This window comes from Homo sapiens, chromosome 1 (genome assembly GCF_000001405.40).
Source record: "Homo sapiens chromosome 1, GRCh38.p14 Primary Assembly".
Classification (NCBI taxonomy): domain Eukaryota; kingdom Metazoa; phylum Chordata; class Mammalia; order Primates; family Hominidae; genus Homo; species Homo sapiens.
Window position 1 is genome coordinate 107,004,058 of NC_000001.11, and position 522,134 is coordinate 107,526,191.

A 522,134-nucleotide genomic window follows, 5' to 3' on the forward strand; every position below is an offset into this window, starting at 1 on the left:
TTAAAGAGGCTGGCAGAGTCAGTTCCACACACCAAGGAATGACTCAGAATAATGCCACTAAATGAACTCAACAGGAGAATTCCACCTTTGCCACAAGCAGGAAGGTAAGAAGTCAGGAGGCCAATACTGTAGCTATTTAAGTTAAAGAATAAACTACTGTCACTGTGATCCCAGGATCAGGAAATCACAGCCTCTGAACTATGACTACCTCTCAACTCTGATGAGTGACTTTACAGTCACTGCTGCTAGGACAAAAACAAAAACAATGTCTTTTGCCATAACTTTGCCTGCCAGCCATAACAAAGGTATAGGAATCGCCCCAAATCACTTCTGCCTTCAAAATATTGCCAAAATGCTTCTAACTAACAGAACATCATTTGCTTCCAGAGATCTAACTTCATAAAAGTTAGAGAAATGTTTATTTTTGGCCTTCAGTCTTTCACAAGACAGAATGGCATAGTTTCCACAGATATGGAAATAGATGCTGAGGCTCCTTTTTTGTATCCACTACATAGCATCCATGCATCTTAAACTTGACCACACATTGTGAAATAGATCTGCTATCTGGTTTCACCAGTATACTCTCACCACCATGTAAGAGAATTCCCATTACTCAACATTCTTGCCAATGCTTGGTATTCTTTCTCTCTCTCTCTCTCTCTCTTTTTTTTTTTTTTTTTTTTTTGCACTCTTCCCAATCTGATAGGTGCAAAATTATCTTATTCTGGTTTCAACATATATTTTTGATTACCATTTAGTATGAACATATTTTTAATTGTTTCTTGGCAATGTAAACTTTCTCTTACGTTTAAATGTATTGTCCATTGTTTCCTATTGGGCTTTTAATTTGTTCTATATTAGTTATAGGAACTGTTTATAAATTCCACATTCTAATCATCTCCTGCTTTTATGCATTGAAATTATCTTCTAGTCTATGACTTATATTTCATTTAACTTTTCTGTTGTTGTTTATAGCATCTCTTTTTCCTACACTTTTTTACATTTTAATTTTTTGTATAATCAAAATTAAATTTTTCTTTATATGCTCTCTGGATCCTATTAGTCATATTCCCCCTCTAGATGTATTAAAAGATATTTTCTAACAGAAATTCTTTACAACTTCTAAAAGATCTAAAGACTTAATTTGCACGGTAGGTTTTATTAATATGTCTAATAGTAACTTTTGGATACGGCAAGAGGTAGGAGTCAAGTATATATTTTATTCAAGAGTTGTCTGAGCAACAGTTTTTATAACCAGATCCACCTTTCTCTCCTAATAGGTAATGTAACCCTCTGTGATACATAAAATTTCTGAATATGATTCTGAAGTCCCTATTATAGCTTTTCTACCTATACACAAAAATGCCTTAATTACTTTATAATTTTTTTGTCTCAAAGTCTGTTTTATCAGATTTTAACATACTAGCTTCATTTTTTTTTTAAAATTATCTGTTCCACATTTAATTATTTTACTTCCAATTTTTCTATTTCTGTTTAAACATGTGAGGTTTTTCCTTCAAATAACAGTAACGAGATTTTTTTTAATTCAAGTCTGATAATTTCTCTTTCAACTAACATAATAATCCATTCACATTTATTGTGATTGTAGATATCTTTAGATATGTGCCTTATTTTGTTCTTTCTATTTGCCCTGATTTTTCTGTACTTTGGTATTTTGTTATTTCTTGCCTTCTTTTGGATTCATCAGCTTTAAATTTTATTATACCTGTTATTATTCCATTCCCCCTACCCTATTTCTTTGGGAGTTATTTCCTCCATTTTATTATTTTAGCATTCATAATCCCCTTTTAATTATTTGATGTGTGTAATAGATTGTTAAAATGGGACGCTTTCTATTCTGGAGTTTCAGCTAAAACCCCAAGACCACAACAAATAGATAAAAGTACCTTCCATATTCAAAAATAAGTGTGTTAGATCATTTAAGAACAGTCAGAAAAGTTAGAGACCCAAACTAGTTCTGCTACAGCACAGGCCACCACCAGGCCATATAAGAAAAGGCTAAGGATTCATCAGAGGTAGGTTAGAAACTTCACTGGAAGGTATTGTCTCAGCAGTGCACTTTCTCTTTGTCTGTCTCCACCAAGCAAGTGAGGTGGGACTGGGGGATTCCGAGAAACGTTTGGAAACTGACTTGTACTACCTGGAGTTTGGAGATCACAAAGTAACTGGAACCTGACTCTCTCCTGGAGCAGTCTAGAAAGATGGGTGCTACGTGGGTCCACCCTGACAACAGGGCAAGTAGAGAGGGCTGCAGTGCAGCAAGTTGACACTGGGTCTCAGAATACATGTAAAGACAGACATATTGTTTCTAAACAAACCCGTCTCACCTAAGAAACCCAGAAGGAGCAAAGTAACCTAATAGAGAAAATTCTGTGTAGGATGAACTGTCAGAAATCAGGGCTTGAGACAGAGACATGATGCCTCAAGAGAGCATTTCCCATGTTAAAGCCTGAAGAGAAGGAGGTGGCCATGAAGAAAAGTCCCTGAGAAACTAACAAAATTGCCACTTTAGAGAAAGTGCCAACATTTATGTGTCTGCAACACGGAAGGCCCAACATTTAATTAAAGAGTGGAACCTAAAAAACGCTGGAACTAAAACCTAAAATGTGATGACAAATGTTTTAATACACTGAAGAACAGCAACTTACTCTAGCCAACATGAAAAATGTGGCATAGTTCATCAGAATCTAATATTCTTACTATTTCTTCTTTCTGTTTGTCCTAGTTAGCTGCTGAAGGGTGTACCTCATAAGCTCTAAATATCAAATACTATACAGACAATAAGGAGAAAGTTGTTTTTTTGCCAGTGTATTTTTCAAGGTTCTGCCAAGACACAGGAGATGAGCCTGAAAGCACTCCCTATCTCTTACCAGAGTGGGTCCCTCTCTCAGCTGATGATCTGCTTGCCACCCTGCAATTGGACTTTTCCCTGCCCTCCTCTAATCTTTGACTCCCCAGCTCCTGGATCTCCCACTGCAGCACATGACCCAGAAACAAGTCCTTAATTGGTTAATTTACCTATTATAAGAAGGCTGTTGTCAGGGAAGACATTATACCCAATAACCAAGAGCTGACTTTATCTTTTTTTTACTTTTTTTGACGGAGTCTGACTCTGTCGCCCAGGCTGGGGTGCAGTGGTGTGATCTCAGCTCACTGCAACCTCTGCCTCCAGAGTTCAAGTGATTCTCCTGCCTCAGCCTCCTGAGTAGCTGGGACTACAGACATGTGCCACCACATCCGGCTAATTTTTGTATTTTTTAGTATAGACGTGGTTTCACTTTGCTGGCCAGGCTGGTCTCGAACTCCTGAACTTAGGTGAACCTCCTGCCTCAGCCTCCCAGAGTGCTAGGATTACAGGCGTGAGCCACCACGCACAGCCTTGATTTTATCTTTATGTTAATTACTCATATGATTTCAGACTGCAAGATATTGAACAAAATAAATGGGCAACTAAATAGGTGGTTGTATTACAGTATTCCCCCCTGTTATTCAATCCTTGATTTTGCTTTCTCCCAGTTTCAGTTACTTATGGTCAACTGTGGTCAAAAAATATAAAATGGAAAATTCCAGAAATAAACAATTTATACGTTTTAAATGACATGCCATTCTGAGTAGTGTGATGAAATCTCATTCCATCCCACTCCATCTTGCTGGGGACTTGAATCATCCCTTTGTCCAATGTATCCATGTGTGCTACCCAGCACTAGTCACTTAGTGGCTGGCTCAGTTATCAGATCAACCATCATGGTATCACAGTGACCATGTTCAAGTGATCCTTATTTTATTTAATCATGGCCCCAAAGTCATTATACCAAAGTAGTGATGTTGACATATCGTTATAATTGCTCTATTTTATTATTAATTATTGCCATTAATCTCTTACTGTGCCTAATGTATAAATTAAACTCTATCATAAGTATGTATGTATAAGAAAACTCTATCATAGGTGTGTATCTATTGGAAAAAACAGTACGGTGCTCCTTGACATATGATGAGGTTTTGTCCCTATAAGTCCACCACTACTTGAAAATGTTATAAATCGAAATCCATTTAGTATAACTAATCTACCAAACACTATAGCTTAGCCTAGCCTAATTTAAATGTGCTCAGAACACGTCCATTTGCCTACAATTGGGCAGAACATCTATCACAAACCCTATTTTATAATGTTGTTGAATATATCATGTAATTTTTAAAATATTGCACTGGAAATGAAAAACAGAACAGTTGTACGGCTACTCAAAGTACAGTTTCTATTGAATGTGTATCATCGATAGATGATTTTTTTTTACTTTTTGACTCTCATCACCAGAAAGTCAAAAAAAAAGGTAAGTTGAATTATCATTATATATACTTATGGAATATGTACATGTACATATATATGGTACATGTGCATGTTGATATACCATATGTATATATAAAGTTTGTTTCTATTCATGGTTTCAGGTATCCCCTGGGGATGGTGGAATGAATTCCCCATGGATTAGGGAAGCCTACTGTACTTAGGGTTCTCCAGAGAAACAGAACCTATAGGATATCTATAGATACATGAGAAGGAGATTTACTATAAGAATTGGCTTATCATATAATTATGGAGGCTGAGAAGTCTGCAAGCTGGAGAGCCAGGAAAGCCAGTGATGTAATTCAATCCAAGTTCAAAGGCCTAAGAACCAGGGATCTGCTGTCGGAAGTTCTGAAGCCCAAATGTCTGAGAATCAAGAGTTTCAACGTCCAGGGACAAGAGAAGAAGGATATCCCAACTTGAGAAGAGAGAGAGAGAGAAGTCACCATTTCTCTCCCTTTTTGTCCTATTTGAGTCCTCAATGAATTGGATGATGCCCACCCACACTGATGGGAGCTGATCTTTACACAATCTGATTCAGATATTAACCTCTTCTGGAAACACCCTCACAGTCACCCAGAAACAAAGTTTTACCAGTTATCTGGGCATCCCCTATCCCAGTCAAGTTGACACATAAAATTACCCATTATGATATTTTTTAAAATGTATTTTCCTCTATATTCTTCAAGTTACTGATATATTATTTGCTATTTTCAACATGAGCAATATCCAACTAGCTAAGAACTCATGATTCTCTCTACTACTACAAACTTTCACAAATTAAAAATGTACCCCCACATTGTTGGACTGAGTCAGTGAGAGGGGTAGGATCGTGCAATTTGTGTAGCCAACACTACCAGCAGCAATTGCCAGTCATCTACCATCACTGCCAAAGCTCTGTTTCTTCTTCTTTTAGGCTCTTTTTTGAAATCAGAAACTCAATTGACATTTGCTAGAGTGTAAAGCTTCCACTAAGCCTTGGCTCAATTTTGGTGTGAAATCAAGCTTTCCAAATCATGTGTGGAACTAGGCTGAATTCCAGGTTCTGATACTCCCTATCCCTTTCCATCCCTCAAGAGTCCGCCTCACTACCACTGTCTCCTTACGGGGAAAACCCTTCGGCTTGACATTCCTTCTTGTCTGATGTGTAAAAGCCAGGTGGCCTTCTTCCCAGACTTAATTTATTTGCCAATTCTCTCTGTCATTTTTTGAAGAGGACAAAATAGGGGAATCCTATCTTCTTGTAACTTTAGAAATGTTGTAAGATACTGGGCTTTGTTTTCTGATTTTTAGGAGGTGTTTTTTAGGATTGAAATGAAGATTTGAGATCTCTAAATTTCTGCCAATCTTCTGACTGTTTCTGCAATTATTTGGGATCCAAGTGTTACAATAACAGTGAATTTTCTGCTAATACACTGTAAAAAAAGAAAAACCTATCAATTTAGCTGATTGTTTGGGTCTCACATTTAGAATATAACCACAAAGTTTAAAAAGAGTCGCCACAACTGGGTCTTTCTAAATTTTTTTTTAAACTTTAAATGGCAGAGTAGAAAATCAGTGCAATGAGATTTTCCTCCAAAAATATTTGCTGACATATTTAATCACCATAGACAAACCAATGGTTCAGATAAAATTTCTCTTTCTGCTTCCAAAGAAAATAATTATTAAAACGTATCAGCAGTTCTCAAATTGAGCTAATTGCATCTCTGCTCCACTTCATTTGCTTGTCTGTGTCTGATTCACACTCCTTTTCATTTCCCAGCCATTTAAGGCTGGCTGATTTCTTAGGTAAGGCAAAGCCACACTGCAGTAACAAATAATTTATTTTTTGGTTCACAGGTCAGGACTTTCACAATTATCCTCTATGTGGAAACTTAGAGATCTAGGCTTCTTCCATTGTGTATCCATGTCAGTGGGAACATGTAGGTGCTAAAGTCAAAATACCAGGAAAAGGTGTGAGTGACGTAGCTTACTGGCTCTTCTTCCCTGCAATGGGTACACTTACATTGTACTGTCTGGAGCCATCATATATAAGGGAGGCTAGGAAATGTAGAAGAACACATAGGTAGTTGGTGAGCACTAATCACTTCTGCCTCAAGAGTGAACTTTTAAAACCAGGCTCATGCTTTCTCTTTTTCCCTGAGTTTCTAATGTTACAATTTTGCTCATCATGAAAGAACGTTTTGTGGTTTTATTCCAAGCTTAGCAACTCTTTTTTTGGGAGTACATTAAATTTCCAGCAACTTGGTAACACAGTTTTTCGTAAACATTTATTTACTCTGTCAGGGTCTTTGAGTTAGGCTGGAGGCAGGAGGTGAAGAGCTTGTCAATAGAAGCCTAGCTGCCTCTTTTGGTCATAGAAAAGGGAAATGAAATGTGGGACTCAGTCAGGTATGGAGGGGCTCTTTTAATTTATCTAAAGAATTTGTCATGTGAATCTAGTTCCATGTGTGCAGGAAAGTTAAAAAGAGAAAGCTCTGATGAATCCATTGGAAAGTACCGGTGTAAATCTACTACATGTTATTACTTGCCAACATATATTTTTCATGTTTTAATAAATCACAAAACAGTATTCACAATCTCACTCACTAGGAAAAAGTAGAAAATAGTTATCCTGTTCTTTCAGGAAATGAATTCTCATCAGCTAGCCTAGTGACCAGTTTAAGCAGAAATGATTTCAAATTTGCCTATACAGTACAGGAGAAAATGCATGTGGCTATATTAAAAATGTCTTCACACCATGCAAACACTACACAGAACCACCAATAAATAATATCTAGCCTGAAATGCAAATAAATGCCAGCTCAGAATTAAGGGAATACAGAGAGAGAAAAAGAAAAACTGTGGTAACGAATGACTAAAATATGGGGCTAGGACATTCTCCAAGCAGGTTAGGCCAGGTGATTTACCTATGCAGATCATTATCCTTGGAGGTTTTGGTCCACATCTAAAAGATGAGTAAATTGATAAAGAATAAATCAGACTAAGTCCCTCCTGCTACTTATGTAGAAGAACCCATGTAATTCACTGGGCCTCAAGACTCCCATTGTCACAACTATAAAAAATGTTTCAAAATACATTATGGCATGTAGCTAGTTTAGGTAAGCACTGGAATTTTTGATGCCATCCAAGATGATAACCTGATTGAACACACACACTTACACACATATACATCAAAACCAGTAGCTCTCAACCAGGGGTGATTTCGCCCCTCATGGAATATTTGGCAATCTCTAGAGAAATTTTTCATTGTCAAAACTGTATGGATGGTACTGGCATCTAGTGAGTAGTGGCCAGAAATGCTGATAAGCATCCTGTAAGGGCAGAGCAGGGGGACTCCCCACCAAAGGATTATCCTATCTAAAGCTTCAATAATACTACTGTTTAGAAACTCTGTCCTGAACATTAATAATGCTTTTTCAGGATAATGAAACTGAGAGTGATTGTTGTTCCTTCTTTGTTCTTTCCTATATTCTGGATTATTTACAAAAGGTAGGTATTTTTGCTTTTTTTTTTTTTTAATCAAGAGAGAAGGAAATTTCATTTGGGAAAAAAAATATTATATTAACATATTTGAATAAATTTACATTTAGACCTAGACAAGTGTGGTTCAGATCACGCTGGAAACTTTCATTGTCAAGTAGAAAGATGGCAGATTCTATTCTGTGACCTTCCAATTCCAACGAATTTGTGCTGTTTTTCACTGTTACAACTGCTGCTCAACTTCGCAGAATTGCATTGTTGTAATCCTAAAAGTGAATTTGCTACTCATCATTCTTACAATAAAACCACAATGTCTAAAGGATTCATGAATCAGATGCTGACTGAACTGATCAGGAGTTGGGAAAGACGATTCCTGATTATCTCAAACCATCCTAAACATTGTAGGCTATTTATCATCCCTGCCCCCCCTACTAAATACCAGTAAGACCCCTCCCATTCAGTCATATAATAATGAAAATTCCCAAATACATTTCCAAACACTCCTTTTTAGGGGCTATAAACAGTCCTGGCTGAGAACCATTCAAGAAGATGATTTCCAAAAGTTTTTTCCAATCTTAGGATCCTTTGATTTCCCATATACCAAACAGGCCCCCATTCTTTCATTCAGGAAAACATTTTTTTCTCAAATAGAAACATCAATATTCTCAGACTTCTCATATTGAAGAAATGTCATTTTATAGGTAACTTGGGTTTTGATCAGTTAAATCAAAATGAATTCAAGAGACAAAACAATAGATGGTAATATAAAGGTCTGAGTGCAGCCAGTGGGAACTGAATGTTTATTAAGAACTGTTGGCAGGTCGCAGTGGCTCAAGCCTGTAATCCCAGCGCTTTGGGAGGCCAAGGCGGTGGATGACCTGATGTTGGGAGTTGGAAACCAGACTGACCAACATGGAGAAACCCCGTCTCTACTAAAAATACAAAATTAGCCTGGTGTGGTGGCGCCTGCCTGTAATCCCAGCTACTCGGGAGGCTGAGGCAGGAGAATTGCTTGAACCCCGGAGGCAGAGGTTGCAGTGAGCCAAAATCCTACCCTTGCCCTCCAGCCTGGGCAACAAGATCTACACTCCGTCTCAAAAATAAATAAATAAATAGGCCAGGCGCAGTGGCTCACGCCTGTAATCCCAGCACTTTGGGAGGCCGAGGCAGACGGATCACGAGGTCAGGAGATCGAGACCATCCTGGCTAACATGGTGAAACCCCGTCTCTACTAAAAATACAAAAAAATTAGCCAGGCGTGGTGGCGGGCGCCTGTAGTCCCAGCTACTCCAGAGGCTGAGGCAGGAGAATGGTGTGAGCTTGCAGTGAGCCAAGATTGCGCCACTGCACTCCAGCCTGGGCAACGGAGCGAGACTCTGTCTCAAAAAAAAAAAAAAAAGGAAAGATAAAAAAGAAATGTTGACTTCATGTGATTAGTAAGAGCATTTTCAAAGATTTGACATTTCTCTTAAAATTACTGATTGCTTCTAATATGAGTTCTTAAGTAAATGCTATAAATAACCAAAATTTCCTCATCTCCATGACTTAATTTTATACATTTGGTCAGGTGCATTATTGTCTAAAGAGTTGTCTTTGGAAGTATTGTTACAGAATATTTTAACTAAATTTTTGCACTACTCTAAGGCACTACTGCATTTAAAAACACATTTCAGCCGGGCTAGGTGGCTTATGCCTGTAATCCCAGCACTTTGGGAGGCCGAAGCGGGCAGATCACTTGAGGTCGGGAGTTCGAGACCACCCTGACAAACATGGGGAAACCCTGTCTCTAATAAAAATACAAAATTAGCCGGGTGTGGTGGCACATGCCTGTAATCCCAGCTACTCAGGAGGCTGAGGCAGGAGAATCGCTTGAACCCGGGAGGCGGAGGTTGCAGTGAGCCGAGATTGCGCCATTGCACTCCAGCCTAGGCAGCAAGAGCAAGATTCTGTCTCAAAAAAAAAAAAAACCACGCACATGCATATTTCATATTTCAAAAATTCATATTTTACATAAGATTAAATAATTTTTATTTCTTGTGGAGATATACTTTTCTTAGACAAATTGTCATGGACAAACATATTTAGTGACTTTGAATTTATTTTATTAAGGTACAATAAAATCCTTTTCATTTGTCAGCTGACATACAGGGAAAGGTACACTGGGCTATGATTAGAAGACCACCTTAAGGTAGAGTTACAAGCAGAAGAGGAAGAAAAGAATTTTAAAAGTGGACTGGTGATCAATTTAGTGGCTAAGTAAGCCAATAATAGCAGGACTCTAGATTATTAGGAAGTTAATTTGTTTCTTGATGTAAAATACTTGCAGTGTTTTGACAGAAGTCCGTAACTTTTCTAGAGACATATAATTAAAATTATTTTGAATATGCAACATATGTGACAGAATGCTATGTAAGTTTTTAAGTAAAAACAACTTGAGTCTTGGATTTAAAAAAAACACCTTTATGAGGACTATAGAATAGCTCTTTTAGAAAAATTTGTGTTATGGGAAATTTCAAATACATACAGTGATAGAGGGTATGTATGATGAACTCACAAGTGGACATTATCCAATTTCAACCATTACCATCACAAGGCTACTTTTGCTGTTTGAATATGTTTCAATATATTTTAATTTTGACAAATACCTCTCTGACTGGATGAATTTAGGAGAATCTTTCCCAGGAAGCGTGGACATAGCCTGCATATGGGATATCACAGGATTTCCCCTTTCAGTCTCCAAATAACTACTAATATTTCAGAAAGATTAAGATCCAGGATGAAAACATCAAATCGCATACACCCATTTACTTTTTCTCCCTCCAGAAGTCCCACCAAAACTATCGTAAGTATACTTTTGAGGGTCATTATCTCACAGTAATGAGGAGTACAGTAGAAAAGATGGGAGCAATAAGGTCTGGAAGTTGGAAAGCAGGTGGAAGAACGATATATAACTGAACTCTAAATGGGAACCAGGCAAAGCTAAAAACCAGTCCCATTTACATCTCAGAATCTCTGAAGAATTTAAGAATGGAAAACTAATCCCAGAATGATAGCAGCCATCCTTCAACTCCACACAGGTGACTAGAGGATCATTCTCTGCAGAATCTAACTGACGTAAGGTAAAGCCCAAAGATAGAGATATCAGAGTCTTTCCAATCAACCAGCCCTGCCAGATTACCCTACAGCAAAGCTCACAGATAATAATTCCCTTCCAGGTCTCACAGCTTCCAGTAAGTTTTATTTCCCCACTTTGAATATGAGACAACTGAGTGGTACCAGACATCTGAGGAAATTATCTAACATAATAAATTGAGATCACAATAATCAAATAGAAAAAGAAATGTGGAGGAAAAGTGGACTATAGATCAGCGTGAACTCAAAAACAAAACAAAACAAAAAACTATCATCAATATCCTCAGAGAGACAAAAGAATGTACTACAGCCATGAAACAAAAATAGGGTATTATTTATAAAGCATTTTTAGAGAAACAGGAGAGCTCTTGGAAATGGAAAAATACCATAACAGATATGCAAAACTTAATAGCTAACACTGAGTACATCTGCCAGAAATGGAAGGAAAAGAAATAAATGGGAAATAGAAGAAAAAGATTAGAAAATAAAAGGATCAATCCAGATGATCCAATCTCCAAATAACTGAAGGAAAAGAACAGAGAACACAGAGAAAAATTTCCCAGGAAGAAAAAAACGAAAAATTTCCCCACCGAGTGCCAGCAAAAATTATAAAATATAGTCATATCACAGAACTTCATCAGAAAATGTCTAAACACCAACGGCAAAAGCTTCTAGAGTTTTTTGTTTGTTTGTTTGTTTGTTTAAAAAAAAAGAGTTCATATACAAAGAAACAAGGATCAGAGTAGCGTTGGAATTCTTGACTCTGGAAAAAATCCCCCAGTCTTAATAAGGTAAATGCTGAAAACTATTCCAGCCAAAATTATAATATTGAGTTGAATAAGAAAGGAAAGTGAATAAGAAAGTGGGAAAGGAGGAGAGTGTGAGTGTTGACAAAGTGAGACCTTCCTGATAGCTCAACAATTTTACATCAGAAGAAGATCCTACAGAACACTGACTGAGAGGGCTAAATTGTTGAATTGCTTACAATCAGACTCTAATACTGAGTGTGTGGGAGAGGGGGTGGTGGGGAACTAGAGAAGACAGAGCTAAAACCTTGCTCTCCATAGCAGGGAGTCAGTAGATAATGCTTAAAATTAAAAAAATCAAAAGGCAACAATATGTTATTTAGAAACATAAGATAAATACCATGCACACACATTCAGAGAGAGAGAGAGATTTAAAAGGAGCAAAAACGGTTTCTCTGGGGAAGGCAAAGGTGACAAAAGAAGGGAGAGAAAGATTATTATTTGCTCATACCAAATCGTATTTGTTTGATTATTAAAATTAATAATTTGAGTTCTAAAATTTGTATAATTTTGGTAAAAATTCTAAAACTGCAACATTGACTTAAAAAAGAAAACTGTGTTCAATGTTTTTGTATTACTTGTAAATTGATAGTTGTGTTAATTTCATTTGGATAGACTCCTCATATAATCCGAACACCCCATTTTCTAACACTTCTGAATAGCCTGCAGTCCTCTGTGTATGTTAGAAAACTGCTGCAAGGCAGATTTGAGAATGAGCTTTGACAAAAGTTATGAAAGTAAAACAGAAAACAACTGACCCACACAGTGTTTAATATGTCTGCTGGGCACACAAACATTTAATTAGCTGAAATGTGTTGACAAAGTAAGACCTTTCTGATGGCTCAACAATTTTACATCAGAAGAAGATCCTACAAAACTGACTGAGATAGTTAAATTGTTGAATTGCTTACAATCAGGTTCTAATATCTACACATACTTTGTCTCGAGACAGGCTTAAAGAGCAATATGGAGCTTTAAAAACCACTAGTAGGTATTCATCAGATGATAATTTTCAGCCACTAGAGACTTAAAGTGAAAGTATAGTACTGATGCGGCCACAGCCCTACTTCCTAGTTATTTGCTGATGAGAAGCAGAAATCTAAACTCTTCATAACTTAAATTATTGATTTACTCTACTTATTTTTTAAAATTAGAGCAGCTTACTAATAGACCTAACCATTTCCATGTGCACCAGGACCAGTGTTCTTCTACACACCACCACCACCATCAAATATAAAAAATGCTGGCATTTAGAGATGAGTAAACTGTGATTTAATTCATAGGAAAAACAGAATGTATCTATGAGAATCATTGATGTTTTCAACCATCAGATCAGCTATTTCAGAATATATCTGAGGAGATGTGAGAACAGTGTGTTGTTTTTTAAATAGATTAATGTTTTAATATTTATAGAGGGCTCATACTAATCATCAATATGCAAAAGGAAACTTCCACACAGTTCAAAGAAAATGCAAAGATGTCTAAATTAAATGAGTTAAAAACCAGGACACGAAAGTAACAATAGAATTGAATACTTTTATTTATGATTTCTGCTACCAGACATTCCAAACATTAATGTCATACTGAAAAATATTGATCATCATTCCACAATTACAAGACCGAAAAGTCTCATACTTGTGTCTTTATGTTAATAATTTAATACAATTAAAATAATTTCGATTTATTTATTTTATAATTGGCATAGCTCTCTTATTGTTAATTTCCTTTGGTTTTTTAGACTATAGCAAGCTCTGAGCAATCAATGGGGAAAATAATGATATGACATGAAATATAATAAAGTTATTTCAAAATGCATGCACCATTTTAAATTTGCATGAAGCCTTTTTTTTTTTTTTCATGCGGAGTCTCTGTCGTCCAGGCTGAAGTGCAGTGGCGCTGTCTCGGCTCACTGCAAGCTCCGCCCCCTGGGTTCACGCCATTCTTCTGCCTCAGCCTCTGGAGTAGCTGGGACTACAGGCGCCCGCCACCACGCCCAGCTCATTTTCTGCATTTTTCGTAGAGACTGGGTTTCATCGTGTTAGCCAGGATGGTCTCAATCTCCTGACCTCGTGATCCGCCCGCCTTGGCCTCCCAACGTGCTGGGATTACAGGTGTGAGCCACTGCGCCCGGCCAGCTTTTCTTAAAGGTAGTTAGCCATGTCCATATAGTTAAGAGTTGTGCTGTAATTCTGCTGTGAGATTAAAAATCAGGTATATGATTTAAAATATATAATATTCTCACTATTTAGTAACTAGAAAAGTCAGGGTCATAATTGGTGTGACCAAATTTTCTGACACTAGATTGGGAGAGTTCTGAGACTTTTTACTGCTTACACGTCTAGGTCCACCAGGAATAGTCCAAGAACACATACCGGCTCCAAATGATTGCAACTTTATTTCACAAATGCTCACAAACTATTATTTCATAATTGATTTTAGAATCCTGCCTAGATCTATTGAGGGAACTACAGTTTATAAATAAAATATCTTGATACTTACTGAAAATGTAGATCTTATCTATCCTTACAAATCTTTCATGATTCTTTCAACATTTCCTACATAAGTTCAGTAATATTATCTTCAAGTTTCCTGCAATTTGTCTGAATTCAGATATGTAAATAGTTTAGATTGCCAAAGATCTCAGAGCCTGCATAGAATATATACTTCAGACGGACAGGGAAGCCGGTTGTGCACAAACTCTTGTCCATCATTAGTCGAAGATTTCTTTCAAAAAAAAAATAATTCTCAAACTTGGGTTTGAAAATTAAGAAATTTGGGTTTCAGTTCCTCTTCATTAACATTTGTTCTACCCTTTTCATTGAAGGTACGGATAATTGTTCTTGACAGAGGAGGAAGAAGCAACATTGGTTCTGTTTTTGACATTGGTTAATGCACATTCCTCATATCTTTATTATTCATACTTTACTTTCTAAGATAGCCATTTGCGTTGTCTCCAGAAATTTTCAGGGGCATTGGTTTATTCCAGGTTTACAGTTTTTTGGTTTATCCATATTCATCTTTAAGCTTTCCCTAATTTATTTTGCCATCTACTTTCAAAATCTGACCCAATCTGAGACCACCCGTCTTAGATTAGTTTCCACTAGAAAATCTTGAATGCAAGTTTATAAATGGTAGGTTATCCTAGGCAGCGCCCACAGTAAAGTGAGTGAGACAAGGAAAGAAGGAAGCCAATGCAAGGCATGTTACAAATTAGGATGCCACTGTGGCCAACAGGGGCTCAGATCTGCTGAGGAGCTTACGGAGACTGCAGAGAGCCCATCTCAGAGGGGCAAGGAAGCTGGCTTTTCATGCAAAAACTCTTGTCAACCATTAGAGTCTTCCTCAGAAATATTAACATCTTTGGCTCCCCCTTGCAGGCTGAGAACTCTCCACCTTCCCAAGAAACATCTCAAGCGAAGAGTTGTAGGTGTTTACTGTAGGAAGTTCTTCGGTGAGGTATGCAAGTTCAGGAACCATATGTGTCCAATGGATATAAACAGGATACTGAGTTCATCAGCTCCAGCACACTAAGGTGACTAATATATCCCTTTGGAAAACATTCATTCTTTACCGTGATGAGATCATTTCTTATATCATTATTAGAGTATGTTTTCAGAAATTCCAAATCCTACTAACCCATCCTCTCCATTACAGCCTCAAATCACATAGGCCTACTATGTTTCCTTTAATTTTTGAAACTCATTTCCCTGATGTATATGGTAAATACTGGAGTGAAACTGTAGTGTGACAGGTCCCCCAACAGGTTACTTAAGGTTGTATGTCTGCTGCTTGAACCCTGAAGGCCGAGGAGTGAGCCACAGCCACAGTGCCCAGCTGAGAACCCAAACATCCTAGAGAGGATCTGAGAACATACCAAAAAAAATAGTCCCATTGTGTACACACAGCAGACAAAGAGCCAGAAACTTAAAAGCGGCTCAGAGATGGGAGGTGGCACGGATCCCTTAAAGCTGTCTCGCTGCCATCCAGGAGTGTCTCATAATCAATTCCTAATAAACTCACCTACTCACCAAGCTAGACTTGTCTGATTCATTCTTTGGTCTCTCAGTTTCCTCTCAGTTTAGGGGAAGGTGTATATATATATATATATATATATATATATATATATATATATATATATATATACACACACAATTCTGTTTTTTTCTCAGTATGGAGCCAATTGTTCCTCTTGCCCATTATTCTAACATGATAACTCCACTGTTTCATAGCTTCAGCTAATAGAAAGGATCTCAATGTTCTCATGCATAAAGTGAAGATAACAGCATATCTGTTTCATAGGTTGCAAAGATAAAGTAGATTAAGGTGTGTAAAATGTTTATCATAGTTAATAAAAAATTGTAAGCACACCAGTGTCAGCTGTTATATTATTGTCATTGTGATTTTTAATTACTCCTTTCTCTAAAGATTTTTCTTAACCTCCATTTTTCCTTCTTAATCAAAATTATGCCTAGAAGAGTAGCTCCCTTCATCTCTACATTTTAGAACAGGGTTTCTGCAGCACTATTAACATTTAGGGTTAGATAAACAGTTATGGTGGGAAACAGGTCTATATATTGCAGGATGTTTAGCAATATCCCTGGCCTCTACTGACCCTGTTCCAGTAATACCCTCACCCTGGGTTGTGACAACTAAAAATGTCTCCAAATACTTATTGTCAAATGTCCCCTGCAGGTGGAGGGCAAAATTATTAGGAGAAAAGTAATACATGACAAATAAACAAGAACTCAATAAATATTTCTTGAAAGAAAGACAAATGGGGAAAAAAGGAATTAAGGAGGGAGAGAGAGAAGGGAGGGGAGAAGGAAAGGGGGATTAAAGAAGGAAGGAAAGAAGGTATTTCCCACAATAAATGGCAGAGTGTATCCTATGTACCACCTTGAGTTGAATGGAAATACCAGCAGATGAACTGACAGCTAATGTTCCCCAAGGCTGCTGCCATATAGTGTTTCTGTATCCATTTTATGATCAGATTCATGGACATACATTCCCTGTGTTTAACCTGGACATGCAGTCCTCTGTTAAATTCTTTTGTCCTATTACTCGGTACCCAAATGTTCTTCAATCTGCCTCAACCTTCCGGTTCATGAGTTTTTACGATAGGTGAATATTGTCTTGACGAATGCCATTACTTGATTTCTTCTGCTTAGAGCTCTAAGCAGAAATATATATCTGTTCTGCTCTGTCCAACATAGTAGCCACTAGTCAGCAGATTTAGTATGAAAAAAAATGAATGTAAAATAGCTAACTAATAGTTTTTATTGGATTACTTGTTGAAGTGATAATATTTTGGATATATTTGTTAAAGAAAATATATTAGTAATACTAACTCACCTGTTTATTTTTACTTTATTAATATGTAGTTTAAGTGATCTGAACTGCAAAGGTGACAGCACAATCCTCCAGATTAAGTGCACCCAAGACTCTGACACCAACTGCCTGGAGTTAGTGTCCAACTACAAGGTTAGAAGGAAAAGCACTCTCTCTTCGGGTAACAACTGCAAGTTTGTGGGGTTTCCAAAACCACCCTTAGTTTTGATAATTTGCTAGGACTCCAGGACTTATTGAAAGCTATTCTACTCTTGGTTATGCTTTATCATAGACGAAGGTTACAAACTGTAATCAGCCAAGGGAACAGACTCATAGGGCAGAGTCTAGGAGAGTTCCAAACATGAAGCATCCATTGTTCTCAGGACATATCACCATCCTGGCATCAATGTGTGTCACAACAAACACAGCGTATTGCCAATCGAGGCAGCTCACCTGAGTTTCAATGTCCAGAGTTTTTATTGAGGCTTTATTACATAGGTGTGATTGATTGATTTCCCACAAGATTGTACTCAACCTCTAGGATGACCGATAGATACCATACAACCCAAACCCCCTACTCTAAATCACATGGTTGCTATTTATGCTATTTATGGCATGAACAGCGCCATTCTAAGGCTATTGGGTATGGATGGCATCGCTAATAAGATCTAGTTTAACTGGCACCAGTCAATGTATGTCATACCTGAGAGGAGTGTCTTTGTTTACAGGGTCTAAGCTAAACCTCTTTTCAGACAAGGTCAAATTCTTTACTACACAAAGTGGCTTCTAGAAAATGTTAAATGTTAAATTACATAAGTGGCTCACATTATGGTTCTATTAGACAGCACTTATGGATACCTTTCCGTAGACAAATTTCTTACAGTGAATCCCATCATACTGAATCTTAGTCATATATTTAAATTCATACAACCAAGTTGTGCCATCTTCTGCCATTTTAAGTTGTTTCTCTTTTTTTCATTTCCAGTATGACCTATTGGGAACTTTCTCCATTATTATTCCTATTTCCAGATCAGATCAGGGTAGGTAAATGTATTTACGTTTTTTAGAATCCATGATCTATTTTCAGATGATCAATCTGGCAGATTTCTTAGCAAGTGAATTTTCTCAATCCTTAAAGCTCCATCATGAGCTCAACATTTTGGCAATCTTAAGTCATTGTCTAGGAAACACTGACATCATTTAGCAACCAAGTTCTTAATTGAACATATTATCTTTTCTCTTTCATAGTGTATACCTTATATGGACAAAGAGGAACTCAAGGCTACATACGACCTAGATATGCTCTCTAGATCATTTACAGAAGTTTCATTCATCCTTTAAAAATAGTAAAGTCTGAGGCTGGGCACAGCGGCTCACGCCTGTAATCCCAGCAGTTTGGGAGGCTGAGGTAGGTGGATCACCTGAGGTCAGGAGTTTGAGACCCATTACTGGGTATATACCCAAAGGACTACAAATCATTCTACTATAAAGACACATGCACACTTGTGTTTACTGCAGCACCGTTCACAATAGCAAAGACTTGGAACAAACCCTAATGCCTTTCAGTGATAGACTGGGTAAAGAGATGTGGCACATATACACCATGGAATACTATGCAGCCATAAAAAATGATAAGTTCATGTCCTTTGCAGGGACATGGATGAAGCTGGAAACCATCATTCTCAGCAAACTAACACAGGAACAGAAAACCAAACACCGCATGTTCTCACTCATAAGTGGGAGTTGAACAATGAGAACACATGGACACAGCAAGGGGAATATCACACACCAGGGCCTGTCACGGGGTGGGGGACTAGGGGATGGATATCATTAGGAGAAATACCTAATGTAGATGATGGGTTGATGGGTGCAGCAAACCACCATGGCATGTGTATACATATGTAACAAACCTGCACGTTCTGCACATGTATCCCAGAACTTAAAATATAATTTAAAAAAAATAAAAATAGTAAAGTCTGAATCATGTTCAATAACTTTCACCAGTTACCTTGTCTAATTGCTTTGAAGAGAGTCCTCTTTCCAGTTAGCCATTTCAGGACTTTACATAGCTCTCTCTCAGTCAATATTTTGACTGAGATATTTTGATCAGACATAAAATTATTGGTTCATGCACTATTTGTCGAATGCCTGTGTAATATTAAGCAAGCATGATAAAAAATGATGTGTTCATGTCCTTTGTAGGGACATGGATGAAGCTGGAAACCATCATTCTCAGCAAACTATCACAAAGACAAAAAACCAAACACCACATGTTCTCACTCATAGGTGAGAATTGAACAATGAGAACACATGGACACAGGAAGGGGAACATCACACACCAGGACCTGTTGTGGGGTGGGGGGAGGGGGGAGGGATAGCATTAGGAGATATACCTAATGTAAATGACGAGTTAATAGGTGCAGCACACCAACATGGCACATGTATACATATGTAACAAACCTGCAGGTTGTGCACATGTGCCCTAAAACTTAAAGTATAATAATAATAATAATAAAAAGATGGAAGAGAAAGTTTCTGCCCTCACTGAGTTCTTAGCCTAAAATGGAACTCAACAAAAGGCCTTGCATAATCAGTGTGGGTTAAGATGATGAACTCTGTGGGACAGGCCATCTGACGAAAGTCCAAGAACTGAACTTCTCAGTCCACAGATTATGAGATCCCTGAGGAACTTATTCCACATTACTATTAATCTATACCTTGTCAAAACAAAAAGAAAGTTGTTCATTTTAATAAGACCTCGATTAAGAAATACCCACTTTTAAGGAATGTGTCTTATAACAATTGGGTAAAAGCAATTTGTATTAGTCCATTTTCATACTGCCTTAAAGACGTACCCGAGACTGGGTAAATTTATAAAGAAAAGAGGTTTAATTGACTCACAGTTCTCACAGCAGGCAAGAGACAGAAGTGCATAAAACAGGAAGAGCCCCCACACTTATCAAACAACCAGATATTGTGAGAATTCGCTCACTATCACAAGGACGGCATCAAGGAAACCACCCCCATGATCCAATCACCTCCCACCAGGTTTCGCCCTCAACAAGTAGGGGATTACAATTCAAAATGAGATTTGGGTGGGGACAGAGCCAAATCATATCACAATTCAATTAGCTATGCCTTTGTAACTGAGATTCCTAAATTCTGAATCTCGTGAACTTAAAATAAGACATTAATTATGTTCAGTTTTCATTCATCTTCTTACTCACTCCATTCTGTCATGGGGTAAATGCCATTTAAAACATATACACATTGTTTTTAATGGACACATTAAATAGGGGTGACAATCACTAACACCACCAAAACAACTAAACTGTTCTGTTGTGATTAGCTCTGGAGGACAGCATTGTATGAAATTCTGCAGCCTCAAGCAGTTCTGTTGATGGCTTCCATTCCTGGCAAAACCACTGAGGATGACTCTCTAATAGATGTTATATCTGCACATATGCTGTTCATTGCCCTTCCTTCACGCTTATTCTGCCCTGGCTGACTTTGCACATCTGTTGTAATTTGAAGAATAATAATAAATACACTTTTGCAATGTGTGAAACACAAACAACTGAAAATTCATCAGGCAGCTAAGATTGGAAAATAATCACATGGTATCATGAGCCACCTCCTTGTGGCCCTTGTTTGCCAAACTAGAATTTAGGAAAGCTGAATTCTGATCCCAAACTTCTATTCCTCCTTTGATGAGAGGTATTGGGAAAAATTTCTTAATTTTTCTTCTTCAATTATTCATCTGAAGAGCAGGGCTAGTTTTACCTGTGGCTGTTGCAGCACAGAGTGATTATAAATATTAGTTGAGGGTTTTCTTAAGTACTTAAAAAAAGAGGCTTAGGCTGGGCGCAGTAGCTCATGCCTGTAATCCCAGCACTTTGGGGAGCTGAGGCAGGATCACTTGAGGTCAGGAGTTCAAGACCAGCCTGGACAACATGGTGAAACCCTGTTTCTACTAAAAACACAAAAGTTAGCCAGTTGTGGTGTCACACACCTGTAATTCCGGCTACATGGGAGGCTGAGGAAGGAGAATCACTTGAACTCGGGAGGCGGAGGTTGCAGTGAGCCGAGATAGCGCCACTGTACTCCAGCACTCCAGCCTGGGTGACAGAGCAAAACTCCATCTCAGAAAAAAACAAACAAACAAACAAACAAACAACAGTCTCACGAGTCTGTACATAAATCTTTTAAGATTTCATTCAACTTAGCTTGATTTTCATATTCCTTAAATGAGATGGGTTTCAATGCCACTACATAATAATCAGCACCTTTCAGGTGACAGGTTTGAAATTTCTATTACTAGCTCATAAGCCTGACATTGTCTTCTGAAACAGAAGTCATAATGTTTTGATCATCCATTAAAAGATATGAAGGCAGCAGTTAAGAATCTTCTCAAACATGCATGCTAGTGAGAGAAACCTCAGAGATTTGGCCACAATTGAAGACTACAGACTGTTTCAGGAAACTTTTTATGTTTCTTCTTTCTTGTCAACAGGTGGTGGTAGTTTTTCCTTGATTACTAAAGCATTCCCTGACAAAAAGCCATATTACCACTGAGTGGTAAAACAACTCTCTTCTACCATTATTCTATGCCCATGGAAATGTTTTCTGCTGTTGACTCATTGCAAATTAACTCAATGGCACTGAAATTAATCACCCATACTCTTTATCTCTATTTAGAAAAATAGATACTCCTTTGCTTTTTGTCATTGGTACCATGAGGAGCCCAACAGAACTTTGCATCATTTATAGTCTTCTGTAACTGCCTTAATAGGTTTAATTAGTATACTGGATTTTGTTTTCCAAGAGCTTGCATATTTTTAATGGGTTTGCTCTCTTGTTAAATACTCTAAATGACTTTCCATGAAGACCAAATTTCAATAGGGGTAGAATGGATATCAGTAAAAAATACTACTAATCTTAGATTGTTTTTTCCCATGATTTTCAGTTCAAATATTTAGTGGTGAGTATTTACCAATTACAAGCACATAAAATACATTAATAGTAAAATTTCAAATGTCTTATGAAAACATTTTTCCGTGATTATAAGTTTAAATATTTAGCAGTGAGTTTTCAACAGTTTAAATATATGTGCCTTTTTTAAAATAAAAATAAAATGTCTAATGCTGGTTCAAGAAATATCTTCCATATCACTGTAGTCAAAATGTTAAAAAATAACAATATCTTATACCTGAAAAGCACTTCAAAGTGTCTTCATAAGCATTATTTATAGTAATGCATCCTAAGTGTTTCAATAAATGATGGAATACAGATGCTCTAAAGATTCTTACTTGGAGATAAGTATTCTCTTCCTGTTTCTTTTGATAAACATTTTTACATTCTTTACAAATTAGGTAGAGCATTAAAATTGGTGGAAATTCTGACAATTTATTTAAAGGGGAATTATTTTATTCCATATGTTGCTACAGAAGAATTACAATCAAAAAAATCATGAAAGACATTTATTGGTATAATACCATCTAAAGAAGATAAAATATATGATAATTTTGTTTAAAGAGAGAAAAAATAAATAAAAAGCTGATCTTTATAGATCAGACATTTTGAGAAATGTGAAAATAAAAGAAGACAACCTAAGAGTGTTTATATGTTAAAAACTCAATACACTAACAAATGTTTTTGGAGTGTTCATTAGATCCCAGGCACTCTTCTAGGTCCTGGAGACACATTAGTGAACAAAAAATAATCTTTGATGGAATGTAATTTATATTCTCTTGGAAGAGACAGCAAAAAATGAATAAATAAATGTAAATTAAAATGTGCAGCAGAAAAGCAGGATCCAGGGCTGCAGAGTGAAAGAGGCACTCTTTCAGAGAGGACCGTTAGGAAGGACCCAAGAAACTAAGTTGAAAGAAGACCGGATTGAAGTAAAGCAGAGAGACTTGTGAATATCTGGTGTAAATGCATTCTGACAAGAAAACTCATGCAAAGGCCCTGAGGCATCATGGTGCTCAGCACATTTAAAAAACAGAATTGAGGTGTGTGTAGCTGGAACACAATAGGAAATCCATCTTTTATTAGACTTCTTGTGACAGTGACTGTTAGATTTCCACATAATGGTTTAAAATGTCTATTACCCAACACAATGCAAAACAATAACAACCTTTGAATAAAATCCACAGACATACTAGTAAAAAGAAATGATGTGATCAGTATGTGGACCACACTTGTGTTAAAGGAAAAAAAACTACTACTGAGATTATAAATCTATCTCACTACTGATAGATTATAAATCTATACTACAAATTATAAATCTACACTACAGATAGATTATAAATCTATCTCAGTAGTGTGGTTTTTTTTCCATAATCCTGGATTTTATGAGATTAACACAAGTCACTATGTTTTTTTGTTTTTTTAATTGTTTTAATTTATATAAGTGTTTCTATCTTTATAATTATTCATACAAATTTATTCTGCAACATTAAACAGATGATAGACTGATAAACTATGTATGCATTGATTTTATGTGCACATTAAATGGGAATGATAATTATGTAAAATAACATAATTAAGGTGTTCTTATGTTATTTGCTCTGGAAGTTATCTTTTATGAGATTTTCTTTGTCATATAACTAATCTAAACAATATTTAGCAGTAAAGTAAGAAGAAAGCAAAAAAGAAATCTACTACTTCAAGTAGAACACAGACCAAGACATTGTGTTAAATCCCGGTTCTGCCACTTACTCACTGTGTGACAGCAAGTTTCTCATTTTTCCTAAGCCTTAGCATACTGTTCTGTAAAACCAAGATAATTTATTATTGTTTTCAAACATGCACTATCAAAATTATAGGCACAGTATCAAACAACTAGTAAGGTGCTCAAAAATTGGCACTTATTTAATTATGTGGGATATAATGGCTTTTTAAAAAAATAATTTGATCAATCTTTTATTCTTTAATTTATAGTACCCCCTCCTTTCTTTTTCTTTTTCTCCTTTTTCTTTTTTGCCTTTGTTAGATGCCTAGGCACGCCTCAGTACCAAGCATTATTAGTACCAGCTCACATTCCTTTCCTTATTTAAAAAGGGGACTAACTTTCTAGCTCATTATAAACACCCCCTTCCCCTTTCTCTCCACTTTCTTTTACGTACCCACCCTACCTAAAAAAACTAAACGTTTAGCCAACCGGGATTAGTTGAAATTATACAACCCGAGCCAATGGGGAAAGGGTACAGGGGCAGGACTTGCGTCAGAAATAAAGGCTCTTGTGCCCTTTATTCAGGTGTACTCTTATGGCAACTGGCCAAGGAGGCACCCCTTTGTGCAGAAGTAAAACTGTTTTGCTAAGAATCTTTTGTTCAAGTGTTTAATTTCCTTAGGATTTTAAGCGTTATTCCTAACAATTCATATTAGTAGTTTGTTTTAATCCTCATCATCACTATTACTAACCAATTGTAAATCTCAATTGTCGACAGCAGTACAACAACATATTCCCCAGATGAAATTATAATACCTGACCCTGCCAGGATGTACTGGCAACTTAGAGGACTTGCTCAACCTTGCATTATTAACTTACCTTATGGCAGATGGCAATTTGTGATAATGTTACTCCTGGGAGTTACGTTGTGTTGCTATGTCATTGTTTGATGGTGAAGGCCAGGTTAGCAGAGAAGAAAACAGTGACCAACATCTGCAGAATTACAATCCCAGTGAAGAATAATAATGAAGAAGGTTGTTCTCACAACATTTTCGTGCAAGAATTATTCTATAACATAAGTACACCTTAATAACTTATACCCTCTTCTTCAGTAAATGACAGTTCCATACTTCTATGACTTACCTTTTGAGAAAATCACATTAACAAAATGCTTCTATAAATGATGTAACACTTCTTAAAGAATATTTATTTTTATTAACCACAACAGTTTTAAAAACAATACACATAGGCACTAAATACAGGATACATAGTGAAATTTAGCATTTATAAAGGTGGCATCTCAAATCCAAGCGGAAGAGAAGGACTATCCAAAACAAGGATTTGAGCCAACTGGATAACTGTACAGAACAAAATGAATTTGGTTCAATACTTCATACAGTAAAACAAGATAAATTTCTGAATATTAAAGAGTGAAGCAGTCAACACATTTAGTGTAACACTCTGCTTCCCCAAAAGTCCCCAAGGCCATCAACATGGAGTCAAGATAGCATATTCTAAGATTACCACCACTCCACTCAAGGCTGAGAACCTAAAACCATACCTGCTAGGACTTCTGTCCTCTTAATCAGAAACACAGCTCCCCCATCCCCGAAACACGCACACCCTCCAATTAATACACTAAGGCCTGAAGAGGTTCTCTGCCTTGAATACTCCCAGATTTACTTCATTATACCTTTACCTCTATTTATGGCCATGATCACACTCTTGGAAAATCTACCCTTTAATCATAGTAAGAATACCTACATCCTCATTCTGTCATCTTTTCCCAAGTCATCCAATTGCTGAAACTCTTCCACTGTACTCCCTGAAATTTGTGGGTCCATTAGTAGCAAAATTCTATCCCCTTCATCTCCTTTCCTAACTGAAACCTGGCTCTCCCTATGGGCTCTCCTTTCCCTACAGTGGCTGTTTTTTGATCCATAGTCCTAGTGTCACTGGGCCTGTGACTTAGATGTCATCTTGCTCCTCATTGCTGCTTTCAGAGCATCCCCCCTCCCTAAAAACCCAGCTTTGATATACTGTCATCAGATAATATCACCAAATACTCTACCTTTGCTGACATATTATATGCTCTGAATCCTTTCTCCTAATTTCTCAACAATTTTAGCCCCTGATTCTTCACTATCACTCTCTTCAATACAACTTCTTCCTTCTTCCATGGTGATTTAATAGGCATGCCATATTAGTTCACTTGGGCTGCCATAACAAAACCAAAAACGGAGTGGTTTAAATAACAGAAATTTCTTTTCTCACAGTGCTGAAGGCTCAAAGTCCAAGATTAAGATGCCTTCAGGGTTGGTTTCCTCTGAGGCTTCTCTCATTGACTTGCAGATGGCCACCCTCTTGCTGCCGCTTTCACACGGTCTTTTCTCTGCATGCATGCATCTCTGGTGTTTCTCTTTCTATGTCCTAATATCCTCTTTTTACAAGGAAACCAGTCCATGTTGTTTTAGGGCTCACTATAATGTCCTCATTTTAGCTTAATTATCGCTTTAAATTCCCTGCATCTAAATACAGTCACATGCTAAGGTATTGGAAATTAGGGCTTCAACATATGAATTTGGGGGAGACACAATTCAGTCCATAATATATGCAGATGATCCATCTTATAATCTGTCTTCTCTTTTTTTTAACTTCATCCCTTTTAATGATCCATCATTAAAGCTATGCCCTTTAAAATATATGTCATATGATGTTTTTTACCCTATCTCAGCTACTCATTCTCAATATCACATCATAGCTTTTGTCAGAACTGCAACCTCTCCATAACCTCACTTTACTTCCCATTCTGTCTCCCCCATTTCTCCTCACAATTTACTCCTACTAATATCTCGGTCTCCATAATTCCTCAACCCCATTAACATGAATCCTACCATCTTTTCCCTGCCTTGGTGTCCTCATTCCCCTCCTTACACAGCATAAATTATTGGTCTCTGTACCCCTTCTCTCACATCATTGAACTGATTTAGAAATGCTCCAAAACTGGTCAAACTAACTCTCACCATTCTGTACCTTCAGTGTCTCTGCTGAACATAGCTGAAGGAATACATGCTATCTAGTGTCACTCTAAATCCACAGTCATGAACATCAAGAGGGCCCTTAATGCTACCAGCATACTTTATGCCTCTAGTACATTCAGTCTCCCACACTCCAAGGTGACCATAACTCCTTAGTCTCTCTCCTCACCCCAACACCTCCTCCCTCATCCTCATTCTTAAAGGCCTTGCCACTTATCTTCTATAAACTGAATGTTTGTGCCACCCACGCTCCAATACCAATTCATATGTGAAAACCTAATCCCCAGTGTGATGGTATTAAGAAGTAGGGTCTTTGTAGGTGATTAGGATATGCAGGTGGAGTCCTTGTGAATGAGACTAATGCCCTTATAAAAGAGATCCAAGAGAGCTCCCTTGCCCCTTCTGCCATGCGAGGACACAAGAAGTTGGCTATCCATAAACCAGGAAGCAGATCCTCACCAGACACCAGATCTGCTAGCATTTTGATCTTGGACTTCCCAGTCTTCAGAACTGTGAGAGGTTAGTATTTATCACTTATAAGCCACCATGTCTATGGTAATCTGTTATAACTTCTCAAAATGAGTAAGAAATTACCTCACTGAAATATTGAAACATTCCATAGATCCTGGCACATAATACATATGCATCTACACCCATCTCCACACACAGGGTCTACTTTTCTTCCCACTGGCATAGATTAACTATCCATCTTCATAATCTAAATCTAGTCCCTCCATTTGTGCACCAGATCACATCCTTCCTGCCTAATCAAGACCATAATTTAGCACTTTTCACCATGCTTTCCATCGTCAAATCCTTAATCTCTTCTGTATCATTTCTATCAGTATACACACATGCTATTATTTCTCCCAACTTAAAACAATAATAATTACAAGAAAAAAGTCATTCTCTTAGCCTCACTTTTACTATCAGCTACAACAAACATTTTCCTGCACAATAAAATTACCTGAAAGAGTTGACTAAACTGATTGTCATCCATTTCTCTTTTATCATGTCTTTTAAACCCTACTTAAATCAGGGTTTCATCTCCACCACTTAATCAAAAGTACTTAACAAGGTCACTCAGTAATTCCACATTGTAAATCCTATCATCAATTCTCAGTCCTCATTATCCTCAATGCTTACTGCTATCAGCAACATGTGACACACTGTCTTTATTGTTAGCTTCTTTTGCTAATCCCTTCTCTTGTCCTCAGAGTCTTAATGACATGCCCCAGATTATGCTGTTTGGTCCTTCTTCTCTCTATACTCATTCACTTGGCAACTGCATCCAGTCAGGTGCCCACTCAACATCACTACTCAGAAACCTCCTAAAACTCTATGATAAAACAAGCTCATATGAAACTTCTGATTTCCCCCCAAATCCTTCCACTGATAGCATTTGCATTTTGATTGCTGGTAACTCCAATTTTCTAGTTTCTCAGGAAAGCCTTCCAATCATTTTGGCATCCTCTTGCATTCTTTTTCCCATATCCAATCCATTAGGAAATTCTTTTGGTAAGCCCTATAGAGTATATTAATGTGAGCACATCTGACCATCTCTACTGCTTCCACTCTGTTCTGTCTTCATCTCCTCTTGTCTAGAATTTTGCAATATAATTTTAACTGATCTTTTCATTTCTACTCTTGCTCTTCTATATTCTCAACACAGCAGCCAATATGATCCATTTAAGACATGTCATATTTGTTATTCCTCTCCTCAAAAGTCAATAATGATCCCTCATTTCACTCAAAGTAAAAGCTAAAGTCTTGACAGGGGTCTAGGAAGCTTTACATGATCGGATCTCTATTGCCTCTTTGGATTCCTCTGCAACTACTCTCCTCCTCATTCATTACCTTCCATCCCAATGGCTTCTTGCTTCTTCTCAGGCATGCTCTTGACTTAGGGTCTCTGCCTAGAATTTTCTTCTCCCAGATATTTGCATGAAAGTCATTTACTTTCTTCCTGGCTTTGCTCAGCTATTACCTTCTCCATGAGGCCTACACTGATTATCTTATTTAAAATTGCAACTTATATACTCCGCTTGATACTCCAGTCCCCTTAACCTGCTTTTTCTCTTAATTTTAAGAGCACCCATCACTCTCTAACATTCTATATAGTTTACTTATTTCATTTACTTTTAATCTATTCCCCTTCACAGGAATATATGTCTGTTTCCCTCCACCAGAATGTAAGCTCCACAAAGGCAAGGATATTTTCCTGTCTTGATCACCGAAATATTCCAAGTATTTAAAGCAGTTTAGACTACAAATCCTGTTGACTTATGATGGGATTATATTTCATTAAACTCATAGTAAATTAAAAATATCATAGGTTAAAAATGCTTCTAATATACCTAACCTACTGAACATCGTAGCTTAGCCTAGCATAACTTAAATGTGCTTAGAACACTTACATTAACTACAGTTGGGGAAAATTATCTGACAACACAGTATACTGCAGGGTGTTGGTTGTTTGCCCTCGTGATCACATGGCTGACTAGAAGCTGCAGCTCTTTGCCCTGCCAGCATTGTGAGAGAGTATTGTACTCCATATTGCTAGCTCAAGGAAAGATGAAAATTCAAAGTATGGTTTCTACTGGATGTGCCTCACTTTCACAACACTGTGAAGTCAGAAACCCAAAGTCAAAGCATCTTCAGTCAGGACCATTTATATGTGACAGACACTCAACAAACATTTATTCAATGAATGAATCAATCAAACAGAAATTCAAATGTTAAAAAAATGAAATTATAAACTGCTGGAATAAACTTTTGTGTGTTGGAGAGGCAACTATAAAAAAAGGCCTTTTATTGTACCTCGAAATTCTAAATCCGAAAAAAAAACTGAATTAAAATAATTTTGAAAGAAAAACGCAATAAGCCAAGACAAATCTCAAATCACACAAAAAAAAGGCTCACATATCAAATATGAAGACCAATCTTTGTAATATATAAAGACCTTTTAGAAACTGATAATAAAATCTAACAGTCCAATAGGAAAATAGGCAAAGGCTATGAGCATAAAATTCATATAGAAAGAATAATGATGGTTTTAACCATATAACGAGATGCCCAATTGTTTTCATAATAAGAGAAATACAAATTAAAACTGCCCTGAGATTTTATATTTACCCATCAGAAAGACAAAATCCAGAGGCTTGATAAAGCTCTCTACAGGTAAGCTTGATAATATCACTCTCACACATTGAGAACATAAACTGGTGCAGCTCCTGTGGAAAGCAATTTATCAATATCTGACAAAATTACAAATGCGTACATCTTTTGACCTAGTAATACTGCTTCTGGGAATGTATCCTACACAAACCTATTTGGCACATGTGACATGAGGTCTGTAAGAAGTTATGTGTCACAACATTGCAAGTTGTAGTAAAATAATAGGAACAAAACAAATGTATATCAGCAAAGCATTGGTTAAATAAATCATAGGACAGTACCTCCATCAAATGAAATACTATTCAACTGTATAAAAGAATGCAGCTCTCTGTATTTTGGTATGGCATGAACTCCAAGAAATAGTGTTAACTAAAAACTTCAAAGTGAAGAACAATGGTGTCTTGTATTTAAAAGGCAGGTCAAAAAAAGTCATATAATTTGCACTACCTTACAGGTTGCCTTAGTCCATTTGGGCTGCTATGAAAAAAATCACAAACTGAGTTGCTTATTAATAACATAAATTTATTTCTCCCAATTCTGGAGGCTTGGAAGTCCATGATCAAGGCACTGGTATATTCAGTGTCTGGTGAAAGCCTGCTTCCTGCCTCATAGATGGCACCTTCTCAATGTGTTCTTACATAGTGGAAGGAACTAAGAGTCTCTCTCAGGTCTCTTGCATAAGGGCACTAATCCCATGTATGAGTGTTCCATCCTTATACCTAATCACTACCCCAAAGGACTCACTTCCTAATACCATCGCCTTCGGGGTTAGGATTTCTATATATAAATTTGGGGAGAAAGCAAACATTCAGCCCATGGCACCTGTATATAAGCAAACACTGGAAAGATATAGAAAACATTAATTAAAGTAGTTACATGTGGAGTCAGACAATAGGACTGGGCAAAAGAGAGAAAAAGGTGGGAGCAAGACTTTCATTGTACTATTTTGCATTTTTAATATTATTTTTGAATGACAAAAAGATATTATCTATCCTAAAAATTGAATGATAAAAACTGTTGCAGAAAAATAACTCATAAAATTACCTCAGTACTACATTATTGAAACACAAGTAACTTCATTTGATCAGTACCTTGATTGAACAGTTTACATACACTAAATATGGAGCCAGAGAAATAGAAGTTTCCTCCGTTTTGGCTCCAGGAAGATTGTAGTGAGGGAGGAACTGGAACTGGGAAAGAATTTGTCACTGTTATTTATTAGAACCTGCAGGCCAGCAAGCATGTCAGGGATCTGAATAAAACAAAGCAAAAAGCATTATTAGCATCAAAAAACAACCACTGGCAGTGAGCAACGCCACTTGCAGAATGAATAAACAGGTGTATAGCCACTTAAAGCATAATTTCCACATAATAGAAGCAAATAGGTACATAAAAGAGAAGCCACCCCACTGAGACTGAGAAAAATTGGACCACAGAGCAGTAAAATGGCACTGTTGTTGAAATAACAATCAAGTTAGTAGGTGATGAAAACAGAAAGAAAACAGTGAGGAAACCCTCCATACATTTAGCATCAGTCAATCCCTTTCTAGGTACAGCTCAAGGCCAACAGTTGAAAAGAAGCCTGCACCCTAATGCTCCCATCTCTTAGTCTCAAAGTATAGTATTAAAAAGTGATATGTAGGGACAAGTAGGTTTCTCCCACCATGATTCCTAACAAGACTCTTCACCAAAATCTGAACGATCAAAGGAGTGTAGCCACATTAATTAAAAACATAATTGAAGAATATAACAATGAATATAATTGGGAGTATTTTACCTATAGAAGAGAGGGGTAATATTACTAAAACACCATGGGTTCAGTCTAGGCCTCGCCTCTTACCATGAGCAGAAAGCCAATGACTGAGACAAGAAGTATTGCTAAGGAAGAAGGTTTTAATTGGGTGCAGCAGCCAAGGAGATGGGAGATCAGTCTCAAATCCATCTCCCTGACTGACTAAAACTAGGGATTTAGATGGCAGTGAAGAAATGTAACTATGTGTGAGAAAACAGGAACTCAGGAGGGGTAAGGAAGCAATCATAAGGAATGAGGGGCCTGGAGTCTCATTGTCTGAATGCGATCATCTGGTGAGTTGTAGTTCTTTGATACTTTTCAAGAGGCATGAGAGTCCTTTTCTGAGAAAGAAACTCAGGTAAAATAAATTAAGTGTTCAAGCTTTAAGACCAGAAGTGTCAATTTCTATGTTTATTCCCCTACCCCCACAAAAAAATCTATGGGACTATTGGGTCAGTTTCAGTAAGAAAAAGACCAACTATGATCAGCATCAACCAGAACAAATATTATTTGATTACCAACCAGTTTAGGTCTTGGGAATTAGAGAATAAAAGAATAAACCTTGCCTCAAGGAGCTTAGGAGATAGGGCATATACACTCAAAAAAAAAAAAAGTTGTAAACTGTTTCCTTTTGGGTCAATCCAGCACAGAAATATGTTATATTATAGAATGATACATTAATATTTAAAATATTAGGTAATTTCATATAAAACTTTGGATCTCAGCTTTGCTTCAAAACCAGGACACAGAGCATTATTGAGTGTTGAGAGGAGGAAGTGTTTCAGGGACCATGGGATATATTTTGCACTGAAGACAAAAGAAGCACCATGTATGAACTGATGGGGACTGTGGCCTATAAAGCGCAGAGCAAGATGAAGTACAAAGTTGAGAGGTATATTAGTCAGCTTGGGCTGCCACAACAAAATATCATAGACTGAATGGCTTAAACAAGATAAATTTGTTTTCTCCCACTTCTGGAGACTGGAAACCCAAGATCAGAGTGCCACCATGGTCAGATCCTGTTGAGGGCTCTCTTTCTGGCTTGCAACCAGCTGCCTTCTCACTGTGTCTTCAAATAATGCAGAGAGAAGCCCCCAATCCCATCATGAAGGCTCTACCCTCTTATAAGGCCCCCAATCCCATCATGTATGCTACCCTCTTGACCTAATCTAACTATAATTACCTCTGAGAATACCCATCTCCAAATACTATCACACTGGGGGTCCGGACTTCAACAGATGAATTTGTGGAGGACACACTCATTCAGTCCATAACAAGGAGCTAAGGTAAACCACTTGCTAGATAATAGATTTGCATGTAATAAAAGCCTTGTTGGAAAAGACATGACTTTTCAATAATCTCATATCATCACTCTTTTATATTTTAAATTCAGTATACTTAATAATCTTTCTTTACTCCAAACTTCACCCTTTATTTTACAATACAAATATTATTCCCCAAAATGTTATCTTGTACCCCTTCCTACTCCTATTTATCATTTCTAGCCAAGGTAATGTACAATCCATTTCATACCAGTTATATACATAAAGCCATGAGCTCAATTTCACAAACCACATGAGAAAATTTGCCTTGTTAATTTATATTTGCTTTTCATACAAAATAATATTTTTAATTAGTAGAGATTTAGAATCTTGTCAATAATAAAATTAGTTAATTCAGTGATGCTAAAGAGAGTCAAATAAGGTAATGTTTTACTTTAAAATTAATTACCTGTGCACATTCTTTAATAATAAAGAAGCATTTCACTTATTTTGTAAAACTGCCGTTAAATATTTAATATTTTAAAACATCCTGTTAAGATTTGCTTTTGTCCATAATAATCACCATATTTACAACATTATTCTCCATTGCAGCTCTTTTCTTTGAAAGCGGGTGGCTTGAATTTCATAATTAGTAAAATAGAGCATCAAAATGCAACTTTTGTCAAGATCCTAAAAGAATAAACTTACATCAGAATAAGGTCCAAATTATACTGGTGTTAGAGCCAATGAAATCAGCAAAACAGGGGCTCCCTCTTAGTGCTCCATGTACAACTTTCCCTTTAGAGGTCTTCACCTCACCATCAGAGTCCCTGAAGCTGGGTTTGGAATCAGCATTTGCTCTGAGAAATGCAGGAAAAGAATGAGCTTATCTTTGACAAGAATGTTAATGCAAAAGAGACCTCAAAACCTGTATAACCAATTTACAGATTTGAACCACTATCACAGCTCTACCACTTACTAGCTCTTTGGCCATTTAAGCTGTCTGAAATGCAGTGTCCTCATCTGCAAAAGTGGTATGATAATAATGCCTATTACCTAGAATTATCATGAATTAAGTTCTTAGCACAGTGTCCTACTAAAAGAAAGCAATTCAATACAGACAAAAGAGCCAAATGAATACACGAATTTATTTTCCCTCCTTCCTGAAACCATATGATATTAGTTGCGTTGTTTTGTTCTGTTGTTTTGTTTTGCATTACTTTGATTTTTTCAATATGCAAAGCCGAGAAGAGAAAAGAAGAGGAGGGAAGAGGAGGGGAGGGGAGGGGAGGGGAGGGGAGGGAAGGGAAGAAGAGCGGCAAAAGTTTCAAAGCCAGAAAGTAAATAATTGACTAATGGTAACTGACAGCAAACCCAAGAAAGCAAAATACAAAGCTGGTACTGGGAGAAGTGAGAAGCAACCCTATCTATTTACAGCAGGTAACTGCCCTCCTCTGGAGGTGTAGGTGAAACTAAATCCAGAAGACGAAAATTGGTCAAAAGTGTTTTTAAGAACCACTTATCTCACCACGATATTGTCAGATGAGCTCTGATATGGTTTGGTTCTTTGTTCCCACCCAAATCTCATCTTGGATTGTATGCCCATAATTCCCATGTGTTGTGGGAGGGACCAGTGGGAGATAATTGAATCATGGGGGCCATTTCCCCTATACTGTTCTCATCATAATGAATAAGTCTCACAAGATCTGATGGTTTTACCAGGGGGATCTGCTTTTGTGTCTTCTCTCATTCTCTCTTTGCTTGCTGCCATCCATGTAAGACGGGACTTCCTCCTCCTTGTCTTCCACCATGATTGTGAGGCTTCCCCAGCCACATGGAACTGCAAGTCCAATTAAACCTCTTTCTTTTGTAAATTGCCCAGTCTCTGGTATGTCTTTATCAGCAGCATGGAAATGACTAATAGAGTAAATTGGTACCAGTAGAGTGGGGGCGTTGCTGAAAAGATACCCAAAAATGCGGAAGCAACTTTGGAACTGGGTAACAGGCAAATGTTGCATAAGTTTGGAGGGCTCAGAAGAAGATAGGAAAATGTGGGAAAGTTTTGAACTTCCTAGAGACTTGTTGAATGGCTTCACCCAAAATGCTGATAGTGATATGGACAATAAGGTCCAGGCTGAGGTGGTCTCAAATGGAGATGAGGAACTTGTTGAGAATTGGAGCAAAGATGACTCTTGTTATGTTTTAGCAAAGAGACTGGTGGCATTTTGCCCATGCCCTAGAGATTTGTGGAACTTTGAACTTGAGCGAGATGATTTAGGGTATCTAGCTGAAGAAATTTCTAAGCAGAAAACATCCAAGAGGTGACTTGGGTACTGTTAAAAGCATTCAGTTTTAAAAGGGAAACAGAGCATAAAAGTTTGAAAAACTTGCAGTTCGACAATGTGATAGGAAAGAAAATCCCATTTTCTGAGGAGAAATTCAAGCCACCTGCAGAAATCTGCATAAGTAACAAGGAGCCAAATGTTAATCCCCAAGACAATGGGGAAAATGTCTCCAGGGCATATCAGAGATCTTCACAGCAGCCCCTTCCATCACAAGCCCAGAGCTCTAGGAGGAAAAAGTGGTTCCATGGGCTGGGCCCAGGGGCCCCGAGCTGTGTACAGCCTAGGGACTTGGTGCCCTGCATCCCACCTGCTCCAACCATGGCTAAAAGGGGCCAATGTAGAGCTTGGGCCATGGCTTCTGATGATGCATGCCCCAAGCCTGGGCAGCTTCCATGTGGTGTTGAGCCTGCAGGTGCACAGAAGTCAAGAATTGATGTTTGGGAACCTTCACCTAGATTTCAGAAGATGTATGGAAACTCCTGGATGACCAGGCAGAAGTTTGCCACAGGGATGGGGCCCTCATGGAGAACCTCTGCTAGAGCAGTGAAGAAGGGAAATGTGCGATAGGAGCCCCCACAGAGAGTCCCTACTGGGGCACCACCTAGTGGAGCTGTGAGAAGAGGGCACCGTCCTCCAGACCCCAGAATGGTAGATCCACCTACAGCTTGCACCGTACACCTGAAAAGCCACAGACATTCAACACCAGCCCATGAAAGCAGGTGGGAGGGAAGCTGTATGCTACAAAGCCACAAGGGCTGAGCTGCCCAAGAGCATGGGAACTCACCTCTTGCATCGGTGTGACCTGGATGTGAGACATGGAGTTAAAGGAGATCATTTTGTAGTTTTAAGATTGGACTGCCCGGCTGGATTTCAGAATTGCATGGGCCCTGTAGCACCTTTGTTTTGGCCAATTTCTCCCATTTGGAATCATTGTATTTACCCAGTGTCTGTACCCCCATTGTATCTAGGAAATAACTAGCTTGCTTTTGATTTTACAGGCTCATGGGCAGAAGGAACTCACCTTGTCTCAGATGAGACTTTGAACTGTGGACTTTTAAGTTAATGCTGAAATGAGTTAAGACTTTGGGGGACTGTTGGGAAGGCAGGATTGGTTTTGAAATGTGAGGACATGAGATTTGGCAGGGGCCAGGGATGAATGATATGGCTTGCCTCTATGTCACCACCCAAATCTCATCTTGGATTCTACTCCCATAATTCCCATGTGTTGTGGGAGGGACCCGGTGGAAGATAATTGAATCATGGGGGTCATTTCCCCCATACTGTTCTCATGGTAGTGAGTAAGTCTCATAAGATCTGATGGTTTTATCAGGATTTCTGCTTTTGAATCTTCTATCATTCTCTCTGCCTGCTGCCATCCATGTAAGATGGAACTTGCTCCTCCTTGCCTTCTCCATGATTGTGAGGCTTCCCCAGTCAAGTGGAACTGTAATTCCAATTAAACCTATTTCTTTTGTAAATTACCCAGTTGGATGGCTGTTTCACCCCATTGAACATTTACATCCTGAATGCCAAGATCTTTGCCTTCTTACCCCATGCACATCACAGAGGTTGAAAGCCAGGCCTATAACCTTTCCAGCAAGAGATTGGAAGCAATTACTCAAAAAATCTGACCTGTACACTGAAAAATAGGATCAAAACAAAATGAAAAGGCTTCCCAGAGAAACATAAACTATCCAGAGAGAAGAGATTTTCAAAATATTATTATTAAGATACTCGGAAACCTAATACAAGATAATTCATCTATGAAAAAGAGAGCAGAATACTATTTTTAAAGAGAAACATTAGAAAACAAAGAAGGGCTTCCTGATTTCCACTCTAGGCAGTGATACAGTAAGTGGAGTTAATATGCCCCCGTATGATTTCCAAAATCACACAAAGGCCACATGTGAATATCATTCAGCTCTGACATCCTGCTTTAACATCCTTTATTCATATTCATCTTCCCTGATTCCCTATTTTGGTTTGAATGTCCCTTATGTGACTGTACAACATATCCTGTGCATATATCTTTCATAGCCATATACAATATACCATAAATTTTTATGTTTAGTTGTCCATCTCCCACACAGAGTGTGAAGATCCTCCAGGGAAAGACCGGGTATCACCAACACATGGCATGATGTCTGACATATTAGTATGTGCTTAATAAACGTCTGTTGAATGAATAAATTGAATGGATGAGTGAAATGCTGTCACACTAGTTTGGTATGTCACCAGGACTGATAATCCCAAAAGTCCATTATCAGCTTTGCTGAACTCCCATGCTGAAATCAGCTATGCCACTTTCCAGAGGAAAAACAAAAAACAGAAAAATGCTTAGGTAGAGAAAGAAAAGAAGGATAGGATCCTTTCTTCAGTAAAGAATGCCCATTTGAACAAATAATATCTAATTATATACAAGAAAAATAACTCTATGAATCACCTATGGATTTCTCCTTCCAATTGCAAAGGCAAATGCTCTGTTACTATCTCCAAATTCCCACTCACATACTTTCAAACATTAACAGTAGTCAGATCTGAAGATTCTTTTTGGTTCTATATTTTCTGATGTTTCTATAGTAGACAGGTATTACTTGGATAATAAAAATTAATTATATATATATAATAATATAAATTCAAATCAATACTGAAATATACTTTAAGAAAATCCCCACCTCTTTCTGAATCAACAATGGCATAGGGATCTTAACCTTGTTCCTACATCATAGTCAACAGTGAAGCTTGTTAAAAGATACTATTGTCCTGGCTCCTCTCAGATATGCAGAACAAATATCTATGAGAGAGACATCTAGGTATGCATATTTCTAACTTGCTACACAGGTGAATCTGATGTCCAAGCAAAGCTCGTAGTCACCACTTATAGAACATATAAAGGCTCCTTACAGATCTATGATCTTAATTAAATAATCAGGACTCCACCCATTCATTGACTTCATTCACAACTGACAGGTAAGAAAGTACTCATTAACTGGGTAAGAAGAGGGAAAAAGAATACATAAAGAATAGGATTTCTCAGGGTAATGACTGAACACAGTTTAATCCAAATCCAGAGTATCTATTAAGTGAAGACAATGAATAAAACAGGACTTACCAGGATTACTTCAAGTTTATCTTGCTTTTCTATATTTCTAACTGCTAAGGCATAATTTATTAGAGGATTACCTCCGTTAAAACCCACCCTCTTAGCCTTTTTGCCAGCAATTCTTTCCAAAGCATATAAAAGCTTATTTCAGTTCTTAAGAAGCTAGTTAATCAAATGGATATTCAAGTTCACTTGCCTGGTGTCCTTTGCAAAGAGTTGACACTGAAATAAGGGCTTATAGCACATTCATTTGAGCTATTAACCATGCCTTCTAACTATTTATCTTCCTTCCCAGACTCAAAAGCTAAAATTTTGTTAGCCTGTCACTTTATTTTTATTCAACATATTGCATTTGGATAGCATCACTATTATATTAATGTAATGGATCATTTCTGTAATTGAGTGTGAATACTATCACTTTTCACCCTTCTAGAGTTATTAATTTCAGTTTATTCATTGAATTTTTGAATGTAGCTGCACAGTAAATAATGCAACACAAAGAGGCGTTAACCTATTCACGAAGCCTACGACAAGGATATAAAGCCAGTGGTGTATTAACTTTAAAAATAGATTAATCTTATCTTGTAAAAAGAAGATAAAAGATAGTTCTGTCAGTAAGAACAACGATGCTTGAGGCTGTAAACCATACTTGAAAATATAAAGAGAAGCCTGGAAGCATATGTTAAATTTTTCTTTCTGTCCTTGGAGAAAGCCTTCAACTCAGTGGAAATTAAACACACCACACACACACACACACAGACACACATACACACACGCACACACAAACACATACACCTTCAGTCATTCAGGTATTTCTTCATATTGGCTATGTTGATAAAGCATAAACCCAACAATAACAACAATAATTATAATGTCATCTCACAGCACTTTACAGAAGCCTTTATATACATGAAACTGAAAATTGATTGAATTCTTAAGTGTGACCATTACACTGTCCAATAATATCCTAAGGCATATAGATTAGAAAACGAAGTAGAGAACGTAACAGTATTAATCACACTAACACAGTAGTTCAAACTAGCAACAAAATTCAGTGCAAATTACATATCTGCAGAGTCATGTAGGAAAGATATTTGAATAGCTTAAGAATTATCCTCAAGTTTTTGAGAAAAGCACTCAACATCATTTGTAAAACACAGACAAACCTGGATTAAAGGACTGCCAAATGGATTACGAGCTCTTTGTATTGTGAGCTCCTTAGGGTGGACTGAGACTGCTTCATCCTCTCTTTCCTAAAGCCTAGCACAGTGCTAGCTATATACAAGGAGCTTAACAATTTTAAGGGAATAAACCAGCTAAGATTCTTAAATACAGCCTATTACAGAATAACTAGTGATACCCATACTACAACTCTGTTGAGTCAAACACATGTAGGATTAGATACAAGCACAATGTCTAAAGTGTTTTTTTTTTCCTTTTGTGTATAGAAATAGAGTAGCTACAGGACAGAGATGGAAGAAACGAGAAGCTCACTTACCTTGTCTATTCAAAGTCATTTATATGTAAAGCATAGTGTATAACATAGTGGCTTTACAGGAAGCTGAGAACTGAATATGATACAGCAATGAAAATGAAGGAACTACTGTTATATGCAACCACATGGATGAATTTCAACACACAGAGAACCTAGACCAAAGGCAAGTCACTTTGCATTTTTTTTGGTTTGTGTTGTGGTCTGAAAAATGAGGCTGATAATACCAACCACATAAGTTTTCTGAAGATTGAGTTGTCTCTTGTGTATAAAAATCATAAAATAAATGTTAATCATCATCAAATTTATTAATGTTATGATTATATGTGTGGTGCTCCCCTAGCACTGTGGAGAGATTGTATCCTGTCAGAAAGTAGTTTACAATCTGGTAGAAAAGATAAATAAGAGATGGATGTAGCTACTGTGTGCCTTTGTTTTTCCATTTGTGAAAATAGATAATAACACCCACCTAATCAGTTCACTGCACTCCAGCTTGGGTGACAGAGCAAGACCCTGTTGAGAGGTGACAGCATGCTGGCAGTCCTCACAGCCTTCGCACGCTCTCGGCGCCTCCTCTGCCTGGGCTCCCACTTTGGCGGCACTTGAGGAGCCCCTTCAGCCCACCGCTGCACTGTGGGAGCCCCTTTCTGGGCTGGCCAAGGCCGGAGCCGGCTCCCTCACCTTGCAGGGAGGTGTGGAGGGAGAGGCGCGAGCGGGAACTGGGGCTGCGCGCGGCGCTTGCGGGCCAGCTGGAGTTCCGGGTGGGCGTGGGCTTGGCGGGCCCCGCACTCCGAGCAGCCGGCCCGCCCTGCCGGCCCCGCCCTGCCGGCCCCGGCACTGAGAGGCTTAGCACCCGGGCCAGCGGCTGCAGAGGGTGTACTAGGTCCCCCAGCAGTGCCAGCCCACCAGCGCTGCGCTCGATTTCTCACCGGTCCTTAGCTGCCTTCCCGCAGGTCAGGGCTCGGGACCTGCAGCCCTCCATGCCTGAGCCTCCCACCCCCTCCATGGGCTCCTGTTCAGCCCGAGCCTCCCCGATGAGCGCCGCCCCCTGCTTCAGGGCCCCAGTCCCATCGACCACCCAAGGGCTGAGGAGTGCGGGCGCACTGCGCGGGACTGGCAGGCAGCTCCACCTGCAGCCCAGGTGTGGGATCCACTGGGTGAAGCCAGCTGGGCTCCTGAGTCTGGTGGGGACGTGGAGAATCTTTATGTCTAGCCCAGGGCTTGTAAATACACCAATGGGCACTCTGTATCTAGCTCAAGGTTTGTAAACACACCAATCAGCACCCCGTGTCTAGCTCAGGGTTTGTGAATGCACCAATCCACACTCTGTATCTAGCTACTCTGGTGGGGCCTTGGAGAACCTTTATGTCTAGCTCAAGGTTTGTAAATACACCAATCGGCACTCTAGCTAGCTCAAGGTTTGTAAATACACCAATTAGCACCCTGTGTCTAGCTCAGGGTTTGTGAATGCACCAATCGACACTCTGTATCTGGGTACTCTGGTGGGGCCTTGGAGAACTTTGTGTGGACACTCTGTATCTAGCTATTCTGGTGGGGATGTGGAGAACCTTTGTGGGTAGCTCAGGGATTGTAAACGCACCAATCAGCACCCTGTCAAAACAGACCACTCGGCTCTACCAATCAGCAGGATGTGGGTGGGGCCAGATGAGAGAATAAAAGCAGGCTGCCTGGGCCAGCAGTGGCAACCCGCTGGGGTCCCCTTCCACACTGTGGAAGCTTTGATCTTTCGCTCTTTGCAATAAATCTTGCTACTGCTCACTCTTTGGGTCCACACTGCTTTTGTGAGCTGTAACACTCACGGCGAAGGTCTGTAGCTTCACTCTTGAAGCCAGCGAGACCACGAGCCCACCAGGAGGAAGGAACAACTCCAGACGCGCCGCCTTAAGAGCTGTAACACTCACCGTGAAGGTCTGCAGCTTCACTCCTGAGCCAGCGAGACCACAAACCCACCAGAAGGAAGAAACTCCGAACACATCCGAACATCAGAAGGAACAGACTCCAGACGCACCACCTTAAGAGCTGTAACACTCACCGCGAGGGTCCGCGGTTTCATTCTTGAAGTCAATGAGACCAAGAACCCACCAATTCCGGACACACTGTCTCTAATAAAGATAATAATAATCATACTTATATAATGGATTTTGGTAATTGGAAATTATTTCCTAAAATATAAATGTTATAAAAACAAGGATTTGTCTGTTTTGTTTACCCTTATACTTTTGGAGCCTACATGGTATTAGGTGGTTAGTAAATATTTGTTGAATAAATGTATGCATGAATGAATGAAGCATATAAAACACTTAAGAAATGCCTAGCACATGAAAAACATACAGTAAGTTCTAGCTATCATTAATAACTTAATATATAATATGGTAAGAAAAACTAACATTTATTTACATAAAGTAGAAAATTTGAAGAGTTAAAAGACTTGTGCAAAAAAAAAACCCAAAACACTATGAAATTCCTGACAGGAATGATAATTTTTATTTAAGAGGAACTGTGCAACAACAGAAACACAGTTAAATAAACTATGGTATATTCATAATTTAAAATAAACCACAGAAAGTGAAAAAAAAAGCCATACATAGTCACATAGATGACTCTCAGGAGCATATACTCTATTATTCCAGTTATATGAAGTTCAAACCAGGTCACCAAATATTTTGTAGTATTTAGAATACTTACTTTTGGGAAAGATGGAAAGTATAGGATTGGAAGGACATAGGGAGGACTCTAGTGTTAGTAATGTTTTATGTAGTGACTTGGGTAATAATTCCACAATAACGATGTTACTGAAATACCCAGGGTTCAGTCTAGGTCCAGTGTAGGTCCTGCTGCACAGAAAGCCAATCACTGAGAGGATTATTGCCAAGGAAGAAGGCTTTAATTTGGTGCTGCAGCCGAGATCAGTCTTAAATCCATCTCCCTGACCCACTAAAATTAGGGGTTTAGATAGCAGGGAAGAAATGTAATAATGTGTAAGAAAACAAGTAGGAGGAGGGGTAAGGAAGCAATCACGGTGAATGAGGGGTCTGGCATCTCATTGCCTGGACTGGTGATCTGGTGAGTTTCAGTTCTTTGATACTTTCTTTTTTTAGAAGCCTGAAGGTCATTTCCTGAGGAAGGAACTCAGATAAATTAAATATAAGTTTCAAGCCTTAAGACCAGATGGGTCAATTTCTATGTTTATCAAAAACAAAAAAGCAAACAAAACCTATCTATTGATGAGACTATTGGGTCAGTTTCAATAATTCATTCTGTATGTTTATTATTTCTCAGATTTGTTTTTGCTATCGTAACAACCCCAATATCTCGGTGTTCACAACAAAATGTATTTTGTTCCTTGCTTCCATTACATGAGAACCGTGGCCTGCTATGTTCTCCTGGGTTCACTTAGGCTCAGCTCAGTTTCACTTCATTCCAGGAATCTCCTTTCTGTGACCCAGGCTAGAAAAGTAGCTACTATTTGTGGCATGCTTTTCATATGGCAGAGTTTAGAAACTCAAGGGTGACAGAGGCAAACTATGCAGCTGTATTAAAATTTTCTGCTCAGATGTAGAGTACATACAGCTTGTTCAAAACTTTGTTTTTTGTCTATTTGACCCAGTCATTTCTGTTACCAGTAGAGGGTGTCAAAGTTCTCAGCATCTTGAACAAAGAATGGGACAAAATGCACAAATAAAGCAAGGAAAGAAAAGCACAGATTTATTGAAACGAGTACACTCCACAGAGTGGGAGCAGGCTCCAGTAAGCAGCTCAAGAGTGCTGGTTACAGAATTTTCAGGGATTTAAATACCCTCTAGAGGTATTCCATTGGTTACTTGGTGTACACCCCATGTAAATGAAGAGGCTGAAGTGAAGTTACAAAGTTATTTACTTGGTGTACACCCTTTGCAAATGAAGAGGCTGAAGTGAAGTTACAATGTCATTTACTTGGGCTTAGAAAGTTGGGGTTTTTCAGTTTGATTTAGTTCTAGGAAGTCCTTAGGTTCCCTGCCTCCAGACCATATTGTCCTGCCTCCATCTCTACATGCCATGAGCCAGACACATATTCTTCTGAGACATAGATTTCTTGGCAGATATTTTAAGTTTATCAAGCTTTGGTGGGAATATACCATTAGTCTCTATCCTCAGTCATTTCTCCAGCTGAAAATATTATTTTATGGATATAAATGAGGTCCCATATTAGTGGAATTTGAGTTAATCAAAATTATCTTGTAGGAGGGAGTGTGGACTTGGACCAGGAACCTTCCTGAAATAGGAAAGCTTCTCCTCTTGGCCTTGAAGAAGTAAGCTGCTATGTTGTGAAAGAGTCTGGGAGAGGACCACATAGCAAGGAACTGCCAGCAGCTTCAAGGAACTGCAAGTAGCCCCCATCTGACAATCAGGAAGAAAAGGGGAACCTCAGTCCTACAAATGCAAGGAACTGAGCTCTGCCAACAACAATCACATGAGCTTGGAAGATAATTTGAGCTCCAGAAAGGAAGGCTGCCAGGTCAACAACTTGATTGCAGCTTTGAGAGGACACACCTAAGCTGTGCCTGAACTTCTGACCCATTGCCTCTGTGAGATCAAAAAAATAAATAAATAAAAATAAAAATAAAAATCATATTGTTTTAAGATGCTAACTGAATTTGTAGTAATTTGTTATACAGCAGTAGAAAAAAATAATAGATGCTCCATTCCATAAACTCTACATGGCCTCACATTGGTTCTTGTACTCTTCAAACTATCTAGGTAGGTAGTGGTTCTCAAATTTCAGTGTGCATCAGAATCACCTGAAAGCCTATTAAGAAGGAAGACTGCAGATTCTCTTCCCCAAAGATTCCAATTCATTAGATCTAGGATGGGGTCCAAAATTTTGTAATTCTAACAATTTCTCAGGTGATGCTGCTGCTATTGGTCTAGAGACCACACTTTGAGAACCACCAGACTACCGTGAGTATAATGTGAGTATAATTATTTCCATGCACTTCAAATGCCATCAGTAGCAAACTACTATGAGAACATAAGAATCTGATAAAGACCAATAGTTGTCCAGTCTATCATTAATGGGCATTTGAGTTGATTCCATGTCTTTGTTATTGTGAATAGTGCTGCAGTGAACATACATGTGCATGTATCTTTAAAACTGAATGATTTCTACTCCTTTGAGTATATACTCAGTAATGGGATTGCTGGATCAAATGGCATTTCTGGTTCTAGGTCTTTGAGGAATCGCCACTGTCTTCCACAATGGTTGAACTAATTTACATTCCCATAAACAGTGGAAAAGCATTACTATTTTTCTGCAGCCTCGCCAGCATCTGTTGTTTCTTGACTTTAATAATAGGATTCTGACTGGCGTACGATGGTATCTCATTGTGGTTTCAATTTCCATGTCTGTAATGATCACAATGTAATGTAACTACATTGAGCTTTTTTTCACGTGTCCATTGGCTGCATAAATGTCTGGTTTTTTTTTTTTTTTTTTTTTTTTTTTGAGGCAGAGTCTCGCTCTGTCGCCCAGGCTGGAGTGCAATGGCACTATCTCTGCTCACTGCAAGCTCCGCCTCCTGAGATCATGCCATTCTCCTGCCTCAGCCTCCTGAGTTGCTGGGACTACAGGTGCCCACCACCACACCTGGCTAATTTTTTGTATTTTTAGTAGAGATGGGGTTTCACCATGTTAGCTAGGATGGTCTCGATCTCCTGACCTGGTGTTCCCCCCTCCTCGGCCTCCCAAAGTGCTGGGATTACAGGCGTGAGCCACCACGCCCAGCCAAATGTCTTCTTTTGAGAAGTGTGTGTTCATGTCCTTTGCCCACTTTTTAATGGGGTTGTTTATTTATTCTTGTAAATTTGTTTAAGTTCTTGGTAGAAGCCAAATATTAGACCTTTGTCAGATGGATAGATTGCAAAATTTTTCTCCTATTCTGTAGGGTGCCTGTTCACTCTGATGATAGTTTCTTTTGCTTTGCAGAAGCTCTTTAGTTTAATTAGATCTCATTTGTCAATTTTTGCTTTTGTTGCAATTGCTTTTGATGTTTTTGTCATGAAGTCTTTGCCTGTGCCTATGTCCTGAATGGTATTGCCTACATTTTCTTCTAGGGTTTTTATAGTTTTGGGTTTGACATTTAAGTCTTTAATCCATCTTGAGTTAATATTTGTAGAAGGTATAAGTAAGGGATCCAGTTTCAATTTTCACTTTTTCAATATGACTAGTCAATTTTGCCAGCACAATTCATTAAATAGGGAATCCTTTTCCCATTGCTTCTTTTCATCAGGTTTGTTGAATGTCAGATGGTTGCAGATGTGTGGCCTTATTTGTAAGATCTCTATTCTGTTCTATTGGTCTATGTGTCTGTTTTTATACCAGTACCATGCTTTTTTTGTTTACTGTAGCCTTGTAGTAAGTATAGTTTGAAGTTGAGTAGCATGATGCCTCCAGCTTTGTTTTTTGCTTAGGATTGTCTTGGCTATATGGGCTCTTTTTTGGTTCTGTATGATTTTTAAAGTAGTTTTTTCTAATTCTGTGAAGAATGTCAATGGTAGTTTAATGGGAATAGCATTGAATCTCAAATTACTTTGGCGCAGTATGGTCATTTTCACAATAGTGATTCTTCCTATCCATGAAAATGGAATGTTTTTCCATTTGTTTGTGTCCTCTCCTATTTCCTTGGGCAGTGGTTTGTAGTTCTCCTTGAAGAGGTCCTTCGCTTCCCTTCTTAGCTATATTCCTAGGTATTTTATTCTCTTTGTAGCAGATGTGAATGGGAGTTCATTTATGATTTGACTCTGCTTGTCTATTGTTGGTGTATAGGAATGCCTGTGCTTTTTGCACATTGATTTTGTATCCTGAGACTTTGCTGAAGTTGCTTATCTTAAGGAGGTTTTGGGCAGAGACTATGGGGTTTTCTAGATATAGGTTCATGTCGTCTGTGGTACATATACACCATGGAATACTATGCAGCCATAAAAAGGAAAGAGATCATGTCCTTTGCAGGGAAATGGATGGAGATAGAAGCCATTATCCTCAACAAACTAATACAGGAACAGAAAACCAAACGTCACATGTTCTCACTTATAATTGGAAGTTAACAATGAGAACACAGGGACACAGGGAGGGGAACAACACACACTGGGGCCTTTCAGAGGAACAGGGGGAGGGAGAGCATCAGGATAAATAGCTAATGCTTGTGGGCCTTAATACCTAGGTGATGGGTTGATAGGTGCAGCAAACCACCACAACACATGTTTACCTATGTAACAAACCTGCACATCCTGCACATGTATCCTGGAACTTAATATAAAATTAAATTAAATTTAAAAGAAATCATATGTACTTCATAATTATATACACCTAATATGTACCCATAAAAGTTAGAAAATAAAAAAGCATGACACAGCAAAAAAAAGCCAATAGCTGGCTTTCTTTCATGTTAAAGGTTTGCACAAAAGAATAAAAAAGAGACAGAAGTTCTATTAAATGATATTCATTAGGCTTAATATCTGAATTTCATTAAGCTACCCGATTCTCATTATGCCTTAGGTAGGTAAGCAGGTGTACATTTCCATGGATGCACTGAGACATAACTTTTCCCCACATTATAATTTACATTCACATTTTTCTTTACTATTTTTATTATGGTTGGCCTGATTTATAGTAGAAATTGTTAAAATGTCATAATCAATATTTATACCTGAAGTTGTTACAGTTCAATATTCTGTATTTTAAGAGGGCTCAATAAATAGAAACTGAATTGATAATTATTAATTAAGTGTATAATATCCTTGTTTATACTACCTAAACAATTCAATACAAACTTTTCTTAAAGAATTACACCCACTCATAATAATATCATCAAGAAGCTGTGAATTTGCTATTCATCTGTTTCAGTATGGGGTTTAATAGCTGGGCCAATACACCACGGATCTAAAAGACACTATACATATCAAGATAATAACATATACCTAGGCTTTCTATGTTTGATGTTCCAATTTGTTTAGACATAAAAGTCACCACTTGTGTCTTTATTTTATATAAATTTTTTTTAACAGTAGTACTTCTTTCTATGCTGGCAGCTTCCAAGTAACTGCAGAATGGCAAGAACTACATCATTTAACGAATATTCATATCAAAGAGACAGTTATAACATTTTTCATGCCATTGCTCCTTTACCCTTCCTCAACACACTTTGAGAATTACAGTGAATTTTTGAAATCCTGAAAGAACTATCTTCAATCCTTACACTAGGCTTTAAAAAATATTTTTAAATAATATACCTTTGAATTAAAAAGGGAAAGAAATTTAGAAATAAATATTTGTGGGAGAATATCACATCAGCACATCCAAGATAAAATAATACATGAGAGTTGAGACTTAAAAGTGGTATAATAAATTGCTAGTAAAAAAGCATAATAATAATAGATAACATAACATTAACACAAAAATATAAGTTCCTCAGAGATAAGAATGTTTGCTTTTTGTTTACTTTATTCCTTATTTCTAGAATGATAAAAGTCCAGAATGCCTGTTGAATAAATGAATGGTTGAACAAATAAATGAGTGTGTTTGATACAGAAAAGAGATCATGATTCTCCCAGTCATCCAAAGCACATCTGTGAACCTCAGTATACTTGGGAGCAACAATCTGGAATATGGAAAGGTCCAGATTCCAGCACAATGCACTAGGTTCTCAGCATAAAAATGAAAAATACAAAATCTTGGTGTTCAAATGTCCACAGTCCAAAGCCAGATATATAAATAGTTCTGATACAATGATACAAGTGCAAAAAGAGTTATATGTATTAAAGGGCCATAGACTGGCTGAAAAAACATCATTTGAGCATTAGCTAAAAAGATGAGTGAGAGGAGGGAAGAGTAGAGGCACGCAAAGCAAAAGTACAGAAGTCCCAAAATTCATAGTGTTTTTGGAGAACAGTAAGCTGTATATTTCAAACTTTTAACCATAACCTGAAGCAAGAAATATACATACAGTACTTTTTTTAGACGGAGTCTCGCTCTTTCACCAGGCTGGAGTGCAGTGGCACAATCTCTGCTCACTGCAACGTCTGCCTTCCGGGTTCAAGCGATTCTCCTGCCTCAGCTTCCTGAGTAGCTGGGACTACAGGCGCGTGCCACCATGCCCAGCTAATTTTTGTATTTTTAGTAGAGACAGGGTTTCACCATGTTGGCCAGGATGGTCTCGAACTTCTGACCTCGTGATCTGCCTGCCTCGGCCTCCCAAAGTGCCAGGATTACAGGTGTGAGCCACGAAACAAGTTTTATGAAATAATACCCACCTTTACTCATTTGACACATTTAGTATTTTCTGATCTATTATTTCTTCTTAATGGTGGTCAAGTTGCACTAAATTAAAATTTCAAGATCATTTGTTTGAAAAACTGGGTTTGAGCATTGAATAGACGTGGCAAGCAGATCGCTGAAATGAAAATACTAAGAATGCTCTGCCAGCAGAACTCCAACTCTTCTCCCATGCAGGTGGTTTGCTGCTGAGCCGCACGGCTTAGGGAAGGGCTATGATCTAGGTCCCTTTCCTACTTAAAACATCTCACTGTGGTACAAAAGATCAGTAAAGAACTCCTTCTCTATATCAAATAAAAGGGCAGGAAAGGAAAGTGCCACAGACCTTTTTTAATCTGCTCTAGGGATAATGTTTGGTGCTTACCACTATTCTATCTAGAAGCATTAACAGTATTTAAAATTTATACTATTCTCATTTCTGGGAGCATTCCACATTCTATCTATATCTGGATCTATCTCAGAGTTTACCAAGTCACATTGTCACATTGAACTAATGAAGCAAAACTCTCTACATCCACAATAGACTTTGTTCAAGACTATTTATTGAGCACTTTCTATGTGCCAGCTTCTGTTGTAGTGCTAAGGACTGCAATAGTGGGAATACAAAAGTCCAAGTCTCCTGGAGTTGATATTGTATAGAAAACAAATAAATTAATTAAATACATACAGATAATAATGAATGCTGGGAGGGAACAAAATAGTGTCTTGGGTTTGAAAATATTATTTAAGGAAGCCAGGAAAGGCCTTTTTCATGAGGTAACATTTAAGTTGAGACATGAAGGATGAGAAGCCACTAAAGTGAAGTGCTAAGGAGAAAAACAATTTTCTCAGCACCAGAAGAGTATGCATGACGACCTGACACAGGAAAGAAATGTGTTATTAGAAACCAGTATATCTTGAGCCCAATGAAGAGTTGGGAAAAATGGTATGAGATGAGATGGGAAGTTACCTGAAGTTACTGAATTGTTCCATTAACTAACACGGGAAGTTACTGAAGAATGACATGGCCCAATGGGTTTTATAAAAGCTTATTCTTTCAGCTATGTAGAGAAGGGATTAGATAGGGTTGAGATTAGAAGCTGAGCGATCCCTTAGGAGACTAATTTTCAGGCAAGTCAATATGGAAGATTAGACTAGGGTGTTGACAATAGAAATGGAGAAAAGCAGATGGATTCAAGATATATTTTGGAGGTAGAACCAGTGAAACTTATATTCAGAATTTTCTTAAAAGAGACCATAAGGAAGTGAATTGAAAATTGGGTGAAGGAATGAATGTATTTAAAAGGAAAAGGTGACATTTTGAGGAAAGAAAGAATGGCAAAAGTATACACTAAGTAACAACCTATTAATAAAAGTAACATATTAAAGTGGTCACATTTACAACTCTAATCTGATGTCCTACACTGGGCCTCAATTATCTTAAAATAAGATATTAAACCAAGGCAGAAAAAGAGAAGAAATACTTCAAGGTTTTTAGCCTTAAATGGTTGAGCCCAGGCCACTGAAAAAAATACAATTTACCCAATTAAAATAACGAAGCAAGATTTAACTAAGATCATTTTAGTGAGAAACAGTTGTTCTCACCCTGGCTGCCCATTAGAATTCCCTGGGGAGCTTTTAAAAACTAGAAGCCCAGGTTCCACTGGAGTGATTCCGATTTAATTGGTCTGAGGTAGACCCAGGCATCGGTATTTTTTAAAAAGCTCCTTAGAGAATTCTAATAAGCAGCCAGGATGGAGAGTCTTGAGTTAGAAGTAGAGTACAGCTAAGGATGCCATATCAATAAACCTATTCTGCTAATGAAAGATTAATAGAGAAAATAGGATGAAAGAACTTTGATCCCAGACAAGGAATACAGGCCTATTGGTTACAAGGACATAATTCAAGACCACAAGAAAATAAAAATCCATTTTACTCTGAGTGACTTTTTTTTCAAGCTGGCAGAAAATGGCATTATGCCCACCTTGTTAATAACACGGACACCCATACAGATGCCACACATATTTAAAAACATATTTTATTTCCATTATGGACAACAAAAAGAGAGTAACAGCTGATGGTTGACTACAAGAAAAATATAAGAGAAAGAGGAGAGTGTCAATATTGCCCGGACAAGAAAACACAGGAAAAAATGAATTGCATTGAGAAAGTGATTAAAAGAAATTGATTCCGTTATTTCTGAGAGAAAAAAACGCATATATATATAGAATACACCTAGCAACGAGTTTGCTTGTATCACATGGCTCTTGAGTCTGCACTTTTCAGGATTTAACTCTTAAGAGAGCCACAGAATTATCAGAGCAGAGCCGAAAGCCAAGTAACTATTCTTCTAAGTAGAACCAGAAACCTAGTTCTTCCCCAACTGCAATGAAGATTCGCTGGTGGGTGAATGGGCAACTAAAGGCCAGAGAAGTTCTATTATTTGCCCTAAATCACTCAACTAATTAGTGGTCATACTGGAATCAGAACCAAGATTTTGCATTGTTAGGTTTTAATTTTGTTACATTTGCACTCTAACTGCACTGAAAACAGAAAAAAGAAATGCGTAGTGCAGTTTCTAAATTGCCACAGCTGGAGCACTTTAAGAGCTACAATTGTCCAGTTAAGGCGGTAGTGGGTGGATGGTGCTGCCATGTTAATTCGGTGGAATAAAACCAGAGGTGAGTTAGGCCGGGCGCGGTGGCTCACGCTTGTAATCCCAGCACTTTGGGAGGCCGAGGTGGGCGGATCACCTGAGGTCGCGAGTTTGAGACCAGCCTGACCAACAGGGAGAAACCCCGTCTACCAAAAATACAAAATTAGCCGGCCCTGGTGGCATGCGCCCGTAATCCCAGCAACTCGGGAGGCTGAGGCAGGAGAATCGCTTGAACCCAGGAGGCGGAGGTTGCGGTGAGCGGAGATCGCGCCATTGCACTCCAGCCTGGGAAACAAGAGCGAAACTCCCTCTCAAAAAAAACAAAAAACAGAAAAACAAACAAAAAAAACAGAGGTGAGTTCAGCAGAAGAAACAAAGGTGGATTATTAGTCTTAAGTGTGCGTGCCTACTTCAGGAAGGGAGTGAAAGCAAAAAACTGAGGAGCTAAGGGTGGGAGGGGGAATGAAAGGATCTCAGAATGTGGGCGTCGTGGGTGGGAAAAGGGATGCCAGGACACCAGAAGAGCAATACAAAACAGCTCCCGTGAGCAGGCACAGGAGACCTTCCGCGCCGCCGGCCGGGCGACCCCGCAGGAAGTAGGAAGGACGAGCGCGCACTACAAGTCCCAGAAGCCCCCGTTTCCTGGAGCCCGCGCCGTGCCGCGCTACGCCCGCCGGGAGCCGGGCAGAGCGGCCAAGATGTCGCAGCCCAAGAAAAGAAAGCTTGAGTCGGGGGGCGGCGGCGAAGGAGGGGAGGGAACTGAAGAGGAAGATGGCGCGGAGCGGGAGGCGGCCCTGGAGCGACCCCGGAGGACTAAGCGGGAACGGGACCAGCTGTACTACGAGTGCTACTCGGACGTTTCGGTCCACGAGGAGATGATCGCGGACCGCGTCCGCACCGATGCCTACCGCCTGGGTATCCTTCGGAACTGGGCAGCACTGCGAGGCAAGACGGTACTGGACGTGGGCGCGGGCACCGGCATTCTGAGCATCTTCTGTGCCCAGGCCGGGGCCCGGCGCGTGTACGCGGTAGAGGCCAGCGCCATCTGGCAACAGGCCCGGGAGGTGGTGCGGTTCAACGGGCTGGAGGACCGGGTGCACGTCCTGCCGGGACCAGTGGAGACTGTAGAGTTGCCGGAACAGGTGGATGCCATCGTGAGCGAGTGGATGGGCTACGGACTCCTGCACGAGTCCATGCTGAGCTCCGTCCTCCACGCGCGAACCAAGTGGCTGAAGGAGGGCGGTCTTCTCCTGCCGGCCTCCGCCGAGCTCTTCATAGCCCCCATCAGCGACCAGATGCTGGAATGGCGCCTGGGCTTCTGGAGCCAGGTGAAGCAGCACTATGGTGTGGACATGAGCTGCCTGGAGGGCTTCGCCACGCGCTGTCTCATGGGCCACTCGGAGATCGTTGTGCAGGGATTGTCCGGCGAGGACGTGCTGGCCCGGCCGCAGCGCTTTGCTCAGCTAGAGCTCTCCCGCGCCGGCTTGGAGCAGGAGCTGGAGGCCGGAGTGGGCGGGCGCTTCCGCTGCAGCTGCTATGGCTCGGCGCCCATGCATGGCTTTGCCATCTGGTTCCAGGTGACCTTCCCTGGAGGGGAGTCGGAGAAACCCCTGGTGCTGTCCACCTCGCCTTTTCACCCGGCCACTCACTGGAAACAGGCGCTCCTCTACCTGAACGAGCCGGTGCAAGTGGAGCAAGACACGGACGTTTCAGGAGAGATCACGCTGCTGCCCTCCCGGGACAACCCCCGTCGCCTGCGCGTGCTGCTGCGCTACAAAGTGGGAGACCAGGAGGAGAAGACCAAAGACTTTGCCATGGAGGACTGAGCGTTGCCTTTTCTCCCAGCTACCTCCCAAAGCAGCCTGACCTGCGTGGGAGAGGCGTAGCGAGGTCGGAGGGGAAAGGGAGATCCCACGTGCAAGTAGGGGGAATATCTCCCCCTTTTCCCTCATAGCCTCTAGGGAGGGAGAGTGACTTCATTCTCCATTTGAAGAGATTCTTCTGGTGATGTTTACTTAAAAAGTGATCCCCCTCAACAACGGATACAGCGTGCTTATTATTGGGCATTTAGCCTCAAAAGCATGTAGTACCAAGCACTTGTATTTCCGTATATTTTGTTTCGCGGGGGAGTGAGGGGGAAGAACACGGATGAAAATGTCAGTTTTTGAAGGGTCCATGCACATCCCTGACACCTCACACCTTATCTAAGTCTGAAGCTGGGGAGAAAGGGGTTCATTTAGACTTCATACATTTCCAGTACGACTTTAGTATCTCTCCAGAGCCATATTTTCTCAGTCCGAATTAATTCCCCCTCCCTAGGTGCCTGTAGGCTATGGTACTTCTTCCTCATTGTTTTCTAGGTAAACTTCACTACTGGTAATTAAGGGGAAGGATATGAGGAAGCAGTTTAAATAGCCCTGTTCTCATTACTCTGACCACATACATCATAGGGTGCTAAAGTTGATGAACACATTAATCCGTTAAGTAAAATGGACTTTGTAATTGTACAGCATACCTAAGAAACTCAGAAGGTGCATTTAAGAGAGAGACCTGAAAGAAATAGTATGGATTTTTAAAAATTCTTGTCTCTACTATTATAACCAAAAAATATTTCTTGTATGTCCCATAAAAATATTTGTGTAATTCTTATGAAACAGGCTGGTAGAGGAGGTTTCTGAGCCTAGCCCAAGGGCTTATTCATCACCATGGGTAAATTATTTAAACTCACTTAATTAAGGAAAATATTTTCCCAGCTAGAAAAGTATACTCATTCTCATTTAAACTCTCTCATTTGGAGGGATCATGTGAGTTGGCCTACTTACAAGTAGTGAAAGTTCCCTTTTCAGTTTTGTTTTGTTTTGTTTTGTTTTTCTCTTTCACTCAGCCAAATGTGAAAGTTGTGAATTTAGGAAAATCACTTGTAATGAAGTGTGAATCTTGTTATCAAATTTATTTCTCTGATGTTTCCTTCCTTATCCTTGTAGCCAATAAAACATTGACATTCTCACGTTTTATAGATGAGGTAAAAAGTCTTGTGTGCTGTGAGTTATAATGCTTTTGCCTTTTTAATATTATTAGTTCTTAAGTGTTACAGCCCCTTCAGAATATAACTTCAGGACAATTCAAACTATGCTTAATGTATGATTTTCGAGCTTCTGTATGCTAAGAAAATAGGTGTGAAAAACTGGTGTTCTGAAATAGCCTAACATTTATTGTAATTCTGAATTTTCTGCCCTTTTATTCATTGCATATTAAAGTATTAGAGTATAAAAACTAATTTGCTAAACTTTGGTTGTATATAACACAGATCTTCCATCATGGAGAGATATACATGTACAAAATTATCAATTTACAAGATAATTGAGTAGCAAGCAGTACAGTTGTAACCGTCACCATTTTGATGCTAAGATAGTGATCATCTCATGTAAATGCTACAGTCACAGCAAGCTAGACTTAAGCTAGAGGGAAAATAGAGCTCCTTATAAGGTGTTCTATGTTTTAAATCAAATATTTATTTAGAGTTTGAGTGTGTGATTTTGAGTAGGTTTCTGGTGGTTTGGTTTGTTTTTTAAAAAAAACTTGATTTAACAATTCCTTTACTAAGTGATAAATGAGAATATTCTTCCAAATTCTATTTTTTATATATTTGATAAATACTATAGAGTTATCATTATCAGTATAAGCACATAAAGGGAACCTCAGTTAAAACTTGGAGGAACTATAGAAGTAAAGGGTATGTATTCCATAGTTAAAGTAAGCTTCAGGATTTTTATTACTCCTTCCCAGAAGAAAAATGAATTATAAAAATACAGCGACTGAAGCAATTAGTCAAGAGTTAGCATAACATAATGGCTACAAAATTGGACTCTGGAGCCAGACAGCCCATAGTAGAACCTAGGCTCCACCACTCTTTGTGACCTTGGGCAAAATATTAAACACCTTTTTTTCCTTCAAAATGGAGGAAATTCCTCTCGTATGCAAAATGGAGATAACAATAGTACCTATGTCATAGATGTGAGAATAGAATGAGTTAATACATGTGACTACATAATGTCTGGTATGTAATAAGATCTCAATAAAGCCTCAGTGTGGTAGTTAGGGAAAAGTCAAACCTGGAGCACTTGGATGCATGCAAAATGTGTGACAGAATAAATATTCAACATTTTGATTTTTTTTACAGGTATTCAACAGTATGTGGTTGTACGTGAGGAGCAATGTATGACACTGTACACCAAATGATCCAAAGGGAATTCAAGACCTCTGGAGTGAGGACACCTCCAGAAGGATGAAGGTGTAAGATGTATCAACATCCAGGCACTGTCCAATCTGTCTGTATGGACTGGTACTGACTGCTTGGTGCCATTGGACCACAGGCAGGAACTACCAGGCCCAAAGGAGAGGAAAACATGGTAAAGTTCAACCTGCTTCCCTCAAACAACTTACATTTATTTTGCGCTGTGAAAGTTTACAAATATTTTCATTAATTCATTGGACCAATGGACATTTTATTGAGTATACAATGCAACAGTCATTGTGATAAGCATTTAGGATACAAACCAACAAAACACAGTTTCTTCCTTCAAATGATATGTTCATAAGATAAAATGGTAAGTACAATAAATGATAATGGGCTAAAGACTGGGATGGTCTTGGTGTTAGAAAGGGCAAGTAATTAACTCAATTTACATACCAGGAACAAGAGTTATACAGATATTGAAGGACTTGGCCTAAGTTTACATAGCTAATTCTTGGCTTTTAATTCCTAACTCCAAACAAAAATTCACATGTTTATTATATTAATCTTGCCTGCTTCAATTAAAAACAGAAGTGGGCACGGTGGCTCACGCCTGTAATCCCAGCACTTTGGGAGGCCGAGGCGGGCGGATCACCAGGTCAGGAGATCAAGACCATCCTGGCTAACACGGTGAAACCCCGTCTCTACTAAAAATACAAAAAATTAGCCGGGCATGGTGGCGGGTGCCTGTAGTCCCAGCAACTCGGGAGGCTGAGGCAGGAGAATGGCGTGAACCTGGGAGGCCGAGCTTGCAGTGAGCCAAGATAGTGCCATTGCACTCTAGCCTGGGTGACAGAGCAAGACTCTGTCTCAAAAAAATAAAAAAAAATAAAACACAGAAGTACGTACCTCCTGAATGAGTGACAACAGTTTTTATTGTTTGATGAATGAAGGAATGGGAAACATCCTTAGCTTAAGGAAGTCTCTATTAAAGATGTATCTCATAGGCCTCAAAGAACCACTTTCAGTGTATAGGATCTCACACTTGACAACTACTAGGCACTCATTGACATAAATACCCCCATACCAATTTTCCCAACAGTTAGTCAATTGCGGCACTCTCTGAGGCCCCCAGAAAACTGACTCCTCAAAATAGTAGCAAAGGTAGATGAACTCACAGGTGCTTGGTGCTGAGGAGCAGAGGCATCTGATGAGGCTAAAAGTGGGCAGGAGTGAAAAAAAGGTGAGTATGAAAGACACCTCCAGCAAACAAAACTGGCTAACGTTTTGCTTATAGCCATCCTTGTTAGCATCTTCACACTTTATACCACCCAATGCTGAGGAGAGATGAATCAGTCAAGGAGGCCCCCCTCCTCCCATATGTACATGTTTTTACCCATTCATTTCATGATTTAGTAAACACCAACTATAAAACATTCAAGTTCTATCATAAGCAAATCCTACCCTCTAAAAACTAGTATACAGTATGGGAAATAAAATTACCTATATCAGTTCAGTAATTTGCATCCTTAGCCTGGAAAGACTGTCAGGGCCAAGGGAAAAGTTCTCTGTGGCCCTCCGAAGTTTCTCTGAGAAGTCAACTCACAAATGCAAATTAATTGGAGAAAAGGCATACAAATTTATATAATCTGTACACACGGGAGCCCTCAGAATGAAGACCCAAAGATACAGGAGAAAGTGTCCATTTTTATGCTGAGGTTCAATAAAATACGGATAACTATTTAGAAATATGATTGCACAAAAAGAGTATGATCTCATGCTAACAGACTGAGCAGGGGATCCCAGCAGGGCCTGTCTGTCTAGATTCTTGGCCTCTCTGAGCATGCATTCCCTCCTTCTTGGTGTGAGGCAACACCATCTCTGGAATGAGGGTCTTATAACCCATAGTCAAAGAAGGTAGGTCACATAATTTCTTTATGAGTAGTTTTTATATAGAAAGGCAGAGGGAATGTGAGTAATGATTTTAGGTCTTATGACTGGCTTTGGGGAAAGGGGGTTCTGGTGTCTACGACCTGCCTTGGGGAAAAGCGATTCTAGTTTCTATGGCTAGCCTAAGGGGAGAATTGGACTGAGAAACAGGAGGGCAAGAGAAGATCAGAGAAACACTTTTGCTTCCAAGGTCTTCATTTTGGGGTATTTGCTGAGTCCCAACATCATTCCGACTAAATCTGTTGAAGCAAGGTTGAGAAGAGCCAGCCCACTTATCCTTAGTGCAAAAAACTCCCAAGTGCAAAAATATTACTTATCACATAGATCACGAAATCCTCAGAGAAAAAGTCTTCTCTGTTATTAGTTCCAAAAGTAAGTCTATGTCCTCTAAATAACTGGTTTGTTTCAGCTAATGAACACAGTATATTGCATAGACGACCCTTCTCACATAGGCTACTAGAGAGCTGAGCCAAATTTATGCTTTGCTGTGCTTTTTTTTACTTTACATCTGGCTCCACTTCTATACTCCAATTTTTTTTCTTGATTTATCTTCTGTCATTTATAATAAATATTACGTGTTTTGTTGGAACGTGTGTAACCTTATTCTCTTCTAAATTTTTTGGCATGAAAATATCTTCCTACCTTTTGGAATACCCGCAGAAGCTCTGAGGATAAGGAGGCCAGAAGACTCTGAGATATGTCCCCATTATTTCCTACAAAAGGTGGTGTCTCATCACATTGTTCATATCGATGGGTAACTGATGTGATCTCATCCTTTTAGCCAAATGTATAGCATTTTACATTTTATAGAATCAAGAGACTATGTGAAAAATCTGAGACATGAAGACAATTTGTGGAAACTAAATGTTCTGCAGGACTTTCTAAGCCTAGAACAGGCCCTGATTAAAATCTTAAACACAACAGTAAGGAGAGTTACAGACTTCCAAACCTCTTCCATAATGTGTCAAAACAATTTAAGTGATAGGGAAGAAGATGATACAAGGAGACTATTTCTCAAAATATTATACATGCTCATAGAAAAAGACATTTGAAACAAAGAATCTTGGACCTGATTAAAATTAAGAGAATTTTAGTAAAATTTAAGACATGACCAGTGACATCGGAATTGTACTCATTTGGAACCTTTGGTAATTAAGTTTATCATTATTGATAATAACTGTAGGGGAAGGCACATGATTTTAGTTGACTGAGTAAACCCTTATAACAGACACTTAAAATGCAGGGAGCTGAGAGAAAGAAAAAAAGTTCCTTTGTCTCTCTCTCTAGGCTGCCTCCTGCAAGAAAGGAAGGACAAAAAGAAGAGGTAGGATGGAAGGATATTTTCCCCACACTTTTTGAAATACTTTACAAACACTCCTATAATCATGTGATATATGTTCCTGAAAAACCCCCAAAATTCTGCAAAATTATTCAATAAAAATAACAAGCTTAAGGGAAAAATGGGTTTGGTGAACCATCAAAACATATGTAACTTTGTAACCAAGAGTCTAACAAGTGGGCGGTGTGGATCAGGCCTGAAATCTCAGCACTTTGGGAGGTCGAGACTGGAGGATTGCTTGAGCCCAGGATTGCAAGACCAGCCTGGGCAACACAGAGACACCCCATTTCTACAAAAAATAAAATATAAAATTAGCTAGACATGGTGGTGCATGCCTGTGGTCCCAGCTACTTGGGAGGCTGAGATGGAAGGATAGCTTGGGACCAGGAGGTTGAGGTTGCTGCGACCCTTGATCGGGCCAATGTATTCCAGTCTGGGCGACAGAGCAAGACCCTGTCTCAAAAAAGTACTAACAAAATAATAGCAATTTTAATAAAACTTGTTAAGAAATATAAATTTTTAATAAAGAAACACTGCAGTAAATATAAATAAAAATAGCCTGATGGAAGGAAATAAGGAAGACTTATACAAAGTAAAATTCACAAAGACAGAGAGAAGGCTTAATAAACATCTCTAAGACAGAATGAGCCAATAGGAAGAAGTAGGGTGCTGCATTCAATTGCATCAATATATTTTGTGTTCAGCGACTGTTACCTGGTGGTGCTAACACTACATTCTATAGTGATGTCATTCCACTTGCCAATTGACTTCATTATTTTTACGGAAACACGCATTGTAACGAAACATTCTGTTCTTTGTGAAATTTCTAGAAACTAAATAATTCAGAATTCCATTTGGGTTTAAAAATCTTTTTTAAAATTTTCTGGAAGGGAAGGGAAGGTTATAACCACACTTTAGTATGCATTAATTTTGTTATTTTAGTCAACAGGAAAGTTAATAGGAAGGGAGAATACAAATTCTGACCTGTGTAGAGTGAAAGGAAAATAGTTAAGTACAGTTACCTGCATTCAAAAGGTAGTTTGATAGAGGGCATTGGGGACAATAGCTGTTTTTCCACAGTCGCAGGGTGACATAAAAACATCTTGGGGCCAAAAAAAAGCCTAAAGTGAGTGAGAGAAGCATATAAATGATGAGTAGGATCCCTATGCATACTTTCTGCCTACGTCACAATTTCCTCAGGTAATTTTCTTCTTCCTTAAATCATGGGCTTATAACAGTATTTTGATTGACATAACTGTTGCGTATTTTGATATTTGACATTGTCCTTAACCTCACTTTTCAGCTTAATTTCTAAATCTATACAAGGACTTTACTATGTAAGAACTACTTAATCCTCTCAAATTTGTGAAGAAAACTTTCCACTCCCCATTATTGCAAGCTGTGTGCAGTTTAGTATGTGGTGTGGAGTGGTGTGACTATTAGGCTTTCTTTTTAACACTTGCAACTTTGCTTTTGGTAAAATTATTATGTTATATATTATATATTAATTACATATATTAATATATTAAAGGTAATATGTTTATTATAAAATTTTTCTAAGAGCAAACTATAGAGTTTTGACTTTAAGTTTTATAGGATGGTGAAAGGATTCCAGTCCACAAATGGTTAAAACATTTATTTTATGCACTCATTGGCATCAAACTTTTTACCAGAAATCTTTATTAAAAGGGCAAACTGCTTATTTTAATATGAACTTCTCACTCTACCATCATTTATCATCTGGTGAAATTATAAAAATAAAAAACATTTAAATGCTTTAGAATGAACAGTAAAAGAATTAAAAAGAGAGTATTTGGAAAATCTGCAGATTAAATATCCAGTCACTGAATAATTAAGAATTTACTCTAGGCAAAATAATTAGAGGAAAGCAAGGAGAGAATGACAACAATTACAAGAGGATTTTAATATAAAATGAAAATATAAATCACTGGGAAATGTGTTTTTTGTAAAAATAAAATTAAATATTAGTTAGCTTTGCTTTAAACCCCAACCAAAGATACTTCATAGAGCCCAGGCATTATTATAAGATAGGTTTACATATAAATTAATACCTTGGCACTGGGTCAAAGAAAAATATTATAGTAAAGTTTCAGAATGGTAAATCCATATACAGATAGGAGATAAAATGATTGAGTTACTATAAACAAAGTTCTAAAAATTAAAACCAGACATAGAGGATGTGGTCATTGCACTATCCCCATAAACAGTAATGTTATTTAAAACATTAAAATGATATATTATTCAGTGATAACATATGTGATATGTCTGTTAATGGATTATAATTTTTCATTTTTTTATTCACTATATCTGATTTATTTTATACCAAATAATAGTGCATTCGCTGGGATAGGTTGTGAAAAAAGAATATGGTGAAACTTTATACCAAACAATATTCTAATGCAGCCACTACTACTCAGCATGTAGAATATTTTTATGCAATAATGGTATATTAATCAAGCCATGCAAAGTTCCATTAAAATCAATAGTATATTAACTTTATTTACTTCACATGAGTTATACATAATAAAATAATGTTCTATAAAGAGTGATTTTCATTCTAAAGAAGACTCCAAATCTATTATAAATTTCCATTTAAAGGAAATGCCTCCTTTTGTCAGACAGGCCTCAACCTACCTAGAGAGAAGCAGTCATGATACTTGTATAAAGCATCTTTGTTAATTTTTTAAATCATTATTGAGTGCCTAATGTGTTAGATAAATTTTAAGCACATTATCTTATTTACTCTTCGAAATAGCTCCATGAAGTAGTTCTATTATCAATCCTATCTTACAGATGAGAAAACAAAGGATGAAGGAATTTGGTGACTTGTCCAAGGCCGTGGTGTAAGTAAATGACCTAACCATGATACCTGGGCTCTCAAGAGTTAAAGTGACATCTGTAGGCATTTAAAGCCGACTGATCATTGTCTTAGGTCAGAATCTCCAGGAGCCAACCTTGAGATAAGGATACATGTAAAAGTGTTATCAAAAAGTGTTCCAAAAAAATGGCAGAAGGGTAGTTGGCAAATGAGACTAGGAATGGTAAGCCAGGCTAGAGTGTGATATCGAGCAAATTCCCAAGAAATGTTCAGTCTCACAGAGATACTCTGGCTACAGGATGGATCACGCCTCAGAATGTATCAGTGAAGAAGCAAAAAATCTGGAACATTCCTACCTTCTCACCTGCCAGTCATTCGTTAATGACTGCCCCAGGGGAGACATAAGTTTCCTGGCTCTCTACATGAATGTGCATCGCAGCTTCCACAGGCTAAGGACAGTCACCCAACAAAGGGTTGCCAGTGCAGTGCTGAGGGTTGAGGTGAAAGCACTGGGGGAGCAGATATGGGAAAAAGAAGAAAGAAAAAAGCAAAGGATATAAAGCAATGTAATTGGAACACTGATAGGATATGGCTATAGTGGTAAATGTCCTTTTTAAGATTCCTTTACATTCTAAAATAGTTGCAGACACATTTGTTTTATGTCCCTCTTTCATTAGGTTTTTGAAGCTGCATTAATAAAGTGCGAATGAAACAAATTGTTTGGAAGTAAAAAGTTAATAATTCCCTATTTCCACAGTCCAGTATATCTTTCCACTACATAAACTTACATACAAATATTTATATAATTTTTTACAAATATGGAAACGTATAATTCATGTTACTCTGGAAGTTGTTTTTTTTTCAGTTTAACTCTGCACATACTAAGTATCCCAAGAACTCAATACATGTACAAATAACTTGTTATTGATAATAGCAATATGAAAGTTTATGGTATGAAAATTTATTGTTTTGTGTACTGATATTTCTGTATCTTTAGGCTAGACTCCCTTAAGTATTTGCTTATTTTTAATTTTAGTAAATCCTGGCAGATTGTTTTCCGAAAGGGTCATATAATTCACATTCCTAACAAGGATATAAGAGAAAGCCTGTTTTGTGATACACCCACTCACCTGGATTTTATTAATCTTATTTATGTTAATCTTATGGGCAAAAAAATACTAGCTTCTTGTTTTAGTTTTTATTACCCTAACTCCTGGTGGGTTGAGCATCTTTCTTTATATTCATTATCCATTTATATTTCCTTTTCTGTGAATATATTACTTGCTTTACCCATTTTTCTATTGGATTTTATGGCTATTGGGGGCTCTTTGTTTATTAGGCATAGTCTATCACGTGCTATCGTGCTTTCATTTGATTTTTTTTTACTTCATTAATATTTGGTCATTCAGAACTTTTTTATTTTTATTACTCTAATCTATTAATCTTGTTTGTTATTGCTTATCAGTTTCTTTTCTAATTAAAAAGCCTTCTCCTAATCCAAAGGTGAGGGACATATTCCCAAATTGTCATCCATTTTCATTATTTAATTTTAATTCAGATACTTAATCCCTATGAAATTTATGAGTTTTTTTAAACAACTTGAGGTAAAGATTCTTTTCAATGCAAGACCATAAAATCCATGTATTAAATACTACTAGATTTCACTTTTAGCATAAGTTGAATCAATGATTTTCACACATACCTCAGCATTTCAGAAATATAAGAAAGTATAATTTTAATAATAGGTAAGATGGGAGAAAGAGAGAAAGCTACATATAAGAAAATATATGGAAAACAGCAATAGGTAGATTTTCATGGTAAAAGAAAGAGAAATAAAAAAGGCCTAAGTTAGAAAAGAAAATGCAAGAGGAGTAGAGAATGTTGGAGAGGATCGAAACAACAGTGGCAGACTACAGCATAAGTAATGTTCTCACTAAATTTTAGGAGTTTGGAAACTCAACAGATGTTCAGAAGATAGATACAGGAGATGAGATAAAATGTCTGAGCTAAAGCAGAACAAACAAAATTTATCATTAATGCTTGCAATTCAAAAAACATATTTATTTTAAAATTATTTTTAAATTATTTTGGAAAGGTGGTCTACTACATTGCCCAGGCTGGTCTCAAATTCTTGGGCTCAAGCAATCCTCCTGCCTCAGTGTCCCAAAGTGTTTGGCACCCAACCAGAAAAAGCATTGTTTCAAACTGTTTTCTGCCCAAGCCAACTTTGATGCAATCTTTGTAATGATGAATAAATATTATTTCTAACATAGTCTGACATTTTCTCTTCTCTTAAAGGATTGATTTTTTCTTAATAAATATTTTTTTATTCTTTATTATTAATATTAATAAATATTTATTTTAAAGCTTACAGCCTGGGCACAGTGGCTCACACCTGTAATCCCAGCACAGTGGGAGGCCAAGGTGGGCGCATCATTTGATGCCAGGAGTTCGAACCAGCCTGGCCATCATGGTGAAACCCTGTCTCTATTAAAAATACAAAAATTGGCCGGGTGCGATGGCTCACGTTTGTAATCCCAGCACTTTGGGAGGCCAAGGCGGGCCGATCACAAGGGCAAGAGATCGAGACCATCCTGGCCAACATGGTGAAAACCTGTCTCTACCAAAAATACAAAAATTAGCTGGGCCTGATGGCGCTCACCTGTAGTCCCAGCTACTTGGTAAGCCGAGGCAGGAGAATCACTTGAACCCAGGAGGCGGAGGTTGCAGTGAGCCGAGATCGCGCCACTGCACTCCAGCCTGGCGACAGAGCGAGACTCTGTCTCGAAAAGTAAGTAAGTAAGTAAATAAATAAATAAATAAATAAATAAATAAATAAATAAATAAAACAGTTGTGTATGGTGGTATGCGCCTGTAATCCCAGCTACTCAGGAGGATGAAGTATGAGAATTGCTTGAACCCGGAAGGCAGATGTTGTAGTGAGACGGGATTGCGCCACTCCAGCCTGGGCGACAGAGCGAGATTCTTCTCAAAATAATAATAATAAAATAATAATAATAATAATAATAAAGAAGGAGGAGGGCAGGAGGAGGGAAAGAGGAGTGGGAGGATGAGGAGGGGGGAGGAGGGGGAGGAAAGGAGAAAGGAGGAAGGAGGAAGGAAGAAACCTACCCAATAGAGTTCGTTTCACATTCAACTAATGTACCCTGTTAGTCAAATATACACATAAGGCCGGGTGCAGTGGCTCATGCCTGTAATCCCAGTACTTTGGGAGCCCGAGGCAGGCGGATCACGAGGTCATGAGATCGAGACCATCCTGGCTAACACAGTGAAACTCCGTCTCTACTAAAACTACAAAAAAATTAGCTGGGCGTGGTGGCGGGCGCCTGTAGTCCCAACTACTCGGGAGGGTGAGGCAGGAGAATGGCGTGAACCCAGGAGGGGAAGCTTGCAGTGAGCTGAGATTGCGCCACTGCACTCCAGCCTGGGCAACAGAGCGAGACTCCGTCTCAAAAAAAAAAAAAAAATATATATATATATATATATATACACACACACACACACACACAAACACACACACACACTTTGTAGAAATTCTGGAAACGAACCCATAAAGCAACATCTATTGGGCAAATGTGGCTCAATTCCTGAAAAAATATAGTGCTATCATCTCAAAAATTGTCATGCAATTCCCTGGCTCCTTTCCTTTGCTCATGCTGCCATGCCTATCTAGAGCGCTCATCTGCTCCCTTTCTCTTTCCATATTCGACCTTCAAGATCCTGCTTAAATGCCACCTCCCATACTTAGTATTTCCTCATCTCTCCATCGAAAGCAATCTGCTCTACTCTTTTGGGTCTTGCCTGTGTCTGCTGTGGTTTTGTTTTATTGTCCTTTAAGGGCAGGGCACATTTCTTATTCATCTTTGCATCCCCCATTTTGCCTAGGATTTAGTACTTAATTGTTTCCATTATATAACATTTTCTTGGTTTCTTCAGGTTCCTCATGAGGGAAAGTGTTTTTATACTTTAAGGCCGATTTCCTGGCCTAACCAATTTTACAAAAGGTCTTAGGTGAACTTAAATTAGGTGAAAATCCATTTAATAAATTCCATTACTAACAGGAAATCAGAATATTGTATCCCAAGCTGAAGATGGCTTATTTTTAATTGAATACTAACTTTGACAGCCTGGGCAACAAAGCACGACCCCACCTCTACAAAGATTTTTTCTTTTAATTAGCCGGGTGTGGTGGTATGCACCTGTGGTCACAGCTGCTTAGGAGACTGAGATGGGAGGATTGCTTAAGCCCAGGAGGTCAAGGCTGCAGTGAGCTGTGATTTTGCCACTGAATTCCGGCCTGGGCGACAGACGAAGACCCTGTCTCAAACAAAATAAAATAAAATAACTTTGAGACTAAGTTCTGCTTGGCACAATAATAAAAATATCTATTTATAAAACAAAATTGAACAAGTTATTGTTCCTCAGAAGAACCTTAACCAATTTACAGCAAGTTTTATCAGGAAGAAATTCATCCCAAACTGCAATACATATGCCAACTTCTGGCATAATGTGTTAGAATTGCTTCAATGTAATGTTTGTGTTCCACCATATCTAATCTATACATATGAAATATAGCAGTATTATAGAGTGTATTTTTTCCAAAAGCTTTAAAGTAAAAAGTGCTTTTAATTAAACATTTATCTTAATATATTACCAAAAGTCACTTTATTTCAGAACAATTCGGCAATATTTTAAGTAGATCTTGACAAAAATGCACTAAATCTATTTTTTAAAATGTTTTATTACTTGCAAGTTTCAGCCTGATGTGATTTTAAAATAGCCAAGTTATAAGTCCCTGAAAATTGGAGTTTATAATGGAAATACTGACAGACCCTTAACTTTTAGGAGAGCGAGTGTGCTGTCATAATAACATTTGCTGTTGCTGCCTCAGTCAGTGTAGAAATATGACTAGGGTGCTAGATATGGTATTTCAAATATGAAGCTGGTTGAAAACTTGCTGAAATACTTTTCTATGTTTCTGAATTTTTAGAAAACTTGAATCTTGTTTTGGAAACTCCTTTTCTCTCCAGTTATTGCAATGAACAAGTATGAAGCCCTTTTCTTCTTTCTACAATATCTCAGTTGTCTCCTCTCAGTTGTCTCTTCCTCCTCCATGGCTGGTTTTCCCACAAAGCTTTTTTATCTCAATATACAGCACCCTGACACCTACCTCTTTGTTCAAGCCAGAAAACTAGATGTCAGTCTTAATTCCTAACATTACTTCTTCCCCCACATCTAATCTGTTGTAAACACTGAGGGGTTTACTGCCAAAATATATTTTGAAACCAGTTAATCTTCTTTGTCATCACTACCATCACCTTCGTCTGTGTCACCATATCCTCTGATCAAGCCAATCACAATAGCTTCCTAGACTCCTTACTATCTTCCCAATGGACCTAAAATAAAATCCAGACTTCATATCATGAATCTACAAGATCTTACCCTCTCGGGCCTCATCTGCATTTCACCTCCCCCAAAATCTCATCCACTTCTCTGCCCTGCATAGGGCACTGAAGTCACACTGGCTTTCTGGTAGTGCCCAGAATATGCCAAGCTCTCTGGGCTCTGTATGTTCTTCATTTAGAACACTTTTACCATATTAATCTTCGTCATTCTTTATGCCTAAGTTTAAATGTCATTTCCACAGAGATATAGCCCTAATCACTCAAGTGTACATGCCCCCTCCATGATTATGTTTTATCAAAATAGCCTCTTTAATTCATGTCATTTTACATAATGTGTAATTATTTCATTTGTTTTTTTCTTTCCTTCAAAAATTTAAGCTTCATAAGACAGAAGCCATATTTTCTTTTTTTCTTTGCCATGTATTTCTTTTGTTTAGCAAAGTATTAAAAATATTGGCTGATTATAAGGATAATTGGATGAAACAATGAATAATAGCTAATATTTATTGAGCATTTTCTATGTGCCAAAAACCATCGTATGTGCTTTAGAGTGCACATATAGTGCATATTTAATCTTTGTAATAATCTAGAGATAGATAGTATGTAAAAATAATAGACTCCCCTCTTTAGCCCTAGGTAAGCATTTTCCCCTAAGAACTGACATCACTTAACACCCTAGGGTCCCCAAAAGTAGCTGCTTTGCTCCAGCCAGAACAATTTTTATTTTCATTTTTCCCATCCTATCCCAAACCATAAGCAGATGATATCCCAATATCTGAAAGCTCAGAACTGCCTAGCCTCAAATTCATCTCTGCCAGAACAAACAAGACAAACAATATCTGGTCCTGGGCTGAGATTCTCCACCACCATCTTGAGGGTTTAGGACTTGGGGTTGTGTGCCAGTAATGAAGAGTTCATGTGCTTTAATTCTGTTTTGCGCATTGTAAACCTGTAGGAGTATCTTTCAATTCTGGTGCCCAAAGAAGAGAACCATAGTATTATCATGAAAAGGACATATGTCTCAATCTATTCCTTTTGGATGGAGTGAGAAGCATGAAATAGTTAACTTAGGAAAAAAATAATTTTACTGGGAAAGCATAATATGATTGTTAACATACAATCAATTAGGTTGCAGTTTTTCAGAAAACATTTTGATTATTTCGATTAGATTCACAGAAGTAAACTGTGGCTTGATTTAATCGAGGATATAACTTGATCCATGATTATTAGTAAAGTATCCCCTAAAGAATAGGAAGAATAATTTCTAGAAGTGGCTAATATCAACTACAGGTTGATTTTCTACTAATTTTGTTTTAATAGCCTAACATCTGATTGCATCTCTAAATTCTCAATTTTCTCTACTATGATTGCCTGTGCCCCATTAATAACAACATTAATATTTTGCTTCTGAATAATGCAAAGCTCTTTCACAGATTAAAAAAAATTATTCTTACAACTTTTCCTTTAGAGGAGACAAAGTTTACTAGTATTCCTGTTTTCCTGAAAAAGGGATTAAAACACAGACATTAAAAACACTGTCCCTAAATCTATCAGATTTATTTGACTTACAGTTTAATTCTTATACTATAAAATTTGTATGTGTAAACATGAATATGTAAACTAAATGGGACACTTAGGAGAGTATTAATAGGAGGTTCCAATTCCTGCTTTGTCTCCTGAACTTACTTCCTGTAAGACTCATTTCAAGTTAATCATCATGAATTAAAGATCTGTTATGTTTAAGGCATCTAGAATTTTGCACAAAGGCAAAAATATCAATTCATAATCATTTGAAATGAGACTTAACCCCAAAGTGTATTACGTTCATTCAGCAGGTCACCGTTTTTTACAATTAAAAATGACAGGTTGATGTCATTTTTAATGACATCATTTTTACAATTAAAAATGACATGTTGATGCCATTAGACTTAGCTTTTGCTGCTTTTGCTGTTGTTGCGGTTTTGCTAGTAATAACTGAACTTCTAATTCACTGATTTCAGGGCAACAAATGGAATTGTTCAAATTTTTTGTTCAATTCAAGCAAAACAAACAATTCAACTACGTGTTTCATATTTGACCCTAAACTGGGTAATCAGCAATCTTTACCATCCCAGTTGGGGACCCCCTTCTATACCACTTGATATTACTAGTTATATTTGGGTAGTTCAACTACATGGCAGTTAATTCAAGATTGATGTTTACTATTATTTGGGTATGTTTCTACTTACTTAACACATTTATTAGATGTACTAGGTACTCAATAAATATTGATTAATCTTATATTATTTAATTCTGACACTTTTCAATCACATCAGAATTGTTTGAAGGAAGAGTTTGGGTGTTCAAGCAGGCAATTAAGCTATTTAAGAATCTAACAAAGGTTGGAAGAGACGTTTCTGAACTAGAGAATTGAAAGAAAAAAAGAAAGAAACTTGTAAGAATGGCCATAACATAAAAATAAAAAATTAATAGATGTTGGCATGGATGCAGTGAAAAGGGAACACTTTTCCACTGTTGGTGGAAATGTAAACTAGTACAACCACTATGGAAAACAGTGCGGAGATTCCTTAAAGACCTAAAAGTAGATATGCAGTTCGATCCAGCAATCCCATTACTAAGTATCTACCCAGAGGAAAAGAAGTCATTATACAAAAAAGATACTTGCACATGCATATTTATGGCAGCACAATTTGCAATTGCAAAAATGTGGAACCAGCCCAAATGTCCATCAATCAACAAGTGGATAAAAAAAATGTGATACACACGCACACCATGGAATACTACTCAGCCATTAAAAGGAATGAAATAATGGCATTCACAGCAACCTGGATGGAATTGGAGAGCATTATTCTAAGTGAAGTAACTCAGGAATGGAAAATGAAACATCATATGTTCTCACTCACATGTGGAAACTAACCTATGAGGACACAAAGGCATAAGAATGATACATTGGACTTTGGGGGCTCAGGAAAGGGTGGGAGCTGGCGAGGGATAACAGACTACACATTGGGTACAGTGTACACTGCTCGGGTGATGGGTGCACCAAAATCCCAGAAATCACCACTAAAGAATTTATTTATGTAACCAAATACCACCTGTTACCCCAAAACCTATTGAAATAAAAAAAAATTTAAAAAGAAAGAAAGAAACTCGTGGCTTTGAGAGAAAGTAGTTGAATTATAACACTTCTTGCAGTATCAGACAGGGTTGTGTATTTGGTGAAAAATAGGCCTACAAGGCAACCTCTGCTGCCAAAAGTGGTGCTTCCAGAAGTCTAAAGTGTCAAGATTATTGGTTTAGTAACCAGGACAATGAAGCTAGTAACATTGGAGAGGAAAGATGACAATCCAAAGGGGACAGACCAGACAGCCACTCTCTTGGTCACACCAGTGATTCAGTGCATTCAGTAGATTCCCAGGAAAGATCTGAGACTCAGCCAAGGCACAAATACAGCCCAAGGAGAAAATAATATAGTATCAAAGTATAGGTTTTGCATGCCAAGGTTGTCCAGGTATTCTGAATCTACATAATAATGAATGAATAATTTTTAATGGAAATATCTTGATTATTTTTAGTTATTTATGTACCAAGCATAAAGCTGCATGCTTAGGGATAAAAATAAAACTGAATAAAACAGTCTCTGCCTTGCTGGACAACAAGTACTTCTTTGAAAAGGGATCTGTGGGAGCACATCTCTGGGTCTTCCACAAATCCTGTGTCTTGATGTCACTTCATTAGAAAGATCTTCCCAGACTACTTTATTAAAATAACTCCTTACCCTTTCACCTGATAGCATATTGTGTATAATAGGTGCCACAATAGAACATGAGCACCATGACACCAAGGACTTTGGTTTACCAAAAATGCCTATATATAAAAATAAATATTTGTTGAATGAATGCATGAAAGAATAAAGAATTAATCTTGTTATTGTTTTTGAGCTATTGCAATCAACTTTGGAAGGAAGATTCTTATATTTATTTTTGTCTATTTGCCTAATTTTCTTAAGACAAATTCTTAGAAATTGAATTGTTAGGTATGTATATTTTTAAGGAATTTTGATAGACTGCCCAGTTATTATTCTGAAAGGAAATTCAAATTCACATTCTTCTACTGTGGGAGAGCACTTTTTTTCTGTAATTTTCCAAAAAAGGACATTATCATCAATTTTTAAATTTGTACTATTAAATAGTTTTATGGGTGGTACAAAATATTGCAGTGGTGTTTTATTTTGAGTTTGTTTGATTACTAAATGGATTATAGTTAGGTTATTTTCATACTAATTATTGATAGTTCTTTTGTGAATTGTTACTACAGTTGACTTATCTTATTCTAATTAGTTTTTACTTTCTTTCATTGACTTCTAAAAGCTATTTGTATATTAGAAATATTAATCCTTAGCAAAGTCATGGAATATTCGAACGTAAGTGTCCATCAGTGGATGATTGGATAAAAACAATATGGTACGTGTATACCATCGAATACTACTTAGCCATAAAAACAAATGAAATCATGTATTTTGCAGCAACCTGGAAGGAATTGGAGACCATTATTCTGAGTGAAATGACTCGAAAACAGAAGGTCAAAACCCATATGTTCTCATTTGTAAGTGGGAGCTAAACAATGAGTACACTTGAACATACAAAGTAGAATAATAGACATTGGAGACTACAAAAGGTGGAAGGGTGAGGCGGGGGTGAGGGTCGAAAAATTACCTATTGGGTACAATGTTCACTATTTGGTTTGATGGGTACACCAAAAGCCCAGACTTCACCACTACATGATGTTTCCATGTAAAGAAACTGCACTTGTACCCTTAAATCTATAAAAACAAAACATAAATAAAATTTAGAAATAGAAATATCAGTCCTTAGTCACATATGTTGAGAAATATTTTTAACCACTTTTGTTATTTGTTGTTCAGCCTTTTTCATTATGGGAGTTTGGCAGTAAAACTTCAAACTTTTGTGTCATCAAAACAACAAAATTGTCCTTGGAGGTTTGTTCCTGTGGTGGATTAAAAATTGCCAAGAATCCTTTGCAGCTTATTTCATGGAGAGACAGAGTTTACTTTCCCACTTACTGTAACTGGCAAACACGGTGACTGGCTATGAATGAGGCAGAAGTGACTTTGCGTAACTTTTGAGCTAGGCCTCAAATTCCTTGCAGTTTCTGCTTTTGCCTCTTTGAAACTCTGGGGTGACTAGCCTCTGAGGAAGCCCAGGTTAACCTCGTTAAAGATGAAAAACCAGGCATTCCATTTGCCCTAGCTGAGCCCAGCCACCTTCTGACCTGATTGCAGCCACATGAGTCAACCCAGTCAAAAGAACCAAAAAGTAATTAGAAAAAATGAATCATTGTTTAATCCACTAAGAATGGTTTGTCGTGCAGCAATAGATATTTAATACGATGACTTTGGTTTACACTCAGATACTTCTTTCTCAACTTATCATTATAGAAATGTATACCTAAATTTTATTTTGGTATATGTATATTTTTAAAAATTTATATCTTAAGTGGTCATTATTTTTGTTGTGATATGTGAGGTAGGATTTCAACATAATTTTATTTTCCAAATGGCCATACAATGTCCCCAAATCATACTGAAAAACGTATATTTATTTTACTCACTGTAATTCTATCTCTATCACACCAAGATTCCCATAATTGGGACTTTTTTTTTTGGTAACACTTAAAACTTTCCCATTCTTTTATTTATTCCTGATCAAGCATCACACTTTTAATAAATGCAGCTTTGTAATATGTTTTAACAAATTAGATAGTTGTTAGAGTTCGTTGAGACTAATTGTAAGGCCTTTGTTTCCTTTTTATTCTACTACAGAGTTTTCAGATTAATGCTCCCTATACTTTATTTGGCTCAACCATGGCAGTTCTTAAATACTTTCTATTAAAATTCAAATAGTTTTAAATTCAAAATTTAAGAATCAGAAGATTTTATTTAAAAATAGAGAATATTTACTTCTCTTAAAAGTTTGGATGATCTGGCAATACTGCCCTAGAATTCCTCATGACGGCAATTGGGTACAACTGACTAGCAGGCATTTCTATCTCCAGAACAAATGTCTTTTATAAACCATAGACCATATTTCCAACTGTTTACTGACATTTCCTTGTCCATAGAAATAACTTTTCTGGTTTTTGCTGTTGCTAAGGAAAAGTCTGAGAACAATCTATTTTTTCACTCTTCTTCAAGTAACCTGCTTCATTTCCTTGAATTTTTGGAGGAATTTTTCTTTATAGCACATACACATTGAACATTAAATTCCATGACAGTCAACTCTTTATGAAAAGATTTCTTCAACATTCTCTAATTCAGTCTCTACCTCCGTATCTGTTTCCAAAATGGGAAATGTTACTGGAGACTTTCCAGACTTACACCACTTGTTCCCTAAATCACTGAATCACTGCTTTTAGAAAGATTATTTAATGTCAAATTATAGTGTTGACTTTCAATTTTTTTTTCAGTTTATACTGTTCCTAAAAGATACTCCATAAAGTTTGTGGTATAAGTTTGAAAGTACTTTCTAGTTTCAATTTTCTTGCCTATTTTGTTTATTTTGGTACATTTTTAGTGAGGGCTAGGTTATAAGTCTTCTCTTATTCCTACATCTTTCCTGGAAATGGCCTCAATGTTTGATGTGCATGTTAGATAATATGTGTGGTTCATTAAGCTTCTTAATATAACTTCATTATAAAAGAGCTTGCTTTTCTTCTTTCAGATATTTTCTTTTCAAAGATAGGATATACACTAGCTGTCAGCATTCAATAAATCTAATTACATAGGGAAATTTATGAACAGTTTATTGATGGAGTTGCTACGTGAATACTTGGCTGGTGTTCATGGTTATTAGGCTTAGATATGTTGTCACTTTCCTTCTCGCTTAACCTACAGGTCAGGAAATAAGGTACTTTTAATCTTGTATTTACTCTGAACATTCTAAGAACTCTCACTTAAAAGAATGTTTTAGACTGAGCATAATGGCTCACACCTGTAATCCCAGCAATTTGGGAGACCAAGGAGGGAGGATTGCTTGAGGCCAGGAGTTCGAGAACAGCTGGGGCAACATAGCAAGATCCTGTCTCTACAAAAAAATTTAAAAATAGCCTGGCATGATGGCACATGTAGTCCCAGATACTCAGAAGGCTGAGGCAGGAGGACCGCTTGAGTCCAGGAAGTTGAGGCTGCAGTGAGGTGTGATCACACCACAGCACTCCAGCCTGGGTGTCAGAGTGAGAACTTGTCTCTAAAAAAAAAAAAATTTATTTTTTATATAGGTCGAATGGCTTTTCTAAGGTAATTGTAAGGTAATTTTTCAAAGTAATCATATTTATAAACGTATGTTTTTGGCATATTTATGTTATTAGAAAAGAAGATCCATCCTCTGGTGAGCCGTCTGTTTGTTTACCCTTAATGTGAACTGACTGGAACCATAGCTATTTTAAACCAGCATTATCATAACACATTACAGGAACTGCATATGCTGAAAAAAAAACTGGCCAGTAAGACATATTGATGAATAGTTATTGACAGCTTTTCTTCAGGCATGCATTTGCAGAAACATTGAGTTCATATTTTTGCAACAAGCATCTTATCACAAGTCTGCATAGATCAGAATATGCATATAGTCTAAGCTCAGAAACAGACATGAACTGAATATTCAAGTGTTGCTCTAGTGTTCACAGATGCATCTGAAAAGTTAGATCCGTTTTTTTTCTTTTCTTTTTTTTTTTTTTTTTGAGACAGGGCCCCACTCTGTCAGACAGGATAAAGTACAGTGGGGCACCATCACAGCTCACAGCAGCCTCAATATCCTAGGCTTGAATGATCTTCCCACCTCAGCAGCTGGGACTACAGGGGCATGTCACCATGCCCAGGTAATTTTTTTTATTTTTTGTAGAGATACGATTTTACCATGTTGCCCAGGCTGCTTTCAAACTCCTGGGCTCAAGTGATCCTCCTGCCTCAGCCTCCCGAAGTGCTGGGATTACAAGCATGAGCTACCACTCCCAGCTAGATCCAGCTAGATCCATACTTTGATACAAATACATAGAAAGAGGGGAATGCATAATTGTGTGGAAAGCCTTTGCTTGGTGTACTGTAATATTATTCATTGAAATGCATATTTTACATAACAGTTTTTTAATTGAGAAATTAACAATTCTTTTCTCTTGGAAATATTTAGTACATATTCCCTTTTTTTAGGTCTTTATTTTTTTTCAGTCTGGGGAGTGAATAATTTTACAGATATAGAATGTTTGCTAACCACATAACACTTTGCACTTAACAGAAATGCCGTGAAATGTCCTGAATTTATTTCATCGTTCTGCACTCAGGGTTACCCCATGCCAAAACTTGGCACTGCAGGATTTTAATCGTTAACTTGTCCTTTACATAATATAACTATCCCCTAGTTGACTAAAATAATCTTCTAGTTGCTACCAATAAAATCACTACTGGTTCAGGTTTACTCGCCATTTTTTTTCCAAAATAACCACCATTTAAAAGAAATTCCTGTTTGTGCTTATGCCACTCTTTATTCTGGAAAAGTGTTCATTCCTCTTTCAAGCTTTACTTTAAAATATTCCTCTTTCCAAAAAAAAATCCTGAAATGATTCTGTGTAAAATGGTTCCAACTGAGGACCTCTTTCTCTGGGCTGCAGGTGTTCTGTGGCATTGTGTATGTGTGTAATGGTGTGCACAGAGGGTAGCAGGACAAAACAGAGATTTGTATCATGAATGACCATTACTCTTGCTGGGCATTCAGAGTGAAAGTAGATGTGGATATGTCATAAAAGAAATATTTTCTTTAGGACTTCAGGAGATTCAACAAAAACAGTTCTTGAGTCTTAGCCATGATGATCTTGCTTGATTGAAAGCAACACCCAGCCCCTGGGAGGTACTTCTGTGTCTTATCTATTGGTTTTTCATTGTGTCCACTCATTAAGTTATTCCTTCTCTTCTCACTTGAAAATTTTACTGGAATCAGTTAATAAACATTAGGAACCTCATTGGCTGACTACTCCATCTCCAAAAACACAAATTTTTTGTCATCTCCAAAGTTCTTCCTACAATTTGTGCCCCACGTATACTGCACCCATCACCAGAGTCACTACTCAAAAAATGTAATCTCTTCTCTTTAATAAGATACATTAATGGGCCACTAAAACAAGACCTTAAATAATCAGAAATAGAAATACAGGCTTATCTGAAATAGTCCCAGGATAGCAAAGAAAAGGAGGAAAAAAAAAAGTGTTAACTTTCCAAGCTAAAAGTTTGAATGTTTATACTCTGCTACAATGTCTGTGTGGGGAAATCAAGAGATTTAATAAATGACATTTTCTCTGGAAGGCTCACAAACAAACCTTTCTTCTCAAATGGTTTCACAGGATGCTCCCTGCATTACTTTGCTTTTATCTGCTTTCTCTGTGTCCTCTCTAGTAGAAGCAGCTTATCTTCCCATCTCCATCTATGATGTGGCCAGAATGTGAGATTCTGACAGGGCTGCCTGTTGTAAGCTTTGCATGAGACAGTTTCTTTGAGTTTGGGACGGAGGAAAAGGATAGCATCTCTGTGTACAGTGATGAAGGAGAGAGGTGCAGTTTGTTTGCAATGCCTCCTGGGCTTATCTGGCATTACAAAAGAAAGAGAGATAGACGGAGAGAAAAAAGGAATGAAGAAGAATGGAAAGGAAGGAAGGAAAGAAGGAAGGAAGGAAGGAAAGAAGGGAGGAAGGGAGGGAACAAAAGAAAGAAAAAAATGCTATGTATTTCAGGTCGAAGCATTCCATTCCTTTTATAATATAGCGGGAGATCTTTATGCAATCCTACAACTTCAACCACCGCCACTACTTTGATCCTTCCCAAATCTCCATTTCCAGCCTTTCGATAACTGTATGAGATATTACCATGCTTGCAGTCTAACAGGTTAGATTGCCACATGTTCATGGATGCTGGCAGAAGACTCAAGGCACTTGGGTCAGAGACAAAGACCTTTCTTACTCATAGCACAGCAAACTGAGTAAGCCTCACATTCACGCCAGTTATCTTTTTCCATACAGGCCCATGAGGGTACTGTAGATGTAGAGAGGCCAGTTTGATGCAGTGGGTTTGCACCGAAACTGAGAAAATCTGAGCTTAGGATACCCCCAAATTTTAAAATGGACTGCAAGAAAACCTGTCCAACCTGTGCTCCAGAGGAAGACATTATCTCCTAGCCCCAAATTTAGTGGCAAAATGCCTGTAATGAAAATGTATAATCTCAACCATTTTTAAGTGCACAGTTCTGTAGAATTCAATACATTCATAAAGTTGTTTAATTAACACCAGTATCCATCTCCATAACTCTTTCATCTTGCAAAAATGGAAACTCAATGCTCATCAAGCAATAATTTCTCATTCTCCTGTACTCCCAGCCCCTGGCAACCACCATTCTATTTTCAGTCTTTATGATTTTGAGGTACTCTTAATATCTCCTATAAGTGGGACTCTACAGTATTTATCGTTTTTTACTGGATTATTTCACTTAGCATAATGTCCTCAAAGTTCATCCATATTGTAGCATACATCAGAATTTCCTTCCTTTTTAAGGAGAATAATATTACATTTTACGTATATATCACATTTTGCTTATCCATTCATTCATTAATGGGCACTCATTTTGCTTCCATGTTTTAGGTATTGTGAATAGTGCTGCTACCAATGTGGGTGTACAAATATGGCTTTAAGCTCCTGCTTTCAACTCTTTTGGGTCTATATCTAGAATTGGAATTACTTGATCATATGGTGTCTGTTTTTATTTTTTTTTAGAAGCCTCCATACGGTTTTCCACAAGGGCTGTTTCATTGTATATTTCCATTAACAGGGTGCAAGGGTTCCAATCTCTCCATGTCCTCATCAACACTTGCTATTTTCTGTATTTGTTGTTTGTTTATTGTGTTTATTTTTTTAGTAAGTGCTGTCCTAATGGGTATGAGATGCTATCACATTATAGTTTTGATTTGTGTTTCTCTAATGATTTGCAATGTGGAGCATCTTTTCATGTGTTTATTGGTAAATTGTACATCTTCTTTGGAGAAATGTCTACTCCAGTCTTTTGTGCATGTGAATCAGGTTATTTGGTTTTTAGTTGTTGAGTATTAGGAGTTCTCTATGATCTGGATACTAGTCCCTTATCAGGTATATACTTTGCAAATATTTTTTCCCATTCTGTGGGTGGCCTTTTACTTTGTTGGATATTATCATTTGATGCACAAAATGTTTTAATTTCTATGAAGTCCAATTTGCCTATGTTTTCTTTTGTTGTCTGTGCCTTTGGTGCAATATCTAAGAAATTATTGTCAAATCTAATATGTGGAGCTTTTGGTAAGTTTTCTCCTAAGATTTTAAGTTTGAGTTCTTACATGTAAATATCTTATATATTTTGAGCTAATTTTTTATATCATTTTAGGTAAGTGTCTGATATCATTCTTTTGTAAGAGTTGTCCAGTTTTCCCAGCACCATTTGTTGAAAAGACTGTTCTTTCCCCCATTGAATGTTCTCGGCACCCTTGCCAGAAATTATGTGACTATATAGGCAATGGTATATTTCTGGGCTCTCTGTTCTTTTAGATTGGTCTATATGTTACTGGGTTGTTGTTTTTTTATGCCACTATCACATTGTTTTGATTACTGTGGCTTTGTGGTAAGTTTTGACATCAGGAAATATTAGTACTCCAGTCTTGTTCTTCTCTTTCAAAATTATTTTAGTTAATCAGGGTCCCATAACACTCCACATAAATTTTAGGGTGGGTTTTCTAGTTCTACAAAAAAGTGTCCTTGAGGTTTTGATGGAAATTGCATTTGTAATTCTCTTTTGGTAGTACTGACATCTTAAAAATATTAAGTTTTTCAATCTATAAACATGGGATATCCTTCCATTTATGTCTTCTTTATTTCAGCAATGCTAGCTTTCATTGTACACATCTTTTACATCTTTGGTTAAATTAATTCCTAGGTATTTTATTCATTTTGCCTCTATTGTAAATGGAATTGTTTTAATAATTCCCTTTTCAGATTACTTATGTTAGTATATTTAAATGCAATTAACTTTTGTGGGTTGACGTTCTATCCTGCTACTTTGCTGAATTCATTTATTAATCCTAGCAGTATTTTGTGGGTGTATGTATGGAATCTTTAGGGTTTTCCACATATAATATCATATCACTGTAAGAACAGAGAAAATTTTACTTTTTTCTTTCCAATTTGAATGCCTTTTATTTCTTTTTCTTGCCTACTTGCTCTGGCTAGTACTCTATTTAATAGAAAGGACAAAAGTGGGCATCTTTGATCCTGAACTTAGAGGAAATGCATTCAGCCTTTCACCATTGAGTTTATAATGTCCACCGTGAGTTTTTCATATATGGCTTTTATTATGTTAAGGTAGTTTCCTTCTAGTCCTTATCTGTTGAGTGTGTTCACTGAGAGTGTTGAATTTTTTCAAATGCTTTTTTCTGTATCAATTGAGGTGATTATGTGTTGTTTTTTCTTCAATATGTTAACGTGGTGTAATACATTGACTTTTGCATGTGGAACCATCCTTGCATTGTAGGAATAAACCCCACTTTGTTGTGATGTACTATCATTTTAATATGCTGTTGAATTAAGTTTGCTAATATTTCATTGAGTGTTTTTGCATCAGTGCTCATAAGGAATATTGGTCTATAGTTTTATTTTTTTGTAGTGTCTTTGGTGTTGGAATCAAGATAATGCTGGCATCATAGAATGAGTTAGGAAGTATTCCTCTTCAACTTGTTTGAAAAGTTTGGGAATAATCGGTATTAGTTATTCTCTAAATGTTTGGCAGAATTCACCAGTGAAGCCATCAGGTCCAGGGATTTTCTTGTTGGGGAAATTTTTGATGACTAATTCAATATCCTTACTATTTATAGGTCTATTCAGATACTCTGTTTCTTTGTGATTTCATCTTTGTAGGTTTTCCATTTCTAAGTATCTGTCCATTTCATCTAGCTTATCTTATTTGTTGGTGTATAATTGTTCTTAGTAATCTATTATAATTCCTTTTTTATAGAATTGATAGTAATGTATCTGCTTTCATTACTGATTTTAATAATTTGAGTCTTCTCTCTTTCTTTCTTAGTCCATTTAGCTAGAGGCTGCTCAATTTTGTTGATTTTTTCCAGAGAACAACCTTTTGGTTTTATTGACTTTCTATATTGTTTTTCTATTATCTATTTCATTTCTCTCTGCTCTGTTCTTTATTATTTTCTTCTTTCTACTAGCTTTGGGTTTCATTTGTTCTTATTTTTCTAGTTTCTTAGGTTGTAAAGTGAGATTGCTAACTTGAGATCTTTCTTATTTTTTAATGTAAGCACTATACATATAAATTTCTCTCTTTACACTACTTTCTTTGTGTCCTATAAGTTTTGATGTGCTGTGTTTTCATTTTTATTCATCTCTAAGTATTTTCTGTTCCTTAGAATTTCTTCTATGTTCCATTGGCTGTTTAAGAGTGTGTTGCTTAATTTCTACAAATTTGTGAGTTTTCCAGCTTTACTTATTTTATTGGTTTCTAACTTCATTCCATTGTAGTTAAAAAAAATTTGCTTGATATCTATCATTCATTTTTTAAATATTTTGTGACTTAATATATAGTCTACGCTAGAAAATGTCCTATGTGCACTGGAGAAGAATGTATATGCTATTGTTGTAGGGTAGAGTGTTCCATATATATCTGTTAGATCCAATTGGTTTATTGCTGATTCTTTCTTCCAAATCAAATCTGCCTTTGAATCTCTCTGGAGAGTTTTCACTTCAATTATTGTATTTTTCAGCTCCAGAATTTCTTTTTGGTTTCTTTTTATATTTTATAAATATTTTATTAATATTTTGTTCATAAATCATTTTCCTGACTTTCTTCACACCTTTCTTTAGTTCTTTGAGCATCTTTAAGATAGTTGTTTTAAGGTCTTTGTCTAGCAGATGTGCCATTAGTTATTTTTCAGAGACAGTTTCTGTTGGTTTTTTTCCCCCTTTGAATTGACCATACTTTCCTATTTCTTTGCACACCTTGTGATTTCTTTGTTGTGGAAACCTGGGCATTTGAATCTAATAATATGGTAACTCTGGATATCAGATTCTCCCCTTCCACAGGCTTTGCTGTTTTCTGCTACCTTGCTTGTTTTGTGATTGTTGCAGGCTGTCTCTGTGCCAAATATCAGACTGAAGTGTAAATTTAAGGGCTTATCAGGCCTTTTTTGAGTTTCAGCTTTCCCTGCGCTTGTACAGTCACTTTCTATTTTTCCCCACATATGTAGTTGCTTTTGAATTTCCTAGTCCTTAATGTGTGGCTCCATAAAAGGAAAAAAAGAAAAAAATGAGGGTGGGGAAAAGAATTAGTGCTGGTAGCCCTTTAATTTCTTTGGAAAGAAAGCTCAAAGAGGAAGAGTTTACACCAATAGAGAAAGGTGCAACAACAATGTTTACTCAACTTTTTCCCTGCACCTCTGTGATCAGAAGGAGAAATAAGCAATTACAGCATAGATTCCTGATATTTGGATGACAGGGTCCTTTTTGCCCACCCCGGCCCCCACAATCTGTGTGCAAGCTGCTCCAGGAACATGTGCACAGCTGACTGCCAAAAGGCTGAGGGTAGGAGATAGGTAGCTGCTCTGTGTTGAAGCTGAAATTGACCATAATTAACTGAAAGTATTCTCCAAACTTTTCCCTGGAAGTTTCAAGCCTTCAATAGGCTCCAGAGTCCCAAAATACTTACATCAGACAGATTCTTCCAGTCCAATTGTTATCTAGATGGGGAGACAAAGTCCTGGTGATTCCTACTTCATCATATTCCCACAATCCTCCTCTGACATACTATCTGTATTATACTTTAAAGCAAACAAACCTGCTCTGTCTTTCAGAGTGAGCCACTATCACTATCTTCAAGCCTTGAACATCCCTATATAACCATCCTTGAAAAGATGGTACAGAACCAAAATCTGTCAACATTTCTGCCTGAAAGACATACCAAGATGTTACAGATCCCTGCAGAATTGTCTCTTATCATAGTCCAACTCTCTTCTATTAATTCCAGACCCACATATACAGTTTTCTACTTGATACACCACCAGGATATCATAAAGGCATTTCAAACTTAGATTGCCACAGTGAACTCAGAAGATTATTTCATAATTCACTTTTCCTTTGATTTTCTATCTTGGTAAATAACTACTTATCTAACCCACTGTCTTAGTCTGTTTTGCACTGCCACAACAAAATATCTGAGACGGGGTAGTTTATACGCAATAGAAATTTATTTCTTGAAGTTCTTGAGTCTAGGAAGATCTAGAGCAGTGCACTAGCAGGTTAAGTTGTCTGGTAAGGGCTGTTCTGTGCTTCCAAGACAGTGCCTTGTTAATGCACCCTACATATGGCAGGGATGCTGTGTCTCACATGAAAAAAATGCAACAGGGCAAGAGAGCCAAATGCTTCATGAAGCCTCCTTTATAAAGGCCTTAATCCCATTCACAAGAGGAGGATCCCTTGTGACCTAATCACCTTTTAAAGTCTGTACCTCTTAATACCATCACGTTGGCCATTAAGTTTCAAAAACTGAATTTTGGAGGGGATATATTCAAATCATAGCAATCATCTTGATACGTGGGGGTCATCTACATGTCTGTTCTCTCTCATGCCATCTCCCAGTCCCACTCCTAGCTAATCAGTCACCAAACTCACTCAATTTAATCTCATTTGTAGCTTTTATACCTGCCTACTCTTCTCCATAATTATGCTGCTCTCTTAATTAAGGTCCTTAACACCTCTTTCCTGGATTTTAAAATCCTATTGGTAGGTATCACTCCAGGCCATTCTTCCCACTTCTACCAGATAGTTCTTAATGCTGTTGTCTATAAAATAAAATTCAAACCTCTGTGTCACATAATGCTATTTGCCTTCTGGCCCTACCTTCCTTTCTCAGCCTTTTCTCTCCTCTAATTGTATACATTTGTTTAGCTGTCAGCCTCCTCGTGGTAGAATATGAATTCCTCAATCTCAGGGACCTATTTATTTGACTTTGATTCTGCTAAGAACACAGTGGACGTTGAATACATTTGTACTAGATAAATGTTTATTGAGAACCTATTGTGTACAAAGTTGTTTATACTTTGCTTTGTATTTCTTGGATTTGTGTTTTGCTTACATTTATAGGCTAAATTTTAGAAATAATAAGAAAACCAAATTTTAGACCAGCTGTCTTATTGAAACTTTAATATTTTCATTTTTGTCATATTTATAGACTTTAATTTTTTATTATACTTTAAGTTCTGGGATACATGTACAGAACATGCAGGTTTGTTAGAGAGGTATACATGTGCCATGCTGGTTTGCTGCACCCATCAACCTGTCATCTGCATTAGGTATTTCTCCTAATGCTATCCCTCCCCTAGCCCCCCACCCCCAACAAGCCCCGGTGTGTGATGTTCCCCTCCCTGTGTCCATGTGTTCTCATTGTCCACCTCCCACTTATGAGTGAGAACATGTGGTGTTTGGTTTTCTGTTCCTGTGTTAGTTTGCTAAGAATGATGGTTTCCAGCTTCATTCATGTCCCTGCAAAGGACGTGAACTCATCCTTTTTAATGGCTGCACAGTATTCCATGGTACATATGTGCCACATTTTCAAAGAAAGAAGCTACTTATTTTTCAATGTTTCCATTTGCCAAAGGGGACATCCTGTAAATAAGAGTTACTAGCCAACCAGCTATTTTTACCCAAAAACTAACTATATATATATATAACTGACTATATATATATAAAACTATATATATATAACTAACTATAATATGTATATATAACTATATATAACTAACTATAGTTATATAGTTATAACTAACTATATAACTAGTTATAAAAAAATAACTATATATTTATAGTTATATAACTATAGTTTTATATACATATAGTTAGTTATATATACATAGTTATATATATAGTTATATATATAGTCAGTTATATATATAGTTAGTTATATATATATATGGTTAGTTATATATAGTTATTTTTACCCAAAACTCACTAAATACATATATATTTAGTTAGTTTTTATACTATAGTTATATATATTTTGTACTATAGTTATATATAGTTATATATAGTTGGTTATATATAGTTTCTTAACCCAAAAACTAACTCTCTCTCTCTATATATAACTATATATGCATATATTATACATAGAGAGAGTTAGTTTTTGGGTAAAAATAGCTAACTAACTATATATGTATAACTATATATATAGTTATATATATATTTAGTTAGTTTTTGGGTAAAAATAAATATATGTAACTAACTATATATAACTATAGTATATATATATATAGTTATATATATTAGTTATAGCAAAACATATATATATATATGTTTTGCTATTGTTGTTTAATTTATAACAAGATTTCTCAATCTTGGCACTATCCACATGTCCTTGGCAGATAATTCTTTTCTGTGAGGGCGTCTTGTGCATTGTAAGATGCTAGCAGCATTGCTCCTTTCTATCCATTCAACCCCAGTGGCACCCCCAATCTAGTTTTGACAACCAAAATTATCTCTGGGCATTGCCAAATATCCCAGGAGGATTGCAAGAGTGGGATAAATTGCACGCTGTTTGAGAATCAGTGATTTAGAGCCACTCTCTGGCACTTTCTAGCTCTCTACAGAGTATTCAAACAGAGTAAAGATTCTGTACAAGTTTCTGTAACTGATATTTATGAATTAGTAGAAATATACATCCCAGCCAGAAGATAGTGCACTATAGTACCAATGTTTTAAGCTGTTTCACAGAATATACATACATATTAATGAATGGGATATTTACTGTGTAGAACAAAAGCAGTGAAGGATATGATGCTCCAAAAGCTGCGGTGGTAAACCACATGGACCATATTAACCATATGACGGTCTTTCTCGAATCATAAAAGAGATTTATACTTTCTCTGCTTTTATAGAATCATCTAGCTGTATACAGAGGGTTATTTTAAATTGTTTAGAAGATTTTCCTGGCTATTACAATTCTTATGGCACTTTTATTGCCACAGTCAACATTAATTTATGGTAATACTAATAAATGTTTGTAAGTGTGGTTGATATTTTCCAGGAGGATATTTTCAGAATGATTTTTAACAGCTGAAGTTTGCAAAGGGATTGCCATCATATTGTCCAATTCTTCTTGGTATTTTGAATAGAAGTGTTAAAAACTGCTGAGATATTATGCCCTAGAAAATGGACTTGAGTGTTGTACAATAACAGCTTTTCATTTGGGTTATGAGTCTTAACATTCACTTAGAGCATCAACTCCAGTAGTTTCAAATATGCTTATGAGCCATTTGGAATTTTAAAAGCATTCATAAATGAATGCAAACCAGAACAGTTCCAACTGGTTGGATAAATAATGTACATTTTTAAAATTAAAGTAAAATAATATCAAAATGCATACAGACATTGGTTAAATAGAATAAGTGTCTTTTGAGCCATTCAAATAGATTCTTTATCACATTGAGTGGGCCTTTCAGAAATGTTGTTTTTACATTTTATAACAAGTAGCAAAGAGTACACTAGAACTAGCAAATGTCAGGAAGAGTAGTCAAGATTTCAAATAAGAAGAGGATATTACTATATGATTTTTATGAAGAGTGAAAATCAGAAATCTGTTGCCATTTCATTTTTAAGAAACCTTATTTATTAAGAACATTAAAGCAAAGATACACAAATGAATGAGAAGCCTTATATTACTTGTGTTCATCAGGCATAGTATTTGGAAAGAATCAAATTATATCACACAGACTGAAAGTTAATTAATAGCTGCTTTTTAAACTTTCTTATATTTCAGACTTTATAACTAAAAATATCAAATACTCTTATTTTTCAAAATCAAAATTGTCCTATTCACCTCCCGTCCTGCCACAATTCAAGAATCCTAAGGTCTGTGAGAACCACTCTGCCACTTCTCACCAAGGTCTTCATGGTCCTTTCAGCACATTTGTGTGCTTTACTTCTATGCCAGGTATGAATGAACACGGGAATCTTTTTTTTTTTTTTTTTTGAGATGGAGTCATGCCCTGTTGCCCAAGCTGGAGCGCAGTGACATGATCTCGGCTCACTGCAACCTCCACCTCCCAGGTTCAAGCAATTCTCTGCCTCAGCCTCCTGAGTAGCTGGAATTACAGGTGGCCGCCACCATGCCCGGCTAATTTTTTGTATTTTTTTTAGTAGAGACGGGGTTTCACCATCTTGGCCAGTCTGGTCTTGAACTCCTGATCTCATGATCCAGCCACCTCGGCCTCCCAAAGTTCTGGGATTACAGGCCTGAGCCACCGCTCCCAGCCAGAATCTTTATCAAGAATCCTGACCTCCCTGGGCACATGAGCAGCCTTCACTCTTTGAAGTCATACCTGGCCCTAGCATGATGGTATAAATAGGAAACACAGCCCCTTTACTGATCCCATAATACCTGTGTCCTTCGAGGCTCAGGGTCTGGCCACCTTCATCATCTTCTCAGATGCCTATTCCCATTTTCTCCTCTTCCTTAGCAGTCCTATGTGATTCTCTAACATGTTAGATAGAAATTTAAAGTTGTTCTTAATTACTACTGGAGCAAGAGAAGCAAGAACCAGGTTGTTTAGTTGTTCTTCCATTCTTTCTATTTTCCCAAAATGGTGAGAATAAATTGATAATTTTAGTAGGCTTATAAATTGTCTATTGCCTCTCCACATATTTCTCTACTCCTCACAAAACTTGTGCAACACATGTTACCATTTTGCAGCCCCGGAATGACACTGGGATCAATCATCTAGCTCTTTGCCCAAGGTTATAAAAGTAGAGGAGGCAGATCTGGGACTGCAACCCAACTCCATGTGAATCAAGCCCCTCAAACTTTGTAAATGTTTCAAATGAGATTAATGAGTCAATGATGACAATGTCCTATTATTAAATTTAACCTTAGATAACTATACAATAGTAATTTCAATCCCAGTTTTTGGTGTCTATGATAGGAAAAGTAATGGTCCCACAGGACGACCACACCTTAATGCCCTGGACCTGTGAATATGTCAGGTTACAGGGCCAATGGGAATTTAGGTGGCAGATAGAATTAGGGTTTTTCATCGGCTGACCTTGAGAGGCCTAGTTTGTCCTGGATTATTTGGGCAGTCCCAGTTTAATCACAAGAGTCCTTAAATGTAGAAGACGGCGGCAGAAGAGTATTAGAGTGGTGTGAGAGGGACTCAACTGACCATTGCTGGTTGTAAAGACGGAAAAGGGACCACAAACCAAGGAACACAAGCAGCCTCTGGAATCTGGGAAAGGCAAGAAAACAGAAGTTCCCCCTAGATATCTAGAAAGAGTGCAGCCCTGATAACACCTTTATTTTGGCCCAGTGAGTCCCATTCTGCACTTCAGAACTAGAGAACTGTAAGATTATAGTTTTAACCACTTCATCTGTGGTAACTTGTTACAGAAGCTATGCAAAATTGATACAGTGTCTATATCAATTTTATGTTTTCAAAACATTCTAAACACAATTAACATTTGCTAATAAACCAGAACAAAACCAAAGAAGTTAATATTCCATTATCTTTAAGAAATTTTTTTGTCCAAGGCTGTCCTAAAACCACAAATCCAAAGTTTCCAGTTTTGGTGTTTTTTTTTTTTTTTGAGACAGAGTGTCGCTCTTTCACCCAGGCTGGAGTGCAGTGGCGGGATCTCGGCTCACTGCAAGCTCTGCCTCCCGGGTTCACGCCATTCTCCTGCCTCAGCCTCCGAGTAGCTGGGACTACAGGCGCCCGCCACCGCGCCTGGCTAATTTTTTGTATTTTTGGTAGAGACAGGGTTTCACCGTGTTAGCCAGGATGGTCTCGATCTCCTGACCTCGTGATCCGCCCGCCTCGGCCTCCCAAAGTGCTGGGATTACAGGAGTGAGCCACCGCGCCCGGCCCAAAGTTTCCAGTTTTTCTTTCTTTCTATTTATTCAAGTATATAGTTATTCAATCAACAATTATTTATTAAGCACCTATTATTAACTTGGTGTTGAGGAGATGGTGGGAAGCAGACAAAGTTTCTGGCCGTCATACATTCAAAAGTCAATTCATTCAGTGCTCTCTGAGCACTCACCTCATATCCTATTGGTGGCTTGAAATCAGCCATTACAGAAGCATATACACCAGAGAAAACAGTAAGTGACCCCCAGGCACTGTCAAACATTTCCCAGTACACCCATGCCTGTATACCAAGTACTTGGGGTAAGATGGTGCCTGATCCATAGTTAGCACATAATAAATAATTGTCAAATGAATAACTGAAAAAGTGAATATAAAATATTTCATAACAACTAATATCACAGGAATAATATCTTAATAGAAAATGCTTTGGGGACTGTTTTGTTGAAGGAAGAGCCACCTAAGGAAATGCCTTTAAGGAAGTTTTGCCAATAAAATAAATTTCATTGAATGACCTCATTTCCTGTTCTGTCACTGTAGAACCAATGAGTTGAATGGTGATTTTTAAAAAGTCTTCCCCCTTTATTTTCACCTTTGTCTCAACTGCAAGTAATTAATTTCTAAAATATCAAGAAACCAAATTATGCTGTCTAATAGACCAACCCAGTGATATAGTTTGGCTGTGTGCCCACCCACATCTCATCTTGAATTGTAACTCCCACAATTCCCACATGTTGTGGGAGGGACCCAGTAGGAGGTCATTGAATCATGGGGGCGGGTCTTTCCTGTGCCATTCTCATGATAGTGAATAAGTCTTATGAGATGTGATGGTTTTATAAAGGGGAGTTTCCCTGCACAAGCTGTCTTCTCTTGACTGCCACCACACCATGTGAGATGTGCCTTTCATCTTCCACCATGATTGTGAGGCCTCTCCAGTCACATGGAATTGTGAGTCCATTAAACCTCTTTCTTTTGTAAATTGCCCAGTCTGTCTTTATGAGCAGCATGAAAACGGACTAATACACCCAGTATGTAATACCTAGTATTTCAGTTGTTTACACTTATCTCCCAATGGTGGTGTTAAAGAGGTTGAGAATGTGTATTCTAATGTTAAGTCTTTAAGTGAGAATGATGGAGAAATAGACTCTATTTTGTCTCTATTAAAAATAGTCTCTATTTAGAATAGTCTCTATTATTTAGTCAGCCAGTAATGTATATTGGTTGACTAAAAGTAAAATCAAACATAATACTGTTGCCCCTTGAATAACATGGCTTTGAACTGTTTTGGTCCACTTACATGCAGATTTTCTTCCACCTCTGCTACCACTGAGACCACAAGACTAATGTCTCCTCTCCTCCCTTCCCCTCAGCCTACTCAACGTGAAGACCATGAGGAAGAAGACCTTCATGATGATCCACTTCCATAGTAAATATATTCTTTCTTCCTTATGATTTTCTTAATAATATTTTCTTTTCTCTAGTTTACTACTTTTCTCTAGTTTATCATAAGAATACAGTATATAATACATATAACATACAAAATATGTGTTAGTTCACGACTTAGGTTACAGGTAAGGCTTCTGGTCAACAGTAGGCAATTAGTAGGTAGTTAAGTTTTGGGGAAGTCAAAAGTTATACACAGATTTTTTTTACTGCTTGGGGGTCGGCACCCCAACTTCTCACATTGTTCAAGGGTTAACTACAAGAGTAAAATAAATCCTTATTCTTCCTGTATATCTTAAGACTTCTTTCCCTTAAATTATTACCTTCTCCAAGAAGATTTCTATAACCCTCTAGGAGAAAAAAATGGGTGTTCCTCTCCCCCAGGCTTCTATGGCATAATGTATATGCTCCTATGTGCATGATGTGTATTTATCATATACAGAACAATATAATTGCATGTAAGTATCTGTCTCCTCAATGTGAGTAAATAAAATGTAATGACTTTCTTTGTTTTTATTAATAATTATACACTCAGAGTATAAGGAGTTCAGTAATGTTTGAATTTGTGGTCAAACTAGTACATTAATGGATTAATTAATAGTCCTTTATGTCTTAAAGGTAAACCCAAGACTTTTATAGAAGTAAACAACTAAGAAAAAAAAATAGAAGAACACAGATTTTTTTGAGGCCAAACCAATGCCAATTGTTCTTCAGATTTAATGAAGAGTTGTCCAATGAACACAGGGTGTTTGGTATTTGTTCCAAGGCATGAGGGAGAACAGGGATACTATGTTAACTCTTGTTGAAAGTTCAATGACAAATGAGTAGAAACAGGATTTCTCCAACATGTATTGAATAGCCAACACTTCTAGTAAACAAGCATCTGGTTGAGATGTTTTAGAATCTCTATGGAAAGGTTATGTCCACTTAAATTCCAGGACTCAGTAATGTTTCAGCACATTTTACTTAGGAACTACTTATACCCATGTTTATTGTTTGAATATATGTCATTCAGGAATTGTTTGACTCATTTATATTTAAGCACAATTAGATACAATCAGTAGAAAGATCAAACGTACATTTTCACCAATATTTAGTGTAAATAACAAATGCGGTACGGGCGTGGTGGCTCACGCCTGTAATCCCAGCACTTTGGGAGGCCAAGGTGGGCGGATTACCTGAGGTCAGGAGTTCGAGACCAGCCTGGCCCGTCTCTACTAAAAATACAAAACCATTAGCCAGACGTGGTGGTGGGCACCTGTAATCCTAGCTACTCGGGAGGTTGAGGCAGGGGAATTGTTTCAACCCAGGAGGTGGAGGATGCAGTGAGCTGAGATCGCGCCATTGCACTCCAGCCTGGGCAACAACAGTGAAACTCCGTCAAAAAAAAAAAAGACCCCACAAAATGCAGAGAATAAACAGCTGAACTGGTTTACTGCCCTCTGCATTTTCTTGAGTAGATGTTACAGATGCATCATTTGCTGTGTCCTTTGGTTTCTTCCAAATCACAGCAGCCAATCAATGCATATTCCTCCTCTCAGTCCCTTTGGTGCTATTGAACAGAAATAAGTGCAACTCTCCACTTCAGTGAGCTGGGCTGGGGTCCAGGAGAAAGGAAAATCTTGAATTTAGAATTTTGGCTTATCCACTGCTCAGCAAGACATTCCAAAATTTAAAGAAGATGTAACTAACCAACATATGTGAATAATATAACTGGGGCCTGTTTTCACTGGTCATGAGACACCATACTCAATTGGGGAAATAATCATTTCTGTCTTGTTAGATTTCAGACTGTTTTGCCATTACTTGGACATATCTTTTTATTATGTACTATGTATCTTTAAATAAGTATTCCCCATTTTGGTAGTTGTTATTTTAAAACATTTAAATACTAGATTCAATAATATTTTGTATAATAACTATGAATTTGGAAAATATGATATTCTATTTGGTAGGGTAATTATTAGTTTTATGCCCATCAGGAAGTAAAGGCTAAATCTCACCTGGGCACATGGGCAGGGGAATTCCATGACTGGACACAAGACTTCCTGTTCTAAAGATTCTTTTTAACATCAGCAATTTAACATCAACAATTTGATTAGAGACTTTTATATCAATTGATTTTTTTGTTTTCATTCATTTAAAAAAATAATTTTGGACTTGTGAAACATTTTGTGATACCATTTTAACTGACTATTATCTTAAAAATTATAGTTTGTATTTATAAAGACATAATTAAATAGTAAATGCTTTTTCATAAAACTTTCTATAATTTTCTGTATAAAAGAAAACTATATCTTTTTGTGTTAAAATAGTAAGATAACTGATACAAAACTTAATTAAATTTTAAAACATGGAGGGTGTGTTTGTCTGTGTGTGTGTGGTGAACACTGGGTGTAAGTTTTCAGGGGCAAACTCCGTTTCATTTCCAATTTCAAGATTTATTTTAGAGGAGAAAAAAAATAAGGAAAAGTAGAGCCTGTTTCTTTAGTTTCACACAGACCCAAACTGTGATTGCCTTTGATTCTCAGCAGCTATCAAGGGCATGGTTAAAATATCCTAAAAAACAAGGATTGTGATCTACTTTCATTTTCTTCCCCCACAATCTCTCATTCACCCATTCTCCAAATAGTGATTGATTGCCTGACACTCTGCTAAACACTGATAACACTGTAGTGGAGACTGTGTGTTCCGAAAATGACAAGAGTATTGTCTATTCTACATGCTCTTTTATGATATGACCAGGCCAGGGCTTCCTCGAGAATTCCCTTCCTTCCTGTTCATTGGTCTAGCCTTAGAATTTGCTTCTAACAAATTGAATGTAGCAGAAATGAAAATGCAAGTTTTTTTTTAATTTCACTTTTATTTTAGATATAGGTACATGTGCAGGTTGTGTTATGAGCATAGTACCGAATAGGTAGTTTTTAAATCCACACCCTGCTCCCTCCCCCAACCCTCTAGTGGTCCACAGTGCCTATTGTTCCCATGTTTATGTTCATGTGTGCTCAGTGATTATCTCCCACTTATAAATGAGAACATGTAGTATTTGGTTTTTTGTTCCTGTGTTAATTTGCTTAGGATGCTGGCCTCCAGATCTACCCATGTTGCTTCAAAGGACTTGATTTTATTATTTTTTATGGCTGTGTAGTATTCAATGGTGTATATATACCACATTTTCTTTATCCAATCCACCATTGATGAGTGCCTAGGTCAATTCCATGTCTTTGCTATTGTGGATAGTGTGGTGATGAACACATGAGTCTGTGTGTCTTTCTGGTATAATATTTACCTTTGGGTATATACCCAGTTATGGATTGCTGGGTCAAATGGTAGCTTTGTTATAAGTTCTTTGAGAACTTTCCAACCTGCTTTCCAGAGTGGCTGAACAAATTTACATTCCCACCAACAGTATATAAGTGTTCCCTTTTCTCTTCAGCCTCACCAGCATCATTAAAGATTTTAATATAAGACCTCAAACTATAAAAATCTTAGAAGAAAACCTAGGAAATACCTCTCTTGATATTGGCCTCAGCAAATAGTTTTTGACTAGTTCCCCAAAAGCAGTTGCAACAAAAACAAAAATTGACAAATGAGATCTAACTAAACTAAAGAGCTTCTATATAGCAAAAGGAACTATCAGTAGAGTAAACAGACAGCCTACAGGATGGGAGAAAATATTTGCAAGCTATGCATCTGACAAAGGTCTAATATCCGCAATCTATAAGGAACTTACATCAACAAACAGAAAATATTTAACCCCACTAAAAATGGACAAAGGACATGAACAGACACTTTTCAAAAGAAAACATGTAAGAAACCAACAAACATAAAGAAATGCTCATCACCATCATCCCATCATCACTATTCAGAGAAATGCAGATCAAAACCACAGTGAGATACCATTTCATACTGGTCAGAATGGCTATCATTAAGAAGCCAAAAATCCAGGTTTTTTGAGGCCCGGTCAGAAAATATCCTTGCTATGGTTTGAATGTTCCCTCCAAAATTCATTGAAATTAAATCTCCAATGCAGCAGTAATGAAAGGTAAGACCTTTAAGAGGTTATTGGGTCATGAGAGTCTTGAATCCATTCATGAATTAATGGATAAATGTGTTAATGGATTGATGATTATTACGGGAGTGGGACTGGCAGCTTTAAAAGAAAAGCAAGAGGCCAGGTGTGGTGGCTCATGCCTGTAATCCCAGCACTTTGGGAAGCCATAGTGGGTGGATCACCCGAGGGGTCAGGAGTTCCAGACCAGCCTGGCCAACATGGTGAAACCTCATCTCTACTAAAAATACAAAAATTAGCTGGGTGTGGTGGCGGGTGCCTGTAATCCCAACTACTTGGGAGGCTGAGGCAGGAGAATGGCTCCAACTCGGGAGGCAGAGGTTGCAGTGAGCTGAGATTGGGCCCACTGCACTCCAGCCTGGGCGACAGAGCAAGACTTCATCCCAAAAAAAAAAAAAAAAAAAGAAAGCAAGAGTGACCTGAGCAGGTTAGCATGCTCAGACCCCATGCCATGTGATACCCTGCACTGCCTGGTGACCCTGCACAGAGACTTCACCAGCAACAAGACTCTTACCAGATGCAGCCTGGGCCTTGGACTTCTCAGACTCCATAACTATAAGAAATACATTTATTTTCTTCATAAATTATGCAATTTCAGGAACTGTTATAAACAACAGAAAGTAAACAAATACAGTTATGCGTCTTCTGCCTGGTTTTCTTGAAAGTCTTGCCCTAGGGGAAGTGAGCCACCATGTAAGAAGTTTGACTTATCTGAAACTATCTGATGAAGAGACCATGTGTAGGCACTTTGATCAGCCATTTAGCTGAGATCAGGCTTTGCAGAATGATCACATATCAGATGTGAATGACTCTGTCTTGAATCTTCCAGCTGCTCCCAGTCAGCGGTACAAGGAATAGGAAATTGTCCAGAAAAACTCAGCTTGGATTTCTGACCTACAAAATTGTGAAACATAGTAAAATGGTTGTTCGTGTAAGCCACAAGATTTTAGGATAATTTATTGTACGACCATAGATACCCATAACAATTACTATTAATAAAAGCTAGCATCCACTGAGCTCTTTTTTATCTCTTAGGCACTTATTTAATCGTTAGGTAAATACTAACATTATCTCCATTTTCTAGTGGGGAGCAAAAAAAACTGACGCAAGAACACACAGTTTGGAAGAGATGAAGTCAGGATTTAAATGCAAGACCTGCATTTTAACTGCTATGGTCTACAAAGTCCCTGCCCTCAAGGAGCTCACAACCAGTAGAGAAATAAGCTCGTAAGTGATTATAATAAAATGTGACAAGATGCTATGGGCTTATGCAAGATGCCATGAGAATTTAAAAGAGAGGTAATATAATTTTTTTGGAGTGAGTAGAGAATAGGAAAAAAGTAAAACAAAAATTGAAAACATAGTGTGATTATGTGAAGATCAGGTGCTTCAGAGAAGAATACTGGCCATCATTTTCTTTTTCTTTCTTTTTTTTTTCTTTTTTAGTCGGAGACAAATATAGCTGAAGCAAAAGAAAGTGACAAGATGGAACAAAAAATTTGAGGTGGTAATATAGGAAAGGTTAGCATGGACCATCTCATTCCATGCTGAAGCTTTTGTAATTTTTTATATAAGTGATAAGAAATCATTGAAAAAAATTGATTAGAGAAGCAGCAAAAGAGAGCTTGCAGTTTTACAGTATAATTCTGGTTGAAGTGTGGAAGACGAACTGAATTGAATTTAGAAATAGGTACTCAAATACATATTTTATATAAAAAAAGATGGATTAATTTAAGCTGTAATTTCATTTCTCTTTGTCCTTCTCTACTGCCTTAGGCAATTTGTCTTATCATTTACAGAAAAACAATATAGAATATACAAAACAGTACATACACACAGCGATAATAAGAAACAACATTTATTGAACACTTACTATGTGTGCTGTCCTTTAATCCTAACAATAAATCACATTGTAAAACTTAATATCTTTTTTATAGGGGGGGAACTGAGGTATAGTTTATTAAAGATTAGTTATTTGGTCGCAGAGCTGGAATTTCAGCCAAATTTCAGTTCCAAGTTCTGAGACAGAGTTCAGTAGTGGCAAACCCTGAAGCAGATATTTTTAATTTAACTTAGTAAAATTTATCATAGAAACATGGATACAGTGCTAGGAATATAAAGGAAAGGGGCCCTTAGCCAAAGTGAAAAGTTTGGGAAAGCCTTTCTCAAGTGCATGAGGGAATCCCAAAGGATGAATTTCTTCCTTCAAGTATTCATTCTTTCATTCATAAAATATTTTAGAGTGCCTATGATCCCAGGCACCATGCCAAGGGAATAAGAGAGTTGTGGGTTTTGCATACTTGAAGGATAGTTTGTAGAATGTAGCATTAATAAAAAAAATTACAAGATTAAATAACATTATGAAAAGAAAAGTACATGGTTCTATGTAAGCTCCTCAAAAAGGAATCCTCATCTAACCTGGGGAGGTAAGGTTTAAGCCAAGTGTTAAAGGGTGAGTAAGAGTTATTCTGGTGAGGCGGGGGAATGTGATGTAGGAAGAGCATTTCAGGCACAGGGAAAATCATAATGCAGGCAGACAGATGGATGAGCACATGAACGGAAAGATATTAAACGTGATGACAACAGAGAGTAAAAAGCAGAATTATTAGTGTAATAGGCAGGCCTAATCCATGAGGAGTTTAATGGCATCCTATGGACTATGAGTACCATTTGAAGGCATTTAAAAATTTGATTTAGGGTTTATTAAGTTCACTCTGGCTGCTGTGTGCAGAATGAGTTGACAAAGCACCAGGATGGGAGTGTGGGTACATGGATAAATTGTAAACATATTTTTGAAATATAACTGATAAGATTTGGTGATTGATTATATATCAGGATTGAAAAAGGAAAGAGCAATGTAAAGGATACTTTGTCCATTTATAGATTGCATGACTGCATAGATGGTTGTACATGGAGAACTGCAGGAACAGGAAGAGGACTAATGGGGTAGGGGAGGGGAAGAGAAAATGGGGATGGGAAGGAGCTAGTCCAAGCTTAGTATGAGCTCTGAGCTACTCAAGGTAAGAGCTAATTAATAGTTGGATATTTGGAGTTAGGAATGATATCTGTAGTGAAGATATAGATTTTTAAATCCCTGCAAATAGATATATGGTACATGAAGTCATGTAATTACTTAGGAGGGGAAAATAGAGTGACAAGATAAGGCTGCCATGGGCAGAGGGATGAAGAACATTTCAGGGTTGGATGTGTTAGGAGACAAAGGAGACAGTAGAATATCTTAGAGAGTTAGGAGTTAAACCTGAGCAAGACCATGTAATAGAGAGTTTCAAGGTGGAGGAAGTAGTTTACGTGTCATTTGCTGCCAATAGAAAATGTGGAGCTGAAAATGAAAGTGTTTAATTGTGCCCTTTAGGATAACATTTGTTTCAGTGGGGTGTTAAGGGCAGGTTGCAGTGTGAAGGGGGGAAGTCTCTTGAAAGAAATTTGACTGTGAAGGATATAAAACAGCACCTGGGTGAGATTCAGGATCAAGGAAGGCATTTTATTGTTTATTGGAGGTTTCTTTTTCTGTTTTTATTTATTTATTTATTTATTTATTTATTTATTTATTCTTAGTTTTAGAGTGGAAGATTCTAGGTAGTATTTGAATGTTCTTGTCAGAGTTCACCAGGCAGAGAAAGGTAAGTATTTGTATGTCAAGTCTTGCTCATCCCACCAAGGGAACGGAGTTATTTCAAAGAATGAGATCAAAGAGAAAAAAGAGATCACAAAGATCAAAATTTGCTTGGAAGGTGAGAACATGACCAGAAAATATATTACTACAATAATTTTAAGAAATCTTTTCCAGAGTCTTTTTTTTCTTATCACTTCAAATAAATCTGTGGTCATTTGTATAGCCATTAATTCTGCCTTGTGAGATTTGTGGTTCTTTCAATGCAGTTAATAACCCTGATGTTTATTTAGAGTAGATATCATTTCAACATTCTGCATGTCAGATGTGCCCAATGAAAGCATATTTTCATGTCTGTATTTCTCAAATACCTAAGCTCATCTTCATATTATAAACAAGAATTTGTTTTCTAAAAGTAATTCTAGATTCTCGGTTCCTGAAAACACAAAGACTTAACACAGGTTGCTAGCCACCTTTATTGAAATCCAACACCTGATGTGACATAGAAGTGAGATAAAATTTCTCACTCTGAAAAATTAATGATGACAACAGCAACAGCAAAAAAAGAATCCCTGAGGAGAACATTGTTGGCCCCTTCCTCACTGTAAAATACAAAAAAGCAGCTCTAGTCAGCACCATGGATGGTATAAGCAAAACAGAGAGGCATTCAAACCCATATTGCTATGAAGGACATGAAAACAGGCGCTGGCTGATCATGTAGCTCCTGGGTACTTCTACTCACAGTTCTCGCCTACCCTGACTCCAACATTGGAGCCTCAGTCATAGCATGGTTAATGTAGACATGAAGCAAACTGGCTGTCCATTACTGGGAGAACAGAAAATTAAATATGGTGGACACATACTATGAAATACTATGCAACAGTTGGAAGCAATGAATTAGGTATGCATTCAAAATCATGGATAAATGTTAATATATTTTGGGGGTTTAAAAAAGTGTAAGAAATAGAAAGATAACTATAATTTATACTATAATACCATTTACTTAATTTTTTAAAGATTCAAAACAATACTTAACAAGGATAGAACATACAAATGGACATATCTTAAACAAAATAGTGTGAGTCCCTGCTGAGAGAGGGGGTCGGAAAAGAATGGAACTAGTGACCATTGATGAAAAGGATAATTAGTAGAAATAAAATGAAATGAGAACTAATAATGATGATGTGCCATGAACCTAGACTTATGATTAAAACATGTCTCTGTATCACCATCCAAAAAAGATAAAAGAAATTATAACAAAACCAGCTGTAAAAAATTGCACAATGAAATATGCAAATAGGTTTATAGTTAATGTAATTTTCAGATTGCAAACTGCCCAAATGTAAATTTAGAAGGGGATAAGCTTTCTGCTACTGAGCCATTTCAGATGAACAAACAATTCAGCAGCCATTCCTACAGGCTATTATTGATTCATCAAACTCTCCCTAGTAGTTTCAAAAGGCACATAGTGAAAAGGGTCATAGAGGGTACAAAATAAGATTTTCAATGAAGTGACCCTTTGATGAAAGAACAGGAAATTTGGAGAAGGGTTAAATAATCTCAGTAGGCTAGTAAAAACCTCAAAAGATTGATCAATTTTGTCAAGCTCATTTTGAAACTGCTTTCATATATCATAAAATATTTTTGAGAGACAAAGATATAAGGCATTACCAATTAATAAATAACAGAAAATCTATATACTGGACAATTTTATTAAATTAATATTTTATACTTGTGTTGAATGTCAGTCTTGACCTAAACAATGCCATGACTTTGAGTAGAACAAAAGAAGGTTGAAAACGTCCTTCACATGAAAGTTTTATATTCTGACAGTACAAAGGAATGAAATACTTTCTCATCTGAAATAGCAGTTGTCTGGGAGGTTCTTTTATTCTTTCATTGGCACATAGTAAATTGAGTCTTTTCAACAGTAATGCAATTGGGAACTTTAAAGATAATTAAGAAACATAAAATATGTCAGTCTCCTCAAACATAGTTGGAATATGAGTTTTAATCTCTCTCCTTGAAGAACAGTGGTATAAGTTTAGGTCTCATCATTTTTAAAATAATATTATTTAAATACATACCAAGAAAAATGTCTAATAACTGTGTACAGAAAAATAAAATTTCTGTGTTCTATAAATATTTAAGAGCTGTACTTGAAATATATTGCTAATATGAGCAAAAATATTTTAATATTTTGATACAATGTAGCAACAAATATTAAAAAAGAGAAAGGAAATCCTGTAATAAAAATTAGGTTTGATGACTTGCTCTGGTATAAATGTCGGGAATCAGTTCTCTCCTGACTATCTTGGAGGTCACAGACAACACAGAGGGACAAGCAAATATCTATCTGTCCCAACCTCTGCAGCTAAATTGATTGCAGCACAGCTTCACTGGTTGCAGAACCAACACCAACTCCCTATAGTATCTGTAGTCTCCATGAGGTTTCTAACCATCCCATCTAGTTTATAGAATTTAAGATGGAACCTTGTGATTCACACCAGCAACATTAGCATAGGTGATTTGTGCCTCAACTCCCATTCAAAAGAGTAAATTTTCATGAAATTTCATATAGGTGAAACCCTTCCAAACATTGTCATCTTATTCATAATCCACTCTCAAATTACTCTTTTCCCATTTCCTCTGTGATCTGCCTCCACATTCTACAATAACTCAGTCTATGATCAAGAGAGATATTACTCCCAATTCAGAGTTGCTCCTGAGAAGCACATTTTAGTTCCCCCTTAAAGGCTCTCGATACATTGAGTACATAAATCTCTGAGCAATTAACATTGACAGTCCCCACCTGGTCCAAGATATGACTGACCTCTTGTTATCAGCGCTCCTACTCAGTTCCAGTGGTGTTTTCCTCAGGATCCATCATCATTACAAAAGTTGAACACCAACATTGCATAGGTCCTATATAGCACATGTGGAAATAAAACAGAATCCTAGCTATAGTTCTGCCTAATTAAAAAGAAAATTTTGCTGTGCTCTAAAATAAAATACAGAGTCTCACCAAGAAGTCTCCTCAAAGAGACGTAAGACTGCCATTAAAGTATCTAACTTTTAAACATCTCAGACCCAGGGAAGTTTTCTGTATGCTAATTTAAATATTTCTAACATAAAATAGAGAGCTTGTCATTAGATGACACATGCACAGAATAACATTCAACCTTCAGAGTTACAAGGCCAAAGCAGTTCTCATTAAACAAGACATCGACAAAAAGAATGGTTCTCCGTTCTGTACATCTTTATGGAGAATGAAGGAGGCCACCTTTCTTGGGCTCATGAATTCTCTTTTCTCCTCTCAGAGCAGGAATTCATCACACAAGGTTTAATTTGAGAAAACATCTCCTTGGAGTTACAACTTAGCATAGCCGAATGCAGATCTACGTTTTAATTCCAATTTTGCTACTAATAAGTTATGTGAGTTTGGGGGAGAAAGCAAACACTTCAACTCTATAGGCCTCAGTATACAAATGTATGCACTAAGAAGTTTATATTAGATGATTTCAAAGGTTCTTTTTACCTCTCATTTTTATGTTTCTTTATTCTAAACTGAATTTCATGGTTGTTTAATTTGTTTGATAATTGCATCATATATATCTAGGGAATGCTAGGTGTGTGCTAAATATTGAAATACAAAGCCAAAAAGCCACAGCATACATTTTATGTATCTATAAAAACATCAATATTACATAATATATATTATACGAACATTATACGAAAGATATTCTCAAGATGAGAAAAAGAAGTGATGAATTCTTTCTGGGATATAGAAACAGTTATCTCAATGGAAGCGTTATTTGATTCAGACCTTGAAGGATGACTTATTTCCTGCAGAGTGGGGTGGACAGAGATGCCATTTCCAAGTCCCTTCAAATTCTGTGATTCCAAAAAATAATTTACTGATATTTTGACCAAGTATTATACAAATAAATATCACCATTACTAGAAATAATAAATATTTGAATGTGTACCTCAATGTTAAAAGTTATAAAATTGAAACTAAAGCCACTGGATCACCTCACAGTCACTACTGTATCAAAGACTAGACTATTAACATTTAACTTCCTTTTTCCATTTGTATTCTTTCAGGGCTTTTGGTGGCAAATGACAAAACCCAACTTGAACTACATAATGGAAAAGCAGAAATGCTGCTAGACCTCAGGGACAGTGGAAATTCAGAACAACGGAAACTGCCTACACTCGAAATTGCCAACTTGACTTCATTCTCTTAGTTTAGCTTCTTCTATTTGATGAAAAACACAGCTGCTAGCAGCATCTGAAACTCTAAACTTACAACTTCTGCTCTTCCCGCTCCACCTCCTGCTTCTACTGGTTCTTCTTCCTCAACTCCAATTTGGAAAAGAAAATTACTAGTTTGGGTCTTGTGCTCCCCATCAGATGAGTCAATTGAGGTTTTCGCGACAAGTAATATCATCGGACCCATTTGATTCTGGTAACCAGCATAGAATCAGCACTGTCACTAGGAAGCGAAGGTAATATAAGTACATGTTCAGGCCCCACCATTTACTGGCTGTGTGATATTGGAAAAGCTACTTGATTTTTCTAGGTCTCCTTTTCCTCATCTGTAACATGGAAGAAATACTAATTCCCAACTTAGAGCAATATTGTGAATATTAAATGAATTAATGTACATGAAGTGATTAGCATAAGATCAGGTACATATGAAATGCACAATTAAATAGTGAATAGTATTTTTAAATTATTATGTTCATCATCATCATGGAAGCTCTCGTTAGAATCACATTTTTGGAAGAGGGATAGGTGAGTTCCCCAGAAAAATAGTGGAAAGTATTGGACAAGTAAAATAGATGTTTTATTTACACCGCTGCTAGAACAACTTATTTTGAAAATTATTTTTGAGCAAGAATATAAAAAACGGTTAAATAAAAAAATGAAAAGATGAATCATTCATCTAATGGAGAAGAAAAACAAGGATAATTAGAATAAATTTACAGATAACTAAAAAGAAAGCAAAAGTCTTTTTTATGGTGTAGCAGCTAATATATCCTATTTTTCCTTTGATCATATAAATGCATTAGAGTCACAAATTTTACTCACAGTGCGATTCAGATGTCTTCCTCTGGGGCCACACCCACTGGTAAAGAGGAGGGGAGACATGAAAGAAAATAAATGAAATATTAATTATAGACTTTATACATAATTTATATATTATAAATTATATGATTTAGTATAATACAACTTTCAGGTAGGGTCCAGCTTTCCTTGGCAAAAATATTCAGTGGTTTATTTAGATTCCTTTCCTTGCTTCTTTCTCTGAAATGTTGTCTGGATAAGTGATTGTAGTTGGAGGAAGGAGAGGAGTTTTGCAGCTTTTATGTCCTTGAGGATTGCCAGGGGTGATAAGGCTTACTAGCTGCATGCAGGTCCCAAGTGGGACACACTGGACTTAGGGATACTGGCCCTGCTGACATCTTGTGAATCAAGTTTCTGATTGCACTGTTTATGATTTGGTCTCTCTTGCTTGGTCAGGGCCTGGTAGTTCTCCTTGACTATCTCCATCTCAGTGTGGCTACCGCTGACTGGAGATACTTTGGTGAACACCAGCCTTTTCATCCAGCCTAGACTGGTTCTTCTGCAGCCTCTGCCTCTGCTGGAGGTGTATCTGCCCCTGACATGGTGAGTCTCATGACAAGCCTGCTGGCACTCAAGGCAGCATTAGCATCACCCGGGAATGCCACTCTTTCAGATATCCACTTGGTGTACTGCCTCATCTCCTTCAGGATTTTACTCAAGGATCACTTTTCAGTGAGGCCTAAATAAAAGTGTATCTCCCACAGCACTTCCTATTCCCCTTCTTGCTTAGCTGGTAATGCCATCTAACTTTTAACATATTTTATTTATTTATTTTTTAATGTGTGTCTTTCTTTCACTAGAATGTAAGCTCCATGAGGGTAGAGACTTTCATCTCTGTTTAATACAGCATATCCCATGTTTAGAACATAGCCTGGAACAAAGCAAGCAGTGAATACGTATTTGTTGAATACATGAATAAACAAATAGAAACCAGGAAATGCTGCAGAGTCCAAATACATTCTCTCTCTCTGTGTGAATATACGGTTTAATTCTCCTAACTAGTGTGGCTCCTGGCACACCGTAGGTGAATGAATAAAAGGGTCTACCTTCAATTTGTCCCTTACTCCTTGGTATGGCTCAGCCAATGTGGTCCTTGAGCTAGCCATCTGGCCCCTTTCCAGTGTTTGCTTTCATTCCTCAACTGTTACTTGATGACTCTCCTTCCAGGGTTTTCAATTCTGATTTAATTATATGTAAACCACTGTAGCATCCCTCCTTGTGATATGCCCTTGAAGATTCTGTATCTGTCTTTTACCCGTGCTTTATTCTAGCCCCTGTAACTCCTGGCCTGCTAAAAAGAGGAATTCCTGTGTAGACAGATCTCCACTATCCTTACTCGGTTTCAGGCTGTTAGATTGACTACTCATTATCTCTCTCTTTTTTTTTTTTTTTTTTTTTGAGATGGAGTCTGGCTCCGTCGCCCAGGCTGGAGTGCAGTGGCTCAATCTCAACTCACTGTAACCTCCACCTCCCTGGTTCAAGCAATTCCCCTGCCTCAGCCTCCTGAGTAGCTGGACTTATAGGTGCACACCACCATGCCTGGCTAATTTTTTTGTATTTTTAGTAGAGACAGGGTTTCACCATGTTGGCCAGACTGGTCGCAAACTCCTGACCTCAGGCAATCCGCCCGCCTTGGCCTCCCAAAGTGTTGGCATTACAGGCGTGAGCCACCATGCCCGGCCTGCTTATTATCTTTATGGTTACTTCCGGAATGCCTTGTTCATCTCATTTGGACCTCATTGAACAACACACTCAAGTTACCCTGTGTGAAGTTTCTTTATATAGTCGTACTGCACCTTGCTCCATTTAAAGACCAATGTATTAAGGATCTAAATTCTATAAGCATACTATGAATATTGCAAGTTTATGTACAAGCTTGCAGCTTTAAAAATAGCAAACATTTATTGAGCTTTTATTATGTGCCAGACACTATGCTGTGCATTTTTTATGTATTGCCTTATTTAATTTGCATGTAACTTTATGAATAGAGGTTGTGGTTTTAGCCCATTTGCTAGATAAATAAACTAAGATTTAGAGAAACTAAGAAATGTGCCCCAAATCACTCAGTAAGCAGCAGAATTGAGGTTCATGGTTAGTTGTGTCTGTCATCAAGGCTTATGTTCTGAAGGACCACACTCAACAGCTTCTATTATTTACGGCCACAAAAGAGGAATTTTACCTTTCCACAATTCATTTATTAAATAAGTGAACTGTGTCAATTCAGAGCCAAGAATTCTTTTAATTTATAATAGAGCAAAAAAGAACATTTTTGTCCATCAGAAATATCTTATGATTTGGTAAATTCCCAGAAGAACACTGAGATCACAAATAAACAAATGGATTTCAATAAGACAGAAATATCTTTTTTCTTTTACACCAATATCATCTTTTCTTTACTCATTTGTCATGCTATATTGCATTCATATTCCATTGTTTAGAAAAGACAACACAAAACTATTTCTCTAATACCCCCTCTTATCTCTTTTTACATGTTGATTTTGTCTATTAAGCCACCAAAGTATATACATTTTATTTGGCAATAGTTGCAATTCCAATTAATAGCTTAAATAAATGCAGCAGCAGCTGGCTGATCAATAATGTGCTAGACCACATTAGAGCATGCAACTCACTCTCAAGGTATTTACTGGTCCTCATGATATTTTAATTACCAATACAGTCAGGGACAAAGCACATTTTGTTGTATTTTCTCTCTCTTTTTACATGACTCAGCATGGATAAGCTGTGAAATGTATTAGAAAACAATGTTTCTAATGATTTTATTTTAAAATATGTTACAGATTCTTCATGCTGAGAAAGTTACCCTCTGAATCCTTAAACTGCCAGGATGAACCAAATGCTTAGAATTCTCCTATAATCATTTCTGAAATCTCTAAAACGAGGGAAATCTTCAGAACAGGAATCACTTTATGAACCATGACCGTCTCCCACTTTGTGTTCACATGGGGCTGAATTTCTGTGGCCTCATAAGTGAATGTTTAAATCCTAAAATAGAAATAGGGATAGAAGATGGTCCACAGAAGATAAAAATTAGATCAATAGATTATAACTGCCCCGGGGACCACAGCCATAGCAATTTAGAGCTAAATTTCCTCCATATCAAATCACTCAAGCATCATTGCTAAGTCTATACACACACTTGCTTTCTCTTTCAGCAAATAGGGTCTTTCATGCCTCTTTCAGAGCAGCAACTACTTTTGTCAACAACAAAAGCAGCACACTGCTGTGAAAATAACTTGGAGTAAAAACCAACCAACCAAATAAAAAATATATTTGTTCCTCAAAATCGAAGTGGAAAGGAAAATACCTGGGGATATTATATTCAAAGAAATATGGTAAGGAAGTTTGCAAAATAATGCTGTAAGCCTTGTGGGATACACAGCTCTAGAGTTTGAAATTCCTCCAGGAAAGAGGCCATTCTGGCATCCTTTAACAATGAATACTTGTTAAATGAATCTTTCACATGCTGTTGTGCATTGACAATTTGGTTGAATCAAGAAGCGAGTGAGGAAAACGGGGTTAAATGTATTTATTTTATTTTGTGATTCTAAGGTTCAATGTTACTGAATCTACACGTTTCCTGGAGCTCTGACACATAACTGGAGATTCATTAAGTGATTTTAATCATACTTAGACTGTGATTGAGTGAAATGATTAAAAGAGCCTACTATTGAAAAGAGATGCAGAACTTAGCTCATGGAACTCAGCTCCTGGCTTGAGAACAGAAATGCCCTAGAAACCCATAATATGAGATATCTGAAATTTGAACATTAATACGTTAAATAACAAAAATAAGTTGTTTTCATGAATTCTGGGATAAAATCAGGGCATTTGTGAAGTGACAGTGAAGCTGAGATAAAGTTAGGTGTCCTCATTTATTCACCGTGATCAGATACAGTCCTGAAACAGGGACCATAAGGCATGTTAAACATCCACTATACAAGGTACAGTCACATGACCTTTGCTAGGATAACTCATTATTTACTGACACTGAAAAATCTGGGTAAGTACTCGTTACATTAGAAAGATTTTGAGAAGTACCATATACCTTATCCCAGTAATTACATGATATCACAAAATAGGTCACACCCTTATTGTTGTTTACAATTCCAAAAATTTGGTCTACTGCCTCTTAAACAACTTTTCCTAGTCCAAGGTACAGTACAAAACGTATTCACAGAGAGAAACATTCCCAAGAAAATTTCATTTAGATTTCAACCCTTCTGTTGGATGGTCACCTTTTCTGGTTATTTTGATAAATTACTTCACATGGGCAATCCTCAGTATAAAATACTCTCCTAGAGATCCTATTGCAGCCATTTGTTTGAGACACAGGAAATATTTTCCTAAGACTTGATGCTATTAGGCTAATTAGAGTCACCCAAGCTACACTGCCTATTTAACAAATAAAATCGCAGGTCTGTTTAGGTTAATGTACATTGTGTCATCGGAAAACATATGCTAGAATCCTCGTGGGAAACATCTTTTCTGATCCTAGCGGTAATGTGACCTTAGTTGTAGTTTGTCCAAAAGCCTTCTTCCAAAATCACTTCTCACCTTGTCCAGTGGCTTAAGGATTTGATCTTCATTAGAAAGTACAACTTTAATTTCTTTGTAGTCATTTACATTTACACTCTTTTATTTATTTTATTTATTTATTTATTTATTTTTTGAGACAGAATCTCGCTCTGTCACCCAGGCTGGAGTACAATGGCACCATCTTGGCTCACTGCAACCTCCATCTGCTGGGTTCAAGTGATCAAGCAATTCTTCTGTCTCAGCCTCCTAAGTAGCTGAGATTAAAAGTGCCCATCACCACACCTGGCTAATTTTTGTATTTTTGGTAGAGACAGGGTTCCACCATGTTAGCCAGGCTGGTCTCAAGCTCCTGACCTCAAGTGATGCTCCCACCTTGGCCTCCCAAAGTGCTGGGATTACAGGCATGAGCCACCAGGCTTGGCCTACATTTATACTCTCTATCAGTTAGCATCCAATCAGAGAAGCATGACCATGATGTGATGATAGATGATAGATGATAGATAGATAGATAGATAGATAGATAGATAGATAGATAGATAGATAGATGATAGGTAGATAGATAGAGAGTTTTGTTACAGGGATTTGACCTTGCAAGATTTGGAAGCTCGAGTTGCTTACACAGTCTCACTAAGGCTGTTTTCTTTGCATCTCACTCTAGACTATTGTGTAGTAGCAATCTATTTCCCCTTCATAGTCAGGATCAAACACATCAGCCAATAGAATAATACTTTGCATTGTCTGTTGATTCAGTGGCATAAGGAAACCAAAGTATCCAGGCAGCAGTTTTAACTACCAGTTGATTGGAATAATTGTTGTGTCCCCAGCAGAGTGTAATGTCATGGAAATGAGAAACAGAAATGTTGCTAGTAGATCACTTAAGGTATTAGTAAAATGAGTCACTCTCCTTTCTATCCACGAATCCTGGCTATAGGAGGCCAGCAGCATTGGATGCTGATTTCAGGTATATACCACATCTGAGAGGATACTACACTACTTCTTTACGTGTTGCCAGTGGCCTAGCACCAGTCTTTACTTAAACCAGCTGCTCCAAGATGATGAGGACATGTTAAGACCAGTGAATTTCATGACCATGGGCCCAATGTCACACTTGATTCACTGTGAAATGAATTCCTTGGTCAGAAGTGATGCTGTATGAAATACCATTAGGATAGATAAGGCACTTTGAAGTCCATGGTTGATAGTTTTGGCAGTAGCATTAGGGGAGGCAAATTCATCTCTAGAGTAAGTGTTTATTTTGTGAGAAATAAGTGTTGCCTCTTTCACGATGGAAGTTGCCTACCGTAAATAACTCAACATGAAGTAGCTGGTTGGTCTCCCATGAGAATAGTGCCATATCAGGAGCTCCACTAGCTCCATGTTGTTCTCTGCAGCTGTTGTCTGCTATAATTGAGTACTCAACAGTGAGTATAGTCAGATAAGCCTGGTGAGAGGAAGTTCATAATGCTGGGTCTACATATAACCTCTATCTCTGTTATCATAGTCATTAGTTCATGAGCCCACCAAGCAATGACAGCAGTGACTGAAAAAGGAGGCTAACTTTGTCCACAGAATGGGTTCTACTATCCATCTGGTTATAAAGATCCTTCTCTGCTGAGGTCATCCTTTGATGCACACTCACAGGGAACATAAATCTTCAACCTCTCTGCCTGTTTGGAAAGGTCTCCTAACAAGCAATTTTCCAATGGTGTTCCTTTGAAGTCCCTGACAAACCAGTCAAACCATTAGCCACAGCTTATAAATTAGTATAGACTTGGCTGAGCACAGTGGCTCACACCTGTAGTCCCGACACTTTTGGAAGCCCAGGCAGGTGGATTGCATGAGCCGAGGAGTTTGAGACCAGCCTGAGCAATATGGTGAAACCCCATGTCTACAAAAAATACAAAAATTAGCCAGATGTGGTGTCATGCATGTGTAGTCCCAGTTACTTGGGAGGCTAAGGTGGGAGGATTGCTTGAGCACAGCAAGTCAGAGCTGCAATGAGCCATGACCATGCCACTGCACTCCAGCCTGGGCAACAAGGTGAGACCATTCTCAAAAAAAAAAAAAAAATGGTATATACTCATGTATCATGCCAATCCTTCATTGAGGCAGAATGAAAACCAGAGGCACTGCTTGAAGTTTTACCCACTGGGAGGATTCCTTCCACTCCAGTTCTTCAGCATTATCCCAGAGTGGAACTGCGGTGCTATAACCGTCCTCTTTTGGTTAGTGCCGACACATCATGCAGAATCATCTGTAAAACAAGCACAAGACTTTTCTTCCTAAGTCAACTAGTCATGCACAACTCCCTATGAGTCCATAGTTATATGTTGAGAAACAGAAGGTAATGCAACAGAAATCGTAACAGTGAACATCTGGGCCACTTTCTCATGCAACTTACTTTAGCATTGTGGACTTGTTTAAACACTACACTGTATATACTATTTCCATTTGATGATGCAGTGTAGTTGTGCACATCCAGTTTTATGGTTTGGTAGGTCAGGTATCACATGCAGCCCATGATGGGCAGTTCAGACCACTTGGTAACTTGATGGTCCATAGTCAAGTGGTCAGTGTCAGTCCCCGCTGCAGATCAAAAGCTGTTACTTACTTCTTTCTCTCCCTCTCTTCTTTCTTTCTTTCTCTCCCTCTCTTCTTTCTTTCTTTTTCTTTCTTTCTTTCTTTCTTTCTTTCTTTCTTTCTTTCTTTCTTTCTTTCTTTCTCTCTTTTCCCTTAGATCAGTGAAATATGTGAACTACAGAATAGCTATCATTTCACTTTTGTCCTTCAAATGTCACAGAAAAAATCTCTCTGGGGCCCACTGTTACCAGAAACATATAGGGAAAAGGGATTCTGGGAAATGTAGTTCCCCCTAACAAATTTGACACACTACAAAGTCTCCATACACCTGAGGGGAAAACGCTGTATCAGAAATTTTCTCATAAGATTTTTGACAGTTGATAGGAAGCAAAAGAGTCGAAATGTTCCGAGTGAGTGATTAAGTGGAGAGATAGTACACAGCAACTATGTTTAATGGATAAACAGTAAAGGGGCTCCTGTGTACCAAAATAGAAACTTATCTACTCTATAATGTTATGCTATATTAGCTTCTAATTTCCCTTATTGATATCTTCACTCACAATAATCCTGTTTGCTTATTTCTCACAGATTCTGGTAAAGATTTCTTTTTCTCATGGAAAGTAGATGGAGGTGGGGTATGTGATTCCTGTGCTTAAAAATCTGGACCTTGGTTTCTGTCTCCTTAATTCTTTTGAGATATTCCTATATAACTATTTCTATTTCTTCAGTTGCAAAAAACATTAGGTTTATTTCTCTATCACAGAATTGCTGAGTTTATTAAACATGTAAGTAGTTGCAAAGTGTTATATCAATACTGAGAAGTTGAATCAATCACAAAGTATAACTAACTACAATTGAAAAGTAAATTAACCATAGTTATAGTCAGATTACTACGTTCCTTCAGTATTATTTATGGCTTTCATTTCCATGGTAGATTATAAAATTTTAATGTTATTAATATCTTTATTAATGAAATTAGGATACAAAAAGATTTGTTTAAAAAGATTAAAGTTTTCAAATCATTTGAATTTTTGGCAGGGAAAATAACTATGATGGATACTGTCTCAATTATGAACTTCCCACTTAGAAATAACCAGTTGCATGTTCCATTTCAAACCTTCTCCTAACTCACCTGAACTTTTTAAAATTTTCAGCTCCAACAGAAATAATAACTGTTATTTATTGAATACTTTTCATGTGTCAAGCATGCAGTTTACTGATTCAGCCTTCCAAAATTTGAAATGGGAACCTCTACTATGTACCTAGTGCTTTACCTGGCACTGGTGTTATGATAGTGTTTTCAAAGCCATCTCCACCTTGTGGAAGGTGGAGATTAAGGAACAAAAAAACAAAGAGGTAGTTAACTGCAGCAAAATTAAGAAAAACATAAGAAGTCAAGGCGGCACATAATAGGGACATTTAACAAGCCTTGATGAGTCAAGAAATGTTTACAGAAGTGAGACCTGAAGGATATTTTGAAGTCCGGAAAAGGTGTCATAGAAAATAAGGGAAGAGCATTCCATAAAGAGTGCATACAATATGCAAAGTCTGAAGGTAAGAAAGAAAAAGAAAAGAACTTTGAAAGAAGTACAAATAGCTAAATAGGATTACAGAGTAAATTATGCAGGCATGAGTGGTGATATGTGAGGATGGAAATGTAGCAGAGGTCTTCTAAAGGGTAGAACCAAGTTGGAATGATGACATTCTATCCTAAGGACAGTAGGGAGCCATTAAAGACTGATGAGCATGTGAATACATGATCAAGTTAATATTTTAGGAAAATCTGATGCTTTTACGGAATAAAATGGAAGAAAAGAATGGTGGCAAATAAGCCAGTTCATAGGTGAAGAATGACTGGGACCATTGTCAATGGCCTTAAAAGGAAATGGATCAAGAGATATTTAAATGATAGAGCTGTCAAGCTTTACTGCACTGATTAGATGACAGGAAGAGGTAAGACCAAGATGATTCCCAACATTCTAACTTGGGCAACTGGTTGGATAGTGGTGCCAACCACTGGGTAAAGGAACAAATAAATAGTAGCAAATTTTTCTCACAATATTCCTTACATTAGGTGTTATTATAGACACTTTAGAAATGAAGCTCAGAGAAGTTGGATAATATCCTAAGGTCAAAGATCTAGTAAGTGGTGGAATCTACAGGATTATGCCTCTTACAGACTCTAGAGTCCATGCTAGCAGTAGATGTTGTGGTCTGCTTCCCAGATCTCCTCTCAGGATTTATCACCTTGTTCTCCCCAGCTGTTGGGAGTGCTGCCAGCTGACAGGCCCCCTTCCAGGAAATGGACTATACCAGTGATTCCCCAAATACAATCCCTGGACCAGAAGTAGCAGCATCACTTGGGAACTTGTTAGAAATGCAAGTTCTCTGGCCTCCTTCCAGACCTCATTAGAAACTCTGGCAGTAGGACCCAACAATCTGTTTTATTAAGCCCTCCTGGGTTCTGATTCTGATATATGCTAAAGTTTGAGAGTCACTCACCTAGACTGATGAGAACTACCTTGGCAAAAGTCCCTGACAAAAGTCTTTCCTGACATTTTTTGTTTCAACTTAGAAAAATCCTGTGGCAAAAGGAAAAGCAAACATTATCAGGCAGAGGGAGAAATTGGTCTGCAATGCAGTCTTAAGGGAGGCCTCAAAGGATCCACTGGAAGTATGGAAACTGAGATAGCCACAGGTATTTCTCCTGCATGCTAATCTCCGCCTCAGATTTTGCCTCCTCAGTAATCCAACCAGCAATTGTTGATACCAGGAGTGGCCAGGGAATACAAACACTAAAACGGAGCTTGAACACCTGCCATTATCCTGGCAATGAGGACCCTATCGCTGGAGGTAGATGGAGCTCCTGGCAAAGGTAGCAGTGACATTGTTAAAATGCTTACTGGTGGCGAGTGGGGTTGGTATAATAATGGAAGGAAATGCACTAGTGGTTGCAATGTATCAGTTGTTTGAGAAACACAAGGTCATTGTAAGGATAGTGAAATTATCTGGTTATTGATGGGAACAACTGATGCTTTAGAAAAAGTAATAGAAGACTGAGAATAGAAAATCAACAATTAAGGGGTTGGCATGAAAGACTGAAATCTTAGCAGCATATGAAGAGACTTTGATCTCTTGGAGCTGGATGGCAAAAAAAATGCTGAGAACCAGGCCCCAAATTAATTTTTTATGAAAAGTATCAGAACTCCAAAAATGGTTGAATTATCAACTTAAGCAAATCTGCTGTCAAGACCAGGACCTTAATTGGGAAAGAATGGGATCCTCTGATAAAAGATGCTCTTGAACATCTTAAATCACCAGTTTTAAGTAGACCTACTTAAAACTGCAGATGCAGACACTGTCCAGTCCTTCAGAGCAATAATTAGGGTTAAAATCACAACATAACCTGGCTGGAGAAGTGTTAGACCTGACAAGGGGGATAAAGGACACCAAAGGAGGTGTAGGATCTAGTCAACATGGACCAGAAAAAACTAGGAGTCGTAGTAGATTCTAGGGGTGCTGGATCAAAAGGGACAGAACATAAAGTTGAATGAGGAAAAATATGTTGATGTGGGATCATTGTCCTGGAATACAGAATGTAATATCCTGTCAAGGACCCTTGGGAAAAGTGTTAGTGTGCTTGGAGGAAGCAACAGCCTACCATAAATGAAGTAGAAACGTCAAAATTGCTATGGTAGCAGAAGGAAACAAGGGCTCGGAGAAGCAGCATGCAGGAGTGGGTATATTTTGTAAAGCCTAACAACTCACCTAATGCCAATGTTCTGAGATATTCCATTTACCAAAGCAGTAAAGAATACATGAGTGACAAAAGACCATTCATATCATGAAGAGTGCATTGGGGGCTCTCCCTTACAAACTATGGCTAGAGATGTCACAGAACTAGGCTCTCAAATGGCAATGCAAAGATAGGATCATAAAATGATAAATGCAAAGTGGTGTGTTTCTTTGGCTGCCTATTACCAACTGATCTCACACTGAGATCAGGACTTCCATAAGCCAGTATGTACCTGTAAGGACATTCAGTGAGTTACAATGTTTAAATATTTCTGCACTAGTCAGTAAATAGCCATTGTCGTAAGCACTGTGCACCTCCCAACTTCTAGTGTCCCATCTCCCCATAACCAAAGGTTTAATTCCTGGCACAGCATTAAACAGGCTCCTATGGTAGCTCTGTCTGGTAGGGCCCTGTGCCATACAAATTGTTTACCACTGCAATATTTTGAAGTCTTATTTATTAAGTACATTATGGAGATTTGAAGAAAACATTAACTATTACTTGTTGTAACATATATAATGCATATTTATACAGTAGTCCTCCTTATCCACTGTTTCACTTTCTGCAGCTTCAGTTACCCACAGTCAACCGTGATCTAAAAATATTAAATGGAAAATTCCAGAAAAAAAAACACAATTCGTAAGTTGTAAATTGTACACCATGCTGAGTGAGATGCTGATGCATGATGTTGGACATCATCTCTTTGTCCAGCATGTCCACACTGTCTATACAACCCACCCATTAGTCACTTAGTAGCCTGCATAGTTGCAGGATCGACCATCCTGGTATTTCAGTGCTTGTGTTCAAGTAACCCTTATTTTACTTAATAATGGCCCCAAAGCACAAAAATAGTGATGCTGTCATATTTTTATAGTTGTTTCATTTTATTATTAGTTGTTGTTATTAATCTCTTACTCTGTCTAATTTATAAATTAAACTTTATGATAGGTATGTAGGTATAGGAAAAAAACGTAGTGTATATGGGGGTTTGGTACTATCCTCAGTTTCAGGTATCCACTAGGGTGCTTGCAATGTATCTCCCATGGATAAGGGGCAGGGGGCTACTCTATGTATTAACTATATATTAAAAACCATATAACATCTTCTTTTGTATTATATTAACAACACTTATTTAAATGGAAGTACATCAGGATAGTATGGAGGCCATGGTATTGGGGAAAAAGTAGCATAGAGGATGGAATGAAAAAATAGATAACATGTTTTCTGGTTACAATCTACAATAAGAATATCAAATATATAAGCAAGATTTAATTATCCTCCACCTTGCTTAAATTTTCACAACTAAGAAATTACTACTTTTGCAAAACCTTACAGTTTTATATTACAGCATCCCTTTGAATCTAAAATATTTTTAAGCTTTCAATAAAACATGTATTTAAATCCCTTCGTTTGCTGACCTATTATTGAAAATTGTTATAGGCAATAAAAACACTTTTAAATAATTCTCCCAAATTAAACATATTCTAGCCAAATATTCCCCAATGTGTGAAACAACAAAGGCAATAGATGAAAATGAATGAGTGATGCTGTCTGGAATTTTAGTTTAATTTTTTTGCAATTGCTCAAATATTAATAACCTGAGATCTGATCTTTTTATACATGCAGAATCTGCTTAAGCCTTTAAAAAATAAAAAAGCTAAACAGAGATGTAACACCACACTGTAGGGAGCAATCCCAATCTGGTGGAAGAAAAAATTAGGCAATTCAAGATGGTTTAGGGTTGTTATTTCTATGCATTCCTACAGACTGTGTCTTAAATGGGGTTACCATGAGGAAATTGACTCTGCATTCCATAAGTACTAGACTACACCTGTGCTGTTTTGTCACCTATTCAGACATTAACAGAAATTTTTGAATGAGTGGATCAAGATGGTGGGTTTTGAACTGCAGGTCTGAACAGACAGAAACAACGTGCAAATCACTAAAAGCAGGAACTGTTTTGTTGTCATAGTTATGGGAAATTTTTCAAAGGCTGAGAAATAAGTATTGAATCCTTAATTAGAAAAATTTTATATTTTATAGATTTTACTTTTAAAAGTATGAAATAAAGAGCAAAAATATCTTGATTGCTGAACTATCATGGGTTCCTGAAATTTAAGCTGCTATTCTATTAATGTTAGAATTAAGAATAGGAGGCATATGAACATGAATTTTCTCCTAAAAGCTATGATTGTAGTTTACTTCCACTTGATTTTTTTTTTCTTTGTTGGGATCCGTATGCCTCATTTTCTTTATCTGTACAATAGGGATTATGATAGTAATTACTTCATAAAGTTTGGGGTAGCTAATATACATCAAATGCTGAAAATATCACCTGGTATTTAGTAAGTGCTAAATAAATATTAGCTATTGTTATTTTGTCAAATATTGGTATTTTGTCAAATGGGAAGCCACAGCATTTTCAGTAGAGAGTTTTGCTACCTTGTAGGCAAAATGGGCTTTTATGGCCTTGAAACTTAACTGGTTTTAATAACACAGGATCTATAGGAAAACGCATTCTCTAGTCTAAGCTACCAATTTACATTTCTATAAAACGTGCATGTATGGTCCCTAAGGAATCATTTGTCTAATGTTTTCTTAGGTCTTAGGTCACTCTTATAACAGGATAGTTTTAAAGTCCAGTCTTCAACTATTTGACCATGGTTTTAAAGAGGAAGGGCAATGAGGCATCAATTTATGTGGTAGGAATTTTCCTCTAAGGTCCCTAAGGTCCCTAAGGAATCATTTGTCTAATGTTTTCTATACTAGGCTTATCTTTGGAAAGTGGTTCAGGTGACAAGATGCCCACATTTCTTACCTTTCTTAACTTATTAAGGAGAGCAAGGGGCAAAGTCTTGTGAGATCAGCCTGACTAGGTAGGCAGGTGCTAGAGCACATCTTTCCTTACAGGCCTTGCTAATGATTTTGTTTTCATCCTCAGAACAATGGAGAGACACCAAATGTGTTAAGCAGAATGTGATACAAGCTTAGATATGTTTATAAGAAGATCACTGGCTGCCATGTAGAGAATGGATTGGTGGGAGGTTAGTTGTTTGAGAACATGTTAATGTAACAGAGAACAGTCTATGACTAATGCAGTGGGCTGATGAAAAACAATATTTTGGACTGACTGTGGTTGTAGCGGAAATGAAGAGCAGGAGAAAGTACATGAGAATTTCTTTGAGAAAGTTGAATTTAAAGCCAGGCAATTTTCCAACATCTCTGACTGTTTCCACATTTGTAAGGTGGAGACATTGTAGTTGCTATACACGGTAGCCGTAAAGATTAAAGGGAATGTAGGCACAGGGATCAGCAAGGCCATATAGCTAGAAAGTGATGATGCCAAGATTTAAACCCAAGATGTCTCACCCTTAAAGCTTCTCTTTGTGTGGGCTGCCATGAGAATTAAACGAGGTGTTACCAATTGTTGTGGCTGTTAAATTTTTTTTAATTGCATATTTTAAAGTACCATGATAGCCAAGTTATAATGCTATCCATTTAACAGAGACTGGGTGTCAGTCACTCTTATAACAGGATAGTTTTAAAGTCCAGGCTTCTACTATTTGACCATGGTTTTAAAGAGGAAGGGCAATGAGGCATCAGTTTATGTGGTAGGAATTTTCCTCTGCAGATGATTGTTATGTGTTCCTCCTTGCTGGTTGCTGTGGTGGTTTTGAGAGGGGATGCCAAGAAGAATGAAGCTGGGTCTCAATGCCCTTATCTGAACAAACAAGATGTGGTCTGCAGCAGCCCCACCCCACCCCAATTGGGATTTATCCTTGTAGTGAAGTCCTCCATACTTGCCTCACTGGCATATACTTGTTCATCCAATGAGAAGGAAAATGGATCCCAAAAATGTTAGCTTACTACTTGGCAATATTCTTATCAAGGGGTTAGCCTAAATGTCAACAGAACTCATGCAGCTCAGAAGAGAGATCTAGTCAGGTTTAGGGCTGCTGAGGAGCACACTTAACTGGCTCAGACCATACTTTGAGACTCAGCTGAACCTTATTTGACTTTACCTTAAAAACAATAAGCAAAGCAAATGAATTTGATAGCCCAGCACCACTGTCAGATCTGAAAGAGATTATTGACATCACATGCCTTTCTCTTTGTATCCATCTGAACATGTCTGAATGCCTGGGCCCAAAGAACCTTCCATGCTAGAAGCAGGAATGACAGATTAGGGAGAGAAGGCAGCAGTGCCTTTTCTATCCTTTCCTTTTTGTTTCCACACTGTTTAAATGAACTTTCTCCTTTTCTAAGCACCAAGTATTAATAAGTGCTTAATTAGGTCAAAGCTTGGGTGTAAGCTAGGGAGAACTGAAGTAGGCTGCCAATGAATCAAGTTAGCCCAGAAGTCATGCTGTAGTATTTGTGCCCTTGCGCAAAGTACACACCCAAAACATATGTGTGGGGCTGATTAATTGCAAAATTTGGAAGAGATGTAAGGGGCCCTGCAATTCCAGCTCCATGGGAGAGTTGAGTCATTTGTCCTTGCCAGAAGTTCACAATGTGCACGACACCGGTGGAAGCCTCATGTGCATAAAAATCATGCATTGTGCCATGGAGGTTCAGGTGGTAATAAAACCTGGAATCAAAATGGTGAATTTTACATTTGCAAAATGTGGTCCATAAAGTGAGTCAACTAGAGTACATCATAAATAGTACTGTTAAAGAAAGGGCAGTGAAATGGACCAGGTTACATTTTCACAGAACATCTGCCTCAGACGCTGTAACCTCTGCACCTCTGTCACTTTACTTAAATGTCCATTCCATCATGAATCTGCATCTACGGCTTATTGAGTAGTTGAAAATATGTTCTCTGCATCTCTTTTAAATACCTTTAATTTTCAGTAGCTTCCAATAGCACTATATTATAAACTAAAGGAAAATACAAATTCTAATGTGTTTCACAAAAGCACAAACTTACTGACAATAAAAAGAAAAAAGTAGCCTCTTCCTTTTCTTCAAATAGATATACAAAGAGCAATGAATAGAGATAATAAACCCCAACCAAATGCAACATTTCTTGGTGACCGAGATGGAGACTTACCGATTATAACTAAGGCAGATGTATCCATAAATATAAAATTGAATTTGCAACTTGAAAGGTATTACAGTTGAGCTTCTGCACAGACCTGCCAAGTCTCTCCAGAACTGGCCTTGCTATTCAAGAGAGAAAAAAATGAAAGCATTATAGTACCAAAAAAGGCAAATAATAATTATTTATGTTTTTCAAATCAGTATGAGACTCACATCTTTGAACTTAAAATGTGTGTGACAAATGAAGGAAGCTAGGTGTTAGATATTGCTGTGTTGACTGTTTAGCTAACTCAGGAATACTAAAATGGAATTAAGTTGATGATCTTTTGTACTCCTGGCTCCTTCAGCTGTAACATGTCTATAACTGTGCCTCCTGTTGGGCTCAATTATACTTGTTGAATCCCTTTCTTCTTTCAACACAGCATGGATTGTGAATTGTTTCATTTGTGTTCTGTTGTGTAATCAGAAGTTTAACAAATAAAGAAATAAAAGAATTTAGATTTTAAACAGGATCTTTCTGAAAAAATGATGCCTACAGAAAACAGGTACCTAATCCCTTGCTCCCAGTGGCCAATTATACATATTCACTCGTTTTATATCTTTTACATATAAAAGTATCTACTATACTGAGCCAAACATAGTGTGAACATTTATTGGAGTAAGACTTATTAAGTCTTTAAAAAGCTTAGTAAGTTTTACAATCCTGCATTTAGAATAAAGAGGATGGAATTACAGGATGTGAGAGTATAAAGGACCTTACAGAACATCCATCCCATAGCATTTTGCAGGGGAAACATAGGTCCAATTAGGTCAAAGAGGCAGCATTCTATTATACACGGCAAAAGGGACAGGGCTTTGAAATCAGTCAGTGCTGGGTTCAATTTATGATGCAATAATTTCAGAGCAGGTTACTTAGTGCAAGGAAACCTTGGTTTCTTCACCTGAAAAGGGTGTAAGAATGCTTATATCACAGGCCTTTGGGGAAGATTAAATTAAATAAAGATACCAACTGTCTAACACATGACAAGGTACATAGTAAGCATTCAAAACATATTCTTTGCCAATCTTTCCTTACCCAGGTTTCCACCCCCATTCAGTGGCAGGATGGAAATGGGTACTATAGGTCTCCTGAAGCCCACTTATATAACATCAAAGTGGGCTGAGTTGTGGTTGATCTTCTCAAAGACAGCCTTGTCACAGAAGCCCAAGCAGCCAGGGAAATTTGTTCCAAACTCTTCAAAAGATAACAAGGTGAGGTGGAGAAGATGGGGAGGAGCTAAGACGTTAACTGCTTAAGATATAGCACATCTGAGAGTGTCCAGTTGCTCCTTTTCGATTCCTCATGGATTTCATTATAATTAAAAAGGTGGTGGGTGCTCCAACTTCTGTGAGCAAGGCTAGTAATATCCTTCAATATAGACCATAAGTAAATACACTGACTAAGTCCCCAGAAACAGGGGTCAAATTTTTCATGCTCACCTGTGGACATTATGTCAGAAACACTCTTGTAGGGGCCAAGAGGTTAACATTTATTGAGCAACTACAAGGAATGAAGCACTCTTTTCAACTACGCTGTGAATTATGAATAGATGTTATTACCTTCATTTACAGACATAGGCTAAGAGGAGTCAAGGATATAACCCAAGGGAAATAGGGCAGTTAAGTGTCAATGCCAGGATTTAAATCCAGACACATCTGAATTCAAAGCCCACACTAGTTTCACTGCACTCCCGGCCTCCTGGAATTGTTCACTTTAATACACACTGGCTAAGGCTGTTCAGATGAAGCTGTATGAGTAGCTGAGACAGTAATAATCTGATTATAAATCATTGACAGGGGCCACTGTGGTTAAAGACATGCTGTGCAAACTGTATTTTACGACCCATCACATGGGTACAGTACTACCCAGAAGACTACTTTAACTAGGGAAGGACAGAATAGCAAGTCAAAGAGCAAGACTATATAGTAGGAAGTATTTCATTATTATCTTTCATAGGAAAATATGTTTTCTAATCAATTTTCACTGGTCAGAGAGTCTAGAATATATTCACTATGAAAAGATATAATGTTAGTTTTCCTTTATGTCTTTATCATATGAGGCTAAAAAGTAACTTTTTTAAAAGTGAGGAACTCAGTATAGAAAAGTTTTTTTTTTTTTTAATTTTAAAAGACTTGGAAGGAAAAAAGAGCAAATTAAGTTACCATGCATGTTAGAAGGTCCAAATGATAGAATTATTATTTTAAAATAATTTCACTATAATACTTAAGAAGTGATTTGTTATAGTTCTGGTAAGTAGTGATTGTTCTGCTTGGCTGTGATGTATCTGGATTCTGTGCTTAAGTCGTAGAAACTGTACTCACTAAGGTGCAGTTTGGCCACTTCAACAAGACCCAAAAAATCTCACATAACCATCCAAGCAGAATAGTCCAGGGCTAATATGGTGGTCTGTTACATCATGAAGACAGGATTCTTTCTCATTTGTTCTGCAGCCCTCAAAGTATGGTTTCCATGTCATGGTTCAAGACAGTTGTTCTAGCTCCCACTTTCCCATCAACATTTCAAAAGGAAGGAGAAAAAAGGAAGGTAGGACTCCTATCCTTTAAAGAGATTTCCTGGAAGTTTTACATACTATTTAAGCAAGGCTGGGAAATGTCCTCAGCTAAAATTCTATTACTAGGACAGAAAGAAAGACCAGGTAATGGGATAACTACTACAGAGCTGCAACCTACTATCCACGATGTGGATCTTAATGGGGCAGTTTGAAAATTACTCTGTCAGAAGCTATTTCACATTGAAAAAATTTCACAAATTTTATAAGACATACTAATTTGCTACTGAGCAGGACATAGTCCAGAAGTGCATACTGAAAGAGGAATGTGATAAGGCAAGGCAGGGCTAGAGAAGGTAGATGACCCTGTTGGGTCCTTGCAAAAGAGCTGTGGCACTAACCCCTTCCTTTGTTTCTCTGGAAGCAGTACAACCAATAAAGTGCAAAGATCAGCAAAGATTTCCCAGTAAATGAAATTGTCACTTTTTTTTAAAAAATTATTATATAAGCTTGATAAAAAAAGAAAATGATTATGCATCACAATTTTTATTTTGATATGATAATTTATAAGTAAATGCAATAATTATGTTCATATTACTAAATAAGGTTTGTATAGTATCTTATTTGCTCCATATTTTGTTACACAATCCAAAAATGACAAAAGTTATAGAATGATTCTCTAATTGATTTGCCTGGCATATTTATGTTAAATAACATTCTTATGGGCACAGGCCATTTAACTTAACCTTCTAGTAATTGTAAGAGTCATATAGTATCCCCATTCTACACGTCAAAAACAGGTTCAGAGGGAATGAAGTCACTTGTCGAGATCACATCGATCTTAAGTAGATGAGTTGGAGATCACATCAGGGCAGTCAGTCACCAAAGGCATATGTCTGCTATAAGAAAGCCCAAAATCTACACATATTTCCTAATGGCTATTCTAGAATATTTTAAGGCCATTAAAAGTCCTTACATCAGCTGGGTGCCATGGCTAACACCTGTAATCCCAGTACTGTGGGAAGCTGAGGTAGGAGAATCACTTGAGGCAGGAGTTTAAGGCCAGCCTGGACAACATAGACAGACACCCCACCTTCCTCCACCCATATCTACAAAACAATTTTAAGAAGTGAAAAAAAGGGTGGGGGGACAAACAAAAAGTTCTTGCGTCATACTTATAACCCAGCAGTGAAAGATAATTAAAGTGAGGTGTGGCTCCAAGCCCGGGGCTGTCACCTCCTTCCTCCCTCTGACTTATTTTAATCACTTAGGATAAACATCTTCCCTACCCCAATTTTTAGCATACTGTAGTAAGAAATTAATTTAATCAGAAAGCTCTGGCAAAGTGTAAAATATGTTACAAGGAGTTTTCCCCTTTTCTTGTATACATTATTAGTCTATGGCAAAAGAATTTGAGTTCAAGTCATGAACTGAAATGATATCTGAAAAAGAATTTATTTGGTTTACAATTGTATCAGTTGAAGTTCCAATGAATGTAATTAGTCTTTTATTTTTAATTTCAGATTAATAAAGCCTTAGGATGCTTATGCATTCAATGCTATATTTTGGATGGCAAAATTTAGATGGTCTGAAAATATTTAATTTGTTATGTTTTCCCAAAATAGCCACGGAAAAATCTTTAGTTTCTTCTTGTCTCTCTATAAGTTCTGTAAGGACCAACTGATTCTGAGAGGACAAATGGTCAAGTTAATCGTGAATTTTTGTGCATGTTAGGTGATATTAAAGTTAGCCTATCACGTGCTGCAGCAGAATCGCTTGAACCCGGGAAGCGGAGGTTGCAGTGAGCCAAGATTGCACCACTGCACTCCAGCCTAGGTGACAGAGGGAGACTCTGCCTCAAATAAATAAATAAATAAATAAATAAATAAATAAATAAATAAAAGTTAGCCTGTCAACACTGTTGATAATTTGCAGCAAATACCTTTATGTTGAACAAAGTCAAACATTTTTCTTTACAACTTGAAATAACAATTAGGCTTTATTTGTTCAGTGTTAGAAAACTGCTGGCTGGTGCTGCCCTTTACTGGTTTGCAGTGGTACCACAAATCACTGCTCATGGTTAGCTGTCAAAGGTGTGAAGATCTCTACTTGCTATGCATCATTCCAAGTAATGGGTATTTGTGAAGATCAGCCAGGCAGCCAACTGAAATCACTCTTCTTCACCCACAGGCTCACAGAGGCTGTGTGCTATTTATTATGTGTCACTGTTTCCCCACTGGAAATCAGGTTCATCAGAATTTCCTATTTATTTTTTCACTATTATCTTATCCACCTAATTGGTCATCTGTGTCCTTATGACAAACAAAACTCATATGGTCAGTGAGTAGACATTTTCACTGATTTTCATGTAAATCTAACACATGAAATGTAATTAAGAGATGAGCATGAGATAAATATTACACATAATGATAAATATATAATGGGTACCAAACCAAATGCATACCATAAATCCACTGAAAAAATTTCTTTACTCTCAAAACAACTTTTAAGAGTATCATCAGTAAGTGGAGATTCTTAAATTGTGATTTTTTAATCATAATGCTGCCTTGCAGCAGCTCTACAGCTACTGATTTTATGTTCTGATTATTCTAAATTAGATTATGTTCTAATTATATGTGATTATTATATATATTCTAAAATATTAATGTGCTGTTTCTCCTGGCCACATACACAATGGGCATTAAGTGTTTCCCATGACAGTAAATTTAACAAGTTTGGTAAAAACTGGAGTAGAAGAAAAGCCTTTCAATTTAACCTTGGTCATGATGCTATGGCTCCTGTGCTCTTTTTTTTTTTTTGAGATGGAGTCTAACTCTATCGCCCAGGCTGCAGTGCAGTGGCATGATCTTGGCTCCCTGAAACCCCCACCTCCTGGGTTTAAGCGATTCTTCTGCCTCTGCCTCCCAAGTAGCTGGGACTACAGGTGCATGCCACAATGCCCAGCTAATTTTCATATTTTTAGTAGAGACGGGATTTCACCATATTGGCCAGGATGGTCTTGAACTCCTGACCTCGCTATCTGCCCACCTCCCAAAGTGCTGAGATTACAGGCGTGAGCCAACGCGCCCGGTCCCAGTCTCCCATTCTTAAGCATTCTTATCAAGATATGTAACAAAACTGGCAATTCCATCCAAATTTCCCTGGTTTGAATTCAGGATCTTAATATGGAACAAGGGACAGACATGTAATTTGCAGAGTTTGTAAACATGTGGTTATGTGACATCCTAAGTGAGAAAATGAGATTCTTTTCTGCTACAAGTATAATTTCACGTGTATTCCATGCTTTTCCCAGAGGTGCTTGAGATAATCAAATGAGGTCTTGAATTAAACTGCCTCTCCCATGAAACATTTTTCTCTATATTCATATCTATGACAAAGTTGTTTAAAATATTATTTCATCACATCATATTCTTTTTTTTGAGAATCTTCAGGAAAAATGTATGTATGGTCTTATTACAAAAAATATAGAAAATACTTTTTCTATATACATAGGTTTTTTAAAATATCATATATGTTATCAATTGAGTTATAAGATTTTTCCTTTTGATTATCCACTAGCAAGCTTAGGGGAAAGTTAGTGGTATGTGGATATTATGAAGTGCCTTTTAAGCCTTTTTCTCACTTCACTTTGTTTTTGCTCTTTTTTGGGGGGATATCACCTAGCTATGCTTGTAAGTGGCCTAAAATCCTTTCTAGACTAATTAGTAATCCTTTCTGCATGAAGCACAAAATTGAAAAGGAATGAATAAAAAAAAACCCTAAAACAGAAAACTATGGAAATAAAATATTCATATAAAATCAATAATATTAATTAAAATAATAATAATGCTAGCTGACATCAAATGTGTAAAGCACACTTTTCTCCGTGCTGTTCTTCACTGTACATATTTATATACATACATATGTATATTAGAAAGGCTCACAATTGCCTCATAGAGGCCTGTGTGACACATAAAAATAGTACAAATATGGTTAAACCTCAAAGAGTTGTGTAAGCACAAATTTGAAAAGTGATTTGCTGTAAGTTTTTGTCAGACTGTAAAAATAAATTCCTGGCCAGGCTTGGTGGCTCACACCTGTAATTGCAGCACTTTGGGAGGCCAATGAGGGTGGATCACTTGAGGTCAAAAGTTCTAGACCAGCCTGGTCAACATAGTGAAATCCCATCTCTGCTAAAAATACAAAAATAAGCCAGGCATGGTGGTGGGTGCCTGTAATCCCAGCTACTTGGGAGGGTGAGGCAGGAGAATCGCTCGAATCTGGGAGGCGAAGGTTGTAGTGAACCGAAATCATGTCCACTGCACTCCAACCTGAGCAACAGAGCAAGACTCCGTCTCAAAAATAAATAAATAAATAAATAAATAATAAATTAAAAAATTAAAAATAAAACAAATTCTTAAATCTCTAGCCACACTGGGCTCTTCCAACATGCTAGGGAGTCTCAACTCTTGAGCTATTTGTTTCCTCTGCCTGTAACATTCTTCCCCCAAATGTCTGTGAGACTAGCTTGCTTTCCTCCTTAAGACTTTGCTGAATATCACCTTCTCTGCAAGGGCTCCACTGACCACTCTATTTACACTGGAATCTTCCTCAATGTATCACTCCAAATCCCTCATATCCTGTTCTACTTTTTCTTATTTACATATATTTTTCTCTTTCAATAATAATAATTACTTATTATGTTTAACATTTCTATCCTTTGTCCCCCAAGTAGAACATGAGGTTCATGAGTTCAATCTTTGTTTAGTTCATCATTGAATCGCAAACTCCTACAACAATGCATATGATGCCTTCAATAAATATTTGGTTGAATAAAGGAAAGATATGTGCAGTTTGAACATTTGAATGAAAATGAAAATGTAAGCGCTTTAGAGGACTGTTTTTATTCTCATATAATTTAAAAGAATTGTTTAGCTGAAATTATTTTTGTAAATAAATTCTATCAGAAATCTCACTGTTGCCTCACATATTCATATATTCTTTTTTTCTATTTTAACAACTACTATTTTGGCATAAATCATCATCTCTCTGGCTTCATATAGTAGACTCCTGATTGCTCTCCCTGATTCTAATACTATCTCCCTAGTCCAATTCATTATGAACAATATTTCCAGGTAAATTTGTTTAAAAACACCACATTATTCATGAGTCTTTCCTGCTCAGAACTTTAATTGCTCCGTGTTATCTCCTGCATAAATTTCAGACTCTTCACTGGGGAATTCAAGAAGCAATGAACTCTGGGCTTGTTGAATTTTCTAAAAGTATGTCCACCATTCTCTAACATGGTACCTTAATTCCAACGATGCTGCTGCTCCCCGATCTCTTGAAAATGGCTTGACCTTTCTGCCTTTCCTGAGTTTGCCCTTGTGCAGTCTCCTTCTTGCTGAGTTTCCTTCCATTATTTGCCTATCAAACCCTAAAAGGTCTAGCTCAGTACCTCACCTGCTTCAATGAAATACTCCTTGATCTTAGAAGGTCAATTGCTAGCCAGCTTAAAACATTTGTATTTCAGAGTTTTTAACCTTACACTTTGTGATACTGTTATAAAACCTCAAGTAAAATTTAAGTTTCTTAAATGTAGAAATTACAGCTTATATTTTTTCTGGATTTATTTTCCAGAGCACTTGGTACAGTGTTGTTAGCATAATAGATTGTCAAAAATGATTGTTTACTAAATAAGTAAGTAATTAAATAAATAAATGTGAGAACTTATGCTATTTATAATGGAAGCTTCAATACTATAATATAGAAAGTAAATAATATCTAATATTTGCAAACATTTTTTGTTATATCAAAGAGCACATTTATTCTTCATAGCAATCCTATGAGATACTCAGCAATAGTCCTATTATTCCCATTTTGTAGCTAAGGAAATACAGGCTCAGAAAGATTAAGCCAGTTATCTAAGGCCATGCAACTGTTTAGCAATATATCAAGGACTTTACCTTTGGTCTTTAAAGACTTGCCAATACATTAGAATACATTTCACAATAATTAAATACGCAGAAAATGCAGGCAAATATACAATACATATATACATATATATTGTTTAATTGAGAAGTTTTTACTCTGAAATGTTTTGAAAGTTCTAACCTTCGTGGAAATCTGATTGTAATAATTTACAAGGACATTTTATAAAGATATATAAGCTAGTGCTGGTAAAGAAAGTCCAATAATCCCTGACTAATTTTAAAGAAACTCAACTGGAAAAAAAAGTTCAAAAGCTTTTAAAACCTCATGACTGCATCTCATGGTAGTTTTCAGAGAACTAGTTTTTACAAGTTGAGTAATAGACTTCTAGGAGAGATTATGGCAGCTTATAGCTAATACATGTGTTCCAGAAATTGGACATCAGTGAGCATGGTTTTGATTTTTTGTGTGTGTGTTAAAAATATTATTTCAAAGTCCTTGGCCTTTATTCTACCTAATCTTTCAGGGAATCAAACATATATCCCACTTAATTCCAATATATAGAAAGTTATATACAACTTTTAGAAATCATAGCTCCTATTCTATCATCCAGAAACATGAAGGGTAGATTTATTTTTGTCTTAGCTTTCATTTAAATTAATTCCAACCTAAAAGCAAGACTCAAAATGCAAAATCTGGAGCAAACCTTAGGCTAGTGATGTTCAAACTCTAATGTGCTTAAATAAGAACCACCTGGGGAGTTGCTAATTCAGGCAATGTGGGAGAGGATGGACTCTTCTACCTGCTTTTTAGCAAGCCTCTAACATTATTCTGAGGTAGGAGGTTTATGAAACCTATTTTAAGAATAACCGCCTTAGAATCATCAGATTCAACTTCCTCATTTTACAGATGAGGTAGTTAAGGCCCAGAGAAGTAAAATGATGTAGGAAAATTCACACAGCAGAAAAGTGTTTTAACAAGGGCTTAGTTTCTTGGTTCCTAGTTTAGTGATTATTTACACTATATCTCACTGGATTTTCTGAAAATTCATTTGCAGTATCTCAACATATGAATTTTAAGCTAATCTTGCATTTAGATCAGTCTCAATTTTCTACTACTGAAGTCCTAGGTTATACTTGTGAAGGCTTTAGTGTGCTGTGAGCATCTGGCTCTCCTTGCCTATCAGTCAATTCTTAATATAAGAATAATTGGGCCAGGTTCACACCTGTCACCCCAGGACTTTGGGAGGTGAAGGCAGGAAGATTTCTTGAGTCCAGGTGTTCAAGTCTGCAGTGAACTATGTTTGTGCCACTGCACTCCAGCCTGGGCAACAGAGCAAGACCCTGTCCCTTAAAAAAATGATTACAACATCTATACAGTGATATATATACCATGATATACGGTAACTGACAGTCTACCTCTCTTTCATTATTGTGAACTCAGCTCTCAGGCTAGTGGGGGCAGATAGAGTTTCAGGGCAGTGGCTGAGGTGATTTCCAGCATCTCATTTTACATAGATATCTGAAAAACAGGTTTAAAAATGCAGAAGGCAGTGGGAGTATGTGGGGAAAGCAGGTAAAAAATAAGAAAGATGATTCATTTTTTTCTTCATCACCAATGTATCTCCTGACCTTTTGGTCATAAACCACTTAAGAACTTGATTAACCAAATTCACCAAAAAAGGTAAAGAGAAAACCTGAATTTCACTTTGCCTTAGAGAAGTACTTGGTTACTGTAATCATCGATTTGTTGCTGTTTCCTTGTATCATGTATAACGATTTCTAAATTTCTTGATTTTTAGCATTATTTCCTATATTATATTATTTTCTTCTTTATTATTGACAAATAATAAAGAAGTTTTTCTCCAACTGGAGTTGGAATGAAACAGTGATTTAGGAAGGCAAAAATGCAAACCATGGTAGAATGATTGAGGACTGGTTCTTTATGTCTAAGGCTTAATTGGTATCTATAATTACTAATTACTAAACTTTTCATTATTCATGTGTGGCGTATGCCTGGTTAAATGCTTGAACCTTGGGTTTCTCGGTCACCCACAGTCTGCTCTGCAGGCACGTTCTCATGCTCAATGCCTACTCAGGGAAATCCAGCTAATTTTAATACCAATCTAAGCACAAAATCTCATTAGGAAGGTATATCTCCTGCCAAAAGAAGGAATATAAGGTATTCCAAAAGCAAATATAGAAGTTTAAAAATTATTTGCTGTTTTATTCTCTTCTCTTAAAACAGGTTACTAAGAACTAAATTGGAAGTACTGGATGCTAATAGGTTGAGACATATGAAATTGCCATTTTTGTAGGTCAATAATGATAAATTATTGACATGTTAATATATCTCAACCTAAATAATATAAAATACTTTCTTATTCTTGATTTTTCTCCGAATGCCCTCAATTTTTGTTATTTTTGGTATCAAAATGCTTGTAAATGTGCACTACAAAGGCCATCCATATAGTGCTGTGAGCTGTGCAGTTGTATCAGATGACTTGGAAGTGTCAAAATATGCTCTACTGTCTTCTACTTCCTGACTTTGTACCACCTGCTTTCTGGTCACAATGTCTTTTGTGTCTTTGTCTGCTGGATGAACGGCTACTCATATTTTGAGGTGTTGCTCACATATCATCTCATCTATCTAGCTTTTCTCAGAATCCCAAAGGAGAATTATACATCTTTTCCTTTGGGGCTAACCTGCTCCCTGTGGGTGTCTATCTCAGTTCCTACGGTAGTATTACATTGTTTGTTTACAAGTTTATCTTCTCCAACAGACAGTAAGTTATAGAAGGGACTGTGTTATTTATCTTGTTATTTCTAATTCAGTCCCTAGCACATAGGAGCTAAATTCATGTCTGAGGCAGAGGAAATAGAAAGGCAGCAAGGAAAAAGAATTTCTATAAGATCATAGAAATCTATTGTAATATCTTACTATTGTGTCATTTTCTATGGGACTTCAAAGTTTGGAGAACTGACAATCAAGTTTCTTCCTGACTTACTGAAGTAAGAAGAGAATTCATAATACTTCTGACTTTATTCCTCTCCCTTACAAATCGAGGCAGGATTTAAGAGAATTAGTCATTTTCTGTATGAGAGGGAGAATTCTTGGCAGCCCACTGGGAAGTAAAGGCCACTTGGCATGACTCCAGTTTACTTACTAGAAGCCAATATCCAGCTTATATCCATTGCTTCCATTCAACATGGAAGCTAAAGGATGGCAGCCATAGAGCTGCTAAAAACAGTAGTAAAAATAATAATTTTAGAACAGTAAACCTCAAACTAAACCCGGGACCAAGAAGTCAAGAAAAGCAGAAAGATACATCTGGACAGAGTACACCCCAAACCAAATAGCACCCTGTGACCTATGTTTCTCTTCTGTGCCTGTTTTTCTCTCTCTCTTTCTTTCTCTCTTCTTTCTTTCTCTTTCTTTTTTTCTTTCTTTCCTCCTCTCCTCTCCTCTCTTTTCTTTTTCTTTTCTTTTCTTTTTTCTTTTTTTCTTTTCTTTTGAGACAGGGTCTCAGTCTGTTGTCCAGGCTGGAATGCAGTAGCGTGATCTCGGCTCACTGCAACCTCCGCCTCCTGGGTTCAAGTGATTCTCCTGCCTCAGCCTCCAGAGTAGCTGGGACTACAGGTGTGCACCACCACCCTTGGCTAATTTTTGTATTTTCAGTAGAGATGGAGTTTCACCATATTGGCCAGGCTGGTCTTGAATTCCTGGCTTCAAGTGATTCCCTGACCTTGGCCTCTCAAAGTGCTGAGATTACGGGCATAAGCCACTGCACCTGGCCTGTGTCTGCTATTTTTCTATCCTTGAACCATTTTTGCCCCATATTTATATGACAGTACAAGGATTGCCCACAGAGGCTACTAAACCAGAGAGGTTGCACTCTATTTTCCTTTGGGTCAATGGCATGATACAGATCTTTGTGGACATTTAAGAGTGCACAAAAGGAGTCCCTAGACTTGACCTTTACAGCTGCCTTTCCCTTAAGCTATCTCTAATATAATACTAAAGATGCACATTACAGTTAGTTATTCAGTTCTCTCTAACATGATTGTTACCACCTACCTAGACTCGAGAGCTTTGCATTTCCTCCAGCACCAAGGACAGTTCCCAGCAGGCCACAGGCGTTCCACCAATGTTCACTAATTTGAGGAGAACTATTGGTATGCAATTGATGGAAAGTTCTCTAAATGAGGCAAAGGGCATTACTCAATCTTCTCCACGTATTTTCCTTCTCATTTTGAAAAGGCTGCTAATTTTGTTGTTGTAGAGAAATTGAAATTATGAAAATTACATTTGAGGAAATCCACACAGCTGTTGATTTTTGGGGCTGAACTTTTTCAGCCAACACACTAGATTAATTGTGGAATCTCCTGTTTTCAAAAAATAAGTTGAGGATCTTGGGCTGACAAATGAAGCTCAATAAAACATAAGCACATGGGAGCTTATTGAGTTTGTTCAGACCATAGAATTATCCAAACCTGCTGGTGGGATGCCTTTATTTTAAATAGACTTAGAAGAAAGATAAACTGTTAAACAAATATTGACTACGTGTTCTGTCTGATTCTCAAAGAAAATGGGTAATAGAAGCTCAGGGTGTCATGATTTTAAGAGATTCACCAGTTGGATAAAAACATCTAGTATCACATACTCAGAGCATAAAAATTAAAAAGTGATTTCTCTTGATTATTTTATGGATAAGAAGGGGTAAACAAAAAAAAGAAAACTTTATTTTCCATTAAACATTTCTAGGGCCCTAGGATTGGAATAGAAAGGAGACATAAAATATTTGACTAAAGTTAGTCATCTTTTAAGTTAGCATGCTTTCTCTTCAAAAATCCATATTTTGCTCATTTAAAAAATATATTATTTAACCAAGCAGCTAATTTTATTATTTCCAAACTACTTTACACGGTGCCATATACTAGAAAGTACATGGGTGCTAGAAAACATGTTCCCTGCATTGGTCACTAACTGGCAATATCTTATACCATTTGCTAATTTTTGTGCTCCAGTATCATTAACTCAGTAAATATGTATATTTTATTACATTAAACAATACGTCCTTTGGTCTGCTGTTAGCCTTGAGAGGAACTAAATGAGACTGTTGGTATACATATGTTGAGCATGATCAGTTACTTGAATTGTTTGGGCTTGCGAATTTAAAGCTTTAAGAGAAGTACCTTGGTATTCTTACAACAGAAGGAACTGACAGTATAGTCTAGTTTATAGAGCCCAGACCAATGCTTAGGGCTTGCTGGAGGTTTAAATGTCAAAATATTTGAGCATTAAAAAAGCCTGTCAGGTAAGAAACTTCAAAACTTGTCAAAACTATACAGCTAATGGCTTTGTAGTAAAACATGTCCCTGAGCACAAAGTGAAGGCAAGAAAGAGCTGAAGGATGTTTCTATTAGGACACAAGCAGCAGTTATAAACAGCATCTACCACATAGTATACAATTGGTCAAATAGAACTTGGTCCTTGTTATGAAATAAATGTTTTTTTCCATACCCACTAAATTCATAAGTTGAAATCCTAATCCCTGATGTGATGGTATTAGGAGGTAGGGCCTTTGGGAGATAACTAAGTTAAGAAGAAGATGGAGCCCTCATGAGTAGGATTACTGCCCTTATAAAAGGGACCCTAGAGAGCTCCTTAGCTCTCCTTCCACCATGTGAGAATACAAGGAGTCAGTCTATTGCCTGCAACCCAGTAGGGGGTTCTCACCAGAACCTGACCATGTTGGCCCTCTGATCTCAGATTTCCAGTCTCTAGAGCTGTGAGAAATAAATTTCTATTGTTTTAAAGCCACTCAATCTATGGTCTTTGTTACAGCACCCCAGAATGTCTAATGCACCCATGATTTGGATATTTTAGACATCTACATATTAATTTAATATGGTGAGAGTTAGCTCCTGTTACCAAAGAGGCCATGAATCTTGAGAATAAGCTAAAGCTATTCACACCTGCACTGAACATTTATCTTACACCTACTTTATGTCAAGTATTTTACAGTATTTATAAAAAAGACACATTTCTTTTTGGACCAGATATATTGCAAATATGCCATCACTACCACTTCGGCATATTGAAGTTACAAATATTGAAACAACCCTGCCAAATCTCTAAAGAGAAGATTTTTAGGCAGCTAAGAACCTAGAAAAATGAACAACAGTTAGAGACCTAACAAGATTACAAATAAATGGATATCTAAGTTGAAGAAGAATGAGGAATGTGTAGAAACCAGCCAAAGATCTAAAGCCAGAGAACTGAAAGATCAAACCATTCTTCTCCAAAAGGAAAAAGAAAAAAAAAAAAAGTAGAGTTGAAAGGTTAAATAAAAACGGAAAAATAGTTTTTTCCAAAGAAAGTTAAATATATATATGGCTAGAAAAAGCAAAGAATGATAAGAAAAGGTAGGTATCCCCTAAATGATTTATCTTGGAGGCAATGAAAACTCTAAAGTCAATTTCTGATCAGTGTATATCATATAAACAAATATGCAAAGGTATATTGAGGAAAGCTGGTTTAATATATGCACGTTAGTTTGGGGAAGTATATCAAATCCACTTAAACTGCTTTTTTGGAGAAAAAGTCCTTACCACCTGATTGCTGCTGGAGGAGAGAACAAGATCTGGAAGGGAAGGGGTTTTAATGTTGAAAAGTCTCTGATGATTCTGATTTACTTCCTTGAGTTTAGATCCACATGTTTAGTTGGTGATTCACTGAGCTTCTGCAAAGGTCAGAGCACATGTTCCACAGAAAAACTCACCTCTGAAAGACTCTCCCACTCCTGTAGTGGGAGGTGTTACCTAACTGGAGAGGTTCCCATTTACATATCACACTTACTTGGGATTGCCTCATAGTCAAAGGAATCCTGGGAATGAGGGATGATACAGGAAGAGAGGAAGGGAGGTCAGTTCCAAGATTTTGACAGATGAAAACAAGTATTTTTCCAGGTTGGGAGCCAAAATCACAAAGATCTTGGTATATTCCAGAAGAGAGTTCTCTAATCTCTGCATAGATTTATTTTATTTTTACTACAGAAGGGCCTTAAATGACCAGATAAAGCAGAGGATGAGAGTTCAGAAAGGCTTTCTTGGCTTGAGAGAGAAGGGCAAGAGAGAGGAAAGGCTGAGAACTGTCTGTATTTCAGGATCTAGGCCAAGGGGCCAACGAGAAATAAGAAGGCCACTCTTGGTATTGTTTATTATATCCTATTGCAAAGGGCTCCCATAGAAAGAACTGGGATCTAAGGGCCTGTGAAGGAGGATTAGGTGGTGAGTAACATCTCCATATAGTCAGTATGTTTTAAACCTGGAGGAGCATGGCTAGAGACAGGGGGAAGAGCCAGACTTGGCCACTGTCTAAGAACCCTTGGTAGGAGTTTCAGCCCTGCAGGTAACTCTTTTTTGCAATGTCAGCACTACAGGACAAAGGTGGGAAAGAGGAAAGCACATGAATCCCAGATTCCTGCACTCAGAGATTCCGAAGGCGACTTATTGTGGCCTCTTAGGTGTTAGAGGGAAGGCTGGGGGTGCCTGAAATCCCTGCCCACTTCCTGGCTGCCCAGGGCCAAGGAGGGCCTGGTTATAGGCCCAACTCAACAAACTTCTCCCCCATCCATCCTTTTACCACACCACCCCCAGTCATCACAGAAAAATGACCCAATTACTCAGCCTCCTGCCTTAATTGTGGGACACATAGTGACTAAGTGTTCACAATTGCCCATTTCTTCCACCCCCCCCCCACCCGCCACTTTGCCTTGACCAAACATGAGTCAGGCTTCTCTCCAGCAGGTCCCTGGAATTTAGCTTGCCCCCCAAATCTGAGCAAGAACTAAAATGTGAAACATTCACCATTGTTAGCTTATCTTCCAAATTCTTGGACCACAGAGACACATTTCTTGTTCAACCAAGAGGGTCTTGAAGTGAGTTGTTTCCCCCATCCACTTGGCTTTGCCTATTGCTTGCTCCCCCTTATATATATAGAAAAAAAAGGCCGATTTCTGTTTGGTTTTGAGAGGTTTGCAGATTTCTGAGATCAGAGCGTTTTCCCTGTTGCAATAGTCTTTCTTTCTAATGGAAGTCTCCCTATCTTATCTAAATTCGGATTTGTTTCTGTTTGACGTTAATGTGTAGCTAAGAGTGATCCCAGGTGAGTCTGAGCCCGCCTTGGTGGGGAATGAAGCCTGGAGCATCGGAGCATTTGTCTTTCTCTTAGAAAAGGCAAGGAAGCCTGAAATGCGCAGCTCTCCCTTGAACTTCAACTTTTTAAAGGGGAATGAATTTCTAAAGGAGGAGTTTCCAGTCTAGGGCTGTAGGGGCCTCCGGGCAAAGGAAGTGCTTGTTGAAAAACAACATTGTGATCACTTCCAGCGGCGAAGGGTGTGCTTGGGAACGGTTTGGGGAGGGGACAGAAGAGAGAGGGGTGGGATGGACGGCGGCAGAAGTGGGAGGTACACGAGGAGTTACTGGAAACGGCGCTTCTGTGGAGGAGCCGGGGGGGATGGGGAGTAGAGGGAGGGGGCCCTGTTGCCTCAGCGCCCCGAGGTCGTGGAGCGGCAGCAGCTGCAGCCGGAGCAGCACCAGCAACAGCAACAGCGAGCGGGACGGAGTTAGGACCGCTCGGAGCGCACAGGTCTCGAGGTAGTATAAGGTTTGCTATCCTTCCACTTGCTGGCAGTTGCAGAAGAAGATCTGCTTTTTAAGTGAAACGTACATGCCACCCCTCCGAGGGCTGCGGCTTCCCCGGGCTTGCTTCTTTGCCGCTCCTCTTTCCGGCTCTCGCGCTCACTCTTTAATTGGCACTGGCCCCTAAGTTTGCCAGGAGCTCGCTGCCCGCTCGGAGCAGGGTCCCGGCCGGGAGCCGCTGGTGGGGGCGGGGAGTCCGGGAGCCGCAATCCAGAAGCGTCGTGGGCCATGTATATTTCATCAAACGGACTTTGGGTGCGTCGCGTCTCACTGCCATCAGTGCTATGTGCAGTGACATTTCTGACTTGAGTGGAGGAATGCGCGAAGGAAACCCGGGCGAAATTGGTATTAGAGGATCTTCTTGGCGCCAATGCTAATTGTCCTGATTTATGCCCCTTCTGACTAAGCTCAACGTCTTCATCTGAAATAAAATGAAAGCGGTGCCAAGCGGCATAGAACCGCCTGGCCGCTGGTTCTGATCCCCGGGAACCAGAAAATCGTCCTGCGGCTTGAAAAAAAAAAAAAGAGGAAAAAAAAAAGAAATAGAAATAGAAAAAAGAAAAAATATCCCTCAGTAAAAGTTTAAGGCGAGAAGTGTCAGAGGCAGCGGAGCGAGGAGGCGCGGAGGAGAGCCGGCGAGCAGGGGACTGGGCTGGCACGACCTCCGAAGGCTGAGATCTCATTATTAATATCACTATATTTTTGGAGGGAGAGGCACCTTTCTCATCCTCTCTTCCTCTCCGCCCACCCTTACTCCCTCCCCCTCATCTACCTGTCAAAGTCACTGATCTTTTGCATTTCGGAAGAGGACGTCAACGGGAAGGAATTCCCCCTCTGGGTGCGGGCTCCGAGAGGGGGCGACTTGCAGGAGGCTCCCCCCGGGGGCGGAGGCGAAGGTAATTAAGCGGCGGGGAGTGGCGGGCCGGCGCTGGGTTCTCGGTCCTCGGGGTCCTCTCCCGCCGGCGGCCGGGCGCGATCGGAATCCCCGGGCTGCGGCGGTGGCGGCGGCTCGGGTCCTCACGCCCACCCCTCCCGCTCCGCCCGCTCCCGCCTGGGGAGGAGGCTCCGCGGGAGCTGCCGCCCTCCGCCCGTACGCCGCCCGCGGGCTCCGCTGCTGCGGCCGCCGCCCGAGGCGGACCAGGCTGGCTGCGCAGGGCCGCCGCCCCGCGCCGTCGGCTCGGCTCCCGCCCGGCGCAAGGGCAAACGAGCCACACGGTAAGTGCCTGCGGCTCGCCTCTCCTACTGCGACCCGAGCCTCTCGCCCGTGCCCCTCTCCCCCGGGTTTCCCCACCCCCCGCCGCCCCCCGCCCCACCCGCTGCGATGCACAGGCGGGAGGGAAGGCTCCGGGTGGGCGAGGAACTTTGTAAAGCGCCCCGAGGAGGCAGCGCGCGGAGCCCTACGCGCACACACAGCGGCACACGCTCACACCCACACACAAGTCTTCCCGGGGGTGCGCCCCGGGCCGGTGATGCGTCCTCTTGTTGTGTCCGGAGCCCAGGCGTGGGGTCTGAGCCTCCATCCGCCGACTGACAGGGGCCCCGCGCTCTCCCTCTCTCACGCACACCTGGCCACACACATCGCTCAGGCGGCTTGTCGTTATTTTTTCTTTCTTTCGCCAATTATATTTGTTTGGGGAAAAGCAAACAAAAAAAACAAAAAAACACTTGCCCTATTGCCGGCCTTGGGGATCTGGTGGCCACATCGAGAGCTTTTGAAGTCCCTTCTTTTAATCGCCTTTATTGGTGCTAGATTAAAACATTACTATCCCATGTTGTGCAGCTGGGGAGAAAGGGAAATTGAAAGAGGAAGACTTGGTGTAGGGATGCTGTTTGGAATATTCTCTCATATTCTTTACTGGCATCATATTAATCGGTTGATGGATTCGGCTAGGGACACTGAATTGCACTCCTGTATGGATCTGTGGATATCTATATATAATACAAATAATACTGAATATTATTGGGCCTAAAATAACCAATTAAGTGATTCATACAAGGAAAAACTTAGATATAAAAAGAAACTGCGCCCTCTGCTGTTAATTTTAGTACCCTCACCCGGGGACTTTTTTTTTTTTTCCTTCAGAAATCCACTTAAGAGTAGGCTGTCATCTTACAGGGCAAGGGAAGAAAATTCCTAGCGGGGATTTTAAAGCAACTTTACTTGGAAAAGTCGCAGGTTGAGCTCCTATAGTTGCATCAGGTACAGATTTCCAGTGAGTAGACGGTCCTCCTCTCTCACCCATTCTTCTCTTTATACAGGGAATAATGGAGCCACTCCTCATAACAAATTGTCAATCTTTGGAATGGAAAATTCTGAGTAAGATTCAGAACTCCACTAAACATATGGTGAATCTGGCAGTAGAATTGCTCTAGAAATAAGGCCCTGTTTTATGACTGAAAATACTAAAAGTTGTTTTATCTTACAGAAATGAAAAAAAAAAAAACCCAGGAAGATCTTCCATTAAAATCACTTATTCAGATATGCTTAGTAGTTAAGCTTGTTGGAAAGTTTTCCAAAAAATAATTTTTTTTTTTTTCAGGGGAGGCTTTTCTGTTTTGTTTGTCCCTTGAGGAGGATCTCTAGTGAGGGAATTAGCAATTCCACATTTCATTAAGTATTTTGAACTGTGTCACTTTGAATGCCTTACCCGCCTCCCTTTCTCTTTGGCAAAGGAAAAGCAGCTCAGTAACTGTCCAAGATTCTTTTTGAAGATAAGCAACTTTCGATTTTTCATTAAGATAAAATTTGGATCTCTGCATGTGGATCAACATGCAAGGAAAAATGTGCATCAAGTATTTCACATGTAATGTTGTTCCAGGGATATATTTTCTTTTCTGGATGCCGTGAAATGAGATATATTTCACCCACTGAAGACCACCATGAAGGCATTCAGGATTCTATATACTGCACTACTAATTTGGTGGTATTTCCTTACTGTGGAATTTAAGACGGATAATCTTAAAACTTTTGCATGGAAACAGTTTATTTGAACATAAAGCTGGTTTCCTGTTAATATTTTTGTTTTGTCAGTTTTCAATGGGTATATGTGTTAAAATGATTCAGGTTAGCCTTTTTAGGAGGAGGCAAATGTATTTTGCAGTTTCCTTTTGTATATTTGCAAGTGGTGCAAATACCTATTTTTGCTTCCATTATTATTCTGAAAAATATTCAGGTAATTTGTTTAAAAAGTTAAACCATTACACATTTATTTGATAGGATTTCTAAGTGTCATAAAAATTTGGAGAGTTTTAGTTACAAAGGCATCAAGTCACTTGGAAAAAAGAAAATTGGATTCAACTTTGAAAACCAATTATATGTTAACATTGAAATATATGTGTGTGAATTATATTGTATAGGAGATTATATTAGTAAAGTCTTAGGTTAGTATGAGATTTAGCATACTTTAAAAAATAATTTTATTTGCAGAATCCAAAGTTCTGTTTCAAAACTTCAGGTAGGTGTAGATTTTCTCATATATGCGTTTGAGACCTTAGATCTCTGAACTTCCCTGCATGAGAATTAAATATTTGTTTTTCATGTGGTAATTAAATTCCAGATTTCTTCTAGGCTTAACTGATTCTGAAATAGTTTTGGGTATTATCCCATCCTCAATCATCCTGCAAAACATGTGCTATCTAATTTCTTGAATCAGTCTTCTCTCAATGAAAATAGAGATCTTTCAATTACCACGGTGTGTTATTTGGGTTTATTAAGAATCTCATGATAGACAGTTGCTCATAATACCCAATCAAGTGTGAGTAAGCTATGCCAATGATGTTGCAGTACATATTAAATTCCTTATATTTTGAGAGACAGTTAACAAAAGGATAGAAGCATATGTTTTCCATTAAGTTGACTAGAAAATGCTTTCTTCAGAACAAATAGCTGCAAAGAGCATTGAATACATGTTAAAATATCTTATGTAATAAATTTCATTATGACTGTTGGAAGCTGCTAATTTTGATAGGTTATAATTTTGTATATCTTTATCTTTTTATATTTTCACTCAATGATCTATATAGTCAATTTTCCTTTTGTTCCTTCCCATTCAGAAACATGCATATTTATAAAATTCTTAATGTGAATGAGGAATGAGTCAATAGTTGTGTATTTCAGGTACCCCTGAAAAGCTGAATATTTATGAAAAAAATAGCTTACTACCACCATTCCCACCTGCTAGTGAGATTATATAATAAAATGAATGCTGAAAACCAGCTAGATTAGGAGATTTACTGATAATGTCTTCCTCTCAGTTGATGAAACTGGCAATTGCTTTTGGAATATAATTGCCTGTAATATTAACCATTATTACTTCCATGTAATATTTTGGGAGGCTTTTTTTTTCTGGTGAAAGAAAGGGCCTGTGAAAATGGCTTCTGCAAAATTAATCCAAGGTGGAAGGGAATTAGCTGCAGAATCCTGGACAAATACATGTTTTGTGTGTGCAAAGGCATTTTATAGCCCATTTTAGTCCTGATCAATAATCTCTATCAACTTGAGGGCCATGACTTAATTTTACCTTTTATTATTGGTTCTGCAAATTTATACACCGGAGGTCTATGGGGTACTCACAACCTATTAATGGGTATTTTTATCAAAGGAGACTTCTCAGTACTTTAGTTCCCAAGTAGAGGTGGTAGCATTTTTGATTACAGTGAGTTCCCAAGGTCTGCAAAGTGAAGAGGTAGAACTGGAGCTGCCCAGAGCTCTTATGAATCTGTTCTTATTTAGGTGATACGGACACCTGAGACAAATTTAAAGGCCACGTCACTTCACAATTAGTTCAGTTATGGGCCAGAAGGGATAGGTTTAGTATATTAAGTCCCCAAATATGTTATTCACTGTCCTTCTCATAATTGGTTTCCCTAGCTATTTGCTGTGATGACCTAGCTTTTAAGAAGCTATTGATAATTTTAACCTGTTTGAAAGCACAGCAGATAGACACAGTGCCATTAAATAGTGGAGGTTAAGTTGTAAATAATATTCTATTTTTACATCATTGTATTTTCTTTGAAAACTCTGTAATTATACTTTAATAACAAATTCCTGATTTTCAGAGGCTGCTTTTCCATTGTGTGTCATGGAAGTTCATAGATTTAATTTCTTACTAATTTGAAGTTAAGAGGATTTCCTTTGAAGTATATGTGACACTGAAAAGTAAGAAGACCCTGAAATGCAGGATACATAACAATAGTACAAATATAAAAATTAGAATGAAATCAAATAATTATGTTAAATAACAGCTTAGTGTCCCTCTGCTCCTGATCTGTAATACGCCGTGGTCAATATCTTTTTCTGTGTCAATGGGAGCTCATTAAATGTAAACTCTGCAGACTAACTGAGCCATGCCATATTAGTGCTTGCCAAAGCTTGACATTTTTAATACATTAATAATATGTCTGTAATGTAATGGAAAACTATTAATCACAACTGGTTATGTGCCAGAAATTTAAGCTATAATTGGCTGCCTCTTGTCAAGAATGTCTGTTGCACAGTCCTGCAACTGCCTAATATTCAAATATCTTGCACTCTTCTGCATTTTTCCTTGTCAGTTCTCTAAATTCGATCAATGGTGTAGTCCATAATTCTGTGTAATGACCATCATTATAATCCTGGTATACTTTAATGAGAATTCGTTATATTGGGATTGCTGTTGTGTCAGGAGATAGCAAAGGGTTCACATATATTTCCTTAGTGTTCAAATTTTTCCTGTACAAATGTATGGTCACCCTTTATTTTGTGGTTGCAGTAATGCAAAATGTGGTTGAGGACAGAGTAACCGAGAATAAATGGATGAGGAGAATATCATTTGTTGGTTAAAAAAGAAAGTGAAGACTAATCTCAGGAAGCACTCAAATATATTTAAAGTGGTATTTTCAAACTAATATTAAAAATAAACACACAATGCTCACTCCATTCAAACTCAAAACAGTCAATTCCGGGTCTTCAAGATTATATCATTCTTGATAAATAAATTACTGTGTATTTGAAACTAAGAATTAAAGTTAATAATTTCTGACCTAATAGATTTTACACTGCTTCAGTTATAATGCCTCCATCCCCCGGCCCTTTGGAAAGTATTTGTTTCCTCTTATAAAAACTAGTAAACACAGTTGAAAAATTCATCTCAAAAATGTAAATTTGTATCATTTTAACACCTCAGATTATTAATTGTCAAATTGTTGGATGTGTCTGAAAATATCAACTTAAAATTACTAATGAATCTGAAAAAAAGCAGAAGGCTATAGTAGCCACAACACATGCTTCTCTGATTTTTTTCTTTTTAGCTTAAGATTTCAAAATGGGCTTTACCCAGTATAGTTTTTAGGTTACAAGGAAGAGGCTGATTCAAATCTGTAGTTTATACATATTTAGACAAACTACTAATTATTGCTTCATAGGAACTCAAATATTCAACACTTTTTCTATTAGAAAATATCACAAATTGCAGCTGTATGATAACATTTTATGAATTGAATATAATGAAAATTGCACTTGCATCCATAAAGCAATTATTATAAATTACTTTGCTATGGAAACACAATTCAACCATCTGTTGGCATTTCATAGTCTCTGTGGCTTAGTTCATTTTAAGATGGTACATTATTTAAATATAATGAATTCCCTTTATAAGATTGTTTGAAGATAGTGAACTTCCATATTTCAACTGTTTAATGTGAATTGAAGGGTCTATAATAGAATTTTCTAAAATTGTAGGCTTTTTTGTCCTTTTTGCATTGCTTAAAAATCAGTTAACTTTTAGACTATAAATATAAGCAATCTAATTAAGAAATTATACTTTTTAATACCTGGTTTCCAAATGTTAGCATTTGTTCAGATTTGGATAGTGATCTCTAAACAGAAAAGTGGCCAGTTAAACTCACCAATGACTTGTAGCCATAGTTATGTAGGATGCATTATCAGTTAATCAAAAGTACTTTTACACAGTAATTTTTATTTTCTCTTAGAATTAGTGCCATATTATTCTGCTTCATGGCCTGTTAACTCACCCTCGGCTATTTTTATGTGTGCATTTTAAATTGTGCGTTTTACTACAGAGCTTTTAGTTTTAAAGCAGCTTATAATATTCGCCTTTGGGACAAATTCTCTTCTGTTACAAAAAGTAACGGCAAATGCAGATGTAATGGCTATAAAAAGATGTAAAAATATAGAAAATTCTTATGAAAGGAAATTTTGCTCCTTTGGTTTTATTTTTGATTTTTTTTTTTCAGAGAGCCAACTTATCTTTATTACTAAATGCAACTAAACAAAAGATGCTAAATTCTTCCAATGTAATGAGCAAATCCACAGGGACAGGCTTATGCCAACAATGCGGATTTTCACTCCAGCAAAGAAAAGCTAAGAAAAGTACAAGGAATTTGGAGATTTTTAGGGTCTCTTTGCCAAGAGACAAAAGGGATATAAGTAGTTGTCATTTCTTTGTCATCATTATAAAAGTGCTCATTTACCCCATTGTTCTCTTGGAAGATTTTCTAGCACTGCAATGTATGAGAAATGTTCAAATCTAGCTGCTTGCTCTCAGTTTTGTCAAGATGGAAATATAATTTTTGAAGTGAAAACCTGTAACTCACGCACACGTGTCTGTCTTTGTTATGGAAGAGTTAAATCCTTCATATTAAAATTCTCCCCAATGTGAATGATTTCCATGGTTTGCTCATTCTAGCAAAGCAGCTGAGTAAAGGTTATCTGTATTACACCAATTTGCTTTATATTGCATCAGACCTCCAAAATGTCAACATATTGTACATTTCGTAATATATTGATTCTGGGACAATAACACTTACTCTTATTGTTTCTAAAAGGGTGTTGGTGCCAGAAGAAAAGAATGATTGATGGGAAACAGACACCGGGCTATAGACACTCATCCTTTTGCTTCAGATACTGATATCTCAGCCTGCTTGAGCATCCCTTGTGAGCTGTGAACATTGAGGATCACTCAGGGTTATCGGATGTACAACGGGAGAGCCATCGCTTTGCTAAATTATTATCTGCAATTGGACATCTTTTACAAAAACCAAACTAGACCTGAGTCTAATAGATATGTTCTAAGACAAAGAAAAAGCTGCAAGTTGTTAACGCCTAACACACAAGTATGTTAGGCTTCCACCAAAGTCCTCAATATACCTGAATACGCACAATATCTTAACTCTTCATATTTGGTTTTGGGATCTGCTTTGAGGTCCCATCTTCATTTAAAAAAAAATACAGAGACCTACCTACCCGTACGCATACATACATATGTGTATATATATGTAAACTAGACAAAGATCGCAGATCATAAAGCAAGCTCTGCTTTAGTTTCCAAGAAGATTACAAAGAATTTAGAGATGTATTTGTCAAGATTCCTGTCGATTCATGCCCTTTGGGTTACGGTGTCCTCAGTGATGCAGCCCTACCCTTTGGTTTGGGGACATTATGATTTGTGTAAGACTCAGATTTACACGGAAGAAGGGAAAGTTTGGGATTACATGGCCTGCCAGCCGGAATCCACGGACATGACAAAATATCTGAAAGTGAAACTCGATCCTCCGGATATTACCTGTGGAGACCCTCCTGAGACGTTCTGTGCAATGGTGAGGTAACCCTTTTGCATAAAATATTTCATATAAATAGGGTCTAATCGCATATGCATACAGATGTGGTGAGTGTGAAGACAATTCATGCAATAAGTTGAATCTGCAGGTGGCAGATTTGTGTTAACAGGCTAGTTTCTTTCTCAGTGGAGGCTTACACTGCCTGGAGTTACAATTTGTGCAGGGTGATTGATGCCCTGGAAGGAACTTACTTTCCGCTTCCCTGAAAACCTATAGTTTCACTGAGGCAGGTACACTATAGCATATATTATAAAAGAAAAAGTTCGATTGAAAGTTAAATTTTAGATTGGAGGTTGGAAATATGATTAGGTCATATCTGTCATGTTAAGGATAAAATGCATTGGCAAACCAACTTTAAAAACACAAATGTTTCTTCACATATGTGTATAAAGCCAGTCCTAAATTCTGTAGTTCAAGGAGAGACTAGATCTCATAATTATGTTCATCAGGAAGCTGCTATGATTTGGGAGTCCTTGGTTAGGAGATCAGCAAGAAAAAAAGTAGAGGAGAGAGGAACTAAAGCCTTGTGAGAAGTTTTTCCAGAAAAATCTTATTTGCCAACTCCCCTTATTGTCAAGGTCATAGTTTTCTATGTATATTTTAAAGATGACTTTTGGAATATAGAAAACTTATTTGCTGAAAAGCAAGGACTCAGCATATACAAATTCAGATACTTTTTTTTGATGAGCAAAGTTACAGAATTCATTGTTCTGAAGGCTTATATAAGTCCTTTTTTTTCTGCATAGAAAGTTAAATACCATGTGAAAAGGTAATATTGGAGTAACACATTGAATTTTTAAGAAAGACATGGCTGACAATATTTCTATAAGTATTAGTAAAGAGGCTGGTGATTAAAATAGTATACATTAATGTGCTAAAGAGTTCAGATGGTGAGTTCATTTGGTTTTTTTTTTAATTATAGGTGGTTTTTATTTGATAGAAGAACTGCGATCCTGTTTTTCTCCACATAACAGATATAATTGTATGGCAGATTTTAATAATAATCTTACCTGACTATATTATCTTGAACCTGGCCTGGCATTTTCAGGATAGTGAAACTATTAATCAAAGTAGCATCTGTTCACAGTCCCCAGTGAGTTAAATTAGCATAAGATCATCTTAGACCTAGCACCATAAAAAAGGTTTTGTAACAGGAAACAATTTTGAGCAATAAAGAGTGTTTTCACCTTAAAGCTAAGGGCTTGCCATTTTTCAGAAGTGCCTTTGGGGACTGGTTTGAATTATAGTCTAAACCTGATTTTGTGGAGAGTGAGAAAAAGCACTTGGCTATTAGGTGTCACTGTTACTAAAGTGCCCTGAAAGACTAAATATTTCAAAGAGAGGACCCGTCTCTATGGGAACAGGTATGTGCTTTGCAAAGAAGTTGCATTTTGGAAAGCAGAGAGTTCCAGAGAAGGAGTTTATTCAAACACATTAGCAAAATCATAATAAATCAGTACAGGAGCAGAGACATTTGTGGTGGCTTTATGTGAGGTCTTTAATAATTTCTCATGAAAGGTCAACTATAAGAGCTCATTACAAATCTGGGTTGAAATTGCTGTTTGGGTGATAGGTTGTATAGTCTTCTACGCCTTATAGCAGAGGATGAGTTCCAGGCCAAGTCTGCATATTGTTAAGAACTCTCTAGCTCTGTATATTGGTTTACATGACACTTGTAACAACATGTCCCTTCTGGAATTGTTTAATAATTTACAGATCTAAGTAAAATAGCAAATTTCCTTTCTCAGGGTGCTGTTTTCCCTCTCATAAGCCCTGTGTGATGTTTTCAAGGTGTGATTTGTGGGTGCAGCTTCCCTGATCTCAGTCTCTGGCCAGAGAATGCTTGCTTAGCACTGCTCCTGTCTGTCATGTTGAAGGGTTTACTTGGTGTCTTCAGCATGCCTCTTCCTCCCATCATGAGTGCAAAGGGCATGTTACGGATCTTCCCATGCCTGCCTTTCAAAGGGACATGGTCTAAGGTATTTAAACAAGTCCATTCCTCTCAGTCCATTGGCTAAGTGATGTTAGAGACCAAATGGGAAAAAAGAATTAAAATGATATCCCTCAGCTTTCTCAAGTGCAGTAATGTGTATACTATGTATGTTCACATGAAACTCCGTAGGACAGTCTTTAAAAGGCTGCATCTTAGTGTGATGCGGATATTTGGAAGCCCTGGTGGATGTAAACTTGTCATTGGACAGAATGGTTTTCCAAGGGAGAATGTAAGATTTGTGAAATATTACCTATCAATGCTTAATTTGTATTCCTTAATATGCATATGATAGGCATAACAAATTTAATAATCTATCCTTTAAATATATACCTTGTGACTATTTGTATGCATATTATATACCACGTCAATGGTAATGGCCTAATACAGCAACACATTCACTCTGCAGTTTTGGATGTTCCATAAAACTCTTTAGCATAAGGATTCCTGACAGAAGGTTGGGAAACTGTCTCAGGATGCTGTCATATCAAACCTGTTTAGGTACTCCTTAGCCCAGGGTGTAATGGGGATTCATAAAGTCATTTGTGTTATGACTTATGCGTTCTCCCCTCCTTGACGCTTGCATCCATACCTGCTCCCTCAGAGTCATTATGGCCTATTACATCAGGGGAGCTGCCACATGAGTACAGCCACTGCTTAGCCCCTATATGTAAATGTTTGCTGCAAAATTGTTTCAGTAATCACTTGTTCAGCTAGTGACACTCCTATTAGCTGTGGCTATAGCTGTTCTGAGCATCGAGGGAACATGTGCTGAGAGAAATACCTATAATTCCCAGGGCCAATTTCTTTAATATAAAGTTGAAGTTCATTGGCATTGCATTAAGAGTCCGTGTTGCTGCTTTTTTCATTGACTTCATCATTATAGGCCAGTGACTATCCATGAATGTTGCATTTATTTTAATATAGAGTAAAATTTCAGGAAAAGAAGGAGCATATGGATTCCATTTAACAATAGATCTCTGCTTATTAACCTGGATGGCATACTTAATAAATCTTCAATGTGAAGTACTTTAAAATTGTTCTATATTAATTGTACCAGTATTTATAAACATTAGTTTTTCAGGAGCACACTGCCATTTCTATTAATCATAGTGGATAAGGAAGAGGAATATATATATATGCACACACATATATATATACACACACATACATATATATATACATACATATATACATACATATATACACATATATACATACATATATACATGTATATACACATACATATATATAAATTGCATATATTGAAAACCATATATTTTCTTTTTAATTTGATATATTCCTTTTGAGTTGATGATGGCTAAAGAAAATCTCTGTTTTTGTCAATGGGGAAGAATCTGAAGGGAAGGTGGGGGTTAACCCTTTTTTTAGGCTGGGAAAACACATTTGAATAGATCCTATCTTTTCAGCCACATTGAAAGCTTCAGGTGGCAGAGCTTTGTCAGGAAACACAGATCATCTAGTGACTACAATTTGTTTCAATTTGCATAAAGAGCAGAGAGGATGATCTGAACCTGTGTGTAAAGCTGAAGTGACAACACAAAGCTATGACTTTTTCTTTGTGTTTAGACAAACTTAGCTGTCATATCTTCCCGCACACCCCAGTGGCTTAAAAATGGCAAAATTATCTGCAGTTATCTCTAGCCTGCAGCTAATTTTCTGGATAAGTTAAACAGACGCTTTGAAAAGGAGCCTACAGACGGAAGAACTCATGTGTGTTTATACAATTTATGGCTCAGAAGTGCTGATCACTGTAGAAATGGAAGCCCTTGAGTGCTGCTATGGATTTCAGAGCCAATCAAAACTAAATTAGGAAACAAAGATTATTAAAAAGTCTTCTGTGCATGTAATTTTGGCATAATATTATGAGGTGGACATTAAATGTTTCCCTTGGAGACGTTCAGCATCATTAATGCAGCATGCCTTTAATTACAAGTAGACTCATATTACTAAAAAATTGGAGAAAATAAAGTACTCTGAGGTACAGTTAGCAATAACCTCATTATGTTTACTGAAATAATTAAAAGAAAAGGTATAATTTTTCTAAATAAAATGTCAGAATGTGAAATGAAAATGGATTTTACTTAGGAAATTTACTAATGTGTGCCTGTGCTCTCGATAGGCATTTATTCAAGTACCTTAACAGATCTATTAATGATCACTCCATATTGTGCTATTTCTAGATAGACTTCTATTATGAAAGAAACTTTAATTATTGTAAGCATTGTGGATAGAGCATATTTCATTATGTTCAAATGGAATTTACGGAAGTGGTACAAAGCCTTTGTGTTTTGTGGTTTCAAAGGAACGCTGAGAGATGAGTGACTGGTAACTCATAATCTCAGGGCTATCTATAATTTCAAGTTCTGATTTACCTTTGGCTCAGGTTGCCATCTGGTGGCTGTCAGGTGACCCTTGAGAAAAGAACTTGATAAATTCAGTTACATTTTCCATGACATGGAATTACTATCAATTTTCCAAAAACTGGAAATGACATTGATTTATATAATAATCAAATAATCTTAAAAATACACTCTGTTCACATGAAACATAATTCAGTAAATGAATGAAGTTTTAGTAACAGTGACACCTTTCATTTGAACTGATTTATCCCTTAATTATGCCAAAATGGAATTTTTAAAAACCTTCAGTTCTTTCATTATTAACACTTCATTGTTATTAGTTCATTATTTAGACTTATTTCTTAGAAAAGTTTAACTCATGTTTGGAATGAATTAAGTTCCAAGGAAGTCTTTCTCATATACCACTATATCAAGTATTTCCTTTTTGAGGAGCCTACAATAGCTCCTTACTATCTATTGCATCATGTCTAAATTACTCTACCTGTTTTTTGAATTTGGGTGCATACAGCCTATCGTCCACTACTTCTCATCAGGACTCTATAGCATCTCCAGGGGACTATGGCTGGCAATCTGATTGGAAGGGGACAACTGGATTTGAGTTGAAACTGCCTTGGCATAGCATGCATGGCTTGTTGGAGAGGTCTTAGGAAGGAGCTGATGAAGATTATGGCAAATGTAACAAAACCTAAAACCACCTCATGTCATTTATTGTCCCAGATAGTGTGCGTAAGTGCTCTTTGTTGAGCTAATGCCTCACAAACATTACTGCAAACCATTGTTTGCAGAGTGAAGTGAACAGAGCATTCAGCACATGCAAAACCTAGTGGTGGTGGAGATAACTAATGTCGAATAATATATGGTCATTGCGGCCAACAGAAGTAGAGTCCTGAGCAAACTTAATACAAAGTAGTGTGTATACAGAGGGTAGAAGAATAGAGAAATAAGACCAGCACTCAGAATTTAAAGGTGAAATATTATTTTGCAACATGTCAAAGGCCACTTGGAAAATACTATCTGGTAGCCAAATGCCAGAAAAGGAGAGAAAATATTAAACAGTGCCAGAAAGGGAGAGAAAATAAGGCTGGGTTGGCCAAGTACAGTGGCTGATACCTGTAATCCCAGCACTTTGAGAGGCTGAAATGGGTGGATCTCTTGAGCCTAGGAGTTCAAGACCAGCCTGGGCAACAGAAAGAAACCCCATCTCTATAAAAATTAGCCAGACAAGGTGACATGCGCCTGTAGTCCCAGCTACTTGGGAGGCTGAGGTGGGAGGATCTGTTGAGCCCAGGAGGTCAAGGCTGCAGTGAGCCAAGATCATGCCACTGCACAACAGCCTAGGCAACAAAGCAAGACCCTGTCTCAAAAAAAAAAAAAAAAAAAAAAAAAAAAACTGGGTGGAGCAGATGGTGGCACAGTGTTTTAATGACTGCCTGGTGTCCTGGTTAATGGTAGACTTCTTCTTCTATCTGGCAGATATAGCCAGGATGGAAGAGGAACAAAATAATAAAGAACCTGATATATATATATATATCAGGTTGGAATATATATATGTATATATATTTCAAATATGCATATATAGTTATTAATTTAAGAGATACCAGACTATGTTGAGTAAAACAAATGTGGCTTATCTACCTGGAACTCCAATTTCACGTTAAGATTAGGGGAAAGATTTAACCGAATGCAGAGATGCAACATTTTTAAAGGTGAAACATGAGACCTCAAAATAATGAATGCTTTGCAGTGGAATACTGAAGTTACCTCCTTCAGTCCCCCTGGAGATAACCTTGTCTGCTTTTAATCTAGAGGATCATCACTTGCAAAGTGTGAGAAGCATTGCCCTAAAGCATCAGTCTCTCTGGACTGTTTTGAACTATAATGAGCATATTCTCCAGAATTTTGGAAGGCTTGCTCTGCTTTTCTTTGATTTTTGTTTTGTTTTGTTTTGTGTTTAACATGGGCTTTAGGATGGTCTCTTGATCCTCTGATTTTGAGGACTAGTGTTATCACCATGAAGCCCTCGTGTCATCTCTTGTCTCTAGGAGGACAAGCAGAAGACATTTCTTCTGTTTGGCATAGTCCGTGCTCTTCTCCACTTACTCTGATGCCACCTATCTTTCAATGTCTAGCTCAAGTTAATTTCAGGTCATATCATTCTCTTGACTTTTTAACTCATGTTAAATCTCTCTCTCTCTCTATCTCTATCTCTCTATCTAATATGTATAGATCTCTATATCTAGATAGACATATATAGTAGCCAGCACTGCCTGTGTACTCAACTGTACTCCACCATTTAGCACCTCATTAGATCTTATTGATTTATATACCCACATACACATTCGCTTCATGTTTACTGTATTCTGACTCTTTAAGTGGGTCACTACTCTTTAAGTGGGATGATATGTGAGAGAGCCACCACACTTGCTAATGTATAGTAGGAATTCACTAAAGACTATATATTATATTGTTTTTTATTCCTTGAACATACTCCAAGGCAGCAAATAAATGATAACATGGTTCTAGCTAATTAATTGATTTGAATATTTTAAAGTCATGCACTACATAATGATGTTTTGGTAAATGAGGGACTATTTATACTACAGAGGTCTCATGAGATTAAAATGCTGTATTTTTACGTACTTTTTCTATGTTTAGATAGATTTAGGTTCACAAATACTTAACATCATGTTATAGTTTCCTATAGTATTCAGTATAGTGACATGCTATACAGGCTTGTAGCCTAGGAGCAATAGACTATACCATACAGCCTAGGTATGTGTAGCAGGGTATACCATCTAGATGTGTGTAAGTACACTCTATGATGTTCACATAACAACAAGATCACCTAATGACACATTTCTCAAAATGTATCCCTGTCGTAAAGTGACACGTGACTGTATTTGATTACCGTAATGTTTTCTATTTCTTGAGCACATTTATCATAAATCTAATGTTTTCCTCTGTAAATTAAGAGACAACTAGCAAAATTTAGCTACTGTACTTGGGCAGCTTATGCTGCTCTCAGAAAAGAAATTGTAGAGGCAAAATCTACTCTGAACTCAGATACTGAAATCTCTCTCTTTTTCTGTAGACTATATATGAGAATTTTTTTCTATTTCTAATTAAATATAGGAGGTTTGGTATGTGAGGAAATAAGAATCTGTTTAGATAAAAAAGGCTATCCTGATATATGTTCAACACAGCATTATAACCAACGGAAAAAAGAATGAAAATATCATCAAGATATCCAAGTGGAAGGCAATTAAATAAAATATTGTATAGCCACATAATAGAATATGTATAGCTATTAAAGTAATATTTCTGAAGAATATATAATGAGAAAAATAAACATGGAAAACATAGTAGTAAATTTGTTTAAAGAATGATATGGCAAAATGATTTCAATGTTGTGTATGTTTTTAGGATGTTGAGCTCATTGTATTGTATTTAATTGAGGCTAAAAATTTAGGGCTGCATTCCTGTGTGGTCCAGGGACAGAACTGCCATTGAATGTATACTCCGTGTCAGTCATGGGGAAAGAGGTGTCAGGGAACTTAGGCAGGTCCCACTCTCTGGTCATTGCTCTCTTTTGTCTGTGCTTCTGGAGGAAGAAGGAAGGTAGCCTTGACCACATGGTATTAAGCGAAGTCAGGCCATCTCTTTGGAAGCAATAAGCTGAAGATGAGTAAATTACACCTTGTAAACTATACCTGTGGCTTTAAAATTTGCTTTAAATCGATCCACAGTGAGAAATAGATTTTATGTTGGAACACAGTAAACACACACTTATCCCCACACACGGCCAAAACAAAAGCTTCACAAAACAGAGCTTACACTTTCTATGTGTTATGGCCTCTGATATTTTTTCTTCCATTATATTCTTTTCTCTTATTTAACAACTAATTGGAAAGTATATACTGATTATGATCCACAAATTATATGTAGCATTGTTTTTGAAACTCGAATAAGTGGAAAAATACTGTACCAAACATTGCATAATGTCCTTTTTTAAATTGAACATGAAGTTTTTGAGATAAACTGTTGTATAGTATTCTAGCATATGAATATCTCTTCAGCCAGCCTTCTATTCCTAGGCATTTCAGTTTTTTGGATTTTACACTCTAAGGTTCTTGATTGGTGTTGTCAAATTGTCCACCAGAAAGATAGAGAAAGATAGTTAACAATTTGTACTTCTACCAGCATGTTATGCAAATATGCTAGTCATTATCCTCATCAATACTGCACATTATATTCTCACATTTTCTTACACTAAAAGGCCTTAGCAAATAAATGAGGATATGGAGTTTAACCAAAAGAATAATGACAAAATTATCTTATTCCCACCATCTGTTTTCCTAAGGTTATAATGTTTTAAATTTGAGATTGATATAGGGACATATTTGAAGGTAAAAATGGCATTTCATTTTTTTTAAAGATGCATTTATTGAGAGGGTTGATTTTTAATATGTTTCTTGGCTATTTAAATTTCTTTATTTCTAACTGTAAGAGTTTTAACTCCTTTGTACTTTTTGCCTCTTGGATTCTAACTTTTTACTAAAGCCAAAAATTAATACTTATTTATATATATGTAATATTTGGACCTTTTACAAAAACTCCATTTTCTGTCAGCATAATCCATTCAAAATATGAATATCTTTTTGCCATAGAACAGATATCATTTCAGAGACTTTTCCACACTCCTCATTTTGTGGAAATGTTATGGATTTCTGCACTGGATTTTGGTGGTAGAGACATAATCTTAGGGCTGGGAAAGATTCATCTGAGTGCCTGCTTCTGTCTTTTGTTCCTATTATAAGAACTTGGCTAAGTTGTCATTTACTCTCAGGCAAAGCATCCTTTCCCCTTAGAATCAGTCCCTTTGAAAAAAGTTGAATCCTAAAACATAATTCCTTGTATAAAACTGCTGGTATGAAATCTGCTCTGGTTTTAATTCACCAGTCTAATTGGCAGGCTGGTTTTTTGTGTGCCATTTAAAAATTTCAGAGTTTCTTTTCTTACAAAAGGGGAAAATGATGAAATTTGTTTCATAAGCATAAGATTGGAAAAAACTTACTGAGATCGGCAGGTTGTAAATTTCTTTTCACCTTGCTAGGAATAGATAGATTCATATAGTATCTATTCCATGAAAATTAAAGATGTGAGCTGAGGAAAAAACAGAATTGGTTTCTCTTTGACCTGCTTTGAAGCTGACTTCTAAAATATTAAATGAAGAATTGAACTAAGTGTTGCTCCAGTACAAAGAAATAGCCCTTTTGTTTCAGAGAGTTGATGTCCATTGAGAAGTCCAGCTGCCGACATTATCATGAGGCCATATCTGCACAGTGATTTTTCACCGTCATATGTGGCATTTTGTTGCTTTCCTGTTGCTCCCTTTCCTTCTTGGAAATTGTAAAATGAAGAAATCAAGTACACTTCCAGACAATTTCTAAGCGTGGTCTGGAAACTTGTCTTGTGTTTCAGCAATGTTGTCATGGTTCCTCTATAGTGATTCGTATGAAGGAAAAAATTATAAACTGGTAGAAAAGATTAGACAAGTGTAAGGAATATGAAGCCTGCCGAGAAGTTAAAAGACTGTTCTAGAAAAAGAATTCTATATTTCAAAGAAAGATATTTTAGTGTGTGCATAGGTGCCAGAAGACATGAATGTGGGATGTGTAAAACTATAAATTGTCTGCCAGATATGGAGAGCTGAGATTTGTAGGTCATATGAAGGTTATACTAAAGGGCCTCAATCTTTTTGAAAATGACATTCAAAATTTTTGGATTCCTTTGTGGGTCAGAGTAGACTGAGGTCATTCATATTGTGGACCGTCTGCATGCTCTCTCAAGAGAGAACAGAATCCAATGTGTGTGGTCTGCATAACTTACAGAAGAAGATGTGTGCATGACATAGAGAAAATGAGTTGGTGGCCAATATGCTAATCTGAGGTTGGTTGTTGATGCCTGGGCCACTCCATATGGGTTTTTATTTCAAAGTTTAGAAAGACTAATCTTATATGAGGTGTTAGGGAGCATACTCATCAATGTGGCTACTATCTGGCTCAGAATCATGTTCTATTTAGCCATCACGGGAGACAGTGCTTTTATAGTGCCGAGCATGGTGTGATGCATATAGGAGTAGTTACATGCTTGTTGAATTGAACTTTGTGCTATATTTTTACAGATAATACTTGTAGCTGATATTTATGAAGAACTTACATGGTGTCATGCACTGTACTGAAAGCTTGGACTGTGTTGGTTCTTATAATCCTCAGTCCTATCTTATCCTTACTCACCAGAGTAATTGGAGCCTGAGGTTAAATAATTATTCTAAGTAAGTAGTGCAAACAGGATATAAACCCACTCTGACATCTACGTTCCACTCTTAAACTATTCTATTCCTCCCCTAATTTTATTTGCAGCATATGGAATAAGACCATAGTGAAAACCTTTTTTAAAAAATCAAATTTTTGATTTGGGCTGTGAGCTACAATACTATCATTTTGTTATTTAAAAAGCCTTTCATCTGAAATAACCTCAGAAAATTGGATTGTGTAAACAGAGTGTATGGAAGGTTGAAAATACATATTACGTGATGAGTGTCTTCATTCAGGGATAAGAGAACTGATCAACAGTGTTTGTTTCCATTCTTGCTTTCTTTTCCATTAACGTGTTCATATAAATGGAAATAAGCTGTTAGAAATCATAGAGAGCGGAGTACATATTGTATTCATCATGTAAAAAACAGAATAATAAGTCAGCAACTGTTGGCTAGTTAACAAAATCATATTCTTGTGGGTGAGGTGTTGAGAAAAGTAGTTAGTGTGATGCTTTTGTTTTGTTTTTGGTTTTTTACAGTATCAATAACAACTGTTATCATATAGCCAACTGCCTACATGCTGTCTCTACTTGGATGTCTAGTAGGCAGTTTAAACTTAATGTGTTTATTATAGAACTCTTGATTTCTTCTTCCTAAATCTATTCTGCCTCTAGTATTTCCCATATCTGTAAATGGCAACTTATATTCATCTAGCTGCTGAAGATGAAAAATCTAAGAATCCTCCTTAACTCCTTTATATCCCTCACAACATATATTAGCAAGTGCTGTTAGCAAAATCGTCAAGATATATTGCAAATCCAACCACTTTTTACCTTCTCCACTGCCAACAGCCAGGTCTCAACCAGCTGTGTCTCTAGGCTAGACTCCCGCAGTATCTCCTAATTGGTCTCCCTGCTTCCTACTTTTGTCCTACTATCAACATCATTTATATACTATATAATATAAGCTATTATAAAATAGAGACGTACGTAACATAATAATGTATGTGTGTGTATAATTTAAAAAAATCTCAGCCAGTCTGACCCTTTCCTTGTTCATTTTTTCTCGTAACTTTGTGTCCATTCAACATCATATGCTAACCCTTACTACTGCCTGGAACTTCCTATCTAATCTGGCTCCTGCATGCCTCTCTAACCTCCACTGTCATTGCTCCCACCTTGCTCAGTCCTCTCTAGCTGCACCCTTTTGCTGTTCCTTGTAACACTGTTTATTCCTGCTTCTTTGCTTGGATCTGCATTCTCAATATCTTCCTATAGTTTTTTCCTAACTTTTATTCAGGTCTCCACTTAAAAAACCTCAAAGGGGCCTACCTGACCACCCTATTGAAATGCATCCTCTGAATTTTTTATGGGGATTATAGTAAAAATATTTACAAACCGGGACAGCACAAATACTGACCAATCAGAAGAGATGACAATGGTTTTACTCCTTACAGGCCACTTTCTGACTATCAGACTATAACTGATATCTCATAGGTTATATATTTGCTCATTTATTTATATCTCTTTTCCCCTCCAGAATACAAGCTCCAAAGGGTAGGAACTGTGTTTCGTAGTGCCCATAGTAGAGCCCCATAAACATTTGTTAAATGAATGAATGAACCGTTAAACAGAGATATATTTGTTTGACCATAACCTTCATATCAAAGATTATTGCTCTGATATACACAAGGTCTTTGGGGTATTGGCTGTGCTGGAGGCCCTTAATCTCTTAAAGGTCCTTAACCTTTAGCTTTATTTTTCAATTAAAAATATTTTAAGGTACATAAGCAGTATAATAAATACACGTGCAACCACAACTTATAGGCCGGGTGTGGTGGCTCATGCCTGTAATCCCAGCACTTTGGGAGGCTGAGGCAGGAGGATTACTTGAGGTCAGGAGTTTGAGACCAACCTGGCCAACATGGCAAAACCCCATCTCTACTAAAAATACAAAAATTGGCCAGGTGTAATGGTGTGCACCTGTAATTCCAGCCACTTGGGAGGCTGAGGTACGAGAATCACTTGAACCCAAGGGGCAGTGGTTGCAGTGAGTTGAGATCGTGCCACTGCACGCCAGCCTGGGTGACAGAGTGAAACTGTGTCTCAAAAAAAAAAAAAGAAAAAAAGAAAAAACACCAAAAAAACCTCCACGACTTATGATTAACAGTGGTAATGTTATATTGTTTTTGTTAGAATTAAAAAAAAAAAGATATCACTGACAGAGTTGAAATAATCTTTGTCCCTATTTCCCTAAGAAGAAATCAGTATCTTGCATTGCTGTATTTCCTTCTAGTCCATGCTTTTATGCTTTTATACATGGATTATGTGTTCAAAAATAACACATACTTTTGATTTTGGATTTTTTTAATGTTACCATCCTGGAGAAAAAAAAAACTATTCTGTAACTTGCTTTGTCATTCAATGTTATATTTGTAAATTATCCATTTGATCTATATGATCATGTTAATACTATATATATGTACATATGTATGCATATGTATATATTTTATTGTATAAATACATAACTCATTAATGGAAATTTAGGAAGTTTCTTTTTTTATTTTTAGTTTTTGCAATTACAAGCCACTCTACAAGAAATATCCTTGCACCAAACTCTTGGTGTGTATGAGCAAGTTTTATTTTGTTTTTCCCAAGGAATGCACCCCAAAGACAATCTGTTGGACTGTAGAGTATGAACATTTTCGTCAAATGGGGATGCACTACTTTGAACTCCTATCGACAGATTTTAAGTATTCTCCTTAATAAGTTTTGTCGTGTTTATTGATATGCTTCCTCTTATTATGTAATTACTATATTAAGAAATCATGTTTCTCTTATTTTCTTAGCTGTCAGGAATAGATTTTATGATGTATCATGGTAACCACAATTAACTTAGAATTTTTGGTAAAACTCTATGTACTATGCCTCTTAATGTCTCATTTTTGTTTTAATTATTTAATAATAAATCACTTGGAAGTTGCATAAGCATCACCAATAAATATTTAGAATGGCAAAATAACAGAAAGAAGCATGAAATTTGGATAAATAAACATTGAGCTAAATTATGAGCAAATTTCTTTGACTAGAACTTTACACAGGGGGCAACAAATTTTAAGAGTGGCACCTTACATCTGGCCACCCGAATTAAAAGATATACTCTGACCTATACAATTTGTATAAAAGTCCTTCTTTTAAAATTTTTAATACTTAACCATATGTAATTTTTTTCCCAAATTTACCGTCTTCATTACTAGACTATAACAATAGCCTTATAGTGCTTTAAAACTGGAAGTCTTTTTGCTTACTTTGCAAGATGATATATAAATATTGCATCATCCATCACTGGAATAACTTGTCTCCTAGATTAAAACCTGAGGGTGATGTGTAACTGTAATAAATTTGGACAGCAAGGAAGGGTTCTATTTCCAATTAAAACCACAGCCAGGAAGTTTACATTTAGACTGACAAGGGAGGTAGATCAGTACACATTTTGTACATCTTCTTGTTTGTTCAGGGGGAATTGGAGGATCTTTTAAAAGTAGCAATGATAAGTCTTTACATTTCTTTATGACCTCATAAAAAAGAGTCAATTGTCCCTTCTTGAAAGGAAGTTTCTGGGATCAGAAGCTTTTTGGGTTTTTAGACATTTAGAGCCAAGTGTTCTGAAGTGCCATGTCTAACATGGGGAAGTGCATACCTTTATGGATATTTTATTTGGATTTAAACAGGTCTGAAGGTTCAAGATGTACCTCAGTCAAGTTATTTTACTTCTTTGTTTTGAAAAATAATAAGATGATGTACTTAGCACAGGGCCTGGCATATAGTAAATACTCAATAAATATTAATTATCTTTATCATTGTGATTATCATTTCTCTTGCTAAAATGTACAAGTCCTTCTGATGCTTATTTTCTGCTTTGAATGAATCTTCTGAAGGTTTTCCTATTAGTTTCCCTTTCTGAAATGTGTCTGGCTTTCCTGGATGTTACTAATGGCAGCTAGTAGCTAACTGCTTGTGAGGTTCAGGCTCCAAGTAAGGTATTTAAAATCAAAATAATTTCACAACTGTGATTTTAAATTAAACGAAGTGTATTCTAAATAACACAGAATTAAAATAATCACTCATGGATACAATGACATTTGCACTGAGATTATATTGGCTCGGTGTTTTAACAACTGCTTTAGAAATGTCTACGAACGATGTAATAACTATTTCTGAAAACAAAGAAAGCTAACAACATAAACAATTGTGCAAATAAATTAAAGCTCTTTTTATTAATGACATATTGGAATAGGCTCAATATGTTGGCTCTCATAAAGGCATAGCAAGTGAGAGGAATTCCTGCTGCATGGGAAATGGAAATGCTAGGTTCTAAATCAATTATTTTGGCTGCCATATTATCCATATTATCCCCTTCCTCAAAAGCATCCAATGGATTTCCGTCACACTGCTACTCAACAAAACAAAACATTATTAGATGGAAACTTAGCTCCATAATTTCTACTTACTCCAGTTGCATTTTTTACTTCACAGTGTGTTCAATTAGAGACAGCAACAAGTTGCATTATCAAGGTGACTGTGAATTAAAAAGAGGTGCTATTTCCTTCCAATACATGTAGCTTTGTACTGTGGCTTGAGGAGGGGAGAGCAGGCTGGATCTCAGCCTCCACCTCTAGCTTGGTTGGACTTCCTTGTGCTGGTCACAGCCTGGCCAACAGTGCCTGCTGGTCCCAAGCACCATGCAGGCCTCACAATTATAACTTGATTTTGTGCAGGACTCATACTACATTCTGGAAAGAGAACCATGAAGGGTGAAAAAGCTGTTGTAATCCATACAGAAACTTTATTGATGTGACCATTGGGTGATAAAAGTAACAAGTGTTAGTAATTTAACTTACTGAGTACCTGTTATGTGCAAGGTACTGAGCTAGAGGTACAAAAATGTGCAAAACAGACTTATTTCCTAACCTCTTGGAGCTCATAGCGAAAGCAGAGAGAAATACTTAAATAAGTACACCAGTAACTACTACTGTGATAAACACTTCAAAGAAGAAATTTAAGCTCCTATGAGAGTATGTAATCTTAATGCTGGTGATGTCAGGAAAGTAAAGACCATTGTTCTTGAGGAAAATATGAACGTTGTCAAATGCTAGATTTGTGCAGTAATGGTTTTGGTTTTGCATCTACATTTTTACAGCTGTTAGAAACAAAACGCTTGTTCCTCAGTGCCACAAAGAAATAGCACTCAAACATAAATTTAATTTTCTCAGCAAGGCAATTTTTACTTCTATAGAAGGGTGCAACTTGCGACTGAATAATGGCGAGAGCATACCTAGACAAGGGAGGGGAAGGGGTTCTTATTCCTGACGCTGTGTGGTTCCCCTGTTGGCTAGGGTTGGACCGCACAGTCTAAGCTAATTCCGATTGGCTATTTTAAAGAGAGCAGGGATACGAGCCAGAGTGGGGTGAGTAGTTTGGCGGGAAGGGCGGTTACAGAACAGGTGACTCAGGATGATTCAGGTCAGAGAAGGTGACCAGGAGTGACTCAGGATGGAGCAAGTGACCAGGGGTGACTCAGGTCAAAGCAGGTGACCAAGGGAACAGATGTGAACTACTGATTAGAACTAGCGGGAAAGCTGTTTACTGAAACTAGAGGCAAGGGGCGAAGAGAACCAGGAAGTTAAACTTTAAAATGGAGAATCAAAGAATAAGAGAGCTGAACATACTGACATACGGATTCTTTGAAGAGAAACTTGGAATTCACTATATCTAACAGCGTTTAAGACATGCAACTTTATTATTAAAATTCCTACATTAAAATAGCTTTGCTGTTATAAGACGAAAAATCCCTAACTCCTTTTTGTCACTGAAACTATGTTTTTAAGTTAATTAAAGAGCAAGTTTTCTTAGCAATGCAACTGCCCTCTTGTAGTAGGTAATTCTCCTTAACAATGCACTCACCATTTCATTTTGTAATTATTAGTTACTAGTCTGCCCCCCACATCAGATTGTAAGCTCCTTGCAGACAGAAATGAACCTGTGTTCTCTATTGTATCCCTGGCAATTAAGTATAGTGCCTGATACATAGTGAGCCCTTAATATCTAAGCATGGAATGAAGAATCCTTCTACCCTGTCTGCTTTCCTAAATTTCTGCTCTCCACTTTCACTCTTTCATTTTAATTATTGTCCGTCAATAATCTTTTCTGCCACATTTTTCTTATTTCCAGTGACTTTGCCATTATTTATTATGTCAAAGTAACCTCATGAAGAATCTGGCAGAAGGTGATACTTGGGGCTGTTTTGTGGGAGTATTTAGTGGTTTCTCTCCACTGTGAAGTCCCTACGTTGTGTTCCCTAAGTGTTCTCTAAACAGTTAGTTTAGTGCTGCATGTATTTATGAAATTCCTTGCTCTGTAGAGCCCTGGGCTGGGCATAATGGGAGATAACAATGACAGACTGGCCTCTGCCTTCAAGAAGCTTTATAAAGTCAATAATTATTTACAAAGAAGAAACAAATATTATGCCAGCACTACATGTAAATAGCAATGGGAACACAGAAAGAAGCAGTTCATTGCAAACTCAGAGGGATCAATGATAGCTTCATAAAACCAGAAGGCCTTTGAGCTAAGCTTTGAGAAAAAAGTAGACTACTCTAAGCTGGAAGAAGAAATAGAAGGACATTCTAGCTTAAGGAAACTGCAAAGTCTTGTATTTCGCTTTCCTTTTAAAATAAGTTTCTTTTGTAGATTTATCTCAACAGTAACAAATGTTACCATTGTGCTGTCTGTGAATTAATGTAAATCCTGCTCAGCTCTCCTTGTGTTTCCCAATACATAATATACTACCATCGTTTCTTATACTTCGCTTCATCTCTCTATAAGCAATCTTTAAATGCAATAATGTAGGTGAAGGTACTTTATAAAATGCACAGTACTAGATAAAATAGGAGGAAAGTGGTATACAAAAGTAAGTTGCCATAATTCTTATTTTGTATTTATTTGCAAGCTCAGTGATCACAAATCATAAGTACTTAACAGATAATATAAAGATCCAATTCAAAATATATTTACAAAAGCCTGATCAAGTAATTTTGGACAAGTCACTTATTCAAACTTTCTGGGTTTCAGGGAGTTTTTAATTTTTTTTTTATGAAGATTATCTGAAACAATTGACTGTGAAACCAAAAGTACAAGAAAAAGTCACTCTTAATAACATACCAGACCCTTGGATTGACCCTGGCCTTTGCCTATCAAAAACGTTCTAGAGATATGAGACTTACATAATGGAGATATACAATATCTACATAACAGTAGATGGGGAAATATCAAAGTCACTGGTGCTGTCATTAAGTACCATGGGTTTAAGTGCTTTTATTTAGAGATGGGTACAGTCAGAAGGATCACAATGACACAGAGTTCAGATACAAGCAACTTAACCTGCTCTAGGTCGTAATCTCTGACATTCAGAGGACATTCTGTAATCCCAGCCCAAACCTCAGTTTTCCCTCCAATTCTCAAATACTGATTCATGACTATATGACAGTTTCAGTGGTATATTGGACTGTTGGTTTTACCACTGTTTTCCAGTAAGAAAGATTTATAAAATTGCCTAAGTTCTATTTTATTTGATTTGCCCCTCAGTGTTACAGAACAGATCTTCATAACTTCATGAGACTGTCTACAGTTATCCTTAGAGTGGCACGAATTTATGCATGTTCACCGAGAAGAACTTTATTTTAGAAGAATCTATCTGTAATGACAGAACATCGGCATTACCTTTTCCACAGTTTATTAGTAGTGGGGATAATATATATTCTATATGATTTATTATTATCAGTGTTAAAATTTCGAAAGTGCCTAAAGTTCAAGACCCATATTTATTATACTAATAACTTGTATAATTATTAGTACAAATATAAAAATAATATGTATTTTTATATTTGTATAAAAACTTAAATATGGTTTTATGTATCTTTAGTCATGTTAATTCTAATATGTAGGTAAAAGCCTCATTTAAAAAATGAGGAAACTGAGGTGAAGAGGTTAAATGACTTGCCATAAGTCACAGTAACTAATAAAAAATAGTTGTGAGATTGCTGGATATCATTAAGGTGATAATAATTAATTTTTATTGAGTATATTTCATCAGGCACTGTCTTAAATGCCTAACATGTATTAATATAATATTTGAATGAAAGCGTGAGTAGATTTTAGAAAGATGTAAGTATATTGCCCTTAAGTTTTCCAGTTTTTGTAAAGCCATTCTTTTTTTTTCATGTGTATATTGTTTGTTAGTTAAGTAAGCATTTGGAAAACAAAACAAAACTTTACAGTCATAATTGATGCTTCTTACCTTGGGTTGTCATAAGGCTTATGAAAGGCTCTGCAGAAATAATGCTAGAACAGACTCCTCTGGGCACTACAGGATGGAAGGCATTGGGCTATTGACAAATTGATACCAGAAGAGAACTTTGAGGTCTCTGAAGGAAAAACACCCTGTAATTTCACAGTATAACTAAAGGGAGCTTTACTTTGAAACAAGATTATTCATGAAGTCTAGCCTGAAATGAACAAGACAATAAGTGTTGCTCTACTGCCCTCCCTCCCCGCATCCCCCTTATTTCCTTCCTTCCTTCTTTCTCTTTTTCTTTTTTAAGGAAGTACATCATCAGCACAGGAAATCACTGGTAAAGTCCTCATTTTCACTTTAGAATCCTGTCAAAAAATGACCTTAGCAACTAGATTGTAATAAAAATAATTTCAGGAAGCTGTAAAATTATGTCTACAATTAGTTATTAATCGATGAAGTAAGACACTACATCTAGAAGAGTATTTTTCTGATATATAAATCTTATTTGTTTTTAATATTCTGGACAGTTTAAAATATTTCTCTCTCTCAGTAGAAACTTTTCCATATCTGCTTTAACTTGACACTATGCCCCTGTCTACAACTGTTCATGAGCATCTCTGCTCCCTTGAGGAAAATAGAAGTGGAACTACTTTGTGGTGACATTTACCAAGGACAACAAAATAAACCCAATAGTAAATCTAGCTTAAAATAATCATATTTTAAATTGCATCCTGGATAAACATAGGAATAAGCACATTGTATTATATCTATAGCAATATCTGTGATTTCACTCCTATTTGGCTCAATCCTCCAAACTCAGGACAGGCCCATTAGTCTCTTAACCATAAAGGGCTGATTCATAGAACCAACATAGCAAAACAAAATCTGCAGAAACATCTCAAAATAATTGGATATATTTGTTGAGCTGATGACATTTTGAAAAATTGATCAAATTGGTCACCAATTTCAAATATACATCATGTTTTTGACAGACTGAAATTTGCTGAAGCCATTACTAAGGCTTCCATATGTAGGCTAGCCTTCTTTTTCTATTCAATCTGTACCCATATTTAATGTATAGTTAAAATAAAACTAACCATTGCAAACAGTTTAATCTGTAAATGCATTATTTGACTCCATAGTCTTTGAATCAAATTCTTTTTTCTTGAATTTATAGATTTTACAAAGAATGGCAAGAGTATTAATATTTTAGAGCATCTTGGTAGGTTCCATTCTGATAATGAAATCCTTTGGGTATACATTCCTATAATTTACAGTCTTGGCCACCTGGGAGAAGTCAAACTTGTAATTCATTAGAAATTCAAGGAAATTTGGAGAATTACTAGTTCTGAGAGGACTGGCCCTTGGCCAAGCTACACAGTAGCAATGCTTCCATTTGATGCTTACTCTTCTGCTGGTCTTTCATTATTATTAAAGATTTAGGGTATACAAGTGCAGTTTTGTTACACAGATTTTCTGCATAGTGGTGAAGTCTAGACTTGTAATGTAGCCATCGCCTAAATAGTGTACATTAGATCCACTTAGTAATTTCTCATTTGCTGGTCCTTAGAGCTCTCCTTCATATGTTCATATGAAGTGCCAAGAAGCACCTCAAGCAGGAGTAGGGAACCTCTAATGGTGAAGGCCTTCATAGGAATAGTTTATGCTGTTACCCCTTCTGGAAATCCTGAATTTTTATAAAATCTTACAAATAAGTGAGTGGCTATCCAATAATGAAATTTAAAATGGTAAGGTGTATATTTAAAGCAAGTAGTTTTTACTCTGTCTATTCTCTGACACAACCCCCAGGACGCCTTGCACTAGCCTACTATATCAGTCAGGGTTAGTCATTCATTAAGACATCGAATCTTCACTGTAACCAGAGAAGCAGAGCTAGTAGGAGATGTACATTAAGAGATGCCTCGCAAAGAATTGGTTTATGCTATTGTGGAGGCTGCCTAGGCAACTGAAAAATCTTTATGGCAGGCTGTAAGAAAGGGGAGTCTGGAACTCTTGTGCACAGACTAAAGCTGCTGTCCACAGCTGGAATTTTCTCTTCTTTAGGGAAGACTCAACTCTGCTTCTAAAACATTTCAATTGATTGAATCAGGCCCACTCAGATTATCTAGGATAATCTCCCTTACTGAAAATCAACTGATTATGGACTTAAATCACATCTATAAAATATCTTCACGGAGACACCTGGATTAATGTTTGGCAGAGTAACTGGTGACTGTAGCCTAGACGAGTTGATGCATCAAAAAGACCATCACCTCTACTTTTTAGGAATACTAAGAAAATTATTTTTAAAGTGGATTATTGATTAAGGCTTCTTACGTAAAAATAACTTAGACCTAAAGGAAGTAAAAATGAAAGGGAGTTTGAGCCTAAGGAAGATAAATAAGTTATTTCTTTTTTTCTTGGGCCACATCAATGTCATGTATGAAAATTCAAATGAGTAGCAAATTTTAGTACCCATCTATTATTTTATTTATCTTTATGATCATCCTGTGGATGATATACTAGGTTAAGGGAAGTCTGTTCAAAATTGATTAGCAGTCTTAAAAAAATGACAAATGTATTAATTACAAGCAAAAAATTTTTGTCACTGATGATACTGGTAAAAGAAAATAATTATTTAAATGGCAGATTTAGCATCATTAGTATTAATAACCAGATATAAATGGAACATAATTATTGCTGCTGATAATCTAAACCCATTGGAAGTGGATTAATTGGATAGATTATTTGGTATTTATATGTTTTGTTTTAATAGTAGCTATTGTATTGAATGTGATTTTTCTTGAGGGGGAAAAAAAAGAATAAAAAATGGAATAAAAGTAGCTATTATAAGCTAAGTTCCAAAAACACATTATAATTTATTAAGTTACCATTGCTGACTCCATAATCAAATATAGGCAGTCATTAAAGAATATATTCAAGCTTGCAATTCCCTTTTCTTTCTTTGGAACTCTTTAATCAGAATAGTAGATTCTAGTAAAGAATGCATTCTTCATATCTTAATAATGGGACCATCAATACTTATAGCATCGTACAAATATTTAGTGTCCCAATCCACATTTTAATAAGACAAAATTTTATTGTGCTGAAATCTAGCCTTTAGTATGTGGTAAAATCAGATTGACTCATCTTATTTTGTCAGGTCAAAACCAGATACAGTTTTTAGCATGACATTTTCTATATTTCAAATCAATACCATACTCTGTGCCCTTTTTAATATTTAAAAATATTAATGGCTAAGTTATTGATGTATAAAAATGCTCAGTAAATATTTTTCCTTTTCCACCTTATATTTTTTGAGTTGAGTTTCAACACATCACAATTTTTCACCCCCAAAAAAGTTTTCATTTTTTCTCATTGTATGTGTGTGTGTATATATATATTTATAATGATAACCCTTGCTCATTTTCCATGTCCATTCTATACTAGCTCTGAGTTTTGCACTTAGATTCCTTCCGTCCTTCAGCAAACAGCTTTTTCTCTTCCTCCTGGCCTTTCACTGTCTCCTCACAGCCATTGGCAGACAGCACTGGAAGGACTTTTATGACTTGAGATTCAAGTTTTTCTCTCTCAAGGAGTCTGGATGACTCAAAGACACTGGGTTCTTTTTCGGTCTCCTCAGCAGCCAGTGGTCTGCCATTGTGTGTGCCAGCAGGAGACTTAGAAGCTTCCAGACTGCCCTGTGTGTGGAACCTCCATGGGGCTCTGTACTGCAGTCGTCCTCAGTATTAGTCACTGCACACCGGCTGCATTTATCGCTCTAAAATCCATTTCTCTGCCCCTCACAGACATAACTGCCATCCACCCTCTGAAAACCTGCAGTATTTCTGGAGATTCTGCAGTGACAACTGTTCACTTTATCTAAGTCAATATGTTTGCTGAAAGCTGACCAGAGTTACCAGCGATTTCCTAGTCTCACATTCACATTGAAACATAGGATACTTTTACCAACAGCCTGGATTTTTTCCCCTTTTTTTTTGTTTTCCTTGGTTTTTTATTTTTTATTTTTATTTTTTATTTTTTTTGAGATGGCAAGTGAGAAATCTAGGAGTTTTTAGAATGAAATGTTAACTTACTTTTAGTCTGTTTTTTATTCTTTTGCCAGTTTGACAATCTAGCATATATGCTATTTATTCACTTCAGTTGCTACATGCTATTCAGATAACCACCTGACTACGTATGCCAAGCATTTTGCCCCTTGCTTATTTAATCCTCAAACAGTTGTATGACATAGGTATTATTATCCTCGAAACACTTGAGAACACTGAGACTCAGAGAGCTCAAAGGGTGTTGTCTATCACGACAAAGCTAATGAAGGACTGAGCTGAGATTCATCCCAGTTTCAAAACCTATACTCTGCCAAGGGAATTCTTGGGGACCTTAGCATAAATTATTAACAGCTAACCTCTGTCAAACATCAACTGCATATCAGGCACTATTGTAAGACTTTTATATGTGTTCATTCATAACCATCTCAATGATTAGGTACTATAATTGACCCCACTTTTCAAATGCGGAAGGTAGGACACAGAAAAATTACAAAATCCGTCCAAAGTCCCACAATTAGCAAAAATCTTGGCAGTCTGGTTTCTGACTCCTTATGTTTACCCTGCATCCCATAATGTGTGAAGTTAAGTTGCAGAGTCCAAGACTTAAAATTGTCTTTATACTGTCACTATAAAAGAAAAGAGGCCAGTGGTTTGGTTAAGACATTCTTGGGCTGTGGCGAATACTGACTATGCTTTTAAAAGTTGTCTTAAAAGGAAATGGAATTTTTATGGAATCAACCTGATTAAGAGTTTGCCTTACATTATAGACTCCTTGTCCCACGAGTCACTAGGGACTCTCATAAATAGAAATTTGCTATGTTATACCAGAAGAAAGATTTAAAAACTGGCATTTTTCGAGCAATAGGTACTTGGTAGAATCTTGTGATAGAAGAAAGTAATTTTTCTTGGCAGACTCTAAAGTAGATAATTTGGCAATGTCCTTCTGCAGTCTATGTGCTGTGAACTTGACTCTTGAGAACAGCTGCCTTTCTAGAGAAATCACCTCATTCAGAAGAGATGACTTTTCTGTTTCCAGATTAGTATGAGATTGGTTCAGGAGAGCTCAGTAATGAATTAACTGGTCCACGAGAACATCATAATGGCTCTGTAGTAGGAACTGAAATTATACTTCACTTCCAGGCCATTATATGATATTTGTCAAAGAATCATGTAGTAGTGTTTCAAGGATTTATTGAGATATATACCCAGCCAGGATTTTGTTGTGTTGCTGTTTAACGCATCTTAAAACCTCACAATTCACTATTCTAGCAGTTTTTCATTTTATGTTTTGTTCCTTTTTTCCTTTATGCTTTTTTAAAATTTCTAAACCTTAGTCTAGGATACAGAAAGACTGGTGATTCTTTAGAAATAACCATTTCAAAGCCCTGGTGGAAGAGAATTGGTGTTTCTCTCCTTCAGTAATAGACAAATTGAATAACCTGGCTTATTGTTTGCTTGAGGCAGGGAAGAAGTAAAGGATTGGGCCTAAATTTCTTTGACAACAAAGTATGATCCACAACACTTCGCTTTGCCTGAAAAACTATATGCCAAACCCGGAATCCTTCAATAATGCTCAGCACACTCAATGCCTTAGAAGTGAAGGTTTTACAGCTCTCTGGTTCTTAAGGAAGATGATACCAATCTGGTGAAAGGAGTGTGAGGTGTTTAATAAGTTCTTATTTAGAACAATGAAATACAGTGAGAAAAATTGTAGCTCTTTTTTTTTTCTTTTTTCTTTTCTTTCTTTCTTTCTTTTTTTTTTTTTGCCTGCTATTTTAAGGTAGATAAGCAATTCTAAAGAATGAAATGATTTCATGAAGAAAATACTTCAGAGTCACACTGAGAGTTTGTTTTGTCCTGGAAGGTAGATTTGATTTTTAGCATTTCCTTTTCCATATGGAATCCGAATTCCATCAGAATTTTCTGGTCTTGATTAATGAAAGTGTTACACTAGTCAACACTACCTTTGAGAGAGGAAAGTTGAGTCCTGTTTAGGATTAATGTGGCATAAAAAGTAATGTGTACTAGATCACATATTCCACAACAGAAAGATAAAACAGGATTGTTCTTATTTAATCTTGAGGTTTCAGTCTTCTAAACAAATGGAAATTATCACCTTAATCGAATCACTAAATTATTGTTTAATTTAAATAGTATCTGGGTTAGAATCCTCTAGATTTACTTAATGATGAGTGTTCATGGAATGTTTGCTTTATGCCATATTTTATTTCTGTTCTTTATAACAATCCTATAAGGTATCTATTGCCCCCAATTTAAAAATGAAGACAAAAATAAAAAGCACAGTTACTTGCTCAGGAGCATATTGTTGATGTTTGAGCTGAATCCCTTACTCCTTCCACTGTGGAATGCAGCACTTTGGCTGAATGTTTGCCCTTTAGTTTATTGTGCTAAAATGTGTGTGTGTTTTTGCCTACTTAATTCTTTATTTTCTTGTCTCCCTCCTTCTGCCCTGATCCTTTTTGAAAGTTCTTTTGTTCTTCTGTAGAAGCCATTAGGTTACTTTTATTGGTAAAACTCTCCCTGTTCATTCCTCTACCTGCTGCCCACCAAGACTTCCAAAGTGCTCCCATAACATGGGGTCTATGCCTATGACAGCAATTAACACAGTGCATAATGATTTCCCATTTGTTGTGTAGTTCACCTCTTAGAGCAAGGATCTCATTCCCAGCTCCACATTAGAACCTCCTAGGGTGTTTTTAAGAAATGCCAATATTTGAGAACTACTTTTGGAGATGAAATTTAGAGATTTTTTTTTTTTTAGTTGTCTACCTAATTTTAGTGCAAGCTGAGAGTTGAAAATTTATCTTATAAATTCAAGGGCAAGGATAATTCAGCCATATTCCCAGAACTTAGTACCATCCCTGATATATAACAGATACTTCACTAATAATGACTGGTTGAATGAATGAATGGATGAATGAATGAATGAATGAATTTTTAAATGCTGACTTACCATGGTTTTCGTAATGTAAGTATTTTATTTATTGATTTGATCATTGTATGATTCTTGAATGCCTTAATGGTGAAATATTATCAAGCATTAAGCAGCAATTATAATATCTTCAAATTCGGTTAGTGCTTTACGATTTTCACAACCAAATTGTATTTGCCTTTTGAAACCTAGCACAGTGGCTCTTCTATGATGCTTCTTAAGAATTCCAAACTCAAGAAAAATCAGCTTATTGAGATGACTGAAGTTTAACAATAGTGCAATCAGAATGTGAGGGTTCTCTGCAATTTGATTTGGGACTTGAAGGATCTTTATCTACTGGTATGTTATATCCTGATCAAACTTTGCATCAGAAAGCAAGAGGCATTTTAGAATTCAACAGCCTGCAAAAGGATCCTGGCACCAGCACACAGCAGGTAGTAACCTGCCTAGGGCAACTTCATAGGATAAATTGTTTGTTTCCCTAGGTAGCCATCAGGATATTACTAGATTTCTTAGAGCCATGAGAACATTAAGTGGGGTTTTCAGGACTATAATATATCCTTCAGCTCTCATTTCAACGGCAATCAATGTTCATAGCCCTCCTTTCAAAGCACTGGCAAACATTCTGGTATAATTAATGTCACTGAGGTATTGTTTTTCCCATTGCTTTCTGTGTGTTTTGTTTTTTTTTTTCTAAGAAAGGCAAGTTACAAGACAGATGTCTTATATGAAAAGCTATTATGCTATTATGTAATTTGAAACAAAAGGCCAGTCTCTAATAATAGTGTGGGTGTTAGAGGGCACAGAGTGAATTTTCTTGAATGAGATAATTTATGGAAATTCTCTAGGACACCATATTTCAACTTGGCATAAAAATTCCAGATTCATTTAACATATGCATGGTGAGAACAACTAAGTTTTAAGGCCAGTTTGGTAAAGATTCATAACTTTGTCAGTTGATTATGTCTCTGCATAGGATCATAAGTAGTTTTAGTGTTGACAAGTACAGATTCTTGCTGGGGGTTGTGTGAAGTTTAATTCAGCAATTCAGTACAAATCAATAGCTACTTATTGAGGGCCCACTGTTTTCACCTGGGTATTTTGAGGAGAAGGCAATTGGGTAAGACAAGGTTCCTACCTTCAGGGAACATATGGGTAGTTGAGTAAAATTTCTACTATTGGGTAGAAAAACTGCAGCTTTTGATTATAAAATAAAGTTTTGTTGCCAGTAAATTAGGTCTATAGAATAACACCATGGTAGGAGAGATTGATTTAGGGAGAGTTAAATGTTTTCCCATTTCCTATGAGTATCTTTCTTTTCTTTCAACTGCAATCAGCAACTTATTTGATAAGGGAGGTTTGGAAAATTATGTACATTGTTTATTTCTGAAATTAAAATAAAAATATGCATTTTCATAGACATGAAGAGCATACCTTTACTCTTAAGTATCTGAACACAAGATGCTTTGGAGGAATAAGTTCGCTGAATTAATCTTTATAAATAACTCAGTTGCATTCATCCTCAAGTAAGGAATTCAAGGGTTGCCTTTGCCCATCTGTTTGACAAAGTATGAATCTTAACATCACGGTTAAGTGAATTATCTGACAGGATGAACTGCATATACACTTACAGTGAGGCTTAAGGGTGCTGTGATACTTACATGAATTGGAGTATTTTGAAAATGTTCAGGTTGACTGCAATGCTATATTATGTTAGGAATTGACTAACATGGATAAACGGAATGTGATTTTTTACAATCTGTATTTTCAAAGGTTTTTGATTTTCATTTACCCATCCAGGTTGCCCCCAATACTACCAGTTTCTCCTCATCTTTCATTATTTCACTCATTCCTTTATGTTATTTGCTTAGTTTGGTGTCTTTTTATCTCTCATATAAACAAATATACGTAGTCTAAAGCAAGGTTTCTCACACTTGGCATAATTGACATTTGAGACTGGATAATTTCCTGTTATAGGTGGCTATCCTGTATAGCAGCTTACTGGCACTAGATGCCAGTAGCACACACATCCAGTTGTGGCAAACCATCATATCTTCAGATATTGCCAAATATCCTCTGAGGAGCAAAATTGCCCCAGTTGAGAACCACTGGTCCAAGTCAACTTCCTAAATCTTCTTCTTCAGTCTCAACTTCCTTCATGATAGCTGCTATTCTAATGATTCTAATGCATTATTTTACTGAGAATCACATGTCTCTCTTGTGCCACTGAACCTCCAATGACTCTTACCATAATATTCGAGGCCCTAACTGCCCTTACCCTGTTTTATTTAAGTTTCATTTGTAGCAAAATACTACATGCTCATGTTAACAAATGAGAGAGTACAGAAGAGCTATGAAAAGCAAGTCACCTGGTCTCCTTCTCCCCACTCTCATGTCTAAGAAGCAACTTTTTTTTTTTTTCCTGAGACAGAGTCTTGCTCTGTCACCCAGGCTAGAGTGCAGTGGCACGATCTCAGCTCACTGCAACCTCCGCCTCCTGGGTTCAAGCAATTCTCTTGCCTCAGCCTCTTGAGTAGCTGGAATTGCAGGCACTCACCACCATGCCCGGCTAATTTTTGTAGTTTTAGTATAGATGGGGTTTCAGCATGTTGGCCAGCCTGGTCTCAAACTCCTGACCTGGTGATCCGCCTGCCTCAGCCTCCCAAAGTGCTGGGATTACAGGCGTGAACCACCGCTCCCGGCCTTAAGAAGCAACTTTTAAAGAACTGTTGCTGATTTGCTTCTTGCATTTTTCTCCATAACTCTAGATATGTCTATACTTTTGTTTGATTTATCAACTTTAGGCAACATTGTCTCTCTGTTTTCAAGATGAAGTTTTAGATCAGTTATATAAATTGCCTTTTTTCTTCCCTTTTTTCCATTTTATGATATTTAGGTGATTGTATTCATGTATGTTGATCTTGTAAACATAATCTATTATTGGTCAATCAACTTTCAGGACCACATTGTTGTACTTTCTGGAGCTAGGAGGGACTAGAGACCCAATTGATTGTATCTCTCAACCCTCCCATTATAGTAAGTTGAGAACTTGACTGCTTTTACCTTTTCTTCACCTCTTCCATATCCTACCTGCTGTCAGCCGTATTTTTATTTACACTACTATTCACAGTGTTAAGATTTTTATTCTGCCTTGCAAATGCAACTAAGTCTTATGTCCTTTATTCTTAGGTTAACTCTTTAAGTTGAAAGTCATTAAACCAAATTTACATTATCATGACTCTGCAGACATTTTTCAATATTACATCAAGTTTAGATCTATAATTTTATTTTATTTTGCATAGGTCCAAAGTCATGATCCTTGCATCACATGGAGTATAATGATTAGTATCAGTGTCAGATAAATTCTTTTTTTCTTCAATTCTTATCAGCTGTGAAAAATCATGCCATCTTTTACAAGTAACTCCTATCTTTCTTGTGAGTTTTCATTTGCCCCGTTTCTTGCACTATTTGCCTATTTTCCTTCATTATAGCCACATGTTTATGAGGTCAGTCTTTTCTGGATCCCAACCCACCACCTGGGTTTTTTTTTTCATTGTTGTCCTAGGTAGGACCCATAGTTTCCCGTGTCTTTCTAGTTTTTGTTTTATCTTCATTTTGTTAGGACATAGGTTCAATTAACTTATAAAGAAAAAGTGTATGGGCAGTCAACTTTGCATGGGTACTTGCTTGATGAAAAATTTTTCTATTTTACTCTCACCTTAATTGATAGGTTGGCACAGAATTCTAAGTTAAAAATATTTTTGTCCACAATTCAGAAGGCACAGTTAGACCCAATGCTGCTGAAAAGACATACTGTTTTTCTTTTCTAGGTGACATATTGTTCTCTTGCATTAAGTTTCACTAAGTTAAGCCATGGCGACACACAACATAAAAATCTTAGTGGCTTGCAACATGTTAGCTTCAGATTAACTTTAGCTTGGTCCCACATGATCTAGACTGAAGAATTAGCCCCATCTGGGAATGCTCACCTCTTGGCTAGAGAAAGGAGCTGTGGTAGATCAATGTCGCTGCTTGGACATAGCATATGTTATTTCCACTCATATTTCAATATGTCCAAGCTTGACATTAATGTAATAGGAAACATTCTCTCCAAGCCTCCTCCTTTTTTAGCCCTGCCCTCCCCACAAAGAGAAGACCCAGGGAGGGGCCCTGAAAGATGGGCTCTTTAGAGGGGGACAGTGAATAACTAGGAACAATAAGACAATGTACCACACTCTTGAAAGAGTTGAGGACTTTCTTTTTATCCTGAAAATTAATAATGAGTGTCCAGCTGGTTCTTTTATTCATTTATTATTATGCTGGAACTTGGTGGATCTACCCAATCCAAAAGACTTAAACCTTTCTTGTGGGAAATATTTTATTATCTTTTAAATAACTCTTCTTCCTGTTCTTCATTTCATTCATCCTAGAAACTGAAGCATCTCAGTTGTTTTTATCTGTATCTTTTATGTTTTTATTTTTTAAAACACCTGTGTCATTGTTTTGTCTTTTTGCTCTATGACATTTTTCCAGGCATTTATTTCAATGTATTTTTTTTAAAATTGACAATACAAATTATTTTTACTGTTTTCTCTCAAAATATTTCATTTTTGTTATATGAATATAAAACATTCTTGAACTTCTCCGAGTAGATTTGTTTTTGTTTTTAACCTTTATTTGAAGTTCAAGGGTACAAGTGCAGGTTTGTTACACAGGTAAACTTGTGTCATAGGGGTTTGTTGTCTAGATTATTTCATCACCCAAGTATTAAAACTAGCACTATTAGTTATTTTTCCTGATCCTCTCCCTCCTCCTCACCCTCCACCCTCCGAAATATTAATGGAATTACTTTAATATTCTTTTCTGCTTCCTGAGTTATCTCCATTTCCCTTAGGGTGAGCTTTTCTGCTTATTTCTTTTGGCTTCCTTTTCAAGAGTTTCTGACTAGAAGCATTGTGAGGGAGTAAGTCCAGTTTTACATTAGTAAGTTGCATGTCAGGAAATGGTTGTCCAATATGCAAGATTGCAAAAGCTCCACTTTAAAACTCCGGTGTACACACAGGAGCCTTAAATTTGCCCAATTAACTCAAGGCCCTATTGAAACCCTTGCTTCCTACATACCAGAGAGTGTCTTAGATTTTTCTGTCTGAAGATAGGAACCTGGATTGATTTCCACCCCTGGCAACAATATAGGAATTGTAATAAAATCTGTGCTTCTTTTTGCAAAGCCCATTAGGAAATAAAAATGTATTCGTGTTCCTATAAAATTTTGAATTTCTCAGAGCTTATATTTTAGATACGTATGGAGGTCTTAGTCAATCCTTTTACTTAGTAAGCATAATAATCAAGTTTGTCTGGCTTATTTGTGCTCCTTCTCAGTGTCAATATGAACCTTGGATGATTTGATGAAGGGCCCTAAAGTAAAGTCTTTCAAACTTTTTAAATCTAAAATTAATGGTAATGCATTTTACATCAAGACTCAGTAAGCACATATAAACATAAATATGCATTTAAGTGAAATAAAAGTTTCACAAAAGTGCCTTACTGTGTACAAAGCAATTTTATGTTTTCTATTTCAGATTTTAAAACTGTGATCAAGATTTGCTAAACTGGTTTATGACATACTGATAATTTTATAGTGTAAAAAATAGTGCTATAGAACATGGTCCTGAGAACTAAATAAAAATGTTCTCTAGGTTTTTAAATAAATGTCACAAAATCTCTATTCTGAATATATTGCCTTTATTTTGTAACATTGCTCCTTAACTCAGAGGCTTATAATTTTTGGCAGGCTTTGTTATCCAAAATTTTCTCCAAAATTAAAGCTTAGGAGGAAACCACAAAACTAAAACATAATAATTGCCTAGATTAATAATGGATATATGTGTCCATTGTCCTAATTAGGATAATGTGTGGTTAGTATCGCCTAGATAATAGTATCTTCTGTATCTCCTAGATAATATTTCTTATAGCAGGGAATTTACAACATATTTCTCTTCATCAAAAAGATTTAACCTTTGTTGCTTGATTTTGGTCCACCTCTGTATTTAGAGATCCCCTAAGGAAAGCCAGAAACCAATGGCCAAGGACTGTGCTGCAGATTCCCCTCCTGCAAGTGGCCACTTATGCCGAACTCTTTTCTAAATATTTTGGTGAAAAATAGAGTCAATCACACTTGCACAAGATTAGCTGAGCACTCCAAGATTGATTTAAATCTGGGACTAGCAGAAAAAGGGATTCAACAACAAAAATAAGACGTGATATTTTGTTATGCAAGGAAAAGAATTTTGTATTCAGAGCTGCTTTCTTAGAAAACTAGAGACAATGACAGTGAGTTCTAAATAAAAAATACATTTCAGTGAAATAACCCATGACTGAAAAGTAACTATGAGCACACCCTTGGTTCACATCTATCAGTTATGTATTGCATAAAAGAGGGTTTGTTTTCAATTGTTATTAGAGGAATTGAGTACCTTTTAAGTGGCTAGAAAGTTGTGTAAAGTGCAATTTTAAGTGGCTTTTGTTATGCTACTGAAAAGTCTTAAGTGTTGGTTAACTTATATGAAAGAGAGTGTGAAACAATCCTTGATAACATTTTTTTCTTTCAGTAGGGTTTGTGAGGAAAAAACTGTGGCTGAGGATTCTTTTAAGTAATAGCCACACAAATAATCGCAGATTACAGTGTCATACAACTCCATTAACTCGGTGAAGGAAAATAACAACATTTTCATTTTAATGAGATGTCAGCTCCCTCCCTTGCTGTACTGCGCTTCTTAATGTCCTTGCTGTCTGCACTGACTTGGGGCTCCAAGGCTCTCTCATTACTTGGCAATTCCTTTCTCTAATTTCTTGTGACACACGGTGCTTAAATCCACAAGAAATGTGAGGTAAGGCTGAGAGAATTCCTGCAGACTGATTTACTATATGCAGAACGCTCATTTGCATTATTCATTAGATAAGAGCACTGATTTGCATCTCATTCTGGTTGCCTCCTTTAGGTGAAAAAAAATGCCAGAGTACTCTCAATATTCCCCTGTTTTTTTTATATTAATAATAATTATTAGGGGAATTAGGGTTGATTCCTCTCCTGTACCATTTGCAATTTCTCTTTAAAAGAAAACCCAGAAAACTCTAAACACTTCTAAACCCCCAAACCAATGTGCATTTTCCCTTTTGTCTTTAAAGTATTTGAAGCTTTAACATTTGATAAAAGATTTGAATGCATAAATGTATTTTATTGAAATGCAAGAGAAGACATTTATGATCCATATCTAACATTAGGAATGGGAAGGAGGAGGAAGCAGTTAAAAAAAGTATAGGCACAAGTACAGCATTTGAGTCTCCCCAAATCTCATTTTAGAGAGATTTCCTAGCAACAGAAACATGCCACATGTTTAATGATACTGCCAGTAATAAATTCTTCCCCCCTTGATGGTCAAAGCCAAGTGAAGAAATTTTGCTTTGCATTTTGTTTTATTAATTGCTTTGTCAATTAAGATTATACTTTATTGTAAACATCAGCTCATCATTATTAAAAAGTCATTGATGTCTGACTATGTGTTGAGCTCTGTGCTGGCACCTAGAGTTCCTGTGTTAGATAGATACAAGAAAAAAAATGATAAAATATCCTTCATTCCTTGCCTATACTCAATTCCCCATGGTCCTAGTAAACTTCCAATCACTCACCATTTCCTTGGCACAGACTCTGTAGGCTTTATTAAATGTCATCTAGTGATTCTCTGGGATTTTGAGATTTGAGCTGCACAGGAGACCCGATCTACAATCACACATTCAATTGGGACCACTGATGCATTCACAAAGGGAAAGCAGGGCATAGCATGGATGGCAACCTTCTTTATCCTTCATGAGAGACAAGGACAGAGGAGTCAGAGACCATTCCTCTGTCCGCTGATTCGCTGTGATTCAGTTGCCCCTTGAATAAATGATAGCATTCTGTTGAAGGTTGCAACAAACCTAGTGTCATGGATCAATCACAACATCCAAAAATGAAGGAGAATTCCAGTGATATTAAGGTCACATTGTAACCAGAAACATGGGATCTAGCAGGCTGGGATGATTTGTTTTGAGTAGAGGTTTTGTACAAATTGCACATTGTTTCATCAACACAGGTAACAGAAGACTGAACCGATTCTTTTGCTCTACTTCTTCATGTCTCCCAGAGCATTTAATTCCGTGCTGGAAGAGGTCATCACAAACATTCATTATCCTTGTTCATGGGGCACCCCCTACCTTAACTGCTGTTTATTCTTGTCTGGTTCCTGTGATTAATGCTGGAATGCAAAACAGCTACTTCTCTTCTTTATGGCTGTATCTGGCACACTGATCTGTTTAAGGTCTTTGGCATCCCCATAAGGAACACCAGTTTTGAAATAGCCCTCATTTGCATTTAGACTAAAACTAGAATCCAGTCCAGGATTTGATTTTCGGGAAGCGATCAGTTAGATAAACCTCAAATTGTGTTTTTGTTGCAAGGGTGATTATTTAAATATATTTTTTCTACTTGAAGCATTCAAATATTATCAAGTAATAAAGTTGTATTTCTCTTATTTAATGAGGGCCAAATGGTCCCCTTTCAAAGTAACAAGCACTAGTATTAAAAATGAGGGGCAGCTTATATTTGGTTGTATTAGTTTTGGATGATTATGCCACTTGGAGGACATCGAGCTTTTGTTTTTGTTAATGTCACAATGGGCTTATAGTGCCATGCTTCATAGAAATGTCACTGCTAAGCTAATTCTACTATGGAAGTCATACTGAGGTTTCAGAATCCCGAATGAGCTAAGGAGATTGCATTTGAATGTCTCATACACATTTCAAAAATAACCTGGACAAAAGACAACTGTGATTTCCTCTCCTGCACTCCTTAGCCCCCTTCCCCCAAAACTGATTATCTTAGCAAATGGGATCACCTTTCAACCAGTTGCCTAAGCCAAAAACTAGTAGTCCTATGTGATCCCCCTCCCTTTTCCTGCCACAATCTGATTACTATTGCTGTGTGACAAACTATCCCAAAACTTAGTGGCATAAAGCAGAGAAGAGCATGTGAGATAAAAGATGCTGTAGTAGCCATCTTCAGTCAGTACAATCGATCTATCTACTGCCCACAACTGTTCACAACCTTTCTACATGTAAAATACACCCAGTCCTTCCCCCAACATTCCCAAAATCTCACCTCATGACTTTGAAGTCTAGGATGTTGTCATCCAAGTCATGCCTGGTACTGATGAGGCTCTTTGGATGCAGTTCTCCTAGCATGGCTCCTCTTAATTTCTGAAGAGCTGTCAACAAAAGATTCCAATTGTCTTCTTCCCACATACCACCATGCACTGGGGGTCAGGCAAGCATTCCTGTTCAAAAAAGGGAGACATGGGAGACACACAGCAGTCACTGTCCAACAGCAGTTCAAAAGTCAATTGTTGCCAGATCCACCTTCCCAGCATCTGACACAACTTTCTGAGTTATTCTTCCTTTTCCATAGTAAATGGCCGGTTGTTGCCACTGAGTAGTTTTCTCACCCTGCTTCCTGCCGAAAGTAGTTCATGGGCCCAGAGACCTCACCCCCTTCATTTTATGGTGTATCTCTCATTTTAGTTCAAGCTGATGGAGTTCCTTTAAAAAAACTTCATGGCTTCCTGTATCAATTTATATATCCACTACATTCGACAAAAGACACACCCACAGATCTCTTTAGTGTAAGCCTTTTTCTACCATGGGCTTCCAGTGAAGCTGCCATGGACCATCACCCTTAAGATTCATGAGTGCCTGTTGTTTTAAAAAGGCAGGTTCTTAAATCCTGAAGGCTTTGTGTATGTGTGAAAAGTTTATAAGGAACCATCTTAAATCTTTCCAAAACCACTCCAAAATTTAGTGGCAGAAAATATTCATTTATTATACTTAAAGATTTCTGTAGATCAGGTATTCAGACAGGGTAAAATAAGGATGGCTTGTCTCTGCTCCACAATTTCTAGAGTTTCCACTGGGAGAACTCAACAGCTGGGGACAAGTTGACATCTGGGATTGGGATCATCTTGAGTTGAGGTGTCTCCTCACGTGTCTGGCAGTTGATGCTGGCTGTCAGTTGGAACCTCACTGAGGCTACTCACTGGAGCACCTTCATGTGGCTTCTCACATGGCCTGGGCTTCCTCACTGTGTGGTGAACTCAGAGTAGTCAATTTGTTACATAGCAGCTTTGAGCTTCAAGGTGAGTCATAGCAGACAAGGTGTATTTTAATTTCCTGGGACTGCTGTGACAAAATGCCACAAATTGGATGGCTTAAAAGCATGCATATATCTTCTCACAGTTTCAGAGGCCAGACGTCTGAAATCAAAGTGTTGGCAGGACTGCACTCCCTGTGAAGGCTCTGGGGAAGAATCCTTTGTTACAGATTCCTATAGCTTGTGGTGGTTGCTGGCGACCCCTGGCCTTCCTTGGCTTGCAGCTGCATCAGTCCAATCTCTGCCTTCCTTATCTTTACACGGCCTTCTTCACTCTGTGTGTGTCTGTGTCTGTGTGCCCTTTCTTCTTCTTAGAAGGACACAAACCATATTGGAATTAGGGTCCATCCTAATCCAATATGTCCTCATCTTACCTAATTGCATTTGCAAAAACCGTATTTCTAAAGAAGGTCACTTTCTGAGGTTTGAGTGGCTATGAATTTTTGTGGGACACTATTGAAGTCAGAACAAGGTGGAAATCACATTGTCTCTTTAGCCTTGAAAGTTACGTAGCATCGTTTGTGCTGTGCTTCAATTGGTTAAAACAGCCACAATCATACTGAGGTTTAAAGGGAGGAGACTTCCAGATGGGGGACAGCTAGGATCACATTGTGGAGCAATATGCGGCCTGTGAAGTGGCATTGTGTTCATTTTTTAAAAATGCAGTCTACCACATCCTTATCCAGTCTGCGACCAACTTCTATTTTTTTTTAAAACTTGTATACGTTTAAAGGGTAAAAGTGCAGTTTTGTTACATAATTATATTCCATAGTGGTGAAGCTTGGGCTTTTAGTGCAACCAGCACCCAAATATTGTACATTGTACCCACTAGGTAATTTTGCATCCCTCGCCCTCACGCCCACCCTCCCACTCTTCAGAGTCTCCAATATCTATTATTCCACTATGCATGTGCATTATTTAGCTTCCACTTATAAGTGAGAACATGTGGTGTTTGACCTTCTGTTTTTTAGTTATTTCACTTAGGATAATGGCCTCCAGTTCCATCTGTGTTGCTCCACAAGACATGATTTCATATGGACTTTACCTTCAAAATATATCCCAAATCTGTTCACTTGCCTCCTTTGCCACCCAGTCATGCAAAACACCGTTATCTCTCATCTGAATTATGGTATTAGACTCTTATTTGATCTTTCTGTGTCTACTCTTGCCTCTTCTAAACCACTCAGCACCAAGTGGCAATAAAAGAGATACTAAAACTATGAATGGACTTATGTCACTTCTCTGTTTAACTCCTTTAGAGACTTCTGATTACACTTAGCGTAAAATCCAGATGTGTCTCAGAGGCCTAACTGGCTCTGCATGATCCCTCCGAGCCTGTCTCTTCAACTCTATTCTATGTCAGCTTCTTCTTCCCTATGTACTATTAGGTTGGTGCAAAAGTAACTGCAGTTTTGTCATTAAAAGTAAGGCATTAAAGTAAAGTACTAACTCTCCGGCCACCCAAGCCTTCAAATTGTTCCTGGACCAAGAACTGTTTGTACCTTAAAGACTTTGCGCTTGTGTTTTCTTCTGCCTGGAAATCTCTTTATTCAGGTCTTTATGAAGCTCACATTTTGCACACTCTAAGTTTCATCTTAAATGTTATCTCTTTAGACAATAATGATAATAATAATTAAGTTAACATATTTTTGAGTTAGCTCAAAATATAGGCCATGCCCCAGAACTAGACATTCTACCTGGATTATCTCTTGCGATCCTTGTAACATCTTATGAAAGAGGTTTTATTATTATCCTTATTTTACAGATAAGGAAACTGAGGTTTAGGGATGTAAAATAATGTTCCCAAATCATACTGTTGCACACTTATGCAGTATACTGTGTATGATGAAGCACAGAGTTTAGAATTACACACTGGGCTTTCTGGCTCCAAAGGCTGCCCTCTAAACTACCAGTCTCTGTTGCCTCTAGAGAGAGGCTTGCCCCTCATTTTATTCTCAGTTATAGCATCTGTTTCTTTTCTTCGTTTTGCCTATTACTCTCTGTATTTTTTTAAAAGAGTGTATTTATTTGTTTATTGCCTATCTTTACCACTAGTATTGAAAATTTTTATTGTTATTTTTCATTGTTATACCCTAGCACCCAATGCAGTACTTGGCACATAGTAGGTACTCAATAAGTAATTGATGAATAAATTTAGTAATGTGTTGATCTAACAGCTAGCTTTGGGTATAAGGTCAGGGATGATTTATAGCTTTTTAAAATTTCCATACTCTTACCACCAACCAATTTCAAGTTGCAAACAGTTTAACAATTGGCTTACAAGATCTCTGAAAGTTAAGCTCTAGCATATCACTGAATTAATGAATAAATGAATGAATGTTGCAAAGAGCAGAGTAGCTCACCCACAGTAATTGGTTTCCTAGCAGGATAGGGGGTTGCCCTTTCTGCATAAACCCTTGTGGTTTCAGCTCCAAACAGATCACATACATTGGTGTGAGGGTTCAGAGCACAGCTGTTATCAGAGCTGCAAAAGGACAACGAAGAGTTAACTCTGTATCTGAGATACTAAATATCGCTACAACAATGTGGTGAGAAACACTGAGACCAGATACTGTCATTTCTTCATCTTTTTTCACTGCCTCAGGTGTCGGCAAGGACACATATGATGCAGAAGCAAGGGCAGAATGACTTTGTTTTACCCTTTAAAGGGAGAGGATGGCAGAGATTGGAGCAGGAAGGAGTGAAAAGAGGAAAGGGGAAAAAGCCATTAATATTTTACATTAGGCTTAAAAATTCTCAGTTACAGCTTTGGCTAGGAGGAAACATTTCCTTGAGAATGTTTGTTAGATGTTTTATGCTGCATGATCATACAAAGGACTGATTTATAATTAGTCCAGTTACTTACCTCTGTGTGTAATCGGGAATGGCATAGGCATTTTTTTTTGACAACTATGTGCCACTCAGCGTTGCTGATTACATCTTATTTGACAGTTTTTAATTACAAAAGTATCAATTGATTTTTTTTTTAAATCAACAGTTCCGTAGTCCTGATTGATGTGAAGCGACAATAGATCTGAATGAATTTGTAGAACTTGGTGGGACTGTATTTATCACATTGGGTATGAGATTCCTGACATATGTTGCCTGGCTGCAGCACCAAGGCAGTAAGACAAGGGGTGATGCTTGGATGTCTTGTCTCAGTCATGGCCAGGGTGTAATGTGTCTGTCATTTAACTGACAGGTCTATACCTTGGCCCCAGATGCTACAGCTCTTCACACTCTGCATAAGTAATATACCCCCTATTATGCACATTCGCTCTGGGATTTTGAATGAATAAATTCTGAAATGCTCTCACTGAAAGCTCCAGAATCCAGATTTTTTAAAGTGCACATGTAATTAATTTTGCTTTAGAATTTTGAATTAATGCCAAGAGAAATGCCTTGCTCTATCTCTTTATTAATTTCCAGGTATGAGCCTGAAGAAAACAGCCAGCACTTTGCTTGAAATCATATGAATAATATTAGAGTAAGAATGTCTCTGTTGGAGACAAAAACATTATATTTGGGTCTCTTGGTAATCTATCCATTGGTTAATGGACCCAGAACCCTCTAGACAGTTCACAAATCCACATAACAGGGCAGAATTTTGCATTAGGTTTCCTGACTTAGCTGAAAACTGTGACAAATCAGATGCAGCCAAAGAGTTCCCTATTGATTACAAATGTAGGGATCAAGAGTAAGTTATTCCATCTAAGGCAGCATTTATTTAAATTTAAAATGGTCCTTCCTGGTAATCTCAAATTGGATAATGGCATACAAATCAATGGAATTTTTCAGAGTATTAATTCCATCTCATTTGAGGGGCTTCCTATTCAATATTTGAAAGAATAGGTGTTGGTGTACAGTCAAATTTTGGGGGACTGTAAGAGTTTGGGTGAATATAGGCCTAGCACCGTGGCTCTCACCTGTAATCCCAGCACTTTGGGAGACCGAGGTGGGTGTATCCCTTGAGGCCAGGAGTTCAAGACTAGCCTGGCCACGTGGCGAAACTCCTTCTCTACCAAAAATACAAAAATTAGCTGGGAGTGGTAGTTCACGCCTGTAGTTCCACCTACTCCAAAGGCTGAGGCACAAGAATCTCTTGAACCCAGGAGGCAGAGGTTGCAGTGAACCGAGATCAGGCCACTGCACTAAAACCTGGGTGACAGAGACAGACCTTGTCTCAAAAAAAAAAAAAAAAGTTTGGGTGAATTTAGAAAAGAAAATGAAGTTTTGGGACAAAATGTAAGTAACTCTTAGTTTTTTTTAAAGGAAAATAAACAACCAGTGGTCTTGAAAAAAAAAAGGCGGGGGAGGGGTGTCAAAATTGCAAGCCCTGTCAAAGTACTGTTTGCTACACAAGTATCTTTCATAGTTTGCCAATATCATTGACTCAATTTCTTTCTCTAGAATTTGAGCATAGCACTAGGTTCATATAGGTAGGTTATAAAATGTTTTAATATTCTCTACCTTTAAAAAATATCCTAGCTGAATGTATAAACCATCAGTTGCCCATCATCCTATCTGGTGTATAAATTCCCTATATATCACCCTGGACGACAAATAGTTCTAGCTAAACACATCTAAAAACAGAAAGGCCTCAATGTCCTAAGACAACTGAAGCAAACAGCTATGGCCTACCAAGTCAAAAGTTAAAAAAAAAAAAAGGGGGGGGCCTTACTGGATCAGGTATTTGTGTACTAGTATTCACAGCAGCATTATTTGTAACAGCCAAAAGGTGGGAATAGCCCAAATATCCATTGACAGATGAATGGATAGACAAAATGTAGTATATACATACAATAGAATATTAGCCTTAAAAAAGAATGAAATTTTGATACATGCTACAATATGGATGAATCTTGAAGATATTTTAAGTAAAATAAGCCTATCACAAAATGGCAAATATTGTACAATTCCACTTATGTGAGCTCTCCAGAGTAGTAAAATCCTAGAGACAGAAAGTAGAATGGTGGTTTCCAGGGACTGAGAGGAGGGAGGAATGAAGAGTTATTGTTTAATGGGCACAGAGTTTCAGTTTGGGAAAATAACGTTTCGGAGAAGGATTGTGGTAATGGTTGCAAAGCAATGTTAACTCACTTAATTCCACTGAATTGCACACTTGAAAGTGGTTAAGATGGTAAGTTTTATGTTGTGTTTATTTTACCACAATTAAAAACAAAACAACAACAACAAAGAGCAAGATGTCTTAGAAGAAGCCAAGAGTTCTTGAGCATCTTTTTGTACCATCATTTTTTTAAAAATTTTATTATTATTATACTTTAAGTTTTAGGGTACATGTGCACAACGTGCAGGTTTGTTACATATGTATACATGTGCCATGTTGGTGTGCTGCACCCATTAACTCGTCATTTACATTAGGTATATCTCCTAATGCTATCCCTCTCCACTCCCCCCACCCCATAACAGGCCCCGGTGTGTGATGTTCCCCTTCCTGTGTCCAAGTGTTCTCATTGTTCAGTTCCCACCTATGAGTGAGAACATGCGGTGTTTGGCTTTTTGTCCTTGTGATAGTTTGCTGAGAATGATGGTTTCCACCTTCATCCATGTCCCTACAAGGGACATGAACTCATCCCTTTTTATGGCTGCATAGTATTCCATGGTGTATATGTGCCACATTTTCTTAATCCAGTCTATCGTTGTTGGACATTGAGGTTGGTTCCAAGTCTTTGCTATTGTGAATAGTGCCGCTATAAACATACATGTGCATGTGTCTTTATAGCAGCATGATTTATAATCCTTTGGGTATATACCCAGTAATGGGATGGCTGGGTCAAATGGTATTTCTAGTTCTAGATCCCTGAGGAGTCACCACACTGACTTCCACAATGGTTGAACTAGTTTACAGTCCCACCAACAGTGTAAAAGTGTTCCTATTTCTCCGCATCCTCTCCAGCACCTGTTGTTTCCTGACTTTTTAATGATCGCCATTCTAACCGGTGTGAGATGATATCTCATTGTGGTTTTGATTTGCATTTCTCTGATGGCCAGTGATGATGAGCATTTTTTCATGTGTCTGTTGGCTGCATAAATGTCTTCTTTTGAGAAGTGTCTGTTCATATCCTTTGCCCACTTTTTGATGGGGTTGTTTGTTTTTTTCTTGTAAATTTGTTTGAGTTCATTGTAGATTCTGGATATTAGCCCTTGGTCAGATGAGTAGGTTGCAAAAATTTTCTCCCATTCTGTAGGTTGCCTGTTCACTCTGATGGTAGTTTCTTTTGCTGTGCAGAAGCTCTTTAGTTTAATTAGATCCCATTTGTCAATTGTGGCTTTTGTTGCCATTGCTTTTGGTGTTTTAGACATGAAGTCCTTGCCCATGCCTATGTCCTCAATGGTATTGCCTAGGTTTTCTTCTAGGGTTTTTATGGTTTTAGGTCTAACATTTAAGTCTTTAATCCAGCTTGAATTAATTTTTGTATAAGGTGTAAGGAAGGGATCCAGTTTCAGCTTTCTACATATGGCTAGCCAGTTTTCCCAGCACCATTTATTAAATAGGGAATCCTTTCCCCATTGCTTGTTTTTCTCAGGTTTGTCAAAGATCAGATAGTTGTAGATATGTGGCGTTATTTCTGAGGGCTCTGTTCTGTTCCATTGGTCTATATCTCTGTTTTGGTACCAGTACCATGCTGTTTTGGTTACTGTAGCCTTGTAGTATAGTTTGAAGTCAGGTAGCATGATGCCTCCAGCTTTGTTCTTTTGGCTTAGGATTGACTTGGCGATGCGGGCTCTATTTTGGTTCCATATGAACTTTAAAGTAGTTTTCTCCAATTCTGTGAAGACAGTCATTGGTAGCTTGATGGGGATGGCATTGAATCAATAAATTACCTTGGGCAGTATGGCCATTTTCACAATATTGATTCTTCCAACCCATGAGCATGGAATGTTCTTCCATTTGTTTGTATCCTCTTTTATTTCATTGATCAGTGGTTTGTAGTTCTCCTTGAAGAGGTCCTTGACATCCCTTGTAAGTTGGATTCCTAGGTATTTTAATTCTCTTTGAAGCAATTGTGAATGGGATTTCACTCATGATTTGGCTCTCTGTTTGTCTGTTATTGGTGTATTTTTTGTACCATCTTACACTCTACTTGCTCTGTGCCCCTGTGTGTCTGACTTCTCCTTCGTGCTTTCGACCTTCTTTTTACACAACCATCCTGGATGGATAAGCCTGCCCAGCGTGTTTCCTAAGACATAAGTAGATGGATTTTGTTCAAAAGCCTTATCCCAAGGGTTGACATCAGTTCTAATGTGTCTCACTATGGTTTCTCCCAGGAGTCTTCTCAAAACCTCTTGGCCCCACAATCTCAACTGTTAGCCCCAAATGCCAGTATCTGGAGATTCTTTGCCAGGTTAACCCCTACTTTCCCCTTTCAACTCACAGGGGCCCTAGGGACACATGTATTTGCCTGAAATCTCTCTCTTTTCTTGTGTTTGCTAATTTTCTGGCATATCTTTTGCCTATCTTGATTTTTTGTATTTCCAAAATGTGTACATAGTTTAAAATTTTAGGATACAAATGCCATTCCTGGGTAACTAAAATGGTCTTTGCTACAATTATTATTCCATGTGTGAGTACCTTGTGCATGCTTGGACATTATCAGCAAAGCCATGGGATTTGATTCTAATGTTTATTTTAATTCAGCTGGTTCACATTATATAATAAAATCTGACTAATTCTGAATAATGGAAGTTAAGACTACTGTGATTTCCTGAAAAATGAGAATCATTGACTAATTTTCAACATAATTAAATTGTTTTCCTTTCAAATTCCATGTGTATCATAAACAAAGTAAATAGAAACTAATAGGTAAAATGAGATCAGTTACAGAATGATTATGAATCAAAATATAATGGCCTAATGAAATAAATGCCCTTGAACATATACTAATTGTTCAATGGTTAGACTCAGAAATTAAAAGTACCTTGATAGGTGCTCTCATTGTCTTCTCTCCTGGACAGTTGGATGATTTTCTCCCCAGGTATTCTTCTTACCTCTTTGAGAACCCCTTCCACAACTTCTTCACTCTTGTCACTTCTCAATACTCTCATATTTTTTGCTCACTGGTCTTCTTACTTCTCATAGTCTTCCGGATATAATTTCAAGTTCTGCCTACTTGCTGCTGTTTCTCCAACTTCGGTCATTTTGTGTTCTCCAAGCCTGGATTCTCATCTGCCAACTGAACACTTCCACATCTCAGAATAAATTGAAACTCTAGATACTTTGAACTGAATTCATGCTCTTTGTCCTCATAACTCATTATTCTGGTATTCTCTGTACTTCTCTGGCCAGAAACCCCCTTTCTTAATCTTTTAGTAATAGCCAGAGTAGTGTCTAATATTGTGGAACTCTTGCTATGTATTGGCCACTTTCATACGCAGCAGCCCTTGCAAGTGTACTTAATTATGTCCTCAGTTTATGGGTGAGCAGATGTAGATTGAGTGAAGTTAGGTGACTTGCCTAAGAGGTCCAAGTGAAGGTTCAGGCATTAAGACTACAAGGTTTATATTTTTAATGCCACCGTCTTAGTTCAAACCCTCATAATTTCACCTGGAATATCTATTAATTTGCCTTAAATTTCACCTTACTCAGGTCCATTCTCTTTACTGCCACCAGACCTTCCTTTCTCCTTCCTTCCCTCAATTCCTTCCTTCTTTTTTTCTTCCTTCCTTCTTCCTTTTGAGTGAGTAAAAAAGAAAAGACCTATAGTGTCTCTCTCCTCCTTAAATGTTTCAAAGTCTCCATCTTGCCATCCTAATCAAATCCAGACTCCTTAACCCTTTATGATCAGGTCCCTGAATTCTTGCCCAGGATTTTATCTCACCATTTATCTAATGATTTCCTTCTCATCACTTCCAACTCTACCAAACTGCTTGAAATCATCAACAGACCATGCATTCTGGTCTTTGTACCTTTGCATGCACTTCCACCTTTGCCTAGAACTCTCCTTGTACTGGCCAACTCTTAGCATTCTTCAGAACTCAGCCTGTCCTCCCTCTACCTCCACCATGTTCCTATATTGCTCTGGGCTCTGGGCTTTCCAAAGCTGTTTGGAACAATAACCAAATGTTTTTGGATGGTTATATCAGATGGGTACCAGTGCAGGGAAGTCTCTGGTTTTAAATCACTTCCCTATGGCATTCACAGCATTCTTCTGCCTTTTTTCCTATTATTCCTTAGTTAATTACATCTTAAATCAATACGTCCTTACAGAAACAGAAATTCACATCAGTCTCCTCTTTTCTCCTAAAATTTTTTCCAGTTATTTCAGCCACAGAGGTGAATACTTTGATTTATTCTTCTTTCTTTCTCCCTTTCTCTCATATATTTTTATCTGAGAGGAAAGAGACAGCCCCAGTTACTGGTCACATATGCAAACTGACATCTGTATCCAAGAAAAGAAAATGCAAAATGTTTAAAAGTGAGATCAGCATAGTAAACCAATAGCATCCATCTGTAATGTGTTTAGAAATTTTTAGTAGACACTGTTAAGTCTTCACAATGTTTCCATTAACTTCTGATTTATCACAATGCAATTTGCTTTACATCCTACAGCTCCATTAAAAAGCAAATAAGAATATACTTCCTATTAGTTTTGTCTTGGTTAATTATAGATATGGCAACATGCTTAGCTCCTACTATATTTTTAATTAAAAGTATCTATGGCGATCAACTAGAATATGGATTACACAGATTTTATCGTTTGACCTGGAAACTAATAACCATTTGTAAGAGTATTTCTATAGGGAAAAAAAAGGCCTTCCAAGTTTTTAATAGCTGCCTTACAGACTTTGAGGCATAACCCTTCTAGAAGCTGTGGTCTTCTTACATTTAAATTTGTTAAAGTTTCACTGCTTATTTAAAGAAAATTTAAATTGTTTTCCCTGCATGCTTAGGGAACAATGAAAATGTAATGAAAAATGCATGCATTTTCAAGTGAGGCAGATTGGTGTTTAAATTCCACTGCGACCATTTGTGTTTTCTATGTTAAGCTTCACTTAAGCTTTCTGAACCTCAGTTTCTTGATCTGTAAAATGAAGATTAAATCCACGTACATTCTGCATCTGCCCCATTAATAAATCATGTCCACTTTATTCTCAAAAGGTATTCAGAATCGTACAATTTTTTTCACCTGCATGCTGCCATCCTGCTCCTAGTCATCATCACCATTATCTGGATTGCTGCAATGGATTTCTGTTTGGTTGCCTTACTCCTGCCTTTGCCTCCCCTTCAGTCTATTTGCAACTTTGGCAGCCAGAGTATAAATATTAAAAAGTGAGTCAGTTACACCATTCCTTTGCTCAAAAGTCTGTAAGAGGTTCTCATTTCACATGGGTAAAAGCCAAAGTCCTCACTATGTCCCACAAGGCCCTACATAATTTGATTCCTATCCTTCACTATTTCTGACTTCCTAAACACACACACAGGCAGACACACACACACACACATACACACACACCTGTGCCTTAGCAGTCTCCCTTGCCCACCTTTTTCCAGCCACATTGTCCTCCTTGTTCTTAAATATTCCAAATATTTCAGGTATGTTCAGGCCCTTGCACTTGCTGATTCCTTTGCCTAGAATGCATTCTGGATATCCATATGACTTGCTCCCTTGTTTATATCAGTTCTGACTCAAATATTTTCTTCTTGGTAAATCCTTTCCTAGACACGCTTTCTAAAATGGCCAGTGACCCTCTTTCTCACCCTGTGCCCACACCTCATGTGCTCCTTTGCTTTATTTTCTCCTTAGCATTTACCAGTCTCTAAACACTGTATCTTTTATTTACCCTCATTGATCTCCCCTCCTAGAATGTAAGCCTCATGGAGGATGGGAATTTTTGTACTATTTGCTTTTGTTGTACTCCCAGCACTTAGAACCCAGGGCCTGGCACATAGTAGTAGGCACTTGATAACTTTGGTTTAATGACTTCCTACCTCTCCAATTGTTTCAAAGATTAAGTAAAATAATCCATATAAAGGATCTCCTACGTAGCAGTCACTGACTCTTAAGAAATTTGGCTTTGGTGGGAGTGGGGGCAGATGGACTTATGTTTAAACATACCTCTTTTGACTACCAGCTCTTGATCTGTGGGCAATTTACCTAGGCTCTCTGAGCCTCAGCTCCCTCCCCACAAAACCCCTTCCATGTATGAAATGGGTTATAATTAACATCTCACCTTACTATATGGAATAAATAATATAATGTATATAAACTACTTGGCACAGTGCCTGGCATATAATTAACACTCAGTAAGTCGTAACTGTTAATATGCTGATTTTTAAACATCTTATCCCATGGAAGTTGAGGAAAGTAGATCGTGGGAAGTAGTGGGATGGACTCGGAGTCCTTGGGTCCTGTCTTCTGTTTAATTCTGCTCTTTGATAGATGTGTGCCTTTGAAAAAATAACACAACCTTTCTCTGCTTCAACTTCCTGTGAGGAGTACAGTAAATGATGACAACATAACACCCAGGCAAGAACTGTTTGTCAAAGGGAAACTAGTTTCTCTATGGAAAAACTGTTATGAGTTTTATTAATAAACTAAGTATGTTGGGTAGAAAAGAAGAGTTCTACCTGCCAATATCAATATGCATTTTAAATTTTAGATAAAATAAAGATAAAAATATTTTATTCTAATTATGGATGATCTGTGTCTTTCAGGACTGTATGTGCATTCTCCCAAATATCAGCTCTAATGTCATATTTTTCTATAATAGTGTCAGACTAAGAGCCTATGAAAACCTTGTCATTCTCGGGCGGGTGTGTGTGTGTGCGCACGTGCATGCATGTTGGGGTTAGGGTTACCAAATAAAATACAGGACAACCAGTTAAGTTTGAATTCATTGTAAACAATGAATATGGTTGTTATACAAGTTTTAGCGTATAAAAGTTTAGTGTAAAACTATTTATTGTTTATGTGAAACATTTTAACTGAGCATGCAGTACTTTTAGTTGCTTAATCTGACCAACCTACAGGGGGCGCTGTATATGTCTGTATGATACCCTTAGGCTTGTGACACAGGAAATGCGGTCTGATTAGTTCTGCAGCCTTAGTTACAAGGGTCAGCTGTGCTGAAACTAGGTAGGTCTCTGCTGGCTTACTGCCACTCCCAAATGCTGCCCTCTACAACAGCCAATTACAGTGTCACCGAGCCTTCTCATTAGACACAATCTAATGAGAAATGGCAAACGTCAATACTTTGGAATTTTGTTCTTTAGAAACTGTGTGGCAGATGAAGCAATTTTTCAACATTTAGTTTCATAATGAAATGATATCTTTGAAGTTCTGCATATTATATAAGAATGGGTTGACAATATTTAGACCCATTGAGTGTTAGATATGGAAGGGTCTTCAGATGCCACCTTGGCTACTCTTTTTATGCTGATAAGGCGACACTCAGAGAGTTCAACAGATTTGTGCAGGACTACATTCTGGCTTGGATGAGATTTTGGCCCTCTGTCTTCAGGCTCCACTGGTTTTCCCTACAGTGTTTCCCCTATGGTGCTCCCTATCTAATCCCTGCCATGACATTAGAATACACATTCACGTAGTGACAGAGTAGGATCCATTTTTCTTTCTCTGTGTGGCACCTTGCCCAGGATCATTTGGATGTATGGATATAATTGATAATCTGGTGCACCATGGTGTGTAAACATTGCCATCCACCTGGCCACTGTTATTTTAAATCATAAGCTCATCTCTATTCACATAATTTTCTATGCATTAAATTGGGTCACTTAATGTGATTATACAAAAATAATGATCCTATTCCCAGGCCCTTATGATAATGCACATTTTTTTCCTATTCTTTGAGGTGCAATGTCAAAGGTAGATTCTAGTGTAACTTTCATCACTACAGCTTATTTAGATATTCTGCATTTTCAATATTTCAGTAAAATTTAAAATGTTCTTGCTTCAGAACAAATTCTAAATAATGTGACACCAACGGGACAATTGGAAATTTAAACAGTGACTTTAACGGTGTTGGAAAAGAATGATGTTTCATTCTTTAGGTGTGATAATGGTGTTGTAGTTACATTTAGAGACACATACTGATATACTTATGGATGTGCTCTTGGCTTGACTTCAAAATTATATTGTGGAAGGAGACAGGATTAAGTAGGGAATGGATCAAACAAGATTACTATTGAGATAATTACTGAAGGTGGATAGTGAGTACATGACAGTTTCATTATACTATGCTGTCTACTTTTGTATATGCTTGAAATTTTCCAGAACAGTAAAAACTGTATCCTTATCTCCAAACTCTAGTCTGCTTATACAAAGACAAAATAAAATTACATCACAGGAAATCAAAGATTTTAATGCCCATCTTTAGTGGGGAGAAATAATATTTGTCCAAAAGTTCAGTACTTGTGTGTCTGCTTCTTTTGTTCCCCTTCGTATTTTTGTGTTTTGGGGAGAGTAAACATGTAAGAGAAAGAACTTAGAACTGGGGACTCAGGGAGTCTAGATTCTAGCAAGTTTCTGCCTTTTGTTAGTTGTGTGACCTCAGGCAAGATACTTAATCTCTTTGGGTCTCAGTTTTCTCATTATGTAAAATGAGAACATTGCACTGTGTGGTTTCATAGGGCGTTTGGCTCTAAAATTGTTTGACTTGATATCACACGCAGGCTTTCCAAATCCCCTGCAAACTTGGCTCATGGAGTGTTTAGTCCTGTATTCTGTCTCTATTAATGGAGCAACGGGCTATATTCTGGGGACAACTGATTTTGACTTAAAGATATTAGGAATGAGACACCGAAATATTTTATGCTTCCCATGAATCTCCTGTGCAGCAATTTATTATTTAGTTTCTTCTGAAATTGCTATTTTTTTTTTGAAATTTTCTAGTCAACAATGAGTTACAGAAATTATTTCTCACTTTGAAAAGTTGAAATTTCTTGATATAGTGCTAAAATAAACTCAAGATTTTAAAAGTGCACCCTTCTTTTAGTAGGCCAAGGTCTTCTTAATAATACCATATATTCTATATATCATTTTATGATTTTATTACCTTCAGTTATCTCCCCAGTTTTCTTAATTCTTTTATGTATTCTCATGTAGCCAGATCTCTTCACCAATTTTATTACTTCTTTTTTTTTTCTATTCCTAATTCTGGAATTTGGCACACATTACATATGTTGTATTTAGGCCATAAAAAAAATGCTATAGTGAGACTTCTGAATATGTGAAGCACAACCTTAGCTCACTGTAGATCTATATCTTTGTAACTTCTACACGAGTATTAAATTGTATTGCAGTCCTATAATCATTGCAAAACATTTGCTTATTAAAAATATGTACTGGATACTACTTTATAGTAATACTAAGTATTATCTCAATGTCACATCAAAATTCATCCATTCAACAAATGTTTAATGAATGTCTTCTAGATGTGTTAATTCTGAAAAGCGATTTCACAGGAAAGAAGGCTTAGAAGAAATTACCAGAGGACACAGATTTCCAATTTTAAACTGATTTATTCATCAGAAAATGTTACTAAGTGACACTTACTTATTCATACACACAGTCCTCCTCTCGCGTAGATACTTCAAAATTACCATAATTAATTCAGAGACCCAACTCTGGTCCTCTTAAAGTAAAGTGACTATTTCAGTGGAAGCTATAATGGAATATCCCTAAGAAATCCATTGTCATCCTTAAAAAATACAAATCCTCTTGGCTTACTCAATGTCTTTGTGATAATCCTTTTTATCAATCAGTAACCTTCTGGACCAGGATTTGTTTGTTTAGTTTCTATGAAGCAGTGATGCTTTTATCTAGAATCTTTCAGCACCAGTTTTTGATCTTCATGGAATCATGGGGTTTTCTCTCAATTTGTTAGAAGTACTAGACATGACAAGTACTATGATTTGTTCCTTCTTTAGCCAGATATGTACTCTAGTGACAATGCCAGATTCTTGGATACTGCTTTTGTAACCATTCCTTTCTTTCACCATAATCTCTGACTGATACATTAGGGTGGGCTCTGTGGTTAGCTACTAATATTAACATTCATTCATTTAGTCATTCATAAACATTCTTTTGGTCATTCACTCTTTGTTAGGTAAGTACAAGAGTGGCAAAGATAATCCTGGCACCCTCCATTTCAAAATAACATGTTTCTTGTTATATAACATTTCTTGTTAATAACAAAATAACATATTAGTGATACTTGGTAGCATATCAACTAATCATATGGTCTGTGGTTGAACTTAAACAGTCTGTGTTCTCTTGATCACAGTGTCTTGAGTTTCTTTTTGAGTCTTTCATAATGTTTTCATGAAGATTCCCATCAGGCTGCAGGGGAACATTAGGGAACATGTGTCCAGGGGAAAGGATTAACCAAATCATTCTCCCTTCTTGGCCAACCCTTTGGAGATTTTCATTGTTGTTGTTTCACCGTCCTTTTAATACTCTTTCATGAGGAATACTTCAAAGCCTTTTTAAAATGAAAAAAATTAGGGTCACTGGTTGCCCTTTGATCATATAGTTCTCTCATTTTCACATAACTGCTTTATGTAAAAGAGGGCTTGATTTTCTATTTGAAAAATCAATTTCCTCCCTGAGCCCCTCCTATTACTCTCCATAGTGACTTTTTATTCATTCATTCAACAAATATTTACCAAATGCTTATTGTGTGTTAGCACTGCATAGATAAAAAACTCAGTAAGTATATTTTTCTTAGGAAAGCTATGACTCAGTTCTTTTCTCTGACCAGCATTATTTTTGTTATTGATATCCCTCCCTTGAATTGTGTTTGCTTCTTATACTGAACATTTACTGTGTTTGTTTCTGTTTGCCCTAGCATTCTAAGCAACACAACGCAATTTTGGGTACTGTAAATTTTTTCAATTTTTTTAAAAATTAAAACTGAAGGAAATAATTCAAATATTCTTCAAGCCATATCTATATTATCCTCAAAAACTTGTACCTTTATTTTTTTAACATTATCCTCTGAATGTATAGTATTAAACTATTCCCTAATTCTCACAGATAATGATGGAGTAAACTTTACTTCTTGGGCAACTATCACTTTTAGGCATGGAGACCAGGGAACTTTGCCTTCCTTTTGTGTATTTGTTCCCAGAATCATCTTCCTAAAGTCCCTGAATTTGTCTCCTGACCACATTTTAAATTGTCCTCAATCTTCCAATCTGAATCTCGCCCTACTCTCGTGCCAACTTGTTAAATAGCCCTTCAGTTCTCACTTGTAATCCTCATATAATTTTCCCTCATTGTGTTACAAGGATTTCTTCTTCATTTCCCTTTTGTCTTATGAATTCCTGTGTTTGGGGAGTGGGTGGTCACTTCTGTGACAAAGGAGAGAAAAGATTGCCAAAGATGTTATCTCTTGTGCCTTTTTTATTTCCTTTGCTCCACACTCTCCATTCTGTATTCTTGATCACATATTGTAGATGATTAGGTTGGGAGGAGAAAGAAAATCAGGTGCATATTTCACATGTCAATTTGCCTAGAACGTATCAAACCTCTTAACTGGTCTTCCAGGCTGTAATTTCTACCCTAGGCAGGCAATTCAGCAGACAGATAACATGTAACCTGTTAAAATGCAATTGTAGTTATTCACACACAGATATTTCTTCAGGCACATTAAATAATGCCTGTTCCCATTTCCTTAACATTCCCTTTATTTACAACTATCCTGATATTCAGTTCATTCTTTAAGGAAGAACTCAAATGCTACTTACTCCATGAAATGATCCTTCACATTTGTAAGAGAATTAATTCCTCTCTCCTCTGTTCTATAGTTTTACTGGATTATTCTGTTATAATTATATAATGTTCCTCTTTATCCCTAATAGTTCTTTTGGCTTTAAATTTTATTTTGTCTTATATTAATATTGCTATAGCTTTATTTTTTGTTTTATATTTTCTTTAGTATTTTACTAGAAGAGTTTTTAAAAAACCTTTTTATTGTTTTGCCTTTTCATGTAATTTTGCTTTAGACATGTCTCATAACTGGACTTCAAAAAAAATCCAATCTGATAGAATTTAATCCATTTATATTTATTGTTATTCTTGGCTGACTTGTACTTTTTCCTATTTTCAAATCTCAGTTTCAACCTTTACTAACTTTGTGATTTGGACTATTTGTTTAACTTATATATATCTTACTTTTGTCATCTGGAAAATGTTGGTTATAATAGTATCTACCTAATTGTAAAGAATCAGTCAGTTAATGTACGTAAAATACTTTAAATGGTGCATAGCATTTAGCTATGTGATAGCACTGTGTAATAGCACAGTGAATGCTATTACTACCACCACTGCCAGTACTACTACTACTATTTTACCTTGTTTTCTAAGACCTTATTTATTTTATTTCTTTGTTTGCTTTTTATAATTTCCTGACTCACTGTAGAAAAACTTTTCTACTCTTTTTTCCCTTTCTACTGGATTGAAACTATAAATTTTAGTCCACTGTTTTATTGGTTACAATTATTTTTGTTTATTTTTAAATTTACTTACAGTAGCATTCATCCATTTGGTGTACAATTCTATGAGTTGCAATGCATGCACAGATTCTTGTAACTATCACCACAATCAGAATTCTAAACAATTCCAAATGCACTATTTTCTCCTGCTGACCTCCGTAGTCAGACCTCCTACTACCCCTAAAATCTGGCAATCACTGATCTGTTTTCTGTCTCAAAAGTTTTCCCTTTTTCATCTAAATGTAATAATAGAGTATGTAATATTTTGAGATTGTGTTCTTTTACCTAGAAAAATGTCTTTGAGATGAATCTATATGGAGATCTATTACATTTTAATGATAAAAATTTTTACCAAAATTTAAAATTATTTAATATATCCACACTTTTTAAATGAAAAGATCTTAGCTATATGTACACACACTGACCCTCCATTCTTCTGTTTTTCTTCTTATTGTTGTCTAGAATTTTAATTCTACTTTTAAAAACATAATGTTTCTTTGTTTTTCAGGTAATTGAATGTAGCAAGAATGTTCTTTAATTCTTTCAGTCACTCATTTTTTTTTCATCTTTTGACCCCTTTGTATTTACTATTTTTCTTACTGATGCACATTCCTTAATAGTTTTTTCATCAAGGGTCTGTGAGTAGTAATTTCTCTTACTCTTTGTCTGAAAATGTCTTTTTTTTTGCTGTTTCTTCAGTGTCAAATGATAGTATACCTTGAGATAGAATTCCAGATTGACAGTTTTCTTTCCATTTTCAGAAGATATTTTCTATTGTTTCCTAGTCATATTGCTACTAATGAAAATTTATTGCCAATTTTGTCAATTTTATTTTTTGTAGATAAGCAGTTATTCTTTCTGGGAAGTTTATATATATGAATATATAGTTATATGTATAGTTATTCTTATAGAGTTATTCATATATATAGTTACTGTGTGTGTGTGTGTGTATATATATACACATATATATAGCTATTCTTCATTCAGTTTCACTAAATTCTACTGAAGTATTGTTTTATGTTTGGTTTTTCAACTTGACCTTTGTTTTATACTTTTAATCTAAGAATATCTATTTTTATTCAGACTTGGAATTTTTTATCTATTCCCTTTACTCTATACTTTGAATTTTTTTAAGTATACTTGAGAGTCTTAACTGGCATTTTATGTCTCTTAATTGCTTTTTTATGTATTTTAAAATATCTTTATCTTTTTGCATTGCATTTTAGGTGAATTTATCAATACTACATTTCAGTTCACTAATTCTTATCATTGACTCTTACTAGTTTAAAGTTTATTCCACTAACTTTATTTTAAAAAATTAAACCTTTATTTGTAATATTCAAGATTTCTAATCTACTTACTCTTCTTAGCTATTTGTATTTCATAGTATATGGTTCTATTTTTTTTCCATATTATTGCTTCTCTGTATCTTTTTGAAAATCCTTAAGGTTTTTATACTGAAGTTGTTACCAAGATGTTTCTGTTTTGTTTTGTTTTGTTTTTCCCCCTCTGGAATACATTTATTTCCCACTTGTTGATTTCTTTGATTACAACTTTTAGCATTAAATTTTCTTTACTGTTTTGGAGTTTTGGTTTGATATAGCAGATTAGTTGATGCTATTTCCGTTGAGTCACGACTGTGAATCCCTGTCTCTTCTTTAATTTGATGGAATTTCTAACTATTTTTTAACAACAGACAATGGTGGAACTGACACTGCATCAGTTTCTGGATACTTCTTATCTCTTGTATCAGTCACTTTAGAGCCTTAAACTGAGACTTGAGAAGTTTCACTACCATGTGAATGACCACATGGAAAGACCCTGAGACTTCACAGAGAGGGAGTGGGGCCTAGCTGATCCCAACCTTCCAGCCATCTCTGCCAGGGAACCAGGCATGTGAGCGAATCTGTCTCTGACCCTTCATATCACCCCAGCCACCATCTGAATACAATCAAGGATAATAATTGATACCAGGTGAAGCAGAAGAATCACTCAGCTGAAACCTGTTGAAATTCCTGATCCACAAAATTATAAGATAGAATGAAATGGTAATTGTTTTAAGCCATTAAAGTTTTAGGGTGTTTTGTTACTTAGCAACAGACAACAGAAATGGGGTTTTATCTTGAATCTGACTGTTTCCCTGCCTCCTACCCGCACCCCTGCAATCTCTGTACATACCCTTCTTGACTACTGGTTTTGGGATGCTTCACTAAATTTCCCCATTCCTCAGTCCAGAACTAAGGCTTAGAGCTCCTATTGAGAGCAGGTGATACGGGAGTTACTGCAGATTGGAGTCACTGAGCTAAAAGCATCTTGGTCCAGTTCCTCACTTACATGAAGCACCTCCACTATCATCCCTTCCCTCTGCCAGAGCCTCAGGAAATCTTTAGAGTGAGAACCTGGAAGTAAAGCACATGAAAATGTGGAGCTCCACTAGGACTTTGACCCCAGAAGTGTCTCACTCTCATTTAATTCACACTCAACCTCCAAAAATTCACACTCAACCTCCAAATTCAAGCTACTTCGAAGTTTCAACCTCCAAAAATTCAATAATCCATTTTAAATGTTTCTATGAGTCTATGGCTTCAGAGTTTATAGCTTCAGAGACTTCTGCTCCAGGTATGTAGATCTAGGCTGTGTCTCTTGGATATGCCTGTCTCCCCAAATTTCAGGGTGATGGTTTGCTATACAGCCTCAGTTCTCTGATGGGTCCAAGAAAAGTCAGTGATTTTCAACTTATCCAGCGTTTCCTTGTAAGGATGACAGTGATGACTTCCAAGTACCTTGCCTGTCCGAGCTCAAGCCAGAAATTAGTTATGGCTTTTTTATTTTAAATTTTCATAATTTTTATAAGTATATATTATTGTTAAAAGTTTGGACCAGGATGCAGAACCTCCAAGTGTGAAATCACAATTCCGCCTCTACCACAAATCCTGAATATTTTCTTTACAATTCTTTTTCAGTGTATAAAGCAGACTTTTTTTTTAAAAAAAACTATATAATCCGTCTAACATACACGCAGAAATGTGCCCCATCCTAAGTATACAGAACAATGAATTTTCACAAACTGAAAGTCACCAGTACAACTGGCACCCAGGTAAAGAATCAGAACATTACCACACTCCCAGGAACACCTCTCATGCCCTCTTCAACTGCCCTTTCAACTTTACTAATTGCCCCCACTCCCAAAAGACAACTACTATTTTGACTTCTTATAGCATATGCTAGTTTGGCTTGTTTTTGAACTTATACGTGGAATTGTACAGTATGTGCTCTTTCGTATCTGACTTGTTGGGTTTAATGTTAGGTTTTAAAATTAATCTGCATTATTGTATATAGTTCATTCTCATTGCTCACTGTGACAATTTATCTGTCCATTCTAAAGTGTATGAAGATTTTCATAGTTTCCAGGGCTGCTGAAACTTTCTAGTACATATTTTTGATGAATATATATGTGTGTTTCTATTAGGTGTATACCTTGGAGAAGTCTAATTGCTGGGTCATAATGTATGCATACTTTCAGCTTTCGTGGACACTGAAAAAAAAGTAATTTTCTGCATGGCTGTCCCTGTCCTCCTTCACTCCCTCATTTCCCTATCCCATCAACACTACCCAGAATGTATGAAATTTCTAGCTGCCCCATATCCTCATGAACATTTGATATTTTGCGTCTTTTTCTCTTTTGCTGTTTCTAAAGTGTATAGTGGTGTTTCACTGTGGTTTTAATTTTATTTTCCCTATGGGTAATAATGTTGAGCATCTTTTTACGTTTACTGGCCCTTTGAGCATGCCATCCATTATGATGGACTTTTAGTCAAGTCTATCTTTCTAGCTAGACTGGGAGGTCTTTCTAGGCAGGGTTCTTATCATTACCTTTGCATCTCTCAAAATCTGCCATGATGTTCTTCTCATGTGCCTTTCACCCAGTGTTACGGAGATGTCTGCTTAACTGAATGAACATATAAAACATATAGGGTCCACTTTTATATCCCAAGCTGCACTTAGGAGCCACCACAAGGATTATTCCTGAAAAATCAAATATGTAAGTTTTAGATTTTACAAATTTAAAAGATCTTAAGTAAATATTTATTCAGTGCCTAGTATATATTGGGTTTTGTGTGAAGCTGTGTTGGTGGAGGGCTTATGAGTGAATCAGAGACAATTCTTTTACTCATGGAGCATTTAGACCATGGGCCGGCCTAGATTAAGTGCTGGTTTTGAACGAGCCCGCCTTTAATATAAGACCTCGATGTATATTCCGCCATCTCGCTGGTGCAGTTGGATGGGAAGAAGCTGATGTATAGTACTTTAAGTATATGAACATGGAAGCTACTTTGAAATTTCATCTTGTGAGATTTCTGCCTAGTAATTTTCTAAAAGGAAAAAAAATTAAGATTTTTCACTGATACTTTTTTCAAAAGTGGTGTGAAGTGTGTTTCGGAGATGAAAACATCCAATTACTTGGTTCCTAATTTCTCAGCTATCCTAGACAGTCTCAAGTGTCACTGTGGGTTTTGTTAAAGAAATTCTCTTCCCAGTCTGACACAGCTTTGTTATCCTCTATAATAGCAGAGCTGTGACCTCCACCCTGAGGAAACACTCTTCCTGGCACTAACTATGACACCTAGAGATTTCATTTTGCCTCAAACACTTTCCTATTTTCCTCCCATAACTGTGAAAAACTCCTCTGTGGAATCAGGTACTTTATGCAGTAGGTACACACACTGAAAAAATGACTTTCAGACTGTGGACAGCCACCTCCCAAAGGAAAAATACTGTAGCTGTGAAGGTGATGGCACAAAGCCAGTTTCTCCATGGTGCTTAGTGAGAGATCCCATTGTGTACTTATTTGCTTTTTTAAAGGTATCTTCATTCTGCTTTTCTCTTCTAATCAACTTCTGCTACAGAAAGTAAAGAGAAAAATGAACCCTTCCATGGAGAAACTACATTATGTTTAGTACCTAAGGTATAAAGGGTGGCTGTTGTTTTCTTGTTTTCATCATATTCAAAATGATTCAAAACTTTTCACCTATTGAAGATGAGGTGACATATGTATCTCAACAGTTATGATGATTCACGTGCCCATTTCTTCACTCTGTGCTCTGTGAAGTGATAAGAGATACTTTCGTAGCTCATGTTTCATGGAACTTGTGCCTGTAAACTATTTTAGGATTTCTGGCCTAATGCACTTTCCCTCAATGATAGTTAAAATTCCGTGGGAAGGTTTCCACATGCCATGGACTTAAACATGTCCTAGCAGCCACAGCATGGCAGCTGAACTTTCTTCTCCTTCCACCCTGTCTCTGGTTCCAGTGACTCGCTACCAGGGACTCGTACTCACAGAAGAATGTTTTCTACAGGGAACCATTGTCCCTGTCCCCCTCCTCTTCATCATGATCGTGGAAACAGAGCTGATGCTGAAGTGCTCAAGGCGTCGAAGGCATGTGTGTTCCCTTGAGACACCAGCACATTAAGTTCATATCTGATTCATGCAGAAATGGAGGGAGGGTGGGCATGGTGGCTCATGCCTGTAATCCCAGCACTTTGAGAGGCCAAGACGGGCTGATCACCAGAGGCTGGGAGTTTGAGACCAGCCTGACCAACATGGAGAAACCCCCGTCTCTACTAAAAATACAAAATTAGCTGGGTGTGGTGGCGCAGGCCTGTAATCCCAGCTACTCAGGAGGCTGAGGCAGGAGAATCACTTGAACCTGGAAGGCGGAGGTTGCAGTGAGCCATGATCACACCACTGCACTCCAGCCTGGGCAACAAGAGCCAAACATCATCTCAAAAAAAAAAAAAAGAAAGAAAGAAAGAAAGAAAAGAAATGGAGGGAATACTTCTTTGCTTGCTTCTCTGTTAATCTTTTTCTTTATCAAATATGTCCCCAAGCAACACACCTACGCCCCATGTCTCACTGAGTTTCTAATGAAGGAACTCTTTCGTTTTCCATCTGTTGTCCCTGTCCCCAGAGGCCTGGCAGGGAGAAATATGCAAGTGACCAGCACCACACTGCACTTAGAATCATCTCCCACTTCCAGTGACCAAGGCATTGTCCTTGGGTTAGGCATGTATCCCCTACTCTCCCTTCCCTTAGCTGGAGTCCCTCCCAGAGGGTGCCTCAGTTTCTCAGGAGAGTGGTCTTTTGTGGGGGCTTACCTTCCAGTTCAGCTGACTGAAATGTCTACCTTCAACCACGCTCACAGCTTCCATATGCCTTTTTTCTGGGACTTCACCACCACTACTGCCCTCAAAGCCCTGACCACATGCCACAGTATTTATTTGTGAGATTACTTGTCTCGTTGGTAAATACAGCTAGTTAGAAAACATCCTTAGTTATCCATTATCCAAACAAATACAGCTCAAGTTTTGTATTTTGTGTTCATGAGCTTCTTTATGTGGTTTCTGAGATTCCAGATTCCTTTGATACTTTTTCAAACCTTCTGCTTGCCTTTTTTTTCTGAGCTGCATTTTCTATTTCCTTACCTCGTTTAACTGCAAATACCCCATAGCATTTGAGTCCTTGCTTTTCTACTCTGTCCTGACCTCATCTGAAACCTCCTTACCTATTGCTTTGATTACCACAATGTGGTAATTACACTATGTGGATCTCTTTTGATCAGTCACAGATTTGACTTTTTTTGGTCTATTCAAGTAATGTTTTTCCAGACACCACTATGTGCCAAGAGCTGTAGTCATGATGAAGATGCCTCAAAATATACTCTTAAGGAAGGCAGAAAAGGAAACAGATGATGAGATAGTGGCGACTTAAGACAGTCGTATGAAAAAGGGGTGAAAGGAGCACCTATGGGAGATGACAGCCTTAACAGGTAAGGTAAGAGAAGTCTTCTTGCATTGGCTACTGCTTATCCTTGGCTCAGCTCTCAGTTATTCATCACCTTCTCTCAGTAATCAGTCCCTGACATGTGACCTTGATTGAGACAATAATTGCGCCTCATCCTCCCTCCCACATTAATAGGTCCAGGGATAGACATATGACCTTAGTTGGGCCAATTGAAGGTATTCCCCTAGAATTTTCCTAAGAATTCTCTATCCTCTTTCATATAGTGGCAGTTGCCTGCAACTGTGTTTGCAAAAAGCCTGTTTGTACAAGGAAGAAGTTAAGTTATTATATTGTGGGAGTAGGGAAGGGAGGCAGGATCCACAAAGAGACCTGGCAACAGGTGTCCCTAGATCAGGCCATGCCTGAAGTCAGGTCCATCACCGTTCTTTCTGTCAATACAGACTTCTTTTTTTTTTTTTTTTCTGTTTAAGTTGCTCCAGGTTTTGTTTAAATTGGATGGTTCAGGATTTCGGTTCAGGATTGCAACTAAAAGAGATGCAATTTAAATGTTCTCTAAAGGAGGTGATGCCAGAGTTGAGTGCTGAAGAAGGAGAGGAGCATCACAGAAAGGGGATGCACTTTGAGCAAAGGCTGCAATGAGATGGAAACGTGAACAGTGAGGACATTAACGGAGGGGGAGAGGACACTGCTCAAGGATATTGGAGAATCATTTCCACTGGAGACCAAGCAGAGGAGTTTGGGGTTTTACCCTGAACACAATAATAAAATAATGAATTTTAGGAAGATAGCTTTGGTACCCCAAACTTTTTTACTCAAGTTCATTTGGAGAATGACTTGGAATGGAACAAAAACAAAGCAAGGAGAAAATTTAAACAACTCCTCTGTTACTCCAGTCAACAATGATAAAGACTTGAATTAAGGCAGTGGTCCGGAGAACAGAGTAAAATGGTGGCTTTAAAGGAGAATAAAGAGATGAAACTGCCAGGGCAGACCTTGGGCCACTCGAGGATGAAGGAGCCGTTCCACTGAGATGGGGGACATCAGAGGCAGAGAAGGTCTGGAGGGAAGTTGAGGCATTTGCCCATTGTGCCTGGCAGCTCAGGCTATCCTCAAGCTATCCAAGTCACCGCCAGATGAATTTTAATAAAATACTCTTTTCAATGTATTTCTTCATCTGTGAAAAGATTGTTGAGGGAGGATAAGTTTAGATTAGTTGATCTTTAAGATTACTTCAGGTGATTAAAAAAATTGATTATGTGTCACTGCCAAGGAATCTACACAAAGATTCAAATTCTAATCTCTCACCCTAGATTCTAAACCTTCCATTTTCATTTGGCCTCCCTGTGCCTCTTTAATCTTATTTACAGATGCTTTCCATGCCACACTCTCTTCTCTAGACAGAGCAGTTCCTTCCATGTTCCTGCAGATGCCGAGTTTATAAGACGCTCCTGTACAGAATCCTGTTTTCCATTTCTTTCTTAGCAATTGTCTTAGCTTGGCTAGTTCTCCATTCTATTGAGATGCCTTCCTTCTCCATACTCTGCTCTGTCCTGGGGCCCTTATATGTCGTCTCTGAACGTGCACTGTACTCAACTCCTATGTAATACAATCAGTCATACATATTCTCTGTAATTTAGAACTCTAATTATTTCATATGTGTTGGTTTGCTTTCTAAACCTAGTGCTTCTTAAGGGTCTTTGGTGTCTGGAACAGTGTTGGGTGAATTGTAGAAGCATCATATAAGTCAGTTATACATGTTCTTCACGTCTCCTGGAATCTTTCTCCACCTCTACTTTTTCACAAAATTCCATTCATACATCCTATAAGATGCAGTTCAAAGTTTGTCTCATCTGTGAAGCTAAGCCCCAGACTGAAATGAATTATTTACTCTTATCTTCATACATATGTAATATATAATATATATTTGAATATTTGTGCATATTTCAGTCATAATATTTTTCAAATAATATAGAGCAGCATTTCCAATAATACCTATAAGAGGCAGATTTATTTTAATATCCCTAAGCCACCACACCTAGTACAATGATTACTTGACCCTTTGAAATATTTTTGCAGGGAAGAGGATTTCATATTTGTATCCATGAAGTCCCATTAGCACATTGCAGCATGAGGACAAGGTTGAGCTCATCCAGGGAATAAGCCCATCAGCTGACAGAAAGCAGGTGATGAGATCTCTCACCAGATTAAAAAGGGAAGGGCAGCAACTCATTAGGAAACACAGAGATGTCTGCTTAATTACTTGAAAAATGTCTGAGCCAGTACATTTTATGACACCTGGAGGGTATAAACATGCCCATAAATTTAATTAATTTTCTTTGTTCTTTCATTGCACCTGTATGGCATAAAGGAAAGGAAGTCTAATGAAAGTACAATCAAGCACTTCTGCCAGACTTCCACAGTTCATTTGGGCAATATTCAGAAAATGAAATACTGAATTTCTTATCAGTTTATGGGGAGAAATGTATTTGGAAAAATGCAGCCCAGCGGTGAAGTTATTCACATGTCAAACTCTGATCAATGGCTTCTTCAGCTTTATTTCCAAAAAGAGCTTAAATCTCTTTATAGATGTATTAAAACATTTAATACTCATAAATCTCTAAGGAGAAAATCAGAACTAGATATTTTTTTCTTGGGGGAAAGCATTATATGAGAACTAGAAGGTGTAGGGGAGTTGGTCAGAACTATAGAGCAAGTAGCCCCATTTGCTCTCTGTTGTAGTAGCATCGCCCACACTTTTGTTAAAAATCTTTAAATCTATGATATTGCTATTTTTATCAAATGAAAATGTAATAGTAATGAGTATGCTTGAATATCCATTGCAATATTACATCATTTAATGAGTGCTCACTCTTTGCCAGAGACTGTACCAGTACTTTACATATCTGATCTTGAATCCTCATAACAGCACTGCAGATAGTAATAACCCATTTGAAATGACTCCCGGAAAGATTACAGGTCTTATCCAAGGCAACATAGCTAGTAAGTTTTGAAAGTAGGACTCAAATCCAGGTCCTTTTGGCTCCAAAATCTGTGCCCATTTAATTTTGTTATATGAACAGTAATGTCAAGCCATTTTTCTCCTTGTTAATTCAGTGTCACTGAACATATGAAAAGTTTATAGACACTTCTTGTTTTCTTAAAATAATTTTGACATCATTGAGCTTTGAGTAGTGAATTATTCATTGGAGCTTCTGGACATAGCCCGAACAATCTGCCCTCCCAAGAACTTACTGAAGAAAACTTCAACTGTGTATGACTTCAATCCAAAATATACTTGTCTGCCTCCAGTTTTTCCTATAGATACCAGGAAGGGGTGTCTTACTCAGTGTAGGAGAAAGGGAAGGAAACTATCGCGTATTGAGCTCCAACTTTGTGCTCAGTATATATCCAGCCTTTTGCATGTATTAACTCACTTGATATGAGTTATGTGGGGAGAAAGGTGACCATTCAGAAGCCTGTTACCAAGTAATTCTCACTGGGAACATCCCAGGGCAATGCTGCCAATTCCCTTGGCATTCTACTTTTAGAAGAGTGGTGGTGAATGCTAAGATTTATAGTCGAACATATCCTGAGGTGATTTGAAAACTGCTACTAGATAAAAGTGAAATGAAATATTTTCATTTTAGCTGTTAAATTTCTCATTTTGTCATGAAATACCATAGTTAATGCTGTTTTCAGTTGTAATCTCTTGTAAACTCATTGACTGTTAATGTTTAGTGGGCCCATAAACTAATTTGAATTGATCTGATTTTGCACAATCAAGCCCGTTACACTTGTTTCAATTTTTTGCATCACAGCTTTAACATCTGGAAGCTATGAAAAGCACAACAGCCTGTCTAAAGAGACTGTCACAAGAAATCGTGTTAAAGGACATATTATTAAGACCTGGCTAACCATTGGCACTAACGCTCCTGCCACGCTCTCTCCGCTTCTGTATCCAGCATTACAGATGGGAGTAGACAAGAGGGGTGGAGCATGCGTGGAAGGCTGCTCCGCAAGCCTTAGTTGGGAAATGCATTTCCCAAAACAGATTATTTTCTAGGTACCTACTAAGCTCCCCAACCCATTCCCCCTCCCATTGCCCTCTCTGATTGGTTTATCCCAAGCAGTGATTAGTTCCTCAGTGATACTTTGGACTTAATCAGGGCTAGCTGACATATTCCTGGGGCAGAGTCAGAAATACTTTTGTATTCAAGATTCTGAACCATTATGTGTGTATCAGTATGGCTATATGTCTTTGTTCTTTCCTAATCATTATTCTTTGAAGAAGCTAATAAACAAATAAATCTGCCTTTGAAAGTGCAACATGTTAAAAAGAGTCCGCCTGTGATTATTTTCCAGACGTAGCAAGGGAGAATTAAGGCACCAAATTCATTCACATTTTTGCATGCATTCTTAACCTTGATTTAGATTAATATATATTTGTGCCTTTTGCCGTTATATTTTATTGCTTTTTGCATTTTTATTGGTTTGTAGGTTTTAAAATATATTTTGGATACAATCCTTCATCAGACATATGTATGAAAATATCTTCTCCTAATTTTTAGTTTTTCTTTTCACTCTCCCATTGATAGTTTTAATAAATATAAGTTCTTAATTTTAATGAAGTAAAATTTATCAATCTTTTATGATCGTTGCTTTTTAAATTTTTAATGTATTTATTTTTTATTTCAAGATTTTTGGTAAACAGGTGATGTTTGGTTACATGAATAAGTTCTTTAGTGGTGATTTGTGAGATTTGGTGCACCCATCATCTGAGCAGTGAACCTGTACCCAATGTGTAATCTTTTATCCCTCACCCCTTCCCATACTTTCCCCCGAGTCCCCAAAGTCCATTGTATCATTCTTATACCTTTGTGTCCTCATAGCTTAGCTCTCACTTACGATTGAGAAGATACGATGTTTGATTTTCCATTCCTGAGTTGCTTCACTTAGAATAATGGTCTCCAATTCCATCCAGGTTGCTGCAAATGTTATTGTTTCATTCCTTTTTATGGCTGAGTAGTATTCCATGGTATGTATATAAGCCACATTTTCTTTATCCACTCATTGATTGATGGGCATTTGGGCTGGTTGCATATTTTTGCAGATGCAAATTATGCCGCTATAAATATGCACGTGCAAGTATCTTTTTCATGTAATGACTTCTTTTCCTCTGGGTGGATACCCAGGATATCTACCTTGATCCATTTGCTGGATGAAATGGTAGATCTGTTTTTAGTTCTTTAAGGAATCTTCACACTGTTTGTCATAGTGGTTGTACTAGTTTACATTCCCACCAGCAGCGTAAAAGTGTTTCCTTTTCACCACATCCATGCCATCATTTTTTTTTTTTCAATTTTCTGATTATGGCCATTCTTGCAGGAGTGAGGTGGTATCACATTGTGGTTTGATTTACATTTCTCTCATCATTAGTGATGTTGAGCATTGTTTCATATTTTTTTTGGCCATTTGTATATATTTTTTTGATAATTGTCTATTTTGTCCTTAGCCCACTTTTTGATGGGATTGTTTGTTTTTTCTTGATTTTTTGTTTGAGTTCCTTGTAGATTCTGGATATTAGTCCTTTGTCTGATGTATAAATTGTGAAGATTTTCTCCCACTCTGTGGGTTGTCTGTTTACTCTGATGATTATTTATTTTGCTGTGCAGAAGCTTTTTAGTTTAACTAATTATCATCTATATATCTTTATTTTGGTGCATTAGCTTTTAGATTCTTGGTCATGAAGTCATTGCCTGAGCCAATGTCGAGAAGTGTTTTTCCAAAGTTATCTTCTAGAATTTGTATGGTTTCAGGTCTTAGATTTATTTAAGTATTTGATCCATCTTGAGTTGATTTTTATATAAGGTGAGAGATGAGGATCCAGTTTCATTTTTCTACATGTGGCTTGCCAATTATCCCAGCACCTTTTGTTGAATAGGGTGTCCTTCCCCCACTTTGTTTTTGTTTGTCTTGTCAAAGATCAGTTGACTGTAAGTGTTTGTCTTTATTTTTGGGTTCTCTATTCTGTTACATTGGTCTATGTGCCTGTTTTTATACCAGTACCATGCTGTTTTGATGACTATGGCCTTATAGCATAGTTTGAAGTCAGGTAATGTAATGCCTCCAGATTTGTTTTTTTTGCTTAGTCTCGCTTTGGCCATGCAGGCTTTTGTTGTTGTTGTTGTTCCATATGAATTTTGAGATTTGTTTTCTAGTTCTGTGAAGAATGATGGTGATATTTTGATGAGAATTGCAAGGAATTTTAGGATTGCTTTTGGCAGTGTGGTCATTTTCACAATATTGATTGTACCCATCGATAAGCATGGAATATGTTTCTATTTGCTTGTGTCATCTATGATTTCTTTCAGCAGGGTTTTGTAGGTTTTTTTTTTGTAGAGGTCTTTTTACCTCCTTGGTTAAGTATATTCCTAATAATTTAATTTTATTGTCTTGCAGCTATTGTAAAAGGGATTGAGTTCTTGATTTGATTCTCAGCTTGGTTGCTGTTGGTGTATAGCACGGCTACTGATTTGTGTACGTTAAATATTTATACTAAGACTTTGCTGAATTCATTTCCCAGTTCTGGAAGCCTTTTGGATGAGTCTTTGGGGTTTTCAAGGTATACAATCATGTCATCAGCAAACAGAGACAGTTTGACTTCCTCTTTACCCATTTGGATGCCCCTTATTTCTTTCTCTTGTCCAGTTGCTCTGGCTAGGACTTCCAGTACTATGTTGAATAGAAGTGGTGAAAGTGGGCATCCTTGTCTTATTCCAGTTCTCAGGGGGGATGTTTTCAACTTTTCCCCATTCAAGATACTGTTGGCTATAGGTTTGTCATAGATGGCTTTTATTACCTTAAGGTATGTCCCTTGTATGCCAGTTTTGCTAAGGGTTTTAATCATAAGTGGATGCTGGATTTTGTCAAATGCTTTTTCTGAGTCTATTGAGATGATCATGTGATTTTTGTTTTTAATTCTGTTTATCTGATATACCACATTTATTGACCTGCAGATGTTAAACCATCCTTGCATCTCTGGAATGAGACCCACTTGATCATGATGGATTATCTTTTCAATATGCTTTTGGATTTGGTTAGCTAGTATTTTGTTAAGGATTTTTACATTTAGGTTCACCAGGGATATTGGTCTGTGGTTTTCTTATTTGGTTATGTCATTTCCTCGTTTTGGTATTTGGGTGATACTGACTTCATAGAATGATTTAAGGAGGATTCCCTCTTTTTTTTTTTTTTGGGAGTCTTCCTCTGTCGCCCAGCTGGAATGTAGTGGCATGATCTCGGCTCACTGCAACCTCTACCTCCTGGGTTCAAGCAGTTCTCCTGCCTCAGCCTCCCAAGTAGCTGGGACTACAGGCATGTACCACCACGACCAGCTTAATTTTTGTATTTTTAGTAGAGATGGGGTTTCACCATGTTGGCCAGGATGGTCTTGATCTCTTGACCTCATGATCCACCCTCCTCGGCAACCCAAAGTGCTGGGATTACAGGCGTGAGCCACCACACCCAGCAGATTCCCTCTTTCTCTATCTTTTGGAATAGTGCCAATAGGATTGGTACCAGTTTTTCTTTGAAAGTCCAATAGAATTCAGCAGTAAATCTGTCTGGTCCCAGACTTTTTTTGTTGGTAACTTTTTAATTACTATTTTAATCTGCTGCTTGTTATTGGTCTGTCCAGAGTTTCTATTTCTTCCTGGTTTAATCTAGGAGGGTTGTGTATTTCCAGGAATTTATCCATCTCCTCTAGGTTTTCTAGTTTATGCATGTAACTGTGTTCACAGTAGCCTTGAATGACCTTCTGTATTTCTGTGGTATTGGTTGTAATATCTTCCATTTCACTTCTAATTGAGCTTATTTGAATCTTCTCTCTTCTTTTCTTGGTTAATCTCGCTAATGGTCTATTAATTTTATTTATCTTTTCAAAGAACCAGCTTTTTGTTTCATTCATCTTTTGGATTTTTTGTTTGTTTATTTGTTTCAATTTCATTTAGTTCTGCTCTGTTCTTGGTATTTATTTTCTTTTGCTGGGTTTCGGTTTGGTTTGTTCCTGTTTCTCCAGCTCCTTGAGGTGGGACCTTAGATTGTTTATTTGTGCTCTTTCAGCTTTTTGATGTAGGCATTTAATGCTATGAACTTTCCTCTTAGCACTGACCTTGCTATATCCCAGAGGTTTTGATAGGTTATATCACTACTACTCATTTCAAAGAATCTTTTAGTTTCTATCTTGATTCCATTGTTGACCTAACAATCATTCAGGAGCGGGTTATTTAATTTCCATTTATTTCATGGTTTTGAGGGTTCCTTTGGAGTTGATTTCCAATTTTATTCCACTGTGGTCTGAGAGAGTACTTGCTATAATTTCAATTTTCTAAAACTTGTTGAGATTTGTTTTGTGGCCTATCATTTGGTCTATCTTGGACAATGTTCCATGGCTGATAAATGGAATGTATATTCTCCAGTTGTTGGGCAGAATGTTTTGTAAATATCTGTTAAGCCCATTTGTTCTAGGGTATAGTTTAATTCAATTGTTTTGTTGTTGACTTTCTGACTTGACCTGTCTAGTGCTGTCAGTGGAGCACTGAAGTCCCACACTATTATTGTGTTGCTGTCTGTCTCAGCAACACAATAATAGGTCTTGTAGTAATTGTTTTATAAATTCGGGATCCCCACTGTTAGGTGCATATTTATTTAGGACTGTGATATTTTCCTGTTGGACTAGTTCTTTTATCATTATGTAATGTTCCTGTTTGTCTTTTTTAACTACTGTTGCTTTAAAATTTGTTTTGTTTGATATAAGAATAGCTACTCCTGGTGGATTTTGGTGTCCATTTGCATGGAATATCTTTTTCCATTCTTTTACCTTAAATTTACATGAGTCTTTATGTGTCAGGTGAGTCTCTTGAAGACAGCAGATACTTGTTTGGTGAGTTCTTATCATTCTGCCATTCTGTATCTTTTAAATGGAGCATTTAGGCCATTTACATTCAACGTTAGTGTTGAGATGTGAGGTACTATTCTATTCATCATGCTATTTGTTGCCTGAAAACCTTGGTTTATTTTTCATTGCATAGTTGTTTTATAGGTCCTGTGATATTTATGCTTTAAGGAGATTCTATTTTGGTGTATTTCACACATTCATTTCAAGATTTAGAGCTCCTTTTAGAAGTTCTCATGGTGCTGGCTTGGTAGTGGCAAATTCTCTCAGCATTTGTTTGTCTGTAAAAGACTATCTTTCCTTCATTTATGAGGCTTAGTTTTGCTGAATACAAAATTCTTGGCTGATAGTTGTTTTGTTTAAGGAGGCTGAATATAGGACCCCAGTCCCTTCTAGCTTGTAGGGTTTCTGCTGAGAAATCTGCTGTTAATCAGATTCTTTCCTTTGTTGTGACTTTAGATAACCTGATGACTATGTGCCTAGGTGATGATCTTTTTGCAATGAATTTCCCAGGTGTTCTTTGAGCTTCTTGTACTTGGATGTCTGGGTCTCTAGGAAGGCCAGAGAAATTTTCCTCGATTATAGCTCCAAATATGTTTTTGGAAAAACTCTGACTTTTAGACTTATCTTCTTCCTCAGGAACACCAATTATTCCTAGGCTTGGTCATTTGACATAATCCCAAACTTCTTGGAGTTTTTGTTCATTGTTTTTAAATTTTTTTTTTTTGTCTTTAATAGATCAGGTTAATTGAAAAGCCTTGTCTTTGAGCTCTGAAGTTTCTTCCTCTACTTGTTCAATTCTATTGCTGAGACTTTTCAGGGCATTTTGCAATTCTCTAAGCATGTCCTTTATTTCCAGAAGTTGTGATTGTTTTATATTTATCCTCTCTATCTCACTGGAGATGTTTCTATTAGTATCCTGTACTATGTTTTTGATTTCTTTGAGTTGGACTTCATCCTTCTCTGGTGCCTCTTCAATTGGCTTAATAGTCAACATTCTGAATTCTTTTTCTGGCAATTCAGAGATTTCGTCGTGATTTGGATCCATTACTGGTAAACTAGTGTGATCTTTTGTGGGTGTTAAAGAATCTTGTTTTGTCATGTTACTGGAATTGTTTTTGGTCCTTCTCACTTGGGTAGATGTCAAAGGGAAGATATAGGACTTAAGGGCTGCTGTTGAGATTCTTCTGTCTCATGGGATGCTCTGTTAATGTGGTGCTCTCCCCTTTCCCCTAGGGATGGGGCTTCCTGAGAGCTGAACTAACTGTAGTGATTTAGCCACCCAGTGGAGCTACCCAGCTCTGGGCTGGTACCAGGGAATATCTGCAAAGGTCCTGTGATGTGATCTATCTTCAGGTCTCTCAGCCATGGATACCAGCACCTACTTGGTGGAGGTAGCAGGGGAGTGAAGTGGACTCTGTGAGGGTCCTTGGTAGCATTTTTGTTAAGTGCACTGGTTTTGTGTTGGTTAGCCTCCAACCAGGAGGTGGCACTTTTAAGAGCACATTAGTTGCAGTAGTATAGGGAGGATCAGGCAGTGGGTGGGGCCATAGAGCTCCCAAGAGGCTATGTCCTTTGTCTTTGGCTACCAGGGTGAGTAGAGACAGACCATCAGGTGTTAGGCATATCTGATTTCTGACTCTCCATGGACAAGGCTTGCTGCCCAAGGAGTGTGGTTTCCAGGCCAATGGAGTTATGTTCCCAGGGGGATTATGGATGCCTCTACTGTGTCACACAGGTTGCCAGGGAAGAGGAGGAAGGCCAGCAGCCACAGGCCTCACCCAGATCCCATGCAGCCCTCCTCACCCTCCGCCAACAGCACTGAGTTTATTTCCAGGCAGCTGGTGGTCAGAGCTGAGAATTTGCCCCAGGCACAGTTCCTTGGCTCTCCCATGGAGCCTGCAGTGGCAATCCACCACCTTCAAAGGGTCTGTGGATTCTCTCAGCTTTCCTGGTATGTTCTTGTGGTAGTTCTTGGAGCACAAGTTCATGATGTGGGTTTCCACATGCTTCTCTGTCTGTTCAAGTGGGAGCTGCAAGTTAGTCTTGCCTTCTATCCACCATTTTCCTACCTCTTTCACCATTTTAAATATATCCTCTACATACAGTATCAGCTTTTGCACATATGCATGGCATAGAGGTTAAGAGAATGATCTCTGAAGTCTGACTACCTGCCAGATCCTAACTCCACTACTTAGTAGTTGTGTGAATGGGGCAAAGTTTTTAACCTCTGTCAGCCTCAGTTTCCTTATTTGTCAGGACTGTGTCTCATAGGATTGTTGTGAACATTAACTGATTTAAAGGAATTAGAACAGTGTTTGACATAAGATAAATGCCTAATGGATCTTTATCATTAAGACTCTATGCATTTCCTAGTTATTTTAATAACAGTCTTATTCACAATCAGGCACTATACCCTTCCTGTGGAAAAGGGAAAAATACAGAAAATGAGTAAAAATGACATGTATTTCCCTTATCCCACCACTAAGAGGCAATTTATGTTACCATTTTGATGTGTTTCATTCCAATCATTTTTTTTTTACTTAATTAAACTTTTCCACTTATTATCAATGGATATTATTATCAATGTAACCTTGAGCAAATCATTTACCTCCTCTAAGCCTGGCAAACTTTGTATGTAAAATAAAGGTAATTTAGTACCTACATTATAGGGCTATTGTGTGGATTAATTGAGTTATACCATGTAAATTACTTAGCTGGGTACTTGGCCTATTTTTAGGTTAAACAACATGAAATTGCCAATATTCACCTTTTTTTTTTACTATGAAAAAGGCAATTTCATACAGTCCATCCTAATGAGAATATCTCAATATACTTATTAGCTTTTTTGATAAGGCTTTGCAGGGTGTGATGGTACACAGCAAATTGCCCTTGGGCTTCAGCCCACAAGGAGACCACACTCCTACAGGCAAGGAAACATTTGTTTAAAAAGAAACAAGCAAACACCTGCAAGGCAAAGCTGATCATGGCCTAACAAAGACAGGTTAAGTGTTGGAAGATTCCAAGCAAGGTAGACTACCTCCATCTGCAAGGATTCAGGGTGGCTCTATGATAAAGTTGACATCTGAGCCTGACTCAGAGCCTGAAGTCAAACTTTCCTGACATTTCCTACCAAAATGTCAGGAAAGGCTTTCTAGGTAGAGGGAACATTCAAAGCAAAGAAAGAGCAGTAGGAATGTACAGTGTATAATTTCTTTGGTTAGAACATAGGGTACATGAGAGCTGGAGGTGGAAGGCAAAGCCTGTGTATTTTAACACTCAGCACAGTACTTGGGCCGTGGCTGGCACCTGGTATGTGCTTGAACCAGTGCATACTAAGGGATGTGAGCTCTGTTCAGTAAAAAAGAGAGTGGGACATTTTTGACCAAAGGAGTACAATTGTCAGTGCCATCCTTTGGAAAGTTGAGTTGGGGAATATATGTATCCTTGAAAACTTGAAGTGAAGCTCCTAGAGGCAGAGACACTTCTGTTTGTCCAGGGTCCTGCTAAGCTATCCAGCCTCATTTCCAACCTTTCCTTCCCTCCTTTTCCCCTACCTCCATCACAACTAATGTCTAACTCTGCTTAATTTATTTTAGTTCCTTCAACTTGCTGATCAAACCCTCTTGTGTCTCAAACCTTCATACGTGTTGTTGTGTCTGCTTTGAATCTCCTTCTCTTCACCACTTGGCCAACTCCTGCTCATCTTCCATCTCGGTGGATACATCATTTCTTGTAGAAGGCTTTCTCTGACTCACTCTAGCCGGCAAATCTGGATAGCTTCTCTTCTGGGGACTCCCATAGCACCCTGTACTTCCCACATGTTATCTGTCTCTCTGTACTTGCCGCCTAACTACTGCAGACTGAAAGTTCTAAAAGGGTGAAGACTATATAACCTATTGGCTAAAAGTGGGGATTGAGAGATATGTATAAACCTAGTTCTATATCCCGATTCTGCAATTCAGTACTAGAATGACTTTGGATGAGTTACTTGATGTAGCTAACATTCATGTCTTATCTGTACAATGGAAATAATAACAGAGACTAACTTTAGGGTTGGTGTGAGGAATGAAATGTGGTAGCATAGGCAAAGTTTAGCAGAGTGCCTGTAATATAATTAAGACATCATAAGTACTTATTAAAATTTTGCTGCTAGTAGTCACAATTGGACCCCTTGGAGTGCTCCACAGCAGCACACTACTGGGAGCATACTAGGTGTGCCAAATATTGTTGGATGATTGAAACAATGCCCGTGGAAATGATGAAGATGTAGATGTGAAAAATGTTTTAGAGGTAAGAGCCAATAGAACTTAGCAGTTTACCTAATTATAGGAGGAGACAAGGTAGTGGGCAGTCTTTAACTCAGGCCTGAGCCTAGAGAAAGGGAAGACCAGTGCTGCTTTTTTTTTTTTTTTTTTTTTTGGAGCAGAAGTGGTGGGTGAGACAACATCATCAATTCAGAACTCATTTAGGGAGCATACTGAGTTATATGTTTAGTAGCAAGCTCAACCAACATTTGGTCCTGGAGCTGGGGAAAGAAATTATAGATGGGAGAAAGGCATGAATTTCATTTTAAGAAGGGGGACTTTTTTGAGCCAATGCTTCTCTAACTTTAGTGTGCTTTGGAATAACCTGAGGAGGGTTTTAAGGGGCATGCTTCTGGGTTTTATCTCTATAGATTCTGATCAATAAGGTAGGTCTGTGGTGGAATATGCATTTTGACAAATAGCTTAGATGATTTCACTGTGACTTTGAACAAACTATTTATTATGAGTTTCAGTTTCTACCCTTATTAAATGAGAATGGTATCTACCTTTTGTAGGGTGAAAAGGAGGCGAGAACACGCAGGGGTGTGTGTGTGTCTGTGTGTGCGCATGTGTGTGAAGGTTATATAAGGAAAGGAAGTAAAGAGTTTCTGGAAGAAAACATGGTATCCCATGTGGTATGACAAGTCAGTAAAGGAAGGAGCGAGTGAGAAATGAAAGAAGGTTAGTGAGTTTGACATGCAGAAGCCACAGATGAGAAAATTGTGTTCTTGGACAGAATACTAGGGCAGGAAGAGGTTAGGAAGAGGGCAATGGGTGTTCCTTACTAATAGAATATTTAATGACACAGAAAAACATTAATGACATGTTTTTAAGTAAAATATAGTATAAATCAGAATGACACTATGTTTTGTTATAGCTAAGTAGTTATATTATGGGCAGTTTTTATTTTCTCCTTTTCATCAATGGTATTTATTAATTTTTCTACAGTTAAAGTATTGGTTTCATAACAAAAAATAAACAGTCTTGAATTTTCTGAGTGGAGCTGAAAGAAAAAAGGTATCTCTAGGGATTACAGGACGGAGAGAAAGGCCTTTTCTTTTAAGGTCAGAAAACATTTTTGCTTGCTCTTTAGAGAAGGTAGAGGTGTTGTCAGGTGAGGATGAAATCCTGGAAGAACCAATCTGGAATTGTGTCAGATTGAAGGGTTATCCTTAGAATGGAGAAGGGAGACATTTTATGAAGAATTTCAGAGACAACTGATGAAAATATTAATGACAATACAAGAGCTAAAAGTACTGTCCTTTACATGGGAATTTTCAAAATGCTAGTTCAATTGTTTTAAGATATTTTAATTAGAGCACGAAGTCACAGATTTGATCCCCTAATGGACCAGTTAACTTCTTCTCATTCCTAAAGGCTAAATAACTTAAGCTAACATCAGACACCTGTTTTGTAGAAAGATGTCAAGGGTCACCAAAACAAAAACACCATGCAAGAGAGGATGAATGGATCATTGCCAATTTATTGGTATCATGCAAGGAAAAGCACATATGTATTCATTACTAAGGTGCTCCAGTATGACTTAGAACCTAACCTTACCTGAAGATCTGATTGAGGATGTAAAACCCTAAATCAAAGCTCACGTTGTAAAGTTTTCTTTCCTTGAAATGAACTGCCCGAAAATGTTTGCCCATAGAGATCTAAGAAACACATTTTCAGGAAAATTGGTGCTTATCTGGACACTCGAGGGCATTGGTCACTGATTTCTAAGGCTGATGATTTATGATATCGTCTTTCATGTAATGAGTTTCAGTTTTCCTGGATATTCAGACTGTTTCACCCTCTCTAAACCTTCCCCACTCAGGGAACTCATCAAGAGGATCATGGATCACAGTCATCTGAGAAGAAGCTATTTGAGTAGCTTCTTTTGTGGTCAGACATTTGTTGGTCCCTAGAGCGTTTACTAAATGGGACTCGATTCCATTTACCTGCCTGGAATGCTGCAGTTTTAAGTACTCCCTACTGGATTCCTGTCTGTAATGTCTTCTGAAATGTTGCCTGGTAGTATAACAGAAGCTGCAGGGTTGCAGTGCATTCATTTAATTATGCAGGAATAATGAGAAATTAAATAGCATTCTGATTCACAACTGAGGCTGAATCTGTAGCTGTTAGAAATATGGATATTGGTGTCAGACAGAATCTGGTCTGAGACCCCCCTCTGCAAATCATTAGCTCTAAATCTCTAAGGCTCAGTTTCTCAACTGTTGTATAAAAGTCACTTCCTTTATAAGGTTATAGTGAGTAGTGAATAAGATAATGCATGTTTATTAATTGTATAGTACCTAGCATATGTTAATAGTAAATGCTTACTAAATATTAGTGGTTACTACTTCTCCTGTTACTGTTACTTGTCCATATACCCAGAGAGTATCTCCAGAAACATAAAACAAGTGTGTTCCAAGGAAAGATATTAATTTGCCACATAGCCAGAACATAAGATTTATATAGGAATGAAATTAGAAGAATTAGCAATTTTCCTTTCACAGTTAAGGACTTTGGATAAGAACATGATTTTGGATAGGTGCTCTCTGGGGGCAGTTTTGGGATTAGCAGACATCAAAATCCAAGACATTATATCCATCTCCTAGGTCAAGGCAGTTGAGAAGCACCTGTTGATGGGACAAAGGAAAATAAAGTGTGAATTCAAAAAAAAAAATCTTGCTTATCTTCAATGCTAGATTTTGTGTGAAAATATGTAAATAGGTCTGTGCAAGTTTTGTGTATAGTTCAGACAACATGGATTGGGGGTTCAGACATTGCTTTGGATTTAGACAGATCTGTGTTTGAGTGCCTGATGAATCACTTTACTATCTGTGAGCTCCTGAGCAAGATACATAACCTCTATAAACCATATCCTCCTCCCTCTGTGGAAACTAATATAGATGCTGAACACCTGTTAGCAGAGAGCATGGCATGAGATAAATAATCAGTACATGTTAGTTATATTTTTCTATGTGCGAATGTGGCGTCAATATGTATTCAGGCAGACAACAACATTTTATCCCTAGGAAGTTCTCATGTGTGTCCAGATAAAATCAAGAATTTGTTTTTCAAGCCTGTTACTGTATTGATATAGAAATGAATAACCCAGAGATTCTTTTTTCATAGAACCCTTTCCGGGCAATTAACATATGAATTGCTCAGATAGCCACTGGGGACAATCACACAGCCTAAGGAAGTACAGGGGGAAGGGCTATGGAGGCACAGGTTCTATGTGCCCAGTACTGTTCCAAGCACCTGCCAAGTAATCTCTTTTGCAAACCTCACATTAATGCTATGAGATAGGCAAATCTCATCTGTATTTATAGACAAATAAAATAAGACTCAAAAAGATTAAGTATCTTGCCCAAAGTTATATAGCTTGTGAGAGAAGGCAGGACTTAAACCCTGGCCTGTTGTCTTTAAAGGCACTTTTAAGCTAGTGTCAATTGTGTAGCAAAAACAAATGTAATATTGTTATGACTATATTGTGGAACAACAACAGAACCCCCATGATGTCCCGGTGTACTCTTGTGAGTCTTAGTTTGACTGAATTGATCCCAGATGTTAAACGCTAAATGCAATGCACTATTTTAGGTTTTTTTCTTCCTCCCTGCTATTCAGATGCAACCATTAACACAGTCAGGAAGTAAAATGTTACATCTGAGATAAATGCCATGTTCATGTTCCTTTTTTCCCTCTCTCATTGTGTAAGATAAGAATTTTGTTATTATGCGACAATAGTTTTATTAGGAATAAAACACATGTAGGTTCATATGCCTCCAGGGCAATCGCATGCAGACAAGGAGCTCAGCACCCAGCAGGCATGCATATGGGAGTTTCTTACCCAACTATGTTTCTACTAACCTTACTTTCCTTAGCACCTACAGTGGTTTCCCCAGGCCACATCAGCCCAGGGGTGAAATTCAGTGGTGGAATACCATTAACAAACAATATCTCTTTGACTGTCTATACTTTCATTATTGTGTGACCCCATCCCTACAGAAGGATTCCCTCAGTTATTACACAGAGAGTTGCTCATGTACAGAGTCTCACCAGATACCAAAGACTATCAGCTGGTTTCTTCCTCGCATGTTCTGACTTCCTGAAATGATGGTGCTGTGCAGGCTTGTGTGAAGTAACTGGCTCAGTCTCCAAAATATGCTGTTTTGGGGCCTCCAAAACAGCATTTGGAATCTTAAGGATACTGCTTGGTGCAGCAACTGAGCAGCACCAAGGGCTTGCTGTGTTCTCTGGAATTCCTGAATCCACATCTACTTCTGTATGCTTCAGTAATGGGCGAATACCCAGCTCTCCCATTTGAGTGCTTTACTCTATAAACCATAGTGGATCGGAGTAGGGGTGGAGAATCATACTCCCTCCTCCTGGGGTCTGAGTTTCAGCTCTTCTGTCTGGTGGCAGTGTGACTATGGGCAATTATTTAATCTCTGTTTGCCTACGTTTCCTCATCTGTAAAGTGGGGTTAACAATAAGAGTACTTACCTCACAGGGTTGTACCTAGTCCAGAGTGAGGGCTCAGCAAATGTTGGCCACTGTTAATATTGTATGAGTCCTCAAATCTAACTGGCTCTGGCACCCAGGATACAGTGCAGAGATTTTTATCTTTTCCTCTTTCACTTTATACTTGCAGCTCCTCTCCCTAGGACTCAACCTTGAGCTGGAGGATGCTGTGAGTAGTAAGCACTTGGGTTTATTCAGGAATGCCCTGCTTTCCAACTCTGTGGCACTAACCTTCATTACATTTGTGTGCCTTTATTATTCCTTCCTTAGGTTTGACTAGCTGGCTCCTCGGTTGGTCCCTTGAGCAAATCAATTCTGTTGGTACTAGGTTCGCAGGCATCCAAATGGGCTAAGATATGTCTGATGTTTGAATCCTAGCTGAATTTCCTTTTGGCTCAAGCTGGAAACAAGGATTCATATTCTCAATCTGTCTCTCTCGCTCTCTCTCTCTCTCTCTCTCTCACACACACACATACACACACACACACACAGATAGACAGACACATGGAGTTATATTTTTTCAGCCCTGAAACCTTCCATTACCATTTGGTTATATACTTGACTTCTTAGATATACTTGAATTCTTGTTAAATCTCATTCAAAGATACTTTTTCACTGAAATTTCAACAGAACGTCATTGTGAAATGATGTTTTATATGAAACCTCCCAAGTAATCTTTCAGTGATACTAATTAGTTCTTCAGTTACCTGAAACCAGAATTAAAGAATTGTTCACTAATGAAAACATTCACTTTAGCAGTTTGTTCAAGAATACCTATTTGTATGACTTCTAGATAATAAATTATCTATTCTTCTTTTGTTCTTATTCAAGTACTATGTAAGTATCAGGTAATCCACATCTGCTATTCTTGCATCAACTTTAAAACATTTAATTCTTTTTTCCTCGTTGAGATTTGAATCACAAGGATTCTTTTCTAAAGGCAAAGTTGAAACAATGCTTCCAAGACAAAAATAGCATTATCCCTTATGCCAGTAATATTTGAACTTAGGTATTCATCTACTCTCACTTTCCTGCTCTTTCTTAGTATTAATACACTATTCAGTGTTTGCTTGTTACATGCCAGGACATTTTACATCCATGAGGTCAGACTCAACTGTTATTTTGTGAACTATGAAGTGTATATATATAATAGTTTTTCATTCAACACATCAGCAAAGATTCCAATTTAGGTTTTAGTAAACTACTTGCATGTTTACAGAAAAGTCAAATGCTCACTCCTGTTAAAGTATGGCAATCATTTCCATGTTAAAGTTTATTCCAGAGTCTTGAAGTCAGCACATTTCCAAGTAGCTGAAAAACAACTGCAATAATAATAATAATTAATATTGACTGTATGACTACTACATGCCACCCTATGGGTGAGATAGTTTACAATAACTTTACAATAAATTCATTGTGCAGGTCCTGTTATTATTCCAGTTGTATAAATAAGGAAAATGAGGTTCAGGGAAGTTGAATATGCCACTGATATGGATTCAGATTCATACAATAATAGTGTTTCCTAATTCTGATGAGGCTGTAAGAAAGACCTGAGTCACCAAAACCATCCCCACCAGCCAATGGGGAGTCTCAGCTGGCATAACATATGAACCAGGTAAGTGAACATAAATGGCAAGACAAGCCATGTGCTGTGGTCAGCCTTCCAGGGCTGGCAGCATTGCTCCCCGCAGTGCATTTCTATTGAACTAATCATGGTTAATGTCATCAGAATAACTTCTCAGTGAAGCAAGAATCTCCTCACCAGCAGGAAACTGATAAAGATGGCTTGAGGATGCATGAAACATAGCCTTGGACTGGCTTCATGCTAGATGCCTTTCAAAGATGTGTAGCTGCATGCGTAACCTAGCAAGTTGCTAGACTGATTGGAACTGCTCATATTGAGCAAAGGGCTGGCTGCAAGTCTAGGAAAGTGGAAATGTCATAAATGAAGAAGGGCTCTTCGGATGGCAGCCCCACTTAATAACTGATTGCAGGGCAATCAATCTTTGCTCAATATGTACATGTCCCTCAGTTGATCCAGCATTGGCCTTCTCAGCCTCATCTGTATACACTTGATGTCATTTTCTCATCAAGTATGCCGTCTCTAAAAATAAAAGACAGCAAGCATTACTAAAGCTGGAATGATTGCTTCTAGGCCTTTTGGCTAAGATCAAGTGCAAAAGCTGGAATGAGAATATTCCTTTGCTGCCCTCTCAGGCTCTTAATCCTGTCTTTCCAGAGCAGCTTATTTATACTACAGAATTTGTGATGTGTTTAATATATTTCAAAGTTTTTTCATTTGTTTTTAAATGAGAATTTATGGAAAGGGTTCTGCTCTGAAAAGAGAAGCAATTGGAAAAATGCTTAGAGATGGAGGTACCAGTGTGTTGGGCTGCTCTGTGGGGAGTTGGGAAGCTGATTCCTGTAATATCTTATCTTCCCTTCTCTCACTTCTAAAGATTGCTATGCCATGACAGTTTGCAAAAACTTTTGGGCACTTTTTTTTTTATTTAAAAATATTATTTTTAGCGTCTCAAGTGATTCCTTCACTTAAGTCATAGTGCTTAGTATTTCTGCATTTACTGTGAATTCTGTTGGAAATAGCGATGATCCTCTGAGAGACAGCTGGAAGAAAATGCAGTGGTTCCTCTCTTGGAGGAAGGAAATGTATTTCCTGAGCAGAGTTGCTCTGCTTTGTAATCTCATGGGAATATGCTAATGACCCTGAAAACTGAATTTATTTTTTTAGAAACACTGTTCTGTGGTTTCTGGGATTTTGGCTTATTTGTAAAGATGGCAAAGACTGGTTCTAGAATTCTTCACTGAGGCAAAATATGGAAGATAAATTGAGGAAACTAAGTATTAAATATATAAATGATAATATTGGGACCTACTCAAAAATGTGTAGTTTCTTATAATTTGCTGGATTATTGTGGCTGTTTGTTACACTAGTTTTATAATCACTTATAATAATTATGAAAGCTAAAGAAATAGTGATATCACAAGAAATTTTTACTTCTGGACATCCCTCGGTGTAAGAGTGATGTAAGGTCCCCACCTGTATGCGGGTGGGGGAAAAGACAGCCCTTATGCCCTTTCCTGCAGGTTCCAGTCAGTCCATTGATGGGCAGTCTGTATCAGACAGATCTCTAGAAAGTCTGCAGTTTCTGCAGGATTTGTTCCAGATAAGAACAGATAAGAAGATAAGAGAGCTCTATGGGAATAAAGAGGCTAAGAGTGGGTACAGTGCAGCTGGAAGCTGGACCCAAAGAAGCATTTTTAGGACTCTGGAAAGACTGAGTCAATAGAATAGGATTTGAATACTGTTTCTTTACATAGCAGCCAAACAAATTATCTAAACCTTGTTTTCTTCACCTTGTTTTCCTTTTGATTCTTGACCTTAGGTATGGTTTTCTATATTTAAGATGGGAATATTAATAACAAAATTTACCTTGTGATTTTCAAACATGCATTATTTAGGAATGTGCTTTTTAAGCTATAACAGAAAAACAAGTTATTCTTAGGTCTGCCAAAACTTTGAACACATATTTAATGCTGAGAGCCTAGAAATGTAGAGTAGTTGACATTTGACCCACTAGTTGGCCTTGGTAGATAATACAGCAATAAGATGCAGTACTAACGAATTTCAAAGATGAGTGAATTTTTTTCTTTGTACCACGTGAAGTACTTCCTAGAATGAGTAGCTTCTAATGTGTTATCCATATATTGAATTACAATGAATAAAGGAAGTATTGTGATAGAATGGGAGAGAGCTTGGACTTTGGAATTAGGTAAAGATGGGTTTGGAGCCAGTTTCTGATAATAACCAAATGTATGATGAAGTACTTGACTGAGAGTCTCTGTTTCCTTGCCTGTAGAACAAACATAAATATCCCTGCCTTGCAGATTTTACGCAGAGATGATTCATGTAAACTACCTGTACAATAAAAGATCAATACAATGCCATGATGGCCATGATGATCATCATAAAAATCAATTCTAATTAATAAGCTCAATTGCTGGCATAAACAAGCAGAGGTGCCCACCACTGCACCCACTCAGTACTGGATCGCTTCTCAGTACTGGATGTAGCCTCTGCACTGTCTTGAGTTACAGAGGACAAGTGAGCAGGCTGTGGAGCTAAGTAGCCTGACTTCAACTCCTGAATGCCATTTACTGCGGTAAATGGTGGTTAATTCAGATAAGAGATTTATGCTAAATACAATTCCATGTGTCTTCTCAACAGATTGTATACTTTTTCTAGGACTATTTGTGGTATTTTGGGGCTAATTCATCTCAGATGGCTAGTCATTTGCTCCTTATGATATGAGTAGGTTAGATTATCATACATTGCCAAATTAATTACAATTCTGAGAACTTCACCACTTGTTAAATTACATTGCCTCTCACAGAAGGGAAGATAACCAAACAGATGAACTCCTGGATGATAACCATCAAGTTCAGGCCAGTGAGGTGTGCAGATTGAAGGAGGGCCAGTTCCCAGTATCTGTAAGCTGGTCCTCGGTGGCCTCTGTCTACTTTAGCATCTTGGATACTGCCAGGCCATGGAAGGAAGGCAAATTGTTGCCAACGAGAATGAAATGAAATTAACATATGGCTACAATAGAAGAAATAGATTTAGTCCATGGATTGACCCCTCCATTTAGAAAGTCTCAAGTGAAATCAGTCTGGAAACTTACCAGGCTTTTTCCATATATCTGTGAGTATTTTATACTTTGGATGGTCTTCCTATACACAGAAAGAATAATGAAGGCCTCTTGATTCAGAAACTCTGAATAGCAGCTTGGTACTATGTGGATATTTAACAGATCAAATTCTAAGGTTAGCCTCATTTGGTCCTTATTGTCTTAAGTCAAGGTGAATAGAATGAAGGGACACAATGTGTAACCTTCTTTATTTTCTACTTACTAAAACATTTCAAGATCAGATCCTTTCTACTATAATAGTATCTTTTCAAATGAAGGCAAGTACAGATCCAGAATAATAACATGTAAAGGACACTTAATGCACAGTGGAGTTTTTATAGGTGAAATATTCCAACAAAGTATTGGTTATACCCCACCGCTAAAGAAACCACAAAATGACTGCTTAAACCAATTCTTCTCTATATACCTTTCCCTTCTTCCATGGAAACCAGAAACTCTGGGTCTTGTGCCTTCCATGGTTTCTCCCTTTTAACAAATATGCCTTGTGTTCTTTCACTTACTAATTGGTGTCACCATGTGCTTATATTGCTAACAATTTAAATAGAGCAGTTCCTTTGAAAATATAATCTCCTTTTAAATGCATCATCATTTTGAAGTGGTCTCATAAATTTTGTTGCTGGTTTGGGACCTTAAACGGTATATTTATTTATATTAAAGTCTGCCTGCTGTTCGTCTTGAGATATTATATTTGTATAGTTAAGAGAAGTGATGAGCCAAATTTAATTTTCTTTCTACTCTGGAATGCCTTGCATCTTGTAATCACCATTGATTGCCTACTTACTAGTCAGAATCAATAAAAGGAATAGAGGTAAAATTGTCCAATCTCATGTTTTGTAATATAATAGTCTAGTCAAAATGGAGGGTACTAATAGCATTCAGCTGCATAGACATTATCTGATAATGATAGTGTGTATAGCTCAGACTACAGAGAAACAAATTAAAGCTGGAAGCTCAAATATTGGACTTTATTTTATTTAGGATAAGGTTTATGCACAAATCTCATCAGAATATGCTTTTTCCATTTTATGGATAATAATGTAATTTTTATTAGCTTTTTATCATTTTAATTGCATTTCCTTTCAGAGACCACTAACATGTTCTACTTTTGTTTCAAGGTTGTCTCTAATATGACTGATACATTTGCCTAAAGTCCATCAATATGAGATTATGGAAACATTAAACCATATAGACCTGTCTGAGAATAACAGCTTTCAATTTCAGGTCTATATAAATAAGCAAAATCTTGGAGATAGAAGATAAGAAATACTACTAAGCAGTCAGAGACTTGGTCTGCTATTTTTAAGCATTCACATTTCTCTACTTATTGTGCTTTGTAGATTTCAGAAAATACTTTTATTGAGCTTAAATATTTCTAACAGGATTGTTGTTTATATGAAGTCTCTTGAACTCTAGCATTCCACTGGGAGTAGACTTTAGATCACTCAATGATATTCAAACTTTTAGGTCTTTCAGTAAACAACCTTGATTTTAAAAAGAAATGCAATGTGTACAATTTCAAAGCCCATCCTTAAATGAGCTTTACTGAGGAAATCAATCTTAGCAATTGATAAATTACGTCTTTTATTGGAAGAGAAATTGTGCTCATGGCATTTTGGAAAACATTCAGCATGGTGGTCAAGTTCTTTTAGTGAGTTCCCCGCCGATCATGGTCTTTCACTGTTCCCCACATCTAGAAGCCAGAACCCTTCCCCAGATAGCTTTCAAATACAATGATTAGAGAGTGTACATGGAATAGAAATCTTACTTGTAGATTTTGATTAGGGATTAATTACTTAATTTTCTGTTGCCTGTTCAGGATGGTTAATGACCATATGGCTTTGACATTTTTTTGCTCCTTTTTATATTAAGTTTTTCTTACTGGAAACCATGTAATTAGAACCACCTTTCCTATCTCATGTTCCTGTCTTCATTGGCATCTACTCTAAAGCCATACAGGATTTTTGTTTCAGAATAAGAGTTGCATTAGATCGAGGGGCGGATAATTAGCTGAACTAATTTTGCCTGTATTGTTCTGTCACTTTATACCCCGGAGCCCTGGAGATAGGCTTTTTAGTTATCGATTTTTACCTTTATATGGGATAAAATTTTGTAATAGAGAGGGAATAACTTATACATCTAATAGCATAATGACGTAATGGGCTAGGGCTGTTAAGAGAGGGGGATTTGAGATGGAGTCTCACTCTGTTGCCCAGGCTGCAGAGCAGTGGCATGATCTTGGCTCACTGCAACGTCTGTCTCCTGGGTTCAAGCGATTTTCCTGCCTCAGTCTCCCGAGTAGCTGGGATTACAGATACCTGACACCAGGCCCGGCTAATTTTTATATTTTTAGTAGACATGTGTTTCCCCCATATTGGCCAAGCTGGTCTTTAACTCCTGACCTCAAGTAATCTGCCCACCTCAGCCTCCCAAAGTGCTGGGATTACAGGCATGAGCCACCAAACCCAGCCCCTTTTCAGTTTTTTTTTCGGAAATGTATGTTCAGTGATAGTCATTTTTCATGCTTATTGAGTGCTTACTCTGTGGCAAGCACTGTTCTAAATACTACATATGTTTCCTCTTTTGATCCACGCAGCCATTTCATGAGGTAGCTATTATTCCCCTCTATTGTATGGATAAGAAAACTGTTGCACAGAGAGGGTAAGTAACATGCCTAAGATGATACAGCCAAAAAATTACAGAAGCAATATTTGAATTTCTCTTCTTCCCACTCTTAACAACATATTCTAATCACATATAAGCCCAAAGTCAACTGGTCCCCATGGAGAAAGCATTGATAGTCGGGAATCTTTTATTAGATAAAAGCCAGTGATTAAAATGAAGTGTGGGGATGTGCTGCTATTGAACCCACAGCTTCTAAATTTATCAACACTGGAACTGCTCATGCAGTATCAAGCCTCATGCATGGAACAAGGGGACAGGATACAGAAAGATGGGGCAAGACCTCCAGCAGAGTATCATGCATAAGCACAAATGAAAATGGCCCTTGGGAAATAATAGAAGCTAACTTTTATTGGGTGCTTTCCATGTGCTAGACCCAATGTAATGCAATGTCTTATTTAATACAGGCTTCCTATAATTATTCCAACTTTATCAGTGCAGCAATTGGGGTTTTAAAAGGTTAGGTAATTTTCCCAGGGTTACATAGCTGATAAATGACAATAGGGGAGCTCAACTCCCTTTGTCTGATTTCAAAGGGCATGCTCTAGGACTTGAGATTTCAGTTCTGACACGGAAAGAGCTTAGAAGCCATCACTATTGTTTTAAAACCAAGAAAAACATGGACATTGAAAGTCAGTGACTTCCATGGACCCACTGGACTTTTTGGATCCATCAGAAACGTGGTTACTGGGCAAATCAACATCGCAAATTCCGGAGAGACAGGCACATTAAAAGAGAAATGACCTACATCTTCATACCTAGCAACCAAGCCGCTGGAGCCACATACTGGTAGGAACATGTCAATGATGATTTTGATGAATTGCTAAACACTGAGTATAGACTGTTATGGATGTGAAAAATGCCAGGGAACCTCAGCCTCTGGTCCCCACACTTTCATGGGCTTTACCTTCAGGAGCTCCATCAAGTTCTCATGGTGAAGCTTCCATCATTGCTGTGGTTGGAAGGAATTATTGCAGTATATACCCAGAGCCTTCTCCATAACAAAGGCTTTAACTCCACAGTAATAGACTTTATCCTCAGTTAAGGAAAGTATACTCCTTCCACTTTTGATCCCTTTAGCCTGCCAATCTCATCTAATAGAGAAAGAAATAGGACATAGGGGTCAGATCTTCAAGGAAATATATTGGGAATGCTGCAGCCAGGGAAGGATATTGGGAGATGGTGGGAGGGAGATTAGCTATGCCCCTGGAGTAACTTTGGGAAGACTACATCCCACTGTCCAGGGCTCACTAAGATACTGAAATTTAATCAGAAGATTATAGAATGCTCCCCTCTCTCACACTCTGCCCCCACACCAACAGAGTCCCAGTGTAATAACAGTGGATTACAGCTGAAAAAGCTGTAAGACACAGAATCTCAAAGTCAAGAAGGAATACAACATCAAGGATGCCTACATGCATTTTACACATGTGTGCACACACACACAGACACACAACAAATCTAGTCATATCATGTTCAATCTGCAGAAAATAAAAAACAGAGAAAATCTTGAAATTAGCCTGAGGAAGGAAAACACCTTACTTTTAGAGGAACAAGTGAAATAATTACAGTGGACTTCTGGTCAGAAATTATTCAAGCAGGAAGAGCAGGGAGTGAAATACTTAAAGTGTTGAATGCAAAGAATGCCAACATAGAATTCTACATCCATCAAAGTTATCCTTCAAAAGTGAAGATTTAAGTTTTTCAGGCAGAAGGAAGAGGTTATAAGTCAGAAAACAGGCAGGCAGACAGACCTAAGGCATATGTGTTATTAAAGGTATGGGCAGAGAGTCAGAAGATAGGAGCACTGAAGGAAGACAGAGGCAAAGTGAAGTATACAGATGATGATCCAGATAGCCAGGGTTTGAGGAGCTCAGAGTGTGGTCAGAATAGAAAAGATTGCTTAAAGCCCCTGCATGCCATCTAGGCTGAAAAATGGTTTATAATGTCATATGATTTGGCTATGTCCCCACCCAGATCTCATCTTCAATTCCCATGTGTTGTGGGAAGGACTCAGTGGGAGGTAATTGACTCATGTGGGCAGGTCTTTCCTGCACTCTTCTCATGATAGTGAATGAGTCTCATGAGATCTGATGGTTTTAAAAATGGGAGTTTCCCTGCCCAATATTTTTTTTTGCCTGCTGCCATCCCCGTAAGATGTGACTTGCTCCTCCTTGCCTTCTGCCGTAATTGTGAGGCCTCCCCAGCCATGTGAAACTGTGAGTCCAATTAAACCTCTTTCTTTTGTAAATTGCCCAGTCTCAGGTATGTCTTTATCAGCAATGTGAAAATGGACTAATACAGTAAATTGGTACCAGAAGTGGGGTGTTGCTGAAAAGATACCCCAAATTGTGGAAGCAACTTTGGAACTAGGTAACAGGCAGAGATTGGAACAGTTTGGAGGGCTCAGAAGAAGACAGGAAAATGTGGGAAGCTTGGAACTTCCTAGAGACCTGTTGAATGTCTTTGACCAAAATGCTGATAGCGATATGGACAATAAGGTCCCAGCAGAGGTGGTCTTAGATGGAGATGAGGAACTTGTTGGGAACTGGAGCAAAGGTGACTCTTGTTATGTTTTAGCAAAGAGACTGGTGGCATTTTGCCCCTGCCCTAGAGATTTGTGGAATTTTGAACTTGAGAGTGATGATTTAGGGTATATAGTGGAAGAAATTTCTAAGCAGCAAAGCATTCAAGAGATGACCTGGGTGTTGTTAAAGGCATTCGTTTTTATAAAGAAAGCAGAGCATAAAAGTTTGGAAAATATGCAGCCTGACAATGCAATAGAAAAGAAAATCTCATTTTCTGAGAAGAAATCCAAGCCAGCTGCAGAAATTCACATAAGTAATGAGGATCCAAATGTTAATCCCCAAGACAATGAAGAAAATGTCTCCAGGGCACATCAGAGGTCTTCATGGCAGTCCTTCCCATCACAGGTCTGAAGGCCTGGGAGAAAAAAAGTGGTTTTGTGGGCTGGGCCCAGGGTCCCTGTGCTATGTGCAGCCTAGGGACTTGGTGCCCTGTGTTCCAGCTACCCCAGCTGTGGCTGAAAGGGGCCACTGTAGAGCTCAAGCAGACCATGGCTTGAGAGGGTTCAAACCCCAAGTCTTGGCAGCTTCCAAGTGGTGTTGAGCCTGCAAATGCACAGAAGTCAAGAATTGAGGTTTGGAAATCTCTGCCTAGATTTCAGAAGATGTATGGAAACACCTGAATGCCCAGCCAAAAGTTTGCTGCAGGGATGGGACCCTCATGGAGAACCTCTGCTAGGTCAGTGTGGAAGGGAAATATGGGTTCGGATCCCCCACAGAGAGTGCCTACTGGGGCACCACCTAGTGGAGCTGTGAGAAGAGGGCCACCGTCCTCCAGATCCCAGAATGGTAGACCCACTGACAGCTTGCACCGTGAGTGTGGAAAAGCTGCAGACGCTCAACACCAGCCCTTGAAAGCAGCCAGGAGGGATACTATACCCTGCAAAGCCACAGGAGTGGAGCTGCCCAAGACCATGGGAACCCACCTCTTTCATCATCGTGACCTGGATATGAGACATGAATCAAAGGAGAGCATTTTGGGGCTTTAAGATTTGACTGCCCCACTGGATTTCAGACTTGCATGGGGTCTATAGCCCCTTTGTTTTGGCCAATTTCCCCTATGTGGAATGGCTGTGTTTATCCAATGCTTATTACCCCCATTGTATCTAGGAAGTAACTAACTTGCTTTTGATTTTACAGACTCATACTTGCCTTGTCTTGGATGAGACTTTGGACTGTGGACTTTTGAGTTAATGCTGAAATGAGTTAAGACTTTTGGGGACTGTTGGGAAGGCATGATTGGTTTTGAAATGTGAGGACATAAGAATTGGGAGGAGCCAGGGGTAGAATGATATGGTTTGGCTGTGTCCCCACCCAAATCTCATTTTGATTTCCCACATGTTGTGGGAGAGACACAGTGGGAGGTAAATGAATCATTGGGGCAAGTCTCTCCTGCGCTGTATCTGTGAGCGTGAATGAGTCTCATGAAATCTGATGGCTTTAAAAATGAGAGTTTTCCTGTACAAGCTTTTTTTGCCTGCTGCCATCCACGTAAGATGTGACTTGCTCCTACTTGCCTTTCACCCTGACTGTGAGGTCTCCCCAGCCATGTGGAACTGTGAGTCCAATTAAACACTTTTTTTTTTTTGTAAATTGCCCACTCTCGGGTATGTCTTTATCAGCAGCATGAAAATGGACTAATACATAATGCTTTCCATATTCCTGGCATTGTCTTGTATTAAGGTAAAAAAAAAAATGAATACGATGTGGCCCATACACCTAGGAAGCTATGCTCCAGAAAGAGGCGAAGACAAACTGTTATCACCCAGTTCATTGATTTGTTCAACACAGGATTTTTTGAGTGCTGACTTTATACCAAACAAGGTAGTAACTGCCAAAATGAAGAAGTCTAGAAAGTGCTATGAAATCACAAGTCGGGGAGCAAATATAATGCCTAGGATTGTGAAGGAAAAGTATACATGGATAACAGGAGAGTTAGGCCTAGAAGGAGTAGAAAGTAACAGATAAGAAGCTGAGCAAGCAACATAGGCTGCCAGAATGTAAACAATTTGAATGGCAGACATGGAGCACTAGAAATATCTGATTTAGAAAATTTAATGAATATTTTATACTTTGTCTCAAATCAGTCTTCATGGATTATATAGCAAGACCCAGATCAAAGACAAACAGTAGATTGGAATGGAAATGAATGGGTGGGACAGGTTTGACATCTCATTTTGAGTTTAAATATCAGATCTGAAGTACTCCACATTGTTCTACCATTTTTTGGAATTAACACCTGAGATTAAGCCTACTGGACATTCTTTATCCAAGCAAGAGTAAGAAGGCTGTTTTCTGGAGGATTGCTGTCTCTTGGCCAGAGATTAAATCCTATCATTCTGAAAACCACAGCAATGATAGATAAATAATTCGACCAAAATCCAAACATTGAGAGCTCACAATTTGTTATTAAGTCTATCAGACCCCTGACTGGTATAGGCCACTGGAGCCATGATGTTTAGTTATACTAAAGAGAGAACAAGAAGCCATCACTGACTTCTGGTCAGGTTGGCTTAGAGTTGGGGTGTGGGGCAGAATAGATTAGGACAATAGCTTGGGACAGGTGGTTAAATAAAAAAAAAATGTCCTTGATAGTGGAGGTGGATCTCAATATGAAATGAATCATGAAATAAATTGAAGATAATACTAGGATCTCTATAACTGTTCTGTTCAACAACAAGGTCACTAGCCATTTAAATATAAATTTGAGGTAATTAAAATTACATAAACACACAGATCATCAGTTACACTAGTCACACTTCAAGGGTTCAGTAATCACATATACCTGTTGGCTACCATGTTGGACATCACAGACATAGAACATTTCTATCAATGCAGAAGGTTCCATTACACAGTAATGTTTTGATGTATGTGAGGTATGATGATACAATAGAGAAATGCAATTAATGTCTTTCAGAAACAACTACAAAATTGCTTTTTTTTAAAAAAATGTTTATATTTTGGAAGTGAATATAGTAAAGGTCTTGCAGCATAATGCCGTACTTTGCCAACAAACAGTTTTAGGGATGTTTATCCCTTTTGAGTGGAATATCCTTATTTTTTTTTTTTTTTTTTTACACATTACGATATTTAGTTTTAGTGAAGTCAGGTCACTTCACACTAGCAGTAAATGGTGACGGTCAGTAGTTGAAGTCACGCTGCTTAACTCCAAAGCCAGTGTACCTGACCTTTGCACTCCAGAAGAGCCCAGAAGCCACCTTTGGGACTGAGGGGCCACCTGTGGTGTAGTAGAGGGCAGACATCTCTGCCTGTTTATGCCAGAACTGAACTTAGTAGTGAAGGTGTCCATTCTGCTTGTGCAGTGCCCTGCTGCAGCAGTCATTTGATGTTGTAATATCAGTTTTGCCAAAAAATGTGCACATTCCTCTGCAAATCCTTCTTGTTCTCTGAAAAGCATTGCATGTATTAAGTGCTCTTCATTAATACCTGGCTATCTGTTGGGTGTTCATGAGTCCAGTTTGATTTTCATTGTTCAGTTAGTGAAAAAAGGTGAACAAACTATATGCAATATGAACACACTAGGTTTTTCTGTAGTGAAGATTGATGTAAATTTAACCAATTAAAATATTTTAACAAATAATTTTGCTGCCATATGCTGGAAAAATTGCTGAATTTCTCAGTTAATCAGAAATTATGTGAATTTCCTTCATTTAACCTAGGCTCTGTACTCTTAGTTTCTTAGTTTCTTTTTTTGGGAGATGACAGATCTAAAACGAATTTCTTTAAAATCACTTCGGATTTTTTTTTGAAGTACTAATTACATGATTCCCTTACTTTTTGGAAGTAACTATTGAGATTTCTTCATTTAAAAATATTTTTAATAGTAATAAAGCAGATCCTTACTAAATATTTTGGGACTGAGGAATTTCAGATAAAATGCAGTTTTCAGGCTGTGACATGGACCTTCTACTCTTTTGGAAAGCTTTGGATCATTTGTGATTGACAGTTCAAAAATACAGTGATATGTTTTGTCTAGCCCATGTCATGCTGGAGAATACTAAATCAATAGTAATGTTATCAAAACCAGAAATCAAATGCAAAATAGTTCCCTTAGTTTCCTGCATAATGACATTTGCTCTTTTGATAAATTACTAATGGGTTCTTGGACAGGAGACCTCCTGGAACAGCCAAGCCTGGGTATAAATGGAAAGGAGGAAGCGGTAATATTTACTATACAGAAAAAAATTGCCTTCAGTTAATGTTCTGTATAATGTCCAAATATAACTGAATTCCGCATTGTGATAGGATATTAGTAAAGAGGCCAAGAACAAGCTAACCATAAACCACAGTGTTTTAACCCTACTAAAAGTAGTTTAGAGCGTCCTGCACTAAATCATGCATCCTACAACCAGAACAACTCAAACAGGACAAAGCATCAGTGACCAAAGCAACAGAATGCCAATAGTTGTGCCACAGTTCTACCTGAAATACCCTGTTCCCTCAAGAAAATGCAGTCATTGGCACAAGGGCATCACTACTATACCATGTTTTAAAAAATTTGATTGCTTAATTCAATTTGGGGGATAACTTGATGCCAGGAACATATTTTAGGGCAAAAAAAGTCGGGAGGGAGTCATATAATTGTCTTTAAAATCTTGAACCATCAGTTTTACTTTAACTTCTCGAGAAAAAAAATCTTGAACTGACTTAAAAGAGTTGTGACCTCCTGCATCACCGTGCTCACAGACGTTTTAGTTAAAGTTTTGATTATGAAATGTATCATACATATATTAGAGTATGTTTGATCTTTAGGCCGGGCATGGTGGCTCATACCTGTAATCCCAGCACTTTGGAAGGCCAAGTCAGGCAGATCGCTCAATGAGCCCAGGAGTTCGACACCACCTGGACGTCATAGCAAAACCCTGTCTTTACAAAAATACAAGCATTATCTGAGCGTGGTGTTGCGTGCCTGTAGTCCCAGCTACTTGGAGGAGGGGGGGTGAGGGGATGGGGTCAGAGGAGTGGTTGGGGAGGCTTGAGGTGAGAGAATCCTTTGAGCCCAGGAGGCAAAGTTTGCCGTGAGGCAAGATTACACTACTACACTCCAGCTTGGGTGACAGAGTGAAAAAAAAGAATATGTTTGATCTCGCTCTCTCTCTCTTTATCTCTCTCTCTCACTCTCTCTTTCTATATATGCATATATTACCTAAAAATTTTTATGAAGTATATCCAAACACCGTCTAACTCAAAGGCTTTAGGAATCTGTGGTAAGAGAAAGTCTTCCAACCACATAGTTGTATTAAATAGTATAACAATTGCAGATTAGCCTCTGAGCTTTACTGAACACCAGATAATACCATGTAAGATGTGTTAGGTAAAACAGCAAACCAGTCTGTTTCCTACACTTGTGGTCTACAAAATGAACATACCTAAAGCTTTGGATTCACTGTCATCCTAACCTTGTGCTGTACTTATAAGGTAGTTGCTGTATTTTTATATAGAAAATGAATAGGAAGACTTGCTTTGCTGCAGTAAACAAAAGATCTCTTCCCTCTCTCCACTCGACCACCTCCTCTCCCTAATGTTGTGGCTGGAGCTCACTGAGCTGCCGAAGTGGGAACATTTGTGCTTTGAAATACCTTTGTTTTGTTGGATTTATAATTTAAAGGGGAAAAATTTTTATACTGAAGAGTTGAATGCAACCAGAGAACAAAATAATAAAAAGCCTTATTTGAGAAGAAATAATTCTTTGGAGTAAGAGGTTAGCACATGTCAATATGTCATATACAGGGAAAGTGAGCTTTTGATTACTTAGAGGTAAGGTTGCCAGAGGGTTTTTGATTTAAATTTCTAAGGCTTGATCAGAGCATCAAGGGGTTTGTTGAAAATCCTCGTAACTTGTGAACTTGACTTTTATTCCTTTGAAAAATTATACAAAATATTTTTTGCCCACATTTATATTCCATGTGGCATGTTTCTCCTTGTAGCTTTGCAGCTATTCCTGTGCAGGCTTTATACTTGTTATAACATCAGTGGTTGAATTGAATTTGAACATTGCTAGAAAAAAAGCAGAAAGTTTTGAAAGAGGAAAAGTGACCCAAAAGTTGGCTCTAAAAATGTTTCAAGCTTGCAGAATTCCAAGGAATAACCTAAATGAACACGAATAGGGACTATTTAAATAAGTCATGGCACAACCTTAAAATGGAATCCTATTTGCCGGCTTAAAAGATCAGATCCAAGCTATATTGAATGAAAAAGAAAAGTCCCACCACTGTTAAATGCCTTGGTTTGTTCATTCAATATTTTGATGTACCTACACATAGAATATATTTCAATGACAGAATTGTATAAGTTGGTTGTGCTGGGGTTTTTTTTGTTTTTGTGTTTCGTTTTTTGAGATGGGCTTTCACTGTATTGCCCTGGCTAGAGCGCACCAGCTGTTCACAGGCACGGTCGTAGTGTGCACTGCAGCCTTGAAGCTGTCCTGCCTCAGCCTTCCAGTAGCTGGGACTACAGGTGTGTGCCACCACAGCTGGCTTCTTATGCTGCTCTAGAGAGAGGGAAAGGAGCTATGTCTCAACAGACTGAGAGTTTTCGTTTTTTTTTTCAATATATGACTCTGCACTCGAATCATTTTAATGTAAGGATAGATATACCGATAGAAGAAAACTATTCAGTTCCTTATGCCCTCACTCTTTAAATATATTATTTTTCAAATTTTGTTAAAACTAGGCATTTTGTCCAGTGAAGTAAAGTGGCTACAGAAAATGTTAGGAGATTTTGTTTTATTTTGACATGAAAAATGAAATTACAAACAAACTTGGAGGCAAATTAACCACTTAGCAATAGAGCATCTTTCAATCCATGGCAATAATTGCTGGAAGCTAAAAACATGCTAGTATAATAAATACATTTGAAAAATACACCTATCATTGCCGCTAATGTGTAGGTTACTAACTTTATATATAATGTTGCCTGTTGTTTAGTTTTATATATTTGCTTTATATACATAGAAACCAATAAACAAGAGTATGAGTGTTACCTACATTTGCTTATCCTGTGGAGACAAAGTACTAATAAAATAGATACAACTTAAAAGTTTGAATGATTTATTTTTCTCTTATGCTGCCTGTAACTTCTAAAACTCATGATTCTGAAAAAGTAAAAAGTGTTGACAATTTTGTTTCCCCTCCAAATCCCCATCATTTTAACTTGTTCTGAAATGTGCCACGTGAGGTATCCTGTATTATGTGCCCGCATCTGCTGCTCCATACAAACCGATGCTGCTGTCTTAGAAATAATAGGCCCCCTTTTATTCCCTAATAGACACTGCCATTATGTGAGATCATGTTCAAGCTTTAAATTTTTCCACTCTGTATTTCTGTTTTCAGTTTATCTTATGGAATAAATGGTCCATTATTTCAGTAATTTTGTATATTGTTATATTTTTGAGTTTCCTTTCTCTGTGTCTCCCTCTTCCTTCCTCCTTCTCCTGCCAGCTCAAGGTGTTCTCTCCCTTCTTCTCTGTCTGTCTGTCTGTCTGCCAATCTAGCTCTCTCTCTTACACATGCCTTACACAGATCTTCTGAATGAGGTGAAGAGTGTGGCGCGAACAGCAGGACCTTGACTGTGGCACGGTCTGGACTGTGCATCTTGCACTGGAGAATTTAGCTGTCACTTTGGAGCCTGATAGAACTAGTGTGCAATTCACATGCCCCAAGTCCTGAAAGGGAAACTGCATCTGGTGTCAGCGCAGTTCACTGATAAGATTTTATCTTTTCTCCTGCTGATACTGATAGAGCCATAGCCAGGTGAGCAGTAAATAAAGAAGATTTATTGTGGGCTGGATTTGTTAGCTAACAGAACTTTCTCGGAACTGTATCAAAAAAAGACCCATAAGTGTTCATCTTTCACATCTATAGAGCTCAATAATGAATGATGTGGTGGGGGAGGGACAGCGGCAGGAATTTATCCAGGCAAATTCCTTTTAAACAATAAACACTTCATACACTATCAGGCTAATCTGAATAGATGACTAAAAATCCAGTGGTTGATAAATTATCAGCATGGCACCTGCATCTTATGCTTGAAAAACCTTGAGCAAACCCAGGGCTATACTTGTGGATTAATTGAGCATGCATAATTTACCACTGCAGTTTACGTAAGTGTAAGTATTTTTCTCATTCTGGTAAATAGGCATTTCCAGCTTCAGGAGAAAAATCAGAATGTTGCTGTACAAAGAAATGAGCCATCAGCCTATTTGGCTATTATAAGAAAAAAGAATCTCTGCTCTTGCCACCACTGCTTAGTTTTTAAATTGAAATGATTTTTCAAGTTTAATTTGCTTTTCTCCATTTATGTATATTTCTTTTTATTCATATTTATTGTCTTGCTTTTACTATTGTTTGTAATCAATACTGTTTTCTTAGTCTAATTTGATGCTACTTATTTGAATGATTTACAGAACGTTAATCTAGGAAAATACTTTCATTGCAGTTGTTTTATGTAGCCAAGGGTGAAAAGCAAATGCGTAGGGATTAAGAGTCACAGAAACACATCAAGGTTTGAATGGCTTGCTGCGTATTATCACCCATGCGCTTTTTAATTAGGTGTTAATACTAAGTCACTATTTTCTCATCTATTAAATGGAAGTAATACCTATCCCAAAAATTGTTCTATTACATGTTATAATGAATAAACAGCCTCATTTAAAGCCAGAAACATACTAGGTGGTCAATAAATGATATGTATCCTTGTAATTCTCTTATTAAAACAAAATTTATTTCATATATATCAGCTGTAAATTTTACATCCCTAGATTAGTAGTTTAAAAACATTTGTTGCTATAGGAGATTTTATTTAATTATTATTTTTGTTTTGTTTTGTTTTGGAGACAGAGTCTTGCTCTGTTGCCCAGGCTGGAGTACAGTGGTGTGATCTCCGCTCACTGCAAGCTCCGCCTCCTGGGTTCATGCCATTCTCCTGCCTCAGCCTCCTGAGTAGCTGGGACTACAGGCACCTGCCACCACGCCTGGCTAATTATTTTTGTATTTTTAATAGAGACGGGGTTTCACCGTGTTAGCCAGAATAGTCTCGATCTCCTGACCTTATGATGTGCCCACCTCGGCCTCCAAAAGTGCTGGGATTACAGGCTTGAGTTTATTTAATTATTAGTAGTAGGCTATACAATATAAAGTCAATATGAGAGTTTTATTCTCCTTGTTTAAGCAAAAAAAAAAAAAAAATGTCCTTGTGGGAAAGGAAAGCTTAAATGCAACTGTTTTTAAATGATACTATTATAAATATATTAATCCCTGTTTTACAATGGGGAAATACCTTTAAACCTCAATTGATGTAGTAGTCATAATCGTGAGTGGCTGGGTTTCCATTTGATTTTTCTCATCTACTCCTATTTCCTGTAATATAATATATACATTATAATTTTAAAAATGTGTTTTACCTATGCTTAATTTTTTATTGCGGTAGCTACTAATGCTGAAATCTTAAATTTTGCAATCTCAGAGCCCCTGTATAGTAAGTTATAAAAAATGTAAATATAATAGGAAAACTGACTACTTAAAGGAGCTTTTCAGTGAATCACACATAAAATCCAAGATCCTGTTTATAACAGAGGTTAAATTTATTTATATAGTAAATCTAATTTTTCATGATATACAACACCCATATGTAAATTGTAATAGCCATCGTACGCTTCCTTTCTTGGTGAGAACTACAGCTATCAGCCAGGCATCGGGTTATTCCTATAAAGACATGTCACATTATCTGCCACTTCTCTGTGGCTTTATTGATGTGGCTGTCACCCTAGAAACCCAGCGGATTCGGAGATGAGGCTGTCTTCCTACTTGATTTTTCACTAAAGTACATTTGAGGAGACCACTGTGAGGCTCTGGTGGAAGAAGCCGAAAGGGTAATTCTCCATAAGAATAGTTGTAACCTTCTGAGACTTTGTGTCTGCACTCATGCAATTGGTCATTTCCTGAATACTAAGTGGGACTTGTCGCACCATTAATCATGCCACAACAGCACCCTCAATCTTGCTTAGAAATAATCATTACTTAATTAGCTGGTCTTTTCTTTGTGTTTCTATCTCTTTCAGTCGTAAGTTTAAAATGAGGCTACAGAGTGATGAAAAGGAGAGAAACAAGCTAAGAAGATCATGTAATGGCTAGCACAGAGCTTGGAGTTAGATAGGCCAAGTTTCTCTACTACTGATGAGCTGTATCATGCAAAGTCATACAAGTTACTTAAAATACTTAAGACTCTGATTCTTCTTCTGTAAAGTGAGTATAATAACGTCTTTCAGTGTGTGTTAGTGAATTCTTGACAGACCTATGCTCGAAAACATGGACCTTCTCTTCAATTTTTGCCTTAATACTGTGAGTTTGGGTCCCAATCTTAGAACTTGACCTTTTCCCTCCCCTCCAGATAACATGATCAGCTTTTCTTTGTCGGGTTCCTGAATGTCAAACTTGTAATGCCAACCATTTGCCACATAAAGGAGAAGATCTCATTTACTCCTAACAAATGAGTTATCTTATAAAAAACAAAAACAAAAAACCAATATCAATGTCAAGTGAAGCAAATCTCAGCTGTGGGCTCCATCAGCTATCCAGACCTTGAGAAGCTTTGTGGTTCTCTGCTCAGTTAATATGTGTCTGACACCCACCTTTTCAAGTGAAGCCAGTGCAGTGAAGTCAGTCTGGTGCTGCACAGATGAGGTGAAAAGTGGATGGAGAGGCTCAGACTCACCAACTACAGTTGTTCCTTCATTTAGATAGTTGTAGAGTTCCCATAGAACTAGGAGTGGTCATTCAAAATGATCCCTTGCCACGGTAGTAGACTTTTTTCTTTTTTTCTTTTATTTTTTAGCAATCCTACTGCCAACATGCCATTCTATTTAAATGGAAAATGCCACTGTGTATACTATTATTGTAATAAGGTACCTTGTCTCCAAGTCAGAAGTTAAGAAAGAGAAATGAAAGTTTTCAGGCCTCTTGGCAGCTGGGGCTCAGTCCTGTGACCTTGCCTTTGTTAACCAGATCATTCTGTTTGGGGTCTTGACTCCTGAATGAGAATGGTGAGGATTCATTCATGATCACTTCGATGATGGCAGTGGCAGCATCATGTCACAATGCTATTGGGTTCACCTATGTAATACGATGTCTTCTCCAATTTCTAGAGGGAGTAGCAGGTGGTGAAGCCAGTTTTTGGTTTAGGAAAGTCTGGGATTTGTAGCTGCCTTTACAAATTTGGTGCTCAACAGACATGAGAGGTAACAAGGAGTTAATCTTACTAAGGAACTAAGATTACCTAGCGTACTTTCACTACCCACTTGTCCTCAGGTCTTCTGTGATTTAAGACAAGCATTTTTCATTGCTTTTGGCCACCAAGTAGAGTTCACTGAATCTATAATGACGATCACAATATAAGCGATTTTATTAACCTGTCGGTTACTATACAACTTTCTTATTCTGGTCACATCCCAAATCCAGGAGGGTGGTGAAAATGCAAGACTGTTCTTTATTCCCAAAGTACTGAATTTCACATCATTCTTTCATGAATGGGCACAGGTATACTTGTATGTATATCTGGCTTATAAATCCTTAAGAATGTTGGTGGTTTACTTCATCAGAGGTTTATTATTATTGATTGAAATGTAAAAGTTAGGCCGGGGGTGGTGGCTCATGCCTATAATCCCAGAACTTTTGGAGGCCAAGACAGGCGGATCATCTGAGGTCAGGAGTTCAAGACCAGCCCAGCCAACATGGTGAAACTCTGTCTCTACTAAAAGTACAAAAAAAAAAAAAAAATTAGCTGGGCATGGTGCAGGCGCCTGTAATCTCAGCTTCTTGGGAGGCTGAGGCAGGAGAATCACTTGAACCCGGGAGGTGGGGGTTGCAGTAAGCCGAGATCACACCACTGCACTCTAACCTGGGTGACAAGAGTGAGACTCTATCTCAATAATAATAATAATAATAATAATTTAAAAGTTAGTTTGGGTAAGGCCGGGCACGGTGGCTCACACCTGTAATCCCAGCACTTTGGGAGGCTCAGATGGGCGGATCACCTGAGGTCATGAGTTCGAGACCAGCCTCAACATGGAGAAACCCCATCTCTACTAAAAATGCAAAATTAGCTGGGCGTAGTGGCGCATGCCTGTAATCCCAGCTACTCTGGAGGCTGAGGCAGGAGAATTGCTTGAACCTGGGGTGCGGAGGTTGCTGTGAGCCGAGATGGCGCCATTGCACTCCAGCCTGGGCAACAAGAGTGAAACTCCGTCTCAAAAAAAAAAAAAAAAAAAGTTAGTTTGGGTAACTATATGTGTATTTGGACATTATGTCTAAGACACTATTATTTGCATTGTTTCCTAGAAGTTCCCCAAATGTGTTATTGTGATGAGACTACCCTAAAAATGGGTTCTGTGTTCATATGAGTTTTCAGAGAACTACATAAAATCTCTTTCTCTTAATAATCCACACTGTATATTAGCATGTTAAGGACTTCACAATTCCTGAGAAAATGAGCTTACTTCACATCGTTTGACTCAGAGTTTTACAAATTTGCATGACTACAAAGACCCTTCCTGTAAAATAAAAACTATGGGACTAACACTTTATGAGATATATTTTGGGAAATGTTACCATAATATGCATTTTTCTATTGTATTTTTCTGCATCACATGTTTTCACCAACAGATGCACTGGGCTTACATGGGAGAAGAGCAGGTACTAACAGAGATATTCATTTGTAAGTCAATTCATTCCAGTGGTCCTTCCCCATGGTGACAGTCTCCCATGCAGTGTAGGGGCAGGGAGAAGTGCTTTTCTTGTTATATAAAAGGATCAGAAACTTATTTATTTACCTACATTTACCTACAGTCTTTGATGAAGCCTTCCTTGGCACAAATTTATACCTTTAGACATAGGTCCAGATTGTTACTGTCTTCATAGATTTAATTCACTGATTATTTTAACCAAAGAGGTCTCCAAAGTGATAAGATAATGAGATGGCTTCACAAAGAATGTAGAAAACTGAAACCTCTTCTGGTAAAAATACAAAGAACTGTATGAAAATGATACACACCAAATTCAGGATGGTGGTTACTGCTGCCAGGATGTGGGAGGTGGTCAGGAAGTGATACACAAAGGAAGGCATGGCAGGTGTGCTCCTGGGAAACACTATGAAACCCTGAGGGTTGAGCCCAGGGCAGCCTTCAGGAATGCTCTCAAGAAAGACAGCTGTGAAAACATGTGGTGTTTGGTTTTCTGTTCCTGTGTTAGTGTGCTGACCATGGCACATGTATACCTATGTAACAAACCTGCACGTTCTGCACATGTATCCCAGAACTGAAAGTATAATAATTAAAAAATAAAAAAAATAAAAAAAATAAAAGAAAGACAACTGTGAAAGAAAAAGGGAAGAAGAGAGAGGGAGAAGCTGAGCTGTAATACCTTTGCAAAACTGCCTTCAACCTAACTCTCGGTCCTTCAGAGATGTGTCCAGAATCCAGGCAAGAGGGTCGGCCCTGCGTCAACCAGTCATTGGAAGTGAGCTGCTCCTGGAGAGGAAGAGAGATAGGGTGACCTTGGTCAAGGCAGCTTCAGCTGAAAGCAGCCAACCCGCCAGGCAACTGGTGGAGTGGGTGTCTTGGTTCTGAAGTGGGAATCTGGTAGCATCACTCTATGCCCTTCAGAGGATTTACCACCACTGGCAAATTTGTATTTGTTTAAATACAACATCTATATTTTATTAATAAAATTTATTTTCATGCATGGTTATTCTTACCTTATTCTTTATATCTTGTTATTGTCTTCAATCATGCAAAATAAATTTTAAGAACAAAATGTTGAAAGAATACATTTATCATGAAGAAATTTCATGCAGTAATGCTTCAAATCATTCCAAATCACTGGGAAAAGAATACGTTCTGCATGACTGACTCTTCTAGTTGAAAGATTTACCTAAATGCCAAAACTTTTAAACACTATTTTTAAAGGAAATCTTACTAAAATCTTGCTCATATATCCATATCTTAATGAAAAGGCTGAAATGTGCATAATAGAATCTTTCCTTGATGAGTAAATGTTTTTATTAGTTTGGGTCCTCAAATATACTTTGTAGAAACTCGTCTTATCTCCCCCTCACATACAATTAATCTTTGTTTCTCTACTTGTATTCCAGCCAAACCATTCCCCTTTTTGGCTTTTAAACTTTTTTTTAAATTGGAATCACCATTCTCAAATTCCCTTAGGTTTGTAATCCAGAATCAGCTTTACCTCTCAGCCACTCCTTCACTTTTGCATCTAGTTAACAAATTGGTCAACAAATCCCACAAGTTCTGCATCTTCACTACTTCTAGCATCTGCTCTCTCTTTCTATTCCCTGGCCATAAAACCTCTAACTGGACTAGTACATTGGCATCTAAATTAATGTCTCCAGTTGAAACTATCAGACCAGTCTCCTACAACTCAACTCTGATCATGTCACTTCACTACTTAGAATTCTCAGTGGCCAGAAGCTAGACAGTAAGGGCCCTTCCTGTCCACTGTTGTCTTACTTTGTCTCACTGTTGTCTTACTGTTGCCACTGACCTCTCCAGTTTCTCCTCCCACTATTTGTCCCTAAGCACATTAGTTTCATCCATAAGTGCATAGTTTATGCTTTTTCAGTCTTTGCTGTTCCTATAATCTGTGGGCTCCTAAAGGCAGAGGAAAGCCTACATACCAAAATACTGAGAACGGAAGGGTATTTAGTTTAAGAGAGTAGGCTCTGGAACCAGCCTCCATGGTTTACTTCTATCCACTTACTAATTGTATGACTTTGAGTATGTTACTCAATTTCTTTCTGCCTAAGTTCCTCATTTGTAAAATGAGGACAGTAGCATCTGCATCAGACGTTGTGAACTAAATGGTTCATAGATGGAATTGCTTAGAAGACTGCCTGGCTTATAATAAGCATTCTATACATTTTGTCTATTATTATTGCTTTTGTTCAGGCCAAATTAAAGTCTTCACTGGCACCTACTTTTATATAGGATCTTTTACTGTAGCCCCATGATGCATTGTCCTTTTAAAGCCATTTGCTGATTTGCTACTTGCTAATTGTATGTCTGGTCCCAGATTTTTTAATTTGGTGATTCCTTCCTTTCCTAATTCAGGAAATGTATTTTATCGAAAGTCACGGAAACCAGTGCATGCAAGCTTAATGTTTACTGAATGGCTCCAACAGGTAATCATGCCAATATCTAAGAACAGGAAATTGCAGACAGCTAGGCCACATGGGATTAGGCTGAAACTTCTGTCTGTTCTAGGCCATTTCACACTGTTTTAGTCTGCTTCTGGGTTCTTTCCCTAGTTCTCTTAGCAGACTGACTTTCTCTGCTCAGTTTTGCTGTTTCCCCCTATTCTTCTTGCACATGAGTGGATTGAGTTTGCTAAGACACTGATTACTGCTTGGATATCACTTGGCTTTGCATCTGGGCTCCCTACAACTAACAAACACAGTCTTTTGGTATCTGAATTCCAAATTCTTAGGAAGTAGTATTTTACTGGCTCAGGTGGAATATGGTTTGGTTCCCTAGATTAAGTGCCCCCTTCTATTTCAGTTGCTGTAGTCAAAGCTATAGCTTTATCTGATTCAAAGATAATAACTTAGAATATCCCTCCTATAGCGGCAGTGGGTGGGGAATATTACCATTACCAAAGATGGGCATAGGCACAGTGCAGATGCCACAAAATAGGCATGGATCCTGTCACCGTCTTTACTGGAGTAAGATATATCTTAGTGTATTCTTGCAGAATGCCTGCTTTCTTTACTCTCTTTTGCCACTCCAGAAGCACTAAAGAATACCAGGGAAAACCTATTGGTACCAAGTATTTTGAAATCCACTCTTAATTTCATGGATGTTTTCCAGAACAGACCTACAAGTCTTAAGGTGGTTTCACTCAGCTTTCATGGGTTAAAACAGTCTTGAGAAAGCTCCTGGTACTCAGTAGAGTCTGACTTAAATTGAGGCTTAATGCCACTGTACATTACATTCCTGAGCCACATGTTTGTTATAAATGCAGTCTGGTGACTTTTTACTCTTGAGGGCAGCCACACTCCAATAAAGGTTTGGTCTTCATGACATAAGGTGAAGTTCAATGATAAGAGTTAGCTGATAACATTTGAAATTATTGAATTTGGAATCCAAGTAAAGAAACAGCTAATAAGGAATATATCTTTATCCTTTTATTCTAAATTCTCAGAATTAGCTTCCATGTCACCCATTTTCCCCAGAAAATCAGCCAACTCTTGTAACCAATTTGTGTGTCACAGGTGTTAGAGAAGGGTACTCTTTTGGCTCTATTTCTCATTTCATTTCATTTTCATTTGTTGGGGCATGTATAATTAAGTTTACCTGCTCTTCCCCAGAAGGCAATTATTGGTTTAGATTGCCTTATAATTGTCTCAGGTCTTTAATGGCTTCGCTGATATTTAGCAGTGTTGCTCCTGTTTCCTCTTTTATTTTAAACCATTTGTCCTTTTTGTTTTACCCTGACATTGATCTGTGTTGTTCCTCTCTGCAAACAAAAGAACCAACATCCCACATTGCATAAACATTTGTGTCACACTTTCCTCTCGAAATTAGTATTCTTTTAAACTGGTTAACACATTTGTACTGTCTCTGACACCTTTAACTATGACAACTATGAAACAAAATAGTGAACAGTGAACAAACACATCACTGAAAACCGATTAGATTAATTACTATTCGGGACAGTGCTTAGATTAATTATTTTGTTTGTGTAGTATGTTCGTTAAGTGGTTGCCTGATTGCTGCTTAGAAGATTGATTGCTTCTTACATTTACCTTGTGGATTCTGTGGGGAAAATATCTTTTAGGATTCATCACTTCTCAAAGCCCAGGGGGCTTTGTTGACATGAGAATGCTCCAGTAAAGCTGTAAAATGGAGAACCAACTGAGGAAAATGTGTTCTTTAAATAAACACCTACAGTGGTGGCTAGAGTAGCCATCAGATCTGTTTAACATCAGGAGAAACAACTGATGATAAAATTGAGTTAATACGAACTATACAATCTGAAAACCCAGCACACCAGCTGGATTGTAAAATTGAGGTGAATAAGCACTTACCAAGATTTTCTCTGTATCCAGTAAGCTAAAATAACAAAGTCTTGGTGACTTTATGCTCATTTTACCTCTTGACTGTCATGTACCTCACTTCCCAGTAGCAGCCGCATGAGGACTGCTGCTGCTACTGCTGTTTGAGTCTGCCCTGGCAATGGGGCTCAAGAGCTCCCCGGGCTCCTTCTGAAGAATCCACACCACTGCCCTTTGAGGCGCTTGCCTCGCTGTAGGAAACTTCATGGGGTTATGTGATGCATAAGAGCATGCATTATCTACTGTGTTCAAGGGGTGACTGCCTGCACTAGGAAAGGATTTATGATAATAGGATTTTGTGCAATGGGGAATCGTAACAAATTTAAATAGAAGAGTACTTTTGAAAGAAAAAAAATGAGTTGAGGATTAAAAATAGAACAGACTTTTGTTTAGTGAAAGACTGAGCTAATCTCTCCATTTGGGGACACAAAAATACATTGCTTGCCCATGATTGTGTATTATACCTATCTGTGACTTTGAATGCTTATGGCGGTATTAGACACACAGCTTTAGTATTCAAAGAGGCTTCATACATCCCTGCCAAAAATACTGTACCTTTGTCCAGAAGAGAAAGACTAAAGAATCTTTCTATGCTTCTAGTCTTTTGACCTTAATATTTGCATCTATTAATTATATTCATAAACAACTACAACACAATTACACAAAATACTTAGATGTAGGGCACTGAAAATACCTAGGACTTTTAATACTATAGATTAAAACTAAGGAAGCATTATAACTAATATGCATCCCAGCAAATGAGAAGGAAATAACCAAAATAGTAAAATAATTAAAATAAAAGTTGCCTCATGTTTTAATCAGTCTTCCCTCTGTAGCTTGAGATTTCAGAAGGTAAGCTATTTACAAACATAAAATGTTTTTAGCATTTAAAATCATTTTGAACTTAAGATTATTAAACATCGTAACCATCATGTCATTATGGCAAAGATAGTTTTCCTCCATAAAGACACAGTCATTGCCCAAAGGAGAAGCAGCCAAGAGCATAGGTATTAGGACAGTGATAAATGAGAGGATGAGAGATGGAGTGGTTGTTTGTGATTTGGTTGGCTTTCTACAATGGTGCAAAGACTGAAATAAAAGGAAATGCATTAGCCCAGATGAAAATATATTTAAGGCCTTTTTGATTAAGTTCTTCTTTTCCTGTGTGACTTGAAAGCTGAAACTCGATGAGAATTAATTTTTTAAACATCTTTCTTTCTCATTAACTGCCCTTTTGTCTCTTTGAAGATACCTGTCTATGTTCCAGTCGAATACGAAATTCTAGTAATTCAAGTTTTTCAACTTACCACCCACATTCCTGGATTCTGACAGACAGTGGGGCTGAGACTATTGTGGGGATAAAGTTGCCTATATAACAAGTTTTCTCTGGTTTGAAAACTTAAGTTCAGCACATTTAGAAATAGCCTGGAATCTTGAAAAATGAGCCCTGTTTTTCATAGCATCCCTGATACCTTCCTTTCTTAGCCTATTCACACATAATTGTATCTTTTACAACTAAAACCTATTCTATTAAAATGAATTGCTTATAGTTATTATTATACTTAAAACATAACTGTTTTGAGAAAGTTGAAAATATGTGTTTGGAACCTCACTGGGCTGTTCATAAGCTATTGTCTTAATTGTAAAAGCAACAAATTCAGTGCATCTGTAAGAATGTGATTTTAAGTTAATGAAACTAGTTTTCATGTGTTGTTTATTAAAGTTATTACATTATGGTCACATCTCAAACATTCTCTGTAATTATTTGATGGCTAAATGTGGCTGTCCTTTTAAGAGGAAAATGACATTATTGATCCATTGTTACTCCCCACCCACAATTTACTTTAATTGTCTTTTCCTCTTATGGGCCATGAGCTTCCCACTGGCCTCTCAATTTCCTCATGTAACCAAAGATATCTCTCAGAAGCTGGTAACCAGGGTGGTGAGTACTTGGTGTTTTCTGGAGCTATGAACTGCTAACTGGACTCATTCATTCAGTCAGTCCATCAATGAGTAAATGTATTTATGCACTATTGAACACTTACACAGATTCTACACCACATAATTTTATTTTCTGTATGAATAGATGGCATAACTCCTGTTTTCAGAGAGCTCAAAATTTTGTGAGAGGACCTGCAAAGGAGCAAGCAATTAACATAAAGAGTATTCGAAGTTAGCGTAACAGAGCCCAGAGAGGTAACAGAAGGTGTCCCAAGGGAAGACAGAATAAGAGCTCTCAGAAAGGAAGAGCTAAGGGGAGGATGTTCAGGCAGATAATGCCGCATTTGCAGGCAGTTGCAGAGAGAACCTTGCTCCAGTAGTTCCATGAGCCTGGACGGGAGGAGAGGAGAGAGCGGGAGAGGAAGACAGGGCAAGGAAGCCGTTGGGGAAGGCTTTGGAAGCCATTCATTTGGCATTTACCCTGCAGAAACTAGAGAGCAAATGAAGGATTTAATCAAGAGAATGACTTCTGTCCAATTAGTATCAAATTCTAACTGAATTAATCAGCCATACTTTATGCCCTTCCTATACCTGTCAAAATGTCCAAATTGTTATTTTTTTTTATTGTCCAAACTGAGTTGGCTTCCATTTCTGACAGATTTGACTTTGAAATGTTTTTGCTTATCTGACAATATGGAGATTTTTCTTTCTGGTCTGAATCTCTGACTGCTATTTTCCTTCCTCAACTACCTGCTGGAAATCTTTTATCATGCTAAATTAGAAAGGTAAATATGCTCCAAAAAATAATGGTAAACAATATTAAAAAAGAGATTATGTGCTATTTATATGATATTAACTACCTGCCTTTATCGTCATTTGGACTGAATGAACCAGTTTAGAAACCAGTTTAAATCATAATTCATAACATTCAAAATAGAAAAAAATCTTAGGAGGTCCTCGTGGAAACATCACTGAAATATATTTTTGTTAAAAGTATCCCAAGACTGTAGAACAGCTAGATCTAGAGAAATATTTGAGAAAAGTAGGCCTTTTGATATGTGTCCTTCCAAATATTTATTTTGTATTTTAAGTATAGACTGGAAAATAAAAAGAATGCCTTTCATCTCTTTAATATTTTGCCTCAACTTCGCAGTCAGCTCTTTGGAACTAGAGGATTTACTTCTTTTTTCTTTAAGATAATGAAAAGACCAAAACCTATCAATATGGTCATTTTGTATATCTTAATGAATAAACTGAAATGCTACACAGCGGCTCCAGTCACCTGATTTGGAATTGATTGTGAATATATCCAAAAATACGCAGCCAATTTGATCCCTGCATGTAGATGGGGGTCTATGGATGGGCACTGTGTGGGGGGATTAGAACCCTCTTTGCATGGACTCCAGCTGAGAGAACCCTTCCACATGTTAGCCAGAGACCCAGAGTAGGGGTAAGCAAATGTCCTGCAGAGGCATGGCAGAGAGCAAAATCACAGATGCAGCTTGCTAGAATTTCCCACAATCAAAATATCTTATTCTTCCAATGACCTCAGCAATGAAAAAGTATCCTACATTTCCACATTAATAATCCAGTTTTCCTTTTCATGTTTCTCCTTTGTTTCAGGAGCCTCAGGCCTAGGGTAACCCAGAAAGCCTTCTTTCCTCCAAGGTTATTTTATTATTTAGGACATCATCGGTGATAATAGGAGCTCCTTTCCCATTTTAAAATTTTGGACATGTAGGATTAAAACATTATATGAAAGACACTCTAGGGTTAATCACTAAACCTACAAATGGCATTGGCAGTCTTGCCCTGTGTAGATAGGATCATCTATGTTTGGGTTTATGGGATGAATATCATTAAACTGAATGCTCTTACTCGGATTATTTTTTTTTATTTAATGTTTTGCCCAAGGAAAGTCTTATTAAGTGTTGTAATGGCTCTAAGAGTTGTTGGTTTTTTTTTTTCATTTTATTAGTGGTTGAGGAAAAAAAAAAACCCATGATATTAGTAAAACTAATTGTTACTACATTAAAATAATGCAGGTTTATCTCTGAATTAAAGCGTGTTACTTTATCTACTCAGACAAGTGACCCCAAAAAACCCACCTCTATAATAGACTCCTTAAATTGCATTTTATTAAAAAAAATAAAAGAAGTTGGAGTATAAACTTAGATCCTTTTTAGTGGCATGCATAAGCATAGTTTATAATAACAGCAAACACTCATGGCAATTTGAACATGCCAGCATTCTTCCATGTATTAATTTCCTCACAAGATACCTGTTTTAAGGTGGCTTCTATTATATCCTGATTTTCCAAATGAGAAAACTGAGGCATGGGAATTAAATAACTCACTTGAGTTCATAAACAAGGAAGTGGCAGAGCAGGATTTGAACTCAGGGTCCATCTCCACAGGGTACAATTGGCCACTTCACTGAATGCCTTTGACAAGGGAGAGAGTTCAGATTCCACGCAGTCAGCCCACTTTGGCAGGCGCAATCTTGAGGAACAGACTTTGGTCTGACAGTGTAGCCATCTTCATACAAAGAGAATAAAGTCTTTTTGTTGTTGTTGCTGTTGTTGTTATTATTTGTTTTAATCCTTGGAGAAAGGAAAAAAAAGTAAGATTAGAGAGAATGCATGTGTTACCTGAAAAATCCAAAGGGAAAATGGAAAATAAAGTAAGGCAATAATTTAAAGGAGTCCTAAAAATTAATCAGCTCTCTAATGGGGATGACCAAAATTTGATTGATAATAGAGGCAGGAAAGTAAATTATTAGAAAATGCTGGCTTAAGAAATACACTGTAAAAATGGTTGGGTTTAAAAATCATAAAACCATTATGATTGTAAGTACTTTATTATTCCAATTTTCTTTTCTATTTTTGTGCTATGTTTTTTTCCAGTATATTTTTATTCAATCAAAGCTCCAAAGCAGTTTGTAATGTAAAACTTCAAACTGTTTCCATCTGCATTACTGGCTCTTTCACACTAAAGTGCCCACTAGATCAAGGTAGCAAGTGTGTTCATTGGAAAAAGCTCGGTGCTATAAATAACAGGAATAAATTGACAAGGTTTCCTGAAAGGATCACCAGTGTTAGGAAGCATGTGTAAGGCATGAAATGTAACACAGCTTAAATTTACTAGCCCATATAATCATCAAAATTAGACTTAGGAAATATCTTTAAAATCATTTAGTTTAACTCTGAACTTATTATTTTGGATAATTTTCATTGATATAAATCCAGAACCTATTAGAACTCATTTTTTAGGTTGTTTCCCTCAAGCTCTTCTCTTTAATTTTCCTTCCTAAAATATTATTCTGCTGGGAATGAATAATTTACATTTGCTACTTCTGTTTTACCCTCATTATATGTTCCTCCCCCGCAAGATAAAATCTCCATCTTACTATTTGCTTTGTTCAAATACCAGTCAACTATTTCTCTCTAGTATGTGAGATGTGTGTGACGCAGATGACATATATCTTTCGCAGACTGATTTCTTTTGATTAGGTCTCTACTTTTCTTCTTTAAATAATTATTAAAAATCTTTATAGTTTTCTGTATATCTTGGGTCATAAATAGATTTCAGCATTCTGTTATTTTAATTATAATCCTACTGATTCAGAGTCCAGAATAAGTCAGAAACTTGCTAAAAATACTGAGCTAGGTGAGAGGGACACCATAGAGCCGAGATAGTAAAAATGGTTCATTCTCTTCATTTGAATGCAAATTATAGGTTATCTAAAATATGACTCTGGAATGCACAAGAAGACACACACTGAAAATTAAAATTTTGGCCATGTCTCTTCATGATAGTAAACAGTGATTGAAAAGTGAAAATACTCATTTGATCCTCTCACGATACTAGTGTTCTGTGATAACATCATATAAAGATGAATGAGCTTTTTGATCATCCAGCTTTCCAGATATCCTACTTGAACTGACCTTGAGAAGAGTGATTTTTGCCAATACAAACTCTAAAGAGGCTTTGGCGAATGGAGAAAAGATGATCCTCTTCTCGCTGGCTACTTTCTGGGGCTGCTTTGGGACTTCTTTTCACACTCACCACAGAAACAAAATGTAGGGACAATGGGATCCCCATTTCACTCTGATGTTCTACAGCAGGCAGAGGGTCTACCCTGCCACCAACAATAGCTGTAGTCATCACAACAGCCTTCATAGAATGATATTCAGTTGTAGCATCAGCAATAAGACAAAAGAAAGTCCTGGAGTCACGTGCCCGTAGAAGCACCTGTCTCTGGCTTTTGGTCAGGGTCTTCCACAGCAGTCACTACCATCATTACAAACCATGTGTTTCAAGAACACATTACTTTTGAGAATGCCAGGGCTGAGTTACTCCTGTTTGACATTCTCCCATCTAGCTTCTCTAGGCTCCAGAATAAGAGCATCCCCACCATTATTACCAAATAATACTATTGTCAAGATGATGATGTTTAGAGATCCCAAGAAATCAGTCAGGTGAGTACTCCCCTTCTACACCACACACGTACCGCTCTGGTTTCTTCTGTTGGCATTTTCTGCTGCTTCTGTTGCCTGACAAACCTGATAAATGAAAGCCACTGATTCAAAGCCAATATTTTACACAGAGAAAGGAGATTCCAGCTGGGACTACTCACCAAGGTTAGTTCATAGGCAAGAGAAAAAAGCAAGGAAAAGGATCTAGAGATCTTGGTGAACTAAAGCTGCAGCCCAGGTAAGTACATCTGAAGAGTTGTACAGTTATGATGGATCAGAGCCCAGAGAAGTAGGAGTGCTGTTGATATTACTCGTTCTTTAATTCATTCATTTTTAAAAATTATTTGTTCTTTAATTCATTGATCCAGCAAATGTTTACCAGGTCCTGGGTCCTGTGCCAGGTACTATACTAAGTACTGGAGATATGAAAATGAACAAGGTAGACATAATCCCTGCCTTCATGTAATGGATAGTCTAGTAGGGAATAAAGATGTTACACAAACATAAAAATGATTATTTAGTCACAACTATGATAAATGCTTTGTAAGCATCTAAGATTTTCTTAAAATACCAGACAACTTCCAGTAGCCAATTTGATAACAATAAGGGAATTTGTTAACATCAGGTGGAAAATGCTGGCAGTTAAAACTTTTTGTCTGCATGTTTCACAGGATTTAAAAAAAAAAAGCTCTTCAGAAGATTTTAAACATTATAATTAATATTTTACTTTCAAGCCTGTTGTTGATTTTAGAAGATAAATTTGCTATTTAAAAAGATAACTAGGGCCAGGAGCGGTGGCTCACGCCTGTAATCCCAGCACTTTGGGAGGCCGAGGCGGGCAGATCACGAGGCCAGGAGATCGAGACCATCCTGGCTAACACAGTGAAACCCCGTCTCTACTAAAAATACAAAAAATTAGCCGGGCGTGGTGGCGGGTGCCTGTAGTCCCAGCTACTCGGGAGGCTGAGGCGGGAGAATGGCGTGAACCCGGGAGGCGGAGCTTGCAGTGAGCTGAGATCGCACCACTGCACTCCAGCCTGGGCGACAGAGTGAGACTCCGTCTCAAAAAACAAAACAAAACAAAAAAAACGATAACAACTATATTATAAGACATCATTTGTGAATTCCACATTCTCATATGTAAGGTAAACACAAAGTTTGTATGAGGTTCTCTGTCCGGGCAATGTTAACTATTGAAAAATTACATTCTAGGAGTTTACTCTGATTGAGGAAAATAAGATACACCTTAAAATAACCACAAAACAAGAATATGAGCTAAGGCCCTTGGCAGTTAATGTACCTAAGTGCTGTTTACATATTTTGAAGCTAAACGTTACAAAGACTTTTTCTGATTTATATATTTACATTAAAAGTCTTTTACATTAAAAGTCTTATAAAGGTATTTTTCAAAGCCGTTACACATGTAGTAACACAATTAGTAAATCACATGAAATCTGAATGACTTTAGAAAGACAGGGACACATGAGTGGAGACTGGGAGGACGACTAGGTTCACTACTTAGGGAGGCCAGAATGGAGTCTTTTGTGGGTAATGAGGGCAGTTCAGGGAGAAGAGGGCAGTAGAAAAGGTATTTTGTCACAAAAGATTAAAATGTGTCAGGGAGACAAGCATAGAGATTTATTTTATTGTTATAAAACAGAATATAAAAGTAGGTTGGGGTCTAACTATTGTGGACTTCGAGTGATCAACGAAGGAGTTTATATTTTTTCTGATATTTTATGCCATTGAAGGTTTTAGGGCAAGGGATTGCCATGATCAAAGTAGAAGAATCAGTCTGGCTGCAGCCCACATAATCATGGTGACATAATAAATTGTAATGACTCAAAGCAGTAGCTGGAAATTGAGAAAGAAATACATGAATTAGAAGGTGTTGAAAATCGCTTATGTTGACTTGAGACAATGGTATTCATCTTTTCTGTGAGTGTATTTGTCTTCTGTTTAGAAAAAGACAAAGCAAATGAAAAACAATCTCTTCATTCACCTCCAGAAAGGGGTTGGGAAAGACAAATAAAGGGTTATTCATAATCTGTTGGTTACCCTCTGTTGGTAGTGGACAGAGATGAAACACTTTTTCGCTGGTGCACAACTTTATTCTTAGCCGTGAACATCTGTAATTAGATGAACCACCATAGTGATGACTGAATTGAGAAATCAGCCCATTAGAGGATCTGGTGGTAAAGGAATGGAAATCATTATCTAGCACAAATAATGCAAAGTTGGTCACTTACTCATGTGTGAGTTACTGTGCAAACAATTCTGATAAAAGAGGGGGGAATGCTATGGAATCAATATTGTCTTTATTGTGAAGAGGAATGAGAATGAACAAAACCCTGAAGCTTTGAAATGTGGTAAATCTCAATACATTTACTCTGAGAATGTGACTGCATCCCCACAGTTCTTCAGAGAAAGGATGTGTGGGTGTGAGAGTGAGTGGGTGTGTGGGAAAAGCTAATAACAGTTCTAGGTTAGCTTGCTTCCTTCCTTCCTTCCTTCCTTCCTTCCTTCCTTCCTTCCTTCCTTCCTTCTTTCCTTCCTTCCTTTTTTTCTTTTTTTTTCCTTTACAAAGCCTTTACAATAGCAGTTTTACACCTTTGAGGCCTTTGCTAATTTTTGAGACATTTTATACTCTTTCTATTTAGGCATTAATCAGGAAATTGGTCTTTTCAAAGTGTGAATCATGAATAGTGAATATGAAACATTTTAAGAATGTAGTAGGAAAGATATTAGCACTTTGGGGAGGTTGCTTAGTGGAGTGAGGGAGCTAATGAATACTCTGAGTTATCTAGCTCTTTTCATCTATGCTAATTAGCCTTAACAAGGCAAGTTAAAATAATTTCTTTCCTAGGCTTGTACAGTGTAACTTCCCACTTAGCATTTCTTGTCTCCTTACAAGCCTTATAACCTGAGGCAATCCCAGATATTCCCTTTGGGAAAGAAGTATTTGAGAGTTATGCTCACGGCACTTGCCTTTATTAATTTTATGAAAAAAATCCATTTTAACATTCATTTTCATATTTGAGTACCCAAGAATTTGAGGTTTGTATGTAACCATTGTTGGGATTTTGTTAAAAGAAATGTTATAGTACAATCCATCATGACCCAAACACATCTTGATGAAATGTTCTGAAGTTTCCTATCTTTAAAAAAAATGTATTATGCTATTTCTCTTATGGTTCTTATCATAGTTTGTTGAAACATTCCAAGGAATTATAGTTCTAAGCTACCTTGTATTTGACAGATGTCAGTAGATGACAGGAGATTAATCTATAGTCCTCTCTCTCTCTTGTTATTTGATTAAACAGATCCATGCCACCATCTTTCCTTCTTGCCTGTAGAATACACACACACACGCCCACAAACACACACACGCCCTTCTATTTTTCAGAATTCTTAGCCACACCCCCTCCCCTCACCACCACCGTTTTTCCACCCTGGTGCACATTTTTGTAGCCATTGCTCTTTAAGGTGACAGTGAGAGAGACTTCTTATCGATCATCTGACCTCCCACACAATTTGTTGGAGGTTGACACACTCCCTGCCATTTTTGCTTTGTGGAGGCTGAAAGGCCCATTCATTACAGGGATGGCTTTATTAAAGAAGCAACCCCCAAATTCAAGTGGATTAAGCCATCTGGCTACAGAGTGAAATCCTTCACAATCTTATGACAATCTATGTCCCCCATCCTTCCCTATGAAGTTAAAAGACTATATATAGATTTTCCTTTCATTTTTTATAAATGCTCCTTGGATTTTTCTATCATACTGCCCTCTATTCTCTGAGGATAATTCTTAGCCATAGCTCCTTGTGCTTATTTCTTTATAAATTGGCAGTTTTTAAAATGAAAATCATTTTGCATCTATTTAGATGATCTCAACATTTTCTCTGTTTACATTAGTTTAGGGCACCTTTGAGTCATTTCCTTTTCATTTCTTTTCCATTTAGCCTGGATGTTTGGCCCCATCTGTGGTTAGTGAGAACTGAGGCAGAAGCTGAGTCCACCCTTCAGTCACTCTGTACAGCTGTCCTTGGAAATTCCAGCCTTGAGGAAACATACATTCACACATAGCTTGTTTCCCCCGAAATAAAGGTTTTGATCAAATATGCAGGAAGGATGTTTTCTGTGACTTGGGTACAGTGGGAAGTTTTGCATATTGGCCTCTCTCACCTGCTGTTGAGCACCTTGGCTGTGTCTTTGTTCACCTCCCCCCGTCAGTGTTTTGCACAGCAGACACTAACAAGTATTTATTGAATGAATGAATGTGCAGATGAATGAAAGTAGCATGAAGGACTAATGCTGGTGTGGTGATTGTGTCTTGTTTTCTCATTGTTCCAATATTCTATCTCAGTTTCCTCTCTCAGGAGAATGCCTCTTTGAAGTCCCTGAAGAATTACAGAATAGTAGATGCTGATAAAAATTTATACCAAATCAGTAGGAGGATAAGGAAAGGAATGTAGAAGTATCTACAACTATACTTTGGTAAACTGTTACAAATTCACCCCTCCAGGCTCTATAAATTACTTTGCCAGAAAAAAAAAAAGGATTTTCTTTCATGACAATTCAAATACAGCACTTCTCCTTCCCTGATTTTAAGAGTTTGACAATGAATTAAAATGAGAGTCTGGAGGTAAGAGAACTTGCTGAAAGGGAGTCAACTAATAGTCAACTAACTATGATTAACAGAATATAAGCACTGAAAATTCTCCATTGTGAGTTAAGATTTGCAGGCCTGCAAGCCTAGTGACATAAATGTCATATGCAGATTCTAAAAAGCAATGAGTTCTATCTGTTAGGTGATTTAATTATGTTGACCCTTAGTTATTTTGAAATCACTTGTTTACAACTGGCTCTAAATCAGCTTTCTGTTAAATTTTCAGTATAAGAAATTGAAATTATAAGAATTATGGGTTTATACATGTAAGTTGTTTTAACATATTCAGTCATGTTCCTCTTTGGTGAGAAGTAGAAGAAATTATTTGTTTAAGAAATATATAGGAAAATAAAGCAGAGCTATGAATGCATAGCAAAGATGGGAGTACTCTCTCTGGTGGTCTGGTTGGCCTCCTACCAGGAGGTGAGTCTCTTTAATTCAATATCCAGTAATAATCAATGTATTTGAAAAGCACATCTGTACATAATGGACAAATTGAAAATGCTTCCATCTTCCTGCTCCTTGTCTCAGAAAAAAAGTCATCTTTTCAATCTTTGTGCTTTCTTTGCATTTTTTGGGCACAATTCTAATTGCACGCTAGTCACATTTTGGAGTCATTTTTAATTGCTTATCTTCTTCTTTTTCCTGGAATGTGAAATCCTATGTCTCATTCATCTGTTTTCTCCTATCAATGTCTAATATGTGGTAATATGAAATTGGGACCACTAAGAAGTATCACTTGAATAGTGAATATGGGAGGGGAAATGCTTATATGAGGAAAATGTGCTGGACACCCGTATTAGTCCATTCTTGCAGGGCTATAAAGAAATACCTGAAACTGGGTAATTTATAAAGAAAATAGATTTAATTGGCTCATGGTTCTGCGGGCTGTACAGGAAGCAAGGCTGGGGAGGCCTAAGGAAACTTTTAACCATGGCAGAAAGTGATTCAGGCATGTCTTACATGGATGAGGCAGGAGGAAGACAGTGAAGGGGAAGGTGCTACATTCTGTTTAGCAACCAGATGTCATGAGAAGTCACCATCATGAAAGCAGCAAGGGGGAAATAGGTCCCCATGATCTAACTACCTCTCACCTCCTCTAACATTGGGGATTACAATTTGACATGAGATTTGGGTAGGGACACAAATCCAAACCTTAGCAACATTGTTTTTTTTTTTTTTTAAGTTTAGACCTGGTGTTACAACTACATAACCTGGATCAAGTCATTTAACTCTCTAAGGTGAGAGTTTCCTATTCATAGGAAGAGGAGAATAGCCACCAAGAAGAAGCAAAAGAAAGATTATGTGTGGACTGCTTTCAGACCTGTAAAGAGCTGTTCAGTTTATGTTATTATGTTAGCATTTCAGCCAGTGGGAGTGCTCTTTGGGTCTCTCTCCACTCCCTGAACATGTTCAGTGAAAACTATTGGTTTATCTAAAGTTTTAAGCTGTGGGTCTCATGTACAGATTTCTTTCACTTCATGTCAACATTGATTTCCTTCCCTCATAAATTCAAAGCACTAAAGGGTCAGAGTTAAAGGTGTATGATTGCATCTTGGAAACTACAGTCTCACTATAGTCACAACACATTGTACTACAATGTACAAAAAATGTCAAGAATATAATTCAGAAACTGTTCCTCAGCTACTTTAATTCTTCAGTTGTGCATTGGGAGACGTGTTAAAATGTCCATACTGAGCCTTCACCTTTGTCATTTGTAAAAAGGGATGGCAAGACCCACCTATATGGTTGTTATACAGATAAATGAGATAATACATCTTAAACACCTTGTACAATGCCTGGTCATCATAAGACTTGTAATGAATAGTAGCAATGTTGACCATTATTCAAGGAAGAGAGAGTTTAGTATGGACTGGAAGAATACTGGGGAGCTAATGTGTGTGTTAGATTTGAGTGCAGGAGATGAATTTGCATAGAGGTAAATCATGAAGAAAGGCTCTGAGGTGACTGAGCTAATGCAAGAATCAATATCAACCCAGTTGTTCAAACTGAAACCTGGGTATCAACTGTAGCTTGTCCCGTACCCTCATGCTCATTCCTAAAATATTCAATTCACTACCAACGTCTATCAATTCTAACTTCTTTCAGATCTACCTAATCCTCTCAAATTCCACTGCACTTTTCCATTCCCAGTACCTCTCTCCAGCCAGGATCCCTCCCACTACTGTCAGTCCCCAGGGTGTCCACCATACTCTTGCCCTCAGGTCTTTGAACGTGCTGCTTTCTTAACATAGAGCAATTAGCCCCTGGCTGCCTTTCCTTCCCCAGTTGAGCACACAGCAAGCACACATACATTAACTCCTAGACTCCTTTCCTCCAGTAGGTCTTTATCATAACATTGCATTTCCTGTTTATTTCTCTCTGTCCTTCACTAGAATGAAAAAACAAAAAGCACTCTGCTAACCATCAAATAAGAGCCCACTTTCCACAAATTCTCAGCACACACCAGACAGTCTTCTTGCATTCAAACTCTGCCCTTCTTTCCCATACTGTGGATAAATTGTCCCCATTCCAAGACCAACCTTCCTTCACATACTCAATCCCATCTCTCTTACCAAAGTGAGGACATTACTGCAGATATTCTTCTCCTTTTCTCCTACATTATCATTTCTCTTTTATAACATCATTTCTGCAGATATGTAAAAATACATCCCATCTTCAAAAAGAAAAACAAAAATCTGACTGTACTTCATATCCCCTTCTAGACATTGCCACATTTCTCTACTTCTGTTTACAACAAAACTCCTGGAAAGATTTGTCTATACTGGCTTTCTCTACTTCTTTTACTTCCATTCCTTTCCTAACCACTCTAAACATGCTTGGGTCCCCACCACTGTAACAAATATAATTTGTGTCCAATAACCAGTGATCTCTGTATCACCGGTTCCAAGGGTGAGATCTCAGACTTCACCTTTCTGGATTGATTGACACATTGGACTCAGTTGGTTACTCCTCACTTCTTGAAACTGTCTTCACTGGGCTTTTTGGACTCCTGATCTTGGCTGTCTCTCATCATATTTTTTTTTTTTTTTGGCTTTTCTTTACTGGTTTCCCCTTATCCCCCAACCTCTTAAGGTACACTGTGTTTCCTCTTCTCTATCTGTACTTTCTAACAAACCAGTCTCATGGCTTTAAGTGTGAACTATATGTTGATAAGCCCCAGATAACTTAATCTCAGACCTCACTACTGAACTCCAGAGTTACTACCTATTTCACATCACCAAGTTCCTATTGAGCATTTCATGGTGAACTTATCTAAGATGAAATGTCCAATTCCCACCTCCTTCCCAAAACCATTCTAGACAACTCCAGTTCAATGCAACTCCATTCTGCCAATTGCTTAGGCCTAAAATCTTGTAGTTGTCTATCAGTAGTCTTCATCACATGAAAAACCTTGGCTTCTTTTCTTTATCACATCCAATTTATCAACAGATATATCTAGGAGCCAACCCTCCAAGCCATTGTCATCTCCCATGTGGATAACTGACGTAATCTATCTGGTCTGTTTCCACCCTTACTCCCTGTAATCTTTTATCAAGATGGCATTCAGTACAAATTTTTTTTAATGTAAGGCATGCCATGTCACTCCTCTGTTAAAACACTTTCCAGTGACTCAATATCTCTAGTAAATAAAAGTCAATCTATTTTTAGTGACCCAGCTACCTCCCTGACTTCATGTCCTACGAATCTCCTCCTTGTTAGTTTACAAATCCTGTAGGACTCTCTTTTGGCTTCTACTACATCTTCAAGGATGCCTTCACTGAAGGGCCTTTGCACTTGCTATTCTCTCTGGCTGGAATTTTCTTACTTCCCAAATCTACATGACTCACTCCCATTCTCTCATTTTCCTCAATTCTCTGCTCATTTGGCACCTTTTCAGTGAAATCTTACTTTATCACCTAATTAAAATAGTATCCTCATTTCTACCCTTGGCATTTCCAGTTATTTACCCTGCTTTATTGTTTTTCCCCGTAACAGTTACTGCTTTCCGATATACAATGTTAGTTTGTTTGTTTGTTGGCTATTATTATCCACATGAAGGCAGCTTTGTGATAACAGGGATTCTATAGGTTCCCCCTTCCCATCATTTGTCTTTATCCCCAATACCTAGAATAACATCTGATACATGGAATGTGCTTAAGAAAACATTTGTTAATTGAATAAATGAATGAATGTTCCTCTTAATTGATTATGGGAGACTAGGATATCAGTCATTTCTTCTAGCTCTGCAGCTAAATATACTAGTGTAGAGTAAGATTCTTATGGTTGTAAACTTGGCATGTTACATTTTATATCTTTAGACTACTTAGCAGATTCCATGGTTGAGTTACTTTTAGAGATTTTCTTTCTTTTCACGTTCAGACTTCTGCCTTTAAATATCATAAACTTAAATGAACACATAGACATCAGCAGCTTTAAACAGTTCTGTACGGATGCCCTCACAATAGTGGTCTAAGCAATTGTTTTGCTTTTAGCATAGCTGGCTCAGTAATTTCTATTTATGTTCCAAATGCCATTGAAAAGCCACTGAATATTACTCAAAGTATGCCAATATGAAAAATATCATCAACTGCCATTTTATTTCAAGCTGGGCTTCTGCACAGCAAACTGTTCCAAAGTTGGTGAAAACCAAAAATCCAAGTCACCTTAAACAGAAAGACAGATGTAAAACAGTGAGTAACTTTTTAAAACAGAAAACAAACTTAATGTGCTGTATATTCTTTTATTATTTTCTTAGCATTTTTTTGACCTGTTATTTGTATTGAGTTTTTTCTGTTATAGTGAAAACTGTTTTATTATTTCCACAGATAGTTTAGTAAGATATGAAAATCTCATTGTAGACTGCCATGGTTGGCTTATTTCTTCACTTATTCTCATGATGTCAAAGTTCAGGCTTTGGAATCAGGCTTGTTCATTTGGAATCTAAGCTCTTTGAATTTTCATCTCAGTAACATCAGACAAATTGCTCAACATCTCTAAGACACAGTTTTCTCATGTTTGAAATGGGAATAATAAGGTTGTCATGATGATAGAAATAAACAATTCCTATATAACACTCAATACATATTTACCAGTATTTCTGATGTTATTAATGGGTTCTCTTATGCTGTAGGAAGAGCTGTTTACCAGTAGTTCATAATTTGGAGCTGGATATATTATCTCCAAGATATAAACTTTTTGTTCACTTTCTAAACAAAACCCATTAATCTGAATATATGGATTCCCGCCCCCGCCCCCGCCCCCGCCCCCCCACCCCCAACCCGCCAAAGTGCAGTGCTTGCTCCTTTCTCTGAGTCATGGTCTGACATATTTCTTTGAACTTAAAAATTAAGTTTTTCATTTATATTACATTTGCTGGAAAGTTTGTTTTGTTTGCATAATATAATATTTATTTTAAGAGAAGACACTTATATTGTGAAAGCACTCTCTCCAGAACAATACACAACATATAGGATGATTCTGATGATAAAGGAATTAGACTACACATCAAGTAAGTTCATTTAAAATAATGAAGAAATTATAAGCAACAGAAAGTGTTCTACATATTCAACCAAAAGGATTTAAAAAGCAGATTGCTTACCACAAAAAGTAGAAAACAATAGACACAAATCTAAAATTAAGATAATTTAAATAGTTACAATAACTTTGTCTATAAAGATACAGATTGTAATTTTGTACTCCAGGTAGCATAAATCAATCCAAACTATATTTTAATTGATATTGTAAGAATTTTTTTTTATTATTATACTCTAAGTTTTAGGGTACATGTGCACAATGTGCAGGTTAGTTACATACGTATACATGTGCCATGCTGCTGTGCTGCACCCATTAACTCGTCATTTAGGATATTGTAAGAATTATAATCACACAAACCAGTTAGAAATCAAGTCTAACCTAAGCAAATTTAACCTCTTCAGGCCTTTATTACTATTGTTTGTAACCTCCATGTTTTCCTTTACCATTTTCTTCCATATTCAGCTTATAAATAATTAATTCCCTATACTCAGAAGTTGTATTTAAAACAAAACAACAAAAACACATTAATAACTAGCAGACATCAAAGATTTTAATAACCCAGACCAGCGAAGAATAAGAATCCAAAATAGCTTCGTTACAATAACAAACTGATATATTCTATTGTAACCTTTAGTTTGCTGTAGATGGATACTTCATTAAAAATAGATATTAGAGGTAAAGTTATGTATACAACACAGAGAAATGTAGTTGACTTTTCCAAATCTGGTAAAATGGATGTTTCCCCATCTTTAGGTGAAAAAAAAATTCTACTAATCAGAGACAAGAATATAAGATATAGAGCTTTGCAGAATAACACTCCAATCATGTTTGCTTCATGAATATATATTAGTGACTTCAAAATCTAGGGCATACACTGTCTTTTAAATGCATTTTAAAAAATGACATTAATGAAAAGAAGGAATTATGGGGAGGTAAGACCTTGTTCTGTCAAGTTTAGTACCTGTTCTAAAAACAATGATTCAGAGTTTTAAGCTAAAACTGTCTCTTCTAGTTAAAATACCCTTCTGACCAAATAGTGATGCAGAAAACTTTTAAAAGTCAAATGGAAATCAGCTTGGTAAAACATTCTTGGTGTTCTTAAGTGACTCTCCAACAAATATTTATCGAGCACCTCGTTGTGTCAATACCATGCTTTTGCAAATGGCTCAGTTAGTTATCATCAATAATAGTATTGTCTAGATTTTGAATAATAATAATATTACTAATAATACTACTAATAATATTCTTAAAGGGTCTAAAAGAACTTTCCTCAGTCTCTTTCTCGAATAATGTTTTTTCCATGTGGCAAAATGTTTCCTTCCCTGAGCTTTTTTTCGGGAACACAGATAATCATCATTGTTCCTTCCTTGAGTTTATAAACTAATGATTCTCTCCATTTGCTCCACCACTATTTAGCTCTCTGCTGGGCTAATCTAAGCATCAGAATCCTTGGTGGTTAATAAATGAGCATCTTAGAAAGAATTCCACTGGGAACATGGTATTCAAATCAGCCCTCCAGGGCATTTTGTTGCAGTGAATTCCCACAGGTACGTGGCGCAAGATGGGAACTTCTCTTGGGAAGGTTATTTATGTGCTCAGCCTGTCTATACAGAATTCAGGTATAGAATACCTGAAAACACTCAGAAGCAGCCGTCAACCCCCAGAAGGAACCATTTCCCCATGTATACAGTTGAGCAAGTGAAAGCCATTCTGTATGTAAGAAAAGTTGTCAAGGGGCAATATTGAGGTTTAATAGTGCTCTCTAAGTCACTTGAAAACCAAATCTTAAAAATGATGTAATGTATACATTTGGCCTTCATTAGTGTTGTATTAAGCAGGTAGGCATTATCTTGGTCTAACCATTAAGTACAAATGCTTAAGCAGCTTAAAGCCCTGAAGTCGGAAGCACTTAGAAGCTCTGGTAAAATTGTCCATAATACAAACTAATCTAAAGCATCATAAATACTTAAAGATTGCTTAGCATATCTTTACTGTCATTGTTTTGCAAGCAGCTTACTTTCTCTAGGATAATAAAGATGCAAAGATCAATAATATACTATTTCTTAGTAAAGGAATCAAATGCATATCTATTTTTTCCTCTCTATGAAGGCTGTCGATTTTTTCTTCTTGTTTTTGAACAGTATCAGGCCTTGCTAGATGGCATGAATTACTCAGAAGCTTACAGACATCAAGGTAGGGGGGTCCTGAAAGGTGTGGCAGGGGTCGCTGAGCAGTGAGAATAGCCGGGAAGTGAGTGCTGAGTGATGCAGTGGAGAATGTATAGAACTGGAAGGGAGAGCCTGGAATCAGACGTTAGGTTGTTTGAATCCTGATAGAAGAATGTATTGGCTTGTGAATTAAGGCAAATTATTATAAACTACTGAAGTTATTTAAATCTCCCCTCTGAGAATTCTTAAGGGAATAGCATGAGATAGGCCTTTGAAAGTGCAAAATGTAAAGCAACATAGTTATTGTTGTTGTCGTTGTTATTTGTAGGGAAGGGGTTAGTTTGGTTTGGTTTTTTAAATAGAAGGAACAGGGATCTGAAACAGCAGCCATGCTTGCTGTCTTTCCCAGCTTCTTTTCCAGTCTGCCACAGAATGCCTCATGCGGTGACTTATACCTAGTAGGTGCTGTCTGAATATTTAAGGAATGAATGAAGCTTTTTTCTCACAGTTCTGAACTTTGCAATGTGAATTATGTACTTCCTTATAATGATGTTATTTTTATATACGTCATCTCACCTGTTAATTCATGGGCCTCTTGTCGAGTACATATCAGTCACAGTCATGTACCCATAGTACCCCAGTTGGTGATCCCTGAATATGCATTAAATGAACTAAATGCATGAGATATAAACCCATCAAGCTTAATAGTTTCACTTTCACTTTTTAATTACTTTTTCTTTCTGACAATATCTTCTTCTCTTCTGAATTACTGAAGTGATTTATCATGATTATCCAGTAACTTGACTAATTTGAGAATTAAAGCAAAGTTCTGTGTCTTTGGAACTTACCATTTACTAACATCAAACATGTAGTAGCTCTTACCATGTGCCAGTCACCCTATTAAGGAGTATATTTGCCACTGAGTTTGTATAATAACCCATTAAAGTGGGTATTATTATTATTCACTATTTCCAAATGAAGGAATTGGGAATTAGGGAGTAACTTTCACAAGTCCCCAAGGGGGTAGCACTGGGATTCTAACCCAGGTAGGCTGTTTCCAGGGCCCATTCTGGGAAAAAAAGTAACATGATGACAAGGTATTATGTGCTAAGTGTTCATGGAGAATTTTTAAAGTGCCATCAGATTTCAGGGAAATGAAATCGCTAGGAATTTGCTATTTGAAAAGATTTGGTGGAGTCAGTAGAACTTGAGTTTGAACTGCCTAAGAGCAGTAATAACAACTGGAAACACTTGTATTGTACTTGACATGTGCTAAGGACCTTTGGTTAATAATTAGGTCATTTATGCCTCACTACAATCCTATGAATTAGGTACTATTATCATCCCTTCCTTTTACCAATGACCAAACTGAAACACAAGCCTTAAATAACTTGCTCCAAGTCACCCAGCCAGTATAAGGGATTTGGGGAACAGCAGAGAGAGAACAGGTTGTCCAGATGAAGAGAATGTGTAACCATGTAGGCTTTGGAGAGACTCGAACATATTCTGCTACCTGTGGATTTTCTCTGGGCAATGAGCAGGAAAGCACTGGAGACAAGTTAGCTCCCACTACAGACAGATTGTAGAGGGTTTTAGATGTGTTGGCTGAAGAATTTATATTTGATTCTATGCGGGCATTGGAATACTGTTAAAATTATTTATCAGCATTTATTGTTTAGCTTTAGATTATCTATAATGGTTGCAGCACTGTGTCAGCTTAGACACTTTTGTCTGGGAAGCCTCCTGACCACCCTTTCACCACTTTCTCCAATTCTGGAATAGATGCTTTTCTGTGTTCCCTGAGGACCCAGAAATCTTTGTTCTTGTAGCTCTTACCATATCTTTGTGCTTCCCTTTTGCATTAGTCAGGCTTCTCCAGGGAAACAGAACTAACAGGGCATGTGTACGTGTGTGTATAATATAACATAAAGAGATTAATTGGCCGGGCATGGTGGCTCACACCAGTAATCCCAGCACTTTGGGAGGCTAAGGCAGGTGGATCACCTGAGGTCAGGAGTTCAACACCAGCCTGGCCAATATGGTGAAACCCTGTCTCTACTAAAAATACAAAAATTAGCCAGGCGTGGTGGCAGATGCCTATAACCTCAGCTACTCGGGAGGCTGAGGCAGGAGAATGGCGTGAATCCGGGAGGTGGAGGTTGTAGTGAGCCAAGATCGCACCACTGCACTCCAGCCTAGGTGACAGCGAGACTCCGTCTCAAAAAAAATAAATAAATAAAAATAAATAAATAAATATAGAGATTTATTATGAGGAATTGGCTCATACAATTACAGAGGCTGACAAGTCCCAAGATCTGCAGTTGGCAAGCTGTAGACCCAGGAGAGGCAATGTGTAGCTCCAGTCTGAGTCCAAAGAGCTGAGAACCAGGAGAGCTGATGGTGTAGTTCCAGTCCAAAGACCAGCAGGCTCAAGATCCAAGAAACAATGATGTTTCAATTAGAGTCCAAAGGCAGGGAAAAAAACCCATGTCCCAGCTTAAAGGCAGCCAGACAGGATGAGTTCTTTACTCAAGGAAGGGTCAGCCTTTATGTTCTATTCACTAACTGGATGGAGCCCACCCACATTAGGGAGAGAAATCTGCTTTACTCAGTTTACCAATTCAAATGGTAATCTTACAAAAATACCCTCACAGACACACTCAGATTAATGTTTGAGCAAATGTCTCTGCACTCTGCATCCCATTCAAGGTGACATATAAAATTAACCATCACACCTTCATCATTCCACCCAAAACCAATGGGCTCTAGTAAAAGAGAAGAAGGGCTTCTCTCTTATTTTCCTGAGAATGCCACAACACTTAGTACAGAGCTGGAATGCAGAAGGTGCTAAACTTAAATGTGTTAGCCTCCTGAATATGTTCTGGACAAAATATGCTATAAATCAATTTTATCTAGTTTTGTTTTATTCTTTGATATCTTGAGTATATATATTTGATGCTTCCTATGTACATCACAGGTAGGGATCAGACCTTTTTGCCTTACAGCTTCTGTTCTGAATCTGATTCCTTACTAAGGAGACTCTATTAAATACTTGTTGATTACAGTCTTTTTTGTGTGAGGAGGAAAATAGTACATGCAGACATTTATTTACTAGACTTCAGTATTAGCAGTCAATCATTATCTCTTCATAGCAACATTGTCTCACTTTTCAGGTCTACCATGCTCCCAAAAGTCACTGTCAGCTCTGACCATACCTGCTGTTCACCACTGCTCACATATCCCACATACTTGCCTCCCCTCCTGCCTTTGCTTATGCCATACCTTCTGATTGGAAGCTTTTCTTCCTGCATTCTTAACATGGAGAATGCCTACTCGAATTTCAAGGCTCACATCACTGAATCTTCACCTTCAGCCTTTCTCATGTGGAAGAATCCATTGTGTCTTCAAGCAAGTTCCCATAACACTGGGTATCTACTTCTGCTAGAGTTTATTCAAGGAGTATTGCCTTCCTTGCCAGTCAGTGAAATTATAGGGGTCAAAGACGAGGTCATATTCAATCTCTGTATCTTAAGCACCTAGTACTCTACCTGACACACAGTAAGTCGTCACTAATTGTTCGATGAATAAACTAATGTGTACAATAAGATTATTAACAATGATATTCATGCCTAGTATTCCCTGGCCTCCTTCCAGGCCATTTAAATTTTCTTCTTTTTTTTTTTTGTCTTATTGAAGAGATGGGATAAACAGTCATTCTTAAAATTTTATCTTTGATGGTGAATAGAGGTCCTCCAAGAAACAGCTACTGTAACAGGATTAGATATGAAAGAGATTTATTGGGGAGAACTGCTGTGAGGAAAAAAGAAGAGGAAGCTGGGGGAGGCTGGGAAATTTGTCAGATCACCATGCAGGTTTAATCCTTGTGAAGGAGAGAGGGAAGGAATGAAGGTTAGATATGAAAAAGTGTTACACTGTGGTGCAGTTTTAAGAATGTTTCAAACAGCCAATCGGGAATCTTCCAAAGATCGCCCACCAGAGGGAGCTTTGTATCTCTCAGGAAGTGGCTGCGTTAATATCCTTGCTGAACTCAGTTGTTCGCTGGGAGCAACCCTTAGCAGTATGGACTTCCTAGTCAAACTCAGAGATGGATTTCAGAGCCCAGAAGCCAGGGCCCTTGGTCAGTTACAATCCTTGCAGTTAGATTTCAGAGCCCACATTTTCATGGTGACCACAGTGGCTTGAAACCCTTGAGGCAGTAGGGAATGTCCTTTATTCCCTCTACAGTCTTGCATCTAAACATATTTTAAATACAAAAAGCTCTCTTTAAATAATGAAACTATAGAAAGTGCATGGAAACCTTAAAACCATTTGAAATTATTTAGAATCCTAGGTAAGCTTCAATTGTTAGCTAATTCTGACATGATAGAGAAAAATAAAATACTTAAGTGAACAAAATTAAAACACTACAGGAAACTGTGGGCACAAATATGTTTCAAAGAAAAATCAAAGGTATCTTTTTGGCTTGGAAGTTTCTAATGAGTAGATGTTCTACTAAGGTCATAGTTTTTTGGATCTTACAGTTTAAATTCGAATGGCTTCCTCAGAAGAATCACATTTGACAAATTGTTGATGCTGCATATCTTGTGAGAAAGAACATGTAAGTCTGTTGTATAGAATAGAGCATATCTAATTTATAGGAGTTTTAAATGACAAGCCTTTTCTAAATTCCAAAAGGCTTTAAAAATTTGCATTCCTATAAATAAACCAGTCTTTCTTAGAAGCAACCTTAACTCTAATAAATAAATAAAACCCAATCGTTATTTCATATAACATTTTTCATGCCAGAAAGAAATGATTCAAGATAATATATGGCATAACTTATAGAAGGCAGTGCTATTAAAAACACGTGATTGGTTTCCCTGCTCAATCCCACTCTAGTTCCCAGCCCCTGCATTTGTCCATGAGCTCACTACTTCTCTCTGGATATTTTCTCATGGGCTTCATCTTGTTGAAAAAGGCCTTTGCATTTCCTCCCCACCCATAGTAATCCATTACTTCCTTGAAGATACCTTGAATTGGGAAGGACTACTCTTTTCCAAGAAGTATTTCCTAAAGAACTATTCTCTCAATTATCTCTTAGAGACTACAAAAGTAATATGAAGTATTGTCATTAAGTATTTGCATTCCTTTAGCACCTATATAAGTATACTCTACACTCTACTAGGTACTCTCTTACATGTTGTCTTTTCCTTAAGATCTTGTCTCACGTATTAAATAGAAAAGACTTCAGGGAAATAGATGATTCTTTTATTCCTTTAGTATTCATAAGCATGTAGTAGATCCAAAACAGAGGCTTTTATTTTGTGTTTATTACTTTTTAAAAATCAGACTAAGTGCTTATGATAAGAAAACCCAGGAATTGAAGGTCTTTTATTCATTGAATTTCACTGCCTAGAGGCAGTCTCTTTTAGGCTTTTCTGTTTTTGTTCTTATGGTGAATTTATCTCCATAACCTCTCTTTCAATGAGGAAGTTTTAGACAATATGTACTGATTCCCCACTATGAAATATGAGGATCTAATAATGGGTGCAGCATTATTTTCACCAGTTTATCTCCTTTTTTCATTGTTTGATGATTGTTGTATTAATTTGTCTTCTGTTGATTATTTTCGTAACTTAAAAAAAAGATTTTCTTGATGTCTTGTTCCATCAACATCAGTGAGCACTTAAATTCTCAACATGAGAATTTTAATGACCCTAAACTTTCTTCTACTTTCCCTTCTCCCATTCCACTGATCATCTCAGTTATTCTTATTTTTATGTTGTTAGGATTCTTAATAGTTACATTTTGTGCTATAACCATAACCAGGGTTTCATGTTTGATCCATAGGTTGATTCTAAAAGTTAAAATTCAAGTAGACTGGGGTTACTATGACTACATTGATGTTGGTCATGGATGAAATGAGTAATAGGATTACATTTCCTTCTCTATAGAACTATGGTCTTGACCCTTCAGTCACTCAGAGAGTATTTCCAGCACCAAAATTAAGTAGATTATTTAAAATGACCTCAAATTGCTTAAAATAATGTCACATTATTTTTTGGCTCATATCTACCTCATATTAATCTCTATACTTTTTTGTACAGTTTTTTCTTTTCCTCCTTGTTTTGTTATTGACAATGGAATGTATGTTTATCATAGTCTAAAGTTCTTCATCTTCTCAATTACAAAATTGGTTGTATATTGTCACCATTTTTCCTGTTTTCTTCCCTCTTGAATTCATGTTGGAGCAAAATTATTTAACAACTAGCGTGACATCATCACTGACCAATCAAGGCAGAAGTCATTTTTAAACAGCCAACTGGGCATTCCTGTGTGTACACACTAACAGCTCTGCCTAAGCCAGCAGCACAGATGCCACACTAGGTTTCTACCTTTCTGTTCCTGTAGAATGGCCTAATTATTTCTTGACTCTCCTTACTTCTGTTTTCTCCTTCATCTTTCTAGAATACATCTTTAGCTTCCTCCAAAGAAAAATGTGGAAAATTAACTTTAAAAGAGTGAAAAGTCTTTTACCTTCATTCTGCATTGATGACTTGGCTTGGAATATAATTCTGGGTAGAAAACAGTATTTCCTTGGCATTTTTAAAGCATTACTCCATTGGCTTTTATTTTTCATTTTTAATATTTTTAAAGGTGGGGTCTCTCTCTGTTGCCCAGGCTCGAGTGCAGGGGTGTGAACATAACACATTGCAGCCTCAAACTCTTAGCCTCAAGCAGTCCTCCCACCATGGGTTGCAGTCCTACCTGTAGCTGGGACTAGAGGTGCACACCACCATGTTTGGCTTTCAATGGCTTTTGGCCTCCAGTGTTGCTGATGGAAAAGTCTGATGACTTCTGAATTCCTGTTCCTTTGTTGGTGTGTGTGTGTGTGTGTGTGTGTGTGTGTGTGTTTTACTCTAAACCTTCTTGGATCATTTTTTTGGATTTAACTTTTTAATTTATATCTCCTAAAGATGTATGATGTGTTTCGGTGCTAACCTTTTTTTTTTTTTTTTCCCTCACTGTTTTGGTTATTCTATAGGGCCTCTCAATCTGAAGGTTAATTTACTTCTTTAGCTGTGGAAATTTTTCTTTTTTATTTCTGACAATCGCTTATTCTGTGTGTTCTCTGCTCTCTTCTTTGCAACTCTACTAGATGTTCTTTGGATGTCATGGGTTGAATCTCTGTATTATTAACCTCTTCTCTCATAAGTGTGTATGTGTGTTTGCATGTCTATCTTTCTTTGAGTTTCTCCTGTATTATTAATTAATTATAATTTTAATACCATTCTCTGTTTCCAGAATTATTTCTGTTTCCTTCAAGATCAGTTTTCTTTTTGTTTGTCTTGACTTTTCTGAGGCATGCTGTAACTCTTCCTCCAATATCTCATGATTTTTGGTTATCCATTCTTATATAAGAGTCAAGGTTTGGGAAGTTGGCATGGCTTTTTTTTTTTTTTTGGCCACTATATAAACACATCATCCTATAACTCTCCTTTTTGAATGAGAAGCCTAATTCAGAGCTCGTTACTGGGCAGGTATTCCCACCTGGCAGGGAAACCTGCCAAAGATCAAACTGCAGGCTGCAAGCCTCAGGACCACAAATGCCAAAATAAGGAGGTGCCAACACTCATAACAGAAACTTAGGTCATCCCTAGACAGTTTATTTAATTTATTTCACAAACAGTCCTCTGACTTATTTTATTTTATTTTATTTTATTTTATTTTATTTTATTTTATTTTATTTATTTTGGCTGAGAATGAAGGCCAGACTGCCAATCACTTCGAGTAATGGAAATGGAAGGGCAATTGTTCCATATAATATGTTCTCTTTCTCTTCCTGTTTTAAGCCCCACATCTCACCCTTACTCTCATGTAACCCTCCAGCCAAGAGCCTGCAGCCTTTCAGGTTTCTAACCTTCTTACCTTCTCAACAGTCCTCTTATAGCACATTCTGGTGACTGCATTTCTGTTGACCTATCAACATTTCCATTTGTTTTCTCCCATAAATGTGTTGAAATCTTATATCTTTGTTGTTATATGTCTATTCCTCTTTGTACTTCCACACAATTATGTACATATAAAACACTGTTACTTCAGAGCCCCCAGTAGAGTGAGGACATGAATGACCAGCCTCAGTCTGCTATCTTCACCCACAAGTCCCTTAACTGCTCTTGGAATTTATATTTAGCAGGGATTTTTTTTTCAGAAAAATAATATGATTAGTCTTCTTCTAAAAAAAAAGAAAAATGAATTTGTTTGATTTTGTTTATATTTTGCAAAACTTGATGGTTATGTTCAAGAGTTTTCAAGATAATTGAGGATTTTGAATCAGTTCACAAATGTGTTAAGAGTTGTCGAATTTTCATGTTGTTGGCACAGAACTGTGAGGAAATGAACCAATCCTAAATTAAATGTCTACTTTGCCCTGCATTTTCCTCAATTAGATATTAGGCTTAACTTGTGTACTTGGTTAAATGGTTATATATACATATATATGTGTATGTGTGTGTATATACCCATAAATATATATATACACACACACACACAAATTTTATTTAAAATATGGTCTATGGGCTACTGCATATCAATATTTGCTAACTGTCCATGACAATATAAACTTTTACCAGAATGTAAATCAACTAAGTTACTAAGCATACTTTGCAGTTAACATTTTTTCCCAGCAAGACATTCCCAATGAAAGAAGGAGTATAATGACTCACATTTTGTCAAAAAAAGATACTGATCCAATCACAGACAGGTAACAGTTTTCAGATCAGCACTAGTCCTCAGTTCACATCTTGAGAACACTTGCAGACATCAGTTAGAACAGTGCCTGGCAGAGAAGGCATTGAATAAAGTGCTAGTTGAGTCTGACACGTGGACTTTTTGGAATAAGTTTGAGAACTATTATGATCATTTACAGATACGATGCTTAATTGTGTATCTCTTTCTTAAAACAATAGGGGAAGTTTCAATCATTTCTCACAGTGGAAGTTTTGTTTTCTTTCAGTTTGACAAAATCCCATAAACCACTTTGGTTTGTTTAATAGAAAGCAATCATTTAAGTTGCCAATGAGATAATATCCAAAACTGTTTCAGACCTCTACTTGTTGCCAACCCTTTCCTGTCTGTTCTTTCTCCCTACGAACCTTCATCCTGAGACTTCATGCTAGCTGATTCTAATTAACACCCTGGGATCTGCAAATCTTTATGTGTAAATTGCTAGTGAGGTGGGTAGTGAATTTACTATATCAATATTTGTCTGCTATCATGAGGCCCTCCAGAATTTAAAAATGATCTCTCCATCTCTACCTGCTGATGAAAGGTAAGACATTTCTGTAACACTACTGAGAAGGTACTACCTCCTGAATATTCACTATTGCATAATCAGGCAATGGTCAGTCCCCTTCTGTTGGCCCTCAAAATTCCTTGATTCTCTTCCCAAACACTTTTACCTGAAGAGAAGGCCTGCCCACATTATAGCTCACTGTCTGATGCTAATCCACCCTTGGTTCTAGTTAGCTTCAGATCCCAACGATTATATTATAGCACTGTCCTTCAGTCTCATTCAGACCAAATTCCTGGAATGGCCTAGTTTCTAAATGGTGCTTGTCTTAGACTGTTCAGGCTGCTATAACAAAATACCCTCAGGTAGGTAGCTTATAAACAACAGAAACTTACTTCTTACAGCTGGGGAGGCTGGCAAGTCCAAGATAAAGGTGCTGACAGATTCAGTGTTTGGTGAGGGCCCACATTCTGGTTCATAGATGATACCTTCTTACTGTCCTCACTTGACAGAGGGGGTGAGGAAGCTCTCTGACATCTGTTTTATAAGGGTATCAATGCCATTCATGATGGCTCCACCCTCATGATCTGATCACCTCTCAAAGGCCCCACTTCCTAATATCATCATTTTGGTGGTTAGGTTTCAACATATAAACTTTGCAGGGACACAAACTTTCAGACCCTAGCAAGGCTCTTACCATTTTTGCCTTTTACTCTGAGAGTAGCACCCAGTCTTTCCCAGAGATAACCTTCCCTCTGATTTCTACCACTCAGTTGATGCAACATTTAAGAGGCTATGTACTAAATTCCAACTTGATTAGAATCTCTAACCTTTTTCAGCCATGAGTGCTCTGTCTCCTTTTGAGACCTACCAGCTCTTCTTTCCTAGGATGCCATGTTGGTGGAGGGCATCACTTGGGGCAACTCCTAACAGAGCCAGCTCCAGTCCTGCTAAATTTCAACTTGCAAGCTCCACCCTGTCCAATCCTCAGATAAAGAGCACCAAACCCACATGGGTTATGTTAGTGCAAATAACCTTGTTAGTTTGTCACTTTATTCATTTTCAATTTTCCAAGTACATATAGAAACATTATTCTTTTGTATTTAATGATTACCTTGTAATGAGCAAGTCAGATTAATTGCTGTATTGCCATTTCAAATATGTTAGCCGTATTAGGCCTAGACCATTTCAATAGATCTGACCCAGAGACTTGGTATTTTTTATCTTTTCAATCCAATTTACACACTGTTGCCATGTTAGCTTCTTCAGTTTGCCACATGAATCCTCATACTTGTGCTGAAGAACCTATGGTGGATCCCTATGGCATAACAGATGGAGTTCAAGAACTGCTGCCTGATCATTAAGCCACATCATCAACTCAGCCATTGACTCCTATACCCTAAGCTGTCTTTCAGTTATTCATTTGCATGCCCTTAATTGTTGCCTCTAATTTTGGCATATTGCTATATCTTTCTTTTGCTTTCTACTGATTCAGTTTTTATGCATCTTCTACAGCTCAGTTCAAATGCTGTCTCTTCAGAATAATCTTACTTGATAATCTCAGGCAAATGTTATCTTCCCTTCTTTGGAGCATTCATTTTATTTTCTGTCATTTCTACTCATTTGTTAGTATACTTATCTCCTTTTTTGAGTATTAGCTCCTTGAGGGTAGGTGTTACCCCTTTATGCATCAGTGTACCATCATAGTGGCTAACACGATCTCTTTCATGTGGATAATACTCAATACCTAGTCACTGAATAAATTATTGATTGTTACAGAAGAGCAAATAAAGTAACTATTATAGTGGCCACTCAATCAAGGTGATTTGTGAGAATTTAAGGAGAACCAACATCAGGAGAATTTGGGCCACTCTTGATGAAGAAAACCTAATTGTGATGATACTTGAATATCCCCACTCTCAAGAAAATAATTTACCTAAAAGTATTGATTGGTTTACAGATACCTGCAGAAACCTTTGTTGTATATATGCAATAATGGTATTTGGACTAAAGAGGTAAGAAATGATGTTTTATTTGTAAATCTTCAGCAAGTCTATACTTAAGAAAATTGGCCTAATAATTGATTCACTTCATGGAAAATTAAATAGCCATTAAAAATTATACTTCACAGGTTGCAGTAACATGGAAAATGTTTACATAATGCCAAGCAAAAAAGTAGAACAAAAATTATATATATACTATAATCTGACTGTGTTTTTTAAAAAATATGCATAAGAAAAGATTGAGGGAAAGAAAGAATCACCTCCAAAATGTTAACAGGTAAGTGTGCTGGCATAACTATGGGTGCTTTTTTCTCCATTACAGTATTTTGCATATTCCAAGTTTACTTTAGTGAGTTTAGTAGACTGATATTAAAAAGTGAAGAATTACAAAGGGAAGGAAAATGCCTAACAGAATTAACGCTAACTTATTGGTAGCTGTTGATAGATTGATTAGTCCACTGACTTAGAATGATACACAGGGAGGAGTACAGGATTCTAAATTTTATTTAGATTAGTCATGGATACATCTCAGTGAATAATTTGTATCTCACTGATTGTCAATCACATGTATAAAAATATTTTTGACCTATATTAAGTTTTGTGGGACATTTGAGAATTACTAATTTTTCCCCAAAATTGGGTTATTCTACTTGATGCTGTAGGAAAATATGGATTAAACTCAGATACAACTTTGCACAACTATCCAGAATAACACGAAGTAGAGTGGATAAGTAATGTCACTCCTTTCTAGAGAATTATGCTCTATAATTTGAGAATACAAGAAAGCCTAACTTCAACCCATGCTAAGGAGGTGCATTTACTCTGTTGTGTCTAGCTTTTAAATTTGCTTTCACAGATGTTGGATTACATGGTTACTGATGATGAATCATAGGAAAAATGAACAGCTAAACAGCCTAATGTACCTTTTTATAAAAGTGAAAGGAAATTAGGTTCCACTTCTGATTGTCATTTTTATTTACATTAACTTTTTCCCTTTCAAAGGCTTGTATTCACACAAGGATTATTGAGAGCTAAGATGTGCATGAAAGAATGATCAAATACAACAGAAGTGAGTGCTGAATTTTATGGTAAGAATAAGGCAGCTTTTTAATATATGAAAATAGTGTTTCTGCATACAATCAGCAATTTTATTTGTGGTGCTTGACATTCAGTGTTAATCCACCAACTCTAAAGCTTATTAAAAATGGCAGGAGACACATTGGCAGCATAAAGCAGATCAGAAATTGTCGAAAACAATGAGAGGTTTATGATCAACCATAAAATTGCACTTATTTTAGAAATCTGACTTTTGCATGGAATCCACAGGTGTAGAATCAATAGCCCACAAATAATGCAGACAATCCCAGCAGTACATTTCAAAGATCTCAAGTTGCAGGAGGGGGAAAAGAGCCTTCATTTGTTGTTTTTCCCTTTGTTCTCTTTTTATCTTGATGTGTGACACTCGCTCCTCACCGCTATCTCTTGGAATTAGCAATAGAATTAACAATAAAAAAATAAATGTCAGTCTTTCTTTCTAAAAGAAGGAAACACATCAAAGAGACTATGAAGAGGCTGTAGGAGATCTGCAGTCGCTTTGTCATTTCTGAAGATGTTTGCTACAAATTCCCTTAAGCAGATGTAAAGGCTATGGGAGCTATTTCTATTGTAACTTCTATATCAAATTCATCTAGGAGCCACTCCTAAACTCTAATTCCGTAATTATCCAGGTGCCATGGGAAAATGAAAACTACTCAATGGTGTAGAAGTGGCTGAAGGTATGGGAGGATCATCTAATTCAGCGTGGCATTTTTGGTCTGCTACTTGCTAAATGAGTAAGATCTGAGGCCCTCTTTCATATTTCTCAGTAACAACTCTATGCTTTGTAGCATGTCTGACAGACAAGTCATTTCACTCCTGCCACCAATGATGAGCTATCCTAGTGATGCCTAAACCTTCTGCTGAAGAAATAGGAACCATGCAAGGAAAAATTAGTAAACTGAAGCTGACAGGATCTTGTAGAGAGTACCCATTAATGAACGCCGTGGAGGATTGCATGCTTACCATTCATTTTCTTTCTGCAATTTATATCCGATTTTCTACAGATTATGCAGAGGCATTATATGAATATTTGTTATAGCTACACATTTAGAGAAGCAAATAGAATTATTTAATAAATGGGTGAAAGTGAGAAAAGAGAAATAATTCAGTTCTCTTTTGCAATTCACAAAGTCACTTCCTTAGGGTGTATACTCCAACAAAGTTAAGTGCCTTTTATGCTATTTGTCTGCTGGTAGTAAGTTTATTTACATAAAAGGGCTTACAAATAAATATTAATTCCTGGTTGTTGGTGTGATTTATTACAATGTCCATAATTTCCTTTATTCCAGTTCTAAAGATTTTGCCAAGAAAAGTATAAATCTCATCATCCAAATTTCAAAAGAATTAATATATTTTTAGGCCAACAAAGATTTAGCATATTCAAATAATAACACTAAGCACTGTATCCTTCACACATCTGTACAGGGTGTTTATAGATTTATAAAAACTTTGTAAATCATGTGCAAAATTGTATAGCCATTTACAGCTGCATTTGGTTTTCTGAGGCATTTTGAAGGCTCATTTTTCTTTCATATGTAGTATACCTATTGATATAAAGGAATAATAGATGTATTTATTTATAAGAAGAAGAATAGGGTGTTCTAGCTGTGGAGGCTACAGACCAAAAAATTGTGCATAGTGTATATATGGCTTTACATAAAGCATTATAATAAATTAGTTACTGTATTTTAAAATATTTCCTCCCTCTCAACCAATAAAAAAAAAGGCGATGATAAAACAGTATTTAAATAATTGGCATAAAGTGTAACCAGTTCATCACTACTTTGTTGATTAGGTGTAACACAGAATACCGGTTACATGGCCCTTGGTTAACTACTACATATTTTTTGGAGCGTTAGCCTTCAAAGACTTTCCACTGCTTGGCATGCATGCCGGAAATGTAGTCAAACTCATTTAAAGCATAGTGCAGTGGCATGTGCCTGTAGTCCCGACTACTCAGGAGACTGAGGCGGAAGGATTTCTCGAGCCCAGGAGTTTGAGGCCAGCCTGGGCAATGTAGTGAGACCTTGGTCTCTATAAAACAAACAAAACTCTTAAATTTAGAGGGTTGATGGTAGGGGAAAAGGTTGAAGATGGACATTTGCAATACATTTTGAAGACTTTGAATGTGAAGATAGGGAGTTTGACTTTTATTCTCTAGGTGGGAAAGTAATGGTTAGGAGCAGAGATTTACAGTTCACTAAACACTTTATTTGAATTCCAACTTTGCCATTAGTTGAGCTCTATGACCTGTGGCACTCTCAGTTGTAAAATGGGTACAATACTCCTTTTTTAGATTAGGATGAGGACAAGGAGGGTATATAATATAAGGTAATATAAGATAAAGATTGCATACTGTCTGGCACTTATGAAAGCTTAACAAATGACAGCTATCACTATTGGAACCACCTGGGAGAATTTTGAGCATGCAAATACATAATCGCACCTATCATTTAGGAAGATTACTCTGACCACAGCATGAAGGACAGAGTGAGTGAAGCCTAAAGGAAGAAAGAATAGAATTATAAAGATCATTACAATTATCCAAGCAAATATTATTTAAAAGCCTGAAGTAGGGTACAGAAGGATAAATAAATGGCATCATAAAAGAATAGCATCAACAGGGTGGGATAACTGATATGCACATGAGGTAAAAGCAAGAGAAAAAATGATTTCAAAAATGTGAACATAAGGGTCTAGGAGGATGTTAACTCAAACTTGGAAACACAGTGAAATGATAAAATAGGGTTTGGAGTTTCCATGGGACATTCAGACTGGGATGTCTGGCTGGACCACTGAAAATGAGGACCTGAAGTATAATGAAAAGTCTGGCTTTGGAGCCTGTATGTTTGAGAGGCATTTGCATTGAAGTACAAACGGAAGCCAAGAAATATATAACATGAATATTGTGAAATAGTAAGGGGAAAGAGAAAAGGTCTAAAATCGCACCACTGAGAAATTGCAACATTTATGATGGAGCAGGAAGATAATCAAATAGAGGTGTTCTAAGAGTTGTTGAAAACATTTCAAGATAGCAAGAGAAAAGGGAGTAAGGAAAGGTGGTATAGTATGAAGCCAAATAATTTGCAATTAAATCATCTATATCCTTAGAAACTTCAGTTTTTATTGCAAAGGATTGACAAATGAGTGGGGGTTAAGAGGAAACAAGTATAAAATACTGCTCTGAGAAATTTGGTAGTTAATGGAAGTCAAGAAATGTTTATATTTTGAGAAGGTTTAATTTATGTATTTTGTTCAAAGGTTACATATTCAATCTCATTGGATGAAAGTTGAAGTCTTTTCAGAATCAAGGTTCAATGATTGTCTTTGTTTCCCTTCTTTCTAGTTTCTCAGTTTCATAGATAAAGGTCAAGATAAGTTTTTTATACACACAAAGTATACACACAAGAAACCTCGCCTTAATAAAGTATGACTTTCTCTAGTCAGTTGTCTCTTCCATTGACCTCATGATTATTTCAGAATCTACATATTCCTCCTAACTCCTCCTCCAGCTTCTCTTTATTCTTGTCAGTCTACTTCAGTGAGAAACACAGACCATCAGAAGTGCTGATTCTTTCAACTTTCCACCATCAAATCTAAAATTCATACGTGCTCTGAATATCCTGGTTTTTACTTCTCTCTTTTTACAACGGTCTGGGCTGATCCACTCACCTGCTATGCTGGATTTCTCTCCTCTGTCTTCATCGGGAACCTTGTGCTATTAGTTATTACCTCATCCCCATGTATATGCAGCTTCAATTTGATGTCTTCCTGTCAGTCATCAAACAAGCTCAAATCTCAACCAAATATTTATAAAGTCCTCACTTTACTACCTCTCTCCAGCTTCTTTTATAAAGAAATTGATGTTAATTTCAAAGCTTCATAAAGCTTGGCCAATCTTTAACAGACAGATACTTGCCTTGCCTCCTAGCTTTGCAAGTTTCTCTGCTTGGAATGTCATTCCCACCTCTCAACTGCCCTCCCCACCCCAGGGTTTTCTATACTTATGTTGTCATTCTCAACTTAAATATCACTTCATTATAACAGTCTTTCTTCAACCCTAGCCCAGGCACTTTTCCTTATTCTAGTCCTTCTAGTCACCTCTTGTCTTTCTTTCCTAAGAGACTGTAAATTCCACAAAGAAGAGATAACGTGTCTTGTTCATTCTTATGTGGTGTATACTGCATACAGCCTGGCATAGAGTAAGCCCTCATTAAATTTTTGTTGAGTGTTCCCTGCAGTTTCTCATTAATACATTCCCTAGCACATTTATTATAATGTAATTTACCTAAAGAATTGATTTACATTCAGTTGATTTTTATATTAATTGATTTTTATACATTGAATTTTGCAGTAAACCAAGGAATATTTTCATATGAAATCATATTTTCCCACTAAGAACAATTATATTTTCAAATATGTTTCCACTGAAAGAGTATTGACCTCAACATATGAAAAAACCATCCTTGACATTTCTGTATTTATTTCAACAAGTATTATTTCTCTGCCATATGTATTTAATTTTTCAGTTTGTGCATTTAGTTCTCCTGTACCACGAATAACTTAGTCAACCAGACACATAATGCATACATATTATGTGTCCTGTTGAATATTATGTGTCTGGTTGACTAAGCTATTTGTGTTATAGGAGATACCTATACCACTTAAGGGTATACATACTGAAATATCAAATAGAATTATCTCACAATTCATTGAGTGTTTTAACTTACTCATGGCTTGAGAGCCTCAATGACCCTGCCTTCAAGCCAAGTTTATTTTAGCAGAGCAGTACATGTAGAAGAGTGAAACGAAGTACTAGAAAAAAAGAGTATGGAGATAGAAAGGTTCCTGAAGTGACAGCTGAAAGACGTGGACCCTGACCCAAACACAGTCACTGATTAGCTGTGTGACCTTGAATAAGCCATTTTTTTTTAAATCTGCTTCATTTGCAAAATTAGTGTAAATAATTTATACCTAATTTTTAAGAGGATAAACTTGCCTTAAAAGTGTATTATATTTGTTAAGCATTGTGAGGGGTACTGGAATTCAGGCACAATCCTTATACACAAATATGTTAACTTCTTCATATGGACACAAACCAGGAAGGTCTAAAATTGAATGAAAATATGCTGTTGTATTTGAGGTGATTAAGTAGCTAATGAACAGAAGAGACCATCCGTGCTATAACATATAAAGCAAGTAAGATTTCTTGTTAAATGGTAGGACCTCTTTCCTGTTAATACAATAATAATAAGATTGAGGGAAAACAGCATATAATTACATGCTTGCATGTAAAACCCACTCATGTATATATATTGAATAAAAAAAGGAAAGACCAGATGGGTTACTCAATGAATTAGATTGTTTAAATATTGGTTACACATGTGGAGATATTTTAAAGTGCATATATATATATTATATATATATATATATATATACACACACACATACATACACACGCATATATATGCATAGATAAATATAGTTGACTCTTGAACAACACACATTTAAACTGTGTGGGTCTACTTATACACAGATTTTTTTCTACCTCTGCCACCTCTGAGACAGCAAGACCAACCCATCCTTTGCCTCCCCCTCCTCAGCCTACTCAGTGTGAAGACGACAAGGATGAAGACCTTTATGATGATCCATGTCTGCTTAATGAATAGTAAATATGTGTTCTCTTCTTTATGATTTTCTTAACATTTTCTTTTCTCTGGCTTACTTTATTGTAAGAATATAGTATATAATACATATAACATAGAAAATATGTGTAACCAATTCTTTATTTTATCAGTAAGTCTTTTGGTCAACAATAGGCTATTACTAGTTTAGTTTTGGGGAAGTCAAAAGTTAGGTGTGAGGTTCTGACTGTGCCAGGGGCTAGCACCCCTAACCCATGTGTCGTTCAAGGATCAACTGTACATGTACATATGTATATGTAAATATATGCCTAGACAAATATGTATGTGTGTACGTGTGTGTGTTTTTCATAAATGTATAAGGTTAGCATTTCACATAAAAGGAAAAATAAATAATTCAAAAAATATTGCTGATTTATCAACTGCTTGAAATATAGTAGAAATGTAGAAATTTTATATTATACCCTACCTCAAAATATGTTTCAAATGAATAAAAGATTAAATGATGCATTATATAAACTTAAAAGAAAATACAAGTGAATAGTTATATTTAGTTGGATGTGAATACATTTTCTAAATTCTATCTAAAACCAAAGCTAGGATCCAGAAAGGAAAACAGTTTTTAGACATGACCTTATTAAAATTTAAACTCTGTTACATCAAAAACATTCATAAGAAATATTCAAATGACAAACTAGAGACATTTTGCAATGTATATGACAGAGTTAATAATCTTAATAAAAGAACTCTTTCAAATTAACAATTATTAAGACAGAGACTTGTAACCAGAAGATTTTTTTTTTTAAGTAAAGGCAAAGGGCTTAAATAAGAAATTTACAAAGAGAAGCGAGGAAGGCAATGGGTTGATAAACATAAAAAAACTGTTCCACTACATTAGTTCTTAAAATGCAGATAAAAACAAGATGCTTCCTGTTGATAAGGGTGTGAAGAAATGGTCACTCACATTCCCTGCTAGTGGGAATATAAGTGTGACCTTTCTAGCAGACAGTTTAGAAATACCAGTGTTGCCAGTGGCAAATCTGTGTGGGTCTGCGGCAACCTCAATTCTCGCGTCCTCAGATGAAAATTCGACTGAGGGGCATAAGGCAGGCAGAAGGAGTGATGGAGGCAAGTTTTAGATCAGGAGTGAACATTTATTAAAAAGCTTTAGAGCAGGAAATGTTACAGTAGGTAGCTCGTCAGACATGAGCACAACAGGAGAGGGTTTCCCCCGCCCTATCCCACACACCAGCAGTGTCAGGCGATCCTCACGTGATGGTCAGGCAGTTGTTAAGCGGTCTCTCTGAAATAATAATTGGTCACTGCCAGCACCAGGAAAAGGCAGTCTCCCCCAAAATAGAAGCATCTGAAGCTGGTGATCAACACTTTCCCAATAAGATCTCGGGAGATGGGCAGATGGGCTCACACATGCTCACTAAGAGGCAAAATGGCGGAGTTTAAATGGTATATGACCTCCTAGGGTCATTAAGTTGGTAAGGGAAGAATGCCTCTGTAAACACACTGCACATGCTCACCTCTCAAGTGCTAGCAGGCCACTGTGCATACGGACAGCCCACCCCAGGGAAGAATCAAGGGAAATGGGATGCAAGACCCTGCAAGTATGCCTACATATAGAACCCCAAGTCAAAAGGTCAAACTGTGCACTTGTCTTTCAAGTTACCCCCGTGGCCTACTTCCAAGTGTAATTTCCTTCCTTTTGTTCGTGCTCTAAAACTTTTTAATAAACTTCCACTCCTGCTCTAAAACTTGCCTTCATCTCTCCTTCCGCCTTATGCCCTTCAGATGAATTCTTTCTTCTAAGGAAGCAAGAATTGAGGTTGCTGCAAACTCATACAGATTCACTGCTGATAACACTATAAGTATTAACAGCTTTTAAAATGTGTGTACCCATTGATCCAACAATTTTATCTTTAGGAATTTAAGAAATGATCAAAAATGTAACCAAAAATAAGTGTACAAATATGATCACTTAGGGGTTATTTACAATAAGGAAAAATGAGAAATGGCTACCTAAGCATTTTGGCCAAGGTAGATTTAAAAAGTATGAAGAAATTTTTATAATCTTTTGTTAAAAGCAACTCTGTAGCATTCATCAAGAATGATATTTCTTAAATATTTATACCCTTTGACATATTGATTCATATTCTAGGAATTTTTCCTAAGGAAGCAATTGGAAAAACAGATAAGCTAAATTCATGAAGGCACCCATTGCAACATTATAGCAGTCTATCATCCATTGGATTATGAGCATTGGGTAAACCAATAATACAGCCTTAAAATTGGAAAGTATGTGCCTATTAAAAATGTTGTTTATACAATGTTCCCAATGTCTTGGAAATTTACATATGTGGAACATTAGAGTAAGAAAAGAGACTGTTCCTGGGTCCAAACCAGCACTCTGTCACCATCTATTCTGCCTTCTCTAAGCTCTAATTTCTTAATATATAAAGTGGGGGTATAATTGTTCAATGCTTATAGGGATTTTGTGATGTTGTAAGGATTAAATGAGATAATGAACATAAAGTACTTACCAGAGGCACAGAGCACTCAATAAAAATTAACTATTTTTTAATGACCATATAAGAGTCTATAAAAGGATGGCTATAACTGAATATAGAGTGAAATAATTTACTGCAGCATTAAAAGTGGTTATCTTGGAATGGTGCACTTATAAGTGATTTTTTTTCTTGTGTATATTTTCCAGATTTCTTTACTTTCATGATTTTTTAAGTATATTGGTTTTGTTTTTTATTTTGTTTCCAAGTGGAAGATAGATAAAGGATTCTGAAAAGAAAGAGTAAATCAGACAGGCAGCAGCAGTAGCCAGGAGCTGGACAACCAGGGCAGAGCCTCTGTCAGCCAGCACCATCTGCCACATAGCAAGTAGGCAGCATCCTGGACGAGGAGGTGTCTCCTAGTTGGCAGAGCAGTGGTTCTTCAGTCGTGGTGTGTATCCAACCAACAATGGAGCCTGAGAACAACAGGGATGCCAGGGGCCCAAGTCCAGAGCTTTTAATTTGATAAGACTGAGGTGAGATATAAGTGCTTGAATTTTTAATAAAGACTCCACCTGTGATTCTAACTCATACCAAAATTTGAGAATCCCTAGGCTACAGCATGGTATGAATAAGGCCAAAGTTCCATGTTGCACCCCCGAGGGAGTCCCATAGTTAGCCGCTTTGTGTGCCTGCAGGCTGCATGCCTGTTCATTGCCATATGTCTAACCAAGCCTGGGCCAGTTCAGAGCATGAATAGAAAGGAGCAAATTACCTCCTTCCTTTTTTCCTTTCCACTTCCCTGCCCCTCCACTACTAAACCTATAATCCGAAACATATATCCTGTTATTAGTGAATCGGTAATAGCACCTTCACTAGACAGTAAGGGGGTATATTTTTAAAAGAAATAGACCTAGACAGCTAAATATGGTAGTTGATGAAGATCAGACAAATCAGGCAATCTAAAAAAGTGGTCAATTTGGTGAGATTCATGTTTAAGAGGGCAGAGTAGCTTTGCTTTACAGAGATTAGTGAGAGTTTGTAGTTCTTTAGTGTTCATCTGGAATCCCCTAGCATTTTCCTCATACTTTTGCTGCTATCATCTATCTGCCATCTTGTGACATTACATTAAAATATAATGAGTTCTAGGCCTGAGTTCATCTGAAGTTCAGGGTGTTGCAACATATAAAATGAGCTGACGCCATGGGAGTCAGAAGTGTTTTCATCCAATACAATATCAACCTAAATGCACTCAGTAAGTGAAATCTGCAACACTCAGACATCTGATTTTTACTTGCCCTTTTGCAAATTCCATTTATGTTTGCTTTTGAAAATAACTTTCAATTAAAATCATCCCATGGATTTTACACTGTGTTCAGTTTCTGATATCAGAAGGTGGTTGTGTAATTACATTAGGGTTGGTTGGGATGTGCAGAAGAATCACTTGTGCTCTTGCCTTTTTAAAGTGGAGCCCAGTGGAGCAAATTATATCACTTGAATATTCCTGTAGGTCTCACCCAACTTTGCTTCTTTTCTTGTGGTTCCCTTTAGATGTGATTGTTTTAAGCGTCATTACCTATACCTTTTTGCTCATTCATTGTGGATATATCCATTTTCACTTTGCTTCATATTAACAAATCCTCTTGCTTCTATGGTGGATTAAATAAGCCAGCTTCTTTCAAGGGTTGGAAACATCAAATAACCTTGCTGTTTGTCACTAGTTTCCCTGTGCCATAATGAAGCTGCATTTCATGGCTTATGCAATTGACACCCAAAGAGAACAATGGGTTTGTAGTGTAAGCATGAAGAAAACAGTTCCTAATATCTGCTGGACTTAGGTCCGGTCCCCTCTTCTTTGAATTCGAGTTATGGCAACCTGTTTTTTCATTTTTAAAATGAAGATGATAGTATGAATTTTGCAGGATTATTTATACATTAATAACAATGTACATAGAGAACCAGGGATATAGTAGGCATTTAATAAATTGTAGCTATTGTTATGAATGCATAGAAAGTATATATATATATACACATACATATATATAAATTATGCAAAGCAGAAAAAACTAGCTAAAGTAAATGATGACAGAATCAAGAATCAAAACTGTGTTTCAAGTAGTATTACACTTAACAAAAGCAGGCTGCTAACTGCCTAATTCAGTGGGTATTTTAATATCTTTGTGCACTATAATTTACTGCCATATTTGTCCCTGTTGACCACTTTCAGTCTCTTGTAACTTCATATGCCCTTGACCCATTCTTTCCTTATTTTCTTCTAACCTCTTTGGCTCATCCGTCTTTGTCTCTTTTAAATAAGTGGTTTCTGCCTCAGTTGATCCTCTTAATGATGGTATTACTCAGGTTTCATCCTCAACCTTCTGATCTTTCCATTTCATGTAGCCTTTCACGGATTTGACTAATGATTCACTGGTAAACATCAGACTCACATTTACTGACTGTTACCTATCAATCCTGCACCAATATTCCAAAAGGGAACTTACTGAATTTTCATATGCCTTCAATTAATTCTCCACCTGGATGAATGATATCAGTATTTACACAGATACACAAACCAGAAATCTAGACTTTTCAGTGGAAGGAATCATAGGTCAACATCTTACTCAGGACCTAGAGGACAAGTTTTAAGAATAGCTGCTTCAACATATGGAACATAACAACCAAGTACAATGTATGCACATTGCATGAAACCTGATTCGACAATCTAACTGGAAAAAGACAGTTTTTAATCACTAAGAGAAATTTAAATAGGATTATGCATTGTGGAATATTGGGGATTATTTTTGATTTTAATTAGATGTGATAATATCATTCCAGTTATATATACATATAATATAAATATATACTACACATAATTATAAATATATGAAATCGATGTTATTTATATGAATATATATTATTTCTATGAATATATGAAATATATATTATTTACATTTATATATAACATATATTTATACATTATATATACTAATATACTATTACATATTAATATAATTCCAGTTATATATAATATTCCAATTATATATGTATCATTCCAGTTATATATGTTATGTAATATAAAATATATATTAGACATCTATTATATATACATATAACTAAAAGATAATAACTAAGGATGATTATAAAAAGATAATCAGAGTACTTACCCTACAGGTTCCTTTTAAGACTTTACATGTCTTACTTATTTCAGTTTATTTCAGTACTTACACTGTGTTCAGTTTTTGTTATCAGAAGGTGATTGTGTAATTACATTAGGGTTGGTTGGGATGCTCAGAAGAATCATTTTGCTGTTGCCTTTTTAAAGTGGAGCCCAGTGGAGCAAGTACTATCTGGTAAGTACTCTGGTTATCTTTACAGATGAGGACACACACACACACACACACACACACACAAACACACACATATATATATATAACATCATATATATATATAACATCATATATATAACATCATATAACATCATATATATATAACATCATATATATATACCATCATATATATATATATATATATATATATATATGCGCACACACACACACACACAGCAGTTAAGGATGCATGTTGTAAATTGAAGATTGAAGAACCTGATGTATTCTAGCAACAAATAAATTGAAAAGATAAAGAAAAAACAGAGGCAGTGGTGATAGAAGACACAAAATGAGCAAAATAGTGGTAACTGTGAAAGTTGGGTCATAGGTGCATAGTAATTCACTATATGATTCTACTTTTAGGTATGTTTGAAAATTTTCTATTAGACATCTAACAAATGATATTTATGGGCACCCCACTCCAGTATCAAGATCACCAGGAGTGGATCCCTGGAATCTGCATTCTTAAACAGTTCCCCAGGTGATTCTTATGTGCTCTATGATTTAAGAACCACTGTTGAGATTTAAGATGTCAGGATCATTTCTGTAATAAATTTGTCTCTCCCCAAACAACAATTGCTGCTGTTGGAGATGTCCAAGAAAAATCTTAACTTCAGGGATGAAAATATCAACACATCAATCTCAAAGATGAAAAACACTAGCAGGAATTCTGCCACACAGCAGAGCCCAGTTACATTGTGGGGACATAAATCTGATCTATTTCATGAAATAGAAGTCACGTTTTTAGAAATTACCTACTTTTTATTCCTAATGCAATAAAAGATGACATTGTCTCTATTGAGCAAAAGCAGACCTGGATAAGAAGAGCATGCTACATAATGAAAATGACAATAACTGAAATAAAAGTCTCATTTGAAAGTAGTAAAAAGCAGACCTGACATTGCAGATAATCAAATCAGCCATACCCAGAATACTGAGAAAATGAAATCATGGATTTTAAAAATGACTCAAAATATAATTGGCATAGAACTCAGTCATGAAGATAAAACCTATAGACTCAACAAATGGATCAAAATTAATCATTAAAGTTATAACAAAATGTATTTCTGAATTCTGGGGATAAAAAGACCCCAAAATATTTGAGTTTATTATATCTCAAGTAATGCTAGTAGTCAGGGTAATGACACCAACTGTATCTTGTTATAATTTTTAAATTATTGGAGATAGTGATGATGAATTCCATGTCTCAGAGCAGGAAAGTCACTTTACTTCGACAGGAGTAAAAGTTACCTTTTTTCGAAGTTCTCATCTGCACTATCATAGACCTTAAGACAACGAAGCAACTCTAGTATTTCTGGGGTGAGGACAAGGAAATACTGAGTTGTTATTCATATAAAAAGAAATCATATGATAGGTAACATAGCAGAGAATATGCCATCCAAGAAGCTGTTTTGCCAAAGTTATTCACACATACAGTTAAAGTCACTGAAGGAGAAATCAAGAAAAGGGTCTTACATCTTTTGACTCTTATTTTATGATAATATTCTATTGCATCAATCCTAAATTTAACTTTTCCTCCCGCTTATTTTGTCATCACTGAAGTCAGGATGCAATCAATAGTGTCCTACAGTTGAACTTTGACAGGTGGCAGTTGTGACATAGTTGTCATTGCCTGCACATGCACACATCTGGCTGCAGCTCCTGTTGATGTGACTGAACAAGGGCAACCCCTTGATGCCTCAAATGAACCATTTCAGCATGATTGGAGAAAGGAATATGAATTGTGATTCTTGCCTGAAAACCTTCTACTGGCATCCTCTAGGAAGATCAAGAAAATATAAGCACCAAACTTACAAAATGGTGTTAGCAGCTTGGGAGAAAAACCCTGCAGATGGTAAAAAGCACTTTGTGAAGAATGTTGCTTTGGACTATGGGTACATATGGGTAGTGTTGCCTTGGGTTATGGGTACATTATGCTATTCTCTCTGTTATTCTTGGAAAGTTTTTGAAATTAAAAGTCTTTTTAAAAATCAGAAGAAGAAGAAAGCAGGGAGAAAGCAAAAGGAGATAATGCATTCCTAATGCTCCTGATTGTCCAGATGATATTGAATAGAAAAGCACTGAGATGGACATGTGGACAACTCAAAGTTGCAAAGAGATACAGCAAAGTCAGTCTAACCAACTAAATATATATGTTTCTTTTAATATATGAACAAGAGTGGTGTCTGATGCAAATCTGTACTTAGGTCATGTACTTAGGTCTGTACTTAAAAATCAAGTATAAAATAAAAATTGTAATAACAAAGCATTATGTCATAGTTTAATTTGAAGCGTTTTTTTTCTTCCTTCGTAGCACATACAGTGGTACTTCTCAAAATCAATGGTGTAGTGGATTTTATGAACTATAGAAATAACTATTATTTTTTAGGCACTTGCTATCTGGTCACAGTTTTAAGGACTTTACGTATCTTATTTATTTCTTAAATGGACCCTGTAGGGTAAGTACTCTGACTATCTTTACAGATGAGGAGATTGAAACACGAGAAGCTTAAGTAATGTGTCCAGTATCTCACAGCTAGTAAGCAGCAGAGCCAACATTCAAATCCAGACAGTCTGACACCAGTGTCCAAGCCTGTCACTACTATATCAGTGCCTCAGAATGACTCTAGACTGGGGGCATCATTGTGATCGCTTTATGAATGTACAGATAAGCAACTAAGGCCAGGAGAAGTTAAGCAGCCTGACAAGAAGTGTGCGGTATAGTGGATAGACTGTAATCTAATCTTGTTCTATGTATACACACATACACACACACACACAGACACACACACTTCCCATTATTGCCACCATTGGAAGCAAAATTGAAGAAAACAGATACAGTACATTTTAAAAGAGAGATTGTTGGCTGTTGGTTTATGTTATTTAATCATAACAACAGTGCTTCATGGCCGTTGCCATTTTCCTTTGTGTAACAGCTGTAGAAATGAATTCTATAGAGCACAAGAAACTTGTGGCCATTTCCAGAACTCTTCTATAGCAAAACAAGAATGCGGACCGAGGCATATTTGCCCCTAAAGCCCCATCATCTTTGATTTTTCAAAAATAATTAAACGCACGTACTGACGCTGAAAGGAAGAGTGTTGCTAAGCAGAGGTTGCACACTGGCAGCTTGCAGTTTGAATTTTGCCTATAGATGTGGTTGGCTCGTCACATGCCACGTTTTCTTTAAAAATCATGTTAATTTTTAAATACTGAGAGGTCACCTAAAATCTGGATTTTTGCAGCTTCTCTTGAAAAATGAGAGAATTTGGCAATATTACATCTGAATCCCTGCATGACAGTAACAGCTGGAGCTGAGTAGCCATTGCTTCCCTAATCTAGTTCCCCAGTTCACCTCTGCGCCAACACTCAATTATTCTTTTACACAGGTTGACTCTGCCTGCCTGGCTTTTAGTTGGTGACCTCACATCTAAATGGCTATTATAATTAAGACAGCTATTTACTTCAAAACAATACGCTTTGACAGTTGCAAGCAAGTATAAAAATTTGTAAGTTAGAAGGAGCAGTGAGATCTGTTTTGTGATATCCAGAATTATATGTGGTAGTCCTTTCACAGAGAATTCAGTTCAAGCAAGTGATTCATCTCTTCTTTTTTAAAGTTGATTGTAGTATTTATGTCTCCAGAATTTTAAAAAATTTACATTTTACTTTCACATTTTAAGATCCTGAATACAGAGTTAATGTTAACATTTTAAGACTTAGTAACTAATTACAATTGGATACTTAAATGTTAATAATATTCACGAGAATCCAGATTATATGTTTAAAATGTATGTCAGCAAACTTATTTCGAGAGAATTTTAAGGGCTGTGGAGAAAAGAGATTTATAAATTCAAATAATTGCAGTGTCTGAATAGATTCTTTCCTTTTTTCTTTTTTTCTACCTAAAAGCTTATGACTTTTTGACATCAGTACTTTATTTTACTTAAAAAATTCTATATCTGACCCTAAGTAGTTATCAATATTAGAAAAAAAAGTAATGCTGATTTCTATACAAAAGACTTATCTATGAACAAATGATTAGTATATTGCTTTAAAAAATTTAATAACAATAACAATCCTATGTAATGTTTAGATTTATTTTGATTATTAATTTGAAGGGGCATACATTTACATTATCTTTAAAAGACTTCATATGCTATTGTTCAAGTTGATACTGGTACTTACCACTAACAGTTCACAGTGGCTAAGAGTGGTACTATAGGAGGCTAAAATTATTCCTGGACAAACACAGAAAGAAACACAAACAGAGGAGGAATGTGGAACAGCCTCCAAGATAGACTAAAGTTACACTGTGATAGGGAATATCCACCTAAAACATGATCTCCTCCTCCTCCTGGCTGACTTCAAACCCATCTAATGTGTACTTCATCAGTAGAATGTAGGGAACATGCACCCTCAATATGTTTACATTTATTTATATAAAAATTCAATAAATTTTCCACTGCAGTAATGTATGTCATACATTATAAAGCATATCCTAATAAGAAATTTTAAAGGATGAGATAACAAAAGTAGAAATAGATGTTCCAGTTTTTTCCTCAACTCCCATAATGGACTACTTTGTTCCTTCTTCTTCATTGTGATCATCCCAGTTCTTTTCCAAATTCTATTCTACGCAACACAAGTTCAACGTCATTTTAATAAGAATTCCATGAGAAAGAGTTTCATTTTCAAGTAAGTTTGGGAAATATTAGGTTAAAATTAGATAGGTTTTCTTGTTGTGTGACTTCTCATCTTTAATACAGAATCCTGTTGTGAATCTTTATGAGGGAGAGCGTCTATATGGCTAATACTCCTCCAAGATCTCTGGGAAATCCTGCTGTGTTCAAGTTTTCTGAAAATCATCTTTGCTTGCTGTTTGCCAGCTCTTTCCATAGGGTCTCCACTTAATCCCAGGAAGATCCTGGTAAACATTTCCAACCTCTTTATATTACAAACCTTTCATCTCACTAAACTTTCCCTTATTTCCTAGGACCAACGTCCACCCCTTTGTACTCAGAACCTAAGATCTTTTTGGATAAGCCCTACTCAGGTCTTAGCTTTTGCCCTTCTCTTGTCCATGTACGTGGAGTACCATGGCCTTTCACAAAACTTGCTAGCATAGCTTCACTACAGTTTCTAGGATGAATCCTGGCTTTGGGTCAAAGAGAATTAAGATAGGTCTGCCCCATAATTTGGGACTCATCACAAATTCACTCTTCCTGCTTGATCTTGATCATGTACAGGAACACTTATTCTGATAACCTTCTAGTTCATAGGACCCAGTCCCCACTTTGTTCTCCATTGATAACCAGGTTACCGCTCACCTGCTTGGCACCTGTCCATTTCAAGAAAAATATTATTATTATTATAAATACTATCATTGTTTTAGACAAAAGCAAAACTTGGGCCTGTTTTACAATTCAATAAAATCAAACATTTGTGTTTGATTTGAGGGTCAAAGATGTACATTTTTTTTCAGCTTTAGTATTTTTTTAAAGTATTGCTCAGTAGTGAGTCTTAATATATGTCAGAATAGTACAGTTGAAAAATAATATTGACCCACTTTAGTATTATGAATGTGAATCCTCATAATTATCTTCTTTTGTTTTTGTTTTCTACCTTTTTTATGACATCAACATACCAGAATGAACAGAGGCAGTCTTTCTTGGAGAAATATTTCTTTTTAGAGGCAAGACCACAGATGACTTACAGACATATCCCTTACTTTTCTAAGCTAGCTTGGTATTTTGTTTTGTTTTATATTTCTTTTGCTACAATAGTAAAATATGGTTTGGCCATCAGATGCTAATAAATTATGGCACTTAAAATGTGGCAACATTTGTTTTAAAGCTTAGGCTATTCGCCACTCAATACGTAGTGTAAATATTTCCCCCTACCTTCCTACCCTGTAGGTTCATGAGCCATCAAATACTGTAGTAAAACAATACTGATCCTGCAGCAAGATATAAAAGAAGGCTAGCAATAAGGACAATGTGATTTTATACTTTAATATCTAAGATTAGATCCTAAGTCCAATATAAAATAATCTCATATTTAAAATTCAATATCTTCTGACTTCCCAGTTCTGAAATCACTTGAGTAGACCAGTGCAATGCATTCAGGACAAGCAGGTTTTTTGCTGATATGGTCCTGAACTAATACTGAGGAAAATTTGAAATTGCCTAAAATCAATCCTTATATTGGTCTCTGTTAGTGAGAGTTAACCACAGCAGATTAATGAGATTAGAAAGTGAGGAATAAAAGAGACATTTATCCAATAATCTTAGCCATAGAGCATACTGACTACTAACTAAAAAGATTTATCCGACAAGTAAGAGTTTTTTTTTAATAGGAATCTATCCTGTGTTTCAAAAATTACAATGCAGATGCTAACACCTTAGTTCTACACTTAGCCCTTGTTTCATGAATAGATTTATCTTTTCCTTTTTCACTACATTTCTTTGCACTCTGTCATCAAACATTGATAAGTCTTAAAAGTACATTACTAGATTCTCTTCTCCACTTAAACTACTATCCCATTTTCCCTGCCTTCATTTTAACACTTCTCTAATGAGTGTTTCTTTTTTTGTTTGTCCTGTGTTTGTTTTGAGATGGAGTCTTGCTCTGTCGCCAAGGTGTAATGCAGTGGAACGATCTCGGCTCACTGCAACCTCCGCCTCCCAGGTTCAAGTGATTCCCCTGCCTCAGTCTCCGGAGTAGCTGGGACTACAGGCGCACGCCACCACACCTGGCTAATTTTTTGTATGATAGTACAAACGGGGTTTCACCATGTTGGTCAGGATGGTCTTGATCTCCTGACCTCATAATCCGCCCGCCTTGGCCTCCAGAAGTGCTGGGATTACAGGCGTGAGCCACCGCGCCCGCCTCTAATGAGTGTTTTGAACCCCTGCCTCTTTTCAGAAAAAAAAAAAAATAGTAATTGCAGAATTCTCTAGTAAAATGACTTCTGCCTCAACAGCCTATTACAACAAGTATTTCCAAGGTCACTGACAACCACTTTCAAGACAAATCAAAAGATTTTTCTTACTCCTTATCTTCTTTAGAGTATCTGGCACTATTGATCACATACTTTTTTTTTTTCTTTTTCTTTCTGGCATTTTAAAATAATTTTTTTCTTTATTCTCTAGGATATGAATTGCCTTTTCATTTTTTGGAGGTCAGATTAAATTTTTATTTCTCTTCTAGTACACACATTCAACTATCTAGAGTGGCCCAAATTATATATAGTAACTCAAATTTGAGTTGTAAGCTGCCAATAAAATCAGTTGTAACTGAATTTGGTGTTTTCACATTTATGGCCAAATACATGAATTCTTCCTTTCTATAGAAGAGCTCATCAACCTCCTACATGGTAGATTCAGGAGAGGCACTTCCAGAAAAAGTAACTCCATTTTCTACCCCTTCTAAATTCTATAAAAAACATATTACTACTGGGATTGAGAAATCTCCAATTATTTTTCTGGACACACATAAATGATCCTTGTTGCAGTTTGATTCTTGGACATCCAGTTGATATTAATTTTCATGTAATTTATGACGAATTGTTTTGTCCTAGGGCTAATCTCTCTCTGTCCTTCCCAACCATGAAAAACACAAGGCTCAGAATGTTCTTTTTTTTTTTTTTAAATTATACTTTAAGTTCTGGGATACATACATGTGCAGAACATGCAGATTTGTTACATAGGTATACACATGCCATGGTCGTTTGCTGCACTCATCAACTCATCATCTACATTAGGTATTTCTTCTAATGCTATCCCTCCCCTAGCCCTGCCACCCCCTGACAGGCCCTGGTGTATGATATTCCCCTCCCTGTGTCCATGTGTTCTCATTGTTCAGCTCCCACTTATGAGTGAGAACATGTGGTGTTTGCTTTTCTGTTCCTGTGTTAGTTTGCTGAGAATGATGGTTTCCAGCTTTATCCATGTCCCTGCAAAAGACATGAATTTATCTTTTTTTATGGCTGCATAGTATTCCATGGTGTGTATGTGCCATATTTTCTTTATCCAGTCTATCATTGATGGGCATTTGGGTTGGTTCCACATCTGTGCTATTGTGAACAGTGCTGCAATAAACATCCATGTGCATGTGTCTTTATAGTAGAATGATTTATAATCCTTTGGGTATATACCCAGTAATGGGATGGCTGGGTCAAATGGTATTTCTGGTTCTAGGTCCTTGAGGAATCGCCACACTGTCTTCCACAATGGTTGAACTAATTTACACTCCCACCAACAGTGTAATAGCCTTCCTATTTCTCCACATCCTCTCCAGCATCTGTTGTTTCCTGACTTCTTAATGATTGCCATTCTAACTGGCCTGAGATGTTATCTAATTGGGGTTTTCATTTGCATTTCTCTAATGACCAGTGATGATTAGCTTTTTTTTCATATGTTTGTTGGCCGCATAAATGTCTTCTTTTGAGAAGTGTCTGTTTATATACTTCACCCACTTTTTGATGGGGTTATTTTTTTTTCTTGTAAATTTGTTTAAGTTCTTTGTAAATTCTAGATATTAGCTCTTTAATAGATGGATAGATAGATAGCAAATATTTTCTCCCATTCTGTAGGTTGCCTGTTCACTCTGATGATAGTTTCTTTTGCTGTGCAGAAGCTCTTTAGTTTAATTAGATCCCATTTGTCTATTTTGGCTTTTGTTGCCATTGCTTTTGGTGTTTAGGTCATGAAGTCTTTGCCCATGCCTATATCCAGAACTTTTTATTGTTCTGTTTTTCATCTTAGGCTTTGTTTTCATCAGCTGATTATTTTTCATGCCTCCTGTACCTATGTTGTTATTTAATATTTTATTAATTAATTTACTTAACTATTTATTTTGTGAGCAAGCTTATCCCCTTTCCTGGACTACTGCTGGAAACAAACATTCAAGCACTCATTGGTGCTAAAGGCAAAGGCCTCTTCAGTCTAGGCTGTGAGAAGTAGAAAGCACCACTATGATATTTCATTTGCCTAATTATTGTTTCTTTAATCACATCAGATTGATTACTTAAACTACTACTATCCTATAGAAATATAATGTGTCTATATAAGTAATTTTAAATTTAACAAAGGTAAAATGAAACAGGTAAAATAATTTTAATATGTTTTATTTAACCTAATATATTTAAAATATTATCATTTCAATATGCATCAGTATAAAGTTACTAGCGAGGTATTCTTACATTGTTTTCTTTTTGTACTAAGTCTTCAAAATCCAATGTGTAATTTATACTTACATCACATCTCATTTGGACTAGCTACATTTCAAGTGTTCAGTACCTTCATGTGGCTCATGGCTCCCATATGGGACAACACAGGGCTGAACTGTTAACATGACAAAAGAGTGGAAGTGGAGGCCAGGCGTGGCAGCTCATGCCTGTAATCCCAGCACTTTGGGAGGCCAAGGCAGGCAGATCACCTGAGGTCAGGAGTTCAAAACTAGCCTGGCCAAGATGGTGAAACCCTGCCTCTACTAAAAATAGAAAAATTAGCTGGGCATGGTGGCACGTGCCTGTAATCCCAGCTACTCAGGAGGCTGAGGCCGGAGAATCGCTTGAACCTGGGAGGTGGAGGTTGCAGTGAGCCGAGATCACGCCCTTGCGCTCCAGCCTGGGAGACAGAACAAGACTCCATCGCAAAAAAAAAAAAAAGTGAAAGTGTAAATGGAAAAAAATAAATCTATATTGCCAATTATATTTCAATTTCTATAAGTGACTTGGTTGTTTTCTAATGAATTAGCTACTTTAATCTATCTGGGAGTGAGACATAGTCTTCATTGTATACCTGGCCAACAGGGGCTCCGAAAGGTAGATCATTTCTCAAACTTGATTCAGCTCATAAAGTCAAAAGTGTGGATTCAGTCTTGTGTTTGGTCTTTTCTCACCTGAATTTTAATTACTCTGAATTCTGTGTTAGCTGGCAAGGCTGGGAGAATTGTGTTCTTTCTAATTTGTCCGTAGCTGCTACAACAGGTTTGATACTAAGAGATAGGTATGATAGTACAATCAGAGCCATTTGGGGGATGTTTTTATTTTGTCCACAAGAATAACTTGGGACCTTTTACAGTTACACCATAAATAGTAAAATTGCATTTTGCATTTAGATCTGTAAGAGAATGGCTTATTCTGTGTATTCTATGAAGAGATTAATTTTCATGCCTCCATTTTATTAACTGAGTGCTGACCTATTAGGTGACACACTGGACCCTACAAAGGAGGCTTTTATAAGATGGCAAGCTGGGAAGATCATACATAAGAATAGCAATGATAGTGATGATGATGATGATGCTAGTAATTTCTGACTTGTATTGAGACCTTACTATGTTCTAGGCACCATGTCAAGCTCTTTTTAAATATTAGTTCATTTAGTCCTCACAAAAACACTATGAAATGTGTAAAATTATTATTCATCTTGCATAGATGAGAAACTGAGACACAAAGAATTCACAGAGGGCTGGGATGCCAACTCTGAGAAAAGACAGTTTTGTGATCTTATTCATTATAGGAAAGACATATTTCCCAATAGAAAAATTATTTGTTCCAGTTGTCCAGACTTGAAAATGATGACTCCATCTTTGTCCAGTGCTAATGCTCCCATTCATCACTAGTTTCCATCTAACAAGGCTTATTTTTAACTTATTTCTAACTTCCTCCTATTTTTACTGGTTTCTCTCTGTCTTCTAACACTTAGCCCTGTTCTCACTTCTACGTAAGCTGTTTTCCACTTGGCATTTGTCCTTGGCCTTCTAATCTCTAGTAACTACGTTGGGGAGGGTAACATACATTGTTCCTTCCTTGGGTTGAAATTCCCAGCTTTAGCCTCTTGTCAAAAATATTGTTGGGCCCACTTAGGTCCTTCAGAATATTCACAGCTCATGTCTTTGCCCACTTTTAATAGTGTTTTTTTTTTTCTTGTAAATTCATCTAAGTTCCTTATAGATGCTGTATTAACCTTTGTCAGATGCATAGTTTGCAAATATTCTCTCCCATTCTGTATCAACTCTACTGATAGCTTCTTTGCTGTGCAGAAGCTCTTAAGTTTAATTAGATCCTGTTTGTCAATTTTTGCTTTTGTCGAGATTGTTTTTGGCATATTCATCATGAAATCTTTGCCTGTTCCTATGTCCAGAATGTTATTGCCTAGGTTGCTTCCAGGGTTTTTATAGTTTTGGGTTTTACATTTAAGTCTTTAATCCATCTTGAGTTGATTTTTGTGTATGGTGTAAGGAAGGGGTCCAGTTTCAATCTTCTGCATATGGCTAGCCAGTTATGCCAGCACAGTTTATTCAATAGGGAGTCCTTTCCCCATTGCTTGTTTTTGTCAGCTGTGGCAAAGATCAGATGGTTGTAGGTGTGTGGCCTTATTTCTGGGCTCTCTATTCTGTTCCATTGGTCTCTGTGTCTTTTTCTGCACCAGTGCCATACTGTTTTGGTTACTGTAGCCCTGTAGTATAGTGTGAAGTCAAGTAGTGTGATGCCTCCAGATTCGTTATTTTTGCTTAGGTTTGCTTTGGCTATTTAGGCTGTTCTTTTGGTTCCAAATGAATTTTAGAATGTTTTTTCTAATTCTGTGAAATAATGTCACTGGTAGTTTGATAGAAATAGCACTGCATCTGTAAATAGTCTTGGGCAATATGGCCATTTTAATAATATTGAATCTTCCTATTCATAAGTATGAATGTTTTTCCACTTCTTTGATCAATTTGTAATTCTCATTGTTGAGATCCTTCACCTCTCTGGTTAGCTGTATTTCTAGGCATTTTATTCTTTTCTTTTTGTGGAAATTGTGCATGGGATTGCGTACCTGATTGGGCTCTTTGCTTGACTGTTGTTGGCTTATCACCATCATTTTCACCGTCTTCCAGACATTACACGTTGATGTATTATTGGTTCTTTCTTTTCCTTTGTTCTCTACTTCCAGTCAAACTCTTGCTGAATCTTCCATCATCTTGCTCTTCATCAGTCCCTTGTTCTCACAACTAGATAATTAAAGCTAAATTCCTAACGGGCTTTCCTACCTCCAATCTATCCTCCTTTCATTTTATACTGCACTGCATTTATCCACTATTTCTTAGGATGTCTCAGCCTGTGTCTTAGGCTTCAGTGGAAATAGAGTCACCAACTCTAGGCCAGTTCTGGACCCTTTCTGGCTCACAATAGGGTCTCTTGATTTATAAACTCATGTTTGAGAATTAGGCAATATCTCTGTAAATAAAGAGAGAAGTCAAAGATAATGCTTCATCTTTGCTAGATATTCCAAAAGTGACTCATGCAGCAGATACAGCATTTAATTAGAAGACATACAATTGATTCTTTAATTTTTGAGCAGTTTCATATTTTGTTAAACAGAAGAATTAATTATAAAATAGTTTGTTTTACATTCACTTGTTTGCTCATCTTTTATTGACTATCTACTCTCTGCCAGGAATTTTGAAGGATACAAAAATGAATAAGATGTGTCCAGGATTCTTTGTATGCCCACTACTGGCATTCTTACCAAATCTTGCTTTTGATTCTGCTTCATCGCTTGTTTGAGATGACTTCCAACATTGGACTCAACTTGAACTTTTTGTTTTCTCTAGAAAGGATTCTGGAAAACTAATGAAGAAGGTTAACCAAGTATGAGACATCTGCTATAAAAACCATTAATGGCTTTCAGCTCTCCAATTAATCAAACCCAACATTTCTACCCAGCTTTTAATGCTCTCTAAAATCAACTTCTTGTTTTATATTTAAACCTATCTCCTACTACCTCACAGCCTTACTCCTGGCCTCCCAAATATTAGGTTTGTTTTACATCCTTACAGACAAACTCCCACCATTTCTTTTAACTAGGTTCCATGACATTTTGGACCTTAGTTTATTCATAGGTAAACCTAGGATAATACCCGACTCCTAGGGAACCATGAAAATTAAATGAAATGACAAATAGAAAGCCCCTTTTAAAATTCCTAACCATAAGGGTGTTGAATGGTCATTGATTCCTTCTCCATTTCAAAAAAGAGAATGTGGTTCACTTATGCAAATATGACACATTTTTCAAAACCAAGACTCTGCCTCCTCAACATTTTTCATAATGACTTTCTGACTTTCATCTCTCTAACAATAGATTTTTGCACATGTTGTCTTCACATTAGAATATTACTAACTGCTATTTTATTTCCATTTATCAAAGTAGCCCTCTATAATACATTTTCTTAGTTTCAAAATGATACAGCTTTCTCAATCTTGTCTTGCTAGTATATTGTAGCTAATAGGGAAGAATCAGCCTTATTTTGAACTAACCTACAACATCTAACATAGTGCTTGGCACATGACAGATGCTGAATATATTATATAATTTAATTTACTTTGGTTCATGATGGTGGATCTGATAGATCAACAGCTATTCCAGTCTTACAGATAAGTGAAGATCATATTTATTGTGGGTAACACACCAAGAGATTTATGTGTCTGCTGATCTGAATAAAATATACTTGTATTTTAATGAAACATTGGCATGTTATATATCAGGTATGAACTTGGACAAGCACAATTTTGAAAATTGGATTTAGAGAATATATATCTCAAGATTGCAAATGCTGAAAATAGAAAATCTTGGGGGGGAAAGAACAATGAAATTAATTGAAAAGAGGGAATAAGAAGATAGAGTTGTTTTAGTTCAGTGGGCCCTGAAATACACTACCCATGTCCCAAACAGTGACAAGACCAGGTTTAATGAACTTGTTGCCTCTTCAGTTCTGAGGGCCTTCTTTAAAAAAAAAATAAATCCAAGACTAGCAATACAAACCTACATAAAAGGCCTGAGAAGCAGCTTGTGTAATGGAGTGTCTCTGAGGGGTAAGTTTCATTAGCTTATAATGAATCAACCTCGGAACTCAGGTAGAATTATCAGAATCTCTGTAATTAGCCACTGAAGCTGTGGCAAATAAACAAAGAGCATATCCCTCTTCTCCAGCACAATAAAGTTTTGTTCCTTGTTCTACACCTATTTCTACCTTATATCTGACAATTTTTTCAAGACTTTTCCCGACTGAGACACCTCCATGCATGACCATTGTAAATTTACAACCGTGCCATTCAGTGCTTTTTCCATCAGTTTGTATTCAGCTCTCCATAATTGCTCAAGAACAAATACATTCTTCATGTTCAGCTCCTCCTGAGAACGCAGAAGGATGCTGTGGATTGGATAAATAAGGCAAGATAGGATTAGGGAAAGAGATGGTCAGCTCTGAAGCCACTAGGAGAAATACTTCTTTGACTGATGGAGAAAAATGAAGAAAAAATGAACAGCAAGAAAGAACTGGGACATAATTGCAGCTCATGCCATTTGTCTTTGTCCTCTAACCTCACCTGAAACCCCAGTAACTATATCAATCACACAAATAGGCACTCTGTACTTGGAGTTGGACTTTTTTTTTCTACATTGCTTATTACATTATACAAATTCCATATACAACTCATTGAAATGGTTAGTTCTTTAAGCTTGATTATGTCAATTCCCAGTGACCAACCTATGAGCAAATCCATTCCATCTTATCCCACACTTCCAAACCTACCTAATTTATCCTATCTTCTTCCTGGCTTTTTGTCTTTTCTGCTTTTCTTACTTTTCTTGAATCATTAAAAATGTTTGCACACTTGTTATGTGTCAGTTCTTCATCTCAAAGAATTATAGTAGGAGAGATACAAAAAAAATCACAATTTTATATGATGAATTGCATGATGGTGCATATATACACACTCATAGGCTGATATGACCGACTTATGAGGTGTGAACACCACAAGTGAGTGAAAAACTAAAACGTATGTTCAGAGACTTGCAGAGGCTATTCTTGAAGAATCTTACATGCTATGCTAAAGAATTTGAATGGTACGCTCGAAGGGTAGTGAGAAATCCATTCAATAGCTTTAAAAGGGAACATGATACAGTCAGATTTCGGTTGTAGAAAGATCACTTTAGCAGCTATGCAGAAAATAGGTTATAAGATGGCAATACTATATGGCGGGAGATAATTTTGAGCCTATTAATGATAATTCAGAAGAAATATATTTTTAAAAAATTAACGAAGGCAATGGCAATATGAATGAAGCTGCGGTGAAAAATTTCATCTGTAGACTTCTTTGATAAACAGATTGATGAAGAATAAGGAATATAAGATGACTCCAACCTTTCCTATTTAGGAAATGGAAGAATTTGGTATTACTCTCTGAGTCAAGAAGCACAGGTGGGGGAGTAGGTTTAATGCTAACTACTAATTATTGAGCACTGACTACACCCAAGGAGATGCTAAGCACTTAACGTGCATTATATAATTGTATCTCAAATTAGCATCATTAATTATATTGAATTTCAAGAAGTCAAGGCTCACAATGTGAAGAAGGTTGTCAAAAATTACACTGTAGCTAAGTGGTAGAGCTGGAATTCAAACTTAGGAAGATCTGACCCAGAGCCATGCCTCTTAACAAACACTATACCAGTGCGAATTGAAGTGTGGGCCAGAGGCTACTTGCATGCAGATGATCTAAGGTACTTTCTAAATACAGGTTCCTGGGTCCAACAGGAACCAGTTTATTCAAACAGAATTCCTGGTGGGTGGGGACTGGACTTACCAGGCATTTTTTATGCACCTTAATCTTTACATACCACTGCAATGCATAGTAATATACTACTGCTTGGTAGAAAGATGATAACAAATTCACTTTTTTATATGAAAATCTTTAGCATTTTTTCCAAATCTCACATTTATAGAAAAGATGCATACAATAGAAATACCTTTTTTTTTCCTGAGCCATTTGACTGTAAGTTGTCAACCTGATGCTCATAGCCTGCTAATACTTTAATACCTCCTACAAATAAAGGCATTCTCCTACATAGTTACAATTTGACAGTCAAAGTCAGGAAATTAATATGGATCCTTTAGTAGCATATAATCTTCAGACTCCTGACCAGTGTCACCAGTTGTCCCAGTAATATATTTTGTAGCAAAATGATCTACTTTGGGGGGCATTAGTTGTCAGATCCCTTTAGTCTCCATCAGTCTGAAATTGTTTCTCAAAATTTTTATGATATGGTTAGATACTACAGGGCAGTTATTTTATAGAATACCCCTCAATTGAGATTTGTCTGGTATTTCCTCATGATTAGATTCTGATTATGCATCTTTGGCAGGAATATTTCCAAGTGATACCTGCCTCGTTTGGACCCACCCAATAGCTTTAGGAGTGAATTATTCAGGAAGGAAGAGGGAGGGAAAGAGGAAAAGTTAACTTTTCAGTATGTTGAGTTTGAAATTCTTGTGGAGCAGTTAGATGATGTCTAATAAGTACTTGAATAGATGGATCTGAGGTTCACCTGAGAAATCATATCTGAAGACAGAATTTTAGAGTCATCGAAGTGTAAGTGATAGTTGAAGCTGTAAATGGGAATTAACTCAATAAAGGACTTTATGTAGAGCTAGGAGGGAAGAGGCCAAAGGGTGAGAAGACCACGGGTGCACATTGATTTTAAGAATCTAAAATAAGAAGGAAAACAGGCAAAACAAAGTGAGGAGGAGTAGATGATGGAGAGGTTAAAAAAAATAGTGAAACAGGATTAGGAAAACTAATGGAGATGAAGGTTGCAGTCCTAAATTAATCCCTCCTGTTGATGTTTTCTTCAAACTGTCCTTGCATTTACTCTTCTTTACTGCAACTGGACTTTCACTGATAATGTGGATTCTTTTATAATTCTTTTAAGTGGAATCTGCTCCTCTCATGTTATTAAATTCACTATTCCAAAAAAAATTGATATACCATTTGTTTATCTTTTATCTCTGCAAGCCCTTTGTTTCCCCACAGTAGACATGATATTCTTTCTTATCATAAATAAGTGATCTACTGAAAAGTTTATTTTCTCCCAAACCCAAATTTTAAAAAATTATTCTTTAGTAAAGTCGACGTTTTTCCTTATTTTAACCCCTCAGGTGACCTCGAATCCTCCCATTCAAATCTGCTCTTTAAAAAATGAAGGCCAGGTGTGGTGGCTCATGCCTGTAATCCCAGCACTTTGGGAGGCCGAGGCAGGCTGGTCATGAGTTCAGGAGATCGAGACCATCCTGGCCAACATAGTGAAACCCCGTCTCTACTAAAAATAGATTAGCTGGGTGTGGTGGCACATGCCTGTATTCCCAGCTACTCGGGAGGCTGAGGCAGGCGAATCGCTTGAACCCGGGAGGCAGAGGTTGCAGTGAGCCAAGATCGCACCACTGCACTCCAGCCTGGGCAAAGAGGGAGAATCCGTCTCAATAAATAAATAAATAAATAAATAAATAAATAAATAAATAAATAAATAAAAATGAGATACACACCTAGTTAACAGCTGGTTTGTCAGGTATTGGTGAATAACATCCTTGGGCCTAGTAAATGAGTGAGTATTGCCTACATATATGAGTTAACATAGGACACTGTCCTAGGTTTTTGCCCTTTTATCCCTACACTTTCTCCCCCATTATTCTTATCTATTCTCACTTTTAAATACCTCTGTAAGCTAATGTCTCATAAATATATGATCTGCAGCCTGGCCTCTCCGCTGAGGTCTAAACGCACATTTACTTGAAGATCTCAATGTATAGAAAGGTGGTATAACATAGTGGTTGAGAACATTGACTGTTAACTCATTGACTGGACTCGTGTCCTGACTTTTGAGACTTACTAGCTCAAATTTATTAAATTTAGCAAGTAATAACTTAGCAAGTTACTTAAATGATTTGTACTTCGATTGCGTTATCTGTAAACAAAGTGAATAACAATATCTCCCTCACGGTGTTGTTATGAAGAAATGAGCAAAACATTTAGAAGAGTGTTGAACACATCCTAAGCATCACATATGCTTACTTCTATTATGTCTCATAAGAATATCAAATTTAACATTTCCAGTCTTGAACTCTTGCTCGCTCCACAACTCCAAACCTGGCCTTCCAACTCAGTAAAAAGTACCACCAAACACCTACTTGGTCACTCCAGAAGCCTGCTTTTTATCACTTCTTGTTCTTCATCTTTACCTCATATCTAGACCTGTCATAAATATTAAGGAGGTATATAAAGCTCCATTGATTGTTCTTTAAAATATACCTTCCATCCATCCTCTTCTGTCCATTTCCACTCCTCGCACCCCGTATCAAGCCACCAACATGCCTCATTCAGTGACTCTAGTAAACCTCCTACGGGTTGCTCTGCTTCTGCTGCCTACCCCCTTAGGATCCACTATCCACACAGAAGGCAAAAAGAACATTGAAAATGTAAATCAAATTGTGGCAGGCCTCCCCTTACAACACATCAGTTCTTCCATCTCACATACTCTATTTCCTTCAGGCTCATGCATGATCTCCTCTGTGACTTCTTCCCCAGCCTCATCCCCTTCACTTCCCTCTAGCTCATTACATTCCAGGAACAATCACTTTGTATCAGTTCCGTGAAACCCCAAGTTCTACCTCAACTTAGGGCCTGGCATTTGTTACTCCCTTTGCCAAGAATGATCTCCCTCCCAGCCTTGAGTCCCAAGGTGTAGTCTTTCTTACTTTCTGGGTCTCAACTTATTTTTCCTTCATAGAACTCTGTGATTTCCTTTTGCAGTTTATATGTAATTATATAATTGTTTACTTTTGTAGGGGCTGCCTTTCCAACTAACCTGTAAATGAACTTAGTCTATATAGGGACTCAGCTGTTTAATTTACCACACTATACCCAGTATACAGCACAGTGTCTGTCATATCCAATAACTATTTATTGAATGAATGAATCAGTGAGTAAGTAAATAAAAGATAGGAATATAGATAAAGTACTCTTTCAGGTTCTGGAGAGCTTTCTTGGAAGCTGGAGATCAACAAAAGTTCACTTCTTTTTTCAGGAAAGCCATGAAAATTAAGATGTCATTAATAAAGAGGTGTTTCCCTAACGCCTAAGTTGTGAGTGCTTGCTTTAAAAATACCAGTTCCTGTGCCTGTACTCAGAACCAAAAATTTAGAATTTCTGAAGCTGGAGCCTAGGAAGTAACATTGCCCTTATGCCCTAGGTGATTCCAATGCACACCAGATGCTGTTATCATGAGAATAAAATATATTTCTAAACAAAGCAATCGGTGTTCCAGGTGCTATCTTCTACCTAGAAGTGCTGAATATGGAGACACCACCCAGATGGCCATAGGGTGGAGTGAAGCAAATATTTTCCACTAGGAATTTTATGTCAGGATGGTGAAACTCACAATTCTGAGACTTAAAATGACTAGTTTTTCTTCAGCCACCCTGTGTTGGTTTGGATGAAGTAGAAAATTCAAGATGGTGGTGGGATACAGTAAATTATTCCCAAGCCTCCTAGACTTCTCTTTCCTTCTTCATACTCTCCTTTGGTGGGTTTGAGCACATACCTCCAAATCTGCCCCATGCATGAAATGTCTTTGTGGCTTTGTTTCCCTACAAATGCTTGCAAATTGTTTTTGCATTTTACCCCATAAAATATCTGTTTTTTATATAAAATTACATTGAATTATGTACCAAGAGATGAAACTGATGCTCCAGGAAATGGCATTGTGTTGTTGATGACTCAGTTTACCCTCAAGGACACCTAATCCTCTCTTTAGGCGCATGAGCAACCCATTTGAGAAACAGGTGATTGTTGCCTGTATATATCTTATCTCCACACTAAACTGCAAATACCTTCTTGTATTATGTTATGTTCTTCACAATGTTTTCAACACAGTAGATATCCAATAAATAGCTAACGAATTTGGAACACAAGAGTTTGAAAGAAATAAGGAATCTGAGAAAGCAGGATAGACCTGCAAGAAGCCAGATGCTATTGGAAGTGCCACCGTAGGAAGGTCCTGCCTGCCTCTCAAGATCAAGCGATCACTTCAGCAGAGAATGCTTTTGGTCTTAACATAGTCTCTCCAAACTCATGGCCTTCAGTAAATGGACTTCAAAGAGGTCTTGGACTTGCATACTCATGCGGAGAAGAAAAAAACTTTTCGAACATCAAATTAGAGCTTTCAGGATCAAAATGCTCAAACTATCTCTCATGATACCTGATGGAATCAGGACTCAGAACATTCCCACCTCCATGATATTTTAACTCCCCTTGTTTTTCTCAAGTTGCATTAACTTAAATGCTAACAGCCTACTTTAGCTTTTTTGTAATTAACGTTTTTAAAATCTGTGCTCTGATCTAATTCAAGACCATCTATAAGGTGAAATACTCTATGAAACCCTTATTAGTGATTTTTTAAAGAAAATATTTTTTAAAAAGCAACCTCCCTACCACTTACAATAATGTTACCTCAGTACACAGCTTTTCTGCAGACATTCATATTCAACCCCACTTGATTCTGTTAGTATTTATTTCTTGTCCAGTACATGCAAAGTAATAATTGACATTGCTATATAGGAATCTGTTTTTGTGGCTTATGGCTTGGGAATTTATTTGGCTCCTTCTTAAAAACTTGGTCTTCTTGACCCCTCAGCCTTCACCAGTTTGAAAATTCCAACCATAATCCTCTGTGGGGATTTACACAGGTGTCTATTATTGCCCATAATCTGTGATAGGGCTTCCAGTATCCTTGTTGCAGAAAGGTTAAGCCCTCCCGTCTTTATTCCTGAGTAAAAAAGTCCACAGGGTTTTAGTATTGTCAGGGAGCAGATTGAAACAAGCTGCAACTTCAATCAGGCCCTAAGCTGGTGTCTATGCCAGCGGGGAATCTCTGTGATGAACAAAGGATTCCATTAGAAAACGGAGCAGTTAGTTTTTAACTCCAGAGTTATACAAAAACAAAACTCTTTATCCTCTACTATTCTTAGGGTGGCCATATTTTCCAAACCAAAATTTGAGACTCATGTTCTGACAGATGCATAGGTGCTTTTGTCACAACAGTTTCAGACTATCTAATGTTGGGACAGTCCCATAGTATTTAGGATGTAGTAGTCCCACTTTATCCACAGTTTTAATTCCCATAATTTCAGTTATCCCACAGTCTGAAAATATTTAATGGAAAATTCCAGAGATAAAATAATTCACAAGTTTTAAATTGTGTGCCTCTATAAGTAGTTTGATAAAATCTCACACCACTTAGACCTGTCCCGCCTGGGACATGACCCATCTTTTTGTCCAGAAGCTCCACACTCTGGATGTTACCCACCCACTAGTCAGTAGCCATCTCGGTTATCAGGTCCATTGTCATAGTATCACACTGCTTGTATTCAAAGAACCCTTATTTTATTGAATAATGGCCCTAAAGCACAGAGGTAGTGTTGCTGGCAATTTGGATATGCCAAAGAGAAGCTGTAAAGTGTTTCCTTTGAAAAGGAAAAAGTTCTCAACAAGGAAAGAAAAAAAATCATATTGAGGTTGCTAACAGCTATGGTAAGAACAAATCTATCTGTGAAATTGCAAAAAAAAAAAAGACAAAGAAATTTGTGCCGGTTTTGCTGTCACACCTCAAACTGCAAAAGTTATGGCCACAGTGTGTGATAAGTGCTTAGTTAAGAGGGAAGAGGCATTACATTTGTGAGTGGAAAACATGAACAGAAACGTTTCGACTGACAGCGATCAGATTTCATACTATCCTCACTTTCATGCATCCAATGGGGGGTCTTGGAACATTTCCCCAGAGAATAAAGGGGGACTGCTCTGTACTGTTGCTGTATGCATACCACATGTTGGTACCCAGCATACCAGTTAACAAGGAAGCTTACAAAATGAGATTGCACTACATGGCCATTAGTAGAGATCACTGCCCTTTTTGTCCTGAGGGCCAGTGGGCAACTGGAAACATATGGCCTTGTGGACCTTCCTGTCTGAAGATATACAGTTTGTCTCTAGAATTGTGGTCATCAGGGCTTGTTAGTATGTTTGTGGTGCTGATCTTTATCTTTCAGTCTTCTGAATCTGAAAGACATGTCCACTATCTTAGATTGTTCTTACCTCTGGTACTGACTTGTCTCTGCCTCTCCCCAATGCCAGTAACTAAGCTATAAGACCTGAAGGGGGCACCTCAGCGTGACCTGTGAACATCAGCTCCCAGACTCAGAATAGTCTAAGTGTCTTCAGAAAAGTCACAAAGAAGGGGCCTTCCCATGCTATAGCCAAGCAAGAATTTGGGAGCAGAAGGACTTGAGGCAAGGAGGAGTGGCCGGGAAGTGGCAAAAAGGAACTGGGATGGGGAGTCCCTCCACCAAAAATTATACCTCTGATATAAAGGAGTCAGTCACTAGCCTCCCAGAAGCTTTCTAGACGATGCCCCAAACTTGCAGTTAAAGCATGGTTCTCATGGTTTCAATCTCTGAGAAACGAATAGTAGGCTCTGCAACCAATTTCTACACCCTTTAAAGGCCTTGCGTTGGAAACACCCTAATGGTATCTATCTCAGTCACAGCAGGAACAGGTTGGGAGTGCCATTCCAGAATGCTGCTTCTTGCCTTTGTGTCTTTTTTGACTGTCACCAATAAAACAAGCAAGGATAAGCCAGATGCAAATGGGTGCAGGACATCTCTGTGTCATTCTTTTTTCATGATTCGTTTAAGTGTTAACCCAAACGCGTCTCACATTCACTTGTGTACATGTCTGCTTGGCATGTAGCTTACAGTTCAGTGGCAAATCTCGCGTAAGAATTCTCTTCATTTTCAACTGTTGTTTCCAATAGTTTGCCCATAGGTAAAGCTTGGAAAGGCAAAGTCAAAATGATAGCAACCGGAAGTGTTACATTAATATCGCTTACCTGAGGTTTATATATATATATATATATAAAACTCTGAAGGGCTTAGCAGATCTTAGGTGAAAGGATGTTCTTTTCAAAGTGTCACTTTGCCAGAAGAAAGGAAGAAAGACACCTTCCATCAATAGAAACAGTAAAAGCATGCCTCAAATTGTATTTATCTCTCTAAATTCTGAAAGCGTATTAAGGAAGAATAGCAATATTCCACTTTGGCTACAAATTGCTAATTAATAACTACAATTCTCCCAGAGGTAAAATATTAACATTTTAAAAATGAAATTAAACATCACAATCTTCTTCTAATTGTTACAAAAATATTTAGCAGCAATAGCTGTTTAATTATTTAGGCATTTGTTAGTGGTGTAAATATTATCAGCACAGTCATAAATATTTTCTGCTTTGTCCACAATCAGCTAAGGATATGTTGCTTGTGGGACTTAAATTAAGATCTATTTAAGGCTGCCTGCTGGCCACAAAATAATTACTTACACTTCCTGATGCCTGAATCTGTTAGATATAGCAGCAAGAAGTGTACTTTGTTTTTGTAAGTCAGAAAAAGTTGCATTTTCTTATATAAATTTCATTGTTGATGTTATTAAAGAGGATTAGGGTGGGGTTGAAGTAGCTGAAAATTTAATTAATCTAATCCCTTTAACAGGAATTATTTTCATATTGATAATTCTCTGTAATAACAGTATTACAGATCACGCCCTGTGAAATATTTACACTAAATATTGTAGCCTGTAATCTCTCCTCCAGCTTTTTCTTTGGGGAAGGATAAGATTTACGGCTTCTTCACCTTTCATCTTTTTTTTTTTTTTTTCCTTTCTCTCACCTGAAGTGCAGGGGACCAAAATGAAATCTTTTTTTTTTCCTGCTTCCTCTTTTAATTTTCTGTCAATGTCATCATATCTCAGTAAGTTATGTTAATAGCCATCAAATCACTAATCTCCTAAAAGAGCACGAGTGTTATGAAATAAGGAGAACAATTGATTTTTTCCCCTCTTTGGTATCTACAGTCATTTGGTGTAGATTCTCATTTGAAATGATTTGTTTACCCATTGATTTCAATAAATTGTTATGCTGCTGAAAATATCACTAAGAGTAGAGTCAAATGAAGGACGAAACTGTCATTCTGATCAACTTCCTCTGATCATCTCCGGTGTAAATTGGGAATTGTTCTCAATCAGCTCAAATGTCATGTTATCAGGGAGACCTTCTCTGACTTCCCAAAATAAAATTACAATCACCATTGCTTCCTTTAATTGGCTTTATTTTCTCCATACAAGTTGTCATCGTGTAACATTATAACACATTATGCTTGTTTGTTTAGTGCCTGTCCCCCAACTAGGATGGAAGTGCCACAGGAAGCAAGGACTTGGATTTGTTTATTGCTGTATCTTGAGAGCCAAGCTGAGTGCCTTAAATATGGCAATCAATAACACATTGTTGCATGTATGAATCTTTACTCTCATTTTTTTAGGTGCCTGAAGCACCAGATCTGTGCCAAGCAATGAAGAACTTGATACAAATGTAGACATTTGCCCTGAGCTGGCTGATCCACTCAGCCTCAATGGAAGGGTGCCCACTGAGAACAGACCTGGTGCTTTCTGTAGCTATGCCTTCATTAAAGAACTAAAACTGGGTTGTATAGTGCTGTTTGGCCTCCTCATGTTTACAATATCCAGTGATACAAAGCAGAGAATCTTTAAGGATGCCCTCCAGGATACGACTTCTGTAGAATATGAACAGGAGTTACTAAACTAGAAAGAGACTCCGTGGTCACATAAACCTATGTAACTAGGTATTATGTGAAGCTAAACAAGGTTCTTAATTTCAAGGTATATCAGATTATGATAACATTCATTAGGACTCTCCAAGACAAGAAGATTAGGCTGTGTTTCCTGAACTTATTTGGTCTTAGACATTTCCTCTCTACCAGCCAATCCTGTTTCTACAACAGGGCTACAACAGAGGGAACTCCAGTGACTTGGGAATTCAGCAAGCCAGGGAAGGGGTAAGAGGCACCAGTCTCATCACTGCCTCTTACTGACTTTATTATGTGACCTTGGACAAATTACTTAACACCTCTGTGCCTCAATTTCCTCTTCTGTAAGGTAGGGATGAAAAGGATTACCCAGGAAAATGTACGTAGTGTCCAGCACGCAAGTGCTAACTAAATGGTGGTTATTGCCAAGACTTTATATTAAGTATAGGCATGAGAGCCTTTTACATAGATTTCTTCAACCATATTTTTTAAAATAGGTTTGTTAGTATTGACCAATTTCCAGAAGCAGCCTAATGTGTCATCTCATGTGGCCCCAGTGCCCTATCCCTATCTGAGAAGCTCTGCACACCTGTGCTGAAGGCAAACAAATGTTATCTTTCAACACAACTTACTACAAACATCTGATAACTCACTTTGGTGGATCCCACAGCGCCTTTCCCCTTGTTTCCATACCCCTGACCTCAGATGAAGACACTTTTTTCAGGAGGAAGATGGCAGCATCCAAGTTAATGATAGTGCAGATGGCTACATGCTGACAGATTTTGAAGTGACCATATTTTTTCAGTAAATTTCAAATGAAGGTGTGATTTGTGTAAATCTGACCTCTTCCTGTAAAATGTGCATTTACATATATTTAGAATTTATAAATCCTGACAGATTCCACAATATTTATAGCCCTCCATAAAAAGCCTTTGCCAGTCTGTAGAGCTTTGCATTTGGCTCTCTGGCATGCTTAAGAGAATTTAAATAATAATAAATTTGGTGATTTATTCCACCTGGAACAGAAACTTATTTCCCCCCTCCCCTGGCTCATTTTGAAGGGGATACTATAAATAGTGCCACAGACGCTGGGATCAGGACTAGGGAATTGAAATTTGAGAGAGAAGTACAGAAACATTTTCATTATCACTGATTCCTTGAGTGTATTTTTAAAACAGTTCTGTTCCTCAAATAATGTACCTTCTCTTCTTTCTCCTGCCCTATCACAATTATACTTGAATCTCCAAAACCTGTTGCCAACTTTAGGATTCGGTTACATTAATGGGAAAGAGAGAGTGAGAGTATTAGCTGACTAGGTAGGAGAAAGTTGCCTCTAGGGAGACCAAAGCAATTCTCCCATGTTCATCTTATATTTCATAGGAGTCAGCTAGTAACTGAGTGTCAGTGTCTAAAGTGTAAATTCATTATCTGAGACCTCGCTCCTGTATCCTACAGGTATGATGAAAAGCTCACAGTATATGGAAAAAAAAAAAAAGGAAAGAAAGAAAGAAACCTAATTGTAATTACAAAAGGAAGCCCAAGGACAATGTCCGAGGATCAATTCTTTTCACCCAGCCATGCTCATAATAACTGAGTACAGAATAAGAAACACCTGAATAGTCAAGTCCTAATGATACTACTTGTTTTCTTAAAAACAAAATCAACAAAAATCTGGTAACTTGTCATTTGCCATGGAATCTACTGATGAAAGCTGAGAGTAGCCATTTAGTGTAGCATAAGCAGTGTTGTAACTTGTAATATAACTAGGAGATTTATTTCTAGCTTCTTGTTTGAATGTCTGTAAAGGAAGTAGCATTTGTTAAAGGTAGAATAATAATAACTAACATCCATGAAGAACTGCCTGTGGGCAGGCACAGAGTAACAAACACATCAAGTGGCTGTGGTTTGATGTGCAACAGCCTCCTAACTGAGTAGTACGTTTTCTTGTCCTGATAACTTGGAGCACACTCCCAGCCCCAAGACTTTCCTGAACAATCCTTTTATCTCTACCTAATAGGCTGGCAGGTATTTGGACCAAGCCCCAGAGCCTTTAGGGTACCACATTTTAATAATTGGTGGTGAACAAAGTAAACGTTGTAAAACCAGACATTATGAAGCAAGGACCCAGTTAAGTATGACGGATTTCAGGGAAAGCCAAAAAAAAAGGCTGAATGTTGTATGGGGGTATTGTCTCCCCTACAGAACACAGGTATCTATGGTTCATGGCTCATTCTAAAGCTTTGCTTGAAAAATGACTTTTTAAAGAAGTGTACTCTTAAAGAATGTCCTTCAGGCAGGGAGGAATTTCCCTTGCTTTTCTATAGCATCTTTGTAAGAGGAAGCGGAGGTATTGAGCTGTTAGACAGTTGCTCGGTGCCTTCGTGCTTCTGTGACCACATTATGGGTCTAACACATATGGGATAAATAAACTGTTTTCATTTCTTAAAGCACATGGAAGGAAACAAGACAAGAAAATTACCATATTGCTTTTTTTTTTTAAAAGCTATTAAAGAGGAGAATCCAGTTAGGGCAAATAAAAATGATTACTGAAAACAGATTTTTTTTTTCCTTTTCTAGCCTCTTACTGAGCAACAGCAATATGGCAAGACTTGTGGCAAACCAGTGTTTTGATGCACGCTCTTTTGTTCTTCTTCCATAGGGCAATCCCTACATGTGCAATAATGAGTGTGATGCGAGTACCCCTGAGCTGGCACACCCCCCTGAGCTGATGTTTGATTTTGAAGGAAGACATCCCTCCACATTTTGGCAGTCTGCCACTTGGAAGGAGTATCCCAAGCCTCTCCAGGTTAACATCACTCTGTCTTGGAGCAAAACCATTGAGCTAACAGACAACATAGTTATTACCTTTGAATCTGGGCGTCCAGACCAAATGATCCTGGAGAAGTCTCTCGATTATGGACGAACATGGCAGCCCTATCAGTATTATGCCACAGACTGCTTAGATGCTTTTCACATGGATCCTAAATCCGTGAAGGATTTATCACAGCATACGGTCTTAGAAATCATTTGCACAGAAGAGTACTCAACAGGGTATACAACAAATAGCAAAATAATCCACTTTGAAATCAAAGACAGGTTCGCGTTTTTTGCTGGACCTCGCCTACGCAATATGGCTTCCCTCTACGGACAGCTGGATACAACCAAGAAACTCAGAGATTTCTTTACAGTCACAGACCTGAGGATAAGGCTGTTAAGACCAGCCGTTGGGGAAATATTTGTAGATGAGCTACACTTGGCACGCTACTTTTACGCGATCTCAGACATAAAGGTGCGAGGAAGGTAAGAGAAAATCTGTCTGCCTTCAATGGGAACGGGTGTGTCCAAAGAAAATGCCAGAGTGTCTCACAGCTGTAAAGTGACATTTGTCAATTTCTACTGCAACGTTTTCTTCAGGAACTCCACTGTAGAAGTAGGTTCTGAAGGCATTCTGAGATCCCTCATCCTCAGCAGTAATTTGTAATCCCAAACTTGCTGTCCCTGAACCTGGCATGATTCTTCAGAATTTAAATAAAAGTGAATTTTAAAAAGTAACTCCCTGAGTCGGGAGGTCCTTTAGGTCTTTAAGGCAATGAAGCCAGGGGAAGCAAAACCATTTGCCCTATAACGAACTGAAAAACTAGAAATACAACATACCATTGTTTACAAATGCAAAGCAGGGATTCAACATGGTACAGCAGTCAATTTATGTTTTGTGTAATATTGCACAAAAAAATCTGGAAACTAGAGTTATGTTTCTTTAAATTTATTAAATCAGAATCAATAGCATGTAGGAAACATTTGTTAAATTGGGACACGCTCTACTTTTCATGTTTTTGGATGTTATTATATCAAAAATATATACTAGCATTTAAAATATAGACCTGAGTTGGGCTCCCTTCATCTTGTAGATTAATCACAAATGGACAGAGTTTAAACACATTAATTAAACACAGTCAGGGATAGCTTTGGTTTTGATAATATACTAGAGACAGAATTGAGCAAATTTCCAAGAATTTTGAAGATGTTTAAATGAAAAACTTCAATAATGAGAACCAGAACCACCACATAGGGATTTTCAACCAGCTTTTTAAGTGTGGTATATTATCAAAACGACCACCTGATGGGAGTGGAAGCATGAGATAATGAGTGGGAAAAGTAAAGGTAAGAGCAGAGTATCTAGCAAAGGGAAAGGCAAGCAAAGAAATAACACCCCAGTAAAAAGGCCAAGATATCTTTAAATTGAAACATATGAGGATAAGCATATAAATAGTATATATCATGTAGGTTTCATTATTTAATGATAAAATTCAAACAGATAAGGCAGGATTGATTCAATTTATTGGCTGCCAACATCCTTTAGGCAGCCCAGTTCTCAGAAACTGGAGAAGTGTTGAAACTTTCTGGTCTGTTAGAGATTTGCCTTACCTATGTGTGCTGGGAGAAAGGTCACTGCTGTTAAGGTAAAGACCATAGTGGGAACGCAGAATGGAGTGGTGGGCTTGATCATAGTGTGGTGTCAAAGGTTTCAGAGTCTTAGCTGTGGAAAAGCAGTAGAAACTGGTGGCCATCTACTCTCAGCTTTTTCTAGCTTCATGTTCCTCATGGAAGAATCAAAAGCCTTTATCTGCGAAGCTTTTCCTAAAATTTTGACCAAGATCTTGGTGGTATATAACGAATATATCTTTAAAGCAGTATGATGTTGAACTTGTGAGTTCTAAGCTGTAGAGGATAATTCATGTATTATTAGCAGAGTACATGACAGGGCAATACAGGAGCTGTTGTCTTAAACATAAGTTTGCTATTTATAGTAATACACAGCCATTATACTTATGAACATTTTAGCAAAAGACTATTAGTTTCCAGGATCTTATTCTTGGGGAAGTATGATATATGAAAATAGTTGATATTGTTATTATTAATGATAGCTTGCCACAATGAAGTAGCAAATATTCAATTCATCTACATGAATAATGGTAAAAAATTAACAAACTAAGATGTGGATTTTAATCCTAGTGTAATCTACATTGCTCGGTAGATTCATCTAGGTCAATTTCCTTGCAGTTTAAAAAATACTTAATCTGAGCCCAAATTCCTATTGCTCCACCTCCCCATATACCTTTATTTGCCACTTGTAAATAAGGCAATCTTCTGAAGCATTTTGGTTGGGAAAAACCTATTGCTGATGCTTATTTTTGTTATTAGTATTCATTTTGTTTCCTCTAATAATTTAAAAGAAAGTGTAAAATAAACTTGAAAGCTAAAGGCATTTTTCTGCATTCTCCACTGATGTCAAGCATGCCATCTCCTAAAGGTGGTGTGTTGGAAATGTAGATTCCTTCATATCTATCACATTTCTCCCATCTCCCAGACTAGTCATTTCCTCCAACTGCATTTCAGTGGTTCTGAGGAGTTTGGAGGGCTCCTCCCTCCTTCTCTGGACTCAGCTCCACTGTCTTTTCCTGTTCACTAGTCAACTGTAAGCTGAAGAGAAGCAGCTGGGCAAATGAGAAAGGTCCAGTAGAGGTGAGCCCCTTCCATAAGGTCTTCTTCTGTCACCTCCAGACTTTGTCCAAATCCTCAGGGCAGAACTGATGCTGGCATGTACTGCACTAGGCACCAGATGGCTGGAGTATTTTTAGTCTTAGGGGAGGGACTAAAGAAGCAAGGTCTGATGGCTCGGGCGTGTCTCCAGCTTTTAAGTTATATAATGAAGATCTGCTGATGATGGAGCCAGTGAAAGGAAATGTTGAGCTATAGTCTGGTTCAGGGGCCTTTCAGCATAGAAGCTGATCTAATTATTTTACTCTTGAAAGTTTCAGTAAGATTAATGGTCTAGATTGTCTTTCTGTTATATAACAAATCATCTATAGAAGGATTAAATATTAATTGATAATCTCTAAAAGAAAGTTCTAAAGTTTCCCTTTCAAGGCTCTCATAAATGTACACTTTTCAAAATACAACTGAAGTTCTTGTTCCTTGCACCCGCCCCCACCATCCCATGAAATGATTGCAACATTTAACATGCCTTTACATGTCTATATCTGATCATGATAATGATATTTTTCTACTTGTTACTTCTATCCCCACCCCACCATAATGTGGAAATTGACATAAGTTATTTTGGAAAAGTAGAATGGAGACCAGATGTAAACATCTATAGTATAGTGGACAGAGAATTCAAAATTTTTTTACCTTGAAATCTTAAACTGTGAGACAGTTGATCTTTGCTTAAGATGACTGAGCTTGTGAGATCCAATTCTCCGTTTCTTTGTGCATATGTTTGTTTTATACTGGCTAGTGTTTTTTAATGGAAAAATAGTGTTTTGATTGACATTAGACTAATGTAGCATTTATGTTCTTTTTGGAATGTGATACATCTGATACCTATTTTACTAGTAAGAAAAAAGTGTAATCTCATCATAAAAAATTTATTCTTCTTTTGCCACATACTTATTTTGCTTCCATTTACTCCCTCTCATTGCGTATTTATTAAGATAATGAAGGAAAAAGAGGAAACATGGCTGTTGGCAATTTCAGCAGCTCCGTAGTACTTACATTGTTCAATAAACTTAATAATCTACATGGACTAATTCTGACTTATGGATGTCCTGCTTCAGTAAATCACGGTGATTTTCTCCAGTGAATAACAGACGAGTGCAGTGTGCCAGTACCTTAATTAAAGAGCGGCTCTCTTAGTCTTGATCTCATTTTAATTTACAGGGTAATACTACAATAATATCACTAATGGAAGGTACATTAAAGGGCATCAAGTAGCATTAACTGTATTAAATTATGGTACTTATGTTAATTAACTGCTGAAGCAAGATGGTTCTAATGGCCAAAAAGGTCATCTAATGCATAAATAAAATCTACTCAGATGAGGGGCAAGAGGAGAAATTAGAAGTAAATGTTTGTTCTGAACATCTTTTTATACAGACAGGGGGTTAAACTCAAAAGCTGTTAAATATAGATAATGTCCAAAATGTTTTCTTATTTACACCATTGGAAGCTTTGATTTTTAAGTATTTTGTTTCTTTGCAAGCTTTCCACAATTAAAATAATTGAAAAAGCGAGCACTGTATTTGTCAGCTGCATAGATTTTATGAAATATAAACTAAAAATTATTTATTATTTCTTTGAGGTAAACAATTTCAAAGAAATAATGTGATTTAATGTAATAATTTATAAATCTGAAAGACAAATGAATCTTTAGTAATCTACTCATTTATTTTTAAGATATGCTATCAGCCATATATCAAGGTACTGATTTTAGCCATAAGACAATGGAAATTCTATTTTAACAGTAAGAACTTGAAGAAAGTGGACTGGAAAACTCCCATCAACATCTTCAGTATTTACCCTTTAACAAAATATTCCTGAAGGTAATTATCGGTCATTTTTTCTCAATGGTCATTACACATTTCTTATCCCTTGCAGTGCCTACTCAGGCTCCATTATAGGTAGTTGACTGCCATAATAGTGAACAGTATTTTTTCCTTTTTCTACCTCCATTGTTTACCTCCAAGAAAGAAGCCTTGGAATATTAGCACAGAAGTTTCACTTCGACAAAACTTTTTGGTGCCATCTTCACTTCATGGCTGCCCCTGCTCAGAATCACACTCTCCCTGCCTAATCCCAGGACCTGCAAAGGGCCAGGACCAGAGCCACTATGACTAGGTGCCAGGAGTGAGGCAGGCCCCCTACGTCACTCTCAGGAGTCCAGCTTCTATGTGTAAACCTTATTCTTTGAATGTCACTGCCTTTATATTTGCTGTAATTAGAACAAGGTGGAGCTGACATCGTGTTCTTGAAGCACAACTTCCACATGGTTAGTGCGAAAGATGTGATGTCAGGCAAGCAAGAACACTTGGGGAAATTCAAAAGTATAAAAGCAGTAGAGCACTTTTTAAATTTCTGGAAAAATCAGTTATTCTGAAGGTTCCCTAAGTCTTTTTCCTAGCCACAACTGAAATAAATCTGAAATATTTACTTTTTACCTCTTTTGTAAGAGACATCCCACAAAAATGCTTTTAAAGCATTGAGCCTGGCCTTTATCTATTCTTTTCCAATTAGTCTCAATTATTGAGGTTGGGCTTTACTGCCACTTAACAGATTCTGCTTTTTATAACACCTTCTTCCTTTCTGTCATCCATAAATACTTATCCTCTACTCTGGGACAGATGCTGGCTTTGATGGTAGACAGACGAAGATGCACCAAGCATAGTCTCTGCTCTTAAGGAGCTGATATCCAGAAGGGACACAGACTTTATAAACAACAACGACAAAAAAAAAATGATGATAATGTGGGTTAAGTGATTTTACTGTGTGAATATTCAAAGTGCTGTGGTAGCAGAGAAGCTACTAATGTAATCTGGAAAGATTAGTAAAACCTTTGATAAAGATGTGACATGTATGATGTCTTGAAATATGGGTTTTATTGTGCCAAGCAGCCAGGAAAGAATGGATATCCTAGGCAGACAAATTATACCTAAAAACAGCACAGCATGTTAAGGAACTCCAAGCAGTAAAGAATTGATGGAGTTAAGAGTCCTGAAGATGTTCTACCATCTTCCCTTTATGGGTCTTCAGCATGTTCAGGAAGCTCTGAAGGATTCCTACCTCTTTCTCTCTGATTCTCCCATGCCATAAGAAACCCAAAATCTTATGGAGTCTCCGTATTAATTGACTACAAGTGAGGAACAGTTTTTAAGGCAATTGTAGTAAAGGCTATTCTGGTGTAACTGTGCAGACTGGAAAGCTATAACATTGCTTAATTGTGGAGCAACTATAGCTCCAAGCCCTGATGCTCAAGTGGAGAATCCAGAAAAGCTCTCCATATTCCACAGGAGCCATCATATGGCAGTGGTCTCAGATTTGCTTACAAAGTCAGTAGGACTTGTTGACCAGTCAGATTTTGGGGAAGACTTCCTAGTGAATTGGATGGTGGGGCCAAAACTAAAATGGGGAATAAATACTGAAACAGGCTTTTAGTTAATTCATGATTTAGCTAGTTATTTTGTTGTGCCATTTCAAGTAGTAGAAATTCAAGTAGAGATTCTAGTTAGGGATTTGAAAATACTTGTCTAGTGTTGTAGAGAGAGATTTGAGCTCAAATATAGGTTTGAGAATTATTACCTTATGTGTTATGGTGGACTCTTTGAGAATCGATGACATTGAGGATTTTTTTGTTCATAGGTATAAATGACCATTATAGAACATTTACAGAATCCTGTGGAATACTACTATGTAAAAGGTAATTTCTGAAGGAAATTGAGAAATAATCTGAGAAAATTCAAAGAGAAGGGAATGAGTTAATGTCATTCTAATAGTCCCCACTCATATTTAAGTAATAATCCTTTAAATTTGTATAGCATTCAGTTTACAAAATTCTTGTCAGGTACCTTATTTCCTTTAGTACTTACAGGACACTTGTGAGGCAGGTGTTGGTTAACCCCATTTTACAGAGGAGAAAACTGAGGACCAGAGGAGTGCCGTGACTTTTTCTTTAACGTCACACATAACAAAGTGGTAAAATCAGGTTTTTCACGGCAAACCTTAGGCTTTTTCCAAGCATTATGCTCTTACAGTCACACCAGCCAGAGATCAGCTCAGTATATATAGAAGACCCCAAAAATTCCCAGAGAAGCCATCTTTAAATAGCAACAATGAATCAATACATCTTATGACTCTGCCCCTCTTAGAATGTTCTGGGAGTCACACTCTCCATGGCTTTTGGCTCAGTATTTTATTACACCAGGCTGCTCTGTGTTTATCTGAACTCTAACTTCTTACTTCATTTTTATCAACTTTCAAATGTGTGATTGGGCTCATTTGTCACATTGTGTTAAGTCTAGGTGTTTTACTACTAAAATCAAATTGTGATGATAGCTTCTTATTTTTCCATGGGGAGACAAAAATAAATAAATAAGCTGTATTTTCTCAATGTTAATTTTTCTCCCATATTTCTTCATAAACTTTTATTATGTACACCTGCTTTCAACTAATGGGCATCATCAAACACTAAAACAAGTCATATATCTTAATGGATAAACTTGGAAATAGCCAACTACCTTCGCTTATTTTAAGCAAGTTCATACTTCAAGTGAGGGCAATATGTTTTTCCTTTAACTTCCACATATAAGTCCACATTCTCTCTTCTGAAACTATTTTGAATAAGTGTGCTGCCTCTTTCATATAATAAAATTTCATAAATTTTTAATCAATGATTCTCTCCACCAGGTCTTTTTTTCAAGCTAAATGGATATTAAACCATTCCACTAAAATTTAATTTACTCTCCTTTTAAAAGGCAGAATGAAGTCCAGTAAATAAGAGTATTCAAATGAAAAGCATGGTAATCATAATTAAAAATTAAAAACCAACATAAAACATTGCTACTTAACTCCAGTGGAAACATTTAGAATAAAGACTTTATCGTATGCACCCATTGTAAGTGGACAACTGAGGGACATTCTGATTTGGAGCATATTTTTAAAATCTATTAGAAAATCTTGAATTATAAAGAGAATATATGCATAAGCAGCTCATTTTCCTCTGAGGTTTGTACTATTATAAGGAGAGAATGTATCTAATAATTCCTCCATTTAAATTATGAAATTCATTAGCATGCAGAAAAACAATCCGGTTTAGGAGCTTGTCTCTTTATCCTTAATTCCCTAGTGCCATAGATTTTTTAAGCTAGTGGGTCGTTAAAGGGAAGATGTCTCTTTTTTAAGAAACATAAGGATATTTAAGCAAAATACCACAAAATGGATAAATAAAATAATTTCTTCCCTCATTTAACTTAGCATTTGTAAGGGAAGCTACATTCTAGCTACATCTGCATGCCCAAACAATGGGAGGCAGCAGTACACCAGCTTCTGCAGCCCTGTTTTTTATCCTAAATCTGTGGTCTGCATCTTTGGAATGTCTTGCTGTCTTTCTGTACCTAGGATCAGAGTTTTTTCTTAACACGTTAGGAGATGTTGGCCATTGTTTGATACTTAGTGCAAGAGTTTTTTGAGACCTATGTGATCAATGGTTCAGTAAAGAGACTATTTCCATTCATTCTCCAAATAAATACAAGAACAAATGAATTTTATCACAGTAATTTGATTGTGTGGATTGATATATTGATTCTGTTGCAATATGGGTCTATATTTTCAATTCAATAAGCCACTTTTAGAACTAAGTATATTAGTTTAACCAGAAATGACTGCACTGCATAAAAACTCATGGTTACTATTTCTACCTCCCTTTTATAGGTAGGAAAACTACATCTAAACAAGGTTAATCAATAGCAAAGGGGAAAGGAAAATTTAAAAATTACTTATGTTGGTGTATAAATTTGTTTCTCAACTCCCCTTGAAAAACATTGAAAAAAATGGATGGAAAGGCTTTGAATATGTGAAACAGGAGCCTCACAAACCCTACTGGTCCAGAAGATTATAAAAGTAGGGTAGTTACTACACTGGCTCTCTCTTGCATTGTGACTGGTACCTAAGACAACTGATATTGTGCTATAAATATATTGAGAGGATAGAGGACAAGTCATTAGGATTTTAAAATCATTATCTACCTTATTTTAGAAGGAAACATTGGCTAAGAGTCAAGAGAAATAGATTCTCACTCTGGTTGTGCTAATAATTCTTTGTCAGCTCAGAATAGGTCACAGTTACCATAATCAGAGTCTCCTCATCTACAAAATGAGATTTTTATACTATTTTACTGTTTCTCAGGATGTACTCTTCAAATAAAGTCCATGATGGTCAAAAACATTTTGGAAGTGTTCACAATACTTCCTTCTATGAGAATCACAATGTATATTCATATATTAAAGACCCTGAGGTGTCCTACAGTAAAGAAACATTTCTATTTTATTGAAGACAGAGCCTCTAGAACTTACTTAGTCAAAAAACATATATTAGTACCCATAAACGACTAGTATTCGCAGAACTCTTTAAGCTCCAACATTGTTGGACTCTTTGTAAGATTGAAGGAAATACATGAAAACATCGTGTGTGTGTGCATGTGTGTGTTTGTGTGTGTGTGTGTGTTTAAACTATTTGCAGTGCTAAAAACAGATTGATTTTTCAAAGCAAGTTCCAACTTTAGTTATCATCCTTCCTATATTACTGCTACTTTGGGTGAAAAAGTGAGACTGTCGTAGAGAAAGACTAACCTCAATGAAGAGTATCTCTTTTTTTTTTTTTTTTTAACTGTCGCTCTTATTTTTTGAACCTTGGAGTACTATGCATCCTTCTTTAAGAATTATAGGAAATTAAGTACTGTATTGGAATAAATAGGGATTTTTTTGTTTTGTTTTTAGGCTAGTGAAATTGTGATGGAAGAGTCAGCAAAGATGTGAAAAATGAAATGCCAAGTGGTACAATCTGGTGTATTTTGTAGATAAATAGAGATGCTAAAGGATTTTTATTCCTCCCATATGTAAGTGCCTCAAACTCTAATTACAGCAATGAGCTAAAATCATGTATTGAAAGAAAAATTAGATTAACCAGTATTTAATATATTCTTTTTTTTTCATTTGCTTTGGAGGATATTCTTGAAACCACAAGCTAATTTTAGTTAAATGAATCTTGCCTTTCTTTTGCTAATTAGGACTGTTAATGAATAACAAATCAGAGCCCAGTAAAACTGAACATTGTATATAGCTAAGGATATCACCTTGTCTAGGAATTGTGTTTTTGTCCTGGCCGCTTTTACTCATTTGGTGCTAACAGAATATCAGGGAAGCAAAGCTGTTATAACATATTGATGACATCCATGTGTAATTATAGATACTCCAGTGCTGCTGGGAACAGGGAACAGATGGGGGAAGGGTGGGCCAAGAGATGATGGGTGGGGGAAGTCTAAGAGGTCAGAGATTTGGCAGGTTGGAAGGAGACAGCATCATTAACTCCAGTATTGGATTTGTATAGACAGGGTGTACGCCACATAGAGTCATAGCATTGCAAAATCATTTCTTTTAGAACTGAAAAAAAAAACATAAAAATAATTTAATCTAACTCCTTTTTCAGATGTGAAACAGAATGGTTAAATGAATTAGTCAAGGATGACACTGTTGCATAACTAGAATTTAGACTCAGAGGGAACTTTCAGTTTACTCACTGATCTGCGTCCCGTGCCTACAACTAGGCCTGGCGCATATTAAAAGTTCAATAAATATTTATTGATGGAATGAGAGAATGATTGCAGAATATCCTTCTAAGCATCACGTAGAGGACCATTCTGAGGACGGTTTTCCCATTAGGTATGCTATGGCCACCTCTAAATATTCCCCACACAAGACTGCAAGAGAATTGGAGCTTAGCCCATTGTTTTTGGCTATGTCACTTCATCCAATCAACCAGATCGCAAAGCTTCAGGCTTTAACCAATAGTCCAAACTTAAAGAATAAAATATATCTACTTCAGATAACAGAGTAAGCTATGTACTTGGGTTAAATGAATACCACTCCACTCAAATACACACAATTTCTTTTATTATTTGTTTGATTGGTCCTTTTAAGATCAGAAATTGTGATCCTTAATCCCTTTCCTGGATGAAGAGAAGTCCATGAAAAGGAATGAACTGCTCTCATTCTCAAGCAATATTTAGTAAAATCGCAATATCACTATACATCCACGTCCCAAAGTTGTCTTCAAATGATGTTTGCTTCTTGAGTTTACCAACCAAAGGGACTTAAAATGCTATTTAAAAACCTTACAACTTGTAAATGATGCCTTTACATATTGATAGGTTCAAAGCTGGGGTTTCAAAGAGTTTGAGCTGAGGAGACATGGAAACAGGCAGTGGCCAAACTCAACTATATACATGTATCTGCTGAAACTTTTATGAACATATGTCTTTATGAAAATAATTGAAGTTCATTATATACTCTTAAGTGGCAAAATAGGATTAAAAATATTAATAGCGTGAGGCTAATTATGAGAAGGAGGAAAAAAGAGAGAATGAGACAACACAAATATAGTTGGCTAATAGTGGTGGAATTGTGAGTAATTTTTATCTAATTAGTTATGATTTTCTATTTTTTTTCATTTTACTCATTGTATCGTCAGAAAAAAATAGTTTTTAAAATTAAGTTAAAATTCAGCAAAGTTGCAGGATACAAAAGCAACACACAAACATCAGCAGTGCTTCTATACACTAACAATGAAGGTCCAACAGGAAATTAAGAAAACAATTCCATTTACAATAGCGTAAAAATAATAAAATGGTTAAGAATAAACTTAACCAAGATCCAAAAGCCTTGTACACTAAAAACTGCAAAACAGTGCTGAAACTAATTAAAGAAGACACAAATAAATGGGAAGACATCCTATGTTCATGGATTGGAAGTCAATGTTGCTAAGATGTTAATACTACCCAAAGCTATGTACAGATTTAATAGAATCTCTATCAAAATCCCATTGACGATATTTTCCGAAATAGAAAACTTCATGCTAAAATTCATATAGAATTTTAAGGGACCTGGAAATAGCCAAAATAACATTGAAAAAGAAGAATAAAGTTAGTGGCGTCACTGGGGTTTTTATGTTGTTGTTCTTTTTTTTTTTTTAATTTCAAAACTTACTACAAAGTCACAGTAGTCAAAACTGTGTGGTACTGACATAAAGATAGACATACGAACCAAAGAAATAGAATAGACAGTCCCAAAATAAACCCTCACATGTATGGTCAAATAATTTTCAACAACGTTGCCAAGACCATCGAGTGAGGAAAAGACAGTCTTTTCAACAAATGATGTTGGGAAAACTGAACAGTCACATGCAAGAAAAACAAACCAAAAAAGGAAGTTGGACCCTTACCTTACACCATATACAAAAACTAATTCAAAATGCATTAAAGACCTAAATGTAAGAGCTAAAACTATGAAATGTTTAGAAAAAAACAAAGGAAGAAAACTTCATGACATTAAATCTGGCAATAATTTCTTGGATATAACATCAAAAGCACAGTCAACAAAAGCAAAAATGGGTAAGTTGAACGTCATCAAAATTAACAACTTTTGTGCATCAAAGGACACTGTCAACAAAGTGAAAAAGCAACCCACAGAATGGGTGGGAATATTTGTAAATCATATATTTGATAAGGGACTTTTATCCAGAATGTATAAATTACTCTTACAATTCAACAACAAAATAATCCTAATTAAAAAATGAGCAAAGGACTTAAATAAACATTTCTCCAAAGAAGATATATAAAAATGGTCAATAAACATAGGCAAAGATGCTCAAGATCATTAGTCATTAGGGACATGCAAGTCAAAACCACAATGAAATACCACTTCACACCCGTCAGAATGATTACTATTCAAAAACATAAAATAACATGGTTGGAAAGGACATGAAAAAATTGGAGGGTTTTTGCTATACTAATGAAATGGTACAGACACTGTGGAAAACAGTGTGGCGATTACTCAAAAAACTAAACATAAAATTGCCATATGATCCAGGAATTCCATTCTGGGTATATATCCAAAAGAAGTTAAAGCGGAAGCTTGAACAGATATTTGTACATCCTGTTCATAGCAGCATGGTTTGCAACAGCCAAAGGTGGAAGCCACCCAAGTATCCATCGATGGATCAGCGGAAAACCAAAATGTGGCATATACATACAGTGGAATTTTATTTAGCCACAAAAAGGAAAGAAATTTTGACACATGCTACAACATGGATGAAACTTAAAGACATTATGCTAAGTGAAATAAGCCAGTCACAAAAGGACAAATGTTACATGATATGCAACTTATATGAGTGTCCTAGAGTAAGCAAATTCATAGAAATAAAGTATAATGGTGACTGCCAGGGGCTGGGGGCAGATGAAAAAGAAGATTCATTTGTAATGAGCACAAAGTTTCAGTTAGGGAAGATAAAAAAGTTCCAGAGATGAATGATGATGATGGTTGCACAACAATGTGAAAATATTTAATGCCACAAAACTGTACATTAATAATTAAAATAGTAAATTATGTGTTATGTGTATTTTAACAACAACAACAAAAATAACTGCACAAACAATACTCCTTGACTCAGCAAAGTAAAACACAGAAATTCTGACATATATCCATGTGTCTTTCTTCTCTGTCCTTATGAAATCTTCTAGTCTTTTCCCACTTTTAATGTTATTCTTGGTTTTGAGATGGAGGAAGATGTTCAACAGGTTTCGAAGTTTGTACGGGGCTTCACAATGAGGAGTCTAGTTGGAGGAAATAGGATGTGAAGCAACAGAAAATAAGTTTTAGAGAAAGAATTTGGCCAGAACTTAACTAATCAAAGAACATTTTCTGTGTAGAGGAGCGGTGAAGCACAGAGAGCAAGGGAGCTTAAGGGGCAGATATAATAATAGTAGTGGAGGATATTTAATATCAGACTGAGTTTTTATTTCATACTGTAGGTAAGCAATTGGAACCACTATAGGCCCTTGTAAAGTGGCCTATGTTGGGGATGATGCCACTGTTAGAAAAAGACTTAAAAGAGTGTGTTACCATCTGTGCATAAAATGGTTTGGAAGAGGGATGTAATTGACTGTTGAAATAACTTTCATGAAACATGAGGGTTGTGGATAGAGAAAGGAAGAAGTAAATGTGAAAAGTAGGTTTTAATAATACAGAAAGTAGGTTTGCCCCTAACATTTGCAAGGTTGGGGAAAAAATAAAAATACAAGCCCACATACCATATGCCTAAATATGTATAAAACATAAGCTGAACTACACCACTGTTTGACTCATGTTTCCATCCTGAGTCCCATAGCTCACTCCCCATAGTGTGACAAAAGGGGCCATCATCTCTCCCCAGCTAGGTCTGCTGCTGCAAGCCTGAGCTAGAGGAAGGTAGAAGCTATGTCCTTGACCCAAGACTCTTAAGTAGTAACTGGATCTACATGAACTTGGGATGGAAACTTACCCAGGCAAGCACCTAGGAGGCCAAGCCAGGAAATTTATCCTCTTCCATGATTCACTTCTTCATTTCAGGATTTCCAGGTAGTTCTAAGCACCTCCCAAAATTACACCAAGAGTTCTTCTTCTGGTAGTAGCCAAGCATGTCTTATCATGCTGACTCTCCGGTTCACAACAACTACAAACTCTGAACTAAATATCAAAACAATTATTTGAAGGCCCTGGAGAATGACCACAGAGAATAGGGTTCTGTACTTAGAGGCAGCAGCCAAGGTCAAAACTTTAAAAAAATAATAATAATAAAACACAAAGATAAAACAAAGTAAGAAGCTTTAAAAAAAAAAAGGAAATAGGATTTTGGATGGAAAGTATATTACAAAAATATATTGTTTTTCTTTGGAAAAGTGTTTTTAAAAAAAGAAAAAAGTAAGTGGCATTTTTGTGGGAAATTGTAAAGCTTCAATAGAGCTCTTTAACAGCATAGTACAATATTCTACACTCCCAGGAAGAGCAAGTCAGTTGAGAAATCCCATCCACATTCACTTTAGAACCATTATTATTGCCCACCTGGCTGATTATGGATGGAGGAATATAAGGATGCAGCACATAACCCTTCCTGGTTCAAAGCTAGGCCTCCAGCTCCACTAGGGGCTCTCAAATTCTCTTTGGTTCTCTCAGATCTTCCCACTTCTCCAGCCGTTGTTAATTTGGGAAGTCAACAGGTTACAATCTATCAGACAGGGCTTCTTCTGTGTTCCAGGGTGACCCATTTAAAGGAAGCAATGAAGTGTTCTGGAAATGTATAGTGTTAATATCAAAGGAGACCCTGGCAACTGCCTTCTTAACCTCTGCACTAAATAGAATTTAAAATATAAAGATCCTATAATGTATAACATACACTTAAATGAAAAATAGCCCAAAGAAAGTGAGAAATATACTATAATTTAAAAAGGAAAGGGTTTCATTTGGCAAATAGCTGTAACCATTTGATTAAATCTGTTAATACCATGCAGACATTTTGCTACTTTAGTAGCAATTTATGTTTGTGGACTAAGAAAGAAAAGAATAATCAGTTCTGTTTAGTAAACTAGAAATGACTTTGTTAGCTTTGTGAGAACATGACAATTGGTAGGAATATAAAGGAGTAAAACATTATTTAGCTGGGAATCAGATCACGTGAATTCTTATCCCAGAACTGTAACATGGAAAATAATATCTACCTACTTCTCTTTCACGAATGTAGAATATAATACAAATAAATGTAAACTCTTAAGTATTTTGTGCTTAGTATAATAGTTCCTGGCAGGGTTCCAGTTGCTAGAGATACAAAGATGAAAAGCCACAGTCCCTGTCCTCAAGTTGCTACCATCTGGATGAGCTGACAGCTACTTCAAGAGAAAAATTATGAAGCATCATGGTTTGTGCAATGATAAGGATGTGCATAAGGGTACTGTGGCAACAGCAGGGAGGAGGAAGAGCAGCAGCCCAGACCTCTGGGAGGACAGACGCTTTCTGGATGACGTTCTGATAGTCTCAATTTCGTCAAGGTTATTTCTAAACAATTATCTCCATATGTTATCTTAAACTAAATGAAATTCTCCTTATTAATCATTTTAAATGGTTGATTATCTAATGGTTGAAAATATCTTATGCCTTATTTTAGTACCAGATCTGTATATATGCTTAGAAAGACATGCTTTATTTCTCCTTTCCCTAAGATAGGCATATCCAGAAAATTGATAGGCATAACCAGTGGAGGTGGTTTCAGACACACAGAAATACTGAGTAAAATGTGGACTTGCAAGACCACATGTTGTTTAATCAGACTGAATGAAAGGCTCAATTTTCAATGCTAAGTTAATCCTGTTTTCATTAAATATAAATGTTATTTATGGAAAACAGGAGCCCTGCAGAAGCAAAAGAATATCTCTCAGGGTTACACATTTTATATTTGTTTAGCACTGATGAGTTTAAACCAAGAGGCTTCTTTGCAATTTGATTATTTGCTGCTTTCCTTGATATTGATTATTCTATCAGATTTTTCTACCAACAAAAACATATGTAAAGATTCCAATGTTATTTTACTATCAAAATGAGATGCCAGAGGAAATTACACACCACAGGTAAGTTTTTAATACAAACTAAAATCAGAAAAATCAAGTGTGGTTTGTTAATGAACTCTGGTTTACATAGAGAGGCAACAGAGAGTGGCTTTAAGGCTGACAGACCTGGGTTCAAATCACAGCTCCTCCATTTGTTTACTTGATAGACTTTAGAAAAATCACATAATTTAAACATCTCAGAGTCTCAGTCCCCATCCATAAAATATACAAATGCTACCCACATTTGCAAGTTATTTTCAAGTTTATTAATGTGTATAAAATGCAAGTACATATTAAACTAAGTAGTGGTTATTACCATGAGGCTCACGAAATGGTAGCTACAATGAATATTGTGACTTTGAAAGTAGCTTTGGGCCAGGTGCAGTGACTGTAATTCCAGTGCTTTGAGAGGCCAAAGTGAAAAGATTTCTTGAGGCCAGGAGTTTGAGACCACACTGGACAACATAGCAAGACCCCATCTCTTATAAAAAAGAAAGAAGTAAGTTTTGTTTTATTTTTAATTATTTTTTATATTAGTTTCACAACAATATATTGGCCCTGTCAAACTTAACCACTAGTATTTTGTCTTCCTCTACTAACTCTTTCCACTTTCTTATATTGATGGACCGAGTTTATATTAATTCTACTATATAATTCATATCCTATTGTACTGCCATTAATGTGCACTTATCTGTCTTAATTGTTTCCTTCCTCTTTAAAGACCTCAGCAGCTTAAATTTATCATTACCATATTCCTAGAGTTCTCTATTGGTAGAGATTCCCATGAAAATTAAAACTGGGAATTACAAAGGGGGAAGAGCAAGCTTAGTTTTCTAAGATTGGCTTCTTGAGCCCTGGGTAATGAAGTTATATTATACCCCATTTCCTCTGGGTTGCAGATGCTCATTTATCCTCACCGATGATGGATGGCCTACTTTGACATTTTGCATGGATGGCTCTTGAGAATGAAAATCATGCTTATAAAAGATTCATTGGCTCATCCTACAGTCCTAACATTGTCACCTTGACACACAGTGACAGCATTGTAATATCCATTGACCCTGTTGGTCAGCACAAAAAAGGAGAATATGTTTCAGGATCATCTATGAGAGAAAAAGAGTTTGGGATTTCTTTTTCATAGAATGCAATAACTAATGAATTTTTAGTTCTATTTCTCTTCTGGCTTCAGGAAAGCTGGTTTTGAAAGACAGCAAAACCCTTGTGTCCTGGGAGGTTAAGAGGTCACCAACTTAAGAATCACATCCAGTTTAGAGGTGTATCTATGAGTTGTGAGGAAATTGGAACAGGGGTTCCGCAGGAAAAGGAAAAAAATATGTGAGTGCATTAGAGTGGACAATTTACTAAAGAAGATAGGATAAAAACAAATTATGTATTAATAAATGACATCAAAAACCCATTTAAAATTAGTCACTATAAGTCACTTTTTGTTTAGTAGTCGTATTTTATATACATTTTATATTGAGTATATCCTATTTTAAAAGCAAAGTAGACTTATGAAAATAAGCATTTTGGTGGGTTTAGGAATAACTTATAATCACTTTAACCACTTAAAAATAAAATGTGACTGACTTCAGTTTCCAGGGAAATTCTGACATAAAAATATGTTAGCCCCCTGAATTAAAGAAAAAGTATGACTGAAGCATTAATAGAATGATAATTACAGAGGCATTACCATAATCATAAGAGGAATGCCATGGTTCAGATTTAACTGCTTTGCACAAATAAAACAGTAAACTATAAAAAATGTAAAATATAAAGGAGGGCTCTGTACATTGAAATATGTGTCTTTGCACTCAACTAATTAGTTGCTACTGAATGTTTTTGCTTTGCTCAGTGGCATGTGGTACATAAATCATTGCAATATGTTAAATGCAAATGGTTGTTAATAGAGAAACCATCTGCTCCATGCTGGAGAGTTTGTTAAAAAGAATGTGGTGAACCTACTTTGGATAATGTTGAAAAACTCAAATGCCAAATTTCTAAAATGAGCTGCCTCTGTTAACCCCAACATTACTAATACTCCCCTGGCCTTTTAAATTCTCCAAGTTCATCACTAAAACACTCGTAACACAGTCTGTGCTGTTTTAAACAACCCCATTGGCTACTTCTAAAGGCAGAATTATCCTATAGAGGTGTCATACCACAGAGACCTACAGTGTTCTAAAATTGTGTTCAGGGATTTAGAACGACCAATAAATAATCAAACGATCCTCTCCAGAATATCTTTGCTAACATGGATAAGACACACTCCCTATCCCTGTGCCTCCTAAAAGCTATTCCTTTGCAGCTATAGATCACTGGTAAGTTGCTGGCTGATGATGAAATATCATGGGTATCATCAGTGTTTGCAACCTCCACCTCCTGTAATCTACAATACTGTATTTCTTCAAAAGATCATCAGTGCAGAGGGGAGCCATGATTTCTCTCCCAACATACTTTATTAGATGTTGTCACATAGCTTCCTAATAATGTCTGCCAGACTCACTGGTGACAGTATAAAACATGGGAAAATTAGTAATAGGAATCAGAGCCTTCATAATTTCCAATGTCACGCTCCACTTTTTGGCAAAGAAGGGAATGTTCCTTAATCCTGCCCTTTCTAATCAGCTCCTGGTCAAGGTTGTTGTCAATATATTTAAGAGCAAGCCGCCATGATGATCTACTATATTAACATCCATTGGAAGTGTGTTCACATGATGCAATACCCAAAACAGAACCTTGGCCGTGAAAGAACAACCATAGAAATTAACTATGGATGAAGATCTTCAAGCCCACAATTTCTTTGAAGCCAAATGCAAGGTATGATTATTGGCCTACTGCTATCTTGGCTTTCTTGACCCTACTTTTTTTTTTTTCCTTTCATTTCCCCCTTCTACTTTTGGCTTTTACAGTACCTGATTTCAGATTGTGCTTTTGGGGATTCGCCTGCAGAAGAAAAGGCTGCAGGAGAGCTCATTAGCCCAGCAGACGCTCTATCCCTGAACGAATTATACAATGAAAAGCTGCTTCTGAGGGCCACCAAAAAGAGCCAGGGCTTTGTGGAGATGGGCAGCCCTGCAGTGCAATAGAGGCTTTTTATTTGTTAAAAAGGAATTTTGTACTAAAAACATTTCTCTTTGTTTGTTCTCGTGAAAAAAGGAGCCTCCTGAAGGCTGCGTGCATTTGATGACTCCATTTTAAAATGAACACTTGTCAGTTTCCAAAGGGGGCTGCTGCACTTGGAAGTTACACAAAACCATTCTGAGATGGAGAGAGACTGGCACAATAATCAGACAAGCGATACCTGAAAGGCAGAGTTCTGCCTGTGAATTTGAGAAGCTGGAATACTGAATTGGATTCCAACAATGATCCTGAGTCCTTACAAAGCCCATGTTTTAAACTTGGAGTCTAGAAAAAAAAAAATCTTACATTATCTAATTACATTAGTTTATTGAGCTATGGTATCACTTTGGTTCCCAGAACGCCACTTTAATTTAATTTAGATTTTGTTACTTCTTCCCCTCCAAAAGGAAAACTTTACCATAGAGGCATATTTATTGTTTTTAATGCTTATGTTTGGAAACATTTACTAATTTATTTTCCCACTTAATTACAGGGAACAGGAGGATTGATATTTACCAAAGTTTTTATGGAAAAAGAAATGAAAAGTTTCTTTGATCTAAAATTATGATCTGACTTTTTTTGTTTGTTGTTTTGTTTTGTTTTTATTTTAGGAGAGGACAGGGCTCCTAGGGAGACACGAAGAGCCAACAAAAGCCAGCTGCATTCATCAACCTTGAGTCTTTTGTGTAGGGAAGTGCATTTGGGTCATTGCTGCCTTCTCAGCAGAATCCTATGGGGCCTCCCCAGTATACTTGCTGATATTTAGTGACACACACACCAGCAGGGAGGGGATTCAAACACATTCCATCTGTTGGTGTTTTAATTTTTTTCAAGTCTACTTGATGAAGTGTTTGTCAGCAAACTTGTCATTCTGTTGTATTTGTGAGGTTTGGGCCCTCTTCTTGGGCCCAAAGATATCTCTGAGATACAAAACAGAATTTCATAACCCTCCCTTAATACCTTTTTTATACTGTCAGTGTCCTCAATTCTAAAACATTTTTCTCACTTTTATTCTGAAACTCTTTTGGGTCATAAAGTTCAAGTTGTCTAGTTGGCTGACAACAGTGTTTATTTATCCTCAAAGATAAGGTTAATTTTTTAAACCTTGCCTTCTCCTTTACAGTGTAGCAATCTGCTTTAAAACAGCAGGAAAAAAAGTTGATTTGTGAATAAAACATCTAGTTTTCTTTAAAACAGATGAAAACTATGTAGTTTATTTTTACTATCAGGAAAAGCATAGCATTCAAACACTGATATCCCTGGAGTAGTTCCAAAATGTTGCTTGTAATATTTTTGTCTTTCTAAGAAGGATAAGACCCAATAATTCCAAGAGAGACTAGGGATCACGTCGTCTTGTAGGTCTGACCATGAAAATCTCTCCAAATGTTTTGAGTTTGTCTCATTTATTTACCTGGGAATTTAAATGCAGAGTTCCAGAGCTATACGGAAAATCTGGGTAAAATCAGATAACTGATCTCTACCCTGCTTGATGACAGAATTAGTTATCAAAATAGAGAAGAGCTAACATTCGAAACATTATAAGCCGGAACTACTTACTGTTAGCTAATACTCAGAATAACTGACCCTTATTATTCTTTGTGTGAATCCAAAGAGCCCAAAGGGTTATTTTCAAAGTTCTGTGGATTATGCTGGAAGGCAATGTGCTCAGCAGGTCACTAGACAGGTGTGAGCCGCTGTGGCACAGAAGTTACAAACATAGCAGCAAGGGAGAGCGGATTACTTTGGCTTTCTCCTTTGAAATGGCATTTTTCTGGGATAGGAACTTCAGATGGCATTTCATATTATTCATGACGGCAACCTTCAGTCCAGCACCATTGTTCTAAAAAACCCACCTGCAGGCTGATAACTGGCCCTCATCTCAAACAGTCTGAATGTCACCCACTGTATTTTACGTGCAGCCTTTGCAGTACCTTAGAAATTCTTTTACCTCAACTAATCCCCATAAGAAAAGTGTACTGCCTGCCCTAGATTTTCACTGTTTTCTCTTTTTCTTTAAAAACTTTCTGATTGGAAAGATTTTCATTCCTAGGTTATGTATGTGACATGGTGAGCAATACCCTCTTCTCATTTCCAGACTGAGGGTATATATAGTCTTCTCAGAATTGAAAGTGTTCATTAGTTCACTTGGCATAGATTGTATAACTTGTGAATCTATTTTCTGAGAAGGGATTTCCTTCAGGCCCTAATGTATCAGAAAAGGTACAGTTACATCAACCAGCAACACACAAAAAAGGCACACCTGATAAGCCTCGATTTGAGTTGGGGTCTGGTGTCTCCCTGCCTATGTGGCTGATGTGTTGCAGTCTGATTTGCCCAGGCATTGCAATTTCTATAGATTTCAAAAAAGGAAAAATGTAGGAGACTAAGAAATACTGAACTACAGCCAACAAGAAATGACTGAAGTTTTTCTCCATCAGTAATACAGCTCTGGAAGAAGATTGATCCCTGATCAATTTGGCACTATGAGGAAACTGCATTTCTTTGGCTCTGGGTATAGATTTACTACAGTCAGCTGGCCAGAGGCAAAGTGGTGTTTGAGTGAGCCATTCTGATACCCTTTAAGACTGCAGGCTGGAGAAAAAGACCATTCATTTGATGGCAACCCAGATGCAGAGTGGGAACTTACCAGATAACTGGATTTCAGGTAGTGGCATGGACATGACCCATGCCCCTTTCTAGGATGGCAGCTTAACTACATAGGTTCTGATGGCTGTTCTGGATTTAAAATACTTTTCTCTCAAGGTGCACACACAAATCTGCTATATATTTAGATTTTTTTGGCAAGTTTTAAAAAACTCCTCAGAGATGTCAAAACAAGTGAAAAATTTATATCCAAGATAAAATGTTCAGTAGCTAGTTTAAAAAGGAACTTTGATCAAACTGAGGGGACCAGAATAGCATTTGGAGGTTTATTGCAAGGCACCCCCTACTTAACACATTCTTTCAAGATTGCTTAAAGATGGCTAATCTTGCCCCTATAACAGCCAGGACTTTCTTATTTTGTATATGCATTTGTGAAGAATGTGAACATAGTAGGAATTCAAAAAACAGCAGCTGCACCTTAGTTCTTTCACCTCTGCCATGATCTCTTTTCTATCCTAAAAAAAAAAAAAAAAAAAAAAAAATGAAAAATCCTTTTTGTGGGGACATGTGCTGACCCAGGAAAACAGTGGTGGCAGAAGCAGCTACAGCATGTTTTAGGGGTGGAAGGAAGAGGAAGAGGTAGGGAATAAAGAACAAGGCAAAGCAAGCAGGAGGAGCAGACTTCTAGAGTGAGACAAAAATGGTCACAGTAAGGCTTCCTATCACTTGATGGGCATCTTTGTCGTCACACAGACTGGATTCAAATCCATCTCTCCATCATTTACCATCTCTGTAACTTGGGTGATGACTTCTCTCTGAGCAATAGTTTCCACGTCAGTAAAGTGAGAATAATGACTGGCCTCAGGCTGGGCATGGTGGCTCACACCTGTAATCCTAGCACTTTGGAAGATCAAGGTGGGAGGACTGTTTGAGGCCAGAAGTTCAAGATCAGATAGGCAATATAATGAGACCCCCGTATCTAGAAAACATTAGAAAAATTAGCTGGGCATGGTGGTGGGTGCCTGTAGCACCAGCTACTTGGGAGGCTGAGGCAGGACGATCTTTTGAGTCTAGGTGATTGAGGCCGCAGTGAGCCGAGATTGCTCCACTGCATTCCAATTTGGTCAACAGAGCGAGATCCTATCTCTTAAAAACAAACAACAAAACAAAACAAAACTGGCCTCATGAGATTGTTGAGAGAATTAGCATATAGTGTGCTGCACTTGGTGTCTAGTACATACATGGTAAGAATTGTTATTTGTCATGATTTATCTGTGTTAGTCCATTCTCACACTGCTATGAAGAAATACCCGAGACTGGGTAATTTATAAAGGAAAGAGATTTAATCGACTCACAGTTCTGCATTGCTGGGGAGGCCTCAGGACACTTACAATCATGGCAGAAAGCAAAGGAGAAGCAGGCACCTTCTTCACAGGGTGGCAGGACGGAGTGAGTGCCAGCAGGGGAAATGCCAGATACTTATAAAATCATCAGATCTCGTGAGAACTCCCTCACTATCATGAAAACAGAATGGGGAAAATTAGCCCCATGATCCAATTACTTCCACTTGGTCCCACCCTTGACACGTGGTGATCATGAGGATTACAATTTGAGGTGAGATTTGGGTGGGGACACAGAGCCAAACCATATCATATCTGTGGTTCTGACATCCTTGCCTTCTGACTGCCTATCTTCTCTGTCCCCATATTGGTACCCAGTTTTTTTGTTTGCTTTTTTTGTTTGCTTTTATTATTATTATTATTATTATTATTATTTGAGATAGAGTCTCACTCTGTTGTCCAGGCTGGAGTGCAGTGGCATGGTCTTGGCTCACTGTGAACTCCACCTCCTGGGTTCAAGCAATTATTCTGCCTCAACCTCCTGAGTAGCTGGGACAACAGGTGTGCACCACGACACCTGGCTGATTTTTGTATTTTTAGAAGAGACGGCGTTTTGCCATGTTGGCCAGGATGGTCTCGAACTCCTGACTTCAAGTGATATGCTCACCTCGGCCTCCCTAAATGCTAGGATTACAGGCTTGAGCCACTGTGCCTGTCCCTGGTACTCTTCTTAATCACTATGTTAATACCTCTATTTTACCAGCTTCCATATTAAGCCATTTTCCTTAAATTATTTCATTTTTATCAAGGGCTGTCCACTGTTGTGCCTCAGCCACTGTCAGATGCACCAGCCTCAGCTCTCAGACCTCCCTCCCACCTCCAAACATTGTCTTGTTCTGAATTTCATTGTCCCCCTGATGACAATGGGTAATGAACATTTTAGTAAATTAATTCAAATAAACTGATTTCTGCTATGGTGTCTAGGATAAAATAGAAAATTTCATATCCAAGTTGAACCCTGCCTCTCCAAGAGACTTAGGATAATGCTGATAATGCTGTGTGCCTTGCACCTAGTAAGTGCACAATAAATCTTGGCTTCTTTTATTACCATAATTATTGTTGATAGGAATATTATTATACTGTTCTCTGTGCTTTTACTTATGCCTCTCTCAACTCTATTTTCCACTCTACAGTCAAAGTTCTCTTTTCCAAACTTAAATCTACTACTTTTGTGCTTAATATCCTCCCATGGCTTTTAAATGCATTTCAGATAACATCCAAACTCTACCTCCTGATTCTAGTGCCCTCCATAGTGAGCCCTTGCCTCTCTCTGACTTCCTCTGGGATTACTACTCCATTGGTCCCTCAGCTCTAGCCACAGAGCCTTCTTCTGTTCCTCAGTTGCCAAGCTTGTTCCTGCTTCAGGACCTCTTCATGAGCTTCTAATTTCTCTACCTGGAATGCTGTTTGCCTGACATTTCATGGATTCCTTCGCATTAATCAGATATCATACCAAAAGCCACTTCTGAGAATCATTTTCTCTCCAACAGCAACCCCACCCTGATTATATTACCCTGTTGTTGTTGTTCGTAGCACTGAGCTCTGTATAAAATAATAATCTATTTTTTAATTTATTTTAAATTTTTTTTCTATGCATATATGTAATTTAAGTTATATGCATAAAATCCTTTTTAATGAAACATACAAAGAATGTATGTAGAATAGATCTAGGTTAGGGAGCTGAATAACAAAATTACCCACCTGTGAACCCACCACAGAATTTGAGAAATAGAATATTAGCAATATTGTTTAAATCCCTTATGTATTTCTCCCAAGTGACAATACCATGCTGCTACATGTCCCTGACTTTTTGACCATCCACACTCACATCTAGGATAACCATTATCTTGCATTATTTTTTCTCATTCTTTTGCTTTGCTCTGTAGTTTTAGCACATGGATACTTATCCCTAAACAATATATTGTTTAGGTTAGTTTTAAGTGTCGTAGTGTATGCCTTCTTCTGAGACTTGCTTTTCTAGCCTAATATTATGCTTCTGAGAATCATAAATATTGATGAAATAGTATTCCATTGTGTGACTATACCACAGTTTATCTATACTCCTGTCGATGGATATTTGGGTTGTTTTAAACTGCTGCTCTTATAGATATCCTTGTTAAGAAATTTTTGGTACATGTGTGCAAAAAGTATCTAGGGAAATAAATACCTTGGAAGGGATAGGTAAGAAGCACATATTCAGCATTATAAAATAACCCCTACTTTTCTTCCAAAGTGTTGTACTAATTTATATTTTCAACAGCAGGTCTAAAAATTGTACTTTCTCTCTACGAGTTGGTATTTTCAAACTTATTAATTTTTTTCAGCCTCATGAATGTAATATAATAAGTTGTGGTTCTGATTAATAATCTCATTACTGATGAAGATAGAAGCTCTAAATGTCTATCATTCTTGTTTCTTATATTGGGAAATATCTTTCCCTGTATTTTGCCCATTTTTAATGAGAGAATTTATCTTTCATTTTAATTGATCCATAGAAATATATAATCAGGATTCTAATTCTTCATCAGTTTTATCTTCCTTTCTCCAATTCATGGCTTGAATTTTCATTCTCTTTATGGTGACTTTTGATGAATAGATGTTCATAATTTGTAATTAATCAAATTTATCCATAGTTGTCTTTATGATGATTATGTTTTTGTGTTTTACTTAAGAAATTAAATCTTTATTCAACTACCATATGATCCAGCAATCCTACTTCTGTGTATATATCAAAAGGAATTAAAATCAGTGTCTCAAAGAGATATCTGCACTCCCTTGTTCACTGCAGCATTACTCACAATTGCAAAGATGTGGAATCACCCTAAATGTTCATTGACAGATGAATGGATAAGGAAAGTGTAATGCATATATACAATGTGATGTTATTCAGCCTTAAAAAAAGAAGAAAATTCTGTCATTTGTGACAACATTGATGAGCCTGGAGAACATTATGCTAAGAAATATAAGCCAGGCACAGAAAGACAATGCTGCAGGATCTCACTTATATGTGGAATCTAAAGAAGTCTAACAAATTGAAGCAGAGAGTAGAATGATGGTTGCCAGGGGATGGGAGGTGGAGAAAGTGGGAAAATTCTTGTCAAAAAGTGCAAAGTTTCAGTTATGCAGGTTGAATAAGTTTTGGAGAGCTAATGTACAGCATGGTGACTATAGTTAGTAATATTGTAGACCTAAAATTTGCTAAGAATATAGATCTTAAATGTTCTCCCCACACACACAGAGGTAACTATGTGAGGTTATGGTTGTGTTAATCAGCTTGATTGTGAAACACTTCACAGTGTTTATACATGTCAAATTATCACTTAGTAGTATTTAAATATACACAATTTTTGTCTGTTAATTATACCTTAATAAATCTATAAAAATGCAATCTTTGTCTTCCCCAAATCACAGAGCTACTCTTTCTTAGCTTCTTCAAAATGTTTTAGGATTTTGCCACTCACAATAAAGTCCATGACCCACCTGGAGATCAATTTTATATATGGCTGTTTTAGTCAGTTTGCTCACTGCTATAAAGAAATACCTGAAACTGGATAATTTATAAAGAAAAGATGTTCAATTGACTCACAGTTCTGCAGGCTATACAGGAAGCATGGCAGCAGCTGCTTCTGGGGAGGCCTCAGAGAGCTTTTACTCATGGTGGAAGGTAAAGCAGGAACAGTCATCTTATCTGGCAGGAGCAAGACCAAGAAAGATGGGGGCAGTGCTACATACTTTTAAAGAATCAGATCTCATAAGAACTCACCTGTACCAAGGGGATAATCTGCCCCCATGATCCAATCACTTCCCACCAGGCCCCACCTCCAGCATTGGTTATTACAATTCAACATGAGATTTGGGCAGGGACACAGACCCAAAACAATATCATTCTGCCCCTGGCCCTTCCCAAATCTCATGTCCTTCTCACATTGCAGTATATAATCATGCCTTCCCAGCAGTCCCCCAAAGTCTTAACTCATTCCAGCATTAACTCAAAAGTCTGAAGTCCAAAGTCTCATCTGAGATAAGGCAAGTTCCTTCCACCTATCAGTCTGTAAAATCAAAAACAAGTTAGTTACCTCCAAGGTACAATTAGGATACAAGCATTGGGTAAACATTCTCCTTCCAAAAGGGAGAAACCAGCCAAAAGAAAGGGGCTACAGGCCCCGTGCAAGTCCAAAACCCAACATGGTAGTCATTAAACCTTAAAGCTTCAAAATAATCTCCTTTGACTCCATGTTTCACATCCAGGGCACAGTGGTGCAAGGGGTGGGCTCCCAAAGCCATGGGCAGCTCCATCTTTGTGGCTTTGCAGGGTTCAGCCCCTGTGGCTGCTTTCATGGGTTGGCGTTGAGTGCTTGTGGCTTTTCCTGTTGATGGGAGCAAGCTGTTGGTGTATCTACAGTTATGGGCTCTGGAGTACAGTGGCCCTCTTCTCACAGACCCACTAGGCAGTGCTCCAATGGGGACTCTGTGTGTGGGCTCCAGCCCCACATTTCCCCTCTGCACTACCTTAGTAGAGGTTCTTCATGAGGGCTTTGCTTCTGCAGCAGGCTTCTGCCTGGACATTCAGGCTTTTCCATATATCCTCTGAAATCTAGGCTTTTCCTGGTGACAGGTGCAAGCTGTTGGTGTATCTACAATTATGGTCTCTGGAAGACAATGGCCCTCTTCTGACAGACCCACTAGACAATGCTCAAATGGGGACTCTGAGTGGAGGCTCCAGCCCCACATTTCCCCTCTGTGATAAGGCAAGTCCCTTCCACCTATGAGTCTGTAAAATCAAAAACAAGTTAGTTACCTCCAAGGTACAATTGGGTAAACATTCTCCTTCCAAAAGGGAGAAATCAGCCAAAAGAAAGGGGCTACAGGCCCCCTGCAAGTCCAAAACCCAACATAGTAGTCATTAAATCTTAAAGCTTCAAAATAAGCTTTAAGGTGTGGATCAGCTTAAAGGCGGGCAGCTCACGAGGTCAGGAGTTCTTACACACTCTCTTTGTAATATGCCTGTTCCTGCTCTGCATTTTTAAATAAGTTCTGTGCACCTGCAGGCTTAACACCACATGGAAACCACCAAGGCTTATGGTTTGCACCCTCTGGAGCAGTGGTCCTAGCTGTAGGTGGGCCCCTTTGAGCCACAACTGGAGCTGGAGCAGCCAGCATGTGAGGAACAGTGGGCCAAGGCTGTGCAAGGTGGTGGGGCACTGGGCCTGGCCCAGGAAACCATTTTTTCCTCCTAGGTTTTTGGGCCTCAGATGAGGGGGCCTGCCATGAAAGTCTCTGAAATGCCTTCAAGGCTGTTCCCCCATTGTCTTGGATATTAACATTTGCATAAGTAAATTAACATTTTTCTTATGCAAATTTCTGTAGCCTGCTTGATCCTCTCCTAAAAATGGGCTTTTCTTTTCTACCACATGGCCAGGCTGCAAAGTTTCCATACTTTTACACTCTGCTTCCCTTTCAAATATGTGTTCCAGTTTCAAGCCATTTCTTTGCCCACACATATCAGCCAAAACTGTTAGAAACAGCCATGTCAAATTTTGAATGCTTTGCTGCTTAGAAATTTATTTTGCCAGATACCCTAAATCTTCATTCTCAAGTTCAAAGTTCCACAGATCCCTAGGGCAGGGCACAACGCAGTCAACATTTTTGCTAACACATAACAAAGGTGACCTTTACTCCTGTTCCCAATGACTTCCTAATTTCCATCCGAGACCTCCTCAGCCTAGACTTCATTGTCCATATCACTATTCACATTTTTGTCACAACAGCTTAGCAAATCTAGAAAGTTTGGAAGTTCCAAACTTTCCCTCATCTTCCTGTCTTCTTCTGAGCACTCCACACTCCTCCAGCCTCTGCCAGTTACCCAATTCCAAAGCTGCTTCCACATTTTCAGATATTTTTATGGCAATGCCCCACTCCTGAATACCAATTTTTGTGTTAGTTTATTCTTGCACTGCTACAAAGAAATACCTGAAACTGGGTACTTCATAAAGAAAAGAGATTTAACTGGCTTATGTTTCCACAGGCTGTACAGGAAGCATGGTAGCATCTGCTTCTGGGGAGGCCTCAGGTTGCTTTTACTCATGGCAGAAGGCAAAACAGAGCAGATGTCTTACATGGAAAGAGCAGTACCAATGGGTAGAGAGGTGCCATGCACTTTTAAACAACCAGATCTTATGAGAAGTCACTCACTATCATGAAACCAACACCAAGGGGAAATCAACCCCAATGATCCAATCACCTCCCACAAGGCACCACCTCCAACACTGGGGATTACAATTTGACATGAGATTTTGGTGGAGACACAGACCCAAACCATGTCAATGACCCTGAAGTGAGATCCAGTTTATTTTTTTCTACTTGGATAACTGATTGTTCCAGCACCATTTATTGAATAGTTGTAGAGATATAGAATTAAATTGGCCAGGCATGGTGGCTCATGCCTGTAATCCCAGCACTTTGGGAGGCTGAAGCGGGCAGATCATGAGGTCAAGAGTTCAAGACCAGCCTGGCCAATATGGTGACACCCTGTCTCTACTAAAAATACAAAAATTAGCCGAGCGTGGTGGCAGGCACCTGTAGTCCTAGCTACTCAGGAGGCAGAGGCAGAAGAATCGCTTGAACCCGGGAGGTGGAGCCTGCAGTGAGCCACGATTGTGCCACTGCACTCCAGCCTGGACGACAAACTGAGACTCCATCTCAAAAAAAAAAAAAAAAAAAAAAAAGAATTAAATCACCCCAAGTATTATGATATTAATTAAACCATTAAACACCAGTCAGTATGGGTGGAAACCTGTAGCGCTCAGCTGCATCCATGGGTAAAACCCTATGCTCAGCTACATGGGGATCATCAAAATGCCACTTGCATTCATTTCTGCTGAAGCTCAATAAGTTGCATGACAGGGACCCTCTCCCATCCCCTTTTGGTCCTCACCAATACAGTCTTTCAAAACTTAGTCTACCCCTAGCATCACTGAAAATTCCCACTTGTGGCCTGCACGCTTCCTCATCCGCTTCCACTGGACACTCTCAGAGAGCCCTTTTGTGGGTGTGCTCTGTCTCTCATCCAGGGAATGCCTATTGCCTGAGTGAGTAATAAACACTTCAGTTTTTTATGATAGCAAACTTTAGTGTGATGGGTTTGACATTATATACCTTAAAAGACAAGGGAGCAGTGTGCCCAGCTGTTAGTATCCTAAAAATAATTCACCCTTTCCTGTTGATAAGCAATGCTACTTCTGTCTTATATTGAGTTTCTCTCTACATGAAACTCTTATCATTGAATTTTTCATTTTAGTGAACAGATATTTTATTTCTAGAATTGTGTTTGGTTAGTTTTCTTTTTTTCTTTTAAACCTTCCTGATCATTTTTGATAGTCTCTGATTCCTCACTTGTGCTTTTAATTTTCTCTTTATTTCTTAAGGCTATCAAACATGGTTATTTTGATCTGATTGTTCAACTTTTCAAAGTCTTTACAGGTCTAGTCTTTTTTTTTTTAACTTTTTTATTGTTTTTTTTAATTGACATCATTCTTTTTACTTTTTCCACTGATTCTCACATAAGGCAGTAGTTTTCTGCTAGCTTTGTGAGTTTTTTTAATTCTTAGCTTATAATTGATGGTAATTTATCTTTCCCAATTCTTTAAATAATAAAGCAAATTTATGTTTTCTTCTTTACGTTACTTAGGGGTAATGGGGACTGGATCTATTTAAAGTTATAATTCACAGATTGCAGTCTTAAGGAACATACCAATAGAGTATATTCAAACTTCAGAGCACATAGTGTAGTAATCAGAAACCGAGATATTTGTTCATTTTTAACCACTACTTAGAGCCAAGCCCAAACAAATAAGTTTCCTTGCCAATTGTCTCAACAACATTTACAGGAAGTGTGGATGTCTCTATGAAATGTGCATATATAAACAGACACACACTAATTTGCCCTTTCTCATGAGGCCTTAACCTTTCTTGGGTTTCCTTCTTTATTTAGGGTTATCTTTGATGCAATGGCATCAGGTCTTTTCACAATACAAGTCCAACCACCGCCACCCTCAAACTCTAGGCCACAGAGATTCGGTAATCCATGGCTTCAGTAATGCTCTGGTTTTATTGTTTATTTCTGACCTCAGTGGATTTTTCTACATTGTTTTACACAGTCTCAAAAGTGTTCATAAATTATTGTGTCCTAAAAAGATTTTTGTGTATTCCAGACCACCGTCGTGGCAGAAACAAAAGTCTTCATATTTTGGGCTGTTTTACCTTCATGAAAATGTATTCACTATGAAAGGGATTTAGTCTGTTCTTCTCACCTTTGTCACCTCAGTGCCTGGAAAGTGTCTCCATCCTGGTTATACTTAGGGTTGTATCCAGTGATTATGCACATCTGGCATAAGGCCTCACATAGACATATTTTAAAAGCTCTTTAAGAAATTTTAATCCGATGCTAAGATTAAAATGATATTGACCTAGAACATACCTGGTAGAAAGTATATTCTCAAAAATATTTATTGAATGAATGAATAAATTTATTTATTTGTTTATTTAGAGACAGAGTCTTGCTCTGTCACCCAGCCTGGAGTGCAGTGGCACAATCTCAGCTGACTGCAACCTCCACCTCCCAGGTTCAAGTGATTGTTGTGCCTCAGCCTCCCGAGTAGCTGCAATTACAGGCGCCCACCACCACACCTGGCTAATTTTTGTATTCTTAGTAGAGACAGGGTTTTTCCACATTGGCCAGGCTGGTGTCGAACTCCTGGCCTCAAGTGATCTGCTTGCTTCGGCCTCCCAAAGTGCTGGGATTACAGGTGTGAGCCACCATGCCAGCCAGTCCTGTTGAATGAATTAACCAATTTATAAGAATGATTTTTTTTTAAGGAAGAATTTGGCTATTTTCTGAAGGGAGTCAAGTCATTAGAAGAAACGTATTGTATCCTTTGGGTATAGGAATTAAAGACCAATCTGGTGGTGGCTCATGCCTGTAATCCCAACACTTTGGGAGGCCAAGGCTGGTAGATCACTTGAGTTCAGGAGTTTGAGACCAACCTGGACAACATGGCAAAACACTGTCTCTAAAAAATATATAAAAGTTAGCCGGGCATGTTGGCGCATACCTGTAATCCTAGCTACTCGGGAGGTTGAGGCATGAGGATCTCCTGAACCCAGGAGGTGGAGGTTGCAGCAAGTGGGGATCATGCCACTGCACTCCAGCCTGGGCAACAAGGTGAGACTCTGTCTCAAAAATAAAAGACCAATCTGATGATGGGGAGAATTTTAACAAGTCTGTCTCCATCTGGGCCTAATCAGCAGTGCCTAACCAGACAACACAAATCACCAAATATAATTTTTAAATGCATTCACTGCTAGGCCCCACCCCAGTCAGAATTGGCCCTGACAATTGTGTCCATGGATTCTTTCCCTAGGTTACAGAGGACTAACTTATGCCCTATAGTATATGAGAGTACTATTTGAAAGAAATTATTTTCTGCTGACCTGATCCTCATTGAGCCATGATCTCAATTAAAAAAAATTCCTAAATTTATACTTAACTGGGCCAGAAAAGATGAGCAGGCATGCAGTGAGCATGAGAAAGGGAAGAAAAGCTAAACATGATTCATTCAGGATTATAACATATTTTCTAGATACTTTGATTGTAATACCTCCTTGTCAAAGTCTTGGACCCCAAAATCTCCATAAACATATGAGAGCTCAGCTTTTAATTTTAACTACTTCATTTCTTCCACAGACATTTCATAGTTCCTTAAAAACTTTAGCTAATTTCATTCTTTACTTGGCTGATCTGATAGAAATAGTTGAGAAATGGCCAGAAATCCTGAATCACCAAGTTAACATTGGAAGAAAGAGGACAGCTTGATTTTAAAAGCTAACAAAGAACAAAGGGAACTGGAAAAAAATTATTTTTTGACATAAAATTGTAAATATTTTTTTTTCAGTGATATTTAACAATTCGTTTTTCACAATGACAGCTGTAAATTATTCATAACAGGCTATCTGGTCCTTAACTTTCCAGTTATCTGTGATTATAATGGTGAGTTGATCTGAAATGAAGGAAAATATTGATTAGAAACATTTGAAATATAGATGAAGTTCTTTAGTTAGAATATTAAAGTTGCACTTGGTTTCATATATCTAAGGAACATTTGAAACTGTAACAGTGGAATTTATAGCATTATATACTACTCTTCTATGTAAGTCAAATCGTTTCTTTTAAATTTCTGACCACTCAAATAATAGATCATTCCATTCGAATACATGGTTAAAATTTTGAAAGATATCAAATTAAAAATGAGCTTTTATTGTGACTCTAAACACTGTGAGAAAGTGTTTACATGTCCTAAGAATGCATATATAACAATATGCACAACCTGAAAGTAAATACCTAAGGTATGAATTTTTTTAATCTTTGTGGGGAAAAATGCAATTGAGAGAAAATATTACACTCTGGACTAAGAAATATTAAGTGCTACCTCTACTTGAGTTATTTTAAAAATTTAGTTCTTCAAGCCTTATTGAAGAAGATGATACTCTCAAGTTGAGCACTGGAAAATAGATGGGCATGAGGAGATAGTACTTAATTTTTTTTTTTTTTTGACATCTATGACTAGAATTAATCAACAGCAAATGGCCACTTGCACATAGATTTGGTCACGAGTGGGGGTTTCCTGTTCTGGATGAGTCTGTCTAATGTAAACTTTTTCTTTACAATCAATTCATTTGTTGCATTCTAGTGTTGATCTAGCCCACTGAAAATCTGGTCATCTTTTTCCAAACTAATACAGAGCACTGACCTATGGGGGAGAAAAGCCTAAATTTTAGTGTATCTGTTTTGAAAGTAAGGAATTCTAAAGAGGACCTTACGATGATAATCAAATCATTCCAGGAAAAAAAAAAAGGCAGAGAGTTTAACAACATCTACAAGCTGCTGTTGCTTAAAAACACAGTATTTGAACTGCAATTTGAGCATATTTTTACCCTTCAGACATTACAAACATGCCATAACACCCTGCTGTGAGGACAGCTTTGGTGCCCCAGAAGTAAAAGAGTTTAGCTGTGATTAAAGGATTGAAGTCTGTGCCTTGAACTGACAGATTAGTTTATGCTAGGTTTTCTCTGTTAATTCTAGACTTGACAGCTCCACTGTAAATTAATCTAAATTATGGCCAACTGCTACAAGGCTGATCATTGTCTCACAAAAAAATATAAAGTTCTATTGAAAATGCGGACGTCTCTATCACCAAATGTTACTCCAATTTGCTAGAAATCTGAACAAGGCAACTTAAAACACACACACAGGAAATTGCAGCTCCTAGATGCCAGTAGAGCTATAGAGATTTGGACACACAAACTGAGCTGTTGGGGAGAACGGGTCTGACTTCTGTGGTCACTGATGTGTGAGCCTCAGTGTTTGTCTTTAGCAGCTCATGACAATGTAATTACATCCTGCGTGCCCAATTTTTCTCATAAATGAAGTTGATAAATATAAACTACAGTTTATGATTGTGAATCACAGCCTGAAGCAATACAGCATGGTCATTGATTGCAGAGAAATATAAATAGGAGATGATAATAGATTGACTGAATCTGAACCCTATCACAGACCAGTTAAGATATCAGAGAATCAGAGAATGGCTTAAGAGAAGCCTTAGTTTCCCAGGAAGAGAAGAGAAAACAGGTCTGGTGGGCAAACAAAGGCTTTATAGCTTCATTAACCTATTCATACCTATAGGATGATCATTTCTCTGGAAATTGCCCCTATCTGAGACTTGATTGAGAGTAGGCATCAGAAGTGAAGGGTGACTTTTTCTATTTTCTGTCTGTCCTTGGCAAGCTCCCCCACCCCCAACACATTTGCATCACTGATTCTATGTTCTTAAATTTGGAGCTTCCTGTTTCTGTGATTAGAAAACCTACAGATAGGTTTACATTTGCATTCACTGTTCATATCATTAGGGAGCTGAACAGACAGTATTGAGTGCATACACCGTGCTAATTCACCTTTACATCTGAAGGAAAAAATACTAAGTGTGATAAGATGAAAAAAAAGGAAAAGAGAGAAGTGGAAATACATATTTATAGAAAACAGTATTTTCTCCAAAACTATCACGAGATAGTCACTGCTATTTATTGTGTAACTTATGTAAACCCAAAACAGTTGGGCCCAATCTGGTCCCCAGATATATCTTATTTGGTCGACACAACATTTTACTTATTTTTTATTTGCATACCTCTTAATCAAGCCTAAACTGTTCACACATGGTTGCTGCTCCCGCCACACCCTGTTGTCTTATACAGGGTCTGCTTACCTGCCTGACAACCGACCAACCCTTTGGTCTATAGCACTCAAACATATTGATTAGAAAAATTGATTTTTTTTAGGAAAATGTTTAGTGGGCATTATATACCAGGTACTGAACTTGACACACCAAAACAATAAATATAATTTCAGGCAGTGATATATACCATGAAGAAAAATGAATCAGGGTAAGGGAAAGAGAATAAGAAGACAGCCACTTTAGGAAGAGGTGATCTGAGAGGTCAGAATATCAGAACAAAAGTTAAAGGATGTGAAAGAGTGGGCCACGGAAATATCTGTGGAAGAACATTCCAAAAAGAGAAACAGTGAGTGTAAAGACCCTGAAGAGAAATAGAAAGTACAGTATGGAATACTCAAGGTGGAAAGTGATAGAAATTAAGGTAGGAGAGATGAGCAAATGCCAAATTGTTTAGGTCCTATAGGCAACAGGAAGCCACTGGAAGATTTTCAGCAAGGAAATCAAGTAATATAATTTATATGATAATGAATGGATAGTCTCTAATTCATGGGTAGTACATAAATAATTTATTTGAATTCTGAAAAGTATTTGCAAAGTCAAGTAATGCCTGTGAAATTTTATCTGCATTATCAGTCTGCTTAGCAAATCAATATATTAGAAAGCATTTAAGTAGCAACTAATATGTGCACATCCTATGCTAAGCCCTGTTTAGGATGTAAAGATCACTTAATATATGGTCCTTGACTCATAGCCGAGAGGCTACTTTCTAACATCTAGTCACCAGTCACTGAGTATCTCTCGTCCATGCCTCCAGAATACATGTTACATATTTCTTCCCATGATTACTAGAAAGACTTAAGAAACTTAGTTTTGTTATTGATTTGTATACATGACACATAAATCTGCTTCTCGTGTAACTGCTATCTCACTTCTTTAACTCTATAAATTTCATTGTTTTAAAGAAGAATCAGTTCTTATATTGCAATATGGAAGTACATAGCTCCAAAAAAAAGGCAAAAGATCTTTGAAATGGGTTTGAAAAAATATATATAATATATATAGTATTATATATTTCTTATATTATATATTATATATTTCTTATATAAAATATAATATATATTATATTATATATAATTATGTATAAAATAAATATATATAAATTATATATAAAATAAACATATAAATTATTATATAAAATATATGTTATGTAAGAACTATATAATATATAATTTTTATATAAAAATATATAACATAATATATAACATATATAATCATTATATAATGAATATATACATTATATAACATATATATATATACATATATATATATATATATTTTTTTTTTTTTTTGAGACACAGTTTCGCTCTTGTTGCCCAGGCTGGAGTGCAATGGCGTGATCTCAGCTCACTGCAACCTCTGCCTCCTGGGTCAAGCAATTCTCCTGCCTCAGCCTCCAGAGTAGCTGGGATTGCAGGCATGCACCACTATGCCCAGCTAATTTTGTATTTTTAGTAGACATGAGGTTTCAGCACGTTGGTCAGGCTGGTCTCAAACTCCTGATCTCAAGTGATCCACCCGCCTCGGCCTCCCAAAGTGCTGGGATTACAGGTGTGAGCCACTGCACCCAGCCAGAAAAAAGCAAATATTTTAATCACTGCCAGTACCTCCTCATCCTGTTGAAAGCTGATGTCATTTTTGACACTCGGGAAATGACTTCTTTATGGAAGAAATGATAAACTAGTCTGCATCCTGCTGCAATAATCTGAAGAAAGAGTGTTTGCTATTTCAATTCTGAGGATCACTTCATAATTGTAACATCAAATTAGCATCTTGGCTTATGCTACACTATTTTGTAGAATCTTAGAGCGTGGCTGACAGGGTCCATGGAGTACTCAGCTGGAACAGACTGATTTAAATATGGCAGAGACAACAACAGGGGAAGGGAGAGCCCTGAACAACATTGCAGAAAGCGTGAAGCTCATCCCATATCCAGCACTCCCTCGTCTCATGCTCTTGTACCACCATCACAATCTCCTTGGGCATCCAAAGAGCACCCATCCCTGAAACCATCCATCAGAATTACCCCAACCTCTACCCATTTTCCTCAGAACTCTCTCTCTGATCAATTTTCTTAAGTCTGTGTGCCATGATATTTTCACCTCAATAAAATAATTGCTATTTAAAAGAGACGGTTACACCTTGCCCAAAGGAATAACTAAAATGGTGGAAATTCTGGATGCACTAGCTGGCAGCTTAGGAGAGTTATGGAGAAGAGGCTTTTTATTTCCTTTGTAATACTACCACTTGATGTCTAATGTGAGGTATGCTAGATACCTGTGGTTGTTGGTTACATGTTATCCTACTGCTTTAATTACTGGAAAGCTAAGTGTTCACTAGTTAATTTTCACTGTGGCCTCCACTATGGGGTTGCCGGATCTAAGTAGGAACATGAATTAGTCTGTGCATTATTCCAGCACAAATGAAGCCAAAGCTGAACAGGTGCATGATGTAGTGCAGTGAAAACACCATGAGCTTTGGAGTCTGAAGACCTAGATGTGTGCTCAGTGTCCACTGCTTGATGAAGCAGAGGTGTGGGCAGGTCCCTAAACCTCTGAGACTCTTGCATCAGCTGTAAAATCCAGAGTTGCTGTGAAACTGAAACACGGCATATATGTTAAAACACTTTGTAAACTGTAAAGCACAAGGCAAATGATGCTATTTTCAATTTAAGCAAAAATAGAATAAGGGCAGATGAAGATTTCAAGACCTTTCAGATTTTTTTAAAAGTTTCCCTACCCTTCTTAACAATCTGTTTTTATTTTGGCTGATTACTTGAGGATGAGCTCAGGAGAATATTCTGAGCAAATGTTTGAGTTTGGTCTTAGTGCCTCGCCCTTTCCCTCCCTTCTGTTTCATGGCTTTTCCATGGCTGGCTTTTATCATACAGAAGGCTGGCTGACTGAATTTCTTAGGAACATTTTTATATCTTGTCTAATGGATGGTCAGGGTTTCATATTGCTGCTTCTTTTTAAAAGTTAATCAAAGAATTACAGGCAGGTTTTTTCCTTGTGTTGTAAATATGAATTAGTCTAATTATAGTTTTCAAAAGAAAGCATTTTCACACCTGAATTTCATGAACATATGATGGAGAAATGACAGGGCTTATTCATTGGATGGTTTTCTGAAGGAAAAAAGCCCCACTGCAAATACAAATAAAACAGTGTCTTGCTGTATTCCTAGGGAGGGAGTATAGAATTGTGTAGTCTCTGTGCCAGAAAGCCACATGGAGTATATCATTGCAAAGTCTCATAGTCATGAGGAAACTGGGGGGTCATCCAGTCCAATTCAGTCATCATTTAGAATACACAGGAAACATGATTTAATCTGCAATATAACTGCGTTCAACATCATGCCTAATTTCATCTCCTTATCTGAACCATAGTTTGCACTTAATAAATGTTAGTTAAGTAAAATTAATAATTATCCCACTATTATTTCCCCCAATAAAAAAACCTGCTAATAATATCAGTCTCTTTTCTGGTTAATTCTATTCACTTCATGCTTTTATTTGCTTTTTCCCTTTGTGGAATGTGGATCCTCTCTTGCCAGTTATATAAAGATTGCTTCTCCTTCAGACGTTAGCTCAAGGCTCATCTCCACCAACAGGCACCATTTCATATTGATCACTTGCTTTCATCTTATCTGAACTCAATTCAATTTAACATTTAATCGTTTCAACATGCACATGTATATTTCCTCAAATATTATATACAATACTTTCATTATTAAATAAGATGTAGTATGACATAATTGCTACCTATCTTACATTGTTCACTATTGTTTTGATCAGTTATTTTGTGTTGTTGGTCTAGGTAACATTTGGGGGAAAAAGAACTGTCTCTTTTTATTTTCTGATGCTGCACAGTGCCCAGTGGAGAGAGGAGCATAGGATAGATGTGAAATATTTTGCTTGACTGACTAAGAAGAATGTATAAGTATTTCTTGGGTAAACTGCTTACACTTATTTTATTGAAAATATGTCATAATGATATTAATAATTTAAGTCACTTTACCCTAATACAATTATTTCTATTTTTGCAAATTATCTTCCAAACCTTTTTCACACCATACGTATTTTATATAATTGTTTTCAGAATATACTTACTATTTTGTATTCGGAATTTTAATTTGTATTTACCATAATCATTTCAGTAATTTTACATAATTCTCGTGGCTATCATTGTTAACTGCATAATGAGGTACAGCACAATATTCCCTTGTTTATTAAGCTATTCACTTATTATTAAACTTTTAGCTTTTCCCCATTTATTTCTTTCATAGGTTACACTGCAGTGAAGACCTTCATAATAAAGGTTTTTTGTTGTTGTTTTACTTGAATTATTTCATTCAGACATATTCTAGGAGTGAACTGACTTGGTTAAAAGACTCATTGAATTTTCTCACTACATTTTACATATAGTTTCACAAAGTGCTTCTGCAACCATTTACGACGTGCTCAGAAGGGCCTGGGGTACTCTCACATGAGCTCTTAGTGACCTGATCAAAACTGCACCCCTTGGTTTCACACATAAGAAAGCATCTCCATCATTTTTTTCCTCCTAACATGTATTGAGCAATTGTTCTGTGCCAGGCAACATACTAAGTGCTTTGAATGCTTATCTACTCTGAATCAATTATTCTACCTTTACAGATAAGAGTAGTTCCAAGTGCGAAATTACCTGCTTAAAGTCAATTGTGTAGTAAAATACAGAACCAAGAGTCCCAATCCGTGTCTATCTCATATGCACATAATTGTTGATCTACCTTTTGTCTCCCAGTCCTCATTCATTATGTAAAAAAGTACTTCCCAAAGTATAGCACTTGTAACACTGATGGGAAACAAAATAATTTATATGATGCACAGTCATGTATTCATTTTAATGAGTATATTGAAACAATAACATTTTGGATACATTAAATTAAATACCTTGTTAAAATTAATTTCACCTGTTACTTTTTTTGATGTGGCTAGTTAGAAAATTTAAACTTACATATGGGGCCTTGTATCCAAAGCTCACATTACAGCTATATTACAAAGTGTTGACTTAAAAGACAGTTGAGATCCAATATATGGTTTTGGACTATGGAGCAGATTTCTTTCCTAGAAGACTTCATTCAAAATGGTCAAAATCAACTCTGAGATATTGTCTTTTTTCACACCATAACTCCATAACTCCAGCCTGTATTAGGAACTGTCCAAAAAAGTATTGATGTTCCCTACCAAAAAAAGATAACCAAAGGGTCACCAATGTGGTGAATGATTTACTGATGGTACGCATTAATCTTTCTTGGCACTCCAGGGCCCATAAGAAACAACTGGATTCCAGCCCCATTTTTAAGAAGTTAAAGGATAATAAAAAAAATTGTACACATGAATATATATATTCATTTGCATATAGGTAAGCCAATATAATTTTTATATATGCAATTTTACAGTCGCTTACCATATGTGATGTAATGATGTCTATAAATATAAAAATTCAAATTCAGCCATAATACAGAATAGACAGTATCTTCAATGAAACATAATCATATTTTTGCATATTTTTTCTATATGCCACTTGGCATGAGATATGATTTGTAACAACTACTTAACATAATCCCTCAGGATCTGAATTCATAAGAATTTAAAATCTGCTTTAAAGGTCTGAAACTACATTGAGTTTGTTTTGCTTGGGGGAGGGCAGATTTTAAGCATACCACTGTTATGCTCAAGCATTATTTTATTTTATGTTCATTCAAAGCTATATTAAACAGTATGGAATTAACCTCTTTTGTTTCTCCAGCAGCAGTAAACAATTCCACAGAAACTCAATTTTCTTTCAGTTCATAAATGTACTATATTCCCCACTGTGTCAAATTACCTTCTCTTCCTTTCCAGTAAGCTGATGACAGATAAAGATTCTGCTACCCATGTCTGTTTCATGCAACAATAGCAGTTGACGCAGATCTGTAACAGCTCACCTGGGCAGTTCTGTTAGTGTGTGTGTGTGGTGGGGGAACATAGCAGAGAGTTAAGTAATATTTTTAATGGTATTGTAACCATGTCCACTCAGAAGGTAATTTAATCTCCACAATGTTAGACCTCCCACACAACAAATTGTTCCCTTTCAGTGTGGCACAGTAGAGAGAAAAGAGCACGACACCAGCTGGCAGTTGCTGCTATGGAATACTACCTACAAATATAGATCGGAAGTTGTGGGTCATCACTCATATCTCAGAAGGACTTTTTTAGGATGGCTACTGAACAGATGTAAGGGCACTTTTAATTAAATATAGACCCAAAAAATCTGTCTCAAAATAAAGTTTGTTGTGACACATTCTCTCCAGAGACCTGGAAATTCGTAGCTAAAATTAACTTTAGAACAAAAGGGTTTAGAGTCAAGGATGATGTTCCAAAGGGCTACAGAATGCCAGCATGTTGGGTTATAGCTCTGTAGACAAAAACTATTTCTGTAAAGCTCTCTGTATATGTGTTTATATTTAAAGGTACTCGAAAGGAGAAAGTCAGACTTCAAATTCTTCCCAAGTTATTAGCATATAAGCTACTAGGACAAAATGAAATCTTCCACATTTTATTTCTAGACTGAAATGATGCAGAATTAACTCATCTATTAGGGATGTAGGATGTTCTCTGCTTTTTATGTTTTCTTCTGAAAAATGTATAAGAAATTATATGAAATACTTCTAAAATATCCATTTCAAGATGTTTCAGTTCATTTCGTTCACAAAAGCTGCAGACCTTTAAATTTCTGGTCATTTAAAATCCTATTTTAGTATTCCAAGAAGCCTGGGTTTCTCAGTCAGAGTTACTGTACAAAATCTTGATTAAATATTTATAAATTTCTTAAAATGTATATTACTTGCTTGATCTATTGAATAAGCATATATTCATTAGTCATTTTGTACAAAGTGCTGCTACAAAGGAACAATGTCTTTTATCTGTTCGTGTGTGTGTGTGTGTGTGTGTGTGTGTGTTTCTCTAGCACACTATGGGTGCATAATAAATGTTTAATGACATCAAGCCATGTGATAAATCAGTACTGTCCTACAGATATAACAGGCAAAGGGGCTGAATCCTGGACTTAGGCTTGGCCATTTTAAACCCATGCCTGCCCCAAAGAAGAAGTACAGATCTTAATGTTTGCCTGAAATTGATTTTTTTTTAAATACAAGACCCTGAGAAATATAGATAGGAATTAGAAACATGCAGATTTGAAACTCCTCGATGAAGGGCACTGAATCTTCTGAATGTCTGACACCAGCATGCTTGGTTCATGTCAAATAAGTAGTAAATAATTCTGGAGTGAATTATTATCATTATGGCCTAAAAAACTTCATTTGTAACTAAGATCAGATTTACCCTCAGGAGAAAGTTTTCCTGTGTGACTCTTAAATCCTGGAATACCTTTATGCCTGTGGATCCCTGTTGCATCTTGGCAAGCCTGGAATGTCACAACAATTTTTCTCATTTGTAAACAGGCAATTTTACCACAAAATAAATAAATAAATAAATACATGGCAAATACGTGAGCCATCCAAATTTCCCCTAGTCCTTAGTCTACTGTAGTTACTCTGTGCTAAAATCTTTATTTTTTATTTTTTCTGTCTGTTTGTTTGGTTTTGTTTCTGTTTTTTTGTTTTTTGGGGGTATTTTTTTGTTGACATGGAGTCTCACTCTGTTGCCAGGCTGGAGTGCAGTGGTGCGATCTCAGCTCACTGCAGCCTCCGCCTCCCTGGTTCAAGCGATTCTCCCACCTCAGCCTCCTGAGTAGCTGTGACTACATGCACACACCACTATGCCCAGCTAATTTTTGTAATTTTTAGTAGAGACGGGGTTTCACCATGCTGGCCAGGGGATCAGGATGGTCTGACCTCAACCCGCCTGCCTCGGCCTCCCAAAGTGCTGGGATTACAGTCATGAGCCACCGTGCCCGGCCTAAAAACTTTAAACAAGGATGGCTGAAACATCGATCCAACACATAATAGGAACCCCTTTCTTCTATCTTCATGTCCCCATTATCTCCAGGATTCTTAGAGGATTTTCTTACATCCTTATTACCTCTGGTTCCAATGTCTTAGGTCTCCTGTCTTCCTTCTGTTTCTCCCCTCTTCCTTCTTTTCCTTCTCCCCCAACATGAATCTAAATGTGTGCAATAAAGATGATTCTCAGGTGTGCAAAAATACCACATTTGTTTATTTTCTTTACCTAAAAAAAAAAAACATTGGTGGCAGAATTATTTAGTACAAGTTTCTCATTTCACCTTGCATAATGATCTTGTGTGGTAAGCACTGTTGCTTTCCTCATTTTACAGATAGGGAAACTGAGAAGGAGAGAAGTTGACTAACTTATGTAAAGTTTCACAGCCAGTACCTAAAGTGCTAGAAGTTGAACTTGACTTCTAAGTTGACTGTGATTCACTGCCTCCTTCATTAGAGCCACCATGAAGTAACATACTAACAGTGAGCACTCACTGAGTACTGCCTATGTAACAGCATTCTTCTGAGTCCTTTAAGTGCATTATTTCACTTACTCTTCATATCAGGAACATGAGACTTGCACTGTTGTTATCCCAATGTGACAGATAAAGAAACTGAGTCTCAAGGGGACTCAGTTGTTTATAATCAGACACCTAGTAAATAATGGAGTCAGGATTCCATTCCAGGCAGTCCAACACTAAGACCTTGTCTTTATTTTGTAAACAGTTTTATTGAAATGTAATTGACATACAATAAACTGCACATATTTGAAATGTACAATTTGATATGTTTTGACTTATGTATACATCCGTGAAGCCATCACCACAAGCTAAGTAGTGAACATATCCATTATGCCCAGAAGTTTCTTCGTGCCCCAGATCAACTTTGGTTTTACAGATTAGTTTGCATATTCTAGAGTTTTATATAAATGGAATTATATAATATGACTCTTTTATCACTTCTTTTATTCAACATAATTATTTTGAGATTCATTCATGTCATATTTCATTCCACTTTATTGATGTGTATTATTCCATTATTTATCTATTCACCTATTGATGGACACTTGGGTTGTGACCAGTTTTTGGCTATTACAAGTAATGCTGTTATGAACATTCATGTACAAATGTTTTATGGGCATATATTTTCTTTGAGGTAAATACCCAGTAGTAGAATGGCCGAATCATATGGTAAACATAAGTTTAACTCTTTAAGAAACTGTCAAACTGTTATCTGACTTAGTTATAATACGTTACATTCGCACTCACAGTGTATGAGAGTTCCAGTTCCTCCACATCCTTCACCAAATTTGGTGAGGGTCAGTCTTTTTAATTTTAGACACTTTAGTAGGTGTGTAATGGTATCTCATTGGGATTTTAATTGGCACTTTACTAATAACTAATTGCATTGAACATCTTTCATTTGCTTATTTGCCATATATCTTTCTTGGTGAAGTGTCAGTTCAAAACTTTTGCTCATTTTAAAAATTGGGCTGATTATTTTCCTATTATTGAGTTCAGAAAGGTCTTTATGTATTCTGGATGCATATTCTTTGTCACATGTATGCTTTGCAAATATTTTATTTCAATATGTGGATCTCCCAATTTATCTTTTCCTTCTCTTAACATTGTCTTTTGAAGAGTAGAAGTTGATCTAGGTGTGTTCTTTATGGATCATCCTGTTGGTGCCACATCTAAGAAACCTTTTCCTAATCTAAGGTCACCAAGACTTTCTGCTATGTTTTCTTGTAAAAATGTACAGTTTTAGGTTTCATATTTAAGCCTATGATCAGTTTTGAATTAATTTTTGTAAGCGATGAAGGTATGAATAGTTCAGTTATTATATGAATATCTAATTGTTTTAACAGCATTTATGGAAAAGACTATCATTTTTCCACTGAAGTGTCTTTGCATTTTTGTCAAAAATCAGTTGTGTATATATGCGTGGCCTATTTCTGGATGCTATATTCCGTTCTCCAATCTATCTTTATACCAGTATCACACTGTTTTAATTACTGTAGCTTTATAAGTCTTGAAATCAGGTAGTGTTAATCTTTCAGCTTTGTTCTTTGTAAAAATTGTTCTGGCTATTCTAAGCCCTTTACATTTCCATGTAAATTTTAGAATGAGCTTGTCAATTTCTTAAAAAAAAAAAAAAAAAAGCTGCTGAGCTTTTCTCCAAAGGAGAGGATTACTTGAGAGTGCGTTGAATCCATTGATAAGTTTAGGGAGAATTGTCATTTTTTTTTGAAAATTTTTTTCAATTTTTGTCTCCATAGGTTTTAGGGGAACAGGTGGTACTTGGTTACATGAGTAAGTTCTTTAGTGGTGATTTGTGAGATTTTGGTGCACCCCTCACCCAAGCAGTATATATACACTGAACCCAATTTGTAGTCTTTTATCCCTCACCCCCCTTTCATACTTTCCACCGAGTCCCCAAAGTCCATTGTATCATTCTTAGGCCTTTCCATCCTCTAGCTTAGCTCCCACTTATGACTGAGAACACAAAATATTTGGTTTTCCATTCCTGAGTCACTTCACTTAGAATAATAGTCTCCAATCCCATCCAGTTTGCTGCTAATGCCATTAATTCATTCCTTTTTACAATATTGAGTCTTCTGGCCCATGGACAAGGTATATTTCTTCAATTATTTAGATTTTCTTTAATTTGCCTCAGCAATTTTATTTATTTCTGTATAGGTTTTGCACATATTTTGTCAAATTTAATCGTAAGTATTTTATTTTTATGCTAGTATAAATGCTATTGGCTTTTATTATAATTTTCAACAGTTTGTTACCACTATTTAGAAATACAATTGATTTTTGTATATTGATCTTATATACTGCAACCTTGCTAAATTGACTTATTATTTCTAATAGCTTATTTTAAATTCTTTCAGTTTTTTACACAGACAGTCAGAAGTGGTGAGAATGAGCATCTTTTCTTGCTCCTTACATTAAAAAGAAAGCATTCTGTCTTTGACCATTAAGTGAAATGTTAAATATAGGTGTTCGTTTATCATTCTGAGGAAGTTTCCTTCCATGCCTAGTTTCCTGAGAGTTGTTATCAGAAATGGATGTTGAGTTTTGCTAAATGTTTTTTGTGTGTCTTTTGAGCTGATCTTGTGGTTTTTCTTTCTTAGTTTGTTAATATGGTGAATTACATTAATTCATTGTTGAATGTTAAAACAACCCTGCATTTCTGGAATATACACACTTTACTTAGTCATCATGTATTATCCTTTTTATATATTGTTGAATTCATTTTGCTAAATTTTTGTTTAGAATTTTTACATCTATGTTTATAAGGGTTATTGGCCTATACATGATAGATTCTATAGCTAGTAAAAGGAAAATTAGGAAATATTGTGAACAATTTTATGCCTTTAAACTTGACAACTTAGATAAAATAGACAAGATTTTTTGAAAGATACAAACTACCAAATCTTACTCAAAAAGAAACAGACAACTCAAAAAGCCTCATATTTATTAAATAAATTGAACTTGTAGTTAGACATCTTCCCACAGAGAAAAGTCCCAAGGCCAAATTCACTAGAATCAGTAGTGAATTCTACGAAACATTTAAGAAAGAAATACCAATGCTACACAAACTCAGCCAGAAAACTGAAGAGGAGGGAATACTTTCTAAATCATTGTCTGATGCAAGTAACAGGCTGGTACCAAAACAAGACAAGATCTTTACAAGACAAGCTGAGTATTACTTATCCAAAAAGCTTAGGACCAGAAGAGTTTCAGATTTTGGATTTTTTTTATTTTGAAATATTTGCATTATATACTTAATGGTTCAGCATCCCTAATATGAAATCCAAAATACTCCAATGAGTATTTCCTATGAGTGTCCTGTCAGCCCTCAAAAACATTTTAGACTTTGAAGCATTTCAGATTTGAGGTGCTCAACTTGTAGTGTATCACCTCTCTCATTCCTTATGTAGATAATTTGTGTCTTCTTTTTTCTCAGATCAGTTTAGCTAGAGATTCAACTTAATTTATCTTCTCTAAAAACTATCTTTTGGTTTCATTGATTTTTTTATTATGTTTATTTTTTCTATTTCATTGGTTTCTGCTTTGGTATTCATTAAGCATACTTTGGGCTTAATTTGCTCTTCTTAATATGCTTTTCGTTTTCTAGTTTCTTAAGATGGAAGGTGAGGAAATTGATTTGAGGCTTTCTTCTTCTGTAATAATATTGGAATTTAGTGCTATAAATTTCCTCCCTAAGTACTGTTTTAGTACTGTTTCAAAAATTTTGATTTATTTTGTCAGTTCAAAAATCTCAAAAGGGAAACTTTTTGAGATTTAATTTGACCTGTGGTTTATTTAGATGTATATATTTATTTACCTAATATTTGGGGATGTTTCAGACATTTTTCTGTTATGAATTTTCAGTGTAGTTTCATTATAATCAGAGAACATACATTGTATAACTTCATTTTAAATTTATTTCAACTTATTTTATGGCTTAGTAAATGCTCTGTATATACATGAAAAGAATGCATAATCTGATGTTTTGGGGTGGAATGTTTTAAAAATGCCAATAAGATCAAGTTGGTGGATAGTGTTGTCAAGTCTACTATAAACTTGCAAATTTTCTATCTACTTGTTCTATCAATTACTGAGAAAGGACTATGGAAACACCTCGCCATCATTTTTTTTTATTTGTCCTTCAATCAATTTTGCTTAATTCAATTTAAAGTTCTGCTTCAGGAAGAATAAACGATTAGAATTATTTTGTTCTTTTCATCAGTTAAATCCTTATTATAATTAAATAACCTACATTAACTCTGGCAATAGTCTTTGCTCTGAACCCTGCTTAGTCTGATATTGATATATCATTCCAGCTTCCTTCGGGTTAGTGTTAGCATGATCTATTTTTCTGCACCCTTTTCGTGGGCAGCATATAACTCGTCTTGTTTTTGTTTAAATATCTATCCTAATTATAGTGTTTAGATTATTTATACTTAATGTAATTATTGATATCTTTAGACTTAAAGGTAATATCTTGCTATTTATTTTCTACTTGTCCCATTCTTATTGTTCCCTTTTCCTCTTTTTCTGCATTTGTTGGGATTAATGGAATTTTTTAAATGATTCCTTTATATCTCCTTTGTTGGCTTACTAGTCATTTTTCATTTTTTTAACTTAGAATTGCTTTAGAGTATATAATATATAACTATAATTTAACACAGTCTAAATTCAGGTGATATCATACCAGTTCAGATGAAATATAACAACCTTACAATAGTACTTCCATTTCTCCCCTCTCAGACTTTATGATTTTGTTTTCACATGTTTTACAGATATATATATATCTAATATACCTCACAATATATCATTTTTGTTTTAACAATTATCTTTCAAATAACAGATAAAAACTTACATATTTACTCACATAGCTACCATTTCTTGTTCTCTTCATTCCTTTGTGTCTAAATGCAGAATTCCGTATGTTATCCTTTTTTTTTTTTTTTTCCTAAAGGACTTCCTTTAACATTTCTTGCAGCACATGTCTGCTGGAAATGAATTCTTTCAGCTTTTGTATGTCTGAAAATGTCTTTATTCAGCCTTCTTTTTTATTTTTTATTTATTTATTTTTTTTCAAGAGACAGGGTCTCACTCTGTCACCCAGGCTGGAGTGCAGTGGCACAATCATAGCTCACTACAGCCTCAACATCCTGGGTTCAAGCAATCCTCATGACTCAGCCTCTCAAGTAGCCGAGACTCCAGGCGTGTGCCACAACATCTGGCTATTTTTTAAATTATTTTTTGTAAAGACAGGGTCTTGCTTTTTTGCTCAGGCAGGTCTCAAACACCTGGCTTCAAGAAATCCTCCTGCCTCGGCCTCTGAGAGTATTGGGATTACATGCATGAGCCACTACACTCAGCCACAGACTTCTATTTTGAAAGATATTTTACTGGGTAGAGAGTCCTAGATTGACGTGTTTTCTGTTTTTCTTTTATTACTTGGAAGATTTTACTCTACTGTCTTCTCACTTGGATTGTTTTCAAAAAGAAATCTGTGTGTAACATGTCCTTTATTCTTCTGTTGCTTTCAAGATAGTCTGTATTGCTCGTTTGGGGCATGTTTGTTTAAGATGTGCTTGGTGTAATTTTATTTATTTATTTTTATTCTTGAGGTTCATGACACTCCTTGGATTTGGTAAAGTCAGAAAAGTTTTGGTAATTATTTATTCAAATATTTATTTGGCCCACCCATCTCTCTCTCTTCTCCTTTGACTATTCCAGTTACACATGTCTTAGGTGACTTTACATTGGCATGCAATTCACTGAAGCTTTTTGCATTTTTAAAAATTTTTTTTATCTTCTCTATGTTTCATTTTAAACCATTTCTATTGCTGTGTCTTTCACTTCACTAATCATTTCTTCTAATTTCATTCAGTGTATCTTTTTTTACAGAAATGTACTTTTTGGCTCTAGAAGTTCAATTTGGGTCTTTTAAAAATATATATCTATATATTCTATTACTTTAGTTAATGTTTGAACATATAGAATACAATTATAATAATTGTATATAACTGTTTTAATGTCCTGTCTGCTAATTCCAATATATGTGTCAGTTTGGAGTTGATTTCAGTTGATTATTTGTGTCATTTTTCTGCTCCTTTGCATGACTGGCAATCTTTGATTCTATAATAGGTATTGTGAATTTTATCTGGTTGAGTGTTGAGCCTTTTTGTATTTTTATGAATATTCTTTAGGGTTTTTTTTTCTGTGATTTATTAAGTTATTTGGAAACTGTTAGTCCTTTCGGATCTTGCTTTTCTGACTCGTTCACAGTAGTCTAGGGTTAATTATTCCTCATTATTGAAGCAAGACTTTCCTGATTATCTACTCAATGCCCTGTGAATTAGAGATTTTCTAGTCTGACTAGTGAGCACCGGCACTATTCCTAGCCTTGTGTGAATACTGGGTGCTTTTCTCTAATACTTTTGGAGGTTTTTTCCCTGCCTTCATGTAGTTTCTTCATACACATACACTAACAAGTACTCTGCTAAATCGTTCAGGGGGACCATGTACAGATCTTCAGTGTTCTTTGTGCAATTCTTTTCTCTCCAGTACTTAGCCTTGACTCTAGCATCCTCAGTCCCCTGAACTCACCTCAACTCCTTTGATCCGGGAGTCTAGTAGCTCAGCCTGCGTTCCTCCTTTCTACACTCTGGCAAGCTAAGGCAGTCATTGGACTCATCTCATTTGTTTTCTGCCTCTCAGAGGCAATTGTCCCTCCTTACCTGATGTCTTAAAAACGTTTCGTATATTTTGTTTTGACTTGTTGTTGCTGTTGTTTCAGGTGGGAGGTTAAATACAGGTCTTGTTACTCCAACTTGGTTGTAAGTAGAAGTTCTTCTGGAATCCTTCTTCTTAATTAATATTTTTTCCAGTGATTACTGACATGATCTACAGGGTACTATTGATCAGCTATTTTTAAATGGCAGATTCATTGGCTAAAGTGCCCTTATTGGATATGAAAGTTATATATTATTATGTTTTAGTCAAGAATGTTGACTTATCTTTTGATTCTGACCCAAAAAGGGATTACAACCCACAATGAAACCCACTTTAGTGCCTCCACCTTCAGGTCATAGATTGATCATTTGACTGATAATTGATAATAAGCAGGATTTTTAGCTACCCCAAGAGGAAGTAAATATGAAGTTCACCATGTCAGACATCAGACCAGCTCAGAATCATAGTCTTCTTGGTATTCACACTTTTTTGCTCTTTTAACTGTTTTTCCTGTGCTTTAAATTCTTGTGCCTAACCACCTCATTCTTTCTGTTTACCTCTTCCTCATTTTGGAGAAAGACAGAGAGTAGGTGACTAGTCAGGACATTTAATTATTAATCAGTTGCTTCTAGCTCATATCTGCCTAGAAAACAATAATAGTAATGATAGTAATTTGCCAACATTTATTGAGCACTTATATTGTGTTAGGAACTCCTATAAGCACTTTACTCTTATTGACTTATTTAATCATCAAAACATATAATAATATTGCTATTGTAGGCTGGGCGCGGTGGCTCACGCCTGTAATCCCAGCACTTTGGGAGGCAGAGGTGGGCGGATCATGAGGTCAGGAGATCGAGACCACAGTGAAACCCCGTCTCTACTAAAAATACAAGAAATTAGCTGGGCGCGGTGGCGGGCGCCTGTAGTCCCAGCTACTCGGGAGGCTGAGGCATGGGAATGGCGTGAACCCGGGAGGCGGAGCTTACAGTGAGCCGAGGTCGCGCCACTGCACTCCAGCCTGGGTGACAGAGTGAGACTCCGTCTCAAAACAAAACAAAAAAAAAAACAAAAAAAAAAAATTTGCTATTGTATTTCCATTTTACAGATTGAGAAGCAGAGGCATTAAGAAAATTGTCCAGTGTTGTATACCCAGTTAAAAAGGCAAAGGATCCCAATCAGGAAACCCTGTGAGGAGCCTGAGATCCTACCCACTCTGCCGTGCCACCTTATGCCCAGGCTCCCTCAACTTTAGAATTTACACTGGCCCTGAATTTTGTTTTGTTTCTGTTTTTTTGTTTTCCTTGAGTTTCTTACATGCTTTTCTCTGACTTTTAATTTGTATGACATGGAAATTTTTAACCTAATTGCTGACATAGTATCTCGAGTGAACCTTACTGGATAATTTCTTGGCTTTCTTGGTCCCAGCTTCCAGTCTTCTTTTGCTGCCCCCCCAGCCACCAGCCCCAGCACATGCAAGTGTCCCGTCTTCCCCTACTGTTTATGTTCACAGCTCTGTTCCTTTGTAACTATCTGAATAACGCCTCTTCTCAAATGAAGATCACTGCCTCTGCCTACTTATTCATTGACTCAGCAGCAGAGCTTCATTTAGAGTAACATAGGAAAAGCAGGGAGTTGCAGGTCTGCAAAGGGGGAGATTAAAGTGCCCTGAGCCTGATATGTGTGGCTTCAGGGTCCCCCTGACTCCTCTTCCTGGCTTACATGGGGCCAGTTGAGCTGCTTGTCACATATCTGTTTCCCCCAGTTTTGGACACATACTTCCTTAAAACAAGGTTGTTGAATTTAACAACACTTGATGGAAGCTTTGGGGAGCACTGAATACTAAACTGAGAGTAAGTGACTAGTTTTAAGGCCTCACATTGAACCTCCCAGGAGGCATCATGCAGTAGTGATGTGGCCAGGAACGGAGGATTATCTCAGTCACCACCACACCTCCAAGCTCCCCACTGCCTGGCTCCAGAGAAAGAGAAGAGAACTCCTTTATCCCTCTAAAGCCCACCTAATTTCCTGCCTGAGGATAATTGTCTGAGAAGATTCTATTTCTTTAAGGGAAATTCTCACATCTACCCAGAGAATGCAGCCAGACCTCCTGGCCCAGGAGAAAAACAATGGCTCTGTTCAACCAGTACATTTAAGTCTGTCGAATCCACCATAACTTCACCTTTGAGACAGCAAAATTCAGTCCTGGTTGTGTGCACAAGCTCAGTCTGGTTCCTCTTCACAGCATTTTCTCCAGTGAGAGGATAAGAGATCAGAGCACCACACTCCTCCTTGTGCCCTGCACTCTTCTTATTTCCTATGAGCAAGTGCTTGGGCAAAAAGATGCATGTATCTACCAAGGACAAGTCAGCATTTTCAGGAATAAGGCAGCATACATTGCAATTTACTGGGGAATCTCCCTAGACGTGTGGATGTGCAAACGAGGCATCAGACTTACGTCACTAACCAGAAAGCTTACCATCTCAAGCTGAAGTCCCTGCACTTGGCTATTTCACAGGATCAGGGCATTCCCAACAAGAGTGGATAGGTACTTGCATTATATATTGCATAAAGGAAAAGTTCACCAAAGTGATTTTCAGAACTAAGGTAGACTTTGCCACACAGATCTAATCCAATGGTGATGTTGCTGGCAGAACTGCCAATCGGTTTCATTAACACTAAAGTACATTTTTACCAAATAAATGTCCCTATTTAATGTAAGTGCTTATATTTAGAAAAGAAATGAGAAGTGGAATTATTTTACGTGCTTGCAATGTAGAAACCGAAGCTCAGAGAAATTAGACAATAGGTCTAAACCAACCCTGTGCTTCCCCAAGTGAAATAACACCAGGTTCATGAGGAACTCCTGGGTCAGCAGCAGAAGCACTCCTTCTCCCAGCCTCAGCACATTGCCTATGACCCTTGAGGATGTTTCTGATGAGGTGAAAGACTGATCGCATAGCCAGGGAAGAAGATATATCCAGAGACCTGGCCAGGTGATTGCTTTCGGCAGGGAAAGAGCCCTTTCTAAACAAGTGACCGGAATGTAAAAATCAGGGTCAGACACTTCAAATCAAATCATCCACAAATGCAGAAACCAAGGATGGATACACATTGGTCTTGGTTAAAAGTAGAGACTCAAATCTGGGGTACTTGGGGATGGGGGAACAGCCTTGGAATGCAGAGTCACAGCCACGGGAGCTGGGAATGAGTTTGTTAAACCTGACTCACCAATGATGGAGGGCAGAGCTGGGTATGGAGCCAATGTCAGGCTCAGGAGAAGAATGTCGAGGAAGGAGAAAAGCCCAAGGTACAGGTTCACAGGTCAGGACAGACTACAGACAGAGAGGCTGGTCTGGCATAGCTGAGAGTGTCTTGACGGACTTAAATCCCTAGAGCCACCCTTGGAAGCACCTGTTCCTCCTGGCTCAGTCTGGCGGGTTGTGGGGCCAGTCTGCCTGCTTCCTGGCAGGGTCCTGACACCAATCAATGGTGACTGCACAGTCCCCCCACACATGAAACAGAGGGCACTCTGTTAGGCAGATTCACTGTCAACCTTGTATCTTACTCTTTGTCATAAAGCTCTTGTGTTTACCACTGCATTAAATATAACCCTGCAATAGAAAAATCCTCATTTTCATGCTTGAAATACATTATCTAATGGCATATCTATTTGACTTTTACTACATGCCTTTCATTCCTCTGAGGTAATTGACCTTTACTTTGCTACCCTGTGGATTAAAAGGCTACCACACACTCTGCATTTGATATTTCCAGTCCTGCAGGAGAGGCAATTTCCATTTGCTTTTGTTGCAAGGCTGCTCTTCAGGCGGGTCCTCAAATGAAGGGAAACCTCAAGGTCTGGAACTGCATCGTGGCAGTTATTGTCAGCATCATGTGGTTTTTATTTTAAAAAGCACATGTCGCTTCATTTCTATGGTCATCTCTACGGAATTGTAAAGACCTATAAGACTTCCAGAACCTTCCACCTTCGTTTCAGATGCTATATCCTCACTCTCTGAGGATCAGGGATCAACAGTGGCCTTCAGATTTGATTCAAGCACCTGAAAGTTTAAAATTGTGTCCAAACTACACAATTCATGAGAGATAAAAACATGAATGGTATTAGTCATATCCTAAGCTGCCAGCCATATAGATCCAGAAACCTTTCATGTGATAATTTAGCAATACTGTTACAAAGAACTCTGCAAGTCAGGAATTTGGAGATCTTGGCTTTCTCTAGTGCCCTATCAGCCCTCCTTCCCACAACCAAAATAATAACAAGAATAATGAAGGTGGTAATAATGATAGCAAGCACTATGTGTCAGGTACTATTTTTTAAATACTTCAAAGATAATAATTTGTTATTCTTAACAACCTAATAATGTAGGTACTGTTAAAATCCAGTTTTACAGATGAGGAAATTAAGATACATAAAAGTTAAGCAACCTGCTAGCAGGTGGTAAAGCAAGTGGAATTCAAATTGGAGCATTTTGGACTTGAGATAGAAGACCAGGATACAAGAGAAGGAAAGAACATCAATAAAGATGCTATTCTCAGAACTATCTCCCTGGGGTGGGAAAAAATACTGGAGTATTTATCCTCAAACATCTGTTTCTTTGAGAGTTGCTCCTGGGAAGTTAAATCACCTCTGGCCTGTTCAACTTGACTGGCCAAGCATCAAGCATGTTAAGGCAAAAGGCAGAGACTATGAAGCTGACTGTTGGGAGAACTGTCTGCAGTGACCTTCAGGGGAGGCCACAGGAAAATTTGAAAGGCAATGATGCTACCCACTTTTTATTTTTTCAAGCACAAAACCCTAATTAATCTCTCTTTTTTTTCCATCAAATGATTTTTGATAACCTGTTAAAGCCATAGCAGAAATTTTTGGCAAATAAAGCAAGGCAAAGTGATCTCCATTTTCAAACACTTAAAAGATGAAAGTTGCCTTACTTTGTTTAAAGTATTGCTAATAGGACTTGGGGGAGATGGGAGAAGGAGGTGTGTGGAGAAGAGCTAAGTCATTATGTTATCACTTTAAAACCAGTTTGGCTTTATATTCTGTTACACATATACTCCCTAGGGATGATTTTTTTCTTTATCTGTAAAATAGGGATAGTGATACTTTCTTGTATCTCTCTCATAAAGCTGCTGTATAAATGAAGTAAAACACCATTACACTGTTAGGAAAATGTATTCTTATGAAGGCATGTTTAAACATGAAGTAGTTCAATAGTGCTAGCTAATTTACTATTGTTATTATTATTTCTCTGATCCTGGTTTTCATATTTCCACAGCGAGGAGATAGAATTAGATAATTTTTTCCAGCAAGTGTTTATTAAGAGCTTACTGCACACCAGGCGCCATGGAAGGCCTTGCTCAGGACCTGGGGATTCAGCCCTGCCTGTCCCCTGACCATACCCTGACCATCCCCTGCTGGTCCCTTACCCTCAAGAAGCTCATAGTCCTGGTTCCTTTCCTCCACACTACTGTTAAATATAAAACAAAACACTTCTGTTAAATATAAAACAAAAATATTTAACACTTCTGTTAAATATAAAACAAAAATGAGAAAATCTGATGACCCTGGAGTATGAGTTGAAACATCAGGTCCCTTTCATCTGTTTGTTTTGCTTGTTCATCAATGGTTCAATGCTCAGAAATAGTAAAAACTTAACCACAGGGTCCTCTATATTGTGAGTATTAAACAACTATTTTATAAATGATTGATTATGACATCAGATAGGACCTAAAACTTATCAAGTACCTACTCATGTGGTGTTGATGGTGGCACTTGACATGTTATGTCATTCAAAAGTCACAATAAAACCAAATGAAGAGCTTATTGTCATCTCTATTTTACAGATAAGGAGCTAGACCTAGAGAAGCAAAGTCACTAGCCTAAGGTCAAACAGCTTTTAAAGTGATAAAGGGCAGAGTCAAATCCAGTTTTCTCTAACTCCAAAATATAGCACCTTTCTCTTTAACTAAAAAAAAAAAAAAAAAAAAAAAAAAAAGTCACTTTATTTTAACTAATTTGTTTCGTAAGCATTGCATAAGATTAGAACTAGAATGGGCTTTGAAATTAGCATATTCTAATGCCTGCCTCCTAGTGATATCATTTCTCCATTTTCCAAAGCTAAATGCTAGGTAGAAAACTCTGGTTGATCCAGATCATGTTTTCAGGCCAGGCCATAAGTTGCAGATTGCTGCTCAATCCATTGTTTTGCATCCAGTCTAGCTCATTCAGGTTGGGAGGTGAAGTAACGTGATGTACTCTGTGCTGTAGTCAGGTATGTTAGTTAGCATCTTTGGGTTGCAAGTGTTAGAAAAATAATCCAAACCAGTTTAAACCAAATAGAGATTATTTGGCTTACATAACTAGGAATCCAGGACACAGCTAGATTCAGACAGGCTGGATCATGGGCTACATAAAGTCATCAGGACATTGACCCTGGCTCTTGCTTCTGCTCTCTTCTGTCTTGGCTTTATTCTAAGCCGGGATTCTCCATGTCATGGCCAAAATGATGACCAGTTCCAAGTTTACCTTCTATCAGGTTGGCAGTATTGTAATTAAAAGGACTTGTCTCTCCCATGATCTCAGCAAAGGCCCCAGGGCCAATTTTCATAGTTGGTTTCAAAATTGAACCAATCACAATGGTTGGTTCAATTTTCCTTGAACCAACCATTGTGTCAGGAAGATAGAATGGATTGATGGGCTGAACCTGGCTTCTCTGTTCTCCTTGCTGGAAGTTGGGAATTGCTTAACCTGAGAATGAGGAAGAGTGGTCCCAAAGGGTTGTTATCAAAGAAGGAAGAAGGTATTGGGGTGTGCAAAAGCTACAGCATGCAACCTCACTACAACTTAGATATTGCCAGAAGGTGGGGACAGTCAAGGAGCCAATGTGAGACATTTTTCAACATAGATCAAACCCTTTAAATTTCAAAGAAATTAGCCCCAGAAAGCCAGCCCAGCCCAACTAGTGAATCAGCTAGTTAGTGTCTCTTGATCGTATATCATTTGACTCTAAAAATGTGACATTGATCCATGTTAAATTATTTTAAATTTCACTTTTCATTAAAACATTTGTACACACTTTGTGCAGACTCCATTTTGGAATATTTAACCAGATAGACAGAAAGATTGCAGGCATTGACTATAATTATGACAGTGTCAAGAAGTCCAGTAGTCACTATCTGGTTATTTTTTTCTTGGCCATGTCCTATCTGTTGTATCATTTCAGACATCATTGCTGTTCTTCATTTCTCTTTTCAGGGTTCTTTGTGTCTTTGCTTTAAAACCTTTGTTTCTATTCTTAAGTGGCACAGTTTGGGTCATTGGTCTTGACAAATAAGATCAGATTCCTTTGGTGGGCTTGGGTTTTTGGTTTTGTTTTCCCTTTTCCTCTCTCTCTCTCTCTCTCTTTATTTTTTGTTTTGTTTTTGGTCTTTAAAACTTCAACTTTTCCAAGGCTTATTAACAAAAGTAGGCCACCAAATAAGAGGAAAAAAAAAAAGAGCTTTGCTAGGTGCACTCTTCTCTATTGGAAATTATTTTATTTCTCAGAAAAGGGAGAATTAGAAGAAAGCTATTTTCCCCAATTTTCCATACCACCCATGGGAATCCAATTCAATTTCCTCTCGAATTTTGTAGTAAAAACTAAAAGTATGGAATAAAGTTGCTGGAGTGTAGTATTCTTTTACACAGATTTGATGTTTTAAAATTCTTAGTCATAGAGCTATTTACTCAGCCTGATCCATTTCTAATCAGAGTGTAATATAACCATTTGATGAAATAATCTTTTTTTAAGTAGACAAGTATACATATTTAAGAGATATCAAAACCTTACCTGATAATCTAGCCTGATAGAAGAGGGCTATGGAGTCAGATGGCTCACAGCTCTCTAGCCAGAGCCTGCCTGAACTCTGTGGCTTTGCAAAACCCAAGAGAGCATTAGGTTTATTCTTGCTCTATTTTTCTTTTCTCACAGTTTCCCCTATAAAAAATTATATTGTTTAATCCAAGGAAGTATATAAGAAATTATCATGGTATAGTTCACATCAAATCGGAAATAAAAACCTAAATGAAAGAAATATTTCACTTATGTGGTTCTATAAAGAGAAAAAAAGAAAGAGATCTAATATAGAAGTTGGTTACCATAAACCACAGAATGGATGAATATGTGTGAAAATAGCTTGAATACATCACAAATCTTTATAAGCTCTAGGACTATTTTATTTATCTTCATAGCAGTCCTACATTATAGCTAATAATAATAGTCTTGAGTTACACAGAAGGAAGCTGAGACTCAGTTGGATGCACCCAGCAGGTTAATGAGAGAGCCAGGACTTGAACTCAGCCCCTTTTGTCACCAGAGTCCAAGCTCTTAACACTATGTTACCCTATTCCTCTTATAGACTCTGGTTACTTGAACGTTGTTCATTTGTATTTCTGGGGCTGGAATACCCTAAACTTTCTGTTTCCTCAAAAGGACGTAGAATATAAAAGTTTGCCACACCTGTGCATATATTAAGCACCTAGTTTTGTTAATGCTGTTAATTGCTTATTGGCCTTGGGTTCACTTAGTTTTAATTTAACAAGCCTTTTGCCTACCAGTCTTCGGATAGATTGGTTTTGTGGAGAACGGTTGCAATCTGGATTGTAGTAATTATCTTGTTATGTCTTTTATCCTTCAGCACTCCTTATCTAACCAGATTCCTCATGAGTTTAGCAAATGGTCACGGAGCACCATCATATTCCTGCACCAATCTTGAGCAGTTCATTATCTCAAACTTATAAGCTCCTATCTTCATTTTATAGTCATGGTACTCTAGCCTCCCTTGCAAGCTTAGAAATAGAATAGGGCAACTTTTACTATTATCTAATAGAACCAGCAGTTTACTGAATCATGTAATCTGATGCTTCACTATACTCAAGTTTAGAGGCTCAAGTAAGGTTTAAATGGAATTTTAGATAATTTTTTTAAATGCCAAGATGTCTAACTCATTTATTGCCTAAATGTACAAGAAGACTTTCTGGTCCTTGTTCCATCAACTTCTGGGGCAAGCCAATTGCTCTCTCTCTCTCTATATATATGACCACAGCATCCCACTGTCCATGAAGAAATGATCAAAATCTCAGTTTTTAGTTTACATTCCCAGAGGAAACTGCATAGCAGTCTATTTCTCTGTTTATTTGTTTTTTCTTTATAGTCTATACCAGTCAGTTTCCAAAGATAATTTTCTCAAGAACAGAGCCCAAGACAAGAAAATCCCATCAACCAGGAGCTATATTAGGTACTCATTATACTTGTGAAAGAATGAGCTCAAGAACTCTATGGAAACCTGGCCTCTGGGTTTGCAGAGAGGCTGCCTAGAGCCCTAATGCCCCTTCTTTCATGTATGCTTCTCCTATAATACAGGAATTCGTATGCAAATTGGCTGTTGTCCTCTTTGTTGGTCTGTTGACATGTGGCTGCTTTCAAAAAATTATAAGAAGATATCTATTTCACATTAAACTTTGGTCATTGCATATTTTGGAAAAATACATCTTCTAAAAACATTTTTGCTTAGCAGGGATAACTACTGTCAAACTCTGGGTTTTTATTAATAAAGAATGGAATCATAGAATGCTGAACAGATTGGAGTCTTCTCTTTCCTCTGGTATCAGGATCAGGCCAGGCACACTTGACATTTCATGATCTAGGCTTTTGCTGTAATATTGTACTTAATTATACAAGTGATGATAATAATAGCTTATATTTATTAAGTGATTAATATATACCAGGCCCTGTGTTCAGATATCAGTTGTGGGAAGACAGACTCACGTTAACAGTGCCCTAGGACTGGGATCGTGGCCTCTGCTCCATATACCCACTTTGACACACGTTCCCTAATTACAGTGGAAGTTGTCTGAGGGCTGGGATTCAGTCCCCTCACCGCCACGCCACTACTCTCTGGTCTCTGCCATAGTCCATGTGGTCCTGGTCTCTGCCATAGTCCATGTGGTCCTGGTCTCTGCCATAGTCCATGTGGTCCATGATGGCTCCACACTGTGTTCTTATTCCAGGAAATAAATGAGAAATTGAGGAATGAGTTTCACAGACGCCATGCCTGCTAATACCCCATCGGTCAGAACATAGTCATATGGCCACACCTAGCTAGAGAAGGTGTTGAGAGGTGTTATCTTTATACTGGTGACTGTGTACCCAGCTAAAACTGTGCTGTTGTGAGGAAAAAAAAAAAAAAGATTATATATCAGTTACCAGTCTTGGCCTCATTGTGTCATATCATTTAATGCTCCTAACAACCCCTTTTGTAGGTATCTTATTATCCTCATTTTACAGAGTAAGTAAATTGAGCTTAAGGAACTTGCCTAAAACTTCCTGCTGCACAGGGCTACATGATTCCAGGGCTGAAACTTTTATCCACTGTTTTCTATTCTATTTTGGATAAATGCCATACTTTTAAGAATTTTGTTTTTTTTTTTAATGTACAATTCAGTGGTTTTTAGTATATTCAAAATGTTGTGCAACCATCACCACTGTCTAATTCCAGAACATTTTTATCACTCAAAAAGCCCCTATCCATCAACAGTCACTCCCCATGTGCCCCTCGTGCCCCTCTCCCCATCTCCTGGCATCCACTAATCTACTTTCTGTCTCTATAGACTTGCCTATTCTGGACATTTCATATGAAGGAAACTGTATATATACATATATATACTTATATGTATGTATATATATATACACATATATATACTTATATGTATGTATATATATATATGTGTGTATATATATATATATATTTTTTTTTTTTTCTTCCTTTGAAATGGGGTTTCACTCTTGTTGCCCAGACTGGAGTTCAATGGCATGATCTCGGCTCACTGCAGCCTACACCTCTTGGATTCAAGCTATTCTTCTGTCTCAGCCCTCTGAGTAGCTGGGATTACAGGCGCCCGCCACCAGGCCCAGCTAACTTTTTTTTGTATTTTTAGTAGAGATGGGGTTTCGCCATGTTGGCCAGGCTGGTCTTGAACTCCTGACCTCAAGTGATCTGCCTGCCTCGGCCTCCCAAAGTGCTGGGATTACAGGCGTGTGCCACCACTCCTGGCAGGAAATCAGATATTACGTGGCCTTTTGTGTCTGACATTTTTCACATAGCACAATGCTTCCAAGGTTAATTCATGCTGTAGCATGTATCAGTACTTCATTCTTTTTTATGGCAGAATAATATTCCATTGTATGGATATACTGAATTTTGTTTATCTATTCATCAGTTGATGGACATTGGGTTGTGTTCACTTTTTGGCTATTATGAATAATGTTGCTTTTAATATTTGCGTACAAGTTTTTATGTGGACATATTTTCAGTTCTCTTGGATAAATACCTAGATGTAAAATTTATGGGTCATATGGTAACTGTATCTTTTTGAGGAACTGCCAGACTATTTTGCAAAATGGCTGTACCACTTTGAAAGTGTAAAAACACATTTTATACTCCCAATAGCAATCTCTGAGGATTCCAATTTCTCCACATCCTTGCAGCATTTGTTATCATCCATCTTTGTTTTATTACAGCCATCCTAGTGTGAATCGGCGTCTCATTGTCATTTTGATTTGCATCTCCCTTAATGACAAATAATGTTGAGCATTTCTTCGTGTGCTTATTGGCTATTTGTATATCGTCTTCTTAAAATATCTATTCAGATTCTTCACCCATTTTCTAATTGGGTTATTTGTCATTTTATAAATCAGTTGTTAGCATTCCTAATATGTTCTAAACATAAATACCATTTTAAACAGTAAGTGCAACCCATTTTGATATAGTTAAATTGTTCAGTTATTGTATGAATGCACCAATTAGTAGATTTGACAGAATTTCCAAACAAAATAATCAGTCCAGTTTGTGAGTACAGCTAGAACCTTAGTGCTAGTCCAGTTTGGGCCAAAAATTTTATTCTGGTAGAAGGGAGAGGGCTTGCATAAGCCTCAGCCATATTTTAGTTTTTCTGTTCATCAGAACTCTGACATACTGGTGAGCTCTACAGTGTTTCTCAAAGCTTACTGTGCATCTAAGTCATGTGAAATCTTGTTAACGTTGCAGATTCTGCTTTAGTAAGCCTAGAGGAAGCCTGGGATTTCTAACAAGCCCTCTGCTGATACAGAAGATGCTGGTCCATGGACCACACATTGATTAGCAACATTAGAGTATTAAGTGTTAATGTGGCTGTCTAGAACCTTGAGTCTAATTGTTATATGAACCAGATTGCTTAGTTCTAATCTCAGAGAGAGTAATGTCCTAGATCCAGCCTTTGGAATTGACTCTTGGCTGCCACTTACCAGCAGTGTGTTTCTTTGAGCAAGTTACTTTACTGCTCTCAGCCACACATCTGAAACTAACAGGTAATTATACCTCCTTCTCAGAGTGATAATGAGGATGAGGTGAAATAATGTACATAAAGCATCTATTACAGTTCCAGGTATATGAAGGGCCTTGGTAATTGTTGGCCCTCTTTTTTCCACTTGCCTTCCGTAATAGAGACTGTCTCCCTCTGATTGTTCAGTGCAAAGGCATCATCATCACTGGAGAGACAACTAAGTGTCCCTACCCTACTTTGTTATATTGTCATGATTAGATACAGAGAGTATTACTCTGTTTATAGTCTGTAGTTATTCTGTGTATGTTTCATCTTCTCTACTCAACAGATTCTATGTTCTTGGGGATTAGGACTATATATTGCCTTCTGTTTGAATCCCTATGCGACCTCTCATGGTGTATCCATAGACTATCCCATTAATTAATGCCCACAGAATGAATCAGACAGCCCAAGTCCATAGTAGTAGAGATAGTAACTATAGAAATAATAAAGGAAACTAACATTTGTTAAGAACTTTGTGTCAGATACTATCTTAAGGGCTTACATGCATCATCTGGTTCAAGCCCCACAACCGTCCTTTGAAACCCCTCCATTTCTTGCCCTTGTTTTACAGAAAAGGCAGCTGAATTTTAGCTGTACTCAGCAAGAGTGAATGCCCTCTGCAGTTGTAAGAGCAAAGTTCTGGAGGCAGGCTGCCCATGGTCTAAATCCCTGCTCCATTTTGTACCTGCTGGGATTCAGAACACTTTAATATTCAAATGCATGATCATCTGTAATCATTAGTGCAGGTCTCATGGGATTGTTGTGAGCTTGGTATGAAACAATATGTGAAAAATGCAAAAAGCAATGAGCACAATGCCAGGTGCTTAGAATTATTCAGACAATGGTAGCTTTGTTTAGTTGTTGATTTGTTAAGTTACTTATCCTGGCCTTACAGTAAGTAAGTGGCAAAGGAGGGATTTGAACTCAGGCTGTCTATTTCAGTGTCCCAGTGTCATAACTCATCAACTCTAAGTTATGTTGTTGCACATCTCCCATTTCAAGTAATGTGTTAAGGTGGGAACTGGAAATTCATGTGTCTATGTAAAGAAAGTCAAAAGTCAAGGTGGCTGCAGAGACAGAAAAAGAATGTGAGAGGCACTGTATAATGTATCACTCTTTTAAAAAGATATTTACAAGCTCCAATATTTGTGCTAACACGTTCTCTAAAAGCATTTGTATAGCTAGTGCCAATCCAAGGGAAGAGGCGCAAGCAGAGGATGATCCACATTTTGGAATGCCTAAAACTTACTTCCTTTGGGGATGCAGGGACCCAAGGGGCCTCATTAAGGAAAAACCCTCATTAATAAAAATAAATAAATATCTTACTTGAGTAAATTATACCAAAGCATATTACCATGTGAACATATTGCTAGGGTCGTCCTCAGAGCCCTGAAAGGGCCCCGAAGCTAAACTTCATCCACTTCATGGTGAATCCTCCTATGGCACAAAAGTAACCAAAACTCTGACTGCACAACAGGAAGCCTGGCCTGCATTCATGTTTTTCTTCACAAAGGGACATTTTTTTAATTTCTTTGTCTCAGTACCTCTATTTTGAACATTAGTAATAGGCTATATGGACCTCGAGCTCACAGGAAATTCTGGCAGATAACAGGCTTCCCAGAATAGATATATTAAGTTATAAAAAAATAAAAAAATGAGGCAGACGGTATAGGTTTTTCATACCTACTGGCAGGTGGCACAGAACTAAATGTTGGAGCATTTTTATAAGCAAGATTAAATTGACTCATGACAGCTGGTCACTAAAATACAGGAAGTGCAGATCTGGTTGAAAGCGAGAACACACTGGTGTTCGTAAAGTTTGCATCACAGACTAGAGCTCACTTTTTCTTTTAAGTCTGCCTTAGCGACACCCTTATTTGGCAATGTCTGCCATTTATCACTTGCACACAAGTAGATGTTCAAGGAACACGCAGGTCAATTAGTTCTATCTGCAGTGCTTAGGTATGAGTACTGTGGGTGTAAACAGAATCGGTGAATAGACTTGGCTCTCGAGAACATCAGACATGTGACTGCTAGCAGAGCCTTTTCGGTCTCCACTTGTCCAGTCCTCCCCTGCCTAAAGCGACAGGATAAATAGACGTGGGAGCTGGATGGCCATGGGAATGGATAATGAATCTGTCAGAGACAAGTGGGACGTCACAGAAGTCTGCCCTCTACACATCGTGAGGCCGGAGGTCACAGCACCAGGAATTGACAGCAATCTCCCAGCATTGTGAAATGTTTTTGTTTTTTTGTTTTTTTTCTGGCAAGGGCTCTAAATCACAGGTTTTCACATCTGATTGGAATGGGGCTGGTGAGGATAAACTGAGTTGTGGAAAATGAAAGGGAGTCCTCTCCAAACAAAGGAAGTGCCCTGGTGCCTCACCCTCTACTTGCAGTGTTCAGCCCCAGCACAGCAATTGTTACACTGACTAAGCAAAGACAGCCCAAAAGCTTCACCAGATGTGAAGTTACAGTTTTAGCCAACGTTCAAGCAATGCCCTTCCTCCAACTTCAGCTGGACCAGGGTGGCCATCCTTGCATGAGACATTAAAGCTAAAAGAGGCACATTTCAGAATAATTACGCTATGCAAATGCTTTGTTTTTTTCTCTCCCCTGAGCTGTGTTCTTTTCCTAGGTCTTTCAAACATTGTTTAAGAAGCTCTTGTTTTGGGTTTCAGTCATCTGATGAATCCCCTGGAGTTTAAATGAAATTAAACTGGGTTTATGATATCTCACAAATTTCATAGCGTCTCCTTTCTCCAATGTAGTGTAAGTTATGAAAACCAACAATTAGGGCATGTGGCAGTTTTCAACACACATCATGGAGTGTTTAATTTAGTACAATGTCTATTAATTTTTCATTAATTAGTCCATTGTCAAATTAGACACAGTAGAACATGCATATGACATTCCTGCTTTCAGGAAGCTTACTTTATTATCATTTGTCTTAATCGTCTAAGTTTTCAAGCACTTATTATGTGCCAAGAACAGCAACACACACTAGGGATATTACAATAAATAAAGCAGACATGACTGCTGCCTCCCAGGAACTTATCCTCTAGTGAGGATGACAGAATAAGCAATTAAAATACAGTCTACAGTCTATAGCAAAGATGCTATGGGTTTTATTATGCAACCAGCCTTGCCTTATGTCATAGGAGCACACAGAAAAGGCATCCTGGTGGACCAGAGAAACATTCCAACTATGGGCAGATATTTTTTGTATACCAGAAAGGAGCCAGCCACTGACATATACAGGTTAATATCTGAAGGGAAGAATTATCCTGATCAAAGAGGTAGGAATAGGAGAGTAGAATGCTGTAGGCAGAAGAAACAGCTTATAAGAGTACCTGAAGGCAAAGCTTGAAGAACTAAGTGTAGAGTTAGGAGTGGTACAAATGAAGCTGGAAAAGGGGCAAGAGATAAATTGCAAAATGAACTTGCAAGCCATGTAACAGAGCTTGGACTCTATCCTGAAAATAATGGGAAATCTTACAATGGTTCTATTCCAGAAGTGACCCAAAATATATTTGTGTAAAAAAATATTTGGACTATTGTGTTGAGATTGGGTAGAGAGGGGCATGCCTGGAGCACAAAATTCTGTTTAGAAGTTCTTGTAATAAACCAGATCAAAGATGATGATCACAGCTAAGAAAGTGATTGTTGCTAGAACTGTATGGATTGGAAAGAGAATCAAGGAAGAGTGCATTAGTCCATTTGCACAGCTATAAAGAAATACCTAAGACTTGGTAATTTATAAAGGAAAGAAGCTTATTTTGGCTTACAGTTCTGTAAGCTGTGTACAAGAAGCGTGATGCCTGCATCTGCTCAGTTTCTGATGAGGGCCTCAGGAAGCTTCCACTCATGGTGGAAGGCAAAGGGGAAGTTGACATGTCACATGGCAAGAGCAGGAACAAGAATGGGGGAGGGAGGTACCACACTTTTTAAACCGCCAGATCTTGCAAAAACTCATGGAGGGAGAACTCAGTCATTACCACAATGAGGGCACCAAGCCTTCATGAGAGATCTGCCCTCATGACTCCAATACCTCCCATCAGGTCCCTCCCTAGCATTGGAGATCACATTTCAACATGAGATTTGGAGGGGACAAAATATCCAAACCATATCAAAGAGGAATCTCAGGGCATGGTGAGAGACTGACTAATGCCAGATTAGATGTGGTAGGAAAAGGAGAGGGATACATCATTCTTGCCTAACTGGGTGGAAGATGGTACAATTTACTAAGAAAGCACAGAAGGAAGAATGGGTGAGGCAGGAAGCCAAAGAGTTTAGTTTGGGGACATATTGAGTTAAGTATGTCCAGGAGGCATTTTGATGAATAAGTCTGAAGCCTGGGAGAGAGATCTGAGATGGAGATACAGAGCCCAGACTTACCAGCATTTTGATTAGATATTCTTCATGTGGTGTAATGGAGGGAGGGGGCTCTATGGACCCCAGTGGGTAACAGAGAATCTTCGAATATCCTAAAGTGTTTTCACACTTTGAGCTTCCTTTAAATATATTTATTTGGGGTGGGGAAGATGATGTGAATTTGCTTTAAAAGGTTTGTAATGCGAAGGAAGTTAAGGAGTGCAGACAAAGATTGAAGGGACAACTAGATAAGAGTGCGCAAGGAGAGTGAGCTGGCTGTGCTAGGCCAGAACCCAGAGAACAGCATGTGTAGTCAACAGGCTGAAGAGGTTCCTGAAAACGAGCTTGGGTATCCAGAGGGGAGAGTGTCAGGGGAGAGGGAGTGGTCCAGAGTCCCAGCCCCTGAGGAAACAAATAAGGCATGGAAAAGTATCCATTGGATTTTCAACAAGGAGGTCGTGGGTGATTTGACAAGGGAGGCTGTGGACATTTGGAAGGACTGAGTGAGTGGGAGATGAGAGAATGGAGATGGCAAGTATAGGAAACTCAAGAAGGGAGGGGAGAGGACTTAGGAGGTAGCTAGAGAAGATGACCAAATGCACAGCAGGTATTTCCTCACCTTAAGATGGGAGAGGCTTGTGCAATGAGTGAGAAAATTTATAAGTATGAAAAGCCTTTAGTAACAACCTATCCAAGCACACGGACACATTTAAGGAAATCAGAAGAGTAGAACTCAGGGTTATGTACAGTGGTCAGGATGGATTCAGGTTATGAATTGAGTTGAGCCTTGAATGGTTAATAAGCTTTAGGACAGCTGAGAATGAGCCATTAATTGGAAGAAATCTGAGAAAAAATAAGACTAAACATTCATCTATTCTCCTTTTACCTCCTTTTATTATTCAAAGAATATCTTCTCAGCTAATATAATGTCTTTAGAATGGAAATTGCCTGTAACTCAGAGTGACTACAAGTATGAAAGTATTAACAGTTACAAGATACATAATCCAATTTACAATTACTCCTTGCATTCTTGATCTTCACGCAGGAAACCAGCATATTCTTTGGGATCACATTGTTCAATTTCCTCATTTGGAATTTTTAACACCAGATATGGTGCTAAATCAGTATAAGCTGGTGCTTCTATCACTTAGGTTTTAAACATCCTCCGTATATAGAAACACACCCATAAATAAAGGTGTTAATGTTGGAAGGAGAAAGATGCTTTAATAAGCAACCTAGCACAAGTAATTCCCTGCATATAGGAGATTATTATAGGACCTAGCTCATAATTAAACATTGCCTATTTAACTGAATTATTTTTTATCTTACCTTTTTAAGGAATATACAAATGTTCATTTTCAAAGGTGACATTTATGTGTCTAAGTTGAACAAGCTTATTATAATTCATAAGTACACAGAGAACAGATTGTAGCAAGAAGTATTAAACATTGTAATAGACCCCCGAGAAAGCTGTAGCTTGGTCTTCCCAGACAGGTTTGAGTAGATGGTGATTGCTTTAGGACTACACCTTTTAGTTAAAAGAGAGCCCAACAGCTTTCAGTAATAGTCTTAACCATTCCTTTTTTTCCTTGCCGTAAGTATGGGTCAGTGTTCCAGAAAGATTATGGAGGCACTAAAGAAAAACTTGGCCATTGCTATACAGACATTAGAGAAGCCAACATGGTTGTTAAGGAGTCTTATCTTCCTACCTAAGAAAGAGCATTCTGTTCTTTTTCCCATTCATGGCATTTGGCCCAAGAGAAAAATAAAATAAAATAAAATACTATAATATTTTTTGGTCTTTATGAAACTTGATTTTCTATATTTTTGTCCTAGTTCCTGGAAGAGGCCATGTTTCTCTCTCACACACACACACATAAACACACACACACACACACTGTCAATCTCTCTCTCTCTCTGGTTCTGATTCAGACCTATCTTGGTTCTCTACCCCTGCCCAGGCTGGATGCCCAGGTTCTCTCCTATGTGTGGACCATCTCTTCCCACATACATTATTCTGACCTCTGGTTGTGGCCATTCTGTCAATGTAGGTTTTACCTTTCCAGAGGATATGGTGTGATACAGTTTATATCCTGCTGCCTCAACAAATATCAAGTTAGCCACTGCAATTTTATAGTCAAAGACTTCGGGCATTGGGATGTATTTTTGTGGAAATTGCATATTCCATTGTTGCCTCTCATATATCATGGCTTTATTCATAGGCAGCAAAGGCCAGGCCTTGGCTAATGACTTCCAAACCCTGCCACATGAAGGATTTTTTTTTCTCCTTTAGGATTCTAGGCATTTTTAATTAGAGTCATTTGGCCTGTTTCTGAGAGCCCTTTGTGATTCTCCGATTTGCTGTGAGTGGGATGTCTGAGGATTACTGTGTCTCACCCCCCTTCGGGTCTGTTAGCAGCCTTGGTGGAAAATCTCTTCTGATCTGAGGAAATGTCATTTTAGAGTGCAGAATGAGAACACTTGATTATAATTTCTTGGGTTTCTAAGAATAAGTCTGAATAGCAAATTATTTTAATGGTTATCTTCCTTTTTAAACAAATAAGAATTGTCTTAACGATTTAAAGAAAAAAGATAACATTGTTCTTTAAACCCAAACGAAGCCCAGATGAAATTGTCATAGATCTGTTAATATCACAAAAAGACCTTTTCCTAAATGACAGTATTTTGGAACCTGTTGGGAACCCCTTGATTTTGGAGCACAGTTATCTTGCGGGAGCTTCAGGCCCCCACTGACTTGACTGCTATTCGGCTTTCTCAATGTACAGTGTAAGGACAGACTACATTGTAACAACCCTGCCCCCTGCAAACGGCTCTTTTGGGGAAGATTCTGAGGGCTGGGCCTGCAAATCTATCTCTTACTAAATGCCTCTGTGTATCACTAAAGCACTGCATGGTTTGAGGAGACAAATCAGGGAAGCCTCAGTGGTCACCAAGACCAACTTATCTGACAATGAACTCTTTGTCTCTCCTCTGCCCAGGTGCAAGTGTAATCTCCATGCCACTGTATGTGTGTATGACAACAGCAAATTGACATGCGAATGTGAGCACAACACTACAGGTCCAGACTGTGGGAAATGCAAGAAGAATTATCAGGGCCGACCTTGGAGTCCAGGCTCCTATCTCCCCATCCCCAAAGGCACTGCAAATACCTGTGAGTAACTTTGCTTGGTAACAGCATATTCTGTGCACCATGAGGTGATAGTTCCTCTCAATTTTGCTTACAATTGTGATTTTATTCCTCTTACCAGTTGTCTCATTCTTCTTTAAAGTGCAGCGAAAGTTTCAGTCCCTATCTTACCTCATGTAGACATCTTTTAGCACTCTGATCATCAGTAAAATTCAGTCATCTAACATTCACATCAAATGTGTTGGGAAATGATACTTGACATCACAGAAGGAATTTTTTATAAGTGGATGAGACAGGAGGTGATTTTTTTCCTCCCCCAAATTAATTTCCTATTAAAATATCAAAGGCCTTGTAAACTCTCAATCCTAATTTAATTTTAGCCATAAACAATTTACAGAAATTATTTGAATGTTTACAGCCCCATTTCCCCTACTGAGTATCCTGAGAGATGCTTTGTCCAGAATATTTCTCCCCACTACAGTTTTAGCTAGGACCTAACTTTGCCTTGTGAAAAGTTTGGCTGTTTCCAAACTCCAGCAATTGAAACATACCTGCTTTGGATCCTGTGTGTAGAGGCCCCCTTTGGATAAAGAGCATGACTGTAGGCCTGTGGGGACCACATTAAGAAAAAAGATTTTTCTACGCATGTGAAAGAGTGCAAGCATTATCCGCGTTTACAGAAACCATCTGTGTGCCCCCACTGAAATCCCTGATTCCCCATAGGAAAACAGGCTCTGACATGCTCACAGAGAAATGTGATTATTTGCTGAATAATTTGCCCAATTCCATGGATGGACCAATTAACTACCTGCAACAGCCCAAGGTTTGCACTCTTTAAAAAGTAGAGAAAGGGGGAGATTAGAATGTCCCCATTCAGTGAGAACTAACAGAAGCAGCCGGACAGTGAGCACAGGAGAATCAGAACTTGAGAAGCCACTGCTTCCGTAGAAGGGTAAGAATGTTATCAGGCACTTCAAAGCAGCAGCTGTGAGAAACCAAACCTAAGAACTAGTATCATAGGAACCAGGACTTTATCAAGTTAAACGTAAGAGTAATGGACCAAGTAACAAACCATGAAGTATGGGGGCATGAAATTATGATAACATTTCTATGAAGCAGAAAGAAATCCTTCAAAAGGTTTAAAAAAATCCCTCTTTGTAAGGGTATTCAGTTGCTTTCAGTGTTAAAGAAAAAAAACTTGACTTCTTGCTCCTAAAATTAATACATTAACGCTCTGTTGAGCAGAAACGTGGATGTTTCAAGGTGATTTTATTGATGGAGACTCTGTGGCCTTTCCTCAATTGTTGAGGGCCACAGACTCATGAATTTGAAAGGGATCTTGCAAGGTTATTTATTGCAATACCCTGTGGCTGGCTACCTAAGAACTCCTATGACCCCAGTTGTCAAATTTAGTTTAAAGCTTTCCTAAAGTAAAAATGGCTCAGATTTCCTCTTTAATGTCTGCTCCTTCTTTAGTAGAAAAGGCTGGAAGAGTGTGATGTTCACAAACACTTCCTGGCATTCTGGCTTGTCCTCAGGGCAGGTCAGCTTGCCAAGACCACTGGAGAGGCAGCAGGGGAAGGCTGCTGTTGAAGCCCTCAGCTTCTATTCTAACGTGACCTTGTTCTTCTACCCGTAACTGTACTTTGAAGTTTTTATTTCAAGACATTTTCACTGGAAAGACTTTCTTGTTTCATCCAAGCTTTCGCATTGAAACTGATTTCTTGTTATTCTCTTGTTATAATCATCATGGAAATGTCTCCTACCCCGAATCCTTTGCATATTGAAGATCACCAAGTCACTTTCTGACCAAAGGAATGAAACTTCTTTCAGTTTTCCTTGTAGGTCCAATTGTCCACCTATCCCTTAGTTTTACTGGTTTTCTGTATACATTTTGGACGTTTTTCCTCATTGATGTTAAAATAGGCAGGTGATGGATGGACCCAGTGTCCAAAGGGGTTCAATTCAATATTCCAATCATCAGCATGGCAGAAATTAGATGAAGGGTTTTAGAAACTATCTGCAGATCTGCAGTGGTCCAGTCTTGCAATGGGAATAACCCCTTTGACTAAATCTCTGACACATCAGACTCTGCTTTAAAGCATCTGAGGATGGAAGTAAGCAGTTTAGTAGTTTAGTGCACAGACTCCAGGCTGGAATCCCAGTTTCTCCATTTACTAGCTATGTGACCTTGAAAAAGTAAGCTAACCTCTCCAACACTGTTTCCCATCTCTAATGCGAGGATAATAACAGTTATTACCTCCTGTGGATTTTTAGATGGTTGACTAAGCTAACGCATGTCATATGTTTAGCCTAACACCTGTCACAAAATAAGCATTCAAAAAATAATTTATTTTTAGTTTTTTTCATAAGACAGTCTTGTCCATTGTTGGACAGTTTTAACTGGTATAAAAGTTACTTCTTATCAAACCTTTTTTTTTTTTCTTTTTAAGTAGTAAAGGAAGTATATCGACCCTGGCTTTATTTCTTCCCCAGATTAACCATTATCGACTCCAATTCTTATGTGCTAATGTTTTCATGTCCTTTACCTGGTTGCCTGCTCTGGAAGTCCTCTAATTCATTAGTGTAGTACTTCCAGCCAAGCACAGGACCTTCAGCAGTTTTATGATTCTCACTTCATATTGGCTTTTTCTTACACATATGCATACAGGTACACACACACACACACTCACATGACTCTAGTGGGTACGTTACAAGTCAGTTATCTATGAGGGATACTTAGGATATATCATCCCCTAACATAACACAAAAGCTACAACTTCTGGTCCCTCAAAATCAACTTTTCAGGGACCTAGAAATGCCACTCATCCTGGATAATCTCTAGATTTAGCAGAATATCAAGTAGCCAGGATATTTTTCAAATAGGATGACGAGTTAGTGGGTGCAGTGCACCAGCATGGCACATGTATACATATGTAACTAACCTGCACAATGTGCACATGTACCCTAAAACTTAAAGTATAATAAAAAAAAATAGGATGGTCAGTTTCTGTTCACCTTCACAAGTTTTAACAGAACAACTGGGAGGTCTTAAATTAAGTCAGGGAATGACAATATTCTTCCCCAAGACACTCAGCCCACCACTCAGGGATACCATAGATGGGAACTTGCTGGGAGTCATTTGGCTTTGGAGGTCCTCTATTCTGGAGCAGTTCAAGACCACTGTTGTATGAAACATGTAGAGCTAAGCAGAAGTGTCAGAAGGCCAACATTCTAAAATATAGCCACCCCAGTCTGTGAGACACACCACATTTCCCTATGCTTTTCATGACAATAAACTTGACAGAGGCAGAGTAACTTTTGTGATATTTTTATTCATCATGCTTTTATTCAAGACCCAGTGTGTTTTCTTGGACTTTTAAAGCCATGCACATGTATATCAAAATCTTTTCTTTCTTTTTCTACAAAGCTTATGTTTTATAGAAAAGACATTTTTCTTCTCCTTATTGATCTTCATTCTTTTTTGATAGAATTCTATTTTGGATGTCCTTTGAATTTTATTTCTGTCTTCCAAGTAATAGCAATTCTGTCCAACTTCATGCTTAATTATGATTCTCTTGATTCCCCATTGTCCAGCTCATGAATAAAAGTATTAAATAACTCTTTAAACTCTGATCCCTATGGAATAACACATGTTTTTCTATATATAGATGCTAAAAGCTTAATAATCACTATGTAGGAATCCTAACTTCAGCAAATATAATATTATACCTATACCTCTCCTTCTCTGGCTATGTTCTATGACCCATAAAAGCACTCCATGGCCAGCTAAGTCTGAAAAATGCTGTATACTATAGACTATTCATATTACATTACTATAATAGAAACATTTGAAAAGTCCTACAATAAAACAACCTATTTTACCCAATGTTTCTCAAACTTATTTGCTCCATGGACCATTCAATAACTTTCTATAAAACACTCTTATGGGGACATGCTGAGCTAAACAGTTTCTTGCAGCCTAGCCATAGAAATGTCATGGAGATAGACAGAAAACTGAGCAAGTTCAGCTGTATTCAATCTTTTCCTTTTCTCTTACCCACATGGTCTAATTGTCTTCAAAGAAAGAAAATCAAATTGGTCTGACTTTGACATTATTTGTTCATAAATCTAACTTGAATTGTTACACAATATCTAGGGGTCCTCTGAGTGATGGAAAGTAATTTGATGATTGTTCTATTATTTTCTCTGGTATCAAGTTTGCATTGACCAATTTATATTTTCCCAGGTGTACACATGTATGTGTCCTTATCCAGACAATTTCCTAAGTGCTTTATATACATTAGTCCATTCTAAACTCAAAATAGTCTTACAAGGCAAATACTACTATTTTAATTTTAAACACATGGAATATTGTGATTTCAGAGGAAAAAGATCTGTTTAAGGTTTGCACAGCTAGAAAGGGTTAAAGGGAGGATTTGAATCCAGGTGGGTCTTGACTCTGAGGACTGCACATTGCACTGTATTGCTGATCAAGTTAAATTTGGATGACTTTCTCTGTCCTCCACTGGGATTTAGGCTCCATTTCAATGCCTATTTGAACAAGTCAGTTTTCTCTAAACCTGCCCTCTTCCTTCATCTCTGCCTGTTATTTTTCTGCCTTCAAAGATTCCCCTTCTATTAGTCTTTTAAATCTCCATGTTCCCCACCCCGGCTGTTCTCAGTCTACAATTTTTTCTTGACATTCTAGCCTATTCTTGTGGTTTTAGATCTTAGTATTATTGATTTAGTCGTAATCAACCAATTCTAACTTCAATCTTTCTAATAAATTCAGAAAAATTTTTCAGCTGTCAGTAAAGATCTCAAAGTCAATATGCTAGATACTAAATTCATTTCTTTCCCCTAAAGCATTTTTCTCTTCACTCTATATTGAAATTCTGCTCATTTTTCAAGACTGCTCCTCAATGCCTCATTGAAGCCTACCTAGACTCTCCTATGCAAAATCAATTACTTCTGTCTCTCTCTCAAATATTGATAATGTGTGTAGATTTACAACTGGTCAACTATCTTTAGCCAAAATTATTATAATAATGATAGCTACCATTTATTAAATTTACTACAGGCTTTTACACTTCATAAAGTACTTTATGCTCTTTATTGGTTTAAATCCCCACAATATCCCCATGAGATATGTACTATTATTATCCTCATTTCACAGATAAGGAAATGCAGACACAGAAAGGTTAAGTTGTTCCAAAGTCCCATAGCTAATGTATGACAGAGCAAGATTTAAACTTAGGTCTGTCTCATTATAGGAACTAAAATGTGAGAAATTTAAGAATAGGTCCATGTTTTATTCTTGGTCTTCATCAACGTTTGTGGAATAAGTTTTTTTTTTTTTTGAGATGTAGTTTTGCTCTTGTTGCCCAGGCTGGAGTGCAATGGCATGATCTTGGCTCACTGCAACCTCTGCCTCCCGGGTTCAAGTGATTCTCCCACCTTAGCCTCCCAAGTAGCTGGGATTACAGGTGCCCACCACCACACCCAGCTAATTTTTTGTATTTTTAGTAGAGAAAGGGTTTCACCATGTTGGTCAGGCTGCTCTCGAACTTCTGACCTCAGGTGATCCACCTGCCTCAGCTTCCCAAAGTGCTGGGATTACAGGTGTGAGCCACCACGCCCAGCCCATTTGTGGAATTACTTTTGTGAGTGGATAAGTAAACCTAATAGCCCTGTAATGTGCACGTGGCTACACTGGCTTCCCATTGATATTCTTGTATCTCCTGGAATATGTGGCCTTCACAGGTCACCAGCTCCAACACAAGAGCCTTCAATCTCCTACAGGAGAGACCATCTGAGTTCTTGGAGGAACTTTAATGGGAAAAAGTCTCACTGGTGCTCATGGCCAATCGAACCATCTAGATAGCATATCGGATGGCGGATTTTCACAGGCCTCCCCGAGGGTTATTTACTGCCTGGGTGGCTTGACTACCAGCCTTTCTGGCTCAGAATCCTAATTTTGTCAGCGCAGTAAGAGAGGTTCTTCCACATATGTGTATGACCAAGCTGTAGGCCCAGTGTTGAAAACCGGAATACCAAGTTATTCAGGTACAACCACTGATCTATTGTCTGTGGTCCCTCATCTGACCAGATATGATTTGGAATTCAACATCTTTAGGATTTTACAAAGGTAATACAGTGCACATATATTACAACAATACCCACAGCAGAATATTAGGCAACACCATTTAATCAAACATTTTAATGTTTCTACAGCAAACATGATTATTCTCAGCAACTGGGATGAAGTAAGACTATAAATAATACCCTCACACAAGTTTCAGTACAGTTTTGCCACCAAGTTAATTCAGATCACAGTAGGTCATATTGCAGGTACATGTTGAAAAAAATTTTAATTTTCATAGTTTTTTTTTTTTTTAATTTGAGGGCTGAATAATAAAGTTCAGGGCCTGAAATAAATGGAAAGACAGTATAGAACGGTGGCGATGGGCCTGAATTCTGGTACCTGGACTCTGGGCTCCAGTTTCCTTCCCAACAGACTGAGATGATCTTGGGCAAGTTACTCAGCTTCTATGTGTTTGAGTTTCCTCCATCTGTAAAATCAGCCTGATTATTGACGTCATAGGATGGTCATAAAAATTAAATGAATTAGTACATGTAAGGCATTTAGACAGTGCCAGCCACGTAGTAAGCAGCAGTGCAATTACCTGCTACAGTCATTATCTTTTCCCTGAGACCCAGCACATAAGCAGCAAATTCTCCCCTTGGAGACAGCAGCTATGTAGGGAGATATATTGTGGCCAACTGCCTGTCTATTCAACCACAATATGAAATAACTGTCATGGTGTTCAGATTATTCAAGTCCTTATGGCCAGTGTATTATCTTTCCTGTAATTAAGTCTATGTGCAGAGCCAGATAATAATCAGGAGGTTGCTTGGTGAGCATGGGATCAGGAAATTTGAATGACTTGAATGTTAATAACATCGGGCTGAAACATCCTGACCCATCCATCCTGCCTCAGGGTCAGCCTTCTTCATGCCAACAGGACACTGAAGGTCTGAAAGTTTGCGGGTTACCACTCCCGCTCTTGAGACCATGCTAGGACGGTACTGTCACCATATGTGTCAGGATGCTCCTTTTGTGAGGCTTCCACCTTCTGATTAGCTAGTTCTTCCACTCTTCAGATATGCTAACATGGTAAGTCAGGTTAATGTCACCTCTGTTGAGTCTGCCACACACACTCAGGCCCCAAGCTCTGCTACTGCTATAAGATGACTGTAGCCATTTCTGCTTGGATCATTTATATGATGATTTCACAGCATACATCTTTGAAGGTGATCTTATTTCCCTCACTTTCAAGTTTCTGGGAGACAACTCACTGCATCTCCTATCAACAGCAGTTTATACTAGGGGCCAGGACTGGAAGAACATTGGAAGTAATTCCTCTGCAATACAAATGAATCTGCAGAATGTTTTCTTACTCATTATCTGCGTTTTCTTCAACTTGAAGAAGTTTTTTTGGAGTTAGAATTCCTGATGGCTGCAGTCTGGCTATAAGATCTAGTTACCCACTTGATGGGTTTTTCAAACCATCTATCACAACAGTGGTAATTTTTCCTCTCAATTTGAAGCATGCCAAATCCTTATCCCTTCTGCTTCCTTCCTGATGAAAAGCCGCTGAATCTTCCATTGATTCTCAAAAGGAGTTATGGCACTGTATTAATCAGCTTCTGAAGAGGAGGGTATTTATTTTTGAAATCATCATTTTGACTTCCTTAAGCATAACAGTGTACCCTTAAGTTATTTACTTGGTTGGGGGAGTAGTAAACTTATTTAAAAAGAAGAAAACATCACATTATTATATTGTGTAATTCTACTAGGTTCTCACCCCCCTAATTGCAGCAGAATATCTTTAAAACAAACGTAAGTGGGAGAAGGAAGGGCTGATTGAGGAAAGAATAATTGCAAGTACCTGCAAGACAAGTGCTTTCTCATTTTTTCAGCGTATGGTAGCATAATAGCCCTTTAGCTTACTCAACACGTATGTATTTCTGTGGTTGAAGTGACATTTCTGTTCTAGAAGAAGCGTTATTATTAAAATAGTACTAATTGCAGAAACTTCTGTTAAAACTCATGCACTGGGGCTGAGCGTGGTGGCTTATACCTGTAATCCCAGCACTTTGGGAGGATGAGGCAGGTGGATCACCTGAGGTCAGGAGTTCAGGACCAGCGTGGCCAGTACGGCAAAACCCCATCTCTACTAAAAATACAAAAATTAGCCAGACGTGTTGGCATGTGCCTGTAATCCTAGCTACTCGGGAGGCTGAGGCAGGAGAATCGCTTGAACCTGGGAGGTGGAGGTTGCAGTGAGCCAAGATCAAGCCACTGCACTTCAGCCTGGATGACAAGACTCTGTCAAAAAAAAAAAAAAAACCTCATGCACACCTGTGCTTCATTTCCTCTGCACAAATTTAACAATGCCTCACACAGGGACTAGAAGTTACATGCTCTGATGTTGACTATAAAGGGATGGACTTGGACAAGGCACTTGAGTCTCTTTGTGCCTCTTCTATAAAATGAAAGGGCTGAAGAAGATGATGTCTTAAATCCCTTTCAGCTTTCATTTGTTATCACTCTTTCTGAATTAACTTATCTAGTATCTTTCCTTCCTTCCGTTCTTTTTAATTTACCTGTCATCTCTTTATCTTTCCCAAGTATTTTTGAGGTTGTTCCAGAGATGGAGTTAAGCTAATGAAGCTTAAACTTCAGGATCCCTCACTGAACTCCTTCTTAATTTATATATATATATATATATGTATAATTTTATATTTTAATGTTAAGTTGTTTTTCTTAAAGAGAAGTCACAGAATTGTACACATTTTATGTCCCACAAAGTCTGCACTTGCCCCTGGGTGTGTTAGGAAAAAAGACAAATACAAATGAGAGTATCAAAAAATAGAATTTAAACAGAAGATCCGAGAAAAAGAATAGAAAGAAAATAGGCCAAACATTAAATGCTAAACAGTTTCCCCAGCTGAGCATCAAACTGAGCTCTGAGTTTCATGGAAGGCAAAGTGGTAAAAGGAATTTGTACATTGCCTAACTCTTGTTATAAGAATGTTGCATGTGTTCAAAGACAATATGTATTGTTAATATTAACAATTAATATCCATTAATCCTGAACTCTGAGAAATCTCAGTGGAACACTTTATAGGGGATAAAATCACCCTTTGACCAAAAAGTGATGTTTTCACAATGATAGTAAGTTTCATGGAAATAAGTAATAAATTTTCTGATCCAATATACATTGAGCAACTCTTATGTCATCAGACATTGTCCCAGGCAGATCCAACAGGTGCAGAAGGGAACAAGACATGGAACTTGTGCCCTCAGATCTGTCAGGCAAACACATTAAAAAAATGCAAAAACAAGTTGATAAATTGATCATGGAGGCCTGTACAAAATGCTATGGGATCACAAAGGAGAGAGTAGCTAACTCACATCAGGGATGTGGAGGAGGAAGGAAATAAATAACTTCTGAGCTCAGTTTCAAAGGTAATAATATTCTTTACATGGTAGTTGTCAATTCACAGAGAATGCTAAAAAACTGCCAACATGTGCCTAGACAGTTTTCCTAAGCACAGTCTGACTCTCATTCCTGTGGCTTTTAGACATAGTCACTGTTTGTTGTAAGATGGAATTGCATTCATTGATTCATTCCTCACAAACCCCAAAGATACCCCAGCTTTCATGAAATAAATTGTTGCACTTCATTTCTAGCCCTTTCCGTCTTATCCCCTCAAGTGTTTGAGGAATTTCTCCTGGCTTACCTGTAGCCTTTCTAGTGGATTTATGAGTTTATTCAATTCTTTATCTGTGGAGAACCACAAACAAGGTATTTGGACATTAAAATAAGAAGCATTAGAAAAAAATAATGATATTTTAAAATATAGTAGTGGACATCCCTTGGTGTTCAGATATTTTCAACTTCAAAGGTCTTTATTCAAATGAGCAGTTTAAAAATCTTTTCTAAGCAATTCCCATTTTACAGCAGAGGAATAGAAAAAATGACTCATCTGGCAGCACCTCAAAAAATTGTAAGCCACAAAATGAGGAACAGCCTGAATTTTAAGCAACCAATGTTAGGTAATAGAAAACATCTTAGTGAGAAAAACAGAATCTCCTAATAGCCTCGCTTGGTGAGGTTTGGAAACTTGGAACAAACATTGCTCCCCTGCCCTGGTACTAAAGGAATGAAAAAATTTCTGCATCTTTCCAAAGTATTCAGCTGCAGCAAATACTGCATCAAACAGTCTTGCGGCTTTGTTTTTCATTGTATGGTGCCAAACACCCTGAGATCTCTGCCTTGCATAATGCCTGGCCTTCTAGCACCTTGTAAGTTTGTAAAGACATGAAAAGTCTCTTCCTGCCATCCCAACTTCCATTCTCTTTGATGGATTACAACAGGCAAGCAGTGCGTTGCAATGGAGCAGGATTTTCAATCATGGAAAAATTTGGAACTTCTGCAATTGATACTAAAATTATGATGCTGCCATCATATCTCACTCAACAGAGGATTTGCAAAAAAAAATAAAGATTCAGTATCAAGTCACTGTCACACTGCAGCAGAGGTAGTCTACTGAAGTGTCAGGTCAGGAATTCAGCAGTCCTTTGCAGAAATCACGTTCAGCTTGAAATTCATAGGGTAGAGTTAAAACATGGACATGGAAATTTGGATTTCTAGTTTTGGTTGATCAGTAATTAAGCTGAAGCACTACAAATTCTGAGCATTTAAAATCAAGATATTTTTTGTGTTTCTAATAACTAAAATTAAGACTTCATTCTTTCCAGGGTTTAAAAGAATCAGAGTAAGTCTTAATTTCTTATTCTCTCCTACCCACTAAAAAATAGGAAAATAGTTTTAGGTTTTAAAGAATACAAAGCTAGAAATCTCCGAGCAAGCTAAAATGATTAGTTAAAATAAAACAAGGGCTGTTGTTCAAAGATAAATACTAAAATAGAACCTTAATGATTTTCACAGTTACCACCTGTTACTATACTTCAATGATGTGAAGAACAAGTCTGAACAACTCATTAACAGCTACCGTTTATTGGCCGCACACCATGTGTCAGACATTTTTATGGATTATCTCATTCGATCCTCACGGCAGCCCTATGCAGTAGATCTTATTAGCCCTTTTTCAGATGAGGAAACAGTGCAAAGAAGCTAGCAGACTTGCCTAAAATCACCCAGCAAGGCGGTATAAAGCAGAATTCTCACTGAGTTCTGTCTGCTTTCCATCGCATGCTCTCCTACCCAAATTAGTGGTGAAGATGTAAATCTCTGGCTTTTAATTAACAGCATCTATCATAATGTTGCTTGGTGAATGAGCTATAACAATAATAGTAATCATCGCAAAGATGGACCTAGTACATACTACCTGTCAAGCAATACTCTGAGTGATTTACATCTATCAGTTTATATAACTCTTGCAGCAACCCTAAGAGGTAAAAAACTGAGCTACAGAGGGCATAAGCAACTTGCCCCAAAGTCATGTGGTCAGTGAAAATTTAGGAGTTGGAGTCAAGCATCAGACTCAGAGAGCCTGGCTTCTGAGCCCAGACTATTGGCCACAGCACTATATTGCTGGGTTAGATACAGACTAAATTCATGTCCACATTTATACCAAGTCCAGCCATATTCTGAAATGGCTTCTCTACCTTAGCACAACTTGTGAATTAAAGTGAAAGCTGAAAAATCGATGAAGTCCGTGATCAATATGCACAACCTAATGTATTCTTGAATTATTCTGCTCAATTGAGTTTCTATTACAGAGTTTAATCCACACATCTGACAAGTAAAAGAATAAAAATGATGGTTATATGAAATTAATCAAATAAAATGCCACGTGATTTTCAACAGCTAACACATGCATCTCATAACACATTTTAAAAGGTCTATTGCATATGTGAATATATTTGCACGTGTCCATAGAGTGTATATTTGGTACTCTGTACCCATAACTTAAGCCTGGTTTAATATCTAGTTTGAACCACCTACAAATGTTCATTAACCTTATAGGGAAACACAAAATGTTGGATGTCAAAAGCTTACTTGGACCAGATGCCGAAATGAGTATTAACTTCCCAACTCTGATGAGCCCAGGAGTTCTAGAATGAAACAAAATGGTTTCAATTGCTGGAAATTGTGTGTGTGTGTGTGTGTATAATGTGTATATGCATATATATGTGCACCTGTATTTTGTGTGTGTGCTAATTTCTTAATAGTCTGAATATTATCAAGTGTCAAGTTTCTAAGATTTTTATATTAAGTTAAAGATGTTATGTACTAATAAATAGCTAACAGCTTTTCTTTATTGTTTTCTTTTTCTCCAGGTATCCCCAGTATTTCCAGTATTGGTAGTAAGTAAAAACAAAAACAAAAAAAACACCAAACCAAGTCTAGGCTAGCTTTGCTTTGTTGTTCACCTCCTCAGATCTATTTTCCCAGTGTCCATTTCTGATGTAATAGGGTATTTTCTTTGTGAATTGCATTTTTGTGTTGGTTTTCTGCACAGATCTGGTGAGAACACAGATAAAGTGATTATTTGTGCATAACTCCATGAACATGGCAGTGCTATGACTTTTCTGACTACTCTTAACCAGTGAGGGCTACCTAGACTCAGGTGCAATTCCTTAGATAATCATCATTCAGGAAAAATATAAGTAGTCCTATTTATCCATACTTAGCAACCAACAAACAAATTGAACTCTCTCTTAGACTGGATTTGGATGTCTGACATAATTTTAAAAAGCAGAAAATGAAAGCCAATGAATGCCTTGGGTATATGCATCAGAACCCAAGAAAAAGTCCATGATACCAAGGGAAGGGAATTTTGTTAATGCATTAAATTCTATGTTTTGTGAAGGCCTGAAACAGGCAAATTTGTGATCAGTAGTCTCTCTGGAGAGATAAAGGAAAAAGAGAATCTGTACATTCATTTCTCCTTCCTAAAATACGATGATCTATGTCTTCTTGACTACTTAGCTTTGAGTTTGATATAGAAAGAGTATAAAAAATATGTGCAGAATTTGGGAGTGAGAGTACTAGAAATTCCTTTAATAAATCTGTTAGTATGAATCCAAGCAATTGAAGAGAAACCGCTCTTCAACCATCTGTAGAACACTTCCCCAGTATCACTACAAAGAACTTTCTTCCAGCTATCATGGGAGAACCAGGTGTAGCTCCCGCTTCATGTGTAAAATAATGATGCCCTCATGCCAAGCCTGAAATTCACATTAAGAAAATGCCCAGTAACTTTACAGAGCAAAATTTTAAATTTTTTTTTATACATTGCACCCTTTATCTCTAATGGCTAAAATCTTTGAACAACTACTAAGTAACTGATTACAAATAAATTACCGAGAAAGCAAGATTACGCATGGTAAGCGGAGAGAATTTTCACTGTAGTGTCATCCCCTCACAGGCTTGTGTCATAGGTGCTGTGCCAGGCAGGGTGATCGCAGTGTAAATAGCCATTGAATGATTGCGATTCCCAGCATCCATCTAAAAAGCAATACTCTGATAATTTGGATAAAGCAACTTCCTGCTTCTTATAAATGCACAGTCAGGTGTCCCAATTTATAAATCAACCCAGTTTACTTGAGCTTGTGAATAGGCCTGGACACTGATTTGTTAAGCGCTAGATGTGGTAAATGCCATGAAAATTGGCCACTTTGTAAATAGAAGTAGTGTTCACATCCATTTAGAGATACCAGCCTAATGCTACAGCATCCTCTTTGTGATCTTGTTGAAACAGCATCAGTGTTAAAAACTTGCAAATGAAAACCTTCAGCTCTAATAGTCTAATTTTTCTGCTTTAGTATCCCCCTTGGCATTTGCCTAACTGTATATATACCCCACAATGTGCTCCTTTCAGGCCTTGACAATTGCATTTGCACGTGCATTTTAGTGCAACAGGGAAGCAAGTAGAAGCAAGCTGACACAGATTATTGAGGCTGCTATAGTGATCTGGCCTGTCAGAAGTTTCAGAAATGGATGGATGGAAAAGTAGTTCTTTGGCGTTGGGGTGTCTTTCTGTTTGGAGTGTCAGTTGTATGTTGCATGGCCCCTCTAACTGTACTGCTCACTCGACATCCCATTCGGCCGCCTCCACCACATTCCCCATATCTGAGCATCAGCAGATGTTGACCTTTTACACATCAAATCAGGAAATTTCTGTTTTGTTTTGTTTTGTTTTGTTTTGAAATCAGTGGTGACCTGAAAGGATGCTTCGTTGTGCCTTTGAAAAAAATATATTAACCTTTATTATCGAGAACCTAGGAAAATTTACTCCTAATAAAAACCCTCTGACTAAAAGTGATATTTTGGACTCTCCCTTCAATATGCCTCTGGCTGTTCCGCTTAGAATGCAATGGGTATTTTCTCAGATTTCCAGCAAACAGGATGTAAGAGCTTCCAGAGGTCACCCAACATCACACATGACTAGCTTACCTGTTTCCTGGCTTTTAAGGTAAAGAGTTACAGTAAAACCATCAAACGTGATTGTATCTTCTAGGCTGCTTTAATGGCATTCGAAAGTTCCTTCTTTGTGGGCTTATAAGTTGCTTTTTGCGTGCACTCGTGGATTCCTTTCCCCTCCAAAGGGCAAGAATTCACACGTAGACGACACTGCCTGTTCCAGAGGGCACGGGAATGGGGTTTTCAAGGTGCAAGCCAGAGAAAAGGAAGCTGTTTGGATATTTAGCTAAGTTATGGGTGTTTGCCAGTGCTTTTTGCATTACCCCAAAGAAGGAATCAATGACTATAATTCCACTAACTATATAGAAAGATACCATTATAGCAGATGTAACACCCCTGAGACCCCGATTATCACAGCATAGCTCAAGGAAAATAAATGATGTATATTATCGATGTAGATTATTGATGTATATAACCATCAGTTTACATACATATTCTGTATACACAGTGATTAAAGGTTTTGGGGCCCTAATAAATTTCAGTATAGATCTCAAAATGCCAACGCCTGTATTAAGGTTCAAATGCATGGATAGGGTGGTCATCCTTTCCGATCATCTGCTAAAAATGTTTTTGAAACAAATTTCCCATTAAGGTCATTCGTACCTGCTGTTGTCTATCTATTAACAAATAGGTTTCCCATAATCCTAAGGATACTTGACTTAGAACTCAGTCATTCTGATCTGCTTTGGCCATGGCTGAAAAAATGCTGGTGATATTGTCAGCAATTAATGAATCCCAAAATAAATCTGTAGCCTTTGAGCCTTATGATCTATGTTTTCACTTTACCTGATGTGGTAGGAATTCCTTCAGATTGCATTTTTTAATAAAGTGTATTATGCACTTATAAGTAAAATTCGTGATTTTATCCAAGTGAATATTTGTTGCTGCCGATAATCCAAAGTAATAGTTGTCTTGGTGTGGGTGTTTTTGTTCAAGTGATAAACTGATCATTACCTTCTAATATATATCATATGATCTTTGGTCCTGAAAAGCAAATGATTACACAAATTATGTTAAACATTATATTATAAAAAGCATAATTAGACCAGCAAGAATTGGCCTAATGTGCAAATACATTTGTGTGGGTGATCATCACTTCTTACAAAACTGAATGACAGATGAGTCAGAGGTTAAAGTTAAGCTATCCACAAAACAAAGATCACATCAAGGAAGACCATTTCGAACTCTTGGAGTTTTGAAATAAATAGAATTTTTTAAATAACACAAACAAAAGAAGAGAGATGTACACATTTTGTGAACCTGACTCTAGAGTATTTCCTTAAATTACTTTCAAATGACTGGCATGATGTTATATGAAGCATAGAATACTGAGGAAGGTGTTTGGCTATTCCTCTCCTGTCCCCCACCCTAACTTATTCAATTTAAAACAACAGTTCACTTAAGGGAAATAGCTAATTGTCCTGTTTTATCTTATAGTAAGCAGTGTCTTCATCACAGAGTTAAAAATTCATCTCTAATTTGATGTAATTGGCAAGACCATTAAACAAGGGAAGTGCTACCTGCAGGGATCTGTCAGCCTGTTGAGGAAGCCCAGAGATGTTTTCATACTTGAAAACATTTTATGCCAGTTGGAGACCTGGTAAAAGTTGTTTTCCATACAGCATCCAAATATTTTTGTGCAGTCTTGATTTATTGTAGAAACCTGGATAGTCAAGAAAATAACAAGGTTAATCATTTTCCCACCCAAGAGTTATTAATAATCGCATTCATGTTATACAGAGAGCTGCAGTGTTTGTTTGGGTTTTTTTTTCCCCTTTGCTTTAATACTTCTAAATCCCCCAAATAAAAGTTTCATTTGAATTGCCCTTTAACTAATTAGGTTTTATGTAATGAGGAAAAAATTATCAGGCTAGTGTAGCGATAGGCAAATTGCATGGTGTGCTACATTAATTTTGAACTGTTTGCTGATGTTCTAGAAGGAAAGCTAAGGTCCCAGGTGAAATGCCTTTGGGACTATCATGTACCCAGTATCCTCATCACAGAACCATTTCATATTTGTGTAAATGGCATTTCACATTCATGAAATCTTGTGGTTATCCTAAAATTGAATGAACATTAGGATATAGCTGCCTCTTTAATCCTGAAGAACAAATCGAATATTCCAATGGAGGAGCTGAAATAATCTCCTACTTAAATGTCTTTTTAAAATCCAATAAGTTTGCCAATCTTTATTGACAACAATTGCCCACCTTGAGCAAATTAACTTTATCATGTATTAGCATTTTCCCAGGTGACTTTACAATGTCAAGCCACTTTTTTTTTTTAAGTGTGAGCTGATATCTCTGCCTTTGCCAGTTATCTCTGTGGGGTCAGGAAATTCGTAGCTTAAGCAAAAACTTGCCAAGATCTCCAAAAGGTTTCATTTGATGAGACTTTAGACATGTTAACTATGAATTCCTGTACTGTGCCAGTTACTTCAAGGATGTGGCTATCAATTGAAGTCTTCTTGGACTATCAATGGAGAGCTGTCCAACTAACCATGCCACTGCCTAGGAAAAGTTATTGTAGGGAGGTATTCCCACATGTCTACAGAATTCTGTTTTACAAATGGTGAATCTGAGGTTTAGAGTGGCCACATAACTTGCCCAATGCAGTACAACCAGGAATGCCTATCTGGCTGCAAAGGCTACACTCATAACATTATACCAAGTGGAAGAGATTAGAAAAGAAAAATTGTAGATTAATTGCCTCCTACCCTAGATTTTTTCCAATCCATTACACTGTGCCTTAGAAGACCTGTTGATCCCTAATTGACCCATTTCTATGCAGGGAACTGTAGAGTCCTGGAGAAAAATCAGAGTTCATTTTCGGATTCCTTATTGTGTTGTCACCTGGAGAACTTACAAGCATGGTGTCTGAGGACAGGGATGGAGGACTGTGACCTCCCCCTTTCAAAATATACTATTCCTCTACCACCAAACATCTTCAATATATTGAGGAAGAGGGAAAATGTATAGATGTCAGGTATTTTATAGAACATGGAACAGTTTGTGAAATTAGCTATGCAAATTGTGAAGCATGCTTATGCCTACTCTGCGACAGTAAACCAAAAATTTTTCTTCATCAGGATAGTTGCTTATAACAAAATAAAATTCGATATGCCATCTCAAGGATAACTCTGCCAGTATCACACTAAACTCTGTTTTCCCCATCTGTTTAATGATGGTGTGTTTCTGATAGTAGGTAGTTGCTGCGAAGATGGTAAGATTACCTCCAAGGCTCTGGGGATTTCTCCTGTAGAACTTTGGAGTTTCCTGTGGATTTCTTTTCTTTTCTTTTCTTTTCTGTTTTTTGTTTTGTTTTGTTCATTTTTTTTTTCATTTTTTTTTTCTGAGATGGAGTCTCACTCTGTCACCCAGGCTGGAGTGCAGTGACGCAGTCTCAGCTTACTGCAAGCTCCACCTCCTGGGTTCACGCCATTCTCCCACCTCAGCCTCCTGAATAGCTGGGACTACAGGCTCCTGCCACCACACACGGCTAATTTTGTTTTTGGATTTTTAGTAGAGACGGGGTCTCACCCTATTAGCCAGGATGGTCCTGTGGATTTCTTTCTGGGCATCAATAATGCTATTTCCATCCCAAGTGCGGTGTGTGCTTAAAAAATTTTTTTCAATTAAAAAAAATGCTATTTCCAGATTTCCTGAGGAATGACAGCAGTGACTGTATAAACCCAAAGGGACCTTGTAATTTTATCTCCACCAGATAGTTTCCTCATATGCCAGGGAAGAAGAATGTTTAAGTAAGGTTCACTAACATCCTCACAGCAGTGGCACATCATATCATCGTGGTATCCTGTTTCTCACAGGTTGCCATATTTTAGAACCAAAAATTATGTAAGCATTAGTGTTGTTAGGAAACTTAATAAAAAAGCAACTCATCCACCTCATCATTTTCCGACCAGGCAGCCAAGTCTTAAATGAATTCCCTAAAGCATCTAAATAATGACAGAGCCAGAATTCCAGCTCAATGTCCAATTTCCAAACCAGGACTTTTTTCATTCTACCATGACATTAGAATTGACCTTCTCATTTATATAAATTAAACTAAAATATGAGATATTACATGGTAAACAATAATAGAAAAAAAATCAGAAAACTTTTTCCTTGATGGGAAAGTTACATTTTACAATGTTCTTAAAGGCCATCCACAAAATGACTTGAAAGCTGCTCAGTAAATGCCATGTGTGATAGAAGACAACTTAATATTCTAAAGCAACTCTACCTCTAAAGCTTTCTTGATGTTAATAAACTGTCTTTAGTTTTCTGTTTCAAGCTTGCTTTGCAGCTTGACTCACTGGGACGTCAGCACTAGACAGTCAGGTTTAGCAATTCTATCATAGTTTTCTTCAACTTACAATGCAGTGAGCTTTCCTTGGGTGCAGAAGAGCAAAATATTTCCTTCCAGAGTCCAATTTTTATAACCAAAATCTCCATTTTTCTCATTCATGAAAATTGATTTCAAGTGCGACCACTAAATTGTCATGTAACAGTTTGGGGGTGGGTTCTTAAAAAAATTGGAGAAACTACCTATTTGATTCATATTCTAAGCTGATGTGGTTCTAAACCAAAAGAAATTTAGGAATTACCATTTTCAGATTAAAGGTTAGAAATCAAATATTGTCCACAGTATTACAAAATAATTTGTATTGCTTTCTGAATAATAGTAATTGATAGAGGCCCTAGAATTGGATTATTCTCTAAATTAAGCTATATCTTAAGAGATCTTTTTAACTTATCAGATCACTTGGGTTAAGAACAATTAATACTGAAAAAAATAGGGGAAGACATTATTTTCCTACTTCGAGTCAGTAACTGTTTATAGTACAGCAATCTGATTTTTATTTACAACAGCAACCGCAAATAGAATGAGCTAACATTTACTGAATGCTCACTATGATGCCAAGCAAATATTAACTCATTCTGTCTTGACAACAATGAGTAGCAGACAGTGTCATTATCTATTCCATTTTGCAGATGAGAAAAGCTAGGCACAAAGCAGTTAAGGAATTGTTCAAGTGGTGGAACCGGACTTTTAACCCAGCCTGAGCTCTATTTACATGCACCATATCTTAAATAAATTTATCCTAAATAGATTATTTTCTAGGCTTCCCACAGATACAATCTGAAAATTCAGACTAATAATAGCAACTGAAAGGCATTTCAGATATTTTATTTTTTAAAGGAGGCAGTTGTGGAATAAATGATTTTGGTCTCCATACTACATATGTAGACATAGTCTTTGGAGCCTGATCAGGGAGATCCTCAAGACAAATTCAGTCAATTTTAACAAAGGTATGGAACCAGCATCCTTAAGAAGAAGTGATTTCCATAAAAAGCTATTCTTGAATGATTTGCCATTTACAAGCATATCGTGATCCTTCCCCTCACCCTTATAATAATTTCTCAATTCAGTTTGGGTTTCACCAACAGTCAAAAGGTCCATAGTCAAGGCATGTAGGGATAATTTCCTCATCACACAAGGAATTCTTAATCCACTAGATTCTCCAAATGGCATATGCCTCATACATACAGGCATCACCCTTCCATGAACTTTACTATGATGCTGCTAGGCCATGAGAAAACCACTGGAGTGATGAAATTGTCAGCTGAGAGAAACCTTAGAAATCTCTTATCTGGCATTCCTGTTTTACAGATAAGGAAAGTAAAATCCGGAGAAATTAACAGCCAGATAGCTCCTCAGTGGCGGAACGGGGATCAGACGTGTCATCTTCTGAATCCCAGTGCCCTTTGCCTTGTAACAAAACACCACTCTGAGACATTCATATTGACCCAAAGATTTTCCCTAGTTGATTTGTGAAAAAAAAATGAAATTAATACATTCCACAACAGTTCATACAAAGAAGCAATACAAATATTGTTGACGTATTATAATTCATTTCCATTGCTGAGAATTTTTCTCACTAAGAATTCTCAGAAGCTTCATGTTCTACAAAAACTTTCATTGGAATTGGATGTGATAAGATAGAATTGCTCTCAGACATACTATTAAAGTAGCCTCTAATATGCTTAATTTACTTCTGGGAATTAAATGTTAGTAATATTTGTCGAGCATTTACTACATGCTAAGGTATTAGAATAAAAAGTAAAATTACTCAGAGAGTAATTGGCTAATTTTAAGTTGTTTTCTTACTTGGCCTTGCAATTATAAAACAAAATACATTTAAAAAATTAAGATGAGATATTAACTTAAAAAGTCTCGTGATGGCCAAATGTTAAAATGTATATGTGCAGTCGGTAACACACTATAGGAGTTTAGAGGCCACAAATTTCAATATCCATTTTTACAGGATAACATTTTTCCTCCCAAGGAAGGCAGAGCACATAAAATTTTGTCCCACTGGAGATATGTATGGATTTGATCCGGATTTTCATATGATGGCTGCTGGTGGTTCTGAGTTTTAGTAGTTTAACGAAGTTAGGCATTCTACATAATGAAAATTATTTGAAAAAAAAAAGTCGAATTACATTCCTAGGCAAATACAAAGGCTTCCCCCACCCAAGAAAATATGTTAGATACACAATACAGAAGACAATTATATTCTCAGTAGGAACAGATTGTAAGTGAGGTGTCTATCTTGATAAGTCCATACAGTTCAAGAAGTCTCAGCAATTTGAAAGCAGAATGGCCTACATTAATTTTTTAAATACATATAAGAAGATCCATAAACTGGAACCTCAGCACCCTGTGGGAAAAAAATCATAAAACACTAAGAAAGGAGTTACACTAAAATACAGGCACAGACAAATATTTAAAATATTAGTATATAAAATAAAGTTTAATTTATAGGGTTATTTTTCAGAACTCATTTCTAAAATTGATTTAATATAAAATTATTATCTTTACTTAAATTTCTTGGCAAAGCTCAATAACAAAATAATAAATCATACCAGTACTTGCATTTCATCAAGACAAACAAGTCACTACTTAACATTAAGCTTGCAAACATCACCTCCACTTAAGACCTATATTTGTTTCTGCACAGAAAAAGATGGAGAAAGCTAGTTAACCGAACTAAGATTGTCTTAATCTGATACTAATAATACAAATACATTTTTATGTAAAACCACACCAATACTTTGAAAGCTTTATTAAATAAAACAATTTCTGGGAATACAGACAATATTAATTTCCTCAAAACACAAATTTATAGTTTTTCAAAGCTGATCATCACAGATCAAGTAGGCTTGTCCTATTAATTCAATATCTACCATTCAATATCTACCCATCATCAAAATGCTCAAGTGAAAAGCAACATTCAGTCAATTGACTTACATATTTTGCCTACATGTTACCAAATATGTATTTATTTAATAACACCTGAGTACAGATGTGGAAAATTATTACATTCTTTCTTCATTCATAAATTTTCATAGATATCATCAAGATTGCCTTTGCCTTTGTGGATATATGTATGAGAACACAGCGAAAGAGAGCAACATTTCTGTTGGCTCTATCAGGTCAGCTTTTCTAACAAATATTTAAAAAAGCAAAGTTATAGTGCAAGTCTCTTGTCTTGGAAGAATGCGCTATAATCTAATTATGGAGGAAACAACATGATAATACCTGTTTACAGTAGCATAGCCACTTGGTATCTATTTCTCAATTATCAGATATTTACTGAAGCCCTCTGCAAGGCTTTGCCCTTCTTCAAAGAGATCCAATCCAATTACAGAGATGAGAAATCGACCTATACAATTTTAACTGGCAATATTAAAACTCATGCCTGTCCACATATCGGTGAGAAAACAGGAACACTGGAAGTAACAGGTTACAGAAATTTAGAGCCAAGAGCCATCCTTATGGACCTGGGTGGTACCAAAGGACAACACAAGAGATGTGGTTTTGAGACTGGACTCAATAGATGGTAGGATTTTCATCATAAAATAGCTGCTTTAATAGTCATGCCCATGCACCTTCACAAAAATAGTTTAAAAACATTAAATCCTAGCCTGGCTCTTCTGCCTTCCATAACTGGAAGACACAAATAATACCAAGATATAAATAATACCAGTTCTTAAATTAATTAATGCTTTTATTTATTTCTGCATTGAAACCAATAACTCTAGGAACATATTTTGAGGTAAAGGCATCATGAAAACACATACACACCCATACAAACAAACCTTAAATACAACTGGAAGCATCTTGGACTTTTCTCCATAAGCCAAAACCACCAGTTTTCCCTCTTTCCTTTTCTGAGAAACTACACATATAAAAATAGGAAATATATCCACTCCTTTTCAGAGATAATGGCTCACACTTAAAACATACCCCGAAGAATCTATCATGAAAGACGAATGCAACCAGTTCATATCTGTAAATATAAATTGAGGAGAATGGAATCCTCAGGTGAGAAATTATTTCTTTAGTGTTATCTTCTAGTTTCAGGCACCAGCTTTACATAATGGTTTGGATTGCTGAAGTCCTTATTTGTATTTTTGTGTGTGTGTAAGAACACTCTACCTTATTTTAAAAGTAAATGTGTAGCTTTGGTAGGGAAGTAGCTATATATTTAATGTCCATTCAATGTTTTGGGAATCATCAATTGCTTGCTCTTGTTTGATGTGGGAGTCATGTTTTGTTTAAGTGCATCACAGCCAAGTTAAAGAGCAGATGTGTGGTTTGTGTCTTTATCCATATAATTTTCTGTTTAGACCAAATGACATTATAGCTGAAAATAACATACCCTGATTTTTCCTGATGCGTGCAGATCCTCCAAAGTTTAATAGGATATGGCCGAATATTTCTTCCCTTGAGGTTTCTAACCCAAAACAAGGTAGGAGCATGTAAAATTCCTACGGACATAAAATCCCACATGTTTGGGGGAAAATCCTATATGCCATTTTTAGCACAAAATAAGAGCATTATCATGAATGCTATGTCTTTGAAAGAATCATAATTCAATCTTTTTTTCTAATATGAAGAGTGTCCCAAAAATATTAGAGTGAAAGATGAAGGGGAAAATTAGATGGCATGGAAGTTAAAAAGCCCTTTACCAGATTACATTGAAGGTCAGTCAGTCCCAGGAGAAGCCTAGACTTCTGTTACCACCACAGTGTGGAGGACAAACAAGACTTAAAAATGTGTGAGTGGCACAGGCATCCTTTCAATGTCTTCCTCTTATTTTTAAGTCAACCAACTGGTACCTCAGTTGTACTGAGGGTCTGGGTAAATACATAGAGGTAGTATTGTGACACCTAACAGATCTGTTTTCGCTGACTATTGCTCCATATTGACTTGCAAAAATTTGGAGCAATCTGTCTCTTTCCCTTCCTCCTTTTTCCTGTCTTCCTCCCTCCCTTTAGCCTCTCTCACACACCCTTTCTCACTCCCTGTCTCCTCTCTCCCTCTCCCCGCTACCTCCTCCCTCCTCTCTCTCTCTCTCTCTCTGTCTTTCACATCACAGTAAATTTTCCTTGTTGGAACTTTTCCTTTTATCTTCTTTATCAATTAACATTCATGTGTTCCAGCATTTAGAGCAATCTGTTCTCTTTCTGTCCTTAGAGCAGTAATTATTTTCTGACTCCTAATGTCAAAGAAGAAAAAGAAAAAAGAAAAAAGAAAACAACACTGATAGACAGAAATGTGATTACGCAGGAAGAAAGAGAACTTTTAAAGGCTGAGCAATAAACTTCATAAGCTGCAGTGTAATGTTAAATTTATATTAACATCTAGCCTATAGATATATATAGTCATGTATAAATAGGAATTTATTTTAATATAGTATTGTATTATTTTGCCTTCTTCCTTCTTCAAAAAAAAAAAAAAGGCACATCTTTGGCTTCCACCTTCCTTAGCTATATACAGGATGTTCCTTTTAAACTCTAATGAATACAGATGGAAAAGGAAATGAGCAAAAGGAGGAACCAGGAAATAGCTGCTAAGCAAAACAAAATATATTAGTAATTTGTTGAGGAGTCAAATTGGAAGGGCTGCATTTTCAGTCCTTGATCAGAGTGATGAAATCTAGACTGTCCTAGATACATATATTACTAGCAAATAGAATTATCTTAATCATCTGCTCCAAATGAATTTTTTCAAGTTTCTGCATACATATATGAAAGAAGAAATACAGATCAAGCTTGCCCCTATTAGTATAATTCTAGGAGGATTCAGAAGAGGTTTAGTGGCTTTATTCCTTGGCAAGTTCAATGACAGCATCTTCAGTGAAATGTCACTCAGTATTTCCTATTGAATTTCATAGTTCACAAATTATACAACACAGGCTCTAAGACAACACTTCTCCACAGTGAGTTTTGAGCTGAACAAGATTATGCATTGTTCAAAACCTGAAATAGGCCCATTTAATTATTTTGCTGTGCTGTCTGTGAGAGTCACAGGACAAAACACTTTCAGAAATATCATTATGTAATACCAGTTGCACTTTCTTAGAATGTGGATAATGAGTTCAAATGAATCTATTGAGAAGCAGCACAGTTGAGCAAAGTTCTTAAATTCTGAAATTTTAGCGAAAGGTGCACTTTGTAGCAGAGGCCAGTTCTATGCAGCCATAATTTATCTTGTCAGCATCTGCAAAGAACATCAGGCTCTGTTCTGTTTTGGCTATTTTCACAAGCAACTCTTCATGAATAATTGGAAAAGAAATGGCAGGCAAACATAGAGAGAAATCTCTGCCATTAACAAGCTGATATCATCAAAAAGGTAACAAATGCTGAGAAGGCTACAACTTTTAAAGGTATATGTGTTCAAGATGACTCTGAGATAGGCCCAAATGCTGCTGAATGGCTGACTATTGGGACTGACTTATGTTCTAGGATGCCTAATTAGTTCAACAAAAATAGTCTAAATGGTGTATATGTCGAATAGTTTATCATGACACAGAATGTCATGGTGAACCCAGGCAATGATAATGTCAACTGACAAGACAACTCCTACTTTAAAAGATTGACAGTAGGGGATCCTACTATCCATATTGTTATGGTAACAATCCTTGCTTCACTGGATTCTTGATTTAAATGGTAATGATTTTTCCCTCTGAAAAGAAAACTTCTAAATTGTATTACTGACAATGTTGAACCATTTTCAGCCAAATACAAGCCTTACTTTGTGATTGAAACAAACTCCTAGAAACAACAGATACAAATAGTCTCTTAATTTAGGGCTACTTTTCAAGTGGGTTGGTGATAAGTTATTACAGTTTGAACGTTTCACTATTGTTTCTAATTTACTGTTCATTCTTTTAAACCTATCCAGTTGCTCCCAAATTAGCTTTGTCAACAGTTTCTTCTGTTCAAGTTGCAAACCACAAGAGAGGTAGGAATTCTTGGATTCATACAGTGATTTCATGGTGTTATGTGTTGTGAAACATTGCACTGTATGAATCTGGAATATCTGTGAAGTGTACCCATCAGCTTATTGGTGAGGCATGTTGACTAATATCAATCAATGCATCGAATAGTACTGAGAATCATCTGTAAGAAAAAAAAATGCTTCACTCAGAAACTTGACTGCAATTAAAAATGTTACATTTGTTTTCTGAAAGATTCATGTGTGAATAAGAATTACAATGGTTGAGGTTCCTGTTTAGAACACGAATGTTAGAGCACTATCATGGATACTCACTTGCATTGAAAATAAGGAAACCCACTTACAGTGAGTTTCAAGGATGCTTTTCATGAGACCAGAAAGGCAGGTTCCATGTATGGTGCCCATTTCACTTTGTGACAAATGAAACACCTTGGAATTTATGCTTCCAAAAAATTGTTTCGAATAACTTTGAAAAACACAAGTGAAGATCTGCACTGGATTAAGTGTTGCTTAGGATCCAAAAATAATAGTTATATTACTTTGTTTAAATGAAAGTGAGCAGCATCTCATCTGTGACTCATGAATGGCCCATTCCAGCTAGCATCTGTCATTCACAGAATGAAGATTTTTCAGGAAACATGAAGACTTCTGTTTTTATTTCACCATTTTTTCTTTAAATGTCCTGTGTAACAGGTGTGTCTTGTTTTCCACCCTTGACTGTTGGGCATATGTCACGTTTTAGTTTTGTTTTTTGTTTTTTCATAAAACACCTCTTACAAAGAAATGCATTTATTAATAAAATCTGAACTTAGTTTGACCCATTTGGTGAAAATGACCATAATGTTTTCCTATTCTTTATTGAATTTAGTCATTTCCTAGATTTTAATCAATGTTGAATTTGTCCTTCCATGGCATATAGAGAAAAAGTGGAAACTGGTCAGGAAATGGGAAAAGGGAAACCAAGAGTATTTAAACCATATGTCAAAATTTTCTCAAATGTGCTTTTAACCGTGGAACATAGAAGATGCCAATTTGGGTTGAGGGGAACCCAATTAGGTTTGAAATTTTTGGAAATAAGTCCTGTATGAGAAGAGCAGATGCAGGCTCAGAGGGTAACAAATCAATTTGGGTATGTGGTGTGTCATATAGGCAGTCACTGAAGCCATCATAGGGATGCCATATGGAAAGAAACAAAGGAGGTGAAGGAGAAAGGAAGGAAAAAGCACATGCAAAGTTCATCTCTTTTCTGTCATGTCAAGCATGCTAGATATATAAGAGGCCTCTGAACCTGGAATTTGAACCTGCATCTCTAGTTTCTTGAGGACACAGCACCAATGAGGTCCAGACACATTCCTGGGGGCAGGGAGAAGCTACCCAATGAGGTAGACTTACCAGAGACAAATTCACATCATCGTCAAATGATATGTGTGGAAGAGCTTCAACAGCTACATAAGGATGCAAGACAGGATGGTGGGTGGGGAAAAGACAAGGAAAATGCTAGAGCCTCTTAATTCCCAGAATCACTCCATTTAATGCAGTGAAGGGAAAATTCTTCTTAGAGTTCCAACTCCTTCACCTTTGAGGTCTTTTTCTCAAATTCTTTCTTTTTGAATGTCTAAAGTGAATTTTAATCAGCTCTGGATTTGAATTAGCTTTCCTCATTTGGCCAAAAAAAAATCTACCTGTTCTAATTGTGCCACATTCATTGTATTTTATGTTATATTTACAGAGACAATTTACTAATGTAATTATAGGCAACATGGGGAACAGTAAAAACGAGGATGCAAAGGAGAAATTGAATCCCCTCCTCTTAGTAACATTCTTTTTCTTTCATTCTCTGTGTCCAACCTCTTGATTTCCTGGAAATCTCATCTGCCCAGGTCTTCCCCAGCCAGTGTCAGTCAAAAGGAACCTTTTAAACCTTAGAGGGGACTTGGTCCTTTCCTTATCTAGAAAGTCAACTTTGAACCCTTCCCCTTGTAAAACACCTCTAGCCTTCATTGCTCTTAACTGTCTAGGTACTAAGTACTTTATCACAACTGCCTTCTATGTTTCAATATATCATATATATTACACATATATAGTATTTTTTCTATCTTCCCACTAGAAGAATAGTACTCAATGGGGATGTGGGTGGATTTTGCCCCCCAGGGGACATTTGGCAATGTCTGGAGAAATTTTTGTTTGTCACAGTTTGGGGGTTGCTACCACATCTAGTCATCTAGTCCGTAGAGGGCCCAGGGATGCATCTGAAAAGCCTACAATGCACAGGACAGCCCCATACAACAAAGTTATTTGGCCCAAAATGGCAATCGTGCCAAGGTTGAGAAACCCCACACTAGACTCTGAAGGCCTGGATCGCATTCCCTTTGTCTTCTGGTACATGATGGCTGTACGTGGTACAGGGTAGTTCTCAATAAATATGTGTTGCCAATGGTTGCCATGCCACATTGTGTATACATACAGCTAAAGACCCCCTTTAGCTTTGCTTATACAACAGTAATAAAAGTTGTCTGAAATGCAATTTGACATTAAAAACTATATAAAACCACAGCAATTTTCAGAAACCTGCTTTTTCTCTGCCTAAGCTGATCTGTTAATAGACATGTAGTGAACTCTCAGCTAAAATAATCACTAACTCAGCTGTAGCTTGTTCTGTGGCTACTGTTTTTCTAAACTCCTTAATATATAGGATATAGCCAGATTCTCTTCAGGAATTCAAACGATGAAGGAATGAATTTAAACATAACTTTTCTCTATCTTCCTCTGTTCCCCAAAGGAAGGGGTCTCAGGATCATCATTCATTCATTCATTTGACAATATTTTTTCAGTGCTTAGTGTATGCCAGGCAATATCTTAAGTTCTGTAGTTATAATTGTGCACAAAACAGACACAGTCTGCCCTTGAATATTTACACTCAGAGAGGGAGAAATTATTTTTGCATATACTTTTTGAATATTATAAATTCTATGAAAAAATATAAACAAGATTAGGAAATTGAGGGATTAGGGAATGTGGGTGGGGCTATTATCTCAGATTAAATGGTCAGAGAATTTTCTTTGAGAAGATATTTTAAAAAGAAATGGGGAAGCAAATAATGGAGATGTCTGGGGGTATTCCAGACCAGCAAGTGCAAAGGCCCTGGGAAGTGCTTGGTGTGTTTGAAGAGCAACATGGAGGCACTGTGCCATGAATTAGGAGGTGAGTGCTAGCAATGAGCCCCCAGGGAGGACAGGGGCCAGGTCACTAGAGAATGAATGAACTCCTCTTTTATTCTGAATAAGATGTGAAGCCATTAGAATGATGAGCAGAGGCATGTCATGACCTCACTAAAGTTTTGAAAGAGTCACTCTGTCTGCTGTGTGGAGATGACATTATCACAAGGGTTGAGGCCAGAAGAACAGTTTGGGGATGATGGCAGTAATCCAAGTAAGGGCTGATGATGCGTCTGAGGAAAAGGTGGTAGAGATGGTGAGAGGTGTAGGCTAAGCAGTTGGAGGAATGGAATAGTCATGTAGTGAGATGGAGAAGCCTGGGTGAGTAGCAAGTTTAGGAAGGCAACCCAAGAGCTCAGTTTTGAACAAGTTAAAGTTGAAATGTTTATAAAACGTCCAAGTGGAAATTCTTGGAAGGCAGTGGCACACAATGGATGACTCTGAAGGGAGTCTCACTAATTAATTGGGGAGTCAGTCCACCCTGGAAATAACTATTTTGGAATGGCCTGCATATAGACCATGGGGTTGGGTAAAAATCATCTAGAGTGAATGTAGAGAACAAAGAGGTCCAAGGATTAAACCTTGAGACATTTGAAGAGATGAGGACAAAAAGCAAAAGAGAGAAAAAAGCAATGATGGGTAAGGAAGAAGAAGAATCAAGAGACTGTGGTGGCCCAGAAGCCCCTGCTTCAGGAAGGATTACCAGGCAGATCTGGGGACCCCATTGAGGTTTATGGTCATGAACTTCAAATGAGACTTGTTTCTAAATGGCTGGAGAAAAACTAGCCACATTTAGCTACTGGGATATGAGCATGAAGAGATGAAAAGTTGAATTAAAAAAAAAAATTAGATTCAGGGGGTACATGTGCTTGTGTGTTTCATGGATATTACATGCATAATGGCCGGGGATTGGGCTTCTAGTATACTTATCACCTAAATATTGGATTTAGTAATTACCAGTAGGTAATTTTTCAACCCTCAAACATCCCCCATTTTAGAGTGCTCACAGTCTATTTTTTCCATCTTTATGTCCGTATGTACCCTTTATTTAACCCCCACTTATACATAAGAACATGCAATATTTGATTCTCTGCTTCTCTGTTAGTTCACTTAGGATAATGGCCTGCAGCTCCATCCATGTTGCTGCAAATGACATGATTTAATTCTTTCTTATGTCTGCATAGTATTTCATCATGTATATGCACATTTTCTTTATTTAATCAACCATTGGTGGACACTTAGGATGGTTTCATGACTTTGCTATCATACATAGTGCTGCAATAAACATATTACTGTAGTTGTCTTTTTTATATAATGATTTATGTTCCTTTGGGTAGATACCCAGTAGTAGAATTGCTGGGTCAAATGACAGTTCTATTTTTAGTTCTTTGAGATATCTCCATACTGTTTCCCATGGAGCTTGATCTTATTTACATTCCCACCAACAGTATATGAGTATTCCTTTTTCTCTACATCCATGCCAGCATCTCTTGCTTTTTGACTTTTTAATTACAGTCATTTTGACTGGTGTAAGATGGCACGTTAGTGTGATTTTAATTTACATTTCTCTGTTGATTAGTGATACTGAGAATTTTTTCATGTGTTTGTTGGCTACTTGTATGTCTTCTTTTGAGAAATGTCTGTTCATGCCTGTCCCAGTTTTTAATGGGGTTGTTTGTTTTATTCTTGTTGAGTTATCTGAGTTCCTTGTAGATTTTAAACATTGGTCTTTAGAGGCATAATTTCTAAATACTTCTCCCATTCTGTAGGTTGTCTGTTTATTCTGTTGATTATTTATTTTGCTATGCAGAAGCTTTTTAGTTTAAGTCCCATTTTATTATTTTTGTTTTTGTTGTATTTGTTTTTTCGGTCTTCATTATAAATTCTTTGCCTAGGCTGATGTGCAAAAGAGTTTCTCCCAGGTTTTCTTCCAGGATTTCTATGGTTTCAGGTCTTATATGTAGGTCCTTAATCCATCTTGAGTTAATATTTGTATAGGGTGAGATAGAGGTTCAGTTTCATTTTTCTGCATATTGCGAGCCAGTTTTCTCAGCACTGTTTATTGAATAGGGTGCTTTTCCCCATTGCTTAGTTTTGTCCACTTTATGGAAGGTCAGAGGTTGTAGGGTATGTGGCTTTATTGTTGGATTCTCTATTCTCTTCCATTGATCTATGTGTCTATTTTTGTACCAGTACCATGCTGTTTCAGTTACTATAGCCTTGTAGTATAATTTGAAGTCAGGAAATGTGATGCCTCTGGATTGGTTCCTTTTGCTTAGAAATGCTTTGGCTTTGGCTATTTGGGCTTTTTTTGGGGGGTGGGGTTCCATATGAACTTCAGGATTGGTTTTTCTGATTCTGTGAAAAATGACATTGGAAATTTGATAGGAATTGCACTGAATTTTAGATTGCTTTGAGTAATGGGTGATTTTAACAATATTAATTCTTTCAACCCATGAACATGGGAAATTTTTTCATTAATTTGTGTTGTCTACAATTTCTCCTATCAGTGTTTTATAATTCTCCTTGTAGAGATGTTTCATCTCTTCTGTTAGCTGTATTCCTAGGTATTTTATTTTATTTTGGGGGGCATGTAAATGGGATTGAGTTCTTAATTTGGTTTGCAGCTTGAATATTATTGGTGTATAGAAATGCTACTGATTTTTGTACATTGATTTTGTATCCTGAGACTTTGCTTAAGTCGGCAATCAGTCTAGGATTCTCCTACAGGATCTTTTGGCTTTTCTAGGTATATGATCATGTTGTCAGCAAACAGAGATAATTTGATTTCCTCTTTTCCAATTTGAATGCCTTTTATTTCTTTCTCTTGCCTGATAGCTCTGGCTAGGACCTCCTGGAGAGTTGAATTTAACCAGCATCAACTTTTAACTGGGATCAAGATTTCCTTATAATTGGAGGGTGGAAGGCCAAGGGAGTATATAAAAGGAAGTGATTATAAGGATTGGACTATGGATACTATATAAGAAGAAATGGGAGGTCATGGGAGGTCAGTGATTTGAAGAATCAAATAATTATTAAACTATTAATATCATCCCTTCAGAAACTTAGTAGGATAATGCAACTCAAGCTGTACCTTAATAGGTTCTGTGCCTGTGTGGAAAGACCAGGTATTAAAAAGTAGGAAATTAACAGAACACCAGAAAATAATATAGCAGTTTAAGAGTCATATTTGAAATACTTTGCATTTATATAGTACTCTCATGTTTTTCAAATCACTTTCAAAGATCTGTTTCTTATTTTATATTCTCAAATATATTATGGCCAGAGATGACAGCTTTATCAAAGTCTCAGAAGAGTACTAGAAGTCTTAAAAGAATCAAGTTATTATTACCCATTTTCTACATCATAAAACATTTTAATGCTGATAAAACATTTAAAGTATCCAGTTATCATTTGAAATAAATTTATACTATTGCATGTTTAGCTGAACATGATTTCTTATACAATTATTTATCATTTCCTTTCTAAATTAATAAATTAGTTTTTAAACAAGACCCATAAATTGTTAATGTCCCCACAGAAATGTGTACTATTCATTAAATTCTAATAATAGTAGTGATAATATCACATTTAACATTTTTATAGAGATTCATGGAATGGGTCTTAAACTGTTGAACTTGGGTATCTTACAGATTTGGTTTTCTTACTCAGATAAAGTTTTATCAGGTAGATTAAAGCATGTAGTTCTGGCCATTGGGCAGACTCTACAGAATCCTTTAGGTACCCACAAAGGAACCATAGTATGAAAAGTCACCAGCCTTATTCTCTACATTTCCCTAACTTCATACCTTTGCCCACTCTTTACTCTATTACTTTCACCTAAAATGCTCATTCCCTCCTATTTTGTTTTGTTTTAATAAACTCTACCTGCCCTGAGGAAGATTCAGAGTGCACATCCTGTAGGACATTTTTTCTAATTCTCCTCCTGTTAAATGAAGTTCTCCTTCTACTTAGATTGCTTTATGTCACTGTTTTTTCTCTGCACATACTATTTTTTTCTGGTTATCTGAGCATATGTTTTCTTATTTACTAAATAAGCTTCCAGGCCACAAGCTTATATGTAGCTGTAGAAAGCTCCTAGATGAATTTTTGCACATAAAAGATGCTTTTGAACAAAGCTCTATTAATTAAATTAGATGTACCAAGAACCAACCCGGGTTAGGGAACATGAAGAAGAACAGCCAATAAGAGACCTCTTCCAGAGGAGGCGACCCAGGGGCAGGGCTGTTATTGGCCCTCCTCAGGAATTCCAGGCAGTTCTCAAAAAGTCCTTGGGAAGCAATTAGGTTTGAGAATTGGGTTTCCTTCCTTCAACCACTGCTCTCAAAAGGCTCTAGTCCTGAAAGATTGTCTTTATTTCAAACTCTCAAACATAGAAGGCTCTAGAAGCTTTTCTGACTCCCTCAGAAGTCAGTAATGCCAGTATAAACAAGGCGTAACTCTGAGCGGTACAGAGGATTGGTGGGAAATGCTTGTTGTTTTACAAGAGATTTTAATTTAGTAATCTGTAACTCTATGATTATTGGTGGTAGTATTATTATTCACTTGGCATGCCTTTACTACTAAATTTATATGGATATTTCCTTACACTGTCTCCTACATTGGAGTCTCAATGCCACCTTCTCCCAGTACTCTCCCTCTCCTCCATACTCGCCTCCCCTCTGACTTCTTCCTGTCCTCACACTCACCCTTCTCTCCCTGTTCACGTACACATGGTGATACAGCTCACCTCAAATAAACGAAGTGGTTTGGCTTCAGCATCCCCCCTTTCTTCTTGCCTCTCTTTTAGCAACTGGGGTCCCGAAGTTGCTGACACTGTTTCTGGTTATCTTCTACTCTTCACCATTTGAGTATCCTCCTCTGCTTCTATCCAAATTTGATTTCATTCCATCAGGACCTTGTTATCAGCTTCCTATTGTAGTAACTAGCTCTCTAACAAATGAATATGAACTTTTCTGATGAGTGGTAGCATATTAATTTTTTTAAAAGTTTAAAAGTTAGCCACCTCTTATTATTATTTACTTGACAACACTTACTCATTTTTACTCTACTCATCAAAATATAATATTTGAAAAATTTTATATAGGCCAAAATAGTAACTCAACACCTAGCCAAGTTCCTGACACATAGGTAGACCAACTCAATAAAAATATTTATTGAATGAATGAATGAAAGAATGAATGAATGTGTTCAAATAATGACTGTGCTTGGCTTTCTAGTGGGATAAAATAAAAGCAAGACAGATATTGATGCAAGAAATATTTTTAAACAAACAAAATTTGCAGTATCCTGGCTGACCTTCCTTATAAATGTCCAACTAGGCCTACCCTCATATTCCATGAAGACAAAACAGATACCCCACCTAGTTACCACTCACACTTTTGTGATAATTATTTCTACCAACAGAGACTTTGTCATTATCATTTATTTTTAAAAGGTTGAATTGGATTTACAACTTCTTTCTCTAGTTGAGATGCAAGAAAGAAGAAATCTAGTCACCCTCCACCCTTCCCCAACTACTCTCATGCTCTTCTTCATCTCCCTGTCTAGTCATTACCACCATCACTCCTAAGCCTCAGAGACACCTCTAACATTTCAGAGAAACCAAGGAAAAGAAAGGTGGGGTTACAGTAGCTACCTAATTCTTCTTTTGTAGCAAACTATTCTTGAAACTTAAGAGAAAAGGAGGGAATCTTAAAAGCACCTTTTCGCACAAATTATCTCCCTGCTTTTTTTGTCTTCTCTCACACATATACATACAGATTTGGTCTGAAGAAAGGCTTAAGAAAGCCATCTTCTCTTAGCATTGGGGAAAAACAAAAATAAAGAATTGTTTAGTTGTCTAGAACTCTATTAAATTTGCCATGATGTATATGAAACCCCGACTGAGTTGCTGTCTTGGCATGATGTCAGAGAGCTAAAGGAGCCATGGTGATGGTACTTAGACTCTCAATGCTCACACAGTCCCCTCTCACTTTTTTTAAGGCTGAAAAGATGAAAACAAGGGAAATGGTGCAAAGACACTAAAATTCTCCATCTGCAAAAAATAAAAATAATAGACTTTTTCATCACTAGAAACTGAGGCTTCCCAAATTTTAAAAGGTGTACACCTGCAAATGCTTCTGTTCATTTTGTCTGCCAAGAATTAACAATCTTCAGTCTTGTTCCGAATGTCCGACCTTTCTATCCTGCTTGAAACAGATGCTATTTCCGTGCCAGTCACAACCACCTGTTGCCACCATGTGTTGTGTTGAATCACATATATGTAATGCCATTCCACCGTCTTTTCTCCATCCCTCATTTTACCCAAGCATGTAGTATGCTATTACTCTGCTACTGTATACACTCTGTATACATTTCTGTTCTTCCTTGCAAGATTGTGAATGCTTCGGCCACTCCAATCGATGCAGTTATATCGATCTGCTAAATACAGTCATTTGCGTGAGCTGTAAACACAACACTAGAGGGCAGCACTGTGAGTTATGCAGGCTGGGCTACTTCAGAAATGCTTCTGCACAACTGGACGATGAGAATGTGTGCATAGGTCAGTTCCATTACAATTTCAGCTATTCTTCTGTGCCTTTTGAGCTACGGGGAGATATTTAGGGTGGAGAGGCTGGCGATTTGCACCGCGGTTGAGCCAGAATGAACTTTCTCAATGTAGAAAATATCCTATGGTAGATTTCACTTGTGATTTCACTTGTATTGGTTGAAATCATAGTTGGGGGATATACTTTGAACCCTTATGTTGTTGCTTTAAATATGATGATCTCAGAAATCATGTTAAAGAAATTAAGAATTTTCTTTCTTCCCGTTTTTTGCTTTTGTATGAAATTGTAAAACCTGATGATTCTGAACTGATCTTATAGCCTTAAACTTAAGGCTATACATTCAACTTTCAAAATAGAAACTCATTATATGCGATTTAATTATAGATATGAAAAATTAGGGTACAGATTCTTGCATATAATTGGTGATCAACGAGTATTGATAGATTGAAAATGTTGCTATTTGAGATTGAAAATGACTAGCAACTGGAAATGTAAAAGTTTGTCTGACTTCTTCATCCATAGCAATGAAATTCCATTTATTGAATTTTCCTACAGCTCCCAAAAAGGAGGAGTAATTTCTCAAAAGTATTCTAGGCAACTAATTATCTTAGCCCTGGAAAACTGCGTCCACAGAGGCCCCTGAGCACTTTCCCTTCCCTCCCCACCAATGACTACTGCTCTTGGCACCTAGGGAGGACCAGGCACCTTTCCCACCCAGAAAATCTCCTACCTTTTACATAGTGAAACCTGTCTTTAAGAATATGGGGGTGCCAATGGAAAAATAAGAAACAATAAATGGAATTTCACTTCATAATTCACTCTGAAGCAATGCATATATTTGAAATGCTGAAAAATATATGTGTAGCCATTACCACACCAGTAGGTAGCTATATAGGCACCCAGTTTTAAAGGTAGACTTTTTCACATTGAGGTACGTTCAATAGGATACACAAGCTGAATAATGACAAGCAATCTTTTTATCAAGAAAAGAAATCCAATTCGTATTTCTGTGATCATTGTCCTCTGATTGGATCGTCAAGATCCAAGTGTCACAAAAAAAAGCTGTTGAGTTGTTTTTAATCAAATTGGGCCAAGTATATATAATACTGTTGGTGTCTACAGTACTTTCTGTATTTCAGAGCATCTCCTTATTTATTATTTGTCAATTAGGAGAGAAAGTACTGGACTTAGAGGCCAGAAAGCTAGGCTCAAATTTCCGTTTGCTAGCTCATGGCTGTGTGCCATAGGTAAGTCATTTGAGCCTTCTAGTCAGAAAAGGATAAATGGGATGCACAGGAAACCCTTGGTCAACTGTGAACTGGCTTGCAGATGTCTTGTTTTGTTTTTACTTAATCCTCATTAACAAAACAGTGGGGTAAGTATTACACTAATTGTTTCCCCTGTCTTGTCATTGAGAAAAGTAAGGCAGATTGACCCAAATCTTACAGCAAAGGGTTTCTGACTTCAAAGCTTAAACACTTTCAACCACTGACACAATTAGCAAAGCTAAGCTTGTCAGACTTTTACTTATGGTATGTGTTTTGGATGACAGCAGCAATTCCACTCTGAGTTTATGAACAGAAGTTCAATTGTCTTCATAACACTTGGGTTACAAAGATTTGAGGATATTAATGAAAACCAAAAGACATGTAGTTGTCTGAATTTTGAAGGCAGAGTACATTTTACTGAATGTCATTTATAAAAATATATAAATGTCATGCTATAGATAGGTAAACACCAGAAAAACTAAAATAAATAGGAACACAGGATAAAAAACCTAACCATTTTTACATAAGATTAAAATGTTTTATAATATTTAATATGATTTTAAATCAATCTAAAAAAGTCCTTAAAAGGAAATATTTTATTCCATAAAATTTCTCTTATCAGGTAACTTAACAATATCACAATATATTTTATTCAGAGTATTTTATTATTATGAAGTTTGGCCTTTTTTCCAGTTCTGAAGTAAACTGTGAACTCCACATCTGCTTCTTTCTATCCAGTTTTAAGAGGTATAGTTCAGTTGTAAATCCATATTTGATTATCCACAGACTAGAAAACAATCCATTCAGTGTCTGTCTTTTAAATCAGATAAACTACAGAAGAAATATGAAAAAGATATCAATTTTGTATTTATTTTTACTTTTAAAAATCAAGAAGAGTTTTCCTCTCCATTTCTAGAAAGTTTATTAATTAAAATTATAAACTTTTGGAAAATTCCATTTTATCGAGGTAAACCTGTTTCTATTTAGTATTTTGTACTTGAAACCAAGCGAAGTACTTGGTGAACACAAAGGAGTGCATTCCTAGGTACTATTAAAGTTAGCTACATTAGGCCAGGTGCAATGGCTAATGCCTGTAATCCCAGCACTTTAGAAGGCCCGGGCAGGTGGATCACTTAAGGTCAGGAGTTTGAGACCAGCCTGGCCAACATGGTGAAACCACATCTCTACTGAAAGAGATAAAAAATTAGCTGAGCGTGGTGGCCTGTGCCTGTAATCCCAGCTACTCAGAAGGCTGAGGCAGGAGAATCAGTTGAACTCGAGAGGTAGAGGTTGCAGTGAGCTGAGAGAATAGCGCCACTGCACTCCAGCCTGGGCTACAGAGCGAGACTCCATCTCAAAAAATAAAATAAAATAAAAAGTAATATTAGCTAGATTGTTCCCTCACCCACCATAATTTCTTAAATTATTGCCCTTTTCTAAAGAAGAAAATTGTGTTTCAAGAATGAATAGAAAAATTTAGCTAGCTGATAGGTACTAAGGTCTATCTTTTATCTGTAGTGCTTATATGCACACAATGAATTAATAACAATTTCCTTAAAAAGCTGTAGATTTCACTTACCCTGCTTGAGGCGCTGAGGACAGTGGTACTGGGGCTGCCTGTGCACTAGGCTGGAGTTTGCCCTCTCAGGGCCGTTGGAAGCCTCTGGCTCCTTTGCTAAGGTTTGCCCTATGAGACAGCATGAACCTATTTGCTATTTTCCACAATTAAGATTCCTAAAGGGCTTGCGGCAGGACTGTTAAATTCGAAAGGATACATCACAAGTAATTGAGAGTTAATCTTAATACCATTTTGTATAGAAAGCACTAATGAAAATGAAGGGATATTTACCCCATTCACTTTCACAGAATAAGGCACTAATCTTGGAAACTTTGAACTTCATCTAAGTCTCATCTACATTAAAAATAAAAAAAGAACACTTTGCCAATTCTTTAACAACTGACAATAAAATTCACCACCCTTGCTGTAAAGGAACAACTCATATCTTTGACAAAATGTAGGCTCTGTGTGATGAAATAGATGTTGTAAAATACTTGCATCATTTTATATTATGGCAAATATAAAATGCAGCAGGCTATTCCATGTTGCCACAGTGATTGCTGCTTTGTAATTACTGGTGAATTTGCCCATTTTTTCTACAAATTCCAAACACAGCCATGTCTCCAAAGATACATGTAATTACCCTGTAATGACATAGCAATTACATGAAGATGACATCCTTGCATGCTTCTGTTTCATGTAAACTTGAGCATTAAGCAGGAAGCTAGAGGATATATGGTTTGTGACCCTGAGTAATCACTGTTAATAATCCAGCTGACAAGCTTTGCATCACAATGAAACAGAGCTCAGCAGCTGCTGCTAAGCATTTCTTAAAATTATGATGTATAATTTTTAATTCCCCTTTGAAACCCATGGTTGGGTAATCAGAGGTACCTTAAATAGAATAAGGGGAACATAAGACACTTTTAATACCTGTAAATCAATTCTAGTATAACTTTTAAATGAAGCACCCCCTGCCAGGTATTTTACGTTGCTTTGTAATCTAACAGTCCTGCATGTTCTTCCTAATTTCATGGAATAAAATATGATCCTCCAAGACTCTTTGCATTACTCCAATATCCACCATTGACCATCATTCCATAAATGACACTTTTAAAAAACTGAATTATTTGTTACATAAGGTGAAGGGAAGGCCACACCCCTTCTTGTCCTTTATTTTCATGACTGCAAAACATTACACTTACCCACATTTTCCTATGACAATGACTGGGATATATTATGGTTTAAATGTTTTACTGTTTTGTTTAATTTTGTTTACATTTTTTGCCTCTAAAATCTTATATTAATTAATGGTCATGGGCTAATTGACTGGAGGAGTATGTGAATTCACGTTGGCCAGATGTAACTCTGCTTACTGGCTTACAAAACATTGGTGATTTATTGTCAACTTACACACTTTAAACAGTAAAAAAAAAAATTACAGTTTCGATATAGGTACAAATTTATAATGTGCCTATGTACAGACAAACATTAAAAGCTTTCACAAAATTAGTATTTTAAAATATTTTTAATCTGCTTCCATATACACATGCATATTAAAATAGAAAATGTTAATTTAAAATAAAACTCTAGTTGTTAAGTACAAACTAAGCCAGGCAAGGAGAGAGCATTTTAGAGTTTATTAAGTTTTATTTTTACCTACATATATAACTATTCATCATATAAATGTTTGTTTTATAAGAATGCTGAACTCGAAACCTGACTTAATTAGCATAAAATAAATCATAATTCTAAGGTACTCCACATTTATTTGAAGAATAATTAGTGTCTGTGACATAAACTTAGAATCAAACCCCTAGACCCATCTATAAGGCTAAACCCTGAATCCCCATAGCAAATCTAATATGCCAAACTTGATTATATTAAACTAAATTTTCAAGACTTCTCTTGGTTAGTTGGATGGTATAGTTTTATTTGGTTTTTCATGAGGGAACTGCTTAATGTACCCATTTTTAAATAATGGAAACTGAGAGGCACAATAACTTCCTCAAAAGTATTAGAAGAGTAATGAGGAAAGAAACTTTAGCTCACAGTACCCAAAAGCTGCCAGCTACCTGCACTATCTTTCCAGCTAATAGAAGCCTAAAGGATATCCATTTCTGGTTCAAGCTTTAAGCAAAATAGAGCTTCAGAAGTAAAAATATCCTATATAAGAATGTGTGAGGAATCAAGAAAACACTGTATTCACCTTTTATTGTGCAAAGCTGTATTGTCCTGCCAGCAGACATTATAATGAAAAATATACATCTTAAATTATAACTATGTTGAAAATTATTTGGGGTTACAAAGTTTATTTTTCTTTCATGATTGTTAAGCTGGGCTGCATAAAAGCTGCATTAATATGCCTAGCAAATACAACATCTAAAGGCTTATCACAAAATGGTATATGCATGAATAAGTTAAGATGCTGTCCCAAATCATAAAGTAAAACTACCTTTGAATGAGCAAAGTGCATTCATATTGTACTTTTAAAATGTTCAGCAGTTCTCAAATATTGAGTGCAATGGCTAAGCCCATTTGAATAATTTAAAACACATTTTACACTGATGGCATATTGATTTATCCTTGATATACAAACTTCTCATGGTGTTTATTAAACCATCTAAAAATATCCTAACAAATGGAATCTCCATTACGATCTGTTACCAGTGAAAAGCATGTCTTATTTCCTTGGAAGTTTTCAGTTGATTTCCTCCCATATCATAAAAATGATATCATGGAAGGCTAAGCGAATAAATAAATGGTTGTGAAATAGCCATATTTGCCGAAGCATTTCATTAATGGACATCTTTCTTTAAGTAAGTGATGCATTTAAGTACGTGACGCTCCTGTGTTGATAACCTGTAAGCCATGCAGACTTGTCTCCAGCCTGTGTGTTGTCTTGTTTCTACAGAGTGTTATTGTAACCCTTTGGGCTCAATCCATGATCGTTGTAATGGCTCAGGATTTTGTGAGTGTAAGACTGGAACAACAGGGCCTAAGTGTGATGAGTGTCTGCCGGGAAATTCCTGGCACTACGGCTGTCAACGTAAGTAACTCTGGGAGCTGCCCTCTGCCTGCTGCAGCATGGCTGATTTCTGCTTGGCTAGGCCGGTGCGTGCAGCTTCTCAGAGCAGAAAAAGATCCAAACCGCTGACAAGTTTTAAAAGCTACTTAATGCTGCGGCCAATGTATTGGGAGAGCAATCCATCAGCTGTCCAACTGGCTTTTTTGAAGCCCATCTTCATCCCCTCAGTTAGCTGGAGCAACTTATATTGAAATATTGTATGGAGATCCATATACCCGTCCAGACCATAAATTAAGTGACACAATAGGGACCCAGCGTGGAAATCTTCACCGCAGAATGAAGGGTGATGTGCATGTGATTAATATATTTCTTGAACTGAAAGTTACCCTAGAGCTCCAGAGTTCATAAATTAAATGATATCTACATAACTTATTACTACCCTTGCTATCATACCCATCACTGAATCTTAACCAAAAACCTAAAGGTAATAAATCTAAGGAATATTTAAACGTGGGGTAAAATAAATGGCAAAAATCGATATTGATTTTAAGCCTCTGAGGTTAGGCACTATGCGAGGAGCTGTGGACAAATGCCATTTGGTTCAGCCTCATTTCTCTTGAGATTACCAGGTCTTCAAAGCTTGTCAAGGCACGTGGCATGTCAGTGTGTACAAGGAACATGAATTATAAAATCAAGGCAGAAGGTTCCTTCCGTCTTTTATAACCTTTTCTGCTTTTGAATTCCGAACTAACTTTCCATTTCATCTATAGACAGGTATTTTGCTAGTATTAAAGCACCACAAGACATATCCTGTGTAGCAGTGTGGTCCAATAGAAAATCAAGCAAGCCACATATGTAATTTTAGATGCTTTTGCTTTCCACATTAAAAAAGTAAAAAGAAATAAGATAAATTAATTTTAATAACTATTATATTTAGCTCAAATTATATAAGATACTATTATTTCAACATATAACTAATATCAAAATTATTAAGGCTATATTTTTCGTGTTTTTTTATTGTCTTTGAAGTCAGATGTGCATTTTATACTTGCAGAAAATGTCAGTTAGGGCTGCCCATATTGTAAGGCTTAATAGCCACATGTGTCTACCATATTGGACAGCACAGCCCTAGAGTTATTTTTGCTTGCTTTTCACTTGAAACAAATGTCAGCATGCAGGAAACATCTAAAGCCAATTTCTATAGAAAACTGTATATTATTTGTATAATATAGTAGTAATAGCAACTTTTATATTCTATAAAATAAATTCTTCATGATGAATTCTATAATAATAACTGTGTAGATCCAATTTCTATACAATATTATAGAATGTTCTATCTGTTACTTATGGAATACATAGTTATCTGGCAGCCACACTTCTAAGTAATATAACTCCAAAGTGAAATGCCATGGGCAGCAATGAGCTCTGGCAATAGGTTGAAATTTTGGCATTGAGCAGGCCAAGGTTAGAATGGAATCCAAGAACTGGGAACTGAGGTCTCCAGCCTTGCTGGAGAGGAACACTGAAAGACAGTCAAATAGTCAGAAGTCAGGCCTCACACCTGTATATAAGGTCTAGATAAAGCCATGGTTTAAAAGTCTTGCATGCTGTTGTTTTCCAGAAAGTGCTAGTCCTTAGTGCCTGGGAGAGTTGGTGGATCCCAGCAACCATGTGAAGTGTCAGGGCTCAGAGTGAAGCTATCAATCATGGCACAGCTAGACCTCAAGGCCTAGAGCAGGCCAACAGTCAGGAGAAGAGGAGAATAGGCAGAGGAAAAATCAAAACCAGCACCAAGACTCAAGGCATAAAGAATAAGGAGACTTTGTAATTAAGACACACTTCTCAAAGAGAAGATCTCATATAAAGCTCCTGAGGAAGCAGGACCTAAAGAATGGGTTGCTGGAGTGTACTCAGGGTAAGACTTGGGAGAGGAAAATAAGTCAATCCTGCTTTGGGAAAATGCATCTCAAAAAGGACCTAACCCAATTTTTCTATATTCATTATTGGAGTATTATAAAAAATATGGTGTTGCCACCAACTTTTCCCTTCTGGAATCAAAAGACTGAATTTAAGCCTTACCCTGCCACATACAAATCATAAAACCCTCTGTGCCTCAGTTCCAGAACCTCACATACTTGTTAGGTGGATCACTGAGATGATGAGAGGACATGCATTTATTCTTTTGAGTATGTATTGAGTACCTACCGTGACTTAGGCACTGGGCTAATGGTAGGGCACAGAAGGATGAAAAGAGAGAGCTACTGTGGACATGTGGACATGGAGTTCACATCCGAATGAGAGGCCCAACAATTACGATAGAAGGTAATCAGAGCTCAATAAGAGGAATGTACATGTTATTTGTTAGTGAAGCCCAACATGGGGAGTAAGTCTTCCCAGAAAAGTGACATGTAGTTAAGCACTAAAGGATCAGTGGAGCTTTCCAGGATAGGAATCTTGGGTAAACGTGATTGAGCTAACACACTGTGTTCCAGAACTTGCGTGTGTGTGTGTGTGTGTGTGTGTGTGTGAGCATGCACATGTGTTGGGAGTAAGGGAAGATGTTAAACAGCATCCAGGGACTAGATTATGTGGTTTCATGAATCCCAAGCTAAGACATTTTATGTTGTCAGGGAGGAAAATCGGAATCATCATCTGGAGAAGATATGTGATCCATCATATGGTTTTAAGCAGAGACATGAAAGGAACAGATTTGTTTTTAAAAAGATTATTCTAGCTACTAAGTAAAGAAAAGAATGGAATGGGTTGAAATTAGATTTGATATATAAATTTAACATCGTCCAAACACACCTTTGGGAACATAGGAGATTTTTCTCACTCTGAAATCTTTGTTCCTTCTCTTAGACCCACCCACATAGGGCTGGTATTCTATGTTAAAATATAGAAATTCTTCTGTCAGTTAGTAAATGGCTACTTCACCAAGATCCTGAAGTGCCTTCCCCTGGGATCTCTTGGGCTGTCACCAAGGATCAGCAATAACGGGGTAACACGTGTCACAGTAGCATGCCACTAGCACCTGCTCCAGGATTATAGTTGATGTGCATTCTGATTAGTTGGTGCTGGAAGGTTGATAATTTTTTTTTTTCATTTTGCTCCTGTCCTCACACACATGAATGCACTCAAAAATGCCCCTTGAGTGCATCCTTGTCTTCCTTTCCCCTCTTCCACTGCTCACCCTGACTTCCACTTGCCCTGAGTGGAACCCATCCTTGGATTTGGCCACAGTATTAGTAGAAGAGCTATTAACCTGGCAACACAAAATCAATGCCAAGCAGAAAACCAGTGGGAGAGTAGGGCTGACAGTGGTGTTGCAGTGATGAGCTGAGAGTAAGCAGGCATTTAGGTAGGCACTGCCAGGGAGGCAGTAGGAGATATCAGGAAGAGTCCAAGGGATCCAGGCCCAAGGTTCCAGTCCTCCCAGAGGATTGTCAAAAGGAGCCATGTGGAATTGTGGTCCAAAAGGACTTGGGTTTGGGAACAGAAGATTTAAAAAAGGGATTCAGTAACTGACAGTGTTGCCTATATTCTGTGAATAGAAACAGTGAATATGCTCTTTGAGTAGACTCTGGATTCGTAGAGACCAGGGTCTGAATCCCTTCTCCACTTCTTATGACCTGCAAGACTAAGAGGAAATTACTTGGCCCGTCTAAGCCTGGTGTTTCATCTAAAATGGGGTAATAATATGACCTACCATATATAGTAATTGTGAAGGTTCAAATAAAATAATGAATGTGGACCTCGTAGTACATAGTAAGTGCTCAATTATTATTACTACTTCCAAGCACATGTTGATATGCCATAGAACTAAGCAAGAATCCATGTTCAAAAGCTTTCGTGCAATGTTACTGTAGAACTTGTTGGGCCACTATTGAGGAATCAAACTGTTGACCTGGGGGCTTCTAAAAAGCCTCCTGGTTAGAGACAAGACGGATTCAAGAAAGTGAAGCAAAGCTGACCCCAAAGCAATTATGGGGTTTGAGCTGGGGACATTTTAAAAACTCCAGGCTCATCAGCAAACTTTCTGCTTGAGAGGCCACCAATTATGTACTGTGTAAATGTAGGCAAGTCTTTCTGAATTAAAAGGTGAAACACTTCTAAACCACTAGAATGAATGGTCTTTAGACAGCATAGAACAAATAACCTAGGAAAGAAAACAGAAATAATAAGATTTCAAGCAGGCCTGGCAGAATCAAAATTAGTGTTGAGGTTACCCAATAGAAAAATGAGACATTGGAAAGAAAGAGAAAAAAAGTTTTAAATGATCCTTTTGAAACCAGAGAAGAGTCAACAGCTAGGTTCCAGAGAATAAAATTGAGCCTTCTACATAGGAAGCAGCATTCCATGCTTTATATAAAATATGAAGGGTTAACATGTATTGGGAAGTAACTAAATAGTTGTTATCAGCGCCAAAGTAACTGGACGTAAAGGAGATTTATGACTTTTCAGTTTGGGAGGTAGAAATAGCCACTTGTAGAACTAATGTGACTGGTGAGGAGATATGTTTGTCTTCCTGGAGGATGTATGTAAGACACATGGGAATATGCTGCAGGGTTTATTAAATCCACCAATTGTTAACTTGTGTGAATACTAATGGTACTTTCAGAAGAATTCATAGTCTGCTTATTTAAGTGAAAGTCAAAAGATTTGGTGATATCAGTTAAATGTTATGATTTTGGAAGATGCTAGAGCTGTAGGAAATAAAAAGCAAAGTACACATAGCAAGGGGGAGACAGATCACATCCTTTTCTGAGCGCAAGTGGGAAAGGCTTTCCATTTTTAAGGAACCATGTGAATAGATTGGGCCCACACATGTAATCTAGGATAATCTCTCCTTTTCAAGATCTTTAATTTAATCACATCTATAAAGTCTCTTTTGCCAAGTGAGGTAAGAGGCTCTGGGGATCAGGATGTAGACATCTTTGAGAACACATTATATTGTGCTTATCATAATAATAATAAAGAATGTCAAAGTTTCATGTCAGAGATAAATATGCAGGTGTTATGAAGACAGAATGCAACTCATGCTGGGGAAAAAGATATGCAATGATAAAACATATTCAAAAGAAATATTTAAAAGGATTCGAGAGGAGTAATGTATGTCAAGCAGGTATAGATGTGCATTGTGCATTACAGGGTAGAGATAGTGAAATATGTTTCAATCAAGACCACAGACTGTATAAGAAAGGTATTGTGAGAGCATATTGTAGACCACTAGACCATTTAGAGGATACATTGTTCAGAGGAAAATTGGAAAATTTAAACATTCTATCTTCCAAAATGGGGGAATTCAAATATCAGGAGTTCTGCTAAAAGATTTGTTCTGGTAAAATAGTTTACTTGCATTAATGAGAATTTCTTTACCCAAAAGAGTGGAAGAAGCAGTCTGAGGAGCTACCACTTATTGGTACCATGGAGAAGGCATTGTCACATAAGGGAGCAAACACTATTAAAAATCTAAGAGGTATTGTTCCAAACATTAAGAAAAATTCAAAATATTCCTGGGGGAAAAAGGTAGGATGTTAGACCTTTTTAAAAATGGGTGTTCACATATGCACATACACATACAATCACTTTTATTAAAAATAAAAGCATAAATTGTTCCCAATAGACTACCTATAAAAAAAAGAGAGACCTCTACATTAACCAACTTGACTATCAAACGCTCTTTCTTCTGAGGTTTTGATGAACATTATTTCAGTCCCTACACTGTGTTGCAAATTTAGGCTAAATAATTTGCAAAAATGCAGATGGTATAAGGCTGTGCTGACATAGTTCAAATGACAAAAATGTAAAGATATTAGCTTACATTAAAGCTCAATTTTAGACAGTATATTATATAAGTGGCAAAGGAACTAACAATTTCAGGCTGAACAAAGATCAAAGGAGGTTATAGTCCCACTAAAACATGTCCTGAGCAGCCCACATCAAGGGGCCAGTTCTTGGAAAGAGCATTCTAGCATTGCAGACAGTGATGTAAGAGAGTCCCTTCTTTGATGAAAGTTTTTTCATATGAAGCAGCTTGATAACATATGTTACAGATGTCAGCCAGTGTTTGGAGGGCTAACAAGTAGACATGGTTCAGGAAGATAGAACAGGGACCATGAATAATGGAGATGGGTTTCAATTTAGCATTTTCCAACAGTTACGCTTTCTAGGTGTCTGAGAATATAGTAGGTGCATTGAGTAATGACAACTTCCCCAGACTCTGGAGAAGTTCCAATAGAAGCTGAACAGGCTCCTATCAGTGACGCTTTCTGGAGAGTTTTGGCTTAAACGAGAAATTGAGTGAAAACTCTTTAGGGCCTCTTCAACTTCCCAGCTTTAACGTCAGACCACACTCATGCAGCAGAGGGGAGGCATCGTGAAGTTGCCCACCTCAGTTTATAGTAAGAACCACAGTTTGATCACTTGGCTGTCCTCTACACTCTAATCTTTCTTTACCCACAGACCTCAGACTCTCATACTTCCCACTAACCGTGTTCTCAGTCCTCACTTCTGGTTTCCAAAAGTCAGAAACTAGAGACTTAAATAACTCCTTTTATTCTAGGGATTAATTGGTTCCTATCAAACTCTTCTATTACTATAGTTCAGGAGGTTTTCTTTTTTTCTTTTTGGAGGGGATAGGGGATTAACTACTACAGTCCTGACGAATTGTGATCATGAAGGTATTAAGATGATGCTTCCAATTGCCTCTGTGAGATGAAGATTATACCTCCCTGGACAAATATCTTGCGCCTAACTTGTAATTTTTCAATGTTTCTAGTTGCTGTCTCTTCCTATTTGTCGTGTTACATTAAAATGTCCAGTTCACATTTCACCAGTTGACCTCACACTTTGAATTCATTGACAGGCAGCATGTCACTTAAACAAGGATGTGTCTGTGATGCTGCAGAGCATCTGTAGTTGCTAAACATATGATTTCCCTCATTTGGCCCTCACATGTCTATCAATCTCTATCACTACAAGTTGGTCTCATCAATAAAATGAATGGCATCACTGAATCCAAGTTTTTAATTTCCTTAGTATCATTAGTTTCCAATAGCACCTTGAACACAGCATCATTTCCCTTGCTACATACATAAGGGTGATGAAAAATAAATAGAGAGAGGCACTTGATGTTACTGTGGTACGACTCCTAAGGGTGGGAAGGAAGTGCTCTTTAAACAGAACCAGTAGGAGCCTCCCAGAGGCAATTTAAAAAGGAAAATATTAGGAAGACAGGAAATAGAAAGTGGCAATTTGTAGGCATTACAAATAAGCTGGTAGTACTCCTGGGGGCAAAAAGGATCGTTTTGTCTGCTAGATGAGCAAACCCCAGGGTTGCCCCCAGTTGTGAAGTATCTCTTGATTCAGCAGGAAGATGCCACACCACTCAGTCTTGCTAATAGCCATTGCATTCCAGATGCAGCTCTTATTTTCCCTTGATTCTTAATGTAAAAAGCCCATAGACCTCTAAAACATCAGGGACCTGATGCTACCTCTGAGCATGCAGAGTCAGGGCTTATGCTGTGGAAAGGACTTTAACTCTTCACACACTAAGGGCTCCATTCAGAGCAACCACAAAAGGGATACACTGATGGAGCTGGCTTGAAAGCAGTGAGTTGTTCTGAATGTACTCCACAGTAGCATCATATCCTAAATACATTCAAAACCCACAGCTCCTGAATTGCTGAAGCTTAGCCTAGGGCAAATGCAGACAGTGGACATACCAGACGGCAATTCCAGGCACCCACTGGCATTCTGAGGCTTGCCTACTATTTAGCCATCCTGTGCTCAGCTCAGAGAGGGGCCTCCACTTTGACCTGGATGGCAACTTTTCATATTTACTTGACAATCCATGTTAATTTCCCCCTTTATTTAAAGAGAATATTGAGAAGGACATGTATGCTCAAACTCCACAATTTCACACCGCAGAACCACTGAAGCTTAACAGTGAAAGGTGTATGAAATGCTGGTGCTCATGGAAAAATGCAGGCACAGTTTTATCTGCTAGCAGCCGAGAATCAAAGCAACAGCCTGATCCTACCTGATAATAAGATGATAAGAAGGCCAAGTGGTAATACAATATGTGAAGCTCTTTTCTTACGTAAGTACATAAGTGGAGTTTCACCTTGGGCCATTCTTTACACACTAATGAGTGTATGTGTGAGTGTGTATGTAAGAAAAAATTTCAAAATTTTCTAAAGCTACATATATAAAGATAATGTCTAAATGTGAAAATCAGCCCAATTGCAAAAGGGCCATCCTACTTGAAACTTGCAGAATAAATATTTCAGTTAAGCAAGGGCAAGTTCTCAGCCCCCAGCGGAACAGAATTCTGGGGAAGAGGAGTCACAGATAGACTATGATGAGAGGGTTCTTGAAAACTAAATTGTAGGAGTCAACACAGTGAGGTGAAAGGAAGCCTTAGATTTGGAGTCGGGGTCTTGTTCTAGGTGTAACTCCACCACCTCTCCAAAGAATGTTTGCTCAATCATCAGCCTTTGAATTTCCTTCTGTGAAATCCTAGAGAGGGCTTGGATATTCCAAGGTTCCTTCTTGGTCTGAAATTCTGTGATCCTGAAATCTTACAAATGGTCCCATCAGTTTACATATGGACTTATTTCTAGTAAAGAATTATTATTATTTTAAAATAATAAAAAGTGTTACTTACTGAGCCCTTTGTATGTGTCGGGAACATGTATGCATTATCTCATTCCACAGGAGAAGATTATTTTCCTTATTTTATAGATGACAAAACTGAGATTTAAAGAGGATAATTCCACCAACTCAAATACCTGTTAAGTAGCACACCAGTTATTAGTGAATATTTATTGTTAATCAAATGGCATTTTATAGGATTTTGTCACTTTTACTTTGCAGATGGAGACAGAAGCTTTGATAATTTATTCCAGGGGTCAGCAAATTCTTTCTGTAATGGGCCAGATGGCAACAATTTTAGGCTCTGTAGGCCATACAGTCTCTGTCACAGCTACTCAACCCTGCTATTGTACTGCCATAGACAACGCTTAAATGAAAGAGTGTAGCTGTGTTCCGGTAAAACTTTTTTTATGGATGCTGAAATTTGAATTTCATGTAATTTTCATGTGCCAAGAAATATTCTTCTTTTGATTTTGTTTCAATCATTTAAAAAAGGTAAAAACCATTCTTAGTTCATAGGCCATTGTAAACAGGAAGCAGGCTGGATTTGGCTTGCAGATCATAGTTTGATTTATTCCAAACTCAAACAGCAATTCAAGATGAAGAAACAGAGGACCAGTTAAATAAAGAATGTGAAGCAGAAGGCAGGAAAGAACATAAGAAAAACATACATTTCATTAAAATGTGTCCTCTGTCTTGACATGGGTATCACAGGGAGTTGAACTAACTGGTTCTTATTTACAAGGCCCCAACTGTTCTTAAGAAAAATGTTAGGGTTCCCAGAAACATAAGGGCTTTGACCATATCATTTCCAGGACAAGATCACAGACATAATCAGTGCCGTCTGTTTAAAGGCTTTAAGAGCCAGCTGAGCCAATTTAGCATCAATTTAGTACAATCAGCAACTAATGAAAGAGAAGTCAGGGTGGCCATAAAATGATCAGGATTGCTCATGTTGGTGTAAGGGATCATTCAGTTGTATTCTGCAGGAACAACCCGTCATCTTGAATATCAGCAAAAAGCTCTATTTAGAGACAATTACAGTAATAATATCAGGTTATAATACCATGTTCACAGGGAAAAAATACATACAGAACGTGTTCAGAATGTAGGTTTTTACCATTGCCTTTTAATATCAGAGACAATTCTTCTGAACACAGTCCATGACAGTGCTGTGAATGTGAACCCCTGCATTTCTGCCCAGCTCTCTTTTCAGTGTGATTGAGCCCATTGAACCCAAGAGATTCTGGATTACCCACAGGAATAATGTTATAACCCATCACTGTTAAAATGCATATATGTTTTTCATCCCATCTTTACAAAGTTTTCTGTTTACAGCCTTCAGTTATCCATTGCTACAAGGAGGGGAGAAAAGGCCTTCATAAATACCATAAATACAGAGTGATTGATTGTCTTGATGTAAATTCCAATATAGGCACATACTGTATGCTCATGGAAATTTAGACTTACGCACAGTTCATCTGCTCTGCCTCCGCCTTAATCTTTGACTGGTTAGCAGTCAAGATCATCCAGACACTGCTGGATGCTCATTTTTAAACAGAAACAATTGCTAAGATATATTTTTAACAATATTCTTTCCCTTATTCTGCAAAAGCATAGGATTAACATTACATATTACAGATATTTTTTTCTAAACTACAACTCTTTTGGGGAAATGGGCATATGTCTCAGAGATAAAACACTATAAAAATGATGAAATATTGATTTTATTTTTAAGACATACATTTAGGCCTCTTTTTAATTAGTATTGTTGACCCAATGGACTTAGCCTATGTGTTAACCCATATTCTTTATCATGAAAATCAATAATATGGACAACTACTATGTTCCCACAGATGTTGAATGCAAAAAGACAAAGTTAGGGAGTTTACAGAAGAGCTTGTTATCAGGATAACTTGACAATTTATTAGTGATGCAATGTCAGAGGCCACCATCACTGCATTCTCTATGGTGTTGCTGGTTCACCAGATGGAAGTTATTTGGGCGTACTAGTAAGTCTTTCCTGAAATATTACACCCTTGTTCTTTCTAATTAAATGAAAAATTAAAGTTGCTGATTTTGCAACAAGGATGCTAAACTACATACAGACATGATGTATGAATTCCATATAGTTAAATCAGGCCTCGAAATTTCTGAAGTAACAATTTTAATAAAGACTGTCCAGGGTCTAGGCATGGAGGAGTTTGTGCTTCACTTGATAGAAACATCTAATAAAACATGGTTCAATCAACTATGTTCAATACGTCCTTTCAAATACAGCAAATGAGATGAGATCATACTCTACTCTACAGAAAACTATGCCTTCGTTTCATCTTTGGTTACTGAATTTAATTTAGCCAAGGTGACAGAAGGAGCTTCTTAACAGAGCCTTGCTAAACCTTTTAAATTATCCTTCCTAGCAAACTGGCCTGGCTATCACATTGCCCAAAGCATTCACCTTTTATTCAATCACACATTCACTTATATTTTCATTCATTAATTCACAAATCATTTATTTAACAAATATTGAAGTCCCAGTATGTGCCAGACATTGTGCTAAGTTTTGGCACTAGAAGATAAATGGGATTCCTGCCATCCAAGGGCCACGGTTCAAGAGGGGTCTCCAGTCTAACAGTACCTTCCTCTTGTCAAAATCTGAGACGATTGACTTCCAGTACCACTTTTCTAGCTTGCTTTTCTGATCATAGTTATCTCTGACTTATAACCATAGAATTTGATATCTGAGCAGGAACCTTAACAATGTTCTGGTTTAGCCACTCATTTAAGTCATAAATCAGCTCTCCTTATTAATATGTAGTAGTAATGACAATGGACACTATTAATTATATGCTTGTCATGTACCAGGCACTATGCCAAGCCATTTATAGTCTTGCCAATTATAAACCCCATTGGCAGTTATCCCCATTTAACAGATGATGAATGGACTGAGGCCCAGAGAGGCTTAAGTAATCTGCACAAAGTTGTATAGATCCTTGCAACTTAAAAGTGTGATCCCTCAATGGGTATGATCAGCATCACTTGGGAATTTGTTGGAAATGCAGAATCATAGACCCACCTGCAGACTTACTGATCTGCATTTTAATAAGATCTCCAGGTGATTCATATGCACAGTGAAGTTTGAGAAGCAGAGGACTGGATAACAAATGAAGGTTTTAACTAGGATAAACTGACTCAAGCCCAAGAAGTTTTGTTGTTGCTTTTTATCACTTTGTGTTTATAAAATAATGGTGGCTGGGAAGTCAAGGGCATACATACACCTTGGAACATTTTATATAAGGGGCAGGAACTCAAATAGTATCTCACGCCATCAATTTTTATGTATTCTACGAATCCAAATCATATTAAAATAAGAAAAACCATGAAAACTTAAACAAGTAGCCTATTTGTTTTCTTTCATCCCTACAATTTAAAAGTGGTTAATATTTGATAGGTTAATAATAAATATTTTAATATAGTATATTGCATTTGGTTATGAATATATCAAAAGGAAATACAAAGTGAGCTCCAAAAGATAAACTTCTATTGGGCACATGAAAGAGAACATAAAATTTGATGGCAATTACCATTTAATCTATTCATGTTTGGAAACATATTGAAAGAGAAACTCATAACTCAGTTAATTGTTATGAATTATTAATTGCTTATTTGAAAAGAGATGAGCAGAACTGTACTTGTTGAAAAACTTTCTTTCTCAGTGGCTAACCTTTGTGTCATTGGTTTTATGAGAACAAAACGGAAAGAATGACAGCAAGATCCTAATCATCCAAAACTAGAAAGTGACAAGACAGGGGACATCTCGGTGACTATATAAAGGTTAATTGAGATTGAAATGAAATAGTAATCGCTGGCCCCACTCCAACCTTCTTAAGTGTGATTCTCTGGGGGTGGGCTCCAGGCATCTGTATTTTACAAAACTCCCTAGGTGAGGATAACATGCAGCCAGGATTGAGGACTACATATTTAGCAATTATACATTTTCGGAGAGATTTAATCCAGCCGTGAATTGACTCAGGATATTCAGAACCCCAAGTGAGATGCAAGCTGGCCTCCAGTTTGCCACTCCTAGTTAGACTTCAAGGTAACTAATGCCAAGAGCACTGCGGACTGTGGGAAGCTTTATAAAGACATGTTCCCTAGATGGTCAGTGATTTCTGATCCCAACAGGCTAAGACCAAGAATATGTCTGGATTTAAAAATACCTGACTTAAAGAGTCCTTGCTTTTTTCCTCAAAAATCAATGTTATGAGCTTCTTCTGCTGGATTAAAAAAAAAAAAACCTTCAAAAAGTGGAAGCTTTTTCTATTAACTAAATCCAGGGATTTATTGTTTAGTGTCAGCAGCGTAACTGCTTTATAATTGATTTTTCTGAAAAGAACTGAAAACTTAAGCTACCTTAATTTCCTTTATCTTGACACACATGATTAGCATTGCACTGAAATATATTTTACCAGGTTCCCAATTACCATTTTTTAAAACCAACTTCCTCATTGCATACTTGTCTTGATAAAATATTTCTAGACAGGTAGAAAGCAAGTAGGTATAAAGAAAAATGTATGACTGCTTTATTCCTACTGATAGGTTTATCCTGTTTCTTCAAGAATTCCTGTTTATGTTCAGTTATGTTTTTAAAAGTGAATAGAACTAGAAAAATATATTAACACCTGTTAATTTTTAAAGTCTTGGGATAAAGAAGCAAGAACATTTTGGACAACGACAGAATTTTAAAGATAATGAAACCAAATGTAATATTTGCAACCTAAGCTAATGTGCCTAAATTCTTATAGAATTAGAAACAGCTAGCAGTATATGTCTGTTATTGTTGCACAGACAAATATTTAGTGTTGAAAAATGCAGCCTCAGCCTCAGTTTGTGCATGTAAAATGAAGATAAGAATTGGACCCACATCACTATCCATGAGAATTAAATAACACAATGAATTAAAATGTTTAACCCAGTTTCTGTCAGAGTATGGGCACGCAGTAAGATAATAAAACTATAAATGATGGTACCCATCCTCAGAGTTTCATTGAAAATGGTGAGGAATGGATTAACAAATTTAAGAAATCAATTTACAAACAAATGACATAATAAAACGAAAGCTATGATAATCATGGCTCCTTCCCGGAAAAAAAAAGAAGGCTACAAAATTATGGGATTTAATACCTATTATGTCTTTTTCTGTGGTCGTTTCAAATACTAATTACCATCTGTAAACGTGAATTTTAAGTTAAGATTTTGTCCAAAATCAATGCCATTTAGTCTTACAGGTTCCAAATAGCAAAATAAAGCAACCTCTGATAAGTTGTATTCATTAAATTCATCCCAACCTTAGCAGCAATTCTTCATCAATTTTAGGATCATCCTAAATCCTGGAAATTACCCTGTAATGCTAAAATACCTGCCTACTGGAAGGGTCTTGAATTATGGTGACCTCTAAACAGACCAAAAACTAAGTGGGGTTCTCTACCTGGGCAGAAACCAGTTATCCAGGAGTGATTACTGGGCAGTCACAATTCATAGAGTCACCATCAGACCTACTGGATACTTAACTATTATCAGCTTGGTGACTGTTAATACCCTTAGGGGTTTGTATGTCTGAAACAAGCATTCAGTTCCTCAATTCTCAATTCCCTTTTTTCTTTCTTTCTTTCTTTTTTTTTTTTTTTTAGAACTCCTCAGGGGACTTTCCACGGGGTTATTTGGCTATTCTTAGCAAGTTCATGCTATGTGCTATTTTTCAGCAAAGTTAAGGTTTCTCTTTTTATGCTAGAAAGACTAACATTGAGACTCTAACTTTGAAGAGAATAAGGTTGTTTATTCCTGTAAAAAGATTTTTTAAAAATAGTATGATTAACAATTTCACCACATGTCACACTGCCCTTGAAAAAGTAAGGCTGAATTTTCCTAGTAAACTAAAAGGCACTGAGGAACAGAGGATGAGTTAATACTTCTGCAGCCCTAACACGGTTAACCAAAAATGTAAAAATGAGAAGGAAACATAACCTCCACAGAGTAAAGAGACTGTAAGTGTGACTGTCATCGGCAGCACACTGCATGGACTCATTGTCAGGGGTCAGCCATCTTGGTTTCGTCTGCATTTGTAAAGTGCTGTCCTCCTACACACTATATCAGTGTATTATTTTATGTTTTGACATGAATGTATTAGTCGTTGCAGCTAGATGTTGAGTGAAGAACCCCCAGGAGAGAGAGAAACAGTGTAAGAATACCACTCTGAAGGAGTATGGTAGGAAGAGAGACCTTGGTTTGAGAGGTTCATTAATCAGCAACCAAACATTTATTGACTGTTTGAATCCTGCAACATCATAGGTACCATATAAGATAGAAAACAAGTTTAACACAGCCCATGCCTTAAGGATGTTGCTAAACTTGAGATTGTAGTAAAACGTGAAATCGTAGAGTGAAACCAAAGTTTCCTGTCCAGAGTACTTAGAGAACTCCTAATGGCTCTGGTTGTGAAAGGAAACTGAAAACTCTAAGGTCTATTCCAGCTCAGTAGCTGTCTCTTATGTAGTGGTTTGAATCCTGGCTCTGCCACTTACTAAGTGTGTCTTGTTGAAAAAATTATATAACTTCTCTGACCTAAGATTTCACTTCTCTAAAAAAATATTATTACACCTCATTGGGGTTGTTATGGAATTAAATGAAATGCTTGTAAACTACTAAGCACAACATCTGCAGTAAAATAACCTCCATAAATTACAGCTATTATTGGTATTACTGTACTATAATCAAGTGGTGGTAGATAACCTTGATGAAGTGCTGGGAAGGATTTTCATCTGTCAATGAGCCACTAAACCTGTAAATGGAAATTCTGATCATAAATTTGGGTTTTTACAGAGTATTTGACAAAGCAGTAAATTATGTGTGTCTATCAAGGAAACATGGGAAGTCTTGGATGGTGGACAGTACACTTACTATGGATTCCTTAAAACTCTGAAATTCAGTGGCACTATGGTATAAATAGAGCTTGAGTTTGTCCCCACAGAAACTTGTATTGAAATTTGATCCCCACTGTGGTAGTATTGGGAAGTGGGGCCTACAGGGAGGTGTTTGGGTCATGGGGGTAGATCCCTCATGAATGGCTACTAGTGCATTCTAGTGGTAGTGAGTGAGTCCTCCTTCTGGTGAGACTGGATTAATTCTCATGGGAATGGATTAGTTCCCTTGATAATGGGTTGGTATAAAGGCAGGATGCCCCTTGGGTTTTCTTTCTTTCCAAGTGTCTGCTTCCCCTTTGACCTTCTCTGCCATGATACAATGAAGCAGGAATACCTTTTCCAGAAACCAGCATCATGCCCTTGAACTTCCCAGCCTGGAGAACCATAAGCTAAATAAAATTCTTTTCTTTATAAATCACCCAGTCTCAGGTATTCTGCTATAGCAACGCAAAATGGACTAAAACAAATGGGGAGTAGAAGTATAAAGAATTGAAAGTCCATCCTTTACTGAGGAGGTACGTGACAATCCCTGGTCTCATTCCTTGGCCCTAAGGAGGTAACTAACTTCTAGAGAGTGCCTGAGGCCCCCAGCATTGCTCAGGATTCCCTCTGAGTATGCTGAGGCAGAGTATGGATCTTCCATTCACTGTGGCTTACTTTCCTGAATGTTCAGTGACACTGAGACTGTTCGGTGTCTCAACAGTGGTCAGCATTAATCCTTTGTTTTAGTGAAAGAAAGAATTTTCTCTTGTGTCTGACTTCAAATTAGAATTTTATTTTTTTTGTAAAGCAGCACAGTAAACTTCAAGTTTGTTAATAAATGTGGAGGCAAAGGAAGTCTTATACTTCTTTTTCATCAAGAAGGCAAAGCACCACCTATTCCTAGCTCCAACTTTAACACTAGTACAGAAAATAATGTTCCTCTAGGATATGGATTTTCATCTAAAACTTCATCCAGAAACTGACAGTCAAAAAGGACACTACAAACGCATTTCATTTTAAGAGAAGACAGTAGTTCACTGGGGATCTTTTCTTTCCCTCAGCAGGTATCTAGTTTCCAGCTACAAGAGTGTGCATTACTTACTGAAGAGTGTGTTTGAAAATATGAATAGAGATCATGACCAAAGCCTCCCAGGGGGTTTCTTCGGTCCAGCATAAGCCTGGATTTCTTCTACAATGTACTTAAGATTTTCCTGCTGACTACGTCTTTCTTTTCAAACTGCCATGACTTTAATAAAGAGGAAAGTGGATGCCATGTAGGGAAGTGGGCTAGACTCTTACACATAAAAACTCTCATGTTGTAACCACTTTATAAATTAAACTAAATTTAAAATTATTTCAGTAATAAACACACTTTGTGCCATCAGTATGCTTGGACATTTCACACATGTTACTTTATTTATTCTTCCAATAACCCTGCAAAGGAGTGCTAATATACTCATTTTAGAGATGAGGAAACTGAGTCTCAGAGAACTTAATATGCTCAAAGCAAACAACTAGTAGCTGATAGAGCTATTATAAAATCAAAATACAGATTTGACTCCTTGCCCCACATGCCACACCAACTCACTGTGATAGGTCCAAAATAAACCCACCTCAAGCCCAACCCTCCTTTAGAACCAGGAGGGTAATAGGAACTTGCAGTGTTCTAATATTGGACCACAGCCCAGCTACAGGATCAGTTTGCTTTCAGTGAAATGAAAACAGCCCTCAGTACTCATTAATGGGAGTGTTGGTAAACACAAACAATACCACACAACAGAGAAAGAGACTTTAGGATAAAAGCAAGCAGTGACTGACAAGGCTTACCAATTCTCTCTCACTATCTGTTTATCATTTATCAGGAACAAATGTTTGTTCACTGCCCTCTGTGTGCAGTGAATTTATTTCTCAGAATCAACAACTATTGCACCCATGCATACTTTGCACAAGCAAGTTATACTCAGATTACCAGCTCACAAGGACAGTGTTTACTTGCATGCAGAGGAGAGACCCTGCCGTAAAGTAGACACTGCTGAGACATAGTCCCTACCCATTCTCATAGGCCTAAGATGTTAACGGAAACAACGGGCTTTCATTCCAAGGATGCAAATGATGCAATTCAAGCCAAATATCCTGTGTCTTTTTACCAAAAAAAAAAAATCACTCTGACCAATTCCTCAAACCTGTCAAAAATTTAGATAAATAAACATCAAACTGTGGCCCAATAAGCAGACCCCATGTCACTTCACTAATTAATACCCAAAGGAGGAAATAGCATGCATAAATAGCTATCATCTATTTAGTCACTGGATCATATATGAAAAAGAGGTAACCTTATTCCAACATCATCATCATGGCAGGCTCTTCGCATCATTTTATCTGATCTTTGCAATATCCCTATAATAGAAGATACCATTTTTTGCTTCTTACAGATAAGGAAACCAAGCTTACAGAGGTGAAGCACATTTGAGGTCAGGAATTTAGAAGAGAAATGAATGAGGCTCAAACCCAGCTCTCTTCCTCTCCACCCCACACCAACATACATTCATCGTTCAGGTGCTACGTGTGAGCACAGTGCTGTGCCAACTCTGTGGTAAGCCTTGTAGGGAAGCAGAGGCAAGAATGAGGAAGACTCTTGAACATTAGTCACTCACATGGTGACTATTTTTTTTTTTTTTTTCTGAGACTGAGATTTGCTTTTGTCGCCCAGGCTGGAGTGCAATGGGGCGATCTCAGCTCATTACAACCTCCACCTCCCAGGTTCAAGTGATTCTCCTGCCTCAGCCTCCCAAGTAGCTGGGATTACAGGCATGTGCCACCATGCCCGGCTAATTTTTGTATTTTTAGTGGAGACGGGGTTTCACCATGTTGGTCAGGCTGGTGTCGAACTCCTGACCTCCAGTGATCTTCCCGCCTCAGCCTCCCAAAGTGCTGGGATTACAGGCGTGAGCCACCACGCCCAGCCCATGGTGACTTTAAAAAGCAATAAAAAGTCATTATGCACAGTGTTGTCCAGTAGCCTAATGTGGTGCTCAGGATCAAGTGAACCTGAGGGTTGGATGCTGGAAGCAGGAAGGTGCCCATCTTTTCCAAAGCAGCAGGCTTGTTCTTCTTCAACAGCTGTGTTAGTGTGCGTAAAAAGTAATAAATGCCTGACTCGCTCTGAGAGCCCAATATTCTCAGACAGGCAGGGCAACCACAAAGTGACTCTACTCCACAGCTCTGTGGTGAGATGGAAGGTAACTGCTGTTGCACTGCAGCCATTTCTGTGAAATGAGGTGACAGCACTGGAGAGCATGACAAGAACAATACGCGGATGAGCCTTTTACTGTGGTAGCAACTTTCATGCTGTCGTGTCAGTGCTACATGGTCAGGCTGCCTCTGTTGCCCCGGAGACAGGAATGGTAAGAATTCTCTTCATCATCAAATCATTAGCTGCCAGTAGCAGACACCCTGTCTCAGCTCCATGTCCTGTGCCTGTCATTCCTTCTAAAATGGTGTATGAGGAAAAGTAGAGATAGCTCAATATAGTGATTGCACATCCTAAAAACAGGATCTTTGAAAACATGGAGAGGTGCCACGAAATAATCCCTGAAGAGGTTTGAAAGGATGCACCCATTTCGAGAAGGGATAGAACGATTCCCCAGGTCATAACACAGTGTCCTATGATGATGGGAGGCAGGTCATTTCATCTTAGAAACAGAAAACCATTACATGCCAAGAGGGATGAGCAATGAAAGACAAAGGCCGTGAAGGAGCAGTGAAAAGCATCCTGGAATCACTTGGGGCTTTAAATTGCATGGATGGATCTTTTTAAAGTGAGTAGTAAGATAATAAAGTGATGCATAGGAAGACTTGACACCCTTCAACCCTGGTCTGATAAGCCAAAGGCTCACTTGGCTGTGAGCTAGCTGGGTTTAACAAAATGAAGGCCCTTAGATGCTAAGAAGATGTCTACATTCCTACTTTTAATCTTTTGAAGAGAGAGTGGGATTTGTACACAGCATGAGCAAGTTCTGTCTCATGCTATCTGATTTTGGAGTCTCTTGTAGGTCCATGCCTAATCCCAGAGACTGTAGTATTGGAGGATTACTCCCACTCAGATAAATCAGCCATGCCTCTCTCAGAGCTCCCACCAGAATCAAGTAGAACCCTTGGTAGGCCTGCTCGCTTATCAATACTCCTAGCTGGATTTTAGAATAGCCTTTGATGTGGCTGCAGATACCACACTACATCTTATTTAATCCTTGACTCTGAAAGTAGGTTAAAGTATTGGGTAGCAAGTAGGGAAGTCAGAGCTAGTGTTTCCATTTGGTTTCATGTTTGTCCACAAAGACCTTTGTCTGGCTATGCAATGCAATATTGTTGCTTATGTAACGTGATGCAAGACCTCAGTCCCCAAGTTGGATGACATTTGTGCTTAGAAGGACCATTATTACCAGATACTCTGTCATAAAATCTTTCTCCATAAGGCCATACTGGAATGCCAGGTCTTAGGTCCATGGAATTATATATTTGGAGTGTTGTGTCATATAAATCAATATACTGATGAATTAATAATTCTTCTGCAGAAATGAAGCACAACACCATCCACACATGTAAGAAATGGCTTCCTTTTTATTCTATCATGATTATAACCACTAGTACAACTAGGTTATATTATCTGAAGAAAATACAAATCTCAAACCTCAGGCTTGCCTGGCCAATGCAACCTTTTCTGTGCTGCATTAGGTGTAAAAATATACAATTGTCCCAGTCTGTTCTCCTTCATTAAGAAATCACTCTTGGAGAGAAATAAAAGCCAGTAGACATCATCCAAATACAAAGTAAACACCATACACCTATCATTCAGCTTATTTTGTAGTATGAATTTCTGGCTCTTTTGGTACTAAATCCCCAATCCAATACTTCAGCTTAAAAGAGCAGTACATATTTGGAAAAGTCTAGAGGCAATGCATTAGAATTCCATTTGCACCTTTTACATTTACCCATGTGCATGGCACTGTGCTCAGTGCTATAGATATACAGATATGAGCATTCATCCAACACAGTTATGTTGATTGTGTGATTATGCTCAATTAATATGGAACTTGGGAATATTGTCTCATATCATGCTAAATTAAAACATATATGTGTCTATCCAATATTCATGTAATGCTCTAAGACAAATAGATTTTTTGGGGGTGGGATTGTTTTCCTTTTATTAATGATCTAGAAAATCTTATGCATTTTTTAATAATAATTTATTTTTTAAGTTTTTTATAACAAGAAAATTGCCACATTCTTTTATAAATATTACAGTTTGAATCATACATAAGCCACTGGAATAAATTATTTATGCCAGTAGACTTATGAGTTTGTAGTGTGGGGATGTGTTTGCCTCCTAATGTATTAGAAAATTATGAATCTAATACTTTGCCGTAACATCTAAGAAAAAGCACATAAATTTTGGGGGGCTTTTTGTGTTATGAGTACTGTAAGGAAATTTTTCTGAAGACATTTTTAATTTGTATATCCCAGCTTCCTTAGTTAGAGATATTAGAGAATGAGCCCGTCCTCAGCATGGTGTGTTTTTAGCCATCATGTTAGAGAAAAAGGCTGTTTCCCATTAAAAGTTGCTCTCATTTGCTCTAATAGCCCAAGTGCAGATATATTCAATTCCAACATGTTCGCATCTAAAAGTTTGGAAGTGTAATTCACCATATGCCTAATGTCAAATATTAAAACACACAGAACAATAAAAAGCTGATCCAAAATCCCCTTACTTTAAATCTATTAGTCAGATTAATGGGGATGACACATGAGTTCCACTGTTATACTACTCCAGTGGCAATCTTCTAAAATTAGGAACTGCCAATCCGGGGGAAGCAAAAGAACTCTATATCATTTTAAATTTAACTCCAGCCTACTCTGAAGCCATTAGAGGCGATTAAAGGAGATCTCTATCCATTAAATTTAGCCCAGTAATCTTAAAGTTCAAAAGGTAAAAAGCACTTTTCACCATAAATAAACTGAGAGGCAAAATTATTTTCAATGAAGTTTCAATTTCAGTGAAAATAAAGTAGGTAATTACATTGGCTATTACTAAGGTCACTGCCTTCATTGACCATCTGGCTTAAAATTAAAAAATAGGTATCATTTGAGACATGGACAGAAATGAGCAAAGTGTGCACTGCTTCCTTTTTAAAGTCCTGCAAATTCAGTTAATTCACAGATTAACAATATTCATGAAACAATTATTCAAAAATTAACCTGATGGCCTTTTTGAAGCTGAGCAACTCAGGAAAAGAAGAAGAAAAACATGTAATGTCTTACCATTAATTACCATTACCATAATACCATAATTACTGCTTTCCATATGATAGTTCCTTGGCATATCATTTTTGCATACAAAAATTGGTAGGCCAAATTTGTCATGCCAATTTCTGTAGATTTTCTGTATCTGGTGTCCTATTTGCTGGATGTGAACTTCATTTTCAAATTGGAAACATTGTTTTCTTGTAAGGAATATAACTTAATGTTTGCCTTGTTTCGTTCTACTTCCTACAATCTCAGAAGGGATCAAAACAGTTTAGAAAGTTGAACTTTCTAAATGCTGTTTTAAAGTCATTTTCCATATGTATTGTTTTTTATTTTATTTTATTTTTATCATTATCTTTTACCACTGAAAAATGGCATTACTGGATTTTGATATAGCTTAGGTTCACACTATCTATTATTACCTGAAGTATATCAAAGAGGAAAAAGTTAAATTAGTTCATTGCTTTTCCTCTTTTGTAACTTTGCAAAGACATATATGCATATTGTTCAAAAAGAGAGAGAGAGAAATTGCCTTTAATTTTATTTGAGTCCTAAACCTAGGATAACTTTATTCATATATCCTTTGTAAAACTCAGGTTCTGTTGTGTTTTGTTTTGCTTTCCTAACATAAAGGCCACTAGCTTCAGGTTATGCTATTCATTCAGCCTGAAAATAGAATACATACTTTCAGAAGATCCTGTTCTCTGCATTCACAGCTGTTGGAGAGTCTTTGAAAATACCCTTGCCAGTATACAGAGATGTCAGCCTAAAGAACAGAAAGAGAAGATGGGGGAGGAAAAAAAGGCAGGGGTAAAAAATAAAAAGTTGCCAAAAGAAAAAAAAATGTATTTTCAATTCAATTTGAGCTTATTTCTATTCATTCAAGTCATTTGGAATTATTTGCAGTCAAGATTAATGATTCTTTACAGGTTGGGGGAGGACTTAGCAGCATCACCACTGATTTCTCCTGACAAAATTTATTATGCATTGATGCTAGCAGGACACCAGCAGGAGAGAGTTTGTTAAAACACCTTCAGAATAGAGCACTTTAACCTAGAACGTTGCTCAAACGAGCTGTCCCAATACACGGTTTTGGAATGTTTTAACACAAGCATTCATAGCAGCATTTTAAGATGGAGCCAGCCGGGTACTCCTAGGGCAAATTATTTGCTTGTGGATTTTCCAGTGGGGAAATTTAAATCACAATTCAGTATCCCTCAACTTTCCAACTAGTCCCATGTACACTCAGGGAGAGCAAATGAACTTTTGAAGTATAAAAGTACAATTGTGGCTCTCTTTTTTTTCGCCTAATTTCTCACTTTGTTCTTTTCCTTTTCTTTAAAATATTAAGATAAGATTAGAAAATAATTTGCTTTGTCAGGAAAGGAAAACCTCTAGAAAACAGTTCTCAGTGCAACGAGCATGCAAGCTAAGGCCCGTTTCCTCAAGGGCAGAGTTTCAGAGTCACAGATGGTTAGTCTGGGTTCTCGTCGTGAGCTTCATGAAACTCAGCTCATGCCCCGGTGCAATGCCATCAAACCATGGCCTGCACAGTGCCGAACTGACAGTTCATCATGAGCGCACTCCCAGGTCTTTAGTAGCCTCATTTACCATGACATCGCTCCTCTGCTCTTACTGTCAGAAAGAGGTGAGCTCATTTCTCCTCAGCTTTCCTTCTGAGCCCTCACAGATAATATTTTACCAGGCAGGACAGATTTTACACTTTGGGAAAACTTTGGCAATTAAATCTCACAAAGAAATCCAATAGTTTTCTATTTAGGAAATGAAATTATTTCCTCTATGGCCCATGGTTTAATATTGACTTCTTACGAATATTTATATTCACAGCAACTTGGCTGCACTGCTGGGGAAAAAGGCAGCTCTATGTGAAATAATAGCTGTAATTATTCGATAGCTTCTTTTTTTTGACAGCAGTACATCCTTCAGCTTTCACTTTTATACCAAACTGGAAATTAGGAGGTAGCCTAGCTGTGAAAACTGATGCTGGAAACTGTCCATCCATCATGAGGAATGATCCTTTCTCTGAGGGGAATTTGCTGCTGGATTGCCAAGTGCATAATATTCCCCTGGAGCAAGGCTGCATAAAACAACACTGCTGTGACACATTCTGAGATATTTAACTCTAGAGGGTCTGGCAGCCCCGTGTACTGGGCTGCTAATGGTGTTCAGTAGTTGTCATCGGGTCTTAGAGCCCAGAAGGTCAGAAGAATTTCTCTAATCCTAGGGTAAGAGACCAATTAAAATCCATCCCAGCCAGGACAGTCTCCACAAAATCCATTATCCCTGGCCTATTTTTAGGCCCTTAAAGGATGGATGCTGGGTGAAACAAGACAGAGAAGGCTTTAATTTATTCAATACATGTGTAAAAAGCGTGAATTCTATACCAGCCACTGCTCTGGATATTGAGTATACTGTGTTAAGAAGACATACATAGACCCTGCTCTCAAGGAGCTCATACACTGGTGGGAGGCACATGGAAAACAGGGAAAGAAATAAACAGTGGGCAAAGACCACTGTAGACTGAATAGTCATTGAAGGTCTTTCTGAGAAGGGAGTACTTCAGCTGAGATCCAAGTATTAAGGAGACCCCACCATGGAAAGTTCTGGAGGAAGAGTGTTCCAGGCGGAGGAGACAATTCCTGCAAAAGCTGAAAGGCAGGAAGGAGCTGGGCCAGTTCAGAAAATGGAAGGAAGCAAGTATGGCTGGAGGGTGCTGATGAGGGAGAGGTGGTCTGAGATGCGAAGAGGAAGATAAACACCAGATCACCCATCCTTGAAGGCCAACACTAGAGATATGGATTCTCTTTTTTTCTTTTTTTTTTCTTTTTTTTTTCTTTTGAGACGGAGTCTTGCTCTGTCTCCAGGCTGGAGTGGCACAGTCTCGGCTCACTGCAACCTCTGCCTCCCGGGTTCAAGCGATTCCCCTGCCTCAGCCTCCTGAGTAGCTGGAACTACAGGTGTGCACCACCATGCCCAGCTAATTTATTGTATTTTAGTAAAGACAGGGTTTCACCATGTTGGCCAGGATGTTCTTGATCTCTTGACCTCGTGAACTGCCCACCTCAGCCTCCCAAAGTGCTGGGATTACAGGTGTGAGCCACCGCGCCTGGCCTAGAGACATGGATTCTATTCCAAGTTCCCTGGGCCTTGAGCAGAGGCGTGCCATGATATAGGAGTTTAAATTAAAAAATAACTCTGGCTACTGTGTGGACAATGGATTGCAAGCAGGGGCAAGAAGGAAAGGGCAAGGTTTGTAATTAGCAGGATTACAGTAGACCAGGTAAGGGGTGTTAGTGGCTTGGACCATTAGGAGCAACGCAGATAATGAAAATAGATGGATTTGGGATCTGTCGTAGTCTCTGCCTGCCTTTGCTGAAAAAGTGTTAAATCTAAATTTTCAGGTGGTCTGAAGCAAGGATGCACTTTTTCTGTTTTCTATTGCCCTTGCCACATGGATGCCTTGTAATAATGGTTCCTACCAGTTTCTGTTTCGTGGAGAAAGAAACAAGGGCAAAAGTAATAGCATTCACAGCATTCCAGCATATAGACCTCGAACAGAACATAATGATCAGGAAAAATAGCAAAGTAATTAAGCTCACAGAATTGGGTGGGTTACAGGCTCTGCTACCCACTACCTGTGTGACCTTAGAGAGACTATTTACCCTCCTCAAGTCTTGGTTTCTTCACCTGTCAAACTCTTAAAAGGTCTTTCCTTGTAAGATTGTTAAAAGGATTAACCAGTGCATGAAAAGCACTTGGAAAAATGCCTGATAGGAGACCAAGTCCTCAATAAATAGATGTTCGCTTTTGTTACTATTATTATCCTGTTTTAATTTAAACCTCACCTTCCACCACCAAATGTGATACATTTAATGGCGTATCAACATGTGCTTTTCCTTTAATTTCCCAAACAGGAAGCCAAACTATGTAGAGGCTTTTTGTTGTTGTTTTTAAATATCTCTTCTAAGGAGAAAAGGAACTAACATTTAAGAAGTTCTTACTGTTTGCCAGATGTTTCATATATATCTCATTTAGACCTCTCTATAATCAACAGAGTTACCATTTGTTGGTAAGATTTTTATTTGTTGGTACCTATTCTCATCTTCAAAACTGCCTTACAGTGAAAACATGCTGTGCCTGTTTTATAGATGCAGAAGCCAAGGCTCAGGGAGGTCACTTGATTTGCCAACGCCCCACAGCTAATGAGTTGAGGATACAAGATGGGACTCTAGATCTGTGTGACTCCACAATCCTTGCAATTTCTCCCATACAGTGGGGAAGAGACAAACTATACCAGCCTACCTCCAATGGACTCTTGGCTGCACTATCAAACAAACCAGGAAAGTAGGTTTCTCCCCTCCCTTTCCTCATGTCAGCTGAGATTTTCATTGTGCCTTGACTAACTTCCAGTTAGGAATGTTCTGTGCTAGATTCCTAGTCTAGTTAGTATGTATTGATCATGTATTTGGATGTCATTAGGCAAGTACTCATCATCAACATGAATTCGTTATGTGCTTCTTAGGAAATTAACTGATAAAGGTTGGAAATCACTGAAAATCCTTTCCTTTTTCAAGTGGTCATCCAATCTTTCCCATTATTCTCACTTTATTGCTCTTGGCAATATAGTTAAGAATCTATTGACGTTAACATTGTAAACTCAATCTGTATCATGTCGTTTATAACTTGGTCATAAAAATCCATTTATCCTGAGATTTTGGTGTAATTCTTTACTGGCTGAATTGTCAAAATTTTCATCTTATTAGTTATGTAATGCTAGAAAAAAATAAGACACAATTTCATTCCATAATAACCTTGGTTTTTTTTTTTCACTTGTTCCCAGAAAAATAAAGCAATAAATTTAAAATAGAAAATGAATAATCTATAATATTAACTAAAGCATTTTTAGCTATTTAAGCATTACATCAAAAGAAAATGTAAGAGTTTTTGTCAGCAAATTATTGAGAACCAAAATGTACTTGTGGCTTGCAAGATTTTTTTTCAGTTTACTCACCAGTCTATATAAGGCAAGAGCCCTGATTATGTCCTTAGGAGTCATTTCCATATGTTTACTAAATTATAGTCCTTATTTCTTCTTCATATCAACAGTGACCCTAAAAATCAGCATGTGTGACCCTAAAAATACAGAAAAATGCAATGTATTCACTTTTAGATACATTTTCATTTGGTGGATTTGGGGGGTTTGAGGTTATTTTGAAAATATATAATTTATTTCCTAGACTATATAAAAAGGAGGCATCTAATAATCATTTACTAAAAATTAAAAGCAATTAGTGGCAGTTAGGATGAAGGCTTCAGTATTCAAGTCTGATGTAATGACCTTGCCCTTAATTCAATATCCTTTGAGTTGTGTGTTTCTTCCCCTTTAGTTAACATAAATAGGGGCATCAGCTTTACACCCTTAAAAAAACCTTGTTGCCCATCTTGTGAATCTTTTCTTTCTTCGCAATCTGTGAATAAACTGCTTTGCTTTGTCTTGTTAAAGCCAGGCCAGCCATAGCCTTGGCCTTTAGACTACAGTATTTAAACTTTATAGGTAGATTTGACAAGCCTAAAGATGGATAATCAGTCACATCGTTAGCACAAAAGAATTGCCCGATTAAGCAGGACAGAGACCAGCCTGAAACAGATCCTGATAGGCTGAAGGGATGTTCAAAAGATTTGCCTAGTTGGGGCCCCAGGTGTAAAAAGCAAGCCCAGCATGGAAATGAGTAACTCAGACATATATGAAGGGGCTAGCGCAGCAGTGACAGGTGGCAGGAACCTACGGAACGAAGGGTGAATGGGAGCAAAGACCTTTAGATTAACCAAGAGGCTTGCACGGAACAACAAGTGAAAAACAATTAGAACCCTGGAAGATAAAACCAAATGAAGTGATCCAAGTGAGGTCAGACAGCATACCAAGCAGCAGCACATCCAGTGACAAGAAAAGTGTTTGTCCATGCAGGTCTTAGCTTCAGCCTCAGGCCAAGTTCGAATGGTAATGGGAGTGCAATAGGTGGAGAATCTGCCTTCCACCCTCCTGCACCTTTTTATGGGAAGTCCGTGAGATTCATTCATCACTCTGATACAAGAAGCTAAATCCAAGATACAGTTTTAGTTTAATACTTTGAAGGTTTTAAAGTTTAAATGTGATTCCTACCCCTAAACAAGCAGAGCTGAGATGCCCACAGGGAAGGATGGGCCCCACGTCTCTCCATAGGCTTATGTGGTGTTTCTCTCCAGGTCGGCCCAACCCCACATTCCCCCTCCTTCTCTGTCCTCTTTATCTCCCTCTACTGCCCTTCTCACCACAATACAAGAAACAGAAGCACAAAGTTTTAAAAACTGCTAACAAAGGGACTTTTTTGAAACCAGTACTTGGAGGCGTTAATGAAAACCCAGGTTATTTCCAATTACAGTCTCAGGAATTACTGAATCCTTCCATGACCTTAGAAATGCAGAAGCCACGTGAAAAATCATCATTGGAAAAGAAATCATTGAGAATCCCGTTAGGTGCCAGAAAAAAAATGGATGCTTAGGATTCAAAGATAAAATAGATATCTGAGGCTATAAAGATGAAAAAGGTGTCTACTACCTTTAAGGAATAGTGCTTATAGACGGACTGCTCTGTCATGCACCATACTGTTCTGTGTGGACAATGAGAGGAGGTGCAAGACAATGGCCTGCCCTCAGAGTGCTTGTATTTTGGTTGAGGAGACAAGAAATGCACATGGAAAAGGAGTGTTTGTTGTAGATTTTGCAGAGTCATATAAAGCTTACATTTCTATCTATGTCTATATCTTTATCTAGATCATCTGCCATAAGGCTTCAAAGGAAGGATAGTATCTGAAGGCTTAAACACTCACAGAAATAAATTTCCATGGTGGGGGTTGTCCATGAGCAAGATCTTAAAGAATGGGTGGAGAGTTTAGGGAAGGACATATCTGGAGCAGAGACACCTCTACAGGGGCAGGCATGTGGCAGTCCAGGGACCAGGGAGAACATGGACAGTGCTTTGCAAACAGAAAGACTTCAGCTCTGATCCTGCCTCTGCTGCTCAGTCGCCAGGAGGACTTATGTAAGATCCACAGGTCTCCCATACAATTGAAGTAATAATAATAACAATAATACCTATGTACCAGATTATTAGATATATTCAATTAGATAACAGATGTAAATGTTTCTGGCCTTTTAATTATAACGTGTTAATTTTAATTGTGTGTGTGTGCATATGTGTGTGGGAAGGTGGTATGTAAGTTTAAGACAGTAAGTATATGATCCAGGAGTAGACATTTCATGTTGTGGAGTAAAAGCACATGATGGGGAGATTCTGAACACACTGTTGGGAGGTCCTGACTATAGTATTTGCAGTTAGCAGTGGGGAGATTCTGAACACACTGTTGGGAGGTCCTGACTACAGTATTTGCAGTTAGCAGTGGGGAGCCATGGAAGATTGTGAGGGAGAGAATGAGTGAGAAGTATTGTGTAAACTCTTTGTGAGGAAGCCCCATCTGGCTGTAGCATGTCTGTGCAATTTAATTTAGGGGATATAAAATAGACACAGTTGAGAAGCTATTTCAGAAGTAAAGAGGAAGCAATGGATATGGAATATGTCATTTTTTCTATGAAATTCATTTATTCATTCACTCAAAATACTCATATTCATTGAGTACAGTTTGTTCTCAAGCACTGTTCTAGGCATTGCACACTCAGCAAAGAAGAAAGCAGTCAAAATTCTTATCTTCATGGAGCTTTTATTCTAGAATAACTCCCTATTCATATAAAAGTACATATCTTCAGAAAATAGAGTAAGAAATGTCGAGGAAAGTGAAATGTGTTAGGACAAGATATTTTAAAGCACGTCATGTGATTAGTCTTTAACAAGTCCACCCAAGTCTTTTTCATCACTGCTTAATCTAACCTGGGTATGTCTTAGTCTGCTTCAAAGAGAAGCTCTAACATCTTTTCCCTGTGTTTTAAATACCATGCATAGCCTCCCAGTTGTATCCAAACCAATTCATAAATTTTTTCTCTCTGCTGCTGGATCTGAAAGTCCCTGAAGGCATAGCTTCCACACATTTTTTGCCAGACTCTGATTTTGGTTTAAGTATCTTACCTCTCTCCTGAGACACAACAGCCTTGCTCTTCTTCGAAAAGCTGTAAAATACCCTTCTGCATGCCCGTAATGACTTAATTTCCCCCCTTTTCAGGTCCACTAAGCAGATCTGTTCTCACTCAAATACCTTTTTCTTAACCAATGAAGAAAGGATTCCTCTGGATATTAGGAAAGAACTCAGTACATCCTCTTTCTGCCTCATGTTTGAAGTTTGGCTTTAGTAAAAGTTATGTTGCACAGAATTACTTAATGTTACTCATGAGCTTGTCTAAAGTCACTGTCTTTACCTAAACTTTTTTTTTTAATAAGAGCTCTTGTTTATTTTTCTCATCATTAAAGAAAAATTAACAAATAGATCTTTTCAAGAGGTAAGCAGCTATTGATTCATCCAAGAAATTGTAGGAGTGAACGATGATTTTTTTCAAATTGACAAGTATTCATTAAGCTAGAAATTGCTAATGATAAAAGTGAACTAGAAGACACAGGAGTATGCACTATGTGAAACTTCATTACCTAATGAAACATAAAAAGCATGAACCTATATTAACAATTACCATTTCTGTGACTCTGACAGTCTATCTTTTATTGTAGGACTTTGAGCAGTGCCTGGCACTTACAAAGCACTTAATAACAATCATTGAGTTGAATGACCTCTCATGTTCACAACAGCCCTGTGAAGTGGCCTCTTTTACAGATGAAGAAATAGAGGCTCAGAAATCCAGATTGCAGAGCCATGCGTGGTAATGTCAGTATTGAAATCCAGACTTCTGGACACCACCACAGTAAATGATCAAGTACTAAACTTTGTGGTTCAAATTTTGAGTGTCTCAGGAATTTGTAAGTGGGAAAGACAATGTGAGTTACAATAGTCAGCATCAACTTCATTGAAAAGGTATGCTATGACTTGTCTATAATCTTAACCTCTTTGTCCTTTCTTAGCCTTGCTGATGTATTTTAAGAAATTTAAATGTTTGGTCTCCAGTGCAGTAGCAAATATACTTTTGAAAATTAGCAGTCATTTTTACTTGGAATCAGGCATCCCTAAATGGCTCCTGTCATCATTTTGCACATTCTCGTGATTCCATAATGTTGTTTTCCTCACCTTGAATTTATTGACACCAATTCATTTTGCCTTGACATTGGCATTAACAGGGAAATGGCTTTGTTTCATCCTGACATTATAAAATCACCTCCCAAGACTTGGTTTGACATTGTCAGGGGGTGGTTATGGTGACAGCAAGGCCACAGCAGACAAGAGTGAATTACAGCGATTCCCTGGAAAAAAAAATCATTAAGAAAAGTTACCGCTGTGTGATTTTAGTAGCTATTTTTCATACTTAAATATCCCTGCTGTTTAAAAATCCTAAGAGGGCTTAGACCATATTTAGAACACTCCTACCAAGTATGTATAGGAAAAATTAAGTCTCTAAGGAGACGTTTGGCTATAGCTTGACAAACAGGAACCTCAAATTATATTTTAGCTTTACAAAGTGCTCAAAGGCATTGAAATTCTGCCTTTTAAAAAAACGCGTATTTGAATTGATGACACAATTATCTCCTTTCGGCTGCAGATACTTGCATTTCTTAATGCTGGGATATCAAAGGCCTGTAGTATTTTCCTACCTCCTAGCCAGAATGTAGAATGTTTTACAAATTTGTCTTCAGCACTGTATGGGGTTGGAAAGATTGTCTTTCATAATTCCAACATCATTTCAAAGAACACCAAATCCTTTTACTTGAGTTCTTCTATGTTCCCATAATGGTTTCTCACCTCGGCTGTACTCCCACAAAGAACAGCTCCATGTGGATTTTCCTTTACCCTATGTTCCAAAGTTAACTAATCACCTTCTCAATTAAATAAAAAAAGTCACTGAGATCCTTCAGGTCTTCAGGGCCATGTTGTTTTCACCTTTGTGTTGCTAGCAATGCCCAGATTATAATAAGAGCTAATACATTTTGCTTAATGAAAAATGATAGGAAGGCCGGGTGTGGTGGCTCACGCCTGTAATCCCAGCACTTTGGGAGGCCAAGGTGGGCGGATCATGAGGTCAGGAGTTTGAGACCAGCCTGACCAACATGGTGAAACCCTGTCTCTACTAAAACTACAAAAATTAGCTAGGAGTGGTGGCGCGCGCCTATAATCCCAGCTACTCAGGAGGCTGAAGCAGGAGAATCGCTTGAATCCCGGGAGGCGGAGGTTGCAGTGAGCCATTATCATGCCACTGCACTCCAGCCTGGGTGACAGGATCAAAACTCCATTTCAAAAAAAAAAAAAAAAAACAACGAAAGGAGCGTTCCTGATCTTTTATTTCAAAGCAATCATCCTTGCTGCTTCTCCTCTCTTCCATCTTTTCCCCAAGTGTATATTGTTTCATGAAGAATGACTTAATACAAGTCACCATTCTCTTCCTGTTCATGCTTCCATTATCAAACCATGTGTATGGGAATCTTTGACAATCATGGTATCCAACCTGAGTTGGCAAGTCAAAGCTGCTCAGCAAGTTTTCCATGTGTTAGTTAGCTCCCTCTCCCATTCCCTGCCAAATAATTTTCCCTTTCAGCTAGCTAGCTACTAATAATAGACAGACATCCACCATTCGGAAACAGGCATACAACAAAATTTTATTTATTTTATTTTATCTTATTTTATTGTATTGTATTTTTTGAGTCAGAGTCTCTCTCTGTCTCCCAGGCTGGAGTGCAGTGGCACAATGTCAACTCAATGCAACCTCCGTCTCCCAGGTTCAAGCAATTCTCCTGCTTCAACCTCCCCACCATGCCCAGCTAATTTTTTGGTATTTTTAATAGAGCCTGGGTTCGACCATGTTGGCTGGTCTTGAACTCCTGAGCTCAAGTGACCCTCCTGCCTCGGCCTCTCAAAGTGCTGGGATTACAGGCGTGAGCCACCACGCCTAGCTTATTTGTTTATTATTTATTTAGCATCTATTCCATGCCAGGGACAGTGCTGAATACTAATGACAGCAACAATAAACAGGTAAAAGATGTAGTGCAGGTACGTACAAGGGCAGAAATAGTTTTTTTTTTTAATTAGTTTAAATTCAACTTTGATCCCCTCTACTAGAAAGGTGGTGAGATATTCAGCCAACTGTCACTGTGGCTCAATCTACAAATGTAAAAATGTCCACTCATTTAGCACCAGTCTCTACTAATTACCAACAAGATGGTCATCCGTTGGGTTGCAGATCCCTTTAGCTCAGGAAGCTCTGATGGTTCCATTCACATCTGAGGCTGTGGAGTCATTGGCAAGCCAAGGAATCAAGTCTAAGACCCCTTCATGGTTATGGGATTGTGTAGAAACTCATGCCTTTTCTGAGATAATTGGTAGTCCTACTAGAAATATGTATTAGTAACACAAATACTGAAATTTGATAAAATGTGATTACATAATTCATTTCTTAACTGAATTACCTTTATTATCTAAGTAAAAGACACATATTTCTAAAAAAAACCCAGCAATTTATTTTATTAACATTTTTAATATCACCAAAGGACTATATTCTAGGCAATTTGGAAAGAGTGAAAAGTATAAAGATGAAAATTAAAATTACTAAAGTTTATTGCACTCCTACCAGCTATAAATAAACACTGTTCACATTTTGGTACAATTGATTGTAGTATTTTTGCTAAGGTTTATATTACACAGGTATGTGTAGAGTTACATGTCTGTACTTATGGAGATTATGCTGGATAAACATTTTGTATCTGCCTTTCATCCTGGCACAATGCCATGTACTTTGAAACGATGATTTTTACCCTGATATGTGTTGCCATTTTGTGTGAATATGCCTCCCCATGAATTCCATCTTTCACCTTCAGCTAAGAGTAGAGGTTGCAACTCTTATTAAACTAGACAAGTGCATTTTCTGATACCTGATGAGAAAGTCTGTGACTTCTCAGCACCATTTTTATGAGAACCTTGTCTGTGTCTGTGTCTGAAGGTGTTGACCTAAATAGGATTTCAATACATCATTAATGATCACTTTGGGAGAGGTGCCCAGCCTTCAGCTTGTAGGATTCTCAGTAAATTAATTCTTTCTCGATATCAGCAAAGGCTTTTTTTCAGGTTGCAAAGGCCAAAAATTTTAGGGATGTTTGGGCAGGGCCTCCTGCTCCTGCATCAGAGTCACCTGTCACCTCTTTCATGCTAGCCAGGATACTGTGAACTGCAGAATGGTCTCCTTCTAAATGAGTGAGGCTCTTTAATGGTGTTTTAAGCAGTTTTTTCTATGGTTTGGCAAAAGAAAGTGTCACTCTCATAACAGGTGCTTTAATATTAGATGAGTAAGAATAGAATGGCTACTCCCTAGGGTCAGAACTTGCAGTCCTTGATTACCTACATGTGTCCAACCACCCAGCCAACAGCTTCCACATTGTTCCCTATAGCAACTTCAGCTCTGACCCTTGGGTTCATTATGCTGAAACCAAGTAGGTCGGATGCTGTCACACAGAGTCTCGCCACCGAAGTACCACTGTCTTCAGATGCATACAGACAAACTTGAGTGTAAATTAAAAGCAGGAAAGCAAGGGCATTTTCACATGAGTCTACCAGGTTTCAGTCTGTTGTTTGCATCCGTACCTCCCCTGGCCCCCTACACCATCAACATTGCAAAAGACAAAAGGTGGGCTATGGAGCAGTAGATGCAGGTTGAGGGTCTCCAGCTCAGCCCCTCCCTGCTACTCTGGAAACACAGCTTATTTATGTGCTCTGATTGATACAGGAGAGTGCACATTGAATGAGAATATAGAAGTCGTCTTTGAGAAAATGGGCACTGCCACCCTAAGGTGACCTTGCAAGGCTTTGTAGAATATGCAGTAGTTGAATACAAATATTTGAGAATTGCATGTTTTGACCCCATGCTTGCTCAAGTTTCATACTAGCAGAAGACATGCACAGATGCTGTCTTTGAGGAAGGACATTTGCTTCCTTTTATACTTCAAGTAGCTTGGATTGGATAAGTAGTGTTTAATTCATTATTCTGGCAGAGATAGGAATTAGCACCTCATTCTTCCATCCTGAGCTTCTAGCACTGGGTGGATTGAGGAAGAAATTGAACTTTAACAAAGTATACTTAGGTTGTGTTTTATATTTTTTTAGAGCACCTCCACATAATTCATCTTGAGGCTACCAACAACTATTAGGTGGGTAAATAGGACAAGTGTTATTATCCTGCTTGTGAAGTGAAGAAAGGCACAAAGAGGTTAAGTGATTTCCCCAAGTTCACTCAGCCCATTAACTACAGGGATGAGACTTGAATCACAGAATCTGAGCCTAATTCTCTTTATACTACCTCATGCTTTTAGTGCGTATGAGGGAAAAAACTATCCCTGTTCCATGGGGCAGCAGATAAGACTGAACCAAAACAGATCAAACAGAAACAGTCACCTAAGTCATCACCAAGGACTCTATTACACAAGACCATCCATCATCATATATTTGGTCAAGAAGGGGAGGGATTTCTAACACTTTGCCTTCAAAATGATAGGCTTTCCATTAAAAATATTCATGCAAATCATAAAACTTGAGAAAACTTTAGAAATACCGACTTCAAACCTGTAACCTGTAGCCTAACTTTACAGCTGCAACTAGAATACAAGCCCCTCATGTGCAGCTCCACTGTGGGTCTGGCTTACCAAAATATGGCCACCATCCAGAGCAGTGCCTGGGTGGATGTTGGACAAACGCATGGATGAGTGTCACTAAATAGTTGCATAGTATGTCCAAGGCCTTGTCGTAAATGGATGACTAGTGAGACCCAGATCTCAGGTTTTCCAGTTTTATGACGCTCAGCCAATGTGTTTTCCCTTTGCACCATACTACCCCTCATGGCCAGACCAGACCAGACCATAAGGTCGGGGAAGAAAAAAGGTTTTTTTTTGTTTTGTTTTGTTTTTTTGTGGGGCGGGGATGGATTGCAGTTAGTGTACCTAGAATTCCAACCACAACAACAAAAAGTGATTAGATAACAATCTATAAAGTTTCTTCCATGGCCCAGGAGCTAACCTGTAGGTTCAGTTTTCCATCTCACATATCACAACTTAGCAAAACAGCTGCAAAAGCTGTATAAATGGGTCATAATCACAGCTCTTCAACTCCCTGCCACACAGTCTCGAATGCCTAAATCAGACCTGAATGTAGCCCACATACCTTTGTTATTAGCCTGTTTGGTGGAGGTTATTCACTCTTTGATGTTTCTTTGAAAAGGACGGGAACAATTTGGAACATCTTTCTCTCAGCAATCCTGGGCTTGTTTCAGGTGGTAAAGGTAGAGGTCACTTTATTAATACAACCATCAAGAAAAGCTGTCATGGTAACGCATTACATTGATTCCTTGAAGTGCAGGAGACAAAGCCAAAAAGAGAAACTTTCAAGTCTATAAATACAGACCCAGCATTGCTCAAGCATAGCAGCTCACTGACAGCATGAACCTAAATGTATAACGTTGAACAAAACCCAGAGAAAAGAAAACTTCCCTTTGGTAGTGGAATGGATCATCATGACCTTAGGGGAACAAGTGACCCCTCAGCTCATAAAAGATAAAAGAATAGAACAAGTGGCAACACCAAGTCCTGGCTAATACCCTCTGAGCATAAGGAGTCCATCTGTGGTCAGTTTTTCCATACCTTCCAGAAAGAACTCATAGAGGGGAAAGGAATCAAGGTCTCGTAAGTCACATTTGACAGTAGATTGCAGTTTGAGAAGAGGAAATGTATGTGACAATCAAGAAACCCACCAAAAAAATGAAAGAATTAAATAATTTAGCTATATCCCTGTGTCGCTCCTCATCCAAGATGGTGCAAGAAAAATAGATAGAAGTAAGAGAGGAAGAAATGCTGCTTGATCAGTTCTTTCACTGTGGAAATTCTAAATGTTTTTGTAAACTCATGGCAATTGTGAGAGCTTGTTTATCTACCTTGTGGCTTGCTTGCTAAAGCTATGATCAGAGCTGTTACAACACCTTGCTGACTTCAGCTTTTCCACCAGGTTTCCACACTTCATCTTTTGGCCACGTAACTCTGTTTGAATCTAACATTAATACTCTAACCTTATCTGTCAAATTCCACAAATTATCTTGGTCACTCCATTTGAAATCATTCCTAATATCAAAACATCAGAGGATTATAGTATGTGATATTGGATACTCCATAAATGAATTATATTTATCAATACGAAAAGGAATCCTTTAGAATACAGTCAAGCTATTACCAAAGCAGTATTAGTTTTTCTGGTATCTAAGGATCATATTTTACTATCACAAAAAGAAATCTGTCTAGCAAATAACTATTTGCATCCAGCACTGGATCAAGTGTTGTATAAGGATTTTAAAATGAACCTTTCTGTTTACTGACATAGGACACTCTAAGACTGTCAATAACAATAAAGAGAGAGTTGGGACATGCTTAAAATGAATACACCCACAGAATAAGTTTAGAGTTTTCAGTCTGAGGTAAACCCACAGAGCAGGGCACCAAGTAAAAAGTGTGATCACTGAAAGATGCCTGTTGGGTAGAAATTTTCACTTGGATCTTTAATTTGCAACTATATGCAGGATTATGTGAGATAATGCCAGGATTGTAAATGGGTGTTTATCCTCATGCCAGTACTATCAACTCATGGTGGATGCCTGGAAACTTGTGTTGAGAAGCATTTGAAGTTCAGTGCAAGAGAGTCCCATGATTAACTAGCTGTATTTCTGACTTATTCCATTTTATGCACTATAACAGAATACCACACACTGGGTAATTTATAATGAATAGAAGTTTATCAACTCACAATTCTGGAGGCTGACAAGCCCAAGATCAAGGGGCTCACATCTTGTAATGGCCTTCTTGTTGCACCATAACATGGCAGAAGGCATCACATGATTGAAGGGCAGAGAGAGAAAGAGGAAAAGAAAGGGTCAGCCCACCCCATGATAACAAACCCTCTCCCAAAATAACAGCATTAGTCCATTCATGAAGGTGGAGCCCTTATGAGCTAAACACTTCTTAAAGGTCCCACTTCTTAATACTGTTACAGTGGCAAATAAATTTCAACATGAGTTTTAGAGAGAACACACGTTCTGTACATAGCAGTCTCCTATGTACAGGGGAAGAGGAAATGACAGTGTAAATGCAGACATATTTGCCATTTTCAGCCTAGACATTGGCATTTCTGGTTTATTTTCTGTATGAGCTGATTTGTACTTGGAGCTCTACCAAAATGTGGTAAAACCCTAGGATGAGTAACAATTGATACTATCAACAAAGACCTCTGCCTAGTCAAAGTGTGATATGAAAGCAGAGCACTTAGTCAATACAGCTGCAAATCTACTGACTATCTATAGAAGAGTTCATGTCTCCCTGGTAAGTGGGAAAGTCAGCTATGTTTTGAGGAGCATGGAATGTGGCACTGTGCAATATTATTTACCACATTTCTCCTGATTGTTCTTTTCTATGTGAAGAGCAGTAATCTATAAATTGGGAGACCTGGATTCTAGTCCCAGTTCTACTCTCAATTGCTTATCTACAGCTTCCTTATCTACAGCTCATCTAGATGGTTTCTAAAGTTTCCTGCAAGCTCTGATTTTACTGCTTCTATGCAAGCAAATTACATAGCAGGGGTGCTTTTTGTTCCTCTCACCCTTTCATTGTGAACAGTACTAAAGGGTCTGTCTTAGATCCCAGTCTCCTATATTTACTCCCTGAAGAAGATAATCCACTCTTACATTTCCAATTCAAGTACTTAGTCACCTCTAATTCCCACAGCTCAGCACCTGAAAACTTACTATCTTCCTGATCTAGAAATGACAAAGTTTCTTTATTGTACCTTCCCCAAAATATATCAGGGACAACTGCCCTTCTTCATTGCTATGACTGATGCCCTGACCCAGGCCTTATCGTTTTATCTTTTACATTAATTGAGAAGTAATTCTTTGTTGTGGGGGGTTGTTCTGTATACTGCAGGATGTTAGCAACATTCCTGGCCTCGCTATACACATCAGTGGCCAGTAGTGTGCCCTCCCTACCCACTTGTGACAACCAAAAAAAATGTCTCCAGACATTGTCAAATACCCATGGGAGCAAAATCATCCAGCGTTGAGAACCACTACTTTAGACTGACATCCAAAGACATCCATTAAATGTTAATTCTTCAAAATTTTTCAATCCTTTTTCCAATTATTCAAGAACCCCTTATGACAGAGTCAATCAAGAACATGCAATGTTTATTTTGCATATTTCATTTGTCCAACTCAAAGTGCCCTTACTGTCACACTTTTCCAGTTTGTCGATTCATAGATACAGTCATTCACATCAGGAAGACTTCTGCGGTTAATTTCATACCTTCATAGGATCACTGCATTTTTCTGACATTGTTTTCTTCTCAGCATCCTTTATGGTCTTTCTCTTCCAATGGCCTAAATGCTGATGTTCTTCAGTTTTCTATCTGTAGTCCTCATTTTTACTTGGTCTATATTCTTCTAGGATGAAGTCTTCTACTCTTTTTGATTCATCTTTTGCAACAACGACCACCACCACCCCAGCTCCAAATTTGTGTCTCCAGGATGACCTATCTCCTGTTCCATTAAATAGTTTTCCAACTAATAACAAAACAGCTGCAGAAGAACCTTGACAGTTCTAAAAGTCAATAGGTCCAAAAAACATTTCTCTCTCTCCTGACCAAACTCTTCCTCTTATCTTCTTTTCTCAATAAATTTCTTTATTATGCATCTAAATACCCCAAACAGGAAGCTTAGACTCTCTCTTATCCATTCACATAACCTGTCTCCAAATCTTTTCCCTCCTTCCCTTCACCATTGTTCTAACCTCGTCCAAGTCCATTCTATTTGAGTATGGTCTCCTTACCTCCAGTCTGCCGTTTTTCTGGTCTAGATTCACCTTCCTCTTCTCCTTTAAACACCACCCTCCTTCTAAGTCTTTGACAGCTTTCCATTCCTTATTACTAAACTCCACTGTGGCACCTTCACAACCAGGTCACATTTGCCTTTCCCTTTGTGCATCCATCATTCCAGCCATAGCAGTCCATGCATCATTCACTAATGTGTCTTTCAGTTGGGCTTCAGGCAGAAAACTGAAACCATTTCTAGGTATTTCAACAGAGAGAATTTATTAAAAGAAATGGTTTAAAAAGTATTTGAAATTTTAAAGTGAGAACAGGATACTGAAGTAATTCCTGTGTTAAGTAAGCAGGAACCATCTATCACTCTGGGACTGAGGGATTACAGGAAAGAGGATTGAGTTATCAGAAAGTAAAAGTTTGGATAAAAGGGACCCCCACAGAGCTGAAACCTGCACCTCTAAGGTGGGGTAATGGCTGGCTGCTGCAGCTGCCTCTGAAATGCTGAGTAGAGCCTCCTTGGAGCTGAGGCTTAAACCTCTAGGGAAGGAGTGCCACCAGGCTGGTGTAGGAACCTCTAACGGTGTGATGAAGCTGGTTATGAATAAAGCTCAACACTGGAACCACATGTTGCTGTTGATGTGAAGGGCCGTTGCTGGGCAGTACTGTTAGAGCACCATCAAACAGAGTCAAGGAAACAGGATCTTCCATGCCTCCTACTTTCTCTGCTCCCTCTAGTGCCCCCTGTTGGTGGGATCCAGCAGACAACTTGCAGAGTTCTGGCCTCAACATCAGAAGGGTGGATTTAGAGTTAAAAGACAATTGCTTAATAACCAATACAGTACACTTTCACATCTCCTTGTCTTTACTGATGCAGTTTCCCCATTTATAATGGCTTTTCTACAAGTATCTGCCTGATGAATGCCTTTGCTCAAATACAATCTCTTTTTTATAATCTCCCTTAATCTTCCCAAAAGTAATTATTTATACTATCATGTGAGTTTCCCCAGTAATTTGTAAATACGTTTTTTGTAGATTTTTTTTATACTATATCATAATATGTGTTTGTGTGTTTATTTTCCATTTATTTTCTGCCAAACCAGGTACTCCTTTAGGACAGTTAGTTACAACCATAAAATATAGCAGGGTGCCTGGCATACAACAGATATTGGTTAAGCTCAATGGAATTGATAAGGGCATTTTAATGACATTAATATTAGATCATTTCTTATAGATATTTTATCATCCCAGCCAGATTTAAACTTCATAAGAGCAGAAATCATCCTTTATATTTCTTTTATTTTCTTTGCGGGGTTAAGTGCAAGGTTGAGCACACTGAAGAAGAGCTCAGTGATATTTGTTAACCACCTAGCTTGTTTATTAGCTACCACAATTTTGGTTCAAAATGACATGAAGATGGAGCATGATTATGAATATCAGGTAAGATCCATAATTAGGTTAGATGTGCTTCTAGCCCATGATTCCAACAGTTAGAGGGCACTGTATGTATGGTAAAGTTCTGTATTTGTTGGAGGACTAACACAATCAAGAGACCAAATGTAATATGTTTTATAGTGAATTCTAAATAATGAAATATATTATAGGTTTTATTTTTCTCTATTGATCTCCTACAGAAAATATATCCTGCCAATCCATGAGATTACTAATTCTGGGCTATATCTGTTCCTAGTATATTTATTAAATTTCTCACAACTATTAAAATCAACTAGTAATTACTTAAATGCAGGAAAAATATTGAATTTTAACTTAATCACCAGCTTCTTGAAAAAAGAAACCTCTGTTCAACAGCTGATTTATATTCACATCCAAGAAGAAGAAAAATAGCTTTTTTTTTCTAAAGGGGAGTGATATGTAATTAACTATTGATTTCTTCTCAATTATTCAAGGCAAGCAATTATCGATATTGATGGAACAGATATTTCCCTACCTCTAGTGCCCAAATGAAAGGAAATATCCCATTCAGCATTCTGCTGCCTGGAACAAGAAATGCTGAGGATCTTCAACTTTAGCTGAAAACAGTTATCTGGATCTGTTTATTCCATGTTGCCCCAATTAAACATATTTCTTCAAGTGCAAGCAAAATAAAATCCTGAAAACCTACATATGCTTTCCAAATTAACTAAAGCCAAAAAACAAGAGCTTTTGTCAGTTTTGACCATGAGGCTAACCACCCTACATGTGGACTTTGCTTCACAGCTACAGATCTTGACATTTTTAACCATGACTCATAAAATAATGTGGTTCTAATATTATGATTTCTAAGCCACTCAATAAGAGGTAGCTTATATAATCATTAGAAACCATGGAACACTGCCTTGCATATCAATATTTGGAGCCTGAAGGATTTAGTAGGCCTTAATAGTCACTTCTGACATTTACAGATAGCAAACGTGGATACATTTGAAAATTATGCCAATACACTACGCAACCGTGTTAGAGGTCACCAAGGAAATGTTGAGGAAGGCAGTAAAACAGTGGTCTATTTAGGGCACTCTGTTATTAACCATGTGGGTATCCACCACCATCTTTCCTAAGCTCATTGACACACAAAGCACTGGCATGTTTGTGTGTAAGAAGCTTCTTTTGAAGCTGACATGACTGTTGAACATAATTAGTGGACAAGGCAACATTCTCTATTGAGTTACTACTTGGAGGGTAGAGTTGTTTTCTTTTAATACTTTGCACTTAATAGTAATATTGGGTATGTGTATATGAGTGTGTAGTGTGTTGAACTCATGTGGCATCCCTGGGGAAATTTCACCATGACATTTTTAAAAATGGAAAATGTTACAATTTATAAAAAGCTACTTTTTCTGCTCTGTTCCCCACCTCCCATTCCAGAGGGGTTCTATATATTAAATGCTTAAGCAGCATATGTTGCTTGGGAAATGTTCTTGGCTCTTTTACTCTTTGTTGTTGTTTTAATTTCCCTGGGTTCTAGTTAACATTCTGCTAAATCAGTGAAACAGTGATTATCTAAAAGAATAGGAGACATGGAATTAATGAGGTTAGTCAGAATTTTGAAGAAATAAGAAATTATTAGAGGTGAAAGTTACATGACAGGGTCTGTGAATGAATTCTAGTCTCTGAAGTTGCTTGTCTTGATTTATTCAAACTGATTCCATTAATTGATGGACATAATGAAATTTTGGTAATCAGGGTTTCACCATCGCATTTATTACTATTCCCGGAAATCAAGGTAACCTTGGGCTATACTTCCCATATTTACAAGGTGATAAAAATCCTTAATAGGCTGTCAGGGACGAATGTGACTGCTTTTCCTCACACTCCTCCCATGAAACAAGCTTTCTCTCTTCCCATCTGGCTGCCGCCTGCCTGGAGCATGCTACTTTCCCCGTGTCCCCACCCCTCCTCATCCCCATGCCTCCCGGTGGGTTCTGTCTTCATGCATGCAGCGCTGGAATCACGCACCGAGAGAATGGCCCACCCCTTAGAGGTTTTTGGTCATTTTAGCAATACCGCTTTGCATTTTAAATACCATTCATCTGGCTTCAAAGATCTGCACTCTTGCATCGGGCACTTGTCCTTTAAAAACCCAAAAGATCACAACAGGTCCCAGTTCCATGAAGAAAAGATACTGCCAAACTAGGACTATTGCATTACTTTGTATTCTATAGCCTGAAATGGACAATGATAACATCCAAGATTGCAGCAAAAATCTATATGAAAAGGACTAATATGATAAAAACAAAGGCAGAAAACTACATTTGTTTGGAAATTGGAGTCACGGGCTTCGTTTGTGGAGGGGAGGGGGGAGCACAAAGATCGATAGAGATTTTTTTTTTAGGCTGAAAACATGATGTACCAGATGAACTTCAATTGATTCTGCTTCTCCTCCCCGCGCCCACCCACCCCTACCTTCCCCCTCATTCTGCAGCGAATGTCTGCGACAACGAGCTCCTGCACTGCCAGAACGGAGGGACGTGCCACAACAACGTGCGCTGCCTGTGCCCGGCCGCATACACGGGCATCCTCTGCGAGAAGCTGCGGTGCGAGGAGGCTGGCAGCTGCGGCTCCGACTCTGGCCAGGGCGCGCCCCCGCACGGCTCCCCAGCGCTGCTGCTGCTGACCACGCTGCTGGGAACCGCCAGCCCCCTGGTGTTCTAGGTGTCACCTCCAGCCACACCGGACGGGCCTGTGCCGTGGGGAAGCAGACACAACCCAAACATTTGCTACTAACATAGGAAACACACACATACAGACACCCCCACTCAGACAGTGTACAAACTAAGAAGGCCTAACTGAACTAAGCCATATTTATCACCCGTGGACAGCACATCCGAGTCAAGACTGTTAATTTCTGACTCCAGAGGAGTTGGCAGCTGTTGATATTATCACTGCAAATCACATTGCCAGCTGCAGAGCATATTGTGGATTGGAAAGGCTGCGACAGCCCCCCAAACAGGAAAGACAAAAAACAAACAAATCAACCGACCTAAAAACATTGGCTACTCTAGCGTGGTGCGCCCTAGTACGACTCCGCCCAGTGTGTGGACCAACCAAATAGCATTCTTTGCTGTCAGGTGCATTGTGGGCATAAGGAAATCTGTTACAAGCTGCCATATTGGCCTGCTTCCGTCCCTGAATCCCTTCCAACCTGTGCTTTAGTGAACGTTGCTCTGTAACCCTTGTTGGTTGAAAGATTTCTTTGTCTGATGTTAGTGATGCACATGTGTAACAGCCCCCTCTAAAAGCGCAAGCCAGTCATACCCCTGTATATCTTAGCAGCACTGAGTCCAGTGCGAGCACACACCCACTATACAAGAGTGGCTATAGGAAAAAAGAAAGTGTATCTATCCTTTTGTATTCAAATGAAGTTATTTTTCTTGAACTACTGTAATATGTAGATTTTTTGTATTATTGCCAATTTGTGTTACCAGACAATCTGTTAATGTATCTAATTCGAATCAGCAAAGACTGACATTTTATTTTGTCCTCTTTCGTTCTGTTTTGTTTCACTGTGCAGAGATTTCTCTGTAAGGGCAACGAACGTGCTGGCATCAAAGAATATCAGTTTACATATATAACAAGTGTAATAAGATTCCACCAAAGGACATTCTAAATGTTTTCTTGTTGCTTTAACACTGGAAGATTTAAAGAATAAAAACTCCTGCATAAACGATTTCAGGAATTTGTATTGCAATTTCTTAAGATGAAAGGAACAGCCACCAAGCAGTTTCACACTCACTTTACTGATTTCTGTGTGGACTGAGTACATTCAGCTGACGAATTTAGTTCCCAGGAAGATGGATTGATGTTCACTAGCTTGGACAACTTCTGCAAAATATGAGACTATTTCCACTTGGGAAAAATTACAACAGCAAAAAAAAAAAAAAAAAAAAAAAAAAATCTAAGTGATTGCCAAGATTATGCCAAAGCCTGTTGGCAGAGTACTAAGAGACTTTTATTTTTAAGTCATGCTATTTTCACAGATTGATGGTGATCATGTGACTCTAGGGATGCTGATCTATGTATCTTTCCAAATACAGTGTTTACATGGAGTATCACAAGACGCAACCTGGGGAACCAGGAAGGGAGCAGGGAAATTGAGTGATTTGCAATTTGACTTTGAATATATTCAGACTTAAGTATTTAGAGGAAATATCAAAATATAAAGCAGCAAGTAGACATAACTGCTGTTCCTGAGAATAAAGTTTGTTTTAAGTGCTGCCCAAGGTGTAATAAATTCTTGTTTCTGCCTTTTATTAGGCCAATTACTGTGCAAGACAGCAAGGGGAGGCAGGTGGGGAAGAACCTTTGCAAAGTTTCAAAGAGGCTAAGACAGTGTGCATTTCGTTCCCAGCACACTGTTGTCCTACAGATTACAAGTGTATTAGCAGCAGCATCTCCTGGAATCAAAAACAATTATCAGCCCGAACCAGAGTCTTAAGGACAATGAAATTCTACATGACTTGGTAGAACAATAACCTATGATAGTGTAAGGTCAGAAACCTAGTTCCAGTCTGAATTCTTCACCCTGCTGCCACTCCTTGCTGAAACAGGGAAGGGGGGAGGAATGTCTCCTGATAAATAACCTGGGTAAAAACTAGATGAAGGAACAGCATGTCTTATTGGTTTTGTTCCCAGAAAAGCCAATTCGAAGAAGGCAATAAAAGGTAAACAGGTAATGCCTGTGCTGCCTGCCACCCCACGTCTAAGTCTATTGAATGTTTGTTATTCAAACCAACAGTCTCTTTTGATGTAAGAAATAAGGAAAGATGGAAATAAATTAGAGCTTAGGCTTAGTGCCAGAGTGGCCAACCAGAAATTGGAGATTTACGTTGGAAGCATAAATAGAAAATTATATTTCAGGCTCACCAAAGAAACACATGAAAATGCTGATAACATAGGGAGTTTGAGATTATTTATAATGAGGTGGATTTCTGATATTAAAATTAGAGTTTAAGTTGTCTTATAGTTTATTAGCACAAACCAAAGGCAGCCCATGTTATTTCTGGCAAAGATGCACTTTATCGTTATCTGCTCATGGCTTTGTCGCAACGCTCAGGAATCAGACACTGCACACTTCAATAGTTGGGATTCCAAAAGCTAATTCTAAAATTTAATGAAGGCCTGATTTAAACTGATTCATCTGCATTTTATCTTTATGAGGCCATAAGAATCTAAATTGATGAGGAATATCTTTCATTCCGTGTATTTAGATATAGTTTTCTGAATTTCCTGAAGCGATGTGATCTGCTTTTAATAAAAATTCACTTTTAGGTGTACAACAAATGGAAATGAAATGTTCTTTTTAAATCTGGATTCTCAAGTTCTTCTAAAGGAGCTACTCCTCTGAGGAAACCTCAACTCAGTGGACTTGATTCATCTGTTACTTTCCAGCATTCTTACAAAGCTGGTTTCATCTACAATGTTGTGCCCTAAGAACAGGACTGGGGTGAAAAGCGGGTACTCAGTTGTTCATATATTTGAGGTCCTAATTCTTGGTATTTTTTCCCTTTGATAAATCCCTTAAAGTGGCTTAATGTAGTCTTGCATATGAGTTAATCTATCAACTTTCCCACATAGAACTGATATAATTCCTTCTATCAATAATATTGATGGGCATAACATTTCAAAAAATGGGACAAAGGTTCAGCTATCTAGAAAGATTTGCTATTTATAGGAAGATAATGGACATGCCCTGCTGTGATTTGAGGGTTATTTATTTCTGACCCTGTACACAGCCTAGGGGAAGAATTTAGTCCAGCAAAGAGGGGACCTTGCTTAGAGAGACCCATTCTGACTCTCCTCCAGCTTTCTCCCAGATATCAGGAACCTAGAGTTTCCTACTCAGATAACCGCCCCCCACACGCACACTTTTAGGCCAAATGTAGGCCCCCTCTGGGGGTTTAAACTCCTGGAGGCAAGCAACATCCTGAGTGCATATACCTGGGCACAGGGAGTGGCAAAGGGTGCATCTGTGTGGATGGATTAGGCCCTGGGGCCTGGAGTGTTCACTGTGGAATTTACACACAAGCAAGGAGAAGCCACTTGCCATGAAAACAAGAGTCCAGGGCTGAAAAATAAAGGGATGAGGGGTAGGAAGGAGATAGACAAGGGCTACCACGAGGCTGGGGGCCAGTACAGAACACTGAACAGTCTAAGAATTCTAAATCTATACCTGGGCTTCCAAGGGTTATGAAAGCATCATGTGTCAAAGTGGCAGGATGGAAGATAATTTAACAGTTTGTTAGCTTTATGTATGACTTTTAAATACTTAGACATGTGGCATGGGGTCCTCCATTGGTACTTTTGCACAAGATCCTGCAGACATTTGGGGTCGATCTGCCTGAGGTGCCCTTGAGTCAGATCCCTAAGTTGGCACAAACTGCTAACCACATAACACAAAGAAAGGTCCAGGTTGGAAGAAGGCGTCTGCTCCACAGTTCAGCTGGCCCTGTAGTTAATGCTCCCCTCACCTTCTCTTGGACCTGTGGTCTGACTGGAGTATAAGAAATTTTGGATGCACTGGGGGAACAACTGTGAGGAAATCTTGACATCGAATATTTTGTTCCATCTCCTTCACCCTCTACCATCAATAATCCAGTATGATTGGGATGTAAAGACCCAGCATTCTGAAATGGGATGCTCTGTACTATATGGGAAATGGGTTGTTGTACTTTACCGGTTGTTAAACACTAAATAAAATACCTGTTTAACAGATTCTCTGCTCACAGGATTGACCAAGATATGTGGGAACTGCATTTTCTATATATTTGTAATGTGAAAACACTGTAGGTATTTTTGATCTGGTGCAACTCGGAGCTCAGCTTCCCGAATCTGAACTAGAATTCCTTACCTACCTTTCCTACTCCCGACCTTAATTGAGAAGGATGGCAAGGTGGCAGTGGCTAAGCTGTATCAGAGAACAGTACGAGCCACCAGGTAAAACTCCAAGTTTTTTATTTTGTTTTTTTGTTTGTTTGTTTTTTAAAGAAAGTCCAGTTGGAAAGTTTTAATAATATAGAGGAATGAAAATACAGGTAAGGGACACTCTCAAGGTTTTGATTTAAGTATCTGGCCATGCACAATTCTTTCTTTGCCTCAGGAAATAAGGATTAAATTCTAATCAATTTTATCTCTAAGAAACATCAAATGTTCATCTGACGTAAATATTCTGTCAGTTCTGACCATTTCCATATAGAACGATTTTATACTTTATGTTTTTACTTTCTTACACTAAAAGTAGCTTTCTCCTTTAGCTACCTAAAACAGATGCCAACAAATTCCCAGAATAAACTGCACATAAACATAATATGTCAGAAAGAATTAAGAATGCCAACTATCATGTTTTGAATTTTCACCAGTAATCTTGGGAACATAGTGAACTTTTACTCTTCTCAACACCTGGTGAGGTGTGACTCACATATTATTATCTTCATTTTGCATCTGAAATATCAAATAACTAAGAAACACACCTATCGCTTGTATAAATCATATTATTGCATTGAACTAGAAATGAGAAAATAACATCTGTGAAAAACTCATAATGATAATGAATAAAATGCAGTTACTTGAGATCTGCTATGGCAGAAAAGTTCTGTCCCTAACACATTTTTAGAGTAGGCCTTGAAACAAGTCTAGCAAGAAGACCTAAATGATGTTAGGGGGGGTTGTTTAGAGTTACCTAATTGAGCATTTATTAAGTGCTGGAATCCCCCTCTGCCTTCTCTCATCACCCAAAAGCTGTTTTTCATTGAAGGATGAATTAAAATGGAGTAGTAACATTTAAAATTATGTGCTGTTTTTATTAACCTAAAATGATAGCTGGTAAAATGGGCCATTATTCTGCAAAATCTAATTATGTTAACACTAAAGATTTAGCTTGCCTGGCTGAAGCAAACTGCAGAGGATTGGAAGTAAAAACAATCTTCATTTTCTTAACTTAGTCCCATTTTTTCAAAGGCATTACTTTTAACTATTATTAAATTAGTGAACTGTGAATTCTATGGGGAAAAATGACTGGAAAGAGAAAAAATAATTACTACCCCTCCTACATCTGTCTGAATAGATTCTGAAATTCCTGCATGGCAAGAATGTGTCAAGTTGTCTTGAAGACATAAAGTACCACAGCTGTATCCTCCAGCCGCCCTGATAGTACCACATTACAGCTTTGCTCTTACAAGGGGCAGTCATTTTAATCTAATAAAAGACAGAAAATGGCAGAAAATCACACACCTGAAGTCCTGTTAAGAATAGGTGATTCTTTTTGCCCCAGGCAGGCAAGAACATAATGTCATTTTTGTTCGTTTGTATTTGCACTCTGAAGGAGGGCTGCTCCTGTTGGGGAATGGTTTTCCCTCTGCCAGTGTGAAGCACTGCAGGAAAACATTCTCCAAGGAAATCGCATTTTGCTATTTACCAGTCATGACTACCCCATGAAGCCCTGAGTAATTGTTTTGGCTTTCATGGTGTGATAAACACCTAGAGGCAAAGAGATTAGTGTCATTACTCTCCGTCTCTTTTTCTCTCCCTTTGGAAAAAAAAAAAAAAAAGGTGGGGGGTGTCCAAATATAGTATGACAATGTTTTCAAGAATCTTTCAGTCAGTTGATGCTTAATTATAAAGACCCCAGCTAAATATTCTGTTTATTAAATTAATAGCGTGACAAGTATTGGAGAGCTTTACAACCACTTAAACTCATGTTTACATCCTGTGTAATTACAATTCATAATTGGGAAAGCAGTCAAATCTAAATGCATTCTGATCAATGGCTCTCAGGCTGCCAAGTAGACCCCACACAAGACATTAGAGTAAGTGACTTCAAAACAGGACTTCTACACCTAGAATTCAAACTAGGTTAGGGGAGGGCACTGTGGGGAGTCTATCAGTGAAGTGTTTAAAGTTATATGTAAGATTTCCTATATATATGACATTGTTTTTCTGAATAGAGAAAGAAATTCTTTTTTTAAATTTATAAAAGGCCTGAAAGTATAAGAATGACTGCTCTGAATCCTAAGATTACGATTTACCCCAACTGTGGAAAGTCTCATTACATAATAAATTGTTGTCAGGAGATGAATGATAATGACTCAGGTGAATGAAAGCACATGTTTTCCTACAATCAGTTATTTATTTATTTCATACTAATCTTATCTCTACCTGAGCTGCTAAGGAAATCTGTAGTCCCTCTTGTGTGTGTGAGTGTCTCTATATATTACCTTCTGAAAAAGTCTGATATAGTGTGAGCTCTGATTCTGTTTTCAGGGTGGTGAGAAGCAACCCACTCTGATTTTTCTTTATTGCAGACATTTTGCTAGAAAGGGCTTCAACCATTTTTTCCCACACTTCTCATAAAATTTATTAGAAAGAAAATAATATATGTGTGACACAGGAACACACTTGGATTGAATGGCACAAAGTCGTTTCCTTTTTGACTGGTTTGTTTCATTTGTATGGCTGTTCTAGCTTACAAGAATTAGATCAGGAGCAAAGGTCTTTCTAATTGTCTTTATGGCTCCCTGAGTTGTGGGCACTACTCTAATTATGTGAGGACTTACATTCCTAATCAGTCCGGTAGACCTGCACCTGCCATAGCTGCTAGCCACCTCTGGCCACTGGGCATATCAATGTTGTCAGTCCAAAGTCTTGTGAATTTAAAAGACACACCATACTTCAAAGTCTCAGTGCAAAAACAAAAGATGTGAATTATCTCTTTCATAATTTTCATATTGGTTACACATTAAAATGATAATATTTTAGATACACGGATTAAATAAAATATATTACTAGAATTTATTTTAACTATTTTTTTCCCTTTTCTAATGTGGCTATTAGAGATTTTTGAATTACATGTGTGGCTCACATTATATTTCTGTTGGACAACACTGCTCTAGACACCTAATTTTTCCATCTATTAGCCCCTAAAACGGGGCTAATAATATTCAAGTAGTAGAAGTATTCACTTCCCAGAGTTAGTATGAAAATCAAGATGAGTTACTGAATATGAAATTCCTTGGTAAATTGTAGTTTTCCATGATAGTGATAATCACGATAAAATTTTCAAGCTCCTGTTCCATATTTGCAGATTTTTTGGAAGTTTCCAGCCAGAGGTCTTGCCATAACTTTCTCTGAAAGTGCTCCAATGCAATAAATGCAACACTTTCAAAGTTTTGAATGTGACACATGACCTGAACCTGGAGCTTACATCAGCAACAATGACAACAGGAGAATACTAATGGTAATAAAAAGATTAGTAATCAACAACCTTTATCAAAAGTCTTGAGCCAGGTACCATGTTAAGTATTTCTTTTTACCATCTCTATTCTAAATAATACACTGCACCTCTATTAATGCAGTTTATGAACACATAGTTGACTTGTAGTTTGCTTTCTGAAACTTAATTGCTTCTGATAAGTTATATATGTATACAACAAGAAGATGGCTAAATGTGACTTATAGCAGCAATTAAATGGACAAAGCAAAATTTGAGTCAACCATATGTGTATATGGTTGCATAATAGAGATACAGTATGTGAAAGGTGTCCAAATTTCTATAGTTGGATTGAAGTGTTGAACCTCACATTAATTTAAATTTTATCAATTTAAAGGATAATATTCGTGAGATAGTATTTCTGTTATCACCCCATTTAACAATCTTACAGGATCAGCTTATCATTTCACACCTCAAACTCAAAATCCATCTTCACACTGGCCCCAGGACACCTGCCCAACCCATGAGCCTTGAAAATGCTCTACCCCTTCTCATCTTCTTGACTGTATTTAGATCTTTTTTAAAAACTTAGAATGCCTTTGAACACTCTTCACCCATTAAAACCCTATCCCACATCAGGTTCTGTCTTTCCAAGAAACCTTGCCAATTCATCTCACTGCTTCTATTCCTGCTTAAAGATTTGACCCAGCAGCTAGTTCTTCTTATGTGTGACTTATCTTGTGACTTGTTATCTCTCCTACTAGATTATCAGTGTTAATACTGACATGACACATACATACATACACACATGCATACACACAGAGGACCTTGCATTTAGTAAGGCTCTATATGTGCATTCACAAACATCTGTTGAGCATCTAGTAATGTACTAAGCACTGCTCTAGTTGATTGGAACAAGAGTCTAACACACATTTGAGACTGTGTGCCCCTCATTATACTTAAATTATGTAATATAAATCTATTGCTGTATTAAGTAATATAAATAAGAGCTAAAATAAAGAGAGTTCCTGAAGAGAAAATGTATATACACTCAAGATTTGCAAATTGAATCTCATTTTAAATTCATTAAGGAGTATTTCTAATTAAAACTTGTGGTTTATTCTTTTTTTAAAAAAGTGATAAATATATCCCAATTTACCTTTTCTAATGGGATCAATATATCCCAATTTACCTTTTCTAATGTCAGATTTTGATATATTTCTGCTTTTCTTAAAACAGAAACGTCTGCATTTCTCAATCTTCGTCATATATAGCCCTCGGCTGGGCGCGCTGGCTCACGCCTGTAATCCCAGCACTTTGGGAGGCTGAGGCGGGTGGATCACTTGAGCCCAAGAGTTCAGGACCAGCCTGGGCAATATGGTGAAACTCCGTCTCTACTAAAAATACAAAAAATTAGTTGGCCGTGGTGGTTTGTGCCTGTAATCCCAGCTGCTCGGGAGGCTGAGGCAGGAGAATCACTTGAACCTGGGAGGGAGAGGTTGCAGAGAGTCAAGATCGTGCCACTGCACTCCAGCCTGGATGAAAGAGCAAGACTTTGTCTCAAAAAAAGAAAAAAATATTTGGCCCTTGAGCTAACCATTTTCAACCTCGAGTGTGAATCAGAATCTCTTAGAGGGTTGTAGTAAAACAGTTTGCTGGAGCCAAGCCCCAGAGTTTCTGATTCAGTAGGTCTGAAATGGAGGTAAAGGGTGTGATCTGCAACAAGTTCCCAGGTGAGGTTGAAAACTGCTGATCCTGACATGACTTTGCGAACCATTGGCTTAAACTAATTAAAAATCTCACTGCAGTTTAACAAGAAGCTCACTGGGTTTACCCTAAACTCCGCTTCCCTGAGGTTAACTAATATTAAAATGAGCATCATTATTCCTACCCAGAAGGGTTGTGGTGAGAATTAAAGGAGATAATGTACGTGAAAGTGTCTCATCTGAAGTTCACATTTATGAACTGTGAGTTAAAACTACACATTTTCAATTTAGCCATAAAATACGGCTAAAGCATATATTTCACTAGATCCTCCCACTCAAGCAATTCCAGCTATTGGAAATTCTGGTCTCTAAATTCAACAATTTTTACTGACAAAAATGATAAAATAATAGAATCATACAGCTGGCCAAGACCTTAGAGATTTTCTGGAGCGAGCAGTTAAATGTTTTGGAGCAGGTAAATAGTCAAACCTTTTTTTGTTTACTTTCTTGATTCAATAAAGCAATCAAAGCAATTGAATGGGTTGCATGTATCATTTCTCAACTTGAATATTTGGTTTTTTCCTAACTTGAATTATTTGACGGAAACAAGCTACTTCCAGACTAAAAGAAAAATAGAAATGAGATTCTCGTTTTTCTTGTCAGCTCATGGTTGTAGCTTCCAATGGATGCTCTGAGGCCCTGTGACAGCCCACTTAATTAAAGCCTGGTTCATTCTAACTCCAGTTTGCCCACTGACACACTCTGTGGCCTCACTCTGTGATGTTTCTCTACCCACTAGAAGGGCTCAAGGGGCTGTTAATGTAAGGAATCAATGATCAAAAATTAATTTTAAAGCCTGTGGTAAGAGCGCATTAACATGAACAGTGCAGCTTGCCTAGTGGAGAGTCTGAGCAGCACAGCTGACATCTTCCGAAGAATTGGAGAACAAAATTTTGCAGATAGAATGTGTCTTGAGAATAATGATGTATGTCACTATTAACCTAGTGCTAAGTTACAAGCTTAAATTGGAGACTCTGCAGAGGAATACACAGCCTCTGTAATTTTCAGTTTGGTGTAATAATATGGAAATGGCTTTTGGTGCCGGGATTGGATCAGCCTAAATGAGCTGGAATTGATAGCTGCCTGTAATACTAGGGGCAGGAGAGAGTCATCACGTCTTTGTCCTTGCTGACTTATCTAGGGCTCTCCAGATGTGGCAGTTTTGAGGAGTGAGCCTTTAAATACGTTATGGAAACGCACTACAATATCTTGCAGCACAGAGAAGGTGCTTCTAAAATTGACTCAACAAGAATACAGAATGGGGATCCTCCTTTCCAAGGAAGAAAAAAGCTTTTGTTCCTATTAAAAGTAAAAGGAAATGCTAACTTCAGAAAAAATGTGATGGAGGTGTTCCGGGGGAACAGAGAATTTCAAGAAGTAGAGCAATCCTAGCTCTCCCCTCAGATACCCCCACTCCAAGCCCCAATCCTCTCTATCCCCTGGAAGTCATAGCATTGCAGAGGCTGACACCCACACCCTTTCTTTGGGGGCAGTAGAATGGACACTTTATTGTTACACTCAACGATTGAAATGTTAAAACAGTGAAATTGAAAGTCTGTGGTCAGTGACATAGGAAATAAAGAGCTTCTTTAGTTTCTATATTATGGATAGCATCTCAAATACTGTCCAACAATTGGTTTCATTAAGAAGTCAGCAGGGCATGAGTAAATTATCAGCAGTGGAGAAACAACAGCGAGTTTAGATTAACCTGAATGTAACCGAGCCTGATGAAGAGGCCTTTGCAAAGCATGCAAGTCTCCTTATTATCTGGTCCCTGCGTATTTTTTCAGCCTCATCTTGCTTGCCAGCCTGTGCTCCAGCTAAATGCAAGTGATTGCACTTCCCTGAAGACATCAGACTCTGATGTCCCATATGCTTTCACATGTGTTGTCCCTTTGGCCTGATATGTGCTTCCTCATTGTACCCATCTGGTGAGCTTATATCCCTTAGGACATGGTTGAGGAGCCTTCATTTTGATGCCCTGTTCCAGTTACCATTGCTGCATGACGAACCACCCCAAAACTTAGTGAGTAGCAAGAAAGGATGGTGTCTCATCTTTCCTCTGTGATATCTGGCACCTCAGTTGGGGGCAATTGACATGACTGGCAGCTGGGACTGGAGGATCCACTCTCCACATGACCTGAGTGCCTACACCTAGCCTGGCTGGTGACACAGCTGCAGAGAGGTCAGACATCTCATTTCAATGATCAAGATGCCTTTTGTGACTTAGCCTTAGAACTCAATCACTCAACACAGTCAAAAGCTAACCCAGATTCATGGGAGTGGACATAGATATTGCCTCTCGCTGGCAGAAGTGTCAACGAATTTGGAATCTTGTTCCATGTCTCACCTCTCCCAGATAGGGTGGACAGTGTCTCCTTTGACCACCCAGTACCTTGCGACCTCTATCAACGCCTTCTTCTGACTGTGCTATGTGGCTGCTTAGCCCACTGGCTTCCACATTAGACCATGATGTCCTCATGGACATTGTATATGCAGGTCTGGCAAAGCACACATATGATATTGGACACCAAGTACTTAAATTAAGTCACACTGAGCATTGCCCAAATTAAAGGTCTGTATGTTTGGAGTCCGAGCACACAGATACCCCTTCTATCAAAGAGTATCTAACCCTCACACCAAGCCCAATTTCTCTGCGCTGTGAGGAAGCACACTATTTCCGAATGGAGAACCTGGTGACCCCCAGAATGTAGATTCAGACTTCTCAGAGAGATTATCAGTAGCCACAGCAGCACACCACCTTTCCAAAGGTGAGTGATCAAAGGCAAATGCCAACCATGGTCAAGCCAAGGGCCCCAGGCAAGGAGAAGACCACCCACTGCAGGGCAGCAGGGCCAGGAATAATATGGGGCACAGGAAAGAAGACTGTTGCAGACAGGATGCCATAGAAAATCTGCTGTTAGCACGGTCAGGCCTGGGTTGAGCATGAGGGAATAGGCTCCTGTTTTTAAAAGTGCTGTTATACAAACCTCATCTAATTGCAGAGGCCGGGGTAAAAAGTCCGTCATTCTAAGGAGCAACATTTTTTCCATCTGTACAGACTGAATTGTGTTCCTCCAGATGCATATGTTGAATCCCTAACCCCCAATGGGACTGGATTTGGAGATAGGATCTTTAAAGAGGTAATTAGGTTAAATGAGGTCATATGGCAGTGGGAGGGGGACCCTTATCCTGTATGACTGTTGTCCTTACAAGAAGAGAAAGAGGCACCAGGGATGCATGTGTGCTGAGAAAAGGCCATATGAGAACACAGTGAGAAGGCAGCCTTCTGCAAGCCAAGGAGGCTGGCCTCAGGAGAAACCAACCATGCCAGCACATTGATCTTGGACTTTTAACCTAGCCCTGGTAAAGTAATACACCATCTAAAGTCCCAAGTTCAAACAAGAACAAACAAACAAAAAAAGCTCTTGCTAAGTTTGTTCATTTATTCTCCAGCTACTTATTGAGAACGTAGTATGTGCCAGGAATGATTTTGATTCTAGCACCTAGATGCAGTGGAGGACAATATGATCCTGTTCTCACGGAGCTCATATTCTGGTGGTGGGTGACTGGCAAGAGCGGAGGCACAGATGGTGATACGTGATCCAGGAATGGAGAGTAACAGTAGATTGAGGCCACCTGAGACAGAGATGAGATGAGGCGTCATGACACAGTGGCTTTTAAGCAGAAACCTAAATTAGGAAATGGGCATTACCGATATCTTAGGGAAGAACCTGGCAGGCGGAGGATAAATCAAGGGCACACATCGGGGGCAAGAGTGTGTGTGAGGAACAGCAAGAGGGAAATGTGGCTGACCAGGCCAAGCACAAAGGAGTGTGGTACAAGAAGTGAGAGAAACGGCCTGGGCTATGTCATCTTTTATGCTGATGAAGTTACACAAATATTTCAGTGAGGATTTCTGGCGCCCACAGGAAATAAAATGAGGAAAATAACCCCCTTAGAGGGCTGTGCTTTAATTAGATTTATTTCTGTGCTGCCAATTTTGCTAATAAGTAGCAAAGTATGTAGGAGGTGTTCAATAAATGCTTGTGGAATGAATGAACTCAAGAATGCATGAATTAGCCAATTCAGCAATAATGCATCCGGACATTCTAATCAGTTTCAACTTTGAGCTATTGGTGTTTATCAAACCATCGATGCCAGGTTTCGATTCAGAAAACATGGGGAATAAATGTTACAGGGTAACCAGTATTTGTTCCACAATCAAAAGAGAAACCGCAAAGCCTGGAAATTGTGTCCGAGGAATTATCTAGCCTTCATCAACTAGAACTAGAAGCACTTGCCAGGGATGTCAAAGGCATCCTTTCCCTGGAATCAGCCTTTTGTGTCCTGTGGCCTATGAGAGGCCTACCTAGGTGTCTAACAGGAGTGCTTAACAAATATGTCTAAAATACCAAACTAATATGCCCCCCTCCTCCAGCCCCTACCTGCTCTCCAACTTCCCCATGTCACGATGTGACATCTCCTTTCACTCGATTTCTTAGACCCAGAAGCCTGAAGATTCCCCTTTCAATCATACGTGCAGTCAGCAAACCCTTCCGGCTCCACATATCCAACCCGGCACCCCTCCTCGCTGGCCTACTGCGACAGCATCCTTACTGGTTTCATTTCTTCCAGCCTTACCCCTCTTCACTCCATCTCCCCTTTAAATAAGAAAATATGGTCATGCCTGCCTCTGCACAAACCCGCCAATGGCTTCTCCTCACATGTAGATTAAAGTATGAAAGGCTTACTGAGACTCACAGACCCTCCATAAACAGCCCGCAGCTACATCTCCAGCGAAATTTCTCTGAAAATTCAAACACCCCTCCCTGACTCCCCTTCGGACACATTCCTTGCCTTTCTCTCAAGCCCACTCTGTCTCGAGGCTCTGTACATGCTGTTTCCTCTGCCTGGAATCTTCTTCCCTAGATATTCTCCAAAATTCAACCAGGACTTGGCTCAGATGTCACCTCAGCAGAGAGGCCTCTCTTTCTCACCATCACCTTCTATTCCTTTATCCTGATTTCTCTTCCTACTACTTACCACCACTGACATTATATTATTTGTTTGTTCATTGTCTGTCTCCTTCCACTAGAATATCTGCTGTGTTTGCTGCTGAATTCCAAGCACCCAGAACAGTGTCTGACATTATAGAAGGCACTAAACAAATATCTGTGGAATTAATGAATGAACAAACAAATGCTTTTGATCACAGCGTCCTTGCCTGCAGAAACCAGAGGAGGCCTTAGGACCCTTCTGAGCAGTGCTCCCGATGACCATTAGCACTGGAAAAGAATTTCAGTTCAAGAAATGAAAATGACATGCCATCCCTGCATTAAACCATGGGATGCTTTTCTTTTTTGTCTTTCCAGCAAGTACTGTTTTATTTGTCTCTTTATTCCTGGAAACTAATAGCTTCTGGGCCTAACAGGCATTTGTTAAGTGTTTGCCAAACTGATGCTCAGTAGACAAGTAAAAGTAGGGAAGATGGCTTTGTGGCTCATGTGTAAAACTTAACTGGTGATATGGTAGCCCTAAAATAATTCTTCAGATATTTTATTGACCCTCAATATGCCAAGCACTGTGCCTCATAGCCTGTGTTCCTTCCCTGTATTCTCCATGGCTCAGCTGGGGGTTTGGAAGGAGAGAAGGCACAGCTCACCACTAACCAGCTGGATCCAAGAAGCGTCTGAGCCCTGTGAGCTTCTTCAGCCCAGCCTGCTCCCCCAGCCTCTCTCACTGGCATGGCCTAAAGTCACTCTGGGCTGGTGTCTCCCCCTGGATCGCAGGAAGAGAAGAAACGGTGCCACTTTAGCCTGTGTTTATCTGTAACTTTCAAGGACAGTATTGTTCACGTTTGTGACAGGAGCCCTTAATTTACATTTGACATTTTCTCTCTCCTAATGTTAACACCCAGTCACTCAGGTGACATGATCATTTGATAGGTCCCCAGAGACTGAGTTTTCTGCATTACTTTGTGCCAGAATGGCACTCTTGTGATAGGTGCTAAATAAGGACAAAGTGAGACAGGGAGTGCTGTTTTGTGTTTGCAAAACTTCTTTCAGCCAAGGCTCTCCAAGCACAGTACAAACATTAAGAGGAATTATTATCTCCACTTTACATAAAGAGGAGAAACATTTGATTTCTTTAGTAATAGCCCTCTTATAACCATTTCCAAATGTAATTACATTGGTTGGAAATGCCAACTTATGCAATGAAATTACCAGCACATTACATAAGACAAATAAAAGGAAATGATACTTCATAGAAGGCATCAAGTACAAGAATAGTCTCCTCTAGATCCTCACTCCTCCTCTAACTAGAGTTAAAACATTAACATCATCATTGTGAGGAAATATAAAGGACAATTGTAAGCATCTTTCTGGGCCATGGTTGAATGTTCTAACATTATTGCATGAAAATGCTGGATGTAAGAGTTTCTCCTGAGAGTAGGGGGAAGGCTGCCCCCTACCCCTCAGACATTCATTCTCTAAGTGGAAAATGAGCAAGTAAATTTTTACCAAACACCAGTTATGCACCTGACATTGCACTAGGTGCATTCACGTACTTGATCTCCTTCAAGCCTCATCACAATTCATCTTACAGAGGAAAGAGCTGTGGCTTAAAGACACAGGGGGAGCTGGGTCTCAGGCACCAGGCTTGATGCTCTTTCCAACCCCTACAGTTGTAATCCCAGGCCAGGGACGGGATCACCACCCTCCTTTCCAGCAACTCCAGTTCCCCACTATTCTAGCACCCATGGCGGGTAGAAGGCTGGCCCTCCTGGATTGCAGAGGGTATGCCTGAGTCACGAGGATGCTAAGCTCTGAGAAAAAGCCTGCTGGGGTTAGCCATTCTTATTCTAGTAGCCTCCTCGATGCCAAGAGGCCTCCAATACCCACCCAGATTTCAAACATCTTTCCTTGTTTGGCAGAGTAGTTTGGAGTGTGGTCTTTGAGGTCCAATCGCATGTGTTTAAAGCCCAGTTTCTCCACTTATAAGCTACGTGATCTTGAACACTGACTTAACCTTAGTGCCCCAGTTTCTTTCCTATAAATGGGTTTAGTTATGTCTATATCACCTTGATAAAGAAATTTAATGTATCATCACGTTTTAAGCGCAGAACATAACAAGCACTTACTAAATATTGGATATTACCAATATCATCTGTATTACTATTAAATTCCTTCAGTAGTATCATCTACTCTCATTGTTTTAGCCTCCACTTTTACATGGGCACTCCTCACTCTCTCCCTCTGTGTTACCCCCTTCTCAGAGTGGCCAGCACAGGTCTGATTGAAATGGGAGCCAGTAGCCAGTGCTGGCTGACCTGGCCCTATAGGAATTGGGCCAGGCAGGTGATCCTGGCATAATCTTGAGCATAAATGGCCAAAAAGTACACAACAATTTTGTCTTACAGGGTTCTGAAGGATCAAAGTTTGCCCGAACATTTTCCTTTTCAAGTTTAAATGGTTAGGAAAAGCCAATGCCAGTGAAAAAGCAAGAGACACAGGAGCTAATAATCAGAGAAATGGCAGGGGATGTGGGTAGTGGGGAGGATAGGTGAGGGGAGTGATAAAAAGAGAATTATCTGTTCCTCTCAGTCACAAAACTTGTAGTCATATTTGCTTCCTCCCTCATGTGCCCACTCAGTTTCAATCAACACGTCCTATTGATTCCATTGCCACCAGGTGTTTTGGGCTTGGCTTTCTCTCATTCATTCTCACTGCCCCCATTTCATTTCAGACCTTCTTTTCCTGCCACCTGGACCATTACAATAGCCTGTCTCCAGCTTTCCCCAGCCAGGGGATCTGTCCAAAATGCACTCTGAAAATTCCAGTTCTGCCCTTATAACAAAACTCTTAGAGATGCTCATTTATCATTTAGTAAATCCACAGGCCTTATCGTTTTCTAATGTTCACTAGCAAGTCTGGCTGCTCGCTGTCCCCAGAACACATGTGTCTTGCGTATGCATGAACCATGTATTATGTAGACTCTCTGTTTCAGTGCCATTGCACGCACTAGGGATGCAAGAATGAACAGTTGGTCCTTGAGCGCCAAGAGGTCATGGCATAGCAGGGGAGATAGGCAGGTACCAATGCGGATGTGTGTCAGAAAGAAGTCAGACTGGAAAGAATCCAATCTGACACGTCTGATCAGCAGTGCTTGCTTGGAGGTGTCTTCTCATTTAAAATGCTAACAGTATGGAGCTATATCATTAATCATTGAATCATTTTATTAAATGGACAAATCTGAAAGAGAATGGAGAACAAGTGGGTCAACAGTAGAAAGACAAATAGAACAAATAGGGGCCACAACTTAAATACCTTTAGCAGTCAGACAAGGAGTGGCTTGTGGAACCATAAGGAGTGATGGGGACTTTATGCCCTGCCTAAGTGCATTCACAGTCCATTTCCTTTCAAAACTCTGTGGCAAACCAAATAGCTCCACAGGGCAAGATCGGCCCACTGGAAGCCATCAGCAAACTGCCCCAGTTGGGTAAGAAGTGCCAAGGATCCTGAACCTTCACATCCTGGATGCTGTTCCACCACCATGAAGGAGCTGCGTGTCTTTGGACAAGTAACACAAATTATTTGAGCCTCAGTCTTCTGCTCTGAAAACCAACATAACAATTGCTACCCCATAGAGTCCTGTGGGATTCACAAATGTAGAATTGGTTCTCCATTATAGGAGTGCTATTAAATCAAGAAAAACCAAAAAGCCAAAGAAATGACCATAGAAGGGTTACTGACACCACCTTAATTTCCCAGTTATGTACAGAGTTCAACTTTCAAATAAGATGAAATCATAAGCAATGGCACCTGGACTCTTTTGGTTTCCAAGTCTTCCCCTCTTTTTATCCAGGCCACGTTCTCCTTGACAGAGCTGTCTACAGATAACACCAATTCACTTTCACTACAGGTTGGGAAATTGTTCTGAAGATAGCAATCTACTTATGCAACTGCATATACACATTTTCATTTCTTTTGGCAATAAAGCCTTTTAAAAATGTACTTTTTCAACATGTGGCCATAAAACTATTGAGTAGGACCTTATAATCTCAGGACCAAGAATTTTATTAATAGAACAAAAAGGGAATTTTAACCAATATTACAAAACTACAGCAGTCAAGAAGCTGTTTCCTGAACAACATAATAGCTAAGCCACGTGACCTTTGCTGCCATGTGAAGAGCAAGAAATTCTCTAAATTAAATCAGTCAGAATGGCAAACCTGAGAGGCACCTCCTGACTGAGACCTCCAGCAACAGGGCAGAGGGCGAATCTGGGAAATCAAGCAGAATTGAGGTTCCCCTGAGACAGCAGTTAAGAGTTGAATCGGGAGGTGTTTCTAAGTTTGCCAAGTCCTCTCTTGCTGACAGACTGTGGCTTCCCAATTGAGTATTTCACTTTTGTTTTATGTTTCTGCTTCTGTGCCATGGCCTTGTAAATACCACAGTGTAATTACGGCAGGTTTCTGTTTTCTGAACCTGTACCTAGAAGGTAAAAACTCCCAGCTATGCATATGTGTCAGAACTAAAGGCAAAATAGGCTCATTGCCTCATGATACTCAGATGTACTTCTTTTGAAATGGGGCATTTGGGCTAAGCAGGAGCTGGGCCTCAGATGTACGTGGGGAGAAGGGGAGGCCACTCCTCTCTAGCCTTGGGACTCAGCTATTGTGGAAGCTATTCATAAATAATGGTGTTAAGGGGCACCTTCTCCCACTTGGGTTGTTTAGGATTCAGATGCTACCAAGAAGTGGAGTAAGGTAATGTTCTCTCCCCTCATTCGTCCCCACAACAAGTATATATTTGCATCTCTAATTTATTAAAATGCTGACCTGGGATGGATCAAATCCAGGACCAATTACAAGAAAGGACATAAGGAGCCATAAGAGGAAGGTGACTCTGGAGTCAGTGCCACAGCCTCAGGTGCAGGGGAGAGGTTTAGATTGCAACCTAGCCATCTTTGTGGTATGAGGGTACTTTGGGGAAGTGGCTCTGAGTATGATCAGCGCTCCCACAGGAAATAATGGGACACTCAAACAAAAAAATTGGCCAGGCATGGTGGCTCAGGCCTGAGAGGCTGAGGCGGGAGGATTGTTTGAGCCCAGGGGTTTGAGGTTGCAGTCAGCTATGATCATGCCACTGGACTCCAGTCTGAGTGACAGAGCAAGACCTTTTCTTAAAAAGTTGGGGAGGGGGAGAAATTGAGGAGCATATAATGAAGAGACTATGAATAAAGCTAACGATTAAAAAATGATAAAGTATTGAGTTGGGGAAACAGATACCAGCCCCTAGGCCTAAAGTGTGAGAATGTGAGCTGTCACCAGAACCTGAAGAGACTGGCAGCTTTATGGGAGCTGTGGGCTTTGGTAGAGAAACCAGCCTATGCCAACTTGCATCCTGGCAGGAAAGAATCCTGGGAAATAAACTCCCATCCTCTGCTCTTGAGTCTCCTGCCAGAGCCTCTCATTGGCCAAACTCAACAGGGATCTGGAGGGCAAAAGAGCCTGCTCATGTAATCCATGAAGAAGCCATAAAGGATTGCTCAAGGCTCTCAGCAGGTGGAATCCTAATGGTGAATTTCCAGGGACAAATGGAAAATGCAGGGCATCATTCTCCTTACTTCTCCAAGATACTGGCCAACTGGTTCCATGAGAGAGTCTTCACCAAAGTCAACCCAAGTGACTTTATTAGGCATATCTCCAAGGGACTGTCAAGGCCTGTTCTTTATGGCTTGCAGCTCCCCATAATGTTGAGAAGTTTCTGGGTCTACCAATCGCAACTAGGATGTTTTCCAGCATGGAAGCCAGTACAGAAGAGATAGTGAAAGCTATGGCCTGAGGCCCCAAGCCCAGTTGGAGTGGATGATCCTGTTGCAGTGGCACTGCTGCAGGATGCTTGGGGGCCATCACTGTCAGAGCCTGGCCTCATTAAAGATACATGCAAACTCCCAGTTCCTCAACAAGGGACTCCTCGGAGCCAGGAGCAGGACTGATATGTAAACACTCCAGGGAAATCTCGGACATGGGAATACAGCTCAGCAAACTTTTTCTATAAAGGGCCAAGTAGTAAATATTTTAGGTTTTATGGGCTGTTTGTTCTCGGTTGCAAATACTTAATTCTGTCATTGCTGCATGAAAATAGCCAGAGACAGCAAGTCAACAAATGACTGTTGTTGTGTTCCGATAAAACTTTACAGAAACAGGTGGTAGGCTGGATTTGGCCTTCCAGCAGCAGTTGGCTGACCCCTGGTGTACAGAATTGAGGTTTAGGGTATTCATCTACTTCTGCCCTCATTTGTACCTGCAAATGGAGAGGCTGGCAACATTCGTGCTGTGTGCTGACATTCCAGATTTCTTTTAGATTGTAAGCCACATGAAAACAGAAGCCATGTCTTATTTACCTGGGCATCCTTACTACACACGATTGCATAAATGAATGAATCAATCAAACAATAAAAAAATTAGGCTAGGCACAGTGGCTCATGCCTGTAATCCTAGCACTTTGGGAGGCCGAGGTGGGTGGATCACTTGAGGTCAGGAGTTCGAAACCAGCTTGGCCAACAAGGTGAAACCCCGTCTTTACTGAAAATACAAAAAAAATTAGCCAGGCATGGTGGCAGGTGCCTGTAATCCCAGATACTCAGGAGGCTGAGGCAGGAGAATCATTTGAATCCAGGAGGTGGAGGTTGTAGTGAGCCAAGATGGCACCACTGCACTCCTGCCTGGGCAATAGAGCAAGACTCTATCTCAAAAAAAAAAAAAAAAAAAAAAAAAAAAAAAAGGAAGAAAAGAAAAGGAAAAAAAAATCCACAAGGGGAATAATATAATTTATATTTCCATTTGCAGTTCTTGTTAACCAAAATTAAACCTTATGCCTTGTTCATATATTTAAAATATTGAATGATCAGAAGATGTACAGAGAAATGTAAACCCTGTATGGGTCCTAAATTTCTTATAAAAATTAAACCAAATTTTCATGAGCTGACTGGTGCTACTTTCTAATGATGGTAGAATAGGCTAGGCTAGCTCAAACAAACAATTGTTGTGAGTAGAAAAGTAAACAGGATCCTAATCAGCGTGTTTGCTAATGAGACTCCCTGAATGGGTGTTTAACCATAACACATGAATTAGGTGTTTGTTCCTAACATATATTCAACTTATGGGGTTGGATATTTAGTGCTTTATTTATTATATGTGAGCTTCAAAAACTACAGAAAAAAAATCCTTACAACTCTGTTTTTTATGATCTTGCACACATTTTTTTTCTCTATATTCCCCCCCTGCAACCCCCAGACTGTCTATAGTACACCTGCTATTATTAGTGATATCACAGAAGATGACTTTGGAACTGCCTGTGAGACACCAGTCTAAACACCCAACCACAAATGCAATAAGGCAAAGAATTGAGGAAGAGAGTATCTAATACTACCTAAGTTGTATAAGGTTGACCATCACCTCCCTTTCCAAGTGAAAATTGCAAAGCCAGAGTTACAGGTAGCTCTGCCTTCCACATAGTCTGATTCTTCTTTATGATTCTTCTTTGTGATGAATGGAGAACAGTACATCCAAAAGTACAGTCAACTGAACAGTGCGTCTTCTTTTTCCTTAAGTAAACAGCAGTTTGAGTCATTTGACTATAAAATATTGAAGTAAGGAGTTCTTAGCTTTCCCACAGCAGAAACAAACTTTTGGGTATAGTAGAGTTTGGGGGCACAAAGACTACTAAATGTGTTTCAGCATAAGCAGCTGGAAATATCTATGATCAAGCATCAAGGAAGAGATACAACCTCCATTTCTAGGTCGCTGAATTTATTCAATAAATATTTATTGAGCATTCAGCAAGTATCCAGCAGAGACAAATCCAAATCTGGATGCTGCTAGTTCATCCACTTCCTTGTTGAGTGTACATACAAACAGGATGCTTGTATGTAGGTGTGTATTTTATACTTGCTTTATAATCATGATGGAATCAGAAGTCAAGTCTCTGGCCACTGACACTCTTCTGTATGTGTTTGTGCCACCTTTTGCCATGCCCTACCTTGACTTATCTAGTCAGGAGGATGTGCAAAAACAACAAACAGTTTTGTAGCTTATCAACAGGCAGTAGATAAAATAATATTCTTTTTGTTTTTTATTTTAATTTTAATTTTTAAGTTCTGAGGTACATGTGCAGGTTTGTTACATAGGTAAATGTATGCCATGGTGGTTTCCTGCACCTATCCACTCATTACCAAGGTATTAAGCCCAGCATGCATTAGTTCTTTTCCCTAATATTCTTCCCTACCCACACCCTCCTCCAACAGGCCCCAATTTATGTTGTTCCCATCCCTGTGTCCATGTGTTCTCATTGTTCAGTTCTTACTTATAAACGAGAACATGCAGTGTTTGGTTTTCTGTTCCTATGTTAGTTTGCTGAAAATAACGGCTTCCAGCTCCATCTATGTCCCTGCAAAGGACATGATCTCATTCCTTTTTATGGCTACATAGTATTTCAGGGTGCATATGTACCACATTTTCTTTATCCAGTCTATCTTTGATGAGCATTCGGGTTGATTCTATGTCATTGCTATTGTGAATAGTGCTGCAATGAACATAGACATCCATGTATCTTTGTAATAGAATGATTTATATTCCTTTGGGCATATACCCAGTAATGGGGTTGCTGGGTCAAATGGTATTTCTGGTTCTAGATCTTTGAGGAATCGCCACACCATCTTCCACAATGTTTAAACTAATTTACATTCCAGCCAACCATGTAAAAGCATTCCTATTTCTCCACAACCCTGTCAGCATCTGTTGTTTCTTGACTTTTTAATAATAGCTATTCTGACTGGCATGAGATGGTATCTCATTACCGTTTTCCCAGTGAAACAGAATAGAAAACTCAGAAATGAGACCACACATCTACAACTGTCTGATCTTCAATAAACCTGAAAAAAAAAAACAAGCAATGGGGAAAGGATTCCCTGCTTAATAAATTGTGCTGGGAGAACTGGCTAGCCATATGCAGAAAATTGAAACTGGACCCCTTCCTTACACCTTATACAAAAATTAACTCAAGATGGATTAAGAACTTAAACATAAAACTCAAGACTATAAAAACCTTAGAAGAAAATGTATGCGATACCATTCAAGACATGGGCATGGGCAAAGATTTCATAACAAAATCACCAAAAGCAATTGCAACAAAAGCAAACATTGACAAATGGGATCTAATTAAACTAAGGAGGTTCTGCACAGCAAAAGAAACTATCATCAGAGTGAACAGGAATCCTACAGAGTAGAAGAAAATTTTTGCAATCTGTCCATCTGGCAAAGGCCTAATTCCAGCGTCTACAAGGAACTTAAATTTCCAAGAAAAAAACAAAAACCCCATTAAAAAGTAGGCAAAGGACATGAACAGACACTTCTCGAAAGAAGACATTCATGTGCCAACAAACATATTAAGAAAAAGCTCAACATCATTGATCATTAGAGAAACAGTCTTAATTTTTGGTGAAAACAAAAAACAATATTTAGTTTATTTCAATCTATGTAAAATGTGAATTTCATCTTTCAGTTTTTAAAAGAGCAATGTCTATTTCTTCCTAAAACCTGTTGTTCTAGTATTTCTATTCTGATAAATTATAAAATATCTTTCTCTTCTGCCTTTTTCTGCAGAGACCTGTCTCTTCCCCACATCTCACCTCTGCCCTTTCAACCTCTGACATGTGTTTGTTACTCAGAGCACCAAATGGAGGTCAACAAGTTACTGGAAAACATCAGACAAGGAGAAAAAAAATCCTTACTGCTTCTCGACTTATGTTGGCCTGAAAGCACAGTGATTTATATCACATCAGAAGGACAAGTTCTTGGTATGTTGGCCTATGTATGGGCAGATGGCCTCTTCCCCAGTAAATGAATTGGATTAATAGAAATGTTAAATTCTTTAAGTGCATATATGTTTAAAATTCTATGAAAGGCAGACACTTTTTAGCTCAGGGCCTGGTGGCTAGGTTGGTTCTCTCCTTTCCAATCAGAGACCTCTGCCGCAAACATGCTCTGCCAGATCCTCGGTCAGGCCAAGAAGCATCCGAGCTTGATCCCCCTCTTTGTATTTATTGGAACTGGAGCTTCTGGAGCAACACTGTATCTCTTGCATCTGGCATTGTTCAATCCAGATGTTTGTTGGGACAGAAATAACCCAGAGCCCTGGAACAAACTGGGTCCCAATGATCAATACAAGTTCTGCTCAGTGAATGTGGATTACAGCAAGCTGAAGAAGGAATGTCCAGATTTCTAAATGAAATGTTTCACTATAACACTGCTTTAGAATGAAGGTTTTCCAGAAGCCACATCCGCACAATTTTTCACTTAACCAGGAAATATTTCTTCTCTAAATGCATGAAATCATGTTGGAGATCTCTATTGTAATCTCTATTGGAGATTACACTGATTAAATCAATAAATAACTGAAACTTGAAAAATAAAATAAAATAAAATTCTATGAAACAAAATAGCACAATACTTACACCCCCAAAACATCCTGCTAAAACTATTTCTTGCCCTATGAACAACATGACATGAGCACGGATCGTGAAAAATACTGACATTTTAGAATAAATTATTAATGGAACTGGAGTTGATAAGAGGCAGATGGTTAAATACAGAGGAAAAAACTTGAATCAACCACTTTTATGCTCTTTCTGAATTTCTCATTTGCTTTTAAAAATAATTGTTTAGTTCTATAGAAACTATAGACTTATAGTGAAAGAAGACATACTCAGCTACGGCCCTTGAACCTTCAGTGGACAGCACTATCGTCACCTTTAGCCAGTGAATTAAGAGCTCTGTTAGAAAAATGGTATATTTTCAATTCAGATTGACACTGTTCAAGATGCAGGTATAACTGACATCTCTTTAATAATACTGTATTCAAATACATCACAGGATCTGAGAAAGTGTCTGACGCTTGGAGTAAGCATGAAGTCAAACACTGGGAAAAAACACATTTCAGACTGTCACAGATGTTCTCAGCAAAAATGTGTAGGATGTTATAGCTGATGGGAAATTTAACATGTAGAGACTGTTTAATGAGTTAAATCCTGTTCTTTAAAAAAAAAAAAAAAGAGCTTCCAGCCAGGTTTCTGCGTGGTATGACTCTTTGTTTTTAATTTGCTAATAGGAGGTAAGATATAACGTCAGTCCTCATTCAGCTATTATATTATATTCCAGTGGGTCATCTTTAAGAAAGTCATGTGGGAGAGGAAGGATTTTTAGAAATGATTTTTAAACTCTCTTTGGGGGAAATAATGCAATGTCCTAAAGCTATGGATTTGACCAAAATTGTTTGGGAATAAGAAAATCTGATCGTGTGATTGCATGAGACCATTCTATTAGGTTGGTGCAAAAGTAATTGCAGGTTTTGCTATTCTGTTAGGTTGGTGCAAAAGTAATTGCAGTTTTTGCCATTACATTTAATGGCAAAACACTAAAATAGAGATCAGCATTCAAGTGATCAGCCAAGGGCAAAGACCGCACTAAAAATCTGAGAACATGGGAATATGACTCCTACTTGCCAAAGAAAATTTCAAACCACTGAATTGGAAACATTAGACCTAAAATGATTGGATTAGATCTCACCTCCAACCCTTTTACCCTAGCTCCATTATTTTTCAGATAAGGAGACCAAAGGCCTAAGAGTAAAAGTGATTTATCTGGTCATATTTTTTACTTATTCATTAATTCAATAAGCATTTAATGAACAACTCTGATGAACCCAGTGCAAGGCTAAATGGTAGCCAGGGGTGGATCTCTATTTGCAGATCCAGAATCTTATACAATTTTAAGATAAAAATGCATAAGTAGGTCAAAAGGTGAACACTTTTGTAGAATAATGGAAAACACAAAAAATGTTAAAGCCAATAATCATCACAAGCATCATAAAATCCAGAAAAATAGCATAATATTTATATGAAGTAACTGCCTGTCACACACACCTCTATACTGACATACCTAATATTACTGTGCTTTGCTTTATTGTGCTTCACAGACACTGTGTATTTTTACAAATTGAAGGTTTGTGGCAACCCTGAGTCAAGCAAGTCTATTTCCAACAGCATGTGCTCGCTTCATGTCTCTGTGTCACATTTTGGTAATTCTTGCAATATTTATTTCAAACTTTTTCATCATTATTATGTCTGTTGTGGTGATCTGTGGTCAGTGATCTTTGATGCCTCTATTGCAATTGTTTTGGAGCACTATGAAGTATGACCAAATAAGATGGCAAATCAATCCATAAATGTAGTGTGCATTCCAACTGCTCCACTGACTGGTCATTCCCTGTCTCTCTTTCTCCTCAAGCCTCCCTATTCCCTGAGACATGACAATATTAAATTTAGACCAATTAATACCTTACAATGGCCTCTAAGTGTTCAAGTGAAAGGAAGAGCCACGTGTCTCTCACTTTCTATAAAAAGCTAGAAATGATTAAGCTTAGTGAGGAAAGCATGTCAAAAGTTAGTCAAAAGCTAGCCCTCTTGCATGAAACAGTTAGCCAAGCTGTGAATGCAGAGGAAGAGTTCTTGAAGGAAATTAGAAGTGCAACTCCGGTGAACACACAAATGATAGAAAAGCTGAATAGCCTTATTGCTGATATGAAGAAAGTTTTTAGTAGTCTGGATAAAAGATCAAATCAGGCCCAACATTTCCTTAAGCCAAAGCCTAATGAAGAGCAAGGCTCTATGTCTCTTCAATTCTATGAAGGCTGAGAGAGGTAAGGAAGTTGCAGAAGAAAAGTTTGAAGCTGGCAAAAATTGGTTAATAGAGTTTAAGAGGCCATTTCTGTAACATAAAAGTGCAAGGTGAAACAGCTAGTGCTGATGTAAAAGCTGTTGCAAGTCACCCAGAAGATCTAGCTAAGATAATTGGTGAAGATGGCTATGCTACACAACAGATTTTCGATGAAGACCAAAATCTTTCCGTTGGAACAAGATGCCACCTAGGATTTCATAGCTAGAGAGGAGAAGTCAGTGCATGGCTTCAAAGCTTCAAAGGACAGGCTGACTCTCTTCCTAAGGTCTAATGCAGCTTGTAACTTAAACCAATGATCATTTACCATTCTGAAAATCCTAGGGTCCTTAAGAATGAGGCTAAATCTACTCTCCCTCTATAATCTACTCTATAAATGCAAAAACAAAGTCTGGATTACAGTACCTCTGTTTATAGCATGGTTCACTGAATATTTTAAACTCACCACTGAGACATACTGCTAAAAAAAAGATTCCTTTCAAAATACTATTGCTCATTGATAATACACCTAGTCACCCAAGAGCTCTGATGGAGATATATGAAGAGATGAATGTTGTTTTCATGCCTGCTAACACAACATCCATTCTGCAGCCTATGGATCAAGGAGTAATTTCAATGTTCAAGGCTCATTATTAAAATAAAAACATTTTTTAAGGCTATAACTGCCATAGATAATGATTCCTCTGGTGGATCTGGGAAAAGTAAATTGAAAACCTTCTGGAAAAGATTCACTATTCTACATCCCATTAAGCACATTTGTGATTCATGAGTGAAGCTCAAAATATCAACATTTACAGGAGTTTGGAAAAAGTTTATTCCAGCCCTCATGGATACATTTGAAGGATTCAAGCCTTCTGTGAAGGAGGTCATTGCACATGTGGTGGAAATGGTCAGAGAACTAGAATTAGGAGCAGAGCCTGAAGATGTGACTGGATTGTTGCAATCTCATGATAAAACTTGAATGGAGGAATAAAAAGAAATTGGGTAATGGGTACAAACATACAGTTAGATAGGACAAATAAATTCTAACTTTCCATAGCAAGGCAGGTTGACTATAGTTAACAACAATGTATTGTATATTTCAAAATAGCTAGAAGAGAGAACTTGAAATGTTACCAACACATAGTAATGATAAATACTTGAGGTGATGGACACCTCAAATATCCTGACTTAATTATTACACAGTCTATGCATGTAAGAAAATATCACATATATCCCATACATACGTACAAATATTTGTATCAATAAAAATAACTTGAATGGATAAGTTACTTCTTACGGATGAAAAAAAGTTGTTCTTGAGATGAAATCTACTCCCAGTGAAGATACTGTGAACATTGTTGAAGTGACACCAAAGGACTTAGAATATTACATAAACTTCATCGATAAAACAAAAGCAGGGTTTGAGAGGATTGATTTTAATTTTGAAAGAAGTTCTACTGTATGTAAAGTGCTATCAAATAGTATCACACACAACAGAGACATCTGTCATGAAAGATAGAGTGAATCAATTCAGCAAACTTCATTGTCATCTTATGAGATGGTTTGGCTGTGTCCCCACCCAAATCTCATCTTGAATTATAGTTCTCATAATCCCCACATGTCATGGGAGGGACCCGGTGGGAGGTAATTGAATCGTGGGGTCCGTTTCCCCCATGCTATTCTCGTGATAGTAAGTTTTCATGAGATCTGATGGTTTTATAAGGGGCTTCCCCCTTTGCTCAGCCCTCATTCTTCTCCTTGCTGCCACTATATGAAGAAGGACATGTTTGCTTCCCCTTCTGCCATGATTGTAAGTTTCCTGAGGCCTCCCTAACCCTGTGGAACTGTGAGTCAATTAGACCTCTTTCCTTTATAAATTACCTAGTCTTAGGTATTTCTTCATAGCAGCATGAGAACAGACTAATACAGTAAATCAATACCAGTAGAGTCAGATGCTGCTATAAGGATACCCAAAAATGTGGAAGCAACTTTGGAAATGGCTAACAGGCAGAGGTTGGAAGAGTTTGGAGGGGTGGGTCGGAAGAAGACAGGAAAATGTGGGAAAGTTTGGAACCTCCTAGAGACTTGGAGGGCTCAGAACACAGGAAGATGTGGGAAAGTTTGGAACTTCCTAGAGACTTTTTGAATGACTTCAACCAAAATGCCAATAGTGGTATGAACAATGAAGTCCAGGCTGAAGTGGTCTCAGGTGGAGATGAGAACTTGTTGGGACTAGAGCAAAGGTGACTCTTGTTGTGTTTTAGAAAGACACTGGCAACATTTTGCCCCTGCAAAGAGGCAAAGAGATATGTAGAACTTTGAACCTGAGAGAGATGATTTAGGATAATTGGCAGAAGAAATATCCAAGCAGCCAAGTGTTTAAGAGTAAACAGAGCTTAAAAGTTTGAAAAACTTGCAGCCTGACAATGCCATAAAAAAGAAAAAACCATTTTCTGGGGAGAAATTCAAGCCTGTTGCAGAAATTTGCATAAGTAACAAGGAGCCAAAGGCTAATCGTCAAGACAATGGGGAAAACGTCTCCAGGGCAAGTCAGAGACCTTCACAGCAGCGCCTCCCATCATAGGCCCGGAGGCCTAGGAGGGAAAAATGGTTTCATGGGCAGGGCCCAGGGCCCCCTGCTGTGTGCAGCCTAGGGACTTTGTGCCCTGTGTATCAGCTACTCCAGCCATGGCTAAAAGAAGCCAAGGCAGAGCTTGGCCACAGCTTCAGAGGGTGCAAGCCCCAAGCCTTGGCAGCTTCCACATGGTGTTGAGCCTGCAGGAGCACAGAAGTCAAGAATTGAGGTTTGGGAACCATCCGCCTTCAGATGATGTATGGAAATACCTGGATGTTCAGGCAAAAGTTTGCTGCAAGGGTGGAGCCCTCATGAAGAACCTTTATTAAGGCAGTGGGGAAGGAAAATATGGGGTTGGAGCCCCTACACAAAGTCCCCACTGGGACACTGCCTAGTGGAGCTGTGAGAAAAAGGCCACAGTCCTCCAGACCCGAGAATGGTAGATCCACCATCAGCTTGCACTGTGCACCTGGAAAAGCTGCAGGCACTCAATGCCAGCCTGTGAAAGCAGCCAGAGGGGGAACTGTAACCTGCAGAGCCACAGAGGTTGAGCTGCCCAAGGCCATGGGAGCCCATGTCTTGCATCAGCATGACCTGGATGTGAGACATGGAGTCAAAGGAGATTATTTCAGAGCTTTAAATTTTAATTACTGCCTTATTGGATTTCAGACTTGCACAGGGCCTATAGCCCCTTTGTTTTGGCCAGTTTCTCTGACTTGGAACTGGTGTATTTTCCCAATGTCTATAACTCCATTGTATCTAGGATGTAACTAACTTGCTTTTGATTTTACAGGTTCATAGGTGGAAGGGATATGCCTTGTCTCAGATGAGAGTTTGGACTTGGACTTTTGGGCCAGTGCTGGAATGAGCTAAAACTTTGGGGGACTGTTGGAAAGGCATAATTGTGTTTTGAAATGTGAGGACATGAGATTTGAGTGTGTATTTCATTCAGCTTAATGAGTGGACATGAGGAGCCATGGGCAGAATGATATGGTTAGGCTGTGTCCTCACCCAAATCTCATCTTGAATTGTAGTTCCCATAATCCCCACATGTGGTAGGAAGGACCTAGTGGGAGGTAATTTAATCATATGAGCAGTTTCCCCCATGCTATGCTTGTGATAGTGAGCAACTTCTCACAAGATATGATGGCTTTATAAGGGGCTTTATAAGGGGGCTTCCCCCTTCACTTGGGTCTCATTCTTCTTCTTGCTGCTGCCATGTGAAGAAGGACGTGTTTGCTTCCTTTTCTGCCATGAATATGTTTTCTGAGGCCTCCTAGCCCTGGGGAACTGTGAATCAATTAAGCCTCTTTCTTTTATAAATTACCTAGTCTTGGGCATTTGCCCACAGCAGGGTGAGAACAGACTAATAAACCTTATTTTAAGAAATTGCCACAGCCACCCCAACCTTTAGCACCCACCACTCTGATCAATTAGCAGCCATCAACATCAAGGCAAGACCCTCTGCCAACAAAAAGTTCACCACTTGCTGAAGATGCAGATGATCATTAGCATTTTTTAGTAATGAAGTATTTTTAAATTAAGGTATGTGCATTGTTTTTGTGACATAATGTGATTGCATACTTAACAGACTACAATATAGTGTAAACATAACTTCTATATGTACTGGAAAATAAAGAACATCATGTAACTTGCTTCATTGCAATATTCACTTTCTTGAAATGATCTGGAATGACACCTGCAATATCTCCAAGATAAGCCTATAATATCTTTTCCTGATAATTTTGGCTACATACTTCTTGATCACCTTTTCTATGACAAGGATTTGGTAATATCATTTTCTATAGACAAAAAGGAAAGTTATTTTACTCTTCAGCATCATTGATCAAAGTTTATTTCTGATAATTGGGAGTCTGAAATGGTTTTTAAAATCTTCATCACTCATTTTTGGTAATATAATATAAAATTCAGAATTGCCATCAAATTTGAGGGAACATCTATAAATGAGAGCTCTTCTCTTTTGATTTGATTCCAGCAATGCGAATCAAATCTTCTATGATTTTACGCAGCTGATGATTAGAAGAATTTTTCATAAACTAACTTCTGCCACCATATAGTTTGAACCTTGTTTCTCTGCTGCTTCCCATATACCTCCCCTGCTTGGAGCCATAGGAATGGCAGTTTCAAAGGACAGCCTCTAGTCCCCTATCATTGTATCCCAACACCAGATGAGTTGGCACAGGAGACAGTATGATTATTTCTGGAAACTGTTCTTGGACTGGATCAGCAAGCAAAGCAATAACTTAACTATACAAAGCAATGAATGTGAACCACAGAAATATGTATCATTAAACTGAAATGAAATACATACTCAATTCAATTTTCCATTAGCCAAATTCAAATAGCACCCTTGGCCACATCAACAGTTACTTAACATGAGGGAGAGTGTGACTGAGGAGAATTTAGTGGGGAAAGACCTGTAAGTCTAATTGGTTGTGGTTAAAATACTTATGCAAATTTTACCAAAAGTAAATGACTGTATGAAGCTTTGTTAAAGGTCACCCCCTTCTTCACCAAGTAAAGGGCTAGTGCAACCTAGGGACTTAAAAGCTGAGCTGCACTAGCTTCATGGTAAATGTACCTCGTGTGGCAGGGATTCAATAATGAACATTAAGTAGCTTCTACCACCAAGTGGCTTTCAGTATAAATCAATAAATCATCTATTACCATACTTCGTGTTATTTGCTGACATAGATAATAAGCATATGGACCACTTGTGAAAACATGCAGAAGACAAACCTCACCCAATATCAAGGAATAAGGGAAATTGGTTATAATTGAAAGTAGACGCCAGTTGCAGTGGCTCACGCCTGTAATCCCAGCACTTTGGGAGGCAGGCAAATTGCTCGAGCTCAGGAGTTCAAAACCAACCTGGACAACATGGTAAAACCCTGTCTCTACCCAAAATACAAAAATTAGCTGGGCATGGAAGCACATGTCTGTGGTCCCAGCTCCTTGGGAGGCTGAGGCAGGAGTATCACTTGAGCCTGGGAGGCGGAGGTTGCAGTGAGCTGAGACCATGCCACTGCACTCCAGCCTGGGTGACAGAGTGACAGAGTGAGACTCCACCTCAAAAAAAAAAAAAAAAAAAAAGAGAGAGAGAGAAGTAGAATCCAGTCCGAGTTCACTCAAGCCAGCACTTTAGGGCCACATAAAGGACCTTTCCAAAGGCTATATGCTAGTCTGAACAGCATTTTAGTTTATGGTCCACATAGTAGCTAGTAACAAGGGAGAGAGCGAGAGTAATTGGTGAAGGAATCTTTTTAGATTTTTTAAGAACTGATAAACTAGAAAGAACAGCCCCCAAATTTAATCATCTACCAAGCAAATGTTCTAAATATTACAAATTAGAGATCAGCATCTTGTTCCTAAGTCTACGTATATAGTCACTGGAACCCTGTCACCCATTTATAACCTACCTGTAACCACCATTTATTGAGCACTTACATTTACAGGTTCTAGGCAAAGAACTTTACCTAGAACTTTACCTAGATGTATTGAATTTAATTCATTTGACAGCATTCACTTTTGGAATCCTTAGTACTCTATCTAAATATGGAGACTGCTGCTTAAGAAGTATAAATGCATTGCCTAGGAGATACAGATATTAAGTAGCAAAGTAGCATTTGCAATAAAGACCTTCTGACTCCAAAGCCAGTTTTGGACTATGTACCAGGCACAATGATCACCGCAGCAGATGTAGAGGTGAAGAAAACAAAGTCTGTGTCCTCATAGAGAAAACATTGACAAGAAACAAGAACAAAATCCCAAACATGTCCTGTTTCATGGAAGGCATGTGCTGTGAGAAGCTGTATTCCTCCCAGCTCCTGGCCCATGCACTCATTTTGCTCTGTCACTCAGGCCTCGTTACTTGTTCCTTAACTACACAGAGTATTCCCATCTTGGGGCTTTTGCATTTGATGTCTTTCTGCCTTGGAACACCTTTCCCCTGGGTTTCCATGTGGTTTATTGCTCATCTCACTGAGGTTTCTGCTCAAACGTCATCTCCTTAAAGAAAACCTTGACCAAACTGCACCTCTTTCCATTGTATGTTTCCTCTGTTTTTTCTTTATATCGCTTAGCACTACTTGCATGTATGGATGTGAACAGGCATATACCCATCTAGCTCTCATCGCCTCCCTCATTAAATGTAAACAGCATGAAATCAGGGGATTCATTTTGTTGTCTGGCTTATCTCCAGTGCTCAGAACAGTAGTCACTGCATTGCAGGTGACCAGTAAGTATTTGCGAATGAATGGATGTGCCACTTGTGTGGTCTGATGTCAGGAACAGTCAATGAGATAGGCTGTGCCAGAACAGCAGAAACAAAAGAAAAAACAAGTCCCTGTACACCTGTTACTTCATTGCAGGTCTGGATCTATACCCTGACTTGTTAAGGTTTCCAGAGAAGCCTCCTTCGTCTACAAGACAGACAACTTTTTTTTCTTTGTGGAGTAAGCTCCTTTCTCCCTATGAAAGGGCCAGTTTGAGGCTGAAATTGAGATTCTGAGCAACACATTCAGTCCTCACACAGACTTTCAGTTCTTTGCCATGATCACGTGTACTTCTCCCTGTCAGCAAGCCTGAATTTTAAGATATACTTATTGTGTTTCTCTAGGAAGTTGTTTGTGATATTTAGAGCACGATCTTATCTGCCCAACTATCAGGCACATATACATATATTTGTATACATACACTTTGTAAAAATGGCTAAAGCTAGTCATATATGCTTAGCAGAAATGGGACCAAGGATTTATATGTCTAAGAGGAAGGCCTTAAAACTTTTGTTCCTTATCCTATAATGCCGTCTTCTTAGAAATATCTCTTTTAATGAAGAGGATACATTCCAATGTATCAGAGATGTAATAACTAAGTAAGTTCCATGGTGGGCTCCAGCTTTGGCCACCAGTAAGTTACTTTCATTTCCCCAAATTGTCTAAGACCACAGTGGATTCAGAGAGGTCAGTGTGTATAGAAGCATCCTCATAGCTCCATTCCCCAGTTAAGTCCTCAATCTCAGCCCCTGAAGCCATGGCTGCCACAAATTATTTGTTATTAAAAAAAAAAAGTTTACCTTTAAAACAATGATGCACTTTGTAGATACTGGGGATCCTCCTGAAATCTTTACTATTAAATTATCTTTTCTTGCTATTTGCTGTAACCCTGGACACATAGTAAGGTGGGAAAACGGATTCATATATTAAAAGCATAGATATTGACCTCGAACTTAATTTTGGAGAAGTGTTGCCATCATCCCCACACTAGTGTAGGAGCCTCTCCATGCCCTGCAGTGACTGGCCATTGTCTCCCACTCACAAGTATAGCTGGGGAGATAAGGGAAATGGGGCCCCTTCCTCCCTGGGCAGCACCCCATCTAGTGACAATGATGGAATCTGCGCATGGTGTCTTGCCTGTGCTTACCTTATTCTCACTACAAGGCCAGTGCCCCTCTAAGGACCCACCTTCTCCTCATGCAGGCCAGGACCTAAACTTGTTATTGAGATAAATTCCCTGCATCCTCAGATGCTGTCTTGGCCACCATCACCTCAAACCACAGACATCAGCTGGAATGGAATATTCAGAAAGATCTGTGAAGTCCAAGACCAGAAATTCTCTAAGCCCACTCTTAACCCTATTCAAAAGGGTTTATAAATCCTTGGTCCCATTTCTGCTAAGCATATATGACTATATATGGGGATCTGAGGGGCTGTTTAATAGCTCTTATTGATTGAGCCCGTTAATATAAGCCAGTGTGGTTGGAGCTTAGTAACCAAAGGGCAGAGAGGTATCAGGTGAGGTTAAACAGATAGATAGGGGGCAGATCAGGAAGAAACTTATTTATAAGGATTTGAGACTTCTGTGAGGTCCTCTTGCAATAGGTCACAAAAGTTGTCATTGACGTAGCTGAGACTAAAATCTAGGCCTATCTGACCCCACAGCCCAAACTGTCACAATTACAATGCCTTCCTAATTATTACTGGAACTCAACTCTCTGTAGAAATTCTAACATTTTACTTGTTTCTTATTCTTATATTTTCCAATCTAATTTTCCAATTTTTGTACATCCTTTCACTGGCAAACTTGTTGCAATATTCATCTATATCCATTACCTCCCCATTCCCAACACCTTCTTACCCTGTCTCTCAAAATCTGTTCTCTGCTCTTGAAACTTTAATTGTAATGGGATTTGTTTAGTCTTCACTCTCCTTAATGTCTTCATAACATTTAATACCCTTTCCTCCCAGAAGTCTCTTGTGTTTTAGTTTCTGTGACATGGCATTGCACTTTCTTATGCTCCTTTACTGGACACTTTTCCTTTCCTGCCCGCTAATATGTTATCCAGCTGCTGTTCTCAACCCTCTTCTCTAGGAAGTCGCTCTATTTGCTTCAGCCACCACCTAGAAGTAGGTAGATTCCTAAATCCCAAGCCCTGTCTTAAATGATATAATTCCACTTCGTTCATGGACCATATTCTTCTTTCCCTCCCAACTCCTTTCTGCTACTATGTTTTTTATTTCTATTAAGAAAAACACAACTCTTCTAGTACTCCAGGCAAAAAACTAGTCCCTTAGAAGAGTCTAAGGGAGAAGTCCTTTAGATTCCTTCCTCACCTCTCACAGCTAATCGCTCAACAAATCTCGTGGATTCAATTCTGACAATATTTCTCCTATGTATCATATATCTTCTATTCCACTGCCGCTGTTCCAATTCTTACCTCATTACTTCTTGCCTGGATTATGGAACTTTCTGCTCTTCTATTAATTGACATAAAGGTAGTATTTAAAAAATTTAAGCTCTGAGCATATATGTCACCGCCGTACTATTTTTTATAATAATACACACACACACACACACACACACACACACACATGCACAGCCCTATTAGTCCTCATTATCCCCATAATGAAATCTAGACTCTTTACCATAGCTTATGTATCAACCAGCATAGGCTTGGATTTGCTACAAAGAATCCCATCTGCATGTCTTAAAATAACACATTTATTTCTCATTCATGCAGTCTAATATAGGTTCAAATGATGTTGTGCCGAACACTATTAACCTCAGTAGAGAAGCCGCCAGGTTCAAGAGGCTGAAGATTCCCAGAGCCAACAAACAAGACATGAGGTTTTATTCAGGGCTTACATACAGGGGAGAGAGTCCAGTGGCAGCGGGCTGGGCAGGAAAATGTCTTGCAAACAGCATGCGTTTTATACATAGCATTTTCCCTTAACACCCTCCCCTTAATGACCGCCACCTGGCAACCTTCATTTAACCCAAAACTCAGGACCTCATCCCCTGTATGGTCAATGTTCCACAGGGCAAGTCAGATGGGTTCAGATGTTCCTCATGGACAAGGAATGAATCTCTATGTTGACCACTCTTGAATTCCCTAGCTTGGAACACACATTCAGGTGCATGTGCCATAGAGGGTCGTTCTAAGGCCATGCTTGTTATTGCTATCAGGTGTTTACCCTACAACTGGCTTTCAGGAAGCCATCCCCCATGTGCTGCCTCAATGTTGCACTTCCATATCAAACACATTTTCATAATCTTATGGCAGCAGGAGAACCAGATATACAGTTGAACACCAGAAATTAAATGCTTCTTCCCACACACACATTCACTGGCAAGAAAAAAAAAAAAAAAAAATCACATGACCATGCCTAATTTCAAGGCATATAAAAGTACAGTTCTCCCAGTGCCCAGAAAAAGAAGGCAAGAACTTCGGGGAACAGTAGTAAGGTTACCAATAAATCTTTTCTGAACCCCAGAAAATATATTAGAGGCCCTGGTAATGTGTTTGCATAGACTCTGCATTTACTTTATTATCATGCATTTTAAATTTTGTACTGAAATTGCTTTTTTTTTTTTTTTTGAGGTGGAGTTTCCCTCTGTCACCCAGGCTGGAGTGCAGTGGCATGGTCTCGGCTCACTGCAACCTCCACCTCACAGGTTCAAGCGATTCTCCTGTCTCAGCCCCCAGAATAGCTGGGATTACAGGCGCCCGCCACCACACCCAGCTAATTTTTTGTATTTTTAGTAGAGACGGGGTTTCACCATGTTGGTCAGGCTGATCTTGAACTCCTTACCTTAGGTGATCCACCCACCTCGGCCTCCCAAAGTGCTGGAATTACAGGAGTGAGCTACCGTGACCAGCCTGAAATTGCTTTTTGAATTGTGATATTACCCTAAAAAACTAAAGTCTCCTTGAGAAAAAGTACCATGTATTATTCAATGGGCCACCCATCTAATAGGTTGCTCAATAAAAATTGTTTCACTAAATGCATTGTCTACCACATAAAGCCCAATTTTTTTCGCTTAACCATAACCTAGCTCCCGCCATCTTTCTGGCATGATCTCCCATTACATGCCTTCATGAACCTTGTTTTAAACATACAATTGTTATTAATATAATTCTTATTTCTACTATATGCTCCACATTTTCCCATCTTTGTGCCTTTATTTACTGCTTCCTTACCTTGGAAGCCTCCCTAACACATTTTTCTCCAGTTAAGTCCTACAGATTTTTAAAAAAGATCTACAGGTATTTCAATGGGCAGTTCTAAAGACAATTCTCTTTCCAGCCTGAAATAATGTCTCCCTCCTCAGATGCCTATCAAATTTTACCCATAGCCTGTATTACCACTTTATCATTCGAAATGCTCCATAAAGGTCTGTGGGATGAATGTTGAATGTATTACATACTATTAAATCCTTTCCATTCCCTCCCCACCTCAGGGACGAGAAATGAACTTCTAAGAATCCATGAAATGTTCAACACCCTATTCTGTCCCTATCAATAAGCTGCTGGAACAATGACCCTAGAGTGTGGAAATACCTGTGTAACTTTAAATGAATTATCAACAATCAACATTTTGCCAAGGAAACCAATAGGTATGTCTTATTTGTCATTTTGTCTTATTCTTTCTTCCTGTTGGATTTATTAATGCCCATATCATCAGAGCTATAATAAGCCTTAAAATTAATGTCCAATGTCTTTTGTAGCTTAAGACTTAATTTATTCCCCAAGCCTTGGACTCCAGCACAATTGGGTTTTGATACATGGATATTTCTGCTTACTTGGGACTCAGTAGAAAAGGACTCCACATTTTGAATGGCCTCGTAAATATATATTGAATTTAATTTCCTAACATGCAAAACCCATTTTCCTGTTGTTTAGAGATTTTTCAGGCTGAGGGTAGAGCAAGTTTCCATACGTATTTTTGTTGTGTGCTATTAATTAGTTCATAAATCAATATGTCTTAGAATTGCACAGATTACCCTAAAGGCAATACACTTAGCATCTGAACATGTAACTGCATTCTTCAATCTCATCTTTGTCTCACAAAGATTTTGTTTCAAGCAGTTAAGATTGCTGGGGTCACATGGACATCAATAAAAAGTTAGTGATACTTCAACCTTTTTTACTACATTCCTTTTTAAAAAAAATGTTAATACACAGGGCGGGATAGGAAAGATGCAACATGCAAAATTGAAAAAGAGGTCAAGGAACAGTGAAAAATTGAAGTGGAGCAGAGCAAGAGACATTTAAAGGTATTCAAAAAGGTCAGTCAGACACATGGGTGTCCATAGGAAAAACAACATAAGATGATGTACTGTGGAAGGGATATATATTATAGCAAAGTATGCCATATGTCAATACTTTTTTTTAAAATTTTATTATTATTATACTTTAAGTTTTAGGGTACATGTGCACAACGTGCAGGTTTGTTACATATGTATACATGTGCCATGTTGGTGTGCTGCACCCATTAACTCGTCATTTAGCATTAGGTATATCTCCTAATGCTATCCCTCCCCCTGCCCCCACCCCACAACAGTCCCCGGTGTGTGATGTTCCCTTCCTGTGTCCATGTGTTCTCATTGTTCAATTCCCACCTATGAGTGAGAACATGCGGTGTTTGTTTGATTTTTTTCTCCTTGCGATAGTTTGCTGAGAATGATGGTTTCCAGTTTCATCCATGTCCCTACAAAGGACATGAACTCATCATTTATCATTTTTTATGGCTGCATAGTATTCCGTGGTGCATATGTGCCACATTTTCTTAATCCAGTCTATCATTGTTGGACATTTGGGTTGGTTCCAAGTCTTTGCTGTTGTGAATAGTGCCGCAATAAACATACGTGTGCATGTGTCTTTATAGCAGCATGATTTATAATCCTTTGGGTATATACTCAGTAATGGGATGGCTGGGTCAAATGGTATTTCTAGTTCTAGATCCCTGAGGAATCGCCACACTGACTTCCACAATGGTTGAACTAGTTTACAGTCCCACCAACAGTGTAAAAGTCTTCCTATTTCTCCACATCCTCTCCAGCACCTGTTGTTTCCTGACTTTTTAATGATCGCCATTCTAACTGGTGTGAGATGGTATCTCATTGTGGTTTTGATTTGCATTTCTCTCATGGCCAGTGATGATGAGCATTTTTTCATGTGTTTTTTGGCTGCATAAATGTCTTCTTTTGAGAAGTGTCTGTTCATATCCTTCACCCACTTTTTGATGGGGTTGTTTGTTTTTTTCTTGTAAATTTGTTTGAGTTGATTGTAGATTCTGGATATTAGCCCTTTGTCAGATGAGTAGGTTGCAAAAATTTTCTCCCATTCTGTATGTTGCCTGTTCACTCTGATGGTGGTTTCTTTTGCTGTGCAGAAGCTCTTTAGTTTAATTGGATACCATTTGTCAATTTTGGCTTTTGTTGCCATTGCTTTTGGTGTTTTAGACATGAAGTCCTTGCCCATGCCTATGTCCTGAATGGTAACGCCTAGGTTTTCTTCTAGGGTTTTTATGGTTTTAGGTCTAACATGTAAGTCTTTAATCCATCTTGAATTAATTTTTGTATAAGGTGTAAGGAAGGGATCCAGTTTCAGCTTTCTACATATGGCTAGCCAGTTTTCCCAGCACCATTTATTAAATAGGGACTTTTTTAAAAAGAGGAAAGAGGCCAGGCGTGGTGGCTCACGCCTTTAATCCCAGCACTTTGGGAGGCCAAGGCAGGCAGATCACGAGGTCAGCAGATCGAGACCATCCTGGCTAACATGGTGAAACCCCGTCTCTACTAAAAATACAAAAAAAAAAAAAAAAAAAAAATTAGCCAGGCGCGGTGGTGGGCGCCTGCCTGTAGTCCCAGCTACTCAGGAGGCTGAGGCAGGAGAATGGCGTGAACCCGGGAGGCGGAGCTTGCAGTGAGCCGAGATCGCGCCACTGCACTCCAGCCTGGGCGACAGAGCGAGACTCCGTCTCAAAAAAAAAAAAAAAAAAAAAAAAAAAAGAAGTGAAAAAGAGAAGTAAATAAGGAAAAATTCCCAAGCATTCTGTATACTTCTGCACATGTAAAATTGGACTTGGGTGATGCCTTTCACCTTCTTATCATGACTTTGAAAGATGAACTTTAGTGAGGGAGAAAAGCATTGGCCTTGTCTTCAGTTCAACTTGAGGGACATGCTTCAGGAAACTTTCCATGTGGCCAAGACTGTAATCAGTGGAGCAGATGCTGTCATGTCTCCTATCACTTTTTCCATATATTCAGCACCTATTTTTTGTAATTCTCACTCTTTAAGTAGAAAAATAATTTCTTAAGCCAGAGAGGCCTACATAAATGAGAAAGTTACATCAAAACAAACAGAAAGCTATGACCTGCAGAGAATAATGAACATTAGTTTATCCATCCATCTATCCAACCAACCATTCTTTATCTACCTGTTTGTTGTTAGTTTCTTCCTCCTTTACCAATTCCTATTTATTCATTATTTATTCCACAAAGGCATTATTATTAGATATAAATAGATCAATCAAATGAAGGCCTTATTGTCAAAGAATTCACTCTCTAGAATATAATCATCATTTCCAGTTTGGTAAAAATATACCGGGTCTCTACAGTTTCTTGTTTTTGCATTAATCCTGGGTTTATTTTCCCTAGGTTGGGATCCCAATCTTCAAGTCAGTTACACAAAAAAACTCTCTTCATAGTACAGCCCAATTATTTTTGTCAGTTCAAGAAAAAGAAATCTTTAATATTCAATAGGTTTTCTTCTACTAGAAAATCCTTACGAATAAACTGGACCAAGCTCCCAGCCCAGCACCAGGCATGCAGTAAGTATATGACATATGATTTCCCTTTTTCTTGCTCCTTTAAGAGCTTATCTTATATGATGGATCACATCTACCCTATGAGGTAAGCTCTGTAGGGTTTGGTCACTCCTGTTAACATGAAGGGGGAAAGTGTCCAAGATTATCCAACGTGGCAGAGTTGGCAGATCCATATGACATCTGATTCCTGATCCATTACTCTTTATACTCAACATGTTACTACCTATTTCTAGGACAAATTGAAGTGCAAAAGAAAATCCCCCTCGAAGCAGAACAGTTAGAAGCTATTGCATCACAGTGATTTTTCTGAACTTGCTTGAAGATGACTGACCGCACTCAGCTACATGCACCTTGATCTCTAAAGAACTCTGAGCCTTCTACTGTGGTAGCAGCAAGGACCTGGGCTTGCTGTCATCTCAGAAATCCTATGTCAGATGGTGAGAGAGCAGTTCCTCAGTGACAACCGCTGACAATTCCTCCTCATGCCATCTGCATAAAAGCCAAAGTTCTCATCACGGGCTTAAGACAAGGTGCGACCAGACTCTCAGTCTCCTACCACACTCCCCCACCCCAACCTGTTCTGCTCCAGCCACACAGGTCCCCCTGCTGTTCCTAAGCTGGGCCTGCCCTTACCTTAGGGCCTTTGCTCTGCCAGTTTCCTCTGCCTGGAACACAATGACAAATACCTATGCAGCTGCCTTCCTTGTGCCCTTTAGTCCTTGCTAAAATGTCACCTTTCCTATCAGGCTCACCCTGTCCGTGTTTAAAATGTCAACTATTTCTCCCCAATTCCCCTCACTTTATTTTTTTTGTTTTCGTGCCTTCATACTTATCTTTGAGACTGTGGACGTCCCTTACTTAATATGCTCATTATTTATCTTCTGCCCTCATCTCCTTTGCCTATCTCACTCAAAGACGTAGCTCAAGAGGCACATGGTAGGTACTCATTACGTTTTCATTGAATGAATGAATGAACGAATGAATGAACACATCCCTAGACAGAAGTCAGGAGCTGATGAAGATGGATGCATATGGTTCCGATGCTGAGATTTATGGGACTACCTAAGCCTTTCAAACTGTTACCAGTTTATTACTATTAGAGTTACTAAAATATCTTTTGTTTTGCTTTTTCCCTCATGGATACTTCTCAAAGAGATCCAGGGTTCCCTTAATCCTGCATTGTCTACTTGCAGGAATGATTTCCCCCACAGAGCTGCCTGTAATTGTCAAAGCAGCACTAATTGGAGCTTGTTCATGCCCCCTGCCTGAGACAGCAACCACCTTCAATTCAAAGGCTGGCTACCTGGTGAACGCCAATTCAGCACCCAGTCAAAGCCGGTTATACTTGAGTTTTCCTTGCCAGCAGCATGTTTTCCTGTTTAATCCGTGTTAACATTCCAATTCAGGTTCTCCTAACTGGCACACATTCTGTCTGACAAACGTTGTCCTTCCCCCTTCTGTCTTCTTTTCTCTTATAGAAATATTATTTATTTATAACATATTGTAGCAAACAACTATACAGCTGAGAGGGAGGCATACTTCCTCCTAACAATACCCACATATGATATAAGGGTGATTTTTTCACTTGCAAGAGACAGTTTAGGAAAGTGGTGTATATTTGACAGGAATCAGAGATGGAAGGAGTAGGGATGAGGTCCTGGGAAGTCCCTGTCCTCAGGATGTGTGTGCAAAACCCTCTCCTCTCAGAGCCTGCTCAGGGTGCTGCAACTTTTCAAAGCACTCAGCCTGCTTCCTCATGAATGTGACTCTGGTGTATATTTGGAAGTGGAAAATGCTGACCTCTCTGATCTGTTTGATTGGTCCTAGCACCACAGAAAGCATCTTGTGAGGGGAAGGAGGAAGAAGAGCCTTTAATTTTCTTTAATTTGTCATGGTTTTCATTTTCATTTGAATGGTATGTGTCAGAAGACCTGAGTGTGGTGAAATGTCTTGCCCTTGTCATCATGTCCTCTCCACAATCTGCCTCAGGCCCATGAACTGCACCCTGGAGTCGCTCTGGCAGGAAACCGTTCCTTCCTCATGTGCACAGGGACCACTTCCCAGTCCACTCTTGTTAACGTTATAACAAAAGCTTATGTGTGACCACTTTTAAGGGAGGGGACATATTCTTTCAGGACAGTGATTTGTTAGGTATGAAATAAATAATTATTGATCAACTGCTTAACCACCCAAGTAAGACATTTGTAATCTTGCCATTATGTTATGCGATGTCTGGAAAGCCACGCAATCCACTACCAGAGAGAATCCAATCTGACTCTCAGCCAATCACAAACATGCTTGAGGTCCAGAGAATGCTGCAAATAGTATATTTATTGTTCTCCTTGGGATCAGAGAGAGGCCCTGCCATTCTTCCTTCCTCTTTTTTCCTTTTCTCTGTCTCCCACAGTCATTTCCATGTAGTTGTGGCTCTTCCTAGCACAAGTCTATGGGGTGCATTCCTGGCTCTACTGAGAGAAGTGGGTGCTGAGTAGGTAATTACATTCTTTAGTATAAAACATCTGAAAGACAACAGACTCTCCTTTGTGAAGGGCTAAAATAGATAGAGCTCTATGTACCAGGAACTGTGCTAATCACTTAACAAGCATTATCTCATTTAAAGTTCATGAGACCTGTGAGTTGAGTGCTATCATTTCTCTGATGATTTCATAGAGTAGGAAGGTAAGACATTTAGAGTCACACAGGAAGTTGCGCAATGGAGTAGCAGAGAATTCAGAATCTCAACCCAAACTGCCAAATTCTTGAGCTGACATACAGTAAGGTGTAGAGTAGTGTCAAGAGGATTGAGGGAGCTAAGGCCCACAAAGCACTAAAAACACTGCCTGGCACTTGGTGAGACCCAATGCAAAGGGGAATAGAACTAACTGTGAGAAAGGAAAGAAAAGGTGAGTCTTTCCATACGCTTATTATTCAGAGAGTGTATACACAGATGGAAGTTGGGGTAAGTTGCATGGGGAAGCTCTCTTTCTCTCATCAAATATTTATAGAATGACTATTCAGGGCCAGACCCTATGCTAGGTGGACTCAACCTAATTGTTGCCTTCAAAGGAAAGAGAGGAAGAGACCTGTAAAAGGACAAATCCCTAAAGTGTTGTAGGCCTTATTGGAGCCAGACTTACAGAGAAGAGGGAGCAGTTGATTTCTACAGGGGGTGGGGCTTAGGGTCAAGAAGGGTACCATAGGAGTGCCACCAGTCAGAATAAGGACATCCAATTTATAATACCACTGCTGTAACAATGAGGGACACATAAATCAACATTTTTCTGAATTCCATCTGCCAAGCCTGGCAACACCCAAAGCCACTCACAGATGACTGAAGGATATTTCTGGTCTCATTGCCCTTCATCAGTACGATGGGAAGCAGACATTGTTCACCACCGCATCCTTAATGAAGTATAGAGATTAAATCCAAACACACAGTCATATAAAACCCCTTTAGCTTCAATGACTAAATCACCTCTTTTCTTTGTTCTAGAAAGGCCATGTTTGCTATAGATGTTAGGCAGTGAGCTCAGGTTTACATTTCAGTT

General features: G+C 37.6%; 2 protein-coding genes and 1 pseudogene across 19 annotated transcripts, besides 14 other annotated features; all 3 read left to right on the forward strand.

Annotated features, from left to right (window-relative positions):
- Window positions 1-52,616: 52,616 nt before the first annotated feature.
- Window positions 52,617-55,237, forward strand: PRMT6 (protein arginine methyltransferase 6). Its single transcript, NM_018137.3, has one exon. The coding sequence runs from the start codon at window positions 52,659-52,661 to the stop codon at window positions 53,784-53,786; it is 1,128 nt and encodes a 375-aa protein (NP_060607.2). The 5' UTR covers window positions 52,617-52,658; the 3' UTR covers window positions 53,787-55,237.
- Window positions 52,849-52,898: an enhancer, noted in NCBI's record as "active region_1414". NCBI's record gives its function as "activates an Ori minimal core promoter by ATAC-STARR-seq in GM12878 lymphoblastoid cells {active_cell/tissue: GM12878}" and the evidence as "EXISTENCE:reporter gene assay evidence [ECO:0000049][PMID:35858748]".
- Window positions 52,919-53,058: an enhancer, noted in NCBI's record as "active region_1415". NCBI's record gives its function as "activates an Ori minimal core promoter by ATAC-STARR-seq in GM12878 lymphoblastoid cells {active_cell/tissue: GM12878}" and the evidence as "EXISTENCE:reporter gene assay evidence [ECO:0000049][PMID:35858748]".
- Window positions 53,069-53,198: an enhancer, noted in NCBI's record as "active region_1416". NCBI's record gives its function as "activates an Ori minimal core promoter by ATAC-STARR-seq in GM12878 lymphoblastoid cells {active_cell/tissue: GM12878}" and the evidence as "EXISTENCE:reporter gene assay evidence [ECO:0000049][PMID:35858748]".
- Window positions 53,209-53,418: an enhancer, noted in NCBI's record as "active region_1417". NCBI's record gives its function as "activates an Ori minimal core promoter by ATAC-STARR-seq in GM12878 lymphoblastoid cells {active_cell/tissue: GM12878}" and the evidence as "EXISTENCE:reporter gene assay evidence [ECO:0000049][PMID:35858748]".
- On the forward strand, window positions 136,031-480,866 carry NTNG1 (netrin G1). 18 transcript variants are annotated; one of them, XM_017000683.3, is made up of 8 exons: window positions 136,031-136,142; window positions 144,012-144,782; window positions 320,225-320,865; window positions 391,097-391,269; window positions 403,625-403,651; window positions 414,523-414,588; window positions 417,027-417,086; window positions 476,554-480,866. In XM_017000683.3, the coding sequence occupies exons 2-8, from the start codon at window positions 144,537-144,539 to the stop codon at window positions 476,781-476,783; spliced, it is 1,443 nt and encodes a 480-aa protein (XP_016856172.1). In that variant the 5' UTR covers window positions 136,031-136,142; window positions 144,012-144,536; the 3' UTR covers window positions 476,784-480,866. The 18 variants fall into 18 exon arrangements, with proteins under 18 accessions (XP_016856172.1, NP_001299617.1, NP_001359096.1 ...); NM_001312688.2 differs by lacking the exon at window positions 417,027-417,086 and adding an exon at window positions 432,608-432,742; NM_001372167.1 differs by lacking the exons at window positions 414,523-414,588; window positions 417,027-417,086 and adding exons at window positions 426,693-426,860; window positions 432,608-432,742.
- Window positions 136,622-137,153: an enhancer, noted in NCBI's record as "H3K27ac-H3K4me1 hESC enhancer chr1:107683301-107683832 (GRCh37/hg19 assembly coordinates)". NCBI's record gives its function as "activates a minimal SCP1, AML or CMV promoter by ChIP-STARR-seq in naive H9 embryonic stem cells {active_cell/tissue: H9 hESC(naive)}" and the evidence as "EXISTENCE:reporter gene assay evidence [ECO:0000049][PMID:30033119]".
- Window positions 136,622-137,376: a biological region, named in NCBI's record as "H3K27ac-H3K4me1 hESC enhancer GRCh37_chr1:107683301-107683832".
- Window positions 137,087-137,376: a silencer, noted in NCBI's record as "silent region_1129". NCBI's record gives its function as "represses an Ori minimal core promoter by ATAC-STARR-seq in GM12878 lymphoblastoid cells {active_cell/tissue: GM12878}" and the evidence as "EXISTENCE:reporter gene assay evidence [ECO:0000049][PMID:35858748]".
- Window positions 137,397-137,676: a silencer, noted in NCBI's record as "silent region_1130". NCBI's record gives its function as "represses an Ori minimal core promoter by ATAC-STARR-seq in GM12878 lymphoblastoid cells {active_cell/tissue: GM12878}" and the evidence as "EXISTENCE:reporter gene assay evidence [ECO:0000049][PMID:35858748]".
- Window positions 160,401-161,600: an enhancer, noted in NCBI's record as "BRD4-independent group 4 enhancer chr1:107707080-107708279 (GRCh37/hg19 assembly coordinates)". NCBI's record gives its function as "activates an origin of replication core promoter dependent on BRD2, P300/CBP, MED14 and CDK7 cofactors, and independent of BRD4, by STARR-seq in HCT116 cells {active_cell/tissue: HCT116}" and the evidence as "EXISTENCE:reporter gene assay evidence [ECO:0000049][PMID:35650434]".
- Window positions 193,094-193,143: a silencer, noted in NCBI's record as "silent region_1131". NCBI's record gives its function as "represses an Ori minimal core promoter by ATAC-STARR-seq in GM12878 lymphoblastoid cells {active_cell/tissue: GM12878}" and the evidence as "EXISTENCE:reporter gene assay evidence [ECO:0000049][PMID:35858748]".
- Window positions 416,425-416,926: an enhancer, noted in NCBI's record as "NANOG hESC enhancer chr1:107963104-107963605 (GRCh37/hg19 assembly coordinates)". NCBI's record gives its function as "activates a minimal SCP1, AML or CMV promoter by ChIP-STARR-seq in naive H9 embryonic stem cells {active_cell/tissue: H9 hESC(naive)}" and the evidence as "EXISTENCE:reporter gene assay evidence [ECO:0000049][PMID:30033119]".
- Window positions 427,796-428,652: an enhancer, noted in NCBI's record as "OCT4-NANOG hESC enhancer chr1:107974475-107975331 (GRCh37/hg19 assembly coordinates)". NCBI's record gives its function as "activates a minimal SCP1, AML or CMV promoter by ChIP-STARR-seq in naive and primed H9 embryonic stem cells {active_cell/tissue: H9 hESC(naive and primed)}" and the evidence as "EXISTENCE:reporter gene assay evidence [ECO:0000049][PMID:30033119]".
- Window positions 446,975-447,234: an enhancer, noted in NCBI's record as "active region_1418". NCBI's record gives its function as "activates an Ori minimal core promoter by ATAC-STARR-seq in GM12878 lymphoblastoid cells {active_cell/tissue: GM12878}" and the evidence as "EXISTENCE:reporter gene assay evidence [ECO:0000049][PMID:35858748]".
- Window positions 447,595-447,654: an enhancer, noted in NCBI's record as "active region_1419". NCBI's record gives its function as "activates an Ori minimal core promoter by ATAC-STARR-seq in GM12878 lymphoblastoid cells {active_cell/tissue: GM12878}" and the evidence as "EXISTENCE:reporter gene assay evidence [ECO:0000049][PMID:35858748]".
- COXFA4P1 (COXFA4 pseudogene 1) lies at window positions 501,071-501,571 on the forward strand (annotated as a pseudogene).

Bases quoted from the DNA above. Each gene is read 5' to 3' on its own strand.
- PRMT6 (NM_018137.3), top strand. From the start codon at position 52,659: ATGTCGCAGCCCAAGAAAAGAAAGCTTGAGTCGGGGGGCGGCGGCGAA.
- NTNG1 (NM_001372167.1), top strand. From the start codon at position 144,537: ATGTATTTGTCAAGATTCCTGTCGATTCATGCCCTTTGGGTTACGGTG. The intron at 144,783-320,224 runs GTGAGGTAACCC...CTTCTTCCATAG, and splicing joins CTGAGACGTTCTGTGCAATG to GGCAATCCCTACATGTGCAA. The intron at 320,866-391,096 runs GTAAGAGAAAAT...TCCTCTGCCCAG, and splicing joins GACATAAAGGTGCGAGGAAG to GTGCAAGTGTAATCTCCATG.